At 38.8% G+C, this 576,716-nt stretch overlaps 3 non-coding genes and 2 pseudogenes across 3 annotated transcripts; 4 read left to right on the top strand and 1 right to left on the bottom strand.

Annotated features, from left to right (window-relative positions):
• The first annotated feature begins 63,798 nt into the window (after window positions 1–63,798).
• Window positions 63,799–63,905, top strand: LOC122126387. Its single transcript, XR_006150917.1, has one exon. It is a non-coding gene; the product is annotated as a U6 spliceosomal RNA (small nuclear RNA).
• Window positions 63,906–221,003: 157,098 nt separating this feature from the next.
• Window positions 221,004–221,106, top strand: LOC122126374. The gene has a single exon (XR_006150914.1). It is a non-coding gene; the product is annotated as a U6 spliceosomal RNA (small nuclear RNA).
• Window positions 221,107–256,948: 35,842 nt separating this feature from the next.
• On the bottom strand, window positions 256,949–257,055 carry LOC122126366. Its single transcript, XR_006150907.1, has one exon. It is a non-coding gene; the product is annotated as a U6 spliceosomal RNA (small nuclear RNA).
• Window positions 257,056–448,120: 191,065 nt separating this feature from the next.
• LOC122126391 lies at window positions 448,121–448,217 on the top strand (annotated as a pseudogene).
• Window positions 448,218–541,139: 92,922 nt separating this feature from the next.
• Window positions 541,140–541,236, top strand: LOC122126392 (annotated as a pseudogene).
• The last annotated feature ends 35,480 nt before the right edge of the window (window positions 541,237–576,716 follow it).

The following is a 576,716-nucleotide window of genomic DNA, read 5'->3' as shown; positions in this document are numbered from 1 at the left end:
CTCCTGTATGGGAAAGATTAACATCGTGAAAATGGCAATACTTCCCAAGGCTATCTTCAAATTCAACACAATGCCTATCAAAATTCCACCCTCATTCTTCAATGAAATAGAAGAGGCAATCCAAAAATTCATATGGAACAATAAAAGACCCCGAATAGCAAAAACGCTCCTCAACGGAAAGAACACTGCTGGAGTACTATCAACACCAAATCTCAAACTCTACTATAAAGTCATAGTAATCAAAACAGCTTGGTATTGGCATAAGAACAGACCTCAGGACCAATGGAATAGAATTGAAAATCGAGAAATGAACCTACAGACCTATAGCCATCTAAACTTCGATAAGGGAGCTAAAACAGTAGTATGGAAGAAAGACAGCCTCTTCAGTAAATGGTACTGGCAAAATTGGTTAACTACATGCAGAAAACTAAAGCTAGATCCTTATATATCACCCTGTACCACAATCAACTCCAAATGGATCAAAGACCTTGAACTCAAAGCAGACACCCTGAAAACCTTACAGGATGGAATAGGAGAAACCCTAGGTCTCCTTGGCTCAGGCTGAAATTTTCTGAATAGAGACACGGAAACAAAGCAAATCAAAGAAAGGTTGGACAAATGGGATTGCATAAAGTTGCAGAGCTTCTGCAGGGCAAATGACATACTAGCAAGATCAATAGAAAGCCCACGGATTGGGAGAAGATCTTTACTAGCCATACAACGGACATGGGTCTCATATCTAAAATATACTTGGAACTCAAAAAATTATCCCCCCAACAACAAATCCTCAAAGAAACAACTGCCCAATAAATAAGTGGGTGAAAGACTTAAAGAGAAACTTCTCTGAAGAAGAAAGAAGGATGGCCAATAGACACATGGAGAAATGTTCAACATCCCTAGCCATAAAAGAAATGCAAATCAAAACAACATTGAGATATCACCTCACTCCAGTTAGAACGGCAAAAATCAAGAACTCTAACAACAACAGATGCTGGAGGGGATGTGGACAGAAAGGAACCTTACTTCATTGTTGGTGGGAATGTAAACTTGTTCAACCACTTTGGAAAGCAGTATGGAGGTTCCTCAAAAGACTTCTCATAGAACTCCCCTATGACCCAGCAATCCCACTTTTGGGCATTTACCCTAATGTTTACAAACAAGACCACACTAAAGCTACCAGCACAACTATGTTTATTGCAGCATTATTTACCATAGCTAAGATATGGAACCAACCCAAATGCCCCTCAGTAGATGAATGGATCAAGAAAATGTGGTATATATACACAATGGAATTCTATGCCTCCATCAGAAAGAATGACATTTCCCCATTTGTTAGGAAATGGAAAAACTTGGAAAAAATTATATTAAGTGAAGTAAGCCAGGCCCAAAAAACATAGGTCCCATGGTTTCCCTTATTTGAAATATCTAGTATATGTATGAGTCAAGCGGAAAAGGTCAGATAATGTGATGTTAGTAAAATGAAACCTTAAATATGTATTTTAATGTTTTTTTTCTTTCATGCATGTGTTTCTAACGCATTTATAATATTATTTCTTTGTTGCTTTGTATGTCTCTCCCCCACAGATTAACCCCCGCTTTCACTATATTTGATGTCAGTATAACTTGTGGAGGAGATGGGGAAAAACAAGTCGTTTAAGGATTCAGGTGGACCTGTTGCAACAATGAGAAGTACAAAATGTCATGTCAAAAACGAGCTTTAAAATGTCGGTGTGGGGGGGGAGGGGGGAAGGATTGGGTAGGGGGAGTGGGGGGGCTGGGAAGGGAGGTGAAGGGTAAACAAGGGAGGAGGCTGCAATGCTTGGTAAGAAATGTACGCATTATCCTGCCCATGTAATTGTAACCCCTCTGTACAGTATGTTCTGAAATAAAATTAAATTAAATTAAAAAAATAATAAAGAACTTCACATTGAAATACTTATTTGTGTTTGTCTATGTGTGCATGCATGTGTGAGTACACACACGCACATGTGCATAGGCTCATGCATGCATTCATCATTCTGGAGGCTTGATAGTGCCTGGGCACTGTTCCTAAATTTCTGTGCCCAAGGATAGTGTTCTACCACTTGAGCCTCTGCTCTACTTCTGGTTTTTTTTGGAGATAATGGCATTTATTTTCATGATTGGACTGGCTTGGAACAGTGGTCTTCAGATCACAGCCTCCTGAGTAGCTAGATAACCTGATTCAGCCTTTGAATAGCTAGTTAAAATTCTGCCTGTCCTCTATGTTTCACTGCTCTTTTATTCTTTTCCTGAGGTAATCACAAATCTAAGACATATATATTTCTAATGGCTTTAAAAATACTGTTACTGCTTGGCACAAGTGGCTCCCATCTGTACTCTTTAACTAGTTACGAGGCTTGAGAACAGAACCCAGGCCAAAAGTTTAGTGGACTTCCTTCTCAATCTATAGCTGGGTGAATTGGATCATTTCCACTATCCTGCATTATCTTCAGGCTAAGTTTGGAAGGACTGCAGAATCCAGGCCAGCCAAGGTAGGAACCTAGACAAGTTGGTGTGCAACTCTTGTGCCATTGATGATGGGAAGGCTAAAAGGACAGATCAGGTGCATGTTCTTGTGGAAAGGGAACACCTATCCTAAGATTAACCACTGATATGACGCCAGCCTAGCAAGAACAATACCCCAAGTTGAAATCCCCACAATTTCGCACAACCAAAATAAGAATATACATTAACATCCAAAAACTTAGTACAATCTGTTCTTTGCTCAACTATCAGCTTTATCTGATTATCATATGATATGATAGAATAGTTTCTTCATTAAACCTAATATATATTTAAAACGACATGAAAAATTCTTTCTCAATTATTAAATGCAAACACATGGCAAATTGCCTCATTTCTTACCTATTTGACGACCACTATAAATTCTTCTTATGATTATTAGTAGTGGTAATATATTCTGACTTATTACTTTATTTTGTAACAGTTTTTAAACATTTTGCTTCTCTGCTGAAGTTGAAGTATTTAAATAATATTATCAAATTATATTCCTTAGGTTCTTAGGGCAGTTTTTTTTACAAAGTTTTAATCAATGGCTTCTAAGAATTCTTAATTGGTATATTATTTGCTTTAGTTTTAATTTCAATTTAATTTTATTATAAAGGTAATGTACGGAGGGGTTATAGTTACATAAATAGGGGTATAAGTACATTTCTTATAGAAGCAACATTGTTATCTCTCCCATCGATTTTTTTACAATCAAAAAAAGAACTACTGATGCTTTTGCTGTTACTATTGATCTATGGGTACTTTTGCTTTCTTGTTCATGCATTCTTTATTAAAAAAACTTGATATACAGAGGGTTTACAGTTACTTAAGTAAACTAAACAGTAGACTTCACTTTATTTTCTAAATTTCAAATTTTGAACTCATTTATTTTCTTTTGTTTCTTTAGAGTAATTCTTTTTTCAAAGTTGTATAATTTAAATTTGCATGATTTTTACACATGTAAATTATTTAGACACGTATATTTTGCTTTAAAAATATTTAACATGTGAATATTTAAAAATTATTTTCTTAATTTTTATATAGTTGGTGAATTTAAATATATTTATTTTCTTACAGTTCTAAACCTATTTGTCCAGGTAACAAATACTTACTGTATTTTCAAGAAGCACATACTTTATTAAGAAAGGTTTCATTACCTGGTCACTTTTTGGAAATATTTGTACTGGAATTAAAAAAAAATATGTTTGATGTGGGCATAGTGATTTGTGGCTTCCATTAACTAGCCATGGCAGGAAATGTAAATAGGGTTTGTAATTCGGGAGAGACTGAGAAACTATGAGACCTTATTATAAAAATATTCAGAGTGAAATGATTATAGGTATAGCCATCCATAGCAAGATATAGAGAACCTGGTTATCACATTCTAAATATTGCGTTAAAACACAATAACATCAGTCTTTTTGTCAAAATAAAAAGATACATGTTTCAAAATGTTTATTATTTAAAACTTATTTGCAAAGGTTCTCATGTCTTCTATTTCTTAATTTTCAATTTACTTAATCTATAAGAATCTAAGTATATTATGACTATTTTATTCCTACTAAACTTATAAATACTATGAGCAATATTATGATTTTATATATTAACATACTTGTATTATTTGGGATAATTTCCTGTTTAATATGATAATATCAATATTCTAAGTGTAAGTGGTGTGTTTATACTTGTATACATGTGTGTTTATGTGGTTTTTGTGTGTGTGTGCTTTGTTCGTACTTTATAATGCTTGGGAGATAACACCATTGCTTCACATATGCTAGGCTAATATTTTACCATTGAGCTATACTGTCTAGTTATAATCCAAATAGTGTTTTAAATTATGACTTTAAAACTTTCATTCCAATATGTTTTTTTCAAAATTATATATGATAAAATGTGATCCATCTCTATCCACGTTAGCTATTTTCAATGTTATTTAGAATACTTCCACTGACTTTACACTTCCAAAATCTTTTGTTTGTTATTGACAATGGTTTTACTTTGTTTCTTTTCTATCTTCGTTCTTTTTCCTTTGAGAGTTTACCTATTCTTTCTCCTATATCTTTGGAAATTAATTATCATATTCTTATTAAAATATCTTTACATTGTAACAGGTCTAGTATTTTCTAATTTATTTTTTCCCTTTTTTCTCTGACTTTCAGTACAAACTATTAGGTGGATTAAAAAGAAACTTGATTCAGGACAGTTTATCTTTCTCCTTCTCATCTCTGAAATCTTTCTGTTTTTTGAAGCACAATACCAGTGACAAGCAGCTCCTATGTGGTCCATCATTCTTTCCCCTCTCACTATCCTCTGTTGCACAGCTCAAGTTTTTATCATTCAGCTTTATTGTGCTACAGCGTTATCTAAATCTTAACTCATTCCTAAATTAATTTTATTTGTTTCAAGCATTCTCTAAAACATTTTTCTATATATAATATCTAGGATATTGTGTTTTCACAAGGTGAAAAATATGAGTGACTATCAAACATCTATATATCTCTGTAGAATATTGTTCCACCAGCTCAATAAACTCATATGTAAATTCAAGGAATACAGGTCTATAGGACAATCATGTAAAATGGTGTAACTTGAGCCTTCATACTAGCTTTGAATCTTATTACCAAGTTAAGTAGTAAAGACAACATAATTCTACTATAAGAACAGATATATAGAAGAATTTAACACATTTGTCAAAAATAAATTCTTAGTTTTATGGTCAATAGATTTTGAAAAGGATGACATGACCTTATGAAATACAAATATAATCTTCAATGGGTGTGTTGGCATTATTACCTCTCTAGATTTAAAGAATGATCTTAGGCTACTACCTCAATCCTTTTTGTGTTTTGTTTTGATTTTGTCAGTCATGGGGCTTGAACTCTGGGCTTAGGCGCTATCTGTGTGATCTTCAGCTCAAGGCGAGTGCCCTACCACTTGAGCCACAGCACCACTTCCGGGTTCTAGTGATTTATTGGAGATAAGAATCTCACCGAATTTCCTGCCCTGGCTGGCTTTAAACTGCGATTCTCAGATCTCAGCCTCCTGAGTAGCTAGGATTACATTCATGAGCCACGGGTGCCGGGCCAACCTCAATCCTAATACAAAAACTTAAAATAAGAAAGATGATTATCAAATCAAATGTGAGATGTAAAAACCTATAAAACATAAATGTAAAAATTCATGACATTGGGTCAGTAAAGTTTTCTAAAAATTTGACATGGAAAGCATTAGTGGCTAAAGAAAAGGAAGAATAAACTGGATTATATCTCAAGTGATAACCTTCCATAACTCAAAGGACACTATAACAGAAGTGAAAACATGACAAACAGATAAAGGGTACATACTTGTTAATGCTACATTGTTAATGCTACAATGATTCTGAATCTTAAGTACTTTTTTGGGGGTTCCGGTCATGGGGCCTGAACTCTGGGCCTGGGCGCTGTCTCTCAGCTCTTCAGCTCACTGCTAGTGCTCTACCACTTGAGCCACAGCACCACTTCTTTTTGCTTATATGGTGCCTAGGAATCAAACCCAGGGACTCATGCATGCAAGGCAAGTGCTCTACCACTGAGCCATTTTCCCAGCCCATCTTAAGTATTTTTATATCTTCTAATTCTATATAATTTTTTCCCGAATAGGGTATTTCTTTAAAGAACATATGTAACTTAATAGTCAATAGGAAAAGCATATGAAATAATCTCCACTCTAGTATCTAAAAAAAAAAAAGAAAAAGAAAACGCACTAGTATGATTATAAGAACATGACACAAAATATATTAATTCATTTGTGGAGAAATTGATCATAGTGATTGATTTTTATAATACTGCGATAATTTTAGCAAGCACATTTTCAAGTCTTCAAAAGGTCAAAGAGAATTGTATAGGATCCATGCATTACACTTCTATGAATGTATTAAAGAAAAGTAATAAAACTTGTTTGGATATGGAATGTAGTTCATTGACAGTGCACATGAATAGTATGTGTGAGACCCTGGAAATAATCCCCAAAAACAAATTTTAAAAGGCACACTATAGAGGATATATGCTGGGCAAATTCCTGTAACTGAATTTTTTATCTATTTTAATGTCTGTTCTAAAATTTACAGCATTTCTATTTGAAGAAATGCAAGTTTGTGAAAATTAGGCTTTGAAAACCTATGAAGATACAATTCACATCCAAATCACTAAAATGTATACAATAAAAGGAGATAATATATTGCAAGTGAATTACATGTCAGGAAAAAAAAAACTTTTGTTAAAAACTCTGCAAACAAAATGTAGATTACCTATAATGATGTTTTCTGTGTTGGCTGAAAACTCTTTATAAATTACAGCATTAAAACAAAGATGTGATTTCTGTTCATTTTGAGAGTTTTTTCCGTTTCTTTTTAGTTTATACAGAGATAACTCAATAAAAAGTGTATGTGATAACTGGAATACCTAGGAATTATGCATCACTTATAAATAATTGATAACCTTTTCTGGAAGTAACATTTAGCAAATGACAGAAGACCCAAATCTAGGCATATGAATTTTATGAAAGGCATATATGACTTGCTTAATCCATTGTTTTTCTCTACTTTGCTAGCAAAAAAATATTCTCAAGATAAGAGCCAATAGCAGTGAAAAGAAACAAAATACACAATCATCTTGATTTATTTGTGAATATAACAAATGAAATTAAACCACTCCACATAAGGAACTCCAATATTAGTATCTATGAAGATGTACCTGAATGCCAAAATCCATTGAATTTTTTAATTTTAATTTCTACCAACATATGAAAACTAGAACAAGAAAACATATAGTCTTAGAGTGAACCAGCCTTGGAATAATTTTCTTAATTGTTTTGAAGTTACAAAAGAATTGATATTCCTTTGTTTGGAAATCGTTTAAAATGTTTATCACTTATTATAATTCAAATACCAAGCAAGAATAATTTTATAAAATCATTACAAATATCATTCTATTACTATCATAAAATAGAATAAGAAACCAGTCCCAATATATTATCTACCTATCATTATTCTTAATTCCTAATCATTACCTAAATATCTTAAACAATCTAAATAGTCATGTCTTCAACATATTCTATACTTTTTACTTAACATTTTCCAGGGGGATGTATTCATGTTTCTAAGAAATGTTCACAGCAGTTAAAAGATGCTTTTGTGAAATTAATGTGATACATTTTGTTGTTGTGGGTGTTGTTTGCAGGCCTGGGCATTGTCTCTAAGCCTTTTTATCCTCAAGGCCAGCATTCTACAACTTGAGGCACAGAGCTAATACCTGTTTTTGGTGGTTAATTGGAGATAAGAATCCAACATGTACTTTTCTATCTGGGCTAGTTTCGAACACAATTCTAAGATCTCAGCACCCAGAATAGCTCAAATTATAAGCCTGAGTTACCCGAACTTGGTATGAAGAATTTTTTAAAATTTTAATTATGTTTTAAGATGTTTGTGTCATTATAACATATATCAGTCTACACATGAATTTAGATATATGTATATATTTCTGAAGACAATTCTAAAAATGTATCTTTCTACACATAACATATACATATACATATACATACATATACATATATATGTATATATATATATATATATAAAAGACAGAATCCCTGAAAAACTTGTATGCTACTCTTTTTGATCTTTTTTCATTTCAAAGATATACAGTCTATTTTTCTAAAACTTTCCTAGAATAAAATAACTAATATTTCAATAGAAAGTAGTGTTTATTACTTTCAATGAAATTTTAGATATGCACATGATATTGTAACATTTACGATATATCACTTGAAAAAGTTCTGTTCAAACACTTGAATATTTGTGTGTAGTATCAGGGAGAGAGGAAGTTAATTCATAATTTGTTATAAGCACATAGTCAAGCTATCTGATATGGTTTAGTTTTTTTGTCTCTTTATTTGTTTAAAATTTTAATATGGATGCATGCAAAGTATAAACTTTTAAATTATTTATCAAAAGACAAAAGAAAAAATCATAGACACAAAACACACTTTCAATAATTAGCACTTATGATGATAATAATAATTTTGTAGAAGATGATGATGATGATCACGGTGTAGCACGATAATGACAATGTTGTGATTGAAAAGGAAAAAACTTTAGACATTTTTGAAGCTAGATTTCCTACATTAAATACATAGTAATAGACAACATTGGATTACATACAATAAGAATAACAAGAGTAGAGTTTCGATTTCAAGAAATACAATCACATAAATAGGTAAAGACAGTAAAAACCCTAATGTTATCCCTGCAGTCTCAAATGTATACTGACTTTTCTTGGTGGTATTTTTTAAAATAAAATCGTTTATTTCCACATTTTGATGGACTAAGATATGGTTTTCAACTTAGTGTGATTATTTCAAATACTATTCTTATATAGATATTATTCAATAACCAATGATTTACAATAATAAATTAAGAGTATGTTCTTCAATACAGCTGTGAATACATGACACAATTTACATAATACCACTTAAATATCTGTAGTTGCCTTAAAATGCCACAAGCCTTAGAGCCAGAAGGTAAAATTTATTTTTATTTCTGCATGAAACAATTTGTGACTTTACACCAACAAACTGAATTTGACTATTTCCTTATTTGCAAGCTAAGGTGGAAAATGTAAAGATTCGTCACTTTTCTCTTTTCTTGCTCTACAAGTCAACAAATACATTCTTCAATATTTCTGGTAGATTACATCCATTTACTTATGAGAAATGTAAGGCCAACAGTCAATGTAGTGAGTATATAATGATACTGGAATTTGTGTCTGAGTTCTTCATTCTGTTTGCTTACAAGGAGAGTAATTTGTTGATGGAGAGGACCAATATGAGAAGATTATGGGGAAAAAGCATACTTTGTAAATGGTCGTTTTAGGAATAGGTGACCAGTGATGAATACTTGAAACAGGCTGGTGTCAGGGGCATAAAAAGGGGTACATACAAATTATATTAGTGACAGAAATTGAGAAAATCTTGATCATTTATCTTATCTAATGTGCAGGAGTAGAAGGTTAAGAAGAAATCTGAAGTGTGTCCACAGCTCTGGCTGGCAACTGTGTTAGTTATATTCTTGATAATAAGGACTACAGGTGGAAATGATGGATTTAGTGTTAAAATTTTCTGATATTTCTAAAGTTTATGTTAAACAGACACAAAGAAAGTTCTGTTTAGACATCATCAAAATATACACGACCATGAATATGAAAAAGAATAATAAAATCGGGGACATAATTAAAGGGAAGAGGAAAAGGAAAGTTCTGACACAAGTGTGAGCAATGTAAGCACTAGTGTGGACAAGATTGGAAGAAAGAGATAAATAAGGAATCAAGAAAGTAATAAACAGATTTACAGAAGTAAAGAAAAGAAAGAATTCTCAGGAAGCTATTCAAGGAAATATACTATCTGGATTTGAAAACTAAAAGGACATAGGCAAGTTCAATAAGAACAGTGTTTTGGTGAAAATCATATTGATAAAATTTTGAGATATGAATGTGAAGCCATAAAATTCTAGATCAATGAATTCAACAGATCCTGTTGATTGTAAATATTGGCAACAAATGCTTTTATCCTGACCTTAGAAGTATTACACAGATATAACTGTCATGAACTTTACTTAGAGGTATCCTGTGAATATTTTTGAAAACTTTGTTTCGCCAGGAGATTATAGATTGAACTATAGCACAGACAAGCATAATTTGTCCTACAGTTCCAATGAGTGACCAATGTATCCATATCAGTTTGGGATTTGATTGAAATATCTTTAGATATGTTTGGATATTTATCAGCCTACTCATTATAAATGTAGGAAAAGTAACACCAAGCATTAGGTTGAACATACAATTTACTGATGTTACTGAAGACTGCTCGAATTGATTCTTCTTTAGAATAGAAAATGCCTCAATAGCCCTGGACACATCATATCTGCCATATACTCTAAGTCTAGTTCTTGTTAGGGATATCTCCATGCTGAAATAACCCTGTCAATCAACCTGCCAAAATTTTTTATATGTAGAAAGTGCTCTTATAAACTTCAAGCTTTTATTGAATGGAAGTGCTCAGACATTACCCTCACCACTGGGATTAAATGCCTAAAAAGATAAGACATGTTGCTTTATTGAGTTTCTTTCATTTTCTCATAGTGAAGGGTTCTGACGTAACAATACTACAATGGTGACTTTTATTAACACAACATCTAGGATCTAGTATTAATTTGGATAATTAGCTCCAAATTTTGTGGATATATATATTTCTCCTGGGTGAACTAATGAGCTACAAGAAAATGTTCTTAAGGAGCCTTTCAATTCTAATATCGCAGTCTCAAAATGCTTCAAATTCTACATCCTCTAATTTTGGCATAGTGTTATATTGTGGAAATTTTCTCCTCAGAGAGTGAGTATTATCCTATTGCTTAACCTAGACAAAGTACCTTCATACATAGACTGGGCCTGTGCAATCAATTAGTGGTAGTTGAACAATGTTCTTATTAGTTTATAAAAATGAAATGGAAATAGAGCAACTATGAACTCAAAAGGAATGTGCATATAGACAAAGGCACAAAACAGACTGTCCCAAGAAATGCTGAAGTATAATTTCAAATAGTATTCTCAGATGTGAGGGTGTGTTCAAAGTACAGCTTCAAAAAATGTAGTTGGATAACTTAGGGGAAAAACTGCTTTAAACTATTCTGGGATAATTGTACAAGTGAGAGCCCCTAACTCTTACTCTAATCAGCCACAGCATCACCAATTTAGGGATTATTTTCAAAGTGCAAAGTGAGAAAAAAGGCTCATCACAGTTAGTGTTCATTTTGAAGCAATGGCAATCACATAACTTTTCTTATAAGTCTTCATTTATTTTTGAGCATTAAAGTAGGAAAATGCCAAGTAAATATTTTGCATGTACCTAAATTAAGTGGGACATATTATATTGGTCTCTCGCTAACTTGAAGTTATAAATTAGGTCTTTTTATACTCTAACTTGAGACAATGATCTGCTGTCAGTTATTTTCTTCTCTTCCCCTTCTTTTGCCCTTCTAATTATATAATTATTATTTATAGACAAATACTTGAGCTTGCATTTCTAAATTCTTCAAAATGATCTGAACTATTTCATACTTCTGGCAGCCTCCTATATCTTACTCAAGGGACATATTTTGTCACTACCATTTTTTCCTATATGATATTGGATGTCTTCCTGCTTAATTCAGTGCAATACATAAATAGACTCATCCAGATATCTCAACACTTGTACTTCCATAAAATCCTATCTTACTTAGAAATCATGATTTTAGAATGTCATGGGAAATGGCATCTGTCATTTTTTAATGAGCCTAAGTGATACTTACATGCAATCATGTTTTAAACCAATATGTCACTCAGTAGATGAACGAATTGACAAAATGTGGTTTATATATGCAGGATAGAATTATATGTTTCCAATTCATGTGGAAATTGAAAGAATTGGAAAAATCCTACTAAGTAAAATTAACAAGACACAAAGAAACAGATGGCATGGTTTTCCTCATTTGTAATAAGTAGGAAATGTCTAGGATGGTCCTAGCAGTTGAGCAGAATTTCTTTTGTGTTTTCCCCTTTGGGTTATCCCCTGTTTTATTTGATTTCAGCATCTTGTGTATTGTATATACGTTTATCTTAATTTGGCAAGGGAAGAGGAACAACAAAATGGCGAGAAAAACGACAAAGGGCAAACCAATGCAATAGCAAAACTCACAAGACAACATGTTGTAAATTTACATTACTACTTGTGCGGGGTATTGGGGAGAAGGAAAAGTGTGAGAAAAATGAGGGAAGGGGTAAAAGTTCATCATGGTATGTATTCACTACCTTAAAATCACTACACCTCTTCTATATATCACCTTGACAATAAAATTAAATTAAAAATGGGTTGCATAAAATATAATTTTTCTGTATTGGTATAGTAAATATTATTCTATGTGTATTACCTTTTTTAAAAAAATGAACGTTTTGGCTGCTAATTTGAATTAATTACACCTTTCTTTATCAGACGGTCATCAACTTGAATGTTATCAAACTATACAATATTTTCAGAAGATACTTGCCATTATTTTGAAGAAAATATTATTTTAGTATTGTCTCATACTAAAACAGAAAACTGTTCAATTCTATGGAAACTTCTAACTTTTAAAACTAATGAATTGTTAAGAGGATAGAATATATGTGTTCTTCAAGATTCCTATGAGTACTAATACTCATTTACAAATTCTAAGCATGCCATACCAGAGACATTCAAAACAGTACCTGTTTGGATTTTATTTAATTCTGCAATAGATGCAGTTTCCAATGGGGCATTACATATTTAAAAGTCAACAGAAAAAATAACCACATTCTTGTAGAAGATAAAACTATGAAGTATCTATAATAATTAATTCCTCAAGAGTAAACATTTGTTCATCAGTGTAAGCTATTATTTCTATGTCCATCATTCCTAAGTTATATGCCGTAAAGTCATCTTAGCCCAACAGTTTCCAACTTGTAAGGTGCACTATAAAATTTCCTAAATTCACATCATGACTAGCTTATCACTATTGTGAAGAAATACTTCACTTCTGCTAATGTGATGCCTTTCCTATCGTGGAAAGAACACAACACTAAACTTTGCTGCATCATTTTTCCCCCACTGCTATTCTTGAGATCAGAACACTTGCAAATATTATTTATAGTCATATTTTTATCTATCATAGATATTTAGGAGATCTGAATATTTGAATATTAAGATCTGAAGATTATGGTTCAAAGCCCACCCAGACAGGAAGGTTCCTTAGATTCTTATTGCCATTAAACTGCTCACAAAAAGCCAGACACAAGTGGCACTGAGGTTCAAGTAATAGAGGACTAGGCTTGAGCAAAAACAGGCTCAGGAACAGTGCCCAGGCCCAGAGTTTAAGCCCTAGGACAAACTAACAAAAATAAAATAAAAACAAACCCCAAACCTAGCATTTTTCTCATTGCATACAGAGGTACATAAATAAGAAAATTTATTCCTCTGTTATATATAGGTAGAAGAAAAAGATGTCACGCAATTACTCTCTTCATACCGTGTCACACCAAAGTCTCAAAAAATTGCTCTTTTTATAAATTTATAAATTAATATAATCAATTTGTTAGCAACTTTGTCTAGAATATTCACATTATCATGTTACACATGAACTGTTGGAATTATCTATTAACTAAGTTCTAATTATACCTCATTGAGAGAATATTTTAGGCAAATAGAATGCCAGAATCATTTGTGAATTTCTAAATTAAATTTTCTACTTGAAAACAATTTTGTAGTATCATATAAAATATGAAATTACAAACAAAAATATTTCTTTTAAATCTAAATTCTAATTCAGCCAGTTCTACAAAGTCCTACATTAAATGAACTTTCTTATTTCTCCAGGCTTAAGCTTTTGTAATCCTTCAACATTTCTTTGGAATCCAACAGAATGATGCTTACTTTTTTCAAATTTTTGGTTGGGAATCGTGAGCTCTTTTGCATGTATGAATGTTCTGTAATGAAGACAACCTTTAAAACACAACTGAGGATTATATATGAGTTGCATTTCAATAGGAAACTTGACTTCTGAAAACATAATGACAAAATTAGCTCAAACTTCCAACTGTGTATTCCTTTCTTCTTTATTTTTTATTCCTTTCTTGGTTTGTTTTATTGAGAAAAAATTATACTACATAGTCCAGGGAATATATCACTATGTAATTCCACTCTCTAATCCCATGTCCTAGTCTAAGTGCTAGAATTTTTGGCTTGTATTACATTGTCCAACCATAGTTTGTTGGCTTCTTTAATCTAGATACAGATTAGAAATTTTGAACTTCTCCAGTGATATCATCCACCAGAGTGACTCCTCAGACTGTTTTATCTACTATTTTCAAAGATGTTCTAACATTTGACACAGGATATGAACCTATTCAGATGCACCTGAAGGGGTCTCTGATTCATTCCTCCATGGATCTGATCCCTTGAATAATGATTACTTGACTTTCTTATTATCTCTGGTCCCTACCTTTGTAATATTCTCAAGCTTTTTTGAAGAAAATTCACTTGTGGAATTTCTCATATTAAAAATTATCACTTGATTCTAGTCTTAAGACATATTTTCTATTATTTCCTAAATTTTCTACACATTCTGAGAGTTGTTTCATATGTGTATTTGAACATATAAGTGCCTCTGTGTGTATGTGCATGTTTGTATATATGTATGCAAAAACCTCAAGCTCTTATTCAGCAATTTTGCTCATAACTAGTATTCCATCACTTGAAGCATTCTTCCAATGCAGCTTTTGGCTGGTTAATTATAGATAGTGTCTTAAAAACTGTTCTGCCCAGGCTGGATGCAAACTAAACATCCCAGAATCATTTACATTCTTAAGTTTTATTTCTCCAGGAGTATCAACTTTTAAAATACAAACATTTTTGTGAGTGTAAAATCTAAGCTGAAGACCAGATTTTAAACTCAAATTCATATAAAGATAGATGAACATACACATTACATATGCCGAGTGTACACAGTTAGGAATATAATCATAAGCAGGGTTCCAGTGGCTCACGCCTATAATCCTAGGTACTCAGGAGGCTGAGATCTGCGGATTGCAGTTCAAATCCAGCATGACTAGGAAAGTTTCTGATGCACTTATCTCCAATAAAGCACCAGAAAACTGGAAGTGGCACTGTGGCCCAAGAGGTAGAGCACAATCTTTGAGCTGAAGTGTAGAGGGACAGTCCCTGTCCAGGAGTCCAGACCCCACTACTATCAAAAAAAGGAAAAAAAAAAAGAAAAAGAAAAGGAAACAAAAAAGAAAAAGAAATGTGATCTTAGCCACCAGTTCATTGATAGTATAATTCTTGCTCTCTCAACATGGCCTTTTTCCAGTTAAGTCCATGCTTTTATATCTGACTTGCTTGGAACCAGAATTATTCTTCCATTCTACTTTTCTCAAATGTGCATGATTAGCTACCATGATTTAGAGCTAGTAGAAGAAAGAGCATCGCCTCATCCTTCATGTTCCACTTAGGAGTAATGCTTTGTCTATATCACTCGCATAAATCTACATACTGATCTTGGCTTTATTGTTTCAAAGTTGTCTTATTTGCAGAGTCTTCTATAGTGTATTGAAACATTATACTTAAAAACTGAACTTCTCTTTTTCCTATTCCTATTGTTTCTCGTTCTGTTAACTTATGTACACTTGGGAAATAAAGCACAACACACACACTCACAGTAAAATGTTTCTGAAAACTTCCTTAAACTTAAACTTGATCTTAATTTACAGAGCACTTAGGAAATTTGAACTAAATGTACACCAGGATAATGTTTTTTTTTCATGTTTTTTATTGTAAAAATGGTGTGCAGAGGGGTTAGAGTTACATAAGTAAGTTAATGAGTACATTATCTAGCGATCATTATTACCCCTTTTGTTTTTCCCCTGCCATCCCTTTTTTCCTCACCGCCTCAACTACCTCCTCCATCCCCAAGTTGTAAAGTTTGTTTTCAACATAGTGTCTTGTTCTTCTCATTGTTACAACTGGTCATGCTGTATTCTTGTTTCAGCATTTTATTTTCCTTCCCCTCCCCACATTAGAAAAATGCATTTTCAAGATGCAGGTAACCAACATCAAATTCAATGGGAACGGTCTAAACCATGGAGGAAGAAAATAGAAGAGAAACAAAAAAAACACATAGTACAAGTTAGATATATTAAAAAACAATATTAAGAAAGGAAAAACAAACTGTGTCCCTATTTTGGGGTTCATTTTACTTAACATCATCTTATATGGCCATATGCACATGGACAATATTTTATGACATGAAAATTCCATATTTTCTCATTACTAATTTGTCTCTGAAACACGTGTTACCTCATGTCCAAAGATGTTTTTGTGCTATTTCAATGAACCTAGAAGACATTCATTTTTGCTTGGAGCAGCACGGTAGATTGTTACTGGAAGTAAGTGGAACGAACTGATATAGGAAGTGGAAACTGAATCCAGGGGAGAAATTGAACATAGGAAATGACAAAGTTCAAGTTAATTTGTACTATCCTTTCATGGGGGAGGGGGTCTGGTCTTGGGGCCTGAACTCTGGGCCTGGGCGCTGTCCCTCAGCTCTTCAGATCAAGGCTAGCGCTCTACCAATTGAGCCACAGCGCCACTTCCGGCTTTTTTTCTTTTTGCTTATGTGGTGCTGGGGAATCAAACTCAGGGCTGCATGCATGCAAGGCAAGCACTCTACCATTGAGCCACCTTTCCAGCCCCTGGCTGTCCTTTTTACTATACAAGAAAATAATCGAAGGCTCGAAGGAAACTCTGTTCCTGACTTTTTCAAGTTGCTCTTTACTCATATAAAACTTTTCTGTAAAATTCTATTTGAGAATATTACAAAAGGAAACAATATGCCATTTGAAGGCCAGCATAGAACAAAAGGAAATAACTTTGTTTTACAGTGTACTACTGCAAAGAAACAAAGACATGGATGTTTTAAAATGTCATATGCATGGATATTTAACACCTGAGATGATTCTCTTGTTGCAAAAGTCAGTTATCCATTCCTGAGTTAGTCATAGCAATAAGGATTCCAAAAAACAGAATACAGTGAGTATGATCAGCAAAAGGAGCCTCTACTCAAACCAGTGCTTTAAGGATGGTCCCAAAGAAATATTGGGGTTTTTTGTTTGCTTGTTTGTTTAGTTTGTTCTACTTCTGGGGCTCGAGCTCAGAGGCTGGACCCTGTCCCTGAACAGTTGTCTTTCGTGCCCCCCTGCCCCCAAAGCTATGCTTGAGCCAAAACTCAACTTCTGGCTTTTTGTTGTTTAAGTAGAAATAAGAATTTGACAAACTCTCCTGCCTGGGTTGGCTTTGAACTGAGGTAATAAGAAATCTAAGTGACATCAATTGTATGGACTTTTGTTTTGAACAAGGAAATATCAGATGAAGTGTATTATAAAGCTAATATTTGACAATTTTTAAAAGAAGATATGTCCAGCAAAGAAGCCATAATGTCAATAATTCAGCAAAAGTAGGTGTACTGAATCACTTTGGAATTATTTTCTCTGCTTTGGAAGATAACGAGTGACTTCATAGTTCCTTTTGGGGAAAATTAAAGTCGTATTTCAATTTTTTTTGGTCGAGGGGCTTGAATTCTGATCTTGGGTACTGTCCCTCACCTCTTCCAGTCAAGTTGAGCACTCTACCACTTTCATTACAGCACCACATCCAGGTTTTTGTGGCTAATTGAAGATAAGTGTCTAATGGATTTTCCTGACCATGCTGGCTTTGAACCACAATCCTCTGGTCTCAACCTCCTGAGTAGATAGGATAACAGGAGTGAACAACCAGGATCCAGCTCATATTTGCATTTATGTGCACTTAATGACACTAGACAAATAATCGAAATTTGAATCAAATGATGACATTACAGCTTTTCAGAAAATTTGAGGTAACAATAAATAATCCCTTCTTTTCCATGTTGTTACATTAATGACTCATGAGCTATGGGACTCTTAATTTAGCATCTTCTGATGTTCACATATGTGAACTTAGTATAAATAAATGTTAATAGAGAAAGATTTTTTCTTTTTTTTAGCGTGAAAATACTGTACAGAGGGGTTACAATTCCATGAGCAATATAATGGGTACATTTCTTATTAAGCATTGTAGCCTCCTCCTTTGTTTCCCCTTCCCATCACTTCCCATCCTGCCCCCGTCCTCCCACCTAATCCATTTCCCTCCCTCCCCCCCCACCAAAGTTGTAAAATTCATTTTTCAACATAATGATTGTACTTCTCATTGTTGCAATGGGTCCACCTGTATCCCTATTTAATCGATTTGTTTTTCCCTTACCCTCCACAAATTACACCAACATCATATACAGTGAAAGCAGGGGTTATACCGTGGGGGAGGGACATACAAAACAACAAAGAAATAATCTTATAAATATGTTAGGAACTATTGCATGAAAGAAAAAAAAATTGAATACATATCTTAGGGTTCATTTCCCTAACAACTTATCTAAACTTTTCTGCTTGACTCAGACATATACTAGCTACGGCAAATAAGGGAAACCATGGGACCTATGTTTCTTGGGCATGGCTTACTTCACTTAATATACTGTTTTTCCAAGTCTTTCCATTTCCGAACAAATGGGGCAATGTCATTCTTTCTGATGGAGGCATAGAATTCCATTGTGTGTATATAACAATTTATGGGAAGAGTCTCATATCTAAAATATACCTGGAACTCCCAAACTTAAATCCCCAAAAACAGCTCTTCAAATAAACAACTACCCAATAAATAACTGGGCTAAAGACTTAAAGAGAAACTTCTCTGAAGAGGAAAGAAAGATGGCCAATAGACACCAATGAAGAAATTCTCAAGCTCCCTAGCCATAAAAGAAATGCAAGTCAAAACACCATTGAGATACCACCTCACCCCAGTAAGAATGGCTATAATCAAGAACTCTAGTAACAACAGATGCTGGAGGGGATGTTGACAGAAGGGAACCCTACTGCATTGTTGATGGGAATGTAAACTTGTTTAACCACTTTGGAAAGCTGTATGTAGGTTCCTCAAAAGACTCCACGTAGAGCTCCTCTATGACCCAGCAAAGATTGAGATTTTTAGAAAGCAAAGGAGATCAGATATGATAGAACAACATTGAGTGTGATACAACTTATCACACAGACATTAAGAACTAAATTAAGTGATTTAGAATGCTAAAGGCTATGAGGAATAAGCCTAGTTGATAACTAGTTCTTCAATAACCAAAAATGATTCCCTAGAACAGTTTCTAGTATAATTTAGTTATTATTATCATTTATTTCTTTCATCTGGATTTATTCCTTCACTTCTTTCACAAGTATCAATTAGCCTGTGCATTTTTGTTGCCATAACTGAGCAAAAAGATTTCCAAATCTCACTTATACTACCCTTCCCATTGTGATTAGTAGTGACCACTCAATAGCCTGAAATCTTTGAATTTCACCTGATATCTAAGCACATTCCTGACATTAATTGCCATGACCTATTAACAAAACGTTTTTTTTCTCAATGCAATATTCTAATGTAGGTAAAGTACATGAATTATGAACTATTGATAGGTCATAGTTGGAATGAGCAATTATATATTGCAAGTATAGGTTCTTTATTTGGCATTTACTAGCTAAATGAATTATGGCAGTCCTGGGGCTTCAACTCAGGGTGAGGGAAATCTTACTGAGCAATTTTTTTTTTTTTTGGCTCAGGCTAGCACTCTACCACTTGAGGCAGAGCACCACTTTTTTCTGTTTATGTGGTACTGATGAATTGAACCCAGGGGTTTCATGCATGCTAAGCAATCACTGCACCGTGAAGCCACATTCCCAGAGCTCTAAATGACTTTTTTAAGATGGCATTACTTTTTCATTCTATTATTATGTATTATAATTTAGGTCAGGTGGTACAAAAGGAAGTGGAAAACAATACTAATTCCAGTAAACCTGACATTCCTACCACATCCCTAAGGAAGTACAGTGTTAAGATCTGCAGGACTCATAGGGCTTTTGCATGTGACATTATTATGTAAAAAAATCATTAACAGTCATCTCTAACATCCATAACATTCTGCTTCCACTTTCAAGGTCAAGAACTAAATATCCAAGCCTTTTTATTGATTGGGTGTGTTTCCTAGGAAGGAAGACAGAGGATGTGGATGTTAAACAGTGGAAAAATATGTGTATTGGTTCCCTGTCCACATTTTCTACCTTTTAAAAAAGTGCTACTGAAGAACTCCCATATCTACTTGACTATGCTGCACAAGATCCAGATAAATGAAGACATTTATGCTGGTGGATAGTCACATATATTAACAAAATCCAGTTCCTGAAAAAAAGTTACTAGTATAAATTATTGTCTATAAAATGGTTTCTTTTCCTAGCAAAACACAATGTAGTATTAAATGATTACCCCAGATTTCTTTGTGATTTTATGCTGTCTCAGTATCAAAATGTTCTCTAATTCCAGTAATATCCAAGCATAAAAGTCATGATTTGAAGATCTCAGTAGTTTTAGATACAAAGGTACATAATAGCTTCCTTCCTGCAGAGACATGTGATGGTAATTATGATTGATTGTATTGTAGTTCTCTTCTTTTTCCTCTTTATCTCAAGTGGTGCATATCTTGGCATTTTACTCTGTCCTGCATCAGCTTCTTGTAGGTGAGGTTTACCTCTACTCTGCAATGTCAAGATGGGTCATGTGTCTTACTTTAGCTTACAAAAAGTAATCAGAAATGATCAAAGACTATTTCTAGGGGAAGATTTCTATCGCATTGTCTGTGTCTAAGAGCTAACTTCTTTTCCCTTAGCTAAAAAATAGCATATTTCCACAGGGTATGTTCTTTTTCAACATATACACTGGAAGAATATATCATGTGAAATTGATACAAAACTCAAACACAGAAAGAATAAAGCTAATATTAGAATATGATATTAAGATATTAGTTTCTTACCATTCTTGTATACCTTTATGATAGTTGACTACAGCACACCAGAATTAAACAAATACTAAATAAGTACTAAACAAATAGATAACACTTCCTGTTTAAAGCTATTATTTATTTATAAATAAGCATTCTTTATGTGATCACTTGAGGGGTTAACTTGTTCTACAAAGTGTTTAATCACTCTAGAGCATGTATCTAATATCCACAATCATTATCCAGACCTTGTGAGTGAGACGAGGAAGAATAAAATATCTAGATTTCTCCTTCTCTTTTCCTCTTCTCCTTTTTCTAGTGTGAATTCGCATCCTTTCTCCAAATTCTTCTATTAATAAAAGAAGCATGTCACATTGTGGATATCAAGCAAAAGGCTGCAAAGCCAGAATTTTATTCTTTCAGAAATAGATGAAGTAAATCAGAGTGGAACGGAAGAATAAAAACATGATTTTTTTCCCTTTCTGGCTTCCACCATAGAGTCTGAACATGACTCTAAATATCTAATATGCCACTTGCCTTGGATAATTTTGTAAAAAAATATATTTTTAAGTCAATAATAATTTTAAAAATTAAAACAATATTTTTAAAACAAAGTAATTTGTTGGTTGCTTTTAGGAGGCATGAAATAAGACTGCATTATCATTGTGTGAGTTGAGAGGCTAAATTTTATCAGAATCTAAACATAATGAAAAATAGATGATTTTAAGATAAATAGCTTGTAGGTATATTTTTAAGGTGACATACACACAGAAACATCTCTTTTCTTCTGATTCAACTTCAATAAGCAGTTCATTTATTCAAATAGCTGTGTTTCTTTCAGAAATAGATTAGACCTAAAAAAGTTAGAAGAGAACCAGTATTGGGTGGTGCATTCTTTAAAAATAGCAATCAAATAAATATTAAGCATAATTCCAAAATACTAACAATCAAATTCTCTTGAAAAAAGGGTTAATTTCTTACTCTAAATAGGGCAAAAAGAAGGAGCGATATCCAGTCTGTGCCAGTCTCCAAAGCCAATTTAGTTAAGATCTCTTTTAGAGTCCGGTTCATTCTTTCTACCTGCCCTGAACTCTGGGGTCTATACGCACAGTGCAATTTCCAATCTGTCCCCAGTGCCACGGCTATTCCCTGACTTACTTTTGAGACGAAGGCTGGTCCATTGTCCGCCCGATGGTGGATGGGAAGACATACCTGGATAAGATTTTTTCCAGGATCTTCTTAGCCACGATGTTAGCAGTCTCATGCTTTGTTGGGTAGGCTTCAACCCATCCTGAAAAGGTGTCTACAAAAACTAGCAAATATTTATATCCAAATTTTCCAGTTTTAATTTCTGTGAAGTCTACTTCCCAATGCACACTTGGCCTATTTCCACGGAAGCAAGTTCCTTTTGTAACCGGCTGATTAGGGGCATTGGTGAGCTGACAAACTTTACAATTTTTAACAATGTCCTCAATGAGTTAATTTCCTTGCCTAATTTTTACTTCTGAGTGTCAGAGCAAGTCCTGCGTTCTTCGGGTTCCCATTTGAGAGATCCGATGGATTCTCTTAAGAAACCCCTTGACCAATCTTTGTGGCAAGATAAGTTTCCCCTCACCAGTTTCCTACCAGTCTTTATTTACTTCTCTGTCTGAGGGTTTATAGGCCATGGGAATTTTCTTTATCCACTCCAAGCCTTGGGAGAATTGGGCTCAGGAGTCAAAGCTCATGGCCCTGGGTCTACTTCAGCTCTGGGCTGGAGGGCCGCCTCCTTAGCTGCCTGATCGGCCAAGTTATTTCCTTTGGTTATTGAGTATGTTCCCTTTTGATGGCCAGGGCAGTGCATAATGGCAATATTTGCTGGTTCCCAAAAGGCCTGGATGAGACTTAAAATTTCTTATTTGTTTTTAATAGCCTTTCCCTCAGCTGTCAGCAGCCCCATCTCTTGATAAATGGCTACATGGACATTCACGGTGGCAAAAGCATACTGACTGTTCATGTAAATATTTAGTCTCTTCCCTTTTCCCATTTGTAGGGCTTTTGTTAGTGCCGTTAGTTCTGCTCTTCGTGCAGACATTCCCCAGGGAAGTGCTTCTGCCCATACGATCTCAGTGTCCGTGGTGACTGCTGCGCCCACGAATCTTTTTCCATCTCGAATGAAATTGCTGCAGTCTGTGAACCAGGTATGCTCGGCATGCGATAGTGACGAGTCCAACAAGTCTGGCCTCTTTTCCTTGGCCCGGTCTCTCTTTTCAAGCTCAATTTCACATTCTCTGTCCTTCCTTTCCTGTCTTTGCTCCTCTGTCTGTCTCTTATTGTAAACCTTTTCCCCACTGCTACTAGATCCCTAATAGACTTTTCACCAAGTCTGTCTGGAGCCTGCAACTTTAACTTTATGTCTGGTGCAGCTTGATTTATATAGGCAAACAATCATCTGAGCCTACTCCTGGGTCTCAAGATCATATGGGGTATGTTGACTAAAAGCTTCCGTGAGCCTCTCAAGATGTGCTGCCAGACTTTTACTTCCTCCCTGTCTAACATCATAAACTTTTGCCATATTAGTAGGCTGGCGAGCAGTCATCGTGAGACCTGCCAACAGAGCCTGGCGATAGATGAGGAGTTGCTCCCTACCTTCAACTGTATTGTAGTCCCACGTTGGTTAGAGCTCAGGAAAATAGGCAGCGATTAGGGCAGGATCCATGATGGGTGCTCCTGTGGGGCCAGGGACATGTTTCCGAGTGGACTCTAGGATACAGTCTCTCTCTTCCGTGGTAAAAAGGACCTGCAAAAGCTGACTACAATCATCCCAAGTGGGCTGGTGAGTAAAGAGAATAGTTTCAAGCAAACAATTTAAATCCTGGGGCTTTTTAGAAAAGGGGGCATATTAGGTGCACCAATTGTATAGATCACTGGTAGAAAATGGCCAATATTGGATTTGCTGTCAACCATCTGCATCCACAGGACCTATGGTGTGTAAGGGAAAAGCACTACATTATAAGGGGGGTTGATCCTACAGCATCATTGAGTGACTGGCCCCTCAGAAAGTTTAAGAGCAGGTGCTGAGGGTTCAGCTGATGGTTCCATAGCTCCCTCCTCCTCTTGAACATTCTCAGGTTCTGCAAAAGGAACCTGGGAAGGGTACTATGGGGGAGGAAACAATTCTTCTTCCAAGTTATCTCCCTGAAATACTGTGGGGGGGGGGTACAATTTCTTTTTCTTAGTTTCTTTTTGTAAGACTAGGGGGCTAGATGAACTGTTGCCCATGGTTTCCTGTCTTGTCAGTGGTACAGTCAAAAAAAAAACAACAATAAATACTACAAACAAAACACACGCAGGTCTGACATTTACTAAGTGGAGATCTCCCGAATTGGTCCGCTGACTCCTGACACTGGGGGGTTCCACACCAACCCATGCCCCACAGCAGAAAGATCCGACCCACAGTGGCTAGTTAAGCCTCGGTTAGGAGGCACTCTTTGCCATTTCTGGCCCAACACCGAACCGACCCATGCCCCACAATTCTCACGGCATGGTTCCAAGGACCCCTATACCACAATTCACATGGCGGGTTTCCAAGGAAACCCCTTCACAAGAGGATCTGGGAAGTCTCCCAGTTGCTCCATGGTTGTCATGCAAGCATGTCTGCTTTAACATCGCTTTTCACAGTATGAATCAGAGCGGCCAACCTCACAAAGGAAAACGAAAGTAAAACATACAACAACAGGGCAAGACAAATTAACAAAAACAGCACTGTTTTACATTTGGAGACTGAGGTCTCAGGGGTCTTTGGGGGAACCCTGGATAAGTCCCCACTAATATGTTGGGCCCAGGTCGCAGAACTGCCACCAAGAAGACCACTGAGAGTCAGACTTTACAGCTGTTTTAAGGTTTTATTTAAATGGGCTGCAGCTCAGGCCTCATACTACACTCTGACACAGCAGAGCCTAGGAAGAGAGCCCCAAGCTAAAGATTTGCAGGACTTATAAAGGCACACAACCAACCAGGTGATTGGATTACCACCACGTGTTGCTCTGCTAATTTGCTGATTTTAAACAAGCAACAAGTGGTCACTGCCTCAAGACTTTAACCCTTCACTAGCTTCTGAGAATAAGAAAAAGTTGCCACCGGCTTTGGACACATGTATGATGAACATACTACTAAGGGCCTTGCATTAATGAAGTCTTGAAATTCTAAATAATATTTAAATAAGAAGCTCCCTATATTTATTTTCACATTTGAGGATTACTAAGTACCAAAGTTATGTAGAAGGCTAGGATAAGAATATGGAAATGAAATCTGTCTCCTAATATCATAAAGATAATTTATGTCATTTTGAGTTACAGTTTCTAAAGTAATACAAAATAAGTTACAACAGAAACAAAAATACAATCTCCTATCCTACCTAACTTTCCAACAGAAATTAGAGAATCCAGTAAAGATACAGACATCCCAGGATGGTATAGGATGTTATAAGATCACTAGATGGTGAAAAAGAAGATAACAAAAATGGGTCCACTAGAACAATGGGAAACAAATTCTATACCTACTAATTGTGATACAGCTAGAAAATAGTTTCCACTATGCTGAGTCTTTGATATTTTAGGTTTGTTAACACAATAACTTTCCTTTCTTAGGAAATGACTGCTTATTAATACTCAAGTGTTTGCAGCTTATAACCCAGCAACAAATAATGCTTTTAAATGTAAACAAGCATGATACTAAGAGGAATCAAGGCTACTTTCATTGATATACATTATAAATAAGAATGATAGGGCTGGGAAGGTGGCTCAGTGTTAGAGCACTTGCCTTGCCTGCATGAGGCCCTGGGTACGACTCCTCAGCACCACATAAGCAAAAAGAAAAATGCCAGAATTGGTGCTGTGGCTCATGTGGTGTTGGTCTTGAGCTGAAGAGCTGAGGGACAGCACCCAGGCCCAGAGTTCAGTCCACACGACCGGACCAAAAAAATTTTTTTAATAAACAATATAAAATAAATAATTAAATAAATAAGAATGATCTTGGGGAATAGTCAATCTTGAACTTTTTCATACCTTTCCTCTTCTCCAACATGAGAAGTCCTAGTCTACATATGTAAAACACTAATAAAGGATTTTTATATATTTTTTTGTTCACACTAAAGCAAATACACTTTTCCACTTTGCAAGCCTGACTTTGAAAGAGTCAGACCCTTACCATTGTTTTATATACAAAAGTTTACTGCTTAGGCTTAGCTGTTTTCCTGCCTTAAGGTATTTCTCTCTATTATTTTGGTAACTACATAGAAAAACAAGGTAAATCCATTAGCTTATGTTGGATTGTTCAAAGTCAAGCTGACTTCAAGCACATTTTTCTTTTCCCTTCTTCACTGCTAATTAAAGTTTAATTATTGCTCTTTAAATGATAACAAAAAGGTGATACTTTAATGTATATTCTCATTGGAACCAGTGAAAACAGGACTGTCTGCGTTTGTTTTACTATTGTTTTCAAGTATTTTCCTTGAATATTTTCATTATTGCCTTTGCTCCGGTCTTCTAATCAAGAACACAGGGTTACACAAAAAGGTCTTCCTAAGGAATAGGATATTAGGCAGAAAAAAAATAGATGTACAATTAAAGTATGTATTTTAACATTTATGTCAAAATATTTATTTGTAACTTTATTTTTAAATTTTGCTGGTCATGGGGTTGAAATCTTGGCATTGATGCTGTCCCTCAGCAGTTCAGCTCAAAACTAGTGCTCCACCACTTGAGCCACTGTGAGTTTTCTGGAGGCTCATGGGAGATAAGAGTCTCACAGACTTTTCTGCCTAGGCTGCCTTTGAACCATGATTCTCAGCTCTCAGACTTCTTAGTAGCTAGGGTTAAAAGCATAAGCCACTGGCACCTAGCTACATAATTATTTTTTAAACATTTATGAAGTATGGAGTGGTAATCCCAATGTAATGATCAAGCTACATTATATCCGTTAATTTCTGCATGTAACATTTTAGTGAGAATGCTCAAAAGTTATCTTCTGGCTGTGATGAAATATCTATCTTTAACTATAATCACTTTGCTTCTTGTAGTATAAAATTAATATATTTACTTTTGATCATGGAAGTCTGCTAATTAAAGTTATATAAAACATGAATTGTAAAGTGAAAGAAATTCATGGTTCCTTTACTCGTTTTAAGAAAAAATTATGCCTTTTATTTTCAATTATATTTCTGTGGGAATGTGTAACATACATTGATTTAACTGTTAAAATTGATAACAGTTACACTATATAAAGTTGATTCAAACTTGTATTTGAAAATTGCACTCTTAGCACAAATATACTTTCACTTTCTCCTAACACATAATTAAAATCACAGTATAGCAAAGCTTGGTGTTAGCCATTCATGTGTAGAATCCTAGAAACTCAGGAGGCTAAGACCTGAATGTCTTAGTTCAATGTCAGTCCAAACAGACAAAAATGTGAAGTTATCTCTAACTATCCAGCCAGAAGCAGAAGGTAAAGATGTGGCTCAAAGAATAGTGTCATCAGCCATGAGCAAAAAATACAAGGGAGACTATTAAAGGGAGAACATTAAACATTGAGTTCAAGGCCCAAAAATGGCATATACATACAAGACAACAACAAAAGTACTATGTACATCAATAATGAAGACAAAATAGTAGAAAAGATCATGAGAAATGTTGTGTAAACATCTGGAAGACAGAAATCATTTGACAGAATTTTGATTCATGAGAGGGAAAAGTTACAGTCTCATTTGTACAATCTCATTGTAGTAATTTGTGTTGAAACCTGGCTATTGGGTAACATGTGAATGAGCAGACTGGATTACCTGACATAGCAGACATTGCCTGTGACTATGCACCATTCCACTCTTTAAAAATCTAAAATAATGCTTGTTAATTTAAAAAAAAAAACTCATGTTAGAGACTGCTTGGATCACACCAAACTGGGGTCCTTACTTTGAGGCTTCAGACCAGTGCTTTTATTTATATCCACTCCTCTTTTACCCCTCATCCTTTGTGCAGATATACATTAGTTTGCTGGCACCAAGCCAAGACTTTGAACTAGATCCCCCTTCCTTGATTCAGTTACAACTCATTTCACGTACTATCTATGTTTTAGCATTTTCTTAATAATCCCCACCAGAAAACTCTTATATTCATGTAAACCCACTATAAATAACCTATGTAGATAAGGGAGTATTGGTATACGTTGTCTCAGGCTCTCATATGTAAGTTTGCTCCCTAATAAATCTGTGCTACACTATCTCTTTTCCTTCATGACTTTCGAGTCTGACTAATGATTGATTTGGCTTGATGTATTCCCATTTATCTAAACTTACTTTGAAAGTTTTCTCCTGTGCCAAGGAGCCCTCCTCATTTTTCTCCTAACTCTTCCTGTAACATTCTCAAAGTATCTGGACTTACATTGAGGTCTTTGATCCATTTGGAATCAATCTTAGTACAGGGGGATATATAAGAATCTAACTTCAGTTTTCTTTGTACAGCCAATTCTGTCAGCACAATTTTTTAAGAGGCTGTCTTTATTGCATCCTGTGTTTCTTACTTCCTTATCAAAGATTATGTGACTAGAGGTGTGAATTCCATTTCTGGTTCTTCAGTTCCGTTGTATTGATAGAATACCGTGCTTCCATTGGAAAGAATGTCATTACCCCATTCCTGAGGAAAGGGAAAAACTGGGAAAAATGATATTAAGTGAAATAAGCTAGATCCAATTAAATACATGCTGCATGGTTTTCCTCATTTGTAATAATTGGACTATGTCCATAAATCTGCAAGTTAATCCAATAGATAGTAAAAGATAAATAATTACACTTGGACATGATTAACTAACAGCACTCTAAGCATTCACATGGCAAGAACAATGGAAGCTATTCTTATGAGAGGATCACAATGGCTCAATACCTATGGTGCATATTACAAGATAAATGTTGCTTATTGCAATGAACTCTAAGAATCAATCATACATGTGAAATTCATATATCTATATATAATTTTAATAGATCTCATAAAACAACTGACTTCTCTGTAAACTCAACAGCAACATTCTAAGTTTAGAAGATAAAATTGAAAGTTTTCAACACATAAACTACACATAGGGGAAAAGATGGAAGAGAAAAGATAAGATGAAAAGTAGAATAGCTAACTATTGAAGAAATCATAAACAATTTCCAAAACTATACCACAGAGCTTGGGTACAGCTTAGTTGTAGAACTAGACTAATATAGACAAGCCATGGGTTATATTTCCAAGAAGGCCTAATAATAAATTAATAAATAGTAGTAACACAATAATTACTTGAAATAAACGCTTTCATATTAGAGAGGTCTGAATCCTTGAAAAGTAAACAAAATATTTTCAATTCTTGTACCCAATGACATGAAACTACAAGAATGAAGAGGAAATAGTTTCCCTTTTCTATCCTTTCTTTCCTTTTCTGTTTTCTTCTTTTCTTTTTTCCTTTGGCACTACTGGTGCTTGAAGTTGTTAAAGCTCTAACCACTTTAGATTATTTTTCAGGCCAAGCCTCCCTTGAGCAATGATCTTTTACCTATGGTTTCCACAAATGTGAGATAATAAGAATATTATATTTAGCTTAATTTGGTTTTGTAATTTCTCATGATTTTTTTTTTTCGAAACTGTCCCTGATATCAGCCTTCTAAATCTCTGCTTTCTAAATAGCAAGATATATTTCACCTCAAGCTTGGACCCAGACTATTTTTCATTGTAAACATTCAACATTGACTTCTGTTTTATAGATATCATTAAGTTTTATTGAGGTTTTATGATGTTATTCGAAGAACACAGAGATGTCCCTTGAATACTTTTCCCAGTTTCTTTAAATTTTTATAGTATGACATCACAAGTAGGACATTAATATTTCACAAGTACCTTATGCAGACTTCAGTAGTTTTAAATATTTTGTGCACATATTAAATCCAATATAATTTTATCAACTCGATATGAACATACCATATTTACAAATATGTTTCTTTACAAAAAATGTGTTTGTCTCATGATTCCTTTTTATAATTAAACCCACTACTTCTCTTTGACCCATCCCCAACTCTGTATCCTGGAAACCAACACATTTTGTTTCTCTGACTTATAGATCATGCAATAAATAAGCTTTTAAGATTGCCTTCAAATATATGATAGATTATTCCCAGTTATTTGTATGCCTTAATATTTTATTGTATTCACTCGAGTTGCCTTTTGGCTCTGTCATTATAGAATGTAGCACAATTCGTTTCCCATTCACCTGAAGAAAGCCTGAATTTATTTCCATTTCTTTGACTGAGGAAATAATGCTGCTATAATCCTCTGTGTTTTAGCCTTTGGGTGAATGTTATGTTTTATGTCTATGAGACAAAGCCTGAAGATCTCAATTCGTATGCTATGCTGTTGTTGGTTGCAAATTTCATATTCTAGGAAGCTGTAGAAATCTTTTCAGAAGTGGATTTCCCATTTGACATTCCTGCCAGCATTCTGTTTCTCTGTTTCTTGATAGCATTTAGTATTGTCATTATTGTATTATGTGAAGTAATTCGCATCCATGTTTTATGAGGTCATTTTAGTTTTAATGTGCATTCATTTGATGACTGATGATGTTTTCCTTGTGCTTATTTTTTACAAGATATATTATGCTGGTGTCTAATTGATGTTTTTAACATTAGGTTTTGAGAGTTCTACGTAGAGTCTCGATGTGAGGCATTCTTCAGGTATAGGATTTGCAAATATTTTATCCTTGATGAGGAGTACCCTTCATCCTCATCATCATCATCCTCCTCCTCCTCATCATCATCATTATCATCACTATTAGTATTACTACTATTAATTGTACATGTATGTGTGTTCTTGGGGCTTGAACTCAGGGTCATTGAGATTTGTTGCAGTTTGTTAAAAAATTACCCTTTGAGTCATTCTTTACTTCTGCTTTTTTGCTGATTAATCAGAGATATGATTCTCAGGGACTTTATTTTGTGGGCTGGCTTCAAACAGCAATACTCAAATCACAGCCTCCTAAGTAGCTAGGATGATATACATGAGCCCTCTGCTCCCAACTTCTATTCACTACTTGTATATGAGCTTTCACAGACAAATTTTTTACACTTTCATTGAGTTCTACTATATCAAGTTTTGCTTTCCCATAAGTTTAATGCCTAAGTTAAGAATGCTTCATCTCCAATATTGTCAAGACATCTTCCTTTGCTTTACATTTACATGACTCTTTTTGTTTTATATGCCATGTATTAATCCTGCTTGAAGTTAATATTTGAATAAATTGTTATGTTTAAGTCAATGTTCATTTTTTATTCTTCCCAATATTGTCTAACCTATCACCATTTATTAAAGAGACTGTAATTCCACAAATGTTTGGTTTTACTCCTTATTAATATTCCTTGAAAGTAATTATATGGACTTAATCAGGTGCCTTACAGACCCATTGAGTTCTGCACTCTTTCCTCTACAAACGTAACAATTTTACACTAACACCTTTAATATTGGAAAGAGAAATATATTCCAGTTTATAGTCTTTTGTCAATGAATCAAAGCGTGCTGGTCAGCTGTTTTTAGAAAATGTAATAAATTTATAAATATTAATGCCAATTAAAAACTAACCTTCCTGAATAAGTTATCAAAAAATCCAAATACATATCTCTGTAATAATATAACAACAACCAAAGAACATATGGAAAGATCATATCATACCTAGACATTGCATACATGTAGTGATTAGTGGAAATACAAGCAACAATAAGATAGCCCTGCACAACCAGTATGTAGAAATTGGAATCCTTATACCTTGGTGCTTCACACTTAAAGTGATATAGTCAGTTTGATAAACATATTGGCAATCATTAAGATATTACATATAGAGTTGCCCCTATGGTCCAGCATTTTCAATCATAATTTTATATACAAAATATATTTCAACTTATGTCCAATGAGACACATGTACAAAACCTTTTACAATAACATATAATAAAATATTGAAATGCGCATTGAGGACGTTATACAATTATACATATGCATACAAAACAATATGCTCTATCAATGAGAAAAATTTACATGGACTTACTTACTTGGGAAACACTAATATTGCATGGGAGAAATGGATAAAATAGACTACATTTTCTAATTATATGAGCTTTTTTATATTGGCACATCTGTAGTGGTAGACTATGAAGTAATGGTTAGTCACGTGGATGGTAGGTTGAAATGATGACAGGAAGTGACTACTAATAAATATTGGAGTATTTTGAGAGGGCAGTGATAATAAAATATTCTAGAACGGAAGGTGACGTTCATATTCCAACTCTTTGACATTCTATGAATGTACTTTATCGAAGAATTACAGATTACATTTGCATTAACCTTAGGAAAAATTTTAGAATAGTAGTGGGTGAATCTAAGTGACAATTAAGAATTTAAAATCACAGAATTCTGTAATGGATAAGTTTAGTATGTTGGTGAATAAGACTATCAAGAAAATATGATCAGTGGCATATCCTCTGAGTGACTATATATGACATTGCAAGTTTATGTAAATTTAGGGATGAGAAAGGATTGAGATGGATAAGGGATAATGGACCTCAAGGTGCATTGTATTAGCCATGAAATGTGGCTTAGTGGTAGACTGTTTGTCTTGTATGTATGAAGCCCTTTGTTTGATTCTTCAGTACTACATAAACAAAAAAAGCTGGAATTGGCACTATGACACAAGTAATAGAGTGCTAGCATGAGGAAAAGAAGCTCAAGGACATTGTCAAGGCCCTGAGTTCAAGCCCCAGAACTAGCCCAAAATAAAAAGATGCATTGTATTAAGCTGGGCACTAGCAGCTCACACCTTTTGTCCTAGATGCACAGGAGGCTGAGGATTGAGGTTTGAAGCCAGCCCTGGCAGGAAAGTCTGTGAAAGTGTTATCTCCAATTAAATCTCAGAAAATTATGAAAGTGCTGCTGTGCCTCAAGTGGTCGAGTTCAAGCATTCATCCAAAAGAGCTCAGGGACAGCACCCAGAATAAGAGATCAAACCTCAGGAGAGAAAAAGAAAAAAAAAACCTCACTAAACACTATTCATAAACTGCTTTATCAAATAGCAAATCCCATTCAATTAATTAAAGTTAATTAAAAATATGATTAGAATAAAATATGAACCATTTTGGGAACAAGATATAGATAGAATTGAAAGGTTGTTTACAGGGGCAAAGTAAATTTTATATCACCCAGTTTGATTTGAAATTTGTTCTTCAGTCTTCTTATATCATTTATGAAATTGACAATATTGCCAGTTACTGTTTAATTTCCTTGAGGAACAGATTGTATTATGCTGTATTTTCATAGAAAACCGTAGAGGTGATTTTTTGCCTCTTTTTTATCTCAATTGTGAAAATACCTTACAGAATGGTTACAATTACATGGACAAGGGAATGAGTAAATTTCTTATCAAACGTTGTTGCCTCCTCTTGTTTCTCCTTCCCATCACTTCCCATATTCACCCCCAGCCAAGTTGTACATTTCGTTTTTCTACATAAAGTCTTGTCATCTCATTGTTGCAATGGGTCCACCTGTATCCATATTTAAACAATCTATTTTTTCTCTCCACATCACAAATTAAAACAACATCAAATACAGTGAAAGCAGGGGTTGTATCCTGAGGGAAGGACATACAAAGCAACAAAGGAATCATCTTATACATATGTTAGAAACAATTGCAAGAAAGAAAAAAAAAAACATTTAAATCCTTATTTTGGGTTTCATTTTGTGTAACATCAATTTATCTGACCGTTTCTGCTTGTCTCAGAAGTACATTAGTTATTGCAAATAAGGGAAACCATGAGACCTATCTTTCTTTGGGCTTGGCTTACTTCACTTAATATAACTTTTTCCAAGTCTTTCCATTTCCTAACAAATGGGGCAATGTCATTCTTTCTGATAGAGGCATAAAATTCCATTGGGTATATATACGATATTTTCTTCATCCATTCATATACTGAGGGGCATATGGGTTGGTTCCATATCTTAGCTTTGGTAAATAATGCTGCAATAAACATAATTGTGCTGATACCTTTGTTTGTGATCATTTGGGTAAATGCCCAAAAGTGGGATTGCTGGGACATAGGGGAGTTATATGTGGAGTCATTTGAGAAAACTCCATACTGCTTTCCAAAGTGGTTGAACAAGTTTACACTCCCACCAACAATGCAGTAAGGTTCCCTACTGTCCACATCCCCTCGAGCATCTGTTGTTATTAGAATTCATGATTATAACCATTCTAACTCAGATGAGGTGGTATTTCAATGTTGTTTTGATTTGCATTTCTTTTATGGCTAGCGAGGTTGAACGTTTCGTCATGTGTCTATTGGCCATCCTTCTTTCCTCTTCAGAGAAGTTTCTCTTTAAGACCTTAGTTCATTATTTATTGGGCAGTTGTTTCTTTGAAGATTTGTTTTTGGGGGATTTAATTTTTTTGAGTTCCAGGTATATTTTGTCCGTTGTATGGCTAGTGAAGATCATCTCCCAATCCATGGGCTTTCTATTGATGTTCCTAGCTATGTCCTTTGCCATGCAGAAGCTGTGCAATTTCATGCAATCCTGCCGCTGACCGGGCTCTGTCGGGACCATGGAGGACACCTAGGGGAGGAACCTGGTATAGGATGGGGAGATGGCAAACAGACAACTCACACACAATAGGAGTGGATGCTGAGTGTGATTTAATGCAGAGGATAACAAACTTTTATAGCAAAAGTCTCCATGAGAAAGGGCAAAAGGCTACACAATCTTGCTGCATGGCTTCATTTTTGGGTGGTCACCAGCTGGTCACCTGATAGGCACTTGTTTCCGGCTTATCTCTAAGAAATACAACGATTACGATGTTTGTCACCAATTAACCATTACCTATCTTTATAGAGGCCTTAACTTTCCCATAAGATCTTTCCTGTTTCTTCTTTAATAGTAAACCTCAAGGAGACCTAGATCTAGCAAGTCTCTTAGTAAATAAAAGAGAGTAGCAGGAAATTCTTTCTCCTAAATAGTTATCTCAGCAATTGCCATACATTCTTTCTGCTCTAGCTGAGCCTACAGCTTCTTGTAAGTCCCTTACAAACAATTCCTTCTGCTGAAGTGACTTCGTGAAACCCCCAATACTTTTATAATTACTTATAACTTGTCTACTAGCCTCCATAAGAAGGGTTTCAAGGTAGCACTTAACTCTGGTGAGTTAGTCATATTTTTTAAGACACTCATAAGATATTGGAGTCATCAACACTCTTAAGAGAGAGCTTTGAATAAAGGAATGTTGACAGTGAGTAAGTACAAAGAGCAGTAGAAGCAGTAAAAGATTAATAGGCACTCTTATGAGGAAAAGAAAGGCAGAAACACATCTTTCCCAGGGGTTTGCCAGCCTTTCCAGGAGTAGGCCTCTTAGAAGCCCTATTCTCCGAGGTAGACTTCAGTGAAGTCCCAAAACTCGGAGATAGGTCTCTGTAAAGCCCCATTCTCTGAGGTAGACTTCGGTGAAGTCCCAATACTCAGAGATAGGTCTCTGAAGCCCCTTTCTCAGGTCTGAAAGATGGTTTCCCATGCTAAGCAGACTCCACTGGAGTAGGCGTGGCACAATCCCATTTGTCCAACCTTTCTTTAATTTGTTGTGTTTCTGGGTCTCTATTAAGAAAATTTTTCGGCCTGTGCCAAGGAGACTTAGGGTATCTCCTATTCTACCCGGTAATATTTTCAGGCTGTCTGCTTTGACTCCGTGGTCTTTGATCCATTTGGAGTTGATTCTGGTGCAGGGTGATATATAAGGATCTAGCTTTAGTTTACTACAAGTGATTAACCAATTTTGCCAGCGCCATTTACTGAAGAGGTTGTCTTTCTTCCATTCTATTTTTTTTAACTCCCTTATCGAACATTAGGGGGCTATAGATCTGTGTGTTCATTTCTGGGTTTTAAATTCTATTCCATTGGTCCTGAGGTCTTTTCATTTGCCAGTCCCAAGCTGTTTTGATTACTATGGCATTGTAGTTGAGTTAGAATTTTGGTATTGATATTACTCCAGCACTGTTTTTTCTGCTAAGGATCATTTTCGCTATTTGTTGTCTTTTACTGTTTCATATGAATTTTTGGACTGCCTCTTCTATTTCCTTGAAAAATGAGGTTGGAATATTGATTAGTATTGCATAGAATTTGTAGATCACCTTGGGATGTATTGCCGTTTTCACGATTGTGATCCATCCAGTCCAGAAGCATGGGAGATTTATCCACTTTCTAAGTTCTGTTTTGATTTCCTTTTTCAGGTTTTTAAATTTTCATAATAGAGGTACTTCATTTCTTCGGTTAATTCCTAGATAATGTATTTTTGGTGGCGCTATTATGAATGGAGTTGCCTTCATGATTTCACCAACGCTTTCCTCATTGTGGTCATACAGAAAAGCCATTGATTATTGAGGGTTAATTTTATATCCTGCTGCTTTGCAAGAGTTTTGAATCAGCTTCAGTAATTTGGGAGTGGAGTCATGGGATTCTTTAAATAGAAAATCATGTGGTCTGCAAAGAGGGAGAATTTTACTTCATCTTTCCCTATTTGGATCTCTTTTATGTTTTTTTTTTGGGGGGTCCAGTCATACGGCCTGAACAATGGGCCTGGGAACTGTCCCTCAGCTCTTCAGCTCAAGGCTAGCCCTCTACCACTTGAGCCATTGTGCCACTGCCAGCTTTTTTCTTTTTGCCTATGTGGTGCTGAGGAATGAAATACAGGGCCTCAAGAATGTTAGGCAATCACTGTACCACAAAGCCACCTTTCCAGCCTCTCCCTTTTATGTTTGCATCATGTCTTGTTGTAGATAGACATTCTAATACTAAATTTAAGAGAAGTGTAGTGAGTGGACATCCTTGTAATGTTCCTGAGTTAAGAGGAAATGGCTTTAGTTTTTCACCATTAATTATAATGCTGGCTGTAGGTTTGTCATATACAGCCTTTATTGTATTGAGGAATGTTCCCTGGATTCCTAATTTTTCCAGAACCTTCATCATAAAGGATTTGTTGGATTTGTCAAATGCTTGTTCTGCATCTATTGAAATAACGATGTGGTTATCCTTGCCATTTGTTGATGTAATGAGTTATATTAATTGACTTGTGTATATTGATCAATATTTGCATCCCTGAAATGAATCCTGTTTGATCGTGGTGTATGATATTTTGGATGAATTTTTGATGTCAACTGCTCAAAATTTTGTTGAGAAGTTTTGCATCAATGGTCATCAAAGAAATGAGTCCATAGTTCTCTTTCTATGATGAGTCCCTGCCTGGTTTTTGGATGAGGGCTATGATGGCTTCAAAGAATGATTTTTGTAGTGAACTTTCTCTTACAATTTCATTGAAGAGTTGGAGGAATGTTAATGTGAGCTCTGCTTTGAAGGCCATGTAGAATTCTGCTGTAAATCCATCTGGTCCTGGGCTTTTCTGAGATGGGAGGTCTCATTGCTGTTTCTATTTCAATGCTTAATATGGGCCAGTTAAAATGGTTTAACTCATCTTGGTTGATGTTTGGCATGTCAATAATTGCTAGGAAAAGATCTATTTCTGCCAAGTTCTCAAACTTATTAGCATAAAGGTTTGAGAAGTATTCCTTTTAATCTTCTGAATCTTGGTTTTCTCTGGGATGCTGTTTCCATTCTCATCTCTGAGTTTATTTATTTGGGTGTGTTCTCTTGTTTTTTTGATAAGATTTGCTAAGAATCTATAAATTTTGTTAATTTTTTGGAGAACAAACTCTTGTTTTGTTGATTCTTTCTATGTTTTTATTTTGGATTCTAATTCGTTTATTTCTGATGTAATTTTAATTATTTCTTTCCGTCTACTGAATTGGGATTTATCTTGTTGCTCTTTTTCAAGGAGGTTCAGATATCTCACTAAATTGTTGGTTCCAGATCTCTCCAATTTATTGATTTAGTAATTAAGAGCTATAAAACACTCTGAATACTGCCTTTGCCATGTCCAAGAGGAGCAAGTAATTTGTGTGTTCATTTTTATTTTTTGTTTTTTTGGCTTTTTTTGTGTCCGGTCGTGGGGCCTGAACTCTGGGTCTGGGTGCTGTCCCTCAGCTCTTCAGCTCAAGGCTAGCGATCTACCACTTGAGCCATAGCCCCACTTCTGGCTTTTTTTTCTTTTTGCTTATGTGGTGCTGGGGAATCGAACCCAGGGCCTCACGCATGCAAGGCAAGCGCTCTACCACTGAGCCACCTTCCCAGCCCCTCATTTTTGGTGAATATCATGAATATTTGAATTTCCTTTCTATGCTCTTCCATGACCCACTGGTGTTTCAACAGTGTGTTGTTCACCCTCTATTTGTCACAGGACTTTTTGGTGCATTTTGGTGTTGAGTTCTAATTTTATTCCCTTGTGGTCTGAGAGAAGGCAATTTAAAACTATAATGTTTCTGAATTTGGACAAGTTTGATTTGTGACCTCAAATGGTGTATATTTTGTAAAATTTTCTGTGAGCTGATGAGGAAAACATGTATCTGATGCTACTGCGTGAAATATTTGGTAGATACCTGTTAAATTTAATTGATCCATGCAGGTGTTTAGATCTGCAGTTTCTCTGTTGAATTTTTGCCGAGTTAATCTATCTAGTGTGGATAGTGGTGTGTTAAAGTCCCCTACAATTAATGTCTTTGGATCTATGTGAGCTTTGAGGGAAAGTAGTGTTTCTTGGATAAATCTGGGTGGTCTTTTGTTTGGAGAATAAATATTTAGATTTGTAATATCCTCCTGAATGGGAAATCCCTTAATTAGTATAAAACGACATTGTTTATCTCTTTTCACTAATTTTAATTTGAAGTATATTTTATCTGATATTAGGATAGAAGCTCTCACTTGTTTATGGGGGCTATTTGCTTGGTAGATTTGTTACAGCCTTTCACTTTCAAAATGTGTTTGTTTTCATGGGAAAGGTGTGACTCCTGAAGGCAGCAGATAAAAGGATCTTGCTTTTTAATCCAACTAGCCTTTTTACGTGGCTTAATTGGAGAGTTAAGTCCATTAATGTTGAGAGTTAGGACTGAGAGGTGTTTGGGAGTTCCTGCCATGTTATCCACCTTCTCGGGGCTGCGGCAAATGGGTTCTTCCTATGGTTCTTGGATTCTCAGTTTGGGTGCTGTTTCTTGGCCTTTATTGTGATCTTGTTGGTTTTCTATTTGTAGGACATGTTTAAGTAGCTTTTGTAGGGCTACTTCTTGGGAGATATATTGTTTCAGGTTGTCTTTGGTATGGAAGGTTTTTCTTTGACCTTCGATTATGAAGGAGAGTGTAGCTGGGTAGAGTATTCTTGATTGATAGTTGTTTGTCTTTAGGGCATGGCATACATCATTCCAGGCTCTTCTTGCTTTAATTCTCTCTGCTGACAAATCTGAGGGGACTCTAATTGATTTCCTCTTATAGGTGATTGATCTTTTCTACTTGACAGTTTTATGGATCTTTTCTTGGTCTGAATTGATACTGTGCAGATTATAATGCGACATTGCCATGTCCTGTTCTGGTCTGGTATATTTTGGGTTCTAAAAGCTTCTTCTATCTGAATAATCCTAACTTTTTGCATGTTTGGGAAGTTCTCTGCTAGGATCCTGTAAAACAAATGTTCTCGACCATTAACTTCTGTTTCTAGGTGCTCCTTTACAAACATTATCCTCATATTAGACCTACTGATGGTGTCTTCCAAATGTTGAATAGATCTATCCCATATTCCTTGGATTTGTCTTGGATAGTAGTATGTTATTTCTCCATAATATCAAGGCTGTCTTTAATCTCCAAGATTCTATCTTCTGCATGGTTTAACCTACTGTCATGACTTTCTACTTTGTTTTTAATTTCTTTTCCTTCTAGTTGGTCGGCTTTAATGGCTTCAAATTCTTTGTTAGAGCTTTCTTTTAGATCTTTTATGAACTTCTATACTTCCTTAATTTGGTGTTCAGTATTTATTCTCAAATGACTTAGTTGATTGTTTATGGTTTCCTTTGTTGCCCATTCCCTCTGCCAGGCTCTATTCAGGATTCCATTTGTGGTATCCCTGAATTCTTTCAGCTGTCTCTTTATGGATTCCATTAATGTCTCTCTTGATCTTTGTGTATTCTCATTCCACTCTCACAATTGCTGTATTACTCTTTGATTAGCTTCCTCATGTTCATGCAATTCCTGAAGTTCTCTTTGACTGTTCTCAACCTGCTTACACAATACCTGTGTTTCTCTTTTTCTGTTATCCTCCTCCTCATGCAATTGCTGTGTTTCTCTTTGATTGTTGTCAGCCTGCTTATGCAATTCCTGTATTGCTCTTTGACTGTTCTAAATCTGCTCACGCATTTCCTGTACCAATCTTTGAGTAGTTTCTGCACTCTCACGAGATTCCAGTATTAATCTTTTGTTTGCCTCTCTCTCTCCCTATCATGCTCACACTGAGTCCTTTGCAGGTTTTCAATCTTTTCATTCACCATTTTTACCAGTATTGTTTGTACAGACTTTTGGGAACTGTCCTCTGGATTATTCACTAACTATTCTGTCAACTGTTTATCATGAGTGGGAGTCCAGATACCTGGGCTTGCCATTTTTCTTCTGTTTTTCTGGCTTTTTCTGCTCATTTGGTATGAAAGTAACACTAATTTTGTGCTAGAACATAATTTTAAGGCAAGCATCAACCAAAGTTTGGTAGTTGCACAGTCAAAAGGCTATAGACACAATCTAGTTCAACAGATACAATCTATTCAACATCAAACAACTATGGATTAATGGGCTAAGAATAGCAAAGAAAAAAATTGGCAAACCAGAAATTATTAGATGTAGGGAGAAATGTGGGGAAAAATAGAATTATAGGGTGGTGGCCAGGTAAGATGAGAGTGAATTTAACCAAGGCCTAATCTCAGAGAGGGAAATGGATTGGACAGAATGATAGGAGAGACATTAAAAAAAAAAAACCCAGAAAATATAGAAAAACAAAAATTTAAATTTAAAAAGATAAATACTTGGTTCCCGGCCCGGGAGGCGCGCGGGTCAGAGCTGTGCGTTAACCCGGCTGGATGGAGGCGGAGGCGTTGGCCGCGTCCATGCCAGCCCCGGGCGGGCGTCTCGACCGCCGTGTCTTTGGCCCTGGAGACGGCACGGTGGATGGAGAAAGCGATGCGCATGGCCAAAGACGCCCTTGAAAATACCGAAGTCCCTGTTGGCTGTATTATGGTCTACAACAATGAAATCGTGGGGAAGGGAAGAAATGAAGTGAATCAAACCAAAAATGCTACTCGACATGCAGAAATGGTGGCCATTGATCAAGTCCTAGATTGGTGTCAACGAAATGGCCAGAGTCCTTCTGCTGTGTTTGAACGTACCATGTTGTATGTCACTGTGGAACCCTGCATTATGTGTGCAGCTGCTCTCGGCCTGATGAAAATCCCGCTGGTCGTCTACCGCTGTCAGAATGAATGATTTGGTGGCTGTGGCTCCGTTCTAAATGTTGCCTCTGCTGACTTACCAAATACGGGAAAACCATTTCAGCGCATCCCTGGATATCGGGCTGAGGAAGCTGTGGAACTGTTAAAGGCCTTCTACAAGCAAGAAAGTCCTAATGCACCAAAATCAAAAGTTCGGAAGAAGGAATTTCAGAAATCCTGAACTTGTAATGAAAGACGAAAGCCCCATGGTGACCTGGATGGAATCCCCAGCCTGAAAAGCTGCTGGCATGGAGGGAGCATATATTATGTGTTGTTTGTTATTCTCCGGGAAGACGGAGAATAACATTTGCACTCTTAAGGGAACAAATTAGTGCTTTTTAAAAGGCTGACAATTGTAAACAACTATTAGCTTCTCCACAGCTGAAAGAACATTTTTATGAAGGGGGGAAAAACTAAAGTTTGAGGTTTTAGGAATTAGCAAACAGTACATGTCTTTAAGCCACAGCTTCAATCCATTCCAGCTGAGTGCAGGCTGGGATTTCAGTGTCCATCCACACCCCATCACTTGCACTCATTTGGAATAGAAAGCCATGGTCACGTGTGTCCTTTACAACTGGCTTTTTGGAGGTGGAGTTGGATTTTCATTCTTTATAGCTGTTGTGGTCTCCCAGTGTATTGGCTGCATGAGTGTGAGTGTGTTTGTGTGTGTGTTGGCTTTAGGGCTTGAACTCAACATGTTGTTACTCTCTGGCTTTTTTGCTCAAACTTGAGTCACACCTCCAGTCCTAGCTTTATGTTGGTTAATTGCAGATCAGTCTCACGGACTTTTCCCCCCAGCCTGGCTTCAAACTGTGACCCTCAGATCTCAGCATTTTTTAGTTGCTAGGATTACAGGTGTTAGCCACCAGTGCTGGGCAAGTCTGGCTTTTTTCTACATTGTATATTATTTGTATACACTGTATACATGTGATTGTGAAATCTATTGATTTTATTAAATACATAGAAAAAAATGTTTTTAAACAAGTGCCTAAGGGTCATTTAAAAATTGTACCATGTTGCTATAATAGAATCTTAAGATATTTCTGTTTTTAAGGGGCAAAGCATTAAAGGACAATAACATAAATAAGACAGTTCTTTGGTTCCCTGAACCAAAACAGGGTCTTCTGCCTCAGCAAGATTATATTCTCACAAGGATGGATGAAAAAAACGTAGTTATATACTGGAGGGTGAAGAGTTCCAACAATAGTTGGGCATAGTGATACACATCTGTAACCCCATCACTTGGAAAGCTGAGGGAGTTCAACAAGACACTGTCAAAGCAAAAAGTTACAGCGAAATTAAAAAGGAACAAGGTGAAGAAGAATGCCCACTGGTGTGAATGCCAGTTGCAAAATTAAGTAGCATGATACATTTAATCCGAAATCAGCTGTTCCTCATTTGAAAATACAGGTTATAACTGTTAAATTTAATACCTAAAATTTGAAACTGCACAGGAAAGAATATCCACAACAAAACTTTCAGTGTTACTGGGTGCAAGAAGTGTCCTGACGTTTGGCAGAGCTACCCCAGGTGCAGTATACGTCTCTTCCCAGAAGGGGGACTCAGCGTTCCACCAGAAGCCTAGTGCCAGGCCCCAGAGGACCCCTCCTCAGATGGGTTCATTTCTTCAGTGGATTCATTTCCTTGATACAAAGCATCTGTATTTGTTGCTTTTGCCATTTGAGCGATGTCTCCAACTTGTTTGTTTTGAATTACTTTACAGACTGGAATGAAATTGTGGTGGAAGTATTTTTATATTGCTGAGAATAGCAGCTAATCACAGTTACATGCTTCGAAGGACTTATAATTGCTTGGTTTTGCGTGTGGTGTTTTTAACGGCATTTGAGACATTTTATGAGGAAGGATATGCATGGTTTCAAATCTACAACAATGAGGCATGCACCTTCAATTTTATCTACTCTAAAATTTGTCTTCTCATTAAATGTTAGTGCCATGAAAAAAAAAGATAAATACTTAAAAATTATGTAAGTTTATAGATGATATTGAGAGAAGAAAAGGATAGGATGAGAAGAAGGGAGGGATAGAAAGGAGACACGAAAAACACAAGACCACAATAAAACCCCAAGACTACACTATAGCTACCAGCACGACTATGTTTATTGCAGCATTATTTACCATAGCTAAAATAGGGAACCAACCCAGATGTCCCTCAGTAGATAAATGGATAAAGAAAATGTGGTATATATACACAATGGAATTCTATGCCTCCATCAGAAAGAAGGACATTGCCCCATTTGTTCAGAAAGGGAAAGACTTGGAAAAAATTATATTAAGTGAAGTAAGCCAGGCCCAAAGTAAAATAGGTCCCATGGTCTCCCTTATTTGCAACAACTAGTATATGTCTGAGTCAAGCAGAAAAGATCAGAAAAATTAACGTTAGGGGAATGAACCCCAATATAAGTATTCAAAAGTTTTTTTTTCCTTTCATGCAATTGTTTCTATCATATTTATAAGATGATTTCTATGTTTCTTTGTATGTCCTTTCCCTACGGTATAACCCGTGCTTTCACTGTATTTGATGTTGGTATGATTTGTGGAGGGGAAGGGAAAAAAAGCATTTAACTAGGGATACAGGTGGACCCATTGCAACAAAGAGATGTACAAGTCATTATGTCAACAAAAGAACTTTACAACGTTGGTGGGTGGGGGGGGGAAGTTCGGGTAGGAGGATGGTGGAGTATGGCAAGGGATAGAAGGGGAAACAAAGAGGAGGCAACAATTCTTGATAAGAAAGGAATTCGTTACCTTGCCCATGTAATTTTAACTCCTCTGTATGCATTCTCACAATTTAAAAAAAAAACAAGAAAAAATGGAAAAAACAAAAATTTAAATTTAAAAAATGAAACTCTTAAAAATTATGTAAGTTTATAGATGATCTTGAGAGAAGAAAAGGATAGGATGAGAGAAAGGGAGGGATAGAAAGGAGATACGAAAAATTGAAAACTAAAAATTCTCAAAATTTGTTACTTGAAAATTATATAGGTATAAAGAGAAAATGCTGCTATTGAACAAGTTAAGCCAAGGAGGTGGCGGGGAAGATGGCAGAGGAGAAGTTGGAGGCTAAACAAGCTCTCCCATAGAAAGCAGTTTTAGAGTTCCAGTGAACAGTCCTAAGCTAGAGAATCACACCAAGTGTGCCATCACAGGACAGAGAGTTAGGCCAGCTAAGGAAAATCAAGGCAAATAGAGAGATCTGAACTCTTGCCAGCAGCCGCCACAGATGCAATCCAGTTTTTGCAGCCCCCAAGAAGGTGGATAACATGGCAGGAAATCCCAATTACCTCTCAGTCCTATCTCTTAACATTAACGGACTTAACTCTCCAATTAAGAGACACAGACTGTCTAATTGGATTAAAAAACAAGATCCTTCTATCTGCTGCCTTCCGGAGTCACATCTCCTGCCCATAAAAACAAACACATTTTCAATGTTAAAGGCTGGAGCAATATCTACCATGCAAACGGCCCCCATAAACAGGAGGGAGTTGCAATCCTAATATCAGATGAATTTGACTTCAAATTAAAATTCGTGAGAAGAGATAAAGAAGGTCGCTACATACTAATTAACGGATCTCTCCTTCAGGAGAATACAATTCTAAATATCTATTCGCCAAACAATGGAGCACTCAAATTTATCCAAGAAACACTACTTTCCCTCAAATCCCACATAGATCCAAAGACATTAATTATTGGAGATTTTAACACACCACTCTCCCCACTAGATAGATCAACTCGGCAAAAACTCAACAGAGAAACCGCAGATTTAAACAGCTGCATAGATCAACTAGATTTTACAGACATCTATCGAACATTTCACCCAGCAGCATCAGAATACACGTTTTTCTCAGTAGCACATGGAACATTTTCTAAAACAGACCACATTTTAGGCCACAAAGCAAAATTGTCTAAATTCAGAAACATTGAAGTTATATCTTGCATTCTCTCAGACCACAAGGGAATAAAATTAGAGCTCAACACCAAAAGCCACCAAAGAAAGGCTGGTAACACATGGAGACTGAACAACACACTGCTGAATCACGAGTGGGTCATTGAGATTAGAAAGGGAATTCAAATGTTCATGCTATTCAACAAAAATGAGCACACAAATTACCAGCTCCTCTGGGACACAGCCAAGGCAGTACTCAGAGGCAAGTTTATAGCTCTAAGCTCCTATATCAACAAATAGGAGAGATCTGAAACCAACAATTTAATGACACATCTAAACCGCCTTGAAAAAGAGCAGCAAGATAAGGCCCAATACAATAGACAGAGAGAAATAATTAAAATTAAATCAGAATTAAATGAATTAGAATCCAAAACAACTATAGAAACAATCAACAAAACAAAGAGATGGTTCTTCAAGAAAATTAAAAAAATTGACAGACTTTTAGCAAATCTCAGGAGAAAAAGAAGAGATCACACGCAACTAAATAAACTCAGAGATGAGAATGGAAACATCACCTTAAGAAACAACCAAGATTCAGAACATTATAAGGGAATACTTCTCAAAACTTTATGCTAATAAGTTTGAGAACTGGGCAGAAATGCACCTTATCCTAGCAAATATTGACATGCCAAAACTAAACCAAGATGAGTTAAACATCTTAACAGGCCCATATCAAGCATTGAAATACAAAGAGCAATAAGAGATCTCCCAGCTAAGAAAGTCCAAGACCAGATGGTTTTACAGCGGAATTTTACAAGGCCTTCAAAGCAGAGCTCACACCAATACTCCTCCAACTCTTCAATGAAATTGAAAGAGAAAGCTCAGTACCGAAAACATTCTATGAAGCCATCATAACCCTCATCCCAAAATCAGGCAGGGACTCATCAAAGAAAGAGAACTATAGACCCATTTCTTTGATGAATATCGATGCAAAACTTCTCAACAAAATTTTGGCCAATCTACTTCAACAATTCACCCAAAAAATCATACAACACGATCAAACAGGATTCATTTCAGGGTGCAAACTGGTAAAATATATGCAAATCAATTAATATTATTCATCACCTCAACAGGAGCAAGAATAAGAACCACATGGTTATTTCAATATATGAAGTAAAAGCATTCGACAAGATGCAACACCCCTTTATGATGAAGGTTCTGGAAAAATTAGGAATCCATGGAACATTCCTCAATACAATAAAGGCTGTTTATGACAAAGCTACAGCCACCATTATAATTAATGGTGAAAAACTAAAGCCATTTCCTCTTAACTCAAGAACAAGACAAGGATGTCCACTCTCTCCACTTCTCTTCATTCTAGTATTAGAATGCCTAGGTACAGCAATAAGACAAGATGCGAACATAAAGGGGATCCAAATAGGGAAAGAAGAAATAAAACTCTCCTTCTTTGTAGATGACATGATCTTGTATTTAAAGAATCCCATATACTCCACTCCTAAATTACTCAAGCTGATTCAAAATTTTGGCAAAGTAGCAGGGTATAAAATTAACCCCCCAAAATCAATGGTTTTTTTGTATGCCAACAATGAGAAAAGTGTGGTTGAAATTAGGAAAGGAACTCCATTTATAATAGCCCCACAAAAAATAAAATACCTAGGAATTAACTTACCCAAAGAAGTGAAGGACCTCTATGATGAAAACTTAAAAATCTTGAAAAAGGAAATCAACACAGAACTTTGAAAATGGCAAAACCTCCCATGCTCCTGGATTGGAAAGATTAACATCGTGAAAATGGCAATACTTCCCAAGGCTCTCCCCAAATTCAATGTGATATCTATCAAAATTCCAACCTCATTCCTCAAGGAAATAGAAGAGGCAATTCAAAAATTCATATGGAACAATAAAAGACCCTGAATAGCAAAAACTCTCCTCAACGGAAAAAACACTGCTGGAGGAATATCAATACCAAATTTCAAACTCTACTATAAAGCCATAGTAATCAAAACAGCTTGCTACTGGCATAAGAACAGACCTCAGGAACAATGGAATAGAATTGAAAACTCAGAAATGAACCTACAGACCTGTAGCCATCTAATCTTCGATAAGGGAGCTAAAACAATAGAATGGAAGAAAGACAGCCTCTTCAGTAAATGGTGCTGGTGAAATTGGTTAACTACTTGTAGAAAACTGAAGCTAGATCCTTATATATCACCCTGCACCAGAATCAACTCCAAATGTTCAAAGACCTCGGAGTCAATCAGACACTCTGTAAACATTACAGGATGGAATAGGAGAAAACCTAGGTCTCCTTGGAGCAGGCCGAAATTTTCTTAATAGAGACCAGGAAAAACAACAAATCAAAGAAATGTTGGACAAATGGGATTTCATGAAGTTCCAGAGCATCTGCATGGCAAAGTACATAACTGGCAAGATCAATAGAAAGCCCACGGATTGGGAGAAGATCTTCACTAGCCATACAACGGACAAGGGTCTCATATCTAAAATATACTAGGAACTCAAAAAATTAAATCCCCCAACAACAAATCCTCAAAGAAACAACTGCCCAATAAATAAGTGGGCTAAAGACTTAAAGAGAAACTTCTCTGAAGAAGAAAGAAGGATGGCCAATAGACACATGAAGAAATGCTCAACCTCCCTAGCCATAAAGGAAATGCAAATCAAAACAACATTGAGATACCACCTCACTCCAGTTAGAATGGCAAAAATCAAGAACTCTAAAAACAACAGATGCTGGAGGGGATGTGGACAGAAGGGAACCTTACTTCATTGTTGGTGCGAGTGTAAACCTTTTCAACCACTTTGAAAAGCAGTATGGAGGTTTCTCAAAAGACTTCACATAGAGCTCCCCTATGACCCAGCAATCCCACTTTTGGGCATTTACCCAAATGTTTACAAACAAGACCACACTAAAGCTACCAGCACAACTATGTTTATTGCAGCATTATTTACCATAACTAAGATATGGAACCAACCCAGAAGCCCGTCAGTAGATGAATGGATCAAGAAAATGTGGTATATATACACAATGAAATTCTTTGCCTCCATCAGAAAGAATGGCATTGCCCCATTTGTTAGGAAATGGAAAGGCTTGGAAAAAATTATATTAAGTGAAGTAAGCCAAGCCCAAAGACACATAGGTCCCATGGTTTCCCTCATTTGCAATATCTAGTATAGGTATGAGTCAAGCAGAAAAGGTCAGATAATATAATGTTAGGAAAATGAACCCTTAGATATGTATTTAAATTTTTTTTCTTTCATGCATTTGTTTCTAACACATTTATAAGATTATTTCTTTGTTTCTTTGTATGTCCCTCCCCCACAATATAACCCCTGCTTTCACTATATTTGATGAATGTATAATTTGTGGAGGAGATGGGGAAAAACAAGTTATTTAAGGATACAGGTGGACCGGTTTCAACAATGAGAAGTACAAGTTGTCATGTCGAAAACGAACTTTACAACATTTGTGTGGGCGGGGGGTAGGGGGGAAGATTGGGTGGGGGGATGGGGGAGGCTGGGAAGGGATGTGAAGGGTAAACAAAGGAGGAGTATGCAATGCTTAATAAGAAATGTACTCATTATCTTGTCCATGAAATTTTAACCCCTCTTTACAGTATGTTCACAAAAAATAAAAATAAAATAATTTAATCCTAAGAGATTGTGAATTGAGTAATAAATTGCTGCATGAAGTGTGTACACAATGGGGGATAAGGTCTAATAATCGACGATGGGTAAATATCTGAGGATGATCAGAACAGCAATTAATTCTCACCAAAAAGAAAGAGAAAAAATTGAAAAGAAAAAAATAAAAAGGACCAAAAGTTCAGAAGAGATAAAACACACACACACACACACACACATCGATAATAAAAATTATGAAAGGAAGAAAAGATTAATAGAAAACAATTTTTGAAAAAAATTAAAAATTAAGAAAAGGTACAAAGAAGAGTTCTTTGATTTTTTTGAGTGGGGTGGGGAAGGGGGTAGAATGGGAAGATCCTGCATCTCCCCCGTGTCCATAACCAATCTCTTGGTGGAGTCTCTGGTCTGCTTGTGGTGTTTGTTGTTTCTGTGGGTTGATTAGTTTCTTAAGTGAGTTTGAGCAGGCAGTAAAATGCTCTGCATTACCCAGGATTTTGTGATCCTCCTCCCATTCTACTTCAGTGGGAGGGAGATCTGCTTTGAGTATCACGAAAGAGGGAGATGGCTGTTTCCTCTAGTTTGGAGATGCTGTTTTTAGGCTAGGTTCTGGGTAAAGTTGAGGTCTTTCAGCAAACAGTAGCTTTTCCCTGAGGGAATAGCTCCTGGGACACTCACAGAGCCCATCCTGGGGACATTCTCAGGTTTTTGATTACTGAATTTCAATTGATTGTCTATGCTGCTGTATGGAGGGGCAGCCTCTGGCTCAGTTTACCCAGAGAAGAAAGTCACTCCTCCAATGGTGAGGCTTCCTTGCCTGGGCTGGTTGACTTTCCTTTGGGGGGAACTGAGCCAGGCAGTTCAAGTCAAGTTCCTGTGACCTCCTAAATGACTCTTGTTTTCTTCCAAGGCCTGAGTTGGAGATAGCTGTTCAAATGGTCCTTTTTAATATCAAAGATGGAGATCTCTGATGGTGGTGGCAGGGAGGGGTGGCCTTCCCTCCTCTGCTCCCTTAGAGTGAGGATGTCAGGCTTCTACTCACTCCAGAGTCTTTGGTCCTGGGCTGTGTCTGGCCTGCGATCTGCCGGATGAAGATATCTGCTCCTCCTCAGTTCTTACTGGTGTTGAGTAAAATCTGCTTGCCTGCTACATCTGGCATCTTTACCCAAGACTCTCTGTGCTATAGGTATGGAGGCTATGGCCACCGCTGCTGCTGCCGCAGCCACCACAGTTGCGGCTACCAGCAAGTGCTCAGATTTGTCTCCTTGCTTTGATTTTCCCTCTCTGGCCACTCTCTGTACTCTGATGGAACATTTGGTGTGGTTCTCTAGCCTAGGACTGTTCATTTGATCACTAAAACTGCTTTGTATGCCAGAAATTGTTTAGCCTCCAGCTTCTCCTCCACCATATTCATCTGAACATATTTTTTGCCTCTTATTGAAGTGTATCTGATATTTTCATGTAGGGTTCTCCAAATATAATATTAATTCATTCATTTCATTAGGACATTTTCGGTCGATTTATTATCCCTTATAATAATGAGAGCATGCTGTGTCAGACTCCTATCAATATGACAAAATACTTCATAAAATTAATTAAAAGGAGGAAAGTTTTATCTTGGCTTCTGATTTTATACATTTCAATTTACATTTCTTATCCTCATTGCTCAGGAACATGTGATGGCCTTTTTGTATTCATGGAAGTCAGGAAGTAAAGAAGAGGAGGAATGGGAGTGGGAAAGGGAGAAAAAGGATGAGAGGAAGAGGGAGAGGGAGAAGGAAAAGGAGAAGGAGAAGTAAAAGAAGGAAGAGGAAGAAAGGACTTTGATCTTAACATCCTCTTTGATTTCAAGTTCTGAGTGACCTAATCTCTTCAACTGTGCCCACTTGAAAGGGTTCACCTCTTTATGGCAATGTAGTGAAAGCTAATTATTAATCACAATCCTTTATGATTTCAGATTTAATTTCTAGTGTAGTGGGTAGATCTTTCTATACAGTTGTGATAACTTCTGTTCCTAAATATCAGAGATGCTATTTGGCATAGCAGTGATTTGGTTATACCATTACTGGAGAGATGAATGAAATATTTTGAATGCAAATACATTTCATTTAGCAGATGCAGAAGCTTCAAGAGTTTTCATGCTGTGATCTTCAAAAATGACTATTTCATCTAACTCATAATGACATGAATTTTTCATAATTTATAGCATTTCCATTCAAGTATTTATTATTTATAATGAGGTTTTTTCCTTCCAGTTGAAGGAAAAACAATCATTTATCTTAATTATTCTATAGAGTGTAGGTATAATATGAATTTCTTACCATTCAAAAATAACTTATATTCAAGTCTATAGGAATAATTGGATAAGTGATGGAATATCTTGCTTTAGTTATCTTATACTGAGATTGATTCAATTTGTAAAAATAACTGTTGACATAAAATAAATGAAATTCACTGTTTCTGTAAAAGGACTAGGTAATCAAATATCAGAAATATATGACCAGCAACTAAGATTTTTAAATAATCAAAAAATGTATGAAGCTACATTTTTGTGTCAAAAACTTTTAGGTTAAAAAGAAGAGAAAATCATGTGACCACATTAGATAATATTTAATTTAATGAAAAATTGCTTCATTCAGCCTGATAGAGCCTATTGCCTTTAGCTTACATGAGAAATTTGATTAATGATCCCTTTTTTGCTATTGAATAATAGAGTATTTCAATTTGTCCAAAGATTCTGTCATTTAAATCTTTGAGTGCATATTTTTTCAAAAAATTGAAAACTTTTTCACAGTACAGGTTCAGGTTTAATAACTAAATAAATATCTATGTTATTTGTTAAATTGATCCTCTAGCATTCAAATAATATGAAATTTATTGTATTCTTGGATATATGAAATCTGTGATACATATGGGTGTCTAAGCTTGTAATCCTGGCTACTCAGGAGGCTGGAGTTCAAAGCCAGCCTTGGCAAGAAAGTTTGTGAGACACATCTCAATTAATCACACACACATCACAACACCCACACACACCTGCACACACACACACACACAAAGCCAGAAATAGAATTGTGGCTCAAATGATAGAGCAATATCCTTGAGGGAAATAAAAACAACTAGGGGACAGGTCTTGAGTTAAAATCACAGGAACAACACACAAACACACACACAATATATGTCTAAATGCTTATTTTAGTTTGAAGAAATAAACAATATCAGGAACAGCAATATTTGTTACATATCTTGCAACATTTGTGAAGTTGTTTTTAGTACAATATGTCTTAAGATACAATATAGGTCATTAAAATTAATATCAATCTAGTTAATATTTATAATTACTCATAACACCTTAGAGTACAGCAGTTCGTATTTTTCTATAAACATAAAAAATATTCTGAGTAAAAGAAAAAAAAGAAGATTGGAAGAATAATAGAAAGAGAGAAAGGAAAAAAGAAAGAAAGAAGAAAAAGGCAAGAAAGGAAAGAAGAAGGAAAGAGAGAAAGAGAGAGAGGTAGGGATGTAGGGAAGGAAGGAGGAAGGACAGAAGAAAGGAAGGATGGAAAATAGGAAGGAAGGAAGGAAGGAAGGAGGGAATGAAGGAACAAAGGAAGGAAGGGTGGGAGAAAGGAAGGGACAAACAATTTAATTTATAAAATCTATTTAGCCCAACATAAACTTCATTTAATTAATCCTTTAGTAAGTTCAAGTTGGCAATTTTCACTTCTTTGTATGTTCTCTATGCATGAATGAAACCAACAAATGAAGGATCATATATAACCAGGTGAATATGTTTGCATCTGTAGTAATATGTATGCAAATCTTTTTCTCATTTTCTATACATCATCAAATAACTATTTGCATACCATTTACACTTAGTTATAAATATTCTAAAAACTGATTAAACCAAAGGATGTCAATATATTATATAATATGAATACAAGTATTTATAGTGCTATTAATATTACAGTCTTCATGCTATATTAATTATAAAAATTTTATTATATATTTTATCAGAGAATTTAGCATCCTCTGATTTTGGTGTCTATTTGAGTCCTACAAGCAAGCCATGATTTAAATCAAAGGAGATCTGTATTTGTTGGCTCAATCGAATATTTCTGAAAGCGATTAACTCATCAGAGTTTGTTCAAATACATCAGAAGGGCCGTAGATAGGCTGTACCACGTTTACATGATTACCTATGATGTGATTCAAGAGCCACTGAACAATCATACTTCACTTTGCCATCACTCTAATTATTCCCATTGCAAGAAGAATCATTGACATAAGTCACATGATATAAACTTGTCCTTAAGTTATTATTTCTATGAAATAATATCCAAAGGATACACTACACTGAGTTAAAGAAAAAATTGCAAAGTGTATTGGGCGTTGTAATTCCTTTCATATACACATGTGGAAATTCTGTTCCTCCGGCTGGTGACATTAGAATCAACCTTTCAGAGATGGCATTACAATAATGATCCTGATAAAAAGAAGCCCAATATAACTACTCTGCCATATGAATGTCCAGCAAATAGATTGTGATGAACCAGAAAGTGGACCCCCAAAAGACAAGGAATTACTTTGAACAAGCATTTTTATAATCAATGCTTAAGCTTCTAGCATATGGGTAATAAAATTCTCTTGTTTTTAAGCCACTTACTTTGAAGTATTCTCTTATAACAGCCCAATTGCTGACAAAAGGCAAAGCAGTTTTGAGTTAATATCACAAATTATAATAAAAAAAGACAGATGCATAGTAAAGGAGACCTATCTCAGCCATTCAGAGATTAGAAATGTGGAGAAATAACCTCATTTATGTAGGTTAAACATGGAAGAGAGAATGTGGTTAGCCCAAAGCCAAATGCCAAAAGCAGAGAAATTTAACAAAATACCATGAAGCTGAAACAATTCTTAAAAGGGAGATCTGGGCTTAAAGGGAGTAGGGCACTTCTGCCCTAATGGAAATGGTGGACTAATACAGTCATATCACTCAATGTACATATGTGAGAATATAAGTAGGATACTTGAAGGGATAGGTGGTGTTGGGGTAAGGGAAGGAAGAAAAGTGGAAAGATTTCAATGTTTCAGATGTATTGTACATTGAAATGCACATATACTCTATTAAACACTGACATGATGAAGCGAAACCCCTTTGCACAACTTGATAAAGATTAAAACAAATTTGAAGTTTTAATATTAAGAGACAAAAATCATAAACGTTTAGAAATAAATAAGAGGATAGCATTGACATATTGTTATGGCTTGTGTTTCTTTCAATATACAAAAATTTATGTGTCAAGTCTGCTGCAAATGTAAATTTTATTTTGCCAATTCTTTTTGCAAATTGCTTAAAATATAGAGAACCAAATTCCACAACCCCTTCACTTCCAATAAAAAAAATCTTATAGACCTTTAGGTTTCTCAGTTGTTTCTAAATATCTTAAAGTGATGCATTGGAACCAATTTCATTCTACATTTAATTTTAATTTTTAAAACACTAAATTCTTCTAAAATCCTCTCACTCGGACATAGGTATGGATAGATAACTGACGTGGGCAGAATCAGAATTATTCAGAAGGCTGTAAATGGATGCTTATCTAATTTTCTCTCTTCTTGATCATAGAAAACAGAATGCCCTTGTTAGGAAAATGAGGGAGAATGGAAAAGAAATAGGCCGAACTCCATCATCAACAGGTGAGGACTGTTTATTGATGAACAGCGAGGGGCACAGCCCTTCCAGCAGGTTTGGAGGTTGTGTGAGGGAGCTGGGACAGGATCGGGTTTTTATAGGAAGTCTGAGCAAGGATTTAGAGGTTAATGGAAAGCCCCTAGCTCAAGGAAGGTGTGGGCCCACAATGGGATGTTTACAGCTGGGTTACGTGGATTGCCCTGCCTGCACTTCAAAGGAGTTCACATATTCCTGGGTTTTGCCTGCAGTCTATATGGGCCTAGGATAGTAGGGTGGGGGTCAATCCTTCATATTCCATCTTCAGATACATAAAAGGATAGGGCCAAGAGGGGAGAGGCAAGTTCTTCATATAGGATCTTTGGATACATAAAAAGAACTGGGCTGATAGAGGATTAACATGGAGTTATGAGAACAAAGCAGATTCCAATCATTTTGAAACCTGGAGTATAAAAGGTGGAGTATAAAAAGGGGTCTTTTCTGGCTGCCTTCAGCTGGCATGGGGGTGTCGAGCAGTCACTGGGGCTGGGGTCTTCAGGTCCATGTCTGTGCTCGGTCCAAGGCAGTGTAAGCAAAGCCTCTGGTTGCCTGCAGTAATAGGATGGCCTTGACGTGGTCCCAGGTCTTGAGTCAGGGCTATTATCCTGTTAGAGAGAAACTTGAAAATGCTGAGATCAAGCAAAAGGCTGACTGGTTGATATGAGTTACACACCCAGGGCACAAACCAGAAAAGTTCCATTTGGATCATGAGTCCATAGCCAGTCAGAAACTAGGGCTGGATTGGAGTAGTTAAGGTAAAGGGCCTGGTGAGAGACTTTGATCATTTCCTATAAATAGCTGGTAACAAAGGCAAGAATGTAAATTCTTGTCCAGTTAGAAGTTAGACAGATATGGACATTAGATGGACAAGCTTCTCAACTTGTTTCTATTGACCTCCTGGCTCTGGTTAATTTTGAAAGGACAGGCACAAAGTGGCTGATGTGACATCATCTCCTCTTATACTTTTCTGCCTTGTCCTGGAATCTAGCTGCTTGTGGCTAGGATAATGGGCTTTGAACTCAAGGCCTGAGCACTTTCCCTGAGCACTTCTGCTCAAGGCTAGCATCCTACCACTTTGAGTCACAGGGCCACATTTAGCATTTGGATGGTTAATTTTTGAGCCAGCTTCCAGCCTGGTTCTTTGCTGGTTGTATAGGAATAGAGTCTCAGGGATTTTTTGCCTGGGCTGGCTTTGAACTGCAATCTTTGCCACAAAAACACTTTATAATTTCCAATCAAAGTAACAAGGAGATCAGTGGGAACAAGTAGAGCTTATGTGCACCCTGTCAAAAATTGATCAACAAATACTTGCCAGAACTCTGCAATGACACAACTCAATAGCTAGGATGAGGGTTTGAGTATAGCTTGGCTGCCTGGGAAACCTTATAACCAAAGTGTATAAGAGGCTCTCCTGGCCTATACATGTATTAATAGCATAACAACATAGCTGGCTTTTTCGGTCAGGCTGGGTAAGGTTTATAGAGAGTGTCCCACAAGAGTCTAGTTTTTGTAAATCTAAAGGAGTCTTTTACCAAGAATCAGCTGTGTGTGATCGAGTCAGGCAGGAGTCCAGTATACCATGGAGGCGGTAGCATGCTTCAGGCAGGATCTTGGCTAGACTGCATCCCTCAGATGAATGGTTAATTACTTACAACATTATACACAGACTGGCTAAAGACACTTGACTTTAGATGGATATAGAGAATAACATGCTAGTTTTAATGTTAAATCACAGCCAATAATTACATACAAACTTTACTCATAAGCTGTCTTTTAAGGCATACTCATACCATCTCCTACATACTCGAACTTTCTGAGGACAGAAACAGATATGTGGAACAAACATTTTAAGACAATTCTTACCTCCTTACTGGTGTTTTTCATCACAGCTGGTTAGTAGATGAGCTGGGTCTCATTCCTTTTACTACTACCCTTGATAAAAATGTTTTCTTTTAACAAATAGCACATTTGATAGGAAATATCTGTATCAAGAAATAGAAGAAGATAACTTTTTACACAGGTTTTATGTATTATAATAAGATTATGCTGAACATGTTCACACACTTATACTTAAACCAAAGTTTTAAGGTGCACTTAAGTTTTTAAAAAAATGAAAACCAACCATATGGGTTTTTTTTAATTCCAGTGGCAAAGTGATATTGTTTTGCCCAATATGATAAAATCACGTGTCAATGTCAGAAAAGTAGGCAATACCAAACAATATGCAAGGCAAATTTTGACAAACAGAATTTCCACCCTTAAACAAACATTAATAACAAGAGCAGAAAATCTTTAAATCGATTTTGGTGATGAGGCATATTATATGATTTAAATATTTTAACCCCTAGAAGAGTGAAGAGGAGAGTGGAATAAGGTTGGTGGAAGAGTGGAGGTTGTAGAAAAATCCATTATGTGGTCTTTGTCTCTTTCTAGCTGTCAGCTTCCAGGGCATGTAGAGAGAATTGGGGGAGAGAGTGGCTGAACAGCCACTGTAAGGAGAAGAAATAACACTTTTAACATGAAGACATTTAAAGGGATGATGTGGCATAATGAAGGTGCTGAAAAGTGAGTGTTTGAGTGAGTGGATAGAGAGAGTTATTGGAAGATGTGAGAGGGAGGGATTTCTCTTCTGCAGTCTCCTAGAGAAGAAATTAAGAATAAAGATTTTGATGTGAGTGGACTCAGGAAAGAGAAAAGGATTGGATTATTGTCTAAGTCCAAAAAGAAAAAGAACTGGTTTGTTTCTTTTATGGGATTTCAGTGTGATAAAGGGAGAGAGCCGTAAAAGAGAGAGGCTGTCCTCAGGGTTTTTGACTTTCATACACTTTCAGTGACAGGTTAACGAAAGTTCCAGAGCAGAGGCCTATTTATTTAGGGTCTGGAAGGGAAGAAGGTGTATTAGCCATAGAACAGGATTGAGAAGTGTATAAGTATGGAGGGGTTTGTGTAGAGGGATTTTTAACAGGGCTGTTAGCTTGTTGTTTTATCTTTTTGTTTTTCTTTTTTTTGGTCCGGTCGTGGAGCCTGAACTCTGGGGTTGGGAATTGTCCCTCAGCTCTTCAGCTCAAGGATAGTGCTCTACCACTTGAGCCACAGTGCCACTTCTGGCTTTTTTCTTTTTGCTTATTTGGTGCTGAGGAGTTGAACTCAGGGCCTCAGGCATGCAAGGGAAGCACTGTACCACTGAGCCACCTTCCCAGCCCTTGCTGTTTTAACTTTGGAGGCCTATGCCCATCCTCACCTTGTGTCAGCTACACAGGTAGGCAGACAGGAAAGCACAGGGACAGGGGTGAGCAGAAGGAGTTTGCTTGACACAGGCAGACAGTCTTAGCCTAGATAAGCTGGACCAACTGCAAATAGCAAGAGTGCAGTTAGAAGGGCAAGGAAAGAGAAAAGGATCTTTGGTGCCAGAGGTCATCAAAGAAAAGAGAGAGTGAGAGAGAAAGGGAGAGGGGGAGAGAAAAGGGGTGAGAGACAGATTGAGCTGCTACAAGATGAGGAGTTACTTTTTAGAGGAGATAGGAGAATCATGGCAGAGAAGGGCTTGGTGAGCAAGGCTGGAGAGCGGGTAGGGGGAACTCTGGAGTGGAGGTCAGAGAAGGACTTGGTGAACAGAACAGAATAAGCAGAGTGGGGGGTTTTCTGGAGCAGAGGTAGAGGAGGGCTTATGTATAGGGGACCTGGGACTCCCCACCGTTTTGTTGGAGAATTGTTTAAATCACTAAGAGGAAAACCTAAGGTTCCGAATTTAGGCCAGTGCTGGCCATGATAGTGAGACCAGATTTTGGAAGAAAAACACGTCAGATTATTTTTTTACTGTAAATCAGTCAGCCCAGTTTCTTAAGATTAGACCACAGTCATACCAATGGGGTGTCTCTGGGAGACAATTTGGAAAATTTGGTAGGACTACTGAGTCTGTCCCGTTGTTCCAGGCATCCCTGGTGTTTTGGGAAGGCAGATGGACATATCCAATTAATTAGGATAGAGCATCCCCAAAGGTCCTAATTACAGGGGGTCATGGTGTCAGGAAAAGAGACACTCCTGGAGTCTCCTGGATTCCCACAGACAGGAAGGAAGGAAGGAAGGGAATCCTGGATTCCTGGGGTCCGTTTCGTTGCACCTCCACCACAGACTGGGCTGGTAATCTTGTACTGAGGCTTTTACATGGTGAGTGAAGTTGACCAAAAGGCAAAGACCCTCCAGCCTGGAGATAAGAGTCCAGGAACAGAGTAAAAGAGAAAGAATAGGGGGAGAGACCTTTTCTGGGTTTATGCAGGGGGCCAATAATACCTCAAGCCACAGCAGGGTTGCTGTCCACTGCTTGCACTGTTTACAAAGGCAAAGATCAAGAGGTCTTTCATGTGGCTGTTTAGCCCAAAGTAAGCTCTGAGGGCTCTGTCCTCCCAGTGGAGAAAGGCCTTGGAAGGAGGAGGAAGGTAGCAGAAAGCCTCCATGAGGGGTGGCAAGGAGGGGTGTGGCCCCTGGGCAGAGGGCACCCAGTCCTCCAGGGTGTCAGAACCATATGTTAGGAAAATGGAGGAGAATGGAAAAGGAATAGGCTGAACTACATCATCAACAGGTGAGGACTGTTTATTGAGGCACAATGAGGGGCACCATCCTTCCAGTGCATTGGGAGGTTGTGTGAGGGAGCTGGGATAGGATCTGGGTTTTTATAGGAGGTCTGAACAAGGAGGTAGAAGTTAATGAAAAGCCCCTAAGTCAAGGAAGGTGGGGAACTTTCAGTTTGGCCCACAATGGGCTTACGTGGATTTCCCTGCACTTCCAAGGAGGTCACATGTACCTGGGATTTTGCCTGGAGTCTGTATGGGCCTGGGACAATAGCGTGGTGGGGAGGGCAGGTCAATCCTTCAGTCCTAATTGGAAAAAGTTATCCTTACCAGCTTTTCTGCATATAACATTCCATAAACATTTTCTTATTAGAGGATTATACAAGATTAGCTATAAATTGATTGATAATGACTGAGCTTGACAGAAAGGTGAGGGAAATCTCTCTACACTTCAGTGAGGTTCTGACTTGTGTTTCACAAAGTGTTATGAAAGCTCTCTATGAGAAATCTAACAGCTGCATTTCTAAAAAGTCCTTGCGTGCTTACACTTTCTGATAATGTCTCAACTCAAGTACTTCTTCTTGAAGATCCACACCATTCAATGATGCTGTATTAGATCCTTGTTACATTTTACAGACAGCTCATGGTGATGAAATTTGGGTTTTTCATAATTGCTCTTCCAATTCCATCCACAATATGCAGACAAAAATTATCTGAAAAATTTGTATCCGTTGATAGTGCATATACTTTTCCATTACAAATATAAAATGTAGTAAAATTTTTAAAAGCAATCATACTGCACTAGGTTGTGGGCAGATTCTAATGTAAATAATATACTGTGTTTATGTAGAGAATTTGAGCATCCAAAATTTTAATATGCCTGTGGTCCTAAAACCAGTACCTTACTGATATTGGGTGACAAATACTTCATATAAGTATAGAAGAAGTTTTCTTCGTATTTTTAAATATATTTTTTGTAAATATCATATACAGAGGGGTTACAGTTACATAAGTAAGGTAATGAGTACGTTTTTTATTAAGCATTGTTACCCCCTCCTTTGATTTTCCCCTACCATCCCTTCCCTGCACACCTCCTCAACTCCCCACTTTACCCCCGTCTGATATTGTCTTGTACATCCCATTGCTACAGTGGGTCAACCTGTATCCTTTCCTTGTATCTTAAATGAAGAAATGCTGGCTTGATTTATGCTTATTCTACTTGTGTAGACACACCTATAGTCACTCACCAAGTCCAAAAGCACATAAGTGAAATGCACATCATCTTTTGTCAGTTGGTATAATTGTATTGTACACATTTATTGACAGGTTACAAATTATTTTCAATTTTTAATACATTAAAAAACTTTCTTTTTTTTAAATTTCTTGGCCAGGAAATGGAAGACCTCAGTCAGCATTTCTAACTTTAGACTTTTCACATGGGTTGGTTAAGTGTTGACCTGAGGTCCAGTCTTCTGAGGCCTCATTCATCTGCTTAGGAATTGATGGTAGTTGGATGTGAGGGCAATCTGCTGCGACATCTGTCACCCCATTGATCGCCAGGGTTGATTCGGCTGCTCTGGCTGGCTAGGTGGGTGTCCCCTTCCTCCCTCACCGCTACATGTGTGTCCCTCCCAAAACTGTGCACTCGGTGGAGGAGGACGACCATCCCCAATAGAGGAGGATCGGTCTTAGGTCAAGGATATCCGGGTAGCTGAGCTCTCCTGCTAGAACCTCCAAAAAAGCTCTCAAGGAATTGATGGTAGCTTTTGTAAAAAAGCTCAAGGAAGGATCTCATTTAAAGCCTTATAACCTTATTTTTTACCAGGATATTCTTCTGCTTTGGTTTTTGAGACTGTCTACAAGAACAAGAATTCCATGGGGAGCAAGGAGACACCATAAGACCTTTACTTACTGAGATTTCTGAGTGATTTGTTATCACTTGTACGGCATGTTGCAAGTCGATTCTGGCAAAAAATACCAATTTTAGGAGATAAGATGAGTGGAAAAAAAACTCTTAGAGACAAAGACATCTTCAACATATTCGGTTCCAAGCATTCCATCTAAGGCATATTCAACAATTAGTGAAACTTGTGTTGGCTGTATCTATGTGTCTTTCTCCATGTGTGCATGTATACATGTGTATATGTATGTGTATATTTGTGTGTATAGTAACATACATGTGTACATATATAAGGGCATATACACACATATATGCAAATATAAATAAATATAAATATATAAATATATGTGTATATATATATCAGCTGTTCAGTGATTTAATCTAGAGTTCCCAGCACATTGCCATTCTCACAAAGTGTACATGATAAACTGCTCTGAGGATCTGTGCTCATTTCCCCCATTACCTTGTTTTTCATCCCTGTGAACAACTTCAGCCTACTTTCCCTAGGATAGCTTTGTTTTGGTTACTGACTGATAATAAAAGAAAAACATTCTTTGTAAAAGAAAAAGAACTTTTAGGTCACAAATGGATGCCTATGAGATAAAATTATAATAGAAATAAAAGTGAAAAGGAATTCCTAGATCTGTTGTTTTGACATTTAGAATGGCAAAGAATAATATCACGTTACTCTTATAACTTTTAAAGAGTGCAAGGGTAACTGATGGTCCCTATCATGTTCCCACAAAACCAGTGGATCCTGAAGGATAATAGTAGACCAGCAGAAATTCTAAATAGCAGACATGGAGCATGAAAGAGAAAGAGAGAAAATGAGAGAGAGAGAAATATCATAATACTGAGGAAGTGCATAACAGATAAACAAGAGCTGTATGAGAACCTTCATACTGCTATCTTTAGACTCTCCATGTACATTTGAAGGTATTTGATGTCTGATAATCCATCAATATAAAAATATAAATTAATTTTGATAAAAATTAAAGATTACTCAGAAGAAATTATAAATGCAAAAACAGTCTTCACAGAAGCAAACTCTCAGAGATATTTCATGACTTTGAAAAGGATGAAGTGGCTGAAGTTAGTATAAATTTAGAAGTATGACAATTCACAAAAACATAAAAAGATATTCATGTATTTCATTATATAACCCAAAGCAGAAAGTAAATGTTGTTCAGATGATTTTTAAAAGAACAGTCTCTCCAGATCTTGGAAGGTGGCTCAGTGTTAGAGTGCTTGCCTTGCATGCATGTGGCCCTTAGTTTGATTCCTCAGCACCATATAAGGAGAAAACGACAGATGTGATGCTGTGGCTCAAGTGGTAGCACTCGACTTGAGCTGAGGGACGGCACCCAGGACCCAGAGTTCAAGCCCCACAACCAACAAAAACCAAACCAAAAAACTAAACAAAACACAGTCTCTCACTTTTGTGGCCTCAACTCTGTAAAACCACTGCTTCAGCTTAAGGCTAAGATTTTATGTGTGGACATTTATCAACACTCCTGATTCAGACTCTAATTGAGAAAATTTTTAATCAATATTTTGTTCTTAATTTTGATCACTGTGAATTCACATGCACCTATAAAAAATGGTCATCCCAGTAACATTTTCAAAATACCTCGTAATGACGACTTAAAAAAGTTGTATTATATTGCAAAAAAGAAAACAATACAAAAAATAAAGAAAACCAATAATTAAATATTAATGATTAATAAAATAAAAGCCAAATACCAGTATTTCCAATATTTGAAGTATACTACATATTAGATTTTACAATTTCCTCATATTCCTGTACATTTAAAACTGGCTAAGATTATGATGTTCAACAAGAATTTTATAAGCTATGAGTACCCTTTAAATTTACACTGTAAGATAACTTTTTATGTCTCACTCATCACTGATACATGGCTTATATAATCATTTGTTCCTTGCTAACATATAAAGAAAAGAAGCCCTAAAGTTTCAACAGAAATTGTGTAGTTAAAGTCTTATCTCTTTGCTCTGTTTCTTTACACAAAGACTTTGCAACTTCTCATTAATAAATTTTCTATAAACTCTGAAATGTACATACTTAGTAATATATGTCAGCTACCATAAATCTTAAATACTTTATGGAAAAGTTTTATGACCTGACAGTCTTAATTTTGGCATATATAAGCAGGTTCCCAAAATTAAACATATTTAAAACATTAAAACTTTTAACACACCTTAACACTTGCTGCAGTGTTCATTATGAGAGGTGCCCTGTATAGAATAATTGAATTCCTCCTCCTACACATCTCTTGAACAACAAACATCTGGACTCATTTTGTTTTTGTCATATCAATCTTGACTTTATTCTTAAATGTGTGCTTATGTAACAAATATCTGGTTCTAAAATTTCACAATTCTTTTGAACTTGCTTTTTGTTGAATTATCTAGTTTAAAAAAATCAATTCCACTTTATGTATAAAAAATGTTCTGTGCTCAATTCGGCAGCACATACACTAAAATTGGAACAATACAGAGAAGATTAGCATGGCCCCTGCGCAAGGATGACACCCAAATTCATGAAGCGTTCCACAACAACAGATGCTGGAGGGCATGTGACCAGAAGGGAACCCTACTATATTCTTGGTGGGAGTGTAAACTTGTTCACGCACTTGGAAAGCAGTATGGATGTTCCTCAAAGGGTTACACATAGAGCTCCTCTATGACCCAGCAATCCCACTTTTGTGCATTCACCCAAATGATCACTAACAAGGCCATTCTAAAACTACCAGCACAACTATGTTTATTGCAACATTATTTACCATAGCTTAGATATGGGACCAACCCCGATGCCCCACAATAGATTAATGGATCAAGAAAACATTGTGTGTGTGTGTGTGTGTGTGTGTGTGTGTGTGTGTGTGTGTGTGTGTGTGTGTGTGTGTGATGGAATTCTATCATCCATCAGAAAGAATGACATTGCCCAATTTGTTAGAAAATGGAAAGACTTGGAAAAATTTATATTAACTGAAATAGGCCAAGTCCAAAGAAACATAGGTCCCATGGTATCCCTTATTTACAATAAGTTATATATGTCTGGGAAAAGCAGAAAAGGTCAAAAGCTATGTGCATATGACTAGATAAGGTGATGTTAAACTAAATGAACCCAAGCTAGGGACACAAGTGTGTGTTTTTCCTTTCTTGCTGTTGTTTCTAATGCACTTATAATGTACGATGAGATTTTTTTTTTTAATTTGGTCGTCCCACACGGTATAACCCTGTTTTCACTGTATTTGGTGTTGATGCACCTGCATCTTTTATATACACTTCTCTAATTTGGAGAGGGAAAGGGAAAAACCAAAATGCTCAAATAGAGATACTGTTTGACCCATTATAACAATGAGTTGCCCAAGACATTATGTTGAAATACTAACTTTACAATTTAGGCAGGGTGGGGGGGGGGTGAAGTGTGTACTTGTGGAGGTGTAAGGGAGAGGTAGTTGGGGAAAAACAAAGGGGGAGGTAACAATGTTAGATAGGAAATATACTCATTACTTTGCTCATGTAACTGTAACCCCTCTGTACAGTATTTTTACAATAAAAAACGTTTAAAAATGATGGAAGAGTTTATTTCCATTATTTTAACATATAATATCATTAAACAAGAAATTAATGCAAAATACTGACCTGAAGATATTTTGAATAAGTGTATGTGTGTGCGTGTGTGTGCGCGTGTGTGCGTGTGCATGTGTGTGCGTGCGTGCATGTTGGCATGCCCAGAGTTTGAACTCAGAGCTTCAAGGATTTGCAAGGCCTTTCCTCTCTAGCTTTGTGAGCTATTATATGAGCTACATCTCCATTCCTGGACCTTTGCTAGTTCATTTAAATTTTTGAAAAATAATATTTTGATTTTTTTTTGCCTTAATTGGCTTCCAACTCCTATTCACAGATCCCATGCTCCTTTGTAGATATGCCGGGTAGACAAGATTACAGGTATGACAAACCAGTACAAGGCTTTAGGAATAATTTTAAATGTAGAAGAAACTTTAGTTTAGGAGGGCCTGTTTTATTATTTCCTACTTTTAATGCATTTTGGAGTGACTATATGTGAATTGTTTACGTTTTGGGATACTTAAAAGACAGTAAGTAATGGTATTTAAAAGTTTTAGTACTTTTTAAAAAGAATACTGGAACTGTGGGACAGAAAAATTTGGCTCTCTTTGGACCTCAACTTATAATCTCATCACTGTGCATGATAACCCAAAGTCACCAACTCAGTCTGTGTTGAAGACAAAATGTGATAGAAAACAATTACCGTGGGCAATATTTTTATGCTATTATTTATTGGACAATATGAATATTGAATTGAGAGTATAAGAGAATGGAGAGATTTTACCTACATTTTTGTATTGCTGAAAGGCTTTTGGAAACTTTGACTCATTTCCTTCCTCACTATATGTCTTTGGGCAATGCACTTAGTGCCTTGAATTACAATTTTTCTCAACACTAAAATGGTAATAACATTAGCATTACAGCAAATTTTTTAAGACCTAAGAGACATAAAACTTGTGAAATACTTAACATAAACTTCTATGAATGAGCTTTCAGTTTACCCAGTAGTATTTTTTAATATTAAACAGAATGTGATATATATCACAGGAATCATTACATGTAGTGAGCAACCAGAAGTAATGTTATTTATTGACTATGCTGTGCTTCCAAGGAAACCAGCTGGATAACTTCTCATGCTGTAAATCAAACTGGTTATCTTATGTCTTGATAGTGTAAAACTATCAGTGACAGAATAATGAAGGAATGCTGTAGACTGGGGTGAAGTCCATATGATAATGTGCAAAACTCATAAAACGTAAAAGTAACTGAGCAGTATATTGAGTTTTACATCATTTAAGGTAAATTGCAAAGGCAGGGAAGACATAGAAGAATGAATTCTCCTTTTGATATCCTATCATACAAAGGTCCTTAGCAGGATGAACTCTTTCCTCATTCTTGTAGAGGCATCATTAGATGAGAGGAACTCTATTTTTGGGTTGCTTCCTTCAATTTATTCTTCAGTTTGAAACCTGAACTACATGAGACTGCAAGAAACCAAGGAGAATTAGACATGCAGGATTTGGAAAGAGCAATCAGCATAAAATAAATAAAATACAGAGAGCCTTGTAAAAGGTCTAAATAAATTGATTTATATAGTCTCAAGCGTAAACAGAAAATGATTTAAGCAATATCATGTTATTGAAAATTGAAAATTGTGAGGAGTTGCTCAATTTTTTTCCTTTCTACTATATTGAATTAATTATTGATTTTGTATATAGAGATTAAAGATGAGATTAACAAGGAACTTGATTAAAAATCGACAAAATTTCTGAATAGCCATATTTTGCAAAATGCCCTGAAAATCACCAGTGGGTTTACAAAGTTGTGTTTAATACCACTTCTATGCTGGATTAATGCTTTGTGAACAGAAGTCATTAGAGAAATGCAATTCAAAATTATTATGATTCTACTTCATAACTATTATAACTCATCAAAAAAATCAAAGGAACTTGGGGTGGTGGTAAAGGCTTGTAATTCCAAGCATTTGGAAGGTTGGAGTAAGAGGATTTGAGCCTAAGGCCAGTCTGGGTACTGCACATAATAAAAACCTGCCTTTTCAAAAAACTCAAAACATAATTATGTTGGTGATAGTGTGGAGAAAAGGAAATTTTCCACACTCGTGGTTAAAATACCGGTTATTATTCTCATTCTAGAAAGTAGCATGGAGTTTTCTAAAGAAATACAGAGTTGAAATATCATCTGACCCACCAATCATATGATTATTTCTCTCTGGGTAACTAGTAAATACATCTATAGTTCATTGTTATTCACATTATCCACAACAAGCAAGATATAAATCAAAGTTATGTGTTCAACTACAGACTAATAAAGCAACTGTGGTGCATGCACAAATACATTTTTGTTTCATCCCTAAACTAACAAGAGACTTCTCCCGTTAGCCACAACTTACAATGACCTGAAAGATGTATTCTAAATAAAGAAAAATGTTGTCTTCTGATCTTTGTCCAAACACACACACACACACACACACACACACACACACACACACACCAACCTAAAACAACAGAGAAATTTTTCAAAAAGTAAAGCAAACTGGAATTTCTGGGGCATTTATGTCACAATATAGATGATAGTAGATATACAGAATGACCAAGTATAGAGTTGTAATGTACAATATGAGGATGCAGCGGACAACACTGGCTTTACATAGGAATGAAGCTAATTAAGTAGGAGTTGTTCTTCCTTGTAGGGGTTGCTCTTTTAGTTGTTCTCCTTCAGTAATGGATGAGATTAACATAATTCTTTAAATATACCTGCCGGTTTGTAGAAATAATAACAAATAAGATAGCAATAATGTTGTATGCTCAACATAGAACAAAATGTCAAATTAAAATACATGAGATTATCTTTGATATAAACTAATTATTACAAAAAAGGGAACCCATTGGACATATGTTTCTTTAAGTCTGGCTTACTTCAGTTAATGTGATTTTTTCCAATATCTTCCATTTCCTGACAAAGAGGTGGTATTATTCTTTCTGATGGAAGCATAGTATTCCATGTGTATATAGGTGTGTATGTGTGTGTGTGTATGTGTGTGTGTGTGTGTGTGTGTGTGTGTGTGTTACATTTTCGTGATCAGTTCATCTACTGAGGTGCATCTGGGTTGATTCCATATCTTAGCTATGGTAAATAATACTGTGATAAACATAATTGTGCCTTGTTTGTGGTCACTGTGATAAATACCCAGAAGTGGGATTACTGGGTAATAGGGGAGGATTATTGTGTACATCAAGGATAATCTTAGTAGATGAGCAGAATAGCTCAATTGTTAAGTACATATGACCATATAAGGTGATTCCAAGCGAAATGAACTCCAAGACATGTTATTTGTTGTTGTTGTTCTTAATGTACTATGTGATTTCTTTTTAACCTTTTGTGTTTTCCCGACTTATCACTATATTTGATTTTGATACCCTGGGTTTTGTAAATATGTTCGTCTCAACTAGGGAAGTGAAAGTGAAAAAAATGGAGAGACAAAAGACAAAGGGGAAACCTATGCAAAAGTGATAATCACAAGACAATATATTGGAAATACTCTTGGGGGGTTTGGGAGGGAAGAGGGAGAAAAATGAAGGAAGGGGTAACAAGTTAGAAAAAAAGGAATTCATTACCTTACTTATGTAACTATAACCCCTTTGTACATTACCTTGACAATAAAATTTAAATAATAAAATAACATACATGAGAGCAGAAATACAGGAGATGGAAGTGGGGGAAATACTGTATTATACAATGAAGAGTAGAACAGCTGTAGACAACAGGAATTTTACAGTAACATAGGAAGTAATAAGCTATCATACAGATTTTCATCCTCATGTCAGTCACTAAAAAGGGGAAAATGCACAATCAGCAAACCAATAGAGATAAAATAGAAAACTAAACAATTAAGGTGGAGGGCTGGGAAGGTGGCTCAGTAGTAGAGCACTTGCCTTGCATGCCTGAGACCCTGGGTTCAATTCCTCAGCACCACATAAACAAAAAGAAAAAAGGTGGAAGTGGTGTTGTGGCTCAAGTGGTAGAGCGCTAGCCTTGAGCTGAAGAGCTGAGGGAAAGCGCCCAGGCCCATAGTTCAGGCCCCACGGCCGGACGCCCCCCCAAAAAATATATAAAAACAATGAACATGGAGAGATGACTTGGAACAATAACAAATAACACAACTAGGAAACAAATAACAAGCTGGTGAGTTTAAAAAATATTACCCATAATTCTATTAAATGTTTTTTACATCACAATTTGTTAGAAATATACTTCAAATCACAGTTTAATACTATATCATTATAATAATAGGTTACTTATTATTGATTTCTTAATATTGAATGTTTAAAGTATAATTTTAGTAGCTATAGAAAAGAAAAATGTGAAACTAATTTTAATGATATAATTCAGGAATTGTAAAATTGAGAAGCATTAAAATTTAAACAATACGTCATTATTGTTTCATTTATGTAAATTGATGTGGTAATTCAAATTGTATTCTACACTTAGCACTCAACATCAAATAGGAAATTATTGCACATGAATTTGGTCTTAGGTTGAAGGGTGCAGCCTTGTGGTAAAATTCACACCACACAGTACACGAAGGTATGACTCCTCTCATCTAGCTTAAATTGTGGAAATTTGATTTCTACACGCATGTTAAATTCCTGTCTAGGTGACATCTATACAATTATATAAATTATATACACGAGGAGTATTTCAGATGACACTTAAAAGTCATATTCAATAATTAAATTTTTGTTATTTTGTACCAAATAAATATTTATAGAGAGACTGAATTTCTGAGTAGATGATGGTGTATTTGTGCCAGATAATACTTACTGAGGCTTATTTTATATTCCTGACATTGTTTATACAGTTGGACTTAATTTTCCGTAAGGGGTTAAGTGTATTATATTGGATATATGAAAGTAAACTGAATGGTGATTCCATTAATCCTTTGCAATTTTTGTAATCCCAATATAAATTATCCATGTGTTTGAAGTAATGAAAACAACAACCGATATAAGCAACATGAATCAGTCTGTAGCAGACAAGTATTTTCACCTTTATTTTGATAGTTGTTCCTCTTTTACACTACAGAATATTCTTGGGAAAATGTGCTCCAGGCTGGCCACAATTGCAGAATATTATGGTTTAATCTATCAGTCCCATTGTTGGTAACACAGAAAATCTACTGATTCTTGTGGTTTTTATACCCTCCTACATTGCTGAAAGTTAGCATCACCTTTACTAACTTGAGGAAGGAAGCTATAGGGTCCTTTATATACAGGATCATTTCATTTGTGAAAAGGGATAGTTTTACTTCTTCCCTATTTGCATCCCCTTCATGGTTTTCTCTTGCCTATTGCTCTTGCTAGAAAGTACACTACTATATTGAAGAGTAGTAGAGAGAGTGGACAACCTTTTCTCATTCCTGTTTTTAACATATTCATGCCTCCACCTTTAGATATATACTTATTGTCATATCTTTGTCATACACATACACTAAAACTACCAGCACAACTATGTTTTGCAGCATTATTATCATAGCTAAAATATGGAGCCAATCCAGATGCCCCTCAATAGATGAGTGGATCCAGAAAATGTGGTATATATACACAATGGAATTTCATGCTTCTATCAGAAAGAATGACAGAGCCTCTTTCTTAACAAAATGGAAAGACTTGGAAAAATCATATTATGTGAAGGAAGCCAGACTCAAAGTAACATAGTATCCATGGTTTCCCTCATTTTCATTAATTAATGTATGCTTAGGATAGTCCTGGCAGATAGGTTCACTTTTATTTTTTTCATTGTGAAAATACTGTATTGAGGGGTTAAAATTACATGGGCAAGATAATGATTACATTTCTTATCAAGCATTGTAGCCTCCCTATTGGTTTCCCCTTCCCATCCCTTCCCATCAGTCCCCCGTCCCCCACCATGTCCTCCTCCTCCCCCCAAGTGGTAATGTTTGTTTTTCCACATAACGACTTGTACATCTCATTGTTGCAATGGATCCACCTGTATCAAATGGCTATAATCAAGAACTCTAACAACAACAGATGCTGGAGGGGATGTGGACAGAATGGAACCTTACTGCATTGTTGGTGGGAGTGTAAATTTGTTCAACCATTTTGGAAAGCAGTATGGAGGTTCAAAAAAGTTCACATAGAGCTCCCCTATGACCCAGCAATCCCACTTTTGGGCATTTACCCAAATGATCACAAACAAGGCCGCAATAAAGCTACCAGCACGACTATGTTTATTGCAGCATTATTTACCAGAGCTAAGATATGGAACCAACCATGATGTCCCTCAGTAGATGAATGGATCAAGAAAATTTGGTATATATACACAATGGAATTCTATGCCTCCATCAGAAAGGTTCACTTTTTAAACTATTAACAATCCCTTTTTTCTCTCCCTCTTCCTCTCTGATTCCATTTGTGTGCGTGGGTTTGTGTGTGTGTGTGTGTGTGTGTGTGCGCACGCGCACGTGTGTGTGCAGTAATGAAACTTGCCTTGGAGCCTCAAATTCTTGCTAGTTTTTTTTTTCACTCATGACTGACTGAGTCTGTACTATTTGAACCAATGTTTCATTCTGTCTTTGATTGAACAATTGAACATAAATTGTCTCATGGATTGCTACTCCAGCTATGTGTGTGAACCATGAGCTTCCAATCTCAGCCTAGTAAGATAGAGATACTGGCATCCAGCTATATTGTCAAGGGTCATTTGTTTTGTTTTGTTTTGTTGTTTGTTGTTTTGTGAATCAAAAATATGTAAGGAAAAAAATAATTTATAATCAGTACTAGTCACATAAAATATGAATTGTTTAAAGATTACCTTTATAATGTTAACCTTTTGCATCCACATTATGTGATTTTATTTTTTGAACTCTCTTGTTGCAGTCAAGTCACTTATATATAATTTGAAACTTCTTCTCTTGGTTTTATAGGGTGTTAGGTGTTTCAAAACAGAATTTATCTACTACTGAAGCAAGATCTTTATGATTATTCAATGTCCTGTAATCATGTTTATTACTGATCATCGCACCATTTGAGTACAAGTAGTTTCTTATAATATCTCCACATATTTTAGAATTCTATGCCATGCACACTTCTGCCAAATATGCAAGGGCATCCTTTGCAATTCTCCATGTATTTTCATGTAATTCCCTCTACTCTCAAGTGCTAAGTCCTTTGATGGTCATGTTGATTTTCTCCCCTGTTACATTCAACATTGCACCTTGGGAACTACTGGTGTGCACTACTGTACTTCCATCTGTTCTCCTTGTGCTTTGGCTTGTACCCCTCTTCACCTCGAAGGGACAGAAATTCGGGATATTTTCTTCAATCTTTATCTCAGACATCTATCTTTATTTTCTAGCAATACATTCATTGAATTTTTCTGTAAAGTCTAATGCCTTGAAAATGATTACTGCATTGTCATGGTATTGTTATTTGGCATTAGGGAAGAACATGGGTCAGTAACTGTAACCTAGGTAAAAGAAGATTGCAATCATGGCTCCATAGATGTTGTTCATTGGATAATGTTTACTTCAAAGTCTGCCTCCCTGCTTTCTTTTCATTGTTTTTTTTTTTTTTTCAATGTAGCCTTTTCTGGAAAATATTTTTGGGCCTAGTGAAGATCAATTCCTACTGTAATTAGTCATCAATTTTATTGCAACATCATTTCACAGATCCTTCTGAGTTTCTTCAGGGTTTGTATAGTAGTGCTTCACATTATTAGATATGTTTTAACATCGATGCATCCAATGATAAAGACACATTGTTTAAGTCACCATTTTGAGAACTAAAAGGAAACAATGCTGCAAACTCACTATTTGGCAATTTTCTGGTTTTAAATTCTTTTAGATTAAAATTGTTGCTGGAGAACAAACATTCTGTGTACAATTTTAGATTTTCCTAATTATTTTTAGTATACTTTCCAATGTTATATAAAGTTAAAACATTGCCACTTATTTTTATGATTTCTAAAATGGTCAGAGAAAAGGTTCTATTCATTCACAATTTTAAGACAATAGAGTGTCCATTGTGACTAAGTGAGACATTTTCAAATTTTATTTGTGGTCCTTAAAGGTTGTGCTAGGGAATCAATTCCAATGCTTTATGTGTCTTAGTCCACTTTGTGTCTCTCAGCCTAATGTGACCTGTGGTTTTATTTTCACTCAATTGGAATAAAGAAAAATTTCACTAGGAAGGAATTATTACTTGGTTACTTTCTCCAGTATCTCTCGCATACATAAAAGTAATATAATTCAAAACTTACAGAAAATTGTGTTCTATTAACAGTAACGGTTTACTTTTTGTAGATCCACTCTTCAATAAGTCTTGCCACTTTCCTATCCCTACTTCCTATAAAACTTGACTGAATCCACTGGAAACACATTTCTCCTCCTTAAAAAGCACAACCTTAAGTAACCTACCCCCTGGTAGTCCTGCTATAAACTTTCAAAGTCCTGACTGCGACCTTCCTGAAAGTCCTCCTCTGCTACAGGGAAAGCATTCCTCTACTCCACCCCTTCCTGGAATCCCTGCTCTGCACCACCAGAAACCAGGCCACATCTATATCGCCTCCTTCTATGTCCCTCCTTGCTGCACCAACAACCACACCTACATTGGCTCTTCCCTCTAATTCTCACTTCATCCACCATATAACTCATCCCTAACTACGCTAGTCCCTCACATTCCCATTGGCCCCATATTGTAGTACCTCCAAGCTCCTCCCTTTCCTTTCATTCCCCACCCCCAAGCAGACTTCTTCCTCAAGCCCTACCTTGTTTCATCAGAAACTCCGCCCATAACTAGTCTACTTTTAAGTGGCCTAACCTCTTAAATCTAGCCCTAAACATAATCTTTCCCACAAAGCCCATCATGCTATACCAAACACGTCCACTTCCCTATAACTGCCCTTGAAGCCCCACCTTGGTTGGTCAGAAGCTTGTCACACAGCCCATCTCCTGCCTGGAATGCCAGCCTTGCTTCACCACAAGCCTCTCCACCTCCCATATCTACCTTTTCAATGCCCTGCATTGCTCCCCAGATAAACCTCCCTCTATTGGGTCCTCCCTCAGATACACACTGTACTACACCAGATATCCTGCCCATAATATCCTACACCTTTGTAGACCTTCCACTCCTTTTCATAGCCCTTCCTCCAATAGGCCCATGGATCCAAGCCCTGCCCTGCTCCAGAAAAACCCCACTAGAAAACCCCCACCACACTATCCCATCTCTCAACACCCACATTGCTCCACTGGAAACCACTGCACCAGTTGGCTTCCCTCTGGAAGCCTCACAGGCTCAACTGTAAATCACTGTCCCTCAATAGTCCCTTGGTGAAGGTTGCCTTGCACTACTGGAAACCCTGTCCAAAGTCCTTTCCTGCCTTGCAACACTTAATTCCCCACCCAAACTTACTCCTCTTTTCGAAGTGGTGACTGGCTACACCAGAAACCCCGTCCTAACCAGTCTAGTCCACTGTATCCTATCCCTGCTGTCACAAAGCCCTGGTTCTGAAAAACTCCTCCATATATTGCAACTACATCCTGCTCTGCCAGAAACCCCACCTCCACCCTAACACACTTTCCAAAGGCCTGCCATTCTCCACGAGGAACCCTGTCACTTTCTAGCCCACGTTTTTCTAGCATCGCCTTATGCTCTCAAAACCAGACCCCAAAAAGCCTCTCCCTAATAGTTCCACATTACTGCATCAGAAACCCCAAATTCTGTCAGGCTCCTTTCTCTTCCTGCCTTATGTGAATCACCACCCTACATGCCCACTAGGGCTCACAATGTTCCACCAGAACCCCTCCTCTAAGTAACCTCCTCCTTTGTAACCTTGATCTTCTTCCTCCAAGCTCTGCCCCAAACAGCCTCCTCCACAGTGACGCCACGTTTTTCCACTGAAAACCTGTCCACCTGCCAGCCTCCATCCTAAAGTCCCACCTACTCCACAAAAGACCCCGCCCCTAACAAGTCTAGTCTTTCTTGTTCTGCCTACCTTTAGAAGATATGACAGAAATAAATGATTACAGGTAATTTGAGTTAATCATTGGCTAATATAGGTGATTTGATATTGAAATATAAGGTAAATTTGAAAGTATAATCACAGTAGTCAGATATTTTGCTAAGTAATTTTGTTTCACATTAAAAACACATCTAGACCAGAATTAAGGATTTACTTTTGCTGTCTGTCAACTTGTATGTCACTTGGGAAAAGAAACTTCATGTCTTCCATGTGTGATAAAGGACTTTAAATGGTTTGATGTGCTGGCTCACATGTTTAATCATGGTTAGCAATCAGAAATAAATAGATCACAATTTGAACAAAGCCTAACCAAAAATTTAGGAAGTCCCAATCCTAACAATCTAGTGGATCATGTTGAATCATGCCATTAATCTCAGCACCACAAGAGGCTAAGTCTTTGACTAGTATCTGCGTCACATGGTAACTGGCACACTTGGAGGCAGTCACCTCTCCTGATGCAGAAACTGGGCTGAGATTTCCCCAAGAGGAGGGTGGAATCTTCCACACCTTCCCAGGATGGACCTCAGAAAATGCAGTGAGCGTGCTTGCTTTCCTCCTCCAAATGGCATGAGATGCCATGCTGTTGAGGTGTAAGGTAACATTAAATTAAATTTCACATTCGTCAATTGAGCTGCTCTTCCAAGCCTGTGAGTTCAACTCAGAAAGTGTTCAGTAGTGGAGAGAGGGAGAATGAGTGAGAGGAGAAATAGAAAGAGAGAGACAGAGAGACAGAGAGAGACAGAGAGACAGAGACAGAGACAGAGAAGGAGGAAAGGAAGGAAGGAAGGAAGGAAGGAAGGAAAAAAGGAAGGAAGGAAGGAAGACAGAAAGATACAAAGAAAGAAAGAAAGAGAGAGAGAGAGAAAGAAGGAGAGAGAGAGTGAAAGAAGGAGAGAAAGAAAGAAAATAATTGAGAATGAACTGTTTGGAGTCAAGAGTCACATGGCAGAGGTACTACCTGTATTTGGTATTAGGTTTGCTCCAGGCCATGCAGACTCTTTGCAGACACCTCCCCACTTCTTGGCTTAGTTTCCACCCTTCATGTATTATCTAGGTATCTGGCACACCTGGAGGCAGCCACTTCCCCCTCCTGCTAAGTCACAACCTGGTCAGCCTCTGGTCACACTTTCCATCTGACCAGAGGAGAGTCCCAGGCCTTGAAGTCACATCTAGATCCAGTGTGGCCAGACTTTTCCCCCACCTGGCCACACCTCATTCGGTCCTTCGCCTAGATGAATCCTGGCTCAAGGTTGGGTCACTCTATTTTTTTGTACATGCCTTTCCACCACATATGGCATGGGCAGCAGTTCAGTAAATAAACGATTTTACCTGACTGAATACAGTGCGGTGTTCTCTTCATTGGCTACCTAATGAAACTCACCTAATTAATATACTTTACACTTCAAAGTTTCTAGTTATGAATTCATGGATATTTTTGTGACACATGTGAGTTCAGTATCTACAAAACATATGTACTAACTCATCATTTAACAATATAATTTGGCCTGGAATATTTAATTGAAGCTTAATTAACCATAAAGTCTATTTTGTTTACTTTGCTTTGTTTTGTTTTTTTTGCTTAAAGTAATAAAAGAGTTAGTAGGACAATCTGAAAGGATCTCTGGCTTCATATTTTCTCATCACCCTGGGCTACAACCTGTGTGCTACCAGGTCAGAGAATGGGACTTTGAAATTCTAGAAAGTAGATGTGCATCATTAGGCTCCATGGCTTCGGGATTTCTCAGATTATTTTTTAAATGTAATTGTTACTAAGGTGTGTACAGCGATGTTACCATTTCACAATTCATGTAATGTGTACATTTGTCTTGTAGACAATGCCACCCTTCCTGAGCTTTCTCCCGGTTTTTTTGTTGTTGTTGATTGTTTTGTTTTTGTGCTTGACCTTCAGCTGAACTCAGGATTGGGTGCTACCCCTGAGTTTTTGTAATCAAGGTTACTCTACCTCTCAAGCCTCAGCTCCCTTTATGGCTGTTTGGATGTTAATTGGAGAAAAAGGTCTCACAGATTTTCTCACTCCAGCTGGCTTTGAACTGTGATCATCAGCCTCCTGAGTAGCAAGGATTATAGGCCTGAGTCCTCAGTGTCCAGCTGCTAAAGTGTTGGTTTCATGCATCCCTGGTTGTATTACAATTTTCTTCGACTCTTGGCACTAATACTACATATTGCCTGGCTCAAATCTGAATTGGTGGAACATGCTTGTATTTTGAGGAAATCAGGAATAGGAAACTATAGGCCATGGGGAAATATAAGCTAAAAAAATCATTTGGAACATGGCATAAAGACAAATAAGTTTATTGCCAGTTGACTGTGTCCTGTCTTTACTGTTAATTCTGCATGGCCTGTGAATGATGTTATACATATCCAAATGGCCATTGGCAGAAATAAGGTTTCTCATCCTGTCCTAAAAACAAAACAAAAACCAACCAAAATATTATGTATGAGTCCAGCAATTTCCTCTAGTTAGAGAACAATCTGTCCTAATTTATGAAAAGAAAGTCCTTTATTCAAGTGCTACTTTTTCTAACCACAAATATAATGAAATCTGTAGAAGATTATAGAATTCTATACCAATGCTGACATTTTAATTCACAAGTAATTCAGACTTTGAAATGTTTATTTTTTTGTCAATTGTGCAGCTTGAACTCAGGGCCTGGGCACTCTCCCTGAGACTCTGTGCTCAAGTTAGTTAACACTCTACGAATTGAGGCACGGAGCCACTTCTGGCTTTTGAGATGTTAATTGGAAAAAGAGTCTTATGGGGACTTTTCTTCCTAGGCTGGCTTAGAACTGCAATCCTCAGATCTCAGCCTCATGAGAAGCTGGGATTACAGGCATGAGCCATTGACACCTGTCTTCAAAAAGTCTTTTTTTAATTGTGAAAATACAATACAGAGGGGTTACAATTACTTGGGCAATGTAATGAGTGCATTTCTTCTCAAGCATTGTTGCCCCATCCTTTGTTTCCCCTTCTGATCCCTTCTTATCTCCCCCACACACACCTCCCCACCACCACACACCGCACTCCCCATCCCCCCTCGGCCAAAGTTGTAACGTTTGTTTTTCAACAACGTCTTGTATATCTCATTGATGCAATGGGTCCACCTGTATCCCTATTTAAACCATTTGTTGTTTCCATTCCTCTCCACAAATTATACCAAAATCAAATACAGTGAAAGCAGGGTTATATCGTAGGGGAGGGACATACAAAGCAACAAAGAAATCATCTTATAAATATGTGAGAATCAATCACAAAAAAGAAAAATCATTTGGATCCTTCTCTTGGGGTACATTTCACTTAACATCCACTTATCTGAACTTTTCTGCTTGTCTCAGACATATACTAGTTATTGCAAATATGGGTAAACATGGGACCTCTGTTTCTTTGAGCCTGGCTTATGTCACTTAATATAATTTTTTCCACGCTTTTCAATTTCCTTACAAAAAGTGTAATGTCATTCTTTCTGATGGAAGCATAGAATTCTATTGTGTATATAGACCAAATTTTCTTGATCCATTCATCTACTGAGTGACATCTGGGTTGGATATATCATTGCTATGGTAAATAATGCTGCAATAAACATAGCTATGCTGGTAGTTTCTTATGGTCCTGTTTGTGATCATTTGGGTAAATGTCCAAAAGTTGGATTACTGGGTCATAGGGGAGCTTCATGTGGAGTCTTTTGAGGAACCTCCATACTGCTTTCCAAAGTGGTTGAACAAGTTTACACTCCCACCAACAATGCAGTAAGGTTCCTTTCTGTCCACATCCCCTCCAGCATCTGTTATTAGAGTTCTTGATTCTAGCCATTCTAACTGGGGTGAGGTGGTCTCTCAATGTTGTTTTGATTTACATTTATGTTATGGTTAGGGAAGTTGAGCATTTCTTCATGTGTCTATTGGCTATCCTTATTTCCTCTTCAAAGAAGTTTCTCTTTAAGTCTTAGACGACTTATTTATTGGGCAGTCGTTTCTTTGAGGATTTGTGGTTGGGCGATTTAATTTTGTGAATTCCAGGTATATTTTAGATATGAGACCTTTGTCCATTGTATGGCTAGTGAACATTTTCTCCCAGTCTGTGGGCTTTCTACTGATCTTCCTAGCTATATCATTTGCCATGAAGAAGCTCTGCAATTTCATGCAATCCCATTTGCCCAACCTTTCTTTGATTATTTGTGTTTCTGGGTCTCTATTAGGAAAATTTTGTCCTGTGCCAAGGAGATCTAGGGTTTCTCCTATTCACGGGCTCCACTCCCAAATTACTTCAGCTGATTCAAAACTTTGGCAAAGTAGCAGGGTATGAAATTAACCCTCAAAAAAATGTCTTTTCTGTATTCCAACAATGAGAAAAGCATGGCTTAAATTAGGAAAGCAACTCCATTCATCATAGCCCCACAAAAAATAAAATCCCTAGGAATTAACTTAACCAAGAAGTGCAGGACCTCTATGATGAAAACATTTAAAGACCTGAAAAAGACAATAAAACAGAACTTACAAAGTGGAAAAACATCCCTTGCTCCTGGATTAGAAGGATTAATATCGTTAAAATGGCAATACTACCCAAGGCTCCCTACAAATGTGATACCTCTCAATATTCCAACTTCATTCTTCAAGGAAATAAAGGAAGCAATCCAAAAATTCATATGGAATAATAAAAGACCCCAAATAGCCAAAACGAACCTTAACAGACAATATAGTGCTGGAGGAATATCAATACCAAATTTCAAACTCAACTACAAAGCCATAGTAATCCAAACAGCTTGGTACTGGCAACAGAACAGACTTCAGGACCATTGGAATAGAATTGAAATCCCAGAAATGAACCTACAGATGTATAGTCATCTCATCTTTGATAAGGGAGCTAAAAAAAGAATGGAAGAAAGACAGCTTCTTCAGTAAATGGTGCTGGCAAAATTGGTTAACTACTTATAGAATACTAAATCTCCATCCTTATCTATCACCCTGCACCAAAATCAACTCCAAATGGATCAAAACCTTGGGAGTCAAAGCAGACACTCAAATACTCATTTGTAAAATGATGAACTGCTTAATGCCCCTGGTTCACATATATAATCCAAGCTATAGTTCAGATGAATGGTTTGAGGAACAAACACTAGTTGTGTGTTGTTCATGATGGTTTATTTTGGCAGGTTTAATATTGTTTGTTTCTTTTTTTTCATTTTTTTTATGAACATACTGTACAGAGGGGATACAATTACATGGGCAAGATAATGAGTACATTTCTAATCAAGCATTGCAGCCTCCTCCTTTGTTTACCCTTCACATCCTTTCCCAGTCTCTCCCAGTCCCCCAACCCAATCCTCCCCCCACCCCCCGCCACACCAAAGTTGTAAAGTTCGTTTTTGACATGACAACTTGTACTTTTCAGTGTTGCAACCGGCCCACCTGTATCCTTAAACGACTTGATTTCCCTCTTCTCCTCCACAAGTTTTACCGACATAAAATATAGGGAAAGCAGGGGTTATACTGTGGGGGAGGGAAATAAACAGCAACAAGGAAATAATCTTATACATGCGTTAGAAACAAATGAGTAAAAGAAAAAAAACATTTAAATACATATCTAAGGGTTCATTTTCCTAACATCATATTATCTGACCTTTTCTGCTTGACTCATACATATACTAGATATTGCAAATAAGGGAAATCATGGGACCTATGTTTCTTTGGGCTTGGCTTACTTCACTTAATACAATTTTTCCAAGCCTTTCCATTTCCTAACAAATGGGACAATGTCATTCTTTCTGATGGAGGCATAGAATTCCATTGTGTATATATATACCACATTTTCTTTATCCATTCATCTACTCAGGGGCTTCTGGGTTGGTTCCATATCTTAGCTATGGTAAATAATGCTGCCATAAACATAGTTATGCTGGTAGCTTTAGTGTGGTCTTGTTTGTAAACATTTGGGTAAATGCCCAAAAGTGGGATTGCTGGGTCTTAGGGGAGCTCTAAGTGAAGTCTTTTGAGAAACTTCCATACTGCTTTCCAAAGTGGTTGAACAAGTTTACACTCCCACCAACAATACAGTAAGGTTCCCTTCTGTCCACATCCCCTCCAGCATCTGTTGTTAGAGTTCTTCATTTTTGCCATTCTAACTGGGGAGAGGTGGTATCTCAATGTTGTTTTGATTACCATTTCTTTTATGGCTAGGGAAGATGAGCATTTCTTCATGTTTCCATTAGCCATCCTTCTTTCTTCTTCAGAGAAGTTTCTCTTTAAGTCTTTAGCCCACTTATTTATTGGGCAGTTGTTCTTTGAGGATTTGTTGTTGGGGGATTTAATTTTTTGGGTTTCGAGTGTATTTTAGATATGAGACCCTTGTCCAATTTATGGCTAGTGAAGATCTTCTCCCAATCCGTGGGCTTTCTATTGATCTTGCTAGCTATGTCCTTTGCCGTGCAGAAGCTCTGCAACTTCATGCAATCCCATTTGTCCAACCTTTCTTTGATTTGTTGTGTTTCGGGTCTCTATTCAGAAAATTTCGGCCTGAGCCAAGGAGACCTAAGGTTTCTCCTATTCCATCCTGTAATGTTTTCAGAGTGTATGCTTTGACTCTGAGGTCTTTGATCCATATGGAGTTGATTCTGGTGCAGGGTGATATATAAGGTTCTAGCTTTAGTTTTCTACAGGCAGTTAACCAATTTTGCCAGCACCATTTACTGAAGAGGCTGTCTTTCTTCCATTCTATTATTTTGGCTCCCTTATCGAAAATTAGATGGCTACAGGTCTTTAGGTTCATTTCTGGGTTTTCAATTCTATTCCATTGGTCCTAAGGTCTGTTCTTGTGCTGGAACCAAGCTGTTTTGATTATTATGGCTTTATAGTAGAGTTTCAAATTTGGTATTGATATTCCTCCAGCAGTGTTCTTTCCGTTGAGGAGCGTTTTTGCTATTCAGGGTCTTTTATTGTTCCATACGAATTTTTGGGTTGCCTCTTCTATTTCCTTGAAGAATGAGGTTGGAGTTTTGATGAGTATCGCATTGAATTTGTAGATAGCCTTGGGAAGTATTGCCATTTTCACGATGTTACTCTTTCCAATCCAGGAGCATGGGAGGTTTTGCCATTTTCTGTTTTGATTTCCTTTTTCAAGATTTTAAAATTTTCATCATAGAGGTCCTTCACTTCTCTGGGTAATTTAATTCCTAGGTATTTTATTTTTTGTGGGGCTATTACAAATGGAGTTGATTTTTTAATTTCACCAAAACTTTTCTCATTGTTGGCATACAGAAAAGCCATTGATTTTGGGGGGTTAATTTTATACCCTCCTACTTTGCCAAAGTTTTGAATCAGTTTCAGTAATTTGGGAGTGGAGTCTATGGGATTCTTTAAATACAAGATCATGTCATCTGCAAAGAGGGAGAGTTTTACTTCTATTTCCTTATTTGGATCCCCTTTATGTCTGCATCTTGTCTTATTGCTGTAGCTAGGCATTCTAATACTAGATTGAAGAGAAGTGGAGAGAGTGGACATCCTTGTCTTGTTTCTGAGTTAAAGGAAATGGCTTTAGTTTTTCATCATTAAGTATAATGCTGGCTGTAGGTTTGTCATATACAGCCTTTATCATATTGAGGAATGTTCCATGGATTCCTAATTTTTCCAAACCCTTCATCATAAAGGGGTGCTGCATCTTGTCGAAATCTTTTTCTGCATCTATTGCTACAACCATGTGGTTCTTATTCTTGCTCCTGTTGATGTGATGAATAATATTATTTGATTTGCGTATATTGAACCAAGTTTGCATCCTTGACATGAATCCTGTTTGATCGTGTTGTATGATTTTTTGGGTGAATTGTTGAAGTCGATTGGCCAAAATTTTGTTGAGAAGTATTGCATCAATGTTCATCAAAGAAATGGGTCTATAGTTCTCTTTCTTTGATGAGTCCCTGCCTGGTTTTGGGATGAAGGTTATGATGGCTTCATAGAATGTTTTCGGTAGGGAACTTTCCCTTTCAATTTCATTGAAGAGTTGGAGGAGTATTGGTGTGAGCTCTGCTTTGAAGGCCTTGTAAAATTCCACTGTAAAATCATCTGGTCTTGGACTTTCTTAGCTGGGAGATCTCTTATTGCTCTTTGCATTTCAGTGCTTGATATGGGCCTGTTAAGATGGTTTAACTCATGTTGGTTTAGTTTTGGCATGTCAGTATTTGAGGGAAAAGGTCCATTACTGCCAAGTTCTCAATTTTATTAGCATAAAATTTTGAGAAGTATTCCCTTATAATGTTCTGAATCTTGGTTTTTTTCCGAGAATGTTTCCATTCTCATCTCTCAGTTTATTTATTTGGATGTGTTCTCTTCTTTTTCTGATAAGATTTGCTATGGGTCTCTCAATTTTGTTAATTTTTTGAAAGAATCAACTATTTGTTTTGTTGTTTCTCTCTATTGTTTATTGGATTCTAATTCATTTAATTCTGATTTAATTTTAATAATTTCTTTCCGCCTACTGGATTGGGGTTCATCTTGCTATTCTTTTTCAAGAAGGTTTAGATATGTCATTAAATTGTTGGTTTCAAATCTCTCCTATTTGTTGATGTAGGAGCTCAGAGGTATAAACTTGCCTCTGAGTTCTGCCTTTGCTGTGTCCCAGAGGAGCTGGTAATTTGTGTGTTCATTTTTGTTGAATAGCATGAACATTTGAATTTCCTTTCTAATCTCTTCCATGACCCACTCGTGATTCAGCAGTGTGTTGTTCAGACTCCATGTGTTTCCGGATTTTCTTTGATGGCTTTTGGTGTTGAGTTCTAATATTATTCCCTTGTGTTCAGAGAGAATGCAAGGTATAACTTCAATGTTTCTGAATTTGGACAAGTTTGCTTTGTGGCCTAAAATGTGTTCTACTTTAGAAAATGATCCATGTGGTGCTGATATTAGGATTGCAACTCCCGCCTGTTTATGGGGGCCGTTTGCTTGGTAGATTTCGTTCCAGCCTTTAACATCGAAAATTTGTTTGTTTCTATGGGCAAGATGTGACTCCTGAATGCAGCGTATAGAAGGATCTTGTTTTTTTTTTTATCCAACTAGACAGTCTATGTCGCTTAATTGGAGAGTTAAGTCCGTTAATGTTGATAGATAGGACTGAGAGGTATTTGGGATTTCCTGCCATGTTATCCACCTTCTTGGGGACTGTGAAAACTGTGTTCTTCTAATGGTTTTGGATTCTCAGTTTGGGTGCATTTTCTTGGCCTTTATTGTGGTCTTGTTGGTTTTCTATGTGTAGGACATCTTTAAGAATCTTTTGTAGGGCTGGTTTGGTGGAGAAGATTGCTTCAATTTTTCTTTGCTATGGAAGGTTTTTATTTGGCCTTCAGTTATGAAGGAGAGTTTAGCTGGGTACAGTATTCTTGGTTGGTGTTTGTTTGTTTTTAGGGCATGGCATATATCATTCTAGGCTCTTCTTGCTTTGATTGTCTCTGCTGAGAAATCTGAGGTGATTCTAATTGGTTTCCCTTTATAGGTGATTAACCTTTTCTCCCTGACAGCTTTAAGTATCTTTTCCTTGTTCTGGATTGATCCTGTGTGGATTATAATGTGACAGTGGGATGTCCTATTCTGGTCTGGTCTATTTGGAATTCTAACAGCTTCTTGTATCTGAATAGGCCTATCTTTTTGCATGTTTGGGAAGTTGTCTGCTAGGATTCTGTTAAACAAATTTCCTAGACCATTAACTTATGTTTCTAGGTGCTCCTCTACAACGATTATCCTTAGATTACACCTTCTGATGGTGTCTTCCAAGTGTTGGATAGATCTATCATATTTTTGGGCTTGTCTTGCATGGTTTTATGTTCTTTCTCTATAATATCTGGACTGTCTTCAATCCCTGAGATTCGATCTTCTGCATGGTCTAACCTGCTGTCAAGACTTTCTACTTTGTTTATTATTTCTTTTCCTTCTAATTGTTCAGCTTTGATGGCTTCAAATTCTTTGTTGAAGCTTTGTTTTAGATCTTGTATGAACTTCTTTACTTCCTTAATTTGGTGTTTAGTGTTTATTCTCAAATCACTTAGTTGACTGGTTATGGTTTCCTTGGACTCCCTTTCCTTCTGTTGGGTTCCACTCAGCATTCCCTTTGTGGTCTCCCTTACTTCCTCCAGCTCTTTGTTAATGGATCCCATGAATGCCTTTAGTGATCTTTGTGTATTCGTATCTTGCTCTGTCAATTCCTGTATTACTCTTTGCTTAGCCTCCTCCTGCTCCCGTTCATGCCATTCCTGTAGTTCTCTTTGAGTGTTCTCAGCCTGTTCACTCCATTCCTGCCTTTTTCTTTGAGTATTCTCAATCTGTTCAAGCAAATCCTGTATCAGTTTTTGAGTAGCTTCCTCATGCTCATGATATTCCTGTATAAACCTTTGGATTGCCTCCTCTCTCCCCCTATCACACTCATACAGATTCCTTTGTAGGTTTTCAGTCTTTTCCTGCATTGAACTTTGGTTTGCCTCCTCTCTTTCCCTATTACGCTCATACAGAGTCCTTTGAATGTTTTCAATATTTTCATTTATCATGTTTGCCAGCAGTGTTTGTTAGAGCTATTTGGGAACTGTCTTCTGGATTACTCATTATCTGTTCTTTCCCCTTATCATCATGAGTGGGAGTTGAGATACCGGGACTTGCCATTTTTCTTGTGTTTTTCCGGCTTACTCTGCACGTTTGGGATGAAAATAACACCAGTTTTGTGCTAGAACACTTTCTTAAGGCAAGCATCAACCAGTCTGAATATGCACAGTCAATAGTCTGCAGATACAATGTAGTTCAACAGATACATCTATTCAACATCAAGCAATTATATATTAATGCGCTACCAACCGCAAAGAAACATTTAGAAAACCAGAAATTATTAGGGTTAGGGAGAGATGTGGGTAAAAAATAGCAATAGAGAGATATGGGAAGGCACAGGGAGAGTTAACTAAGTCCTAATAATCTCAAAGCAGGAAATAGGTTGGATAAGATGAAAGTAGAAAGAGAGACAAAAAGAAGAAAGGGAGAAGAAAAGAGACCAGAAAAAATAGAAGAGGAAAAATTAATAATATCACGTAAACAGAAAACAAACTATTCAGAGAAGAAAGTGAATATAATGAGAGAAGGGGCGGGATATAAAGGAGATGTGAAAAACTTAAAAATAAAAATACTTAAAATATTATAAAGGTATAAAGAAGTTGTACTGCTATTAAGGAATTTAAGTTTTGAAATGAGTAATAAATTTGTGGATTAAGTGTGTACGCAATGGGGGATAGGGTCTAATAGTCAACTCCGGGTTTATCTGAGGATGTGCAGAACAATAATTAAGTCACAAAAGAAGAACAAAAGAGAAGAAAAGGTGAAAAGGATAAGAAAGGAAGAAAAAAAAAGATCAGAAGTTCAGTAGAGCTAAAAAAAAAACAAAAAGAAAAATATTTTTAGAAAAAGAAAGAAAAACGCACACACATGTATCCCTAAAATAAAAATTATAAGAGGAAAAAAAGTTACTACAAAACAATCTTTTTCAAAAAAGGTAAAAATTTAAAAAAGTTTTAGAAAAGAAAAAAAATTATAAAAATTAAAAAAAGAAGAAGAAGAAAAAAAAGTTCTTTGATTTTTTTTGGGAGGGGTGGGCAAAATCCTGTATCTCCCTTGTGTCTGTAACCAGCCTCTTGTTGGAGACTCTGGTCTGCTTGTGGTCCTATTGCTTGGTTAGTTTCTTAAGTCAGTTTGTTCGAGCAGGCAAAAAAATACTCTGCTTTACCCAGGATTGTGCGATCCTCCTCCCAGGTTAGTTCAATGGGAGGTAGATCTGCTCTGAGTATCACAAAAGAGGGAGATGGTTTTTCCTCAAGTTTGGAGATCCTGTGATGAGGCTAGGTTCTGGGTAGAGTTGAAGCATTTCATCAAACAGTAGCTTTTCCTGGGGGCTAGTTTGTGAGAAACTCACAGAGCCCAGCCTGGAGCCATTCTCAGGGTTTCTGTTTATTGAATTTCAATTGATTGTCAAAGCTGCTAAAGGGAGGGGCAGCCTCTGGCTCTGATTACCCAGTGAAGAAACCCATTCCTAGGGCTGGCACCTGAGCGAGGTGACTTTTCCCTGGATGTAGCTGAGTCTGGCAGGTCAGGTCAGGTTAGCTTCTTGTGACCTGCTAAATGACTGTATTGTTTTCTTCCAAGGCCTGAAATGGAGCTTGCAGCTCCGCCAAGCTTGGTCAGTATCCAAGATGGAGATCTCCAGTACTGGGGGTGGGGGAAGGGGTGGCCTTCCCTCCTCTGCTCCCTGAGAAGGAGTGAGGATGTCAGGCTTCTAGGTTCCTGGGTGGTCTCTGGTTTGTGAACTGCAGGATGAAGATGTCTGTTCCTTGTCGGTTCTTGCTGGTGTTGAGTAGAATCTGCTCGCCTGTTGCGTCTGGCTCCTTTGTCCCACACTCTCTGTGATTCAGGTATGGGGGGTCGGCCACTGCCATCATGGCTGTCGCCGTGGCAGTGGCGGCTGCTGGCAAGAGCTCAGATCTGTCTCCTTCCTTGCCTGGATTTTCCCTCTCTGGCCTAACTCTCTGTCCTGTGATGGCACACTTGGTGTGGTTCTCTGGCTTAGGACTGTTCACTGGAACTCTAAAACTGCTTTCTCTGCAAGAGCTTGTTTAGCCTCCAGCTTCTCCTCCACCATCTCCCTGGAACTCCCTCAATATTGTTTGTTTCTTATACTACAATGCTCTTAATTTCATTTTCACCTGGGTAGGGGAGATAGGTCTTAGCCAGTGTTAAACCTTCTTTGGTTGAGATGGAGCCATGTGGAAGTTCTTGCCTAGTATGGCATGGAATTGAAATCTTCCTACTCTCAGATCCCCATGGACCTGGGATGATAGACATAGTCCATCACGCAGAGACAGTGGTTGGGGAGCATTGCAGATAAAACTACACTGGTCTTGAACTATTGTCCCAAATAGCTATGTTTACAGGCATATGCCTTCAAACCCTTCTTGTATTTCGTTTCACTTTGAAGTAGTGTTTGTACATATTTAGAGATACAATGATAACACCCTAGATGTTCAATATATAGAATAGTCAATACAATTAGCACGTTTATCACCTAACACATTGAAGCTTATGTATTTTGGCAACCTCCTGACTCTGCTAGTTATTTTTTGGAATATATTGATAATGTGTGCTAGAAGATTAGAAGTTGGTAAGGATAGACAAGTTAGACTATGTGTAGTAAATATATATTTATCTATTGCTGCTCTGAAGAACATTATCATATATTCACCATGAGAATACCACCATATATTCACCATGACAAAGTGTTCCTTCAGTGTAGAATTTTCCTCCTAATCTGCCATCTTTTATCTTTTTTACATTCTCCTTATAAGTATGAATGCTTTTGTTTCTTATGTTTTGAAATTAATAAGATGGAATTAAAAAATTCGTAGAGTCAACTGAAATTCTCATTTTGTTTGATTTTGTGTTGCTGAATCATTAAGACCAAGGTTTCCTGAAAGTTTTGCTAGCAGACTATATCACTAAATTGTATTGTAATTACATGTTATTATTGTATTTTAACTTAGGGTTTTTCTGTTGCTGTTTTATGATATAGAATGTTGTGAAGCTGGACTGAAACTTGCAACTCCAATGACTCCAGTAACAATGCTTTATCACCAGGTTCTGGAGGCTCATAATTATAACTCTAGCTAATCAGGAAGTTGAGACTTGAGATTTAGTTCAACCTAAGCAGGAAATTTTATGAGCCTCTCCTCTCCAGTTCACTGCAAAAAAGTGTGCAGTGGAACTGTGGCAAAATTGGTAGAGCACTACAGTCAAGGAAAGATGCTTCTGCATTTCATTTAGTCACTGAGTTCAATTCCTAAAACACACATATGCACAGACACACATTCTCACACATACACACACACACTCCCACACATATATATATACAGACACATTCACACACATACACACACACACTCCCACACACATGTACATGCATAAAATCGCAGACAATGTTGTACCTTAAATTCTTATCCAGAGATTGGAAAACAGCCCACTTATTTGTAAAGGTTTTTCCTTGATTATTTTGAAGGAGGAGGATAGTTCATGGGACACAGACCACAAGACTTTAGTGAGAAATACTTTTAAAATGACTAGCTTATGAAAAGAACAGGAGCACAGTTTTTACCTTTAAATCTTATATTCATTCAACTATACTATTTTTAAATAATAATCATTGCATTATGAGAAGACAATGCAGCACCTCTTCCTTTCTCCCCTTCCCCTCTGTCATAAAATATAACAAAATTATCAAAAATACTCTTTTATCTTACAAGAATGTACACCTGTAAAAATGTCTGACTGTATGTGTAATGTTTGTTTTTCAATACTTGTTTGATTTTCACACCTCTGAGTACTTGCCTTTTTTTAAGATGACAGCACACAGGGGCTTCAAGAGCAAACAGAATATTAGGAAACAAAAACCTAACAATGTCCTCGGAAATAGATGTCAAAAATAGATGTGAGAAGCACATGAAAGCTTGAGAGGGTCCTGAGAGGCAAAATGATTTGTGCAGGATGAGAGAAATAAGTGAGAAATAAGGCATGGATCTGACCTTGGAAAGGCTCTTTGAAGCTGAGGCCATGCCGGTATCTAGGCCTAGCTGAGGATGTTGGGATTTGACAATGTCCACATGTGTATAGAGTGATGTAGAAGGAGCTATTTCACCCTCCAGTTTGTCTTTGGGATGGTCTTATGTGAGCAGGCAGCTTAGATCATTCGTCTCCAAGAGATGACACTACCTCCCTCACAATGGAATAGAATGTGGAACTCTGAGAGCCAGGTGAATGGAACTGACAGTCAGCTAAAGCCAGCTCACTTGGCCTGTGGCTCAGGAAAAAGAAAGATGTTCCTGTGTTGTTTTCAAAGTTCAAGAGAGTCAGGTCTCAGTCATGAGAAATGTGAGTGCCTCACTCGATGCTGCAGACATTGGATCAGTGCCAAACCACGAATACAATGTCTCAAGCCTTTTTATAAGAAGAAACCAAGAGAATCACAAGGCAACTCAGGCCAGGAACAATTATGACAGGAAACTTCTTTAATCTCATCCTAGTCCACACTAAAACCTTCTTCTTGTGTGTGTTTGTATGTGTAGACTGAGAAAATATTTACTGTGTAGTTTTCAATCCACTCTATTACAATTACTCAATTTGAGGTGTACTCCCATTTCCATGTTTCAAAGATCCATTCCTTTTTACCACCTCAGTGTCAAAATGAGTCAGACCAAATCCTGAATATGCCTTATAATATATGGAACCTAGACTCATGTTTGCTGCAAATTCTGATAATGGACCTGGTCCCTGCCTACCAGAAAAGTGATCCCTTCCATGTTGGAAACTTACTCCACCACTATAGACAGAGGGGTACAATGGAGCAGTTGCTGGATATTCTGTTTAAAAAGTGAGTGTTCTTAAGCCAGGTGCCAGTGAATCATACATGTCATCCTAGCTGCTCAGGAGGCAGAGATCTGAGGCCACAGTTTAAATCCAGCCCGGCAGGAAAGTCCATGAGACACTTATCTCCAATAAACCACTAGAAAACTGGAAGTGGTACTATGGCTCAAGTGGTAGAGTTCTTTCCTTGAGCTGAAGGGCTGAGGGATAGCAACCAAGCCCAGAGTTCAAGCCCCATGAGCGACAAAAAAATAGTGAGTGTTCCTCCTTCAAACCCAGGGCTGAGACCCCCTGGCATAATATTGGAATACTTGGTACGTCTCTGAGACTGTTTCACTGGGGTCTTATCAAAGGAGCTTGGCTTGAGAAAAAGAAGTGCACTCTCCAGCTAATTCCTTAGGACTGGGCTGCCAGAACATTTAATTTGCCTCATAAGCTAGTGGAGCCTTAGCAATTTGCTTGATGAGAGACTAGGATTAAAGGAATGAGCCAACATCAACCCTCACCTAGAAAATCACTGTCTTGCAGGTCTTTAAAGGAATATAGACAGAAGAAAGGATGCAACTTGAACTTGAATTTGGGGCCTGAGTGCTGTCCCATTTCTAGCACTTTACCAGTTGAGCCCCAGGTTCAATTCTGGCCTTTGGTTGGTTAATTGAAGATAAGTGTCTTTAGAATTTTACAAAGTAGACTAGGTTCAAACTGTGATCTTCAGATCTCACCCTCCTGATTAGTAGGATTAGTGGCATGATTCATTGTGCATTTATTTGGACAGATGCATATAAGCATCCTCACAAAATTTCCATGAAATTGTATAGATATATCTCCACTTTTTGTCTGTCATGTTTACATTACCAAGTGGGACTTAGCCAGTCCCATGTGTGTCCTGTTAGTTCAGAAAAAGAGAAGTATAGAGTTAACTTCCTTCTCTCCCCCCATTGGTACTGATCCTTCTAGTATAACTGGGAGGAAGATACACAAGTTAAAAAGTAACTGGACGTTGGCACAAAGAGAAGTTTTGTCCTTTAAAACTTGGTATCTTTGAGGTTTCTGAATCAAAGTCAACTTTCTTCTTTGCACACCAGTTGTGATTTTCACCAGGGGATTGAGGCTTGGCACTTCAGTGGATAGCAGATTACAATCTTACCTCCAATTAAACAGTAAAAGAAGAAAGCTGAGCTGTGTTTCAAATGGTAGTGTGCTAGCATCGCATACAAAAGCTAAGGGACAGTATCTAGGTCCTGAATTCAAGCCTCAGTACTGGCTCTCATACACAAAATACTCATGACAACTCCACAGTGTATGCATATGTTAGCAAGGGGTGTAGATGAATGGGATGATGACATCATTTACCTCATCTTTGGTCTCAAGAATGCTGTACAGCGTAGCTCAGTCTGTGAAAAGCCCTAGGTGAAATCTTTCCTCAAAATCAGAAGATTCATCCTCATTTCCCTCAGCACATTCACACACACAGAAAGGGCTATATTTTTCTAACTAATTTAGAAAAACATAACCATACACACATGCTTCAGAATTATGTGCCCTTGTTTAGGTTTCATAGGGAGCACAATATATCCAGGTTATGGGTCATTCTTATAATCTTAGCTGCTCAGGAGGGTGGGATCTGAGGAACACAGTTTGATGCCAACCAAAGCTAATAAATCCTCATGAATCTTATCTTCAATTAAGTAGCAAAAGGCCAGAGGTGGAGATGTGGTTTGAGTTGCACAGTGACAGCATTGAGTAAAATAATCTAAGCAAGAGCTCTAGGACCTCAGTTCAAGCCTGAGTACTGGCCCACTAGCATTCCAAAAGCCAAAAACGCCCAAAACACCAAATCAAAAATATGTCAAAATATTTTGTAACTTTTGAAGCAAAATCCAATGAAGCTACGTAGTCTCTGGTTTGTTGAAGATTTGGTGGGGAAACCCCAAATTCAACATGTGTTTAAGTGATGTAAAGAACAAGAAACCAAATAAAATTTCCCAGTAACAAATTTTCCTTAGTATTCACAAGGACCCCTGACAAAGGGATTTTTTCATATGCTTTTAGAAAATCAGTGTTTTTTTTTAATCAGTAAGGGAAATAGTATAAACCTTTACTATAAATTATAGGAGTCATTGGAAGCTCCAAGTGAAGTGAATTTACTACAAAGAACACAATATTACAAGTTTCTATGCCTCTGTTGAGACACTACAAACCTGTAATAGTGTGGCCTCTCAGAAAGAGAAGGGAGATGCTCAGCATCACTGGTCATAAAAGAAATGCAAATCAGTTCAGGGGATCCCATATGAGATTGTACTTGAATGTCCTAACTTGATTGAACTAGCTCCCTGAGGTAAGCCCCTCTGTGCCAGGGCTTACCTCATGATGGTTATTCATTTTCCATCCATCCCATGAGTCCTTCCCCACTACCCTTTGTTAAGATAGTGAAAGGAAAATGGATAAGGAGGCGTTGGGTTTCCCACCACCAAGCACAATCCCAGGCCTCTGATTCTCACCACCCCTTATCTGGCCAGACCTTGGCTATTAAAAAAATGAATTCACTCTTTCTCTACTTTGTTGGCTGGTATGTGTCTTTTTTTGGGTGGGGCTGGTGTGCAGAGAAAAGACCCCAGACCTGACATCTCTTAGAGGACATTTGTTATTGTGACAGAGCCAAGTGATTGCTGTGAATAAGGAGAAAGCCTCCATCAAACTGACCTGGAACAATGTTCAAAGGCAGGTAAGCTGTTCAAGTATTAAACCCACCCATGTCTGCTTCCCACTCACAACCATGGGGGTGCAGTGCAGGTGGCCCGACACTGGCCATACGGGATTATAAATGGATGGTGGCAGTCAGGTGCCGGTGGATCCCACCAGTCATCCTGGATATTTGGGAGGCTGAGGTTTGATGGTCGTGACTCAAAGCCAGCCCAGGCAGGAGAGTCTGTGAGAGACTTATCTCCCATAAGCCAACTCCCCCCCCTCCAGAAAAAAAGCCAGATGTGGTGGTGTGGCTTAAGTCTCAGTCTAAAAAGAAGCTCAGGGATGACACCAAGGCCCTGAATCCAAGCCCTAGGCCTCACAAAAAATAATAAATGAATATTGGGCACTTGTTATCTTACTACCAGAAAGGATGGATTCAGTCTTCTCTCTAGTACTTGTAGCCAAAGGTAAGGGGCTTCCCTCGATATTCCTCTAAACCTCTCCTCTCCATTATCTCTCCAGGCTTCAGTTGCAGGATAGAATTCAGATCATCCCACTCGATGTGACCTCATGTACCCTCCCCTACCCATCTTCTTTGGGGTGGGGATCCTGGATGGACACACCACTAGGAGGATGAGGCACTGCAGAGACGGGGGTAGGTATCCCTGGAACTCATACTCTTTCTCTGTCTGTCTGTCTTTCTGTCTGTCTGTCTGTCTTTCTTTCTGTCTGTCGGGCTGTCTGTCTGTCTGTCTGTCTGTCTGTCTCTCTCTCTCTCTCTCTCTCTCTCTCACACACACACACACACACACACATACACACACACACTCATCTATGTCAACTCAAACTATCCTTTTCAAAGACTCTTTATCTCCTTAGATTAACTGACCTAGGAAAGGAACTTGACCCCCTGTAAATGACTATTTTAATTAGGGCTTGCTAATTGACATGAGATAAACAGAAACTGAAAAGAAGGGCTCTGTACTCTTTATCTTGCCCATGTAATTGTAACCCCTCTGTATGACATTTTCACAATAAAAAAGAAAGCTCTGTTGCCCATTACCTTTGGCTCAGGCTTATGCTTGACATCCTGGCTACTCACTAGGGAGAGATCTGAGGATCAAAGATTAAAGCCAGCCATAAGCTGGAAAGCTGGTGAGACTCTTCTCTCCATGGAACCACCAAAAAGCCAGAAGTGGAGCTCTGGCTCAAGTGGTAGAGCAGCAGCCTTGAGCACCAAAATTCAGAGATACAGCTCCCACATACTTAGTTCAAGCCCACAAAAAATGATGGCCCAATCTTGTTGCCCCCAGACTGTCTGGGTCTCTAGTGCCCTCTCACAGAGGGTGATACAGCACCAGTCCCTTGGTAATGTATCAGAGCCTTCAGAAATTGGTTGGTGTAAGCCAGTCCTTCTCCTTTGTGTGCTCTCAAACCACACCGGCCGGAAGGCACAATGAGACAAGACTGGCAGCCTGCAGAATGGAGAAGATCCTCCTCTGCCAGAGCAATTGAAGTGGACTTCTTAGAGGCAACACTTGAAAGGGGATCTTGCTGAACAAGGAGGATCTGACAGGGAGCACAAAGAGCAATGATGCTGTAGATAAAGGACAACATAGCTGAGTGTGTTCATTTCCAGCCAGAAATGCTGGTAACTCGGTACAGATGTTCAAAACTGTCCCAAGACAGACCCGAGGGGTCACAGAAGAAGAGCTATCCAGGGTTGGGATTGTGTCTTAGCAGTAGTGGGCTTGCCTAGCACACAGGAAACCCTGGGTTCGATTCCTAGGTTCCACATACACAGAAAAAGCCGGAAGTGGCACCTTGGCCCAGGTGGAAGAGTAATCGCCTCAAGCAAGAGAAGCTTGGGGACAGTGCCCAGGCCCTGAGCTCAAGCCCCAGGAATGTCAACATAAAACAGCACTCCAAGGGACCTTGGTGACAGGTGGATGGCTATGCCCTGTAGTTCTTAGTAGATCCATCCATGCTTTGTGTCTCCTTTTATGACAGAAAGGATCTGGACACTCCTTCTGCCCTGGGCACCCCTGGACCCAGTTATCAGCAACCCTCCCAATATCTTCCACCGGGACATGGAGCTGGCCCCAGAAATCCTCACGTACCCATTGATTGGGGCAGGGGGATACAGGGCAGGCTCCAGAAGTCCTATTGGGACTGATCTGCTCCGGACGACCAGGCCATCCAGAGGAGGCAGATGAGAGCTTAGAGAGGGGTACAGATGTGGAGGGGGCCCTTTAATGCCCATGGCCCTACCCAGATTCTGAGCCTCCCTTTGCTGTCCCTGAGGGAAATAGAGGAGAGTCTAGGTGGTAGTGTCTAGAGAAGGACTAGGTGGAAATTATAAAGAATGAGAAACCATAAACCGTGCACTGGTGGCTCACGCCTATCATCCTGGCTAATTGGGAGCCTGTGATCCAGAGGATCTTGTTTCCCAGCCGAGGCAGGAAAGTTTCCTGAGAGTCTCATCTCCACTCTTCAATCGGAAGTGGCGCTGTGGCTCAAATGTTAGAGCCCCGGCCTAGAGGAAAATTCATCATCAGGGACAGTACCCAAGTCCTGAGTTCAAGCCTCTCAACCAAAAAAAAAAAAAACAAAAAAAAACAGAAACATCCCTTGCCTGCAAGAGATGGTGAATGAGTAGGGTGCGGTTGTTGGGAGACCAGGAGCTGGCCTCAGTGTACAGACATTTCTAAGAACTCCCCAGGTTTTTCCAAGTGTGAAGTCACAGCAGGGTAGGGGTTGCTTTACCAAGAACTCAGAGGTCGTGGCCTGTCTTAGGCAGGAAGTGGGCGAATTGGAGCAGGGGTGGGAGGGTAGTGTCAGTTATATTTTCTCCATCCATGGAATAATGGTTTTGGATGCTGGTGTCAAAGTCTAAAGTGAAGGGTTGCATGTGGTTGGTGGCATGACAAGTTGGGTTTCCCCTGGTTGTAGAAAAGTGGCTGAAGCCAGGTGCTACCAGTGGCTCACAAATGTCATCCTAGCTACTCAGGAGGCTGAGAGCTAAGGATCGCAGTTCAAAGCCAGCTTGGGCAGGAAAGTCTGTGAGACTTTATCTCCAATGAACCACCAGAAAACTGGAAGTGCTGCTGTGGCTCCGGTGGTAGAGTGTGCACCTTCAGCTGAAGAGCTGAGGAAATGCACACAGGCCCAAAGTTCAAACCCCATGACTGACAACCAAAAATAAGGTAGCTGAGTTTTATGTGTAGCGGTGTGTACAGTAGGAAGTGCCATGCTGTGTTATGAGCCATTCCAGATGTGTGAGAGGCTCTGAGTTTTCTCTACATTTGGTCTGAGGATACTAGTAACATCTTCTTGGGGGTTGGGATGTTCAGGTTCTCAGTGACTAAGGAGGCCTTGGGATACCCCTGTGTGTTTTTGTGTGTATTTTTCTCTTATCTTTCTCTGTCCCCTTCCTGGGCACCTGTCTACCTCTTCTTGACCTTGGATGGTGTCCCTCCTCCACAGCAACCTTGCCTTTAGCCCCCTATCAGTGTCTACAACGAGTCCTAAATCGCCAGAGACCTGCATATTCCAGCTTTTCTTTGAGGCCCAAGTCCAGCTGTCCATATCTTTGTATGCCTCCAGGGGATTCTGGGTCATCAGGGCTGGCTGGCATAGGTTCTCCTCTTGCCTCTGGAGGGGTGGCACTCATTCATGAGATGTCCTGTCCTTTTCCTCAGCTGGGCCTCGTGCTGCATGTCCCTCTCAGCAGGCTGGCAGTGGAGTGGCGGTAGGGTGGTTGCCAGTGGCTCTGGCGAACTTGAGCTTGATAGCTGACTGAAGGCTGCCCAAACAAGGAGGATCTGGGGCTACATGGAGGTGAGGCCAAGGTGGCTTGTAAGTATCCGTTGTTGTCTAGGAAATGTCAATGTACCTTATCGCAGGCAAGTCTATCTTCTGGCCCCAGCTGGGCCCCTCAGGCCCTTCTCGACAATTCCAGATGCCCAAAATACAGAGGCACAGACTTTAGATTCCAGGGCCAGGGAAATGGGGGATGAGAGACTGGTATGTCCAGTACCTCAATGTTTTGGGGCATTAGCCTTGACCTGGCTATTCCCCCCTGTGTAATTTCACTTCTTAACCCAGTGCTGGCCACACACCAGCCAATTGTGGCAGTGATGTGGAAGTGGCAGGAACTGAAGTGAGATCTAGGATGACCAAAATCTGAATTTATTGCCTGTAGGGGTTGGGATGACAAAGGGTGTTTATTAAAACAAAAACAAAAACATCTCAGAGCTGGAACTTAGGTCCTAGGCACTGTCCCTGAGCTAACACTCTACCACTTGAATCACAGTTCACTTTTTATCTGTTTTAGTAGTTTAGTGGAGAGAAGAGTCTCACAGACTTTCCTACCTGGACTGGCTTCAAGCTGCCCCCCTAAGAGCTCAGCCTTTTTAGTAGCTGGGATTGCTGGTATGAGCCATTGATTTGTCCTAAGGATATTGATGTGTGCATGTGCACAGGCCCGTGTGTGTATGTGTGTGTTCCAGGGCTTGAACTCAGAGCCTAGGTGGTATCCTTTAGCTTGTTTGCACAAGGTTGGTGCTGAACCACTTGAACTAGGGTAGCTCCGCTTGCCAGCATTTTGGTGATTCATTGAAGATTAGAGTCTGCCCAGGCTAGCTTTGAATCTTGTAGATCCTCAGTTGTCAGCCTTGAGTAGCTGGGATTACAGGCATGAGCCACTAGCACCCAGCTACAGGGATAACTTTTCATCCTCTCTTCTGTTCCAACAGTGGTCTATTTGCCCTGGCATAGATCTCTGAAATCCATATCAGCTCCCAGCAGCCCCTGAGTGTGCAGAGAACATAAAGCCCAAACCTGATCCCATTTCTTTGTCCGCAGGGGAGGGTATGTTTCTTCTGACACCTGAGGTAGGAAATATAGCTGTACATGGGTGCTCGGCTGGGAGAGAGAGGTACTATGTTTTAGCAAAGAAGGAAAATGTGGCCAGATGCTAATAGGTCATTCTCTCATATTCCTAACTCCTCAGGAGGCTGAGTTCTGAGGATTGCCATTCAGAGGCATCCCAGCTAGAAAAGTCTGTGAGACATTCTTCTGCAAATAACCACCCTAAATCTGGAAGAAAAGCTGTGGCTCAAATGGTAGAGTGCTAGCCCTGAATGAAAAAATTCAGGGACATAGCCCAGGCCCTGAGTTCAAGCCCTAGTACCAAGAGGCATGCACACACACACACACACACACACACACACACACACACACACACACATCACACAGAGGAAGGTGGTAATGATGAGCTGAGCTACAACTGTGGACAGTCTAAGGCTTAGTCAGAGAAAACTCTGAAGGCAGATCAAGTGGTTTCTCCCTAAGTCCTTCTTGGGCTGAGGTTTCTGGGCCATGACAGTAAGTTCCATGGAACCTGCCCCTCCATCTGAGCAAGGGGCCACAGGACCAAGGGAAGGACACTAGGGATGCTCCTTTGTAGTTGGCCCATGATTACAGACCTTCATCTGCCCCCTGAGCACTGGTGAGAAAAGCAGGGCTCCGAGCCCTGGGACTCCAGAGATAGCGACTGCTACAAGCAGCACCCAGCCAGCTGTGGATTCCTGAGCCTACAAGTCTTTCATGAACCCAACTCAACACTCACCCAAGGTGTGCCTGACAGATTCTCACTCTTGTGATACCCGTGTGAGTGGGTGTTAAATGGTGTGCCATTTTGCAGCTCCTGCCCCTCTTAGCCCAGAATCATGGTCTGAGACATCGATTTAATACTCAGATAGACACTGCATCCATGCTTTGATGACATTCTGATGACCCGACCAATGACCTCCGTGCCCCAAAGATCAACCCTTTTCTGGTATTGTGGCCTGCTCTGTAGGCAAAGGCTTCCAAAGAGGCTGATCTCAAGACTTGCAGCACACCTAGACATTGGGAGACCCTCAGAGGCCCACTTGAAAATACACTGCCTAGAGCCACAGAGTGAGGTCCAGGCAGGCCAAGTGTTGGTCATGGGTGCTTAAACTCTGTTCCTGGGCACTGTGCCCCATATCTTCAGCTTACCACTTGAGCCACAGCATCACTTCTGGTTTTTGGAGGTTCCTTGGAGATCAGAGTCTCCTGGACTTTCGTGCCCGGGCTGGCTTTGAACTACGATCCTCACATCTCATCCTCCTGAGGAGCTAGGAAGAGAGCCACCAGCGCTCGGCTGATCTAGCCTTTCACCACAGTGGACTAGGAGCTCCTGAAAACTTTTCTTTATTTTTTAAGTGCCAATACGGGGGCTTGAACTCAGGGGTCTGGGCTCTGGTCTCTTAACTTTTTCCCTCAAGGCTGGCACTCTATCAATTGAACCACATCTCCATTTCTGGCTTTTGGTAGTTCATCATCAAGTAGAATCTCACTAACTTTCCTCGGCTGAGCTGGCTTGACCCACGATCTCTGATCTCAGTCTACTGAGTAGCTAGGATTTACAGAGGTTGAGCCACTGGTGGCTTTGGGCTAGAAGTTTTCTTAAGCAAGCTTTCTTCCCTGCGTTTGCCCTGACTCCTCTATGCCAAGGAGGCCTGAGGGTCCAGAGCTGTGAAAAATAGGCTTCCAGACACAGGAAATGACTGGGGTCCATGGTGAAAAGACAAGCTAATCCTCCCCTGCGCCCCATTCTGGGACCCCATCCTCTGCCCTACCTGTGACTCAAGTACAAACCTTGACCCAGCCTTGAATATTCTTCCAGACTTGTCTGAAGCCACAGAACCTTCATTCCACCCACACCATCTGCTCTACACCACACTTCAGGACCTTTGCCCATGCTGTACCTTCTGCCTGAGGCTCTCTATCCTGTTCCACATCTTAGAACTCCTGTGGAATTTTGGTACTGGTTATATCACCTCCTGGAGCAAGTCTTTCCTTCCCTTCTCCCTCTTTTTTAAAATATTGAGTTGCTAGAGATGGAATTTGTGAAGGCTGACTGGAAAATGCTCTATGTTGGTATGTGTGTGTGTGTGTGTGTGTGTGTGTGCGCTCGCGCGCGCTCGTGCATGAGTATGCATGTGTGTTCCAGTCCTGGGTTTGAATTCATGGTCTAGATGGTTTCTTATCTCTGAGCTTTTGTGCTCAAGGCTAGCACTCTTCTACTTGAACCACAGCTCTACTTCTGGCTTTTTGGTTGTTTAATTAGAGAAATGTCTCATATAGACTTTCCTGCTTGCAATTGGTATCCTCAGAACTCAGCCTCCTGAGTAGCTAAGATTACAAGGGTGAGCTACGAGCACCTGCCCTCTACCCTACCTCTTACCTATAACCTCGGCCCTCCTCTGAGTCCCAGAACAATATATCTCATCAGGCTGACTTTTTTTTTTTGCCAGTCTTGGGGCTTGCACTCTGGATCTGGGCATGTTCCTTAGCTTCTTTTGCTCAAGGCTAGCACTCTATCACTTAAGCCACAGTGCCACTTTTGGCTTTTTCTGTTTCTGTGGTAATGAGTAATCAAACTCAGGGCTTCGTGCGTGGGTGCTACATAAGCACTCTACCACTAAGACACATTCACAGCCCAAAGTTCACTTCTAATGGGAATTATGAGGGCGGGGTTTATTGGCTTACCACTTTCAGGGTAGAAATCGCTGACTATTTCATATCTTTGCCAAGACTTTGGACCGGCCTGTGACTTGGCAATGAGGAATGATAAATGAATGATAACCACCAAGCCCCAGATGTCTAGGCTCACATCCTACAGAGGGATACAGAATATGGAGCCAGCACCTTTGATAACTCTTATAGCCTAGGAACTGTGGTCTCCCTGGAGGCAGTGACTGGCTACTAGGTATCCCGATGGGACATCTCAGCAAGAACATAAGGCTTCCATTCTTCAATGCCAGAGAAGAAGCTTTTTTCAAGCTGCCTGCTCAGACTTAGTACTCTTTGAGGGCATGTCCCAGCTTGCCTAGGTTGGGGACTAGGCATGGGCAACCTGATAAATGTCCATCATCCATACACCGATATATGGAGTTATTGCCTCCCTGTTTTTTTGGCAGGTCCAGGGTTGTACTATGAGCCTAGGCCATGTCCCTGAGCTCCTTTTGCTCAAGGAGAGCACTCTGTTCTTGAGGCACAGCCCCATTCATGTCTTATTTTTCCTGTGATCTCTTAGAAAGACGAGTTTCACTGACTTTCCCACCCCAGCTGAAATCAAATTGGCATTCTCTACATCTCGGCCTCCTGAGGAGCTAGGATTAGGTTTACAGGCAGAAGCCACTGGCACCTTGCTTTCTTGTCTTCTTGTTGTACTTTTTTAAAATCGTAACAATCTGCAATCTTCACAGTGTCATTCCAATGGTTTGCATTCGAAGTAAACTACCCAGGCCTGGAGTTTGAATGCTAGGACTGCCACCCACAAATGGAGGGAGACCCTGTCAAACTCATTCCTGTTCATGTGAATGCTAATGGAATGTTATAATTGATACTTTATTATGTATTCAACCATAATACTTAAATAAAGGAAGAAATAATTTATCGATAATTGGTAGTAATATAGTATATATAATTTAATAATAAACACACATCGCTCTCTTGTTTATGCATATATATATATAAAACAATCTACATATCTATTACTACACTTGTCACTTCTGGTGCTCGCCTAGTATATATGAAACCCTGGGTTCGTTTCCACACTATCACATGAACAGAAAAAGCCAGAAGAGGTGCTGTCACTCAAGCACCAAAAAACAAGTTAGAAAGTTCTCACTGCAACTATAGAAGGCCAGGATTTCAAATATCTCATGACAGAGCAAACCGAGGGTCTAAAGCTGATGGCTGCCATCTAACCTGACTTAGCCAGTGGTCAACTGCTGTAAACCAACTCCATTTAGCCAGACATTGCTGGATCCCCTTTAGCTGCTGGGGGATGAGATCTGACACTGGTGGGTTGAAAACTCAGCCCTGGTAGGAAGTCTGAGAGACTCTGAGCTGTGGCTCAAATTGGTAGAGCTCTAGCCTTGAGGAAAAGGTCTTAGGACAGTACCCCCAACCTATGAGTGCAATCCCTGAAGCTGACGACCCTACCCCCCATTAACCACACCTCTAAATGGCTAGATGTGAACTTGTGTGATTTGTGATGGGTTTCTGAAAGAATGATGATACTAATGAAAGCATCCGAATTCTAATGACAGCTTGTGAGATACAGCTATGTGATGAGTCCTTCCTGGGGTGCTGGGTGCTAAGTCCTTCACGGGTTGCTCTGTGCTGAGTCCTTTACAAGGTGCTATGTACTGAGCCCTTCACATGGTGTATTCTTTCATCTGGTCCTTGTTAGAGCTCCACAAGTAAGATGATTGTGCTGATGAGAAAGTTGAAGCTCAGATATATCCCCAAGGCAGGGCCAAATTTATGTATGTACTGAATTCTAGTGACTTGTCTCCTGCAGACAATTGTTTTGGTTTAGTTTTCTCCATCATGAACCTAGGCGCTGAGTTTCATCTTGGGCTCATGGCTAGCGCTCTACCACACGGAGCCAAGGAACCCCTTGGAGCAAAGTGTCTCGGCTTAGGTGTCTTTAAGCTGAGGTCTGTCATCCTGTCTGCTCAGCAACCTGAGGATCTGGGTTCCAAACTATCCCAGACACTATTGTCTCCTATTCACCACTTAGAAACTTGATGTGGAAGCTGGGCACCGGTGACTCATGCCTGTCATCCTAGCTACTCAGGAGCCTGAGAGCTGAGGATCACAATCCAAAGCAAGCCTGGACAGGAGATTCCTTGAGCTGCTTATCTCCAATGAATCACCAGAAAGCCTGAAAGAGTGCTGGAGTTCAAGTGGTAGAGCGCCAGACTTGAGCTGAAAAGCTCAGAGACAGCACCCAGGCCCAGACTTCAACTCCTCCAACTTATAAGAAAAGAAAGAAAGAAACCGGAAGTGGAGTGCTGGGAACGTGTCTTAGGGGTAGATTGCTTTGCATGTATGAAAACCTGGGTTTGCATCCTCAGTACCACATCCCTAGAAAAAAATCCTGAAGTGGTTCTGTGGCATAAGTGGTAGAATGCTATCCTTGTACAGGAGAAACTCAGGTACAGTACTCAGGTCCTGAGTTCAAGCTCCACGACTGGTGTATGCACACACACACACACACACACACACACACACAGAGAACAGAAGTGAAGTTGTGACAAAAAATGGTAAAGCACTGGGCTTGTGCTCTGAGGTCACGGTCATCACCCTGGCCCTGTGTTCAACCCTGAAACCTAGCCACCCAGGGCCCCACTAGGAGAGGTTAAAGATTTCAAAATCTGATGAGCTTCACCAGCTGTAGATGATAGGAAGCATTGTGATTTTGCATGTGCTTAGATTTAACAAGCTTCCTGAAACCAAGGGAGGCACCATTGCCAAGTAGGAATCTTTTCATTAGGTTCAGCTCCTTAGTTGTCTGCCAGAAGGACTCTTGAATTAATTATAGCAGTTTGTTTCAACACTGGAATATAGTCTAACAAAGACAGGATGAGTGCAGGGAACTTGGCCTGCCACGGGATGTGGCACAAATGGAGGCTTCCTGTCAAAACAGAGCACTGGGGAGAGAGATAGCTTGAGGTACAAAGAGTCCTTTTTCTCCTGACTTTCAGAGCCTACCCACACTCATCTTCACTAATTGGTGCAGACGGAGTTGTTTGTTACACAGATGTACAGGAGTGATTCCTTTTGTATGCCTCTCCAGACAATGAGAGAAACTTCTTCCAGCAGTCCTGGGATGCAGAGAAACCCTCAGGCTACACTGGGAATAGTGAGGGGAGCCCTGGAACATGCAATGTCTTGAAAACCCTCTCTGTGCTATGAAATCATTGTATTGAAAACACATTTTCTAGTTTGGTGCCATTCATCATAGCTACTCTGGAGATTCATCCATAGGAATACATCCATCCATACACAAAGACTTAGAGCTACATGCTTTTTGTCTGTGTGGGGACAGGTCCTGGAGTTGGACTATGAGCCTAGGCATTGTCCCTGAGCTCCTTTTGCTCAGGGGTAGTGCATTAGCCTTGAGTCACAGCCCCACTTCTGGTTTTTTCTCTGATCTCTTAGATATAACGTTGCCATGAACTTTCCTACACTGGCTGGATTCAAACTAAGGTTCTCTATATCTCAGCCTCCATAGGAGCTGGGATTACAATCAGCAGCTACTGGCAGCTGCCTTTGTTTTCTTCATTTTTTACTCTGGACAATCTGTCTTTTTAACAGGGTCATTCCAATGGTTTGAATTTATAAGTAAACTACCCAATGTTCTTTATAGCTGCTTTCTCTGACAAGGATATTGTCTCCTCATCTTCTCCTCTGGTCACCGGTTTGAAGTCAAAAGTGAGAAATAAGTGTCACGGGATTTGGGAGCAAATGTCAATAGGACCTGCCAGTTCTTTCACTTAGCGTTGAGCTGCAGTGAATTTACTGTCTCAGGATGAGAGGACTGAAAGCTGGAGCAATCTTCATACTGTCTGCATTGCCCCTTTTGCTTATAAAATGACCTAATAATTATGAGTGTATTGTGTCTTCAACCTTAATTATCTAGAACAAACTATAAGCATCTTGATATTTCTGTTTTCCTCTAGTGCCTCTCAAGATTTAGACTAAAGGTTTGTGTGGAGCAGCTCCTTGGTAAATCCCTGAGGAAATCCACTTGAATCCTAGTCAGGAGATCGCCATTCAAAGCCAGCCTGAGGAAAGTCTGTGATCCTCTTACCTCCAATAAACCACCAGAAAACCAGAAGTGGAGCAGTGGCCCAGAGGTTACAGCTCCAACTTTGAGAGAGAAGGCTGAGCAGGAGATACAGACCAGACCAGGCAGGAAAGCCTGGGAGGGGCTTATGTCCAATTAACGACCAGATAGCTGAAAGTGGAACTGTGGTGGTGATAGAGCCTAAGCCTTGAGCAAAAAAGCTCAGGAATACATTGCGCCGTGAGTTTAAGCCTTGGGATAACCACAATAAATTCGGAAAGAGATGGCCAACTTATGTATCAGTGCCCTACCTACTCATGTGTGTATATAACCTCCCTGAGTGCCACAGACCATATGCAATGCTTCTGCTGCTTTTATTTACTGATTTATTTTTCAGATATGCTCATTGTGCATACTGCATCATTCTCTTCATTTCAGGCCTATGGCTTTTCTTTTCCAGTGTTATATAATGCGCACTTAATCTCTCAGGAGCCTTTATTTACATTTTATTCTGAGGTCAATGCAGGAACAGTCACAAATCAGGCAGGGGAAGAGACGATCAAGGTTCATAGAAATAACCGGTATTCAGAAAATTAAACTTGGGGACATAAAATGGTGGCATACTTATGTAAAAACTACCATTAAGAAAATGATGAGGGAGTTGGGAATGTGGATTAGTGAAAGAGTGCTTGCCTAGCATGCAAGAAGCCCTGGTTTCGTTTGCTCAGTCGCACATACACAGAAAAATCCAAAATTGTTGCTGTGATTCAAGTAGCAGAGTGCTAGAGACAGTGCCCAGGCCTTGAGATCAACCCAAGAACTGGCACAGAGATAATAGCTAGCTAGCTAGCTAGGTAGTTAGGTAGGTAGGTAGATAGATAGAAAGATAGATAGATAGATAGATAGATAGATAGATAGATAGATAGATAGATAGATAGATAGATAGATAGATAGATAGATAGAGATAGATGGATAGATAGATGGATAGATGGATAGATGGATAGATAGATAGATAGATAGATAGATAGATAGATAGATAGATAGATAGATAGATAGATAGATAGATAGATAGATAGCTAGATAGATAGATAGATAGATAGATTGATAGATAGATAGATAGACAGACAGACAGACAGACAGACAGACAGATAGATAGATACATACATAGATAGATACATACATAGATACATAGATACCTAGATAGATACATACATAGATACATACATAGATAGATACATAGATAGATACATAGATAATAGATGTATCTGTATCTGGTCTTGGAAGTCAGGAGGAATGAAGGGAAAACTTTCCAATGGTGAGGCCTTCTGCAATGTGCCAGGCTACCAGCATTGCCTTCACACAACCATAGAGCAGAAAGAAGGTCTCTGTCCCACTTCTCACCAGCCAGAGGCCCCAGAGCCAAGAGAGTAGAGCCAGGTTCTAACCCAGGTGCCTGGAGACAGAAGAGAAAGGGCCCTGCCTCTCTCCTTCGACTGGGGATTTGCATTAATGAGGAGGAGAATGAAAGCTAAGAAGGGCCTTCAAATCTGACAGACAGAGAATCAAAAACCCACTCCCTAAGACCAGAGAGCAGTATTTTTTTTTACTCTGTTCCTCCCCTCTTCTCCACTAAACTGGCTATTGTTAACCTAAAATAGTCTGAGGCTCCCTTCACCTGAGGGAGGAAGGTTAATTGTTTGAAAAGGCTGAGAAAAGCCTGACCCTGGTGTAACTCTAGCAAACGTTTCAGGTTTCACCTCATTGCTGGTCATGCCTGGAATGAATGAAGTGATTTTGCAGCTCACTTCCCTGTAGAGTGTGTACATTCTGCCTCCTAATCCTTCAGGTCTAGGCCTCTTCACCTAGGTTGCTTTTGCAACTGTTCTCTATCCTACAAATACACTGTGACACTGGAATTCTTCCTGCTAACAGGGCTAGGGCTTGGATTCTGAGAACTTCATTTGAACCCAGGATGGATCAATAATGTTTCTTTCCTTCTTCTATAGCTCGAGAACTCTAAGAACATTTAGAATGCAAGTAAATTCTCATCACCAAGGGAAACCTAGGAAGCTCTTGAACATGTGACCTTTCAGAAGCCCACTGTAGGACACAAGATGATTACAATCTTCTCCTGTGTGGTGGGGCAGATGGATCTACTACACTTGACCGTGAAATTCAGTCTCCACTCCTAGTCCATGTCCTAGTTTGGTGCTTATCCTGCTAGCTCCTCAGGAGCTTCCGAGATAGAAATAGATTGATCAAAACCAAAGGGAGTTACTGGCTTTTTGCTCTTTTCTGTCCTTTGCTTTAAATGTTTTGCAGGTACTGGGGCTTGAATTGTGGGTCTAGGCTCTGTCCCTGGGCTTCTTTGGCTCAAGGCTAGCACTCTGCCACATGAGCCCTTTTCTGCTTTATCTGTGGTGAAGTGGAAGTCACAGTGTCATAGACTTTTCTATGGCTTCATGCTGTGATCCTGACACCTCAGCCTCCTGAGCTAGGGTGATGGGTGTGAGCTTCTGGTGCTCTGCTAGGTTCAGAACAGTGATGACACTGAAAATACAAGTTAACTGCACATCACAAAGGACTTGGGGAGCATATTAAGCCTTTCAACATTGGACCTTTCTGAACCCTGTAGGACACAAGGCTATAATGCTACAGTCTGAGAAGCTGGTGTTATGGAGCTGCTACACTTGAACCTTTAGTTCTGACTCCAATTCTTGTGTACATCAACATTCATTTTCCAGAAAATGTTCTCCTAATTAGCAAATAAGAAAAGTACTTTGATTAACCCTCACTTTAATTAGCAAATAAGAAAAGTACTTTGATTAACCCTCACTTTTTTCCAGTTTTGTGTCTCGAACTGAAGCTGGGCACTATCCCTGAGCCCTTCAGCTCAAGGTAAACACTATACCACTTGAGCCAAAGCGCCAGGTGGGGTCTTTTGGTGGTTCATTGGATATCAGAGTCTAACAGACTTTCTTTGCCTAGGCTGTTTTTGAACTGTGGTCTTCAATCTCAGCCTCTTGAAAAGCTAGTGTTTCAGGTGTGAGCCACCGGCATCTGACCTATTGTTTTTGCCAGCACTGGGTCTTGACAGTAGGGCCTGAGCACGGTCTCTGAGCTTCTTTTTCTCCAGCCTAGCACTCTACCACTTGAGTCACTCCACTGCTTCTGGCATTTTCTGAATATGTAGCATTGAGGATTCAAAAACTAGCATTCATGCATGCTGAGTGAGATCTTCACCTCTAAGCCACATTCCCAACCTCACTCTTACTATTTTATCCCTCAAATTGCCTATCTTCAAGAAAAGGCTTCTGAGTATAAATCATCTAAAGAAAACCCTATAGGATGTTGTCCAAAGATGAATAAGAAAAAACCATTCTGGGGACAGACTCTAAACTTGTGATGACTGTGAAAGATGCCTCCATTTAATTATGTATCATGTTCCGACACTTAATAAAGTATTAATGAAAAATGAGTCAATGTCCTAAATTTTGTGTACAATTTTATAATAGATGTACAAAATGTAATAAATATTATGTGTGTAATAGTACTAAATACAATAAACAATGAATAAATGAATGAAATAAAAATAAAATAAATACAAAATCAATAACAATAATCCTAATGTGTAATAAACATACATATGTAAGTATATATCATATATTGCACATGTATATAAACATTTTTTCCATTGCAGGGCCTTAATGCAGGCCCTGGGAACTCTAGCCTGAATTTCTTTTCCTCAATGACAGTGAGCTTTGCCTTCACCCATGGTGTAAAAGAGTTATCTGGACGGTAAGATCAAATCCCAGCAATGTCAGAAACACTGGCCCAAGTTCCATGATAGTGACTTAATTTTTTAAATGAAAACAGTTATGTTTATTCAGTTCCATACTGAACATTAAACAAAAGCAGTGTAGAATTTTGTACAGCTATTTAGACATCTTTCCCTTACCCGCCAAAGTGCTTCTGTGAGCTCTACATTGTTTCTTTTATATATGTTTTTTATTGTAATAATGATGTACAGGGGGTTACAGTTTTTTGAGCAAGGTAATGAGTACATTTCCTATTGAGCATTGTTGACTCGTCCTTTGTTTTCCCCCTACCATCCTTTCTCTCCCATCTCCACAACTACCTCCCCCTTCCGAGGTCAGTGACTTAATTTTTTTTTTTTTTGCTTGACACGGGGTTTGAACTGAAGTAGTGGCAACTCTTCACCTTCCCTCACATTGCTGCAGATTTACCAAGAACTTGAGTTCAAATCCCAGGCTAGGAAAGAAAACTGGCAGAAATTCCAAACCAGAGAGCTTTATTTCTTTTTTATTTTCGTTAAATAATGTAGTTATTTATTTATTTACTTATTTATTTATTTATTCATTCTTTTTCTTTTGCCAACCATGGGCTTGAACTCAGATTGTGGCAACTCTGTCTAAGCCTTGATCTCGCTAGGCTGGGATACAGCCTCTGGACCAATAGCCAATCCTGGGATCCTAGGCCAAGAGGGCTTGCAGGAAGAAAGAAAAAAAAAAAGTGGGACAGCACAAAAAGTAGTGAGCTGCAGAGGGCTGGGGGTTTTATGATTTTTTTTTCTTTTTATTATGAAAATACCATACAGAGGGGTTACAATTACATGGGCAAGATAACGAGTACATTTCTTATCAAGCATTGTTGCCTCCCCTTTGTTTCCTCTTCACATCCCTTCCATTACCACCCCCCCGCCCACCCCCCACCCTTCCCCTCTACAAATTATACCAACATCAAATAAAGTGAAAGCAAGGGTTTTACTGTGGGGAGGGACATACAAAGCAATAAAGAAATCATCTTATAAATATGTTAGAAACAATTGCATGAAAGAAAAAAAAAACATTTGATTACTTATCTTGAAGTTCTTTGCAGGGTTACCATCCTGGTTCTACAGATGCAAAGTGGACCTGACTGGCCATTGCTGAAGGCTGGCAGGCTATCAGGGAAGCCATAGCCCAACCTGTCAACATAGGCCCAGAGCTCAAATCCTTGTCCTGACACCTACCAATGGCGCAAGATCACCAGAGACTCATTCCTATGCATAGAAATACTGACTGAAAGAGTAGTTCGTGCATCGGTCTAGTCTAAAATTGGATGCAGTAATCCTAGGATGCTGATTGATCTTAATTAATAGTTTATTAAGCATGAAAAGAATAATATTACTTCAATGACAGTATATTAAATACCTAAGAGTTAGTAGGAATGTAGTAGATGTCATTCAAGCATAGATAGATGGCTCTGGCACTCTTTAACAATATATATTTATTTGTATATCATCGTCTGCCTATCCATGTATCGCTGTTTTGGCCAAACCTGGGGCTCGATCTCAGCACCTAGGAAACACCTGACAGCTACATTGGGTAGAGGCTGCCATGTTCACACTCACTCATTCATGAATTGGGCCTTCTAGGCCCTGAGTTCAGATCCTAGCACTGCCAAAATATATTCTTGAAGTAAGAAGCCAAGTGTGACACATGTTTTCCTTTTCAGGGAGAGACCTGGGTGTCAGGAATGATGGAGAACACATTTATAAAATCTAGATGCTATGTGATAGGATATAAACAATGTAATAAATGGTATAGGTATCATCAGAGTCAATTTAATAAATGGTAAATAAATGAATAAAACAAGAAATAAAATAACCAAATAAAACATGGTATGGACTGAACATCTATGTGGAAGTATAAATCCTACAACACCAAACATGATATGGACTGAACAACTGTATGGAAGTATAAATACTGTCTTTAAAATGTATATAAAAAGTATGTTTTCCAGACCCGAGGCTTGAATTCAGCCACCATACTTGGAGGGTATTGAGGGTAATCCTGCTCACAGACCTTTGTCCTCACCTTGACCCTTTCCTCAATTTGGCCTGATAGGCTCTGAGTTCAAATCCCAACACTGCCAAAATATGAATCCTGATGTGAGAAGCCAATCAGTTGACCTATTTTCCTGTCTTATGAAAGTCCTGGGTCTCAGCTAGGATGGAGAATGCATAGGAAAACCTATAGCCATGGCAATAGGTTGTCATCCATGTAAGCACTGTTATATCTGTCATCATCCTCAGTAAAATATACAATACTTCCATGGATAAGACAGAAAATAAAGAGAAGAGGTACACCAAACGCAAGATGCTGTCCACACATGTATGTCAATATAGATACTATGTTTAAATAATGAATTTATGACTATCATGGCCCACCCTGGGGATCAATGTCATATCCTGGGAATGGCCTGTCTCCTTAGTTGTTGACAGACTGGTGTGTTCACCTTGACCTATTTGCCAATTGGTCCTGAACTACCAACAATGGAATCGTGGAGTAAGAAACTGAGTATGAAACTTGTTTTCCTTTTCTCTGAGAGTCCTGGGTGTCAGGCATGATGGAGAACAGGTCTACAAATCTTGATGCCATGTGATAGGATGTCATCAATGTAATAAACGGAATGGGTGTCATCATAGTAAAATCAACATTAAATAAATGAATAAAACAATAAATACAGGTAACAACCACACCAAACATGTATGGACTGAACATCTATAGGTAATAACAAATCCTATCTTACAATCTATATAAATAGTATGTTTTCGAAGGCTGGGGCTTGAATTCAGGTCTAGCGAACAGGCCTGACTTTCGAATCTTCAAGTACGATGAAATTCCCCTTCATCTACAGTGCTGCAGATTCACACAGACCCTGAGTTCAAATCCAAAGTCTGGCAGAATAACTGGTGTGAATTGCAAGCCAGGGAGCTAATTTTTTTTTCCAGAACGGGGCTTGAACTCAGGTCATGGAAACTCTGCCTCAGCTTTGATCACCATAGGCTGAGGTAAAGCAACTGGACCCACAGCAGATCCTGGGATCCTAGATCCCTAGGTTTTGTGGGGAAAGAATTGCACAGAAAAAATGTGACAAAATGGTCTTTTTACGTTTTCTTCCTTTGTGAGGTGACCCTCCTGGGTCTGAATGCCACTGTTGCAAAGGGTACTTCACCTTGCATTGCTGAAGGCTTGCGGACTATGAGCGTAGCCATAAGACCACGTAGAAACATAGGCCCTGATTTCAAATCCCCATCCTGACACCTACCAATGTCAGGAGATACTAAGAGACTCGTTCCCACCCATAGAATTAACAATGGAGTGTTATCAATGTCATGGTTAAATGAGTTGATCGTGAATGATGCTCCTATATAATTAGACAGCATGATTTCAGGAGGGTGAGTGATTTTGTTTAATATTTATGAAGCATTAAAAGAATACTATTACATACAGTAATACAATAACTTCAGGACACTGATTTAGTTAATAGTTTTTTAAGGATGAAAACAATAACATTAGTTACATGGAGGCATAAAAAATACCCAAGACTTGGTAAGAATGTAGTCTATATAACTGAATATATAGACATCTCTGGCACTCTATAAAGAGTTTACTAGTGTACTGCCATCTGCATGTCAATCTGTTCTTATTTTTTCATCCCATGGGGCTCAATCTCAAGTTGTGGGAACTGCCTGTCAGTTCAATTTGCCATGGATGGCATGCTGACACTCACGCATTCATTAATTTTGCCTTGTAGGCCATGGTTTCAGATGTCAGCACTTCCAAACAATGAATCGTGGAGTAAGAAGCTGATAGTGACACGTTTTCCTTTTCTGTGAATGTCTGGATTGTCCGTTATGAAGTGGAATACATAAACAGATTTATATCCTATGTAATCAATGTAATAAATATTCTATGTGTCATAATAGTTTATAAAATAAACAGTCAATACATGAATAAAACAAAATATAAAACGAGTAACTACACTGAATTCAATATGGAGTCAACATGTATATAAATAGAAATCAAATATTTCAAATGTATATGAATAGCATGTTTTCTAGTGCTGGAGATTGAATTCAGGCCTAAGGAACAGACTTGAATTTCTTGACTTCAAGGAGGTGAGCTTCTCCTTTCCACACAATGAAACAGAATCACCCAGACCATGAGTTCCAATCCCAATCCTGGCAGAAAAAATTGCACCTTTATACTATGTGAAGCCCAATTCTTAGGTATTTCATTATGCCTCCATTTAATGTATGTGATTGTTTAAATGATAAATTATTAACTAAAATCGATCAGTGTCCTATAATTGTGTGTAATTTTATCCTAGAATCATTCAAGAACTGCTCATTCAATCATGACATACATCACATTCCATTGGAAATCATATGGATAGGAACGAGTTTCTTAGGATCTCCTGATATTTGGAGGTCGAAGGACCAGGATTTGAACTGTGGACTGCAGCTCCCGCCACTTAAACCCGAGGATAGGGAACTCACCAGTCTGTGCAAGAACATCAGCAAGACCAATGATTAGGCAGGCACCATTGGCTCTCAGCAGTCCTCCTGGATACTTACAAGGCTGTGATAGGAGGATCATGGTCAAAGTCACCCTAGGCAGGAAAGTCCTTGAGACCCAAATTCAGTGCCAACAATGTCAGAAGTAAAGCTGAGTGACTCCAGTGGTGGAGGGCTAGTCTTGAGCAAAAGAAGTTCACAGACTGTGCCCAGATCCTGAGTCCAAGGTCCAGGACTGGCAACAAACAGTCATACACAACAATCTGTGCAGCCATCCAGCTAAAGCAGGTCACCCTCTTGTCTCCAACTGAATTGGACAGAGTTCCCTGGGAAAAGGGCTGTGGGAGCCACTGTCATCTTGACTCCACCCATGCTGCCTGCATCACAGGATTCTGGCCACACCCCCATGCTTTCATGTTTTTTTCTGACCAATGTGATATAAGAATTGTGGCCACACCTATATTCCATGCTGCTAGGTAGCACCGGGATTCCCTCTGTTGGTTTACACCATTACCCACAGTTGAGGAAGGTAGAGGTGGCTGAGTGGTGAGCAAGAGACTCAAGGCTTAGGAGGAGAGGCCTGGCTCAGCTCTGCCATGCCCCGCCCATGCCCTAACCCCCTTCCCCATTCTGCCCAGTGCCATGTTTCAAACCTGACACTGCCTGCTTGGACCCACGGTGCCTCTCGGAGTCCTCAGGTGATGGCAAGCACCAGGCTGGCTTGTGGTCACAACCTGGTGAGGTCCCGGGTCCTCTGCTCCAGGCCTGAGTGTTTGCCTTGCCACTGCCATCACTGCTAGACCTACCTGGAGCCGCAGCCAACAGCTTCTCCCAGCAGCACATGAGTGTCCACCTCCCAGGCTTGTACCCTTTGACCCCTGCACCATCTATCCCCTCCCCTTCCGACCCAGACACCCACCTCATCTGTGCCTTATACTCCAGCCCAGACTCTGCCACAAATGTGTCCCAGGGGTGGGGGGGTGTCGACCAGGGGATTCCAAACCCATCCGTAGCAGTCAATGTCCCAGGAAATGGGGAGATGCAGAGATGGGTAAGGAAGGGGCACCACAGGGCCCCTGACCTGGACCATTGGGAGCAACATAGCCACTCATCTGCACCCTTCCTCTCCCTGGTGGGAACATGGTGGCTTTAGTCAGAGGTGGGGAACAGCACCTCCACACCTGCTTTCTAAGGTCTTTTCCTTTTTGCTGCTGGTGGGGGGTGTTGCGTGCAGAAGATAGGTCTTCCTTGCTGTGTGAGCCCTTGTCCTCTGTGCTCAGTCATGCTTTCACCTGAAGAGGATACAATTAAAGCCCAGTTGGGAGGTGAGGGTGCTGGGAGTCAGATAGAAGGTGATTATCTGGGAGGAACACCACCCAACACACACACATACACCCAGCCTGCTCCTTTCCTCAGTTGTCAACAGTTCTCACAGGGTGATCACATTTCCCAGCTCTGCCAGCTTCTTCTGGTGGTCCCAGTCCATCTGGTCTCCTTGTCCTTCCCAAGAATCCGCCAAGTGGCCCAGAAGCATATATGCTGGAAGTAGGGAGTAAGTCCATATATGTAGACTTTAGGACCCCATCCATTTCCCCAACACTGCCCCCACCTCAGGTAAGACACTCATTTGGGTACACCATGACTCTGTGCTTGTTTTGTCTCCTGGCTCTGAGGAGCAACCTGTCTCAGGACACCTTTACTCAGCTTCCTGGCCTAGGGTTTTGTGAATGGGGTGTCAATGTTCTGGCCCTGGAGAAAAGGAGAGGCAGGGTGGTGCTGAGTCATTAGAACGGTGTTCTTGAGTGGAAGCCCCTGATTCTTCCAAGGGAACCCGGTGCTCCAGCTTGCACATTGTACTAAATGAAGAACCAACAAACTCTGGAGAAGCACTGCTCTGAGTCTGTCTGTGTGTGTATATGTGTGTGTGTGTGTGTGTGTGTGTGTGTGTGCGCGTGCGTGCGCACGTGTGCATGAGAGAGCTAGAGTGTGTGCGCATGAGAGAGCTAGAGAGAGAGGAGAGAGGGGAGAGGGAAGAGAGAGAGAGAGAGAGAGAGAGAGAGAGAGAGAGAGAGAGAGAGATCATCTTCCTCCTTGTACAGCCTGACTGTGCTCAGATGAGTGATCATTTGGAAAATTGCAGGTGCTGCATGGACGAGTCTTCTGTCACTGGTCTGAATGTGTGTGTGTGTGTGTGTGTGTGTGTGTGTGTGTGTGTGTGTGTGTGTGTGTGTAGAAGTGGGTTGAAACAAGGAAGCTGGGTCCTTTGGTAACTTCTGCCTGCTATCTTTGGGGGGGGGGGATGAATGGGCTTCACAGCAGAGGTCTGGGGGCCTGGAAAAGTGAGAGGCTTGAAGTGGACCCAACATTGTTAAATTATAAGAACAAGGGATCTCTGTGTCCTGAAGCTGTGTACTCTCTTGGGCCTGGTTAGTGTCAGTGGGAGCTTGGGAGGACCTGGGAGTGTGGCCCACAGGGGTGGCTTCCTAGGGGGACAGAGTGTGTGGTCAGCACTTAGCAAAGATGTGAGCCCTGCTAGTATGGAGTGCAACAGCATAGGTCAGACTCCAGATTTTCTCATCATGACCTTTGCAAGGCCAATCCTATTTTAAATCTTGTGCTGTGATCTTCAGATCTCAGCCACCTGAGTAGTTAGGATTGTAGGCATGAGCCTCTGGCACCAGACCTCTGATTCTTTTTGGTATATTAGGGTTTGAACTCAAGTCCTTAGGCTTGTCAGTCAGGTTTTCTACCATGCCTTTCTGTTTTGGGCATTTCTGAGATAGAGACTCAATTTGTGATCAGGCTGGGCTGGATCACGGTCTTCCTATCTATGAGAAGCATGCAACACCAGGAGTGGTTGTCTGTAGTTGGGATGGTAGACATATAGTGCCATGCTCAGTCTAAGCTGATGCTTACATGATTGTCCCAAACTCTCAGTCTACAGCAACCGATCCTTGACCACAGGTAAAGCTTTGGGTTGGGCCTCCACCATTGGACCTCAGTCTCCTCATGGGACAGTTGTGAGAAATCAAGGGATTAATACAGAGGGATCTCTTGAGCAGGTCCAGGCACAGAGGGAGAGGCTGTCAGATATGGTTCTCGCCAATTCTCTGAACATATAACAGGAAGATAACCCAGAAAAGGCTCAGATGGGGCCTGTTATTAGTCATGAGACAGTTATGGGATTATGAAACAGAACATGGCTCTCTTTCATCCTTACCCTATTCCCATGAGGGAGGGGATCCTTCACTGTGTTCAGTTTTGCAGCTAAGGAAGACGAGGCCTGGAGAAGCCAGGTGACCAACTCATGACCTATTCAGTCCACTTCTTGTCAGTCGTGGGACTTGAACTCTGCACCTGGGTGTTACTCCCAAGCTCCTCAGCTCAAGGCTAGAGCTCTACCACTTGAGCCACAGTGCCACTTCCTGTTTTCTGGTGGTTCTTTGGAGGTAAGGGTCTCATGGATGTTCCTTCCCCGGCTGGCTATGAACCATGTTTGTCATATCTCAGCCTCCTGTTTAGTTAGGATTATAGTCCTGAGCCACCAGCACCGGCTTAAATGTAATTCTGACTTCCTCTCTCTCACACACAGGAACTGGTTGAATGGGTGCTGGAAGAGGTGGCCCAGAGTCCCCATGTGGCTGGAACCCAAGGTGGCCATCTCATTCTGGAGGTAGGCTGGGGGTCAGCCTGTTGAACCAGCTCCATGAGGTAAGCCTCCCTGTGCCCTGGCTAGACAGTGACCATTATTATTTAGTTAGTATTATTTTCTATGTCCTTTTCTAGCACCAGGCCAAAAATATGATCCATAATTATGGAATGAAAATGTAATACCATCTTTTTTTGCAGGGGGTGGGGGAGTTCCGGTCTTGGGGCCTGAACTCTGGGCCTGGGCACTGTCCCTCAGCTCTTCAGCTCAAGGCTAGTGCTCTACCACTTGAGCCACAGCACCACTTCTGGCTTTTTTCTTTTTGCTTATGTGGTGCTGAAGAATCGAACCCAGGGCCTCACGCATGCAAGACAAGTGCTCTACCACTGAGCCACCTTCCCAGCCCTGTAATACCATCTTAATAAAGTCATTTAGGGCTCTAGGCATGTGGCTTCATGGTACAGTGATTGCCTAGCTGCATGAAAACCTGGGTTCAATTCCTCAGTACCACATAAACAGAAAAAGAAACACTGGAAGTGGTGCTATGCCTCAAGTGGTAGAGTGCTAACCTTGAGAAAAATAAAAGAAGCACAGGAATAATTACCTAGCTTTGAGTTTAAGCCCCAGAACTACAGGACTGGCAAAAAACCAAACACTTAGTTAGTAAATGCAAAGTAAGCCATACTTGGAATATATAATTGCTCCTTCCATACTGATACCTGACAATAGTACCTCATTCATGTACTTTACCTACATTAGTATACTGTGTTGACAAAAAGTTTTGTTCAATAGGTCACAGAAATTAATGCCAGGAATGTGCTTATATGTCAAATGAAGTTTAATTCTGAAAATTCAAAGATTCCACACTTTTGAGTGGTCACTGCTAATAACAATGAGAAGGGTAGTCCAAGTCACATTTGGAAACCTTTTTGGTCAGTCATGGCACCAAAAAGGAAGAGGCTAATTAACAGTTGTGACAAGAGAAGGACTAACTCCAGATGGAAGGAACAAATGATTGTAACTAAGGTATACCAGAAACCGTTCTAGGGAACCATTTTTGGTTATTGAAGAACTACTTATCAACTAGGATTATTCCTTATTGCCTTTAGCATTCTAAATCTTGTGCTAGTTCTTAATCTCTGTGTGATAAATGTATCTCCTTCTACGCAGTTTTTTCATACCTGATCTCTGTTGCTTCCTAAAATTCTGTCTTTCTCTATTTCTCTATGAATACTTCCTGATACTACATATACCTACACAGATGGAAGACGATACTAATGTAAAGGTCCCATAGCTCATGAGTCATTAATGTAACAACATGGAAAAGAAGGAGTTATTTATTGCTACCTCAATTTTTCTGAAAAGCTGCAAGGTCATCATTTGATTCAAATTACCATTCTTTGTCTACATAGTGTCATTAAGTGCACTAAATGGAAATATGAGCTGAGTGGTGGTGGGTCACGTCTGTAATCCTAGCCACTCAGGAGGTTGAGACCAGAGGATTATGGTTCAAAGCCATCCTGGTCAGGAAAGTCTGTGAGACTCATCTTCAATTAGCCACTAGAAACCCAGAAGTTGTGCTGTATTTAAAGTGGTAGAGCTCTGAACTTGAGCTGAAGGACAGTGCCCAGGATCAGAGTTCAAGCCCCATGACCGACAAAAAGTGCAAATATGACTTTAAGTTGCCCCAAAAGGAACAACAAGGTCAACAGTAATCTTCAAATCAGAAAAAAATTCCAAAATGATTCAGTACACCTACTTTTCCTGAGTTATTTAAATTATGGCTTCTTAGCTGGACATATTCTCTTCTTTTAAAAATTGTCAAATATTAGCTTTAGAATAAACTTCACCTACTATTTCTTGGTTCAAACCAGAAGTCTTGATACAGTTGATGTCACTTGGCTTTTTACTATCTCAGTTCAAAGCCAACCCAGGCAGGAGTGTCTGTCAAACTCTTATCTTAAACACAAGAAAGGCCAGAAGTGGGGTTTTGGCTCAAGCAGTAGAGTACTAGCTTTGGGGGCAGGTGAGCAGGAAGAAAATTGTTCAGGGACACGGTCCAGCATCTGGGTTCAAGCCCCAGAACCAGCACAACTAAACAAACAAGCAAACAAAAAACCCCAGGTCTTTCTTTAGGGCCCTCCTTAAAGGAGTACTGGTCTTAGAAGAGCCTGCTATTGCTCATTATACTCACTGGATCTAGCTTTTTTGTAATCCTTATTGCTATGTAGTAATCAGGACCAGAGTAAAGGAATGGATAACTGACTCCTGCAACAGAAGAATCATCTCAGGCATGGAATATCCATCCATAAAACACTTTAAAACCCCCATGTCTTTGTTTATTTGCAGTAGAACACTTTTAAAACAACGTTATTTCCTTTTGTTCTATGCTTGCCCTCAAATGGCACATTATTTCCTTTTGTAATACTCTCAACCAGAAGTTTACAGACAAGTTTTATATGAGTAAGGAACACACTCAAAAAAGTCAGGGACAGAGTTTCCTTCAGGCCTTGGATTCTTTTTTGTACAGTAAAAAGGAAAGCACAAGTTAAGTTGAACTTTGTCATTCCTCTATGTTCAATTCCATTCCTGTGATCAGTTTCCACATCCAGTAATAGTTACTTCCAGTAACAATCAATGATGGTGCTTGAGGTATAATGAATGTTTTCTGTCTTCATTGAAATAGCACAAGGAAATCTTTGGACATGTGGTAGCAAGTGTTCCAGAGACAACTTAGTAAAGAGAAAATATAAATTTTAAATTCCTTATAAATACATTATCCAAGAGTACATTGAGTTCAAACTTCATAAGTGCTCCATAAATTAAGGTGAATTTTAAATGGGAAAAAAGTTCTCAGATCATTTTTTGTGAGTGTATATGTTGTGCATTATTTCCCAAGTGTACATGAGTTAACAGTAAGAGAAAAATTAGCAATAATAGGAGAAAAAGGATTTCTGTGTTTTAGTGTTCAATACAATATAGAAGACTCTACAAAAAAGACAACATTGAAACAATAAAGCCAAGTCCAGTATGTAGATTTATAGAAGTGTCATAGAGAAAGCATTACTCCCAAGTTGAACATGAATAAGAGGCCACTCCCTTTCTAAATCACCCTTGCTAAACATGAAAATTTGTAAAAAGTAGAATGGAAGAATGATTCTGGTTCCATTCAAGTCAGATGTAGGAGAATGGACTTAACTGGAAAAAAAAAGTCCATCTTGAGAGAGCAGGGATTACACTAGCCATACCTTTTCTTATATATTTTATGTTTTTGTTAGTTGTGGCACGTGAACCCTGGGTGCTGTCCCTCTGCTTTTCAGCTCCAGGCTAGTGCTCTACCACTTGAGCGACAGTGCCCCTTCCAGTTTTCTGGTAGTTAATTGGAGAAAAGAGTCTCGAGGACTTTCCTACTGGGGCTGGCTTTGAATCTCAATCCTCAGATCTCACCGCCACCCAGCTTAAGATCACATTTCTAACAGTATACACTCAGGATATGTAATGTGTATGTAATGTGTATGTGAATTCTTGAGTTAAAAATTTGGGCTACCACTTAAACTTAAATGTTTATAGTTTAAAAGTAGATACTTCTAAAAAAATAAACCTAAGAATTTAAAGGGGTCTGGGTAGTTCAGTTTACATCCATCATGGGCAGAACAGTCTTTGAGACACTATCAATAATTAACCAGATAAAGTTGCATTGGAAGAATGGTTCAAGTGATGGAATAACAGTCATGATAAAGATTGCTGGATAAGACCTTGAGGCTTTTGCATACATACATACATACAAATATACACATACACACAGAGGCACTTATTTGTGCACACACAAATACACAAATAAAAACTGTCAGAATTTATAAGAAAGTTAGAAACAATAGAAAATATGTCCTGAGTAAGACTAGAATCAGGTGATAAATTTTATTATTAGAAAGTATTAGAAAGTCCTTAAGTGAACTATCTTCAAAAAAGTTTAAGATTATTGCTTAGTTAGGGACCAGAGGTAGTAAGAAAGTCAAGTATATCATTATTAAAGGGATCAGATCCATGGAGGAATGAATCAGAGTCCACAGCAGGTGCATCTGAAAATGTTCATATCTTGTGTCAAATGTTAGAACATCTTTGAAAATAGTACATAAATAGTCTTGGCAGTCATTGTATAGATAAGATCTTCATAGAAGTTGAGAATTGCTTAATTTCTAGATTTTAATAAACCAACAAACTATGGCAGGGCAATGTGATACAGGCCTGGAATTGTTGCACTCAGAATAAGACAGGATATTATTGAGTGAAATTACATAGTGATACCTTCCCTGGACCAGGTAGTAAAATTTTGTCTCAATAATACAAACCAAATAACAAGAAAGGAATACACAGTTGTAAGTTTGGGCTAATTTTGTCATTATGTTTTGAGAAGTCAAGTTTCCTATTGAAATGCAACTCATATATAATCCTCAATTGTGTTTTAAATGCTGTCTTCATTACAGAACATTCCTAGATGCAAAGTAGCTCATGATTCCCATCCAAAATTTGAAAAAGTAAGTAAGCATCCTTCTGCTGGTTTCCAAAGAAATTATAAAGGTTTACAAAACTTAAGCCTGGAGAAATAGAAAACTTTGTCAAATATAGGACTTTGTGGACCTTGCTAAATTAGAATTTATTTTCAAAATATGTATTTTGTTTTTGTTTGTAATTCCATATTCTATATGATACTACAAAATTCTTTTTAAGTAGAGGGTTTAATTGACAAATTCACAAATTATTCTAACATTCTATTTGCCTAGAATATTCTTTCAAGAAAGTTAGAACTTAGTTAACAGATAATTCCAACTGTTCATGTATCAAATGATAATGTGAATAATGTAGACAGAGTTGCCAACAAACGGATTATATTATTTATAAATTTAGAAAAAGAGCAATTTTTTGAGGGTGTGGTATAACATGGTATGAAGAGAATAATTGTGTGATAACTTGTTTCTTCTATCTATATGTAACACAGGAAGAAATTTCCTTAATTACGTGCCTCTGTATACAATGCTAAAAATGCTAGGTTTGGGGTTCGTTTTTATTTCTGTATTTGTTTTACTGGTTTGTCCTAGGGCTTGAACTCTGGTCCTGGACATTGTCTCTGAGCTCAAGATTCGTGCCCTACCACTTAAACCTCAGTGCCACTTGTGTCTGTCTTTTTCTGAGAAGTTTATTGGAGATAAGAATGTCAGGAACATTCCTGCCCTGGTGGGCTTTGAACCGTAATCTTCCGATCTTAGCATCCTGAATATCTATAATAGTTAAAAAATATATAAATAATATTTTCAAGTGTTCTGATCTCAAGAATACCATTGGGGTAACAATGATGCAGCCCAGTTTATTGGGGTTCTTTCCAAAACAATGAGGACATCACATTAGCAGAGGTGTAGTATTTTTTACAATAAAGAAAAGCTATTCATGATGTGAAATAAGGGAATTTTCAGGTGTACCTTACAAGTTGGAATTTGTTGGGCTAGGATGACTTTATGGCATGAACATCTTTCTTGTTCCTGGGCCACAGGCCAAGTGAGCTAGCTTGAGCTATCAGTTACAGTTGCCTGGCTCTCAGAGTTCCATATTCTCCATTGTGAAGGAGAAAGTGTCATCTCTCAGAGCCCAATGATGTAATGGCTTGCTCACATAAGACCATTTTCTTGATGTTATATATAGTATATTATATAATAAATAAGATTGAATATGATTTTTCAAACTACAAAGGCATTTAAATTTTTAGTCTTGACTATTTCACAAAACAGTGTAAAATATTATTGGAGAAAGTAGTGATCTAATTTGATTATAATTATATAAATGTATATTTGTGCATTTCTAGATCTAACACTGATTATAAATAGATGAACAAACATATGCATATATTTTTATATATCTATGAAGTGAATATAATGGAATTGACTACACTATGTATAAAAAAGCATCTATAATTTGAGTCTATGAGACCCAGGCCTGTGATCTTAGTGATGTGGAAAGCTTGGTTCTGAGTTTTAATCTCTTACCCCATGGCCTTAGATTTTCAGAGGAGGCCTGGGCCCTCCAGTGTAGCAAAGAGGCACATATGCAGTGGATCACACACCCTGACCCCAGAGGAAAGTCAGTAGAAATCAGGACAAGCCTCTTATCTTGTGACAGTCTACTTAGTTCCTGTACCAAGATGGCCATCTGTAGAACATCAGATGGAAACTTGGCATTCCCTCCAAAAGGATCTAAAAAGAGCCTTCTGAACTATATTCTCTGACTATACTGAATTAAACATTATTTCCCTTCCCAAGCTGCAAACACATAGAAATATGGCAAGGGCTCAAGAGAGATGGACAAAGACTTACAAATACATAAAATTGTATACACTGTTTCAGTAATTCAATGACAAGTCTTCAAAGCATGTCTTGAATTCTATTGTTTCTAAAGGAAATGGAAAGCAAATATGTGTGTATCAGGAACTGGGTGACAGTTTGGTTGCTGAATTGTTGAATGCACTCCTATGCAAAAGAGACACATATATTGGGGAAATTGTGTGGGGATGGGTGTCCTCACACAGCTACCCAAAACAATGGCCATAACTTCTATGATGTCACACCACCTTTGCCATAGCAGCAAATAGGTGTTAGGCACTGGTTTTGCACTGAAGTGGACTCAAAAACACCAAAAGGCACAAAGAATGAGAGGAATGACTACTAGCCACCAGACTTCAGCTTGAAGAGCTGTCCTGACCAGAACCTAAGATAAATTGTGCTTGAGAAGGCTGATCTCCATGTAAGGTTTCTGAGCACCAAGGACTAGACACTATTACAGGTGTTGGAGAAACAGAAATGAATGTGGTTCTCTCCTCACCAATTTCATGCTGAAAAGAAAACCAGAAATCATAATGATAATTTCTATAAATCAGAGACATGACATTGGTTGTTTTGTAGCAACAACTTTACAATGGGGATTGGAAGAGGAGATAGTTGTTATGAGAGCCATCATCCAGGCAATTATGTAGGAGCAGGTACTCCAGGCAGTAAGAACAGCAAGTACATCCCCTATTGATCTGAATGGAACTGACTTGCTTCAGAAAAGGAAAACAGCACTGACATGCTTGCTTGTGAAGTAAGAATGGAAAGGTACAATGAAGAAAAAGGTCAGAAATGAAGATAGGAATAAATTAGATAGATATTGGTTACTGCAGATTACTAGAAGAAAAGTTCTTATTTTCATCTAAATCTGACATGACCCCCTGGAACCAAAGTGCTAAAATAATAGTCAGACACATCTGATTCACCTAAAGAATACTTTTAAAATGTGATTCTACTTGGGCTCTGGTGGCTCACAACTAGAATCCTACATACTCAGGAGGCTAATATCTGAGGATCATGTTGGAAGCAAGCCCAAAGACAAAATTTGGTAAGACTGATCTCCAATTAACCACCAAATATATGGATATGAAGCTGTGCTTCAACTGGTAGGGCACTAGCCTTGAGGCAAAAACTAAAGGACAGCACCCAGGACCTAGGTCCAAATCCTAGGATGTCACAGAACAAAGAAGCAAATAAACAAAATTTGGTGCTCAGTCATTCATCACTTAGCATCCTAGTTCAATATATTTTCTATGAGCCTTGGAAATTATATCCTTAACAAATGCTCTCCCCGGATATTTTGCTTGGTTACCAGCTTTCAAAGCCCTGGCATCAACAATTTCTCCTCCCAGGCAGCATAGCAGTCTACCACTAGAAATTTGAAGATATATTAATCATACAAATTCTGATCATCTTTCCACATACATCAAATAAGTAGTAGCCACATTCCATTATTCTGAATGTTTTTAATCCCCCTTTGAGTTAATAAGCATTAAAGCTTAAAAACTCTAGAGTGGTTATCAAACTAATTCAACATCATTCTTCCACCCAATCTTATAAGTTTATAAAAGGAGAGACTATATGAAAGTGTGCACATGATAACTTCTAACTATAATACTCTCAAGAAGTAGGGTTTTACAAAAACATCCTTATTGCTTTGCAAAAAGAAAGGATACGAGATTTAAATAACTACCTAACATCTCAGAAGGAAAATGCTATTGGCTTTAGAACAAATTCATTTGCCTACAACTAAGAAAATGAGTTTCAGAAATGCCAGAGGCAAAGGGTATTATTCAAATCACCTTATCATGAGGTACAAGCAACCTGTCTAGATCAACCTTCCAGGAAAATAAGCAATGAATGAAAACCAATGCTTCTAAAACAAGCCAATTGGTGGTGGTTCATGTTTCTTATCCTAGTTACTTAGAATCCTAAGATGAAAGGATCTCAATTCAAAACCTGGCCAGGAAGAAAAGCTTACACTCTGCAACCAACAGACAGGAAGTATCAGCTCTGTGCCTGAAGCCCAGCTAGAAGGCCTCTGCCCATAGACAACCAAACACACAAGAATACCCCTGTGAAGACTCAGGGTCTGTGTTGGAGGGGCAGAATGATGCAGGTTCCGGCCTCAGGATTATCTGAGGATTGTGTTTGTGCATGTGGAAAGCACATGTCACAGACTCCTGGGAGCAGAGGAAGTAGCTCTTCTGCTTACTTAAGCATAGACAAACAGCAAGAAAAAAACATTTTCATACTTATCTTGGGGTTCATTTCCCTAACATCAACTTATCTGATCTTTTCTGCTTGACTCAGATATATACTAGTTATTGCAAATAAGGGAAACCATGGGACCTATGTTTCTTTGGGCCTGGCTTATTTCACTTAATATAATTTTTCCCAAGCCTTTATTTCCTAATAAATGGGGCACTGTCATTATTTCTGATGGAAGCATAGAATTCCATTGTGTATATATACCACATTTTCTTGATTTATTCATCTACTGAGGGGAATCTGGGTTGGTTCTATATCTTAGCTATGGTAAATAGTGCTGCAATAAACATAGTCGTGCTGGGAGCTTTAGTGTGGATTTGTTTGTGATCATTTGGGTAAATGTCCAAAAGTGAGAATGCTGGATCTTATGGGAGCTCCATGTGGAGTCTTTTGAGGAACGTCCACACTGCTTTTGAAAGTGGTTGAACAAGTTTACACTCCCACAAATAATTCAGTAAGGTTCCCTTCTGTCCACATCCCCTCCAACATTTGTTAGAGTCCCTCTCTCACGGTATAACCCCTGCTTACACTGTATTTGATGTTGGTATAATTTGTGGAGGGGAAGGGAAAAAAGAAATAGTTTAAATAGGGATACAGGTGGACCCATTGCAACAATGAGATATACAAGTCATTATGTCAAAAAACAAACTTTACAAATTTGGTCAGGGGACCGAGAGATTGGATAGGAGGGTGGGGGAGAAATGGGAAGGGATGGGAGGGGGATACAAAATAGGAGGCTACAATGCTTGGTCAGAAATGTAATCATTGTCTTGCCCGTGTAAGTTAATCCCTCTCTACAGTATTTTCACAATAAAAAAGGTACTTGTGAAATATTAATTTCCTATTTGTGATGTCATACTAGAAATATTTAAATAAATTGGAAAAATATTCAAGGGAATTCTCTGTGTTCTTCTGATAATATCATAAAGGTACATACTAACCTCAACTGAATTTAATGATTTCTAGAAAACAGAAGTCAATATTGGATGTTTCCATTGAAAAATAATCTGGGTCCAAGCTTTAGATCAAATATACCTTGCTAATTAGAAGGCAGAGATTAGAAGTCCGATATCCAGGGCCAGATCTGACAAAAAATTCTTGAGAGACTACAAAAACAAAAAAAAACTAGATATAGTGTAATTTCCCTGTTATCTCACGTTTGTGGAAACTATCAGTAAGAGATTATTGCTCGAGGAAGGTTTGGCCAAAAAGTAAGATCTCCTCTGAAAAATAATCTAAGGTGGTCAGAGCCTTAGCAACTTCATGGGCCAGTAGTGCCAAAGGAAAAAAGAAAAGAAGAAAACGGAAAAGGAAAGGGAAAGATAGAAAAGGAAAACTATTTTCTCTTCATTCTTGTAGTTTCATGTCATTGGATACAAGAACTGAGAGTATTTTGTTTATTGTTTTAGGATTCAGTCCTCTCTAAAAGCACTTATTTCAAGTAATTATATTATTACTACTATTAATTATTATTAGGCCTTCTTGGAGATTGAACCAATGGCTTTGTATATTTTAGTCTAGTCCTACAACTGAGCTGTACCCCAACTCCCTTGTATAGTTTTGGAAATTGTTTATGAATTCTTCAATAGATAGCTACTCTACTTTTCATCTTATCTTTTCTCTCCCACATTTTCCCCTATGTATTCTAGTTTATGTGTTGAAAACTTTCCTCAATTTTATCTTCTAAACTAAAAATTTTGCTTTTGAGATTACAGGAAAGTCTGTTCCTTTCATGACATCTATTAAAATTATATACAGATGTATGTATTTCACATGTATTGCTGATGCTTAGAGTACATTGCAACAAGCAACTGTTTATATGGTCATAGGCACATAGCTTTTGAGCCATTTTGATAATCTCTTATAAGAATAGCATCCCTTGTTCTTGCCATGTGAATGCTTAGAGTGCTGTTAGTTAATCATGTCCAAGTGTAATTATTGGTCCTTTACTATCTATTGGATTAATTTGTAGATTTACGGACATATTTAGTTATTACAAATGAGGAAAACCATGCAGCATATAATGAATTGGCTCTGACTAATTTCCAGTCTTTCCATTTCCTCAGGAATGGTGTAATGCCTTTCTTTCCATTGAAAGCAAAGAATTTCCATTGAAAGCAACAGAATTGAAGACCCAGAAACGAATCCACTCCTATGGGCACATAATCTTTTATAAGGAAGCCAGAAACGCGGGATGGAAGAAAAACAACCTCTTCAAAAAACTGTACTGGTAGAATTGGCTGTACACAGAAAACTAAAGTTACATCTTTATATATCCCTCTGCACCAGAATAGATTCCAAATGGATAGAAGACCTCAATGTAAGTCCAGATAACTTGAGAATGTTATAGGAAGAGTTAAGGGAAACACGAGGGCTCCTTGGCACTGGTCAAAACTTCCAAAGTAAGTCTGGATAAATGGGATTATATCAAACTAAACCAATCATTTGTCAGACTCAAAAGCCATGGAGAAAAAACAGAGAGTGTAGATCAGATTTATTTGGGAGCAAACCTCCAGATGAGACCCTCAGATAGTGCTAAACACTTATTATTCCCTTTTCTACTTAGGTTATTTATAGTGGGATTATACGAATATGAGTTTTCCCGTGGGGATTTGAACAAAAACAACTAATGCTAAGACATAGATAGCAGGTGAAATGAGTTGTAGCTGAAGAAAAGGAGGGATTAAGGCAAGGGGGTCTAGTTCTAAGCCTTGGCTTGCTGCAGCTTAGTAAGATTTAGATGCTCAAGGGAATGGGTGTAAAGCAGGAGGGGTTATAAATAAAAGCACTGGTCTGAAAACTCAAAATAAGGACCCTTGTCTATGTGAACCATACAGTTTCTAACATGAGGTTTTATTTAAATTAACAAGCTCAATTTTAGATTTTTGCAGAGTGGGATGGTGCATAGTTACAGGCAATGTCTGCTATTTCAGGTAATCCAATCTACTCTTTCAAGGGTTACTCAGTAGCTAGGTTTCAACACAATGAGTACAATGAGATTGTACAAATGACACTGCGACTTTTCGGTCTCATGAATCAAAATCCTGTCAAATGATTTCTGTCTTCCAGATGTTTACACAACATTCCTCATGACCTTTTCTACTATTTTGTCTTCATTATTGCTGTTCATATTACTTTTTTGTTGTTGTCTTGACTGTATGAGCCATTTTTAGGGCCTGAACTCAATGTTTATTGGTCTCCCTTGAATTTTTTGCTAATGGCTGATGACACTCTATTCCTTGAGTCACATCCTCACCTTATCATTCTTGCTGGACAATTGGAAATAAGTTTTCACATTTCTATCTGTTTAGACTGCTATTGAACCAAAATCTTCATGTCTTAGCCTCCTGAGTTTCTAGGATTCTCCACATGAATGGATAACACCAATCTTTGCTTTACTATTATTTTAATTATGTGGTAGAAGAAAGTGGAAGTATATTTGTGTTAAATGTCATTCAAATACAAGTTTGAATCAACTTGAAATAATGTAACTGTTATTAATTTTAACAGTTAAATCAATGAATTTTACACATTCCCACAGAAATAAATTGAAAACAAAAGGCATAAGTGTTTTTCTAAAGCAAGTAAAGGAATTATGAATTTCTTTCACGTTAAAATTCATGTTTTATATAAGTTTAATTAGCAGACTTCCATGACTAAAAATAAATATATTATACAACTAGAAGCAAAATGCTTATAGTTAGGAATAGATATTTCATCACAGCCAAAAGATAAGATTTTAAAAGTCTCACTAAAAAGAAATGTTACATATAGAAATTAGTGGATATATATATATATATATATATATATATATATATATCTTGATCATTACACAACATATAAATGAATGTGATTACCACTCAATACTTGGTAAATGTATAAAAAATAATTATGTAGCGAGGTGCCAGTGGTTCATGCTTGTAACCCTAGCTACTAAGGAGTCTGAGAGCTGAGAATGATGGTTCAAAGCAAGCCTAGGCTGGTAAGTCCATGAGACTCTGATCTCCAATGAGCCACCAGAAAACTGGCAGTGGCTCAAGTGGTGGAGCACCAGTCTTGAGCTGAAGAGCTGAGGGACAGTGTCCAGTCCGAGATTTCAAGCCCCAAGATTGACAACAAGTAAAAATAAACAGTTATAAATAAACAAATATTTTGACATAAATGTTAAAATATATATTCTAAAATTATTTACATCCTCACTAGTTATACTAGTTTATATAAATTCAGAGAAGTGTTTTCTGGTTTTAGTTGTCATTTAATCAATTGTGTAAATCACATATTTCTCACTCAATTCATTTTTGTATGTTTATATACTTATATGTACTGAGTATAATGAACTTATTCGTGATAGGCAGTGCTCTTTTAGTAATCTCCCTTGGCTTTCTAACATTAACTCTTCTACCAGAAAACTGATATGCCCTCCAACCTTGTCAGAGTTTTCATCTCATTGGAGCAGAAAAGTATAAGTCATAGTCATTGTTTGGAACAACTGTAACAATTTACATGCATTTCACTTAGTTTAAAAACCAAAGCATTCAAGTCATCTTAACCATGCCAGTAATAGCTTTTCAGTCTCTTAAGAGATGAAAATCTTTAATTATACATCTATTTTTTCTACCTAACATCCTATATCTTAAGAAGATCTCTTTCTTTAACCCTGTGTTCCTGATTAGAAGACCGGATCAATAGCAATAATGAAAACAGCAAAGGAAAATACTTGAAATCAACTAAAAAAGCAATCACAGAATTTACTGTTTTCCCCTGTTTCAATGAGAATATACGTTAAAGTATCATGTTTTGTTATCACTTAAAGAGCAATAATTAAACTTTAATTAGCAGTAAGAAGGGAACAGAAAAGTTTGTTTGAAGACAGCTTGACTTTGAGCAATCCAATATTAGCATAATGGATTTATCTTGTTTTTCTATGGAGTTGCCAAAATAATAGAGAGCAACACCCAAAGTCAGGAAAACACCTATACAAAAGGAGTAAACTTTTGTTTATAAAATTGTGAGGGTCTGACTCTTTCAAAGTCAGGCTTGCAAAGAGGAAAAGTGCATTTGCTTTAGTGTGAACAATAAAAAATATAAAAGAACTTTATTAATGTTTTACGTATCTTGCCTAGGACTTCTCATGTTGGAGAAGAAGAAAGGTATGAAAAAGTTCAAGATTGTTTGACTATTCCTCAAGATCATTCTTATTTATCAGCTATAACAACGGAAGTAGACTTGGTTACTCTTAGTATCATGCTTTTTTACATTTAGAAGCATTGCTTGTTGCTGGGTTATAAGCTGCAAACCCTTGAGTATTAATAAAGAGTCATTTCCTGAGAGGAATCTTGCTTTGTAAACAAAACTAAAATATCAAAGTCTTAGCATAGTGGAAACTATTTTCTAGCTATATCACAATCTGTACGTGTAGATTTTGTTTCCCATTGTTTCAGGGGATCCATTTTTGTCATCTTCTTTTCCACCATCTAGTGATCCTATACCATCCTGGGATTGCTATATCTTTCCTGGATTCTCTAATTCCTGTTGGAAAGTTAGGGAAGGATAGAAAATTGAGTTTCTGTTTCTGTTTTACCTTATTTTTTTATTACTTTAGAAAGTGTAACTCAAAATGGCATAAATTATCTTTATAATATTAGGAGATAGATTTCACTTCCATATTCTTACTCTAGCCTTCTACATAACTTTAGTACTTAGTGATTCTCAAATGTGAAAATAAACATAGGGAGCTTCTTACTTAGACATTGTTTAGAATTTCAAGACTTCATTAATGCAAGGCCCTTAGTAGTATATACGTCATAAATGTGTCCAAAGCTAGTGGCAACTTTTTCTTATTCTCAGAAACAAGAACATGTGTTGTCCCCGTAGTTGCATCAGGAAAAGGCTGAGGTTGAATTAGTTTACTAAACTAAATGTGCTACCAAATGTGCTGTAACAAATTTCCACAAGTTAAGTGGCTTGTATAATCCATATTAATCATTTTACAGTTCTAAAGGACAGAAATCTAAAAGAAGTCTCACTAGATTAAAATCGAGCCACCGACAGAGCTAAAATACTTTTCAGATGATTCTAGTGGAAAAGGCATTTACTTCCTGTTCTGCTTTCCAGAAACTTCAGAATCTGGGTTGTTGTCTTTTGCTTTATCTTCAAATGTACCATCTTTACATCTTTCTGACGGAAATTACCTAATCATGTCCCTTTCGAACTACAGGTGGGACTTTTAAGTACCCATTTGAGTATAGTTCCCCCATCTGATAATTATTTAAACTTGCATTCCTTAGGTGTTGAAAGGTTATTATTTTACATATATATAATCTAAATCTACATTTGAGGAATTCGATATTTGGGAATGATAGATATTTTGGGAAGGTATTTTGCTTCATACCACATTGAGTGTATAGCATTCTTTCTACTATACCCTGCATAATTCTTTCATTAAATTTGAACAACACATAAGCTATATGTCTTAAAATCATCTATTTTTCATTCTGTTTAGATTCTGATAAAATGTAGCCCCTCAACTTACACACAATGTTAATGCAGTCTTGTTTCATGCCTGCCATAAGCAAACAACACATTACTATTTATTTTAACTTATTTTTTAAAAAATTAAAAATTACTATTTATTTTAAAACCTATTTTAAAAAATCAGGCAAATCCAAGGAATTAGAGAACATTTTGGTACTGATACAGCATAAAGTCTCAACAAAACTTGGAATAATTATTTCAATACTACATTTTGTTCTGCTCGGAGAAGAAACCATTTTATAGACAATACTTTATACTTTCTTACCTAGTATTTTTTTTTCGGAAATGGAATTTGTTAATATATGTGACTATCCACCAGAATAAATATTCATTTATCGGTATCTTGTGCAGATAGCTTAGTCAATTAGATGTAAATGGAAATTCATCAGTAGCAATTTTTAAAAATGCAGAAAATGTGGACAGTGAGCCTATATATATATATATATATATATATATATATATATATTTCCACCATCACCTTCCACATCCTCCTTCTTACTTCCTAGGAAACATACCCAAATAATAAAAAGGCTTAGATATTTGGCTCTTGACCTTGAAAGTTGAAGCAGAATGTTATGGATGTCGGAGATAACTGTTAATGGTGTTTTACATAATAATTTCACATATAACAGCCCTACGAGTCCTGCAGGTCTTAACACTGTATTTCCTTAGTGATGTGATAGGAATGTCAGCCTTACTGGACTTAGTATTGTTTTCCACTTCCTTTTCTAACACCTGGACAAAATTATAATGCATAGTAACAGAATGAAAAAGTAATGCCATCTTAAGAAAGTCATTTAGGGCTTTAGGAATGTGGCTTCATGGTACAGTTTTATATAAGTAAGTAAACCACTAGAACAAGTCAGGGACAGGGTTTCCTTCAAGCCTCGGGTTTTTTTCCTGTAGAGTAAAAAAGGACAGCACAAATTAACTTGAACTTTGTCATTTCTCTATGTTCAATTCCTCTCTTGGGTTCAGTTTCCACTTGCAATAACAGTTCCTTCCACTTACTTCCAGTAACAATCTATGGTGCTGTTCGAGGTACAATGAATGTTTTCTGGCTTCATTGAAACAGCACAAAAACGTCTTTGGACATGAGGTAACATGTGTTTCAGAGACAACTTAGTAAAGACAAAATATGGAATTTAAATGGCTTACAAAAATACTATTCATGTACATATGGCCATATAAGATGAAGTTAAGTGAAATGAACCCCAATATAGTTACACAACTTTTTTCTTTCTTGCTATTGTTTTAAATGTATCTGAAATGTACTATGTGATTTTTTTTGTTTCTTTTCTATGCTCTTTCCCAATGATATAACCCCGGTTTTCTCTGAATTTGATGTTGGTGCCCTGCATCTTGTACATACATTTTTCTAATGTGGGGAAGGGAAGGGAAATAACAAAATACTGTATCCTTGACCTATTGTAACAATTAGATGAACAAGACACTAGATAGAAAATGAACTTTACAAATTGGGGAGGGGAAGTAGGAGTTGGAGAGATGGGGAAGAAAAGGATGGCAGAGGAAAACAAAAGAGGAGATAACAATTCTCTATAGGAAACATTCTCATTACTTACATAACTCTAACCCCTCTGTACACTATTTTTACAATAAAAAATGAAAAAAAAACATTATCCAGGAGTACTTTAACTTCAAATTTCATAAGTTTCCTGTAAATTAAGGCCAATTTTAAGTGGGAAGTAGTTTCTCAGAAATTTTTGTTGTTGTTTGTTTTTTTTTGTTTTTTTGTGAGTGTGTGTTTGTTGTGCATTCTTTCCCAAGTGTACCTAAGTTAACAGTAGAAGAAACAATAGGAATAATAGGAGAAAGAAAAGTTCTGTGTTTAAGTGTAAAGGTTCTATATACTATAGAAGACAACTTTGAAACAATAAAGCCAAGGCCAGTATTTAGAACTATGGGAGTGATATACAGAAAGCATTACTACTAAGTGGAAAATGAAGGATGAGGCCATTCTTTTTCATCTTCTAGGTCTAAATCATGGTAGCTAATGAAGCAAATTTGTAAAACGTGGAATGGAAGAATAATTCTTGTTCCAAAGCAACTTAATATAAGGGCATGGACTTAAATGAAAAAAAAAGGCCATTTACTTTTCTTTCTTTTCTTTCTTTATTTTTATGGTAGTGGGGGGAGCTTGAACTCTGGGCCTGGGCGATGTCCCTCGGCTCTTCAGCTCAAGGCTATTGCTCTACCACTTGAACCACAGCACCACTACCAGTCCTCTGGTGGTTAATTGGAGATAAGTGCCTCAGAAACACTCCTACGCGTGCTAGATTTGAACTGCAATCCTCAGACCACAGCCTCATGAGTAGCTAGGATAATAGGCGTGAGACACCAGCACACGGTTTAAGATCACATTTCTAACAGAGTACACTCAGGATATGTACTGTGTATGTTGACTGAACTTTATAAGAATTCTTGAGTTAAAAATCTCGGCTAGAGCTAAGTCTTCACACTCAAAAAAATATTTCTAGTTTTAAAGTTTATACTGCTGAAAAATAAAAACTAAGGAGGTAAAGGAGTCTGGGAAGTTCAGTTTGCATCCAGCCTGGGAAGAACAGTGTTTGAGACACTATCTATAATTAACCAGCCAAAAGCTGGATTGGAAGAATGGCTCAAGTGATGGAATACTAGTCATGAGCAAGATTGCTGAATAAGAGCTTGATTGAGGCTTTTGCGTACATACATACAAACATTTACATACACACAGAGGCACGTATATGTGCAAACACACATGCACAAATGAAACAACTCTCAAAATATGTACAAAAATTAGAAAACAATAGAAAATATGTCCTGAGTAAGAATAGAATCAAGTGATATTTTTTAATATTAGTAAGTCCTCAAGTGAACTTTCTTCAAAAAAGTTTAAGACTATTACATAGGTAGGGACCAGAGATAGAAAGAGAATCAAGTAATCATTATTAAAGGTATCAGATCCATGGAGGAATGAATCAGAGAACCCGTGCAGGTGCATCTGGAAATGTTCTTATCCTGTGTCAAATGTTAGAACATCTTTGAAAATTGTACATAAACAGTCTGTGCAGTCAGTCTAGTGGATAATATCTTCGGAGAAGTTCAGAATTGCTAGTGTGTTTCTAGATTAAATAAACCAACAAACTGTGGCAGGGCAATGTGACACAAGCCTGGAATTGTAGCACTCAGACTAAGACAGGTGTTTAGAGAGTGGAATTACATAGTGATAACTTCCCTGGACTAGGTAGTATAATTTTGTCTCAATGAAACATACAAACAACAAGAAAGGGCTACACAGTTTGAAGTTTGGGTTAATTTTGTCATTATGTTTTGAGAAGTCAAGCTTCCTATTGAAATGCATGTCACCAGTTTTGTGCAAGAACACTATTTTAAGGCAAGGATCAACGAAAGTCCTATAGATGCACTGTCAAAAGGCTGAAGAAACAATCTAATTCAACAGATACAATCTATTAAACATCAAACAACTATGGATTAATGGACTAAGAACAGCAAAGAAGAATTTGGAAAACCAGAAATTATTAACTTTAGGGAAAAATGTGGGGAAAAATAGAATTAGAGAGATATGGGGAGGTCAAAGGAGAATGAATTTAACCAAGTCCTAAACTCAAAGAGGGAAATGGATTGGACAGAATGATAGGAGAGTGATTAAAATAAAAAAAGAACAAATAATGGGAAAAAATTATGTAAGATTAAATATGATATTGAGAGAAGAAAAGGATAGGATGAGAGGAGGGGAGGCATAGAATGGAGACATGAAAAACTAAAAAATAAAAATTCTTAGAAATAATAGTTGTGTTTTTAATACTCTATTCATTACAGAACATTCCTAGATGCAAAATGGCTCATGATTCCAACCAAAAATTTGAAAAGTAAACATCATACTGTTGGATTCCAAAGAAATGATCAAAATTACAAACATTTAAGCCTGGAGAAATTTCAATATTCATCTAATGTAGGACTTTGTAGACCTTGATAAATTAGAATTTAGATTTAAAATAAATATTTTGGTTTTGTTTGTAATTTCATATTCTATAGGATACTACAAAATTCTTTTTAAGTATAGGGTTTAATTGACAAATTTACAAATGATTATGGCATTCTATTTGCCTAAAATATTCTTTCAAGTGACGTATGATTAGAACTTAGCCAATAGATAATTCTAAGAATTCATGTTTAAAATAATGTGAATACTCTAGACAGAGTTGTCAACAAATGGATGATATTATTTTATAAATTTAGAAAAAGCAATATTTTGAGGCTTAGTTGTAACATGGTATGGAGAGAGTAATTGTGTGATATCTTGGTTCTTCTATCTATTCCTATCACATTAAGAAATTTCTTTAATTACGTGCCTCTCAATGAGAAAAATGTTAGGGTTGGGGTTTGTTTTTATTTTGTTTTTGTTGTTTGGTTTGTCCTAGGGCTTAACCTCTGGGCCTGGACACTGTCCCTGTGCCTGTTTTTGTTCAAGGCTACTGCTCTACCACTTGAACCTCAATGCCACTTGTGTCTGGCTTTTCGTGGGCAGTTTATTGGAGATAAGAATGTAAGGAACCTTACTTTCTGGGTGGGCTTTGAAACATAATCTTCAGATCTTAATATTCAGATATTCAGATCTCCTGAATATCTATCAGAGATTAATATATATAATATAATAAAATAAAAATAAATAATATTTGCAAGTGTTCTGATCTCAAGAATACCACTGGGAGAAAATGATGCAGCTCAGTTTATTATGGTGTTCTTTCCAGATCAAAGAGGACATCACATTAGCAGAGGTGTAGGATTTTTTCACAATAGTGATAAGCTAGCCATGAGGTGATTTTAGGGAATTTTCTGGTGCACCTTTAAAGTTGGAAACTGTTGGGCTAGGATGACTTTATGGCCTAAAAACTTGGGATTGATGGTCATATATATAATAGCTTACTCTGATGAACAAATATTTACTCTTAAGGAATTAATTATTATAGATACTGCATAGATTTATCTTCTACCAGAATGTGTCTATTTTTTCTGGTGATTTTTAAATATGTAACCCCTCATTGGAAACTGCGTGTATTGCAGAATTAAATAAAATACAAACAGTTGCTCTTTTGAAAGTCTCTGATACAGCATGTTCAGAATTTGAAAATGAGTAGTTGGTAGTCATAGGAATGTTGAAGAACATATATTCTGTCCTTTTAACAATTAGTCAGTTTTAAAAGTTAGGAGTTCCATAGAATTGAACTGTTTTCTGTTTTAGTATGAGACAATACTAAAATAATATTTTTTTCAAAATAATGGCAAGTATATTGTGAAAATATTGTTTAGTTTGATAACATTCAAGTTGATGTCCCTCTGATAAAGAAAGTGGTAATTAATTAAAATTAGCAGCCAAAATGTTCATTTATTAAAAAGGTAATACACATAGAATAGTATTTACTGTACCACTACAGTGAAATTATATTTTTTGCAGCTCATTTTTAATTCAATTTTATTGTCAAGTTGATGTATAGAAGGGGATGCAGTAATTGTAAGGTAGTGAATACATAACATGTAGATCTTTTTACCTCCGCCCTAATTTTTCTCAGACTTTTCCCAATACCTTACAAGTGTTAATGTAAATTTCCAACATGTTTTGTGAGTATTGCTATTGCATTGGTTTGCCCTTTGTCCTTTGTTTTGCATTTTTTGTTCTTCTTCCCTTGCCAAATTAAGATAAATTTATATACAATACGCAGGATACAAAAATCAAATACAACAAGGGATAAACCAGAGGGGAAAACACAAAGGAAAAAAGAAATCATATAGTACATTAAAAAAAACAACCACAAAGAAAAGCCTCTGTTTCCATATCCAGGAGTTCATTTTGCTCAGCATCATCTTATATGGTCATATATACATAGCTATTGAGCCATTCTTCTCATCTGCTAGGACTATCCTAGATATTTCCTACTTATTACAAATGAGGAAAACCATGGAATCTGTTTCTTTATGTATTGTTTATTTTACTTAATAGGATTTTTCCAAGTCTTTCCATTTCCTTATGAATTGGAAGCATAGAATTCCACCATGCATATATAAACCACATTTTGTCAATTTGTTCATCTACTAAGTGGCTTATTGGTTTAAAACCTGATTGCATGTAAGTATCACTTAGGGTCATTCAAAAATGACAGTTGCCACCTCACCAGATATACTAAAATCATGCTTTCTAAGTAAGTTAGTATTTCATGGTGGTACAAGTGTTGAGCTATCTGGATGAATCTAATGTATATCTTGCACTGAATTAGGCAGGAAGATATCCAATATCACATAGGATAAAAATGGTAGTGACAAAATATTTCCCTTGAGAAAAATATTGGAGGCTGCCAGAAATATGAAGTAGTTCAGATAATTTTGAAGAATTTAGAAATGCCAGCCCACATATGTCTCTTTAAACAAAAATTATGTAAGTAGAAGTGCAAAAGAAGGGGAGGAGAATAAAATAACTGACAGCAGTACATTGTCCCAAGTTACAGTATAAAAAGACATAATCTATAACTTCCAAGTTAAATAGAGACCAATATAATACATCGCACTTAATTTAGATACATGCAAAATATTTACTTGGCTTTTTCCCACTTTAATGCTCCAAAGTAAATGAATACTTTAAGAAAATTATGTGATTGTCATTACTTCAACCTGAACACTGTGATGAGTCCTCTTTTTCTCACTTTGCTCTTGTAAAATACTCCCTAACTTGATGTTGTTGTGGCTGATAGGAGAGCCAAAGTTAGGAGCTTCTACTTGTATGATTATGCCAGAATGTTTTAAAGCAGTTTTTTTCCCAAGGTATCCACCTACATTATCTTTGAACACACCCTCACAGCAGAGAACATTATTTGAAATTGTTCTTCCTTGGCATTTCCGTGGTACTTTCTACTTTGTGCCTTTGTATTTTTTTTCATGTTCCTTTTGAGTTCACAGTTGCTTTATTTCCATTTCATCTATACAAACTGCTGAGAACATTGTTCAACTACCACTTCTTGTTTGCACATACCTAGTCTATGTATGAAGGTACTTTGTCCGTGTTAAGCAATAGGGTAGTACTCACTTTCTGAGGAGAAAAGTTCCACAATATAACCCTATGCCCACTTTAGAGCATGTAGAATTTAAAGCATTTTGAGACAAACAGTGATACGAGAATTGAAAGACTTCTTTGGGACATTTTCTTGGAGCTCATTAGTTTACCCAGGAGAAATATAAATATCCACAAAATTTGGAGTGAATTACTAAGTATCCGTTTTAACACTAGATCCTAGATGTTGTGTTATTACAAGTCACCATTGTATTATTGTTACATCAGAATCCTTCCCTACTTGGAAATGTGTATGAGAAGATGAAAGAAAGGCATTAAAGCAAAATGCCATATCTATTTAGGCATTTCATTGTAGTGGTGAGAGTAATATCTGAACTCTTCCATTCAATAATAGCTTGAAGTTTATAAGAGCACTTCTACATATAAGAATTTGTGGCAGGTTGATGGACAGTGTTATTACAACATGGAGATATCCTTTACAAGAACTTGAATTAAATAGAGCATATGGCAGTTATGATGTGTCATGGCTAATGAGGCATTAGAAAATGCCTTCTAAAGAAGAATCAATTGGAGGAGTCTTCAGTAACATCAGTGAAGCTGCATGTTCAACCTAATATGTGGTGTTAGTTTTCCTACATTTATAACGGATAGGCTGATAAGTTATCCAAACATATCTAAAGATATTTCAGTAAAATTCAAAATGGATGTGGATAAATGGTTAACTCATTAAAACTCTAGGACAAATGAGTATTCTCTGTGCTGTGGTGCAATCTGTAATCTCCTAGCTAAACAAAGTTTTCAAAAATATTCATAGAATACCTCTAAGTAAAGTTCATGAGAGTTACATCTGTATAATTCTTCTAAGGTCAGGATAAAAGCATTTGTTCCCAACATTTAAACTAAACGGGATCTGTTGACTTCATGGATCGAGAATTTTATGGCTTCACATTCATATCTAAAAATTTCACCAATATGACTTATATCTCTACCAGTTCACCAAAACACTGTTCTTATTGAACTTGTCTATGTGTTTTTAGTTTTCAAATCCAAATAGCATATTTCCTTCAATATCTCTGTAACAGTTTTTACCTTTTCTTCCTGCAAATTCTTTCCTTTCTTTACTTCTGTAAATCTGTGTTTATTACTTTCTTGTTTCCTTATTTATCTCTTCCTTCTAATCTTGTCCACACTGGTGCTCACATTGCTCAGAACTTCTTTTGCCTCTTCCCTTTAATAATGCCTGATTTTATTATTGTTTTTCATATTCATGGTTGTCGATAATTTTATGATGTCTAAACCGACCTATCTTTGCATCTGTTTAATATAAACTTTAGCACTATCAGAGTTTTTTTCCCTAAATCCATCGTTTCCACTTGTAATCCTTATCACCAAGAATATCACTAACAGAGTTGCCTGGCCAGAGATATAGAAGCACTTTAGATTTCTTCTTACCTTTCTACTCCACCCATTAGATAAGATGAATGATCAAGATTTTCACAGTTTCTGTCTATAATATCATTTCTATGTAATCCTTTGTTGCCCTGACACCAGCCTGTTTCATGTAAACATCACTGGTCACCTAGTCTTAAACAACCTTTTACAAAGTATGTTTTTTATCCCCATAGTCTTTTCATATTGGTTCTCTCCATCACCAAATTACTGTTCTTTATATGTACACAGAGTGAAGAGCTCAGACAAAAGCTCTAGTATTAGGGCAGTGAAGGTGGCTCAGTGGTAGAGAGCTTGCCTTGCAAGCCTAAGTCCCTGGGTTCGATTCCTCAGCACCACATAAGCAAAAAGAAAAAAAGACAGAAGTGGCGCTGTGGCTCAAGTGTTAGAGCACTAGCCTTGAGCTGAAGAGCTGAGGAACAGCATCCAGGCCCAGAGTTCAGGCCCCACAACAGGAACCGCCCCCCCCCAAAATTCTAGTATTATTATTTACTCACTACATTGATGGTTGGCCTTATATTTCTCATCTGTAAATGGATGTAATTTACCAGGAATATTGAAGAATATATTTTTTTACTTCTAGAGCAAGAAAAAAGAAAAGAGAAGAGTCCTTACATTTTCCACCTTGTCTTACAAATAAGGAAAGAGTCAAATTCAATTTGCTGGTATAAAGTCACAAATTGTTTCATGCAGAAATAAAAATAAATTTTACCTCCTGGCTCTAAGGCCTGTGTCCTTTTAAGGCAACTGTAGATATGTAAGTGGTATTATGTAAATTGTGTCATGTGTTTACAGTTCTATTAAAGATCATACTCTTAATATAACATTGGAAAACATAGGTTATTGAATAGTATCTATATGAGAGTATCATTTGAGCTAATCACACTAAGTTGAAAACTACATGTTAGTCCATCAAAATGTGGAAATAAATGATTTTATGTATAAGAAAACAATAAGACCAAGAAAAGTGAGGATACATTAGAGAGACTGCAGGAATAACATTAGTGTTTTTACTGTCTACCTGTTTATGTGATTGTATTTCTTGATATTGAAACTCTACTCTGGTTATTCTTATTGTATGTAATCCAATGCTGTTTATTACTATGTATTCAGTGTAGGAAATCTAGTTTCAAAAATATCCAAATATTTTACTTTTCAATCACAACATTGTAATCATCAGGGTGCACTGTGGTCATCAACATCTTCATAAAATTATTATTTGCAACATAAGTGCTAACTATTGAAAGTCTTATATGTCTATGATATTACTATTATTTGTTTTTTGATTAATAACTTTAATGTTACTAGTGTTATGCATCCATATTAAAATTTTGAACAAATAAAGAAAGAAAAAAAACCTGGGGCTGGGAAGGTGGCTAAGTGGTAGAGCACTTGCCTTGCATGCCTGAGGCCCTGGGTTCGATTCCTCAGCACCACATAAGCAAAAAGAAAAAAGCTGGAAGAGGCGCAGAGGCTCAAGTGGTACAGTGCTAGCCTTGGGCTGAAGAACTGAGGGAGAGCACCCAGGATCAGAGTTCAGGCCCCACGACCGGACCCCCCAGAAAGAAAGAAAGAAAGAAAGAAAGAAAGAAAGAAAGAAAGAAAGAGAGAAAGAGAGAAAGAAAGAAAGAGAGAAAGAGAGAAAGAGAGAAAGAAAGAAAGAAAGAAAGAAAGAAAGAAAGAAAGAAAGAAAGAAAGAAAGAAAGAAAGAAAGAAAGAAAGAAAGAAAGAAAGAAAGAAGAAAGAAAGAAAGAAAGAAAGAAAGAAAGAAAGAAAGAAAGAAAGAAAGAAAGAAAGAAAGAAAGAAAGAAAGAAAGAAAGAAAGAAAGAAAGAACCTGAACCATATCAGGTAGCTTGAATATGTGCTTATATCAAATTATGGAATAGATTTTTGAAGCATTGCAAATTCCTAACGAGTATGAATTAACTTCTTCTCTCCCTGTCATTACACAAAAATATTTAAGAGTTTGAACAGAATTTATTAAGTAATATAATGTAAATGTTACTACAATATCATGTGCATATCTAAAATTTCCTTGAAAGTAATAAACTCTACTTTCTATTGAAATATTAGTTATTTTACTATAGGAAAATTTTAGAAAAATAGACTGTATATCTTTGAAATGAAAAAGGTAAAAATTAGTAGCATAAAATTTTTAGAGGAAATTTGTGTTCAGAAAAAAAATATATATGTATATAAAAGTTATGTGGAGAAAGCCATACTTTTTAGAGAGAATTTGTCATCAGAAATACATACATATATCTAAATTTATGTGTAGAATGATGTACATTATCGTGAAACAAACATCTTAAAACATAATTAAAATTTAAAAAAAAAACATCAAACCATGGTCTGGTAACTCACACCTATAATTCTAGCTACTTTGGAGGCTGAGATTTTGGAATTGTTTTCAAATTAGTCCAGACAGAAAAGTACTTGTTAGATTCTTATCTCAAATTAACCACTAAAAAACAGGAATTAGTTCTGTGCTTCAAGTTGTCGAGTGCTTTCCTTGAGCATAAAAAGGCTTAGGGACAATGCCCAGGACTCGCAAACAACACCCACAACAGCAAAATATATCACATTAATTTCACAAAAGGATCTTTTAACTGCTGTGAACATTTCTTAGAAAAATGAATACATGCCCTTGGAAAATGTTAAGTAAAAATTACAGAATATTTATGTCTACGTTAAAGACATGACAATTTAGATTGTTTAAGATATTCAGGTAATGATTACGAATTAAGAATAATGATAAGTAGATAATATATTGGGACTGGTCATTTATTCTATTTTATGATAGAAATAAAATGATATTCGTAATGATTCTATAAAATTACCCTTCCTTGGTATTTGAATTATAATAAGTGATAAACATTTTTAAATGATTTCCATAGAAAGGATCATTTGCTGAATGGTATCAATTCTTTTGTAATTTCAAGACAATTAAGAAAATTATTCCAAGGATGGTTCGCTGTAAGACTATTTTTGTTTTCTTCTTCTAGTGTTCATATGTTCATAGAAATTAAAATTCCAAAAATACAATGGATGTTGGCATTCAGGAACATCTTCATAGACACTAATATTGGACTCACTTAAGTGGAATTGTTTATTTCATTTGTTATTTTCATAAATAAATCAAGATGGTTGTATATTTTGTTTCTTTTCACTGCTAATGGCTCTTATCTTGAGAATACAGTTTTTCCTAGCAAAGTAGAGAAAAACAATGGATTAAGCAAGTAATATATGCCTTTCATAAAATTCAGATGCATAGATTTGTGTCTTCTGTCATTTGCTAAAAGTTTCTTCCAGATAATATTATCACTTATAAGTGATATATAATACCTAGCTATTCCAGTTATCACATACACTTGTTGATTGAGCTATCTCTGTATACATTCAAAATAAACAAAAATCACATCTTTGTTTCAAAAACTGTTGTTGACAAAGTTTTTAGCCAACACCAAAAACATCTTTCTAGGTATTCTGCATATTATGTGAAGTATTTTTAAAAATAGTTTTTGTTGCTGACATGTAATTCACATGCAATATATTATCTTCTTTTATTGTATACATTTTAGTGCTTTGGAAATGAATCGTACAATCATAGGTTTTCCAAGTCTAATTTTCACAAACTTGCATTTCTTCAAATAGAAATGCTGTAAACATTAAAACAGACATTAAAATAGACATAATTCTTTTATTTCCAGGTATATTTTAGATATGAGACCCTTGTCCATTGTATGGCTAATGAAGATCTCCCAATGTGTGTGGGCTTTCTGTTGATCTTGTTAGCTATATCCTTTGCCATGAAGAAGCTCAGCAATTTCATGCTATCCCATTTGTCCAACCTCTCTTTGATTTGTTGTGTTTCTAGGTTTCTATTAAGAAATTTTCGGCCTGTACCAAGGAGACCTATGGTTTCTCCTATTCCATCCTATAATGTTTTCAGAATGCCTGCTTTGACTCTGAGGTCTTTGATCCATTTGGAGTTAATTCTGGGGCAGGGTGATATATAAGAATCTAGCTTTAGTTTTCTCCAAGTAGTTAACCAATTTTGCCAGCACCATTTACTGAAGAGGCTGTCTTTCCTCTATTCTATTTTTTTAACTCCCTCATCAAAGATTAGATGGCTATATGTCTGTAGGTTCATTTCTGGGTTTTAAGTTCTATTCCATTGGTCCTGAGGTCTGTTCTTATGCCAGTACCAAGCTGTTTTGATTACTATGGCTTTGTAGTAGAGTTTGAAATTTGGTATTGATATTCCTCCAGCACTGTTTTTTTTTCTGTTAAGGAATGTTTTTGATATTCAGGGTCTTTTATTGTTCCATATGAATTTTTGGATGGCCTCTCTTATTTCCTTGAAGAATGAGGTTGGAATATTGATAGGTATCGCATTGAACTTGTAGATAGCTTGGGAAGTATTGCCATCTTCAGGATTCTTATCCTTCCAATCCAGAAGCATGGGAGGTTTTTCCACTTTGTGCCCAATAAAAAAGTGGGCTAAAGACTTAAAGAGAAACTTCTCTGAATAGTAAAGAAGGATGGCCAATAGACACATGAAGAAATGCTCAACCTCCATAGCCATAAAATAACTGCAAATCAAAACAACATTGAGATACCACCTTACCCTAGTTAGAATGGCTATAATCAGGAACTTTAATAACAACAGATGCTAGAGGTGTTATCAACAGAAGGGAACCTTACTGCATTGTTGGTGGGCATGTAAACTTGTTTAACCATTTTGGAAAGTAGTATGGAGGTTCCTCAAAAGACTCCACATAGAGCTCCCCTATGATCTAGCAATCCCACTTTTGGGCACTTACCCAAATGATCACAAATAAGACTATATTAAAGCTACCAGCACAACTATATGTATTGCAGCATTATTTACCTTAGCTAAGAAATGGAACCAACCCAAACATCTCTCAGTAGATGAATGGATCAAGAAAATGTGGTATATGTAAACAATGGAATTCTATGCCTCTATCAGAAAGAATGACATTGCCCCATTTGTTGGGAAATGGAAAAACTTGGAAAAATAAGCCAGGTCCAAAGAAACATAGGTCCTATGGTTTCCCTTAATTGCAATAACTAGTATACATGTGACACAAACATTAACTGTCACACAAGTTGATGTTAGGCGACATGGACCCCAAGATGAGGATTCAAATGTTTTATTTCTTTCTTGCGATTGTTTCTAACATATGTATAAGATGATTTCTTTGTTGCTTTGTATGTCCCTCCCACATGGTATAACCCCTGCTTTCACCGTATTTTATGTTGGTATAGTTTGTAGAGGGGAAGGGAAAAACGAATTGTTTAAATAGGGATACAGGTGGACCCATTACAACAATGAGATGTACAAGTCGTTATGTCTATAAACGAACTTAACAGCTCTGGTGGGGTGGTGGTGGTGATGGTGGTTTTGGTGGTAGTGGTGGGGTTGGCGGGAAGGGGGTGGGGCTGGGGAAAGGGGAAGGGATTGGAAGGGGAAACAAAGGAGGAGGCAACAATGCTTGAACAGAAATGTACTCATTATCTTGCCCATGAAATTGTAACCCCTCTGTATAGTATTTTCACAATAAACATAAATAAATAAAATAGATATGAAATTCACTTACAGGAATTTGTCCAGCATATATCCTCTATAGTGTGTCTTTTCAAATTTATTTTTGGGGATTATTTTCAGGGTCTCATATATACTGTTCCAGTGCACTGTCAATGACATACATTACCTGTCCAAACAAGTTTTTTTTTTTTTTTTACTTCTCTTTAATACATACATAAATATCTAATGGCTGGATCATGTACAATTCTCTTTGAGGTTTTGAAGACTTGAAAACTTGCTTGCTAAAATGATTGCAGTATTGTACAAATAGATCCGCTTTGTGGAGCGTATCAATTTCTCCACAAATGCATTACTATATTTTGTGTCGTCTTTTCATATAATGGTCACATCAATGAATTTTCTTTTTATTTGTTCTTAGATATTAAAGAGGAGTTTATTTCATATGCTCTTCCTATTGACTATTAATTTACATATGTTCTTTAACGAAATATCCTATTCAGAAAAGAAATGTATATAGAATTAGGAGATATAAAAATACTTAAGGCTCAGGATAATTGTAGTATTAACATTGTAGCATTAACAAATGGAGAGGAGGCAGAGGGCATTTCCGTGTTTCTGAATGACTGTGTGTGTATGCACAAGGGAGGGAGGGAGGAAACTCAAAGATCTCTTGCGACAGAGCATGTAGGCCACCCGGGCCAATTCATGACATCGAGGTCTCTGTCTCTGCTTCTCGGTCTGTCTGTCTGTCTGTCTGTCTGTCTGTCTCTCTCTCTCTCTCTCTCTCTCTCTTGAGTTTGAATTCTCTCACCCACCCTCCCTCCCTCCCTTTCCTCTCTCTCCACTTAACCAGTCAATCCTGGGGCTTGAGCTACTGGTGTTCCAAAACACAAAGATCTCAATCTGAGCCTGCCTGCCTGCCTGCCTGCCTATGCATGGGCCCCATACCCCAACCAGGCACATCATCATCCCCACCCCACCCCACCCCTTCTCTGAAAAGAAGGCAGTCTCTCTCAAGGCCAGCCAGCCTGGGCCTGGAAAAGAAGGACTTAGGACCAGTTTTCTCAGTGCATGGTTTTTCATGCATTTCGTGAGAGAAAACTGGAATTCCCAAAACAACCATTAGATGGCGGGGGTTTGCCGTCGACAAGGTGGATGGGGTGGCAGGAGGAGCAAAACATAGGTCTGGTCAGTCAGTCAGTCAGTCAGTCCTCACCAACACGGTAGTGGGTAGTGAGAGTTCTAACAGACACATACATATATGTTATAATTCATTATTATCATCATTTGCTTTTCTTTTTTCTTTTTGGCCAGTCCCAGGGCTTGGGCTCCGGGCCTTAGCACTGTCCCTGAGTTTCTTTTTGCTCAAGGTGAGTGCCCCTTCTGGCTTTTTCTGTTTATGTGGTACTGGGGAATTGAACCGAGGGCTTCAAGCACTTTAAGACATATTCCCAGCCCACCTCTGTGATTTTTTTTTCTTGTCACCATAATGAGTCTGCACCGGGTTCTGCCCGCCCAGAACCAGAGGTACAGTACTGTCCTCTGGGAGCTTGTGTTCTTTCATTACACAGTACTAATTCAGCCTCCAGGAAATCTTCACTAGTGCATTTTCCCCCAAGTCCACCTCCACTTCCGGCGTTTTGGGTGACTCATCAAGATGCACAGTCTCAAAAGGACTTTCCTGCCCGGGCTGGCTTTGAACCATTATCCTCAGGTCTCAGCCTCCTCACTCAGCACCTCAGATGGATTATGGGCAGTGAGCCATTGCCACCAGCACCACCCGGCTGGTTAGCCTTTGCCTGCGGTTTTTCTTTACCAACCAAGAGGTTTTGTGCTCTACCTGTCTTATGGATAAGTTTGCTCTGTTTTTGGTCTTATTTTTGTCCTCATGGATATCCTTTCCCAAGGAAAAGTGGCCTAGGCTCATGTCAGCTTGGGGAGAGAGTTAATTCCTGAGGCCAGACAATCAATAGGAGGAACTTTCTGCCACAGTGTGGTGTGGTGTGGTGTAGCAGCTCCAATATCATAAGAAGGACTGCCATCTTGTGTGCAAGACACCCGGGAGGGGGGACTGCAGGAGCGGGGCAGAGGCATTTTCTCCTTCTGGAAACCAGATGATGATTGAGTAAAATTAGCCATCCATCCTTGAGACATTCTCAAGGACGTGGGCTGGGAATGTGTCTGGGTGGTAGAGTGCTTCCCTAAAACCTTGGGCCTAAATGGCAGCAGCAGGGAAAGAGGCATCCATCTTGTTTACAGACTGAGTGTCAACGTTCAAAATGAGAAGACTCTAAACTGAGTCTTTGCATGTTCTTCAGCTCATGTGGGCGTTCATGTTCTGTGTGGGTTGACATGGGCTGGTAGGCAGACAGGGTGGGCGATTCATTGGAGAAAAGAGTCTATTTCGGGGTCCTGGTTCCTACTCCCTCCTTCCTTTGGGGTCACTGAGGAAGAATTTGCCTCTGGCAGGTTCCAGGCTGGCAAGTAGGGTAAGCAGAGCCCCCTGGGCCTGAAATACAATTCTTCCAGGAGTCCACAAAGACAAGCAAGAAAGAGAGAGAGAGTGGGGGAAGGGAGAGACAGAGAGAGAGAGAGAGAGAGAGAGAGAGAGAGGGAGAGGGAGAGTGGGGAGAGAGGGAGAAAGACAGAGACAGAGACAGAGAGGCAGAGAGAAAGAGACAGAGAAACAGAAACAGAGAGACAGAGACAGAGACCCAGCGACCGATGGAAAGACACACAGAGGAAGAGATGGAAAGGGATCGAGAGATCCACAAGTCCAACTAGGTCCCCTGAATCAACAATCAGACAGACAGACAGACAGACAGACACACACACACACACACACACACACAGACCAACCAACACACAGGCAGAGAAGAGGGAGATGGAGAGATGGAGTGGGAGCTAGAGATCCACAAGTCTAACTACACCAACTGACTAATCAGACATACACATAGACAGACAGACACACAGACACACAGGCAGACAGAGGGAGAGATGGGGGGGCGAGAGATCCACAAGTATAACTAGATCAACTGAAACAACAGACAGACACACAGGCACACAGGTGCGCGCGCTCACATACACACACACACACACAAACCAACACACAGACAGGCAGACAGAGGGAGACATGGAGGGGGAGCAAGTGACCCATTAGTGTGACTGATTAGATCACCTGAATAAATTATTCCTTCCCTGTGCTCATGTATTAAGGTAGACTATTGGTATGGAGTTCTTCTTGTCACCAAACACAGGTGAGGATTAGTGACTTCTACACTTCAATGTAGGGACTCTTCACTTAGGGTCATTGATTTCGATCATTGAATAAGAATTTCTGGAGGAGTCACTCTGGTGGAGTTTTATGGAGTAAGTAACAAGCAGGCAAGCAGACAACCAGACAACCAGACAAAAAAAAAAGGCAGACACAGACAGACAGACAGACAGATAAGGACATACTCTAACACAGTGTGGGTACTCTTGAAGATACACAAAGCACAAAGCTCCTTGACTTCCTGGGTGTTTTCAGGGTTAAAGTGGATGGGGGAGGGGGGGATGTGGCAGCTGAGTTATGCACAGATAGTTGTATATCTTTGCTACAATCTGAATTTCTAGATGTTTGGGGCATTACTTTACAGGTAAGGAAAACAGATCATTAACACTTTCTTTCTTTCTCTTTCTTTCTTTCTTTCTCTTTCTTTCTTCCTTTCTTCCTTCCTTCCTTCCTTCCTTCCTTCCTTCCTTCCTTCCTTCCTTCCTTCCTTCCTTCCTTCCTTCCTTCTTTCTTTCTTTCTTTCTTACTTTCTTTCTTTCTTTCTTTCTTTCTTTCTTTCTTTTTCCCCCCTCTCTCCTTTTTTATTATTTTTTGGGGGATGGGAAATCCTGAAATTTGAAGTCAGGGCCTGAGCACTGTCATTCAGCCACTCAGCTTTTTGGCCCAAGTCTAGCACTGTACCACTTGAGCCATAGTGCCACTTTTGGCTTTTGTTGTCTATGTACGTGATATATATATATATATATAAACACACATATACAGTATATATGTATATACATGTATGTATGTATACATACATATATATACATATATACATACACATACACATATATGTACATATATAAATACACATATTCATTTATTTATACATATAGGTATGTTTGTATAAACACACATATATTCATTTATTCATACATATATGTATATATGCATACATAAAAACATATGTATTTATACACATACGTATATACTTATATATAGTGTGATACACACACTGTATACTCATTGTTTGGGCAAAAGCACAGAAGAAGGGAGCTGCTCTTTTCCCTTCCACCCCAAACCCCACCTATTAATTTTCTTTCCTAGTAACTGTTCATTTATGAGGGACTGAGAAACAAAGAAAATAGGATGTGTATGTGACTTCACTGGAGCCATTCATTAGGAAGTTGTCTGGCTGTCTTTTTCTGAATTCTTGGTGGTACTTTCCCAGGCCTCATTTCCCCCTGGAAATTATCCTGCTTTCCTCTATGTTCAATTCTAGGAAGGCAGATAGGCGAGTTAATGAAACATCTTTGCACAAAGCTGGAACACATGGCCACCTCGCTTCACAGGTACACAGCCTAATCACCTCATCCCGAGGGTCCTCCGTCAATAGTTTCTTAGAATGATTTTTATTAATTTAGTGGCCTTACTGGGGTTGATTTCAAGGCCTCAACTCAGGCAGGCCTGCTAGGGGTGTGAGTGTTTGTTTCTTCTTCTTTATTCTTTTTTCTGTCAGGGTGCTTAAGTCATTGCCATGATGACATTTACAAGACAAAGGAAAGTTGCCTAAAGTTCCCTGAGGAGCTGACTGGGGTGCCAGTCTTAAGCCAGCCCACCCCCTGCCCCTGCCCTGAGTCCTCTGCAGATCACTCTGGCAGTGTGGCAGGTGGGGCGTCCATCCCTGAGCTTCTTTAACTTCATAAGGGGGGGAGTGGATGGACCTCCCCACCCCTCCCCCCACCCTCTTTACTGTAAGGTCCTCTCCTGGATGGCTAGCAGACTCCACCCTCCTTGCAGCAAAGTCTTCACCCAGTCCCTGCATTACCTAGGCAACTGGGACACCTGGAAGGTCACATCTGCATCCACTGAGGTCACATCTGAATTTGATGTGGCCACACTTTTCTCTGCCCATACCCTAGATAAGGCCTAGCCCAGGCCCAGACTCTCTGCTCTCTCTCTGCTCTTTTCTAGCTCTTTATTTTCTAGCTATTTCTCTCTTTTCTAGCTCTATATTAGGTCTTTTCCCCAGCTCTCTCTTTCTCTCTCTTTCCCAGCTCTCTCTCTTTCCCAGATGCTCTCTCTCTCTGCTTTTCTCTAGCTCTTTTTTCATTCTTTTCTCTCTCTTTCCTCTCCTTCCCAGCTCTCTCTCTTTCCCAGGCCTTTCCCAGCCATGTGGAGTGCCAACCTTGCCTGGTCCCAGCAGACCTACTGAATAAACCTACCCCTTACCTGAATACCACATGTGTGTTGCTGTTCTTAACTCGGATACCTCTTTTTAAAAACCTAACATTTACAAAACTGGCCTCTTTTGCACTTGGGCAGGAAAAGTCAGCTCTCTGTTTTTTTTTTCTGCTGGGGCCCTCCTTGCCTACCAGCAGCAGACATTGACTTCCTGCTAGCTGAGGTTGTCAGACTACTTCCACCCGCCCCCTGCGGGTAGTATGCTGCCCAAGCCTGCCAGGGACAGAATGAGAGAGGCGAGCAGGGAAGCTGTCATGCTTGCCAGTGCTCTGCCCTCTGCTCCTCCGGGAGGCGTGACTGTGACAATGGGATGTCCCAGTGGCAGACCCCTAAGTTCCCACCCTCTGGACAGTAAAGACAGAGGGGAAGGAGGAGGTCAGGCTTCTTGTCTCCTCTCCATATTCCCACCCAGGTCAGGCCAAGATCTGCCTCTCTTCTCCCTGTCCCTGTTCCCATTCCTCTAAAGGAGTGACAATAGAAACCTGTCCCTCTGTTTTTGTGATTAACATCGCACAAACATTCAAAGAATCTCAATTCGGTTAGAAGCTTGTTGGGTTTCACTTCTCAGGCTGCTACGTACTGTGGCTTCCATTTCCATTTTTGTCGGGCACGAGGGGATGCTGTCTCCCTTCCCTCTCTCTTTTGATTTTTACAAATTGTTAGGGAAATGGTGACATGCATAAGGGTTACAGTACGCCAGCCTGCACCTGTTGCTCATGCCTGTAATCCTAGCTGTTCAGGAGGCTGAGATCTGAGGATCACAGTTCAAAGCCAGCCAGGGCAGGAAAGTCACCAGACTCTTATCTCCAATAAGGCACTAGAAAATCGCATGTGGTGCTGTGGCTCAAGTGGTAGAGCACTGGCTTTGACCTGAAGAGCATAGGGCCAGCTCCCAGGCCCAGAGTTTAAGTCCCACCACCCACAAAAAAAAAAGAAAAAAGAACGGTTACATTGCATAAGTGTGGTAAGAAGAGTAATTTTTTTTTGGGGGGGGGGTCCAGTCGTGGGTCCTGAACTCTGGGCCTGGGCGCTGTCCCTTAGCTCTTCAGTTCAAGGCTAGCACTCTACCACTGGGGCCATAGCACCACTTTCGGCTTTCTTTCCTTTTGCTTATGTGATGCTGAGGAATCAAACCCAGGGACTCAGGCATGCAAGGCAAGCGCTCTACCACTGAGCCACCTTCCCAGCCCTATTTTTTATTAATAAAATTTTTTTTTTGTCGTTCATGGGGACTGAACTCTGGGCTTGGGCGCTGTCCTTGTGCTTCTTCAACTCAAGGCGAGCGTTCTACTGCTTGAGCAACAGCACCACTTCCGGTTTTCTAGAGGTTTATTGGAGATAAGAGTCTCACAAACTTTCCTGCCTGGGCTGGTGTTGAACCGCGATCCTCAGTTCTCAGTCTCCTGAGTAGCTAGGATTATAGGCATGAGTCACTGGCACCCGGCTAATAAGTTGTTTTAATTTTGAAAATACGTATGGAGGGGTTACAATGACATGAGCAAGGAAATGAGTACATTTCTTATCAAGCATTGTTGCCTCCTCCTTTGTTTCCCCTTACCATCCCTGCCCTCCCATCTTCCCCCACCCCCAAAATAAGAGTACTTTTTTTGTTGGACAGTTTCACCCCTTCCCTGGCTCTCTCACAGGTTTTCCCTCCCTCAAGTTGTGTTCCCCACCCACAGGTTGTGTCTTCACTTCCAACATAGTGTCTAGTGAGTGCCACTGCTGTACTTCTTCACTCTTGGTCCCTCCATTTCTTGGCTCTCATGGAAATAGATGAAGGAAGAAACAAGGGGGAAAAAAGTAGAGAAAACAAAGCAACATCGACGATAACAAATACAAAGAAAGGGGAAGACTTCTTGTTATATGATCAGAGGTATAAAGGCATTGCACTTTGGTGAGCCTCGTGTCTTCAATTAAGCAACCCAAAAGACAGAAGTGGAGTTCTGGCTCAAATGGAAGAGTGCCAATCTTGAGCTCAAGAGCCAAGGGACAGCACTCAGGCTCTGAGTTCAAGCCCTAGGACTGGAGCGTACATGCACGCTTGAGTGCACACACATTCACACACACACCACCACCACAACCACCACCCACACCCTGTACCCCTTGATCTTTGCTGCTGTTTCCTACCACACAGGCACAGGTATGCATGACAACATGTAATCTACCTTTGCACTGCCACCACCACCACCACCAACTATAGCAACAGTCTTCCTAGGCTTCCCCTCTCCCCCCACCTCTGGTCCCTAGTTTAGATCGATGAACCAAAGTGTCCCCACAGCACGTTCATCTCTGGCAAATATCAGATAGGATTACAGTGATGAGGAGAGAGGAGCAATCTCCATGGATTGACTGTAGGGCCCAGAGGACAAAATGCCAACCCAGGCCCATTCATAGGTCAAGCCGGGAAAATATTTTTTTCATTTTCCGACTCTCTCCACACCCCGTGATTTGTCTGTCTGTCTCTCTGTGTGATAGGGAATCTCTGGCCCGGGTGGGATGGGGTTTGCCATTCATGACCTGTGTGGGCAGGGATGCTGGGGCGTATGGGTGTGTGTACCTGGGAGGGGAGGTGTTCCTTCCTCACAAGACCTTCCTAAGTGTGGGTTCTGTTTTGATCGATCTTGAGTCTGACATTTTTTCCCTTGTTCTGGGGTGCAAACTATTGGACACTTCATGGAGTGACGGAGAGTGATTCGGGGCTGATGGAGGAGGCTGGCGAAGAGAATAGTGATGAAGTATTGCCAGCTCTCTTCTGAGGCTTTATTTACAATAAAACAGAAGAAAAAAAACAGCAAACAAGGAAATTTTCTTGAAGGCAGGGCCGAGTGGAGGGGGGAGGGGGGACCGTAGGGGGTGTGTCTTTACTTTTTGTTATTTTCTAGACATGGTTACCTTCTTTTGCTTGCTCCCCCAGTTTCTCCCTTCACATCCCTGCCCACCAGTTGCATAGGTGATTTTTCCACACAGTGCATGTCAAAAACCATATTGCTTTGGGTTGCCCTGCTTCCCTCCATTTCCGCCCCCCTTTCCCACCTACCGAAAAGAAAAAGAAAAGCCCAAAGTTCAAAACAAACGCTGCCGCCACCCCTGCCGCAGCCAACTGTAGCAACAGACCTCCTAGGCTTCTGTATCCTGGAATTCATTTGGATATTACGTCTTACGAGCAAACTGTACCAGTTTATTTATGATTGTAATTTATAAACAGTAACACAAATGTCTTTACATCAGTATTATGAAAAAGGGTCCCATTGGCTGAAGTGGGTAAAAAAATGAGACTTGGGAACATTTCTGAAGGAGTGACAAGAAAATGGAAAAAATGCAATGTGATAGTTTAGGGAGAGTTATAAATATCAATTGCTGCACTAGGTGCAATTTCATGCAAATGTCTTCATCCACTGAGGTAAACTTTTTATATACATATCAGAATAAAATTTCTTGAACTATATAGTTGTAAGTTCTGCTCCTGGATGGCGAGAAGACTCCACCCTCTTCACAACAAAGTCTCCACCCAGTACTTGCATTACCTAGGCAACTGGCACAGCTGGAAGACCTCACATCTTCATCCGCTGAGGTCACATCTGAATTTGATGTGGTTACACCTTTCTCCTCACTTACCCTAGATAAGGCCTAACCAAGGCCCAGATGCCTTTTCTTTTCTAGCTCTTTTCTCTCCCTTTCCCAGCTCTTTGCCAGCTCTCTTTCCCAGCTCTTTCCCAGCTCTCTTTTCCAGGTCTTTGCTAGCCATGTGGTGTGCCAACCTTATCTGGTTCCAGCAGGTGGTCTGAATAAACCTACCCCTTACCTGAATACCAAATGTATTTGTTATACCAGCATTCGGGGACCCCCAGAAGACCAGAGACCACGATCAATGTAAGCAACAAAGAACCAGTTTATTGCAAGCTCGAGCTTGGTCCTCTGTGCACATGGTAACTGGTGACGCTAAGAGGCCCTGAGGATAGAATCAGCACAGTTTTTATAGTATTGAACAAACAACTTTAAGGAACTTTTACATAAGAAATTACATGACTGGTTAACATTTAAAGCAAGCTAATCTGGGCAAATATGATTGGTTGACCTTTACAGAAAAATGTCCTTGATCCATAGCTTGACCAAAAATGGTTACGAGTCACACCCGGAACAACAGAATGCATGGCATGTCTCGCCCTGGGCTCTGAAGTACCGGTTGGTCAGAAACTCTTAGTCCTAGGTGGCTGGGGGGCAACACCACTTGGGGGCTAACACCTGCCTTAAGCAAACGCCATCTATGGCTCCAAGAATTGTGCATGGCTTTCTGTCATAAAATCCTAGCATTCGGACTAAAGTGGATCACAAGTCAAGTCACAGAACTGAGATGGAGTGTTAAACAAAAATGGAGTTGCTTAGGTTTCTTAAAACATTATATTTCTTCCCTAGGGCCTTACTGCCCTGGCCTCCAGGAAGGGCATTGCAGCTTGGGGAGAATTCTGAGGATTTTGCGCCCTTGGTCAAGGCTTTTACCAAGCATCTCTAGGCTCCCAGCCTGACATTCCAGTACTGATTAACTCAAACCAGTCACAGTTAAAATCATACAAAAACCATAAAATCATCTAGCTCAAAGCAATTCATACAGAAGCAAAAATGAGCAGTTAGTAATCATAACTTCTAATTTCTATTACATTAAGCATTAATCTTACTCCATGCCTTTTAATAAATTCATTCAGGTGGTACTTGCCTACTTTGATGAGGGCAGCCCAGTTTTCTGCCTCTTTCACCCCACTCCTCAAGATTTTAGTAGATTTTTTAGCAAGCAAAGGTACAGAAGTGACAATGGATGTTAGGGGCTGTCTATATATTTTTACGTTCTTCACATGGTGCTGTTTTACTCGGCTACCTGTTTTTATAAACTTACCAATAGTCTTTTATTCACTTGATTTCCCTTAAGTAAATTAAAATAACTGGCTGGTGACAGGGTACATCTAGATATTTCTATCCGTCCCATAGAGATAATCTGTTACATTTTAGGACATGGTAGATTATATTTGCTATTTCCCCAAATAGACTTTACAAAATGAAGTAGGCCCTGAGAGGAGCCTGGTACAGGTTCTTTCCAGGCTTTGCCTTTGTTTTAGCGGTTTTAGGAAGAAAAAAAAACTAAACAAGGTTAACTCGACCTTGGTTCCATCCAGCCCAGTTCTTGGAATGGAAAGAATGCCTCTAGGTTCCCCTCCCCTTAACAACTTAACCCACCTTCATTGTTCTGTTAAGGTCTGAATGATTAAACAGATAGCCAGTAATCTGGCTCATACTGGCAACATTCTGAGCTTATCATAAACTCCACCTTTTTCACCTGTTTATGTGAAACTCCACTAAACTCCTTTGTGTATGGTTACTGTAAGCTCCAACTTACCATTGAATTCGTGAGTCATTTAAACCAAAAGTTTAAACAGCCATTATGTGACAAAGTGTAACCTCATTGGCCACCTGCATGTGGTCTAGTATAATCTTTTCGGTGTGTGACAACCTCATTGGTCACCTGAATGAACAGGCTTGACCTTATGAATTTTGCCTTTAAAAACCTAAGTACGTGGGCTACTCAGGGTCGCAGTATCAGCACCCGAGCCTGTGCTGCGGCCCTGGCTAGTCAGTGTAGGAACCTTCTCAATAAAGTTGCTTCTTTATTAACAACTTTGTTGCGGTGGGCTCTGTCACTCCGGACGACTAGGTGGGCTGCCTGTGTGAGTAAGGGTCTTCCTACTACACAAAAGCCATCTGTGTCCCCAAAGATGTTTCTGGACCTCTCATCATGTGTGACTAAATAGGCCTCAGTGAATTAAGCTGAGAAAGCTGCAAAACAAAGCAGATCACTTCAGTTATGTAATATTAAGGGCATAAAAGTAGCTTTATACCACTGGATCTTTATTGAGAAGATAGAATAAAAAGAAGAGAAAAATATTTGAGGATGCAATATAAACCAATTGAAATGTATCCAACAGATGATCTGGCTTTTAAGTGGTTATTAGTGTGATCATAGACCATCATCCCAAGAAAGATCAATCGGTGTTTTCAGAAATATCCTAAACCAAATGTACTTGTAATAACGACCAATAGCATTTTTACAGATACATTTCTATCCTCCTAATTCCAACTTTAATCCTAACATGTCTAGTTATTATAGTACATTCACAGTTGTGCTACTTATAGATATTACGTCTTATGTCTTATCTGCAATATCTTAAATGTTCAGAGAAATTATACCTTCTGACAAAAGGAGAGTATATGTGTCACACACACGCGGGGACACACACACTGTGTTTGCCCAGAGTGCTGTGTAGGTTACTATGTCCAGTTATAGTTTAGGTCTAGTATCCACATAGGAGAAAAAACACATGCTGTTGGTCAGTCAGTCGGTCTGTTTGTCTTTCTGCCAGTCTGTCTTCCTCTGGCATCACCTGTTCTTGGTTCTTCTGGCCTCCACAACCCCCCAACCCCTGCCCCGCTCGTAGTCCATAGGTCTATTTCCCTGCAACTGACATAATCTTACTCCTATTCTTTTGAGAATGGATGAATAAACTTTTACCTTGTGGATATTATACACACACCGTAACGTGTGTGTATGTTTGTGTGTGTGTGTTGATGGAATAGGGTGTTTGCCATGCCTGACCCCCTGGCTCTGCCTGTCTACCTGTCTGTGAAGAGATGTGTGTCCTGGCACACTTCTGCCTGCATATGTTCCCATTGCAAACCCCAAAGAGAAGTATGCCTGGTCTGTGGGTTCTAACCATGCATCACCACCGGGAGATAGGATTGCCCCTCTGATCCCTCCACTATGTTTGGAACAGGGCCCCTATTCTTTCCCTGTCTTTCCTCCTGGGGTTTCCTACCTGCCCCCCCTCCACACACTGTGCACTACCCTGCTCAAGTCCTGGTCCACCACAGTCATGTGAGTGATGATGCCTCTACCCTCCAACATACGTGTCTAGGGTTTAGATTCCTCACCTCATGCCTTGAACTGCTCCAGAGAGAGTGGAAAAGCCTATTAGAAAAGGCTAGCTGTCTGGACAGATTTGAGGAGGAAAGATCAGAAGGTCGTTCCGTCTGGTGCCCGGGATAAGTGTCCCACGGGTGCCACCTCCCCTTCCTTTCTCACCCAGGGGCTCTTGTTTGACTTTCCTGTCATTTATTGATGCGTGAGTGGACTCACACTTCCCATTGCACTGTCACCATAGTTTTCCAGACCTGTGTGTGTGACGTACCTAACATCTCTGTGTTAGAAGAAAACTCTCTCTGGCCTTCCCCCTCCCCTTTCCCTGTGAGGGGTGGAGTGGGGACAGTGTGTTGTGCAGGCAGGTGAGGCATGCAGCCTCCTCTGGACTAGCTGTGTTTGAGCTCCTGGCTCATGAATTTCACAAGTGAGCGGGGTTCCTCCCAGCTTGTCTCTTCCTGGACCTGACCCATCTTTGGTTTTCTCATTTCCATCAGGGGAAAAAGAAAAGAAAACAAACAAACAAAAAAAAAAAAAAAAAAGAAAGGGTAGGCAGACAGTGGGACAAGCTCTCACTTGCGCTTTTCTGGAAATGTTGGGGTGGGGGAGGGGAGAGGCGCCATGTGTGGCAGAGGTCATGAGGGCAGGCTGGCCGACTTTGCCGCCCCTGTCTGCTTGGGACCTATCCCGGGTTACCAGTTTATCGGCAGTTTTCTCAGGTTCAGAGTGCTTTGTTCGTGCAAATTCCATCTTGGTTTCACTTTTTTATTTTTATTTTTTAATTTATTTTGCTTCGTTCATTACTCATGAACGGTGTCTGTCCTGGCTACGTTTATCCCAGGCTGGCCCTCTCAGAAGCTGCGTTCCTGGGCCACTGCCTCCCAAGTGCCATGTGGCTGTCTTCTCCATACCCTTGGTGTGATTAATGTGGAGATGTTGCGATCTCCTTCAGGCCCAGGCATAGGTTGTGCCAGGTGAGGGACGGACATTCATTGCGAATGGGACCACTCTTCTCGTTCTGCCCGCGGGCCCCTGCCCTCACCGTCCCACCATGCCTGTCGTGTGCAAGAGGCAGGGGTGCAGCAACCGGGTCTGGCTGGTCTCTCCCCGCCCTTGCCATGAGGTCGGGGACTTGTACTTGCTGGAGTAGGGGGGTGCCCTGATCTTGCCCCTCTCTTCCCATGACTTGTTATCAGCACAGGGGTTGGCTCTCTCCACGGAAAGGGAGGTCAGTGTGAAAAGCCACATCTTGCTCTGCCTTCTTGAGGTGCTCCCAGAACACTCCTGGTTGGTCTGTTCTCTGAGGTGCAGAGTGCTTAGGATCCCACCTTGGCCAGCGGGGGGAGGGAGGGGAGGAGAAGGCAGGAGACAAGGGCATGGGGGAGAGTGCAACACGCAGCAGGGAAATCCTTACAGATGACTGCCTACCCTGCACCCAAGTGACCCTGCCGGCCTTCACTTTCATTGTGCCATGGCGGCTTTGGCACAAACCCCTGACTTGAGCGCATGGGTTAGACTCCTTGGTCCATGTTTAAGGATGGTTCAGGTGGTTAGCCAACATTGCCGCTGACCCCATGCACTTGCTTGTTACGGTATAGTGGTGTAGTAGCTGAGGTCTGTCATGTCTACTCAAGAAGCTGAGATCTGACCATATGGCTTCAAAACCATCCCAGACACAAATGGTCTCATGAGACTTTTATCTCCTATTCACCACTTAGAAAATAGAAGTATAAGCTGGGTACTGCTGACTCACACCTTTCATCCAAAGTACTCAGGATGCTGAGAGCTGAGGATCACGGTCCAAAGCCAGCCTGGGCAGGAAATTCCTTGAGATGCTTCTGTTCAGTGGCCCACTAAAAAACTCAAAGTGTGCTGTGGCTCAAGTGGTAGAACAATTGGCTTTAGCTGAAGAGCTCAAGGACAGCGCCCAAGACTAGACTTCAATTCTTCCAACTTCCAAGAAAAGAAAGAAAGAAACCTGAAGTGGAGTGCTGGGAATGTGTCTTAGGGGTAGAATACTTTGCATGTATGAATCCCTGGGTTTGATTCCTTAGTAACACATCACTAGAAAAAAGCCTGAAGTGGCTGTGTGGCTTAAGTGGTAGAGGACTATCCTTGTATAGGAAAATCTCAGGTACAGTGCTCAGGTCCTGGATTCAAGCTACAGGACAAGTGTATAAACACAAATACATGTGCACACACACATACACATAAACACACACACACACACACACACACACACACACACACACACACAACAGATACTAGAAATGAAGCTGTAACAGCAAATGGTACAACACTGAGCTTGTACTCTGAGCTCATGGTCAGCAGCCAGGTCCTGTGTTCAACCCCGAAACCTAGCCACCCAGGGCCCGACTAGGAGAGGTCAAAAGTTCAAAACCTGATGAACTTCACCAGCCCTAGATGGCAGGAAGCATTGTGATATTACACATGTGCTTAGATTTAGCAAGCTTCCAGAAACCTAGGGAGATACCTCAAGGGTAGCACTCTGCCCTTGAGCAATAGCCCCACTCATGGGGATTTTGTATTCCTGTGATCCCTCAGAAATAAGAGTGTGGTGGACTTTCTTGTCCTGGCTGAATTCAAACTGGCATTCTCTACCTATCAACCTCCTGAAGAGCTAAGATTACAGGCAGGATCCACTGACACCTGGCTTTCTTTTCTTCTTGTTCTTTTTTCAATGTGGCAAACTGAAATCTTCACAGTGTCATTCTAATGGTTTGCATTTGCAAGGCCTGGAGTTCAAATGCCAGGACTACCACCTACAAATGGAGGGAGATCATGAGAAAATCATTCCTATCCATGGGAATGCTTAATGGAATGTTATAAAAGTAACAATTAAATTTGCAGTTAGTTCATGATTCTCTTATAGAATGCCACCCAAAAAGTATTGGATTATGTCTTTCATTCTAGCACCATGGTATGATTCTCCTAATTAAGGAATACTGACTCTTTTTACACCAATGCTTCAATAAGTATTAAACCATGATACTTCATTAAATGGAGACCTAATTTAATAACTAATAATTCATAATATATATAATTTAATATCCTCACATTGTCTCTCTCTCTCATATATAGCAAACTACACATCTACCTATCTATCTATCTATCTATCTATCTATCTATCTATCTATCTATCTATCTATCTATCTATCTATCTATCTGCCACTACTATTGCCAGATTGTAGGTCCTCAGCACTGGCTGGCTGCTCAGTTTGCCAAAGGCTTTTGCTCCACAACTGAACCATTCATGAATTGGGCATTGTGGGCTGTGAGTTCAAATCCCAGCATAGTCAAAAGATTATATGTGGAGTCAGAAGCCAATTTTGACCCATTTTTTTTCCTTCTTGGTGAAAGTCCTGGGTCTCAGTATGATGTAGAATCCATATGCAAATAAGTCCATGTGATAAGACGTGATGAATGAAATAAATATTATATATGAAAAATACTAAATAAAATAAATAATAAATGAATAATGGTAATAAATATCATATGGATTAAACCCAGGTAAGTAAATAGATCTCATGTATGAATATTAATTTTTCCAGTTCTGGGGCTTGAATTCAGGCCCTGGAAACTGGTCTGGAATTCTTGTCTTCAAAGACAGTGTTTCCCCTCCCCCACAGTTCCACAGAATTATCCAGACCCTGAGTTCAAATCCCAAGCTGCCAGAAAAATGGTGCAAATTCCAAGCCAGGGTCTTAATTTTTTTTTAAACCAGGAACATGCACTGTCTTGAAAGCATGCTCTGTGCTATGACATCATTCTATTCAAAGCAAATTTCTTAGCAGGGTGCTTTTCTTCATAATGACTCTGGATGTTCACTGATAGAAATACATACATACATACACAGACACATGGGGTTACTGGCTCTTTTTTTTTTTTTTTTGGTGCAGGCCCTGAGGTTTGAACTATGAGTCTAGACATTGTCCTTGAGCTCCTTTTGCACAAGGAAGCACTTTATTATGCCTTAATCCATGATACATCATTAAATGGAGGCATAATTTAATACCTAATAATTATCAGGAATATATTAGATGTAATTTAATAATGTATAGACATCTCACATTCTATAAATGCATTTATATATTTAAATATACAGTGGATATACATCTCTCTCTCTCTCTCTCTCTCTCTCTCTCTATATATATATATATATATATATATATATATTTGCAACAATTTATACATGTATTTATATATTGGCCATTCCTGGGGCTAGAACTCAGGTCCTGGGAACTGCTTGGCAATGAATTTGTTTGAGGCTGCTCTGCTTACACTGACCCCTTGGTGAATTGGGCATTCCAGGCCCTGAGTTCAAATCCCAGCATTGCTGAAGGCAATACATGAGGAAAGAAACCAATGTTGACCTGTTTTCCTCTCTGTGGAAATATTGTGTCCTAGGTACAATATGTAATATCTATGCAAATACATATATTATATACATTATACATGTATATAAATATTATTTTTGCCAGTTCTGGGGCTAGAATTCACACCCTGGGAAATGCTCCTGATTTTTTTTCTTCCAGGAGGTTAGCTTCCACTTCACCCAGAGCACAATAGAGTTACCCAATTCATGAGTTCAAATACCAGGTATGGCAGAAAAAATGGCCCAAATTCCTAGCCAGTGTCTTAACTTTTTTGGGGGGCAGGCACGGGGCTTGAACTCAGGTCATCACAACTTTGTTTCAACCTTGATTACCCTAGGCTGGGGTGCAGCTTTTACACCCACAGATGATCCAGCTATCCTAGTACACAATTTCAACTCCCAGCTCTGGCAAAAAAAAAAAACAAACCAACCAAGATGGTGGAGGAAAAACCTGGAAGTTTTACACAACTGTTTTACATTTGTTTGCTTTGTACTGTGACCATACTGGGTCTCAATGACTAGGCTTAAAAATTGTACGTGACCTTTCATGGCCGAAGGCTCTCGGGCTATCAGTGAAGCCTGAGCCCAACCCAGACACCTAGGCCCTGAGTTCGATGCTGCGACTGCCACCTACACACTGCTGAAGATTCTAGAGAACTCGTTCCTATCTATAGGAACACTAATAGAATGTTTGACAAGTACCAACTGAATTACTAATTAGCTAGTCATTCTAGTATAAGATTGTATGCAATAAATATAGGTCATTGATGAATACTTTATTAAGTCTCGTACCGTGATTAATTAATAGACACATAATTTTAGACCAAATAATTGGTAGTAATAGAATATATAAAAATAAGATATAGACATCACTCTTTATATAGAGTTATATAGTAGAATCTACATGAACGTCTATCAGTCTCTATAAATTTATTCATAGATGCATAGTCATATGTTTATATATTGGCCACACCTATGGCTTGATTTCAAGTCCTCAAACACAAGTCCCCCACATTTGCCCGACAACTTAATTTGCATCAGATTGGTTTGCTAACATTGACCTATTCATGAAGTGGGCCTTCTAGGCCTGGAGTTCAAATCACAGAACTGCCAAAATCTTAATCCTGGTGGAAGAAGCCAATTGTCCCACTTGTTTTCCTTATCAGCGAAAGTCCTGGGTCTCAGAATTGATGTATAATACGTAGGCAAATCTATATCCTATGTAATAGAATGTAAAAAATGTTATACGTGTAATCATACTCTCTATATAATCAATAAATGAAACACAAAATAAAATGAATAACTACAGTAACTGCAATATGCAGTAATCATGTGTATATAAATATAAATCATGTATTTAAAATGTATACGAATATTATTTTTTCGAGTGCTAGAGCTTGAATTCAGCCCCTGGGAAAAAGCCTGATTTTCTTGTCTTCCAGCACGGTGAGCTTCCCCTTCCCCCACAGTGCTGCAGTTTTACCCGGACCCTGAGTTCAAATCCCAGGCCTGGTAGAAAAAATGGCGTGAATCCCAAGCCAAGGAGCCTCATTGGTTTTTAAACATTTTGAATGTATGTATGTATGTATGTATGAATTTATTTTTATTTTGTCAAGAACAGGGCTTGAGCTCAGGTCATTGCAACTCTGCTTCAGTTTTGATCATGCTAGGCTGTGGTGCAGCCACTGAGCCCACAGCTGAACCTGGGTTCCTTGGCCCCAAAGACTGACCGGAATAAAAATAAATAAAAAGACACAGATAAAAATCTGGCTACCTGTAGATGGATGTCGGTTTTACATTTGTTTTCTTTTCAAGGTGACCATCCTTGGTCTGAATGACACGACTGAAAACTGTTGGTAACCTGTCAATGGTGAAGGCTGATGGCTTCCAGGGAAGCCACAGGCCAAAACGGCAACCTAGGCCCTGTGTTCAAAGCCCAGTCCTGACCCCTACCAATGGAGGGAGATGCTAAGAGTCTCGTTCCTATTCATAGGAATAAGGATAGAAGTATGTGAATATCAAGGTTGAATTAGTTGTTCCTGAGTGATTCTACTATAAAATTAGAGATTGATTTTAGGAGGCTGATGGATTTTAATGAATATTTTTGGACACATTAAACAAATATTATTAATTACATGGACACAATAGTTTGGACAGTGGTTGATTTAATTAATAATTCATTAAGGATGAAAACAATAATGTTAATTACATGGAGGAGGCAAAATAAATACCCAAGAATTGGTAGGAATGTAGCCTATATAACTGCATAATGTATAGATATCTCTGGCACTCTATAAAGATCTGTATTTATTTGTGTACTACCATCTGCATGTCAATCTGTTCTTGTTTTGTCAACCCCTATGGCTCGTTCTCAGGTGTGGGAAATGCTTGTCAACTCCATATGCCCCAGGCTGGCATGCTGACACTCACCCACTCATGAATTGGGCCTTGTAAGATGTGAGTTCAGATGCCAGCACTCACAAAAATTGAATCGTGCAGTAAGAAGCCCATGGTGACACGTGTTTTCCTTTTCTGTGAATGTCCTGGGTGTCAGGTATGAAGTTTCATACATAGGCAAATCTATATCCTACGTAATAAATGTAGTAAATATTCCATGTGTAATAGCAGTCAATAAAATAAGTGGTAAATGATAAAACAAAAAATAAAATTAATAACTACACTAAGTGCAATTTGAAGTCAACATACGGGGCGGGCTCAACCTCAAGGCCTGTGCACTGCATGGCAGCTGAATTGGCTAGAGGCTGCTGTGCTGGCTGTCACCCATTCATGAATTGAGCCTTCTAGGCCCTGAGTTTAGATCCTAACACTGCCAAAAATGTAATCTTGGAGTGAGAAGCCAAGCGTGACACATGTTTTCCTTTTCTGTGAAAGTGCTCAGTGTCAGGTAGGATATATAATTCAAGTGCAAACGTATATGCTATGTAATAGGATTTTATAAAGGTAAGAAATGTAATAGGTGGAAGAATTGTCACTACAATCAATGATAAACAGATTGAATTAGTAGTGAAGCATTCTAGCGTAAAATTAGATGCAATAAGTATAGGATGTTCATTAAGTTTAATTAATATTTTATTAAGCATTAAGAGAATAAAAAGTACGTGGAAACATAATTAAATACCTAATAATTGGTAGTAACACATGATGCATAATTTAATAATATATACACATTGGTCTCATTCTATGAAATATATAATTATATATATGGATATATGTACATATATGATAAACAATAACAGGATATTGAGTAATTATTAATGCTTTATTAATAGTTAACTGGGACACATCAATAAATGGAGACATAATTTAATAACTATAGTTGGTAGTAATATTATCTATATTTTAATAATATGCAGACATCTCTTTTTGTGTATATAATATTTATATACAGCAATCTCTCTCTATTTTTACCTCATTCACTCCTGTGGATCGGTGGTTGAGTGCTCGCCTAGTAAGCATGAAACCCTGGGTTAGATAACTTAGTGCCACATAAACAGAAAACCCGTAAATTCTGCTGTCTTTCAATCAATTGAGTGTTAGCCTTGAACACAAACACTTAGAGACAGTGTCTAAGCTCTTATTCAAGCCCCATGAATGCCGCCAAAAAAAGGGAGGATGTTCTAACTGCAATTATAGAAGTACTGAACTTCAAATACCTCATTACAGAGCAAGCTAGGAGTCTGATGCTGATAGCTGACACCTAACCAGACTTAGCCAGATGTAAACTACTGCAACCCAGCTCCACGAGTTATTCATGTCATCCTGGCTTATATCCGGCATCCTAGCTTCTCAGGGGCTTTAAAACCCAGTCCTGGCAGGAAGTTTGTTAGACTCTTTGAAATGTGGCTCCAATGGTAGAGCTCTAGCCTTAAGCAAATGTTATTAGAACAATATCCCCATGCTTTGAGTTCAAACCCCATGGCCAACCCCTCCTCCCCAAAAACAAACCCCACTAAACCATTAGATGTGAACTTTAATGGTTTGTAAAATTTACTTCAAAGAATGATGATACTGATTAAAGCACCCTAATTCTAATGACAGCTTGTGGAATAGAGCTATGTGCTGAGTCCTCCATAGGGTGCTCCATTCTGATTACTGCACAGGTTGCTATGTGCTGAGTCCTTCACAGGTTGCAGTGTGCTGAGTCCTGTACTGGGTGCTGGGTGCTGAGTCTTTCACAGGATGCTCTGTGCTGAGTCATGTAAAGAGTGCCATGTGCTGTGTACTTACCGATTGCATTCTTATATCTTGTCCTTGTAAGAGCTCCACAACTGAGATGATTATGCAGACAAGAATATTGAGGCCTTTTGGGCATTTACACAAAAGTTTACAAGCAAGACCACACTAAAGCTACCAGCACAACTATGTTTATTGCAGCAGTATTTACCATAGCTAAGATATGGAACCAACTCAAATGCCCCTCAGTAGATGAAAGGATCAAGAAAATGCGGTATATATACACAATGGAATTCTATGTTTCCATCAGAAAGAATGACATTTCCCCATTTGTTAGGAAATGGAAAGGCTTGGAAAAAATTATATTAAGTGAAGTAAGCCAAGCCCAAAGAAACATAGTTCCCATAGTTTCCCTTATTTGCAATATCTAGTATATGTATGAATCAAGCAGAAAAGGTCAGATAATGTGATGTTAGGAAAATGAACACTTAGATATGTATTTTAATGCTTTGTTATTTCATGCATTTTTTTCTAATGCACTTATAAGATTATCTCTTTGTTGCTTTGTATGTCCCTCCCCCACAGTATAACCCCTGCTTTCACTATATTTGATGTCAGTATAATTTGTGGAGGAGATGGGGAAAACAAGTCGTTTAAGGATACAGGTGGACCCGTTGTAACTATGAGAAGTACAAGTTGTCATGTCGAAAACGAACTTTACAACTTTGGTGCGGGGGGGGGGGGGACGGGGAGGGGGACTGGGTGGGGGAGCGGGGGCAGGCTGGGAAGGGATGTGAAGGGTAAACAAAGGAAGAGGCTGCAATGCTTGATAAGAAATGTACTCATTATCTTGCCTATGTAATTGTAACCCCTCTGTAAAGTATGTTCACAAAAAATAAAAATTAAACAACAACAACAAAAAGAATATTGAAGCTCAGATAGGTCCCCATAGCAGGGATGAAATTATGTATTACTGAAAACTAGTGAGTTGTCTCCTGTAGACAATTGTTTTGTTTTGTTTCTTCTCAGTCATCAACCTTGAACTCGAGGCCTAGGCTCTGACCTTACCTCTTGGGCTCATGGCTAGCACTCAATCATGTGGAGCCATGGACGCCCGCCCTTGCAGCTGAGGCCATGACCAAGGGGTTGGTAGTTGAGGTCTGTCATCCTGCCTTTTCAGGATGCTGAGATCTGAGGATCTGGGTTCCAAACTATCCCAGACACAAAAGGTCCCATGAGACTATTATCTCCAATAAACCACCAAGAACCTGAGGTTGAAGTTTGGTGCTTGTGGCTTATGCTGGTCATCCTGGCTACTCAGGAGGATGAGATCTGAGAATCATGGTTCAAAGGTACCCTGGGCAGGGAAGTCCTTGAGTCACTTAGCTCTAATAGACCACCAGAAAACCTGAAGTGGCACTGTGGCTCAAGTGGCGAGCACAAGACTTGAGCTGAAGAGCTCAGGGACAGCACCCAGGCCCAGACTTCAACTCCTACAACCAACAACAACAATAAAAAAAGACAGAAATGAGCTAACAAACCTCATGTAGAGGGCTGGGAATGTGCCTTAGGGGTAGAGTGCTGTGCATCTATGAAACCCTGGGCTTGATTTCTCAGGACCACATCACTAGAAAAAAGCCTGAAGTGGCTCTGTGGCTCAAGTAGGAGAGAGCTATCTTTCCACAAGAGAAACTAGGAACAGTGCTCAGGTCCTGAGTTCAAGCTCCAGGACTCATGCATGTGTGTGCGCACATGCATGTGTGTGTGTGTGTGTGTGCACGCACACACACACACACATCAGAAGTTGTTACACAAAATAATAAAGCACTATGCTTCTGCACTGAGCTCCTGGTCAGTACCCAGACCCTGTGTTCAACCCCAAAAGCTAGCCATCCAGAACCTAAATAGGAAAGGTCAAAGTTTCCAAAACCTGATGAGCTTCACCAGCCCTAGATGACAGGAAGTTTTGTGATATCAGATATGTGCTTGGATTTCCCAAGCTGGCAGAAACCTAGGAGAGGCATCATAATCCCATCATTGCAGGCAATGAAACATTTCATTAGGTTGAGTTCCCTAGTTGTCTGCCAGAAGGACTCCTGAATAATATTGAGCACTGTATCTGAACACTGGAATATAGTCTCACAAAGGCAGGATAAGTGCCCAGAACTTGGTCTGCCATGGACATTGCACAAATGAAGCCTTCCTCTTAAAACAGAGCAATGGGGAGAGAGTTAGCTTGGTGTAAAAACAAGCCTTTTTCTCCTGACCTTCAGAGCTCATTCACACTCATCCTCACTAACTGGCCTGGATGGAGTTGTTTGTTACCCAGCTGTACTGTACTGAGGCCTTTTGTCTGACTGACCAGACAGTGAGAGTGACTTCTTCCAGCAGACCTGGGATGCAGAGAAACCCTTAGATTACACTAGGAACAGTGAGAGGAGCCCCAGAACATGCACTGCAATCAAAACACTCTCTGTTATGAAACCATTGTATTGAATACAAATTTCCTAGCTTGTTGCCACTCATCAGAGCTACTTGGGAGCTTCACCTATAGGAATATATCCATATATACACAAGGACATGGAGATACAGGCTCTTTTTGAGTGGGCAGGTCCTGAGGTTGAACTATGAGCCTAGACGTTGTCCCTGAGCTCCTTTTGCGAAAAGGTAGTACATTAATCTTGATTCACAGCCTCATTTCTCTTAGAAATAACAGTGTCATGGGCTTTCCTACACTGACTGGATTCAAACTCAGATTCTCTACATCTTAGCCTCCTGAGGAGCAGGGATTACAGTCAGCATCCACTGACACCTTCTTTCTTTTCTTCTTCATTTTTTTTTCTTCTTCTTCATTTGTTAATCTGGACAATATGACTTCTTAACAGGGTCATTCCAATGGTTTGAATTTATAAGTAAACTACCCAATGTTTGATATAGTTGCTTTTTTGAGAAGGATTTTCTCTCCTCATCTTACCCTGGGATTGGTCACAGGTTTGAAGCCAAAAGTGAGAAATGAGTGTCAGATGATTTGGGAGCAAATATCCACAGGACATGCCAGTTCTGTCACTTAGCATTGAGCTGCAGTTAATTTACTGTCTCAGGATGAGAGGACCAAAATCTGGAACGATCCTCATACTGTCTGCATTTCTCCTTTTGCCTATAAACTGATCTAATAATTATGAGTGTTTTGTGTCTCCAATATTAAGTATCTAGAACACATGAGTAGCATCTTCATGTTTCCATTTTTCTCTAGTACCTGTAGAGATTTAGACTAAGGGTTTGTGTGGAGCGGCTCCTCGGGGAATAACTGAGGAATGCCACTTGAACCCTTCGCAGGAGATCGCCATTCAAAGCCAGCCGAGCAGGAAAGTCTGTGAGACTATTATCTCCAATAAACCACCAGAGAGCCAGAAGAGGAGCAGTGGTCCAGAGGGTAGAGCTCCAGCTTTGAGAGAGAAAGCTGAGCAGGAGATCCAAGCCACACCAGGCAGGAAAGCCTGGGAGTTGCTCTTGTCCAATTAATGACCAGATGGCTGTAAGTGGAGCTGTGGTGATGGTAGAGCCTCACCCTTGAGCAAAATAGCTCAGGAATACATCGGGCTCTGAGGTTAAGCCCTGGGATGGCCAGAAAAATATTCAAAAAGAGAATGCCAGGTTTATGTATCAATGTCCTACCTAGTTGTGAGGGGTAGCAAAGATGGCCCTGAGAGGAATTTGAGTGGGCAGAGCCGGATTTGTTCAGGTTCAGTGTGTAAACAACTCTTGGAAGCTTAGGTGCATATTAAGGTGTGGCCTTTCAGTGATTTGTTGATCCCATTTCCTCTCCTCCCACGCAGTCTTTTGCTTTAAAAAGGGGATGCTCCCTGTTAATAAACGAGTTCCTGCTTGGTTTGACTCCCCGCTGCGTCTGATTATCTCCTGGGCTAAGGAAGGCTGGGGAACCGGCAAGCGGCCGCACTTCACAATTACCTCTCCTTGGACCCCATCCGTCCAAAGACAGACGAAGACCCATCATCTGGTGCCCAACGTGGGGCACGAAAGGAAAAGATACCGGCCGAGGCTAAGCAGTCTTTCGGGGTAAGTGAAACCCTAAATATGGGTAATGTTATATCACAGAAGAAGATAGGAGGAGGAGGAAACATTAGGCCTACAAAGAGTACAGGAAGACTTGGAAAGTGAAAAGGAAAAGGAAAAGGTCAAACTCAACCGGGAACGCACTATCTGTGCATGCAGGGGCAAAGGCAGCTACTCAGGTGCCCCGGACAGTCCTAGGCCCCCTCCCCATTCCCCCGATTGGAAGGGAGATACTGCGTCCTATGAGACCTGCGAGAGGGACTTCCAAGTCCCAGACCCCTACCAACTGGAGGGGCTGAGGGCTGGGGAAGTAACCTACTCGGAGACCTCCTCTGGAAAGGAAGGGCCACCCAAGAGCCCAGACTCTAGGCCACATGATCCGCTTCCCCAAGCGTATCCGGTCACTTTGGCACCAGAGGCTAACAGGCCCTTGGAATGGTATCCATGGGAAGCTAAGGATCTTAAAGAGCTCCGCCAGGCGGTGGTGGAGGATGGCCCAAACTCTCCCTGGGCCCAGACCCTATTACAGGACATTGCCTATCATCAGTGTGTCCCTAAGGACTGGATGGATGTGGCCAAAGCTGTTCTTACTAGTGCTCAGTTTATTAAATGGTGTGCCTTCTTTAAGGAGGAATGCAGAGTGTGAGCGGAGACTAACCGGCAGGCTCAACCCGCAATACCTATTACTTATACCATGTTAGCAGGGACGGGAGAAGCCTATTCTACCGGCGTCCAACAGGCCACAATACCTGGCCGTACTGTGACCAGGTAAGGCAGGCAGGACTTGCTGCGTGGTACAAACTAGATGATGGGCCTACTGAGTCCCCCATGGCAGGAGTGAGACAAAAACTGGGTGAGCCTCTACCTGATTTCATAGACCGAGTCCAACAGAGTGTTCACCGCAAGCTGCCGGCAGGGAACCTCTGAGATCAGTTTGTAAAGCTGCTGCTCTGGGAAGGGATGAATGCAGACCACCAAATGGTCTGCGCGGGACTGAGAGAGAGTTCCCTGAGCAGATGGGTGGTGGCCTCACAGGATGTGGGAACACAACAGCTCCAGTCCCAATCACTAGCTTTAGCTTTACAGTCTCAGACATCTACATTGACTGAGGCTATTACTGAGCCGCTGGCAGCCCAGGGCTGAGGAACTCCAAGACCAATGGGGAGAGGGACTTGTTTTAAATGCGGGCAGGAGGGGCACTTTAAGAGGGGCTCTACATGACAATCCCCCGCCAACTGGCCCTGGGGGGCCAAACTGCCCCCTACACCCTGCCCCAGGTGCAGGAAGGGATATCATTGGAAAAAGGATTGCCGATCCAAGTTTGATTTAGATGGGAAACCTTTAAACTAGGAGAGGGGCATCCTCCAGCCCCGTTAACTCAAGGAGGAACCTCCTCTGCTGTGAGGCCCAGGCAGCCTCGTGGCAGGACGGCTCAGGTCCATTGGACAGTCTCCCTGGTGGAAGGACTCCACCCTAAAATGAGTATCCTCATAGGCGGAAAGAGGTTTCACTGTTTAATTGACACCAGGGCAGACCAAACCATACTCAGGGAGGAGGAAGTACCCTTGGACTGGAAGCTTGCACCTGGGCCCCCGATATTGGGGGTAGGGGGTAACTCCCCATCCAAAGAAACGGCTACCCTTATGACATGGACTAGCCCAGATGGCGAACAGGGAAAGATACTCCCTTTAGTGGCAAAGAACCTCACTGCCAATTTACTAGGGCAAGACATGCTAAGACAAATGGTTGCTGTGGTCACTACAGACCATCGAGCATGCTATAATGATATCCTGGATGGGGAAGAAGCACAAAGGTGTAATCAGGATCCAGAGGGAGTTAAGGAAAGGGATTTTTTTAACTTTCATAATCACAGAGAAGAACAAAAGGGACCCGCTCAGGTGCACCCCCAATCCTAAAGGCCACTGCCCTCCAAGTACCTCCCATTAGGTGGAAGCAGGGAAGCCCAATCTGGGTAGAGCAGTGGCCATTGACCAAACCTAAACTTGTAGCCCTCCACCTTCTGGTGGAGGAACAGATAAACCTTGGGCATATTCGCCCTTCTATAAGTCCTTGGAACACACCCGTATTTGTTATTCAAAAAACCTCTGGGACCTGGCATATGCTCCTATGTAAGGTAAATGCAAGGATGGAGCTAGTAGGAATGCCCCTAAGAGGCATGCCCTGGACTCCTGCTATACCTTCAGAATATACCTTGGTTGTGATTGATATTAAAGACTGTTTTTTTTTTCTATCCCCCTGCATCTAGATTACTGCGAGAAGTTTGCTTTCTGTATACCTTCTCTTAATTTTTCCCAGCCTGATCGGAGGTTTGAATGGATGGTGCTGCCACAGGGAATGGCCAATAGCCCGTCCTTTTGCCAACAATACCTGGCCACACTTTTAGGGCCTGTGCTGGGTTCAGATACCACCCTTGCCTATGTCTACATGGATGATATAATTCTGGGGCACTAAGACCCAAGCTGCCTGGAGGGCCTTCTGGCCCAGGTTCTCGGCATATTAAAAAAAAGGGGGTTTTACCATAGTTCTTAATAAAATTCAAAAGGTAGCCCCTTTTAAGGTGCTCGGGACCCACCTTACCTTGACTCAGGCCAGCCCCCTTAAGCCTTTGCTGGATATTCCAGCCTCTCTAACCTTAACCCAACTTCAGAGTCTTTTAGGGGAAATCAATTGGCTGTTGCCATGGGTTTCTGTCCCTAAAGATAGTCTTGTGCCCTTATTTGCCCTGCTAAAAGACAGGACACCACAAGAAGTTATTACAATTACAGACAGCCATAGGGCAATATTTTTGCAGTTCCAAAAAGCCATCGATGAAGTTTCTCTAAAGAGGTATTCTAATTGTGAGCCCATTTCTCTTTGGTTGTTTGCAGGTGTCAAGTTAATTTCTGCAGTTTTAACTCAAAATGGGGAGCCATTAGAGTGGGTTCACACTCCGCTGGGTGGCATGCCTCAGGCGTACTCTCAAGCAGACCAACTCACGGATGTTATTGTCAAGGGAAGGACCCAAGCCCAAAGGTTTTATGGCTTGACCCTCACTCCATTGTTTTTCCTTTTTGGATGGCAGATGTTAAGTGGCTCTCTCAGCCAACACTCGTCTTGCTCTCTCCTTGGAGGGGTTTCTAGGCCAAATTGAATGCCATAATGGGCAATCCAAATGGACTGTCATGTTATGGAGACTTTCCTTCAAAATGCCATCTCTATTTTCTTCTACACCTATTCCTGACGCCCTCCATGTTTTCACTGATGGAAGTAAAGCAGGCTCTCCGTATGCAGCCTTTGAGGAGCAACAAAAGACCCCAAGCCAACAAAGATTTCAACCTTGTCAAGGGTCAGCACAATATAAAGAAATGCTGGCCGTAATTATGGTCTTTCAGGACATTCAAAAACCCTTTAATTTGTATTCGGATAGCCTATATATGATTAACGTGCTCCCTCATATTCCCCAGGCACATATCAAGCTGGATGAAAACCCTATTTCCCCTCTTATGGTTACCCTTAAGGGCCTATTAGAAGGTCTGGAAGCCCTTCATATTCAACATTTGAGAGGGCATTAAAAACTTCCTAGATTTTTTTCCCTAGGCAATAAGTGTGTGGACCAGTTAGCTACTGGCCCGCAAGCATTAACGTTACAAGAGGCTACCTGTTTGCATGACTTAACCCACATTTATTGGAGAGGTCTTCAGCATAGATTTCCTCAGATTCCTGTAAAGGACCTCAAAAGGGTGGTACATACCTGTAAAACATGCCAGCCCTTCTTAAAAGTACCCCCTTTACAACCACCAGGGGTAAATCCCAGAGGCCTTAAACCTAATGTCCTCTGGAAAACAGATATTACTCATTTCCTAGCCTTTGGTAAGTTTAAATACATCTTTGTCTCTATAGATACCTACTCAGGAGCATGCTGGGCCACAGCACATACAGGAGAAAGGACTAAACATTCACAAGCACATTTTCTTCATTGCTTTGCCACCTTGGGTCTACCAGCACAAGTTAAAACCGATAATGGACCCTGTTTTGTTAGTAAAGCAATGTCAGAGTTTTTTGACAGATGGCATATTAATCATACTACAAGAATTCCCTATAATCCCCAAGGCCAAGAAATTATAGAAAGAAATCATCAATGTCTTAAGGAGCAATTATTAAAACAAAAAAAGAGGGAGTTAGCCTCCATAACAGTTACAGATAGCTTTATTTACCATTAACATTTTAAATTTGTCAAAAGGGGCAACTGAATCCAGATTTCAGAAGCACTGGGGACAACTAAACCCTAAGCCCCAAGTGAAAGTCAGGTGGAAGGACCCCCTGACACAACAATGGAGAGGACCTGACCCCCTAGTTACTATGGGCAGGGGATTTGGATGCTTTTTTCCCATAGGGGAGACAGCTCCCATTTGGATTCCTGCCAGGAACCTTAAGTTTTTACCCATTTCCTCTATACAGGAGGATGCCCAAGGATAAACTAACCATCCCCAAGGGCAACCAGCCCTTGAGAAACTCTTGTGTTCTTTAACAATTGCAGATGGTGATAATCAAGCTGATGGCTGTCCTGACCCTCCCAGTCCCTGCAATGGCTACGGAATCCACATCAACCTCAACGGGTGACCTGGGCAGTGATCAGCACTGGCCATATGGAAATCATCAATAGCACCACAAGAGAAACTGCCCTTTCGACCTGGTGGCCTGACCTTCGTTTTGATCACCACCCTATGTCATTACTTATGGACTGTTTAACACATATTTTTTAGGAGCTATCTATTTTAATGTTACCTGCTCTAATTGTTCTTTTACTAATTGCTTGTGCAACTACCTTTTGTTATGTGTCCTATAAATATGTCTAAAACCTACTCTAGAACAAGCCCCACCTCTGGACTCTAAAGTGGCAAAGACTGCTATCCCATCCCTAAAGTTAAAGGGCTGACATTGCTTGACCTGGGAATGCTTTTGCTGATGCTTTTTCTATGCCTTCCTTGCATTATACGTGCAATGCAAAACTCTTATGAGCCAGCCAGTTACATAAGATCAAGCTCCAAGTAAATAAATTTCCCCGAGAGGAACCGCAGCCAGAGACCGGTAAGAGGGGGTGCCAGTCTTACCAACCTAAGACAGGGCCTTCAGCTTTGCTCTGAAGAAGTTCCCGATGACGGGTAAGACAGACAAAGCAATCTACCCAACCTAAGACAGGTGGGTTCTCTTCTTTAGACAAAGACGACAGGGTGTTGGGAGCTGACAGTAAAGCTTAAAGGTCATCTTGACCCCTGTGCTCGCTTGTAGGCACGTACAAGGAACTGGCTTACTTGAAAGACATCAGGTGCCCAGGATTGCTTTGCTATTTCTACAGTTTGTTTGAAATTTTACTGCTTGGGACATTTCTAGCTGTGGTGGGGCTAATGTTTATTATTGTGCTAGGTGGGGATGAGAGGTAACTGGGAGAGGCTCTTATGCATAAGGGCCCTCCTTCTCCCCAGCCTTGCCTCCAACCCCCTGCATGGCCAAATGTAATCCTGTTAAAATAACCTTTACAGAGGAGGGGAAAAAGATAACTAACTGGGAGGTGGATCTGCCATTAAAACAAAAAGGGTGAATATGTGGGGGGTAGCAAAGATGGCCCTGAGAGGAAGTTGAGTGGGCAGAGCCGGAATTGTTCAGGTTCAGTGTGTAAACAACTCATGGAAGCTTAGGTGCATGTTAAGGTGTGGCCTTTCAGTGATTGGTTGATCCCATTTCCTCTCCTCCCATGCAGTCTTTTGCTTTAAAAAGGGGATGCTCCCTGTTGATAAACGAGTTCCTGCTTGGTTTGACTCCCTGCTGCATCTGATTATCTCCTGGGCTAAGGAAGGGTGGGGAACGGGCGACCAGCCACACTTCGTACTTACCTCTCCTCGGACCCTGTCCGTCCAAAGACGGACGAAGACCCAACACCTAGTTATGTGTTTATGTATATTATTTCCCCAAGTGCAAACAGACGTATGCAATGCTTCTGCTTTTATTTACAGGTTTATTTTTCAGATTTGCTAGTTGGGCATACTGCATCATTCTCTTCATTTCAGGCCCATCACTTTTCTCTTCCAGGTTTCCAGGCCTGTGTCCCTAAATGATGCACACTTAAGCTCTCAGCAGCCTTCATTTATATTTCATTATGAGGCCAAAGCAGAAACAGTCACAAATCAGGCAGGAAAGAGAAAATGAGGGTTCGGAGAAGTAACCGGTGTTCAGAAACTTAAACTTGGGAAAATAAAATGGTAGCATTACTTATGCAAAAACTACCTTTAAGAGTAAGATGAAGGGGCAGGGAATGTGGATTAGTGACAGAGTGCTTGCCTAGCATTCAGGAAGCCCTGGGTTCGATTCCTGAGGAGCACATACACAGACAAAGCCAGATTTGGTGCTGTGGCTCAAGTAGCAGAGTGCTAGAGACAGTGCCCAGGGTATGAGTTCAACCCAACAACTGGCAAAGATATAGCTAGGTAAGTAGGTATGTAGGTAGGTAGGGGTAGGTAGGTAGACAGATAGATGATAGAAACATGATAGACGAGTCAGGTCTTGGGTATCAGAAGGAAAGAAGGGAACACTTCCCAGTCATGAGGTCTTCTGCATTGTGCAAGGACACCAGCATCGCCTTCACACAACCACAGAACAGGAAGACTGTCTGTCTCAACTCTCAGGCAGCAAAGAGCTCCAGAGTATAGCGGGCATAGCCAGGTTCTAACTCAGGTGCTCGGAAACAGAACAGAAATGGCTCTGCTTCTCCTTGGACTGGGGATTTGCAATAATGATGTGGAGAATGAAGGAAGGAGAATGGACTGGTAGAGATAGAAGAAGGGCCTTCAAACCTGACAGATGGAGAGTCAAAACCCCACTCCCTAAGACCACAGAGCAGGGTTTTTCTACTCTGTTACTCCTCTCTCCCCCACTTAACTGGCTCTCTATTGGTAACCTAAAGATAGCTTGAGGCTCCCTTCCCCTGAGGGAGGAAGGTTAATTAGTCAATGTTTGAAGAGGCTGAGAAAAGCCTGACCATGGTGTAACTCTAATAAATGTTTCAGGTTTCCCTCCATTGCTGGCTGTGCCTGGTATGAATGAAGTGGTTTTGCAGCTCACTTCCCTGATGAGAGTGTACGTTCTGCCTCCTACTCCTGCAGGTCTAGGTCTCTGCCCCTAGCCTGGCTTTTGAAACTGTTTTCTTTCCTTCAAATACAGGGTTACACTGGAGTTCTTCCTGCTAACAGGGCTAGGGCTTGGATCCTGAGAACTTCATTTGAACCCAGGATGTGTCAATAATATTTCTTTCCATCTTCTAAAGCTTGAGAACTCTATGAACATTTAGAGTGCAAGTAACATCTCATCACCAAGAGAAACACAGGAAGCTCTTGAACATCTGACCTTTCAGAAGTGGAAGTCAGAGTGTGATAGACTTTCCTGCCCTGGCTGACTTCACCCTGTGATCCTGACACCTCAGCCTCCTGAGCAGGGGTGATGGGCATGAGCTATTGGTTCTCTACTAGGTTCAGAACTGTAATGACATTGACAATACAAGTCAACTACTTATCATAAAGGGCTTGGGGAGCATATTAAGCCTTTCAACAGTGGACCTTTCAGAACCCTGTAGGACACAAAGTTATAATGTTAGAGTGTGAGAGGCTGGGCATATGGATGTGATACACTTGAACTTTGAGCTCTGATTCCAACTCTGGGGTACACCAGCGTTCATTTTCCAGAAAATGTTCTCATAATTAGCATATAGGAAAAGTACTTTGATTAGCCTTCACTCTTTTAACAGTTGTGTGTCTCAAACCGAAGCCTGGGCATTGTCCCTGAGCCCTTCACTTCAAGGCAAACACTTTACCACTTGAGCCACAATGCCACATGTGGTCTTTTGGTGGTTCATTGGAGGTAAGAGTCTAACAGGCTTTCCTCTCCTAGGCTGTCTTCAAACTGTGGTCTTCAGATCTCAGCCTCCTGAGAAGCTAGGTTTCCTGGTGTGACCCACCGGCATCTGCATCTGGCCTATTGTTTTTGACAGACCTGGGGCTTAAACTTAGGGCCTTGGTTCCTTTTTCTCAAGCCTAGTGCTCTACCACTTGAGCCTCTCCACATCTTCTGGCTTTTTCTGAGTATGTGGCACTGAGCTTTCAAATCCTGGCATTCATGCATGCCGAGCATGATCTCTACCAGTAAGCTACATTCCTAGCCCCAACTTCACAATTTTATTCCTCAACTTGCTTATCCTCAAGAAAAGGTTTCTGTGTATAAATCATCTAAAGAAATCCCTATAGGAAGTTGTCCAAAGGTAAATAAGACAAAGCACATACTGTGGACAGACTCTAAACATGTGATGTCTGTGACAAATGCCTCTACTTAAGTACCATGTTTCAGCACTTAATAAAGTATTAATGAAAAATGAGTCAATGTCCTAAATTATTGTGTATAATTATATAATAGATGTACAAAACATAATAAATATTATGTGTATAATAATAAATACAATAAACAATAAAATGAATAAAATAAAAATAAAGTGAATACAAAATCAATAATAATAATAATATGAAATAAATGTACAGACGTACATATATATCATATATTACACATGTATATACATATTTTTCCATTGCAGGCTCTGGGAACTCTAACTTGAATTTATTTTCCTTAAGGACAGTGAGCTTCACGTTCACAAATGGTAAAAGAGTTGCCCGAACTGTGTGCTCAAATTCCATCAATGGCAAAAATACTGGCCCCAGTTCCAAGTCAGTGATTTAATATTTGTTTTGGAAATTGTTATGTTTATTCAGTTCCATACTGACCATTATAAAAAACATCAGTGTAGAATTTTTTACAGCTATTCAGACATCCTTCCCTTACCCCCACAGTGCTTATCTGAGCAATATATTATTTCTTGTACATTTTTTATTGTAAAAATATTGTACAGAGGGGTCACAGTTACATGAGCACAGTAATGAGTACATTTCCTGAGCATTGTTGCCTCCTCCTTTTTTTCCCCCCCTTCCTTCCCATATCCACGACAACCTTTCCCTGTCAAGGTCAGTGACTTTATTTATTTCTGGCTTGGCATGGGGTTTGAAATCAAGAAGTGGCAACTCTGCACCTTCCCTCATATTGGTATAGATTTACCAAGACACTGAGTTCAAATCCCAGTCTAGGAAAGAAAACTGGTAGAAATTCCAATCCAAGGAGCTTTATTTTTTTATTTAGTTAATTAATTAATTAATTTTGCCAACCACAGGGCTTGATCTCAGGTCATGGCAACTCTGCCTCAGCTTCGATCTCCCTAGGCTGGAGTTCAGCTTCAGGACCCATAGCGAATCCTGAGACCCTAGGCCCAGAGGGCTTGCAGGAAGAAAAAAAGTGGGACAGCACAAAAAGTGGTGAACTGCAGAGGGCTGGAGGCTTTTACAATTTTTTTCTTTTTACGGTGACCATCTGGATCTGAATGACACGGTTGCAAAGTGGACCTGACCTGCCATTGCTGATGGCTGGCAGGCTGTCAGGGAAGCCATAAACCAACATGTCAACATAGGCCCTGGGTTCAAATCCTGATCCTTACACCTACCAATTGCAGGAGATCACAAAAGACTTGTTCCTATGCATAAGAATACCGATTGAAAGAGTAGTTCATGCATTTGTCTACTCTAAAATTGGATGCAATAATCCTAGGATGCTGATTGATCTTAATTAATAGTTTATTGAGCATGAAAAGAATAATGTTATTTCAATGTCGATATAATAAATACCTAAGAGTTGGAAGGAACGTAGCAGATGCCATTCAATCATAGATAGACGGCACTGGCATTCTTTACCAATATATATATTTATTTCTATACCACCATTTGCCTATCCATGTATTGCTGTTTTGGCCAAACTTGGGGCTTGATCTCAGCGCCTGGGAGCCACCTGACAGCTTTATTGGCTAGAGGCTGTTGTGCTCCTACTCACCCATTCATGAATTGGGCCTGCTAGACCCTGAGTTCAGATCCCATCACTGTCAAAAAATTTAATCTTGGATTAAGAAGCCTAGTGTGACACATGTTTTACTTTTCTGGGAGAGTCCTGGGTGTGAGGCATGATGGAGAACACATCTACAAATCTAGATGCTATGTGACAGGAGGTAAACAATGTAGTAAATGGTATAGGTGTCATCAGAATCAATAAAATAATTGGTAAATAAAAATAAAACATGAAATAAAATGAACAACCACACCAAGCATACTATGTCCTGAACATCTGTATGGAAGTATAAATCTTATCTTTAAAATGTATTTAAGGAGTATGTTTTCCATGCCTGAGGCTTGAATTCAGCCCCTCTATGAGAAGGCAATGGCTGGAAATCCTGAGATACTGGTTTCTGGACCAGGAAAAGTCATAGAATGGCATTGATCTCATCCTTGAATGAGTAGTTCGTGCATGATATAAGTAGGAAATGATAGGCAAGACTCATGTGGTATCGCTTATTTGTAAAGAAGTGTTGATTAAGTGTGGCAATAATCATCACAGTCATGAAACGGAGGCATCTGGAAAGATCCAAGAATCAGTAAACACATTGGAGATTGGATTTTATCACAGGTTACCATCTCTCCTAATCTATACAAATATGTACTTGTTTGCTTACTACCTTCAACTTATGAATGGATGACTGCTGTGTGCCCACCCCTGGAGCCACACTTGGGGGCTCCATCTCAGGTATTGGGAAAGGCCTTGCTCCTTAGTGGCTCACAGGCTGGTGTGCTCACATGGACCTATACGTCAATGGGGCCTGGTAGGTCCCGAGTTCAGATCCCAGCCCTGCCAAAAAATTCATCCTGATGTCAGAAGCCAATCGTTGCATCTGTTTTCCAGTGCAAGTCCTGGGTGTCAGCTAGGATGGAGAATGCATGGGCCACCCTGTGGCCATGGGAATAGATTGTTATCCATGTCAGCCCAGTTATACCTGTCATCATATACTCAAGAAAATATATAAAACTTTCATGAATAACAGAATAACTACACTAAATGCACAATGCAGTCCACACACAGATGAATGTACATCCTATGTTTAAATGATGCATTCAGGACTATTTTGATCTCCCTGGGGCTCAATCTCTGTTCCTGGGAATGACCCAGCTCGTTAGTGGCTAACAGGCTGGTGTGCTCATATGTACTCATTGGGCAGTTGGGCCTCCTAGGCCCAAAGTTTGAATCCCAGCACTGCCAAAAATTCACCCGGATGTGAGAAGCCAGTTGTTGCACCTGTTTTCCTGTGCTATACAAGTACTGGGTCTCAGCTAGGATGGAGAATGCATAGGCAACTGTATGCTCATGGGAATAGGTTGTCATCTAGGTCACCATAGTTATATCTGTTATCCTATACTCAAGAAAATACACAACACATCAATGAATAAGACACAAAATAAAGAGAATGACTACACAGAACACAAGATGCTGCCCACCCATGTATATAAACATAGATCATCTGTTTAAATGATGAATTTATGACTATATTGGCCCCAACCAGGGCTCTGTCTCAGGTCCTGGGAATGGCCTAGCTCCTTAGTGTCTTACAGGCTGGTGTGTTCCCCATGATTCATTTACCAATTGGGTCTGCTAGGCCTTGAGTTCCAATCCCAGAACTGCCAAAAGATTCACCTTGATGTGAGAAGCCAATCAATCCACCTGTTTTCCTGTCTTGTGAAAGTCCTGGGTATCAGCGAGGATGGAGAATTCTACATAGGCAACTCTATAGCCATGGGAATAAGTTATCATTCATGTCAGCACAGTTATAGCAATCACCATATTCAATAAAATACACAATATATCCATGAATAAGATACAAAATAAAAAGAATAACTATACTGAATGCAAGATGCATAACACAACTGTAGGTAAAGAGAGATCCTATGTTTTAAAAAGGTGGGCTTGCTATTTTGTCCTGTAAGTTAGGTATATCAGAAACCATTCTAGGGAACTATTTTTGGTTATTGAAGAACTAGTTATCAACTATGATTATTCCTCATTGCCTTTAGTATTCTAAATCTCTTAAGCTAGTTCTTAATCTCTGTGTGAGAAATGTGTCGCCTTCTATGCGGTTCTTTCATACCTGATCTTCGTTGCTTTCTAAAAATCTGTCTTTCTCTATTTGTCTATGAACATTTCCTGATACTAAATACACCTACACAGATAGAAAAGGATGCTAATGTAAGGGTCCCATAGCTCATGAGTCATTAATGTAACAAAATGGAAAAGGAGGACATATTACTACCTCAATTATTCTGAAAAGCTTCAATGTCACATCATTTGATATAGATTTCCATTCTTTGTCTACTTCGTGTCAAAAACTGCACTAAATGCAAATATGAGCCAAGTATTGGTGGCTCATGCCTGTAATCATAGCTACTCAGGAGGTTGAGACCAGAGGATTGTGGTTCAAAGCCAGCCTGGTCAGGAAAGTCCATGACACCCTTATCTTCAATTAGCCACCAGAAACCCAGAAGTGGTGCCATAGCTAAAGTGGTAGAGTACTCAACTTGAGCTGAAGAGCTGAGGGACAGTGCCCAGGATCAGAGTTCAAGCCCCACAACCAACAAAAAAGTGTAAACATGACTTCATTTCCAAAAAGGAATGATGAAGTCACTAGTAATCTTCGAAAGCAGAGAAAATAATTCCAAACTGATTCAGTGCACTTTTGCTGGGTTAATTTATGGCTTCTTTGCTGGACATATTCTCTTCTTTTAAAAATTGTCAAATATTAGTTTTATGATAAATTTCATCTAATATTTCTTGGTTCAAAAGAGAATTCCATACAATTGATGGCATTGGGATTTATTACTATCTTAGTTCAAAGCAAACTCAGGCAGGAGAGTCTGTCAAACCCTTATGTGTAATTAAACACCAAAAAACCAGAAGTGGATTTTTGGCTCAAGCAGTAGAGTATTTAGATTTTAGCAGGTGGGCAGGAAAGACAACTGTACAGCGACAGGGTCCAGCCTCTGAGTTCAAGCCCCAGAACCAGCACAAACTAAACAAACAAGCAAACAAATCAAACTCCAGGAATTTCTTGGGACCCTCCTAAAAGGAGCACTTGTCTGAGAAGAGGCTGCTTTTGCTGATCATACTCATACTCCTCTGTTTTTGGAATCCTTATTGCTATGGAAAACTCAGGACCAGAACAAAGAAATGGATAACAGACTTCTGCAATAGGAAAATCATCTCAGGAGAGATGCAATAGACACATAAAAATCTCCATGTCTTTGTTTCTTTGCAGTAGAACACTGTTAAAACAAAGTTATTTCCTTTTGTTCTATGCTGGCCTTGAAATGGCACGTTGTTTTCTTTTGTAACACTCTCAACTAGAAGTTTACATACAAGTTTTACAGGAGTAAAGAATACACTCAAAAAAGTCAGGGACAGAGTATCCTTCAAGCCTTAGATTATTTTCTTGTATGGTAAGAAGGAAAGCAAAAGTTAACTTGAACTTTGTCATTCCTCTATGTTCAATTCCTCTCCTGGTTTCAGTTTCCACATCCAGTAATAGTTACTTCCACTTACTTCCAGTAACAATCTATGGTGCTGCTCCAGATAAAATGAATGCTTTCTGGTTTCATTGAAATAGCATAAGGACACCTTTGTACATGAGGTAAAACGTGTTTCAGAGACAACTTAGGAAAGAGAAAATATGAAATTTAAATTGCTTATAAATACATTATCCATGAGTACATTGAATTCAAACTTCTTAAGTGCTCTGTAAATTAAGGTGAATGTTAAATGGGAAGAAGGTTCTCAGATCATTTTTTTGTGAGTGAATCTGCTGTGCACTACTTCCCCAAGTGTACATGAGATAACAGGAAGAGAAACAATTGTCATAATAGGAGATAGAGAAGTTCTGTATTTAAGTATAAGGTTTCAATACAATATAGAAGACTTTACAAATAAGACAACATTGAAACAATAAAGCCAAGTCCAATATGGAGATGTATGGGAGTGATATAGAGCATGGACTTAAATGGAAAAAATAGTCCATCTTGAGAGAACAGGGATTATACTATCAATGAACCTGGTGGCTAAGACCACATTTCTTTTTCTTTCCTTTTCTTATGTTCTTTTTTGTTGTTTTGGCACTTGAACTCAGACTGGATGCTGTCCCTCTGCTACTCAGCTCAAGGCTAGTGCTCTACCACTTGAGCCACAATGCTAATTCCAGTATTCTGTTAGTTGTTGGAGAAAAGAGTCTCCAGGATTTTCCTACTCGGGCTGGCTTTGAACCCCAATTCTGAGATCTCACAACCACTCGGCTTACGATCACATTTCTAACAGTGTTCACTCAGGATATGTAATGTGTATGTTCATCCATTTTTATACGAATGCTTGAGTTAAAAATCTGGGCTACAGGTTAGACTTTACACTCACAAAAATGTTTGTAGTTTAAAAGTTGATACTCCTGGAAAAATAAAACCTAAGAATGTAAAGGAGTCTGGGAAGTTCAGTTTGCATCCAGCTTGGGCAGAACAGGCTTTGAGACACTACCTATAATTAACCAGCCAAAAGCTGGAATACCTGTCATGAGCAAGTTTGCTGAATAAGAGCTTGAGGCCTTTGCATACACACATAAAACCACATACATACACATAGAGGCACTTATATGTGCACACAAATACACAAATGAAACAACTCTCAGAATATGTAGAAACGTTAGAAAACAGTAGAAAATATGTCCTGAGTAAGACTAGAATCAAGTCATAATATTTAATATTAGAAAACTCTCAAGTGAAGTTTGTTAAAAAAAGTTGAGAATATTACATAGGTAGGGACCAGAGATAGTAAGAGAGTCAAGTAATCATTATTAATGGGATCGGATCCATGGAGGAATGAATAAGAGACCCCTGCACGTGCATCTGAAAATGTTCATATCCTGTGTCAAATTTTAGAACATCTTTGAAAATAGTACATAAACAATCTGAGCAGTCAGTTTAGTGGAGAAGATCATCGCAGAAGTTCTGAATTGCTACTGTGTTTCTAGATTAAATAAACCAACAAACTATGACAGGACAGTGTGATACAAGCCTGGAATTCTAGCACTCAGACTAAGACAGGAGGTTAGAGAGTGGAATTACATAGCGATACCTTCCCCGGACCCGATAGTATAATTTTGTTTTGATAAAACAAACCAAACAACAAGAAAGGAATACACAGATGGAATTTTGGGCTAATTTTGTCACTACTTTTGAGAAGTCAAGTTTCCTATTGAAATGCAACTCATATATAATCCTCAGTTGTGTTTTAAATGTTCTCTTCATTACAGAACATTCATAGATGCAAAATGGCTCATGATTCTTATCGAAAAATTTGAAAAAGTAAGTAAGCATCATTCTGTTGGATTCCAAAGAAATGATGAAGGATTACAAAAGCTTAAGCCTGGAGAAATAGCAAAGTTCGTCTAATGTAGAATTTTGTAGATCTTGTTAAATTAGAATTTAGATTTAAAATAAATACTTTGGTTTTCTTTGTAATTCCATATTCTATAGGATACTACAAAATTCTTTTTAAGTAGAGGGTTTAATTGACAAATTCACAAATGATTTTGGCATTCTATTTCCCTTGAATATTCTTTTAAAAGAGTTAAAATTAGAACTTAATAGATAATTCCAACAGTTCGTGTATAGCATGATAATGTGAATAATCTAGACGGAGTTGCCAACAAATTTATAAATTTCTAAAAATTTATAAATTTAGATAAACAGCAATTTATTGAGGGTTTGGTATAAAATGGTATGAAGAGAGTAATTGTATGACATCTTCTTTCTTCTATCTATATGTAACACAGGAAGCGATTTCCTTAATTACATGCCTCTGTATACATTGAGAGAAAAGCTAGGTTTGGAGTTTGTTTTCTTTGTTTTTATTGGTTTTTCCTAGAGTTTGAACCCTAGGCCTGGACACTGTCTCTGAGCCTGTTTATGCTCAAGGCTCGAGCCCTACACTTCAACCTCAGTGGCATTTGTGTCTGGCTGTTGCTGAAAAGTTTATTGGAGATAAGATTCTAAGATACCTTCCTGGGTGGGCTTTGAACTGTAATCTTCCGATATTAGCATCCTGAATATCTAAGATAGTTAAAGTATAAATATAAATAATATTTGCAAATATTCTGATCTCAAGAATAGCAGTTGGGGAAAAATTCATGCGGTTTTTTTGTGGTGTTCTTTCCAGAACAAGGAGCGCATCATTAGCAGTGGTGTACTATTTTATCATATAGAGTAAGCTATTCGTGATGTGAATTAAGGAATTTTAAGGTGCACCTTACAAGTTGGAAACTGTTCTAGGGTCTAGGGTGATTTTATGGCATAAATCTTGGGATTGATGGTCATAGAAATAATAGTTTACTCTGATGAACAATTGGCTACGCTTGAAGAAGTAATTATCACAGATGCTGCATAGTTTTTTTGTTTTTGTTTTTGTTTTTTTTGGACACTGTCACCCCTTGCCTCTATTTTCTTTTTTTTAAATTTTATTTTATTTTATTTGAGAACATACTGTACGGAGGGGTTACAATTACATGGGCAGGATAATGCATACATTTCTTACCAAGCATTGCAGCCTCCTCCTTTGTTTACCCTTCACCTCCCTTCCCAGCCTCCCCCCTCCCCTGCACCCAATCCTTCCCCCCCTCCCCCCCACACCGACATTGTAAAGCTCGTTTTTGACATGACATTTTGTACTTCTCATTGTTGCAACAGGTCCACCTGAATCCTTAAACGACTTGTTTTTCCCCATCTCCTCCACAAGTTAAACTGACATCAAATATAGTGAAAGCGGGGGTTACACTGTGGGGGAGGGACATACAAAGCAACAAAGAAATAATCTTATAAATGCATTAGAAACACATGCATGAAAGAAAAAAACATTAAAATACATATTTAAGGTTTCATTTTCCTAACATCACATTATCTGACCTTTTCCGCTTGACTCATATATATACTAGGTATTGCAAATAAGGGAAACCATGGGACCTATGTTTCTTTGGGCCTGGCTTACTTCACTTAATATAATTTTTTCCAAGCCTTTCCATTTCCTAACAAATGGGGAGATGTCATTCTTTCTGATGGAGGCATAGAATTCCATTGTGTATATGTACCACATTTTCTTGATCCATTCATCTACTGAGGGGCATCTGGGTTGGTTCCATAACTTAGCTATGAGCTATGGTAAATAATGCTTCAATAAACATAGTTGTGCTGGTCGCTTTAGTGTGGTCTTGTTTGTAAACATTTGGGTAAATGCCCAAAAGTGGGATTGCTGGGTCATAAGGGAGTTCTATGTGAAGTCTTTTGAGGAACCTCCATACTGCTTTCCAAAGTGGTTGAACAAGTTTACATTCCCACCAACAATGAAGTAAGGTTCCTTTCTGTCCACATCCCCTCCAGATGCTTCATAGTTTTATCCTCTACCAGAATGTGGCAATTTTTCTGCTGATTTCTCAATCTATAACACCCCATTGGAAATTGCATCTACTGCAGAATTTCATAACATGCAAACAGGTACTGTTTTGAATCTCTCAAGTATAGAATGTTGAGAAGTTAAAAATGAGTAGTTATTAGTGATGGGAATTTTGAATAACACATATATTCTGTCCTCTTAAAAACTTATTTACTTTTAAAAGTTATGGGTTTCCATAGAATTAAACTATTTTCGGTTTTAGTATGAGAAAGTAATAAATTTATTCTTTTTTCAAAATATTGGCAATATATTGTTAAAATATTGTCTAGTTGGATAACATTCAAGTTGATGAACCTCTAATAAAGAAGGGGTAATTAATTCAAGTTAGATGCCAAATGCTATTGATTTTTAAAAAGTTACAACAAAGAGAATAATATTTACTATACCAATACAGTGAAATTATATTTTATGCAGATTATTTTTTAAATTTTATTATCAAAGTGAGATTTAATGATAGCAAAGGACTACTAATACATGTTTACTTCTCATTAAGCACTTTCAATCATAGAAACCACATGAAGCCAATAGACACGCCTACTTTTGTAGATGAAAACAAGTGTCTTTAAAAAAACAGGAATTTAAGTAGTCATGCAAAGGACTCTATTTTACTACTGCATTGTACATTTTTTTCCTAATGTTGGGTAACAATAAATAATGAATCTATTAAAAAGCTCTTGAAGCTCATACGTCCAATTGTGAGTTCTCTTATACTATATCATGGTATTTTTTTGTGTATGGTCTTAAGAAGAAATTTAAATTACTAACTTGAAGTTTTGACAGGACAATTTCATCACTGTACAACTTGTTACTATACTCTCAGTTTTAAATTACTATTTAATTATGTGCATTAGATAAGTATAGAGGAAGAAGTAGAAGCCACACTGGTGGCTCATGTCATTAATCCTAGCTAATCAGAAAGATGAAGTCTGAGGATTGTGGTTTGAAACCAAACCAAACAACAAAAATAGTCCATTAGATTCTGATTTGAAAGAAAACAACAAAAGCTAGAGATGGAGCTGTGGTACAAGCAGTAAAATGCTAGCCTTCAGAAAACTAAAACAAAAAGATAACAAATTCTGGGACAGAGCCCTATTATTAGCACCAAACAAATGAATGAATGAATTAGTTAATTAATTAATTAAAAATAAATTAAGTGGTCACATGTTGATAGGCATGGTGAATAGATTGTGCATTATTTGGTAGTAAGGCAAATAATCATTTGTACTAATCACTAATATTTAATTTGAATGTTTTTGTACAATAAACCCTGAATTTAGCATGCATGTATATGTGTGTGTACATGTGTGCACATGTGTGTATGTGTAAAGGTGTGCATGTGCTGTTGCAATGTTGCTTGCCCATATCGACAGGGTGAGGTTGAAAAGAGCTAACTGTGTTGCAATGTTTTTATTTATCACTGTTCTGTCATGTCATTTCAGTTGGACAACCTTTCTGTACATTTTATTTGTCAAATAATAACATCATCAGAATCAAAGCATTTACAACATTAAGATAGATAAAAGAGACTGCTTACAGCTCTTTTATATGTTAGGTGAGGAGATACAGACATAATTAGGTGCTAAGTTATTGCTGTAAGATGACTGTCAGTACAAAATATGTATTTGATCTCTTAAATTGGTTATAATTTTAAGATATGCTCATGGAGTGAGTTTGCCCGACTTGAGCAAACAGGTATTACTCTCTGGTTATTCCATGAAACACAAGGTGGATAAACTCTTTCTTGCTTTCTGTTGAAAATAACTGTCTTTGTAAGATCATATCTATTCTCACTAAGAGATAATCAACCCAATAATTTTACGTTTGAATATCTCATTATAATAACTGCAAATAAGTATTGTGGATATGCTTGTTAGATATTACTTTCAAAAACAAACAAACAAACAAAAAAAGCTTATTTCGTCTCCAGAGTGTGAATGTATTAGAAGTTGTTTTGAACATTCAAAGGGATGTTCACTAATGGTTCTTTTGTGGGAGTAACTATAGGAACTTAACAAATAAGGCTTTTTCAATATCTTTTCCAATGTAAATAACATCACAGAGTGAGTCTTGCAATTTCTGAAAAGCCTTTGAATATTTTAGTATTATTTCAGCTCATTGACTATAGAGCTAAAGACATTTCTGAAATAAATATTGTTAAGGTCTGAAAATGTGAGTGGGTATATAGGCTTTTATATGCATCATTTTATGAAAATCAAGTTTTTATAAAACTAAATGAAATAGAATAAAAGAACACAAGTGAATTTGTTAAGCTAATTAATTATTAATATAACTTTGTTTTCTATTAACACAGTTTTTTGAATGAAGATGATGCAGTTAAATTATTTCCGTTGTGTCTCTTTACTTCAGTTACTTTTAGAATCTTTAGTTATAAGAGTGAATTTGTAGTATAAATAAAGGTTTTAAAATGATTAGGAAAAAAATAAAAAATAATAAAATGATTAGGAATAATCTTGTGTTTTGTGTCCTACTCCAAAGAAAATGAGTTATTTTCACGTGTAAATAATTTATAATTGAATCTTCAGTATCATAAGAATTTTTTTTAAATGCAGTAGTATTGATGACTTTTTAAACCAATTGTATTCACAAGTTGGAGAGTCTTTAATTCATACTTAGGTCTTGGTGTCTATGATTTTTAACCTCTCGTTCCTAATATTAATTGTAGGTCACACTGCATTTTTGGTATATGAAAGGTAAAATGTTTATCTGGAGTCAAAGGTGATTTTTATATCATTCTTGCTTTAATAGTATTTTAAAGTAGTACATTTCTCTCAAAATTTTGGTCATATAAAGCAATCAAAATACTTCTCATAGTAAACAACTTACGTGAGCTACAATGTGGAAATGATTGGTCCATAAGACATGCAGTCTGTTTCCACCCGGAATTAGGCAGGTCATTCTTTCAGTAAGACTGTGTTAAACAGAGATGGGGTCCCCAAACAGTGCAGTGTTGAGTCATGGGATAGAATATGGTTTCTACTATTTTGAGCTAGAAATCAAGAATGTTATACTTTTGCAGTTCCTTTCATCAGGGAGGTATAAATTGATTATGAACTTGGAGCTTTCATATTAAAGCTACCTATTTTCTAACAAAGATAAAGTGAAATATTAGAGTGTACACAATAATTCTGGGAAAATTTCCTAGAATTAGTAGACTAAGTGCTGGTATATTAGTCATAAAATAAAATGAGGTATTTTGATACAGTGGGAGATGGGCCACAGGCTAACTCTTACCATGTGTGCAATGTGGTACTAGTAATTCCAACTCTGAAGACTTCCATATCATCATCTGAGAATTAAAAATAGAAGTAGTTCCACTTTATGGGATTATTGTGAGGATTAAATTAGATACCATAGGTAAAGTACTTGGAAAAACAATCAGTCAGCATTTGATACTTTCTACCTGTTATTTTATCATGTGATGAATTCTAACATTTTTACTGTGATTTTTATATTGTGTCTATTTAGAATATACAATGTGATGTATTGCTATTCATTGCACTGGTCACTTTTCTGTTATTATGAGGAAAATACCTGCAAAGAATATTTCTGAGGAGGAAACTATTATATTGACTCATGGTTTAAGAGAACGCAGTTTAAGTTTAGATGTCTCCATTGTTTTTAATTATATTTTATTAAATAGTTGCTCAAAAGAATTTCCATTACACAAATCAGTTTATAAGTACAATGGATCTTTACATAACTTTCCACAACCTTCTAAACCCCACCTCACTTTCATTTTTTCTACTTACACACTATCTGCATTGAATATTATGCCTTCACTCTCTTCCTCCATAACTCTCTTTATTCCTTCCCTTTTACTTCCACTCACATCTTCCAAGTGATAGTTTCCTGGTATTCATTTTGTTGGATTAAAAGTTCAATTTTATAAGAAATTACTCCTTTTAAATACTCCTCTGCAAATAGCATGCTTTGGTTAATACTATTATGTAATTGTAACCACTCTGTAGGTATTTTCACAATAAAAATATTCTCAGTTGTATGGTCAATAGATTTTGAAAAGGATTACTTGACTTTATGAAATAAAAACAGAATCTTAAATGGGTGTACTGGCACTATTGCCTCCCTAGATTTAAAATAAGATCTTAGACTATTACCTCAATCCTTATACAAAGATAAAAAAAAAGATTATCTAACTAAATGTGAGATGTAAAAACCTATAAAACATAAGTGTAAAAATTCATGACATTGGATCAGTAAAGGTTTGTAAAAAATGATATGGAGAGCATTAGTGGGTAAAGAAAAGCAAGAATAAACTGGATAATATCAACTGAAAACTTTTCATAATTCAAAGGACAATATAATAGAAGTGAAAAAATATCCAACAGATAGCGGGCACGTATTTGTTAATGCTACACTGTTAATGCTACAATGATTTTGAGTGTAAGTATTTTTATATTTTCTAATTCTAAATAACTTTTTTCCCGAATAGGTTATTTCTTTAAAGAACATATGCAAATTAATAGTCAATAGGAGAAGCATGTGAAATAAGTTCCTCTTTAGTATCTAAGAAAAAATCAAAAGAAAACTCACTAGTATGACCATAATATAAATAGATTACACAAAATATAGTAGTGCATTTGTGGATTGATATACTCCACATAGCAAATCAATTTGTATAATACTGCAATCATTATAGCCAGCAAGTTTTCAAATGTTCAAAGAGAATTGTATAGGATCTTCCACCTTAGCTTATAAATAAGGAGTCAAATTCAGTTTGTTGGTATGAATTTACAAATAGTTTCATGCAGAAATAAAAATAAAAATAAATTTTAACTACTGGCTCTACGGTCTGTGTCCTTTTAAGGTAACTATAGATATGTAAGTAGAATTATGTAAATTGGGTCATGTGTTTACAGCTGTACTGAAGAAATACTCTTAATATATCATTGGAAACTTTGGTTATTGAATACTATCGATATGAGAATGTTATTGAACTAATCACACTTGGTTGAAAACTATAGCTTAGTCCATCAAAATGTGGAAATTAATAATTTTATTTATAAGAAAAAAGGCTGAGAAGTTGGCTTAGTGGTTGAAATTCATATTGATAAAATTTTGAGATATGAATGTGAAGCCATGAAATTTTGGATCCATGAATTCAACAGATCCTGTTGATTTTAAATGCTGGGAACAAATGCTTTTATCCTGAACTTAGAAGAGTTATACAGATATAACTCTCATGAACTTTACTTAGAAGTATTCTGTGAATATTTTTGAAGATTATTTTAGCCAGGTGATTAAAGATTGAACTACAGCATAGACAAGCCTAATTTATCCTTCAGTTCCAATGAGTGACACATGTATCCACATCAGTTTGGAACTTTATTGAAATATCTTTAGATATGTTTGGATATCTTATCAGCCTAATCATTATAAATGTAGGACAAGTAACACCAAGTATTAGGTTGAACATACATCTTTACTGATGTGATTGAAGACTCCTCGAATTGCTTCTTCTTTAGAATAGAAAATGCCTCATTAACCATTGACAAATCGTAACTGACATATATTCTATTTAAATCTAATTTTTGTTAGGGATATCTCCATGCTGTAATAACCCTGTCAATCAACCTGCCACAAATTCTTATATATAGGAAGTGCTCTTATAAACTTCAAGCTTTTATTGAATGGAAGAGTTCAGACATTACCCTCACCAGTAGGATTAAAAGCCTAAAAATATCAGACATTTTGTGTTACTGCCTTTCTTTCATTTTTTCATACACATTGGCAAGTAGGGAAAGATTCTGATGTAACAATAATACAATTTTGACTTGTATTAACACAACATCTAGGAACTAGTGTTAATTGGTTACTTACCAATTAGCTCCAAATTTTCTGGATAATTATATTTCTCCTAGGAAAACTAATGAGCTCCAAGCAAATGTCCCTAGGGAGCCTTACACTTTTAACATCACTGTTTGTCTCAAAATGATTTAAATTTAAATTCTACACCCTCTAATGTGGGCATAGTGTTATACTGTGGAACTTTTCTCCTCAGAGAGTGAGTACTACCCTATTGCTTAACATAGACACAGTACCTTCATACATAGACTGTCATGTGCAAAGAAGAAGTAGTAGGTGAACAATGTTCTCAGCAATTTGCAAAGATGAAATGGAAATAGAGCAACCATGAACTCAAAAAGAATGTGCAAAAAAGCGAAAGGCACAAAGTAGAATGTGCCAAGGAAATGCTGAAGTATAATTTCAAATTATGTGCTCAGGTGTGAGGATGTGTTCAAAGTATTGATTCAGAGAATTTAGTTGGATATCTTGGGGAAAAAACTGCTTTAAACTATTCTGGGATAATTGTACAATAGAAGCCCCTAACTCTGACTCTAATCAGCCACAACATCATCAATTTAGGGACTATTTTTCCAAGTGCAAAGTGAGAAAAAGAGGGCTAATCACAGTTAGTGTTGAAGTAATGGAAATCACCTAAATTTTCTTATAAAATCTACATTTATTTTGGAGCATTAAATTAGAGAAAAGCCAAGTAAATATTATGCATGTTCCTAAATTAAGAGGTACTTATTATATTGTTCTCTTTTTTAACTTGGAAGTTATAGATTATATCTTTTTATACTCTAACTTGGTTCAATGATCTGCTGCCTGTTATTTCTTCTCTTCCCCTTCTTTTGCCCATCTACTTACATAATTTTTATTTAAAGAGACAAACTTGAGCTTGCATTTCTAAGTTCTCCTAAATTATCTGAATTTCTTCATACTTCTGGCAGCCTCCTTAATCTATCTCAAGGGAATATTTTGTCACTACCATTTTTATCCTATATGATATCTTCCTGCCTAATTCAGTGCAAAATATACATTAGACTCATCCAGATATCTCAACACTTGTACCAACATAAAAGACTATGTTACTTAGAAATCATTATTTTAGTATACCTGTGGAGGTGGCATCTGTAATTTTTGAATGACCCTAACTGATACTTACATGCAATCATGTTTTAAACCAATATACCACTCAGAAGAATGAATCACTAAAATGTGGTACGCACACACACACACACACACACACACACACACACACACACACGGTGGAATTCTATGCTTCCAATTCATAAGGAAATGGAAAGACTTGGAAAAATCCTACTAAGTAAAATAAGCAAGATATAAAGAAAAAGATTCCATGGTTTCCCTCATGTGTAATGAGTAGGAAGTGTCTAGGGTAGTCTTAGCAGATGAGCAGAATGGCTCAATACCTATGTATATGTGACCATATAAGTGGATGATGAGCAAAATGAACTCCTAGTGTTCCCCTCTGGTTTATCCCCTGCTGTATTTAATTTCAGTAACCTGTGTATTGTATACATATTTATCTTAATGTTACAAAGGAAGAGGAACAACAAAATGGCGACACAAAAGACAAAGGGCAAACCAATGCAATAGCAATACTCAGAAGAAAACATTTTGGAAATTTACATTACTACTTAGAGGGGTATTGTGATTGAAAATTGTGATTAAAACGAGAGGGAGGGGATAAAAAGTTCGACATGTTATGTATTCTCTACCTTTCAATTACTGCAACCCCTTTTATATATTAAATTGACAATAAAATTAAATTTAAAAACAAGCTACATAAAATATAATTTCACTGTATTGGCATAGTAAATATTATTCTATGTGTATTACCTTTTTTAAAAAAATGAACAATATTTGGCTTCTAATTTGAATTAATTGTCCCTCTCTTTATCAGAGGGTCATCAACTTGAATGTTATCAAACTATACAAAATTTTCAGAATATACTTGTCATTATTTTGAAAAAAACATTATTTGACAAACAAGTCGTTTAAGGATTCAGGTGGACCTGTTGCAACAATGAGAAGTACAAAATGTCATGTCAAAACCAGCTTTACAATGTCGGTGGGGGGGAGGGAGGGGGGATATGATTGGGTGGGGGGGGAGGGGGGAGGCTGGGAAGGGAGGTGAAGGGTAAACAAAGGAGGAGGCTGCAATGCTTGGTAAGAAATGTATGCATTTTCCTGCCCATGTAATTGTAACCCCTCTGTACAGTATGTTTTCAAATAAAATAAAATAAAATAAAATAAAAAACAAAAAAACATTATTTTAGTATTGTCTCATACTACATAGAAAATAGTTCAATTCTCTGGAAACTCCTAACTTTTAAAACTAAATATTTGTTGATAGGACAGAGTATATGTGATCTTCAAAATTCCTATGACTACTAACGACTCATTTTCAAATTCTGAACATGCCACACCAGAGATATTTAAAACAGTGCCTGTATGCATTTTATTTAATTCCGCAAAAAATGCAGTTTCCAATGGGGCGTTACATAGTTAAAAGTCAACAGAAAAACTAGCCACATTCTGGTAGAAGATAAAACTATGAAGTATCTATAATAATTAATTCCTCTAGAGTAAACATTTGTTCATCAGAGTAAGCTATTATTTTTATGACAATCAATCCCAACATTTTATGCAGTGAAGTCATTCTAGCCCAACACTTTCCAAATTGTAAGGTGCACCTTAAAATTCCCTAAATTCACAGCATGACTAGCTTATCATTATAGTGAAAAAATTCTACACTTCTGATAATGAAATGCCCTTTCGATTGCTGAAAAAAAACTACACTAAACTTTGCTGCATCGTTTTACCTCAAGTGGTATTCTTGAGATCAGAAAACTTGCAAATATTATTTCTACTCATCTTTTTATCTATCATAGATATTCAGGAGGCTAAGATCTGAATATTATGGTTCAAAACCCACCCAGGCAGGAAGGTTCCTTAGATTCTTATCTCCAATAAACTGCTCAGGAAAAGCCAGACACAAGTGTTACTGAGTTTCGAGTGGTAGATCAGTAGCCTTGACCAAAAACAGGCTCAGGGACAGTGCCCAGGCCCAGCGGTTAAGCCCTAGGACAAACAAAACAAAACAAAACAAAAAATGAAAACAAACCCCAAACCTAGCATTTTTCTCATTGCATGCAGAGGTACGTAATTAAGGAAATGTCTTCCTGTGTTATGTATAGGTAGAAGAAAAAAGATGTCGCACAATAACTCTCTTCATACCATGTTACACCAAAGCCTCAAAACATTGCTCTTTTTCTAAATTTATAAATTAATATTATCCATTTGTTGGCAACTGTTTCTAGCATTATCATGTTATACATGAACTGTTGGAATTATCTATTAACTAAGTCCTTTAACTCGCTTGAAAGAATATTCTAGACAAATAGAATGCCAGAATAATTTGTAAATTTGTAAATTAAAACTTCTACTTAAAAAGAATTTTGTAGTATCCTGTTAAATATAAAATTACAAACAAAACATGTTTATTTTAAATTTAAATTCTCATTTAGCCAGGTTTACAAAGTCCTACATTAGAAAATTTTGCTATTTCTCCAGGATTAAGCTTTTGTAATCCTTCATCACTTCTGTGGAAACCAACAGAATGATGCTTACTTTTTTAAATTTTTGGTTTGGAATCATGAGCTATTTTGCATCTAGGAATGTTCTGTAATGAAGAGAGCATTTAAAACATGACTGAGGATGATATATGGGTTGCATTTCAATAGGAAACTTGACTTCTCAAAACATAATGACAAAATTAGCCCTAACTTCCAACTGTGAATTCCTGTCTTGTTTTTTGGTTTGTTTTATTAAGCAAAATTATACTAACTACTTACGGGAAGGTATCACTATGTAATCCACTCTCTAATCTCCTGTCTTAATCTGAATGCTAGAATTTCAGGCTTGTATCACATTGTCCTACCATAGTTTGTTGGTTTATTTAACCTAGAAGCATACTAGTAATTCTGAACTTCTCCGATGATCTTATCCACTAGACTGACTGCTCAAAGTGTTTCTGTACAATTTTCAAAGATGTTCTAACATTTGACACAGGGTATGAACATTTTCAGATGCACCTGCAGGGGTCTCTGATTCATTCCTCCATGGATCCTCCATGATGATTACTTGCCTCTCTTACTGTGTCTGGTCCCTACCTATGTAATATTATCAAGCTTTTTGGGGGAAAGTTCACTTGAGGAGTTTCTAATATTGAAAATTCTGACTTGATTATAGTCTTACTCAGGACATATTTTCTATTATTTTCTAACTTTTCTACACATTCTGAGAGTTGTTTCATATGTGTGTTTGCACATGTAAGTGCTTCTGTGTGTATGTGAATGTTTGTATGTATGTATGCAAAATCCTCAAGCTCTTATTCAGCAATCTTGCTCATGACTAGTATTACATCACTTGAGCCATTCTTCTAGTGTAACTTTTGGCTGGTTAATTACAGGTAGTGTTGCAAAGACTGTTCTGCCCAGGCTGGATTCAAACTTAACTTCCCAGACTCTTTTACATTCTTAGTTTTTATTTTTTCCAGGAGTATCATGTTTTAAACTAGAAACACTTTCGTGAATGTAAAGTCTAACCTGTAGCCCAGATTTTTAACTCAAGAATTCATACAAAGGTAGATGAACATACACATTATATATCCTGAGTGTACACTGCTAGAAATGTGATCTTGAGCCGGGTACTGGTGGCTCATGCCTATAATCCTAGCTAATCAGGAGGTTGAGATCTGAGTATTGCAGTTCAAATCCAGCACCAGGAGGAACGTTTTCTGAGTCACTTATCTCAAATTAACCACCAGAAAACTGGAACTGACACTGTGGCTCAAGTGGTAGAACTCTAGCCTTGGGTTTAAGACCCACAACCATCAAAAAAAGAAAGAAAGAAAAAGAAATGTGATCTTAGCCACCAGTTCATTGCTAGTATAATTCCTGCTCTCTCAACATGGCCTTTTTTTTCCAGTTAAGTCCATGCTTTTATATCTGACTTGCTTTGTGAACAGAATTATTCTTCTATACTATGTTATTACAAATTTTCATGATTAGCTACCATGATTTAGATCTAGTGGAAAACAAGAGTGGCCTCATCCTTCATGTTCCACTTAGTAGTAATGCTTTCTCTATATCACTCCCATAGATCTACTTACTGGCTTTGAATTTATTGTTTCAATGTTGTCTTATTTGTAGAGGCTTCTGTAGTCTATTGAACTATTAAACTTAAGCACAAAACTTCTTTTTCTTGTATTATTCCTATTGTTTCTCCTACTGTTAACTTATGTACACTTGGGAAATAATGCACAACACACACACTCACAAAGAAATGTTTCTGAGAACCTTCTTCCCACTTAAAATTGGTCTTAATTACAGTGCAATTAGGAAATTTAAAGTTAAACTACTCCAGGAAGTTTTTTTCATTTTTTTTTTGTTGCAAAAATGGTGTAAATAGTGGTTAGAGTTACATAAATAAGTAAATGAGTACATAATCTATCAAGCACTGTTACCTCCTCTTTTGTTTTTCTCCTGCCATCCCTTTCCTCCCCACCGCCCCAACTCCCTTCTCCCCTCTTCAAGTAGTAAAGTTCATTTTCGACATAGTGCCTTGTACAACTCATTGTTACAATGGGTCATACTGTATCCTTGTTTCAGCATTTTGTTATTTCCCTTCCCTTCCCCACATTAATAAAATGTATATGCAAGATACAGGTTGCCGACAACAAATATAGTGAAAACATGGGTTATATCATGGAGGAAGAACATAGAAGACAAACAAAAATAATACATACTACATGTTAAATACATTAAAAACAATAGCAAGAGAGAAAAATCAAGTTGTGTCACTATCTTGGGGTACATTTCACTTAACATCATCTTATATGGCCATGTGTACATGGATAATGTTTTATAAGCGATTTAAATTCCATATTTTCTCTTTAAAAAGTTATTTCTGAAACACAAGTTACCTCATGTCCAAAGATGTACTTGTGCTATTTAAATGAAACCAGAAAATATTAATTTTACTTGGAGCAGCATCATAGATTGTTACTGGAGATAAGTGGAAGGAACTGTTACTGGAAGTGGAAACTGATCCCAACAGAGGAATTGAACATAGAGAAATGAAAAAGTTCAAGTTAATTTGTGCTGTCCTTTTTATGGTACAAGAAAAGAATCCAAGGCCTGAAGGAAACTCTGTCCCTTACCTTTTCGAGTGTGTCCTTTACTCATATAAAACTTGTCTGTAAGCTTCCAGTTGGGAGTATTACAAAAGGAAACAATATTCCATTTCAAGGCCAGCATAGAATAAAAGGAAATAACTTTGTTTTAAAAGTGTTCTAGTGCAAAGAAACAAAGACATGGAGGTTTTAATGTGTCTTATGCACGGATATTTCTCTCCTGAGATGATTCTCCTATTGTAGAAGTCAGTTATCCATTTCTTTATTCTGGTCCTGGGTCCTCCACAGCAATAAGGATTCCAAAAAGCAGGATCCAGTGAGTATAATCAGCAAAAGGAGCCTCTTCTCAAACCAGTGCTTTAAGGATGGTCCTGAAGAAATATGTGGGTTTTTCATTTTCTTGTTTGTTTGTTTACTTTGTGCTGGTTCTGGGGCTTGAACCAGAAGGTGGACCCTGTCCCTATACAGTTGTCTTTCCTGCCCACCTACCCCCTAAACTACTACTCTACTGCTTGAGCTAAAACTCAAATTCTGCCTGTTTTAGTGCTTAATTACAGATAAGAGTTTAACAGGCTGTCCTGCCTGGGTTGACTTTGAACTGAGATAGTAAGAAAGCCAAGTGACATAAACTGTATGGACTTCTCTTTTGAAACAAGAATTATTAGATGAAGTTTATAATAAAGTTAATATTTGACCATTTTTAAAAGAAGAGAATATGTCAAGCAAAGAAGCCATAACTTAAATAACTCAGCAAAAGTAGGTGCACTGAATCATTTTGGAATTATTTTTTCTGTTTGGGAAGATTACAATTGACTTCGTTGTTCCTTTTGGGGAAACTTGAAGTCATATTTGCAGTTTTTGGTGGTCATGGGGCTTTAACTCTGATGCTGGGCCCTGTCCCTCAGCTCTTCCGCTCAAGTTGAGTGCTCTGCCACTTTAGGTACAGCACCACTTCTGGATTTCTGGTGGTTAATTAAACATAAGAGTCTCATGGATTTTCCTGGCCAGTCTGGCTTTGAACCACAATCCTCTAGTCTCAACTTCTTCAGTAGGTAGGATTATAGGCATGAGTGACCAGCATCCGGCTTATATTTGCATTTATGTGCACTTAATGACACTATGTAGACAAACAATGGAAATTTGAATCAATGATGACATTGCAGCTTTTCAGAAAAATTGAGGTAGCAATAAAAATATCCTCCTTTTCCATGTTGTTACATTAATGACTCATGTTATGGGACTCTTACATTAGCATCCTCTGTTGTCTGCGTATGTGGACTTAGTATCAGAAATGACTGAAGATTTTAGAAAGCAAAGGAGTTCAGGAATGAAAGAACAGCATAGAAGTATATACCACTTATCACACAGAGATTAAGAACTAGCCTAAGGAATTAGAACGCTAAAGACAATGAGGAATAAGCCTAGTTGATAACTAGTTCTTCAATAACCAAAAATGGTTCCCTAGAACAGATTGTGGTATAACTTAGTTATTATCATTTATTCCTTCCATGTGAAGTTATTCCTTCTCTTTTCTCAAAACTATTAATTAGTCTATTCCTTTTTGATGCTATAACTTACCAAAAAGATTTCCAAATCTCACATAGACTACCCTTCTCATTGTGATTAGAAATGACGGCTCAAAACCTGGAATCTTTGAATTTCCAGGATTAATCTCCACCTGATATCTAAGCACATTCTTGGCATTAAATTGCCACGACCTATTAACAGAACATTGTTTTTTGTTTTTTGTTTTTTTGTTTTTTGTTTTTTGGTGGGGGGGGGTGTCTGGACGCGGAGCCTGAACTCTGGGCTTGGGCGCTGTCCATCAGCTCTTCAGCTCAAGTCTAGCGCTCTACAACTTGAGCCACAGCGTCACTTCTGGCTTTTTTCTTTTTGCTTATGTGGTGCTGAGGAATCGAACACAGGGCCTCATGAGTGCAAGGCAATCTATACCACTGAGCCACCTTCCCAGCCCTTTTGTTAAATAATAGTAATCTAATATAGGTAAAATAAATTACGGACTATTGTTAGGCATCAGTTGGAATGATCAATTGTATATTCCAAGTATGGGTTATTTATTTTGCATTTACTAGCTAAATGACTTTTTGCCAATCTTGGGACTTGAACTCAGGGACAGGGAACTGTTTTTTTGTTTGTTTGTTTGTTTGTTTGTTTGTTTTGGCTCCAGGCTAGCACTTTACCACTTGAGGCACAACTCCACTTTCAGTGTTTCTTTTTCTATTCATGTGGTACTGAGGAATCAACCCTAGGGTTTGATGCATGCTAAGCAATAACTGTTCCATTAAGCCACATTCCCAGAGCCCTAAAAAAATTCTTTTCGTTTTTATATTAATAAGTTTTTTTATTGTGAAAATACCGCACAGAGGGGTTACAATTTTATGAGCAAGGTAATGAGTACATTTCATAGCAATCATTGTTGCCCATCTCTTCCCCTTACCATCCCTGCCATCGATTCTCCCCCTCCCACCCCCGCCAAAGTTGTAAAGTTTGTTTTTCAACATAACCTCTTATACATCTCATTGTCGCAATTACACTTGATTAAGTTGGCATTACTTTTTCATTTCGTTACTGTGTATTCTAATTTAGGCCAGGTGGTAGAAAAAGAAGTGGAAAACAATACTAAGTCCAGTAAGGCTGACATTCCTATCACATCACTAAGTAAGTACAGTGTTAAGGCCAGCAGGACGCATAGGCCTGATGCATGTGACATTATTATGTAAAACACTATTGGTCATCATCTCCGACATCCATAACATTCTGCTTCCACTTTCAAGATAAAGAGGCAAATATCTAAGCCTTTTTAATTGATAGAGTGTGTTTCCTAGGAAAGAAGAAGGAGGATGTGGAAGGTGATGGTGGAAAAATATGTATATTAGCTCTCTGTCCACATTTTTTGCATTTTTAAAAAGTGCTATTGATGAACTCCCTCTTACATGTAATTGACTATACTGTCTGCACAAGATGCAGAGAAATGAAACATTTATTCTGGTGGATAGTAACATATATTAACAAAATCCATTTCTGGAAAAAAAGATACTAGGTAAGAAAGTATAAAGTATTGTCTATGAAATGGTTTCTTTTCTTGGAGAATAAACGGTAGTATTGAAATGCTTACTCCAGCTTTCTTGGAAATTTTATGCTGTCTCAGTATCAAAATGTTCTCTAATTCCTGTAACATCCAAGCATAAAAGACATGATTTGAAGATCTCAGTAGTTTTAAAAATAAAGGTACATAATAACTTCCTTCTTGTAGAGATTTGTGATAGCGAGTATGATTGATTGTATTATAGTTCTCTTTTTTCCCCCCTCTTTATCTCAAGTGTTGTATATATGGTCATATTACTCTATGTCCTGCATCAGCGTCCTGTTGGTGAGATTTACCTGTACTTTGCAATGTCAAGCTGGTTCATGTGACTTACATCAGCTTACAAAAATGAACCAGAAGTAGTGAAAGGCTATTTCTAGGGGAAGATTTCTGTCTCATTGTCTGTGTCTAATAGCTGAATTGTTTTCCCTTAGCTATAAAAATAGCATAGTTTCAAAATGAGTCTTCTTTCAACTTATATACTAGAAGAATATATCATGTGAAATTGAGGCAAAACTCAAATACAGCCTCTCCATATAACAAAAGCAGAATTAAGCTAATGTTAGAATATGATATTAAGATGTTAGTTTCTTATATTTTATACCTTTATGTTAGTTGACTATAGCATACTAGAATTTAATAAATACAAAACAAGAACTAAACAAATAGATAAGATTTCCTGTTGGACATTATTACAATTTTTTTATAAATAAACATTCTCCATGTGATCATTTATGGGGTTATCTATTTTCTATAGATGGGTTTAATCATTTTAGGTCATTGTATCTAATATCCATAATCATTATCCAGACCTTGTGATTGAGGTGAGGAAGAACAAAATATCTAGATTTCTCCTTCTCTTTTCCTCTTCTCCTTTTTGTAGTGTGAATTCTAATCCTTTCTCCAAATTCTCCTATTAATAAAGGAAGAATGACATGTTGTGGATATCAAGCAAAAGGCTTCAAATCAAGAATTTCATACTTTCCTGGAGGAGGATGGGAAGGGATGGGAAGGAGAAAAAAAGGAGGAGCTACAATGCTTGATAAGAAATGTACTCATTATCTTGCCCATGTAATTGTAATCCCTCTGTACAGTATTTTCACAATAAAAAAATAGATGAGAAGGGGTACCAAGATGGTGACAGGGCAGTAGGGAAACGCCATAGCTCTACCCAATCCAAAAGAGAGTTCAAGTTCCGATGCTTAATCTCCCCAAGAGACTGACAACAACAAAAAGATGAACACCCAGAGAAAAACAGAAGGTGGAAAATAACAAAAAAGAAAGAGAGAAAAAGAAGAATTTCAGAACAGAGGAGCAGGAAGACTCCTCCCTCAACCTTTATTGACCGCGCAGCAGCACACCAAGCCATGGCCAGACCACCCAGCAGGGGCTGTCCAAGTCCCAGAGATACAGGAGTTTGTCTGCAGATAACCTGCGCAGAAGCAACCCGAGGTACTAGTGTCAGACCCACTGATCGTGATGAACAGAGAAACCTCCTAGCCGGGAGCTTGAAGAAAGATCCCACCCCTCACTCTCCATCTGAGCAGAGAAGCTCCATCCCACCAAAGCCCCTCAACCCCATGGCAGGAACCCCAGAACTACATGGGACTCCCACCGAACACCAGAGCAGAAGACTTGCAAGGAACTGGTGCTGATCCGGAGAGTGCAAATGCAGACAAACCCCAGTACTCAGAACCTGCACGGAGGCCCCTCCCCCACCCCTCGGGCAGAGATTAGAGGCCCATCTCATGGTGCAGACCCAAACAGCATCAAATTAGGCAGAGACAGAAGAGAATCACACAGAGCTACCACCGCCCAGCCCAGCCCACATACACCTCAACTGAACTCTGATTGAAAAGGCAACCAATGACCTACATCACACAGAAACAACTAGCTCCAGGGTGAGTACCCCGCAGGGGACTCTGTATCCCTCAAGAGAGACCAGGGCTGGTGGGAATCCCCAGACCATGAGCCAGACCTCCTACCCCAACACCTGTACCACAGGACCCACTAAAACTGGGAACTGTTGGAGAGCTCCACCAAACCGTATAGCACACTCAGCTGACCAGGCTACAGCAAGAGCGCCCCTGGAAGGGAGCTTAAACGCCAAAGCCAGGAACAGCACCCCAGGGTCAAGATACCCAACAGTGGAAGAAATTTGAACTGTGTACCCCAGGCTGTGTAACCTAGGTGGGATACACAGCAGCACATCTCCAACCCGCGTTCCCCAGGCCTTGGGCCGGGACCAGGCCTGGGGATCCAGTGCCTGAGCAACACAACCAACCTTTCACAACTAAAGTCAGAAGCTGAGCATAAGCCTCAGCAGAGGGGAGAAAACAAGGAACTGCACCCACTGGGAAGCGCGCCTGTGAGAGCAAAAGACCAGGGGGGCTCAGGACAAGAGAACCCCAAACCCCACCAGAACCCGATCCATATATTCTAGGTTATTAGACAACACAGGCCACCAGGACCTGATAATAGGCAGGAGCTCAGGCTGGTAAGGTGGCTCAGCAGTAGAGTGCTTGTGTTGGGTGCATGAGGTCTTGGATCTGATTCCTCAGCACCACATAAGCACAAAGGGTCAGAAGTGGTGCTGTGGTTCAAATGGTAGGATGCCATCCTTGAGCTTAAGATCTGAGGGACAGTGCCCAAGCCCAGAGTTCAAGGCCAAAACCAGCCTTTCCTCCACAAAAAAAAAACCATCAGGAGCCCATAGCAGACTCCAGCATCTGAGAGAGTTCATCCAGTACATCCAATCTTGCCAAGAGCACCCGTAGGAGCAAACAGGAGCAGTCTAGGCCGCTCAACCCTTCCAATGACGAGAGCTGCCAGTGATCTACAGCAAAGAGCTGAGAACCCTATGTGGGTCAGACCAGCAGCTGGAGGTCGGCCCCCAACAGAACCGAAATCAGGTACAAATGCTCTCTACCAACACAGAAACAACAACCAAGCAAAATCAGACACATATTGACCAAAACAAAATTTCAGATTAGTCTCCAATAATCCTGGACCCACATGGGAAAATCACAGAGAAAAATTACAAGATTTATTAATAGCCAGGATAGCAAGGTATCCCCAATAGCCAGCAGCCACACAGGGGAGAGCCCCAGTGGGAGCAAAGCAGGAATGAAAGACAAAAGCTACATCCAAGGGATGCTGGAGACAATGACTCAAAAAACAAAGCGAGAAATAGACCAGAAATTAAAGAACATGGGGACAAACTATCGAAAGAGATGCAGGATCTCAAACACGAGGTACACACAAAAGTAGAGGAAGTACATACCTCACTCAGAAGTGAGAAAAATGCCAAAATAGGCAATACATACCTTATTAAGAGGTGAGATCAGTACTTTGAGAACCAACACCAAATCCATAAATGAGTCCATTTCTTCCTTGCAAACCACAATGGAACCCACAGTTAACAGAGTGAACGAAATGGAATGTAGAGTGTCAGATACAGAAGACAGAATACACCAACTGGACCAAACAATGACAGATATGGAAACATCACTTAAATTATGCCCAAGGGAAATTCAAGAGCAAGCAGATAGTGCCAAGAAATTTAACCTTTGTATAATTGGAGTGGACGAAGGTGAGGAATATCAAAGCAAGGGAATGCAACACCTATTCAACAAGATAATCAGTGAAATTATCCCCATCTCAAAAAAGAACATCTTACCTACATGACAGAAGCATATAGAACACCTAACAAGCAAGACACCAGGAGAAACACTTCTAGACACATTATAGTAAAAATGATAGACCTGAATAATAAGGAAACCATCTTGCATGCAGCAAAAATGAAGAAGAAGCTATAATAAACGGGAAAAAATTAGAATCACTGCAGATCTCTCCACACAAATACTGAATGCAAGAAAGGCCTGGGAAAGTACCATACGAGCGCTGAGAGCCAATAACTGTCAACCCAGACTGATATACTCGGAAAAGCTAGCATTCACATTCGATGGAGAGCTGAAAATTTTTAATAGCAAATAAAAACTAAATGAATACATAAACATTAAGCCAGCATTACAAAGAATACTAAGAGTGGGAACACAACCTGAAGAAAGCAACCAGGAACAGGGACATGTACCCAGACAGTCATTAATAGAAATCTAACTGAGCAAGCCCAGGAGGAAAGGAAAGAAGAAAAACTGAGGGAAATTGGGAATGACAGGGATCAAAATGCATCTCTCTATACTATCTCTTAATATTAACGGGCTTAATTTGCCAATCAAAAGAAAAAGAACTGCGGATTGGATTAGAAAACATGACCCATCCATCTGTTGCCTTCAGGAGACACACCTCTCAGCCAAACATACAAACAAACTCAGAGTAAAGAGTTGGAAAAGGCTCTACCAATCAAATGCCCCCAGTAAGAAAGCAAGTGTAGCAAGCCTGATATCTCAGAAGATAAACTTTTCATTATAATCAATACAAAAAGACAAGGCTGGACACTACATATTAATACAGGGAACAACCCAAGAGGAGGACAGTTCCCTCTTATATTACCAACTTATATTCCCCAAACATTGGTGCACCCAGATATGTTAAGCAAATACTCTCAAACTTACAGAATAAAATAGATCCCAATATGATAATACTAGTAGACTTTAACACCCCACTCTCGCCAAAGGACAGGTCTACAAAACAGAGGATTGGAAAAGAAGCTACTGAATTAAGTGAGGCCATACTTCAACGGAATTAACTGACATCTACCGAGTATTTCACCCTAAAACAACAGAGTACACATTCTTCTTAGTAGCTCATGGAACTTTCTCCAAAATAGACCATATCATAGTTCATGCAAGGAACTTAAGCAAATACAAGGGGATCGACTTAATCCCCTCTATCCTATCTGACCACAGTGGAATCAAGCTAGTTCTCAATAACAAAGCATACAGCAGAAATTATTCTAATACATGGAAATTGAACAGCACACTTCTAAGCAATGGCTAGGTAACAGAAGAGAACAAAGAAGAAATAATTTCCTACAACTCAATGAAAATGAAAACACCGCACAAAGAAACTTGTAGGACACATCAAAAGCAGTCCTGAGGGGAAAATTTATTGCCCTCAGTGCCCACATCAAGAAAATAGAGACAGACCAAGTAAATTATCTCATGTTGCAATTAAAATAGCTAGAAAAACATGAAAAAAAATGCAACCTAAATTTACTAGAAGGAGCCAGATAACCAAACAAAGACTGGAGATTAATGAATTAGAAAATTGTAGAACCATAGCCAGAATTACCCAAAGAAAAAACTGGTTCTTTGAAAAAATAAATAAAATTGATGGACCGTTGGCAAGATTAATTAAAAAGAAGAGAGGAAACCCATATTAACAGGATTAGGGATGCCATAGGAAAATTCACAATACATACACAAAATATCTAAAACAATCTTAACGGACTAATTTCAAAAGTTATACTCTCTAAAGTAAGAAAACCTGGCAGAAATGGATGCATTTTTAGAGAAATACAAGTTGCCCAAACTGAACAAAGAAGAATTAAATCATTAAATAAGCCAATATCCTACAACGAGATACAGAAACAATCAGAAGTCTTCCAACAAGAAAAGCCCAAGACCAGATGGATTCACAGCAGAATTCTGTAAGACCTTTAAAGAAGAACTAATGGCCATAATCCTCAAGCTCTTCAGAGAAACAGAGAAGGAGGGAGCTATCCCAAACTCATTCTATGAAGCCAATATCACACTCATCCTCAAACCAGGCAAAGACCCAACCAAAAAAGAGAATTACAGGCCAATTTCCTTGATGAACACAGATGCAAAGATCCTTAACAGGATTCTAGCTAACAGAATCCAGAAACATAAAAAAAAATCATACACTATGATCAGATAGGCTTCATCCCAGAGATGCAGGGATGGTTTAACATACATAAGTCAATAAATGTAATCCTACACATCAACAGAGCCAAGGTCAAGGTCAAGAACCACATGATTATCTCCACAGATACTGGAAAGGCCTTTGATAAAATTCAACATTCATTCATGGTAAAAGCTCTGGAGAAAATAAGAATAGAAGGAACATTTCTTAAAACAATAAAAGCCATTTATGACAGACCAATAGCCAATATTATACTTAATGCGGAAATGCTAAAACCAATTCTCTTAAAATCAGGAACAGGGCAAGGATGCCCACTGTCTCCACTCCTCTTCAAAATAGTCCTGGAACCCTTACCCAGGTAAATAAGGTAAGAAAAAGACATTAAAGGGATCCGCATAGGAAAAGAAGAAGTTAAACTATCCCTTTTTACAGATGACAAAATACTATACCTTCACGATCACAAAAACTCCATTCCCAAACTCTTAGAAATCATAAATCACTTCAGCAAAGTAGCAGGATACAAAATCAACCCATAAAATCAGTTGCCTTCCTGTACACTGACAATGTACAAGCAGAAAGGGAGCAACCCCATTCACAATAACCTCCCCCAAAATAAAATATTTAAGAATTAACCTAACCAAAGATGTAAAAGAACTATTTAATGAAAACTATAAAAATGTGGTATATATACACAATGGAATTCTGTGCCTCCATCAGAAAGAATGACATTGCCCCATTTGTTAGGAAATGGAAAGACTTGGAAAAATTATATTAAGTGAAGTAACCCAGGCCCAAAGAAACTTAGGTCCCATGATTTCCCTTATTTGCTAAAACTAGTATATTCTGAGTCAAGCAGAAAGGTCAGATAAGTTGATGTTAGAGAAATGAACCCTAAGATAAGCATTCAAATGTATTTTTTCTTTCAGGTGATTGTTTCTAACACACTTATAAGATTAGTTCTTTGTTGCTTTGTATGTTCCTGCCCCATGGTGTAACCCCTGCTTTCACTGTATTTGATGTTGATATAATTTGTGGAGGGGAAGAGAAAAAAACAAATTATTTAAATAGGGATACAGGTGGATCTATTGTAACAATGAGGTATACAAGTCATTATGTCGAATACAAACTTTACAACTTTGGTGGGGGGAAGAAGGATTGGGTTGTGGGGGCGGGAGGAGCATGGGAAGAGATGGGAAGGGGAAACAAAGGAGGAGTCTACAATGATTGATAAGAAATGTACTCATTATGTTGCCCATGTAATTATAAACCCTCTTTACAGTATTTTCACAATAAAAAAAATAAATAAAACTATAAAAAGTTAAAGAAAGAAATTACACAAGATACTAGGAAATGGAAAGACCTCCCATGCTCTTGGATAGGCAGACAATATAGTGAAAATGGCAATACTGCTTTCAAGTATTTTCATTGGCTATTTTCATTATTGCCTTTGTTCTGGTTTTCTTATCAGGAACACAGGGTTACACAAAAAGATCTTCCTAAGATATAGGATCTTAGGCAGAAAAAAATAAATGTATAATTAAAGATTTTCATCTCTTAAGAGAATAAAAAGGTCAGAAGACATTTTGTTATTACTTGCATGGTTCAGATGACTTGAATGTTTTGGTTGTTAAACTAAGTGGAATACATGTAAAATGTTACAGTTGTTCCAAACGATGATACTTTTCTGCTCCAATAAGATGAAACCTCTGACAAGGTTAGAGGGCATATCGATTTTGGGGGAGAAGTCTTAATTTTAGAATGCCAAGGTAGATACCTAAAACAGCACTGTCTATCACATATCTGCTAATTTTATACTATGGCCTATAAGTTTATAAAACTACACATATGAATTGAATGAGAAATGTTTGATTTACACAATTGACTCAAAAACAACTAAAACCAGAAAACACTTCTATATATTTATATAAACTAATATATCCAGTGAGGATTTAAAAATTTTTAGAATATATATTTAACATTTATGTCAAAATATTGTTTATTTGTAAATGTTTATTTTTAATTGTTGTCAGTCGTGGGACTTGAAATCTGGACCTGGACACTGCCCCTCAGCTCTTCAGCTCAAGATTAGTGCTCTACCACTTGAGCAACTAACAGTTTTCTTTTGTCTCATTTGAGGTAAGAGTCTCATGGACTTTCCTGCCTAGGCTAGCTTTGAACCATGATTCTCAGCTCTCAGCCACTTTAGTAGCTAGAGTTACAATCATGAACCACTGGCGCCTAGCTACAATACAGTAGATGGAAAGAAATCATTAAAATTACACCAGAATTAAACGAATTAGAATCCAAAAATAAAAATTGTAAGAACCAAAAACCAAAGAGTTGATACTTTGAAAAATTAAAAAAATTGACAGATCCTTAGCAAATCTTATGAGAAAAAGAAGAGAACACACTCAAATAAATAAACTCAGGTATGAGAATGGAAACATCACCACAGTAACAACCAAGATTCAGAACATTATAAGAGAATACTTCTCAAAATATTATGCTAATAAGTTAGAGTGCCTGGCAGAAATAGACGTTTTCCAAGCCAATATCGAAATGCTGAAACAAACCAAGGTGAGTTAAACCATCTTAACTGGCTCATATCAAACACTGAAATAGAAACAGTAATAAGAGACCTCCCATCTCAGAAAAGCAGCTTTACAGCGGAATTCTATAAGGCCTTCATGGCAGAGCTCACACCAATACTTTTCCAACTCTTCAATGGAATTGAAATAGAAAGTTCACTACCGAACTCATTCTATGAAGCCATCATAACCCTCATCCCAATACCAGGCAGGGACTCATCAAAGAAAGAGAACTATAGACCCATTTCTTTGATGAACATTAATGCAAAACTTCTCAACAAAATTCTGGCCAATCAATTTCAACAATTCATCCAAAAACTCATACACCACCATCAAACAAGATTCATTTCAGGGCTGCAAAGCTGGTTCAATATACACAAATCAATTAACATAATTCATCACATCAACAGGAGCAAGGATAAGAACCACATGATTATCTCAATAGATGCAGAAAAAAGCATTTGACAAGATCCAACAATCCTTTGTGATGAGGGTTCTGGAAAAATTAGGAATCCAGGGAACATTCCTCAATACAATAAAGGCTGTATATGACAAACAGCCAGAATTTTACTTAATGGTGAAAAACTAAAGCCATTTCATCTTAACTCAGGAATGAGACAAGGATGTCCACTCTCTCCACTTCAATTTAGTAATAGAATGACTAGCTACAGCAATAAGAAAAGAGGCAATAAAGGGATCCAAGCAGGGAAAGATTAAATAAAACTCTCCCTCTTTTCAGATGACATTAGCTTGTGTTTAATGAATCCCACGGACTCCACACCCAAATGACTGAAGCTGATTCTAATTTTGGCAAAGTAATGGGGTATAAAATTAACCCTCAAAAATCAATGGCTTTTCTGTATGGCAGCAATGAGAAAAGTGTGTCTGAAATCAGGAAAGCAACTCCATTTGTAATAGTCCCACAATCAATAATACCTAGGAATTAACTTAACCAAAGAAGTGAAGGACCTCTATAATGAAAAATTTAAAAAACGTGGAAAAAAGAAAAATTTAAAAACGTGAAAAGGGAAATCAAACAGAAATTAGAAAGTGGAAAAACCTCTCATGTTCCTGGATTGGAAGGATTTACATCGTGATAATGGCAATAATCCCCAAGGCTATCTACTAATTCAATGTGATGCCTTTCAATGTTCCCACGGCATTCTTCAAGGAAAAAGAAGAGGCAATCCAAAAATTTACATGGAACTATTAAAGGCCCCAAATAGCAAAAACAATCCTTAACAGAAATAACAGTGCTGGAGGAATATCAATACCAAATTTCAAACTCTACTATAAATCCATAGTAATCAAAACAGCTTGGTACGTGCACAAGAACAGACCTCAGCACCAATGGAATAGAGCTGAAAACCCAGAAAGGAACCTACAGACATATAAGCCATCTAATCTTTGATAAGGGAGTTAAAAAATTAGAATAGAGGAAAGACAGCCTCTTCAGTAAATGGTGCTGACAAAACTGGTTAACTACTTGTAGAAAACTAAAGCTCGATCCTTATATAACACCCTGTACCAGAATCAACTCCAAATGGATCAAAGACCTCAGAGTCAAAGCAGACATTCTGAAAACATTACAGGATGGAATAGCAGAAATCATAGGTCTCCTTGGTACAGGCCTAAAATTTCTTAATAGAAACCTAGAAACACAACAAATCAAAGAGAGGTTGGACAAATGGGATTGCATGAAATTGCTGAGCTTCTTCATGGCAAAGGGTATAGCTAACAAGATCAACAGAAAGACCACGCATTGGGAGATCTTCACTAGCCATACAATGGACAAGGGTCTCATATCTAAAATATACCTAGAATAGAATTGAAAACCCAGAAATGAACCCACAGACCTATAGCACTGTAATCTTCAATAAAGGAGCTAAAAACTAGAATGGAAGAAAGACACCCTCTTCAGTAAATAGTGCTGGAAAAATTGGTTAATCATTTGTAGAAAACTAAAGATGGATCCTTATATATCACCCTGCACCAGAATCATCTCCACATTGATCAGATACCTCGGAGTCAAAGCAGACACTCTGAAATCTTTAAAGGATGGAATTAGAGAAACCCTAGGTCTCCTTTACAGGTCAATATTTTCTTAATAGAGACCTGGAAACACAACAAATCAAAGAAAGGTTGGAAAAATGGGATTGCATGGAATTGCAGAACTTCTGCATGGCTAACACATAGCTAGCAAGATCAAGGGTCTCATATCTAAAATATACCTGGAACTCAAAAAATTAAACTCCCCAACAACAAATTTTCAATGAAACAACTGGGCAATAAATAAGTGGGCTAAAGGCCCACTGAAGAGGAAAGAAGGAAGGGCAATCGATACATGAGGAAATGCTCAACCTCCCTAGCCATAAGAGAAATACAAATCAAAACAACATTGTGATATCACCTCACCCCAGTTCCAATGGCTAAATCAAGAAATATAATTGCAAAAGATGCTGGAGGGGATGTGGACAGAAGGGAACCTTACTGCATTGTTGGTAGGAGTGTAAACTTGTTCAACCACTTTCGAAATTAGTATGGAGGTTCCTCAAAGACGCCACATAGAGCTGTCCAATGACCCAGCAATCCCACTTTTGGGCTTTTACCCAAATGATCACAAATAAGACCTTACTAAAGCTACCAGTACAACCATGTTTATTGCAGCATTATTTACCATGGCTAAGATATGGAACCAACACAGATGCCCCTCAGTAGATGAATGGATCAAGAAAATGTGGTATATATACACAATGGAATTCTATGCCTCCATCAGAAAGAATGACATTGCTCCATTTGTTAGGAAATGGGAAGAATTGGAAAAAATATATTAAGTAAAGCAAGACAGCCCCAAAGAAACAAAGTTCTCATGGTTTCCCTTACTTGCAATCCCTAGTATATGTCTGAGACAGCAGAAACGTTCAGATAAGTAGATGTTTGATGAAATGAACCCTAAGGTAAGGATTCAAATGGTTTTTTTTTTCTTATTGTTTCTAACATATTTATAAGATGATTTGTTTCTTGCATTTTATGTCCCTTGCCCAAGGTATAACCCCTGCTTTCACTGTAGTTTATGTTAATATAATTTGTGGAGGCGAAAGGGAATAACAAATTGTTTATATATGGATACAGGTGGACGTGTTGCAACAATGAGATGTACAAGACTTTATATGGAAAAACGAACATTACAACTTTGGCTGGGGGGCGGGGATTAAAGAGGAGAGGGACCGGGATGGTGAGAAGGGAAAGGATGGGAAGGGGAAACAAAGGAGGTGGCAAAAATGCTTGGTAAGAAATATACTCATTTCCTTGCCCATGTAATTGCATCCTCTGTTTACAGTATTTTCACACTAAAAAATTATCTGAAAAAATTTGCATCAGTTGATAGTGCATATGATTTTATTTTTATTACAAACATAGAATGTAGTAAAAATTTTCATTGCAATTACACTGCACTAGGATGTGGGCAGATTCTAATGTAAATAATAGACTGTGCTTATGTAGAGAATTTGAGCATCCAGAATTTTAATATGCCTGTGATCATAAAACTGATACCTTACTGATATTGAGTGACAAATACAACTTCTGATAAGTACAGAAGTTTTCCTTGTATGTTTTTGATACATATTTTTATTGTAAATGTCCTGTGCAGAGTGTTTACAGTTACATATGTAAGGTAATGAGTACATTTCTTATTGAGCATTTTTACCCCCTCCTTGGTTTTTCCCCTACCATCCCTTCCCTTCACGCCTCTCAACTCTTCCCTCCAACCCCCTCCCCCGATAGAGTGTCTTGTACATCTCATTGTTGCAATGGGTCAACCTGTATCCTTTCCTTGTATCTTAAATGAAGAAATGCTGATTGATTTGTGCTGATTCTACTTGTGTAGACACACCTAAGATCACTCGCCAAGTCCAAGAGCACGTAATTCACATGCACATCATTTTTTGTCATTTTGGTATAATTGTGTTCTACACATTTATTGACAGGTTACAAATTATTCTCAAATTTTAATACATTAAAATACCTTCTTTTTGTCTTATTTTCTTGACCATGAAATCAGCAAGACCTCAGTCAGCATTTCTCACATAGGACTTTTCACATGAGTTTGTTAAATGTTGACCTGAGCTCCAATCTTCTGAGGACTCACTCATCTGCTTAAGAATTGATGCTGGCTGTTGGAAAAGAACTCAAGGAAGAATGCCATTTAAAGCCTTATAACTTTATTCTGTACCAGGGTATTTTCCTGCTACTTTGGTTTTTGAGAGTGTCTACAAGAACTAGCATTCCCTGGGGAGCAAATAGACGCCATATGACGTTTACTTACTGAGATTTCCGATTGACTTGCTATCACTTGTACTGCATTTTGAAAGTCGAATGTGTCAAAACCTACCCATTTGAAGAGATAAGAGGAGATGCTGGGAAGATGGCTCAGTGGTAGGGTTCTTGCTTTGCATGCAAGAGGCCTGGGTTCAATTGTTCAGCACCACATGAAAAGAAAAAGCTGGAAGTGGTGCTGTGGCTCCAGTGGTAGAGCACTAGCCTTGAGATGAAGAGCTGAGGGACAGCGCCTAAGCCCAGAGTTCAAGGTCTACACTGGGGTGGAGCTTGTATTGAGTACATAACAAACTGCTTCATGTATTTGGCAAGTTACCTGTCTCCAGTGTGCCGTAAGAATAGGACTATCATATAAATTAATAAATTACTTTAAAAAAAGAGATAGGAGTGGTAAAAGAATTTTTAGAGACAAATACATCTTCAACATATTTGATTCCAAACGTTATGTCTAAGGCATATTCAACAAGTAGTGAAACTTGTGTTGTCTGTAACTATGTGTCTTTCTCCATGTGTGCATGTGTACATGTGTGTATGTATGTATTTTTGCGTAGAGTAACATGCATGTATACATATATAAGGGCATATACACACATATATGCATTTAAAAATAAATATACATATATAAATATATGTGTATATATTTATATCAGTTGTTCAATGATTTAATCTATAGTTCCCAGCACATTGTCATTCTCACAAAGTGTACATGATAAACTGCTCTGAGGTTCCGTGCTCTATGATGGGCATCCTTTGTAATCACTTCCCCCATTACCTTGTTTTTCATCCCTGAATATATTCGGTCTACTTTCCACAGGAAAGCATTGTTTTCATTACATGTATTTACTTATAATAAAAGAAAAAGGTCGTTTGTAAAAGAAAAAAGAAAACGAACTTTTAGGTCAGAGGTTAAAAGTATCCTATCCGTTTCAATGATTCCTATGAGATAAAATTTATAACAATAGTAAAATTGAAAAGGAATTCCTAGATCTGTTGTTTTGCCATTTAGAATACAAATGAATAACATCACGTCACTGTTATAACTCTTAAAGAATGCAAGGGTAACTGATGGTCGCTATCATGTTCCCACAAAACCAGTGGATTCTGAAGGATAATAGTAGACCAGCAGAAATTCTTTTTTTTTTTTTATTGTGAAAATACTGTACAGAGGGTTTATAATTACATGGGCAAGACGGTGAGTACATATCTTATCAAGCATTGTAGCCTCCTCCTTTGTTTACCCTTCCTATCTCTTCCCATCTTTCCTCCCACCCCTACCCCCCCCAAGTTGTAAAGTTCGATTTTGACATGACAACTTGTACTTCTCATTGCTGCAACAGGTCCACCTGTATCCTTATTTAAACGACTTGTTTTTCCACTTCCCCTCCACAAATTATACCGACATCAAATATAGTGAAAGCAGGGGTTATACTGTAGGGGAGGGACATATTAGGGTGAGGTGGTATGACAATGTTGTTTTGATTTGCATTTTTTTATGGCTAGGGAGGTTGAGCATTTTTTCATGTGTCTATTGGCCATCCTTCTTTCTTCTTCAGAGAAGTTTCTCTTATTTATTGGGCAGTTGTTTCTTTGAGGATTTATTGTTGGGGGATTTAATTTTTTGAGTTCCAAGTATATTTTAGACATGAGACCCTTGTCCGTTTTATGGCTAGTGAAGATCTTCTCCCAATCTGTGGGCTTTCTATTGATCTTGCTAGCTATGTCCTTTGCCATGCAGAAGCTCTGCAACTTCATGCAATCCCATTTGTCCAACCTTTCATTGATTTGTTGTGTTTCCAGGTCTCTATTCAGAAAATTTCAGCCAGAGCCAAGGAGACGTAGGGTTTCTCCTATTCCATCCTGTAATGTTTTCAGAGTGTCTGCTTTGACTCCGAGGTCTTTGATCCATTTGGAGTTGATTCTGGTGCAGGGTGATATATAAGGATCTAGCTTTAGTTTTCTACAAGTAGTTAAGCAATTTTGACAGCACCATTTACTGAAGAGGCTGTCTTTCTTCCATTCTATTTTTTTAGCTCCCTTATCAAAGATTAGATGACTATAGGTCTGTAGGTTCATTTCTGGGTTTTCAATTCTATGCCATTGGTCCTGAAGTCTGTTCTTGTGTCAGTACCAAGCTATTTTGATTACTATGGCTTTATAGTAGAGTTTGAAATTTGGTATTGATATTCCTCCAGCAGTGTTCTTTCCATTGAGGAGCGTTTTTGTTATTCGGGGTCTTTTATTATTCCATATGAATTTTTGGATTGCCTCTTCTATTTCCTTGAAGAATGAGGTTGGAATTTTGATAGGTATTGCATTAAATTTGTAGATAGCCTTGGGAAGTATTGCCATTTTCACGATGTTAATCTTTCCAATCCAGGAGCATGGGAGTTTTCCCATTTTCTAAGTTCTGTTTTGATTTCCTTTTTCAAGTTTTTAAAGTTTTCACCATAGAAGAGCAGCAGATATGGAGCATGAAAGAGAAAGAGAGGAAATGGGAGAGTGAAAGAGAAAGAGAAATATCACAATACTGAAAGTGCATAAAAGATAAACAAGAGCAGTATGAGAATATTCATACTGCTGTCTTTAGACTCTACATATACATTTGAAGGTATTTGATGTATGATAACCCATCAAAATGAAATATAAAGTTATTTTGTTAAAAATAAAAATGTCTCAGGAGAAATTTTAAATGTAAAAACAATCTTCATGGAAGCAAACTCTGAGCTATTTCATGACTTTGAAAAGGATAAAGTGGTTGAAGTTAGTATAAATTCAGAAGTATGACAATTCACAATGATATAAAAAGGTATTCATATATTTAATAACATAACCCAAAGCAGAAAGCAAATGTTGGATAATTGATTTTTTAAAAAACATTCTGTCAGGTGCTTGGAAGGTGGCTCAGTGTTAGAGTGCTTGCCTTGCATGCATGAGGCCCTAGATTTGATTTCTCAGCACCACATAAGCAGAAAAAGATGGAAGTGGTGTTGTGGCTCAAGTGGTAGCACTAGCCTTGAGCTGAGGGACAGCACCTAGGACCCAGAGTTCAAGCCCCATTACCAGCAAAATCAAAATATAAAACAAAACTAAACACAGTCTCTCACTTTTGTGGCCTCAACTCTTTAAAATCACTGCTTCAGCCTCTGGGTAAGATTTTAGGTGTGGACATTTATCAACATTCCTGATTCAGACTCTACCTCATAACTTTTTAAATAAATATTTTGTTCTTAATTTTCCTCTTCATAAATTCACATGCACCTATAAAAAATGGTTTGGCCATCCCAGTAACCTTCTCCAAGTACTTCATAATGATGACTTACAAAAAGTTGTATTACATTACAACAAGGAAAACAATGCTACAAATAAGAAAAACCAATAATTAAATATTAATGATTAATAAAATGAAAAACAAAACAATTACCAGTGTTTTCAGTATTTGAAGGGTACTATGTATTAGATTTTACTATTTTCTCATATTCCTGTACATTTAAAACTGCCTAAGATTATGATGTTCAACAAGAGTTTTAAAGGCTATGAGCAGTCTTTAAAGTTACCCATTAAGATTATTATTTATGGCTCATCTCATCATTTGTATATGGCTTATATCATCATTTGTTCCTCACTAACATCTAAAATAAGGAAGCCCTATATTTTTAATAGAAACTATGTAGTTAAAAGTCTTAACTCTTTATTCTGCTCCTTTACACAAAGACTTTGCAACTTCTCATTAGTAAAATTTCTATAAACTCTGAAATGTACATACTTAGTAGCATATGTCTGCTACCATAAATCTTAAATACTTTATCAAAAAGTTTTATGACCTGGGGCTGGGTAGGTGGCTCGGTGGTAGAGTGCTTGCCTTGCATGCATGAAGCCCTGGGTTCGATTCCTCAGCACCACATAAGCAAAAAGAAAAAAGTTGGACCTGGCACGTTGGTTCAAGTGGTAGAGCAGTAGCTTTGAGCTGAAGAGCTGAGGGACAGCGCCCAGTCCCAGAGTTCAGGCCCCACTCGCAGACTCCCACCCCAAAAATAATTTATGTCCTGCCAAACAGTCCTAGTTTTGGCATATATAAGCAAATTCCCAAAACTAAATATGTTTAAAACATTAAAACTTAAAAAAAAACCTTAACACTTGCTAGAGTGTTCATTATGACAGGTGCCTTGTATAAAACAATTGAATTCCTCCTCTTACACATCTCTTGAACAACAAATATCTGGAATTATTTTGTTTTTGACATGTCAGTCTTTATTCTTAAATGTGTGCTTATGTAAGAAGTACATGGTTCTAAAATTTCATGGCAATTCTTTTGAGCTTACTTTTTGTTGAATTGTCTAGTTTAAGAAAATAAATTACACTTTATATATAAAAAATGTTCTATGCTCAATTCAGCATCAAGTACTCTAACACTGGAACAATACAGAGAAGATTAGAATGGCCCCTGAGAAAGGATGACAGGCAAATTCCTGAATCATTGCATACTTTTACAACAACAGATGCTGGAGGGGATGTAGCCACAAGAGAACTGTACTGCATTCTTGGTGGGAGTGTAAACTTATTCAACCCTTTGGAAAGTACTATGGAGGTTCCTCAAAAGACTCCACATAGAGCTCCCCTATGACCCAGGAATCCCACTTTTGTGCATTTACCCAGATGATCACAAACAAGACCACACTAAAGCTACCAGCACAACTATGTTTACTGCAGCATTATTTACCATCACTAAGATCTGAAACCAACCCAGATGCCCCTCAGTAGATGAATGGATCAAGAAAATGTGGTATTTATACCAATGGAATTCTATGCCTCCATCAGAAAGAATGGCATCGCACAATTTGTTAGAAAATGGAAAGACTTGGAAAAAAATATTAAGTGATGTAAGCCAGATCCAAAGAAACATAGGCCCTATGTTTTCCTTAATTTTTAATAACTATTTTATGTCTGAGATAAGCAGAAAAGGTTAAAAGCTTTGCACATATGACCAGATTAGGCAAATCAAACCCAAGATAGGAACACACGTGTGTTTTTCTCTTGCTTGTTATTGATTCTAACGTACTTATAACAGGTGATGTGTCTTTTTTGTTTCTTTATATGTTCCTCCCCCATGCTATAACCCGTTTACACTGTATTTGAAGTTGGTGCGCCCACATCTTTTATATACGTTCCTCTAATCTGGGGAGGGAAAGGAAAAAAAACAAGATGCTTAAATAGGGATACAGGTTGACCCATTATAACAATGAGATGCACAAGACACTATGATGAAAAATGAACTTTACAATTTAGGCAGGGGAAGTGTACTTAGGGAGGGGAGTGTGCTTGTAGAGGTGGGAGGGAAGGGATGGTAGGGGAACATAAAGGAGGAGGTAACAATGCATGTTAGGAAATGTACTCATTACCTTGCTCATGTAAATGTGACCCCTGTGTACAGAATTTTACAATAGAAAACATATAACATGTTCTGAGATGGAAGAGTTTATTTCCTTTATTTTACTCATATAATATTGTCAACAAAGAAATTAATGCAAAACACTAATATGAAGGTATTTTGAATGTGTGTGTGTGTGTGTGTGCAAGAGCATGTGTTCTCATCCAATTGCATGTATGTTGGTGTGCTCAGAGTTTGAAATCAGGGCTTCAAAGTCTTGCTAGGCCTTTCCTCTCTAGATTGGTGAGCTACTATATGAGCTACATCTCCATTCCTGGTCTGTTGCTAATTCATTGAAATTTTTGAAAAATAATCCTATGAATTTATTTTTCCCTCATTGGTTTCCAACTGTTATCCACAGATCTCTAGCTTCAGTGTTGATATGGCGAATAGTTAGGTTTACAGATGTGACCAACCAGCGCAAGTCTTTTAGAATAATTTTAAAAGTAGAAGAAAGTTTACTTCACGGGGTCCTGTTTTATCATTTATTTTTAAAGCATTTTGGAGTGATTATATGCAATTTTTTTCGTTTTTTTGGATTCTTAACACAATAAGTGAAAATATTTAAAAGTTTTAGTACTTTTTAAAAAGGAAACAGGAACTATGGGACTGAAGAAATTTTTCCCTTATAAGCTCAGCTCTGTGCATGATAACCCAATGTCACCAACACAATCTGTGTTGAAGACCAAATGTAACAGAAAACTATCACCATGGGCAATAATTGCTATGCTATTATTTCTTGGAAATATGAATATTGAATTGAGAGTGTAAGAGAATGGAGAGATTTTACCTACCTTTTGTGTATTGCTGAAAGACTTTTGGAAACTTTGACTCATTTCTTTGCTCAAAGTGTGTGTTTGAGCCATGCACTTACTGCATTTAATTACAATTTTTCCAAACACTAAAATGGTAATAACATTAGCTTTATAGAAAATGTTATCTTAAGAATTAAGGGAAATAAAACTTGTGAAATACTTAACACAAACGTCTATGAATGAGTTTGAGTTTAGCCAGAAGTTTTTAAAATACTAAAAAGAATGCGATAAGTATTTCAGAAACCATTACATGTAGTGAGCAATCAGAAGTAATGTTATCTATTGACCATGCTCTGCTTCCAAGGAAGCCAGGTGGATAACTTCTCATGCTGTAAATCAAACTGGTTATCTTATGTCTTGTGTGTGTAAAAATATCAGGGACAGAATGATGAAGGAATGTTGTAGACTGAGGTGAAGTCCATATGAAAATGTGCAAAACTGATAAAACATAAAAGTATCTTAGTAGTAAATTGTGTTTTACATTATTTAAATTATATCACAAAGATAAGAAAGACCTAGAAAAATGAATTCTCTTTTTGATGTCCAATCATAGGTCCTTGGATCAACTCTTTCCTCATTCTTGTAGCGGTATCATCAGATGAGATGAACTATATTATTTTTTTGTTTGCTTCCTTCCATTTATTCTGCATTTGACACCTCAACTAATTGAGACTGAAAGAAACCAAGGGAAATTAGACACACAGGCTTTGGAAAGAACAATCAATGTAAAATAAATAAAACACATACAGCCTTGTAAAAAGTCTGACTAAATTGAGTTATATAGTCTCAAGCGTCAACAGAAAATGATTAAGAAATATCATGCTATTGATAATTGAAAATGATAGGAGTTGCTTAATATTTTTCCTTTCTACTAATTTGAATTAATTATTGATTTTGTATAGAGAGATTAAAGATGAGATTAACAAGAAACTAGATTAAAAATGGACAAAAGATCAGAATAGACATATTCTTCTTAAAGCCCTGATAAATCGCCAGTAAGTTTACAAAGTTGTTTAATACAACTCCTATGCTGGCTTAATGTTTTATGAGCAGAAGTCATTAGAGAAATGTAATTCAAAATTACTATGATACTACTTCATAACTACTATAACTTTTATCAAAAAGATCAAAGGAATCAGGTGTGGTGGCAAAAGATTTTAATTCCAAGCATTTAGGAGGTTGGATAAGTCTAAGGCCAGTCTGGGGTACTGCACATAGCAAAAACAGGCACTTTATTACCTTTAACAAAGGTAATAATGTTGGTGAGAGTGTGGAGAAAAGGAGATTTTCTACACTCTTCTTCAAAATACAGATTAGTGTTCTCCTTGCAGAAAGTAATATGCAGTTTTCTATAGAACTCCAAAGTTAAAATATCATCTGCCCCACCAATCATGTGATTATTTCTCTCTGGGTAACTCAAATATATCTGTAGTTCATTGTTATTCACATCATTCACAACAACAGCCAATATATAAATCAAAGTTCAGTGTTCAACTACAGACTAATAAAGCAACCGTGATACATGCACAAATATCTTTCTCTGTTTCATTCTTAAAATAGCAAGATACTTATGCCATTAGCCACAACTTACAATGACCTGAAAGATGTATTCTAAATGAAGAAAAATAATGTACTCTGATCTTTGTAAACACACACACACACACACACACACACACACACACACACACACACACACACACACAAACCAACCTCAAACATTAAGAGAGAAATTTTTTAAAAAGTAAAATAAAGTGGAATTACTGTGGCATTTAGGTCACAATGTAGAAGATAGTAGATATACTGGTTGAACTGGTATAGAGTCGTAATGTACAACATGAGGATACAGGGGACAACACTGGCCTTACATATGAATGAAGCTAAATTAGTACGAGTTGTTTTTCCGAGTAGGGGTTGCTCTTTTATTTGTTCTTCCTTCAGTAATGGATAAGATGAATGTAATTCTTTAAATATTCCTGCCTATTTGTAGAAATAATAACAAACAATATAGCAATAATGTTGCATCATCAACATAGAACAAAATGTCAAATTAAACTACATGAGATTATCCTTGATGTAAACTAATTATTACAAATAAAAGAAACCATGGGACCTATGTTTCTTTATGTCTGGCTTACCTCACTTAATATGATTTATTTCCAAGATCTTCCATTTCCTCAAAAATGAGATGGTAGCTTTCTTTCTGATGGAAACATAGGATTTTGTGTGTGTGTGTGTGTGTGTGTGTGTGTGTGTGTGTGTGTGTGTGTGTGTGTGTGTGTGTGTCCAGTCGTGGGGCCTGAACTCTGGGCCTGGGTGCTTTCCCTCAGCTCTTCAGCTCAAGGTTAGCACTCTACCACTTGAGCCACAGCGCCACTTCCGGCTTTTTTTCTTTTTGCTTATGTGGTGCAGAGGAATCAAATCCAGGGACACAGGAATGCAAGGCAAGTGCTCTACCACTGAGCCACTTCCCCAGCCCTGGAAGCATAGTAGTGCATGTATGTATATCTCTCTGTTGTGTGTGTGTGTGTGTGTGTGTGTGTCATTTTCTTGATCCATTCAGCTACTGAGGGGCATCTGAGTTGATTCCATATCTTAGCTAGGGTAAATACTACTGTAATAAACATAATTGTGCTGGTAGCTTTAGTGTAGCCTTGTTTGTGGTCACGTTGTTAAATGCCCAGAAGTGAGATTACTGGGTAATAGGGGAGCATTATTGTGTACATCAAGTATAATCTTTGTAGATGAGCAGAATAGCTCAATAGCTAAGTACATATCAGCATATAAGGTGATTCCAAGTGAAATAAACTCCAATACATGTTCTTTGTTTTTGTTCTTAATGTACTATGGGATTTGTTTTTATTTTTGTTTTATTTGTGTTTTCCCCACCTATGGTTTATCACCTGAAGTCACTGTATTGGATTTTGATGCCCTGTGTATTGTAATTATGTTGATCTGAACTTGGGAAAGGAAATAGAAAAAACAAAATGGTGAGACAAAGGACAAATGGGTAACCTAAACAACTGTGATACTCACAAAACAAAATGTTGGAAATAATCTTGAGGGGGGGGGGCATTGGGATGGAGGGAGAAAAATTGGAGAAGGGGTAACAAGTTATAAAAGAAATGAATTCATTACCTTACTTATGTAACTAACCCCCTCCCCATACTTTATCTTGACAATACAATTTAAATAAAAAATAAAATAAAATATATGTGAGCAGCAATACAGGAGATATGAGTGGGGGCAACAGCTGTGGAGATCAGTAATTTTACTTTTACATAAGAAGTAAAAACCTAGCATACAGATTTTCAGCCTCATGTCAGCCATTAAAAAGGGAAAACAAAATGCACAATCAGCAAACCAATAGAGATGAAATAGAAAACTAACCGAGGTGAAGAGATGACTTGGGCCAGTAATAACAAATGACACAATTAGGAAACAAATAACAAGCCGCTGAGTTTAAAAAATATTACCCATAATTCTATTAAATGTTGTTTTCAACACAATTTGTTAGCACTATAATTTAAATCACAATTTAATAATATATCATTTTAATAATAAGTTACTCATTTTTTATTTCTTAATATTGAATGTTTAATATGTAATATGTAATGTTTAAATAGCCAGCTATAGAAAAGAAGAAAGTGAAACTAATTTTAATAATATATTTCATGAATTGTAAAATTGAATAGCATTAGAATCTAAACAAATAACATATCATTATTGTTTCATTTCTGTGAATTAATGTAATAATTCAAATTGTATTCTACACTTAGCACTCATCTTAACATGAAATAAATTATTGGACATGACTCTTGGTATTAGGTGGAAGGGTTCAGCACTGTGGTAAAATTCACACCACAAAATACACGAGGATATTACTCCTCTCATCTAGCTTAAATTGTGGAAAATTGATTTCTAAATGCATGTTAAATTCCTGTGTAGGTGACATCTATACAATTATACACAATTATTGTCACGAGGAGTATTTCAGATGACAAAAGTCATATTCATTAATTAAATATTTATTATTTTGTACCAAATAAATATTTATAGAGTGACTGAATTTCTGAGTAGATGCTGGTTTATATGTGCCAGATTATATGTATTGAGGCTTATTTTATATTCCTGACATTGTTTCTACAGTTGGAGTTAATTTTCCATAAGGGGTTAATTGTATTATATTGGATATATGAAAGTAAACTGAATGTTTATTCCATTAATACTTTGACACTTGTCTAATCCCAATATAAATAATCCATGTGTTTGAAGTAATGAAAATAACAAAAAATATAAGCCAGATAAGTCATTCTGTAGTAGAAAAGAATTTTCACCTTTATTTTGATAGTTGGTCCTCTTTACACTACAGAATATTCTTGGGAAAATGTGTTCCAGGCTGGTCACAACTGTAGAAATATTATGGTTTGATTTATCAAAAGAGAAGGAAGGAAGGGGAACCTTCCTTCCAAAAGTTTGCCCCCAGGGATGTGATCTGCTTTATGGTGGTGACTTGGAAATGAACATTTTTCACAGTCAACCTTGAAAAGCCATCTTGATAGACCATTTCTGTAAGTGGATTATTACAGTTATTCTGATATTATGAAATACATTGTACTTCTATTATCCCAGCTTTTCCTTTTTTCCTAGAACCTGAAATAAGTTCATCTTTAATTAACATTTAATACATTTCTTTTTTTTTACTGACAGCAAATCTGGGTGTAATTTTTATTTTTTATCTTTCCAATATAATATAAATTATGTTTTGACCAGTCACTTTCGAAAAATGAGTGATGTTCATGCACACTATTTTGGTGGCTTTAAGTAAATTGAGAGTTAATGTGGTATGGTAGTTCTTTTGCCTAATTGACTGAAGCATTAGATTATTCATGTATAAACCTGAGCATTGAACTTTTAAAATTTTATATATAAAAGAGTCCCCAAAGATTTACTTTAAACTGATAATGGAGGGGGGGTTGTCTTCATGTCTAAACTTTATATTTATTTTTATAAAAGTAATGATGTTCACTGGAGAAATATAAAAGATGCGAACATATTCCAAAAGAGAAAAGATTTATTTATTAAAAAATAGAAAAGAGTAAAATAGTCACATTTCTTGCTTGAGACTGCATAAATTTCATATTAATATAGCTCAAGATGAGACTCAGAGATAAATTCATATTTATATTACTGAGAGTTAAATCACAATATAAGCTACATAGGTATTTTAAGAAATTGGTGATTCAAAGCCCTACATACCTAATGGATGAAGAATAGAATTGAAAATAGCAGAGGAAAACAAATCAACATGCAGGTATTATGATATTATAATAAAGAAATGAAAGAAATGAAGCTTTTGCCTGCTGAAGGAGAAAGTTTAGCCTGTAATTTCAATGTAAGGGATCAGTTGTAATGAGTTTAAAGTCTTTTTCCTACAAGATATCCAAGAGTACTATATTCATCCTCTGAAGAGTAAAGAAGTAATTATTTTCATTAGCTTTGCTTAATATTAATTTAATTGTAGCAAATAGGTTAAAATGTCTGCTCCGTTTCATTCGATGTAATAACATACATTTCATATTATTACTGTCTCTTCATACAAGCCTGAAATCACTATTTTATAGTAACACAAGCAGAAAAAAGAAAATAACCTGGTACAACCATCACATACCCTAAATTAGGTGAAAAACTCCACAATAAAAACTGAACCTGAGGAAGTGGAAAAACAATGGCAGAATAACAACAGAAAATTACCCTAGCTCTATCTAATGAAACAGAGATTTAGAGTCCTATACAAAGTCTACTTCTAGTGGATCAAACCAAGCCAAGCCAGCTATAATTATATATAGATATGCAATTCAAAAGAAGTTTTTTATACTGTCTTCACAAGAAAACAGCTATTTATGAAAATTACCCAGCCATTCATGTGACTACTGTGACTGTGTTAGGCAACATGTTCAAATGCAGAGATTCAGTGTGGAAATAAAAGGGCCACAAGGGAAAAAAGCAGAACAGTGACAGCCACATCCAAACACAGACATAATTCACCTTACCACTGGACAGTTCAAACTGTCATTGGAACCACATTTATTTTTTTTTTTGGGTCCCGTCGAGGGGCATGAACTCTGGGCCTGGGTGCTGTCCCTCAGCTCTTCAGCTCAAGGCTAGCGCTCTACCACTTCTGGCTTTTTTCTTTTTGTTTATGTGGTGCTGAGGAATCAAACCCAGGGCCTCAGGCATGCAAGGCAAGCGCTCTACCACTGAACCACCTTCCCAGCAAGAACCACAAGTATTTATTAACATGACAACATCTCACCACAACTGCTGTCTATAAAAACCTAATTCCAGAAAACAAAGGAAAATAGAAGACCAAACCAAAACCTGGCAAATCAACAAGAACATAGATAGTCACCTTTTAAGATCATAGATCTCCCAAATGAAAGCCAAGACATCCTTCAAGTGGACAGAACCAATCAGAAATTTAAAAAATGGATGTCAAGATAATATAATTCACACACTAAATAAGCAGGCCTTACAACAGGCAATCAAGGACCTAGAAGATACTTTCCAAATTATATTTCAAATACTGTTAAAAAATGTGATTAACGAAAAGATACAAAACATCTACAAGGAAATTTGTGAACAAGATGAGACCAACCAAAGATTAGCAAAATAATTCATGGAGTCTACAAACAGAAAGATAAATAATTTCTGAGAAGTCAAAGGAGTATAAGGGAAAAAACGATGCCTAGTTAAAAGATATGAAAGAAGACACAGCTAAGAAAAATCCCCTAACACTCTTACCCAAAGAAAAGATGTAAAGAAAGTCCACACAAAACATAAAACAAAGTTTTAATAAAGAGAGAAGCCCTAAAATATGAGCAATGAGAAAACAGGGAAATCAAAAAGAAAGTAGAAAGTCTCCACAGCGAATAGATGACATAGAAGATAATCTCAGGTCTCCACAGCGAATAGATGACATAGAAGATAATCTCAGGTCTCAAAGACAGAATAGGTCTAATAGGAAAGAGGAGATAATCATTTAGAACCAAACCAAGAAATAAGAAACGATCTTGCTGGAAGTTCAAGACAGTTAGAAGATCAAACTTGGGGAAACAGGTATCAAGAAGGAGAAGAGCAGGAAACAAAGTGGATGGGAAACATATTACAGAATTCTAGCAGAGAAAATGTCAAACATCCAAAGAGATAAGCTCATTCAGAGAAGAGAAGCCTTTAGAACACCAAACGGAGAATACCAGAACAGAACAACCCACCACCACATTATAATCCATTAGAGGATCATTAGAGATCAAGGAAAGGATGCTTAAAGCCCTCATCAGAAAAGACTGATTATATAAAAAAGATACATAGTCAGAATAATTACAGATTCCTTAGCTGATATGGTCAAAAGGAGAGCCTGGGATGATAAATGGCAAACATTAAAGGTAAACAAATACCAAGCGTAAATAGGGTCCCAAGCCACACACTCCTTTACATTTAAAGGATATATAAAAATATTTTTGACAAAGAGAACTTGGAACAATGAATCTCCAACATGAAAGTAGAAGAATATTGAACAGGAACTGAGGGAAGAGAATCAGAATATGTCTACAGTGTAAAATACTGGATGTGTGTTGCAGATACAAAATCATCTTCTATAGGTTCATTTAGTGAAACTTGTCATCCTCTTTGAAAGCAAAATTTCCATATACAGATTTCCAGTTACTTTGCTTACCTATCACTTCTGATCACAAATCCTCTTATGAAATTTTATAGTATCTTTGAAAAAAATAAAATGATTTGCATATACTTATCATCTTAAGCAAATACAGTCTGTTTTTACATCTTTCATTCTGTGACAAACCCTTATTTTTTTGTTTCCTGGATTGCTGAAAAATGTATTCTTGGAAATAGGATATTGACAGTAAATCTGAGTGTAATTTTCATTTTTTAGCTTTCAAATATAATATAAACTTTGTTTTGACTAGTCATTTTCTAATTCATGAACAATAATATTTTGGTGCCTTTAAGACTTATTGTGGTATTGTAGTTGTTGTGTCTAATTGACTGAACCATTAGAGTATTCATGTATAAACCTGAGCATTGAACTTTTTAATTTTTATATCTAAAAGAGTCTCAAAGGGTTTACTTTAAAGAAATAATGGAGGGGGCTTGTCTCCATGTTCAAAACTTTAAATGTATTTCTATAAAAGTACTGGAAATACATCATGTTCACTGGAGCAATATAAAAGGTGAGAACAAACAGAAAAAAAAGAAAAAAGAAAAAAGAAAAAAATCAACACTAAAAGGTGAGAACATATTGCTGAAGAGAAAAGATTTATTGATTAGATTAAATAACAGAAAAGAGTAAAATCGTCAGTTTCCTTGCTTGAGACTGCATACATTTCACATGAATGTAGGTAAAGATGAGACTCAGACATAAATTCATATTTATTTTACTGAGATTCAAAAAATAATATAAGCAATATAGGTATTTTAAAGAACTGGTCATTCAAAGACCTGGATTCCTAATGGATGAAGAATGGAATTGAAAATAGCAGACGAAAACAAATCAACATTCAGGTATCATGATATTGTAATACTATTATGAAAGAAATGAAAAGAAAGAAAGTTTAGCCTGTAATTTCAATGTAAGGCATCAGTTGTAATGAGTCCAATTTCTTTTCCTACAAGATATCCAAGAGTACTATACTCATCCTCTGAAGAGTAAAGAAGTAATCATTTTTATTAGCTTTGCTTAATATTAATGCATTTATAGCAAATAGGTTAAAATGTCTGCTCCCTTTCATTCGATGTAATAACTTACAATTCATATTATTACTGTCTCTTCATACAAGGCTGAAATCACTATTTCAAAGTAACACAAACAGAAAAAAAGAAAATAACCTGGTACAACCATCACATACCCAAAATTAGGTGAAAAACTCCACAATAAAAACTGAACCTGAGGAAGTGGAAAAATAATGGCAGAGAAACAACAGAAAATTACCCTAGCTCTATCTAATGAAACAGAGATTTAGAGTCCTAGCAGGTACTCCACTTCTAGAAGGTCAAAGCAAGTCAGCTATAATTATATATAGATCCACAATACATAAAAAGATTTTATATTATCATCACAAAAAAACACAAACCTATGAAAAGTTACCCAGCTAGTCAGGTGACTGCTGTGACTGTGGTGGGGGAACATGTGCAAAAGCAGAGCTGCAGGTGGAAATAAAAGGGCCACATGAGAAAAAAATCAGGGACAGAGACAGCCACATCCAAACACAGACACACTTCACCTTACCACTGGACAGCTCAAACTGTCATTGGAACCACAAGTATTAACATGACAACATCTCACCACAACTGATCTCTCCTCCTACACTTAATGGGCTAGACAAAAACTTAATTCCAGAAAATCATAAGAGAAGTCTATACCAACACCTGGCAAATCAACCAAGAACATAGAGAGTCAAATGTTAAGATCATAGATGCTCTAAATGAAAGCCACAACATCCTTCAAATGTACAGAACCAATCAGAAAAATACAAAAAAAAGTGATGTCAAGGTAGTGTAATTCACACAGTAAATAAGCAGGCATTACAACAGGCAATCAAGGACATAGAAGGTAGTTTTCAAAATACATTACAAATAGTGCTGAAAAATGTGATTACCGAAAAGATACAAAACCTCTACAAAGAAATTTGTGAACAAGATGAGACCAACCAAATATTAGCAAAGTAATTCAGGGAGACTACAAAGAGAAAGATAAGTAAATTCTGAGAAGGCAAGGGAGTCCTAGGAAAAAATAGATGTCTAGTTAAAACTTATGAGAGAAGACACAGTTAAAAGACCAACTAACCAACCCCCCTATTCAAAGAAAAGATGTAAAGAAAGTCCACACAAGCCCAAAAACAAAACCTTAATAAAGATAAAAGCCATATAAAGTGACCATTTTGAAGACAGATAAATAAAAAACTATGAAGAATCTCTCCACAGAGAATAGATTACATAGAAGATAATCTCAAGCATCAAAGACTGAATAGGTCTAACAGGAAAGAAGAGGTAATCATTTAGAACCAATCAAAGAAATAAGAAACGATCTTGCAGGAACTTCAAGATTCAGTTAGAAGATAAAACATGGGGGAGATAGGTATCAAGGAGAAGAGCAGGAAACAAAATGGATATGAAACATATTACAGAATTCTAGCAGAGGATACCCTAAACAGGCTGAAGTAGAATTACTAACATAAGATAAAATAGAATTCAAATTAAAATTAGTTAGAAGAGACATTACATACTGATAATGGCAGCTCTATATTAGTAGGATATGTAGAGTCTAAATATCAAAACCCTGAATCCTGGAGCATAGCACTTCATCAACCAAATATTACTTAACCTAAAAACACATCTCAACAAATCATTGTCATCCAAGGAAAAACTCAACCAAGAAACTGCAGACCTAAATAACTACATTGACCACCTAGTCCTAACAGACATGTATAGAATATACATTCAGCGTCAGTATATACATTCTTCACAGCAGCTCATGGAAGATTTTCCAAAATAGAACATATCCTATGTCACACGGATATTCTGTCCAAAGAAAAATTAATTGAATTCCCATATCTTGTCAGATCATAAGAGAACAAACTTAGAATTAAATGGCTAAAGCAAATAAAAAATTGTCAAACCCATGAAGACTGAACAACATGTTGCTGAATGAACAAAGGGACACTGAAGGTATTAGAAAAGAAATCTGAGGGGCTGAGAAGGTGGCTTAGTGTTAGAGTGCTTGCCTTGCATGCATGAGGCCCTGAGTTCGATTCCTCAGCACCACATAAACACAAAGAAAAAACGCCGGGAGTGGCACTGTGGCTCAAGTGGTAGAGTGCTAGCCTTGAGCTGAAGAGCTGAGGGACAGCACCCAGGCTCAAAGTTCAGGCCCCACAACCGGACCCCCCCCCCCCAAAAAAAGAAATCTGAAAGTTTCTGGAATTTAACAAAAATGAACACACAAATTACCAGCTCCTCTGGTATTTGCAGTATTTCAAGGAAAATACATAGCTCTGAGGATGTCCATCAAGCAACTGGGGAAATCTCAATTGAATATTTTAATTATGCACCTCAAGCTCCTTGAAAACAGGAACAAACTCAGACACAAAGCAGTACACAGAAACAAATAAAAAAATCAGAAATAACTAAATAAAGACAAAATAAAACATGGAAAGAATCAAAAAATCAGGGTTGGTTTTTTAAATAAATTAACAGACTTGAGAGACCCTTACCAAATCTGACTAAGAAGAGAACTTATATAGGTATATAGATAAAAAGCCAGCAGATTGTGAGATCTTTACTTTCTCTACAACACACAATGGCCTCATATCTCAAATATATTTAGAGCCCCAAAAATTAACCCCCCAAAAAAACAAATTCCCAAAGAACCAACAACCCTCTTAATAAGTGGGCTAAAGATTTAAAAAGAGACTTCTCTGAAGAAGAAATATGCATGGCCAATAGACACATGAAGAAATATGCAACATCTAGCCATAAAAGAAATGCAACTCAAAGAAACATTGAGAATTCACTTCACCCCAGTTAGAATGACCATTATGAAGAAAACTAATAATAACATACTGGGCTTGTGGGGATGTGGCCAAAAAGGAACATTATTACACTACTGATGGAAATGTAAATTTGTTCAAATATTCTGTAAAGAAATATAGAGGTTCCTCAATAGAGCTCCCCGTGACCCAGCAATGATGGATCAAGAAAATGTCGTATATATTCACAACAAAACACTATTCATCAGAATGAATGGCATTGCCCCATTTGTAAGGAAATGGAACTACTTGGAAAACATAATAAGTCAAACAAGCCAGACCCAAAGAATCATAGGCTACAGGTTTTCACTCATTTGGAAAAACTAGAATATGTCTAGGCTATTTACAATAGCTCAATAGCAATATGAATATCACCATATAAAAATGATGCTTATCGAAAGGAGCTCCAAAAAATGGATAAAAGATGATTGTATAGTTAACTCTTTTTACTTATTTCTATTTAGTTTTCACCCTTTGGTTTACTTTCTGTAGTAACTGCTTTTGTTTTCTCAACCCTTTGTCTTATACATGTTAATCTGATTTGGGGAAGGGAAGGGAAATCACAGAAATGGTGGGACAAAGATCAACCAAAGCACCAGTGATATACAGTAGACACTATGTTAGAAATGAACTTCACTGCTTTGGGGGAGGGGGATGTCATGGTTGGGGGAAGCAGGAAAAACTGAGCGAGGGATAGCACTGTTAAAATATACTCATTACTTATGTAAATGTAACCCATCTCTCTATATATCACCTTCATAATATAAAATCCCACCAAAAACAATAAGAGAACTCACCCAAAGAGAGAAAATTAGAGGTAAAAATAAGACAACACAACAGATATAAGCAAAATTGAGAATGTTATAAGAGAGTACTTTGAAAACCGTATGCCAATCGCCTGGAGAATCCTGGAGAAATTGATGCTTTCCTATACACAATCTGAACCAAGTAGTTACACCTAAGAAGTAATGAAAATGAAATGCAATAAACCACTATCCATTCCAGAAAAATCTAGGACTGAATTCATTTACCATGAAATTAAGGCCTGAAAGAACTTACAATACTCAGACCTATCTCTTCAATGGAATAGAACGGAAAATGGAATTATCAAACACATTCTTTGAAGCTAGAATTAGACTATTCCACAAATCACATAGGGACTCACCAAAGAAAGAGAACTTTTAACCCAACTCTTTGGTAAGCATTGATGCTTTTTAATAAAATTCTCACCTAACAATTTCAGCAATTAACAAAAAAAAAATCATATGGTACGATCAAATAGGATTCATCCTAGGATAAAATTGGATTCAATATACTTGTCAATAAACATAATACAAACCATCAGCAGAAGCAAGGACAAGAAATACATAATCGTCTATATGGATGTAGAAATAGCTTTTAAGAACCTCCAATAGCCCTTTATGATTAAAAGGTCTGAGAAACTAGGAATACATGGAACATTCCTCAGTATGTATGTGACAGAGATAATTAGCATTTACCAAATGGTGGAAGCATGAAGACATTAAAATCAGGAATGAGACAAGGATGTCCACTCTCTCTACTACTCTTTAAAATGGTTGTGGACTTTCTAGCAAGAACAATAGGCAAGAGAAAAACATAAAGGAGATCCAAATAGGGGAAGTAAAACTATCCCTTTTCTCATATTTAATGATCCTGTATTTAAAGGACCCTATAGCTTCCTCCCTCAAGTTAGTAAAGGTGATGCTAACTTTCAGTAATGTAGCAGGGTATAAAAACCACAAGAATCAGTATTATTTCTGTGTTACCAACAATGGGAAGATCCAGGCTGAAATCCAAAAAAACAACCTCATATGTATTAGTCTCAAAATAAAATCAAATCTAAACAAAACAACAACAATAACAACAAAACAAGGAATTAATTAATTTACCTAAAAATGTGAAGGGCCTCTACTGTGAAAATTTTAAAAATATAAAAAGGGAAATTGAAGGAGATTCAAGGAAATGGAAAGTCTTTCAATGCTCCAGGTTGGAAGAGATAACATGGAGAAAAATGCAATATTGTCCCCAAATAATTGCCAATGCAATACACATGAAAATCCCAACAATATATTTCAATGCATTAGAGAAAGTAACCAAAATTTAATATGGAATTACAAAATTACACATAAAACAGAAGGCTTACAAATAAACTCATGGGCCTATAGTCATCATACACACACACACACACACACACACACACACACACACACACACACACACACTGGAATTCCACTCCCCCATGAGAAAGGATGACTTTTCACCAGTATTAAGGAAACTGAAAGGCTTGAAAAAATTATACTAAAAGAAAAGAGAAAGGAATGCAGGCTCAGAACAATATAGGTTTCATGGATTCATTCATTTATGATAGCTAGAAGGTGCCCACAATTCTACAAGTAAACAAGACAGATTCTACCTCATCCCAGTTAGAATGGCCATTATCAAGAAAACAAACAATAGCAAATGCTGGCATGGATGTAGCCAATTGGGAACTCTGTTACACTGTTGGTGGAAATTAAACTTGTTCAACCACTCTGGAATGCAGTATGGAATTTCCCAAAAGACTAAATGTAGATCTCCATTAAGATCCAGTAATTCCCTCAACGGCAGTAATCCAAAAAATAACAACAAGCTCGCATGAAAGCTACCAGCATACCCATGTTCAGGGCCCAGGCCCAGAGTTCAAGGACTGGAAAAAAAGTTACTACTAATGGTATTTGTTTCCTCAAATATGAATCTTTTGACAAAAGATACCAAATCATTTTATTTTCAGTATCTAGGTTAGGACTTAAAGGTAGTGGGTGATAAAATGGCTTATTTGTTGAATGTTAGGATAAAATGTAGGCAGTCCAAGAAAGGGGGGATTTTTGTAGTTGTGGTCGAGTGGCTTGAAACCTGGGCTTGGGCACTGTCCCTCAGCTATTCAACTCAAGTTGAGTGCTCTACCTCTCGAGCAACAGTGCCACTTCTGGTTTTCTGGTGGTTAAAAGAGATAAGTCTCAGGGATGTTCCTGCCCAGGCTGGCTTTGAACCACCATCCTCAGATCTCAACTTCCTCAGCAGCTAGGATTACAGCTGTGAGCCACTGGCACCAGACTAAAAATGGGAGATTTTTAGAAAAGAAAATCCACCTCTTCATCTGTGTCTAAGTCTCAGATATCCCTATTACAACACTTTCAACTCAATTCATCAGACTTTTGTAAATTTCTTCTTTTCCTTCATGTGGGAATACTGCAGTCAATATCAACTCAGCTGTGGGACTGGATCAATTGAATGGTAATTGCTAGCACCTAAATCAAGAACTGTTACAGCAAAACAAATGAATCCCTCAGTTGGAATAATTGTTTTCCCTTTTTCTTACAAATTTGTGCTTGATTAATTCATATTGTGATATTGGAACTCCTAACAGAGTGGTGACATTTTCTTTCTCTTCAACCATCTCCCACATGTGGTCAAATATTTAAGAATTCAAAGATTTCTATTGATAATTGATTAAGATGACCTCTAAGAAAATACACATTTCTGGAATTTGGTCTTCTGTCTTGTTTTTGTTTTTTAAATTTATATTTTTTATTGTGAAAATACTGTACAGAGGAGTTACAATTACATGGGAAAGATAATGAGTATATTTCTTATCAAGCATTGTAGCTTCCTCCTTTGTTTCCCCTTCCAATCCCTTCCCAGCCTCACCCCGCCCCCCCCAATACCCCCCCCCAAAGTTGTAAAGTTCGTTTTTGACATGACAATTTGTACATCTCATTGTTGAAACGGATCCACCTGTATCCTTATTGAAACGACTTGTTTTTCCACTTCCCCTCCACAATTATACCGACATCCAATACAGTGAAAGCAGGGGTTATACTGTGGGGGAGAGACATACAAAGCAACAAAGAAATAATCTTATAAATGGGTTAGAACCAAAGGCATGACAGAAAAAAAAATTTGAATACATATCTTAGGGTTCATTTTCCTAACATAATCTTATCTGACCTTTTCTGCTTGACTCAGACATATACTAGATACTGCAAATAAGGGAAACCATGGGACCTATGTTTCTTTGGGCTTGGCTTAATTCCCTTAATATAATTTTTCCAAGCCTTTCCATTTCCTAACAAATGGGGCAATGTCATTCTTTCTGATAGAGGCACAGAATTACATTGTGTATATATACCACATTTTCTTGATCCATTCATCTACTGAGGGGAATCTAGGTTGGTTCCAGATCTTAGCTATGGTAAATAATGCTGCAATAAACATAGTTGTGTTGGTCGCTTTAGTGTGGTCTTGTTTGTAAACATTTGGGTAAATGCCCCAAAGTGGGATTGCTGGGCCATAGGGGAGCTCTATGTGGAGTCTTTTGAGGAACCTCCATACTACTTTTCAAAGTGGTTGAACAAGTTTACACTCCCACCCACAATGAAGTAATGTTCCCTTCTGTACACATCCCCTCCAGGATGTGTTGTTATTAGAATTCTTGATTTTTGCCATTCTAAGTGGGGTGAGGTGGTATCTTAATGTTGTTTTGATTTGCATTTCTTTTAGGGCTAGGGAGGCTGAGCATTTCTTCGTGTGTCTATTTGCCATCCTTCTTTCTTCTTCAGATAAGTTTCTCTTTATGTCTTTAGCCCACTTATTTATTGGGCAGTTGTTTCTTTGAAGATTTGTTGTTTGGGGAATTAATATTTTTAGTTCCAAGTATATTTTAGATATGAGACCCTTGTCCGTTGTATGGCTAGTGAAGATCTTCTCCCAATCCGTGGGCTTTCAATTGAACTTGCTAGCTATGTCCTTTGCCATGCAGAATCTCTGCAACTTCATGTAATCCCATTTGTCCAACCTTTCTTTGATTTGTTTTGTTTCCGGGTCTCTATTAAGAAAATTTTGGCCTGTGCCTAGGAGACCCAGGGTTTCTCCTATTCCATCCTGTAATGTTTTCAGAGTGTCTTCTTTGACTCTGAGGTCTTTGATCCATTTGGAGTTGATTTCTCTCTTGTTTTTACATGCATAAGCTTTCTATGATTTATTTGTTCTACAAGGAATTCTACTTTCCAATCTTTTTGTGACCAATTTTAGTTATCTCTGATCAGTCTTTCTGACTCTCTCTCTCTCTGGAGTCTCATTTCAGTCTGCCTCATCAAAAATATGTTAGCTATCAGCTAAATGGCTCTCACCTTCTGTTTTTTGCCTGCCTTCATGTAGGCTGTTATATCAGCCCTCACTGGCTGTGCTAACTGGAGGTTTTTTTGTTTGGTTGATTTGTGTGTGTGTGTGTGTGTGTGTGTGTGTGTGTGTGTGTGTGTGTTGTTTTAAAGTTCTAGGATTACTATTTAACATAGTAGGTTCTCTGGGCCCCAGTCATCCCTTGGCCTAACTAACTAAATTCCTATTTTAATTCTCTCAAAATGAAGCAATCTGGCATCCTTGCAAAGACATCAATAATCCTCTGTAATAATCCACTTACAGAAATGGTCTATCAGATGGTTTTTCAAGGCTTACTGTAAAAAAATGTTCATTTCCAAGTCACTACCATAAAGCAGATCACATCCCTGAGAGCAGACTTTTGGAAGGAAGTTTGCCCTTCCTTCTTTCTCTTATGATAGATCAAACCATAATATTCTGCAGTTGTGGCCAGCCTGGAGCATATTTTCACAAGCATATTCTGTAGTGTAAAAGAGGACCAACTATCAAAACAAAGGTGAAAATACTTGTCTACTTCAGACTGATTTATCTTGCTTATATTTGTTGTTATTCTCATTATTTCAAACACATGGATAAATTATATTGGAATTAGACAAGTGGCAAAGTATTAATGGAATAAATATACAGTTTACTTTCATATATCCAATATAATACATTTAACCCATTATGGAAAATTAAATCCAATTATAGAAACAATGTCAGGAATATAAAATAAGCCTCAATACATATAATCTGGCACTCATACACCATCATCTATTCATAAATTCAGTCTGTCTATAAATATTTATTTTGTACAAAATAATAAAAATTTATTTAATGAATATGACTTTTAAGTATCATCTGAAATATTCCTCATGTATATAATTATATATATTTATATAGATACCATCTAGACAGGAATGTAACATGTATGTAAAAATAAAATTTCCACAATTTAAGCTAGTTGAGAGGAGTCATACCCTCATGTATTGTGTGGTGTGAATTTTTCCACAATGCTGAACCCTTCTACCTAATACCAAGAGTTATTATGTGCAATAAATTATTATGAGAAATAATTTATTATTTGATGTTAAATGAGTGCTAGGTGTAGAATACACTTTGAATTATTACATTAATTCACAGAAATGAAACAATAATGATATATTATTTGTTTAAATTCTAAAGCTTCTCAAATTTACAATTCATGAAATATATCATTAAAGTTAGTTTCACATTATTCTTTTGTTAAAATTTTATATTAAACATTCAATATTAAGAAATCAATAGTAAGTAACTTACTATTAATATGATATACTATTAAACTGTGATTTGAATTATAGTTCTAACTAATTGTGATGTAAACAACATTTAATGGAATTATAGGTAATATTTTTTAAACTTACCAGTTTGTTATTTGTTTCCTAATTGTGTCATTTGTTATTCTTGGTCCAAGTCATCTCTTCACCTTGCTTAGTATTCTATTTTATCTCTATCTGTTTGCTGATTTTGCATTCTGTTTTCCTTTTTAGTGACTGACATGAGGCTGAAAATCTGTATGCTAGTTTATTACTTGCTATGTTAATATAAAATTACTGCTCTCCAAACTGTTCTACTCTACTCTACTACATACAGTATTTCCCCTCTCCCATCTCCTGTGTTGCTGCTTTCATATATTTTATTTTATTGTCAAGGTAATGTACAGTGTGGCTTTAGCTATAAAAGTAAGTTAATGAACTCATTTCTTTTCAAACTTGTTATCCCTTCTCCAATTTTTCTCCCTCTTCACTCCCAACACCCCCAAGATTATTTCTAACATATTGTCTTGTGAATACCACTGTTGCATAGGTCCCCCCTCTGTCCTTTGTCTCACCATTTTGTTTTTTCCCTTACTATTCCATAGTTCATATCAACATATTTACAATACCCAGGGTATCAAAATCAAAATACAGTGACTACAGGGGATAATGCATAGGTGGGAAAACACAAAGGATAAAAAGAATTCACCTAGAACATTAAGAACACCAACAAAGAACATGTCTTGTAGTTCATTTCACATGGAATCACCTTATATGCTGATATGTACTTAGCTATTGAGCTATTCTGCTCATCTACAAAGATTATACTTGATGTACACAATAATGCTCCCCTATTACCCAGTAATCCCACTTCTGGGCATTTAACTAGGAGACCCAAAACAAGGCCACACTAAAGCTACCAGAACAATTATCTTTATCACAGTAGTATTCACCAGAGATAAGATAAGGAATCAACCCATATGGCCCTCAGTAAATGAATGGATCAAGAAAATGGGACACACACACAGATACACACACATGGAATACTATGTTTATATTAGAAAGAAAGATATCACTTAATTTGTAAGGAAATGGAAGATCTTGGAAAAAATCATATTAAGTGAAGTAAGCCAGACTTAAAGAAACATAGGTCCTATGGTTTCCTTTATTTGTAATAATTAGTTTACATCAAGGATAATCTCATGCATTTTAATTTGACATTTTGTTCTATGTTGAGCATGCATCATTATTGCTATATTGTTTGTTATAATTTCTGCAAACAAGCAGGTATTTAAAGAATTACATTCATCCAAACCATTACTGAAGGAAAAACAACTAAAAAAGCAATCCCTACTAGGAAGAACAACTCCTACTTACTTAGCTTCATTCCTATGTAAAGCCAGTGTTGTCCCCTGTATCCTCATACGGTACATCACAACTCTATACCTGGTCATCCTGTATATCTACTATCTTCTACATTGTGACCTAAATGCCCAGCAATTCCACTTTGCTTTACTTTTTAAAAAGATTTCTCTCTTAATATTTGAGGTTTTTAAGAGAGAGAGAGAGAGAGAGTGTGTGTGTGTGTTTACAAAGAGCAGAGGATAACATTATTCTTCAATTAGAATACATCTTTCAGGTTATTGTAAGTTGTGGCTAATGCGAGAAGTCTTTTGCTATTTTAAGGATGAAACAGAAAAACATGATTGTGCATGTACCACAGTTGCTTTATTAGTGTATAGTTGAACACTGAACTTCGATTTATATCTTGGCTGTTGTGAATAATGTGAATGACAATGAGCTACAGAATATTTACGAGTCACCCAGAGAGAAATAATCACATGATTGGTGGGTCAGATGATATTTCAACTTTGCATTTCTTTTTCTTTTTTTTTCTTTTTCTTTCTTTCTTTCTTTTTTTTTTTTTTTGTCGGTCGTGGAGCTTAAACTCTGGGACTGGGCGATGTCCCTCAGTTTCTCAGCTCAAGGCTAGTGCTCTACCACTTGAGCCACAGCATCACTTCTGGTTTTCTGAGTGTTTATTGGAGGTAAGATTTTCACAGACTTTCCTGCCGGGGCTGGCTTTGAACCTCAATCATCAGATCACAGCCTCTTTGGAAAACTGCATACTATTTTCGACTATTTTCTACTAACCTCTATTTTGACCAAGAGTGTAGAAAATTTCCTTTTCTCCACACTCTCATCAACATTCTTAGCTTTTGTTCAAAAGGTAATAAAGGGCAGATTTTCACTCTCTGCAATACCCCCCAGTGTTGCTTTAGACTTAAATCCAACCTCCTAAACGCTTGGAATTACAAGTCTTTACCACCACACCTGGTTCCTTTGATTTTTTTTCTATGAGTTATAATAGTTATGAAGTAGTATCATAGTATTTTTTTAATTTTTATTTTTTATTGTGAAAGTACTGTACAGAGAGGTTACAATTATATGGGCAAGATAATGAGTACATTTATTTTCAAGCATTGTACCCTCCTCCTTTGTTTACCCTTCCCATCCCATTACATCCACCCCCTCACCCCCCACGCAATTTTCCACATACACACCCACCAAAGTTGTAAAGTTCTTTTTCGACATAACGACTTGTACTTCTCATTGTGGCTTTGGGTCCACCTGTATCCCTATTTAAACGACTGGTTTTTCCCCTTCCCCTCCACAAATTATACTGACATCAAATACAGTGAAAGCAGGGGTTATACTGTGGGAGAGGAGCATACAAAGCAACAAAGAAATAATCTTATCAATGTGTTAGGAACAATATCATGAAAGAAAAAAAAAACAGTTGAATACATATCTTAGGGTTCATTTCCCTAACATCACCTTATCTGACCTTTTCTGCTTGACTCAGACATATACTAGATATTGCAAATAAAGGAAACCAAGGGACCTATATTTCTTTGTGCCTGTCTTGCTTCACTAAATATAATTTTTTCCAAGCCTTTCCATTTCCTAACAATTGGGGCAATGTCATTCTTTCTGATGGAGGCATAGAATTACATTGTGTATATATACCACATTTTCTTGATCCATTCATCTACTGAGGGGAATCTGGATTGGTTCCCTATCTTAGCTGTAGTAAATAATGCTGCAATAAACATAGTTGTGCTGGTAGCTTTAGTGTGGTCTTGTTTGCAAACATTTGGGTAAATGCTCCAAAGTGGGATTAATGGGCCATAGGGGAGATCTATGTGGAGTCTTTTGAGGAACCTCCATACTACTTTCCAAAGTGGTTGAACAAGTTTACACTCCCACCCAAAATGAAGTAAGTTCCCTTCTGTCCACATCCCCTCCAGCATCTGTTGTTAATAGAGTTCTTTATTTTAGCAATTCTAACTGGTGTGAGTTGTTATATCAATGTTGTTTTGATTTGCATTTCTTTTATTGCTAGGGAGGTTGAGCTTTTCTTCATGTGTCTATTTGCCATTCTTCTTTCCTCTTCAGAGAAGTTTCTCTTTAAATATTTAGCCCACTTATATATCGGGCAATTGTTTCTTTGAGGATTTGTTGTTGGATTTAATTTTTTTTAATTCCAAGTATATTTTAGATATGAGACCCTTGTCTGTTGTATTGCTAGTGAAGATCTTCTCCTAATTTGTGGGCTTTCTATTGATCTTGCTAGCTATGTCATTTGCCATGCAGAAACTCTGCAACTTCATGAAATCCCATTTGTCCAACCTTTATTTTATTTGTTGTGTTTCTGGGTCTCTATTAAAAGAAAATTTCGGCCTGCGCCAAGGAGACCTACAGTTTCTCCTATTTCATCCTTTAAAGTTTTCAGAGTGTCTGCTTTGACTCTAAGGTCTTTGATCCATTTGGAGTTGATTCTGGTGTTGGGTGATGTATAAGGATCTTGGTTTAGTTTTCTCCAAATTGTTAACCAATTTTGCCAGCACCATTTACTGAAGAGGCTGTCTTTCTTCCATTCTATTTTTTTAGCTCCCTTATCAAAGATTAGATGACTATAGGTCTGTAGGTTCATTTCTGGGTTTTCAATTCTATGCCATTGGTCCTGAAGTCTGTTCTTGTGCCAGTACCAAGCTGTTTTTATTACTATGGCTTTATAGTAGAGTTTGAAATTTGGTATTGATATTCCTCCAGCAGTGTTCTCTCTGTTGAGGATCATTTTTGCTATTTTTGGTCTTTTATTGTTCCATATGAATTTTTGGATTGCCTCTTCTATTTCCTTGAGGAATGAGTTTTGAATTTTGATGGGTATCGCATTGAATTTGTAGATAGCCTTGGGAAGTATTGCCATTTTCACGATGCTGATCATTCCAGTCCAGGAGCATGGGAGTTTTTGCCACTTTCTAAGTTCTGTTTTGATATCCTTTTTCAAGTTTTTAAAGTTTTCATCATAGAGGTCCTTCACTTCTTTGCTTAAGTTAATTCCTATATATTTTATGTTTTGTGGGGCTATTACGAATGGAGTTGCTTTCCTACATTCAGCCACACTTTCCTCATTTTTGGCATTCAGAAAAGCCATTGATTTTTGAGGGTTAATTTTATACCCTGCTACTTTGCCAAATTTTGAATCAGCCTGAGTAATTTCGGAGTGGAGTTTATGGGATTCTTGAAATACAAGATCATGTCATTTGCAAAGAGGGAGTATTTTACTTCTTCTTAGGCTGTTTGGATCCCTTTTATGTTTGCATCTTATCTTGTTGCTGTAGCTAGGCATTCTAATACTAGGTTGAAGAGAAGTGGAGAGAGTGGACGTCCTTGTCTTGTATCTCAGTTAAGAGGAAATGGCTTTAGTTTTTCAATATTAAGTGTAATGCTGTATTAAGGAATTATTATTGTATTAAGGAATGTTCATGGATTCCTAATTTTTCCAAAATCTTCATCATAAAGGGGTGCTGGATCTTCTCAAATGCTTTTTCTGCATCGATTGAGATAACCATGTGGTTCTTGACCTTGCTCCTATTGATGTGATGAATTATGTTAATTGATTTTTGTATTTTGAAGCAGCTTTGCATCCCTGAAATGAATCCTGTTTGATCATGGTGTATGATTTTTTGGATGAACTGTTGAAGTTGATTGGCCAAAATTTTGTTGAGAAGTTTTACATCAATGTTCATCAAAGAAATGTGTCTGTAGTCCTCTTTCTTGATGAGTCCCTGACTGGATTTGGGATGAGGAATATGATGGCTTCATAGAATGTGTTTGGTAGTGAACTTTCTCTTTCAATTTCATTGGAGAATTGGAGGAGTAATGGTGTGAGCTCTGCTTTGAAGGCCTGGTAGAATTCTGCTGTAAAACCATCTGGTCCTGGACTTTTCTTAGATGGGAGGTCTCTTATTGCTGTTTCTATTTCAATGCTGGTCTGGACCTTTAAGGATGGTCATCTTGGTTAAGTTTTGGCATGTCAATATTTGCTAGGAAAAGGTCCCCATTTCTGCCAAGTTCTCAAACTTATTAGCATAAATTTTTGAGAAGTATTCCCTTTTAATTTTCTTTTTTAATAATTTTTAAAAAGAGATTTCTTGTTTCTTCTTTATTTTTTTATTTTTTATTTATTTTATTTTATTTTATTTGTGAAAATACTACAGAGGGGTTACAATTACATGGGCAGGATAATGCACACATTTCTTACCAAGCATTGCAGCCTCCTCCTTTGTTTACCCTTCACCTCCCTTCCCAGCCTTCCCCCTCCACCCCCCACTGACATTGTAAAGCTCGTTTTTGACATGACAATTTGTACTTCTCATTGTTGCAACAGGTCCACCTGAATTCTTAAACGGCTTGTTTTTCCCCATCTCCTCCACAAGTTATACTGGCATCAAATATATTGAAAACGGGGATTATACTGTGGGGGAGAGACATACAAAGCAACAAAGAAATAATATTATAAATGCGTTAGAAACACATGCATGAAAGAAAAAAAACATTAAAATACCTATCTAAGGGTTCATTTTCCTAACATCACATTATCTGACTTTTTCTGCTTGACTCATACATATACTAGATATTGCAAATAAGGGAAACCATGGGACCTATGTTTCTTTGGGCCTGGCTTACTTCACTTAATATAATTTTTTCCAAGTTTTTCCATTTCCTAACAAATGGAGCAATGTCATTCTTTCTGATGGAGGCATAGAATTCCATTGTGTATATATACCACATTTTCTTGATCCATTCATCTACTGAAGGGCATCATTCATCTACTGAAGGGTCAATTTCATTGACGAGTTGGAGGAGTATTGGTGTGAGCTCTGCTTTGAAGGCCTTGTAAAATTCCGCTGTAAAACCATCTGGTCCTGCACTTTTAGCTGGGAGGTCTCTTATTGCTGTTTCTATTTCAATGCTTGATATGGGCCTGTTAAGATGGTTTAACTCATCTTGGTTTAGTTTTGGCATGTCAATATTGCTAGGAAAAGGTCCATTTCTGTCAAGTTCTCAAACTTATTAGCATAAAGTTTTGAGAAGTATTCCCTTATAATGTTCTGAATCTTGGTTGTTTCTGTGGTGATGTTTCCATTCTCATCTCTGAGTTTATTAATTTGGGTGTGTTCTCTTCTTATTCTGATAAGATTTGCTAAGGGTCTGTCAATTTTGTTAAGTTTTTCGAAGAACCAACTCTTTGTTTTGTTGATTCTTTCTATAGTTTTTTTGGATTCTAATTCATTTAATTCTGATTTAATTTTAATTATTTCTTTTCACCTACTGGATTGGGGTTTATCTTGCTGCTCTTTTTCAAGGAGGTTTAGATGTGACATTAAATTGTTTGTTTCAGATCTCTCCAATTTGTTGATGTAGGAGCTCAGAGCTATAAACTTGCCTCTGAGTACTGCCTTTGCTGTGTCCCAGAGGAGCTGGTAGTTTGTGTGTTCATTTTTTTTGAATAGCATGAACATTTGAATTTCCTTTCTAATCTCTTCCATGACCCACTCATGATTCAGCAGTGTGTTGTTCAGCCTCCATGTGATACCGGAATTTCTTTGGTGGCTTTTGGTGTTGAGTTCTAATTTTATTCCCTTGTGGTCAGAGAGAATGTAAGGTATAACTTCAATGTTTCTGAATTTAGACAAGTTTGCTTTGTGGCCTAAAATGTGGTCTATTTTAGAATACGTTCCATGTGCTGCTGAGAAAAACATGTATTCTGATGCTGCTGGGTGAAATGTTCGGTAGATGTCTGTTAAGTCTAGTTGATCTATGCAGCTGTTTAGATCTGCTGTCTCTCTGTTGAGTTTTTGCCGAGTTGATCTATCTAGTGGGGTGAGTGGTGTGTTAAAATACTCAAAAATTAATGTCTTTGGATCTATATGGGATTTGAGGGAAAGTAGTGTTTCTTTGATAAATTTGGGTGCTCCAATGTTTGTCGAGTAGGTATTCAGAATTGTAATATCCTCCTAAAAGAGAGATCCCTTAATTAGTATGTAGCGACTTTCTTTATCTCTTCTCACGAATTTTAATTTGAAGTCTATTTAATCTGATATTAGGATTCCAACTCCCGCCTGTTTATGGGGGCCGTTTGCTTGGTAGATTTTGTTCCAACCTTTAACATTGAAAATGTGTTTGCTTTTACGGGCAAGATGTGACTCCTGAAGTCAGCAGATAGATGAGTCTTGTTTTTTTTTATCCAACTAGACAGTCTATGTCGCTTAATTGGAGAGTTCAGTCCTTTAACGTTAAGAGAAAGGACTGAGAGGTATTTGGGAGTTCCTGCCATGTTATCCACCTTCTTGGGGGCAGCGAAACTGGGTTCTTCCTATGGTTCTTTGTTTCTCATTTTGGGTGCAGTTTCTTGGTCTTTATTGTGGTCTTGTTGGTTTTCTATGTGTAGGACATCTTTAAGAATCTTTTGTAGGGGAGGGACATACAAAGCAACAAAGAGATAATCTTATAAATGTGTTAGAAACACATGCATGAAAGAAAAAACATTAAAATACACATCTAAGGGTTCATTTTCCTGACATCCCATTATCTGACCTTTTCCACTTGACTCATACATATACTAGATATTACAAATAAGGGAAACCATGGGACCTACGTTTCTTTGGGCCTGGCTTACTTCACTTAATATAATTTTTTCCAAGTTTTTCCATTTCCTAACAAATGGGGCAATGTCATTCTTTCTGATGGAGGCATAGAATTCCATTGTGTATATATACCACATTTTCTTGATCCATTCATCTACTGAGGGGCATCTGGGTTGGTTCCATATCTTAGCTATGGTAAATAATGCTGCAATAAACATAGTTGTGCTGGTAGCTTTAGTGTGGTCTTGTTTGTAAACATTTGGTGGAGATGTATTGTTTCATTTTTTCTTTGCTATGGAAGGTTTTTATTTGGCCTTCAGTTATGAAGGAGAGTTTAGCTGGGTACAGTATTCTTGGTTGATAGTTGTTTGTTTTTAGGGCATGGCATACACCATTCCAGGCTCTTTTTGCTTTGATTGTCTCTGCTGAGAAATCTGAAGTGATTCTAACTGGTTTCCCTTTATAGGTGATTAACCTTTTCTCCCTGACAGCTTTAAGGAACTTTTCCTTGGTCTGAGTTGATCCTATGTGGATTATAATGTGATGGTGGGATGTCAGATTCTGGTCTGGTCTATTTGGGGTTCTAAAAGCTTCTTGTATCTGAATAGGCCTATCTTTTTGTATGTTTGGGATGTTCTCTGCTAGGATCCTGTTAAACAAATTTTCTAGACCATTAACTTCTGTTTCTAGGTGCTCCTCTACACCCATTATCCTTAGATTAGGCCTTCTGATGGTGTCTTCCAAGTGTTGGATAGATCTATCATATTTCTTGGACTTGTCTTGGATGGTTGTATGTTCTTTCTCTATAATATCTAGGCTGTCTTCAATGCCCGAGATTCGATCTTCTGCATGGTCTAACCTGCTCTCAAGGCTTTCTACTTGGTTTTTTATTTCTTTTCCTTCTAATTGTTCAGCTTTGATGGCTTCAAATTCTTCGTTGAAGCTTTGTTTTAGATCTTGTATGGACTTCTTTACTTCCTTAATTTGGTTTTCAGTGTTTATTCTCAAATCACTTAGGTGATTTTTTATGGTTTCCTTGGTCTCCCTGACATCCTTCAGCTCTTCCTTAATGGATTCCATGAATCCCTTTAGTGATCTTTGTGTATTCTCATCCTGCTCTCTCAATTCCTTTATTACTCTTTGCTTAGCTTCCTCACTTTCATGCCATTCGTGAAGTTCTCTTTGTGTGTTCTCAGCCTGCTCACGCTATTTCTGCCTTTCTCTTTGAGTGTTCTCATGCTGCTCATGCCATTCCTGTATCAGTTTTAGAGTAGCTTCCTCACGCTCATGATATTCTGGTATTAACCTTTGGTTTTCCTCCTCTCTCTCCTTATCATGCTCATATAGATTCCTTTGTATGTTTTCAATCTTTTCCAGTATTGACCTTTCGTTTGCCTCCTCTCTCTCTCTATCACACTCATACAGAGTCCTTTTGTATGTTTTCCATCTTTTCATTTACCATGTTTGCCAGTAGTGTTTGTAGAGCTATTTGGGAACTCTTCTCTGGATTATTCATTATCTGTCCTGTCCCATGATTGTCATGAGTGGGATTTGAGCTACCCGGACTTGCCATTTTTCTTGTGTTTTTCGGCTTAGTCTGCCCATTTGGGATGAAAGTAACACCAGTTTTTGCTAGAACACTATCTTAAGGCAAGCATCAACCAAAGTCTGTAGATCCACAATCAAAATTCTGCAGATACAGTGAAGTTCAACAGATATACCTATTCAACATCAAACAACTATATAATAATGGGCTACAAACAGCAAAGTAGAATTTGGAAAACCAGAAATTATTAGTTTTAGGGAGACATGTGGGTAAAAATAGGAAAAGAGAAATATAGGAAGGAACAGGGAGAGTTTACTTAACTAAGTCCTAATCGCAAAGTGGGAAAGAGGTTGGATAGGATAAAAGTAGAGAGAGAAAAAAAGAAGAAAGAGAAAGAGAAAAAAGAGACAAGAAAAAATAGAAAAGCAAAAATTAAAAAATAAAAAGTGTAATGATTAAAAATATGCAGATTGAAAATGAAATATTCAGAGAAGAACGTGGGTATAATGAGAGAACGGGAGGGATATAAAGGAGACATGAAAACCTTAAAAATAAAAATACTTAAAATATTATATAGGTATAAAGAGGTAATACTGCTAGGAATTTAAGTCTAAGAGGCTTTGAATTGAGTAATAAATTTGTGGATTAAATGTGTACACAATGGGGGATAAAGTCTAATAATCGACTATGGGTATATCTGAGGATGTGCAGAACAACAATTAAGTCACACAAAGAAGAGTAAAAGAGCAGAAAAGGTGAAAAAAATGAGCAAAAAAGAAAAAAAATTAGACATTCAGTAGAGCTAAACAAAAAACAAAAATATTTTTTGAAAAGAAAGAACAAAAAAGGAAGAAAAACGCACACACACATATACCCCTAAAATAAAAATTATAAGAGGAAGGGAAAAAAGTTACTAGTATAGAATTTTTTTTTCAAAATGGTAAAAATTAAAAATTAAAAAAAAAAGTTTTAGAAGAAAAATATTTCTATAAAAGGAACCAAAAAGAAGAAGAAGAAGAAGAAGAAGAAGAAGAAACAGAGAAAAAACAAGTTCTTTGATTTTTTTGGGAGTGGTGGGAAGATCTTTTATATCCCTTGTGTCCATAACCAGCCTCCTGTTGGAGTCTCTGGTCTGCTTGTGGTATTTGATTTTCCTGTGGCTTAGTTGGTTTCTTAAGCAGTTTGTTTGAACAGGCAGAAAAATGCTATGCTGTACAAAATATTTTGTGATCCTCTCCCCTGGCTAGTTCAATGGGAGGGAGATCTGCTTTGAGTATCACAAAAGAGGGAGATGGCTTTTTCCTCATGTTTGTAGATGCTCTGATGAGGCTAGGTTCTGGGTAGAGTTGAGGCCTTTCAGCAAACAGTAGCTTTTCCCTGAAGAGACTTTGTGAGAGACTCACAGAGCCCAGCCTCGAGCCACTCTCAGGGTTTATGTTTACTGAATTTCAATGGATTGTCCATGCTGCTAAAGAGAGGGGCAGCCTCTGGCTCTGATTACCCAGTGAAGAAACCCACTCCTGGGGCTGGCGGCCCGAGCTGGGTGACTTTTCCCTGGATGGAGCTGAGTTTGCCATGTCACTTTAGGATCTTGTGACCTGCTAAATGACTCTAGTTTTCTTCCAAGGCCTGTGTTTGAGCTAGCAGGTCAGCCAAGCTTTGTCAGTGTCAAACATGGAAATCTCCTGTAATGGCGGGGAGGGGTGGCCTTCTCTCCTCTGCTCCCTGAGAAGGAGTGAGGATGTTAGGCTTCTACTCACACCGCATTTTGGTTCCTGGGTCATCTCTGGTCTGTGAATTGCAGGATGAAGATGTCAGCTCCTTGTCGGTTCTTGTTGGTGTTCAGTAGAATACACTCGCATGCCATGTCTGGCTCCTTTGTCCTGGACTCTCTGAGTTGCAGGTATGGCGGCTATTGCCACCTCCACCACCACTGTAGCCCGCAGTGGCGGCTGCTAGCAAGTGCTCAGATCTGTCTCCTTGCCTGGATTTTCCCTCTCTGGCCTAACTCTCTGAACTGTGATGGTACACTTGGTGTGATTCTCTGGCTTAAGTCTGTTCGCTGGAACTCTAAAACTCCTTTCTCTCTCTGGCCTGACTCTCTGTCCTGTGATGGCATACTTGGTGTGATTCTCTGGCTTAGGAATGTTCACTGGAACTCTAAAACTGCTTTCTATGCGAGAGCTTGTTTAGATTTCAGCTTCTCCTCCGCCATCTTCCCAGAAAGAAAGGTTGGACAAATGGGATTGTATGAAGTTGGAGAACTTCTGCATGGCAAAGGACATAGCTAGCAAGATCAACAGAAAGCGTACAGATTGGGAGAAGATCTTCACTAGCCATACAACAGACAAGGGTCTCATATCTAAAATATACTTGGAACTCAAAAAATTAAATCCCCCAACAACAAATCCTCAAAGAAACAACTGCCCAATAAATAAGTGGGCTAAAGACTTGAAGAGAAACTTCTCTGAAGAAGAATGAAGGATGGCCAATTGACACAGGAAGAAAAATGCTCAATCTCCCTAGCCATAAAAGAAATGCAAATCAAAACAACATTGAGATACCACCTCATCCCAGTTAGAATGGCTATAATCAAGAACTCTAACAACAACAGACGTAGGAGGGGATGTGGACAGAAGGGAACCTTACTGCATTGTTGGTGGGAGTGTAAACTTGTTCAACTACTTTGGAAAGCAGTATGAAGGTTCGTGAAAAGACTTCACATAGACCTCCGGTATGACCCAGCAATCCCACTTTTGAGCATTTACCCAAATGTTTAAAAACAAGACCACACTAAAGCTACCAGCACAACTATGTTTATTGCAGCATTATTTACCATAGCTAAGATATGGAACCAACCCAGATGCCCCTCAGTAGATGAATGGATCAAGAAAATGTGGTATATATACACAATGGAATTCTATGCCTCCATCAGATAGAACGACATTGCCCCATTTGTTAGGAAATGGAAAAACTTGGAAAAAATTATATTAAGTGAAGTAATCCAGGCCCAATGAAACATAGGTCCCATGGTTTCCCTTATTTGCAATATCTAGTATATGTATGAGTCAAGCGGAAAAGGTCAGATAATGTGATGTTAGGAAAATGCACCCTTAGATAGGTATTTTAATGTTTTTTTATTTCATGCATTTGTTTCTAATGCATTTATAAGATTATCTCTTTGTTGCTTTGTATGTCCCTCCCCCACAGTATAACCCCTGCTTTCACTATATTTTATGTCAGTATAACTTGTGGAGGAGATGGGGAAAAACAAGTCGTTTAAGGATACAGGTGGACCTGTTGCAACAATGAGAAGTACAAGTTGTCATGTAGAAAACGAGCTTTACAACGTTGGTGTGAGGGGGAGGGGGGAGGATTGGGTGGGGGGGTAGGGGGGAGCTTGGGAAGTGATCTGAAGGGTAAACAAAGGAGGATGCTGCAATGCTTGACAAGAAATGTACGCATTATCCTGCCCATGTAATTGTAACCCCTCTGTACAGTATGTTCACAAAAAAAAAATTAAATTTGAAAAAAATAAAATAAAACTCTTTTCTCTGCGAGAGCTTGTTTAGCCTCCAGCTTCTCCTCCGCCATCTTCCCGGAACTCCTTATCATAGTAATTTTGAATTACATTTCTCTAATGATTTCAGTTCACAAACCATTAAGCCAGCATAGAAGTTGTATTAAACACAACTTTGTTAGCCCACTGGCGATTTTCAGGGCTTTATGGAAAAGATGTCTATTCAGAACTTTTGTCCCATTTTAATCAAGTTTCTTGTTAATCTCATCTTTAATCTCTCTATACAAAATCAGTAATTAATTCAAGGTAGTAGATAGAAAAATATTAAGCCACTCCTAACATTTTTCAATTTTCAATAAAATGATATTGCTTAAATCATTTTCTGTTAATGCTTGAGACCTTATAATTCAATTTAGTTAGACCTTTAACAAGGCTATGTGCATTTTATTTATTTTACGTTAATTGTTCTTTCCAAAGTCTATGTGTCTAATTTCCCTTGCTCTCTTTCAGTCTCAAGTAGTTCAGATTTCAAACTGAAGAATAAATGGAAGGAAGCAAACAAAAAAAATACAGTTCCTCTCATCTGATGATGCCTCTACAAGAAGGAAGAAAGAGTTCCAACTTCTAAGGACCTATGCTAGGATATCAAAAAGAGAATTCATTCTTCTAGGTCTTCCTTAAAATGTAAACCACAACATATCGCGAAAGTACTTTTATGTTATCAGTTTTTCACATTTTCATATGGACTTCACCTCAGTCTACAACATTCATTCATTATTCTTTCCCTGATACTTTTACACTACCAAGACGTAAGATATAAGATAACCAGTTTGATTTACAGAATAAGAAGTTATCACCCTGGTTTCCTTGGAAGCAGAACATGGTCAATAGATAACATTACTTCTGGTTTCTCACTATATGTAATGGTTTTTGTAATGCTTATTGCATTCTATTTAGTATTTAAAAAAAACTGCTGGCTAAACTCAAAGCTCCTTCACAGAAGTTTAGGTTAAGTACTTCACAAGTTTTATTTCCCTTAATTCTTAAGATAATATTTGTTATAATGCTAATGTTATTACCATTTTAGTGTTGGGAAAAATTGTAATTAAATGCCTTAAGTAGATGACCCAAAGACATACAGTGAGAAAGGAAATGAGGCAAAGTTTCCAAAAGCCTTTTAGCAGTACACAAAAGGTAGGTAAAATCTCTCCATTCTCTTACATTCTCAATTCAATATTCATATTGTCCAAGAAATAATAGCATAGCAATTAATGTCCATGGTGATTGTTTTCTGTTACATTTTGTCTTCAACCCAGACTGTGTTGGTGAGATTGGATTATCATGTAGAGAGTTGAGCTTATAAATTGAGGAAACTTCCAGTTTCCTTTTTAAAAAGTACTAAAACTTTTAAATATTATCATTAACTGACTTTTAAGAATAAAAAACCTAAAAAATTCATATACAATCACCCAAAATGCTGTCAAAGTAGGAGATGATAAAACAGGACCCGTGAAGTAAATTTTCTTCTACTTTTGAAATTATTTTGAAAACCTTGTGCTGGATGGTCGCACCTGTAATCCTAACTCCTCCGGACATCTACTCAGGAGCCCGAGATCTTTGGATAACAGTTGGAACCCAATCAGGGCAAAATAAATTCATGAGATAATTTTTCAAAAATTTATTGAACTAGCATAGGGCCAAGAATGAAGATGTAGCTTATATAGTAGCTCACCAATCTAGAGAGAAAAGGCCTAGCAAGACCTTGAAGCCACTATTTCAAATTCTGAGCATGCCAACAGAAATGCAATTTCCTGTACACGCATGCTACTTGCGCGCGCGCGTGCACACACACACATACACACATACATCCATTCTAAATATCTTCATATCAGTGTTTTGCATTAATTTCTTTGTTAACGATATTATATAAGCAAAATAAAGGAAATAAACTCCTCCCTCTTAGAAAAGTTTTATACTTTTTATTGTAAAAATACTGTACACCGGTGTCATATTTACATGAGCTAGGTAATGAGAACAATTCCTAAGAAGCATTGTTACCTCCTCCTTTATTTTTCCCCTACCATTCCTTCCCTCGCACCTCCACAAGTGCACTCCCCTCCCCCCTTCCCCTGCCTAAATTGTAACGTTCATTTTTCAGCATAGTGTCTTGTGCATCTCATTGTTACAATGGTTCAACCTGTATCCCTATTTAGGCATTTTGTTTTTTTCCTTCCTCTCCCCAAATTAGAAGAGCATATATACAAGATATAGGCGCATCAACTTCAAATACAGTGAAAACAGTTGTTATAGCATGGGGAGGAACCTATAAAAAGACACAAAAAATCACATTGCACATTATAAGTACATTAGAAACAATAGCAAAAAAGAGAAAAATTCTTGTATCCCTATCTTGGGTTTCATTTCCCGGAACATCATGTTATCTGGTCATATGGACATACCTTTTGACCTTTTCTGCTTATACTATACATATATTAGTTATTGAAAATTAAGGAAACCATGGGACCTGTGTTCTTTTGGATTTGGCTTACTTCACTTAATATTTTTTCCATATCTTTCCAATTTTTAACAAATTGGATGATGCCATTCTTTCTGATGGAGGCATAGAATTCCATTGTTTATATAAAACACATCCTCTTGATCCATTTTTCTGCTGAGGAGCATCGGGGTTGGTTCCATATCTTAGTTATCTTAAATAATGCTGCAATAAATGTAGATGTGCTGGTAGTTTTAGTATGTGATCATTTGGGTAAATGCCCCAAAGTGGGATTTCTGGATCATAGGGAAGATCTATGTGGAGTCATTTGAGGAACCTCCATACTAATTTCCAAAATGGTTGAAAAAGTTTACACTCCCACCAAGAATGCAGTAAGGTTCCCTTCTGTCCACATCCCCTCCAGCATCTATTGTTGTAAAACTATGGAATGCTTCAGGAATTTGCCTGTCATCCTTGCGCAGGGGCCATGCTAATCTTCTCAGTATCATTACAATGTTAGTTTATGTGATGCTGAATTGAGCACAGAATATTTTTTATATATAAAGTGTAATTGATTTTCTTAAACTAGGCAATTCAACAAAAAGTAAGTTTAGAAGAATTGTGAAATTTTAGAACCATGTACTTCTTACATAAGCACACATTTAAGAATAATGTCAAGATGGACATGTCAAAAACAAAATAATTCCAGATATTTGTGGTTCAAGAGATGTGTAGGGGAAATAATTCAATTGTTCTATACAAGGCACATGTCATAATGAACACAGCAGCAAGTGTTAAGGGTTGTTAAAAATTTTAGTGTTTTATATCTATTTAATTTTAGGATTATATGCCAAAATTAGGACTGTTTGGCAGGTATAAAATTTTCTATAATGTATTTAAGATTTATGTTAGCAGACATATAGTACTAAGTATGTACATTTCAGAATTTATAGAAACTTTGTTAATGAGAATTTGCAAAGTCTTTGTGTGAAGAAGCAGAATGAAGGATTAAGACTTGCTTACTACACAGTTCTTGTTAAAATTTAGGGATTCCTTACTTTATATTTTAGCGAGGAACAAGAGATGATATAAGCCATAAACAAATAATGAGATGAGCCATAAATAATAACCTTAGTGTGTAACTTTGAAGACTATTCATAGCCTATAAAAATCTTGTTGAACATCATAATCTTAGGCGGTTTAAAATGTACAGGAATATGAGAAAATAGAAAATCTAATATGTAGTGCACTTCAAATACTAAAAACACTGGTAATTGTTTTGTTTTTTATTTTATTAATCATTATTTAATTATTGGTTTTCTTTGTAGCATTGTTTTACTTGTTATATAATACAAGTTTTTGTTAGTCATCATTAGGTGGTACTTTGAGAAGGTTACTGGGGTGGTCAAACCATTTTTTTTATAGGTGCATGTGAATTTACAACTAGGATAATTAAGAACAAAATATTTATTAAAAAATGATCAAGTAGAGTCTGAATCAGGAGAGTTGATATATGTCCACAACTAAAATCTTAGCCCTAGGTTGAAGCAACAGTATTACAGGGTTGAGGCCACAAATGTGAGAGACTGTGTTTTGTTTTGTTTTGTTTTGTTTTGTTTTATTTTGACTTTGTTGGTCATGGGGCTTGCACTCTGGGGCCTGAGTGCTGTTCCTCAGGCAAGGCTAGCGCTAACACTTGAGGCAGAGCACCATTTCCATCATTTTCTACTTATGTGGTGCTGAGGAATCAAACCCAGGGCCTCATGCATGAAAGGCAAGCACTCTACCACTGAGCCAACTTCCTAGCACTTGAGAGACTGTGTTTTTAAAAAAATCATCTAAACAACATTTTCCTTTTGCTTTGGGTTATATAAGGAAATATATAAATATCTTTTTCTATTTTTGCGAATTGTTGTACTTCTAAATTTATAGTAACTTCAGCCACTTTATCCTTTTCAAAGTCATGAAATATCTCTGAGAGTTTGCTGCTGTGAAGATCTTTTTTGCATTTATAATTTCTTCTGAGTCACTTTTATTTTTATCAACATAACTTTATATTTCATGTTGATGGATTACAAATATCAAATACCTGCAAATGTACACATAGAGTCTAAAGATAGCAGTATGAATATTCTCATACAGCTCTTGTTTATCTATTATTCACTTTCAATATTATGATATTTCTCTCTCTCTTTCACTCTGTCTCATTTCCTCTCTTTCTCTTCCATGCCCCATGTCTGCTACTTAGAATTTCTGCTGGGCTACTATTATGCTTCAGGATCTACTAGTTTTGTGGGAACATGAAAGCAACCATCGGTTAACCTTGCATTCTTTAAGAGTTATGACAGTGACATGATATTATTCTTTGCCATTCTAAATGGTAAAATAACATATCTAGGAGTTCCTTTTCACTTTTACTTCTACTATAAATTTTATCTCATAGGAATCATTGGAATGGATAAGATACTTTAACCTGTGACCTAAAATTATTTTTCTTTTATTTTTTTAATCTTCTACAAGATTACTTTATATATTTTTAAAAATTTTGTTCTTTTTATTATTTTTTCTTTTTTATCGTGAAAATACTGTACAGAGGGGTTGTAATTACATGGACAAGATAATGAGTACATTTCTTATCAAGCACTGTAGCGTCCTCCTTTGTTTCTCCTTCCCAGAACTTCCAATCCTCCCTGTCCCCCATATCAAATACTCCCCCCAACCAAAGTAGTAAAGTTCGTTTTTCGACATAAGTACTTGTACATATTAGTGTTGCAATGGGTCCACCCGTATTCTTATTTAAATGAATTGTTTTTTCCCACCCCCCCCCACAAATTATATCAACATCAAATACAGTGAAAGCAGGAGTTATGCCGTGGGGGAGGGACATCCAAAGCAACAAAGAAATATTCTTTAAATATGTTAGAAAAAATCGCATTAAAAACATTTGAATACATATCTTAGGGTTCATGTCCCTAACATCAACCTATCTGACCTTTTCTGCTTGACTCAGACATATACTAGTTGTTGCAAATAAGTTTAACCATGAAACCTATGTTTCTTTGGGCTTGGCTTACTTCACTTAATAGAATTTTTTCCTAGCCTTTCCATTTCCTAACAAATGGGGCAATGTCATTTTTTCTGATGGAGGCATAGAATTCCATTGTGCATATATACCACATTCTCTTGATCCATTCATCTACTGAGGGGCATCTGGGTTGGTTTCATGTCTTAGCTATGGTAAATAATGCTGCAATAAACATAGTTGTGCTGGTAGCTTTAGTGTGGTCTTATTTGTGATCATTTGGTGAAACGCCCAAAAGTGGGATTGCTGGGTCATAGGGGAGATCTATGTAGAGTCTTTTGAGGAACCTCCATACTGCTTTTCAACATGGTTGAACAAGTTTACTCTCCCACCAACAATGCAGTAAGGTTCCCTTCTGTCCACATCTCCTCCAACATCTAACAGCCTCTTCAGTAGATGGTGCTGGAAAAATTGGTTAACTACTTGCAGAAAAATAGCTAGATCCTTATATATCACTCTGCACCAGAATCAACTCCAAATTGATCAAATACCTTGGAGTCAAATCAGACACTCTGAAAACATTACAGGATGGAAAAGGAGAAACCCTAGGTCTAATTGGCACAAGCCAAAATTTCCTTAATAGAGTCCCAGAAACACAACAAATCAAAGAAAATTTGGGCAAATGGGATTGCATGAAATTGCAGAGCTTCTGCATGGCAAAGGACATAGCTAGCAAGATCAATAGAATGTCCTCGGATTGGAAGAAAATCTTCACTAGCCATACAACAGACAAGGGTCTCATATCTAAAGTCTACCTGGATATCAACAAATTAAATCCCCCAACAACAAATCTTCAAAGAAACAACTACCCAATAAATAAGTGGGCTAAAAACTTACAGAGAAACTTCTCTGAAGGTGAAAGAAGGATGGCCAATAGTCACATGAATAAATGCTCAACCTCTCTAGCCGTAAAAGAAATGCAAATCAAAGCAACATTGAGATACCACCTCACCCCAGGTAGAATGGCTATAATCAAGAATTTTTTTTCCTTTTACAAGCAACCTTTTTTCTTTTATTATCAGTTAGTAACTACCTGTAATGAAAAAAAGCTATCCTATGGAAAGTAGACCAAAGTTGTTCACAGGGATGGTCAAAAACTAATGGGGGAAGTGAGTACAAAGGATATCCATAATAGATCACAGATCTGCAGAGCAATTTATCATGTACATTTTGTGAGAATGACAATGTGCTAGGAACTATAGATTAAATCACTGAACATCTGATATACATATATATGCACATATATTTATATTTGTATATTCATTTATATATGCATATATGTGTGTATATGCCCTTATGTAGGTTCACTTGCACGTTAGCATACACACAAATACACACATACATATACACATGTAAACGTGCACATATAGAGAAAGATGCATAATTATAGCCAACACAAGTTTCACTAGTTGTTGAATATGCCTTAGACGGAATGCTTGGAACCATTTCAAATTTGATAATTGCAATTCGAAGCTATTCCAAGTAGATAAACCTAGGAGATTCTTCTCTCCACTCTTGGTAAAAGGAAGAAGTGAAAGTGTGGCTCAGGTCTATAGATTAAAGATAGAGAACTAAAGCCCAGGTAGAGCTCAAGGCCAGGAGTTCAAATCCCAGTACCGGCACAATATAAAAAAAAGGAGTCCTTTGTCTTTGAAAAGGGATATTTTTCCAAAAATGAATACCCAGGACAATTTTCAAGTTCCAAAACTTCGAAAGGCTCTTTCACATCTTAAACTGATTCTTCTCCTTGATTCACATTATGGAAAATAGGAGTCACACTTCACATTAAAAAGTATATGCATTGTTGAACAGTTCTTACCATTTTTACTGTAAAAGAAGCATGAGAGAGGAATTCACCTCACTTGGGTGAGTTAGGTTTGACTCACTGACAGACTTTTGTAAGTAAATGAGGGTCTGTTTACATGTAAAAAGTCTATACAGATGGTTTCCTAGGAGAGAGAACAAGCTAGCTATTGTCCAAGTTTGAATCAGAGTAATTTATTCCTATGATATGGAATATCATAGGAAGCTCATCTCATAGAACACTATACAGACAGTAATTTCAAAAGGATGAAAAACCCATTTCTATATTGTAAACAGCCAGGTTTTCACAAGCAAAAAACAGTTTCCTGAGCCAAGAAAATATAAGTTAGAGAAAAAGGGACTGTGTTAAATAAAGGTAATGGCTTAGTGACAGGTGTAAAACTGTTCTGTAATCAGAAATAAACTATAAATTTTTTATCATGTCCCTAACAAGAATCTCCAAGATAGGCCTTGTTAAATCTGTCATAGAGGACTGGGTTTATGCAATTGTCAGTTTTGTTAGGGTCCAATATCTTCTACATTCGCTTGGGTTGCAATCCGCTCAAACCACATGCAGTGAATGGAAAAACATGCTGCCTTGCAAGGCATCTAAGGGATTTTTGTGCCACTGTGAATATTTATCGTATTTCTTCTTGTAATGATACCTGTCAGTGTGAAGTCCTTTCCTGATAAGAATAATAGTTTCTGTACCCTTTGTTCCACTAACAAATCTCAGATATATAAATTTAACCGTGCGCCCATGGCTCATGCCTATAATCTTAGCTACTCAGGAGGCTGAGATCTGAGGATCATAGTTTAATGTCTGCCCAGACAGGAAATTCCATGAAATATTTCTCTCCAGTAAACCACCAGAAAACTGGAAGTGGCGCTATGTCTCCAGCAGTAGAGTTCTTACATTGAGCTGAAGAGTACAGGGACAGCACCCAAGCCCAGATTTCAAGCCCCAGGACTGACCAAACAAAAGGAAAAATGTATATATGTAGATATGCATATATGATGAGATAAATTACATTTATATATAAATCAATATTTATGATGCACATTTAAAATATAACTAAATAATTGACATATTTATAATATATACATATATTTACATATATAAGCTCATATTATATCTGTATGTTGATAAATATATTTGTAATTAATATCCAAAGAGTACATCTGAAGTTTTTGGGGAAAATGTAGTGTCTAAAGGCTAACTACTGACCCATCATACTTTCAATTATTTTTTTCCAGTTAATACAATGTCTGAAGTACTAAGACTGAATGATTATGAAACAGAGTTGTTTTTTCATTCCTTATGATTTTTGATTAGAAACATCTACTTACTTGGTATGAAACCTACCAAAATGTGATCTTGAAATCACACTCCACAAACTGGACAGATATATCAATTTAGCAACTTACAGGTCTCAAATTTTTATTTGAATCCTGTATCTCACAAAAATTCAGTTTCCTTCGAGTCAACTACATATACAAACATGCCTAGATTTTCATGCTCACATACATCCCCATACTCACATGACATACTAAATGTAACACTGTAGTAAAAAATAATATAGATACTGAAAAAGAACAGCTTTGCCAATGTAAGTAAATTTTATTTTTTTAATTCAATGCATTATCTAATACTGATGAAAGAGCAGCTAAGAAGATGTTTTAAATACAAGAGTGTCTGCTTAAAGAGCATGTTTCTCATTCCAAACATCATTATTTCCACCTTTCCTTCTCCCACATAAAAAATATAAGTAACTACAGAATTAACCTACATGTTTCTTAATCACTCATTGAAGAAAGAAAGTGTAATATATATACATACATATATACATATATACACAATGATATACTATTTAGCCACAAAGAATAGTGAAATCATATCATCTTCAAGAAAATAGATAGAACTGGAAACCTTCATATTAACGCAATAAGACTTATTGTGAAAAAAATACTAGATTTCTCATATGCAGACTCTAGTCCAAGAAAGAAAATGAATGACCCAGATGTAAAAGATGGAAACTGATTAAATTTGGAAAAAAATGTAAGAGAGGAGATGAAGAGAAACATTGTGGAGTAAATATGTTCAAATATTTCCTAGGTTAGTATAATGACATAATAAAACATAAGTATAAAAATAGGATAATGAAATTTATAAAAGGAAAAAATTTAGCAAGCTACATTATATGGATGTATGTGTATAACACAATAAAATACTTTGTGAAATTAACATTTGCTAATAAAAAGTCAAAAATGCATTGGAGTTGTTGTACAGTCATATGTTATTTTCCATTTTTTGTTCACATATTTCCCTGATAAAGTAAAAGGAGAAATAGGTTTTGCTCATTTAGAAAGACAATCTTGTCCAATTAGCATAAAGATACTCTAGATAATTAATGTCAATATGAAATTGTTAAATTAATTATTGTATTAGAATAATTCCAATGCACTGTTCAAATATTACCCTATACTTTTTGCTATTTATTGAATAAGTAGTCTTTACTTAATTACTATATGCCATTTTCTGAATGTAGTTTGGTATATGCAACTAGGATATATTATACCTGAACAGGAAATCAATTATTCAAACAGTTTTATCAAAAATGCCTCTAACGAAAAAAAGAGATAAACCCAAATAATGTATATTTAAAAACAATACTTGCTTAGTCCTCTTCTCACATTCCCGATTCCCTTCTTGAGAATGCTACACATTGTAGGGAATTTGTTAACATGTTTTAGAGACATAGGTTGACTTTAAAACAATGAGTTAGTTTATGCTGCATTTTTGTTTACTTTATATCCAGAAAAGCTAAATTCTTACCTTATCATTTTCCTTAGACTTTATACTCAGGTTTCATCTCTGATGGGTGAAAAATAGAGATATAAACATTTTTTAACAGTGGCTAAATTTAGGCTGAGGAATCTATGTACAACTATACTCATGCAGATAGACCTCATCAGTCACGTGACCACAATATCAAAATGTTAAGCTATGCTTCCTGAAATCATGCTTATGAGATCTTGTGTATTATAAACAGTGGTTATTAGCATTTGTTTTCAAACAACCTCATTTCATGGGTTAGGAACTAAAGTGAGATATTTTACTCAAAATTTAAGGAGGCATCCAAATTTAGTTACCAAGATATACAGCATTTAACACAATGTTTGAAAAATGCAAGATAAAGGAAATAATTTATAAAAAAAAAAAAAAAACAACGTTTATAATAAATAGAGAATCAGTATGACTGATTTTTCTTTTACCCCAGCTGCAATATGGCTTGCATGATGACTTTTCTGGTTGTATGTTTAGTTAGGTCTGGTATTTAGTTGGAGAAGTTATGTTCTTTGATATATTAATTTGTCAGATTAAAGAGGAAATTAATTCCATGCCAGAGTCAACATCCATAATAATGTTATAGTTGTATTCTACTATTTTGCCAAAGTTTTAAATCAGCTTGAGTAACTTGGGTCTTTTTTGAATCTAACTAAATAGGTATGAAATTTTGTCAGTACTAGATTTTGACCACCATTTATTAAAATATTATTTTCAATTCTCTCTTTTCATGAGATTTTTAATTTCATTTATATAATGTTCTGATTTTTCCTTTAGATAACACATATTCAGTCTTCTAAAAGCAGTGTAATTTGGAGTAGTTTTAAATTATGTACTTCATGTACACTGCTCAGATTCTTTGCATATTTTGTTCTTGATAAGTCAGTAGTATTTAGTTCTCATTATGGATATTTTGGACTTAGTAATTGCATTTCTGAAATTTTTAAGTATGTCATGATTTTTGTGATTTGATACTGTAGCAATTTTTCTTTTAAATATGTACAGATCTTGCTTCACATACAGTTACATTTGTTTTAAACAATTTGATTCATTCAAGGGACTTGCTATATTAGGTTCATCCAGATGAATTTAATTACAAATTAGCACAACCTTATTTCTGAGAGACAGTTATCCTTATAGTTCTACTCAAATTAAAATGCATTTGAAGGTTTTGTACTTAAAAAAATAAAGTGGGCACAATATCTTTTTGTTCCTGGTGAAGTTCCAATTTGCTGGTTGTTTTCCAGCTGTGATGACTTCAACATATGTGTGTATTTTATTTCAATTGTTTTGTGTCTATATCTTGTTTCATATAATAGAAAATACAAAAAGAATCAATGATATAGAAGTTTTCCAAATAGAATTCTAAGAGATACTTCAATTTTTGTGACAACTGGGAATAGGGAGATCTTCTTAGTGGAGGGATTAGCAAAATAACAGAGACGTTGTTTGATGTGATTTGAATTTTGCCTCCTCTTGCCTAACTATTTTCAAAGGTAATACTTCAAATTCTTTAGTGGAAAGAAAATAATTTTATGTGGATGAACTCAGAATTTTTGGTTTAATTGGGACACACTAAACATTCATATTTGTTTTTTTTGCATTTCTTTTTTTTATTGTGAAAATACTGTACAGAGGGGTTGCAATTACATGGGCAAGATTATGAGTACATTTCTTATCAAGCATTGTAGCCTCCTCCTTTGTTTCCCCTTCCCATCCCTTCCCATTCATATTTTATTTTTAACTCTAAATTTTTTCCTTAGTTAAAACCACAGATGTGAATTTGTAATGTTAAAATAGCACCTAAAATTTATATGAAATTGTCGAAATTATTTTCACTTCACACTATATGCAATATAGAATGTAATAACAATAGTGTGTGAGATAGTATGTAATAATTGACTTTGGTGAAAATCCATTACAGTGGATTTTTGTGAAATACAGAGTAATGGTAAGAATTATATTTGATTCTATTAAAAAATTCACAGTTACATCTAAAAGTAACTCATAGTTATAAACTAATACTGAAAAAATAAGATTGTTTATTGGAAAAAGCCAGAAGTTTCAATAAGCTAGCTTTTTAAAAAATTGACTTGGATTTGAGCTTTGGTGACTGTAATCCTAGCTACTCACGATTCTGAGATCTGAGGATCGTGGTTCAAAGCCAGCCTGAGCAGAAAAGTCTGTGAGATTCTTATCTCCAATAAACCACCTAAAAACAAGAAATGGCACTGTGGCCCAAGTGGTACAGTGGTAGCATTGAGCTGAAGAACTGATGGACAATTCCCAGGCCCAGAATTCAAGCCCCATGACCGACAAAAATATTGACATGGATTTTCACTTTATTATTTTATGATTTTTTATGAGTGGTTGTTCAGTGAAAAAATGTCATTGGTGTTTATATATTGTGTTGGCATAAAATGAGCCTGCTATTATCTTAATTCAGCCAAAAAAAACTCTGATCCTATGACAGCATAAATTTTATGGGAAATGGTTAAGACAAGGATGACTTTCTGAAAAAAATATATATACCTCCCCTAAAAAAACAAGAACAAAAGAAAACATGTGCCAGGACTAATAGTCTGTCAGTTTGTTTTAACTTTTAATCAAAAATTAAACTAATACTTGATAATATTTTATTAACGCATTTGAATTTTCTTCATCTTTCTCATTTAAGATTCACTTTAAAAAGAAATTCAAAAGGTGACAGTGTTTTTTCCTTACTTTTCCACAGACATGATTATTTCATCATTATACTGTATAGCCCAATATACCCAGAAAGTATTTGTTAAGGAAAAAAATAATTCCAATTCTTTGGTTTGCTTCAGTCTGTATTTAAAGCTGCATAGCACATCTTATCCACCATATTGTCAGTCTTCTCATTTGATACATTTCAACAAGTTTCTATCAGCCAGCAAAGTTTTACAAACAACGTGCTTTCATTCATTGTGCTTTCCAAAATATATCTCATAAATGTCAACTACGAAGCACAACCTGAAATATCTGTGGATTTTTCTACTTAGGGTGTAATCACATTCCACTACTTAGAACCTGCTGTTCATAGGCATTAATTGCTCTGTCACTTCCATGCTTTAGAACAGCAGCATTTGTTAGTGGCATACATTTTTATTTGTTTACCACATCTCGTTTATTTTCAGCAAGAACTGTCTTCATGGAAGTTGGTAATAGATGAGGTTTTCAATCATGTGGTTTAATAGGCCTCTGTGGATATAGAATACCCATTTATGTGACTAAATATTTAAATTAATACCATAATTATTTCCTTTAATTTTCTGGATAATGTTCTAAAATCTAGGTATTTTTAAGAGAAATATTGTACATTGTTTCCTTGATGACAACATAATTATAAGACTTTAAATGCTCATATACCATGGCCATCTTAAATGAGGTGGATGTACTAGGGTTTGCATGAAAAACTTTTGGGACAGCATTGATGTTTGAATCTTGGATGGGATTTGATTGGGATTGTGGCAGGCTTTCATGGTTTGAGAAGAAAAACAAAATGTTATACTAATACTTTTATCCTCTACATTGTTGTATTCGTTTATTCATACACACATACAAACACACAGATAAACACATATGTTGTATGAAGACTGCAAGAAAATATTTTAATAGGAATTCCATAAAATATTTAGTCTACTGAGATCTGATTAGAATTTATAGAAATATCTAGTTGCTTCCACCCCTGGACAAGTCATTATCAATGGTGAAGATATGGCCATTTGCTTTTAGAATGCCCCAGAAAGACCTACGTGTTAAAGAAAAATGACTTTCTATTTCCTCCCAGACTGTGGAGAATACCTGAATAGTTCTTCTGGAGATTAAATTCTTTAGAGTGAAACACATGAGAACTAGATTCTCATCTACTTTCTTCTTTTATCTTCTAATCATTCTAGGTCAAAACATTTCTCTTTGACATACTCCCCACCTTGACATTGTCTTGTCACAGGCCCCAAAATCAATAAAACCAACTGAACATACACTGAAACCTTCAAAGTTCTAAATCTGAGTAAGCCTTCCTGCTTAATAAATGAACAATAACACTTATTGTGGTAGGTTATAAAGCTAACACAGAAATTTAGTCTTTCTAACAATGAAGAGTACATTAGAGTATGCTTCATTATAAAATATCTAACTCTATGTTGTATTTCGTGTTTTTGTTTCTGTTGATCCCAGGGCTTAAACTCAGGGCCTGGATGGTGCTTTTATGTTGAAGGCCAGTGCTCTACATACCATTTGACCTAGAAATCCATTTCCCTTGTTGGTTAATTGGAATTAAGTATGGAATGATCGTTCCTACTCCAAGCTGTCTTCACACTGTAATCTTCAGATCTCAATCTCTTACCTAGCTAAGATTACATCCTTGAACAACCCTTACCTAACAATGCTTCATATTTTGTAGAATTCCAATTCTCATTGTATATTTTGTAGAATTCTAATTCTCAGCATTGTATAGATGCTCCTACTACAACATAAAAATTAAGACATACTAAAGATATTTGCAAATTATATAATGGAGGTCTGCTCATTTTGTGACAATATCTGTGCTCATTCTCATCATTCCTTTATTTACTACACCATCAGCCTTCTAAAATCAGCTTCATTTCCTGGAGAAGATTACCAATCAGTCCAGCCAATATCCATCCAGAGGGTTTTAAAGCAAGCTTTAAGGAAGGAAGATAACATGAAGTGGCGACTACAGAATTTCTATGGAGAACTAGAAGGTTATCAAATTATATCTAACATCTTTCACATTTCTACCTTCCTTCTCATAATTAGGAAAGCATTGACTAACACTATAAATGTATTGCATTTAGAACTTAAGGATCAATTTTTTTCCAACCTGAAGCCTTCTTTTCCATGATTTTTGAAATAAACTTTTGGGAGATTTTTTTTATTGTGATGTGATTCCATCCAAAAGAAAGCCATGTATATCAAGAAAGCCAATGTTTTCAGCTCAAGAGTACTAAACTTAAGAGGGAGAAAATTAAGGTTAACTATATATGTTAAGCACAAATATAGGCAATATCAAGACATTTTGAAATTGTATAGCTTAGTGGATAAAGTGGCTCAAACCTGTAATGTTATCTACTTGGGCATCAACAATTAGAGAATTCCAGTTCCAGGGAAGCCTAGACAAAAAAAGAAGTTTCAGAAACTAACCATTTGCTGGGTGCAATGTTTTATGCTTGTTTTAGTAGGACTGCAGTCCAATCAGGCCCAGGCATAGTGATACTACCTCAAAATAAGCAATCCATCTAAAATCTGCAGGTATGGCAGTAATGGAGATGCTATTTCACAAGTATAGTGTTTTGGGTTCAATACTCCAATACCACTAGGAATTTAAGTGTGTGCCACCACACAGGGGAATAGAATTTCAACATGTGTATCTGGAAGGAGTTACATCATCCAATACTCTTTGAAACTTTTTCTTTAATTCAGTGTGATATATCATGTGGATATTATTTCATAGAAGATAATAACTTAAGGACAAGCTTATAACATGTGAATTATGTGAATGAATAATTATACTGATGGCAAAGTGAAGTAAGATTGTTTAATGGCTCTTGAATCACATCACAGGTAACCATGTAAACATGGTACAGCCTTTTGAAGGCCCTTATGAAGTATTTGAACAATCTCTGATGAGTTAATTGCTTTCAGAAATATTCGTTTGAGCCAACAAATACAGATTTCCTTTGATTTTAATTACGGTCTGCTAGTAGACTCTCACAGACGAAAAAATCAGAGGATGCTAATTTCTCTGATAAAATACAAAATAAAAATTTTATAATTAATATAACATGAAGGCTGTAATATTAAATGAATATCAATAATAATAAATTAATAAATATTAATAGCACTCATTACTAGTACTCATATTCTATAATATATTGACATCCTTTGGTTACCTCAAATTTTTGAATATTTATAACTAAATGTAAATTGTTTGCAAATAGTTATTTGATGATGTTAAAAATGAGAAAAATATTTGTATACATATTTACTATAGATGCAAACAGATTCACCTGGTTATTTCTGATCCTTCTTTTGTTGGTTTCATTCATGCATGCGGAACAGGCAGAGAAAGGAAAATTGCAAACTTGCATTTACTAGGGTTAATTACATGAAGTTTATTTTGGGCTAAAGAGCAGATTTTATAGATTAAATTGTTTTTGTCCCTTCCTTCGTCCTTTCCTTCCTTTGTTCCTTCATTCCTTCCTTTTTTCCTTCCTTCCTTCTTTCTTCTTTCCTTCCTCATTCCCTCCATCCGTACCTATCTCTCTTTCTCTCTTTTCTTTCTTTCTCTTGTTTCTTTCTCTTTTTCTTTCTTTCATTTTCTTCTATTCTTCCTTTCTTTTTTTACTCAGAATATTTTTTTTGGGGGGGGGAGGTCTGGTCGTGGGGCCTGAACTCTGGGCCTGGGCGCTGTCCCTCAGCTCTTCAGCTCAAGGCTAGCGCTCTACCACTTGAGCCACAGCGCCACTTCCGGCTTTTTTTTTTCTTATGTGGTGCTGAGGAATTGAACCCAGGGCCTCAGGCATGCAAGGCAAGCACTCTACCACTGAGCCACCTTCCCAGCCGCCCCTCAGAATATTTCTTATGGCTACAGAAAAAATACCAACTCTTGTACAACAAGATGTTATGAGTAATTATAAATATACTTGATTAATTTTAATTTTAATAACCTATGTTTAATCTAAGAAAAATTTTACTAAAAGCAACTCACCAAAGTTGCAGGATATGTAAAAAATACTACTGTTCATGATATTGTTTATTTCTTGAAACTAAAATAAGAATTTAAACATAATATTTTGTGTGTGAGTGTGTGTGTTGTTCTTGTGTTTTGAACTAAAGACCTATCCCTGGGCTGGGAAGGTGGCTCAGTGCTAGAATGCATGCCTTCCACACATGAGGCCCTGGGTACGATTCCTCAGCACCACATAAACAGAAAAATTCGGAAGTGGCTCACGTGGTAGAGTGCTAGCCTTGAGATGAAAAGCTGAGGGACAGCACCCAGGACCAGATTTCAGGCCCCACAACAGACAAAAAAAACCAAGACCTATCCCTTAGTTGTTTTTTTCCCCCTCAAGGATATTGCTCTAATATTTGAGTCACAACTCCACTTCTGGCTTTGTGTGTGTGTTGTGATGAGTGTTTATGATTAATTGAGATGTGTCTCACAAACTTTCTTCCCAAGGCTGGCTTTTAAAATATTATTTTTAATTAAATAATTATTTTTATTGTGAAAATACCGTACAGAGGGGTTACAATTACATGGGCAAAGTAATGAGTACGTTTCTTATCAAGCATTGTTGCCTTCTCCTTTGTTTCCTCTTCCAACCCATCCCGTTTCACACCGCCCCCCATCCCCCCGGGGCTAAAGTTTGTAAAGTTTGTTTTTTGACATAACGACTTTTACATCTCATTGTTGCAATGGGTCGACCTGTATCCCTATTTAAACGGTTTATTTTTGCTCTTCCCCTCCTCATCATCAAATACAGTGAAAGCAGGGGATATACCGTGGGGGTGGGACATGTCTGAAACAAGCAGAAAAGGTCAGATATGTTGATGTTAGGTGAAATGAACCTCAAGATAAGTATTCAAATGTTTTTTTTTCTTTCTTGTGATTGTTTCTAACATATTTATAAGATATTTTCTTTGTTGCCAAGTCTGACTTTGAACCCCAGCTTCCTGAGTAGTGAGGATTACAAGCTTGAGATATTCATATTCAGCACACATATAATACATTTAACAATAAAATAAATTTCTTATTCTTTGAATTCTAGAGGCTCAATTTAAGAAATTAACATTTAGATATTTATTTAGTTATTAAACCTGAACCTGCAGTGTGAAAAATAGTTTTCATTTTTATGAAAAAATATATACTCGAAGATTTAAATGACAGAATCTTTGCACAAATTGAAGTACTCTAAATTCAAAAGCAACAAAGGAATCGTTAAACAAATTTCTCATGTAAACTAAAAGCAATAGGCTCTGTCAGGGTGAATTAAGCAATTTTTCATTAAGGATTATCTACTGTGGTCACATGATTTTCTCTTCTTTTAAACTTAATCTTTTTAAAATAAAATATAGATCCATACTTTTTTGAATATATAAAAATCTTAGTTACTGCTCATGTGTTTCTGAGGTTTGATTACCAAGACATTTCAGCAAAACACTGAATTTCGTGTATTTTATGTTAACAGTGATTTTTAGACATTGAATCAATCTCAATATGAGATAAAGCAAGATATTCCATGACTTATCCGTTTATCCTATAGACTTGAATATAACTTATTTTTGAATGTTAGGAAATTCATATTATACCTACTCTATAAAATAATTAAGAAATTAATGATTGTAATAGTATTTATTTTTCCTTCAACTAGAAAGAACTTCATTAGATGACAAAATCTTGAATGAAAATGTCATAAAATTATGAAAAATTCAAGTCATTATGAGTTAGATGAAGTAGTCACTTTTGTTGGTCATAAAATGAAATATCTTGAAGCTTCCTTATCTGTTAAATGTATTTGCACTCAAAATATTGCTCCAGCAATTTTATAACCAAAACACCTCCATGCCAAATAGCTTCTCTGATTAATTCAAGTAAATATTTAGGAACAGAAGTTATCACAATGTATAGGAATATCTACTCACCACTCTAGAAATTAAATCTGAAATCTTAAAGGATTGAGATTAATAATTAGCTTTCACTATGTTGCCATAAAGAGGTGAACCCTTTCAAGTCAGCATAGTTGTAGAGATTTGGTCACCGAGAACTTGTAGTCAAAAAGTATGTTAAGGTCAAGTCCTTTCCTCCTCTTCCTTCTTTTTCTTCTCTGTCTCCTTTTCCTTCTCCTTTTCCTTCTCCCTCTCCCTCTTTCCATCCTTTAGTTTCTCCCTCTCCCACTTCTATGTCACTTCTTCTTTACTTCCTGGATTCCATGAATACTCATACTCCATCACGTGTTCCTGACATGGGGTACTGTGCCACCACCAACCCAAAACAATTAAGAAACATAAACTGAAATGTAAAAAATCAGAAGCCAAGATTAATCTTTCCCCCTTTTAAGTGAATTTTATAAAGTATTTTGTCATGTTAATAGGAGACTATCACAGCATGCTCTCATTTATTATAAGTGATAAGATTTACTAGAAAAAAAATTTGACCAACATCTCCCTAATGAAATGATTGATTAAATTAATATTATATTAGGAAAAATCTACTTTAAAATATCAGATATACTTCAATAAGTGGCAAAAAAAATCACATCTACGGTTTGCTATGAAAAAACAGCAGAATTCAATCTGTTCCTCAAGGAAATTGACCTACAGTTGGCAGTATTGTCAATTTCATAAATGATGTTAGAAGACTATAGAAAAAATTTCAACTCAAACTGCATGATATAAAATTTACTTTGTCCCCTATATACTATTTCTAGTTCCAAAAATGCCTTGTATTTTATCACATTTTTAATTAACTTTAAGTAGTCTTATGGGAGTTATTGCTGTTTGACAAAGCAGTTTATGAATAGTGTTTAGTGAGGTTTTTGTTTGTTTGTTTGTTTACTTTTTTGTCTTCGGAGGTTTGAACGCTGGGCTGGGAGCTGTCCCTGAACTCCTTTGGATGAATGCTAGAACTCTATCACTTGAGACACAGCAGCACTTTCAAATGTTTCTGAGATTTAATTGGTGATAATAATCTCACAGTCTTTCCTGCCTGGGCCGTAATCAAACCTCAATCCTCAGCCTCCTGATTATCTAGAATTATAGGCGTGAGCCACTAGTGCCCGGCTTAATACAAAGGAACTTTTTTTTGGCTAGTCCCGGGGCTTGAACTCAGGGCCTTGTCAATGTTCTTAAGCTTCTTTTCCTCACGCTAGTACTCTGATTTGTGTCATAGTGCCAATTCCAGCTTATTTTGTTCATGTAGTACTGAGGAATCAAACACCGGGCTTCACACATTCAAGGCAAGCAGTTTATCATTAAGACAAATTCCATGGTCAATACAACGCATATTGATCATCATTATCACTCATCCTTCTCAATCCTATCTCATCCCTCAATTTACATAATTTTGTAGAATATTCACTGACTCGCAATGTCATGTATGGTCACTAAGAGAATATATCACAGATCATATTTTATTGATAATCATATTCATCAATGCACTAAAGTTATGCATTATATAATTCTGTGATTTTAAATTGTAAATTTTTACACAGATTCACCGACTACTATTCTAAAATTTTTCCTAAGTATAATGCAAATGCAATCTGTGATCCTTCGATAAAGTACAATGATTCTTAGAATGTTAAAGATTTGGAGTAAAAACATCACTTTCAGTTCTAGAACATTTTATCATCACCATCCTCTCAAAATACTCCAATATTTATTAGTAAACACTTCCTGTCATTATTTCAACCTACCCTCCCTTTAGCAGATATTATTTCATATTCAACCTCTACAGATGTGCCAATTTTAAAAAGCTCATATAATTAGAAAATGCAGTCTATTTTATCTATTTCTCCCATGTAATGTTACTATTTCAAAAGTAAATCCATCTAAATTTTTCTCATAGATAGAGCATATTGTTTTGTATGCATGTATATAATGGTATTATATCCTCAATGAGCATTTAAATATTTTATTATATGTTATTGTAAAAGGTTTTGCTATGTATATTCTTGTGCATGTGTCTCATTGGACATATGTTGAAATATATTTTGTATATAAAATTATGATTGAAAATGCTATATCATAGAGACAACTCTACGTGTAATATCTTAAAGTTTGCCAGTATGTTTAACAAACTGAAAATATCATTTTAAATGCCAAGCACCAATGTATAAGGATTCCAATTTCTACATAATGGTTGTGCAAGGGTATCTTATTGTTTCTATTTCCACTAATCTCTATATGTATGCAATGTCGTGGTATGTTATGATACTTCGATATATTCCTTGGTTGTTGTTATATTACTATAGAGATATGTTTTGGATTTTTGATAAATTATTCAGGATGGTTAAAGTTTTTCATTGGCATTAATATGCTCTTAATATATTTCTGATTCGTCTCTTTAAATAAATGTATATGTACACACTATGTCTGTATATATACAAATACCTATATATATGTATACATATTTAAGAATATAAAGATGTGTACATACATGTATATAAACATATTTGTATATTATTATTTTCATTTGTCTGTAAGTTATCATTTTACTTTATTCATCAAACATGTCCTTTATTGATTTTATTTTATTGTTACAATGTTGCACAGAGAAGACGGGTGCCGGTGGCTCATGCCTGTAATCCTAACTACTCAGGAGGCTGAAAACTAAGGATGCTGGTTCAAAGCCAGCCTGTGCAATAAATGTCCATGAGACTCTTATCTCCAATAAACCACCAGAAAATGAGAAGTGGCACTATGGCTTAAGTGGTAGAGATTTAGCCTTGAGCTGAAGAGCTGAGGGAGACTTTAGGCCCACGACTACCACCACCAACAACAATAAAAAGTATACTGACTCAAAAAGCAATAGTATTAAGCAGTCTTAAAGATGGGCTCAAGTCTAACATTTTAGTATTATCTTAGATAACAGCAGCCTTCTAGTTCAATGAGCCATGTGCCTTCAAACTGTTGACCGAATTTCTTAGTTTATTTAGACAATCACTATAAGTATGTATTTTCTCAACTCTCTTTCTTTCATTTCACCACAGAATCTGAATTTTTCCTTTATGTCATACTTGAATACCAAAGTCTTTGGAAGATATTTATTAATTGGTGTATATTAATTGTGCAAAAAATCTTATTGAAATATTTTACACTCTCACATATTAATGAAGGCGTTGATTAACCCGTTTCTGTCTTTCTCCATTCCCATTGCCCTTTATTTTTCAACTGTTTTTTGTGAATTTCTTTGTGCTATCTTCACACATCGTCAAAATGTATTAAATTGAAAATTATAAAATGCTGAATATAAAAGCAAAAATTTAAATAAATTGAGACTTATCTTTTTTGTGGGTTGGAGGATACAATTCAGCAAAGATATAAATTGTCTCCTCCCCTTTTTTTTGTTCATTCATGAGGCTTGAAATCTAGTCCTGGGCGCTGTCCCTCTGTTCTTCAGTTCAAAGTGAATAATCTACTCATTGAGCAACTGTGCCACTTCTGGTTTTCTGGTGATTATTTATACATGAGAGTCTTATGGACATTCCCGTTCCATCTGGCTCTGAACTGAAATCCTCAGATCTCAGCCTCCTAGACAGCTAGAATTACAAGTATGAGACAACAGCGCTCAGCTTCACAGTTTTATTTAAGTTTATGACAATTTCTAAAAACACCTGACCAGCACTCTGAGTCATTGAAAAAGAATAATAAACTGGAATATATTGCTCTTTGTAATATTAAAGCTGTTAGTGTAAATTTGTTATATTTGTAGAGGAAATAATACACAGCTTAATAGGTCTGTAGGGCACCAGATTAGATCCACATAAATATTATTAAGGAATATTTAATAAGGGGTAAAACCAAACATTTATGGAATGACATTCTCTTTAATAAGGGGGATAGATAAGACAATATTTGGGAGAATTAAAAAGTGAACATTTAGTTAAACATAACAATTTATTCAAGCAGGATTTATTTATTTATTAACTTCAAACAGGATTAAAACGTGGTATATAAAACAAAAAGAGTTTTTTAAATGTAAAGCAAAGGAAGATTTCTTGGCAATTTTGGAGATGAAATATTCTAAAATTTGGCATTAGAATTGTAAGAAAGGAAAATGATATAGTTCAACTCAATAAAAGTGTAAAACAATTTAGTCTGTGAAAGCTCATATACAAATAGTGAATAGAAGTTGGGAGCAGGTGGTTGATGTATCTCATCCTAGCTACTTGGGAGGCTGTGATTTGAGTATTGCAGTTTGAAGCCAGCCCACAAAATAAAGTTCCTGAGAATCTTATCTCTGATTGATCAGCAAAAAATGTCAGAAGTGAGGCATGACTGAAATGGTAAATTATTAACAAATTGTAACAAATCTCAGGGACGCTGAGTTCAAGCCCCAAGACGATACATACATGTATAAAAGTAATAATAGTAATACTATGATGATGATGATGATGATGATGATGATGATGATGATGATGATGATGATGAAGGGTACCCATAGTCAAGGATAAAATATTTGCAACTCCTATACCTGAAGAATGCCTCAAATCTAGACTCTACATATAACTCTTAAAAACCTAATGTTAAAAAGAACATAAATTAGAAACAAGCAAAATACATCTTGTGAAACATATGCACAAGAAAATCATCATCAGTCCTCAAGTAAATGCATATTGAAACTAAAATGACATCATAAAACATGTACGAGAATTACTTCACATAATACAATAATGACCATTATAAATGGTATCAAGAAACACAGAAACTGGATGTTCACAGGAATTTCAAATGGGAAAGCCACTTCTGAAAATATTTTGACAGGTCCTTAGAATAGAAATATGCAACCACCCACAGAATAGTACAGGAATTGAGCTCTTTAGGCTTTGTCTCATAGAAATAAAATGTAACATTCACCCAAAGGCCAAAACACAGAGGATTACAGAAGCATTATTTCCTCTAGTCTAAGAAATGGAAATCAATTCAGGCTTTCTTCAGGTGAATGGAATTGTGCTACATTCTCTAATAACAGAACATATTAAGACATACAATAACTGAGAATAATCTACCATAGATTTGAAGGCTATCTTAAAAACTTAATTATTGCATGATGTAGAAGTTAGAGAAAAAATGTGTTGGTTGGCAGGATGAAACAGGTTTGGGATTGGAAAAAGAGAAGTAGTGGGTTTAATTATAAAAGGGAAACATGATACAGACTTATTTTTGGTAAAGTAATGTACCTGTAAATATTGTATATTCATATAGAGTTGATAAAATTATATTGGAATTAATATGTGCACAAAGTAATTAAAGTAACTAAAGTTTGCATAAGGTACTTGTTAAATATTGTCCTACTTGTGATGAATACTAGTAATATTTAAATAAGTTGGAAAAAGTTTTCAAGTGGTTTATCTGTGTTCTTACATCTTAAAGATCCATACTAACCTCAATAGAATTTAATCATATCTAGAAAACAGAAGGTAATATTGAATGTTTGCATTGAAAACTAGTTTGAGTTCAAGCTTGAGATGAAGTATACCTTGCTAATTAGAAGATTTGGAAGACTGATATCAGGGGAAATTTTGACAAAAAAATTCGTGAGTAACTACAAAAACAAAGAAAGGTAGATATAGTGTAATTTTCCTGATATTTTGTTTGTGGAAGCCATAGGTAAGAGATCATTGCTCAAGGGAGGCTTGGCCTGAAAAATAATCTAAAATGGTTAGAGCCTTAGTAACTTCAAGCACCATATTGCCAAAGAAAAAAAGAAGAAAACAAAAAAGTTTTATGTCATTGGATACAAGAATTGAAAGTATTTTTTTTACTGTTTTAGTATTCAGGCCTCTCTAATATAAAAGCATTTATTTCAAGTAATTATTGTATTACCACTATTTATTAACTTATTATTAGACCTTCTTGGAGATTGAATCCATGGCTTTTTATATACTAGTCTAGTTCCACAACTGAGCTGTACCCCAGCTCTCTTGTACAGTTTTGTAAATTGTCTATGAATTCTTCAATAGTTAGCTATTCTACTTTCCATCTTATCTTTTCTCTCCCACATTTTCCCCTATGTATTTTAGTTTATGTGTTGAAAACTTTCCTCAATTTTATTTTCTAAACTTAGAATTTTGCTTTTGAGTTTATAGATAAGGTGGTTATTTTTATGACATCTTTAAAAATTATATACAGATATATGTATTTCATACATATGATTGATTCTTAGAGTTCATTGCAATAAGCAGCATTTATCTGGTCAGATACATATAGCTATTGAGCCATTGTGATCCTATCCTAAGAATAGCTTTCCTTGTTCTTGCCATAGGAATGCTTAGAGTGCTGTTAATCATATCCAAGTGTAATTATTTGTCTTTTACAATCTATTGGATTAATTTGTAGATTTATGGACATATCTTCTTATTAGAAATTAGGAAAACTATGCAGCATATTTTTAATTGGATCTAGCTTATTTCACTTAATACCATTTTTCCCCAGTCTTTCCATTTCTTCAGGCATAGAGTAATGCCATTCTTTCCAGTGGAAGCACAGAATTACATCAATATAACAGAATTGAAGACCCAGAAATGAATCCACTCCTATAGGCACATAATATTTGATAATGGAGCCAGAAACACAGGATGGAAGAAAAACAGCCTTCAAAAAATTGTGCTGGTAGAATTGGCTGTACACAGAAAACTGAAATTAGATCCTTATATATCCCCCTGCACCAGAATTGATTCCAAATGGATCAAAGACCTCAATGTAAGTCCAGATGCCTTAGGAATCTTACAGTTAGGGGAAACATGAGGGCTCCTTGGCACAGGTTAAAACTTCCAAAGTAAGTCTGGAAAACATTTGTCAGACTCAAAAGCCATGAAAAAAGAGATAGTGTAACACAGATTTCTTAGGTAGCAAACTTACAGACGAGAGCCTCAGCCAATGCTAAACCCTTCCTCCCTTTTCTAGCTAGGTTATTTATAGTGGGTTTACATGACTATAAGGGTTTTCTGGTAGGGATTAGTAAGAAAACAACTAATGCTAAGACAGAGATAGTATGTGAAATGTGTTGTAGCTGGAGAAAGGGAGGGATTAAGGCTGGGGGTCTAGTTCAAAGCCTTGGCTTGGTGCCAGCTAAGTAAGGTATAGCTGCACCAGGGAAGGTGGGTAAAACAGGAGTGGTTATAAACAAAATCACTGGTCTGAAGCCTCAAAATAAGGACCCTAGTCTGTGTGGACCAAACAGTCTCTAACATGAGGTTTTTAATCTCAGTTAACCAGCACGATTTTAGATTTTTGCAGAGTGGGATGTTGCATAGTCACAGGCAATGTCTCCTATGTCAGGTAATCCAATCTACTCTTTCACATGTTACCCAATAGCCAGGTTTTATACAAATGACTACAATGTGATTGTACAAATGTGATTGCGACTTTTCCTTCTCACGAATCAAAACTATCAAATGATTTCTGTCTTCCAGATGTTTACATATTTCTCATGATCTTTTCTACCATTTTGTCTTCATTATTGATGTTCATAGTACTTTTTGTTGTTGCCTTGTGTGTATATGCCATTTTTAGGGCTTGAACTCAATGTTTAATGGTCTCTCTTGTAATTTTTACTCATGGTGGATGACACTCTATCCTTGAGCCGCATCCTCACCTTCTGCTTCTTGCTTGATAATTGGAGATAATTTTTCACATTTTTGTCTGTTTGGACTGACATTGAACTAAAATTATCAGGTCTCAGCCTCCTGAGTTCTAGGATTGTACACATGAATGGCTAACACCAAACTTTGCTTTACTATTATTTTAATTATGTGATAAAGGAAAGTAGAAGTATATTTGTGTTAAGGGTGCAATTTTTAAATAAAAGTTTGAATCAACTTGATATAATATAACTTATCACTTTTAACAGTTAAATCAATGAATATTACATATTCCCAAAGAAATTTAATTGAAAACAAAAGGCATAACTGTTTTCTTAAAGCAATTAATGGAACCATGAATTACTTTCACTTTACAATTCATGTTTTATATAACTTTAATTAGCAGACTTCCATGACTAAAAGTAAATATATTAATTGTGTACCACAAGAAGGAAAGTGATTACAGTTAAGGACAGATATATCATTACAGCCAGAAGATACATTTTTGAGCATTCTCACTAAAAGGAATGTTACATGCAGAAAAAAATGGATATGATGTATTTTATCATTACACAACATATATATGAATGGGATTTCTACTCAATAATTTATAAATGATTATGCAGGTAGGAGCCAGGGACTCATGCTTGTAGCCCTAGCTACTAAGGAGGCTGAGGACTGAGAATTATGTTCAAAACCAGCCTAAGCAGGAAAGTCCGTGAGACCCTTATCTCTACTGAGCCACCAGAAAACTGGCAGTGGCTCAAGTGGTAGAGCACTAGTCTTGAGATGAAGAGCTGAGGGAGTGTGTCCAGGCCTAGATTTCAAGCCCTACGACAGACAAAAATTAAAAATAAACAAATATTTTGACTTAAATGTTAAAGTATATATTCCAAAAAATTTTAAATCCTCACTAGGTATACTAGTTTATATAAATATAGAGAAGTATTTTCTGGATTTAGTTGTGATTTAATCAATTTGTAAATCACATATTTCTCACTCAATTCATATTTGTATATTTCTATACTAATATAATTAACTGTTACATGATAGGCAATGCTGTTTTAGGAATCTTTTTAAATTTCTTTTATTTTATTTTTATTTATTAATTTATTTTTATTGTGAAAATACTGCACAGAACAGTTTCAATAACATGGGCAAGAAAATGAGAATATTTCTTAGCAAGCATTGTAGTCCCCTCCTTTGTTTCCCCTACCCATCCCTTCCCATCCTCCACCTGTTCTTCCCACCCAATCCTCCTCCCCACATCCCTCCCACACCAAAGTTGTAAAGTTCTTTTCGACTTGTACATCTCCTTGTTGCAATGGGTCCACCTGTAACCCTATTTAAACGATTTGTTTTTTCCCTTCCCCTCCACAAATTATATCGACATCAAATACAGTGAAAGCAGGGGTTATACCGTGAGGGAGGGACATACAAAGCAACAAAATAAAATCTTATAAATGTGTTAGAAACAATTGCATGAAAAAAAACATTGGAATACATATCTTAGGGTTTATTTCCCTAACATCAACTTATCTGACCTTTTCTGCTTGACTCAGACATATACTAGTTATTGCAATGAGGGAAACCATGGGACCTATGTTTCTTTGGGCCTTGTTTATTTCACTTAGTATAACTTTTTTCAAGTCTTTCCATTTCCTAACAAATGGAGCAATGTCATTCTTTCTGATGGAGGCATAGAATTCCACTGTGTATATATACCACATTTTCTTGATCCATTCATCTACTGAGGGGCATCTGGGTTGGTTCCATATCTTAGCTATGGTAAATAATACTGCAATAAACATAGTGATGCTCATAACTTAAATGCGGTCTTGTTTGGGATCATTTGGGTAAATGCCCAAAAGTGGGATTGCTGGGTCGTAGGGGAGCTCTATGTGGAGTGTTTGGAGGAACCGTCATAAAGCTTTCAAAAGTGGTCGAACAAATTTACACTCCCACCAACAATGAAGTAAGGTTCACTTCTGTCCACAACCCCTCCAGCATCTATTGTTATGAGAGTTCTTGATTATAGCCATTCTAACAGGGGTGAGGTGGTATCTCAATATTGTTTTGATTTGCATTTCTTTTATTGCTAGGGAGGTTGAGCATTTCTATATGTGTCTATTGGCCATCCTTCTTTCTTCTTCAGAGAAGTTTTTCTTTATGTCTTTTGCTTACTTATTTATTGGGCAGTTGTTTCATGGAAGATTTTTTTTGGGGAAATTTAATTTTTTTAAGTTCCAGATATATTTTAGATATGAGACCTTTGTCTTTTGCATGGCTACTGAAGATCTTCTCCCAATCCGTGGCCTTTCTATCGATCTTGTTAGCTATGTCCTTTGCCATGCAGAAGCTCTGCAATTACATGCAATCCCATTTGTACAACCTTCTTTGATTTGTTGTGTTTCTGGGTCTCCATTAAGGAAATTTCTGCCTGTGCCAAGGAGACCTAGGATTTCTTCTATTCCATTCTGTAATGTTTTCAAAGAGTCTGCTTTGAATCCGAGGTATTTGATCAATTTGGAGTTGATTCTGGTGCAGGATGATATATAAGGATCTAGCTTTAGTTTTCTACAAGTAGTTAACTAATTTTGCCAGCAGTATTTACTGAAGAGGCTGTCTTCTTCTATTCTAGTTTTTAGTTGCCTTACCGAAGATTAGATGGCTGTACGTCTTTAGATTCATTTCTGGGTTTTCAACTCTTTTCCATTGGTCCTGGGATCTCTTCTTGTGCCAGTACCAAACTGTTTTGATTGCTATGGCTTTCTAGTAGAGTTTGAAATTTGTTATTGATATTTCTCCAGCACTGTTCTTTCAGTTAAGGATCATTTTTGCTATTCGGGGTCTTTTATTATTCCATATGAATTTTTGTACTACCATTCCTATTTCCTTGAAGGATGAGGTTGGACTATTGATAGGTATATCACATTGAATTTGTAGATATCCTTGGGAAATATTGCCATTTTCAGGATTTTGATCTTTCCAATCCAGTAGCATGGGAGTTATTGCCACTTTCTTAGTTCTGTTTTGGCTTCCTTTTTCATGTTTTTAAAGTTTTCATCTTAGAGGTCCTTCACTTTTTGGTTAATTCCTAGGTATTTTATTTTTTTGTGAGACTATTCTGAATGGAGTTGCTTTCCTCATTTCAGCTACACTTTTCTCATTGTTGGCATACAGAAAAGCTATTTATTTTTGATGGTTAATTTTATCCCCTGCTACTTTGCCAAAGTTTTGAATCACCTTGAGTAATTTGGGAGTGAAGTCTGTGGGATTCTTTAAATTCAACATCAAGTCATCTGCAAAGAGGGAGAGTTTTACTTCTTCTTTCCCTATTTTCATCGCCTTTATGTTTACATCTTGTCTTACTGCTGTAGCTAAGCATTCTAATACTACATTTAAGAGCAGTGGGGAGATTGGATATCCTTATCTCCTTCCTGATTATAGAGGAAATTGCTTTAGTTTTTCACCATTGAATATAATATTGGCTGTAGGTTTGACATATACAACCTTTATTGTATTGAGGACGGTTCCATGGATTCCTAATTTTTCCAGAACATTCATCATAAAGGCGTGTTGGATCTTGTCAAATGCTTTTTCTGCATCGATTGAGATAACCATGTGGTTCTTATCCTTGCTCTTGTTGATGTGATGAATTATGTTAATTGATTTGCATATATTGAACCAGCTTTGCATCCCTGAAATGAATCCTGTTTGATGGTGGTTTACGATTTTTTGATTGAATTGGTGAAGTCGATAGGGCAAAATTCTGTTGAGAAGTTTTGCATCAATATTCATCAAAGATATTGGTCTATAGTTCCCTTTAGTTGATGAGTCCCTGCCTGGTTTTGGGATGAAGGTAATTATAGCTTCATAGAATGAATTTGGTAGTGAATTTTCTCTTTCAATTTCATTGAAGAGTTAAAGGAGTATAGGTGTAAGTTCTGCTTTGAAAGCCTTGTACAATTCTGCTCTAAAACAATCTTTTCCTGGGCTTTTCTTAGATGGGAGGTTACTTATTGCTGTTTCTATTTCATTGCTTGATATGGGCCTGTTAAGATGGTTTAACTCATCTAGATTTAGTTTCTGCATGTTGATATTTGCTAGGAAGAGGTCCATTTCTTCCAGGTTCTCAAACTTATTAGCATAAAGTTTTGAGAAGTATTCCCTTATAATGTTCTGAATCTTGATTGTTTCTGTGGTGATGTTTGCATTCTCTTCTCTGAGTTTATTTATTTGGGTGTGCCCTCTTCTTTTTCTGATAAGAATTGCTAAGGTTCTGTGAATTTTGTTAATTTTTTGGAAGAACAAACTCTTTGTTTTGTTCATTCTTTTTATGGTTTTTCTATTCTAATTCATTCAATTTTAATTATTTCTTTCTGTCTACTGGATTGTGGTTTATCTTGCTGCTCTTTTTCAAGGAGGCTCAGCTGTCTCATTAAATTGTTAGATCTCTCTAATTTGTTGATAGAGGAACTCAGAGCTATAAACTTGCCTCAGAGTACTGCCTTTGCTGTGTCCCAGAGGAGCTGATAGTTTGTGTGATCATCTTGGTTGAATATCATGAACACTTGAATTTTGTTTCTAATCTCTTCCATGACCAACTGGTGGTTTAACAGTGTGCTGTTCAGCCTCCATGTGTTACTGGACTTTCTTTGGTGGCTTTTGCTGTTGAGTTCTAATATAATTCCATTGTGGTCTGAGAGAATGCAAGGTACAACTTCAATGTTTCTGAATTTGGACAAGTTTGCTTTGTGACCTAAAATGTAGTCTATTTTGGAATATGTTCCATGTGCTGCTGAGAAATACGTGTATTATGATGTTGCTGGGTAAAATATTTGGTAAATGTCTGTTAAATCTAGTTGATCTATACAGTTGTTTAGGTCTGTGGTTTCTCTATTGAGTTTTTGCCAAGTGGATAGTGGTGTGTTTAAATCCCCAACAATTAATATCTGTGGATTTATATGAGATTTGAGAGAAAATATTGTTCCCTGGAAAAATTTGTGTACTCCGTTGCTTGGCGAATAGAGATTTAGAATTGCAATATCCTCCTGAAGGAGAGATCCCTTAATAAGTATGTAGCGACCTTCTTTATCTTTTCTAACTAATTTTAATTTGAAGTCCATTTCATCTGATATTATTATTGCAAATCTTGCCTGTTTATGGGGGCCATTTTCTTGGTAGATTTTGTTCCAGCCTTTTACTTTCAAAATGTGTTTGTTTTTATGGGAAAGTTGTGACTCCTGAAGGCAGCAGAATGAATGATCTTGGTTTTTAATCCAAATTGAGAGTCTATGTATTTTAATTGGATATTTAAGCCCTTTAAAGTTAAGAGATAGGACGGAGAGATATTTGGTTATTCCTGCCATTTTATCCACCTTTTTGGGGGCTCGGCAACTGAGTTCTTCCTATCGTTCTTGGATTCTCAGTTTGTGTGCACTTTCTTGGCCTTTGTTGTGGTCTTGTGGGTTTTCTATGTGTAGGACATCTTTAAGTATCTTTTTAGGGCTGTTTTGGTAGAGATATATTGTTTCAATTTGTCTTTGCTATGGAAGGTTTTTATTTGACCTTTGGTTTTCATGGAGGGTTAAGCTGGGTACGGTATTCTTGGTTGATACTTGTTTGTCTTTAGGGCATGGCATACACCATTCCAGGCGTTTCTTGTTTTAATTGTCTCTGCTGAGAAATCTTAGGTGATTCTAATTGGTTTCCCTTTATAGGTGATTGATCTTTTCTCCTTGACAGCTTTCAGGATCTTTTCCTTGGTCTGAATTGATCCTATGCAGATTATAATGTGACATTGTGATGTCCTGTTGTGGTCTGGTCTATTTGGGGTTCTAAAAGCTTCTTGTATCTGAATAGGCCTATCTTTTTGTATGTTTGGGAAGTTCTCTGCTAGGATCCTGTTAAACAAATTGCCTAGATCATTAACTTCTGTCTCTAGGTTCTCCTCTACACCCATTATCCTCAGATTAGGCCATCCGATGGTGTCTTTCAAGTGTTGAATAGATTTTTCACATTTCTTGGATTTGTCTTGGATGGTTGTATGTTTGTTCTCTATTATATCTAGGCTGTCTTCAGTCCCCGAGATTCGATCTTCTGCATGGTCCAACCTACTGTCAAGACTTTCTACTTTTTTTTTAAACTTATTTTCATTCTAATTGGTCGGCTTTGATGGCTTCAAATTCTTTGTTGGTACTTTGTTCTAGATCTTGTAAGAACTTCCTTATTTCCTTAATTTGGTGTTCTGTGTTTATTCTCAAATCACTTAGTTGATTGGTTATGGTTTCCTTGTACTGCCATTCCTTCTGTTGTGCTCCATTCAGCATTCCCTTTGTAGTCTCCCTGATTTCTTTCCACCATCTGGTTATGGATTCCATGAATGCCTCCATTGATCTTTGTCTATTCTCAGTTCAATTATTTCACTTTGATTTGCTTCCTCACGTTCATGCAATTTATCTAGTTCTCTTTGAGTGTTCTCTGCCTGCTCACACCATTCCTGACTATGTTCTCTTTGTCTTTTCTCAGCCAGTTCGTGCAATTCCTCTCTTTTTGACTGATCTCAACCTGCTCATGCAATTCCTTTCTTTCTCTTTGAGTGTTCTCAATCTGCTCATGATATTCCCGTAATAATCTGAATAGCTTCTTCACGTTCATGAGACGCCTGTATTGATCTTTGGTTTGCCTCCTCTCTCTCCCTATCATGCTCACACTGAGACCTGTGCAGCTTTTCACTTTTTTCATTTACACTATCTATCTATAGCGTTTGTAGAGCTTTTGGGGAACTCTCCTCTGCATTATTCATTATGATTTCTGTCCCCTGATTGTCATTAGTGGGAGTTGAGATCCCCAGACTTGCCATTTTTCTTGTGTTTTTCTGGCTTGTTCTGCCCATTTGGGATGAGAATAACACCAGTTTTGTGGTGGAACACTATTTTAAGGTTAGCATCAACCAAAGCCCATAATTGCACAATCAAAAATCTGCAGATACAATCTAGTTCAAGAAATACAATCTATTCAACATCACACAACCATGTCTTAATGGCCTAAGAACAGGAAAGGAGAATTTGGCAAACAGAAATTATTATGTTTAGGAAGAATGTGGGGTAAAATAGGCTTAGAGGAATGTGGGAAGGTGAGGGAGAGTGGAATTAACCAAGTACTAATCTCAAAGAGGGAAATATATTGGACAGAATGATAGCAGAGAGAGAAAATAGAAAAAAGAAAAAGTAAAAAAGAATAAGAAGAAGAAAGAAGAAAAATAAAAAAGACAAGAAAAAAAGGAAAAACAAAAATTAAAAATTAAACACTGAAACCCTTAAAAACTGCAAGTTTGAAGATGTAATATCCAGAGAAGAATGGGGATTGGATGAGAGGAGGGGAGGGATAGAAAGGAGACATGAAACACTAGAAAAATAAAAATGTTTAAAATATTATGTGGGTTTAAGTAGGTAATACTGTTATTAAGGAATTGAAGTCTAAGAGGTTTTGAATTGAATAATAAATTTCTGGTTTAAGTGTGTACACGTTGGGAGATAAGATCTAATAATCGACGACGGGTATATCTGAGGATGAGCAGAACAGCAATTAAGTCATGCAGAAAAGGACAAAAGAGAAGAAGTGAAAAGAATGAGAAAAGAAAGAAAGAAAAAAAAGGATCAAATGGTTAGTAGAGATAATAAAAAAGCACACATAGATATATACCTAAAATAAAAATTATATGAGGAAGAAAAGAAAAAATAATAGAAAACAACAATTTAAAAAAAGAATTAAAAGTTAAATATAAAAGAATTAAAAATAAGGTACAAAAAAAAGAAAGTTCTTTGATTTTTATTTTTGCGGGGGGGGAATGGGAAGATTCTGTATCTCCCTTGTGTCCATAAACAGTCTCGTGGTGGAGAGTCTGATCTTCTTGTGGTGCTTGGTTTTCCTGTGGCTTGATTGGTTACTTAAGTCAGTTTGTTTGTGCAAGCAGAATAATGTTCTGCTTTACCTAGGATTTTTTGATCCTCCTGCCAGCCTACTTCAGTGGGAGGGAGATCTGTTTTGAGGTTCACAAAAGAGGGAGTTGGCTGTTTCCTCTAGTTTGGAGATGCTGTGATGAGGTTAGGTTCTGGGTTGAGTTGAGGCCTTTCAACAAACAGTAGCTTTTCCCTGAGGGGCTAGCTTCTGAGACACTCACAAAGGCCAACCTGGAGCCATTCTCAAGGTTTATGTTTACTGAATTTCAGTTGATTGTCTAGGCTGCTGTAGGGACTGGCAGTCTCTGGCTCAGTTTACCCATTGAAGAAAACCACTCCTGGGGGCGTATTTTGCTCTGCCTTTGCTGGGTGAGTTTTCCCTGTTGAGCCCTGTTGAGTTGAGCCTGACAGGTCTGGGCAGATTCCTGTGACATATTAATGACCCTTTTGTTATCTTCCAAAGCCTGAGTTGGAGATAGCAGCTCAGCCCGGCATTTGTCAATATCAAAAAATGGAGATCTGTGGTAGATGGGGGTGAATGGGTGGCCTTCCCTCCTCTCTTCCCTGACAAGGAGTGAGGATGTCAGGCTTCCACTCATGCTGCCGGAATGTTGGTTCCTGGGTCATCTCTGGTCTGCGATCTGCAGGATGAAGATATCTGCTCCTTGTCAGTTCTTGCTGGTGTTGAGTAGAATGCGTCGGCCTGCTATGTCTGGCGCCTTTGTCCCGGATTCTCTGTGTTGCAGGTATGGCAGCTATGGCCGCCTCTGCCGCCGCCACCGCTTCAGCCATGGCTGCAGGCAAGTGCTCAGATCTGTCTCCTTGCTTGGATTTTCCCTCTCTGGCCAAACTTTGTGTACTGAGATGCCACACTTGATGTATTTCTCTAGCCTAGGACTGTCCACTGGAACACTAAAACTGCTTTCTATGCGAGAGCTTGTCCTCTGCAATCTTCCTGCCACTCTGTTTTAGGAATCTTCCTTGGCTTTCTAACGTTAACCCTTCTACCCTAAAATTGATATGCCCTCCAACCTTGTCAGAGGTTGCATCTCATTGGAGCAGAAAAGTATAAGCCATAATCATTGTTTGGAACAACTGTAACATTTTACATACATTTCACTTAATTTAAGAACCAAAACATTGAAGTCATATTAATAGCAAATGTCTTCTGAGCTTATCAGTCTCTTAATAGATGATAATCTTTAATGATACATCTATTTTTTTCTTCCTAACATCTTATATCTTAGGAAAATCTTTTTGGGTAGCCCTGTGTTTCCTGATTAAAAGACTGGAACAAAGGCAATAATGAAAATACCTAAGGAAAATACTTCAAAACAATTAAAAAAGCAATCACAGTCACTCCTGGTTTCACCGGTTCGAACAAGAATATACCTTAATGTATCACGTTTTTGTTGCATTTAAATAGCAATAATTAAAAAAATTAAAAGAGCAATAATTAAACCTTAGTTAGCAGTGAAGAAGGGAACAGAAAACTTTATTTGAAGACACCTTGACTTTGAAGAATTCAATATAAGTATAATGGATTTATCTTGTTTTTCTATGTAGTTGCCAAAATAATAGCTAGCAACACCCAAAGGCAGGAAAACACCTAAGCCAAAGCAGTAAACTTTTGGCTGTAAAATAATTGTGAGCGTCTTACACTTTCAAAGTCAGGCTTGCAAAGAGGAAAGTGTATTTGCTTTGGTATGAACAATAGAAAATATGAAAATCTTGTATTAATGTTTTACTTATCTTGACTAGGACTTCTCAGGTTGGAGAAGAGAAAAAGTATGAAAAAGTTCAAGAAGGACTATTCCCCAATATCATTCTTATTTATCAGTTATAGTGATGGAAGTAACCTGGGTTACTCTTAGTATCATGCTTGTTTACATTTTGAAGCACTATTTTTTCTGGGTTATAAACTGCAAACCCTTGAGTACTAATAAAGTCATTTCCTACGAAAGGATTGTTGTTGGGTAAACAAACAAAATATCAAAAACTTAGCAGAGTGGAAACTATTTTCTAGCTATACCACAATTTGTAGGTGCAGATTTTGTTTTAAATTGTTCCAGGGGACCCATTTTTGTAATCTTCTTTTTCAACATGTAGTGCTCCTATAATATCATACACCATCCTGGGATGACTATATCTTTACTGGATTCTCTAATTTCTGTTGGAAAGTTAGAAAGGATAGAAAATTGAGTTTCTGTTTCTATTTTCCCTTAATTTTTATTGCTTTAGAAAATGTAACTCAAAATGATATAAATTATCTTTATAATATAAGGAGACAGATGCGATTTCCATAATCTTACCCTAGCCTTGTACATAGATTTGGAACTTAGTGTTCCCTAAATGTGAAAATAAAGATAGGGAGCTTCTTATTTAAATATTATTTAGAATTTCGAGTCTTCCTTTATGTAAGGCCCTTAGTGGTATGTACATATCACACATGTGCACAAAGCCAGTGGCAAAATTTTCTTATTCTCAGAAACTAGGAAATGTAGTAATGTGGTGTCCCTGTAGTTGCATCAGGAAAAGGTTGTAGTTGAATTAGTTTACTAAACCAAATCTGCTGTAAAAAATTTCTACAAGTTAATTGGCTTGAATAATCCGTATTTATCATTTTATAGTTCTAAAGGACAGAAATCCAAAAGAAGTCTCACTAGATTAAATTTGAGCCAACTACAGAGTTAAAATATTTTTCAAATGATTTAGTGGAAAGGGCATTTACTTCCTGTTCTGCTTTTCAGAAATTCAGAATCTGGGTTGTCGTCTTTTCCATTTATCTTCTTTCTTTACATCTTTCTGATGGTACTTACCTAATCATTTCCCTTTTCAACTATAGCTGGGACTTTTAAGTACCCATTTGTGTTACTTTCCCCATCTGATAATTATTCAAATTTGTGTTCCTTGGGTAATGAAAGGTGATTATTTTACATATATATATATATATATATATATATGTATGTATAAAGAAAATCTACATTTGATTGATTAGGTATGTGGGGAAAACAGATATATTGAGAAGGTTTTGGTTTTAGAATGAGTGTAGTATTCTTTCTACTATAAGCTGTTTTCCTTTCATTAATTTTGAACAACATGTTTTTTCAATTAAATATAACTAGAAAAAATTTAGTCCTTGAAAGCAATTAATCCTGATTAAAATATTGTCAAGTACTAGAAATACTAAATGCCAGAGAGCAGCTCCTGAAGCAGTTCTGGCACTATCACTTTTTATACATTCTGCTTACAATCTTCACTTTTCAAGACCATTTGATTATTATTATTTTGGAATTATGGTAAATATTTATTTGACTGCTATTTTTAAAGAATGCACCACCCAATACTGGTTCTCTTTTTCTAACTTTTTTCGGTCTAATCTATTTCTGAAAGAAACACAGCCATTTGAATTACATGAACTGCTTATTGAAATTGAATTGGAGTGGAGAGGAAAAGAAGAATAAAGATGTCTCTGTGGATATGTCACATTAAAAATGTATCTAAAAGCTATTTATCTTAAAATCATCTATTTTTCATTATGTTTAGATTCTGATAAAATTTAGCCTCTCAACTCACACAGTGTTAATGTAGTCTTATTTAATGCCTCCCAAAAGCAAACAACAAATTACTATTTATTTTAAAATTATTTTTAAAAATTTAAAAAAATATCATTTATTTAAAAAACTATATGTTAAAAAATTAGTCAAGGCAAATGGTTTATTAGATATTTTAGAGTCATGTTCAGATTCTATGATGGAAGCCAGAAAGGGAAAATAAAATCATGTTTTTATTCTTCCTCTTGCCACTCTGATATACTTCATATATTTCTGAAAGAATGAAATTCTGGCTTTGAAGCCTTTTGCTTGATATCCACAATGTGTCATTCTTCCTTTATAAATAGGAGAATTTGGTGAAAAGATGAGAATTCACAGTAGAAAAAGTAGAAGAGCAAAAGAGAAGGAGAAATCTAGATATTTTGTTCTTCCTTATCTCAATCACAAGGTCTGGATAATGATTGTGGATATTAGATACAGTGCTCTAGAGTGATTAAACACATTTATAGAAAAAGTTAGCCCCACAAGTGATCAAGTAAAGAATGCTTATTTACTAAAAAATGTAATAACATCAAACAGAAAGTGTTCTCTATTTGTTTAGTACGTGTTTAGTATTTGTTAAATTCTGGTATGCTATAGTCAACTATCATAAAGGTATACAAGAATGGTAAGAAACTAGTATTTTATTATCATATTCTAATATTAGCTTAATTCTTACTATTTTTGAGTTTTGCCACAATTTCATAAGCTATATTCTCCCAGTATGTAAGTTGAAAGAAGATTCCCTCTCTATATATTCTATTTTTATAGCTAAGGGAAAAGAAGTTAACTCTTAGACACAGACAATGGGATAGAAATCTTCCCCTAGTAATAGCCTTTGAACATTTGTGGTTCATTTTTGTAAGCTGAAGTAAGTCACATGACCCATCTTGACATTGCAGAGTAGAGGTAAATCTCACCTATTGGAAGCTGATGCAGGAAAGAGTAATATGTCAAGATATGCAAAACTTGGGATAAAGAGGGAAAAGAAGAGAACTATAATAAAATCAATCATACTTGCAATCATCACATGTCTCTGCAGGAAGGAAACTATTATGTACCTTTGTTTCTAAAACTACCGAGATCTTCAAATCATGTCTTTTATGCTTGGATATTACTGGAATTAGAGAACATTTTGATACTGAGACAGCATAAAATCTCAAAGAAAGCTGGAGTAATCATTCAATACTACCTTTTGTTCTGCAAAGAAAAGAAACCATTTTATATACAATAATTTATACTTTCTTACTTAGAATCTTTTTTTTCCAGAAATGGTTTTTGTTAATATATGTGACTATCCACCAGAATAAATGTCTTCATTTATCTGCATCTTGTGCCGACAATATAGTCAATTAGATGGAAGTGGGAGTTCATCAATAGCACTTTTTAAAAATGCAAAATATGTGGACAGGGATCCAATATACATATTTTTCCACCATCACTTTCCACAACCTCCTTCTTTCTTCCTTCCTAGGAAACACACCAAATCTATAAAAAGGCTTAGATATTTGGCTCTTGACCTGGAAAATGGAAACAGAATGTTATGGATATCGGAGATAATGGCCAATAGTGTTTTACATAATAATGTCACATGCAACAGCCCTATGAGTCCTGCAGGTCTTAATACTACCTCTTTAGTGATGTGATATTAACGTCAGCCTTACTGGACTTAGTATTGTTTTACACTTCCTTTTCTACCACCTGGCCTAAATTATAATACATATTAATGGAATGAAATGTAATGCCATCTTAAGAAAGTTCCATTTAAACAAGACTCAGAGTCCATTTAAACAAAACTCAGAGTCCAGCCTCTGAGTTCAAGCCCCAGAACCAGCACAAACTAAACAAACAAGCAAACAAAAAAAAAACACATATTTCTTTGGGGCCATCCTTAAAGCACTGGTTTGAAAAGAGGCTCTTTTGCTGATCAGACTCACTGGATACTGCTCTTTGGAATCCTTATTGCTATGGGGAACTCAGGACCAGATTAAAGTTATGGATAACTGACTCCTTCAACAAGAGAATCATGTCAAGAGTGAAATATCCATGTATAAGGCACTTTAAAATCTCCATTTCTTTGTTTCTTTGTAGTAGAACACTTTTAAAACAATGTTATTTCCTTTTTTTCTATACTGGCCTTCAAATGGCGTATTGTTTCCTTTTGTAATACTCTAAACTAGAAGTTTACAGACAATTTTTATATGAGTAAATAACACACTCGAAAAAATTCAGGGACAGAGTTTCCTTAAAGCCTTGGATTCTGTTCTTGTACAGTAAAAACGACAGCACAAATTAACTTGAACTTTGTCATTTCTCTGTTCAATTCTTGTCTTGGAATCAGTTTCCACTTGCAGTAACAGTTTCTTCCACTTGCTTCAAGTAACAATCTATGGTGCTGCTCCAGGTAAAGTGAACATTTTGTGGCTTCATTGATATAGCATAAGTACATCTTTGTTCATGAGGTACCACGTGTTTCAGAGACAACTTAGTAATGAGAAAATATGGAATTTGCATGCCTTATAAAACATTATCCATGTACATGTAGCCCTATAAGATGTTAACTGAAATGGACCCCAAGATAGGACACAAGTTGTTTTTTTTCCTTGCTATTGTTTTTAATGTATCTAACATGTACTATGTGGTTTTTTTGTTTCTCTTCTATTTTCTTCCTCCATGGTATAAATCCTGTTTTTACTGTATATGATGTTAATGACTTGCATATACTTTTTTCTAATGTGGGGAGGGGAAGGGAAATAACAAAATGCTGAAACAAGGATACAGCATGACCCAAGCATGACCCATTGTAACAATGAGTTGTACAAGACAATATGTAGAAAACGAATTTTACAACGTGGGAAGGGGAGAAGGAATTTGGGGCAGCGAGGAGGAAAGGGATGATGGGGAAAACCAAAAGAGAAGGTCACAATGCTTAATAGATTATGTGCTCATTAACTTACTTATGTAACTAACCCCTCTATACAGAAGTTTTACAATAAAAAACAGGAGGAGGAGTTGCTTTTACTGTATTACATGTCAGTATAATTTGTGGAGGGGAAAGGGGAAAACAATTCGTTTAAATAGGGATACAAGTGGACCCATTGAATCAATGAGATGTACAAGATGTTATGTCGAAAACGAACTTTACAACTTTGGTTGGGGGGAAAGCATTGGGGGGGTGGCGAGGGGAGGATGGGAAGGGATGGGAAGGGGAAACAAAGGAGGAGGCTACAATGCTTGATAAGAAATGTACTCATTATCTTGCCCATGTAATTATAACCCCTCTGTACAGTATTTTCATAATAAAAAAACTATATAAAAAAGAAATAAAAAAACCATGTAAAACTTTTATCCTGGATTACATTAAGTTCAAATTTCCTACGTGCCCTGTAAATTAAGACCAATTATAAATGGGAAGAAGGTTCTCAGAAATATTTTTTTGTTTGTGTTGTGTATTATTTGCCAAGTGTATGTAAGTTAACAGTTGAAGAAACAATACGAATAATAGGAGAAAAAGAAGTTCTGTGCTTAAGTATAATGGTTCAATAGAGTATAGAAGACTGCAAATAAGACAACTTTGAAACAATAAAGCCAAGGCCAGTATGTAGATTGATGGAGTGATATAGAGAAAACATTACTACTAAGTGGAACATGAAGGATGAGGCCACTGTTTCTTCTACTAGCTCTAAATCATGGCAGCTAGTCATGCAAATTTGTAAAAAGTAGAATGGAAGAATAATTCTAGTTCCAAAGCAAGTCAGATTTAATAGCATGGACTTAACTGGAAAAAATGCCATGTTGAGAGAGCAGGAATTATAGTAGCAATGAACTGGTGGCTAAGATCACATTTCTTTTTTCTTTCTTTTCTTTATTTTTATGTTTGTGGGCTTGAACTCTGGACCTGGCACTGTCCTTCTACTACTCAGCTCAAAGCTAGCAGTCTACCACTTGAGCCACAGTGCCACTCCCAGTTTTCTGGTGGTAAATTGGACATAAGTGCCTCAGAAACTTTTCTACAGCTTAGACTATACACTCACAAAAATGCTTCTAGTTTAAAAGTTGATACTCCTGGAAAGATAAAACCTAAGAATGTAAAGGAGTCTGGGAATTTCATTTTGCACCTAGCCTCAGCAGAACAGTCTTTGGGACACTAGCTATACTTAACCAGCCAAAAGCTGCATTGGAAGAATGGCTCAAGTGATGGAATACTAGTTATGACCAAGATTGCTGAATAAGAGCTTGATACTTTTTTTCATACATACATACAAGTATGCACATACACACAGAGGAACTTATAGGTGCAAACACACATATGAAACAATTCTCAGAATGTGTACAAAAGTTAGAAAAAATAGAAAATATATCCTGAGTAAGACTAGAAAACGTAATAATTTTTAATATTAGAAAGTTCCCAAAAAAGCTTGAGAATATTACATAAGTAAGGATCAGAGATAGTAAGAAAGTCAAGTAATCATTATTAAAAGGATTGGATCCATGGAGGAATGAATCTGAAACCCCTGCAAGTGCATCTGAAAATGTTCATATCCTGTGTCAAATGTTAGAACGTCTTTGAAAATTGTACATAAACATTCTGAGCAGTCAGTCTAGTGGATAAGATCATCGGAGAAGTTCAGAATTGCTAGTCTGTTACTCGAGTAAATAAACAAACAAATTATGGCAGGGTAATGTGATACAAGCCTGGAATTCTAGCACTCAGACTAAGACAGGAGGTTAGAGAGTGGAATTACATAGCGATACCTACCCTGCACCAGATAGTGTAGTTTTGTCTCAATGAAACATACCAAACAAGAAAGGGCTACACAGTTGGAACTTTGGGCTAATTTTGTCATTATGTTTTGAGAAGTCAAGTTTCCTATTGAAATGCAACTCATATATAATCCTCAGCTGTGCTTTAAATGATCTCTTCATTAGAGAACATTCCTAGATGCAAAACAGCTCATGATTCCCAATCAAAAATTTGAAAAAGTAAGCATCATTCTGTTGGATTCCAAAGAAATGATGAAAGATTACAAAAGCTTAAGCCTGGAGAAATGGCAAAGTTCATCCAATGTAGGACTTTGTATACCTGGCTAAATTAGAAATTAGATTTAAAATAAACATTTTGTTTATAATTTCATATTCTAACAGATACTACAAAATTGTTTTCAAGTTGAAGATGTAATTTAGAAATTCACAGACAATTCTGGCATTCTATTTAACTAGAATATTCTTTCAAGTGAGGTATAATTAGAACTTAGTTAATAGCTAATTCCAACAGTTCATGTATGACATAATAATGTAAATAATCTAGACAGAGTTTCCAACAAATGGATGCTATTAATTTATAAATTTAGAAAAAGAGTAATTTTTTGAGACTTTGGTGTAACATGGTATGAAGGGAGTAACTGTGTGACATCTTTTTTCTTCTACCAACACATAACACTGGAAGAAATTTCCTTAATTATGTAACTCTGTATACAATGAGAAACAAAGCTAGGTTTGAGGTTTGTTTTTATTTTGTTTTGCTATTTAGTTTGTCCTGGGGCTTGACTTCTGGGTCTGGGCACTGTCCCTGAGCTTGTTTTTGCTCAAAGCTATTGCTCTACTACTTGAACTTCCGTGCCACTTGTGTCTGGCTTTTCCTTAGCAGTTTATTGGAGATAAGAATCTAAGAAACCTTCCTGCCAGGGTGGGCTTTGAACCTAATCTTCAGATCTTAATATTCAGATATTCAAATTTCCTGAATATCAATGATAGATAAAATAATAATCATATATAATAAAATAAAAATAAAATAAAAATAAAAATAAATAATATTTGCAAGTGTTCTTATCTCAATAATATTAATATGGGAAAATGATGCAGCAAAGTTTAGTGTAGTGTTCTTTGCACAATTGGGAGGGCATCACAGCAGAAGTGTACTATTTTTTCACAATAATGTTAAGCTAGTCATGAGGTGAATTTAGAGAATTTTATGGTGCATCATACATGTTGGTAACTTTTGGGTTAGGATAAATTTACAGCATAAAAACTTGGGAATGATTGTCATAGAAACAATAGCTTACTCTGATGAACAAATGTTTACTCTTCTGGAATTAATTATTATAGATAGTTCATAGGTTTATCCTTACCAGAATGTGGGTCTTTTTCCTGTTGACTTTTAAATATGTAACGTCACATTGGAAACCGCATTTATTGCAGAATTAAATAAAATGCAAACAGATACTGTTTTAAATGAATCTGGGATGGCATGTTCAGAATTTGAACATGAGTATTTAGTAGTCAAAGGAATTTTGAAGAACACATATATTCTGTCCTCTTAACAATTATTCAGTTTTAAGTTAGGAGTTTCCATAGAATTGAATTGTATTCTGTTTTACTATGAGACATTACTAAAATAATGTGTTTTTCAAAATAATGGCAAGTATATTGTGAAAATATTGATGATGTCTATATTATTATATTAATATAATATAAACTTTAGAACTATCATTCATGAGTTGGGCCTGCTAGGCCCTGAGTTCAGATCCTAGCACTGCCAAAAATTTAATCTTGGAGTAAGAAGCCAAGTGTGCCACCAGTTTTCCTTTCATGGGAGAGTCCTGGGTGTCAGGCATGATGGAGAACACACCTAGAAATCTAGATGCTCCCTCCATCGATTTTTTTTTGTACGCTCAAACAACTACTGATGCTTTTGCTGTTGCTATGGATCAATAGGTACTTTTGCTTTCTTTGTTCATGCATTTTTTTATTATAAAATTGATATACAGAGGGTTTACAGTTACTTAAGTCAACTAAAGTGTACAGTTCATTTTATTTTCTAAGTTTCAAATTTTGAACTTACATATTTTCTTTTGATTCCCTAGGGTAATTCTTTTTTCAGAGTGTTGGATTAGTTAATTTAATTTTGCATGATTTTTATACATGTAAATTATTCAGACACATATATTTTGCTTTTAAAATATTTATCATGTGAATATTTAAAAATTATTTTCTTATTTTTTTATGGTTGGTGAATTTAAATAAATTTATTTTCTTATACTTCTAAACATATTTTTCAGGTAATAAATACTTACTGTATTTTCAAGAAGCACATACTTTATTAAGAAAGGCTTCATTACCTGGTCACTTTTTTGTAAATATTTGTACTTGAATTTAAAAAAAGTTTGAGCTGGGTATGGTGATTTATGGCTTCCATTTTCTAGCTATGGTAGGAACTGCAAATAGGGTTTGTAATTCAGGAGAGCCTAAGAAACTGAGAGCTTATTATAAAAATATCTAGAGTGAAATGATTAGACATATAGCCATCCATAGCGAGATATAGAGCACCTGGTTATTATATTCTAAATCTTGAGTTACAACACCAGTAACATCAATCTTTTGTCAAAATAAGGAAATATGTTTCAAAATGTTTATTATTTAAAACTGGTTTGCAAAGGTTCTCATGTCTTCTATTTCTTAATTTTCAATTTAATCTCTAAGAATCCAAGTATATTGTGACTATTTTATTTCTACTAAACTTTTACATAGTAAGAGCAATATTATGATTTCATATATTAACTTACTTTTATTATTTGTGATAATTTCCTCTGTTTAATATGATAATATAAATATTCCAAATGTGTGTATGTAGTGTGTGTGTGTGTGTGTGTGTGTGTGTGTTTATGTGGTTTTGGTGTGTGTGTGCTTTGTGTGTACTTTGTAGTGTTTGGGAGATCACGCCATTGTTTCACATATGCTAGGCCAATGTTTTAGCACTGAACTATCCTCTCTAGTTTTAATGTAAATAGTGTTTTATTACTTTTAAATTTTCATTCTTAGTATGTTTTTTGAAAATTATATATGATAAAATGTGATCCATATTCTATCCACTATAGCAATTTTTATTATTTTATTGTTATTTAGAATATTTCCACTGCCTCTCCACTTCCAAATCCATCATTTCCACCTGTGGTCTTTATCTCTAAGAATATCACTAACACAGTTGCCAGCCAGAGCTATGGAAGCACTTTAGATTTCTTCTTACCCTTCTACTCCCTTCCATTAGATATGATGAATGATCAAGATTTTCTGAGTTTCTGTCACTAATATGATTTCGATGTACTCCTTTTTATGCCCCTGACACCAGCCTGTTTCATTTACTCATCACTGTCACCTAGTCCTAAAACAACCATTTCCAAAGTATGCTTTTTCCCTGTATTCTTTTCATATTGGTCCTCTCCATAACCAAATTACTCTCTTTCTAAGCACACAGAGTGAAGAGCTCAGACATATATTCTAGTATTATTTACTCACTACATTGACTGTTAGTCTTACATTTTTCATTTGTAAATGGATGTAATCTACCAGAAATAATGGAGAATATATTTGTTGACTTCTAGAGCAAGAAAAAAGAAAAGTGAAGAGTCCTTACATTTTCCACCTTACCTTACAAATAAGGAAAGAGTAAAATTCAGTTTGTGTTTGCTATTGATAAAGGTTTTACTTTGCTTCTTTTCTCTCTTCATTCTTTTTGCCTTGATTGTTTACCTATTCTTTCTCTTATTTCTTTGGAAATTAATTATCATATTACTATTACAATCTCTTTACATTGTAACAGTCTATAAAATGCTTTATTTTCTATTTTATTTTTTCCCATCTTCTCTGTCTCTCAGTGCACAGTATTAGATGGATTAAAAAGAAATGGTTCAGGAAACTTTGATTATTTTCCTCCTTCTCTTCTCTGAAGTCTCTCTGATTTTTGAAACACAATACCAATGACATACAGCTACTATGTGGTCCATCATTCTATTCTATCCCTTCTCATTCTCCTCTGTTGTGCAGCTCAAGTCGTTATCACTCAGCTCTATTATGCTATAGTGTTCCTAAATTTTAACTCATTCCTAAATTAAATTTAGCTGTTTCAAGCATTAATTAAAGACAGTTTTTTTCTATATATATATCTGGGGTCTTTTATTTTCACAAGGTGCAAAATATGAGTGACTATCAAACATCTAGCTATCTCTGTAGAAAATTGTTCCACCTACTCAATAAACTCATATGTAAATTCAAGGAATACAGGTCAGCCAGAAAATTTTTTTTAAATCGTATAGCTTGAGCCCTCATACTAGATTTGAACTTATTACCATGTTTAGTAGTGAAGACAACATAGCTCTGCTATAAGAACAGACACATAGAAGAATGTAACAGATTTATCAAAAATAAATTTTTAGTTTTATGGTCAATAGATTTTGAAAAGGATGCCATTACTTTGTTGGTATAAAGTCACAAATAGTTTCATGCAGAAATAAAAATAAATTTTACCTCTTGGCTCTAAGGCCTATGTCCTTTTAAGGTAACTGCAGATATGTAAGTGGTATTATGTAAATTGTGTAATGTGCTTACAACTGTATTGAAGAACATACTCAATAAATCATTGGAAAACATTGGTTATTGAAAAGCATCTATATGAGAAAGTTTTTTTAACTAATCACATTAAGTTGAAAACTACATCTTTGTCCATCAAAATGTGGAAATAAACGATTTTATTTATAAACAAACAATGCTACCAAGAAAAATGAGTATACAAGAAAGAGACTGCCAGATGCCTGTGGCTCACAACTGAAATCTTAGCTTCTCAGGAGGCTGAGATTCAAAGACAGCCTAGGCAAGGAAAGCCTGTTACTCTTATCTCGAATGAACCAACAAAAAAATGTGGCGCTGTGGCTCAAGTGGTAGAGTGTTAGCCTTGAGTTGAATTACACAGGGACAATGCCCAGGCTTGATACAAGTCAAACAACTGGAAAAAAGGAAGGGTTAATCAAAGTACTTTTCCTATTTTATAATTATGAGAACATTCTTTAGAAAATGAACCCTGATGTACACCAGAATTGGAGTCAGAGCTTAAGGATCAAGTGTAGCACATCCATATGCCCAGCCTCTCAGACTCTACCTGTGTGCTAAAGGGATCTGAAAGGTCCAATGTTCAAAGGCTTAATATGCTCCCCAAGCCCTTTGTGATAAGCAGTTGACTTGTATTGTCAATGTCATTACAGTTCTGAACCTAGCATAGCACCAGTAGCTCACACCCATCACCCTAGCTCAGGAGGCTGAGTTCTCAGGATCACAGTGTGAAGGCAACCAGAGCAGGAAAGTCTACGACACACTGGCTTCTACTTCTAAAAGATCAGATGATCAAGAGCTTCCTGTGTTTCCCTTGGTGATGAGAAGTTACTTGCACTCTAAATGTTCTTAGAGTTCTCAAGCTATAGAAGAAGGAAAGAAAGATCATTGACCCACCCTGGGTTCAAATGAGGTTCTCAGGATCCAAGCCCTACCACTGTTGGCAGGAAGGAATCCAGTATAACACTGTATTTGAAGGCAGAAAACAGTTGCAAAAGCCAGGTTGGGTGAAGACACAAAGGCCTGCAGGATTAGGAGGTAAAATGTACACACTCAACAGGGAAGTGAGCTGCAAAACCACTTCATTCATTCCAGGCACAGTCAGCGATGGGGGGAAACCTGAGAAATTTGTTAGAGTTACACCAGGGTCAGGCTTTTCTCAGCCTCTTCAAACAATGACTAATATCCTTCTTCCCTCAGGTGAAGGGAGCCTCAGGCTATCTTTAAGTTACCAATAGAGAGCCAGTTTAGTGAGAGAGAGAGGGGAAGAACAGAGTAGAAAAACCCTGCTCTCTTGTCTTAGGGAATGGGTTTTTGAGTTTCCATCTGTCAGATTTGAAGGCCCTTCTTTTACCTCTGCCAGTCCATTCTCCTTCCTTCATTCTCCACAACATTAATGCAAATCCCCAGTCCAAGAAGAGTCAGGGCACTTTTTCTTCTGTCTCCCAGCAGCTGAGTTAGAACCTGTCTCTGCCCTCTTGAATCTGGGGTCTCTGGCTGCCTGAGAAGTGGGAAAGTGATATCTTCCTGCTCTGTGGTTGTGTGAGGGAAATGTTGGTAGCCTGGCAAACTGCAAAAGGCCTCATGACTGGGAATTGTACCAAGCTAGGAAATATGTATTCAATACAATGAGTTTATAACACAGAGACTGCTTTTATGACATTGCATGTTCCAGGGCTCCCCTCACTGATCCCAGGGTAGCCAGAGGGTTTCTCTGCATGCTAGGCCTGCTGGAAGAAGTCTCTCTCATTGTCTGGATAGGCAGGCAAAAGGCCTCACTCCTGTACAGCTCTGTAACAGATAACTCCATCTGGGCCAATTAGTGAGGAGGAGTGTGGGCGAGCTCTGAAGGTCAGGAGAAAAAGGCCTCTCTTACCCCAAGCTCTCTCTCTTCCCAGTGCAATGTTTTGACAGGAAGCCTTCATTTGTGCCACCTACCATGGCAAGCCATGTTCTGTGCTCTTATCCTGCCTTTATGAGACTATATTCCGGTGTTAAATGCTCAATATTATTCAGGAGTCCTTCTGGGAGACAACTAGGGCACTGAACCTAATCAAATGTTTCAATCACAGCGATAATGGGCCTATGAAAGCTCTCATAGGTTTCCAGAAGCTCGGGAAATCCAAGCACATGTTGGATATCACAAAGTTTCCTTTCATCTAGGGCTGGTGAAGCTCGTCAGGTTTTGAAACCTTTGACCTCTCCTATTTGGGCCCTGGGTGGCTAGGTTTTGTGGTTGAACACAGGGCCTGCGTGATGACCATGAGCTCAGAGCAGAAGTCTAATGCTTTCCCATTTTGTGTCACACCTTCACTTCTGCTTTCTCTGTGTGTGTGTGTGCATGTGTGTGTGTGTGTGTGTGTGTGTGTGTGTGTGTGTGCGCGCGCGCGCGTGCGCATACACGAGTACTGGAGCTTGAACTGAGGACATGAGTACTGTACCTAGTTTCTCTTGTACAAGGATTGCCCTCTACTACTTGAACCACAAAGGCACTTCGGGCTTTTTCCTAGTGATGTGGTACTGAGAAATCAAGCCCAGGGTTTTGTATATGGAAAGCACTCTACCACTAAGGCATATTCTCAGCTCTCTATTTCAGGTTTGTTAGTTTCTTTCTTTTTTGTTGTTGTGGGTTGTAGGAGTTGAAGTCTAGGCCTGGCTGATGTCCCTGAGCAATTCAGCTCAAATCTTATGGTCTACCACTTGAGCCACACCACCACTTCTGGTTTCCTGGTGGTTCATTGGAGCTAAGTGTTTCAAGGACTTTCTTGCCCACGCTAGTTTTGAACCATGGTCTTCAGATCTCATCTTCCTGAGTAGCTAGGATGACCTGCATGAGCCACAATCACCCAGCTTCCACTTCAGGTTTCTTAGTGGTGAATTGGAGATAATAGTCTCATGGGACATTTTGTCTGGGATATTTTGCAACCCAGATCCTCAGATCTCAGCTTCCTGAGAAGGCAGGATGGCAGACCTCGGCTATAGAACCCTAGGCCCTGGCACACTGCTGCAAGGGGGTCCTTGGCTCCACAGGGTGGAGTGCTAGCATGAGCCCAAGAAGTAAGGGTCAGTGCTAGGCTCTGAGTTCAAGGTTCATGACAGAGAAAAAAAACCAAACAATTGTCTTCAGTAGGCAACTCATGAGTCTTCAGTAATACATAATTTTGTCCCTGCCATGTGGACATATCTGAACCTCAATATTCTTGTCTGCATAACCATCTCAGTTGTGGAGCTCCTACAAGAATAAGATGAAAGAATGCAGCCTTTGAAGGACAAAACAAATATCACTCTTTACAGGACTCAGTACAAGGCATCCTGTGAAAGTCTTAGCACCCAGCACCCAATGCAGGACTCAGCACACTGCACCCTGTGAAGGACTCAGCACATAGCATTCTGTACAGGACTCAGCATACAGCACCCCGTGAAGTACTCAGCACCTTAGGAAGGACTCATCACATAGTTATATCCCACAAGCTGTCATTAGTATTATGGTGCTTTCATCAGTATCACCATTCTTTCAGAAACACATCACAAACTGCACAAAGTTAACATCTAATGATTCAGAGGAATGTTTTTTGGAGGGGAGTAGTCAGCCACAGGGATTGCACTAAAATGTTGGGGGTACTGTCTTAAGATCTTTTGTTCGAGGCTAGAGCTCTACCACTTTGACCCACATCACAGACTTTCACATATATTCTGCTAGGACTGGGTTTTAAAACCATCAGTGTCAGATCTCAGCCCCTGAGTATCTTGGATGACAGGGGTGAGCAAGCCAGCAGCATCTGGTTCCGTGGAGCTGGGTTGCAGTGATATACCTCTGGCTAAGTCAGGTTAGATGGCAGCTGTCAGCACCAGACTCCCGGCTTGCTCTGTGATGAGGTATTTGAAGTCTTATCCATACAGAGTTGCTGTCACAACTTTCAATGTTTTTTGGTACCTATCCTGGGTCTTGAGTAAGGGTCTAGACACAGTCCCTAAGGTTTTATGCTCAAAGCTAGTGCCCGACTTCTTGAGCGACAGCACGACTTCCTGATTTTTATGTGCATCTGGTAGTGAGGAATCGAATCCAGGGTTTGGATATACTAGTCATCACTATACCATTGAGCCCCATTAGCGACAAGTGTATAAACACATAAAGGTGTAGATTGGCATATATATATATATATAACAAGAGAAACATGTCTGTATATTATGAAATTACATATATTACTACCAATTATTGACAATCAAATTATTCCTTCCATTTTTAAGTATCATGGTTGAATACATAATAAAGTATTAATTGAACATTAGTCAATGTAGTGTAATTGTTGTGTATAATTTTATATTATACTCATACACTAAGTACTAATTTAATTTTTACTTTTCTAACATTTGTATGGATGCATATTGCAATGCATTTCTTAGAATCTCCCACCAATCCTTAGTGGCAGTCCCGGGACTCAACCTCCAGGCCTAATTTGAAGTTTCATCTATGGCTTCCCTAATAGCCAGCCAAACATCAGCATGAAAGGTCATGTGCACTTTTCGGCCTTGTTATTTAGACCCAGGATGGTCACAATGCAAGGGGAAAAAATGTAAAACCACCTTCCTGAAGTTCTCCGTTTTAAACTTCTCCTTTTTATTTTTATTTTTGCCAACCCCGAGATTTGAACTTGGGTCTTAATAATACAGGGCCAGCTGTGGTAGAGATGCCAAGACCTGAGTTCAAGCCCCATGCTTGGCCAAAAAAATAAATTAAAAATAAATTAAAAGCCCTGGCTTGGAATTTGCAACATTTTTCTGGCAGGCCTGGTATTTGAAATCAGGGTCTGGGTAACTCTGTGGCACTGTGAGTGAAGAGGAAGCTCATTGTCCTTGAAGACAAGAAATTCAGACCAGTTCCCAGGGCCTGAATTGAAGTGCCAGCACTGGAAAAGTGAGTATAGCGTTTATTATCCTTATTTATTTAGTATTATTACACATACAACATTTCATTTATTACATCCTATCACACAGGATATATTTGCATATGGACTATACATCATACTGAGACCCAGGGGCTTTTTTCAGGAAAAAAAAAATGTTTCAAAAGTGGCTTCTTACTCCATGAATGAGACTGAGATGAGAGGTCATGGGTCAAACTCAGCTCAGGGGAGGAAAGTTAGTGAGACTCTTCATGCCAATGAACTACCAAAAACCAGAAATGGAGCTGTGGGTCAAGTGTTAGAGTGCCAGCCTTGAGGGAAAAAGTAAGAGATCAGAGACCAGACCCTGAGTTCAAGCCCTGGTACTGGCACAGAAAAAATAAGGAAAACCTTTCAGGAGTACCCAGTCCAATGTGGAGAAAGGCCATTCTCAGCTGGGCGCCAGTGGTTCATACCTGGCAGCCTAACTACTCAAGGCTGAGACCTGAAAATCAATCAGGATTCAAAGCTGGCCTGGGCAGACTCATCTCCAATGAATCACCAAAAAGCTGGGAAGCAGTGCTTCTGTAGTTCAAGTGGTAGAACACCAACCTTGAGCAAACAAGCTAAAGGATAGCATCTAGGCTTTGAGTTCAAGTCCCGGTAAACACATAAACACATACACACACTCACATACTCTAACATCCTTAGAATGTGCCAGTGGCTCATACCAGCAATCCTAGCTACGCGCGGCTGAGATCTTACGATGGCAGCTTGAAGCCAGCCCAGGCAGGAAAGTCCATGAAACACTTATTTCCACTAAACTACTAAAAAAGATGAAAGTTGAGCTGTGGTTCAAGTGGTAGAATGTTAGCTTGGAACAAAGGAAGCTCAGGGACAGTGCCTAGGCCCTGACCTCCAGCTCTAATATTTTTTTTTAGACACCCTTTGCCAGCCCCACAGCTGATAAATCCAGATTTTGGTCATACTAAATCTCACTTCCACTCCTGCCATTTCCACAGCACTGCCACAAGTGGCCGGTGTGTGGCCAACACTGGGTGAACATACTCAATGGGGACAGAGCCAGGTCAAGCTAATGCCCCAGAACTTTGAGGTATTGGCCATACCAGTCTCTCATCCCCCAGTTCCCAGGTCCTGGAATCTAAAGTCTGTGCCTCTGTATTCTGGACATCTGGAATTGTCTAGAAGGACCAGAGAGTCCCAGCCAGGGCTGGAAGACAGACTTTCCTGTGATAAAGTTTGTTTACATTTCCTAGACACTGACCAATACTTCCAAGCCATCTTGGCCTCACCTTCCATGTAGTCCTGGATCCCCTTGCTTGGGTGGTCTTCAGTCAGCTGTCACGCTCGAGTTGGCCAGAACCACCAGCAACCCCCCATTCCCTACTCCACTGCCAGCCTGTTTAGAGGGATGTGCAGAGGACCAGTTGAGGAAAAGGACAGGACATCCTGTGACTGAAGCCCTCCTTCTGAGGCAGAGGAAACCAGCTAGCACTGTTGTCCCAGAATCCCCTGGGGCCGGCCAAATATTTGGACAGCCAGACTTGTGCCCCAGAGAAAAGCTGGAACACAGGCCTCTGGCCATTTCGCACTCATTGTAGACCAGGATAGGGGGTTAAAGTCAAGGTCGACGTGGAGGAGGGGCACCATCTCAGGTCAGGAAGAGGCAGACAGGCACCCAGGAAGGGGACAGAGGAAGACAAGGGAAAATTACTCACACACACACACACACACACACACACACATGGACATTCCAAGGCCTCAGCAGTTCCTGAGAACAGAACCATGAACTCTGTCCATTAGGATCACATCCGACCCATGAGAAGATGGCACTATCATACACACACCAACTGTAGACACAACATTGAGCCTCTCACATACCTGTAATGTCTCATAACCCAGCATGTAATTTCCTACCGTATACATTGGTATGTGGAAAACTCAGCTACCTCTTTGTTTATTGTTGATCATGGGGTTTGAACTCTGGGCCAGGGTGCTCTCACCAGCTCTTCAGCTGAAGATGTGCACTCTACCACTTGAGCCACAGCACCACTTCCTGTTTTCTGATGGTTCATTGGCTATCAATTATCACAGACATTCCTGCGAAAGCTGGCTTTGAACCGTGGTCTTTACAACTCAACGTTATGAGTATCTAGGACGACAGTCGTCAGCCACCAGCAGCACCAGGCTTCAACCACCTTCATATACCCAGAGGAAACTCAATTCGTCAGGCCACATATTTCTTGCAACACTTGACTTCAGTCTTTGACATCCAGCATCCAAATCTATCCTTCAATGGAGAGAATACAGACACATCAATCCCACCCCTGAACCATTAGCCCACTCTGCCTGCCACGGGTCTCCTCTTCTTGAGTTCTTCATAAGGCACCACCCATTCTAATGTGGTTTCAAACTAGGACAAACTTGGGGAGTTCTTAGAAATGTCTGTACAATGAGGCCAGCACCTAGTCTCTCAAACACAGCACCCCTACACACACCTCCACATCTTTATAGGCAAAGATGTTTTACTTTCTCTCTTTTCTTTCAGTTGTGAAGCTTGAACTCTGGGCCTGGGTGCTGTCCCTGTGCTCTTCATCTCAATGCTAGCACCCTACTACTTGAGCCACAGCACCACCTCCGGTTTTCTATTGGTTTGTTGGAGATAAGAGTCTCAGGGTCTTTCCTGTTCAGGCTGGCTTTGAACTTTAATCCTCAGATCTCAGCTCTTGAGTACCTAGGAATAACAGCCCTGAGTATCCAAAGATATTTTTCCAAGGTTTTGAATCCTATCCCCTCGGAAAACCAAGATCTGAGGACTGCACAGATGGATGCTGTCCTTGGCAGCAAAGTCCATGAGAACTCTTTATTTCCAATTAAACACCCAAAAAAAAGTCTGGAAGTGGAGCTGTGGCTCAAATGGTAGAGTGATATCTTATAGCATAAAATACAAGACCACACCCTAGTTTCAAGCTTTGTCTAGCATAGACCCACCCAAGAAAAGGAAGCAGGTTGGCACACGGAAGCTTAAAGCTCATACATAATACTCAAGCCTCCAAGAACAGACCCCATCCTGATCTGATTCACTAGATTCTATGTCCTACATCATGGCAGTCTTAGATGGGACTGACAATGCACCAAGTTAGGACGTTCAAGTACAGTCTCATACTGAGGATCCTCTGACATTATCAAAGACTCAGGATCTCTCACAGTCCTGCCTAACCACTGGGCAGTGAGGTGAGGTCTAGTTATCCAACCACATGATATGGGAACCACAGGGTTTCTTGGTCAAGGGACGGAGACTGGGGGGAGGGGGAGGCTCTAGGTCCCTCTCTCTTGGGAAGATAAAAAGGGCTGATCTATCCCAGGAATGTTCCTGTGTTGTGAGTATTATTAAAGAAGCAACCCTGCTCAGAGCCCAGTGCTCTGGAACCAGTCCTGGAACCTTCATTGTCTATGACCCCCCCAGACCCTGGCACACACTATAATAGTTTGTTAGATAAATAAATGAGCATCTGTCTATGACAATACTTCAAAAAAGTCCCATCTGATTCAGGTAAGTATCCTCTGTGGGGGAGGGGAGACGAAGCCTCATATAGCTCTCCCACAGTTCTCCCTCCTCCCTCTTCATGCCCTCCTGGTGACCTCGCACTTAACTGTTTTGACTCCGAGGATATGAGCCACAATATACTCGCTGGATTCTGGGCCTTCTGGGATGCCTATCTTCTCAAAGATCTCTGCCTAGCGGCTGATCAGTTCTGTGGTACTCAATTCCCCACTCAGGTGTGAACGAGGTTGTCATGAGCTGAACGTCTAGCTCAAGGGGCCTCGTCTCCTCCCCCTGGGACCAGCCAGGATGGTCTACCACATCCGGCCCCCAAATTTCATGCTGCAGATAAAAGATCCTTGAGGCAGCCTGGGGACTCTGAATCTCCCAGCGGTCAGTGTAGGTGCTAGGTATTGTCTCTATTCACAGCTGGCAGGCTGGGGATGGTGAGGTCACAATCTCTGCTCCCCACAATGCCCTCCACTGTGGTGGTCACCCTAAAGAGAGCAGGAAGAGATTCAGCAGCTGATGGAGAAAGGAAGTCAAGGTACAACGTTCAAAGCAGGACACAATATGGCTTGTGAACTCTGCCTGTGCAGCTTTGAATGTCATTGTTTGGTGGCTGAAATGGTCCATCTAATTTGACCCATAATCCCAGGCGTTAGTGGAAATTGCCAGCTTAAACAAGAACAACAACAAAAACCCTGGAAAATGTGGCATTTAATTTATCCCAATCAAACTTAAAAGTTTCCAAAGTCAATGGTCCCCTTTCCCTTCCTACAGCCTACAGCATGTTACAGAAACTGGCATTCAGTGAGCCCTAGCTAACTGACATGTCCTGATACTGAGTGGGCTCCAGCAGGGGGAATGGACTTGCCTACCACTATCCAGCTGGAAATGGCTCAAGCAGGACACAGATTAGAGTCTGCAGGACTCCAGGGAGGATTGACCACTGGTACACTGCCGTGGGAGGGAATACACGTCACCAATAGGGACATGGAGCCCTGTGCCCAGATGCCCACAGAGATCATGAATGCCCTAGGTAAGGTTTCCCTCTCATCCTCCATCATGGTGAACCATCTGCCATGTCACACTGTACGCAAGCCCCCAAAACCTCATAGCTTCAAAGACCCTGCCCTGCCTTCTCTCCCATCTCATTACCTAATTATGTTTGGCAGACACATTCTCAACCCTTGAGTTAGCTCCAACTATACACATGAGAGCAGAGTGTCTGGCTGGAAGATTGTGGCTGTGGTCACACTCGCCTCAACAAACTTCTGGCTGGGGATAGAAAGACAGGTGTCCACTCTAGTCCAGGGTTCACACAGGTCTCCTAGGGGAGGCACATGCAGGCCCAGCATCTACTGTGGGCTATAGGAAAGGGGGAAGAGAGAGGTGGAAAGGGGAGGAAAGGAATATCTACTGAAATTTTCCATAAAGGAGCCATGAAACTGTGAAGGAGAAAACAAAGATTGTGGCTGGGCTCATACTTGGTATTGATGAAAGAAAGAAAAAAACAAATACACACAGAGAGAGAAATAAAATGCTTTTGCTGTTTTTAGACATGATGATGTAAATATATTTTCATTGATCTCATCTCCCTGCTCTCCTAACACACACACACATACACACACACACACACACACACACACACAAATCCAGAACAGTGACAGAAGACTCTTCCATACAGCACCTGCAATTTGCCAAATGATCACTCACTTGAGTACAGTCAAGCTGTACAAGGAGAAAGATGATCTCTCTCTCTCTCTCTCTCTCTCTCTCTCTCTCTCTCTCTCTCTCTTTCTCTCTTTCATGGTCTCTCTCTCTCTCTTTTAGTCTCTCTCTCTCTCTTCCATGGTCTCTCTCTCTCGGTCTCTCTCTCTCTTTCTCTCTCTCTCTCTCTCTCTCTCTCTCTCTCTCTCACACACACACACACACACACACACTCACACAGACTCAGAGTAGTGCCTCTCCTAAGTTTGTTGTTTCCTCATGGGGGACAATGTACAAGCTGGAGCATGCAGGCTCCGATTCCCCATTCCCTTGTCAGAACCAAGGGCTCCCACCCAAGGGGAGCACCACTCTAATGACACAGCACCATCTCACCTCTCACCTTCTCCAGGGCCAGACCCTTCCCCTTGGGAACAACCGGCCTTAACTCCTCTTTCACCAAAACCCTAGGCCAGGATGTGCCGTGAAGGAATCCTCAGAGAAGTGGTCCTCAGAGGCAGGATTGAAAACAAGCAGGGGGTCATGGGGTCCCCAGGGTGTGTCTGACCTGGAGTGGGGCGGTGTTGAGGAAATGGATGGGGTCTTAAAGGCTGCATACATGGAAGTACTCCCTACTTCCAGCTTAGGTACTTCTGGGCGACTGTGTGGATTATTGGGGAGGACAAGCAGACCAGATGGACTGGGAGCACCAACAGATGCTGGCAGAGCTGGGAAATGTGATAACCCTATGATTACTGTTGACAGCTGGGGTGGGAGGGGTCATGCTGGGTATATGTGTGATGGAGGAGTGTGTTCCTCCCAGATATTCACCTTCTATCTGACCCCCAGTGACCTCACCTCCCTAGTGGGCTTTTCTGGGTCCCTCCTCACGTGAAAGGGAGACTGAGAACAGAGGTCAAGGACTCACACAGCAAGGGGATCCTATCTTCTGCATTCAACACCCCCACCCCAGAAAAAAGGAAAAGACACAAGAAGGCAGGTGTGGAGCTGCTGCAACCCACCTCTGACTAAAACCACCAGGCTCCCACCAGGGAGAGGAAGGGTGCAGATGTGGGGCTGTGTGTCTCACACTGCTCCAGGCCAGGGGCTCGGTGGTGCCCCTTTCTCACCCAAACCTGCATCTCCCCATATCCTGGCACACTGACCACTAGGAATGGGGGTGGAATCCCTGGGTCCACCAACCCCCACCCTTGGGGCACATTTTTGGCAGAGCCAGGGCTGGCCTTCCTGGCACTGAGGAGGCATGGTGGGGATGCAAGCGGGGAGGCTGGAGTAGTGGGTCTGGTTCCACAGTGAGGAGGGGGGTGTTTGGGTAGGACACAAGGTTCGAGCTCGTGGGGCGGCCACCCACATGTGCTGCTGGGAGAAGCTGTAGGCTGTGGTACTGGGTGCAGCGGACAACAATGGCAGCATCATGGTGGATGCTCGGGCCCAGAGCAAAGGAATGGGGCCCGGGACTTGGTCAGGGTCGCAAGCCAGCCTGGGGTGCACCATTGTAGATGACTCCAAGAGGCACCATGGGTCTGAGCCAGCAGTGACATATTTGAAATGCGATGCTGTAGGGAGGGCAGGAGAGGGGACTGGGGCAGTAGCAGGCGGGTTGTGGGGCTGAGTGCCCCCCAGCCCCAGCTGAGCTCTCAACACAGGGACCTCAGGCTCAGGGTCTATGTGGCTTCTGAGACTCCCTGGGGCTGTGCAAGGGATGTGCCTGCTGTGCTGGCTTTGTGTGCTCTGTGCTCTTTGCCCAGACCCATGTTCCTACAGCAGCAGAGGCCAGCCATTGACGCCGCCTGGCCTGGTGCATGTGTCTGCCCTTCTCTCTCTCTGCCCCCAATTCTCTGCCATGTTGCCCCGCCCCCACTGCACAAGTGTTCCAGCCTGCCCCTGGCTACAGCAGATATGTGCCTCCTCTGCCATGCCCTGTCCTCCCCTCGGTCACGCCCCCTACCCCCTCGGCCAAGCCCTGTATCCCTGGCCTTGTGCTGCCCTGTCTCTGCCCTAAGGTTACCAGGCCATGGAAAAAGCAGCCTCATCTCAGCTCAGGGCTTACCCCCAACCCCAGCAGCTGCCTGGGGGGATCAAATTTCCCCTCAGCCCAACCGCTGGGAGAGACTCTTCTCCATCCACCCCACACACCAAGCAAGTGCATGGTGACCCTCTGTGTTTGTGTTTGTGTGTGTCTGATTGTCAGGGATAACTCCCTCTCAAGGACTCAGATCATAGCACCCTTTGGGATGTCAGCACACAGCACACTTTAAAAAAAAATAGCACAAAGAACCCTATGTAATGGACTCAGCACGATGCACCTTTTGAAAGACTCAGCACATAGCAACCTCTGGGATCCTCATGGTAATCTAATGACCAGTAAAATTAGACATGCCATTTTGACATGAATAAACTTAAATATTATACTATTATGACATCATATGTCATAGTGACATTGTACACATATTGTGAATGCCTATTCTGTGATTTCATTCTATTTCAAGCAAGCAATATTGGTGGGTATAGAAATCCATTGTGACCTCAAAACCATTGTAAGAAAAATCCCTTTCTGATATCACAGTGCCATTGTGATAACATTAACCTGTTGTGACATCACAAACCTCTCCTGTCCATTGTGACCTCATCACCAATGTGACATCACAAAGCCATTGTGATATCACATTGCTGTTTTGACATTACAATCTCCTTGAGATCTCCCAAACCCATTATGACATCTTTAGCACCATTGAAAAACCACATGGCCTTTGTGACACCACAGTCCCTTTGTGTATCCATATCCTCATTGTGAAATGTCAATTGAGATTAGATATGCCATTACAATATCACAAAGCATTTACAATATAATCATCGGTGTGACATCACATTGTCATTATAACAACATCATCTCATTGTGACATCACAATTCTGTAATGACATCATACCACTATGACATCACATTTTCATTGTGACATCATATATACATTATCAGTGCCTATTATGTGATCTCATTATATTTCAAATGTGGCATGTGGGTTCATATCAAAACCAAATTTTCACTTCATAACCATTGTGACATCACAATCCCTTTGTGACATAACATTGCCATTGTGATATCTCTAAACAACTGTGACAAATCAAACATGTCCTGTCCTCATAAGTTTTGTGACATGTTGCCACTGTGTTATGTTAGGCCCATGAGAGCTCACTATTTTTGACATCATATTGCTTCAGATATGACATGAGATATTAGAAATATACTGTGACATCATGAGTATTGTGGCATCACACTGCTAGATGTAATGACCATTGTGTCACATTGTCACATCACAAATGTGTTCTGACTTCATGACTTTTGTGCCAACAAATGCCTCTGGAATCCTCACAATCCCATTCTAAACTTATATACTCACTGTGAGTTAGGGACAATTGAGGTCTGGAATGATATTGTCACATCACAAACTACTGCGACATCACAAAACTATTTTGAAATCATCACTATTATGGCATCACCAACTAATTGTGACATAACAACATTCTTACAACATCATAATTTGACATCATATTGCAATTGTTTTTACAAACCTATTATGACCTCATCACATCTTAGAACATTCATGGCCTTTGGGACATCAAGTTCCTTCTTTGAACTTGTATCATTGTGAACTTGTAGCAATTGAAATTTGAAATAAGATGTGATATTACAAACTAGTTTGGCATCACTTACCCATTTTTATATCATTAACACTTTTGACAACAGAAACCTCACTGTAAACTAATGGCAATTAAGATCTGACATGCCATTGTGACATCACAAACCCTTTGTGACATCATCACCAGTGTGACATCAGATTGTAGTTATGACAAGCTATAGTGACATCATAGCATTATGACATCGCATTGCCATTTTGCTGTCATAGACACATTGTGAATGTATATCCTGTGATTTCATTCTATTTCAAATATAGCATATCAGTTGATATCAGAAACACATTGTGATCATAACCATTGTAACATTATGAACCCTGTGTGATGTCTTAACCAGTGTGAAATCACACTGTTGTTGATATCTTTAGCTAATGGTGACATCACAAAATGACAATGACATTATAGCATTTTCCCTTATGTCACTGTGACATCATAGTCATATTATGAATGCCTAATCTGTGATTTCATAGTATTTGACATGTGGCATGTGGGTTGATCTCAATTGTCATTAACTCACCATAAGTATATGATTTTGGGAAGGGATTCTGATGTCACCAAAGTATCTATAGTCAAAGAGTTAAAGAACTAACAGGACTGAGATGTCACAAAGTGACACCATGGTTATGATGTCCAGTGGTGTGATATCATGATGTTACACTGGATTTTAGATATCTGATATCATATCTGAAATATGAGATCAAACAGAGATTTTCAACTCACAAAGGGCCTAAAATATCACAATGGTATATCACAAAAGTTATGAGGACAGGAGAGGTATTTGATGTCACAGTAGGTTAGTGATATAACAAAGGCAATGTGATGGGACAAAGAGATTTTGATGTGACAAAGGTTATGAGTTCACAATGGTTTCCTGATATCAACCCACATGGCACATTTGTAATAGAAATAAATCAAAGAACAGGCATTCACAATGGGTCTATGACATCAAAGTGACAATGTGTTGTCAAGGCAGCAATGTTTGATAGGATATGTACTCATTACCTTATTCATGTAACTGTAATCCCTCTGTACACTATACTTACAATAAAAAATGCACAGAAGAAAAAATTGGTATGGTGTCATTGGGGTTTGGTGTTGTCACACTGAGATGATAGTGTCATGATGATGTGATTTCACAGTCATAATTATTGCACAAAGTATTTGTGATGATACAGTGCTATGTGTGATCATAATTTTCATTAGTTCACTATGAGGATATGGGTACACAAAGGGTCTGTAATGCCATAGAGGTCGTTTGTTTTGTAAAGGTGCTAAGAGTTCACAATTGCTTTATGATGTCACAATGTGATTGTGAAGGCACAACAACAACGGGATGTCACAATGGGTTTGTGATGTCACAGTGGTGATGAGGTCACAATGAGTTTGTGATGTCACATGAGTTTTCAATATTACAATGACAGGTCCAATTTCAATTTCTACTAATTCACAATGAGGATACAATTTCAAAGAAAGAATCTTAAGCTCCAAACAATATGTTTTTAGTCATAACTTGTGTGATATGCTGACAGTAGGATATTTTAGGCCTTTAGCAAGCTTATATTCTGTTTTCAAACTCATAATAATTCAGGTATGACATATCATATCAGAAATTGACTCTGACATTATGAACATTGTGACATCACATTGATAGACATCAAGACCATGGTGTCACATTGTGAACTCATAAGTCTGTTAGGACTTCATCACATTTGTGCCAACACATGACTTTGGAGACAACACAGTCCCTTTGCGAACTCATATCTTCATTGTGAATTAATGACATTTGAGAACTGGCATACCATTGTGACATTTCCAACCAATTGTGACATCACAAACATATTGTAGTAGAAATACATTGTGATCTAATAGCCATTGTGGTAACACAATCCCTTTGCGACCCCACATTTCCATAGTGATATCATTAACCTACTGTGAAATTCCAATCCTTTCATACTCAATCCAGGTATGAAATGTGATACCCGAATCCAGTGTGACATCTAGATCATGGTGACATCACACTGATAGATGTTATGAGCATTTTGTCACTTTCTGACAGCACACACCTGTTAAGAGTACATCACTTTTGAGACAACACATGCCTTTAGAGACATCACAGTCCCTTTGTGAGCTAATATACTCATTGTGAGTTGACAATTGAGACCACATGTGTCATTTTGATATCACCAACCCATTGTGACATCACACACCTCTTGTAAACTCATCACCAGTGTGGCATCACCAATTGTGATATCAAAACATTATCAAGTCATCATATTGAAACATCACATTGCCATCGTGATATCACTGTGCCATTGTGTTTTCAAAAACCTGCTATGTCTTCATAGAGTTTTAGAAAATTCCTGGCCTTTTATACTTCAGTCTTCTTCTGTGAACTCATCTCCTCATTGTGAAATAGTAGCAACTGAAATTGGACATGTGATTATGAGATGTGACTTCACAAAACTATTTGATTTCACCACCAATGTGACATCACAAACCTATTGTGAGCTTTCATAGCCATTTGACATCACTAACACATTGTGACATCTCAAACCTATTAGGATCTCTTAGCACCTTTGAAAAAGCATATGGCCTTTGTGACATCACAGTCCTTTTGTGTAACTATACCTTCATTATGAATTGACAATTGATATCAGACATGCCATTGTAACATCAAGAAACCTTTATGACATCACCAGTGTGACAACATTCTCATTAGGCCAACATCAACTACTTTTGACATCACAAAACTACAACAAGATAGCATTATGAGATCACATTGTCATTGTGATGTTATAGACAGATTGTGAATGCCTGTTTCTAATTTTTTTTTGGTTGTGGGGCTTGAACTCTGGGTTTGGGTGCTGTCCCTGCTTTTCAGCTCTAGGCGAGCACTCTATCGCTTGAACCACAGCACCACTTCTGGTTTTCTACGAGTTATTATTGGAGATAAGAGTCTTATGGACTTTCCTGTCTGAGGTGGGTTTGAACTGTGATCCTCAGATCTCAGCCTTCTGAGTAGCTAGGATTACAGGTGTGAGCCACCGGTGCCCAGCTTTTTCATTCTAATTCAAATTTGACATGTGTGTTATAAAAGACACATAATGTGACCTCTTAACCATTGTAACATCATAAATCAGCAGTGACATCAAATTGTCATTATGACACCATCAGCTCATTGTGACATCACCAAACAACAATGGCATCACAGCATTATAAATCACAGTGTCATTGTTACTTCATAGATATAACAGCATGAAGGCCTATCTGTGAATTCATTCTATTTCAGAAATCCACTTTGACCATATAATAATTGTGATATCACAATCCTTTGTGACATTACATTACCATTGTGATATCATTAACCTGCTGTGCCATCACAAACCAATCCTGTCCTTATAAGTTTTGTAACATGCTGCCATTGTCACATATTAGGCCCTTTTTGAGCTCATAATCTGTTTTCAATATCATATTTCTGGTATGACACGTGATGTCAGAAATCCCCTGTGACATCATACTGCCTGATGTCATGACCATTGTGTCACAATTTGACATCACAAACCTGTTAGAATGGCATCATGTTTGTGATAACACATGCCTTTGGAGACAGTACAGTCCCTTTTTGAACTCATATATTCATTGCCAATTAATGCAAATTGAGATCTGCCATGCCACTCTGACATCATGAACCCATTGTGACATCGCAAACTTATTGTGACTGAAGTGATCCCCGCGACTCAGGATCCCCCGAAGAGACCACCAGAGACTGCGACCAATGCAATCAGCAAAGAGTCATTTATTGGCAAGCCCAGGCTTGGTTCTCCATGCACTCGGTAACCGGTGATGCTAAGAGGCCCCGAGGCTTGGGTTACAAAATTTTTATATACTTCTTGAGGTAGGGCAGAGACTTAACACACATAATAACATTTTGTAACAAATCATCACACATGGCAGAAAAATCATAACATTACTTTAGCATATGATTGGCATATTACAGAGCAGGAAAGTATAAGGGACAGGGGATTGGGTGGTTTAAGAGCCGATGTGCTTTAAACTGATTGGTGGGATATACTAGGTAAACTCCAGTGCTACTTGCTAACCTGCAGGTGCTCGTGACTAAGATAGTGATCTCCAGAGCCCAGAAGGGGCTTTCTGGCATTTCAGATATGCTGATAAGGCACCCTCAGTGCTGATAAGGCACCAGCTGTGATGATAAGACACCAACTGTGCTGATAAGGCACCACCTGTGGTTTTAAGGCACCAACTGTTCTGATAAGTCATCTGTGCTGTTAGGCACCATCTGTGCTGATATCCTGTGTTTGTGTAACAGACCAGAACCATCTGTGGTTCAGAGAATTGCTCCATCAAGCCCTTTTTATCTGCAGTGAGTTGAGGTTCAAGCAACACGAAATTACTTATTTAGCAAAAAGCAAATTACAGAAGCAAAACAAGCAGTTAGTAACTATAATATTAACCTGATCAGTATTGTCCAGTCTTTCATGACCTCATCATGCGAATGGCATCAACAACTAATTGTGGCATTATTTTGACATGATATTGTGTATTGCCGTTGTGATATCACTATCCCACTGTGTTTTTACAAACCTATTATGGCCATATCACATCTTAGAAAATTCATGGTCTTTGAGACTTCAAGCTCTTTCTGTGAACTCGTGTACTTATGACCTCTAAGGCAAGGAGAAAAACGATCGAGTCACATTTAATAAAATGAAGTAGTTTACACTAGAAAGGGCCTGGGATTACCTTATCCTGGACTGGATACCCAGGTCCAAAAGCAGCCTTGACCACCAAACCTCAGACCTCCAATGGGCAGCCAGACCCTTTCTTAATTGGTCTGCAAACCAACAGCCAAAAAACTATCATCTCAAAAGTGCCAAACCTCAATGGGCAAGGCTTTTTACTTTTCCATTCTTCCCTCCTTCGCTACAGACCTGTCCTTCCTTCCTAGTCTTTCCCTTTTTCCCTTCCACCACTTCCTTCTTCTCTTCAGGCCTTTCCACTCTCCACAGGCCTGCCCTACTCTGCCCCAGTGACCACTTTCCAACTTTCTGCTCTCCCTCAACTTCCTCTCTTCTCGGGTTTTTCCCTTCCTGCTATCTCACCACTTACTTCCATCCTGGTAGCTCCCATTTTTATCTCCCCTTCCAGTGCTCTGAAAATGCAACCTATATATAGGTTTTATCCCTCCTCACTCCAACGGGTCTTCTGTCTAACCATCACATCCCAAGCCCAATGCTCAATCACTTCTTGACAGCTCACTATGTGAAGCTTGACACCTCCACATTTGGTGGCATTCCCCACACTCTCTGGTGGGCCAGGCCAAGAATTTACTATGGTTATCGGCTCCCACAGATAATTCTGGCTCCACTGGTTATTACATTATCCTCATAGTGAATTAGAAGCAATTGAAATTGTATATGTCATTGTTATATTACAAACTTGATGAGACATCAATAACCCATTGTGACCTCATCACTGAGGTGATATCACAAACTCATTGTGATATTACATTGCAATTGTCCACTATGATCACATTGTGACATCCCAATCCTATTATGACCTCAGAAGTTTTGAAAGAAAGCATGGCTTTTGTGACATCACCAGCCCTTTGTGTACCCATATCCTCATATTGAGCTAATGACAATTGAGATCAGACATGCCATTTTAACATCGCAAAACCTTTGTGACATCATCACCATTGTAACTTCACATTGTCATTATAACAACATCAGCCCATCATGACATTATAAAACAGCAATGACATCATAGCATTATGACATCAAATGATCATTGTGATATCACAGATACATTGGAATGCCTATTCTGTGATTTCATTCTATTTCAAATGTGGCAGGTGGGTTGATATCAGAAAGACATTGTTACAACATAACCATTATGATATCACAATACCTTGATGACACCATATTGCCATTATGATATCACTAACACACTGTGATATCACAAAACTGTCCTATCCTCATAAATATTTTGACATGCTGCCAGTGTGATCTCTGGCCTCTCTGAGCTCATAAATTTTTTAACTCATAATACTTCAGGTATGACATGTGATACCAGAAATGCAATGTAACATCATGACCACTGTGACATCACACTGCCAGATGTCATGACCACTGAGTCACATTGTGACATCACAAACCTGTTAAGACTCATTACAGTTGTGCCAAGTGTAATCTTATCACCACTGGGACATCACAAACCCATTGTGAAATCAGATTGCCACAGTGATATTAAGATCACCTTGTGACATCCCAAACCGGTTGTGACTTCTTAGCACCTTTGAAAAAGCACATGGTGTTTGTGACATCACAGTCCTTTGGGTAACCATATCCTCACTGTGAACAAAAGACAACTGACATCAGACACGCCATTGTATCATTACAAATGCTTTGTGACATCATCTCCAGAATGAGATCACATTGTTGTAATGATACCATCGGCCCATTGTGACATCCCAAAATGACAATGACATCATAGCATCATGACATCACATTTTCATTGTGAAGTCATAGAGACAATGTGATTGCCTATTCTGTGATTTCATTCTATCTCAAAAGTGGCATATCGGTTGATTTCAGAAACCCATTGTGCCCACATCACCCTTGTGACATTACAATCCCTTTGTGACCTCATATTGATAATGTGATATCATTAATGCAATGTAACATCACAAATCTGTCTTGTCCTCAGAAATTTTGTAACAAGCGACTACCTTGACCTGGGCTGCATGCCCGGAGCTAATTGCAGCCTCAACCATGAACCCTCAGACATCCAAAGAGCAGCCCAGCCATTTGTTAACTAGTCTTCAAACAACCAACCCACAAAATAATGATCTCTAAAGTTACACACTTCAAAAGACAAGGCTTTTTACTTTCTCTTCATCCTCCTTTTCAGACCTGTCCTATATTTCAGGTCTTTTCATTTTTTCCTGCAACCATTCCTTTCTTTTCTTCAGGCTGCTCTACTCTTGATAGGCCTGCCCTGCCTTATCCAGATGGTCAGCTGCCATCCTTCACCTCCTGCTCTCCCTCAATTTCCTCTTCTCCCAGGTCTTTACCCACCTGCAGTCTCATCACTTCTTTTCTTCCAGGCCTTTCCCCTTTTTCTCTCCCCTTCTGTTGCTCTGAACATGCAGCCTAAATATAGGCTGTACCTTTCCCCCACTGCAATATGTTTCTTGCATAACAGTTTTCAATCATCACTTCCCAAATGTCCATGCACAATCACTTCTTGGCAGCCCACCATGTGAGGCTTGACATCCTATCTCCTTCAGCAGCATGTCCTGCTCCCTCCAACGGCATGCACTCCCCTCTCTGGTGGTCCAGACCAGGAGGCCATGATGACTATATGTTCCAGTGGATTATAGGGGCACTGATGGTTATTACAGTGTCTTCATGGTGCACTAGGAGCAATTGAAATTGAACAAATAATTGTGATATTACAAACTTGTGAAATAACTAACCCATTGTGACCTCATCACCACTGTGACATCACAAACCCATTATGACATCACATTGCTCTTTTGACACCAGAATCACATTGTGACCTCCCAAATCTATTATGACCTCTTATATCCTTTGAAAAAAATACATAGCTTTGTGACATCACAGTCCCTTTGTGTACCCAAATCCCCACTGTGAACTATTAATTGAGAATCAGACATGACATTTTAACATCAAAAACAGTTTGTGAGATTATCATAATTGTGACATCACATTGTCATTTTGACACTGTGTGCTCATTGTGAAATCAAAAAACTAAAATGATATGATAGAATTATAACTTCACATTGTTATTATGACATCATAGACACATTATGAATGCCTTTTCTGTGATCTCATCATTCTCTTTCAGATGTGGCCCATACGTTGATATCATAAACAAATCTTGAATTCATAGCCATTGTGACATCACAATCCCTTTGTACATCACATTGACATTGTGATATTACTAAACTACCGTGACATCACAAATCTATCCTGTCATCATAACTTTTGTGACATGCTGCAATTCTGATATGTTAGGCCTTTATGTCCTCATAATCTGTTGTTGACCACATTAGATTTCACATATGACATGTGATATAACAAATTCCCAGTGACATCATGACCATGGTGATATCACACACTGCCAGATGTCATAACCATTGTGCCAAATTCTGACATCACAAACCTTGTAGGATTTCAATGTATTTGTGCAACACATATTTTTGGAGAAATCACAGACCTTTTTGAACTTATATACTCATTGTAAGTTAAAGACAATTGAGAACCATTATGTCATTGTGAAATGCCCAACATCTTGTGACATCACCAATCTTTTGTGACATCATCACCAATGTGGCATCATCAACTAATTCTGACACCAAAACAATATTTTGACATGATGTAGTGAGTTGGCATTGCCATGGTGATATCACTGTCCCATTGTGTGTTCACAAACCTAATATGACCTCAAACATTAAAAAAAATTCATGTCCATTAGGATTTCAAGCTCCTTCTGTGAACTTGTGTGCTCATTGTGAAATAGTAGCAATTGAATTTGGACATGTGTTTAAGATATTACAAAAGCATCATGACATCAAAAACGCATTGTAACCTCATCACAATTGTGTATCATAAAGCTATCATGACCCCTAAGTATCTTTGAAAACACATATGTCATTTGTGACATCACAATCCCTATGTGTACCCATATCCTCATTGTGAACACATGACAATTGTATTCATATATGCCATTGTAAGATCACAAACCCTTTGTGAACCCATCACCAGTGTGACAACACATATTCATTATGACACCATACCCTCCTTGCAACATCACCAATTTACAATGACCTCATATCATTATGACATTATTGTCATTGTGATGTCATAGACACATTGTAAATACCTATTCTCTTATTTCATTCTATTTCAAATGTGGCATGTGGGTTGATATCAGAAAACCATTGTGATATCATAAATATATGGTCCTTTCTTGTTACATAGTTTCATTTTATTCTCCATTGTTGGTAAATAAAGCCTCCAGATTGGACTTCAGGAGCTGTCCATGATCATTGCTTCATTCCTTTTCTCTGCTCTTCCTTTCCATTTAAATTCATTTTTACTTTTACTTTTTTTCAGAAGCAAAGAGGCAATTAAAAATCTATATGTAATGTTAATTTTTATTCTTTTTTTGGGGGGGCAGTTGGGGGTCTTAACTCCGGGCCTGGGCGCTGTTTCTCAGCTCTTCACCTCAAGGCTAGAGCTCTACCACTTGAGCCACAGCACCACTTTCGGGCATTTTTCTGCTTATGTGGTGCTGATGAATCGAACCCAGGGCCTCATGCATGCAAGGCAAGCGCTCTACAACTGAGCCACCTTCCCAACCCATAGTTTTTATTCTTGAATTACTAAAATTCATGCAGAACATGTCAATTCAAGCAGCATAAAATGGCAGATGTCATGAGTTTGATCTCTGTCCCTCTCCTGTGGCTCTCTTGCTCTACCATAGGGTGACCATTCCTACTAGTTAGTTATGTATCCCTGCATCTAAACCAAATGTGCACAAAGGGGAAGCTATTAAAAAGAGAGTCACCCAAGGTCCTCCAAACCTATCTTACTAAGAGGCCAAATTTCCAATTCACACAATGGAGATTCAAACTTCTACATTCAGGTTCAAAGACCTGAACCAAGTCTGTGATGGAGCCACATGACTGAAGGTGGTAGCTCATTGTTCACTATAGAAGAAGTCTGCAATAGCTTGGAATCAGCCCTCTGCCTTTCCCACTAAATCACAGTGTCAGGTATGAGAACTAAGGAGTTACACAGACCATTTAGAGGTTACTAGACGTTGGGTTTTAACGTTTGTAATTCCAAGATTCACTTCAGATAAAATATTGGGACTGCACAGCAGCAGCCCAAGAGAAAATGATGTCCAGAACTTGTGTAAGTGTCTCAGACTATTTGAATTTGTTTTTATTGATCTATCTTTTTTCCTACAATGCACACCTGTGGTCAAATGGGGGCTTTCTTAGGGTCTTAATGAATTTTTTTATAGCATCACAATGAAATTGAAATACACAGCTATAACTCTTTCTCTAAAGGAATACTGATGGATTTGGCAGTAGGAGAGTTCAAACTGATGACCTCCAATATTCTAGGCAGGGGTTCTACTACATAAGACCCTTACTCCAACCCTTGTTCTTCACTTTGAGCATATCAACACACTGCCTTATGGATTTCAAGAATGCTGATGTAAACTATCTGTTAAGAAACTATCTTTGGAAAGGATGATGCTCACTTTTCTCTCACTCTTATAGGTGTTAATAACCCGTTTCATGGAGCTGTATGGCATAGGGCATTTTGCTACAATATTAGATGATTCTTTTATTTTTGGGGGGGGTTCCGGTCATGGGTCCTGAACTCTGGGCCTGGGCGTTGTCCCTCAGCTCTTCAGCTCAAGGCTAGCACTCTAGCACTTGAGCCACAGCACCACTTCTGGCGTTTTTGTTTTTGCTTATGTGGTGCTGAGGAATCGAACTCAGGGCCTCAGGCATGCAAGGCAAGCACTCTACAACTGAGCCAACTTCTCAGCCACTATCAGATGTTTCTGAAGTAATTCCACTATTCTTTTAACATCAGTCATTCTAGATTTAAAGAAAAAGACCTTAAATATCCTCAGAAAATTGATGAGGTCTTTAAAATCCAAAAGATAGAGCAGCTTTTCAGATTATGGATGCCATGAAGTATCGTACTGGATTTAATTTTTAAGTGAGAAAACAGCTGTTTTCATGACCCACCTAACTATAAAACTTTCTTGGTCTTAGTTATGTTGCATTTTAAGGTAAATGACAAAAGTGCCAACTTAGTGACTTCATAAGGGACTCCGCATTACATAGTTAAATAGTTGTCAAAATTTACTGAGTTGAATAGAGAACGTGCTTAATTTATATTAAAGTAGTAATATATTGCCATTAATGCAAGGATGTATTTTATTAGTAAATACTGAAAAGGAAAAAAAAAAGTATTTCTATAGGGGATTCATCCTGGCAATAGTGACTTTGCAGTAGGCTGATACTACCTGCATTCTTTCAAACACGTGCTATTTTTGAGTGTGTTATTTTTTTAATTCTTCTCAAGAGCTATGCGGTTAATCTTGGATTCCAGTAAGAAAACACCAAAGTGCATACTGATATTATAACTTCTTATTTATTTATTTTATGGTTGGTCCTGGGGCTTGAACTCCGTGCTTGAGTGCTATCCCTCAGCTCTTCAGCTCAAGGCGAACACTCTAGGGCTTGATCCACAGTGCCACTTCTGGTTTTTTGGTGGTTTATTGGAGAAAAGAGTCTCACGGACTTTCCTGTATGTTTTGGCTTTGAACCGCGATCCTCAGGTGTCAGCCTCCGGAGTAGCTAAGATTACAGGCGTGAGCCACCAGTGCCCTGCTCTGATATTACAATTTTTTAAGACCAAAAAATGATGTATTGTATGTTTCCAACAATAAATCAAGTCCATACCAAATAAAGACTTTAGTATTATTTTAAGCAGTTGTGTTTGGGGGTTATAATTCAACAAATACAGACACTTCATATGCCTTAACTACTTCTTTGAATTTTCTCTTTATTGTCAAGTTTAAAAAAATCTGGATCCACTTTAGTGAAAGTTTCCAATTGGACCGTTTGTCATGAACCCTCTGCACCTAGAAATACATAGAAATTCACGTTGTTTTTAAATTGTTGGAGCAAGTTCCAAGACCTGCACATATGTTGAATGGAAGCCACTGGTGTATGTTTGGCTCTTGCACATGGCCTGCGTCCTAACAGGAGCATACATGAGGACATGGATAGTACTGAAGGACAAAATCTTTGGGAGCAAACACTGGGACCTGGCAGCCACTGAGGACAGAAGGCATTGGCTGATACCCTTGTAGTTCCTGCAACACTGCCATGGCTGTAGCAATGGCATCCTTCTGTGCCCCTCACATACCTGTAGAAACCTTGGCAACAGTCATACAGGCTCAAGACTAAAAGAGCCAGTGGGTTCATGCCAACCTGTGATTGGTCCATTGCAACCATTGTGAGTGGTCTCTGCAGTCCATTAAAGTGCTGGGAGTTCCTGGTGACCTGCTGGACTCAGTTCTACGTTGACAATTTTGAGTGTGTGGTAGTTTTTTTTTATTTGGAGGGGGGGGGCTATGTTTTGTTTGGATTTGGGTATTTCCTTTTGGTTATTGCTCTGGAGTTGTTATTTGCTTAGCTAAGTTTAGGTAGATTTACTTCTTGCCATCCTAGCAAAAGATGGGAGAACACAGTGAATTAGGCTCAAGCTCTTAGGAAAGGGATATTTTCACTGAACAAGACAGTATGAAGGAAATCATTGGCTACGACAGGAGATTTTCCCTGAACAATACAGTGTGAAGGAGGAGATCATTGACTATGGTAGTATGAATATGTAAAGTTGGCCTAGCACCACCTTATAGACACTAAGGTGGTAGTGAAAATAACCCTAAAGGGAGAGTTCAACAATTGTCAGATCAAAAATGAGATGGACAGGTCAGGACTGTGGCTCAGTGGTAGATGTTTGCCTCGCAACCAGGAGGCCCTGGGTTCAATTCCTTAGCACCACAAGAACAGAAAAGGCTGGAAGTGGTGCTGTCGCTCAAGTGGTAGAGCACTAGCCTTAAGCTGAGGAGATATGCCACAGTGCTTACGCCCAGACTACAAGCCCTAGGACCCACAAAAAGTTAAAAAATGAGATGGATATTATTAAGTTTTTCCATCACTGACCCATGATGAGGTCATACCAGGTGAGGGAAAAGGATGAGCACCAATACCTGGCAGTGGAACTGGTCATCCAGAGACCTCCTAACATATATGTGAAAATTATACCACCTATTCAAGAATGAAGTCAGGAGATTGTTCAGATTGTGAGTACTGTGCATTACTTTAATGAATATATAAATGAACAATGAGACCTTAAACCCAATAACATCGTGTTGGATGACAAAGGCAATGTGAAGGTCAATGGCTTTAGCATGAGCATAAGGACTTCCCAAGGGTAGTTGCTGAAGTTCATATTGGTACCTTAATTTTGTCCCTATAAAATATTCCTGCATGGAAATTACAATGCCTGCAATGTAGACATCTGGTGCTTGGGTGTCCTCGTTTGTATTCTATGGGGATGGCACATTTCCCATTTGAATATATGAAGTTTAGCCAGATAGAGGTAATTGTCTTGAAGGTCACATACTTTTCTCTATTCACTTGTCTTCAAAAGAACAAAATATCATCTTGAAACTGTAAACTGCAGACTCAAGGGAGCGTCACAGTATGGAACAAACAATAAAGATTGGCTCAACCAAGTTGAGGAATATTTCCTCTGTCCTGATGAGCTACTATGTAATGAGCTAAAACCTATTGTTCTTGCACTCATATGTGACATGGGGTATAGCCTGCCTGATAAGCACAAATCTATATTGGACAGGACATTCAATGAAATAAAGTAGAATGACAGCAGTGAAATTAAATCAGTGCCTTCAATTGTTTCAGTGTGCCAATCTTCTGCAGATATATAGCATGTATATATGTATATATTTCACAAATATATTACATATTAAATATGTTATATATAAATATATGCATAAATATACATAATTATGGAGATGGAGTTTCATGGAATTCTCTGCTTTTGCTTCAAGCCAACATTCTCCTCATCTGAGCCTCCTTAGGTGCTAGGATTATAGACTGGGGCCAGGCAAAACATTTCCTAATAAATGCAACAGAGAGCCTGTGTTTAACTTCCAAGAAACATTACAAACTGAAAGATAGTAGAATGATTAATGTAAAATAAAACACTTAAGTTATTGTAAAATTTCCAAAACTTATTTCATACAAACATTAGGGGACAGTGTTACTAGATTTATCTTTTACAAAAAGATGAATAAAAAATTAAACACAAATATAGATCCCAGTTTGAAGTGTGAAAGTAAGTGGAAGGCCCATAAATTCAAGTCCTAGTACTGACCCATAACCATATATAAAATTAATTTTCTACCTGTTTTATTATAAAAATCTGTACAGAGCTGCTACAGTTACATGAGCAAGGTAATGAGTACATGTCCTGTCAAGCATTGTTGCCTCCTCCTTTGTTTTTCCCCTACCATTCCTTCCCTCCCACCTAAACAACTACCCACCCCGAGGTTGTAAAGTTCGTTTTCAAGGTAGTGTCTTGTACGTCTTGTACATAAAATTTTTACAATGAGTCAACCTGTATCCTTAATTAAGTATTTTGTGTTTTCCCTTACACTCCCTGAATTAGAGAATTATATATACAAGATGCAGGTTACAAGAATAAAATATAGTGAAAACAGGGGTCATACCATGGGGAAGGAATATATAAAGCAACCAAAAATCACATGGTACCTTATAAATAGGTTAGAAACATTAGCAAGAAAGGAAAAACTACTTGCGTCCCTATCTTGAGGTTTATTTCGCTTAACTTCATCTTATCTGGTCATATGTACATAGCTTTTCACCTTTTCTGCTTGTCCTAGATATGTACTAGTTATTGCAAATAAGGGAAACCATGGGACCTATGTTTCATTGGGCATGCCTTACTTCACTTAATATAGTTTTTCCCAAGACTTTCCATTTCCTAACAAATTGGGCGATGTCATTTTTTTTAATGGAGGCGTAGAATTCATATATATATATATATATCACATTTTCTTGATCCATTCCTCTACTGAAAGGCATCTGGGTTGGTTCCATATCTTAGCTATGGTAAATCATGTTGCAATAAACATAGTTGGGCTGGTAGCCTTAGTATGGCCTAGTTTGTGATCATTTGGGTAAATGACCGAAAGTGGGATGGCTGGGTCATAGGGGAGCTCTATGTGGAATCTTTTGAGGAACCTCCATATTGTTTTTGAAAGTGGTTAAACAAATTTATACTCCCACCAACAATGCAATAGAATTCCGTTTTGGCCACATCCCTTCCAGTATCTATTATTAGATTTCTTATTTATAGCTATTCTAACAGGGGAAAGGTGGAATCTCAATTTTGTTTTGATCTGCATTTCTTTTATGGCTAGAGAAGTTGAACATTTCTTCATGTGGCTATTGGCCATTGTTATTTCCTCTTCATAGAATTTTCTTTTTAAGTCTTTAGCTCACTTACTTATCAGGCAGTGTTTATTTGAGGATTTGTTGTTGAGGGATTTAATTTTTTGAGTTCAAAGCATATTTTAGATATGGGACCCTTGTTTGTTGTATGGCTAGTGAAGATTTTCTCCTAATCCACGGGATTCTATTGATTTTGCTAGCTGTGTCCTATGCCATGCACAAGCTCTGCACTTTCAGGCAATCCCCATTTGTGCAACCTTTCTTTGATTTGTTCTGTTTCTGGGTCTCTATTAAGAAAATTTCAGCCTGTGCCTAGGAGAACAAGGGTTTCTCCTATTCCTTCCAATATCGTTTTCAGGGTGTGTGCTTTGACTCTGAGGTTGTCAATTTTGTAGGCCAGAACTTGTTTTTTACCCCATCCTTTGTGTTCATAGGATTGTCTGTATTATGTGTAAACAGGCTGCTCTACAAGGTATCTTTCCATGTCATACAGTAGGTATTACATGGCTCTATGTAAGTATTGTATAATGACATAGAACTTTCTAATGACTTAGCTATAAAATCTATTAATGTTAATTAAGTGCCATGAAGAATGCCAAACCTCCATTTTTGTGCCCAACTCCGTCCTTGTCCTCCCTATTGTTTAGCAGCTTATATCACACTGAGCATAACTGAAGCTGGCACATGGAACAGACATGAACTCGATGGATCCTATCTGTGAGATGGCCCCAAATACAGCAAATATCAGAATCAAAGAGATCGAAGCAGTTATCCAAGGTTCCTAGTTGTATGAATGACTTCGGCTTCCAATGGTTGTACCTGCCTCTGTCAGAAGCCTGTTGATGGTCTGTCACCATCAAAGCTCACACTGAAGCTTAACTTCTCAATGTAGCAGTGTCAGGAGGTGGAACCTGTAAGAGAGGTTTCAGTCATAAATAGATTAATGCCATCTCATCAACTCTGAAGGGACTAACATCATCGTCATTCTAGCACATGCCATTATGCCAAGATCCTCTGTGATATAATGCACATAGGGGGCCTTAGCCCATGTGCTAGCATGCTATTTAGACATTGCATCTACTATTAATTTTGATTGAAATCGACCTTTTTTCTGTATGAAATATACAGCTTCAAGGATTTTGTTAAACCATGACAAAATGAACTGAGATGCTATAATTTTTGTCTTTTTCATGGAACTGAGGAATAAACTGAGAGCCTTACACTTACTAGGCAGATACGTTACCATTTGAGCCTGCATTCCCCCAATCATTTTTTTTTCTTTTTCATTTGGCTTTTCATATAGTCTTGTGCTAACTTCACTCAAGCCACCCTCATTACCCTATCCTCCTATACCTCTAACTCTCAATATCTGGGATTAGAGCCTGTGACACCAGTTTACCCCTTCGAATATACTATTCTTTTGGGAAGAGAGATACAGACCCCTGAGAAGAAGCTTATGTGTATTTGTGTGTGTGCTTGTGTGTGTGTGTGTGTGTGTGTGTGTGTGTGTGTGTGTGTTTGTGTGTGTGTGTATATGTGTATTCGGGTACTGGTCTTGGTGATTTATTTTGTACTGAGGGTGAATCTTCCTGATGATTTTGCATTCTAATTCTTTTCACTAAAAAAGAAATGCTTCTCTGCGTGCTAGTGGCTCACAACTGTAATCCTAGTTCTTCAGAATGCTGAGATTTGGGGATAACACTGTTAAGCAAGGTGAGCCACGAAAAGCCTATGACACGCTTATGTCCATTTAATCACCAAAAATGTCAGAAGAGGAGCTGTGGCTTAAGTAATAGAGTAATATTCTCGAGGAAAAAAAAAGAAATAGCACCTAGGCTCTTATCAAGGTTAAGGACCAGCACCCATACAAAATCTCCAGATAGCACTTGAGCTATTACAATGAGCTCTTGTGCTTTTTAAAGTCACAATTATGTCTAATGGATTATCTGTACAGGATAGTTACAGTAAAAAAAAATCTTGTATTTCTTCATAAGATATGTTCTTTCTGGACCACCTTTATGACCCATTTTTGTCTCTTGAATGATGTCTTGATTTTGAAATAGAGGAAAAATTCAGTGATGAATTTGTTCTCTGCATCCTTCCCTCATCCATTATTAATATATTCTCTCTTTTTATTTTTTGCAATCCTGGGGCAGGAACTCAGGGCCTAGGCACTGTCACTGAGCTTCTTTTTGCACAAGGCTAGCACCCTATGACTTGAGCCACAGTGCCACTTATGGCTTTTTCTTTTTATGTGTTACTGAGTAATTAAACCGAGAGCTTCATGCATGCTGAGCAAACACTCTACCACTAAACCACATTCCAAGCCACATGATCTCTTTTGAAAATATATCTGTCATGTTTACTTCTGTCTCATTTCTGAAGCCACTGCCACTGTTCTTGAATCTATCCTCAGTTTTACTCCTAACTGCCTTTCATTCCCTATAAGTGCTGAATTGTTTTCCACTCCACCAAAGAAACTATCTTTCCTTTTCTTAAATTTCACACTTCATTTGCTAAAAATGAAGGAATAACTCAATTACCAGTGTCTGAAATTGAGGACACTTAGAATAGAAAGTAGCTTTTTGTACTTATTTTTTCAGCCATGGTGCTGCAACTCTGGGCCTGGGCGCTGTCCATCAGCTCTTCAGCTCAAGGCGAGTGCTTCACCACTTGAGCCACAGTGCCATTTCCAGTTTTCTTAGTACGTTATGGGAGATAATAGTCTCTCAGCCTTTCCTGCCTGGGCTGGCTTTGAACCGGCAGCCTCAGATCTCATCCTTCAGAGTAGCTAGGATTACAGGAATGAGCCACGGCTGCCCAGCTAATAAATAGCTTTTTATGTGTATCAGGTGATACACAACAACTCAGAACCTTGGGATATCTTTTGTCTTCCAGTCTGGGAAGGATCTAACCCCACAATATGCCCTCCAAGACAACAAAATTAAAGAGATTCTACAAATGTAATTAGTTCCCACAAGATTTGGGTATGAGTTACTTCCAAGTAGAGAATGCAAAATAAGGCCTTTCTAGAAGTCAGTGCCGCCAACAGGATGAATCAAACAGTAAAGAGAATATGTTTGTCAAGAAAGTATGGAGGTGTCTAGGAGCTGACAAAAGTGGTTGTATGATAGGAGACAAGAAACTAGAAATCACAGTCTCACAACCACAGAACCTAAAGCATACCATGCATCCCTTAAGCTTGGAAGAGATCCCCACATTCCATGAGAGACTATAGCCTGGTGGCCCCCTGGTAGAAACTGAGCAGCTGCTAGAGACAAACTACACCTAAACTACCAAACTTATGTCCTACTATTGCTGGTATTTAATGGTCAAACAAATAAATTTGTGGTAATTTGCCACATATCATGACTAAATAAATGCATCTCTCAGAGTACTGGTGCCTCACACCTGCAATGCCAGCTACATAGGAAGCTGAGATCTGAGGATCCAGATTCAAATGGATCTCAAGCAGCAATGTCTGTGATATTCATATTACCAATAAATAGCAAAAATATTGGAAATGGTGGTATGGCTTAAGTAATACGGCACCAGCCTTAAGGGAAAAGCTAAGTAAAACTCAAGACCCTAAATTAAAACTCCAATACCAGTACATACACAAAAAATAATGGAAAAATGAGAGCATTTATTGAAGAGCATCTGGTGTTTTCTCTGCTCTGTGTAAAACTCTAACGTCTCTCACACTTCTTGCTTGTGCTTGAAGAAATTTATTAAAATCTATAACACCACGTTAATGATATCTAACTACACAACTACACAAATGTGTTGGTCACACACTTTTCAATATAGCATATTGTAATTGTTACTGCAAACAAAGTACATTTCCTACTAATTTAATCTAATTAATCTCAGTAACTGGATTTGTATATTGGTATTTCTCACAATACTTTATCTGAAATCAAACTTAAACTTCGTAACTCATCAAAAGGGAAAACTTATGCTGTATCTTCAGGTACATTCCTTTTTGTCACTTTTTCTACAAATGAAAATTAATTTATTCCAACATTTAACAATCCTACATCCCAAATTAAAAGAAGACTCTGATTAAAACTAAAAACTTTAAAGTGTTTTCAATTTCTGTTTAATTTGGACAAAGTACTTAAAGATATCTTTGGACTTTCATAGAGATATCATATCCAAAACTTCATCTATACCATATAAATAAGTTCCCTAAAGGCTGTCTATAAATTCACATAGATGTTGCTCAATTCACTAGAGCAAAAGAACTATAAATTCTGACTTACATCTATAAACATCCCATGACAATTTCTAGATCATTCCATTTTTCTCAGAACCATGAAGGCTGCCAAGATACTCACTAATGGTGAGAGGAGAAAAAAGAGCAAGTTTGCGATGGCTGATATTTTACAAAAGCCTTATTTGCATGTGGGTACACACAGAAAGCTATACAATGTTCAGCTTTACGTGGAAAAAAAGGAACTCGCCCTACAGAGAGAGAAAACCCTTGGCAGGAGGAAGATGGACTGAAGAATTACCTGAATGCATGTCTTCTCATATATTTCCCTCCATGTGCTTCATGGAGTTTTCTCTGGGACTCAATGCTCAATAAGGCAGACCGCGGTCATCCCAGCAAAAGCACAGACAGCCAAGACTCAGGTAACAGCCACTTCTTTGATCTCCCTGTAAAAACATCACCAACCGAATGAAAAATAAAGCAAAGTGGATTTCAGGGGCACATAAAGAGAACCATAATGCTTTTGGGGACAAAGAAAACATGTGTGTGTGTGTGTGTGTGTGTGTGTGTGTGTGTGTGTGTGTGTGTGTTCTTGTGTGTTGGTACTGGTACTTAAAATCAGGACTTTGGAACTATCCTTTAGGAACTACACATAACTACACTTTAGCTTCTTTGCTCAAGCCCGGTGCTCTACCACTTGAGCCACACTCCACTTTTGGCTTTTTAGTCATGAATTGAAGAAAAGAGCATCATAATCTCTTCTGACCAGGCTGGATTTGAATCTTTATCCTCAGATTTCAGCCTCCTGATTAGCCTGAATCACAGGAATGAGCCATCAATGATGGCATTAGTGACAGACCAATGTACTGATTTCAAGCCCCAATACCAGCACAAAAACCAAAACCAAAATCATACTTCATAGCCTATAAATATACTGATAGCATATTAAACCAATATAATGAAATGTGGAGAAATGTGAAGGACATCTGAAAATGATTATCATTATTAGCTTTTCTGATTTTTAAAAACCTAAAATTCCTTTCCTAAAATGTAAACTAACTACACAAGGCCCTCTTACCAAGATGTATGTTTCAAATGAGATAGCAGATAAGGACAAACAGAAAATGCTGAGGAAAACAAATAATTTTAGAATTCAGTGATTATTACACAGAAAATATACTTTAGCATCTGTACTTTGAAACTGTTTCAAGTAGGCTACAGTAATGACAAAACTGTTCTTCTCATTAACACTCCTCATGAAAACAGGTTTACTTTATTCCCTTTATCTGTGAATATTTGATTCACTTTCCCCAAAATGACACTAAAGAGACTCAGTCTTTCCAAAAATCCAAATTTTATATCTTAACACTTAAATCAAATATATCAGGTATCTTCTTTGGGTTGAGAGTATCATAACAACTTTTAAGTTGTTCTTTTACCTTTGATGCCAGGAGGGTGTGTATTTTCACAAAAGAGGACAGGAAAACACTCAGTAGATCACCTGAAGGCTGAAATCTGAAGATCATGGTTGAAAACCATGAAAACTCTTACCTCCAACTGAAAAACCAAAAGCTGGAAGATGTGGCTCAAGTGAGAGGCTGCTAAAGCAAACAAAACCAAAAGGAGGGGTGGGGACAGAGGACAGCATCCAGGGCCAAACTTCATATTCAAAGACCATCTCACATATGCACAAATAAATCTGACCACAATTCAGATTAACATCACCTGAACTGCCTAATGGGAAGTGTGCATGAGAATTTAAAAATATTTCTATTTTTAAGAAACACATTTAAGGAGTTCTGTGAAGATGGGGGAAGAGAAGCTGGAGGCTAAACATGCTCTCACATAGGAAGCAGTTTTAGTGTTCCAGTGAACAATCCTAGGCCAGAGAATTTCACCAAGTATGCCATTACAGTACAGAGAGTTTGGCCAGAGAGGGAAAATACAGGTAAGGAGACAGATCTGAGCATGTGCCAGAGGCCATGGCTGCTGTTGTGTTGGCAGCGGCAGCGACGGCTGTAGCCGTCATACTTACAACAGAAAGAGTCCAGGACAAAGGCGCCAGAGGTAGCAGGTGAGTGGATTCTATTCAACACCAGCAAGAACTGACAAGTGTCAGATATCTTCATCCTGCAGATTGCAGACCAGAGACAACCCAGGAAACAAGACTCTCGAGTAGAACCCTGACATTCTCACTCCTTCTCAGAGAGCAGAGGAAGGAAGGCCACCCCTCCATCCCACCCCCCCTCCCAACTACCAGAGATCTCTGTCTTTGATACTGACAAAGACCAGAGAAAACTCTGCCCCTGTGGGAGGGACTTTCTTCACAGGGTAAACAGAGCCAGAGGTTGCCACTCCTTACAGCAGCCAAGAAAATCAATTGAAATTCAGTAAACATAAACCCTGAGAAAGGCTACAGGCTAGGCTCTGTGAGTGTCTCAGAAGCTAGCCCCTCAGGAAAAAGCTACTGTTTGCTGAAAGGCCTCAACACTACCCAGAACCTAGCCTCATCACAGCATCTCTAAACTAGAGGAAACAGCCATCTCCCTCTTTTGTGATGCTCAAAGCAGATCTCCCTCCCTCTGAACTAGCCTGGGAGGAGGAGGATCACAAAATCCTGGGTAAAGCAGTGCATTTTTCTGCCTGCCCAAACAAACTGACTTAAGTAACCAATCAAGCCACAGGAAAACCAAACACCACAAGCAGACCAGAGACTCCAACAGGACACTGGTTATGGACACAAGGGAGATACAGGATCTTCCCATCCCCCCCAAAAAATCAAAGAAATCTTTTCTTTGTACCTTTTTTAAAAACTTTTTAAATTTTTTGTTAAATTTTTACTTTTTAATTTTTTTGAAAAAATTGTTCTCTATTAATCTTTTTTCTTCCTCTTACAATTTTTATTGTAGATTTTAGGTGTATATGTGTGTGTGCTATTTTTTAGCTCTATTGAATTTTTGATCCTTTTTTCTTTCTTTCTCATTTTTTTCGTTTTTCTTCTCTTTCATTCTTTTTTGCATGACTTAATTGCTGCTCTGCTCATCCCCAGATATACCCGACATTGATTATTAGACCTTATCCCATGTTGTGTACACACTTAATCCAAAAATTTATTACTCAATTCAAAACCTCTTAGACTTAAATTCCTTAGTAGCAGTATTAACGCTTTATACCTATAAAATATTTTAAGCATTTTTTAGTTTTTAGTTTTCAACTCCTTTCTATCCCTCACTTCCTCTCTTTCTATCCCCGTTCTTCTTAGAATACTACTTCTTTAAACTTGCATAATTCTAAGTGTTTCACTTTTTAATTTTAAATTTTTGTTTTTCCATTTTTTCTTGTCTTTTTTTCTTTTTCTTCTTTTTTTCTCTCTACTATCATCCTGTCCAATCCATTTCCCTCCTTGAGATAAGGACCTGGTTAATTACACTCTCCCTTTACCTTTCCACATCCCTTTAGTCTTATTTTTGCCCACATTTCTTCCTAATTTCTGCCAAATTCTTCTTTGTTGTTTGTGGACGATTAATATATAATTGTTTGGTATTTAATAAATTGTATCTTTTGAATTAGATTGTATCTGCAGACTTTTGACTGTGCAACTACGGACATTGGTTCATGGTTGCCTTAAAATAGTGTTCTACCACAAAGCTGATGTTACTCTCATCCCAAATGGGCAGAAGAAGCTGGAAAAAAACACAAGAAAAATGGCAAGTCCGGGGAGCTCAACTCCCACTCATGATAATCAGGGGGCAGAACAGATCATGAATAATCCAGACAAGAGTTCCCAAAAAGCTCTACAAATAATAATGGTAAACATGGTAAATGAAAAGATTGAAAACCTGCGAAGGATCAGTAAGAGCATGATATGGAGAAAGAGGAGGCAAACTAAAGATCAGTACAGGAATCTCATGAGCGTGAGGATGCTACTCAAAGACTGATACAGGAATTACATGAGCAGATTGAGAACACTAAATGAGAAATAAAGGAATTACGTGAGCAGGCCAAGACCAGACAAAGAGAAAGTCAGGAATGGAGTGAGCAGGCTGAGAACACTTAAAGAGAACTACAGGAATTGGGCTCATATGAGGAAGCTAATCAGAGTAATACAGGAATTGAGAGAGTGGGACGAGAATAGACAAAGATCAATAGAGGAATCTATGGAACCCATAAACAGAGAGCTGAAAGAAATCAGGGAGACTACAAAGGGAATGCTGAATGGAACTCAACAGAAGGAATGGAAGTCTAAGGAAACCATAACCAATTAAATAAGTGATTTGAGAATAAACACTGAACACCAAATTAAGGATGTAAAAGAGTTCATACAATTTCTATAACAAAGCTTCAACAAAGAACTTGAAGCCATCAAAGGCGACCAATTAGAAGGAATAAACAAAAGAAACAAAGTAGAAATTTCTGAATGTAGGTGAGGCCATCCAGAAGATCGAAACTTGGGGATTGAAGACAGCCTAGATATTATAGAGTAAGAACCTACAACAATCGAAGACAAATCCAAGATATATGATAGATCTATTCAAAATTTGGAAGATACCATCAGAAGCATAATGGTTGTAGAGGAGCACCTAGAGACAGAAATTAATGGTCTAGGAAATTTTTTTAACAGGATCCTAGCAAAGAACTTCTCAAATTGGCAAAAAGATAGGCCTATTCAGATACAAAAAGTTTTTAGAACTCCAAATAGGCTAGACCAGAACAGGCTATCCCACTGTCACATTATAATCCATACAGGATCAATTCAGACCAACAAAATGATCCTGAAAGCTGTCAAGGAGAAAAGATTAACCATCTATAAAGGGAAACCAATTAGAATCACCAAAGATTTCTCAGCAATTAAAGGAAGTAGATCTTGGAATTATGCATGCGATGCCTTAAAGACAAACAACTATCAACCAAGAATACTGTACCAGTCTAAACTCTCCTTCATAACTGAGGGTCAAATGAACACCTTCCATAGCAAAGAAACACTGATACAATATATCTCCACAAACCAGACCTACAAAAGATTCTTAAAGATGTTCTACACATAGAAAACCAACAAGACCACAATGAAGGTCAAGAAACTGCACTGAAAATGAGAATCCAAGAACCATAGGAGAACCTAGTTGCCACAGCCCCCAAAAAGGTGGATAAAATGGCAGGAACTCCCAAATACTTCTCAGTCCTATCTCTCAACATTAACAGACTTAACTCCACAATTAAGTGACATAGACTGTCTAGTTGGATTAAAAAGCAAGATCCTTCTATTTGTTGCCTTCAGGAGTCACACCTTGCCCATAAAAACAAACATATTTAAATGTGAAAGGCTGGAACAACATCTACCAAGCAAACGGCCCCCATAAACAGGCAGGAGTTGCAAACCTAATATCAGATAAAATAGACTTATATTAAAATTCGTGAGAAGAGATAAAGAATGTTACTACATACTAATTAGGGGATCTCTCCTTCAGGTGGATATTACAATTATAAATATCTATTTGCCAAACAACGAGAAACACTACTTTCCCGCAAATCTCACATAGATCCAAAGAAATTAATTGTTGGGTGTCGGGTCTTTGTCCGTCCCACGAAAGATGGACGTGGTCTGAGGAAAGGTAAGTGCGGCTGCGCGGCCGATCGCCAGCCTCCCTCAGCCCAGGAGACAATCAGAAGCAACAGCAGGGAGTCAAGTCAAGTAGGAAAACTCATTTATTAACACAGAGCAAGCCCTTTTAAAGGAAAAAAGAGCAGGCGGCATGGCAGGGGAGGAAGAGGAACCAATCACTGTGAAGGTCACACTCTATCATGCACCTAAGTTTGCACGGGCTAGTTTCGCACTGAACATAAAGCAAATTGGGCTCTGCCCACTCAACTCCCTTTCAGTGCCATCTTTGCTGTCCATGTGCTATACAGATTCCCCTTTTTTGTTTTGATGGCAGACCCACCTCCCAGTTAGTTATCGTTTCCCCCCCTCTGTAAAGGTTATTTTAACAGGATTACATTGGTAAGGATAGCATTGGCCACACAAGGGGTATGAGGCAAGTCTGGGGGTGAGATTCGCTAGACAAGGATAGGGAGGGTCCGTGTGCATGATCCAAGAGTCCGTCCCAGTGACCAGGAAAAAGAAACAAGATATTTATTTTCTTTCATTTCTGTCATTTTTTTTACATTTATCTCTCTTTCAGAAGTTAAAGGGGTCATAGAAAAGGAGGGACAAGGAATGAATATGTGTAACACTGGTATTCAATTGGTACTATGTTGAAAATGACCTATGTAATTTGTTTTTTTGGAAGGACGGGAAAACGGAAAAAGATAAAGTGAAAGGTTAACATTGTCCAAAAGAAATGCATTCAGTGAATTATCTCCTTGGCTCAGGCCAAAATTTTCTGAATAGAGACCCGGAAACATAACAAATCAAAGAAAGGTTGGACAAATGGGATTGCATAAGGTTGCAGAGCTTCTGAAGGGCAAATGACATAGCTAGCAAAATCAATAGAAAGCCCACGGATTGGGAGAAGATCTTTACTAGCCATACAACGGACAAGGGTCTCATATCTAAAATATACTTGGAACTCAAAAAATTAAACCACCCAACAACAAATCTTCAAAGAAACAACTGCCCAATAAGTAAGTGGGCGAAAGACTTAAAGAGAAACTTCTCTGAAGAAGAAAGAAGGATGGCCAATAGACACATGAAGAAATGTTCAACATCACTAGCCATAAAAGAAATGCAAATCAAAACAACATTGAGATATCACCTCACTCCAGTTAGAACCGCAAAAATCAAGAACTCTCACAACAACAGATGCTGGAGGGGATGTGGACAGAAAGGAACCTTACTTCATTGTTGGTGGGAATGTAAACTTGTTCAACCACTTTGGAAAGCAGTATGGAGGTTCCTCAAAAGACTTCACATAGATCTCCCCTATGACCCAGCAATCCCACTTTTGGGCATTTACCCTAATGTTTACAAAAAAGACCACACTAAAGCGACCAGCACAACTATGTTTATTGCAGCATTATTTACCATAGCTAAGATATGGAACCAACCCAGATGCCCCTCAGTAGATGAATGGATCAAGAAAATGTGGTATATATACACAATGGAATTCTATGCCTCCATCAGAAAGAATGACATTGCCCCATTTGCTAGGAAATGGAAAGGCTTGGAAAAAATTATATTAAGTGAAGTAAGCCAGGCCCAAAGAAACATAGGTCCCATGGTTTCCCTTACTTGCAATATCTAGTATAGGTATGAGTCAAGCGGAAAAAGTCAGATAATGTGATGTTAGGAAAACGAACCTTCAAATATGTATTTTAATGTTTTTGTTTCTTTCATGCATGAGTTTCTAGCGAATTTATAAGATTATTTCTTTGTTGGTTTGTATGTCCCTCCCCCACAGTGTAACCCCTGCTTTCACTATATTTGATGTCAGTATAACATGTGGAGGAGACGGGGACAAACAAGTCGTTTAAGGATTCAGGTGGACCTGTTGCAACAATGAGAAGTACAAAATGTCATGTCAAAACCAGCTTTACAATGTCGGAGTGGGGGGGGGGAGGGGGGGTTGATTGGGTGGGGGGGGAGGGGGGAGGGTGGGAAGGGAGGTGAAGGGTAAACAAAGGAGGAGGCTGCAATTCTTGGTAAGAAATGTATGCATTATCCTGCCCAAGTAATTGTAACCCCTCTGTACAGTATGTTCTCAAATAAAATAAAATAAAATTTTAAAAAAAAATCCTACATTAGAGGTACTTTGCAATTTTTCCAGGCTTAAGTTTTGTAATCCTTCATCATTTCTTTGGGATATAACATTATAATGATAACATACTTTTTCAAATTTTGGATGGGAATCATGTGTGATTTTGCATCTAGGAATGTTCTGTAATTAAGAGAGAATTTAAAACACAAGTGAGGATTAAGTATGAGTTGCGTTTCAACAGGAAATTTGACTTCTCAAAATATAATGACAAAATTAGCCCAAACTTCCAACTATGTATTCCCTTCTTGTTTGTTTTGTTTTATTAAGACAAAAGTATACTACCTGGTCCAGGGAAGGTATCACTATGTGATTCCACTCTCTAATCTCCTGTCTTAATCTCAGTGCTAGAATTCTAGGCTTGTATCACATTGTCCTGCCATAGTTTCTTGGTTTATTTAATCTAGATACAGACTACCAATTCTGAACTTCTCCAGGGATATTATACACCAGAGTGACTGTTCAGACTGTTTATCTACTATTTTCAAAGATGTTCTAACATTTGACACAGGATATGAATATTTTCAGATGCACCTGCGGGGTCTCTGATTCATTACTCCATGGATGCGATCCCTTTAATAATGATTAATTGACTCACTTACTAACTCTGATCCCTACCTAGGTAATATACTCAAACTTATTTGAAGGAAGTTTATTTGAGGACTTTTTAATATTAAAAATGATGATGACTTGATTCTAGTCTTCTTCAGAATATATATTCTGTTTTTTTCTAACTTTTCTACACATTCTGAGAGTTGTTTCATTTGTGTATTTGTGTGTGCACATATAAGTGCCTTTGTGTGTATGTGTATGTTTATATGTATGTATGCAAAAGCCTCAAGCTCTTATTCAGCAATCTTGCTCATGACTGGTATTCCATGACCTGAGCCAATCTTCCAATCCAGCTTTTGACTGCTTAATTTTATATACTGTTGCAAAGAGTGTTCTGCCCAGGCTGGATGCAAACTTAACTTCCCAGACTCCTTTACATTCTTAGGTTTTATTTCTCCAGGAATATCAACTTTTGAACTACAAACATTTTTGTGAGGGTAATGTCTAAGATGTAGCCCAGATTTTTAACTCAAGAATATTTTTTTTGTTTTGGTGGGATGTCCGGTCATGGGGCCTGAACTCTTGGCCTGGGCTCTTTCCCACATATCTTCAGCTCAAGGCTAGCACTCTACTACGTGAGTCACAGCGCCAATTTCAGCTTTTTTCTTTTTTGCTTAAATGGTGCTGAGGAATCGAACCCAGTGCCTCATGCATTCGAGGCAAGCGATCTACCACTGAGCCACCTTCCCACCCCCTAACTCAAGAATTTTTATAAAGATAGATGAACACACATATTGTATATCCTGAGTCAACAAATATATGTGTGTGTGTGTGTGTGTGTGTGTGTGTGTGTGTGTGTGTGTGTAAAGAAAAAAAAAGAAATGTGATCTTAGCCACCAGTTCATTGCTAGCATAATCGCTCCTCTCACAAGATGGACATTTTTTTCCAGTTAAATCCTTGCTCTTATATCTGACTTTCATTGGAAAAAGAATTATTCTTCCATTCTTCTTTCTACAAAGTTGCATGATTACCAAGCATGATTTAGAATGAGATTGGCCTCATACTTCATGTTCCACGTAGGAGTGGTCCTTTCTGTTTATCACTCCCATAAATCTACATAATGGACTTGGCTTTATTGTTTCAATGTTGCCTTATTTGTAGTCTTCTATATTGTATTGAACCTTTATACTTAAACACAGACCTTCTCTTTCTCCTATTATTGCTATTGTTTCCCTTACTGATAGCTCATGTACACTTGGGAAATAATGAACAGCATGTACACTCACAAAAAGAATGTTCTGAGAACCTTCTTCCCATTTAAAATTCGCCTTAATTTACAGAGAACTGACAAAGTTTTAACTCAATGTACTCATGTATAATGTATTAATAAGCAATATAAATTTAATATTTTCTCTTTACTAAGTTGTCTCTGAAACACGTGTTACCTCAGGTCCATAGGTGTTCTAGTGTTATTTCAGTGAAGCCAGAAAATATTCATTATACCTCAAGCAGCACCATCGATTGTTACTGGAAGTAACTGTTACTGGATGTGGAAACTGACCCCAGGAGAGGAATGGAACATAGAGGAATAACAAAGTTCAAGTTACCTTGTGCTTTCCTTTTTGCTGTACAAGAAAAGTATCCCAAGGCTTGAAGGAACCTCTGTCCCTGGCTTTTTCGAGTGTGCTCTTTACTCATATAAAATTTTTCTGTAAACTTCTAGTTCAGAGTGTTACAAAAAGAAATAATGTACCATTTGAAGGCCAGCGTAGAACAAAAGGAAATAACGTTGTTTTAAAAGTGTTCTCCTGCAAAGTAACAAAGACATGGAGGTTTCAAAGTGTCTTATGGATGGATATTTCACCCCTGAGATGATTCTCTTGATACAGGATTCAGTTATCAATTCCTTTGGTCTGGTCCTGAGTTCTCCAGAGCAAAACGGATTCCAAAAAAGCAGGATCCATTGAATATAATCAACAAAAGGAGCCTCTTCTCTGACCAGTACTTCTTTAAAGAAGGTCCCAAAGAACTATCTGGGATTTTTATTTGCTTGTTTGTTTAGTTTGTGTTTATTCTGGGGCTTGAACCCAGAGGCTGGATTCTGTTCTTGAACAGCTTTCTTTCGTGTCCATCTGCCCCCAAAGCTAGTACTCTACTGCTTGAGCCAAAATTCCACTTCTGGTTTTTTGGTGTTCAATTTGCGATAAGAGTTTGACAGACTCTCCTGCCTGGTTTGGCTTTGTATTAAGATAGCAAGAAAGCTAAGTGACATCAACTGTATAGACTTCTCTTTTGAAACAAGAAATATTAGATGAAGTTTATTGTAAAGCTAATATTTGACAATTTTTAAAGGAAGAGACTATGTCTAGCAAAGAAGCCATAACTTAAATAACTCAGCAAAATAGGTGCACTGAATCATTTGATATTATTTTTTCTGCTTGGCAAGATTATTGATCTTGTCCTAACTTTTGGGGAAACTTAAGGCTATAATTGCACTTTTTGTTGGTTGTGGGGCTTGAACTCTCATCCTGGGCACACTCCCTCAGCTCTTCAGCTCAAGTTGAAGCTACAGCACCACTTCAGGCTTTCTGGTGGTTAATTGAAGATAAAGTTCTCATGGACATTCCTGACCAGGCTGGCTTTGAACCACAATCATCTGGTTTCCTGAATAGCTAGGATTACAGGTGTGAACCACCAGCACCCAGGTCTTATTTGCATTTATGTGCACTGATATGACACTATGTAGACAAATGATGGAAATTTGAATCAAATGATGGCATTGCAGCTTTTCAGAAAATTTGTGGTAACAATAAATATGTCCTCCTTTTCCATGTTGTTTCATTAATGATTCATGAGCTATGGGACCCTTAAATTAGCATTCTCTGGCATCTGTGTAAGTGTATTTAGTATCAGGAAATGTTCATAGAGAAATATAGAAATGCTGAGATTTTCAGAAAGCAAAGAAGATAAGGTAAGATTAACAGCACAGAAGGAGATACATTTATTACACAGAGATTAACAAGTAGCCTAAGAGATTTAGAATGCTAAAGGTAATGAGGAATAAGACTCGTTGATAACTATTTGTTCAATAACCAAAAAGAGTTCTCTAAAACAGTTTTTGGTATACCTTAGTTACTATCATTTATTACTCAACTCTGGAGTTATTCCTTTTCTTCTGTCACAACTGTTACTTTGCCTCTGCAGTTTTGGTGCCATGAGTAACCAAAAAGACTTCCAAATCTCAGACTACCCTTCTCATTGTGATTAGCAGTGACCATTCAAAAACCTGGAAGCTTTGAATTTCCAGAATTAATCTTCACCTGATATCTGAGCACATTCAAGCCATTAATTGCTGTCACCTAATGAACAAAACTTTTTTCAACATAATATCCCGATATAAGTAAAGTACATGAATTAGAGACTATTGTCAGGTGCCAGTATGACAAGAGCAATTATATATTCCAAGTATGGATTCTTTATTTTGCATTTACTAACTAAATGTTTTTTGGTTTTGTTTTGGTTTGGGTTTTTTTTTTTTTTTTTTTTTTTGCTTTTTAGCTCAAGGCTATCACTGTACCACTTCAGGCACAGCACCACTTCCAGTGTTTTTCTGTTTATGTGGTACTGAGGAATTGAACTCAGGGTTTCATGCATGCATGCTAGGCAATCACCATATCATGAAGCCACATTCCCAGATCCCTAAATGATTTCTTAAGTTGACATTACATTTTCATCCAGTAACTATGTACCATAATATTGGCCAGGTGCTAGAAAATGATGTAGAAAAGAAAACAATATAGTAAATCCAGTAAAGCTAGATGGACAATGAATAACGCTCACAGTCTTTCAAGGGCATAGAGGGCTTACCTCATGGAGATGTATCAATACGCTGAATGAGACAGCTCCTGACCCACAGCTCACCTCAAGAATGAGTGGGCCATCTTGGGTTCCAGCCACCTGGGGACGTTGGACCACCTCCTATAGCACCCATTCTACCAGTTCCTGAGAGCGAGAGTGAGAGAGAGAGAGACAGAGAGACAGAGAGAGACAGAGAAAGAAAATAAAAATTACACTTAAATCGGGTGCCAGTGGCATAAAACTCTAATCCTAACTACACAGGAGGCTGAGATATGAGGATCATGGTTCATAGACAGCCCAGGCAGGAACAACTGTGAGAATCTTATCTCCAAAGAACCACCAGAACATTGGAAGTGGCACTGTGGGCTCAAGTGATAGAGCACTAACTTTGAGATGAGGAGCTCGGGAACAGTGTCCAATCTTAGAGTTCAAGACCCATGACTGAAAAGAAGTGAACTTCCCACCACAAGAAGTGGACTGAATAGCATCCATTGTCCTAGGGATCATGGTAGAGAAGTCAGGCCGAGCTTCCTGTGAACTTGAGGTCATAAGTAGGTCACCTGGCTTCTCTGTGCCTCTGTTTCCCCAGCTGCAAAACTGAACAAATTGAAGGATCTCCTTACTCATGGGGATAGTGTAATAATGAAAGAGAGCCATGTTTCGGTTCATAATCCCACACCTGTTCAATGATTAATAACAGGCCCCACCTGAGCCCTTTCTGGTATCTTCCTGTCATATGCTCACAGAATTGCCAAAACCTTATCTGAAGGCCTCTCCCTCTCTGCCTAGCCATTCTCCAGAGATCTCTCTGTATAAATCTCTTGTTACCTCACAACTCTCCTGTGAGGAGACTGAGGTCCAATGGTTGAGGCCCTACCAAGAGCTGCCCGTGTGGTCAAGAATCCACTGCTGTGGACTGAGTTTGGAATAATCCATCTAAACCGATGACTGAGCATGACACCACATGTCTACCATCCCAACTACAGAGGACCAGGCTTGGTGGAGCATACCTTTCAGAGGAGAACCGCCATCCAGTCCAGCCTGAGCATATATTTAGTTTCTATCTCAGAAATGATCAAGACAGAAAAGTGGCTCATCAGAGCCAGGGAGAGGAAACAAGTAGGGGGGTCATGGTGCTCCCAGAGGTGTGTTTGACCCAGGGTAGGTTGGTGTTGGGACGCCCACTCACCTGTGATGCTGGGAGAAGCTGTTGGCAGCTGCTCCAAATGGGGCAGCAGCGATGTCAGCAGCATTGCGGACACATGGGCCCAGAGCAGAAGACTCGGGGCAGGGACCAGGTCGGGGATTTAGGACGGCTGGCAGCACACCATTGCCTGAGGTTTGAAACCTGGCACAGTGTAAAGGGCCAGGTTGGGGTGGGACCATCAATTTTCTACTATACTTCAAAGTCACCTCGAGTCTCTTACTCACCACTCAGCCACCTCTACCTTCCTCAACTGCTGGTAGTGGTGTAAACTAACAGGGAATCCCAGTGCTACCAGGCAGCATGGAATGTGGGTGTGACCACCATTCTTGTATCCCATTGGTCAGAAAGAAGCATGATAGAGTGGGGGTGTGGCCAGAATCCTGTGAAGCAAGCAGAATGAGGGGAGTCAAGATGACAGCTGTTCTCAAAGCTCTTTTCCCAGGGTATTCTGTCCTATTCAGTTGGAGACAAGAGGGTGACCTGCTTTAGCTGGATGTCTACACAGATTGTTGTGTGTTTCTGTTTGTTGCCAGTCCCAGACCTTGGACTCAGGATCCGGGCACAATCCATACGCTGCTTTTGTTCAAGGCTGGTCCTCTACACTAGAGCTACAAGGCTTCTGGCTTTGTTGGCAATGAAGTTGGACAGGGGTCTCAAGGACTTTCCTGCTTAGGGTGACTTTGACCATGATACTCCTATCACAGCCTTGTAAGTAACAAGAAGGAGTGCTGAGAGCCACTGGTGCCTGCCTAATCACTGCTCTTGTTGATGTTCTTGGACAGACTTGTTAGTTCCCTATCCTCGGGTTGAAGTGGTGGGAGCTGGAGCCCACAATTCGAATCCTGGTCCTGCCACGTCCAAATGGTAGGAGATCCTAAGAAACTTGTTCCTATCCATATGACTAACAATGGAATGTGATGTAAGTCATGATTCAATGAACAGTTCTTGAAAGATTCTAGGATAAAATTATACACAATTATATTACACGACACTGATCAATTTTAGTTAATATTTTATTAAACATTTAAACAATCACATTCATTAAATGGAGGCATAATGAAGTACCTAAGAATTGGCCCTCACATACTATAAAGATGACATTTTTTCTACCAGGACTAGGATTGGAACTAATAGTCTGGGTAACTCTGTTGCACTGTGTGGGAAGGGGAAGCTTGCCTCCTTGAAATCAAGAAATTCATGTATGTTCCTTAGACCTGAAATCGATCCCCAGCACTAGAAAACACCCTATTCATATACAATTTACATATATGTTTTATATTTATATACATATGTTGACTCCATAGTGTGTTAAGTGTAGTTATTTTATTTTTGTTGTATTCATGTATGGACCATTTATTTTATTGACTATTATAGCACATAGAACATTGATTACATAGGCTATAGGTCTACATATGTATTCTACTTCATAACTGACACACAGAAGATTGACAGTAAAGGAAAACATGTGTCACCATCAGCTTCTTACTCCACGATTCATTGTTTGGCAGCACTGGCAGCTGAACTCATGGCCTACAAGGCCAAATTCATGAATGGTTGAGTGTAAACATGCCATCCTCGGGCAAATTGAGCTGACAGGTTGTTCCCAGGACCTGAGAATGAGCCCCAGGAGTGAACGAAATAAGAACAGATTGACATGCAGATGACAATATGCCAATAAATATATATCTTTATAGAGTGCCACAGATGTGTATACATTATTCAGTTATATAGACTACATTCCTACCAGTTCCTGGGTATTTCTTATGCGTCCATGTAATTAATGTTATTGTTTTCATCCTGAAAATATTAATGAATGCACACAGTGTCCTGAAATTATTGTGTTCCTGTAAGTAATAATATTCTTTTAATGATTCATAAATATTAAATAAAATCAACCAGCCTTCTGAAATGCTGCTGTTTAATTTTATAGGATCATCATTCACAAACAACTCATTCAACTGTGACATTGACAAAATTCCAGTGTTATTCCTTTGGATGGGAACCAGTTTATTAGTACCCCCTGCCATTGGTTGGTGTCAGGACGGGGATTCGAAATGAGGGCCTATGTTGCCATGTGGGCCTATCGCTTCCCTGATAGTCTGCCAGCCATCAGCAATACAAGGTGAAGTACCCTTTGCAACAGTGTCATTCAGACCCAGAAGGGTCACTGTGCAAAGGAATAAAACATAAAAGGCCACATTTTTTTCTGTGCATTGTTTTCCCTGCAACACTTGGGGTCTAGGATCACAGAAGCACCTGTGTGTCAAGTGGCTGCACCCCATCCTAGCGTGATCGAAGCTGAGGCAGACTTGCCAAGACCTGAGTTCAAGCCCCATGCTGAGAAAAGAATTAGCTCCCTGGCTTGCAATTCAGAGTTTATTCATACAGGCTTTGGATTTGAACTCAGTATCTGGGTAAATCTGCAGCAATGTGGATAAAACGGAAGATCACCTTAGATGAAGATAAAAAATCAGGCCTGTTCACTAGTCCTGAATTCAAGACCTAGCCCTGGAATACATATTATTTATATATATTGTAAACATAGGATTTATACTTACCTATAGATGTTCAGTCCATACATGTTTGGTGTGGTTGTTCCTTGTATCTTTTGTTTTATTCGTTTATTTACCATTGATTTTACTATGATGAAACCCATTCTGTTTATTACATTGATGACAACCTATCACAGAACATCTAGATTTGTAGAAATGTTCTCCATCATGCCTGACCCCCAGGATTCTCAGAGAAAAGGGAAAAAAGTTTCAAACTCTCCTTCTTACTCCATGATCCACTTGTTGGTAGTGCTGGGATCTAACCTCAGGGCAGAGCAAAACCAATTGGCCAATCAGTCAAGGTGATCATATGAGCCTGTGAGCAACTAAGGAGTGTGGCCATTCCCAGAATCCGACATTGATGCCCAGGGTGGTCCACTATAGTCATAAATTCATAATTTAAACATAGGATCTATATTGACATACATGTGTGGACAGCATCTTGTGTTCAGTCCAATTATTCTCCTTATTTTGCCTCTAATTCATGGAGGTAGTGTGTATTTTAATAAGTATAGTGACAGGTATAACTGTGCTGACATGGATGACAACCTGCTCCCATGTTGACAGGGTTGTCTATGCATTCTCCATCGTTTTTGAGACCCAGGACTTTCACAGGAGAAGATAAAAGGCACAACGACTGGCTTCTGACATCAGGATGAATATTTGGTCAGTGCTGGGATTTGAGCTCAGGTCTGAGTAACTCTGTTGCACTGTGGGGGAAGGGGAAGCTCACCATCTTTGAAGACTAGAATGTCAGGCCTGGTGTAGGGCCTGATTTGAAGCCCCAGCACTGGACAAAATAACAAGCCAACCTTTTTTAAACATAGGATTTCTCTTTACCTACAGATGTGGTATGCATCTTGCATTCAGTGTAGTTATTCGTTCTATTTTTGTCTTATCCATGGATGTATTGTGTATTTTATTGCATATGGTGACAGAAATAACTGTGCTGACATGGATGACAACCTATTCCCTTGGCTAAGAGTTGCCTATATAGCATTCTCCATCCTCAATGAGACCCAGGACATTCACAGGACAGGAAAACATGTGCCACCATAGGCTTCTTACATCAGAATGAATCTTCTGGTAGTGCAGGAATTTAAACTCAAAGCCTAGCATGCCCAATTGGTGAATGGGTCATGGTGAGCAAACCAGGCTGTGAGCCACTAAGGAACTAGGCCATTCCTGGGACCTGAGATGGAGTCCTGGTGGGGGGCCAATATAGTCATAAATTCATAATTAAACAGTGGATATATATTTCCAAACATGGATGGGAGGCATCTTGCGTTTGATGTAGTCATTTTCTTTGTTTTCTGTATTATTCATTGATGTATTGTGTATTTCCTTGAGTATAGGATGACAGATATAACTGTGGTGAACTGGATGACAACCTATTCCCATGAGTATAGAGTTGCGTATACATTCTCGTTCCTAGCTGAGACCCAGAACTTTCACAGTACAGGAAAACAGGTGCAACGACTGGCTTCTCACATCAGGGTGAATATTTGGCAGTGCTGGGATTCGAACTTTGGGCCTAGGAGGCCCAACTGCCCAATGGGTCCACGTGATCACACCAGACTGTGAGCCACTAAAGAGCTGGGATCGAACCCCAGGGAGGCCAAAGTAGTCTTCAATGATCATTGAAACAGGAGATGTATATCAGGAGATGTATATTCACATCCGTGTGTGGACTGCATCGTACATTGAGTGTAGTTATTCTCTTTATTTTGTATGCTATTCATGAGTGTATTATGTATTTTCTTGAGTATATGATGACAGGTATAAGTGGGCTGACATGGATAACAACTTATTCCCATGGCCACAAGGTGGTCCAAGCATTCTCCATCCTAGCTGAGATCTAGGACTTGCACAGGAAAGAAAACAGGTGCAACGATTGACTTCTGAAATCAAGATGAATCTTTTGGCACGGCGGGGAATCTGAACTTGAGACCTAGCAGGACCAAGTGGTGAATGAGTCCACATGAGCACACCAGCCTTTGGGACCTGCAATTGAGCACCCCCCAAGAGGGGGGAGCGGGGAGCACAACAGTCATCCATTCATAAGCTGAAAGTAGTATGCAAATAAGTACACTTTTGTATGGATTAGGAGAGATGGTAACCTGGGGTGGAATCCAATCTGTGTGACTACCGATTCTTGGATCTTTCCTGATGCTTCCATTTCATGACTGTGCTGATTATTGTCATGCTTCATCAACTGTTCTTCACAAATAATCAATACCCCATGAGTCTTGCCTATCATTTTCTACTTGTATCCTGCAAGAACTACTCATTCAAGGATGAGATCGATCACATTCCATGACACATCCCAGGTCCAGGAACAAGTATCTCAGGATCTCCCGCCATTCCCTCTGCATAGGGGGGCTGAATTCAAGCCTCAGGCCTGGAAAAGATATTCCTTATATACTTTATTTTTGGTCCACTCGTGGGACTGAACTCTGGGCCAGGGTACTGTCCCTCAGCTCTTCTCCTCAAGGCTAGTGCTCTACCTCTTGAGCCACAGTGAAACTGCTGGCTTTTTTTTTCTGCTTATGTGGTGCTGAGGAATCGGGCCCAGGGCCTCATGCATGCACGGCAAAAGCTCTACCACTGTGCCACCTTCCCAGCCCTCCATATATATATTTTAAAGATAGGATTTATACTTCCATACAGATGTTCAGTCCTTATTGTGTTTGGTGTGGTTATTCATTTTATTTCTTGTGTCATTCATTTATTTAGAATTTATTTTATTGATTCTGATGACACCTATACCATTTATTACATTGTTTACATCATATTACATCACATCTAGATGTTAGATGTGTTCTCCATCATGCCTGGCAGTGCCAGGATCTGAACTTAGTGCCTAGCAGGCCCAATTCATGATTGGGTGAGTTTGAGCATGGCAGCCTCTAGCCAATGAAGATGTCAGGTAGTTCCCAGGCTCTGAGAACGACCCCCAGGTTTGGCCAAATCAGCGATACATGGATAGGCAGATGGAGGTATACAAATATATATACATATATATATATATATATATATATATATATATATATATATATATATTGCTAAAGGGTTCCATAGCTGACTGTCTATGATAGAATAACACCTACTATGTCCCTACCAACTCTTAGGTACTTATTATACTACAATTTAATTAATATAATTCTTTTCATGCTTAATAAACTATTAATTAAGCTCAACCAGCCTTCTAGGATTATTGCATCTAATTTTAGCGTCGACCGATGTATAAACTACTCTTTCAATCAGTATTCCTATGCATAGGAATGAGTCTCTTGTGATCTCTTGTGATTGATGTCAGGACTGCGATTTGAACCCTGGGCCTATGTTGACAGGTTGGCCTATGGCTTCATTGATAGCCCACCAGCCACCAGCAATGGCAGGTCAGGTCCACTTTGCAGCTATGTCATTCAGACCCAGGATGGTCACTGTGCAAAGAAAATAATCGTAAACCCCAGCTCTCTGCAGCTCACCACTTTTTGTGCTTTCCAAATTTTTTCTTCCTGAAAGCACTCTGAGCCCAGGATCCCAGGATCGGCTATGAGTCCAGAGAATGCACCCAGCCAAGGGAGATCCAAGCTGAAGTAGAATTTCCATGACCTGTGTTCAAGCCCCATACTTGGCCCCAAAAAATCTATATATATATATATATACATATATATATACACACACATACATACATACATATATATATATAATTTAACTAAATTAAGAAAAATAAAGCTCCCTGGTTTGGAATTTCTGCCAGTTTTCTTTTCTAGCCTGGGGTTTGAACTCAGGGTCTTGGTAAATCTGTAGCAATGTGAGCAAAGAGTGGCCATTACTTGAGTTCAAACCCCGTGCCAACCAAAAATGAAAAACTAAGTCACTGACCTCGTCAGGAGGAGGAAGTTGTGAAGATGGGAGGAAAGGGAAGGTAGGGGGAAAACACAGGAGGAGTAAACAATGCTAAATAGGAAATGTACTCATTAACTTGCTCCTGAACTGTAACCCCTCTGTAGAACATTTTTACAATAACAGAACATAGAAAAAAAGAGAATCAACGTAGTTCTCAGAGAAGCACTTTGCAGGTCAGGGAAGGATGTTTGAATAGCTGTACAAAATTCTACACTGCTTTTTTTTAATGTTCAATATGGAACTGAATTAGCATAACTGATTCCATTAAAAAAATTAAGTCACTGTCATGGAACTGGGGCTAGTATTTCTGCCATTGCTAGTTTCTGAGCTCACCATCCAGGTAACTCTTTTGCACCATGGGTGAACACGAAGCTCATTGTCCTTAAGGTAAAGAAATTCAGGATAGAGTTCCCTGGGCCTGAATGAAGGCCCTGCAATGGAAAAAATATTTCTATACATGTGTAATACATGATATATATTTATATATGTATATTAATTTCATATTATGAATTTTATTATTGATTTTGTATTTTATTTTCCTTTGATTCATTTATTGATTATTGTAGTTAGTATTATTATACACATAATATTATATTTTGCACATCTATTATAAAATTATACACAATAATTTAGGGCATTGACTCATTTTAATTAACATTTTATTAAGTGTTGAAACATGATACATAATTAAATGGAAGCATTTGTCACAGTCTTCACGTGTTTAGAGACTCTGCCAAGTATGAGCTTTGAGTTCAAGCACCAAGAATGGCAAAAAAAATTGAGCCTGAGGAGACATATTCTTCTGTGACTCAGAGGAGGGCTGAGGTTATAGGTAAGAGGTAGTGTGGAGGGCAGGTGCTGGTGGCTCACCCCTGTTACCTACTCAGGAGGAAGTGATCTAAGGATCCCAATTGCAAGCAGGAAAGTCAATTTAAGACACTTTTCTCCAATTAAACACCCAAAAAGCCAGAAGTAGAACTGTGGTTCAAGTAGTACAGTGCTAGCCTGGAGCACAAAACCTCAGAGATAGGATAGCCTCCAGGCCCTGAATTCAAACCCCAGGATTGACACACACACACACACACACACACACACACACACACACACACACACACATCAATATAGAGCATTTGCCAGTCAGCCTGCACAAGTTCCATATCTAGTAACTCAATATTAAAAAAAAGATGGAAAAGGGAAGGAAAGACTTGTTCTAGGAAGTGATATACCCAGTGACAAAATTCCACAATAGTTCTAATATGTGGGTACAAGGCAGAGAGCCTCAGGCAGAAGGTATAGCATGGGCAAAGGTCCTGAGGTGTGCGGTAGAGCACGTGGTGTGCGTGGTATGAAGGTTCTATGGCTTCAGAAAAGTCTGGCAGGAAATTCAAGGCTGGGTCAAAGTTGACTTGAGTCAAAGAGCAGAGGATGAGGTCCCAGAATGGCGCCCAGGGGGAAGATTAGCTTGGCTTTTCGCTAGGGACCCAAAGCCATTTCCTGTGGCTGGAAACCTGTTTTCACAGCTCCTGACCCTCCGGCCTCCTTTGCATGGAGGAGTCAGGGCAAATGCAGGGAAAAACTCTTGCTTTAGAAAAGCTTCTAGCCCAATGCCACCAGTGGCTCAACTCTTGTAAATCCTAGCTACTCAGGAGACTGAGATAGAGATCGAGGGTCAAGCCAGCTCAGTAGAGGAAAGTTAATGAGACTCTTTTGCCGATTAACTACCAAAATCCAGAAATGGAGCTGTGGCCCAAGTGTTAAAGTGGCAAACTTGAAGGAAAAAGTTTAGAGACCAGAGCCCAGACCCTGAGTTCAAGCCCCAATACTAGCACAGGAAAATTAAAGGAAAGATTTCAGGAGCTTCTAGTCCACTGTGGTGTAAGGCCAGATCATCCAGGCACAAGTGGCTCACGCCTGTCCTTCTAGCTCCTTAGGAGGCAGAGATGTGAGGATCACATTTCAAAGCCAGCCCAGGCAGGAAATTCTAGGAGACTCTGATCTCCAAGGACCCTACAGAAAACCTGAAGTTGCTCTGTGGCTCAAGTAGTATGATGAAGAGCTGGGGGATGGGAGACAGCGCCCAGGCCCAGAGTTTTAGCCCCATGGCAAACACCTTGCCTGCTTGGACCTTACTCTGTGGCTCTAGGCACAGTACTTTCCAGTGGGCCACTGAGGGTCTCCTAATGTCTAGGTGTCCTACAAGTCTTGATAGCAGCCTGTTTGGAGGCCATTGCCTACAGAGCAGGCCACAGTACCAGAGAAGTATCGAGCCTTGGGGCATGAAGATCATCAGAATGGCATCTGTCATGGGTGCAATGTGGATCGGAGTAGTAAATCACTGTCTCAGACCACGGTTCTGGGCCAGGAGGGGCAGGAGCTGCAAGATAATACCCACTCATGGGAGTATCACAAGAGTGCAAATTTGTCAGTCAGACCTTAGGCAGGTGTTGAGATGGGCTCAAGAAAGTTTGTATGCTCAGATATCCACAGCCAACTGTCTCCAGCCTGTAGCAGTCACTATCCCAGGAGCCCGAGGGCTTGGAGCCCTGCTTTCTTCACCAGTGCTTGGGGAAGGGGGGCAGATGAAGGTCTGCAATCATGGGCTGACTACAAAGGAGCATCCCTAGTGTCATTCCCTTGATCTTGTTGCCCTGTGTTGAGATCGAGGGACAGGTTCCTTGGAACTTACTGCCATGGTCCAAACCCCTCAGCCCAAGAAGGACTTAGGGAGAAACCACTTGATCTGGCCTGAGAGTTTACTGTGACTATGACTCAGGACTGCCCCCAGTTCTAGCTCAGCTCATCCAAGTGAAAACTAATGCCTCAAAACATTGAGGTACTGGCCATACCAATCTCTCATCCCCCAGTTCCGTGGCCGTGGAATCTAAAGTATATGCCTCTCTGTTCTGAGCATCTGGAATCTAGAAGGACATGGGAGGCCCAGTTGGTGCCAGAAGATAGATTTGCCTACGATAAGGTACATTGACATTTCCTAGACATCGAACAGTACATCCCAGCCACCTTGGCCTCACCTCTTATGTAGCCACAGATCTTCCTTGTTTGGGGAGCCTTCAGTCAGCTATCAAGGTCGAGTTGGCCAGAGCCACTGGCAACCACTTTTCCCCCACTTCACTGGCACCCTGCTGGGAATGGGACATGCAGCCAGGGGCCCAGCTTAGAAAAGGACAGGACACAGCATGACTGACCCTGTCCCCCCAGAGGCAGGAGAGAACATAAGCCAGCTGGCACTGCTGACCCAGAATCCCCTGGATGAGGACAAAGATATGGACAGCCAGACTTGGGTCCCAAGGAATAGCTGGAATTTGCAGGTCTCTAGCAATTTAGGACTCATTGTAGACCATGATACAGGGCTAAAGACAAGGTTGCTATTGAGGAAGGGCACCATCCAAGGTCAGGAAGAGGCAGACAAGCATCCAGGAAGTGGGCAGAGAAAGATGAGGGAAACACACACACACACACACACACACAGTTAGCCCAAGTCTTCAGCAGTCCCTGAGCAACTGAACATCACAACCTCCGAGAAGATGGCACTACCATCCTCAGACCAAATGTTTATAAAACTCAGAGCCTCTCACACATCTGGAATGGCTCATAAAACAACATGGCATTTCCTACTGTACACACCGCTATGAAGAAAACTCAGCCCCATTATTTTTGGTCGTCTGTCATGGGGTTTGAACTTTGGGCCTGCGTGCCATCCCTCAGCTCTTCAGCTGAAGGTGTGCACTCTCCCACTGGAGCCACAGCACCACTTCAAGTTTTCTGGTGCTTCACTTGAGTTAAAATCTCACAGACTTTCCTCCCAAGCTGGCTTTGAACCGTGATCCTCAGATCTCAGCCTCCTGAGTAGCTAGGATGACAGTTGTGAGACACTGGCAGTGCCTGGTTTCAGCCACCTTCTTACAACCAGGGGAAACCCAACTTGTCTGGCCATAAAGCACATGTAACCCCACACTTTCAGACTTTGACACCAGCATCAAAAACATTCGTCCTTGGGTTGGAGAGAATATAATTGACACTACTCTCCCACACCGGCTCCCATTCGCCCACTCCCTGCCTAATACAGGCCACAACTTCTGCAGTTCTTGGTGAAACCATGCCCTCCCTGCTGTAAATTCACACTCGGGCAAACTTGGGGAGTTCTTAGAAATGGCTGTACACTGAGGCCAGAACCTGGTGTCCCAACCACAGCAACCCCAGAGATAGTGAACATCTCTGGCAAGCAAGGGGTGTCTTTCTTACTTGTTTTTTTGATGAGGGGATTGAACTTAGGGCTTGGGTACTGTCCCTGATGATGAATTTTGCTGAAGGCCTGTGCTCTTCCACTTGAGCCATGGAACCACTTCCGGTTGGGGATTGGAAATGAGACTCTCATTGGACTTTCCTCTCTGTGCAGGGATACAAGTCCCTTTGGATCTCAGCCTCCTGAGTAGCTAGAATGACAGGCGTGAGCCATCAGCCAGCAGCGCATGGCCTATGGTGTCTCATTCTTTACAATTTCCAACTAGTCCGCTTCTAGATACTACCACCTAGACACTCCTCTACCTCCCTCAGAGACAGCAAAGGGAGGCTCAGAGTCTGGGGAGGGACATGGGCATTAAAGGGCCCCCTTCACATCACTACCCCTTTCTAAGCTCCCATCCACTTCCTCTGGATGGCCTGGATGTCTGGGGTAGATCAGACCTACTAGGATGTCTCAGGTCTGCCCTGTAGCCTCCTGCCCACCCAACCCATACCTGAGGATTTCTGGGGCCAGCTGCTCCATGTCCCAGTGGAAGCCTTTGGGAGGGTTGCTGATAACCGGGTGCAGGGTTGCTCATTGCAGAAGAAGTGTCCAGATCCCCTTTATCAGAGAAGGAGACACAAAGCATGGATGGATCTACTAAGAGCTACAGGGCACAGCCATCCACCTGTCACCCAGGTCGCTTGGAGTGCAGTTTTACGTTGACAGTGCTGGGGCTTGAACTCGGGTCCAGGCGCTGTCCCTGAGCTTCTTTTGCTTGAGGTGAACATTCTTCCACCCGAGCCACGGTACCACTTCTGGCTTTTTCTGTGTATGCGGGACCTAGGAATCGAACGCAGGGTTTCCTGTGTGCTAGGTGAGCCCACTACAGCTAAGACAAAATCCCATCATTGGATAGCTGTTCTTCTGTGACTCCTTGGGCCTGTCTCGGGACAGTCTTGCTCATCTTTACTGAGTTTCTAACCAACAACCCTGGCTGGAAAAGAACACGCTCCGTTATGTTGTCCTTTATCTATGGCATCTTTTCTCTTTGTGCTTCCTGTCAAATCTTCCGTGTTAAGCAAGACCCCCATTCAAGTGCTGCCTCTAAGAAGCCTGCTCTAATCACCCTGGCAGAGGGGGATCTTCTCCACTCTGCAGGCTCTTCGTCTTGTCATGCTCTTCCTTCAACCTGGTGTGGGTTGAGATTGCACAAAGGCGAAGGCCTGGCTTTCACCACCAAATTTCTGAAGGCTCTGATACACTACCCAGGAACAAGTGTGGTATCAAACTCTGTCAGAGGGCACTTGAGGCCCAGGCAGTCTGGGGGCAACAAATGGGGCCATTTCTTATGTGGGTTTGAACTGAGGTTCTGGGAGCTGTCTCTCTGAGTTTTCATGATCAAAGCTGCTACTCTACCACTTGAGCCACAGCTCCACGTCTGGATTTTTGGTGGTTCCATGCAGAGAAGATTCTTATCGGCTTTCCAGCTTATGGCTGGCTTTGATCTTTGATCTTCAGATCTCTGCCTATCGAGGAGACAGGATGTCAAGTTTGAGCCTGAGCCAGACAGGCTCCAGAACCTTTCCTTTGAGCTTCTCTTTATCTCGTGTCAACTAGCAAGCCTTAGTTAAAATAATCATTTATTGTGGATCAAGTTTTTCTCCTAGGTCAGTTAATCCAAGGAGATAAAGTGTCTTTGGAAAAGGCTAGTCAGAGTTGGCCTAGGTGAGTGTGTGTGTGTGTGTGTGTGTGTGTGTGTGTGTGTGTGAGTATGAGTGTGTGTGTGTGTGTGTGTGTGTGTGTGTGTGTGTGTGTGTGTGAGTATGAGTTTCAGGTATACCTACCCACATCTCTCTGGTGCTTCTTTCACCCAGTGGTGAGTACACCCAGGATCCCTACCCCAAGAAGGCAGGTAAGGAGGGTACTTAAGTTCACATTAAATGGGATGATCTGAATTCTATCCTGCAACTGAAGCCAGGGGGATAATAGAGAGAAGGAGAGGTTTAGAGGAACATCAAGGGAAGCCCCTTACCTTTGACTATGAATACCAGAGAGAAGAATTAATCCATCCATTTGGGTAGTAAGATAATAAGTGCCCACTTCATTTATTTTATTTTTTGTCAGTCCCAGTTCTTGGATTCAGGGACTCGGTGTCATCCCTGAGCTTCTTTTACTTAAGGCTGAGGCTCTATCAATTGAGCCACAGCAGCAAAACTGGCTTTTTCAAGGGGAGGAGAGAGGTAGTTTATGGGAGATAAGAATCTCACAGACTTGGGGCTGGGAAAGTGGCTCAGTGGTAAAGTGCTTCTCTTGCATGCCTGAGGCCCTGGGTTCGATTCCTCAGCACCACATAAGCAAAAAGGAAAAAAGCCAAAAGTGGCACTGTGGCTCGAGTGGCAGAGCGCTAGCCTTGAGTTGAAGAGCTGAGGGACAGTGCCCAGTCAAGACTCATGACTGGACCAAAAAAAAAAAGTCTCACAGACTCTCCTGCCTGGACTGACTCTGAGTTACTACCATCAGAACTCAGCCTCTGATTAGACAAGATGACAGGTGAGAGCCACTGGCACCTGACTGCCCCCATCCATTTATAACCCCCTAGGGCCAGTGCTGGGCTACCTGCATTGAACCCTCCTTGTTGTGAGTGGGAAGCAGACATGGGTGGGTTCTATACTTCAACAGATTACCTACATTTGAGCATTTCTCCGGCTCAGTCTGATGCCGGCTTCCTCCTTATCCACAGCAATGACTTTGCACTGTCACAGAACAAATGTCCCCCAGGAGGTGTCGGACCTAGGGTCTTTCCTCTGCACACTGCTCCCTCTCCCTGAAATGACACATTGTACCAATGTGAAGTAGACATAGAGTGAATTCAGTTTCTTATAATCAGGGTCCAGCCAGATAGGTGGCATGAGGATCAGAGTCTCAGGATAGTGCTGTGCAGTTGGACAATGCGATGCCTCCTAATCCACTTTCCTTTAACTGTCTTAGCAAAGGGTAGTGGGGAAGTACTCACCACACTGACTGACAATGAGTAACCATCATGGTCTATCCCGGGCACAGAAGGGCTTATCTAAGGGAGCTAGCTCAACAGGCTGAGCAAGAAAGCTCCTGACCCACAGCCTACCTCCAGAATAAGAGGGTCACCTTGGGTCCCAGCCACATGGGGACTCTGAGGCACCTCATCCAGCACCCTTTCAACAAATGAGAGAGAGAGAGAGAGAGAGAGAGAGAGAGAGAGAGAGAGAGAGAGAATTACACTTAAGCTGGCGGCTGGTGGCACAGGCTTACAATGGTAACTACACAGGAAGTTGAGATATGAGGATCATGGTTCATAGCCAGCCCAGCAGCAATGTCTGTGAGATGCTTATCTCCAAAGAAACTCCATAAAACCGGACGTGGTGTTGTGCCTCAAGTGGTAGAGTCCTAACCTTGATCGGAGGAGCTTGGTGACAGTGCCCAGGCCCAGAATTCAAGCCCCACGACTGACAATAAGTGGACTTCCAAAAACAAGAAATGGACTGAATAACACCCATTGTCCTAGGGAGCATGACAGACAAGTCAGGCCAAGTTTCCTGTCAGCTGGGGGTCATGAGTAGTTCACCAAGCATTTCCGTGCCTCATTTTCCCCAGCTGCAAAGCTGAACAGTTAAGGATCCCCTTCCTAATGGGTCAGGGTAAGGATGAGAGAGAGCCATGTTTTGTTTAAAATCCCATACCTGTGGCATGATAAATAACAAGCCCCTTCTGAGTCATTTCCAGGTATCTTCTTGTTATGTGCTCACAGAATTGCCAAGAAACTTATCTGATGACCATTCCCTCTGTGCCTGGCCCTGCCCCAGAGTTCCCCTTGTATAGATCCCTTGTTTCCTCACAACTGTCCTGTGAGGAGACTGAGGAACAATGGTTCCAGGCCGAACCCAGAGCTTCAACTGTGGTCAAGAATCGGCTGTTGGGACTAAGAGTTTGGCAGGGTCATCTAAACCGATGACTGAGCATGGTGCTACATATCTACCATCCCAACTACAGAGGACCAGGCATGGTGGCGCATGCCTGTCACAGGAGAACCATGATCCAGCCAAGCTTGAGCATATATGGAGTCTGTATCTCAGACATGCCCAAGACAGAAAGGCTTGGCTCCCAAGGTAGAAGACCTGACTGGAAAACATAAGACCTTGAGTTCAAACCCTAATATACCAAAAAGAATCCGAGGTCCGGTGTCAGAGGCTCATGCCTATAACCCTACCTACACAGGAGGATGAGATCTGAAGAACACAGGTCAAGATTTAAAGTAGGGTTGGCCTTGCCCATCAGACTTCATGATGAGAAGACCCAGAGTCTGACCCATGCCAATATGTTCCATACTAACAGGACTCAAAGCCTTACTAAGTGCTGACGATGCTCTCTGTCCCCCTGGAGAGCCACCCCCTGTGGGCCCCACCTCCAGATCGTCCCACACTCCCTCTGCCATCAAACAGGCCCACGAGAGTAGACAGTTCCAAGGCACAAATTTCCCTTGCTCTTATAATTTAAAGGTGCTGAGTCCCCTTCAATGGTCTCACCCTTCTAGGCCCCCAGACCTCAGCCTCAAAGCCCATACTGCCCCCAAGAGAGCGTTTAGAAGTTACCAAAGGGTCCAGCATTCCTTGTTACAACCAACTTCTACACACACACACACACACACACACACACACACACACACACACACACAAAGCCATCACGGGTGGCTCCTGTCTGTTACTCAGGAGGCTGAGGTCTGAGAATCACTGTTCAAAGCCAGCCCCATAGGAAAGTTTGTGAAGCTCCTATCTACACTGAACCACCAACTAGCCAGACAGAGGTGGAGCTGTGGCTCAAGTGTCAGAGCTCAGCTTTGAGCAAGTAATCTCAGGGACAGCATTTAGGCCTTGAGTTCAAGGCCCAGTTCTTCTACCTCCAAACACATACAGACAAAGACAGACAGACAGACACACACACACACACACACACACAAACACACACACACACACACACACACACACACACACACACACACACACACACACACACACGGATAGCCCAAGGATTCAGCAGTCCCTGAGAACAAAAACATGAACTCCCTCAATTAGGATAACATCCCACCCCAAGAAGGTGGCAGTACTGACATCAGACCCACTGTAGACAAATCATTGAGCCTCTCACATATCTGGAACGCCTCATAGACCAGCATTGTATTTCCAACCGTACACACTGCTATGTGGAAAACTTAATCACCTCTTTTTCTTGTTGTTGGATAAGGGGCTTGAGCTCTGGGCCTGGGTGCTGTCCCTGAGGACTTCAGCTTAAGGCAAGCACTCATTTATAGAGCCACAGCACCTCTTCTGGATTTCTGGCAATTCCTTTTATGTGAGAGTCTCAGGGTCTTTCATGACCAGGCTGGCTTTGACCCATAATCCTCAGATCTCACTTCCTTAGTACCTAGGATAAAAGCCTTGAGGGACTGGCAGCTGGACAAACATAACATTCCATTCCTGTCATCCTTTCCCCTCAGGAGACTGAAATCTGAGGACTGCAGTTGGATACCACTTAGTAGCAAAGCCCATGAGAACACTTTATCTCCAATTAAACACCCAAAAAACCTGGAAGTGGAGCTGTGATTCAAATGGTAGAGTGCTATCATGGAGCATAAAAGGTAAGATCCATGCCCTAGTTTCAAGCTTTTTCTAGCATAGGCCCAACCAAGAATGGGAAGCAATGGGCATATGGGAGCTCAAAGATAACACATAATACTCAGGACTTCCAGAACAGACCCCATCCAGCTCTGATTCTCTAGATTCTATGTACTACATCATGGCAGACTTAGATGGGACTGACCATGCACCAAGTTGGGACATTCAAGTACCATCTCCTACTGAAGATCCCCTGACCTTATCGAAGACTCAGGATCTCTCACTGTCCTGCCTCAGCACTGGGCAGTGAGGTAAGGTCTAGTTATCCAATCACATGATATGGGAACTAAACGGTTTCCTGGTCAAGGGATGGAAACTGGGGAGATCTAGGTCCATCTTGGGGAAGTGAAAAGGGCTGCTCTATCCCAGAAATGTTCCTATGTTGTGAGTATTATCAAAGAAACAACCCTGCTCAGAGCCCAGTGCCTCTGGTTTTCAGGTCGGTCTCTACCCAGTTCTGCCACACCGTCAGCCTGCCCTCTCTGAATCCCAGATCTGCCATCTACACTAAAGACTGAGCCAGACAAGAGACTCACTTCCTGCCCTCATTTCCAGGCTTTCCTGTGGCAGTGGCATGCATACCTCAGTCTTTGGTGGAGGAATTAACACCCGGGGAGGTATCGTCAGATTGAGCCCTGGAAATTCCTAGCCCCAAGGATGTACTGCACAGGCATCCTGCAGTGAACCACAGCCAGGTCGTCAATGATGAACCTAAGGTGCCAGGACTTTTAATAGCAGTGTGTCTGGATGAAAGGTTTGTAGTCTATGTTGTCTGGTGAGGTCATGACACCAATTTCCTGACACACCTGACCTGGGACCATCCTCCCTCTTCAAATTCCTGCTTATCCCTTGCCTCCCCATTGAAGCTCTCTCACCCAATACCTCCTTAGCCCTTGGAAACTTTCTTCTTATCTGACCAGAAAATAAACTCGATGAGGCTAGGGATAATTGAAAACTGGTGACCCACCCTGAGCCCTAGGTTCAACCCGAGGCTGGTTCCCTCTATAGTTGGTGACCACACAGCTCCTGAATGGCATGAAGTTGCTGAGGTGTCAGTGGCTTGGTCCTACATAATGGCTTTAGACTCTGAAACTGTCCCCACAGAGATTGTGAATAGTTGGCTCCCTTGATCCAGGGACTGCAAACCAAGGCTTGCATGTTCTCCCTTCTTCCTTCCTTTCCTCTTTTTCTCCTTCTGTCCTTCCTTCCCCTCTCTCTTTATTTTCTTTGTGTCAGTCCTGGGCCTTGTACTTGGAGCCTAGGTGCTGTCCCCAAGCCTTTTTATTCAATGCTAGCAGTCTATGTCTTGAGCCACACATCCAATTCTGGCATTTGTTTTTGGTAGTTAATTGAAGACAAGAGTCTTACAGGCTTTCCTGCCTGGGCCAAAAGCCTCAATCCTCTGATCTCAGCCTCCTAAGTAGCTAGGATGACAGTCTTGAAGCCCTGGCATCCACATCAATCCAAGGTTTCTACATGGGCTGTGGAACCAGTTCTGGAACTTTTCATTGTCTATGACCCTCCAGACCCTGGTGCACACTGTAATGGTTTGTTGGATACATAAATGAACATCTGTCTATGACAATACTACAGAAAAGTCCCATCTGATTCAGGTAAGAATCCTTTGTGGGGGAGGGGGGGCGAAGCCTTATGTAGCTCTCCCACAGTTCTCCCTTCTCTGTGTTACCCCCTCCTGGTGCCACCACACTTAACTGTTTTGGCTGTGAGGATGTGAGCCACTATGTACTCTCTGGACTCCAGGGCCTCTGGGATGCCTATCTTCTCAAAGATCTCTGTCCAGCAGCTGACCAGCTCCGTGGCACTCAATTCCCCACTTAGCTGTGAATGAGGTTTCTGTGAGCTGAAGTCCTGGCTCAAGGGGCCTCCTCACCTCCCCCTGGGGCCAGTCAGGATTACCACATCCGGCCCCCAAGTTTCATGTTGCAGAGTAAGGATCCTCGAGGTATCCCTGGTTTCTGAATCTCCCAGAGTCCAGTGCAGGTGCTGGGAATCGTCTCTGCTCATAGCTGGCAGGCTAGGAATGGTGAGGTCACGATCTCTGCTCCCCAGGACATCCTTGACTGTGGTAGTCACCCTAGAGAGAGCCAGAGGAGAATCAACAGCTGCCAAAGAAAGTCAGTCAAGGAATGACGTTCATTACAGGAGACCATCTCGCTTGGGAACTCTTCCTGTGCTGCTTTGAATGTCATTGTTCGGAGGCTGAAATCGTTTGCAAGATTTGACCCCTCATCCCAGGTGCTAGTGGAAATTGCCAGCTTCAAGAAAAAAAAAAAAAAACCTGGAAAGCATTACATTTCAGTTGTCCCAATCAAACTTGAATGGTTCTAAGTTCAGTGATCTGCTTTTTCTTCCAGACAGCCTACATCAGTTTACAGAAAGTGGCATTCAGAAACCCCTAGCTAACTGCCACGGCAGTTAGCAAGCAGGCTCTAGCAGGGGGAACGCACTTGCTTACCACTGCCCAGCTGGAAACTGCCCAGGCCTGACACAGACTGGAGTCTGCAGGATTCCAGGGAGGACTGTCCTCCAGTACATTGACCCGGGAGGGAATCCATGCCATCAGTGGGGGCCTGGAGTCCCCATAGACACAGTCAATGCCCTGGGTAAGTTTACCCTCTCATTCTCTGTCGTGGTGAACCATCTGCCATGTCACAACGTTCACCACTCCTCATACCCTTCTAGCATCACAGCTCCTGCACTATCGCCCCCCCCAATCTCATTCCCTAATTACATTTGGCAGACACACTCCAAACCCTTGAATTAGCTCCAACTGTACACACTAGAGCAGACTGTCTGGCTGGAAGAGTACGGGTTCGGTCATAGTTGCCTCACGAGCCTTCTGGCTGAAGACAGAAGGACAGGTGTCCATTCTGGTCTGTGGTTCACACAGGCCTCCTAGGAGAGACCCACACAGACCCACCAGCTACTGTGGGCTACAGGAAAGGGAGAAGAGAGAGGTGGAAAGGAACATGTACTGAAACCTTCCCCAAAGGAGCCATGAAATGGTGAAGGAGAAAACACAAATTATCGCTAGACTCGTACTTGGCATTGATGAAAAAAGAACAACACACACACACACACACACACACACACACACACACACACATACACACAAATAAAATGCTTTTGCTCTTTGTAGACATGGTGCCTTAAATATGTTTTCATTGTTCTCATCTCCCTGCTCTCCCAACACACACACACAAACACAAATACACACACACAAACGAACAAACACACACACACACACAAATCCAGAACTGTGACAGAAGATTAGTCCATGCAGCACCTGCGATTTGCCAAGGGATCACTCACCTGAGCACAGTCAGGCTGTATAAGGAGAAAGATGATCTGTCGGTCTGTCTGTCTGTCTGTCTGTCTTTCTCTCTCTCACTCTCTCTCTCTCTCCCCCCCTCTTGTGCTCCCTCTCTATCTCTCATGCACACACACACACACTCACACACACACACACACACACTCACACACACACACACACACACACACACACACACACACAAACAGACTCAGAGCAGTGCCTCTCCTGAATTTGTTAGTTCCTCCTTTGGGACAAGGTACAAGCTGGCGCACGGGGGTTGCCTGGTCAGAACAGGGGATCCAACCAAAGGGAGCACCACTCTAATAAGGCAGAACAACCCATGCCTCTCCCTTTCTCCAGGGCCAGACACTTTCCCTTGGGATCAATCAGCCTTGACTCCCCATTCACCAAAACCCTATGCCAGGACACTTGGTGAAGGTGTCCCGAGATATGTGGCTCCTCAGAGCCGGGGCTGAAAACAAGCAAGGGGTCATGGTGCCCCAGGGGGTGTCTGACCTGGGTTTGGGGAAGTGTTGGGGAAACGGATAGGGTCTTAAAGGCTACATACATGGATGGACTCCCTACTTTCAGCCTAGATCCTTCTGGGTGACTTGGTGGATTTTTGGGGAGGACGAGGAGACCAGATGGACAGGGAGCATCAGCAGATGCTGGGAGAGCTGGGAAATGTGATCACCCTGTGAGTACTGTTGACAGCTGGGAAGGCGGCGAGGGCAGACAGGCTCGGTGTATGTGGGTTGGAGTGGATATATTCCTCGCAGATATTCACTTTCTGTCTGACTCCAAGTACCCTCACATACCTAGTGGGCTCTTCTGGGACCCTCCTCAGGTGAAAGGGTGACTGAACACAGAAGACAAGGGCTTACACAGCAAGGAGGGCCTATCTTCTGCATCCAACACCCAAGACCCCCAGCAAAAAGAAAAAGACTCGCGAAGGCAGGTGTGGAGGTGCTGCTCCCCACCTCTGATTAAAGCCACCAGGTTCTACGAGAGAGAGGAAGGGTGCAGATGTGCGGCTGTGTGGCTCCCACTGCTCCAGGCCAGAAGCTCTGTGGCACCCCTCCTCACCCATTCCTGCATCTCCCTGTTTCCTGGGACACTGGCCACTAGGAATGGGGGTGGGATCCCCAGGTCAACTCACACCCCTGCCCCCCACCCCTGGGGCACATTTGTGACAAGGACATGACAGACTGTGGGGGGGGCAGGGTGAACTCGAGGAGGAGACAAGAAAGGGGAGGCAGGAGGTGCAGGTCCAGGTTAGTGGTTGGTTAGCCGGAGTGTTTCCAGGCTGTGGGCCCTCAGAGCCACCACTCATGTGTACTAATGGGAGAGCTGTAGGTGGTGGCTCCGGGTACACATGGGTCCAGAGTCCTAGGACCAGCAGTGGCGACCAGTTTGGGGGCGCAAGCCGGCCAGGGCGCACCATCTCCTTTGGGCAACTGTGAGAGGTGCAGCTGGTCAGAGCCGAAAGTGCCATGTTTGAAATGCAATGCTGCTGGGAAGGGGCAGGGGCATCTGCGGGCACATGGCAGAGCTGCATGTGGCCCCTGCTCCTCTTCTTCAGCCAACACCATTTCCACCTCAGCCGCTCCAGTGCCCCCCTTGCCAGGACCTCAGTCTCAGGGCTGCCATGGCCACCGTGCCTCCACGTGGCTACCTGTGGCAATGTGCCCGCCAGCTCCATGTGCTCTGTGCTCCCCACCAGAAACTGCACTATGATCAGTGAGGCCGCCAGCTGATGAAGCCACCTGCTCTTATGTGTACTCGCTCTTCTCTCTGCTCTCTCTCTGCCCCCACTCCTCTCCTGGGCTGTGTTGCTCCTGCCGGGCATGCCCACCCCCTTGCCCTCCCCTGATTCGTGCCCCTGGCCACTGCTGCCATGGGAGTGTGCCTTGGGCCCCGACCCCTCCTTCTCTTGACCCCTTACCCCTCTTCTTTTCAGGCCTGGCCCCCACCCCTGGCTGCAAGCCAAGCCCTGACTGGGACCAAAGGCTTCCAGGCCATGGAACTTGTAGCCTCACCTCAACTCATCACTCCCTCCCAACCCCAGTACCTGCCCTGGGTATCAAATCTCCCCTCAGCCCCACCGCTGGAGGAGACTCTCCTCCATCCTCCTCCACTCAACACACCTAAAGGGTGCACGGTGACCCTTCTGTGTATGTTTGTGTGTATATGTTTGTGTCTGTTTATGTGTGTGTGATTGTTGGGGATAACTACTTCTCAAGGACTTAGAACATAATACCCTTTGAGATGAATCAGCACACTGCACACTTCCAAAAACAGCACAAAACACCCAGTGTAAAGGACTCAGCACACAGTTCCCTTTGAAGGACTCAGCATATAGTACCCTGTGTAGAGTACTCAGCACACAGCACCCTTTGAAGGAGGGAGTCCATAGCCCACAAGGTAATGGACTAAGTGCATGGCATGCTTTCAAAAACTGAATGCATACCATTCTTTCTCAGGGACTCAGTACATAGCACCCTGTGTTAAGACCACACACAGCCCCCTTTGAAGGGCTGGGTACATAGCACACTGTGTAGAATAGTGCACAGCACCCTTCGAAAAACACAGCACATAGCACAATTTTGAAGGACTGAGCACATATTACCCTGTGGAAGGACTCAGCACATACAACATTGTCAAAGGACTCAGCACCTAGCACCATTTGAAGGACAGTACAGAGCACCTCTTGTAAAGGACTCGTCACATAGCACTTGAAAAATTCACCTTATCCATCTCATCTCAAGGACTCAGCACATAGCAGTACCCTTTGGGATGAATTAGCACACTGCACCTTTAGAAGGACTCAGCATACAGTAGCTGTGTAATGGACACAGCAGAGTACCCAAAAACAAGCAGGTCCCATTCTTCTCAGGGATTCAGCACATAGCACCCTTTGAGATAACTCAGCAAACAGGACGTTTTGAGGACTCAGCACAAAACCCCCATGTCGGAAGGACCCAGCAAACAGGACCCTGTGAAGGACTCAGCACATAGCTGTATGTCACAAGTGAAGTTTTCATTAGAATTAGGATGCTTTCTTCAGTATCACCATTCTTAAGAAACACTTCACAAATCCTACTAGTTCATATTTAGCTAAACTGTGGGAGGATCAGGTGAGGGTCTTGAACTCAATGCTTGGGGGCCCTGACCCTGAGCTCTTTGGTTCAATCTAGAGCTCTAGCACAGCACTTGGAGGCACAGCTCCAATATTTTTTTGTTGTTTATTCTTTGACAGGTCTTACGGTGATTAGGAAGGTCAACTTGGGGTATCTGTGGGCAAAGGCTCTTAGCTCAGCTTGGAGCTGATCTCTCCCTTCCTTGTGCCTCTGGAAGCCGGGCCTCCTGGAACTCTCTTGGCCTAGGGTGGAACAGACCTGCTCTGGCATCAGTACTCAGGGTGAGCAAAAGTCAGCTTGGCCCTGGTCACTTCCCCCAATTGAACTCTAGAGGATGATGACATGGGGCTGCATGTCTCACGTTTGGCTACGAGGAGGCAGGAGTCACCCACCATAGTGATTGTACCTGTGAGTTTTGTTTACTCTTACTGCCCTGGGGCCCCCGTCATGCTTTGAAGCCACCTAGACAGGAAAGTCCTTGAGACTCTTACATAAAATTAACCATCAAAAAGCAAGTGGGGCTGTGGCTCAAGTGGAAGAGCACTAGGCATGAGCAAGAAAACTCAGGGATAGAGCCTAGGACCTGAGTTCACACACACACACACACACACACACACACACACACACACACACACACACCACATGCATGCAAAATCAGAGATTTCTACAGTGCAATCTTTAGGTATTCTCCACGTTTTCCCCACTAAGCCTCATGGCTGTTGGCCTAGGTGTTTGTTGCATACAAAACCACCTGGCATCTTTAATTTTGGGGAACAGTATGGTTAGAAAGTCAGCCTTCCCCCATCACAGCTCCTTGATTGGGTTGTGGTCTATCCAGGCCCTTTGGGGCTCCTTATACAGACTCGCCAAGATGCCTTCAAAAGGCATCACATGCTGGGCACTGGTGGCTCATATATGTCATCCTAGATACTCAGGAAGCTGAGATCTGGAGGATTATTGTGCCAAGCCAGCCTGGGCAGGAAAGTGTGTGAGCCTCTTATCCTCGATGAATTATCAGAAAACAAAAAGTGTCCCTGTGCCTCAAGTGGTAGAGTGCCAGCCTTAAGAAAAAGAGCTCAGGGACAGTGCTCACAGCCAACAACAACAAGTAGAGGCATTGCATGTTGGCTTTGGGATTGGTATGGGTCAAATATAATTGGAATTTTCAAGTGCTCCAAGAAAAAGCAGTACCTCATTTAGTTCTGTGTTCCTCTCTCTCATCTCTCACTCTGGCCTTGGCCATGCTTTAGTTAGTTAGCATGGCTCTGGCTTGACAGGAGGGCTCCAAGGAGGAAGATCTCAGAGCAATCACCCCCACCATATTCTTCTGCCCCGCTCACTCTGTTGCTTCTGCTCTTTGCTACAGACCATCTTCCTGGAATCCATACATGACGTCATTGCCACCAACATTGTGGTGAGTGGTGGGTCTGGCCTATCTCGGGGCAGTCAGAGATGGAAGTCGGTATGGGACTAGGAGCTTCTACCCTGTGTGGGGGCTGAGGCCAGAGCCGACATTTATTTCATCCTGAGCATTGAAGAGGTGAGGAGACAGTGTAGAATCCACATTGAGTCAGCTAAGATTGGAATCTAGAGGACCACTTGTGTGAGGTAGGCTGTGGGGTCAGGGGGTCATTGTTCCTGGTACTCCTCTCTAAAGACTCCCCCCTCCCTCTCTCATCCCTCAATGGTAGAAGAGAAACTACAAATAAGTGGGTCCAAGAGGACGCAGGGGAGTATTTCTGTGTGAACCAGACTTGTGCTTCATATTCATCCTAGCCCCTACTTCCTATTTATCTGAGGAATGGCCATATGTGTTTGGGATGGGGGGAATCATCCTAGCTGAGAATGTTGCTCAGTGGTAGATTGGTAGCCTAGCATGCCTGACACAAAGGGTTTCATTCCACACAGAAAAAGGTGGAAGGGGAGGTGGGGCTCAACTGGTAGAGCACCAGCTTTGATCAAAAAGATCTCAGGGACAGTGGCCAGGCCCTGACCTCAAGCCCCAGGACTGGAAGAACAAATCTTTGTTGGAGGCTTTTCTTCCCTTTGAAAACAATTTATTCTTTGTGATAAGCATAACATGGGTCTCTTCCCTGGCCACCAATGGGCCATAAGATGTCCCTTGAATTTGGGCCACTTCCCAGAAGCCTCTGCCCTACCTGACCCATAGTTTACCCCCATCTTGTGGCAGATAGAGGCCTGAGAGAAGGCCACCTGCAACCTAATTCTGGTGCCTGCCGAGGCTTTTGAGAGTAAGTATGTCACATAGAGTGTTATCATCCACATCAGTCTACAGAAGAAAGGGAGGGAGTGCTCCTTGCCTGAGCCCTCAAGCTGTAGGCGGCTCTGGATGTGGGGCATCTGCCACAGGTTGTGCTCCATGGGGGAGTCATCCATAGGGTTAAAACCCCGACCTCTCCTCTGGCAGTTTCCAAGCTGTATTGAAGTTGCAATTCTTCAAAACCTTTCTGTTCCTCGCTCATTTCACCCACCCCAGAGCCTGAGGCATCTGAAGCAGTGGGGGAGGAGGTCAGCCTGTGTTGGCATCTGGAGCCCACTGTCCACGCCTTCCCCTGCAAGGACCCACAGCAGTTCCTGCAGCTCTCTCTTCTTCTACATCTTCTCCTGGGAGAGCCAGCACACGTGCTCAGCTTTCTCCTGACACAGCTCATCCAGGACAAACATCTGCTCTTTACATGCCATGAGGGACTCCTCGATGGTGCGGATGTGTGCAGACAGCTGGCTACATTGATGGTGGAGCTCATCCACAGGACTATGGAAGTATACCTCATCAGGCAGGTCGTGGATGAAGCAGATTTTCTTCTCAGATGCCCACGTGTCTCACTTGCCATCCCAACACCAGCTATGTTGGCAGCTCACAGAGTAGGGGGCCTGTGGCTCCAGCTCTGTCTGGCACTGAGTTGCAGGTGGGCTGGACACCTGCAGCAGGGCTTCTGCTCTTGCAGCAGGAGTTTTCCCCTGTGGATCTCAGCCTCTGAGAGGGCTCACAGATCCACGTCCTTCTAGGTCTGGGGCATGTCTCCATCCTCTGGTATGGTCACGTTGGGAGGAGTAACCTCCTCTCCTTTTCTTCCTCAGGGCTCACACTTTCCACTTCCCCAGGTAAAGCCAGGAAGCTCAGCTGGGCCTGCAGGTGCTCCTCTTATGGTCTGGTTACTTCCAGGCACTTGAGAGTGTCCTGCCACTTTGGGGGCACCACCTGGTCCCCCCAGTTGTTCAGGCCCTGCACTTGCTTCAGCAGCTCCAGCAGCTGGGTCTGCCTCAGCGTTCAGCTGCTCATTGGAGGTAATGTGCTGCGCACTGGTGGCTCTGAGCACCTGCAGCTGGGCCAGGGACTGCTCCTGCTGCTCCTGCAGCTCCCAAGATGCTTGGCTCTCTCTCTCTCTCTCTCTCTCTCTCTCTCTCTCTCTCTCTCTCTCTGTCTCTGTCTCTCTCTCTCTCTCAGCCACCTCTTTCCATTCCTCTATCTTCTCCTCGGAATGGTCTAGGTATTCCCGCAGTTATTTCTTCACTTGTTGCTCTGAGTTCAGGATGCTGGTGTGCTCCTCCTTCTCACTGCTCGACCTTGGAGAGTGTCCCACAGCAGGGCCAGTTCTTTCTCTGGCAATGGGTCACACACACACACACATGCACCTTGTGGGATCTAGGGTATCTCCTGCAGATCCTTGGCATTATCCTCCAGTCTCTTCAGTTGCTCCTGCTGCTCTGTGTTCTGGAGAAGAGAATCTGGTTTTCCTGGACCTGGATGTGAAGTTGTTACTCTAGTTTTTTCAACTCCATTTGTGTGCAGTAGGCCTAGGCCTGCAACTGCAACTCTGCCTAAGATGGTCCTGCGGGAGGCCATGGCTCTGTCAGCTTCTTTCTCAGTTCCCCCAGCTCATAATCCAGCACCTGCCTCACCCTTCTCTCCTTCTCCTCTGTCAGTTGGTTCACCTGCTCAGTCAGCCACTGAGTCTCCTCTTTCCATGCTCAGGCTCCTCTCAATGCTTAGGTCCTCTGTGAATGTGTCTGTCACCAGACTTGCTGAGGTCACCATCCAGCTCAGGTTGTCCAGTAATCCCTTCAGTAACTCATGCCCCATCAGCACTAGTTGGAACTTGCAGATTCTGTTCTTCTGGTGCTATTCTGTGTCCAGAGCACTTCCAGCTTCTCCTGCAACTCTGTGTTCACTTGCTGCAGGTCATCGAAGCTTCTGGTCTTTTCCTCAAGCAGAAGGGTCACATCGTTCAGCCATTCAAAGAACATTTCAGTCTCCTTCTGTGCAGCAGTGACCACAGAAGCCACCATATCCAGCTCTGCCACACACCGCTCTGTGGCCTGCAGGTGGCTGGTAAGAGCTTCATGCTCCATTTATCTGTCATTGGCCACCTGCTTCACTTGGGCCGGTGCAGATTATAAATCTCTTTCTGCTGAAATTAACCTCTGTATGGGTGACTTGTGGATCTATAGCTCTGTTTCTGGTGCTTCATGCAACTGGGCTATCTTCTCCCTCTCTTTCTCTGGTCGATCCTGCAGGTCTGTTTTCTCCTGCTTCAGTGGTGAAATCTTTCCTCTGAGTGTCTGGTTTCTTCTTTTGCTGCTGTCCAGGGTGGGCACCACGTGTCACTAGCACCTCTGCAGATCCTTGATTGTATCAGGATCCTTGATACTCTGGCCCCTGGTGGCTGTGACTGTGTCCAAAGGCAGGGAAGGTCCACAGTCTGCATCACCTTTGGCCAGACCCTCTGTTGAATCACGCTCCCCAGTGGTGTTTGTCTTGGGATCCCTCCCTTTTTTGTGTTGTTTGTTTTCTTGAATGTTGCAGGTATGATGGGAGGATTCCTTTGCTGGTTTTCTGGAAGTAATTTCTTGCCTGTAGCTCTTTCACAGAGTCCTGTTGTTTCAGACATCTGAGTGCTGGGATTGGGAAAGATGGGCTGGCCACATTCCCAGGCTCTGGGAAATCCTCTATTTTCTCACTGTCTGACTAGGACATCAATTTTCCACTCTACTACAAAGTCGCCTCATGTGGCATGCTCACCACTCAGCCACCTCTACCTTCAACTGCTGTTGGTAGTGTCAAAAACCAAAGGGAATCCTAATGCTGGGCATCATGGAATGTGGGTGTGGCCACCATTCTTGTATCCCATTGATCAGAAAGAAACCTGAAAGAATGGGGTTTTGGCCGGAATCCTGTGATGCAGGCAGCATGGGTGGAGTCAAGATGACAGCGGCTCCCCCAGCCCCTCTCACAGGGAACTTTGTCCAATCCAGTTGGGGACAAGAGGGTGACCTTCTTTAGCTGGATGGCTGCACATATTGTTGTCTATGTCTGTTTGTTGCCAGTCCCAAACCTTGAACTCAGGATCTGGGCACAGTCCATGAGCTGCTTTTGCTTAAGGCTAGCTCTCAATCACTTAGCCATATGGCTCTACCCCTGGCTTTGTTGGCACTGAAGGTGGACAGGGGTCTCAAGGACTTTCCTGCCTATGGTGACTTTGACTATGATCCTCCTATCACAACCTTGTAAGTATCAAGGAGGACTGCTGAGAGCCACTGGTGACAGCCTAATCACTGGTTTTGCTGATGTTCTTGGACAGTTACCTATCCTCAGGTTTAAGTGGTGGGAGCTGGAGCCTATAGTTGGAATCCTGGTCCTGCCATCTCCAAATGGCAGAAGATCCTAAGAAACTCATTCCTGTCCGATTGAATACCAGTGGAATGTGATGTATGTCATGATTGAATGGGCTGTTCTTGAATGATTCTAGGATAAAATTATACATCATTATATTATAGGACACTGATCAATTTTAATTAACACTTCATGAATCATTTAAATATTCACATTCATTAAATGGAGGCATAATGAAATACCTAAGAATTGGGCATCACATAGTATAGAGATGCCATTTTTCTGCCAGGACTTTCTTTAGTTAATTAGTATATACGATTTTCTGAATGTAGTTTGGTATATGAAACTAGGATATATTATACCTGACCTGAAAATCAATTATTCAAACAGTTTTTATCAGAAATGCTTATATCCAAATGTAGAGGGTAATCCAAATTATGTGTATTTGAAGACAATGCTTGGTTAGTCCTCTCCTCACATTACCCATTCCCTTCTTGAGAACAATACACATCGTAAGGAAATGCTTAGAATGTTTTGGAGAAATTGGTTGAATTCAAACCAGTTAGTTTCTCTATGCTGAATTTTGTTTACTTTATATCCAGAAAAGCTAAATTCTTACTTTATAATTTTCCTTAGGCGTTATACTCAAATTTAATCTCTGATCGGTGACAAATAAAGATATAAATATTTTTTAACAGTAGCAAAATTCAGGCTGAGGAATCTAGGTACAATGATACTCATGTAGATAAGTCTCACCAGTCATGAAACCATGATATCAAAATATTAACCAATGCTTACTAGTGTCATGCTTATGAGATTTTGTGTATTATAAACAGTGGTTACTAGATTTTTTTTTTGTAATCAACATCATTTCATGGGTTAGGAACTGAAGTGAGACATTATACTCAGAACAAAATTTAATGAAGCATCCAAAATTAGTTATTAAGACATACATCATGTAACACAATGTTTTAAAAATGCAAGCTAAAGGAAATAATTTATGAAAAAAACCAACATTTACAATAAATACAGAATCAGTAAGACTGATTTTTCTTTTACCCCAGTTGCAATACGGCTTACATATGAAGACTTTTCTGGTTATATGTTTAGTTAGGTCTTGATATTTAGTTGGAGAAGTTCTTTCATATATTCATTTGTCAGATCAAAGAGGGAATGAATTCCTTGCCAGAGTCAACACCCAGAATAATATTACAGATGTATACTGATACTTTGCCAAAGTTTCAAATCTGCACGAGTAACTTGGGTCTTTTTTGGATCTAAATAAATAGATATGCAATTTTGACAGTCCTAGATTTTGACTACCATTTATTAAACCATTATTTTCCAGAAACTACTTCACTCTTTTAATGAGATTTTTAATTTCATTCATATCATGTGTTGATGTTTTCCTTTAGATAAGCCACATTCAGTCTTCTACAAAGTGTAATTTGGAGTAGTTTAAAATTATGCACACTCATTTACAATGCTCAGATTCTACTATTTGCATATTTCTTCTTCTTAAATCAGTAGGAATTAGTTCTCAATATGAATACTATTGAAGTTATTCATTACATTTCTGAATTTTTTAAGTATGTCATGATTTTGTTATTTTATTCTTTCAAATATGTGCAGATCTCACTCCACATACAGTCACATTTGTTTTAAACAATTTGATCCATTCAAGGGATTTGCTATATTAGCTTCATCTAAATGAATTTAATTACAAATTCACACAACTGTATTTCTGAGACACAGTTGTCTTTATGGCTCTATGCCAAGTTAACATGTATTTGAGGATTTTGTGCTTTAAAAAAACCTGGTACAACATGCTTTTGTTCCTGGGGGAATTCTACTTTGTTGGTTGTTTTTCCAGTTGTCACTTCAACATATGTGTGCATTTTATTACAATTGTTTTGTGTCTATATTTTGTTTCCTATAACAGAAAGTACAAAAGGAATCAATGATTCAGAACTTTTCTAAATAGAATTCTAAGATAGACACTTGAAATTTTGTGACAACTAGGAATAAGCAGGTCTTCATACAGAGACATTGTTTGACATGACTTGAATTCTTCCTCCTTGCGGGCAACCGGTGGCTCACGCCTGTAATTCTAGCAACTCAGGAGGATCACGGAGATCTGAGAATCATGGTTCAAAGGCAGCCCGGGCAGGAAACTCTTTGAGACTATTATCTCCAATAAACCACTAGAAAACCAGAAGTCCGGCTGGGGCTCAAGCGGTAGAGCACTTGCCTTGAGCTGAGGAGCACAGGGATAGGGCTCTAGCCCAGAATTCAAGCCTCATGACTGACAAAAAGAAAAAAAAAAGATTGAATTCTTCCTCCTCTTGCCTCACTATTTCCAATAGTATTACTGCAAAGTCATAAGTGGAAAGAAAATAATTTTGTCTGTATGAATTCAGAATTTTTGTTTCAATTAGGATGCACTACACATTCATACTTCATTTTAACTCGAAAATCTTTCCTTCGTTTAAAATCACAGATGTGAATTTTTAATTCTAAAATAGCCACTACTAATTTATCTGAAATGATCCAAACTATTTTCACTTCACATTATATGTAATAAGAGTGTAATAATAATAGTAAGTAATATAGTATGTAATAATTGTCTTTGGGGAAAGTCAATAACTGTGGATTTTTGTGAGATACTGAGAAATAGTAAAACTCATATATGATTCGATTAAAAAATTCACAGTTACATCTAAAATTAAATCATAATTATAAACTAATGTTGAAAAAGTAAGATTGTTTATTGGAAAAAGCCAGAAGTTTCAATAAGTTTACTTTTAAAAAAATTGTCTTAGATCTGGGCTTTGTTGGCTCATGCCTGTAATCCTAGCTACCCAAAACTCTGAGATGTGAGGATAGTGGTTCAAAGTCAGCCTGGGCAGAAAAATCTGTGAGACTCTTACCTCCAATATATCTCTTGAAAACTAGAAACGGCATTGTAGCTGAAGAGATACAGTGGTATCCTTCAGCCGAAGAGAGGAGGGATAGTGGCTAAGCACAGAGTTAGAGCCCTACCACCGACAAAACAAAATTGACATGAATTTTACTTTATTATTTTATGATTTTTTATTGTGGAAAATACAGAGGGTTTACACTTACATGAACAAGGTAATGAGTACATTTCTTATCAAGCATTCCCATCCCTTCATATCTCCCCTTCTACCACCCCACCATCCCCTCCACACCAAAGTTGTAAAGTTCGTTTTTCGACATAATGTCTTGTACATATCATTGTGGTAATTAGTCCACCTGTATAACAATTTGTTTTTCCCTTACCATCCCCAAATTACACCAACATCAAATACAGTGAAAACAGGGGTGATACCGTGGGGGAGGGACATAAAAAGCAACAAATAATAAAAAAAACAATTTGAGTCCTTATCTTAGGGTTCATTTCTCCTACCATCAACTTGTCTGACAGTTTCTGTTTGTCTCAGACATATACTAGTTATTGCAAATAAGGGTAAACATGGCACTTATGTTTTTTTGGGCCTGGATTACCTCATTTAATATAATTTTTTCCAAGGCTTTCCATTTCCTGACAAATGGGACAATGCCATTCTTTCTGATGGACGCATAGAATTCCATTGTGTATATAAACCACATTTTCTTGATCCATTCATGTACTGAGGGGCATCTGGGTAGGAACCGTATCTTAGCTATGGTAAATAATGCTGTAATAAACATAGTTGTGTTGGTAGCTTTAAGTATGGTATTGTCTGTAATCACTTGGTTAAATGTCCAAAAGTGGGGGTGCTGGGTCATTGGGGAACTCTATGTAGAGTCTTTTGAGGAAGCTCCATACTGCTTTCCAAAGTGGTTGAACAAGTATACAGTCCCACCAATACCCCCACCAGTTTCTATTGTTATTAGAGTTCTTGATTATAGCCATTCTAACTAGGGTGAGGTGGTATCTCAATGCTGATTTGATTTGCATTTCTGTTATGGCTAGGCATTTCTTTGTGTGTCTATTCACTATTCTTTTTTCCTCTTCAATGAAGTTTCTCTGTAAGTCTTTAGCCCACTTATTTATTGGGGAGTTCTTTCTTTGAGGATTTGTTGCTGGAGGATTTAATTTTTTGAGTTTCAGGTATATTTTAGACATAAGACCCTTGTCTGCTGTATGCCTAGTGAAGAACTCCGAATCTGTGGGCTTTCTATTGATCTTGCTAGCTTTGTCCTTTGCCAGGCAGAAGCTCAGCAATTTCATGCAATCCCATTTGTCCGACCTGTCTTTGACTTTTTGTGTTTCTGGGTCTCTATTAAGAAAATTTCGGCCTGTGCCAAGGAGGCCTAGGGTTTCTCCTATTCCACCCTGTAAGGTTTTCAGGGTGTTTGTTTGACTGTGAGGCCTTTGATCCATTTGGAGTTGATTCTGGTGCAGGGTGATATATAAGGATCTAGCTTTAGTTTTCTACAAGTGATTAACCAGTTTTGCCAGCACCATTTACTGAACAGGCTATCTTTCTTCCATTCTGTTTTTTTAGCTCCTTTATCGAAGATTAGGTGGCTATAGGTCTGTAGGTTCATTTCTGGGTTTTCAATTCTATTCCATTGGTCCTGAGGTCTGTTCTTGCGCCAATACCACGCTGTTTTGATTACTATGGCTTTGTAGTAGAGCTTGGAATTTGGTAGTGATATTCCTCCAACACTGTTCTTTCTGTTAAGGATCATTTGTGCTCTTCGGGGTCTTCTATTGTTCCATATGAATTTTTGGATTGCCTCTTCTCTTTTCTTGAAGAATGAGTTTGGAATATTCATAGGTATCACATTGAATTAGTAGATAGCCTTGGGAAGTATTGCAATTTTCACGATGTTGATCCTTCAGATCCAGGAGCATGAGAGGTTTTTCCAATTTCTAAGTTCCGTTTTGACTTCTTTTTTCAGGTTTTTAAAGTTTTCATCATAAAGGTCCTTCACTTCTTTGATTAAGCTAATTCCCAGGTATCTTATTTTTTGTGGGGCTATTATGAATGCAGTTGCTTTCCTAATTTCAGCCACACTTCTCAATGTTGGCATGCAGAAAAGCCATTGATTTTTGAGTTAATTTTGCTATGCTTTTTTGCCAAAGTTTTGAATCAACGTGAGTAATTTGGGAGTGGAGTCTCGGGGATTCTTTAAATACAAGACCATGTCATCTGCAAAGAGGGAGAATTTTATATCATCTTTCCCTATTTGGATCCCTTTTATGTTTGCATTTTGTCTTATAACTGTAGGTAGGCATTCTAATACTAAATTGAAGAGAAGTGGGGAGAGTGGACATCCTTTTCTCGTTCCTGAGTTAAGAGGAAATGGCTTTCGTTTTTCACCATTAATTATAATGTTTGATGTAGGTTTGTCATACACAGCCTTTATTGTATTGAGGTATGTTCTCTTGGTTCATAGTTTTTCCAGACTCTTCATCATAAAGGGGTGTTGGATCTTGTGAAATGCTTTTTCTGCATCTATTGATATATCCATGTGGTTCTCATCATTGCTCTTGTTGATGTGATGAATTATATTAAATGATTTGCATATATTGAACCAGCTTTGCATCCCTGAAATAAATCCTGTTTCATCGTGTGTATGATTTTTTGGATGAATTGTTGAAGTCGATTGGCCAAAATTTTGTTGAGGTACTTAACATCCATGTTCATCAAAGAAATGGGTCCATAGTTCTCTTTCTTTGATGAGTCCCTGCCGGGTTTGGAATAACGGTTATTTTGGTATCATAGAATGAATTTGGTAGTGAACTTTCTCTTTCAATTTTATTGAATAGTTGGAGGAGGATTGGTGTGAGCCCTGCTTTGAATGCCTTGTAGAATTCCGCTGTAAATCCATCTGGTCCTGGGCTTTTCTGAGATGTGAGGTCTCTTATTGCTGTTTCTATTTCTATGCTTGATATGGGCATGTTAAGTTGTTTTAACTCATCTTGGTTGAATTTCATCATGTCAATATTTGATGGGAAAAGGTCCATTTCTGCCAGGTTTCAAACTTATTAGTATAAAGTTTTGAGAAGTATTCCATTATAATGTTCTGATGGTGATGTTCCCATTCTTGTCTCTGAGTTTGTTTATTTGGGTGTGTTCACTTCTTTTTCTGATAAGATTTGCTAAGGGTCTGTCAATTTTGTTAATTGTTTCAAGAACCAACTTTTTGTTTTGTTGATTCTTTTTATGGTGTTTTTGGATTCTAATTTACTGAATTCTAATTTAATTTTAATTATTTCTTTCTGTCTACTGGATTGGGGTTTATTTTGCTGATCTTTTTGAAAGAGGTGCAGATGTTTTATTAAATTGTTGGTTTCACATCTCTCTAATTTGTTGATGTAGGAATTCAGAGCTGTAAACTTCCCTCGGAGTATTGTTTTTGCTGTGTCCAAGAGGAGCTGGTAATTTGTGTATACTTATGATGCATAAAACACAAGACAATCCAATGAGGCACATTGAAAATAACTTTATTTACACTGGAAAGGTGCCTGCATTTACCTTGTCCTGGGATGTAAACTCAGTGACAAGCCAACCCCAACCACCAAATCTCAGACCTCCAATGGGCAGCCACACATACTTAATTGGTCTGCAAAGCACCAACTCCTCAAATTATCATCTCCAAAGCTCCAAACTTCAGTAGGTAAGGCTTTGTCCTTTTCCCTTACTCCCTCCTTCTTCATAAACTTTCCTTCATTTCCCCCTGTCCCTTCCATCACTTCCTTTTACTTTTTAAGCCTCTCCACTATCCCCAGGCCTACACTTCTCTGACCTTGTGGCCAATTGGCATACTTTTCCTCCTGCTATCCCTCAAATTTCTCTTCTCCCAAGTCTTTCCACTCCTGCTGTCTCACCACTTCCTTCCCTTGATTTTCTCTAATTCCATTTCTCTGACCATGCAGCGTATACATAGGTTGAATCCCTCCATCAATCCAGTGGGTCTCCTGCCTGACAGTTTTCAACCATCACTTCACAAACTGCCCATTCCCCAATCACTTTTTCACAGCTAATCATGTGAGGATGACATCCTACCCCTTCCAACAACATACCCTGGCCCTTTGCTGGTATGTCCCATGCAATCCAGTGGGCCAGGACATGGGACCACATTGATTAGTGGGCCCTGCTGATTATTAGGGCCCGTCTGCTTTATATACCCCTCACTGGTTTTCATGTCCAATCAAATCCTTGATTCCTTCTTACCAAATCCTAAAAATTCCCTTCTCTCCACCCTCTTTCCCTGTCATTCCTCCCTTCCCATCACTGTGTTTGGGTTACTTAGTTATTTTTCTTTTATGTCCAGTGCAGCTGATGGACCCCTTTCTTGTATGTTGTTCAATTTCCCAGTTATTCTGTTCCTACTTCTGGCTTCCCTCCATTGCGTACATATTTCTACCATCTACATAGTCAAGAACATGGAGTCATTAAGGGTGATACAACAAAAAGAGTGGCTGTCCTTTGTTTCTCAAGTCCTATTTACTTTGTCATACCTTCTTGCATTTTAGCTTTAGAATCCACATATCAGGTAGACCCTGTGCCATTTGTCTCTTTGTTCTTGGCTTACCTCACTCAAATAATTTGGTCTAGTTCCATCCATTTTCCTACAAATGCCATCATTTTGTCCTGTCTAATGGCTGAATAGTATTCCATTGTATATAGGTACCACAATTTTTGGATCCATTTATCAGTAGTGGCTCATCTGGGATGTTTCCAAATCTTGGCTATTGTGAACAATGCTGCAATAATCATAAAGGTGTGTGTGTCTTTGTATACTGGTTCCTGTTGTTCTGAGTACATGCCTAGGAGTGGTATGGCCAGTTCATAGGACAGGTCATTATTTAGCTTTCTGAGGTACCTCTAGACTATTTCCAAGTAGTTGTTATTAGTATACATTCCCACCAGCAATGCAGTAATGCTTCTCTTTCTTTGCATCCCTTCCAACATTTGTCATTGGCTGAATATAGGATGTGGGCCATTCTGACTGGGATAAGGTGGTATCTCAGAGATGTTTTTATTTGGATTTCCTTTACAGCCAGGGATGATGAACATTTCCTCATGTGTTTCTGTGCTGTTTTTCTTCTTCTTCTGAGAAGTCTCTCTTGACCATTTCAAAATTGGTTTGTTAGGTTTGTAAAGGGTTAGTTTCTTGAGTTTACCATATATAATGGATATTAGACCCTTGTCTGATATATTGCTGGTAAATATTTTTCCCAATTATTTGGCTTTCTTTCTAGTTTGATTGCTATTTTTTATCTGTGCAGAAACTTTATTTTAAAGTTGGTCCATTTATCGAGTCATTCTCCAATTTGTTGTGACCCTGGGAATCTGTTCTGGAAGTTCCTGCCTTTGCCTATAAGTCGAAGTCTCTCTCATACTCAGTCCTGCAATAGTTTCAGAGTTTCAGGCTTGATGTTAAGGTCTTTAATCCATTTTGAGTTGATGTTAGTGTATGGTGATAGGCTTTTAGTTTTCTGCATGTGGCCAGTTTTCCCAGGACCATTAGTTGAAGAGGTTATGATTCTTCCACCGTATGTCTTTGGCTACTTTGTCAAATATCAACTGATTGTACATATGCGGCTATATTTCTGGGTCCTCTAACCTGTCTCACTGATTTTTAGATCTCTTTTTGTGCCAGTACCAAGCTGTCTTTGTTATTATGGCTCTATAGTAGAGCTTGAAGTCCTGTATCATGATCCTTCCTGCATCCTTTCTTTTGCCTAAAATTGTTTTGGCTATGCTAGGTCTTTTGTTGTTCCATATGAACTTTTGGACTATTTTCTCTATTTCAGTAAAGTAAGTCATTGGAATTTTAATGGGAATTGCATTGAATATGTTTATTAATTTTGGCAGTATGGCCATTTTCACCATATTAATTCTGCCTATCCAGGAACATAGTAAGTCTTTCCATTTCCTGGTATCCTCTAAGATTCCTTTTTTAGGCTTTTATAGTTTTCATGAAATAGACGCTTTACATCTTTGATTAGGTTACTTCCTAAATACTTTTTTTTGAGGTTATTATGAATGAGGTTGCTTCCTTGATGTCCATTTATGTTTGTACTTTGTTGGTTTACAGAAAGCCGACTGATTTTTGTGGGTTAATTTTGTATCCTGGTACTTTGCCAATTTGGCTTATAAGCTCTAAGTGTTTGGGGATGGAGCTTTAGGGATCATTAATTTATAAAATAATGCCATCTGCAAAAAGAGTGAATTTATATTCTTTCTCTCCTATGTGGATCCCTTCAATGTATTTTTCTTGCCTTATTGCTCTGGCTAAAAATTCCAGAACTATGTTGAAGAGGAGTGGAGAGACTGGGCATCCTTGCCTTGTTCCTGTTTTTAGGGGAATTGGTTGTAGTTTTCCCTATTAAGCATAATATTGGCTTTTGATCTGCCATGTAAGGCTTTTATTTTCTTATGAAATTTACCTTCTATTCCTATTTTTTCCAGAGCTTTTAACATGAATGAGTGCTGAATTTTTATCAAAATCCTTTTCCATATCAATGGAGATAATCATGTGGTTCTTGACCTTGGATCTGTTGATGTGATAGATTACATTTATTGACTTACATATGTTAAACCATCCCTGCATCTCTGGGATGAAGCCTACTGGGTCATAATGTATGATTTTTTATGTTTCTGGATTCTGTTGGCTGCAATCTTATTGAGGACCTTTGTATCTGTCTTAATCAAAGAGATTTTTTGTTGGGTCTTTGCCTGGTTTGGGGATGAATGTGATATTGGCCTCATAGAATGAGTTTGGGATTACTTCCTCTGTTTCTATTTCTCTGGAGAGCTTGAGGAGTATCGGTATTAGCTTCTCTTTAAACGCCTTATAGAATTCTGTAATGAATCCATCAGGTCGTGGGCTTTTCCTGTTATATGATTTCTTATTACTTCTTCTATCTCATTGTAGGTTATTAACATTTGTAATTGATTTATTTCTTCTTGGTTCTTTTTGGGCAATTTGTATTTCTTCTTTTTCAGGCAGGAAAAGAAGTTTATTTACCAAAAGGCTGCCCACACCATGCATGGTGGAGAGGCATGACTGAAAAGGAAGTGAGTTGACCCACCTCTGATCCAGGACTTATCTAGGCCAGGGACAGGAAGAGGTGTGGCCAGGTGCTGGAAATTGTGGCCACACTGGATCCGGAAGTGACCTCAGGGTCTGGAACCCTCCGAAGGTCAGATGGGAGGCATGTGACCAGAGGTAGCCTAGGATGTTACCTAGCAGGAGAAGGTAATTGCTTCCATGTCTTCCAGTTACCTATGTAACAGATATTGCGTGGAAACTGAGCCGTCAGGGAGGGAGGTGTCGCTGTTCAGAACTTACATTCCAGCCATTTGATAATTATGAAAAAGGGTGAAGATTCTTTCTGGCTACTTCCTGTTTGCAAGCGGCATTGACAGTAAGGGTAAAAGGCTGATATGTGGTCCAATCTGGGAGAAAGCAGAAGGCAACAGCTGTCACTTGGGCATTGAGTCCTTAGATAAAGTCTGGAGGACATGTTTACACTCCCACCAACAATGAAGTAAGGTTCCCTTCTGTCCACATTCCCTCCAGCATCTGTTGTTATTAGAGTTCTTGATTTTTGCCATTCTAACTGGGGTGAGGTGGTATCACAATGTTGTTTTGATTTGCATTTTTTTATGTGTCTATTGGCCATCTTTTATGTGTCTATTGGCCATCCTTCTTTCTTCTTTAGAGAAGTTTTCCTTTAAGTCATTTGCCCACTTATTTATTGGGCAGTTGTTTCTTTGAGGATTTGTTGTTGGGGGATTTAATTTTTTGAGTTCCAAGTATATTTTAGATATGAGACCCTTGTCTATTGTATGGATAGTGAAGATTTTCTCTCCTCTGTGGGCTTTCTATTGATCTTACTAGCTATGTCCTTTGCCATGCAGAAGCTCTGCAACTTCATGCAATCCTATTTGCTAAACTTTCTTTGATTTGTTTTTTCCTGGTCTCTATTAAGAAAATTTTTGTCCTGTGCCAAGGAGACCTAGGGTGTCTCCTATTCCATCCTGTAATATTTTCTGAGTGTCTGCTTTGACTTCGATGTCTTTGATCCATTTGGAGTTGATTCTGGTGCAGGGTGATATATAAGGATCTAGCTTTAGTTTTCTACAAGTAGTTAACCAGTTTTGCCAGCACCATTTACTGAAGAGGCTGTCTTTCTTCCATTCTATTTTTTTAGCTCCCTTATCAAAGATTAGATGGCTATAGGTCTGTAGGTTCATTTCTGGGTTTTCAATTCTATTTCATTGGTCCTGAGGTCTGTTCTTGTGCCAGTACCAAGCTGTTTTGATTACTATGGCTTTATAGTAGATTTTGAAATTTGGTATTGATATTCCTCCAGCAGTGTTCTTTCCATTGAAGAACATTTTTGCTATTCGGGTCTTTTATAGATGCCCCTCAGTAGATGAATTGATCAGGAAAATTTGGTATATATTCACAGTGGAATTCTATGCCTCCATCAGAAAGAATGACCTTGCCCCATTTGGGAGGAAATGAAGAGACTTGGAAAAAATTATATTAAGTGAAATAAGCCAAGCCCAAAGAAACATAGGTCCCATGGTTTCCCTTATTTGCAATATCTAGTATATATATGAGTCAAGCAGAAAAGGTCAGATAAGGTGATGTTAGGAAAATGAACCCTAAGATATGTATTTAAATGTTTTTTGTCTTTCATGCAATTATTTCTAAAGCATTTATAAGATTATTTCTTTGTTGCTTTGTATGTCCTTCCCCCACAGTATAACCCCTGCTTTCACTGTATTTGATGTCGGTATAATTTGTGGAGGGGAAGGGGAAAAACAAGTCATTTAAATAAGGATACAGTTTGACCCGTTGCAACAATGAGAAGTACAAGTTGTCATGGTGAAAATGAACTTTACAACTTTAGTGGGAGGGGTGGTGGGGAGGATTCAGTGGGGGGGGGGGGCGGGGGAAGCTGGGAAGGAATGTGAAGGGTAAACAAAGGAGGAGGCTACAATGCTTGGTAAGAAATGTACTCACTATCTTGTCCATGTAATTGTAATCCCTCTATACAGTATTTTCACAATAAAAAAAAAAGAATAATGCAAAAAATAGTCTGGAGGAGGCAAGTCTCATCACGAAGTTTGGAGAAGTCTCATGACGCATTGAGGAACTGAAAAAAATTCTAGAGAGCAAATAAATGGCAAGAGGAAGGACTTGGGGCTCAAAATGTTGGTAGAAATGTCCCTACCTTCTTCTGACACCTGGTGACTATATAGAGAAGAAGTCAATTAACAAAGGCACGAATATAAATTCCTGTCCAGTTGAATGGTAGACAGGTATGGACATTAGATGGGCAGTCTTCTTACTTCTATTGACCTCCCGGCTCTGGTTAAATTTGATAGGGCAGGCACAAAGTGGCTGATGTGATATCATCTACTCTTACTCCTCTCCATGTTCCTTTGTTCCCCAGACTGGCTGAGTCTAGGTGCTCATTGCTGGGATGGTTAGTCCCAGTTGGTATTCAAGGAGGCTTGAACTCAAGGCCTGAGCACTGTCCCTGAACACTTCTGCTCAAGGATAGCACTCTACCACTTTGAGTGATGGTACCACTTGTAGTGTTTCCTGGTTAGAGATAAGAGGCTTGAGCCATGCTTCCAGCCTGGCTCTTTGCAGGTTAGTTGGGAGATGGAGTTTGAGTGATTTTTCAGCCCAGGCTGGCTTGCACTGCAATCTTTTCCACAAAAGCTCTTTGTTATTTACAATGAAAGCAACAAGGAGATCAAATATAATAAGTAGAGCTTACCTGGTCTTTATCAAGAATTGACCAAATATTCTGCAATGACAAAACTCGTTAGATGTGAGAGTCTTAGCACAGATATGCCTAATATGTTAGAATCACGTAGTCAGTACTATATTACACAACACAAAACAAGAAAGGCAAAACTCAAAATTTTTGACAACAATATTTAGACATCTTTGCTAACAAAGCATATCAGATGGTTGGGCCTCAGTTACCAATGTCTGTGGAAAGAGCAACTTGTTAGCAATGCATATTAGAATAGATGGATGGAGGAATAGCAAGCTTCTTGGAAGTGTAAGGGTTTGATGGGACCAAACCCTTAATCCACCATGTGGCCGAGATAGCAAACTCAAGATGGCGAATTTCTGAAAAAAAATTAAAGAAAGCCTGAACAAAAAATCAAGCCTAGCCGGGTGCTGGTGGCTATGCCTGTAATCCTAGCTACTCAGGAGGCTGAGATCTGAGGATCACGGTTCAAAGCCAGCCCGGGCAGGAGAGACCGTGAGACTCCTTTCTCCAATAAACCACCAGAAAACCGGAAGTGGCACTGTAGCTCAAGTGCTAGAGCGCTCCCTTTGAGCTGAAGAGCTGAGGGACATCGCCCAGGCCCAGAGTTCAAACCCCACGACTGACAAAAAAAAAAAATCAAGCCTAGTTTGGTTAGCCTTTGAGAGGCGTCCCCGGGAACAAGCCCATGTTGCACTCTTCAGGGCACAATCCAAAAAGTTGTAGAGATATAGAAAGTTGGACATGAATAGCAGAGAACAAAGAGAGCCTGAAAGTAGAGAGACTTTTGACAATGTACCATTGCAGAGGCATAAATTGTCTAAATCTGAGAAGAGCAAAAAATATTAAGTCATCTGGCTATCCAGGGAGCACAGGAGGCATGTCAGCAGGGTTTCACGGCTCGGGCATGACTCGCAGGACCCCATTAAATGTGTTAGAGAGTCAGTTTGGTGAGTGACGGAGAGCTGACCAGGAAGAAGCGGTGTCCCGGCTTGCCCCAGACCCCTATAGAGAGAAATAGCTTAGCCCCCTAAACCAGGCATTCATCGCTTCAGAGATGACCATCCTTTCTGCTAAAGGCAGTAGGAGCTCTCTGGAATGGTGCCACATCTGAGCAGAGACTGAGCAACAGAGAGTCATGGAGAGTAGTTTCATTCACCAGAGTAGAGAAGTGGTGTGCAGATGTGGATGTGAAGGCCAGCAATGGTATTGGTGAAAATTCTCACATGGTGTCTCAAGGCAGTTTGGATTGAAGAAAAGGGGTGGTTAGGAAATTCTAGCATTTTCAAATCAAAAACCTCATCCCAGTCATGGCACTATTTGTACGGTATATTACACAGGTAGGTTTCATTAAGTAGCCCATGAAGAGAACACCACATGGTATTCAGGCATGAAAAGAAGTTTATTTTCTGAACTGCTGCCCCACCATACATGGTAGAGAAGAATGGCTGAAAAAGAAAGGGAGGGTAGCAATTTGTATTTCTGTAGAAATTCATCTATCTCTGCTAGGTTTTCCTTCCTTTGGGAGTAGAGTCTGGAATTATTTATTTATGATTGTTTTGATGTCTTGGATGTTTGTTGTAATTTTTCCTGTGATATCTCTGATATTATTGATTTGGGTCTCCTTTCTTATTTTGTTAGTTACTCTTGCCAGTGGTCCTTCAGTTTTAGTGACCTTTTTTTAAACAGCTTTTAAAAATTAATTTTATTTATAATTTTCATAAGTCTCTGTCTCATTAATTTCAGCTCTTGTTTCGGTTCTCTTTCTGTCTAGCAACTTTAGTTTCAATTTTTTCTTATTTCTCTAGCATTTTTAGTTGCATCATAAGATCCTTTACTTGTTCTATGTTTTCTTGATGTGTGCACTGAGAGCAATAAATCTGCCCCTCAGGACTGCTTTCGCTGTGTCCCATTGGTTTCTTTGTGATATATCTTCATTTTCACTGAATTGTAGGAACTTTTTAATTTCTTCTTTAATTTATTCTGTGATCCATGTATTGTTCAACAGAGTGCTGTTTAATTTCCATGTGTTTTTTTCAACTATATGCCTTGTTATTGAGAACTAGTTAGATTCCACCATGCTCAGACAGAATACAAGTATTATATGTCGATCCTCTTGTATTTGCTTAAATTCCATGTATGAACTAAGAAATGATCTATTTTTGAAAAAGTTAGGGGGGTTGCAAGAGGAAAACCCTACTAGTGTGAATACCTGTAATTCTAGCTACTCAGGAGGCTCAGATCTGTGTATTCAGGTTCAAACCTACCTTTCAGGTAGGAAAGGTCATGAGGCTTTTCTGGGGTTGCTCAGTACCACACCCTGCCTCAAGTCTGGGGTTGTTCACCACCTTTGCCACCATGGGCTGCTTATGCAAGCCAGTATGGAGAGGCGCCACACCCCACTATGGGTCCAGAGTTTTTTGCTGCTGCTGTTGATGCCACTGCTGCCGCCACAGCTGCTGCCACTGCCCCAGTTGCTGCCACTGCCCCAGGATCAGCTGGGCCACTTATGCAAGCCAGGCACCCCACCAAAAGTCAGGTGTTAACCACTGCTGCTGTCTCGGGTTAGGGTGGGCCACTTATGCAGGCCAGTATGGAGAGGCACAAACCACCACGGGTCTGGACTTTTTCACTGCAGCTGTCTCCACCTCAGCCACCGCTGCTGCCCTGGGCTGGTCTGGGAAAGTGCCAAGAGGCATTGTGCCCCAATTTTGGGTGGGTTGCCACCACTGTCAGCTGCTGCTGCTGTTCCAGGTTAGGCTAGGCTATTTACACCAGCAGGACAGAGGTGCCACCCTGAGAGTCTAGGGTAGTTAGCCACTGTTGACAGCTGCTACTGCTCCTGACTGGGCTGGGCAACTTGTATCAGCCAGGCAGCAGCGCTCTTCCAGGGAGGGTGAGGGGAGTCTTTGTTTCTAGCTCTGCCTTCTGAGATTTCTGTTTGTATATTCTGGGTTGGCCCAGCTCTTGGGAGTCTCCTGGGAGACTTGGGATGCTTGTGGGTGTGTGGTCCTCAGAAGGTCCAGAACCGGGACAGTTAAGCAGCTTGGCACAAAACCCCATAACTTAAGCTGCACAATGTGGAGCCCCATCACCAGCAATGGGTGGGGGAAGCCTCTTCCCACTTTACTGTCTGTGTAGGTTTTTCCCTTTTCTTTTTGCACTTCCTTTATCTCTCTGAGTAATTGCCTTTTTTTGGTCGGTCACTTGGAGAAACAGAGCATTGAAATCCAAACTCTGTATTTGGTTGGAGAGAGCTGTGGTGTTTCCCTGCTGTTCCATCACCTTCTTGGTCCCACCATTTCAGGTGGAGTTTTTCTTATCTGGCTGGTGGGCCTTGGTTACCAAAGGATAGGTACATAAAAGAATATGTTGTAAAGCCTGTAGATTGTAGTTAGACATTTCCTGTAATATAGGCTTCCTAATTTTAGGAACCCAAGGGAGTGCTCTACACTAAAGTATTTCAGAGGGTTTGAATCCTTTAACATACATCTTGCTCGAAGGAGAGTGAAGTGGAGGAGGCGTACCTAACCCATGGCCAGTCTCTGTATTTAATTTAGTTAACATTTCCTTTAAGGTCATATTCATTCTTTCTAGTGCTTGAACTCTGAGGCTTATAAATGGATTGTAACTTCCAATTTATTCTTAGGGCATTAGTTAATAATTGAGAACTTGGGCCATGAATGCAGGGCCATCTTTGGACCTCAGAGCTAAGGGTAAGCAAAATCAAGGTATTATTACATGCCTCAGCTCAGCCTGAAAAAAATGTCTACTATTACTAACAGATACCAATAGCCATACTTTCCAGGCTTTACCTCTGTGGAGTCCACTTTCCCAAATTCACCATCTGAGGTTCTTCACATATGAATTCTTTCCATATGTTCCAGCATTTCAGCATTTACCTGTTGGAAATTACCTACCACATTATAAAGTATTGCCAGGCTGAGGCCTCACTGGTATTCAAAACAATTTTAGGCAGTGTCCTCAGGCAATTTACCAGGTTGCAAATATCTACATGTAAACTGACAGAAAGCTTCAGCCTGTATGCATTTTTCACAAGTTCTGTGTCAACATTTGCACACTTATTACCACTGTTTTTGCTTCTTCCTTTAATATTGATGACTAGTTGTTCTAGAGAACCAACTGGTTTTAGAGTGGTCTCCCAAGCTACCTGATCAGCTCAGATGTTTCCCTGTATCTTAGGGTCTCTAGTTTCTTTAACTCCTGTATAGTACTCTGAACCTAGGAGACTTCTTCCATTTTATTCTCCTCCTTTTATCTCAAACTTTCTTTCATGATCCCACTATCCTTCTCAATGTGCTCCTTAATCTGCAAGTGTTTTGGCAGGGTCACAGGAGAGTTCCCTTGACTGGCCACCTGCTGCTCCTTCTCACAACACCTTTGCTTGCTCTTCAGCTCCTCCCTTAAGTTCACAAAGGTGCTAGTGAGAGGTATTTTTTCCCACCCCCACTTGTTCCACTGGGACACGATGCTTCTGTATTACATTCATGGTGAAGATAGCAGCCATCTCTTGGGGCTTTTACTCTAGTAGTATCTCTTTCTAGTTTTCCACTTCAGTGTATTTTTGTGACAGATCTTTCAACGGTTTGTTTAGCTCTTTTGTTTTTCTTCCTAATGCTCTTTCCCTTTCCATGGTATTCTATATCAAAGCAAGTGGTCCTTTAACTCTTTCTGAAGAGAAACAATCTCTTTCTTGAGCCTGATATTTTCCTGTTCTCTTTTCTTGGCCTCATCTTCTATGACACAGCACTTCCCCATCTTCTCTGCTAACTACTCTTTCCTTCTTTCTCTGTTGCTTTGAATTTCTGGTGACACTTTTCATAGTTTAAAATCGACATGTACTTCAACCTATTATATTCTTATATCAGGTCCAGCTCCTTTTTCTTTTTCTTTTTCTTTTTATTTTGGGTCCGGTCGTGGGGCCTGAACTCTGGCCTGGACACTGTCCCTCAGCTCTTCAACTCAAGGCTAACGCTCTACCACTTGAGCCACAGTGCCACTTCTGGCTTTTTTCTTTTTGCTTATGTGGTGCTGAGGAATTGAACCCAGGGCCTCATGCATGCAAGGCAAGCAATCTACCACTGAGCCACCCTCCCAGCCCCCCAGCTCCTTTTTTATAGCCATAACTTCTTAATGGAATTCAGAGGTCCTTTGCATGTTTCTCCAGAGCTATGAACACATTTTCCATGTGGTTACTGTGATTACTTAACCTGTCATTTACATTTTCCAGGTGGTTAATGTGACTACGTAACCTGTCATTTTCTATCTTTCTCCTCTTTGGACATTCCTTTTCCTAATGTCCATTTTGCTTGCATTAAGCTCACTGATCTAGTACTAGAGGTTCCCAACTGCCATTAGCAAATGAATTGTACTGTCTTTGCCAAAGGTTTCTTGATCCCTATTCTAGTGCTCCTACCAAAACTCAAACTCCCTTCTTAGACTCGTTTTTTGTTTTTCAGGGTGTCTCTGTTTTCAAACATCAACTGGGCAACCACTTTACCTCAAAACCTTAACTTTTCAAGCTTTCTTCTAATATCTGTGGCTGACTGGGTAGCAAAGGCCATATTTAGGACTCTTTGATTCTCCAGGACTTAAAGATCTATACCCTTTAGGTCCTATAGGCATCTGGGAGAAGTTCCAGAAAAAGCATTAGGGTTCTCACTGGGGAACAGTACCATCTCACTCACCTTAGATTGAAGACTTGGCTTTCTAGCCACTGCGGTATCCCTGCTAGCTAAACCTGGAAATAATTGCTAAGCATCTCTATACCTCGAGTGCTGTTAATCTCAGCTTGGGTAAGTCTGGGGAAAGACTAGCTCCAAATAGTCTGGTTCAAAAGGGGGGCTACTCTCTGGTCCAAGGACTACCGTCAAGTCACCAACAGTATGCACTCCCTTTTCTACCAGCTGAGATGCACCTGTAAAATTTGCTGACAGCCATCCCAGATGTGCTTGTGTGTGAAAATTACAGTCTCTAATGAGGTAATGAGCCCCTGTTTTCTTTTTTCTGAAAAGGATGGATTTTTCTGTTTCCAGTAATACAGGTCACTACTTGTAAAGGGAACATATATTAGAAAGGGGTCCTGCCCACCATCTCCTCCATGTTCCTGTCTCAAGGGTAATAAGGATAACAAACCACATTGTGTACCACCTCAGGCTGCTACAAGTAACCACTTGTGGTATGGGAGGACTTATTAGAGTTGCTGATGACAAAGAATAGGAGAGAGAGTACATCAGTGCATCTTCCTCTGAGGGATTCTGTAAACCTGGGGGAGAATATTTTTTGGATATGATAACTTAAGGCCTTGTTCTCCTATCCTGAGAAACGGAGTAAACAGGTGCATACAGGACACAGATAGAACTATCAGCATACATACAAAGACCAAGAGCCACAGACACTTAACCCACATGTCCTATACCTCTCAATGTTGACCTCTACAGGAGGTCCCAAATGACAGAGAGAACGTCCCAGATTGCCTCTTGAGGAGGCCACAGATGACCTCTGGAGGATGTCACATATGTCCTCCCTAGGAGGCCCTAGGTGACCTCTCATGGAGGTTCCAAATGGATTCCCAAGGAAGTGTCAGATGACCTCCAAAGGAGTTTCCAGATGTCTTTATAATGAAGCTGAGATTACCTTTCAAGTAGCTCCCAAATGGCCACTCAAGGAGGCCACATATGAACTCCAGAGGAAGTTCCAGATAACCCTCTTGATAAAGCAACAGATGACATCCAGAGAAGGTCCTATATAGCTTCTCAAGGAAGTCCCAGATGATGCTCAAAGATGGTCATAGATTTCTCATCAGGGTAGCCTGAGATGACCTCCCAAAGAAGCTCCAGATGACCTCAGGAGGTGGTCCTAGATTGCCTCTTAAGAAAGCCCCAATGACTACTTTTGAAGAGGTCTCATGTGGCCTCCTGAGGAAGCCCCAGATGACCTCTGGAGATAGTCCAAGATGGCCCCTGTAGAAGGCCCCAGATGACCTCCAGCGTAGGTCTCAGATGGCTTGTCAAGGAGGTCGCAGCTGTACTCTTGATGACGTTCCAGATGGCTTCCCACGGAAGCTCTACATTACCTCTCAAGTAGGTTCCAGATGGCGTCCCAAGGAAGCCACAAATAGCTTCCAGATGGGTCCAAAACAAGGACCTCTATAGTTCAAGAAAATCCATCGAGACACGTTTTATATGATAAATGTTCTTCAAACTACCAACCCCCCCAAATTATGATATACAAAGCTCCAAGCATTAAAGGGAAAGCCTCTTTTCCCTTCTCTTTGTCTCTCGTTCGCTACAGACCTATACCTCTTTCGAGGTTTTTTCCTTTTTCCCTTCTACCAGTTCCTTCTTCTCTTTAGGACTCTCCACTCTCCACAGACCTGAACTGCTTTGCAAGGCTCCTCAGTGGCCATCCTTCACCTTCTGCACTCCCTCAACTTCCTCTCCACCCACGTCTTTCCCCTTATTCTATCACACCACTTCCTTCCTTCCAGGACTTTTTCCTTTTTCTCTCACCTTCTTTTGCTCTGAACAAGCAGCCTATATAAAGTCTGTACCCCTTTTCCACTCTAACTGTCTGTTTTCAACTATCACATCACAAACTGCCCACAGCCCAATCACTTCTTAACAGCTCAACAAGTGGTGATTAATTCAACAGTCCCTCCCACAGGATGCCTAACCTTCTCTGGTGGCATTCTTTGTCCTCTCCAGCTGACCAGGAGATGGGCCCATGCTTATTATCGGACCCTATAGATTATCGGGCCCTGCTGATTTTTACAGTATCCTCCTTGTGAACTAGTAGCAATTGAATTTGGAAATTTGATTGTGGTATTACATCACAAACCCATTTTGACATCATTGCTACCATGACATAACAAACCCCTTGTGACAACATTGTCATTGTGACATCATGATTCCATTGTGACATCTCAAATCTATTATGACCTCTTAGCTCCTTTGAAAAATCACATGCCCTTTTCAACATCACAGTCCCTTTGTGTACCCATATCCTTGTTGTGAACTGACAGTTGAGATCAGACATGTCATTATAACATCAAAAAGTGTTTGTGATATCCTCAACAGTGTGACATCACATTTTCATTATGAGAACATCAGCTCATTGCGATATCATCAAACTCAATGACAGAATCACATTATGACAACAATTCTCATTGTGATGTCATAGACACATTGTGAATGCCTATTCTGTGACTTCATTGTATTTCAAATGTGGCATGAGAGTTGATATCAGAAATGCATTTTTGTGCCTACAAACTATTTTGACATCATAATCACTTTGTGAAATCACAGTACCATTGTGATATCACTAACAATATAACATCACAAACTTCTCCTGTCCTCATAACTTTTGTGACATGCTGACATTGTGATGTCTTAGACCTTTTTGCCCTCATAATTTGTTTTCAACCTCATATTTCATGTACGACTTGAGATAACAGAAATCAACTGTGACATCATGACCAGTGTGACATCACACTGACAGATGTCATGATCATCGTGTCACATTGTGCCATCAGAAAAGGTTTTGATGTCACAATTAATTGGTGATTCCATACGGTAAGGGGTCTATGATGTCACAATTGGTTTGTGATATCCAAATGGCATAATGGATCTCATTTGTCATGAAATCACAGAGAATATGAGTTCACAACAGACTGTGTTATCTCCAAAGTCATGTGTTTTCACAAATGTTATGAAGTCCTAAGAGGATTGTGATGTCACAGTGTGACACAATGTTTATGATGTCTGTCAGTGTGATGTCACAATGGTCACAATGGTCATGTCACAGTGGATTTCTGATATCATATATCATAACTGAAATATTATGTTTGAAAACAGATTACGAGCTCATAACTGGCCTAAGACATCACAATTGCTGCACATCACAAGACTTATGAGGAGAGGGCAGGTTTTTGATGTCACAGTGTGTTAGTGATATCACCATGGCACTGTGATGTCACAAAGTGATTGTGATGCCATATATTTATTCTGACATCAACCCACATGCCACATTTGAAATAGAATGAAATAAGAGAATAGGCACTTACAATATGTTTATGACATCACAATGACAATAACTATAATCCTATGAGGTCATTTTAAATTGTTGATGTTGCAAGGAGGTAATTGTGTAATAATGAATATGTGTTGTCACACTGGTGATGGGGTCACAAAGGGTTTGTGATGTTACAATGGCATATATGAATTCAATTGTCATGTGTTCACAATGAGGATATGGGTACACAAAGGGACTATGATGTCACATATGCCATGTGTGTTTTCAAAGGTACTTAAGGGTCATGATAGCTTTATGATACACAGTTGTGATGAGGTTACAATGGGCTTTTGATGTCATCATGATTTTGTAATATTTCAAACACAAGTCCATTTTCAATTGTTACTATTTCACAATGTGCATAAAAGTTCACAGAATGAGCTGGAAGTACTAATGGACATGAATTTTTTAAAATGTTAGGAGGTCATTTTAGGTTTGTGAATATAGAATGGCACAGTGATATCACCATGACAATGTCATCTCATTACATCATGTCAACATACTGTTTTGGTGTCACAGTTCATTGATGATTCCACATTGGTGGTGAGGTCACAAAATATTGGTGATGTGTTAGGCATGTCACAATGACATGATGATTCTCGTTTGTCTTAACTTACAATGAGTATATGAGTTCACAAAGGGACTGTGGTTTCTCCAAAAATATGTGTTGTCACATATATATTGAAATCCAAAAAGGTTTGTGATGTCAGAATTTGACACAATGGAGGACAAAAAGGCCTAAGGTATCAGAATTGCAGCATGTCACAAAAGTTATGACGAGAGGATAGGTTTGTGATATCACGGCGGGTTAGTAATATCACAATGGCAACATGATCTACAAAGGGATTGTGATGTCACAATGGTTATGAGTTCCTGATTTGCTTATGATATCAACCTACATGCCACATTTGAAATAGAATGAAATCACAGAAAAGGCATTCATAATGTGTCTATGATGTCACCATGACAATGTGAAGTTATAATTCTATCATATCATTTTAGTTTTGTGATTTCACAATGAGTAGATGGTATAAAAATGATAATGTGATGTCACAATTATGATAATCTCACAAACTGTCATGTCTGATTCTCAATTGTCAATATTTCACAGTGGGGCTTTGGGTACACAAAGGGACTCTGATATCACAAAGATATGTATTTTTCAAATGTTATAAGAGGTTATAATAGATTTGGAATGTCACAATGTGATCCTGGCATCAAAAACAAAAATGTGGTCACAATGGATTTGTGATGTCACAGTGGTGATGAGGTCACAATGGGTTTGATATGTCATGAGTTTGTAATATCACAATTATTTGTCTAATTTCAATTGCTACTAGTTCACCATGAGGACACCAGAAGTGCCGCTACAATCCACGGGAACAGACATTCATCATGTCCTCCTAGTCTGAACAAATGAAGAGGGGGGGTGCATGACACTGGAGGGGGCAGGACATGCTGCTGAAGGAGATAGGATGTCAAGCCCCACATGGTTAGCTGCCAAGAAGTGATTGGGCATGGACATTTGGTAAGTGATAATTGAAAACTGGAAGGCAAGAAACATATTGCAGTTGGGGAAGGGTACAGTCTATATATAAGCTGCATTTTCAGAGCAAGAGAAGTGGAGAGAAAAAAGTTAAAGGCCTGGATGGAAAGAAGTGATGAGAATGCTGGAGGGCAAAGACCTTGGAGGAGAGGAAATTGAGAGAAAGCAGGAAGTGAAGGACAGCAATTGGCCACCTGGACAAGGCAGGGCAGGCCTGTCAAGAGTAGAGCAGCCTGAAGAGAAGAATGGAATGGTGGAAGGAAAAAATGAAAAGACCTGAAAGGTAGGACAGATCTGTAGAAAAGGAGAATGAAGAGAAAGGAAAAAAGCCTTGTCCTTTGAAGTGTGGAGCTTTGGAGGTCATTATTTTGGGGGTTGGTTTTTTGCAGACCTGTTAACAAATGGTTGAACTGCTCTTTGGAGGTCTGAGGGTTCATGGTTGAGACTGAATTTAGCTCTTGGCATCCAGCTCATTGGAAGGTAGTCACTTGTTACAAAATGTATGAGGACAAGACAGGTTTGTGTTGTTACATTGCATTAATGATATCACAATGTCAATATGAGTTCACAAAGTGATTGTAATGTCACAATGATGATGTGGTCACAATGGGTTTCTGAAATCAACCTATATCCCACATTTGTGATAGAATGAAATCACAGAATAGGCAATCACATTGTTCTTGATGTGATGTCATAATGCCATGATGTCATTGTCATTTTGGGATGTAACAATGGGCTGATGGTATTATAACAACAATGTGAGCTCATTCTGGAGATGATGTCACAAAGGGTTTGTAATGGTACACTGGCATGTCTGATGTCAGCTGTCTTTGTTCACTATGACGACATGGTTACCCAAAGGGACCATGATATCACAAACACCATGTGCTTTTTCAAAGGTGCTAAGTGGTCACAACAGGTTTGGGATGTCACAAGGTGATCATGATATCACTGTAGCAATATGATGTCACAATGGGTTTGTGATGTCAAGTGGTGATAAGGTCACACATGGATAGTGATGTCACAATGAATGTGTAATATCACCATTACATGTCCAATTTCATTCTACTAGATCACATTGAAGATCCGAGTTCACGTAAGGAGCTAGAAGTCAGAAAGGTCATGAATTTTGTAAAATATTATGAGGACATAATAGGCTGGTGAAAATGCAATGAGACAGAGATATCCCATTGGCAATGTGATGAAACCATTACATGAGATAGTATTGTTTTGAAGTCACAAATGGTGATTCCATACAGGTGATGAGTTCACATAGATTTGTGATTTCACAATGGGATGGTGATGTCACAATCTCATGCCAGATCTCTAATTGACAATGAATAATTGACAATGAAAATATAAGTTCACAAGGGATAATGATGTATCCAAAGGCACATGTTGGCACAAGTGTAATGTGTCTTAACATGTTTTTGATGTCCTCATGTGACTCAGTGGTCATGACATCTGGCAGTGTGATATTACAGTGGTCATGATATCACAGTTGATTTTTGATATCACATGTCATGCCTGAAGTATTATGAGTTAAAAAATTTATGAACTTAGAGAGGCCAAAGAGATCACACTGGCAGCATGTCAAAAAATTTATGAGGATAAGAGTGTTTTGTGATGTCACAGTGGGTTAGTGATATCATAATGGCAATGTGGTGTCATCAAGGTATTGTCATATTATAATGCTTATGTGGTCACAATGTATTTCTGATACCAACCAACCTGCAACATTTGAAATAGAATGAAATCACAGAATAGGCATTCCAATGTATCTGTGACATCACAATTACATGTGATTTGATGTCATTGTTGTTTTATGATGTCATGATGGGCTGATGTTATCATAATGACAATGTGATGTTACACTTGTGATGATGTCACAAAGGTTTTGCGATGTAAAAATGGCATGCCTGATCTCAATTGTCATTAGCTCAACATGAGGATATGAGTACACAAAAGGCCTGTCATGTCACAAAGGTCATGCTTTCTTTCAAAGCTTCTGCGGTCATAATAGTTTTGGGATTTCAAAATGTGATATGTTGGTACAATGGCAATGTGATAACACAATGAGTTTGTGATGTCTCCGAGGTGATGAGGTCACAAAGAGTTAATGATGTCTCATCAAGTTGGTAATATAACAATGACATATACAATTTCAATTTCTTCTAATTCACTATGAGGATACTATAATAATCAGTGGGGCCAGAATTATCTGTGGGAGCCGATATTCATTGTAAATTCATGGCGTGGCCCACCAGAGAGTGTGGGGAATGCCGCCAAAGGTGGAGGTGTCAAGCCTTACACGGTGAGCTGTCAAGAAGTGATTGAGCATTGGGCAGTTTTGGGAATGATGGTTGAAAACTGTTAGGCTTGAGATCCGTTGGAGGGAGGAGGAGTACAACCTATATATAAGTTTCATTTTCAGAGCATTGTACGGGGAGATAAAATTGGGAGATACCCGACCCGGATGAAAGAAAGTGGTAAGACAGCAGGAAAGGAAAAACCTGAGAAGAAAGCAAGCTGAGGGAGAGCAGAAGGTTGGCAAGTGGTCACTCGGGAAGAGTAGGGCAGGCCTGTGGAGAGTGGAGAGGACTGAAGAGAAGAAGGAAGTGGTGGAAGGGAAAAAGGGAAAGACCAGGAAGGAATGACAGGTCTGTAGAGAAGGAGGGAAGAATGGAAAAGAAAAAAGCCTTGCCCATTGAGGTTTGCAACTTTGGAGATCATAATTTAGTGGTTGGTGGTTTGCAGAACAATTAAGAAAGGGTGGGGCGGCCATTGGAGGTCTGAGGTTTGGTGGTCAAGGCTGCTCTTGAACCTGGGTATCCAGTCCAGGATAAGGTAATCACAGTCCCGTTTCTATTGAAAAATGGTTTATTATTTTTTTTAATTTTATTTTATTTTTTTTGTGAACATACTGTACGTACAGAGGGGTTACAATTACATGGGCAGGATAATGCGTACATTTCTTATCAAGCATTGCAGCCTCCTCCTTTGTTTACCCTTCACATCCCTTCCCTACCTCCACCCTCCCCCCCCAATCCTCCCTGGTTTATTATTTTAAATGTGAATCAATGGTTTGTCTCCTTGCCTTAGAGGTCATATGTACATGAGTCCAAAGAAAGAGCTTGAAGTCTCAAAGGCCATGAATTCTCTAAGATCTGGTGAGGCCATGACAGGTTTGTAAAAACACAATGGGAGAGTGATACCACAACAGCAATACCAAAATATCATCTCAAAATAATGATTTGATACAACAATTAGTTGTTGATGCCATTCTCGTGATGAGGTCAAAGAAAGTTTGTGATGTAACAATGGGTTCACGATGACAGAATGGCATGAGAGATCTCAACTGTCATTAATTGGCAATGAATATATGAGTTCAAAAAGGGACTGTAATGTCTCCAAAGGCATGTTTTGTTACAAATGTGATGCCATTCTAACAGGCTTATGAGGTCATAATGTGATACAATGATCATGACATCTGGCAGTTTGATGTCACAGGAGATTTCTGATATCACATGTCATACCAGAAATATGAGATTGATAACAGATTATGAGCTCACAAAGGGCCTAATGTATGGCAATGGCAGTATGTCACACAACTAATAAGGACAGGACTGGTTTGTGATGGCACAGCAGGTTAATGATATCACAATGGCAATGTGATGTCACAAAGGATTGTGATATCACAATGGTTATATGGTCAAAATGGGTTTCTGAAATAGAATGAATTCACAGAATAGGACTTCACACTGTTAAGTCTATGATGTAACAATGTCACTGTGATTTATAATGCTATGATGCCACTGTCGTTTGGTTATGTCACAATGAGCTGATAGTGTCATAATGACAATTTGATGTCACTGCTGATTTATGATGTTACAATGGTTATGAGGTCACATTACGTTTCTGATATTAACACACATGTCAAATTTGAAATAGAATGAAAAAGCTGGGCGCCGGTGGCTCACGCCTGTAATCCTGGCTACTCCAGAGGCTGAGATCTGAGGATCGCGGTTCAAAGCCAGCTCAGGCTGGAAAGTCTATGAGAATCTTGTTCCCAATAAAAACCATTAGAAAACCGGAAGTGGCTCTGTGGCTCAAGCAATAGAGCGCTCGCCTACTGCTGAAGAGCAAGGACAGCACCCAAGCCCAGAGTTCATGCCTCACGAGTGACAAAAAAAATATTAAAAACAGGCATTCACAATTTTTTTTATAACATCACAATGACAATGTGATCTCATAATGCTATATTGTCATTGTAGTTTTGTAATGTCAAAAGTAGTTGATGCTGTCATAATGACAATGGTATGTCACTCTGGTGATGTCAAAAAGGGTTCATGATGTTAAATTGGCATATCTGATATCAATTGTCAGTTCATAATGAGTGTATAGTTCCACAAAGGGACTGAGTTGTCACAAAGGACATGTGTATTTTCAAAGGTGCTAAGAGGTCCTAATAGGTTTGCGATGTCATAATGTGATAGTGATGTCAAATAGCAATGAAAGCTCACAATGGTTTTGTGATGACACATTGGTGATGAAATCAAATGTGATTATGATGAAATCATAATCACATGTCCAATTTCATTGTGTGATGTCACAATGGGTTGGTGATACCAAAATGACATGTGATCTCAATTGTCATTAACTCACAATGAGTACATGAGCTCACAAAGGGACTCTGATGTCTCCAAAGGCATGCACTTTCAAAAAAGTGATGAAGTCCTAACAGGTATGTGTTGTCAGAATGGGACAAAATGCTGATAACATCTATCAGTGTGATATCACCATAATCTAGATGTCACACTGGATTTGAGTATCACATTTCATACCTGGATTATGTTTGAGAGGATTGGAATTTCACAGTGGGTTAGTGTTATCACTATGGAAATGTGGGGTCACAAAGGGATTGTGCTATCACAATGGCTATTAGATCACAATGTGTTTCTACTATAACAGGTTTGTGCTGTCACAATTGGTTGGAAATGTCACAATGGCATGCCAGATCTCAAATGTCATTAATTCACAATGAAGATATGAGTTCACAAAGGGACTGTGTTGTCTCTAAAGTCATGTGTTTCACAAATATGATGAAGTCCTAACAGATTTGTGAGTTAATAATGTGCCACCATTGTCTTGATGTCTATCAATGTGATGTCACAATGTTCATGATGTCACAATGTTCATGATGTCAGAGTCAATTTCTGATATCATATGTCATACCTGAATTATGAGTTTCAAAACAGATTATAAGCTTACTAAAAGCCTAAAATATCCTAATGGCAGCATATCACACAAGTTATGACTAAGTTATAACCTCCTCATCAGTACGGCATCACCAATTGTGACATCAAAATATTATTATAACATGATGTTGAGAAATGACATTGTCATTGTGAAATCACTGTCCCGTTGGGTTTTCACATAGTATGACCTCACACTATTAAGCTTCTTCTATCAGCTGGTATCCTCATATTGAATTATGAGTAATTGAAATTGGATACATCATTCTGATATTACAAACAAACTGTGATATCACAAAGCCATTGTGACCTCATCACCACTGTGACATCAAAAACCCAATGGGACATTTCATTTCCATTTCGACATTATGGATCACATTGTGCATTCCAAAACTATTATGACTTATAACCACCTTTGAAAACACACATGGCATCTGTGACATCACAGAACTTTTTTTGTATCCATAACCTCATGGGGAACTAATGACAACTGACATCAGACATACAAAGGAAACATAACAAATCCTTTCTGACATCATAATTGTGACATCATGTTGCCATTATGACACCATCAGTTCATTTTGACATGTAAAACTACAATGACATCATAGCATTGCAACATCACATTGTTATTCTGATGTCATAGACACGTGTTTGCCTATTATGTTATTGATTCTATTTCTAATGTGGCATGTCAGTGGATATCAGAAACCTATTGTGTGTTCATGACCATTTTGATATCACAATGCCTTAGTTCCATCACATTGCCATTGTGATGTCACATTGCCAAATAGATGTCACAAATGGATTTGATGTGACAATGGTTGTGACATCACAATGAGTTTCTGATATCAACCCACCTGCCACATTTCAAATACAATGAAATCACAGATTAGGCATTCATAATGTGACCTATGATATCACAATGACATAATGGCAAATGTTATAATGTCATTGCCATTTTGTGATGTCACCATAAACTAAAGGTGTCATAACAACAATGTGATGTTATACCAGTTATAATGTCACACAGGGTTTATAATGTTGCAATGGATATGAGGTCACAATGTGTTTCTGATATCAACTGACATGCCACATTTTAAATAGAATGAAATCACAGGATATACATTCACAATGTGTCTAAGACAGCAAAATGGCAATGCAATGTCATAATGCTATGAGGTCACTGTAGCTTGTTGATGTCACAATATGCTGATGGTGTCATAATGATTGATATCACACTAGTGATGATATCACAAATGGTTTGTGATGTAACAATGGTATGTCAGATCTTAATTGCTATTATTTTGCAGTGAGGACATGAGAATGAAGTCACCATGACATACACAAATGAACTGTGATGACACAAACCCCATGTTTTTTGTCAAAAGTGCTAAAGTTCCTAACAGGTTTTGGTTGTCAAAGTGTTAATGATATAAAAATGGGTTAATGATGTCAAAACTAGTTTGTAATATCACATATTATTTCAAATTTCAATTACTACAACTTCACAATGATACAAGTCCACAGAAGGAGCTTGATGTCCCAAAGGCCATGCATTTTCTATGATGTGATTATGTCATGATGGTATAGTAATATCACAATTGCAATATGATGTCAAATTCTAATTAATTGGTGATGCCAAAATAGTGATGAGTTCAAAATTGTTTGTGATGTCGCAGTAGACTTGTGATGTGAAAATGGCATTCCAGACCTCAATTGTCATTAACTCACACTGAGTATGTAAATTTAGAATGGGCTTGTGAGGATTCCAAAGCATTTGTTGGCACAAATGTGATGAAGTGAGAACAGATTTGTGATGTGTCAATATGACACAATGGTCATTACATCTAGCAGTGTGATGTCACTATGCTCATGATGTCAAAGTATATTTCTAATATTTCATGTCTTTCCTGAAATAATATGTGGTCGAAAATAGATTGAGCTATAAATGGGCCTAACATAACACAGTGGCAACATGTCACAAAACCTTTGAGGACAGGACATGTTTGAGTTGTCACAGTTGCTTAAAGATATCACAATTTCAATGTTACATCCCAAAGGGATTGTGATGTCACAATGGTTATGAAGTCAAAATGTGTTTTTGATATGAACCCACATGCCACATTTCAAATATAATGAAATCACATAATAGGCATTCACAATGTATATATGATATCACAATGACAAGGTGATGTCATAGTGGTATGATGTCATTACAGATTTGTGATGTCACAATGAGCTGATATTGTCATAATGACAATGTGATGTCCCACCGATGATTATATTGTAAATCCTTTGTGATATTTCTTTGTCATATCTGATCTCAATTGACATTTCACAATGAGGATATGGATACACAAAAGGACTGTTATGTCACAAAGGCCATGTTTTTTCAAAGGTGCTAAAGATGTCATAATGTGTTTGGGAGGTCTCAAGGTGATTGTAATGTCACACCAGCAATGTGATATCACAATGGCTTTGTGATGTCACATTGGTGATGAGGTCACAATGGACAGGACCAGTTTGTGATGCCACAAAAGGTTACTATCAGAATGGCACTGTGATGTCACAAACGGATTTTCATGTCACAATGGCTTTGAGGTCATAACAGATTTCTGATATCCACCAATATTGCTCACTTGATATAGAATGAAATCACAGAATAGGCACAATATGTCTATAATGTCACTATGACATATGATGTCATAGTACTATGATATGTAAGTTTAGTGATGTCAAAATGGCATGTCTTATCTTATTAGTCATTAGATTACCATGAGTATCCCAAAGGTTGCTATGTGCTGAGTCCTTCAAAAGGCTCATTGTGCTGATTCCATTACACAGGGTTCTTTGTGCTATTTTTTAAAATTGTTCTGAGTCCTTGAGAGGTAGTTATAGGTATCTCCAACACACACACACACACACACACACACACACACACACACACACATACACACAAACATGGAGGCATACCCTGCAACTGCTTGGTGTGTGGGGTGGATGGAGAAGAGTCCCCCAGTGGTTGGGCTGAGAGGAGATTCGATCCCCTGCACCTGGGCAGCTGCTGGGGTTGGGGGGAAGCCCTGACCTGAGGTGAGGCTGCTTCTTCCATGGACTGGTAACCTTAGGGCAGAGTCAGGACAGCACAAAGCCAGGGATGGGGACGTGCCTGAGGGGGGAGGAGGCGTGACACAGGGGAGGACAGGGCGTGGCTGAGGGGGTACATATCTGCTGCAGCCAGGGCCACACAGGGGCTGGAGCACTTGCGCAGCAGGGGTGGGGCAGCCCAGGAGAGAAGGGGGGCAGAGAGAGAGCAGAGAGAAAAGCAGGCACATGCAAGAGGGATGGTGGCCTCCATGCCTCTGCTGCTTTAGGAGCATGGGTCTGGGCCAGGATCACAGAGCACACAAAGCCAGCACATAAGGCAAATCCCTCACACCACCCCAGGGAGGCTTAGAGGCTAGGTATGCCCTGAGTCCTAGGCTCCTGCACTGGGAGCTCAGCTGCAGCAGGGGCATCCTAAGCCCAGCCATCCACCAGCCCTTGCCCCTGCCCCATCTCCTGCGCTCCCTGCAGCTTTACATCTCCGCTGGCTCAGACCTGCGGCGCCTCTTGGAGTTATCCAGTGGTGGTGTGCCCACAGTGGGTTTAAGGCCCTGACCTGGTACCGGTCCCTGGTCCTCTGCTCTGGGCCCAAGCATCCACCATGCCACTGCTATCACTGCACGCTGCACACAGAACCATAGCTTACAGATTCTCCCAGCAGCACAAGTGAGTGGCCACCCACAGGTCAGCACCTTGAGACCTCCCCCTACCACTCCCACTCCCCCCCCTGCAAATCCCGCCTCCACTCTTGTGTCCCAACCAAGCCTCCCAGCACCAGGTAGGCCAGTCCTGACTCTGCCACAAATGCGCCCCAGGAGTGGGGGGTGGGGGAGTGGGTGTTGACTCTGGGAACTCACCCCCATCCCTAGTGGCCAGTATCCCTAGAAATGGAGATGCAGGAATGGGTGAGAAGGGTTCACCACTGAGCCCCTGGCTGGAGCAGTGGGAGCCACACAGTCCCACATCTGCACTCATCCTCTCCCTGGTGGGAACCTGGTGGCTTTAGTCAGAGGTGGGGAACAGCACCTGTGGCCCTTCCTTATTGGGTCTTTTCCGTTTTTCTGGGAATGGGGGGTGTTGGATGCAGAAGATAGGTCTCCCTTTCTGTGTGACCCCTTCTTGTCTGTGCTCAGTCACCCTTTCATCTGAAGAGGGTCCCAGAAAAGCCCACTAGGGAGGTGAGGGCACTGGGGGTCAGATAGTAGGTGAATATGTGGGAGAAACACACACCCTCAGACACACATATACCCGGCCTATCCCCCCACCCCAGCTGTCAACAGTACTCACAGGGTGATCACATTTCCCAGCTCTGCCAGCGTCTGCTGGTGCTCCCTGTCTATCTGGTCTCCTAGTCCTCACCAAGAATCTGCCCAGTTGTGCAGAAGCATCTAGGCTGGAAGTAGGAGTCTGTCCATGTATGTAGCCTTTAGGACCACATCCATTTCCTCAACAGTGCCCCCTCCCTGGTTCAGACACTCGCCTTGGGACCCCATAACCCACTGCTTGTTTCAGTCCTGGCTCTGAGGAGTCACCAGTCTTGGGATTCCTTCACACAGTGTCCTGGCTTAGGGTTTTAGTGAATGGGGAGTTAAGGCTGGTTGTTCCCAAGGGGAAGGGTCTGGCCCTGGAGAAGGGGAGAGGCGGGGTTATGGTGTGTCATTAGAGTGGTACTCTCCTTGTGTTGGAGCCCTTGGTTCTGACAAAGGAACGGAGAATGGGAACCCACGTGCTCCAGCTAATACCTTGTCCCAGATGAGGAATCAACAAACTTAGGAGAGGTACTACTCTGAGTCTGTGTGTATGTGTTTGTGTGTATGTGTGTGTGTGTGTTTGTGTGTGTGTGTGTGTGAGAGAGAGAGAGAGGGAGAGAGAGAGAGAGAGAGAGAGAGAGAGAAAGAGAGAGAGAGAGAATCTTTCTCTGGTTCAGCCTGACTGTCCTCAGGTGAGTGATCAGTTGGCAAATTGCAGGTGCTGCATGGAAGAGTCATCTGTCACCATTCTGGAGGGGTGTGTGTTTGTGTGTGTGTGTGTGTGTGTGTGTGTGTGTGTGTGTGTGTCTGTGTGTCTGTGTGTCTGTGTGTGTGTGTCTGTGTCTGTGTCTGTGTTGGGAGAGCAGAGAGATGAGAACAATGAAAATATATTTAAGTCACCATGTCTAAAAACAGCAAAAGCATTTTATTTCTCTCTCCGTGTCTGTATTTGTTGTTGTTCTTTCTTCATCAATGCCGAGTACAAGCCCAGTCACAAATTTTGTTTTCTCCTTCACAGTTTCATGGCTCCTTTATGAAAGATTTCAGTAGAAATTACTTTCCTCCCCTTTCCACCTCTCTCTTCCCCCTATTCTGTCGCCCACAGTAGCTGCTGGGCCTGAGTGGGCCTCCCCTAGAAGAACGGTGTGAACCCTGGACTGGAGTGGACCCCTGTCTTTATATCCCCAGACAGAAGTTTGGTGAGGCGAATGAGATCACAGCCACACTCTTCCAGCCAGACACTCTGCTCTTGTGTGTTTAGTTGGAGGTAATTCAAGGGTTTGGAATGTGTTTGCCCAACATAATTAGGGAAGAAGATGAGGGAAAGGATAGGGCAGGGGCTGTGTAGCTATGAGGTTTTGGAGATTGGCGGACAATGTGACATGGCAGATGGTTCACCATGACAGTGGATGAGAGTGGAACCATATCTAGGGCATTAACGGTCTCTGTGGGCATCCGTGCACCGGACTGTGGGCACCCACTGGTGGTGATGATACCCTCGTGGGCCAGTGCCCAGTGTCAATCCTCCCTGAAGTCCTGCAGAATCTAATCTATGTCCCACCTGGGCTGTTTCCAGCTGGGCAGTGGTAGGCAAATCCATTCCCCCTACTGGAGCCCGCTAGGTATCAGGAGGTGGCAGTTAGCTAGGGCTCGCTGAATGCCAGGTTCTGTAACCTGCTATACACTGTCTAGAAGGAAAAGGGGACCACTGACTTTGGAACCCTTTAAGTTTGATTGGGACAAATTAAATACCACATTTTCCAGGATTTTTAAATATAAGCTGGCAATTTCCACTAATGCCTGGGATTATGGATCAAATTAGATGGATGATTTCAGCCGGCAAACAATGATGTTCAAAGTGGCACAGGCAGAGTTCCCAAGCCAGATTGTCTCCTGCTTTGAAGGTTGTGCCTTAACTGCCTTTCTTTGGCAGCTGTTGAATCTACCTATGGTGACCACCCCACTTGAGGACATTGTGGGGAGCAGAGATTGTGACCTCTCCATCCCCAGCCTGCCAGTTATGAGCAGAGATGATTCCCAGCACCTGTACTGGACTCTGGGAGATTTAGAGAACCCAGGCTGCCTCAAGGATCCTTCCTCTGCAACATGAAACCTAGGGGACAGATGTGATGGATGATCCTGGTTGGCCCCAGGGGGAGGACAGGAGGCCCCTTGAGCCAGGCCTTCAGCTGACAGCAGCCTCATTCACATGTACATGGGGAATTGAGTGCCACAGAGCTGGTCAGCTGCTGGATAGAGATCTTTGAGAAGATAGGCATCCCAGAGGCCCTGGAATGTAGCAAGTACATAGTGGCTCACACCCTCAGAGCCAAAACAGTTAAGTGTGGTGGCACCAGGAGGGGGTAAGACAGAGGAAGGAGAACTGTGGGAGAGCTTCATAAAGCTTCATTTCCCATCCCCCACAGAGTATTCTTACCTGAATCAGATGGGAATTTTCTGTAGTATTGTCATAGACAGATGTTCATTTATGTATCCAACAAACCATTACAGTGTGCACCAGGCTCTGGGGGGTCATAGACAATGAAAAGTTCCAGGACTGGTTCCACAGCCCATGTAGAAACCTTGGATTGATGTGGGTGCCAGTGCTTCAAGCCTGTCATCGTAGCTATTTAGGAGGCTGAGATCAGAGGATTGAGGCTTTTGGCCCAGGCAGGAAAGCCTGTAAGACTCTTGTCTTCAATTAACTACCAAAAACAAAACACCAGAAGTGGATGTGTGGCTCAAGACATAGACTGGTAACCTTGAGAAAAAAGGCTGTGGGACAGCACCTAGGATCTGAGTACAAGGCCCAGGACTGACATGAAGAAAGTAAAGAGAGAGAGAGAGGAGGGAATGACAGAGGGAGAAAAAAAGGAAAGGAAGGAAGAATGGAGAACACGCACGCCTTGGTTTGGAGTCCCTGGATCAAGGGAGCCAATAATTCACAATCTCTGTAGGGACAGTTTCTGAGACAAAAGCCAGTATGTAGGACCAAGCCAGTGAACCCTCAGCAACGTCATGCCATTCAGGAGCTGTGTGGTCACCGACTATAGAGGGAACCAGCCTCGAGTTGAACCTAGGGCACAGGATGGGTCACCAAGTTTCAATTATCACCAGCCACATCAAGTTTATTTTCTAGTCGGATAAGAAGAAAGTTTCCAAGGGCTAGGAAGGTATTGGAGTGAGAGAGTTTCAAGGGGGGGTGGTCAAAGGATAAGTAGGAATTTGAAGAGGAAGAATGATCCTAGGTCACGTGTGTCAGGACATTGGAGACATGACCTCACCTGGCAACATAGACTACCAGCCTTTGATCCAGCCACACTGCTATTAAAAGTCTTGGCACCTTGGTTTCATCATTGACAACCTGGCTGCTGTTCACTGCAGGATGCCTGGGCAGTACATCCTTAGGGACTAGGAATTTCCAGGGCTCAATCTGACGATACCACCCCCGGTGTTCTTTCCTCCACCAAAGACTGAGGTAAGCATGCCACTGCCACAGGACAGCCTGGGAATGAGGGCAGGAAGTGGGTCTCTTGTCTGGCTCAGTCTTTATTGTAGATGGCAGATCTGGGATTCAGAGAGAGCAGGCTGAAGGTGTGGCAGATCTGGGTAGAGGCTGGGTGCAAAACCAGAGGAACTGGGCTCTGAGCAGGGTTGTTTCTTTGATAATACTCACAACATAGGAACATTTCTGGGATAGAGCAGCCCTTTGCACCTCCCCAAGAGGGACCTATATCTCCCCAGTTACCATCCCTTGACCAGGAAACCGTTTAGTTCCCATATCATGTGATTGGATAACTAGACCTTACCTCACTGCCCAGTGCTGAGGCAGGACAGTGAGAGATCCTGAGTCTCTGATAAGGTCAGGGGATCTTCAGTATGAGATTGTACTTGAATGTCCCAATTTTGTGCATGGTCAGTCCCATCTAAGTCTGCCATGATGTAGGACATAGAATCTAGAGAATCAGAGCTGGATGGGGTCTGTTCTGGGAGTCCTGAGTATTATGTGTTAACTTTGAGCTCCCATATGCCCACCTGTTTTCCTTTCTTGGTTGGGCCTATGCTAGCAAAAGCTTGAAACTAGGGCATGGATCTTACCTTTTATGCTCCATGATAGCACACTACCATTTGAATCACAGCTCCACTTCCAGCTTTTTTGGGTGTTTAATTGGAAATAAAGTGTTCTCACGGGCTTTGCTGCTAAGTGGCATCCAACTGCAGTCCTCAGATTTCAGTCTCCTGAGGGGAGAGGATGACAGGAATGGAAAAGTTTCTTTGACTGGGTGCCATCAGCTCATGGCTGTTATCCTAGGTACTAAGGAGGTGAGATCTGAGGATCAAGGGTCAAAGCCAGCCTGGTTAGGAAAGACCCTGAGACTCTTACATAAAAGGAATTGCCAGAAAACCAGAAGCCGTGCTGTGGCTCAAGAAATGAGTGCTTGCCTTAAGATGAAGTCCTCAGGGACAGCACCCAGGCCCAGAGTTTAAGCCTCACAACATAAAAAAGAAAGAGAGTAAGACATCTTTGCCTTCAAATAATGGTGGTGGTGTCGGGGTGTGGGGAGGTTGCTGTGTTTGGGAGACCAATTGCTGGCCTCACTGTACAGACAAATGTAAGAACTCCTCAAGTTTGTCCCAGTTTGAAGCCACAGCTTCAAGAGGACGTGTCCTTTAACAGGCAGAGAGTGGGCGAAGGGGTGCACGTGTGAGATTGTTTTGTCTTTATATCCTCCATTGAAAGATAGATTTGGATGCTGGGTATCAATATCTGAAGTGAAGGGTTGCAAAATGTTTGTGGCCTGACGAGATGGGTTTCCTCTGTGTATATGAATGTGGCTGAAGCCGGAAGCCACCAGTGGCTCACAACTCTCATTCTAGCTACTCAGAAGGCTGAGATTTGAGGACCGTGGTTACAAGTCAGCATGGGCAGAATAGTCTGTGAGACATGATGATAGACCACTAGAGAACAGGAAGTGTTGCTTTGGCTCAAGTGGGAGAGTGCTCACATTCAGATGAATTGCTGAGGGACAGCAACTTGGCCCAGAGTTCAAACCCTTTGACCAACAACAAAAAGAAGTGACTACGTTTTCCACATAGCAGTGTGTATGATAGGAAATACCATGCTGGTTTATGAGACATTCCAGATATGTGTGAGTCTCAATGTTTTGTCTACAGTGAGTCTGATGTCAGTACTGCCACCTTCTAGGGGGTGGAATCTGATCCTAATTGAGGGAGTTCACGTTTCTGTTCTCAGGGACTGCTGAATCCTTGGGCTATCCTGTGTGTGTGTGTGTGTGTGTGTCTGTCTGTATGTATGTCTGACTGTCTGTGTCTGTCTCTCTGTCTCTGTCTCTCTCTCTCTCTCTGTGTCTCTCTGTCTCTGTCTCAGTAACTTTTTGAATGTGTGCTGGAGGAGATGGCTCAGTGTCTCCATGTGGCTGGGACCCAAGGTGACCCTCTCATTCTGGAGGTAGTCTGTGTGTCAGGATCATTCTCGCCTGGACTGTGGAACTAGATCCTTTTGGTAAACCCCTCTGTGCCCGGGGTAGACCGTGATGGTTACTCATTGTCAGTCTGTCTGGTGAGTCCTTCCCCACTACCCTCTGCTAAGACAGTTAAAGGAAAGTGGATGAGGAGGCATCGCATTGTCCAACTGCACAGCACTATCCCGAGCCTCTGATCCTCACTGCCACCTATCTGGCTAGACCCTGATTATAAGAAACAGAATTCACTCTATGTCTCCTTCACGTTGGTGCAGTGTGTCGTTTCAGGGAGAGGGAGCAGTGTGCAGAGGAAAGACCCTAGATCCAACACCTCCTGGGGGACATTTGTTCTGTGACAGCGCAAAGTCATTGCTGTGGATAAGGAGGAAGCCGGCATCAGACTGAGACAGAACAATGCTCAAAGGTAGGTAGGCTGATGAAGTATCAAACCCACCCAGGTCTGCTTCCCACTCACAAAAAGGAGGATGCATTTCAGGTAGCCCAGCACTGGCCCTAGGGGATCGTGGTGGTAAGGTGACAGTGGCTCTCGCCTGTCATCCTGGCTATTCGGGAGGCTGAGTTCTGATGGTCATGACTCAGAGCCAGCCTAGGCAGGAGAGTCTGTGAGATTCTCATCTCCCATAAACTACCTTCTTCCCCCCCTGAAAAAAGCCAGTTGTGCTGTGGCTCAAGTGATAGAGCCTCAGCCTTAAGTAAAAGAAGCTCAGGGATGACAATGAGTCCCTGAATCCAAGACCTGGGACTTACAAAAAATAAAATGAATGAATAATGGGCACTTGTTATCTTACTACCAAAAAGGATGGATACATTCTTCTCTCAGGTACTTGTATCCAACGGTAAAGGGCTTCCCTTGATGTTCCTCTAAACATCTCCTTCTCTCTATTATCTCTCCTGTCTTCAGTTACAGGATAGAATTCAGATCATTCCACTTGATGTGACCTTAAGTACCCTCCCCTATCTGCCTTTCTTGGGGTGGGGATCCTGGATGTACTCACCACTGGGTGAAAGAAGCTCCAGAGTGATGGGGGTAGGTATCCCTGAAATTCATACACTCTCTCTCTCTCTCTCTCTCTCTCTCTCTCTCTCTCTCTCTCTCTCTCTCTCTCTCTCACCTAGACCAACAGTGACTAGCCTTTTCCAAAGATACTTTATCTCCTTGGGTTAACTGAACTAGGAGAGTAACTTGATCCCCTATAAATGACTATTTTAATTAGGGCTTGCTAGCTGACACGAGATAAACATAAGCTCAAAGGAAAACTTCTGGAGCCAGTCTGGCTCAGGCTCACACTTGACATCCTGGCTCCTTGGTAGGCAGAGATCTGAGGATCACAGTTCGAAACCAGCTATAAGCTGGAAAGCCGATAAAAATCTTCTCTGCATGGAACCACCAAAAATCCAGACGTGAAGCTGTGGCTCAAGTGGTAGAGTAGCAGCCTTGATCATGAAAACTCAGAGAGAGACCGCTCCTAGATCCTCAGTTCAAACGCACACAAGATATGGCCCCATTTGTTGCCCACAGGCTCCCTGGGCCTCAAGTGCCCTCTCACAGAGTTTGATACCACACTGGTTCCTGCGGTAGTGTATCAGAGCCTTCAGAAATTGGGTGGTGAAAGCCAGGCCTTCGCCTTCGTGGGCTCTCAGCCACACTAGCTGGAGGCAGACCATGACAAGGACAGCAGCCTACAGAGCGGAGAAGATCCCCCTCTGCCAGGGTGATTGGAGTGGGCTTCTTAGAGGCAGCACTTGAAAGGGGGTCTTGCTTAACAAGGAGGATGTAACAGGAAGCACAGAGAGAAAAGATGCCATAGATAAAGGACAACATAGCAGATCGTGTTCTTTTCCAGCCAAGGCTGCTGGTTAGATACTCCGTAAAGATGTGTAAGACTGTCCCGAGACAGGCCCAAGGGGTCATAGAAGAAGAGCTATCCAATGTTGGGAATTTGTATTAGCAGTAGTGGGCTCACCTAGCACACAGGAAACCCTGGATTCGATTCCTAGGTGCCACATACACAGAAAAAGCCAGAAGTGGTACTGTGGATCAGGTGGAAGAGTGCTCACATCAAGCAAAAGAAGCTCAGGGACAGCGCCTGTACCCTGAGTTCAAGCCCCAGAACTGTCAACATAAAACTTCCCTCCAAGGGACCTGGGTGAGAGGTGGATGGTGTGCCCTGTAGCACTTAGTAGATCCATCCATGCTTTGTGTCTCCTTCTTTGACAGAGGGGATCTGGACACTCTTTCTGCCCTGGGCACCCCTGATCCCCATTATCAGCAACCCTCCCAATGTCTTCCAATGTGACATGGAGCAGCTGGCCCCAGAAATTCTCAGGTATCGGTTGGTGAGGCGGGGGGATAAAGGGCAGGCCTAAGAAGTCATAGTGGATCCAGACAACCAGGCCACCCAGAGGATGTGGATGGGAGCTTAGAAATGGGTAGTGATGTGAAGGGGGCCCTTTAATGCCCATGGCCCTCCCCAGATTCTGAGCCTCCCTTTGCTGTCTCTGAGGGACGTAGAGGAGGGTCTAGGTGGTAGTGTCTAGAGAAGGACTAGTTGGAAATTGTAAAGAATGAGACACCATAAGCCATGCGCTGATGGCTCACGCCTGTCATCCTGGCTACATGGGAGGCTGAGATCCAGAGGGTCTTGTTTCCCAGCACAAGAAGTAAAGTCCAATGAGAGTCTCATCTCCAGTCTCCAACAGGAAGTGGTACCATGGCTCAAGTGGAAGAGCACTGGCCTTCAGCAAAATTCATCATCAGGGACACTACCCAAGCACTAAGTTCAATCCCCTCATCCAAAAAAAAAAAAAAAAAAAAAAAAACAAGTAAGAAACACACCCCTTGCTTACCAGAGATGGTGAAGGAGTGGGGTTGCTGTGGTTGGGACACCAGGTTCTGGCCTCAGTGTACAGCCATTTCTACGAACTCCCCAAGTTTGCCCGAGTGTGAAGTTATAGCAGGCTGGGAGTTGTCTTACCAAGAACTCCAGAAGTTGTGGCCTATCGTAGGCAGGTAGTGGGCAAATGAGAGCAGGGTTGGAGGGTAGTGTCGATTATATTCTCTCAAACCAAGGAAGAATGGCTTTGCGTACTGGTGTCAAAGTCTGAAAGTGAAGGGTTGCATGTGCTTTATGGCCTGACAAGTTGGATTTCCCCTGGTTGTAAGAACGTGGCTGAAACCAGGCACTGCCAGAGTCTCACAACTGTCATCCTAGATACTCAGGAGGCTGAGATCTGAGGATCACGGTTCAAAGCCAGCTTGGGTAGGAAAGTCTGTGAGACTTTAACTCAAGTGAAGCACCAGAAAACAGGAAGTGGTCCTATGGCTCCAGTGGTAGAGTGGACAACTTCAGGTGTAGAGCTGAGGGATGGCACGCAGGCCCAAAGTTCAAACCCCATGACAGACGACCAAAAATAATGTGGCTGAGTTTTCTTCATAGCGGTGTGTACAGTAGGAAATGCCATGTTGTTTTATGAGCCATTCCAGATTTGTGAGAGGCTCAGAGTTTGTCAACATTCAGTCTGAGGATGGTAGTGCCATCTTCTCGGAGGTTGTGATGTTCAGTTGCTCAGGGACTGCTGAGGCCTTGGGCTACCCATGTATGTGTGTGTGTGTGTATGTGTGTATTTTTCCCTCATCATTCTCTGCCCACTTCCTGGGTGCTTGTCTGCCTCTTCCTGACCTTGGATGGTGGCCTTCCTTAATAACAGCCTTGTTTTTAGTCCCCTATCATGGTCTACAATGAGTCCTAAATTGCCAGAGACCTGCATTTTCCAGCTTTTCCTTGGGACCCAAGTCTGGCTGTCCATATCTTTGTCCTCATCCAGGGGATTCTGAGTCCTCAGGGCCGGCTGGTATATGTTCTTTCCTGCCTCTGGGGGGTCAGGGTCAGTCATGCTGTGTCCTGTCCTTTTCTCAGCTGGACCCCTGGCTGCATGTTCAACTCCCAGCAGGCTGGTAGCGGTGTGGGAGAAGGGTGGTTGCCAGTGGATCTTGCCAACTCGACCTTGATAGCTAACTGAAGGCTCCCCAAACAAGGATAATCTGGGGCTACATGAGAGGTGAGGCCAAGGTGGCTTGGATGTATTGTTTGATGTCTAGGAAATGTCAATATACCTTATCGTAGGCAAATCTATCTTCTGGCCCCAGCTGGGCCTCTCAGGTCCTTCTAGACATTTCCGGATGCCCAGAATACAGAGGCATATACTTTAGATTCAAGGGCCAGTGAACTGGGGGATTAGAGACTGGAATAGCCAGTACCTCAATGTTCTGGGGCAATAGTTTTGACCTGGATGAGCTGAGCTAAAACTGTGGAGCAGTCCTGAGTCATAGTCACAGTAAACTCTCAAGCCAGATCATGTTGTTTCTCCCTAAGTCCTTCTTGGGCTGAGAGGTTTGGGCCATGGCAGTAAGTTCCATGGTATCTGCACCTTGATCTCAACATGGGGCTACTGGATCAAGGGAGATACACTAAGGCTGCTCCTTGGTAGTCGGCTCATGATTGCCGACCTTCATCTATCCCCTTTCCCCAAGCACTGGAGAGGAAAGCAGGGCACCGAGCCCTCAGACTCCTGGGATAGCTACTGCTACAAGCAGCAGCCAGTTGGCTGTGGATTCCTGAGCCTACAAAACTTTCATGAGCCCAACTCAACACCTGCCCAAGGTCTGACTGTCAAATTTGCTCTCTTGTGATACTTGTGTAACTGGGCATTATCTGTTGTAACATCTTATGCTCCTGCCCCTCCTGGCTCCAAACCGTGGTCTGACACAGTGATTTACTACTCCTATCCACATTGCACCCATGACAGATGCCATTCTGATGATCTTCATGCCCCAAGGCTCGATACTTCTCTGGTACTGTGGCCTGTTGTGTAGGTAATGGCCCCCCAAAAGGCTACTACCAAGAATTGTAGGACACCTAGACATTAGGAGACCCTCAGAGGCCCACTCGAAAGTACTCTGCCTAGAGCTACAGTGTAAGGTGCAAGCAGGCCAGGTATTGGTCATGGGGCTTGAACTCTGGGCCTGGGCGCTGTCCCCCAGCTCTTCATCTTACCACGTGAGCCACAGAGAAACTTCCGGTGTTCCATAGGGTCCTTGGAAATCAAAGTCTCCAAGACTTTCCTGCCTCGGTTGGCCTTGAAATGTGATCCTCACATCTCTGCCTCCTAAGGAGCTAGAAGGACAGGCATGAGCCACATGTGCCTGGATGATCTGGCCTTACACCACAGTGTACTAGGAGCTCCTGAAATCTTTTCTTTAATTTTCCTATGCTAGTATTGGGGCTTGAACTCAGGGTCTGGGCTCTGGTCTCTAAACTTTTTCCTTCGCTCCATTCCTGGATTTTGGTAGTTAATCAGCAAGAAGAGTCTCATTAACTTTCCTCTACTGAGCTGGCTTGACCCTGGATCTCTATCTCAGTCTCCTGAGTAGTTAGGATTTACATAGGTTGAGCCACTGATGACATTGTGCTAGAAGCTTTTCTAAAATAAGAGTTCTTCCCTGCGTTTGCCCTGACTCCTCCAAGCAAAGAAGGCCTGAAGATCAGGAGCTGTGAAAACAGGTTTCCAGCCACAGGAAATGGCTTTGGGTCCCTGGCGAAAAGCCAAGCTAATCTTCCCCCTGGGCGCCATTCTGGGACCTCACCCTCTGCCCTGTGACTCAAGTCAACTTTGACCCAGCCTTGAATTTCCTGCCAGACTTTTCTGAAGCCATAGAACCTTCATACCACGCACACCACGTGCTCTACCGCACACCTCAGGACCTTTGCCCATACTATACCTTCTGCTTGAGGCTGTCTGTCTTGTACCAACATATTAGAACTACTGTGGAATTTTGTCACTGGGTATATCACTTCCTGGAGCAAGTCATTTCTTCCCTTCTCCATCTTTTTTTTTTTTAATATTGAGTTGCTAGAGATGGAACTTGCGCAGGCCGACTGGTAAATGCTCTATATTGGGGTGTGTGTGTGTGTGTGTGTGTGTGTGTGTGTGTGTGTGTGTGTGTGTGTGTGTGTATGCCTGTCCAGGGGTTTGAATTCAGGGCCTGGATGCTATCCTATCCTCCAGGCTAGCAGTGTACTACTTGAACCACAGCTTAACTTGTAACTTTTTGGGTGTTTAATTGGAAAAAAATTCTCATATTGACTTTCCTGCTTGCAATTGGGATCTTCAGATCTCATACTCCTGAGTAGATTACAGTTGTGAGCCACGAGCACCTGCCCTCTACCCTCTGTCTTACCTATAACCTGGTCCCTCCTCTGAATTCCAGTATAATATGTCTCACCAGGCTCAATTTTTTTGCCAGTCTTGGGGCTTGAACTCAAAGCTCATACTTGGGAGAGACTGTAAACATGTGAAGACTGTGACAAATGCTGCACTTAATTATGTATCATGTTTCAACACTTAATAAAATGTTAATTAAAATGAGTCAATGCCCTAAATTATTGTGTATAATTTTATAATAGCTGTGCAAAATATAATATTATGTGTATAATAATACTAAATACAATATCAAAAATTAATCAAAGAAAAACAAAATACAAAATCAATAATAAAAATCATAATATGAAATTAACATGCATATATAAGTATATATTATGTATTAAACATGTATAGAAATATTTCTTCCTTTGCAGGGCTTTCATTCGGGTCCTGGGAGCTCTAGAACTCTATCCTGAATTTCTTTCCCTCAAGGACAGTGAGCTACGCATTCTCCCATGATGCAAAAGAGGTACCTGGACTGTGAGCTCAAAAACTAGCAATGGCAGAAATACTGGCTCCAGTTCCACGACAGTGACTTAATTTTTTTAATGGAAGCAGTTATGTTTATTCAGTTCCATAGTGAACTTAAAAAAAGCAGTGTAGAATTTTGTACAGCTATTCAAACATCCTTCCCTTACCTGCAAAGTGCTCTTCTGAAAACTACATTGTGTCTTTTTTTGTTGCTTTTTATTGTAAAAATGTTCTACAGAGGGGTTACAGTTCCAGGAGCAAGGTAATGAGTACATTTCCTATTGAGCATTGTTTACTCCTATTGTGTTTTCCCCCTACCATCCCTTCCCTCCCATCTCCACAACTACCTCCCCCTGCCGAAGTCAGAGACTTAGTTTTTCATTTTTGGTTGGCACGGGGTTTGAACTCAAGGAATGGCAACTCTTTGCTCACATTGCTACAGATTTACCAAGACCCTGAGTTCAAATCCCAGGCTAGGAAAGAAAACTGGCAAAAATTCCAAACCAAGGAGCTTCATTTTTTAAAATATAGTTAAATAGTTAATTTTTTATATGTTCTTGTTTTCTATTTTTTTGGCCAAGCATGGGACTTGAACTCAGGTCATGGAAACTCTGCTTCAGCTTCGATCTCACTTGGCTGGGGTGCACTCATTGGACCCATAGCCGATCATGAGATCCTTGGGCCAGAGGCCTTTCAGGAAGAAAACAAAGTTGGAAAGCACCAAAATGGTGAGCTGCAGAGAGCTTGGGTTTTATTATTTTTTTTTCTTTGCACTGTGACCATCCTGGGTCTGAATGACAAAGCTGCAAGGTGGACCTGACCTGCCATTGCTGGTGGCTTGTGGGCCATCAGTGAAGCCATAGGCCAACCTGTCAACATAGGCTCTGTGTTCAAATCCTAGTCCTGACACCAATAACAGGAGGTCACAAGAGACTCATTTCTATGCATAGGAATACCGATTTAAAGAGTAGTTTATGCATGGGCCTACTCTAATATTGTATGCAATAATCCTAGAGTGCTGATTGATCTTCATTAGTAGTTTATTATGTGTGAAAAGAATAATATTCCTTCAATGGTCGTATAATAAATACCTAAGAGTTGGTAGGAACATAGTAGGTGTCCTTCTATCATAGATAGACGGCCATGGAACTCTTTACCAATATATATTTATTTGTATACCTCTGTCTGCCTATCCATGTATCGCTTTTTGGCCAAACCTGTGGGTCGATTTCAGAGCCTGGGAACCACCTGACATCTTCATTGGCTAGAGGCTACCATGCTCAAACTCACTCAATCATGAGTTGGGCCTCCTAGGCACTAAGTTCAGATCCTGCGACTGCCAGGCATGATGGAGAAGACATCTAACATCTGGATGTTTTGTGATAGGATGTGAACAATGTAATAAATGGTATAGGTGTCATCAGAGTCAATAAAATAAATTATAAATAAATGAATGAAACAAGAAATAAAATAAATAACCACACCAAATACAATATGGACTGAACATCTGTACGGAAGTATAAATCACTTTGAAAATATATATAAGGAGGGCTGGGAAGGTGGCACAATGGTAGAGCTCTTGCCTTGCATGCATGAGGCCCTGGGCCCGATTCCTCAGCACCACATAAGCAGAAAAAAAGCCAGCAATGGCGCTGTGTCTCAAGTGGTAGAGCACTAGCCTTGATGTGCAGAGCTGAGGGACAGCGCCCAGGCCCAGAGTTCAGGCCCACGAGTGGACCAAAAAATAAAGTACATAAGGAGGATCTTTTCCAGGCCTGAGGTTTGAATTCAGCCCCGCTATGAGGAGGGAACTGCGGGAGATCCTGAGATACTCGTTTGTGAACCTGGGATGAGTCATGGAATGTGATCGATCTCATCCGTGAATGAGTAATTTGTGCATGATGTAAGTAGGAAATGATAGGCAAGACTCATGGAGTATCGATTATTTGTATAGAACAGTTGATGAAGCATGACAATAATCATCACAGTCATGAAATGGAGGCATCAGGAAAGATGCAAGAATCGGTAGTCACATAGATTGGATTCCACCACAGGTTACCACTCTCCTATTCTATACAAATGTGTACTTATTTGCATACTACCTTCACCTTATATGAATGAATGACTGTTGTGCTCCCCGCTCTCCCCTTGTGGGCGGGGGCTCATTCGTAGGTCCTTGGAATGGCTTACCTCCTTCGTGGCTCAAAGGCTGGTGTGCTCACTGGTGTGCTCATGTGGACCCATTCACCACTTGGTCCTGCTAGGCCCCGAGTTCAGATTCCCCGCCCTGCCAAAAGATTCATCTTGATGTCAGAAGTCAATCGTTGCACCTGTTTTCTTTCCTGTGCAAGTTCTGGATCTCAGCAAGGGTGAAGAATGCATGGGCCACCCTGTAGTCATGAGAATAACTTATCCATGTCAGCCCAATTATACCTGTCATCATATAAATAAGAAAATACATAATACACCCATGAACAGCATACAAAATAAAGAGAATAACTACACTCAATGCACGATGCAGTCCACACACGGATGTGAATATACATCCCAGGTTTCAATGATAATTGAGGACTATTTTGGCCTTCCTGGGGCTCGATCTCAGTTCCTGGGAATGGCTCAGCTCCTTAGTGGCTCACAGTCGAGTGTAATCATGTGGACCCATTGGGCAGTTGGGCCTCCTAGGCCCCAAGTTTGAATCATAGCACTGACAAAAATTCACCCTGATGTGAGAAGCCAGTCATTGCACCTGTTTTCCTGTACTGTGAAAGTTCTGGGTCTCAGCTAGGAAGGAGAATGTATACGCAACTCTATACTCATGGGAATAGGTTGTCATCCAGTTCACCACAGTTATATCTGTCATATTATACTCAAGGAAATACACAATACATCAATGAACAAGACACAAAACAAAGAGAAAGACTACAACAAAGGCAAGATGCCGCCCACCCATGTTTGGAAATATAGATCCTCTATTTAATTATGAATTTATGACTATATTGGCCCCCACCAGGGCTCCATCTCAGGTCCCAGGAATGGCCTAGTTCCTTAGTGGCTCACAGCCTGGTGTGCTCACTATGACCCATTCACCAATTGGGCCTGCTAGGCTTTGAGTTCAAATTCCTGCACTACCAAAAGATTCATTCTGATGTCAGAAGCTTATGGTGGCACATGTTTTCCTGTCCTGTGAATGTCCTGGGTCTCATTGAGGATGGAGAATGCTATATAGGCAACTCTTAGCCAAGGGAATAGGTTGTCATCCATGTCAGCACAGTTATTTCTGTCACCATATGCAATAAAATACACAATACATCCATGAATAAGACACAAAATAGAAAGAATAAGTATACTGAATGCAAGATGCATACCACATCTGTAGTTAAAGAGAAATCCTATATTTAAAAAAGGTGGACTTGCTATTTTGCCCAGTGCTGGGGCTTCAAATCATGCCCTGCATCAGGCCTGACATTCTAGTCTTCAAAAATGGTGAGCTTCCCCTTCCCCCACAGTGCAACAGAGTTAGAGTTACCCAGACCTGAGCTCAAATCCCAGCACTGACAAAAGATTCATCCTGATGTCAGAAGCCAGTCGTTGTGCCTTTTATCCTCTCCTGTAAAAGTCCTGGGTCTCTAATACGATGGAGAATGCATAGACAACCCTATAACCATGGAAACAAGTTGTTATCCATGTCAGCACAGTTATACCTGTCACCAAACTTATTAAAATACACAATACCTCCATGAAATAGAGACAAAATAAGGAGAATAATTGCACTGAACACAAGATGCTGTTCACACATATTTGTCATTATAGATCCTATGTTTAAATTATGAATTTATGACTATAGTGGACCATCCTGGGGATCTATGTCAGATTCTGGGATTGGCCACACAACTTAGTTGCTCACTGGTTCATATGATCACCTTGACTGATGGGTCAATTGGTTTTGCTCTGCACTGAGGTCAGATCCCAGCACTACCAACAAGTGGATCATGGAGTAAGAAGGAGAGTTTGAAACTTTTTTCCCTTTTCTCTGAGAATCCTGGGGGTCAGGCATGATGGAGAACATTTCTACAAATCTAGATGTTCTGTGATAGGTTGTCATCAATGTAATAAACACAATGGGTTTCATCATAGTAAAATCAATGGTAAATAAACGAATAAAACAAAAGATACAAGGAACAACCACACCAAACATGTATGGACTGAACATCCATAAGTAAGTATAAATCCTATGTTTACAATATATATATAAATAGTATGTATTTCAGGGCTGGGTCTTGAATTCAGGACTCGTGAACAGGCCTGACTTTTTATCTTCATGTAAGGTGATCTTCCCTTTTATCCACATTGCTGCAGATTTACCCAGATCCTGATTTCAAATCCAAAGCCTGTAAGAATAAACTGTGTGAATTGCAAGTCAGGGAGCTAATTTTTTTCTCAGCAAAGGACTTGAACTCAGGTCTTCGCAAGTCTGCCTCAGCTTCGATCACCCTAGGATGGGGTGAAGCCCCTGGACACGCAGGTGCTCCTGTGATCCTAGAACCCTAGGTTTTGCAGGGAAGACAATGCACAGAAAAAATGTGGCCTTTTATGTTTTATTCCTTTGCACAGTGACCCTTCTGGTTCTGAACGACACTGTTGCAAATGGTACTTCACCTTGCATTGCTGAAGGCTGACAGACTATCAGGGAAGCCATAGGCCCATATGGCAACATAGGCCCTCATTTCGAGTCCCCGTCCTGACAGCAACCAGTGGCAAGAGATACTAAGAAACTGGTTCCCAACCAATGGAATAACACTGGAATTTTGCCAGTGTCACAGTTGAATGAGTTCATTGTGCATGATGATCCTATAAAATTAAACAGCATCATTTAAGAAGGTTAGTTGATTTTATTTAATATTTATGAAGCATTAAAAGAATATTATTACTTACAGGAACACAATAATTTCAGGACACTGAGTGCTTTCATTAATAATTTAAGGATTTAAACAATAACATTAATTACATGGACACATAATGAATACTGAGGAATTGGTAGGCATATAGTCTATATAACTGAATAATGTATAGACATCTCTGGCACTCCATAAAGATATATATTTATTAGCATACTGCCATCTGCATGTGAATCTGTTTTTATTTTGTTAACTCCTGGGGCTCATTCTTAGGTCCTGGGAACATCCTGTCAGCTCAAATTGCCCCAGGATGGCCTGTTGACACTCACCCATTCTCCTTGCTTCACAAGATTCTGGCCACACCACCATTCTTTCTTGTTTCTTTCTGACCAATGGGATACAAGAATGCTGCCCACACCCACATTCTATTGCTGCCAGGTAACACATTTATTCCCTGTTACTTTACACCACTACCAGTAGTTGAGGAAGGTAGAGGTGGCTGAGTGGTGCAGAAGAGACTTGAGGTGACTTTGGAGTATAGTAGGAAATTAATGCCCCTACCCCACCAGTCCCCTTCCCTCCCTTCATGCGGTGCTTGGTTTCAAAACTCAGGCACTGGTGTGCTGCCAGCCGTCCTAAATCCCCGACCTGGTCCCTGCCCCTAGTCTTCTGCTCTGGGCCCATATGTCCGCATTGCTGCTGCCATCTCTGCTGCTCCACTTGGAGCAGCTGGCAACAGCTTTTCTCAGCATCACAGGTGAGTAGCTACCCCAACACCAACTCAACCCTGGTCAAACATCCTTCTGGGGACACCATGACCCCCCTAGTTTTTTCCTCTCCCTGGCTCTGATGATCCATCTTTCTGTCTTGAGCATTTCTGAGATAGAAACTAAATATATGCTCAGGCTGGGCTGGATCGCTGTACTCCTCTGAAAGATATGCTCCACCAAGCCTGGTCCTCTGTAGTTGGGATGGTAGACTTGTGGCACCATGCTCAGTAGTTGGTTTAGAAGGATTATCCCAAACTCAATCCATAGCAGTGGATTCTTGACCACACGTGAAGCTCTTGGTAGGGCTTCAACCATTGGACCTCATTATCCTCACAGGATAGTTGTGAGGAAACAAGGGATTTATACAGAGAGATCTCTGGAGAATGGCTAGGCAGAGAGGGAGCAGCCTTCAGATAAGGTTTTGGCAATTCTGTGAGTATATGACAGAAAGATACCAGAAAGGGGCCTGTTATTAATCATTGAACAGGTGTGGGATTATGAACCGAAACATGGCTCTCTTTCATTATTACACTATCCCCATGAGTAAGGAGATCCTTCACTTTGTTCAGTTTTGCAGCTGGGGAAACAGAGGCACAGAGAAGCCAAGTGAGCTACTTATGACCTCAAGTTCACAGGAACCTCGGCCTGACTTCTCTTCTGTGCTCCCTAGGACAATGGGTGCTATTCCATCCACTTCTTGTATTGGGAAGTCCACTTCTTTTGAGTCGTGGGTCTTGAACTCTAGGATTGAGCACTGTTCCCGAGCTCCTCAGCTCAAGGCTAGCACTCTATCACTTGAGCCCACAGTGCCCCTTTCAGTTTTCTGGTGGTTCTTTGAGATAAGATTCTCACAGACGTTCCTGCCTGGGCTATCTATGAACCATGATCCTCATATCTCAGCTTCCTGTTTAGTCAGTATTAGAGTTCTAAGCCATTGGCACCAGATTTAACTCTAATTCTGGTTTTCTCTCTCTGTCTGTCTGTCTGTCTCTCTGTCTGTCTGTCCGTCCGTCTGTCCGTCCGTCTGTCTGTCTGTCTGTCTGTCTGTCTGTCTGTGTCTGGTTCTCTTTCTCTCTCTCTCTTTCTCTCTCTGTCTCTCTCTCTCCCTCAGGAGCTGGTTGAAGGGGTGCTGTAGGAGGTGGCCCAATGTCCCCAGGTGGCTGGAACCCAAGATCACCTACTCATTCTGGAGGTTGGCACTGGGTCAGGAGCTGTCTCACTCAGCGTGTTGGTACATCTCCATGAGTTAAACCCTCTGTGCTCTTGCTAGACTGTGAGGGTTATTCATTTTCCATGTAGCCTTACTGGATTTATTTTATTGTATTCTTTTCCACATCATTTTCTAGCATCTGGCCAATATTACGGTACATAGTTATGAAATGAAAATGTAATGTTAAATTAAGAAAGTCATTTAGGGCTCTTGGAATATGGCTTCATGATAAGGTGATTGCCTAGCATGCATGAAACCCTAAGTTCAATTGCTCGGTACCACATAAACAGAAAAACACTGGAAGTGGTGCCATGCCTCAAGTGGTAGAGTGATAGAGTTGAGCAAAAAAAAAAATTCAGGAATTATTCCTTAGTCCTGAATTTAAGCCCTTTAACTAGCAAAGAAAAACAAAACAAAACAAAACAAAACAAAACACAAAACAAAACCAAAAAACATTTAGTTAGTTAATAAAAAGTAAAGAACCCATACTTGGAATATATAAATGCTCTTACCATACTGACACCTTACAGTAGTCCCTAATTCATGTACTTTACTTATATTAGGATATTGTGTTGAAAAAAAGTTTTGTTCATTAGGTCACAGCAATTAATGGCTTGAATGTGCTTAGATGTCAGGTGAAGATTAATTCTGGAAATTCAAAGATTCCAGGTTTTTAAATGGTCACTGCTAATCACAATGACAAGGGTAGTCTAAGTGAGATTTGGCACCAAAACGGCAGAGGCAAATTAACAGTTGTCACAGAAGAAAAGGAATAACTCCAGAGTTAATGAATAAATGACAGTAACTAAGATATACCAGAAATTGTTTTAGAGAACCATTTTTGGTTATTGAACAAGTAGTTATCAACAAGTCTTATTACTCATTGCCTTTAGCATTCTAAATCTCTTAGGCTACTTCTTAATTTCTGTGTAATAAATGTATCTCCTTCTGTGTTGTTCTTTCATAGCTTATCTTTTTTGCTTTCTAAAAATCTGTCTTTCTATATTTCTCTATGAACATTTCCTGATACTAAATACACCTACAAAGATGGCAGAGGATGCTAAAGTAAGGGTCCCATAGCTCATGAGTCATTAATGAAACAACATGGAAAGGAGGACATATTTATTGCTACTTCAAATTTTCTGAAAATCTGCAATGCCATCATTTGATTCAAATTTCTATTATTTGTCTACATAGTGTCATTCAGTGCACGTAAGCACAAATATGAGCTGGGTGCTGGTGGTTCACGCCTGTAATCCTAGCTATTAAGGAGACCAGAGGATTGTGGTTCAAAGCCAGCCTGGTCAGGAATGTCCATGAGACCCTTAAATTCAATTAACCATTAGAAACCCAGAAGAGGTGCTGTAGCTTAAGCAGTAGAGTGCTCAACTTGAGCTGAACAGCTGAGGGAGTGCACCCAGGATAAGAGTTCAAGCCCCACAACCAACAAAAAGTGCAATTATAGCCTTAAGTTTCCCGAAAAAGAAGGACAAGATCAATAATCTTCCCAAGCAGAAAAAATAATTTCAAAAGGATTCAGTGCACCTACTTGTACTGAGTTATTTAATTTAAAAATTGTCAAACATTAGCTTTACAATAAACTTCATCTAATATTTCTTGTTTCAAAAGAGAAGTCTATACAGTTGATGTCACTTAGCTTTCTTATTACTTAATTCAAAGCCAAACCAGGAAGGAGAGTCTGTCAAACTGTTATAGCAAATTGAACACCAAAAATCCAGAAGTGGAGTTTTAGCTCAAGCAGTAGAGCATTAGCTTTGGGGGCAGGTGGGCAGGAAAGACAACTGTTCAGGTACATGATCCAGCCTCTGGGTACAAGCCCCAGAACCAGCACAAACTAAACAAACAAGCAAATAAAAATCACAGATATTTCTTTGGGACCCTCCGTAAAGGAGTACTGGTCTGAGAAGAGGCTCATTTCGCTGATCATACTCATTGGAATCTGCTTTTTTGGAATCCTTATTGCTCTGGAGAACGCAGGACCAGACCAAAGGAATTGATAACTGCATTAAGAGAATCATCTCAGGGGTGGAATATCCATCCATACGACACTTTAAAACTTCCATGTCTTTGTTCCTTTGCAGGAGAACACATTTAAATCAACGTTATTTCCTTTTGTTCTATGCTGGCATTCAAATGGTACATTATTTCCTTTTGAAATACTTTCAACTAGAAGTTTACAGAAAAATTTTATATGAGTAAAGAACACTCTTGAAAAAGCCAGGGACAGAGTTTCCTTCAAGCCTTGGGATACTTTTCTTGTACTCTAAAAAGGAAAGCACAAGGAAACTTGAACTTTGTTATTCCTCTATGTTCCATTCCTCTCTTGGGGTCAGTTTCCACATCCAGTAACAGTTACTTCCAGTAAAAATCAATGGTGCTGCTTGAGGTATAATGAACGTTTTCTGGCTTCACTGAAATCACACTATGACACCTTTGGCCTGAGGTAACACGTGTTTCAGAGACAACTTAGTAAAGAGAAAATATGAAATTTATATTGCTTATAAATACATTATACATGACAACATTGAGTTCAAACTTTGTAAGTTCTCTGTAAATTGAAGCGAATTTTAAATGGGAAGAAGGTTCTCAGAACATTGTTTTTGTGAGTGTATGTGCTGTTCATTATTTCCCAAGTGGACATGAGCTAACAGTAAGGGAAACAATAGCTATAATAGGAGAAAGAGAAGTTCTGTGTTTAAGTACTACAAATAAGACAACATTGAAACAATAAAGCCAATTCCAGGATGTAGATTTATGGGAGTGATATACAGAAAGCAAGACTCATACGTGGAACATGAAGTATGAGGCCAATCTCATTCTAAATCATGCTTGGTAATCATGCAACTTCGTAGAAAGTAGAATGGAAGAATAATCCTGTTTCCAAAGCAAGTCAGATATAAGAGAATGGATTTAACTGGAAAAAAAATGTTCATCTTGTGAGAGCAGGGATTATACTAGCAATGAACTGGTGGCTAAGATCACATTTCTTTTATTTTTTCTTTACTTATATACGTATATTTTTTGTTGGCCGTGGTCTTGGCACTTGAACTCTGTGCCTGTGAGCTGTCTCTCTACTATTCAGCTCAAGGCTAATGCTCTACCACTTCATCCACAGTGCCATTTCCAGTTTTCTTTTAGTTAATTGGAGAAAAGAGTCTCTGGGCCTTTCCTACCTGGCCTGGCTTTGAACCCAATCCTCATATCTCACCACAACCCAGCTTACAATCACATTTATAACAGTGTACACTCAGGATATGTAATGTGTGTGTTCATTTATATTTATAAGAATTCTTGAGTTAGGGGCTGGGAAGGTGGCTCAGTGGTAGAGCGCTTGCCTTGCATGAATGAGACCTGGATTCGATTCCTCAGCACCACATAAGCAAAAAAGAAAAAAGCCGAAAGTGGTGCTGTGACTCAAGTGGTAGAGTGCTAGCCTTGAGCTGAAGAGCTGAGGGACAGCGCCCAGGCCAAGAGTTCAGGTCCCATGACCGGACCACCCACCAAAACAAGAACAACAAAAAAGAATACTTCAGTTAAAAATCTAGGCTACAGCTTAGACATTACCCTCACAAAAATATTTGTAGTTTTTTTTTTGGGGGGTCCGGTCGTGGGGCCTGAACTCTGGGCCTGGGCGCTGTCCCTCAGCTCTTCAGCTGAAGGCTAGTGCTCTACCACTGGAGCCACAGTGCCACTTCCGGCTTTTTTCTTTTTGCTTATGTTGTGCTGAGGAATCGAACCCAGGGCCTCAGGCATGCAAGGCAAGTGCTCTACCACTGAGCCACCTTCCCAGCCCCAAAATATTTGTAGTATAAAAGTTGATACTCTTGGAGAAATAAAACCTAAGAATGTAAAGGAGTCTGGGAAGTTAAGTTTGCATCCAGCCTGGGCAGAACACTCTTTGCAACAGTACATATAATAAAGCAGCCAAACCTGGATTGGAAGATGGCTCAGGTGATGGAATATCAGTTATGAGCAAGATTGCTGAATAAGAGCTTGAGGATTTTGCATACATACATACAAACATACACATACACACAGAGGCACTTATATGTGCACACACAAATACACAAATGAAACAACTCTCAGAATGTGTAGAAAAGTTAGAAAACAACAGAATATATAGCCTGAAGAAGACTAGAATCAAGTGATAATTTTTAATATTAGAAAGTCCTCAAGTGAACTTCCTTCAATAAAGTTTGACAATATTACATAGGTAGTGACCAGAGATAGTAAGAGAGTCAATTAATCATTATTAAAAGGATTGCATCCATGGAGGAATGAATCAGAGACCCCGCAGGTGCATCTGAAAATATTCATATCCTGTGTCAAATGTTAGAACATCTTTGAAAATAGTAGATAAACAGTCTGAACAGTCACTCTGGTGTATAATATCCCTGGAGAAGTTCAGAATTGGTAGTCTGTATCTAGATTAAATAAACTAAGAAAATATGGCAGGGCAATGTGATACAAGCCTAGAATTCTAGCACTGAGATTAAGACAGGAGATTAGAGACTGGAATCACATAGTGATAACTTCCCTGGACCAGGTAGTATACTTTTGTCTTAATAAAACAAAACAAACAAGAAAGGAATACATAGTTGGAAGTTTGGGCTAATTTTGTCATTATGTTTTGAGAAGTCAAATTTCCTGTTGAAATGCAACTCATACTTAATCTTCACTTGTGTTTTAAATTCTCTCTTCGTTACAGAACATTCCCAGATGCAAAATGACTCATGATTGCCATCCAAAATTTGAAAAAGTAAGTAATCATCATTCTGTTGTATCCCAAAGAAATGATGAAGGATTACAAAAACTTAAGCTTGGAAAAATAGCAATTCATCTAATAATAATTCATCTAAAAATAACATTCATCTAATGTAGGATTATGAGGATCTTGCTAAATTAGAATTTAGATTTAAAATAAATATTTTGATTTTGTTTGTAATTTCATATTCTATAGGATACTACAAAATTCGTTTTAAGTAGAGGGTTTAATTGACAAATTCACAAATGATTTTGCATTCTACTTGCCTAGAATATTCTTTCAAGAGAGTTATAATTAGAATTTAGTTAATAGATAATTAAAATAGTTCATGTATAAAATGATAATGTGAATGTTGGAGACAGAGTTGCCAAAAATTGATGATATTAATTTATAAATTATAATAAGAGCAATTTTTTGAGGATTTGGTATAACAAGGTATGAAGAGAATAATCGTGTGACATCTTTCTTCTACCTGTATGAAACACAGGAAGCAATTTCCTTAATTATTTGCCACTGTATACAATGAGAAAAATGTTAGGTTTGGGGTTTGTTTTTATTTTTGTTTTTGTTTAATTTGTTTGTCCTAGGGCTTGAACTCTGGGCCTGGACACTGTCTCTGAGCCTGTTTATGCTCAAGGCTCGTGCTCTACCACTTCAACCTCAATGCCACTTGTGTCTGATTTTTGCTGATAAGTTTATTGGAGATAAGAATCTAGGGAATCTTCCTGCCTCGGTGAGCTTTGAACTGTAATCTTCTGATCTTAGCATCCACAATTTGTATGATAGTTTAAAAAGTATAAATATAAATAATATTTGCAAGTGTTCCAATCTCAAGTATACCAGTGGTGGGAAAATGATGCAAACCAGTTTATTGTGGTGTTCTTTCCAGAACATGTATGGCATCACATTAGCAGAGTTGCATTTTTTCACAATAGAGATAAGCTATTCATGATGTGAATTAAGAGAAGTTTGAGGTGCACCCTAAAAGTTCTAAACTGTTAGGCTAGGATGTCTCTATATCATAAATATTGGGATTGGTGGTCATAAAAATAATAGCTTACTGTGATAAAAAATTGCTTACTCTTGAAGAATTATTACCGTTGCTAATTAGTTTTATCTTCTACCAGAATGTACTTATTTTTGTGTTGAATCTCAATCTGTAACACCCCATTTGAAAATGCATCTATTGCAGAATTACATACCATGCAAGCCGGTGCTGTTTTGAATCTCTCAGGTATGGAATCTTCCGGAATTGAAATGAGTAGTTATTAGTCATTGGAATGTTGAAGAACACATATATCCTGTCTTTTTAACTGCTTATTTACTTTTAAAAGTTATAGGTTTCCATAGAATTAAACTGTTTTCGCTTTTAATATGAGAAAGTACTATGTTCTTTTTTCAAAATATTGGTAAGTATATTGTGAAAATATTGTCTAGTCAGATAGCATTCAAGTTGATGGTCCTCTGATTAAAAAGGGATAATTACTTCAAATTAGATGCCAAACAATATTGATTTTTTAAAAGTTACTACATAAAGAATAATATTTACTATACCAATACAGTTTAATTTTATTTCATGCAGCTTATTTTTAAAATTTAATTTTATTGTCAAAGTGATGTACAGTGGTGTTACAGCAATTTTAAGGTAGTGAATACATAACTTTTCAAACTTGTTACCGCCTCCCTCATTTTCTTCAGTTTTCCTTCACCCCAATACCCCTCACAAGTTGTAATGTACATTTCCAACATATTGTCTTGTGAGTATTACTATTGCATTGGTTTGTCCTTTGTCTCACCATTTTGTTGTTCCTCTTCCCTTCCCTCATTAAGGTAAATATATACACAATACACAGGCTACCAAAATCAAATACAGCAGGGAATAAAGCATAGGGGAAAAAACCAAAAGAAAATAGAAATCACATAGTACATTAAAAACAACAACCACAAATAATACTCTCTGTTTACATATCTTGGAGTTCATTTTGCTCAGAATCAGATTATAAGGTTATGTATATGCATAACATAGCCACTGGAAAATAATAGTTTCATGGACAGTATATCATGAAAACAACATGTTAACTGTTTTTGATGGTAAAGGAGGAGTTAGGATTGGTGAATTCGCGGTTCTAATAAAGAAATTTCAAAAGAGTTTTAAAATTATAACAGGTAAATTTTAATTTGTTCAAACTTTTTAACAACTTAGCTATTATGAAAATTTAAAATTGCCTGGGAAAATAGGCTTTCATGCAAAGTAATCCATGGAGACTTAGCTGACAGGGAGCAATGTGGGTGAAGATGGCTCATTTTCACACTAAAAAAACAAACCTCAGAAACCTTGCTGTAAATCCTGTAGGTTCCTTTGAGAATTGTCCTTACCCAGGAAATCTACTCCTACTGTGTGAAACAAGGTTGTATTGGAATTTAAATTCAAACTTCTTTAAAAAAAAAAAAAAAGGACATCAAAATTTGTGACTTGACTTTAATTACCAAACAGTAATTCTCTGAAAAAGATAATTTGGGTCAAAATATTTAGGGAGAAAGTGCCCTCAACAATGAAAGAAGGTATTGGGTTTACACTTTTCTATTTGTAATACTTTCCACAATGCCTTTGCACATGAAGCCCTGAACCACAGAAGAAAATCTGATTGGATACTTGAAACCAATGATTTCACATTTCTTAGTAGCTCACAAAATATAATATCCTTATTAACATGAGATAGAGAAGACTTTTCTTATTACATAAGCCAAAAAGTTTTGGGATCAGAAAAGAATTGAGCAAATTGAAAAGGCAAGAAAACACGTACTTAGAAGCCCTAGCTAAGCATATTGGCTTCAGCAGTGGAGGGAGGCCAAACTACTTGATATACATTGTCTTAATATTTTTGCTACCTAAAGTGATTTTACAGAGCCTATTTAGATCACTACAATGCAGAACAGATTGAATGAAGACATGAAAATAAATTCCACATCCAATAAAACGAGTTGTAAAAGGAAAACCATGAAGATGTAGTGTGGGTAGAGCCTGTCAGATCTGGTTGAGTCAGCTAGAGTAGCAGTTGAAGCACACTTTTTGCTCATAGAGACATGATCCACAGGCATGTCTGCCTAGCTTGCCATCCATGAGCTGTCCATACTCCATACATTCCCCCGGGGGACCAATCTGTGCCTGTCACCAAGCAGTGCTCATCACAAGTGCCTTACAGCAACTCTCTGCTAAGTAATTGGCTGGGAAGGACTCAGGAGGTTGGGAAAGCTGGGGCTTTAAAATCACCCCCTTGTGCAGAAATAAACGAGACCTGCTTAAGCCTGTTCTCCCAACGTGTGTTGTTGTGTGCTTCGTTCACACTTACCTCCTGCCAGAGACTAGCCCTACAAGTGGTGCCTAACGACAGGCTCGATTGCTTTTGGCAGATAGATGGTCTAGGGTCTAGTGCAAGGTTAGTGCCTCTATGAGTAACCTTCCCCCGCAGTAGGAGAGCCTCAATCACGAGCACTTGTTGCCCTGTTCTGGAGTAGGCAGATAAAAGTATCACAAAAGGAAGCTAGTTTAATATGGGAAATAGTGAGTGAATTGTGTCCTTGTATTGACACCGGGGACATTTGGGATCCAGACAGGTGGACCCACGTCCTTCAGGCAGCTCATAAAAAGGAAGTCCGTGAAGGCGCTGAGCTGCCCCTAACCTTTTACCCCATCATAGTAGGTATTCAAGCCTGTCTATCAGGGAAAGAAGAAGGGGAAATTCTACAGGCATTTAACACCTCGCTGCAAGAAGAAACAACAAAAGGAAAATGGCAAAGCTGCTCAAGCACTCCCATCTTCTTGTGATACAGCAAACAATTCCAGCAAGAACACAGATAACCAACAACTTCCACTATTAAGTGACCCAGGGGGCTGGCCAGCTATGCTTGTAAAACCGCCTCCCCCACACTATCAGTCCCAGGAAGCCTGCCCAATCACTTCTTTTTGCTGTTTAGGCCAGCCTGGGAACTCCCCTCAGAAAACTTTGTATACTTGGGCAGAGATATCCAACTTTGCCCAGGAACAAAAACCCATTGTTCCCCATGTAATACAACAGTTGTTCATGGGCCCCACAACTATCGTGGCAACAACAGCCAAGCCTATAAATGAACCCCAGTTCATATTCCCGGTAAACGTCCACCGAACCTCTGTATGACCTAACCAATGGTACCCCCATGACCCAAAAGTACTTGACAAATACTGGGCCGCTGTCAGGGAAGATGGGTTATAGTCCCTGAATGCTCAACCAATGCTTGAAACCCTTAGCATTGATCTTAACTGCCCCATGATTGGAAGAGTTTAATGAACACAGCATTATCTTCAGGGTCTTCCTTTTATGGAAGGCTGCTTTTTCTGATGAATGTGAACAACAAAGCACACAAAATATCACTACCAGAGGGCAGGATGCCACCATGGGGGACCCTGATTGTTTAAAAGGTGAGGCAGCTTATGCGTCTCCTGCCGCACAAGCAGTAGCACCTCCACAGTACTTTGACCAAGTACGTCTCTGTGCGTTGAGGGTTGTCTCCTCAGTGCCTTCTAAAGAAGGGGACAAACAACTAAAACCCCTCATACAACGTCCCAATGATCTTTTCACTGACTTCGTTGCCTTTGTTCAAGAAGCAGTGGCCTGGAAAGTATCCCATGCTGGAGCCTGAGATGTGCTAATCAAGAGGCTAATATGGGAAGGGGCTACACAGGAATGCAGAAAAGCCATTGCCCCTGAATGAAATATGGAGATCACTGACTGCATCCTATCCACCAAAGATTTGGGGTCATCAACTCATGCTGAGTATCCTTGCACCTCCTTTAGCCTCTATGACTGCCAGTGCTCGCGCGCCCCCTAATGGCAGAATGGGAAATCGACCTTGTTGGGGATGTGGCAGAACTGGTCATTTTATAAAGGATTGCCCATCACTCTGGGGCTCACCCAAAAGAAAACAACCTCCTTCTGTATGTCGTAAATGCAAAAAGGGTTTTCATTGGACCTCTGAATGCTGCTCTACGACTCAGCCTTTCAACTAAATAAGCGGCAGTCCTCAGCCCCAACCACAATAGGACAAAGGCAACAGCCACCACCTCAAGTGTTATGGTCTACTCCTACCCAAAATGGAAAAGCTAGAATGAAACTTAAAATCAATGGAACAGAATTTAAGGGCATCATTGATACAGGAGCTGACTGTACAGTCCTTAGAAAAGATGAAGTAGAAGGGTAGGGATGGAACCTAATTCCTGGTGCCTGCATACAAGGAGTCGGTGGAAAAACAGATTTCCTCCATGTCCAATGGCCTGTAAGACGGGAAAACTGTGGTGGGGTCACCGGGGCTTTTAAACCTCTTGTTGCCCCTGGCCTTCCATACAATCTTTGAGGAAGAGATGTCCTCACTAATATGGGTACTCTGATAACAATAGATGATACGGCTTTTTATGAAGACATCATAACCGATCGAGCCGTTAATAACCCACACTACCCCCAATTCTAATGGCCACTGTTGCATGACCAGAGCCAATTCCACTCCAATGGGACACCACCAAACCCATTTGGGTCGAATAGTGGCCTATTTCCTCTGAAAAGCTCCCTCATCTCCAGGTTCTAGTGGAGGAGCAACTAAAAAAGGGACACATAGAACCTAGCATCAGTCCCCACAATTCCCCATTTTTATTATCCAAAAAAGAGCTCAAGGAAAGTGGAGATTTCTCCATGATCTACGTTCCATAGTCATATACAAAAGATAGGAACGCTTCAACCCGGACTCCACACACTTCTGCAATACCCAAAGATTGGCACATTGCCATTATTGACATCAAGGACTGCTTTTTTCACCGCCCTACACCCCAAAGATAAAGAATATTTTGCCTTCTCAGTATGTGAACCTAATTGTCAACTACGTACTCACCGATATCTATGGAAAGTTCTCCCTAAAGGTATGAAAAATAGCCTTACTATATGTCAGATGTATGTTGCCCATGCTATTAGGACTTTGCTTTCCAAATGCTTTTGTGTCCATTACATGGATGACTTTTTAATAGCACATAAAAATGCTACAACCATGCAAATCTGTTTAACAGAACTCAAGGAGAACTTTACAGTGCTGGGCCTTAATATTGCCCCCGAAAAAATTCAACTCAAAGCCCCTTATGCCTATCTTGGATACCATTTAAATCAAACAACTACCCCAAATGGGTCTCATATTGTCATTAAATCCCAATATACTTTAACTGAATTACAACAATTATGTGGACATATCAACTGGTTATGCAATTTTATGTGTCTTCCCACCCAACAACTCCAACTGTTATTTCAATTGCTTCAAGGACCCTCTGACCCAACTTCCCTTCATATACTTTCACCTGATGCTCAACAAGTTTCACAACAAGTCGCTGATTGATTATGTTCAACACCCTTGGTGTTTTTAGATACCACCCAAGAAATCAACCTAATTATATTAAATAATAATGGCCTAATGGTGGCGCTGACGCAAACCCATGGTTTTGTTACAATGGGTATACCTTGCCACTTCCCAATTACCAAAAATTAGCACATCCATTACCATGCTATGCAATCTGGCCATCAAAGGTGCGGAATGATGCCGTCAAACTTATGGCCGATTCCCTGACCATCTTACATGGCCCATTACAAAAACAATCTTTGATTTCCTAACAACCGAAGAGGCATTAGCTTTACAAGTCATCCACTACTATTTTAACATTGATAATCATATGCCCAAAAACCTCGTTTTAAAAGTTACCCAAGAACTCCCACTTTCATGGAAATGTTGTACTCGTCCCAATGGGCAACCTATACATCAAGCCATTGTACTTTTTACAGATGTTAACAAAACTGTTTATGGATTTTACAATGCCAATACTAAAAAATACATGCTTCAAAAACATTCCCTGTCTGTTCAAGCTGTGAATTACTGGCCATTTTGCACGCCCTCACATCTTTTCCCAAAGAACCTCTTAATATTTTTTCTGATAGTTTATATACTGTACAAACTGTTGCCATTCTTCCTGGAGTTTTATTACAAGATGAAGTAGCAAAAATAATGTGTAAACTACAAAATGTATTAGACAATCGTGTCCAACCCTGGTACATTCAACACATTAGATCTCATACTAACCTCCCCAGACCTCTAGCTGCTGGTAATGAAGCCATTGATCGTGCTGTCACACCAACTGTACTACTCACAAATATGTGCATGGACCAGGCCCGAACGTTAGATGATCATTTTCATTTATCGGCAGCTACTATCAAACAGTTATTTCCTGATTTAACACACCAACAATGCAAGCACATGATTCGGTCCTGCTCCTCTTGTGCACCTCTTTTACCCTTAGGATCACTTCAACCCATGGAAACAAATCCACGAGGCCTTAGACCCAATAGCACATGGCAAATGGACATAACCCATATCCCCCAATTCAGTAAACAAAAATACATCCCTGAATGCATAGATACATTCTCAGGCTTTATAACTGCTTTAGCCTAACAGTGAAAAAAAAGGCACGCTGTTAAGTCACTTCTACATGCCATTACAATTATGGGAGTTCCTTGGACCCTTAAAACAGACAATGGCCCTGCTTACACCTCCAAACATTTTTGTGAATTTTGTACCTTTTGGAACATTACACCCCAGACAGGTATTCTATATAACCCACAAGAGCAAGCCATTGTTGAACATAGTCATAAAGAAATCAAGACCATTCTTTTAAAAGAAAAGGGGGAACTGGAGGGGCTAGGGCTTAAAAATCCCCAAACACTATTAAATTATTACCTTATAGTAAAAAACTTTTTAACATTCACACCCACCACATGTGGGACCCCCACCTCCCTGTACTGGGACTCATGAAACACCTACTCTGGTCCCTTTGGATAGATGGAGGGACCCCATCACAAGAAAATGGGAGGGCCCTGCTCCCTTAATGGCACAAGGGACAGGATTTGCTTGTATCTTTCCAGACACGAGTGATAAACCTGTTTGGATCCCAGCTGGAGTTGTCTGACCAACCGTCACCACCTAAGCAAAAGATGCGTCAGCTATGCTTGAACAGTGCGAGGAGCAGGAGACACAAACCTCGAGCTAGAGCCCATGCCAACACTTGGGGAGACCTAAAGATATTGGTTGAACAAGCCCAGGTTATGGCCCCAGACCCTGACCCGGGGCATGGTACTCTATTCCTCCTATTGTGTGCCATTATTACAGCCAATTCTCAATCTGCTGCAGGGTAGGGTAAGATAACTTTAGTGCCCAGCCCCCAAATCTTAATGATCTCAAATGCTTTCTTCCAATGGCAGGGTAGGCCTTCCTTTCTCAGCAGACGCCTTATGGCATCAAAAAACAAACCTTACTTTTAGATGTTTTTGTTTTTCAAACGAGATGATAAAGCAATTTGATGGCTGTACCATCCCCCTCGCAACAGTAACGCATGGGATGGGATGGTGGAACTACACAGGATCCTACCCCATTTGTCCCACTGGAAAAAAATTGTTATCAGGCTACTGACATACATTTTCATATGCAGTTGTGCCCACGCAGGGAGTTTGATAGCTTTGGCACTATATGCACTCCTCTTGAGGAATTAGTGATTAGCCTTTGTGCCAATTCCTAGCAAGGCAAAGTGTTTGGGGAGCTCGCGGTGTCCCTCTACCCGGCTATATACAACCAATCTGAAAAAGATCCCAAACCTCAAAATCTAAATGAGTTTTTTGACTCTTCAGGAGGATGATTGGGAGACCTAGGAGCCACCATGCCAATCGTTTGCTCATCACATTCCTGCCTCGATTTGTCCCCTTTCCTATTGGCCAATACTCGTTGCTGTAACCAATATGGATACGACCAGGTGTCAGGAATGGTAGTGGTTAGAGCCCCATTCTTTTTTTTGTCTAGGAGACAACTCTTCCACTACTTGCACTCTCAGCAATCACTGGCAACCCAGTGACTCATAGCCTTTTGCAGGTTTGGTACGTGTTCCCCCATTTATTGTTCTGGCTACTAATGACTCTCAGTTTTCCCAGGTTCAATTAATTCGCCCATGCACTAAAAGAGCAGTAGGATTGATCATTGCAATCAGGTCCGAAATCATCGCTACAGTGGCTTCATCTACCAGTGCTGCTATATTGCTGTCCCAAAGTGTGTCCACTGTGCAACAGATAAACCAGCTCATCCCTCAACTGTCATCCATAGAATTACAACATTTACAAGTTGCCAATCATCTTAAGGGAGGCCTCCTTGTGCTCCAACAACAAATAGACTTGCTCCAAGAACAGATTACGTTTCTTCGATTACAACAAGGAGGACTATATAATGCAATGACTACTTCTGTCTGTCAGCTTTCCACTCCTGCACCCAATGTCACTGAACTTAGTAACTACATCAAAGGCCCTTGGTCCCTTAAGTACTTAAACTTCACCCCAAACCTGCTGCATGATGTTACCCGCCTAAACCAAACCACCATACAGCTTATTCCCACTGCCTCCTTTTTAGAAGAGTGCTTAAAAAGTTACAACAATGGTTTTCGCCATCCTCTCTGGTCATCTGGGGAGGCCTTGCACTTGTAGGGCTTTCTTTCCTAGGAATTATTAAATGCTTGCACTCCCGGCAAAAACGCCTCCAACGACGGGTCACCATAGTGACTGTCCTTTTAAAAGAAAAGGGGAAATTTGTGGGTAGAGCCGGTCAGATCTGGTTGAGTCAGCTAGATTAGCTGTTGAAGCACACCTCCTGCTAATAGAGATGTGACCACAGTCATGTCCGCCTAGCTTGCCAGCCATGAGCTATCCAAGATCCCTACATGCCCCAAGGGGACCAAACAGTGCTTGTCACCAAGCAGTGCCCATCATCAACTCTCTGCTAAGTAATTGGCTGGGAAGGACTCCGGAGGTTGGGAAAGCTGGGGCTATAAAATCCCAACCCTTGTGCAGAAATAAACCAGACATGCTTAAGTCTGTTCTCCCAACATGTGTTCCTTGTGTGCGTTGTTCATGATTACCTCATGCTGGAGATCTAGCCCTAAAATGTAGCAATGGAGGAGGCCCTTATAGTCCTTCACCTTCACTAGGCTTGAAGCCAAGAATCTGTGATAAGTGGGAAATCAGGCAAGAGCTAAGAGGAGGACAGAGAAATAAGACATAGGAGCATTGTCCTTTTGTAACAGATACTGTCATCCAAGGTATGGGTGATTATACTCTATTCTTCTCCATACAACTTTTTGAGTAAATGCAAGACGGATAGAAAAATAATCTATTGAAATAATTTTGCAAAGAATAACTTCAATATTCCTGATATGGTATCTAAGGAGAATCTTAAGAGAGAAGATAAAAGTGGAGTATTCTTCGGTTTCCTCTAAGCATATTGTTAGCAAAATATATCTTTGAGGTTAGAAGTGATTGAACCAAAAATTGGTGGAGTACTGATTTTTGAGGGCACTTTACACACAAGAAGACTTTCAAGGTAAAAGAAAAAAGAAAAAAGTATAGCTAAATATTTGTGATCACAGCTTCTTGGACTGGTATTTTGGAGACAAAGTTTTACATTAGAGATTGTCCTCATTAACATTGATGCTGGGTTTCCGTGGCACCGAAATGCAAGTGGAAAGTTTAATGGACTCGCTTGGATAAGTAAACAGCATGATAGAAAAAATGGAATATAATATTTACTGAATTATTTTGAACAATTATTTTGCCAGAACAAAGAAGGAAATATATAATGCAAATCACTTGACATAAACTTATGAATGAAAGTAGTCAATAGAAATGAGAGAAAACAGAGAGGACTGTTTCCTCTCCAGTGGAGTAATGGGTTCTTGATCTTGTTTCTTCCATTCTATCTTTACAAGCTATCAAGTGTGGCTCAGGATTGGAGTATACAGTTCTGACCAAGAGAACATGCAGAAGAAAATATTTGCAACAGATATAGGTGATTTATAACCTAAAACAATCTATTTAAATCTGTTAAAAATTCTCCTCTACCCAAAACTGCCCACTTTAAACAACTTTGTATGCTTTTCACAAGATTGTCCTTCATTAACTATTTAAAATTTTGAGAAGTCATCATCATACTCTATAGAGATTGCTGTTTGGTTGTGCTTTTTGTGTGTTTGTGTTTTATGTTGTATTTTTTCACTGAATTACAAAAGGTTGTGCTAGTGTGTTTCAATTAAGTATGTCCATCTAATTGTCCAATGTTCCTGTATCAGAGTCACTCCTTCCATCCTTCTCAACCAACCCCTTCTACAAGATCTATTTCCGATTTACCACTTCCTTTCTCACATGTGTACATTGAGTATTCTAGCTGTACTTGACCCTTGTGCCATTTTTCATTCATTCTATGTCTTTACAATTATTCCTCTCTGGTTTCAACTTCCTGATAGTCATTCTGTTAAACTGTCTGCTCCTACTTTGAAAGGTTTATATACATTCCATGGAGTTTCAATTCTGCATATACTTAAACTGATGTCAGCTTATATTTCCATAATTCATTCATCTGAAGTAACAATTTGCAAGCTTGGAGACATGAAGCACCTAGACCTGATTTTATTCCCCTCCATTTGGAAGATTAATCTGTAGTCCACAAGAAAGTTTAAAAATGGCTGAGAATGTATTACTATGGCTTTGTAAAGTGGTTTATGATTATTTTATTTTACATGGGATAATATTTTCTACTACCTATGAGTTGTGGAAAAAGAAGAAAACTAAAATTTACTACTGTAGAGGAATATGATAGAGAAAGAAGACAGATTTTATGTTTGTCAAATCTCTGATGAGTACCCATATTCAAGACTTAAAGTCATATTTCTTACTATGTTAGACAGATAGGGAAAACATAAAACACCATATGATAGGGCAACTATTCATGACTTTTTAAAAAGTATGTTTTATGTGATGAAATTTACTTTATTAGCTAATGTTTTGGTTTGAAATATGGGAGGCTGATCTATTTAACAAATTTTCGAAAGCACCTACTGAAAAACACAAATGGTGAGGGGTCCTATTTCTACACTTTAATGAATGGTTGAACCTGTTTGGCATTAGTGCTGGGTAAATAAATCAACTCTATTTTAACTTGCTCCCTACACTTGAAAAACTAGTAATGTCACTAAATATCATCTACTTGTAAATTGTTATTTTGGCAAATGTGTTTTTAAAAAGTTTATTTGAAAAGGAATATACTTTCAGAAGATTAAATGTAGGTTATCATTGGTTTGAGAATGACAACCTTTTTACACTACAGAACCAAGTTTGACTGAAGTACTAGTGTTTTGAAGCAATAAGGTTCTTCTCAATCAATGTTTTTTCTGAATTATATTTGAACTGTATGACAAATATTCCTAGAATTGGTAGATCAATTATGGATCTATCTTTCCAGGAACTATTTTTTGGCCTGATGATTCTGGACTGAAATCATTCATTAATGATTAGAAGATGGGTATTACAAATCATTTTGTGACATTTGTGGTCTTGTTCACTCCTATGGGATGGTCATCTGAAAATAGAAAGTTTGAATTACTGTACTTTCACATTTTGTGATTTCATATTGCATTTTAAGTTGCCTTGCATTTCTCAAGTGCTTACTGCTAATTCCTGCATTTTAAGGAATTGGGCCCCTGAAATATAGGAAATGAGAAATTAAGATGGGTCTTCAATTACTTTCTGTTGGTATGTTGCATGGGCCTCGGTGAGATCTCTTGCCCTAGTTATTTGATGATGCAGGTAACTGGGACCTGGGATCCTAGGACCCGTGGATCCTGTGGAAGAATAATACCTTTTAGACATCATATCAGCAAAATTTGAGTATAATCAGTAGGAATGCTTCAGAAATATGGAGAAAAACAGTTTGGGACCAGCGAGTTAAAACAATAAACAGAGCAGCAGAGTAAAACCCCTTATAGATTAAAGAAAACAACATTGTTTTTTTTACCATGTGAATTCAGAAACCAAGAACAATTAGAAGGTATCACAAGTTTATACTGAAAACATTGCATTGATACTTTTTATATTCTAATATATAGTCTAATCCTGATTATTTATATTCCAATCTATTTATTGTAATAAATATCAATTAATTTGTCAAATTATAAATTAATTCCAGTAAGATTCACTGTGTGAAATATAAAATCAGCACATAAACATAAAATATATAAGTATATATAATATAAGAAAATGCTTTGCATTGTTCTCTTGTGGTTAAGGTAACAAAGGCAACTGTTTTAAAATATTATTCCATTACCTCTACCTCAGTGTTTGGTAGAATTAAACTTAAAGCTTTACCATTCGGAGATGTACAGCCTAGAGGCAAGAGGAAACACTGTGATTAAAACATTACCAATTATTTTTATTTTTTTGGTCCAGTTGTGGGGCCTGAACTCTGGGTCTGGGCGCTGTCCCTCAGCTCTTCAGCTCAAGGCTAGTGCCTTACCACTTGAGCCACAGTGCCACTTCCGGCTTTTTTCTTATGTGGTGCTGAGGAATTGAACCCAGGGCCTCAGGCATGCAAGGCAAGCGCTCTACCACTGAGCCACCTTTATAACCCTTGCTTTCACTATATTTGATGTCAGTATAACTTGTGGAGGAGATGGGGAAAAACCAGTTGTTTAAGGATACAGGTGGACCTGTTGCAACAATGAGAAGTACAAGTTGTCATGTCCAAAACGAACTTTACAACGTTGGTGCGGGGGGGGGGGGGGGGGAAGGAGAAGGATTGGGATTAGTGGGGGAGTGGGGGAGGGGGGGGAGGCTGGGAAGGGATGTGAAGGGTAAACAAAGGAGGAGGCTGCAATGCTTGGTAAGAAATGTACACATTATCCTGCCCATGTAACTGTAACTCCTCTGTACAGTATGTTCACAAATAAAATTAAATTAAATTAAAAAAAAAAACATTACCAATTTAAGGCCTAATAACAAGGAGAAACATATGGACTTCTCCTGGAGCCTCCTGAGTAGATAGGATTACAGGCATGAGCCATCAGCACCTGGCTTAGTCTGAACAGTTCTGTCTGAACTGTTCATCACTTTATGATCCTTTGTAACTAAGATTAGTTTTGCTCCAATAAGACAATCTATGCTGTCAGGGTAAGATATTCTGGTAGGTCTGTTCTTACATGGAGCAAGGGTAAAGGGTCAGGCAGACATTTGTGCCAGTAAGACCTCATTTGGGAAATTTTAAGCTGCAGAAGTTTAGAAGTAGCTCTTAAGCAAGGCTTACTTTGAATCCATTAGCTCCACAAAGCTAAATCAGTTAAAAAATAAGTACTTGAAAATCCATCACCTTTGGACCTAGCTATGAAGTCTTCAAAGTATGATCAAATTTCAAATGAAAAAGACTTAAAATAGTTATTGACAAAAAATCGCAAATGTGAGCAATTGAACAAACAATATAAGTTTTTTCCACCATACACAGAATTTTGCAGAAATAAGATGAATAGCAAATTTGGGAACAATAGGTTTCCTGGTTGCAAATAGGCAACCAAGGATATATGCCTATCTTAAGTTTGCATTATTAACTACGTAAATTTACAAGATACTACATGCTTCAGCAGCATGTCTACCTGAATTACAATACAGAGATTAACATCGCTTTTGCACAAGGATGATATGAAAATTTGTGAAGTATTCCATATTTTTCATTCTTCAGATGCAAGAAATGAAAAAGTTATGAAAAAGTTGATTACAAATATACAAGTGTAATAATACATATAATTCATAGAAATAAAAGTTAGTTTGACATGAGTGAATTCAATCTTCACCTTTTTAGAAAGGCCTTTATATAGCATAACCTTTATAAAACTTTTGAAATAAGATAACATTGTCATTTTATCCCAAAGAAATAAAATTCTATAAGGACCTAGGAATTAAAGGAATCTTAAACTGTTTCTATATGGAACGCAATCTGAAAGAACACATTTATTAATGGACCTATATATTATAATATAATGTCGAATTCAAAGTATTATATCTAGGAGAGAAAGAAATAGATTATGGACATTATACAAACAGAATATAAATATTTTAAAATATACTTTTTTCAGACAAGCACCAGAAATATCTTTAGTTTCTCTACTACTCATTTCAACAGATAAGTTAAAATTATTTCTGATTTAAAAAAAGCACAAACTCTATAGATATCATTATTGATGTATACAAACAACTCGAATATATTTTGACATCAAAGTCAGGCAATTCACTTGGGAGAATACCATGGAATCCATGAATTTCTAAAGTAAAATATTGCTGTTGCTTGTTATTGTGAAAATATTTTGTATGGACACATGGGATGGACTGGCAATTTTGAAATTTAAGAAACTTAATGGAAACATTAGGACTTAAGAGAACAATTTGTACAGCTTTCCACAACTTCAAAGAGGTAGTGATACATACTTATCCTTTTGGTAATATCAAATGCAGTTTCTTCTAAGTTGTGCTTCAGATCTGGTTTGATATAATGGTTCAACAGAAGGAGATCCAGCGTATCTTTGCTATATCTATACCCAGCAGCAAGGGGGTCAAGAGGCCATTAGTTTGGCCACTGGTGTCTGCCTCATGATGAAATAAAGAAGCCACTCTGGTATTATTCCATGTATAAGTACTGTGCAAGGGTATCCAGCCTTTCACAGTTATTCCATGAATATCTGCTTTGAGCCACCAACTCATGGACAATGTCTAAGTGTCCACAGAAGGCTTCTAGATGAAGAGGTGTATATTCATCGTTATTTCGGTGAATTTTCTGCATCTGTTTTTTCACTATTATTTATTTTCTCTTTTTTCATTTTTACTATTCTAAATTATTCTAACTGGAGAGTAGAGATTTGGTAGAGAGCAGAGGAAAGACTTTCCTCTTTATTCAAAGGGACAAACTGAAAATGAGGACCAGTGGTGTCTTCATGTGCAGCTTATTCTAGGAATGAGAAAATAGGAAATAATGCCTTATATGTAAATGAATTGGGAAATGACAGAGCAGAAAGTGAAATGATGTAAAAAAACTATACAAGCGAAATAAATTAGGATAATTATGGAGTAATCTTATTACCTATGAGAACCATGAGAAGGAAAGAGGAAGAGAGAGACAGATGTGCAATGATATAGCTAGCCACAAAATCCATCCCTCTGATCAAATTATAGAACAAATAATTTTTATTTTTAAAAGAGATGGAAATAGAATTTATGATCAGATGTCTCCATTGTTTTTAATTATAATTTTCTTATCTTAAATTCTTGTACAAGGGAATTTCCATTCAACAAATCAGTTTTTTAATATAATGGATCTTTATATAACTTTTCCACACCCTTCCAAACCTCATCCCACTTTAATATTTTTTTTTTGTCGGTCGTGGGGCTTGAACTCTGGGCCTAGGCGTTGTCCCTCAGCTCTTCAACTCAAGGCGAGCGCTCTACCACTTGAGCTACAGCGCCACTTTTTGAGCTACAGCGCCACTTCCACTTTAATTTTTTCTAGTTTTATACAGTTGCATTGAATATTATACCTTCACTCTCTTCCTCCATAACTCTCTTTATTCCTTCCTTTTGACTTCCACTCACATCGTCCAAATGATAGTTTCCTGCTATTAATTTTGTTGGAGTAAAGTTCAATTTTATAAGAAATTACACCTTTGAAATACTCCTCTGCAAATCGCATGCTTTGGTTAATATTTTTGTGTAAACTTGTATAAATTTCTAGCTTCCAAATATGAGACAGAACATGGGTCCTTTGTGTGTCTGGCTCTGACTTTGTTCATTTAATAAATTTTTAGATCTATCCATTTCTTTGCAAATAATGTAACAGTCTTAAAAATGGATAGGTGCAATCCAATTGTGTATATGTGCCACACTTTCTCCAACCATCACTCCGCCTAAGGGCATCTGGGCTGTTTCCGTAACTTGGCTACGGTGAATTGTGCAGCAGTGAACATGCTTGTGAAAGTGATTTTACTGTAACCTTTTGGAAGAATTCATCACTACCTTTATGGGAGCAATCCCCTAGCCAGTTTTCCAGAATAAGCACATCCCTCCTTTCATCTTCATCACAATGTATTGCAAGTCCTCAAAAACACACTTCTCCCTACAGGTCTCAATAAGCTAAAACCACATTGTGCCCATATTCTTTCAATACATTTTTTTTCATAATTGTACATATAATTCAGTGAGAACCTTCTATATACTTTCCTAATATGGGAATGAGGGACATGACAAAGTAAAAGTAAGAAATATGCAAGTTAATTAGCTATTATCATGTTTAAAATCATTTTCAGCTCTAATTCATAGCCTCACATAACATTATTTTAATCTTTATTTGATTACTTCATCTAACCCGTAAATTATAACAGGTGAGTTAAAAGCAAAGGCAAAAAGTGTTGTTTGATTTTGACACTCATGTGTGAGGTTGCACAATATGGGCTAATAGATGGATTGGAATTAATACCTCTTATCCATTTTGTTAACGTAGAGATGGTTTTCCCAAACTGATTCTCGCAATTCGTATTCCATTAAACACCAAGAAACGTGATAATTTCCTTTGTTTTGATCCTTATTAACTTTTGTTTCCATTTTATTTTATAATGGATAATATCATAAATCTACTGTAGATACAAAAATATGTTAAAATATTTCTATCCGTATGCATTGATATATACATACACACATATATTACACAGGTTATAATGATAATGTACAACTTCAGTAACTGTACAATTTACTAAATTATGAAAACTATCGACAGCTCATGCCTGGCATCCTGGTTACTCGGGAGGCTGAGATCTGACAATCATGGTTTGAAGCCATCCTGGGCAAGAATGTCTAGTATCCTCTTATCACCAAACAACCAACAGAAAATCAGAATTGGAACTGTGGCTCAAAGTAGTAGAGTGGTAGTCTTGAGAGAAAAATCTCAGGGACATCATCCAGGCTCTTAGTTCAAGAAGTACAATCTACCTAAAAAAATCTATTTAATTTACACCTGTGTAAGTAAAGTATTTCCATCACCCAAATGTACAACCATGCTCATTTGCAAGGTAACTCTGTTTTGTCTGAAGTACCATAAAACATTTTCACTTAAGTTGAAAGTATTGCACCATGGGTTCATTCTATCTCTCTCATGCATTTTTCCACTCAAATACTCAAATCTTTCAATTATTCCAATTATTTAAAATCATAGCTTTTTACATAATACCCAAATATTAGAGTTTGAATTGAGTGTCTTGTGTCCCCTAAATGGATGTTCTCACCACTTTGTCATGTCCCCAGCCCTAAATCATCCTGATTATTTTTCAGATACTTGTGTATGACCTTGGGCTCAGTCCATGTTATATTATTCTTCCTGGAATTTAGAATAACATGTACATGGCATTGTGTACAGATATTTCTGTCCAGTCTGGGCTTTAACCTCTATCCTCACAAGAGTAGACTCCCATGTAGTCAGGATTTTCATAAGCTTGTCATAGCTGATGTTTTTTTTTTTAATCTTTGCATTTCCTGCAGGTTCATGAGTACTGAATTAATTTGTTTTCTTGGGTTGTTTTGTTTCATTTGAATATATGTGTTGAGTTGTTCCTACTTTTCCTTTTGTTTCTTTCAAAAAAGTTCTTACCTAAAGTGCTGAGAAACCAATTCTTATTTTTCACGATAGTCAATGTGAACATGATTTGTTCCAAAGCAATTTCAGTAATATTTAAACACCTTCATACCTATGGATGGTATATAAATGATAAGTGCTGTGAAGAGTCTTTTTATTTTTACAGCCGTCTTTGTTATACACAGACAGATCATGAAATATATGAAGATAATAAAACTACAGATACTAGCAAGGAGAAGAAAAACCTATTATTAATTGTTTGACAGAGGCTTCCCTTCTAGTGAAAGAAATACGTTGCTTGATGCAGGATTTCACAAAATTATATTGCTTGGAGGGAGCTAAACAATCATCTAATTCTACAGAATTGAGGGAGAAGAATCAAATTCCTGAATAGTTTACATTTGGGTCAAATAAAAGCATGCTTCCAAAAAGATAGTTGAGTTTAGAGAAACACGATGAGTTGTATATAAATAGGTGCTTAGTTGATTTTGTTAATTTGTAAACTAATACAGGGAAATAGAGTACAGCAAGGTAAAAAAAGAACTTCGCATTGAAATACTCATGTGTTTGTGTGTGTGTGTGTGTATGTGTGTGTACACATGCATGTGTGTACACACATGCCCATGTGCAAGTGCTCATTCATTCATTCATCATGCTTAAGCTTCTGTGACCAAGGATAGAGGTTTACCACTTGAGCCATTGTTCTACTTCTGGTTTTTCGGAGATAATCGCATGTATTTTCATGATTGGACTGGCTTTGAATAGTGGTCTTCATATCTCAGCCTCCAGAGTAGCTAGCTAAGCTTATTCAGCCTCCAAGTAGCTAGTTAAAATTAGGCCTGTCCTCTATGCTTCACTGCTCTTTTATTCTTGTCCTGAGGTGTTCACATGCCTAGGTCATATATATGTCTAGTTGCTTTAAGAAATACTCTTACTGCTTGGCACCAGGGGCTCCCATCTGAACTCTTAACTACTGAGGAAGATTGAGAACAGAACCCAGGCCAAAAGATTAGTAGAAATTTTTCTCAATCTATAGCTGGGTGCATTGGATCATTTCCACCCTCCTGCACTATCTACAGGTTGAGGTTGGAAGGACTGCAGAATCCAGGCCAGCCAAGGTAGGAATCTAGGCAAGTTGGTGTGCAACTCTTATGCCATTGATAATGGGGAGGCTAAAAAGACAGATCAGGTTCATGTTCTTGTGGAAAGGGAACCCCTATCCTAAAATTAATCACTGATATGACACTAGTCTAACAAAAACAATACCCCAAGATGAACACAATTTCCCACAACCAAAATAAGTATATACTTAAACATCCAAAAACTTAGTAAAATCTGCTCTTTACTCTAATATCAGCTTCATCTAATTATCATATGATGAATAGTTTCTTCATTAAAGTTATTATATATTTAAAAAGACCTAGAAAATTCTTTCTCACTTATTCAGTGCAAACGAATGGCAAATTGCCTCATTTCTTACATATTTAACTACCACTATAAATTCATCTTATGATTATTATTAGTAGTAAATATTCTGATTTATTACTTTACTTTGTAACAGTTTTTAAACTTTTGGCTTCTCTGCTGAATTTGAACTACTTAAATAGTATCATCAAATTATATTACTTGGGTACTTAGGCCAGTTTTTTAAAAGTTTTTAACCAATGGTTTCTAGTAATTCTGTTTTTTTTTTTTTTTGGTGGGGGGTCCGGTCGTGGGACCTGAACTCTGGGCCTGGGCGCTGTTCCTCAAGGCTAGTTCAAAGCTAGCACTCCACCACTTGAGCCACAGTGCAATTTCCGGCTTTTTTTCCTGTTTATGTGATGCTGAGGAAACGAACTCAGGGCCTCAAGCATGCAAGGCAAGAGCTCTACCACTGAGTCACCTTCCTAGCTCTCTACGAATTCTTAATTGGTATATTATTTAGTTTATTTTTAATTTCAATTTAATTTTATTGTAAAGGTAATGTACAGAGGGGATACAGTTACATAAATAAGGTAATGAGTACATTTATTATGGAAAGAACATTGTTATCTTTTCTATTGATTTTTTTGCACACTCAAAAAAAAACTACTGATACTTTTCCTGTCGCTATTGTCCAATGGGTACTTTTCTTTCTTTGTTAATGCATTTTTTATTATAAAATTGATATACAGAGGGCTTACAGTTACTTAAGTTACTTCATTTAATTTTCTAAATTTCAAATTTTGAACTTAATTATTTTCGTTTCTTTAGGCCAATTCTTTTTTCAGAGTTGTAGGATTAGTTAATTTAGTTTTGCATAATTTTAACACATGTAAATTATTCAGGCATATATTTTGCTTTCAAAATAGTTAACATGTGAATATTTAAAAATTATTTTCTTAAATTTTATGGTTGGTAAATTTAAATATATTTATTTTCTTATAGTTCTAAACATATTTGTCCAGGTAACAAATATTGTATTTTCAAGAATCACATACTTTATTAAAAAGGCTTCATTACATGGTCACTTTTTGGAAATATTTATACTTGAATTAAAAAAAAAACTGTTTGAGCTGGGCATAGTGATTTGTGGTTTCCCTTTTTTAACTATGGTGGGAAGTGTAAATAAGGTTTGTAATTCAGGAGAGACTGGGAAACTATGAGAACTTATCATAAAATTTCCAGAGTGAAATGATTAGAGATATAGCCATCCCTAGCAAGATATATAGCACCTGGTTATCATATTCTAAATCTTGAATTAAAACACCAGTAACATCAATCTTTTGTCAAAATAAAAGTATACATATTTCAAAATGTTTATTATTTAAAACTTGTTTGAAAATTTCACATGTCTTTTATATCTTAATTTTCAATTTACTTAATCTATAAGAATCCAATTATCTTATGAATATTTTATTTCTAATAAATTTTTAAATAGTATGAGCAATATTATGATTTTATATATTAAAGTACTTTTATTGTTTGTGATAATTTCCTCTGTTTAATATGATAATAACAATATTCCATATATGTGTATGTGGTGTGTGTGTGTGTGTGTTTATGTGGGTTTTTTCTGTGTGTACTTTGTAATGCTTGGGAGATCACACAATTGCTTCACATATGTTAGGCCAATGTTTTACCACTGAACTATACTGTCTAGTTGTAATACAAATTGTATTTAAGTTATGACTTTTAAATTTTCATTGCTAGTATGCTTTTTCAAAATTATATATGATAAAATGTGATCCATCTTCTATCCACTTTAGCAATTGTTATTGATATTCTTTCTCTTATTTCTTTTAAAATTAATTATATTCCTATTGCAAATTTTTTACATTGTAACAGCTATATACAATGCTTTATTTTCTATTTTATTTTTCCCATGTTATCGGACTTTCAGTCCAAACTATCAGGTGGATTAAAAACAAACTTGATTCAGGACAGTTTATTTTTTTCCTTCTCTTCTCTGAAGTCTTTCTGTTTTTTGAAACAATACCAATGACATACAGCTCCTATGTGGTCCACCATTCTTCCCCCCCCTCTCTTCTGCAGTACAGCTCAAGTAGTTATCATTCAACTTTATTATGCTATAATGTTATCTAAATCTTAACTCATTCCTAAATTAATTTTAGTTGCTTTGAGCAATCTCTAAAGACATTTTTCTATACATAATATCAGGGGTTTGTGTTTTCACAAGTTGGGAAATATGAGTGACTATCAAACATCTAGATATCTCTGTAGAATATTGGTTCACCAGCTCAGTAATCTCGTATGTAAATTCAAGGAAAACAAGTCAGTCAGAGAAATCTTGTAAAATGGTGTAGCTTGAGCCTTCATACTAGCTTTGAATCATATTACCATGTTTAGTGAAGATAACATAGTTCTACTATAAGAACAGACACATAGAAGAAGGTAACAGATTTGTCAAAAATAAATTCTTAGTTTTATGGTCCACAGATTTTGAAAAGGATGCTATGACTTTATGAAATAAAAACAGAATCTTAAATGGTTGTATTGGCACTATTGCCTCTCTAGATTTAAAGAATGATCTTAGACTACTACCTCAATCCTTTGTTTGTTTGTTTGTATCCCGGGCATGGGGTTTGAACTCTGGGCATGGGCGCTGTCCGTGTGCTCTTCAGCTCAAGGTGAGCACTCTACCGCTTTGAGCAACAGCAAAACTTCCGGTTTTCTAGTGGTTTATTGGAGATAAGAATCTCATGGACTTTCCTGCCAGGGCTGGCTTTAAACCACGATCCTCAGATCTCAGCCTCCTGAGTAGCTAGGATTACAGGCGTGAGCCACCGGCACTTGGCCTACCTCAATCCTTATAAAGAATGATTATCAAACTAAATGTAAGATGTAAAAACCTATAAAACATAAATGTAAAAATTCATGACATTGGATCAGTAAGGTTTCTAAAAATTGACATGGAAAACATTAGTTGCTAAAGAAAAGCAAGAACTTGATTATATCAAGTGATAACCTTTCATAATTCAAAGGCCACTAAAACAGAAATGAAACCATATCCAACAGATAGAGGGCACATATTTGTTAATGCTACAATGATTCTGAAACTTAAGTATTTTTATATCTTCTAATTCTATATAAATTTTTTCCTGAATACGATATTTCTTTAAATAACATATTGAAATTAATAGTCAATAGGAGGAGCATATGAAATAAGCTACTCTTTGGTGTGTAAGAAATAATAAAATGAAAACTCACTAGTATGACCATAATATAAAAAGAGGATGCAAAATATAGTAATGCATTTGTGAAGAAATTGATATATTTCTCATAGTGATCGATTTGTATAATACTGCAATCATTTTAGCAAACAAGTTTTGAAATCTTCAAAAGGTGAAAGAGAATTGTATAGGATCCAGGCATTACACTTCTATGAATGTATTAAACAGAAGTAAAAAACTTTTTTGGACAGAGAATGTAGTTTATTGACAGTGAAATTCAATAGTATGTGTGAGACCCTGGAAATAATCCCCAAAAACAAATTTTGAAAAGACATACTATAGAGGATGTATGCTGGACAAATTCCTGTAACTGAATTTTACATCTATTTTAATGTCTGTTCTAAAATTTATAGCATTTCTATTTGAAGATGCAAGTTTGTGAAAATTAGGCTTTGAAAACCTATGAAGGTACAATTTACTTCCAAAGCACTAAAATGTATATAATAAAAAGAGATAATATATTGTAAGTGAATTGCATGTCAGGAAAAAAAACTATTGTTAATACTTCTTCACACAAAATGCAGAATAGCTAAAAAGATGTTTTTGGTGTTGGCGAAAAACTCTTTGTAAACTACTGCATTTAAAACAAAGATGTGATTTCTGTTTATTTTGAGGGTATTTTGTCCGTTTGAGTATATACAGAGATAACTCAATCCAAAAGTATATGTGATAACTGGACTACCTAGGAATTATGCATCACTTCTAAGTAATATTTTTATTATTTTTATTTTTTTATTGTGAAAATAATGTACAGAGGGGTTGCAATTACATGGACAAGATAATGAGTACATTTCTTATCAAGCATTGTAGCTTCCTCCTTTGTTTCCCTTTCCCATCCCTTCCCTCCCTCCCCCCCTCCTCACACAATCCTCCCCGCTATCCCCCCACCAAAGTTGTAAATTCCTTTTTGACATAATGACTTGTACATCTCATTGTTGCAATGGGTCCACCTGTAGCCCTATTTTTTCCCCGATGCTTTCCCTTATTTGCAATATCTAGTATATGTCTGAGTCAAACAGAAAAGGTCAGATAAGGTGATGTTAGGGAAATGAACCCTAAAATATGTATTCAAATGTTATTTTTTCTCTCATGCGATTGTTTCTAACACATTTATAAGATTATTTCTTTGTTCCTCCCTCCTCCACAGTATAACCCCTGCTTTCACTGTATTTGATGTCAGTATAATTTGTGGAGGGGAAGGGGAAAAACTTCTAAGTAATTGAGAAACTTTTCTGGAAGGAAGTTTTAGCAAATGACAGAAGACCCAAATCTATGCATCTGCATTTTATGAAAGTCATATGTTACTTACTTAATCCAATTGCTTATCTCTACTTTGCTAGGAAAAACATATTCTCAAGATAAGAGCCAAAAGCAGTGAAAAGAACAAAATACAAAATAATCTTGATTTATTTGTGAGCAACAAATCAAATAAAACAATTCCACTTAAGGGACTCCAATATTAGTGTATGTGAAGATGTTCCTGAATGCCAATATCCATTAAATTTTTGGAATTTTAATTTCTACTAACATATGAAAACTAGAACAAGAAAACAAATATAGACTTAGAGTGAACCAGCCTTGAAATCATTTTCTTAATCTTTTTGAAATTACAAAAGAATTGATATTCCTTTGCTTTGGAAATCATTTAAAAATATTTATCACTTATGATAATTCAAATACCAAGCAAGAGTAATTTTATATAATGATTATAAATATCATTTTATTGCTATTGTAAAATAGAATGAAAAAACAGTCCCAATATATTACCTATCTATCATTATTCTTAACTTCTAATCATTACCTAAATGTCTTAAACAATCTAAATAGTCATGTCTTTAACATAGACGTAAATATTCTGGACTTTTTACTTAACATTTTCCAGGGGTATGTATTCATGTTTCTAAGAAACGTTCACAGTAGTTAAAAGAGGCCTTTGTGAAATTAATGTGATAAATTTTGTTGTGGGTGTTGTTTTAAATGGTTAATTGGAGATAAGAATCTAACAAATACTTTTCTGTCTGGGCTAGTTTAGAAAACAATTCTAAGATCTCAGCACCCTGAATAGCTCCTATTATAAGTGTCAGTTACAGGCACTTGGTTTCATGAAGTTTTTTTTTTTTTAATTTTAATTATATTTTAAGATGCTTGTTTCACTATAATGTATATCATTCTACACATAAATTTTTATATATGTATATATTTCTGAGGAAAAATAATCTCTAAAAATGTACTATTGTATAACACTTATATATATAGAAGACAGATATATATATACAGAGAGAGAGGGAGAGAGAGAGAAGCCAGACTCCCTCTAAAATATTTATGCTACTATTTTTGACCTTTTTCATTTGAAAGATATACAGTCTATTTTTCTAAAAGTTTCCTACAATAAAAAAGCTAATATTTTAATAGAAAGTAGAGTTTATTACTTTCAAGAGAATTTTTGATATACACATGATATTGTAGTAACATTTACAGTATATTACTTGAAAAGGTTCTGCCCAAATTCTTAAATATTTGATTGTAGTTAGGGGATGAGGAAGTTAATTCATACTGATTAGGAATTTGCAATGCTTCAAAAAAATCTATTCCATAATTTGTTATAAGCACGTAGTCAAGCTATCTGATATGGTTTAGTTTTTTGTTTATTTGTTCAAAATTTCAATATGGACGCATGCACAGTGGTAACATTAAAATTATTAATCAAAAGACAAATAATAATAAAATAATACACACATCTGACGTTCAATAATTAGCACTTATAATGCTAATAATTTTGATGGAGAGGATGATGACCAGAGTGTAGCCTGATAATGACGATGTTGTGATTGAAAAGGAAAAAAAAACTTAGACATCTTTGAAGTTGGATTTCCCACATTGAATGCATAGTTATAAACAGCGTTGGACTACATACAATAAGAATAAAAGGAGGAGGGCTGGGAATTTGGCTCAGTGGCAGAGTGCTGGCCTTGCGTAAATGAGGCTCTGGGTTTGATTCCTCACCACCACATAAGCAGAAAAAGAAAGAAGTGGCACTGTGGCTCAAGGGGTAGAGTGCATTGAGCTGAAGAGCTGAGGAACAGTGCCAGGCCCAGAGTCCAGGCCCCATGACGAACCAAAATTAAAAACAAAAACAGAATAACAAGAGGAGAGTTTGAATATCAGGAAATACAATCAAATAAGCAGGTAGAGTCAGTAAAAACCCTAATGTTTTTCCAGCAGTCTTTCTAATGTATACTCACCTTTCTTGGTGGTATTATTTTCTTATAAATAAAATCGTTTATTTCCACATTTTGATGGACTAAGATGTAGGTTCCAACTTTGTGTGATTAGTTCAAATAACATTCTCATATGGATACCATTCAATAACCAATGTTTTACAATGATATATTAAGAGTATGTTCTTCATTACAGCTGTAAATACATGACACAATTTACATAATACTACTTATATATCTGCAGGTACCATAAAAGGACACAGGCTCTGGAGCCAGGATTTAAAATTTATTTTTATTTCAGCATGAAACTATTTCTGACTTTATACCAACAAACTGAATTTGACTCTTTCCTTATTTGAAAGCTAAGTTAGAAAATGTAAGGACTCTTCACTTTTCTTTTTCCTTGCTCTAGAATTCAACAAATATATTCTTCAATATTTCTGGTAGATTACATCCATTTCCAGATGAGAAATGTAAGATCACCAGTCAATCTTGTGAGTAAATAATGATACTAGAATTTTTGTCTGAGTTCTTCACTCTGTGTGTTTACAAGGAGAGTCATTGGGTGATGGAGAGGACCAATATGAAAAGACTATGGGGAGAAATGCATACTTTGTAAACAATTGTTTTAGGACTGAGTGACTGGTGATGAGTATTTGCAATAGGCTTGTGTCAGGGGCATAAAAAGGAGTACATAGAAATTACATTAGTGACAGAAACTGAGAAAATCTTGATCATTCATCTTATCTAATGGATGGAGGTAGGGTAAGAGGAAATCTAAAGTGTTTCCACATCTCTGTCTCCTAACTGTGTTAGTTACATTCTTGGTGATAAGGACTACAAGTGGAAAAGATGGATTTAGAGGAAAAAACTCTCTGCTAGTTCTAAGGTTTATGTTAAACAGATGCAAGTCTGTTTGAACATCATCAAAATATCCATGAACATAAATAGGAAAAATAATAATGAAATCAGGGACATTATTAAAGGGAAGAGTAAAAGGAAAGTTCTGACTAAAGTGTCAACAATGTGAGTACCAGTGTGGAGAAGATGGAGGAAATAGATAAATAAGGAAACAAAAAAGTAATAAACACAGATTTACAGAAGAAAAGGAAGGAAAGAATTTTCAAAAAGATATTGAAGGAAATCTACTGTTTGGATTTGGAAAGTAAAAGGACATAGACAAGTTCAATAAGAATAGTGTTTTGGTGAAAGTCATATTGGTAAAATGTTGAGATATGAATGTGAAGACATAAATTCTGGATCCATTAATTCAACAGATCATGTTGATTCTAAATGTTGGGTATAAATGCTTTAATCCTGACTTTAGAAATATTATACAGATATAACTGTCATGAACTTTACTCATTGGTATTGTGTGAATATTTTTGAAAACTTTATTTAGCCAGGAGATTTTAGCTTGAACAGACAGGCCTAATTTGTCCTACAGTACCAATTAGTGACCCATCTACCCATATCTGTGGGATTTTATTGAAATATATTTAGATATATTTGGATATCTTATCAGCCTACTCATTATAAATGTAAGACAAGTAACACCAAGTATTAGGTTGAATATACAGCTTTACTGATGTGACGGAAGACTCCAGGAATTTATTCCTCTTTAGAATAGAAAATGCCTCAATAGCCATTGACACATCATAACTGCCATATACACTATTTGAAATCTAATTCTTGTTAGGTAAATCTCCATGCTGAAATAACCCTGTCAACCAACCTGACAATAATTCTTATATGTAGGAAAATGTTCTTATAAAATTCAAGCTTTTATTGAATGGAAAAATTCAGACATTACTCTCACCCCTAGGATTAAATTCCTAAAAAGATAAGACATTTTGTTTTAATGCCTTTCTTTCATTTTCTCATACACATTGTCAAGTAATGAAGGATTCTGATTTAACAATAATACAATCGTGACTTGTATTAACACAACATCTAGGATCTAATGTTAATTCGGATACTTACTAAATAGGTCCAAATTTTGTGGATATATATATTTCTCCTGGGTAAACTAATGAACTCCAGGAAAATGTCCCTAAGAAGCCTTTCAATTCTAATATCACTGTTTGTCTCAAAATGCTTTAAATTCTACATCCTTTAATGTGGGCATAGGGTTATATTGTGGAACTTTTCTCCTCAGAGAGTGAGTATTACCCTATTGCTTAACATGGACAAAGTACCTTCATTCATAGACTGGGCGTGTACAAACAAGAAGTGGTAGTTGAACAATGTTCTTAGCAATTTGTACAGATGAAATGGAAATAGAGCAATTATGAACTGAAAAGGAATGTGCAAAGAAGACAAAGGCACAAAGTAGAATGTGCCAAGAAAAGCTGAAGTATAATTTCAAATAATGTGCTCAGGTGTGAGGGTGTGTTCAAAGTACAGATTCAGACAATGTAATTGGATATCTTGGGGGGAAACTGCTTTAACCTATTATGGGATAATTGTACAAGTAGAAGCCCTTAACTCTGACTCTAATCAGCCACAACATCATCAACTTAGGGACTGTTTTCCAAGTGCAAAGTGAGAAAATAGGGCTGAGCACAGTTAGTGTTCAAGTTGAAGCAATGGCAATCACATAACTTTTCTTATAACTGTTCATTTATTTTGGAGCATATAAGTAGGGAAAAGCCAAGTAAATATTTTGCATGTACCTAAATTAAGTGGGACGTATTATATTGTTCTCACTTTAACTTAGAAGTTATAGATTATGTCTTTTTATACTTTAACTTGGGACAATGATCTACTGTCAGTTATTTTCTTCTCTTACCCTTCTTTTGCCCTTCCACTTACATAACTATTATTTAAAGAGACATAATTGAGCTTGAATTTCTAAGTTCTTCAAAATTATCTGAACGACTTCATACTTCTGGCAGCCTCCTATATCTTTCTCAAGGGAAATATTTTGTCACTACCATTTTTATCCTACATGATATTGTATATCTTCCTGTCTAATTCAGTGCAATATATACCTTAGACTCATCCTATATCTCAACACTTGTACCACCATAAAATACTATCTTACTTAGAAATCATGATATTAGAATATCTAGTGAGGTGGCATCTGTCATTTTTTTAATTTTATTTGTGAACATAATGTACAGAGGGGCTACAATTACATGGGCAGGATAATGCGTACATTTCTTACCCAGCATTGAAGCCTCCTCCTTTGTTTACCCTTCACCTCCCTTCCCAGCCTCCCCCCTCTCCCCCACCCAATCCTTCCTCCCGCTCCCCTCCACCGACATTGTAAAGCTCGTTTTTGACATGACAATTTGCATCTGACATTTTTGAATGGTCTTAAGTGATACTTACATGCAATCATGTTTTAAAGCAATATGCCACTCAGTAAATGAACGAATTGACAAAATGTGGTTTATATATGTACAGAGTAAGTCTATGCTTCCAATTCATAAGGAAATGGAAAGACTTGGAAAAATCCTACTAAGAAAAATAAGCAAGACACAAAGAAACAGATTCCATGGTTTCCCTCATTTGTAATAACTAGGAAATATCTAAGATAGTCCTAGCAGATGAGCAGAATGGCTCCATAGCTATGTATAAATGACCATATAAAATGATGGTGAGCAAAATAAACTGCTAGATATTGAAAGAGCGGTTTTCTTTATGGTTGTTGTTTTTAAGGTACGATGTGATTTCTTTTTTTCTTTTGTGTTTTCCCCTTTGGTATGTCCAGTATTGTATTTTATTTCAGTATCCTGTATATTGTATATATATTTATCTTCATTTGCAAGGGAAGAATAACAATAAAATGTCGAGACAAAGGACAAAAGCAAACCAATGCAATAGCAATACTCACAAGACAACATGTAGAAAATTTACATTACAACTTGTGAGGGGTATTGGGGTGAAGAAAAGTGTGAGAAAAATGAGGGAGGGGGTAAAAATTTTGACATGTCATGTATTCAATATCTTACAGTTACTGTAATCCCTTCTATATATCACCTTGACATTAAAATTAAGTTAAAAAATAGCTATATGAAATATATTTTCACTGTATTTTTATAGTAAATATTATTCTATGTATATTACCCTTTAAAAAAATGAACATTTTGGCTGCTAATTTGAATTAGCTCTTTCTTTATCAGAGGGACATCAACTGTTATCAAACTATACAATATTTTCAGAATATACTTGCCATTCTTTGGAAAAAACATTATTTTAGTATTGTCTCATACTAAAACAGAAAACAGTTCACATCTATGGAAACTCCTAACTTTGAAAACTGACTAATTGTTAAGAGGACAGAATATATCTGTTAATCATCATTCCTATGACTACTAACTACTCATTTTCAAATTCTGAAAATGCCATACCAGAGACATTCAAAATAGTACCTCTTTGCATTTTATTTAATTCTGCAATAGATGCATTTTTCAATGAGGCATTACATACTTAAAAGTCAACACAAAAAATAGACATGTTCTTGTAGATGATAAAACTATGAAGTATCTATAATAATTCCATTTTTTTTTTTTGGTCAGTCATGGGGCTTGAACTCTTGGCTTGGGCGCTGTCCCTGCGCTCTGCAGCTCAAGGTGAGTGCTCTACCACTTGAGCTACAGCGCCACTTCCAATAAATAATTCCGTAAGAGTAAACGTTTGTTCTTCAGATTAAGCCATTATTTCTATGACAATCAATCCCAAGTTTTTATGCTGTAAAATCATCCTAACCCAACAGTTTCCAACTTGTAAGGTGCAACTTAAAATTCCCTAAATTCATGACTAGTTTATCACTATTGTGAAAATATACTACACTTCTGCTAATGTGATGTACTTCCTATTGTGGAAAGAATACTACACTACACTTTGCTACATCATTTTCCCCGCAGTGGTATTCTTGAAATCAGAACACTTGCAAATATTATTTATTTTTATTTTTATTTTATGTTTTTTATTACATATATATATATATTTCTATCATAGATATTCAGGAGATCTGTATATCTTAATATTAAGATTTTAAGATTATGGTTGAAAGCTCACCCAGGCAGAAAAGTTCCTTGGATTCTTATCTCCAATAAACTCATAAGGAAAAGCCAGATCCAAGTGGCACTGAAGTTCAAGTGGTAGAGCAGTAGCCTTGAGCATAATCAGGTTCAGGGACAGTGCCCAAACCCAGAGGTTAAGTCCTAGGACAAACCAAACAACAAAAACAAAATAAAAACAAACCTCTAACCCAGCATTTTTCTCATTGTGTACAGAGGTACATAACTAAGGAAATTTCTTCCTGTGTTATGTATAGGTAGAAAAAAAGATGTCACACAATTACTCTCCTCATACCATGTTACACCAAAGTCTCAAAAGATTGCTCTTTTTCTATATTTATAAATTAATATCATCAATTTGTTGGCAATTTGTTCTAGATTTTTCACATTATCATTTTACAGATGAACTGTTGAGATTATCTATTAAATAAGTTCTAATTATACCTCACTTGAAAGACTACTCTAGTCAATTAGAATGCCAGAATCATTTGTGAATTTGTAAATTAAATCTTTCACTTGAAAAGAATTTTGTAGTATCCTATAGAATATTAAATTACAAACAAAAAATATCTATTTTAAATCTAAATTCTAATTTAGCTAGGTCTACAAAGTCCTACATTAAATGAACTTTCCTATTTATCCAGGCTTAAACTTTTTAATCCTTCATCATTTCTTTGGAATCTAACAGAATGATGCTTACTTTTTACAATATTTGGTTGGGAATCATGAGCTCTTTTTCATCTAGAAATATTCTGTAATTAAGACAAAATTTAAAACACAACTGAGCATTATATATGAGTTGCATTTGTATAGGGAACTTGACTTCTCAAAACATAATGACAAAATTAGCCCCAATTTCCAACTGTGTATTCCTTTCTTGTTTATTATTTATTCCTTTCTTTGTTGGTTTTATTGAGACAAAATTATATTCTGCTAGTTGGCCAAAGTTTCTGATCAGCTCAAGTAACTTGGGAATGGAGTCCATGGAGTCCATTAAATACAAGATCAAGACATCTTCCGGTTTTGTTTTCTTTTTTTTAATTTATTATTTTTTTTTCTTGTGAAAATATTGTACAGAGGAGTTAAAATTACCTGGGCAAGATAAGGAGTACATTTCTTCTGAAGCGTTGTAGCCTCCCACTTTGTTTCCCGGATCCATCCATTCCCATCCTCCCCTTGTGTCGCCACCCAATCCTGCTCCCCACCACCAAAGTTGTAAAGTTCAATTTTGACATAATGACTTGTACATCTTATTGTTGCAATGGGTCTACCTGTATCCCTAGTTAAATGATTTGTTTTTGCCATTCCTCTCCAGAAATTATACCAATATCAGGGGTTATACCATGGGGGAGGGACATACAAACCGACAAAGAAATAATCTTATAAATGTGTTAGAAACAATCCCATGAAAGAAAAAAAAAACATTTGAATACATATCTTAGGGTTCATTGACCTGACATCAACTTATTTGATCTATTCTGCTTGACTCAGACATATTCTAGTTACTGCAAATAATGAAGACCATGGGAGGTGTGTTTCTTTGGGTCTGGCTTACTTCACTTCATATAATTTTTTCCAAGTCTTTCCATTTCCTAACAAATGGGGCAATGTCATTCTTTCTGATGGAAGCATAGATTCCATTTTGTATATATACCACATTTTCTTGATCTATTCATCTACTGAGGGGCATCTGCGTTGGTTCCATATCTTAGCTATGGTAAATAATGATGAAATAAACATAGTCGTGCTGGAAGTTTTACTGTGGACTTGTTTGTGAACATTTGGGTAAATGCCCAAAAGTGAGATTGCTGGGTCATAGGAGAGCTCTATGTGCAGTCTTTTGAGGAACCTCCATATTGCTTTCCAAAGTGGTTGAACAAGTTTACACTGCCACCAATAGTACTGTAAGGTTCCCTTCTGTCCACATCCCCTCCAGCATCTGTTGTTATTAGAGTTCTTGATTATAGCCATTCTAACTGGGGTTAGGTGGTATTTCAATGCTGTTTTTATTTGCATTTGTTTCATTCCTAAAGAGCATTTCTTCATGTGTTTATTGGCTATCTTTCTTTCCGCTTCAGAGAAGTTTCTCTTTAAGTCTTTAGGCCACTTATTTATTGGGCAGTTGTTTCTTTGAAGATTTGTTGTTGGGGGGTTTAATTTTTTGTGTTCCAAGTATATTTTAGATATGAGACCCTTGTCCATTGTGTGGCTAGTGCAGATCTTCTCCCAATCCATGGGCTTTCTAGTGATCTTGCTAGCTATGTCCTTTGCCATGCAGAAGCTCTGCAATTTCATGCAATCCCATTTTTCCCATTTGTCTTTGATGTTTTTTTGTATTTCTGGATCTCTATTAAGAAAATTTCAGCCTGTGCCAAGGAGACCTAGGGTTTCTGCTATTCCATCCTGTAAAAATTTCAGAGTGTCTGCTTTGATTCATACGTCTTTAATACATTTGGAGTTGATTCTGGTGCAGTGTGATAAATAAAGATCTAGCTTTATTTTTCTACAAGTAGTTAACCAATTTTGCCAGCACCATTTACTGAAGAGGCTGTCTTTCTTCCATGCTATTTTTTATCTTCCTTATCGAAAATTAGATGCCGATGGGACTGTAGATTCATTTCTGGGTTTCAATTCTACTCCATTGGTCATCTTGTATGTTTTACTTCATCTTTCCCTATTTGGATTCCCTTTAATTTTTCATCTTGTCTTATTGTCCCAGCTAACATTCTTATACTAAGTTGAAGAGGAGTGGAGAGAGCAGACATCCTTATCTCTTTCCTGAATTTATAAGAAATGACTTTAACTTTTCACCATTAAGTATAATGCTGGCTGTAGATTCTTCAGTCCTTAGCCAAAAGAACAGCACTGGAGCATTATCAGTTCCAAATTTCAAACTATAGTGAAACGCCATAGTAATAAGAACATCTTTGTACTGGCACAAGAACAGACCTGAGGACCAATGGAATAGGACTAAAGACTCAGAAATGAACCAAGTGACCTATAGCCACCTGATTTTTGACAAGGGAGCTAATAAAATAGAATGGAAGAAAGACAGCCTTTTCAGTAAATGGTGTTGGCCAAATTGGTTAAACACCTGTAGAAAACTAAAGCTAGATCCATATATATCTATATCTATATCTATATCTATATCTATATATGGATATATAGATATATCTATAGCTATATCTATATCTATATATCCATATATATATATATATATATATACATATATATATATATATATATCAGCCTGCATGAGAATCAAGTCCAAATGAATCAAAGACCTCAAAATAAAAGCAGGCATCGTGAAAACATTACATGAAGGATAAGAGAAACACAAGGGCTATACAACAAATCAAAGAAAGGTTGTAGAAATGGGATTGGATGTAACAAGCAGAGCATCTGCAAGGTGAAGCTCATAGAGAGCAAGATCAATTAAAAGCCCACTTACTGGGAGAAATTATTCATGAGTCATAAAACAGACAAAGTCTTATATCTAAAATATACTTAGGACTCAAAATCATAAATCCCACAACAACAAATCCTCAAAGGAACAACTGCCCAATAACTAAGTGGGCTGAAGATTTAAAGAGAGACTTCTTTGAAGATGAAATAAAAAATGTCCATTAGACACATGAAGAAATTCTCAACTTTTCTAGTCATAAAAGAAATGCAAGTCAAAACATTGAGATTGCACCTCACTCCAGTTAGAATGGCTATAATCAATAAATGTAATAATGACAGATGCTGGTGGGGATGTAGCGAAAAGGGAACCCTACTGCATTATTGGTAGGAGAGTAAACTTGTTTAACCATTTTGGAAAGCAGTATGGAATTTCTTCAAAAACTCCATGTAGAGCTCCCCAATGACCCAGCAACCCCACTTTTGGGCACTTACCCAAATGATCACAAAGCTACCAACAAAACCATGTTTATTGCAGTATTATTCACCATAGCTATGATATGGAACCAACCCTGATGCACCTCAGCAGATAAATGGATCAAGAAAATGTGGTACACACACACACACACACACACACACACACACACACACACACACACACACACACTGGAATTCTATGCTTCCATCAGAAAAAATGACATTGCTCCATATGTTAGGAAATGGAAAGACTTGGTAAAAATTTTATTAAGTGAAGTAAGCAGACCCAAAGAAACAAAGGACCCATGGTTTACCTTGTTTTACCTTTGTTTGCAAGGATTAAAACATGTCTAGGACAAGCAGAGAAGATCAAAGGCTGAGAACATATGACCATACAAGATGATGTTAAGCGAAATGTACCCCAAGTCAGAGACACAAGTCTTTTTTCCTTTCTTTCTTTTGTAGGTTCATCCCCCCACGGTATACCCCTGTTTGATTCAAGTGTTCTGCATCGTATATATATATTTGTAATTTGGGGAGTGGAAGGGATATGTCAGAATGCTTTAATGGGGATGCAGGTTGATCCATTGTGACAATAAGATGTACAAGACACTGTGTCGAAAATGAATTTACAATGTCAGGCAGGGGTCGAGGAGGGAGGAGTTGGAGATATGGGGAAGGAAAAGATGGCAGGGGAAAAACAAAGGAGGAGGTAACAATGCTGTATAAGAAATGTATTCATTACCTAGTCCTGTACTCTGAGCCCTCTGTACAGTATTTTTACAATAAAAATATACAAAAAAATTCTACCTGCTGTAGATTTTCAGGGCTGCCCTCGGAATTGCATTTTCTATCTATTCTGGCTGTGGTTAGGTCCACCTGCTCAATGGATCAGTAGTCTTCAAGGCATCTTGTTCCTGAAGTGGGACTTGGATTATCCAGTGGTGGTTAGAACCAGGCCAAGGACAGGACAAAACCACTTCCAGGACATGGCTTCTTAATTCCCCATGTAACTAGGATTGCAAGCAGAATTTCTCTGAATCTGACTCCAGAAAACAATCAGTGAATCAAAAGGCAAGTCCACCAAACACCTCACTCCTCCCCCACATTTCCTCCTTTCTCCCTCCCTGTTAAAGTACAAAATAATTTTGCAGGCTTTGGCACACACACAAAATGCCCACCATCTCCACTGGTAAACTAGGTTTCAATTCACTAAGTCATGTAAATGGATAATGCTGCATTCATTATTTTGGACAACATCTTCAGGCTGTTTGATGCTTTAACTGTTGTTGTTGGTGGTGGTGGTGGTGGTGGTGGTAGGGGGGCCTGACCTCTGTGTCTGGGTGCTGTCCCTGAGATGTTCAGCTCAAGGCTAGCACACTTCCACTTTAGCCACAGTGCCACTTCCAGTTTTTTCTGCTTATGTGGTGCTGAGGAATTGAACCCAGGACCTCATGCATGCAAGACAAACATTCTACCACTGAGTCTCCTTCCGGCCCTAATGGTTTAATTCTTTAAAATTTCTTCTTGTCAGCCATGGGGCTTGAACTCAGGGCCTGGGTATTAACATATCCTTGAATTCTTGAGCTCAAGGTGAGCCTTCTCCCAATTGAGGCACAGAGCCACTTCTTATTTGGAGATAAGTGACTCGCAGACTTTCCTGCCAGGGTTTGCTTTGAACAGGTGAATTTTTAAATTATGTTTATTCTAGGTGTTTATTGGTACATTACAGTTTTTCTGGAATTTAAAGTTTTCTGTAAACCTTTGTCTTTAAGTAATCCAACAGCATTAAATATTACATTTCGAAGCTATCCTTTAGCACATCCATTTTGAAATTATTATCTTAAGATGAAATTCTTTGTAGTAACAACCCATTAAAGTCCAAATGGAAAATATGCTAATTTCAGCAGCCTTGAGTCTCCTTCCTCTTTTTTTTCTCTCCAGTATCTTTTCTTGTTTTGGAACAAGTGTCATGGACTGTCCAACCATTCAAAAGTAAGCTTATTCCATTAATTTAATAGGAAAAGAATAAAGCCTGCCTGCATCTCAAGGCAACTTTGAGTATAATGTTAATCTAATAATTCATGTCAGTGCATTTTCAGTCATTTCGATAATTGTTTGTTTTACTCATTAAAGAGGTTCCAAAATGCAAGAATCAAAAATCATGTTATGCTTTCTAAGAATGTTTAAAAAGCTAGTAATATACCACTGATCCCTTCCCTTCAAACTTGCAGCTTTTTTCAGTTTTCTTTATCAGCTTTCGTTTTGGTATTAGCCTCAGTAATCTCCTTGTAGTATTTGACATTGCAATTCCATTTATTTTTAGAGAGCTCAATTCATATTGCTAAAGGCAGAGTAATCAGCATATCATAAAGCATAAACTATTGAATATCATTAACATGATCATATGCAACTATTCCATAAATTAATATAAGTATCACATAAATGTGCATCTTCATATACTTTTTGAAAAGCAAAGTAGTTACATATCTATGTCATAAAATAATTCATATCACTGGTACAAGAGACTCAGCTAAACTTTTTATATCATCGCCAATATTTTTGTCAAATTTTCTTTTTTCATTAACTTTCACCTTAGGGTCTGCTTTTCTTAGCAACAAGTTATAAGTTGATATCCTTGGATTTTAGTCCCCTCTGAGTAACCTCTTCTCTTTTCACCACTAGTTAGTCCCTCATAATAAATACTTGAGGAATAACGCCCATTGTACTTGCAAGAGGAGTACCCAAGTCGACTGTGCCTACTCTTGCCTTGCTTTGTTTGGGAATGCGGTAGCAGAGACAAGGGTGTCAGGGATCAGGTGGCTGGAATCATGGTGATAAGATTTATGGGTAGCAAAATGAGTAGCAGAGAAAGGGAATGCCAGGGAAAGGGTAAGTGTGACTGTAATTGCTGAGTTGCAGTGGCAGGAAATTGGGTAGCAGCAACAGCTTTGCAGGGGTTGGGGTAGCTAACACAGGCATCCAGAAAAATTTAGCAGGGACAAAGACACATAGACAAAGTGGAATATAAAAATTGTGAGGCATTGTGGGAATTCTTTATCTACCTATGCTAAAAACATGGAGGAAGGTTATTTTAAACTAAAACTACAAAAGAAAATTTAAGGTCTTGGTGCTAACAACTCTGTCTAGGTGTTATTACATTAAACAAAGAATTCGAAACGGTTTTTCTTCATGAATACAGAGATCAAAGGTATTATAATACTTATTGCAAAATGCAGATTAAAGGGGGAAATCGGTCAGGAGGTAAAATTTATATTGAATGTTAACATTTAAGAGGAAAAGAAGATCCTAGATGGCAGACTAAAGACAAAGCAATATCAGAGCACTATAAGTTCAATAATAATTAAAGAACTTTAATTGAAAAATAGAGTTGGATTGTACACGTCAGGAAAAGTCAAGCAATCAGAGCCTACCTCCAACAAAGATACACCATAATGTATATCTCAGAAAAAGGAACCAAGTTCCTAATCCTTGATTTCAATAATAAACATAACCCGCCCCCCACACACACGAATTTTGCAAGAGCTTAATCTACTCACATCCATTCAACATGAATCCAAGATCTTCCTGTAATATTTGAAACTCTAAAAGTTTCAAGTCTTACTCTGAAAACATTACGCGACAGAATAGGAGAAACCCTAGTTCTCCTTGGCACAGGCTGAAATTTCTTAATAGAGACCCAGAAATACAAAACAAAACAAACAAACAAACAAAGATAAATGGGACAAATGGGATTGCATGAAATTGCAGAGCTTCTGCATGGCAAAGGACATAGCTAGCAAGATCACTAGAAAGTCCAAAGATTGGGAGAAGATCTGTACTAGCCATACAATGCACAATGGTCTCATATCTAAAATATACTTGGAACACAAAAAATTAAATCTCCCAACAACAAATCCTCAAAGAAACAAATGCCCAATTAATAAGTGGGCTAAAGACGTAAAGAGAAACTTCTCTGAAGAGGAAAGAAGGATGGCCAATAAACACAAGAAGAAATGCTCAACCTCTCTAGCCATAAAAGAATTGCAAATAAAAACAACATTGAGGTACCACCTCACCCCAGTTAGAATGGCTATAATCAAGAACTCTAATAACAACAGGTGCTGGAGGGGATGTGCCCAGAAGGGAACTTTACTACATTGTTGGTGGGAGTGTAAACTTTTTCAACCACTGTGGAAAGCAGTATCGAGGTTCCTCAAAAGACTCCACATAGTGCTCCCTTATGACCCAATAATCCCACTTTTGGGCATTTACCCACATGATAACAAACAAAACCATACTAAAGCTACCAGCACACCTATGTTTATTGCAGAATTATTTACCATAGTTATGACATGGAACCAACCCAGATACCTCTCAGTAGATGAATGGATCAAGAAAATGTGGTATATATACACAATGGAATTCTATGCCTCCATCAGAAAGAATGACATTGCCCCATTTTTTGGGAAATGGAAAGACATGGAAAAAATTATATTAAGTGAAGTAAGACAGACCCAAAGAAACATAGGTCCCATGGCTTCCCTTATTTGCAATATCTAGTATATGTCTGAGTCAAGCAGAAAAGGTCAGATGAAGTTGATGCTAGGTTAATGAACCCCAAGATAAGTATTCAATTTTTTTTCTTTCATGCAGTTGTTTCTAACATATTTATAAGATGATTTCTATATTGCTTTGTATGTCCCTCCCCCACGGTATAACCCCTGCTTTCACTGCATTTGATGTTGGTATAATTTGTGGAGGGGAAGGGCAAAAACAAATCGTTTAACTAGGAATACAGGTGGACCCATTGCATCAATGACATGTACAAATCATTATGTCGAAACATGAACTTTACAACTTTGGTGGGGGTAGGAGTGGTTTGGCCATCTACTTTCCAGCTGATCTGTAGGTGTAGAAGCAATACGTAATACAAAGCAATACAAACCAGTTCTTAATATACATAATTTTTCTCTGAACATCTTAAAATTAAATTCTGACAACATGAAATAAAAAAATCTCTAAGTTTAGACAGTCTTCTAGACAAATTAAAGAATTACTGAGAACAAGTATTTTAAGAATAATTTCAGAGAGCTTGAACTCAGGGCCTGGGTTGTGTCTCTGAGATTTATTACTCAACATTAGTGTTCCCACTTTGAGCCACAGTGCCACTTCCAATTTTCTTATGGTTAATTGAACAGAAAAGTCTCACCAATTTTCCTCTCCAGATGGGATTTATACTACGATCTAGAGGTCTCAGCTCTCTGAGTAACTAGGATGATAAGCATGAGACCTTGGCACCTGGGTAGAATAATTGCTTACCTGAGACAGAGGCCAGTTAGCATTAAAGGTCAATCATGTTTAACTTTGTAAAATAAAGTTAACTGAAATGCCTTCCGCTAGAAATAAGGAACCAAATATGTAGGTGGGTTACAAAGTTCTTACCAAAAGCCACATATTTTCCCTGTTTTTTTTCTTCCAAAATTTTGTGGTTTCCAGAATCATACCTTATCTTTCCTTGCTGGTTTCTTTGGTTTATCTTATACATGCCCGCAGCTCCTTCAAATATCCATTCTTTATGGGAAGAGCTTGCAATTATCTATTTTCAGTCCAAACTCCTTGTATGCACCTCTCATCCATATATTCAACTGACATAAAAACGTGTGAAACAGTAATCAGCTCTTATCATTACTGGATATTAATGTGTAAGTAAAATTTAAGAAAATAAAGACCCCTCTGTACAGTATTTTCACAATTAAAAAAACTTAATAAAAAACAACAAAGAAAAAAAAGAAAATAAAGAATAACATAAATAAATATATCATGATTTTAATAGTAATGCTAAACATAAATATAACGTTGATTATTTTCTGAGCAATTTAATAAAAACCTCAAGGAAAAGAAATCAACTTTTTTGATTGCTGATATTATGGTTTAAACTCATGACCTTACCTTGTCACTTAGGCTTTTTCCCTCAAGGGTGATGCTCTGTATTTGAACGACAGCTCCCCTTCCAACTTTATTTGGGGGACTATATAGAGATAACCCCTATCTTGGGGTTCATTTCACATAACATCTTCTTATATGGTTATATGGTACCATGTACTAGTTACTGCAAGTAAGATTAATAGTGGGACCCATGGTTATATGAGCCTGGCTTATTTCACTTAATACAATTGTTTCTGCGTCTTTCCATTTCCTAGCAAATGGGGCGATATCATTCTCTCTGATGGAGGCATAGAATTCCATTTTGTGTGTGTGTGTGTGTGTGTGTGTGTGTGTGTGTGTGTGTATGTGTGTGTGTATCACATTTTCTTGATCCATTCATCTTCTGAGGGGCATCTGGGTTGGTTCCATATCTTAGCTACGTTAAATAACGCTGCAATAAACATAGTTGTGCTGGTAGCTTAATATGGTCTTGTTTGTGAACATTTGGGCAACTGCCAAAAAAGGGATTGCTGGATCATAGGGGAACTCTAAGTGGAGTCTTGGAAAAAATTATATCAAGTGAAGTAAGCCAAACCCAAAGAAACATAGGTCCTATGGTTTCCCTTATTTGAAATAACTATTATATGTCTCAGAGAAGCATAAAAGTTCAAAAGCTATGTACATACGACCAGATAAGATGATGTTAAGCGAAATGAACACCAAGATAGGGTTTATAATCTACCATGTGTTTTTTTTCTTTTTATGTTCCTCCCCTATGGTATAACCCCTGTTTTCACTGTATTTAATGTCGGTTCACTGCATCCTGTATACACCCTTCTCTAGCTTGGGGAGGGGAAGGGAAAAAACAAAATAGTTAAATATGGATACAGGCTGACCCATTGTAACAATGAGATGCACAAGACACAATGTTGAAAAAGGATCTTTACAATATAGGCGGGGAAGAGGGGAAGGGAGGAGAGGGGAGTGGAGTTGTGGAGGTGGGAGGGGAGGGTTAGGGAAAAATAAAAGAGGAGGTAACAATGCTTGATAGAAAATGTACTCTTTAACTTGTACTCTTTAACCCCTCTATACAGTATTTTTGCAATAAAAACCTCTGTTGAAAAACAGGTGTGTCAGGCACTGGTGGCTCATGTCTGAAATCCTAGCTACTCAAGAGGCTGAGATCTGAGGATCAAGGTACAAAGCCAGCCTGAGATGGAAAGTCCGTGAGATTCTTATCTCCAATAAAACCACTAGAAAACCGATACTGGTGCTGTGGCTCAAGCGGTAGGTGGCTCCCTTGATCTATAGAGCGCAGGGACAGCGACCAAGCCCAGAGTTCAAACGCCACTACCGACACACACACAAAAAAACACAAAACAGAAGGTTTTATGTACACCAAGTATAGTAGCCCACATCTGTAATCCCAGCTGATTGGGAAGCAGAAATGACAAGCGTCATGGTCTGAGGCCAGGCCAGATAAATAACTGCTAAGACAAACATCTCAACAAACAAGTTGGCCCTAGTGGTTCACATCTGTAATCCTAGTTAATTATGTTATGAGGCATAGGTAGCAAGTCTCAGTCAATCTAAGATCAGACCAGGGCAAAAAGTTCAAGAACTAAAGTAAATAAAATGGACTAGAAGTATGGCAAAGTATTTGAGCTGCTTGGTGCTATACAGACAAAGTCTTGTCTAGCAAGCAGAGAACTCCTGAATAGAACCCTAGTAATATTCCTTTCTTCCACCAAAAAGCCTAAATATTTTTGTCCATTTGAACATCTAATTTCAAGGCAAATCAGAGATGGTGATATTCTCTTAAAAATTAATATTCAAAAGAGACAAAGTTCTTTATGTTTTGAAAAAAATTGAACAGGAAGGAAAATACATGTGATTTTTGTTAGCTCCATAATTCTTGAAAACATAAAACGTTCTCAGGTATTTAATATTTATCCATATGTGTGCATATATCCATGTATGTATAAATGTGTGTATGTATATAATCATATATATATACATACATATATATGTATGGTTCATCTCTTTTCTTTGTAGCAAATGCTACAAATGAATCTGTACAATCACTACTCAAAGGCATGAATAGACAAAGAGAATGAGCAGAGAACTCATACTCAGGAATCTATGGTTAGCCCATAACCCTGAAAATCATTTACATCAGTTTGCATGTGTCAGTTAGTGCAGTACAGGGAAAATACAATGGTAATGAGATACAAGGCAGATGACATTAGAAATGAGAGATACAAATGGTACAATATTCTTTTTGATAGGTAAGTAGAATTTCCAGTGTGTGTGTGTGTGTGTGTGTGTGTGTGTGTGTGTGTGTGTGTGTGTGTGTTTGTGTGTGTGTGTGTGTGTGTGTGTGTGTGTGTGTGTGTGTGTGTATGACAGTCCTGGGGTTTGAATTCATGGCCTGGATGCTATCCCTAAGTTGTTATGCTCAAGGCTAGCATTCTACTACTTGAACCACAGCTCTGGTTTTTTTGGTGCTTAATTGGAGAAAAGAGTATCATATACACTCCTGCCTGCACTTGCTTGCAGTTATAATCTTCAGACCTCAACTTCCTGAGTGCTAATATTACATGTGTGAGCCATCACCACCTGCCCTCGACCTCTTACCTATAACCTCGGCCATCCTCTGAGTTCCAGAAGTGTATGTCTCACCAAGCTCACATTTTTTTGCCAGTGTTGTGGCTTGAACTCAGGGTCTGGGCATGTTCCTGAGTTGCTTTTGCTCAAGGCTACATTCTATCACTTAAGCCACAGTGCCACTTTTGGCTTTTTCTGTTTATGTGGTACTGAAGAATCCAACCCAGGGCTTCATGCTTGCTTGGTAAGCACTCTACCACTTAGCCACATTCACAGTCCAAGGTTTATTTCTAACAGGATCTATGAGGGTGGGATTTATTGGCATACACTTTTCAGCAGAGAAATCGCTGGCCATAATACTTCCCAAGGCTATCTACAAATTTAATGCGATACCTATCAAAATTCCAACCTCATTCTTCAAGGAAATAGAAGAGGCAATCCAAAAATTCATATGGAACAATAAAAGACCCCGAATAAAAAAAAACGCTCCTCAACAGAAAGAACACTGCTAGAGGAATATCAATACCAAATTTCAAACTCAACTATAAAGCCATAGTAATCAAAACAGCTTGGTATTGGCACAAAAACAGACCTCAGGACCAAGGGAATAGAATGGAAAACCCAGAAATGAACCTACAGACCTATAGCCATCTAATCTTTGATAAGGGAGCTAAAAAAATAGAATGGAAGAAAGACAGGGTCTTCAGTAAATGGTGCTGGCAAAATTGGTTAACTATTTGTAGAAAACTAAAGCTAGATCCTTATATATCGCCCTGCACCAGAATCAACTCCAAATGGATCAAAGAACTCGTAGTCAAAGCAGACACTCTGAAAACATTACAGGGTGGAATAGGAGAAACCCTAGGTCTCCTTGGCGCAGGCCAAAATTTTCTGAATAGAGACCCAGAAACACAACAAATCAAAGAAAGTTTGGACAAATGGGATTGCATGAAGTTGCAGGGCTTCTGCATGGCAAAGGACATAGCTAGCAAGATCAATAGAAAGCCCACAGATATGAGAAAAGGGTCTCATATCTAAAATATATTTGGAACTCAAAAAATTAAATCCCCCAACAACAAATCCTCAAAGAAACAACTGCCCAATAAATAAGCGGGCTAATTACTTAAAGAGAAACTTCTCTGAAGAAGAAAGAAGGATGGCCAATAGCCACATAAGGAAATGCTCAACATCCCTAGCCATAAAAGAAATGCAAATCAAAACAACATTGAGATACCACTTCACGCCAGTTAGAATGGCAAAAATCAAGAACTCTAATAACAACAGATGCTGGAGGGTATGTGGACAGAAGGGAACCTTACTTCATTGTTGGTGATAGTGTAAACTTGTTCAACCACTTTGGAAAGTAGTATGGAGGGTCCTCAAAAGTCTCCACATGTCCCAGCAGTCCCACTTTTGGGCATTTACCCAAATGTTTACAAACAAGACCACACTAAAGCTACCAGCACAACTATGTTTATTGCATCATTATTTACCATAGCTAAGGTATGGAACCAACCCAGATGCCCCTCAGTAGATGAATGGATCAAGAAAATGTGGTATATATACACAATGGAATTCTATGCCTCCATCAGAAAGAATGACATTGCCCCATTTGTTAGGAAATGGAAAGACTTGGACAAAATTATATTAAGTGAAGTAAGCCAAGCCCAAAGAAACATAGGTCCCATGATTTCCCTTATTTGCAATATCTAGTATATGTATGAGTCAAGCAGACAAGGTCAGATAATATGATGTTAGGAAAATGAACCCTTAGATATGTATTTAAATGTTTTTTTCTTTCATGCATTTGTTTCTAACGCAATTATAAAATTATTTCTTTGTTGCTTTGTATGTCCCTCCCCCACAGTATAACCCCTGCTTTCACTGTATAAAAAAAAAAAAAGAATTCTCTGGCCATTTCATATCTTTTCCAGGATTTGGGACCAGTTTGAAACTCGGCAATGAGGAATGATGAATGAGTGATAGCCACCAGTCCTCAGAGATCTAGGCTCACATCCTACAGAGTGTTATGGAATATGGAGCCAGAACTTTCCACAACTCCTACCACCTAGGAACAGTGGTCTCCCTTAGAGGCAGCGGCTAGCTGCTAGATGTTCCAGTGGGACAACTCAGCAAGAACATAATGCACCCATTGCATACCCCAGCCAAGGCAAGCCTTCAGTTATTAAATGGCAGAGAAGGATGCTTTGTTCAAGCTACAGGCTCAGACTTAGTACTCTCTGATGGCTTGTCGCAGCTTGCCCAGGTTCGGGATCTGGTCATGGGCAAACTGCTGAATTCCCATCATCTACACATCATCCATAAATACACAGAGACATGGAGTTACTGCCATCTTTTTTTTTCTTTGACAGGTCTGAGTTTGAAATATGAGCCTAGGCCCTATCCCTGATCTCCTCTTTCTCAAGGGTAGCTCTCAGCCCTTGAGCCACAGCCACAACCCATAGGGATATTTTCCTGTTACCTCTTAGAAATAAGAGTGTGGCGGACTTTCCTGCCCTGGCTGAATTAAAATTGGCATCTCTACATCTCAGCCTCTTGAGGAGATAGGATTACATACAGGAGCCTCTGACACCTGGCTTTCTTTTCTTCTTGTTGTTCTTTTTTAATCGTGAAAATCTGAAATCTTCAGTGTCATTCAAATGGTTTGCATTCGAAGTAAATTTCCCAGGCCTGGAGTACGAATGCCAGGACTGCCACACACGAATGGAAGGAGATCCTGACAAACTCATTCCTATTTATGTGAATGCTAGTGGAATGTTATAAAAATAATTAAATTTGCAGTTAATTCATGATTCTATTTTAGAAAGTCACACAAAAATTATTGCATTTACATCTTCCATTCTAGCACCATGTTATGATTCCCCTAATGGAAGGATATTGATTAATTTTTAATTAATGCTTTCATAAGTATTCAACTATGATACTTCATTAAATGGAGACATAACTTAATAACTAATTATTTGTAACTATATATATATATATAAAATTTAATGATATCCTCACATTCTCTCTCTCTACATATATATATATATATATATATGCATATATATACAGCAATCTACACATCTCTCTCTCTCTCTACATATATATACATATATATATGGCACTATTGTGGCTTGACCACAGGTCCTCAGAACTTCCTGGCAGCTCAGTTTGTCAGAGGTTGATGTGCTAAGACTCTGACCCCATTTATGGATTGGGCATTTTAGGCTGTGAGTTGAAATCCCAGCATTGCCAAAAATTTATTCATGGAGTAAGAAGCCACTTTTGACACATTTTGTTTCCTGAAAAAATGTCCTGGGTCTCATATATGCAAATATATCCTGTGTGATAGGATGTAATAAATGAAATGTTATATGTGTAATAATACTAAATGAATAAGGGTAATAAATGCCATACTCGCTAAGCTCATGTATGTATTTTTCCAGCGCTGGGGCTTCAATTCAGGCCTTGGGAACTGGTCTGAAATTCTTGTCTTCAAGGACGGTGAGCTTACGCTTCACCCACAGTGCCACAGAGATACCCAGATGCTGAGTTCAAATCCCAGACCTGCCAGAAAAATGGTGCAAATTCCAAACCAGGACATTATTTTATTTTATTTTATTTTTGCCAAGCACAGGGCTTGAACTCAGGTCTTGGCATCTCTGCCACAGCTACACTGGGATCCTAGGATCCAAGTTCAAATCTTGGGGTTGGCAAGAAATAAAATAAAATGGAGAAGGATAAAATGGAGAAATACACGAAGGTGGTTTTACATTTTTTCCCCTTTGAATTGTGACCATCCTGCGTGTAAATGACAAGGCCCAGAAAGTGTACATGACATTGCATGCTGATGTTTGGCTGGCTATTAGGGAAGCCATAGCCAAAACCTCAACTTAGGCCTGGAGGTCGAATCCAGGGACTGCCACTAAGTCTTGGCCTGAGATTCTAAGAAACCCATTCCCATGTACATCCATAGGAATGTAATTTTATAACAGTAACAAATTAGTAATTACTGTATGATTATACTATAAAATTATACACAACAATTATACTACATTGACTAATTTTCAATTAATACTTTATTATGTATTCAACCATGATATTTAAAAATGGAAGGAATAATTTTATTGTCAATAATGGGTAGTAATATATGTAATTTCATACTTTACAGACACCTTTCTCTTGTTTTATACATATATATGTATATATATATGTGTGTGTGTGTATATATATATATATATATACATATATGCCAATCTACACATTTATCTGTTCATACACTTGTCACTCCTGGGGCTCAGTGGTATAATGTTGGCTAGTACATACAAAGCCCTGGATTTGATTCCTCACTACCATATGCATATAAAAATCCAGAAGTTGTACTCTCGCTCAAGCAGTCGAGCATTAGCATTGAGCATAAAAGCTTAGGGACTGTGTCTAGACTCTTACTCAAGGTCCAAGATGGGTACCTCATCACAGAGCAAGCCGGGAGTCTGGTGCTTACAGCTGCCATATAAACTGACTTAGTCAGAGGTATACTACTGCAACTCAGCCCCACAGAACCAGATGCTGCTGGCTTTCTCACCCCTGTCATCCAAGATTCTCAGGGGCTGAGATCTGACACTGGTGGGTTTAAAACCCAGCCCTGGCGGTATGTCTGTGAAGCTCTGAGCTGTGGATCAAAGTGGATAGATCTCTAGCCTTGAGTAAAAGATCTTAGGACAGTAACCCCAACATTTTAGTGCAATCCCTGTGGCTGACTCCCATCCCCCCAAAAAAGTACCCCTCTGAATCATTAGATGTGAACTTTGTGCTGTTTGTGATGTATTTCTGAAAGAATGGTGATACTGATGAAAGTACCCTAATACTAATGACAGCTTGTGTGATACATCTACTTGATGAGTCCTTCCTGGGGTGCTGGGGGATACTATGTGCTGAGTCCTTCACAGGGTGCAGTGTGCTGAGTCCTGCATTGGGTGCTGGTTGCTGAGTCTTTCACAGGATGCTGTGTGCTGACTCCTGTAAAGAGGGTTATTTGCAGGTGGGCACCAGTGGCTCACGCCTGTAATCCTAACTACTCTAGAGGCTAAGATTTGAGGATCGTGGTTCAAAGCCAGCCCGGGCAGGAAAGTCACTGAAACTGTGATCTCCAATAAACCACCAGACAACTGGAAGTGTCGCTGTAGCTCAAGTGGTAGAGCACTACCCTTGAGCTGAAGAGCTGAAGGACAGAGTTCAGGCCCAGATTTCAAGCCCCATGACCGACAAAAAAAAAAAAAGAGTGTTATGTATTTTGTCCTTCAAAGGGTGCATTCTTTCATCTTGTCCTCGTAAGAACTACACAACTGACATGAGTATGAAGAAAAGAATATTGAGGCTCAGATCTGTCCCCATGGCAGGGACAAAATTATGTACTACTGAAGACTAGTGATGTGTCTATAGGAGACAATTGTTTTGTCTTGATTTTTCTAAATCATGAACTTTGAACTCAAGGCCTAGGCACTGAGCCATACTCTTGGGCTCAAGGCTAGCACTCCAATACATGGAGCCAAGGACCCCCTTGCAGCAGAGTGCCACATCTTAGGGTTCTATAACCGAGGTCTGTCATCCTGCCTTCTCAAGAAGCTGAGATCTGGGTTCCAAACTATCCCTTACACAAAAGGTACCATGAGACTACTATCTCCACTTCACCACTAAGAAACCTGAAGTGGAAGCTAGGAGCTTGTGGCTCATGCCGGTCATCCTAGCTACTCAGGAGGATGAGATCTGAGGATTATGGTTCAAAGCTAGCCTGGGCAGGAAAGTCCTTGAGACACTTAGCTCCAATGAACCACCAGAAAACCGGAAGTGGCTCTCTGGCTCAAGTGGTAGAGCACAAGATTTGAGCTGAAGAGCTCAAGGACAGCACCCAGGCCCAGATTTCAACTCCTACAATGACAACAACAACAACAAAGACAGAAACAAACTAACAAACTTGAAGTAGAGGGCTGGGAATGTGCCTTAGGGGTAGAGTGCTTTGCATATATAAAACCCTGGGCTTGATTTCTCAGAACCACATCAGTAAGAAAAAGCCTGAAGTGGCTCTGTGGTTCAAGTGGGAGAGGGCAAACCTTGTACAAAACTAGGTAAAATGCTCATGTCTTGAGTTCAAGCTCCAGGATTAGTGTATGCACACACACATGCACTTACACGCACTCACACACAGAGAGAAAGCAGAAGTGAAGCTGTGACAAAGTGGTAAAGACTTTGGCTCTGAGCTAATGGTCAGCACCCAGGCCCTGTGTACAACCCCAAAACCTAGCCACCCAGGGCCTAACTAGGAGAAGTCAAAGGTTTCAAAACCTTATGAGCTTCACCAGTCCTAGATGACAGGAAGCTTTGGTGATATCCAACATGTGCTTCGATTTCCCAAGCTTCTGGAAACCTAGGAGAGGCATTATAGGCCCATCATTGCTGGCAATGAAACGTTTCATTATGTTCAGTGCCCTAGTTGTTTGCCAGAAAGACTCCTGAATTATATTGAGCACTGTATCTGAACACCGGAATACAGTCTCATAAAGGCAGGATAAGAGCACAGAACTTGGCCTGCCATGGGAGGTGGCAAAAATGAAGGTCTCCTGTTAAAAGAGAGCACTGGGAAGAGAGATAGCTAAGGGTACAAGGAGGCCTTTTTTTCCTGACTTTCAGAGCCCACCCACACATCCTCACTAATTGGCCCAGATGGAGTTATTTGGTACACAGCTGTACTGGAATGAGGTCTTTTGTGTTCCTGTCCAGACAATGAGGGAGACTTCCTCCAACAGGCCTGGGATGCAGAGAAACCCTCAGGCTACATTGGGAGCAGTGAGGGGAGCCCTGAAACATGCAATATCATAAAAGCACTCTCTGTGTTATGAACTCATTGTATTGAATATAATTTTCCTTGCTTGGTGCCATTCATCATAGCTACTCTGGTGTTTCACCTATGGAATACATCCATACATAGACAAAGAAATTGGGGTACAGGTTTTTTTTGAGGGGGCAGGTCCTGGGGTTGAACTATGAGCCTAGGCCTGGTCCAAGAGCTCCTTTTGCTCAAGAGTACTGCATTAAGCTTGAGTCACGGCCCCACTTCTGGGTTTTTCTGTGATCTCTTAGAAATAACATTGTCAAAGACTTTCTTACACTGGCTGGTTTCAAACCCAAATTCTCTACATCTCAGCCTCCTGAGGAGCTGGGATTGCACTCAGCAGGCACTTTCAAGTTCTTTCTTTAGTTCTTTGTTTTATAATGTGGACTGACTTCTTAATAGGGTCATTTCTATGGTTGGGACTTATAAATAAACTACTAATGTTCTTTACACGTGCTTTCTCTGAGACTATTTTCTCTCTTCATCTTACCCTCTGGTCACAGGTTTGAAGCCAAAAGTGAGAAATGAGTGTTACAAGATTTAGGAACAAATGTCCACAGGACATGCCAGTTCTGTCACTTAGCAGTGAGCTGCAGTGAATTTACTGTCTCAGGACATGAGGACCAAAACCTGGAGTGATCTTCATACTATCTACATTGCTCCTTTTGCCTATAAAATGATGTAATAATTATGAGTGTTTTGTATCTCCAACCTTAAGTATCTAGGACACACTAGAAGCATGTTCCTGTTTCCATTTTTCTCTAGTACCTCTCGAGATTTAGACTAAAGGTTTGGTGGAGCTGCTTCTAGGTGAATCCCTGAGGTAATCCTCTTGAAGCCTCCTCAGGAGATCTCCATTCAAAGGCAGCCCTAGGAGGAAAGGTTTATTGTCTCCAATAAACCACTAGAAAACCAGAAGGGGAGCAGTGGCCTAGAGGGTGGAGCTCCAGCTTTGAGAGAGAAAGCCAAGCAGGAGATACAGGCCAGACCAGGCAGGAAAGCCTGGGAGGCACTTATGTTCATTTAACAACCAGATGGCTGGAAGTGGAGCTGTGGCAGTAGTAAAACCTCAGTCTTGTGAAAAACAGCTGAGGAATGCATCGCGTCCTCAGTTTAAGCCATGGGATGGCCACAAAAGAAAATTCAAAAAGAGAAAGCCAAGTTTAGTGTCCTACTTATTTACATGAGTATATTACTTCCCTAAGTGCAAAGAGGCTGTATGCAAAACTTCTGCTTTTATTTACTGATTTATGTTTTAGATATGCTCATTGTACATACTGCATCATTCTCTTCATTTCAGCCCTATTGCTTTTCACTTCCATGGTTCTAGGCCTGTTTTCTTATAAGATGCACACTGAAGCTCTCAGCAGCCTTTATTTACATTTTATTATGAGGCCAATGCAGGAGCAGTCACAAATGAGGCAGGGAAGAGAAGATCAGAGTTCATAGAAATAAGCAGTATTCAGAAAATTATACTTGGAGACACAAAATGGTAGTATATATATGTAAAAACTACCATTAAGAAAAAAGATGAGGGGGTTGGGAATGTGGATTAGTGGGAGAGTGCATGCCTAGCATGCAAGAGCCCCTGGGTTCCATTCCTCAGTAACACATACACAGAAAAATCCAGAATTGGTGCTGTGGCTCAAGTAGCAGAGTGCTAGAGACAGTGCCCAGGTCATGAGTTAAGCCCAAGAAATGTCAAAGAGATAACTATGTAGGTAATTAGTTAGTTAGTTAGGTAGGTAGGTAGGTAGGTAGGTAGGTAGGTAGGTAGGCAGGCAGGTGGGTGGGTTGTTACATAGATAGGTAGATAGATAGATACATACATACATACATGCATACATACATACATAGAAAGACAGGAAGAAAGAAAGAAAGAAAGAAAGAAAGAAAGAAAGAAAGAAAGAAAGAAAGAAAGAAAGAAAGAAAGAAAGAAAGAAAGAAAGAAAGAAAGAAAGAAAGAAAGAAAGGAAGACAGGAAGAATGACAGGAAGAATGACAGAAAGAAAGAAAGAAAGAAAGAAAGAAAGAAAGAAAGAAAGAAAGAAAGAAAGAAAGAAAGAAAGAAAGAAAGACAGAGAAAGAAAGAAAGAAAGACAAGAAGAATGACAGGAAGAAAGAAAGAAAGAAAGAAGGAAGGAAGGAAAGAAAGAAAGAAAGGCCTATAGATAGATAGATAGATAGATAGATAGATAGATAGATAGATAGATAGATAGATATAAAAATGATAGATAACGCTGGTCTTGGACTTCAGGAGGAAAGAAGGGAACAATTCCCAGTCATGAGGCCTTCTGCAGTGTGCCAGGACACCAGCATCACCTTCACACAACCACAGAGCAGGAAGAATGTCTCTTTCCCACTTCTCAGGCAGGCGAAGGCCCCAGATCCAAGAGGGCAGAGCCAGGTACTAACTCAGCTGCTTGGAGACAAAAGAGAAATGACCCTGCCTCACCTTGGACTGGGGATTAGCAATAATGATGTGGAGAATGAAGGAAGGAGAAAAGACTGGCAGAAGTAGAAGAAGGGCCTTTAAATCTGATAGATGGAGAGTAAAAAACCCACTCCCTAAGACCAGAGAGCAGGGCTTTTCTACTCTGTTCCTCCCTCTCCCTAACTAAACTGGCTCTCGATTGGTAACCTAAAGATAGCCTGAGGCTACCTTCACCTGAGGGAGGAAGGTTTGTCATTGTTTGAGGAAGCTGAGAAAAACCTGACCCTGGTGTAACTCTAACAAATGTTTCAGGTTTTCCCTCATTGCTGGCTGTGCCTGGAATGAGTGATGTGGTTGTGCAGCTCACTTCCCTGTTGAATTTGTATATTCTGCCTCCTTGTCCTCTTCACCTAGCCTGGCTTTTGAAACTGTTTTCTCTCCTTCAAATAGTGTTACACTGGAGTTCTTCCTGCTAACAGTGCCAGGGCTTGGATCCTGAGAACTTCATTTGGACCCAGGATGGGTCGATGGGTCAAGAACACTAGAACATTTAGAGTAACTTCTCATCACCAAGGGAAAAACAAGAAGCTCTTGAACATCTGACCTTTCAGACGTGGAAGTCAGAGTGTCATAGACTTTCCTGCACTGGCTGGCTTCAGAGTGATCCTAAGACCTCAGCCTCCTGATCTAGGGTGATGCACAAGAGCTACTGGTGCTCTGCTAGGTTCAGACGTGTAATGACATTGACAATACAAGTCAACTGCTTACCACACAGGGCTTGGGGACCATATTAAGCCTTTCAACATTGGACCTTTCAGAACCCTGTGGACACAAGGTTACAATGCTAGAGTCTGTGAGGATGGGCATGTGGATCTGCTACACTTAAGCCTGGAAGTTTGACTCCAATTCTGGTATATATCAGCATTGATTTTCCAGAGAATGTTCTCATAATTAGCGAATAGGAAACATACTTTGATTAACCCTCAATTTTATTCCAGTTGTGTGTCTTGTATCAACCCTGGGAACTGTCCCTGAGCAATTCAGTCAAGGATAACCCTCTACCACTTGAGCCACAGCTCCACATGGGATTTTTTAGTGGTTCACTGGAGATAAGAGTCTAACAGGCTTTTCTTGCCTAGCCTGTATTTGAACTGTGGTCTTCAAATCTCAGCCTCATGAGGAGGTAGTTTTCCAGGTGTGAGCCACTGGCATCTGGTCTATTGTTTTTGACAGTCCTGGGGATTGTTTTTCTCAAGGCTAGCATTCTACCATTTGAGCCACTCCACCTCGTCTGTTTTTTTCTGAGTATATGGCACTGAGGATTCAAACCCTGGTATTCATGCATGTTGAGTGAGCTCTTTACCATTATGCCACATTTCTAGCCTCCCACTTACAATTTTATCCCACAACTTGCCTGTCCTCAAGAAAAAGCTTCTCAGTATAAATCATCTAGAGACATCCCTATTGGAAGGTGTCCAAAGATAAATAGGTCAAAGCTCATTCTTGGGAGAGACTATAAACGTGGGAAGACTGTGACAAATGCCTCCATTTAATTATGTATCATGTTTCAACACAAAAATTTTTAATGATAAATGAATCAATGTCTTAAATTATTGTGTATAATTTTATAATAGATGTGCAAAATATAAATGAGAATGATAATATAAATAGAAAAACAATAAAAGAATGAATCAAATAAAAAATAAAATAAATACAAAATCAATCATGAGAATCATAACATGTAAAAAACATACACATGTAAGTATATATCATATATTACACATGTATAGAAATATATTTTCCATTGCAGGGCCCTCATTCAGGACATGGGAACTCTAGCCTGAATTTCTTTTCCTCAAGGACAGTAAATTTTTCCTTCTCCTATGGTATAAAAGAGTTACCTGGAATGTGAGATCAAATCCCACCAATGGTATAAATACTGGCCCCAGTTCCAAGACAGTGACTTAATTTTTTTTTTTTTTATCTATCAGCATTAATTTATTCAAACAATCATCAATCACTCATATTTTTGTAGCCTTTTCCATCATAACTTGGGATTTTTCCAGTAATTCTGTCAAGGCTTTTTATTTTTTTATTTTATTATTTTATTTTATTTGAAAACATACTGTACAGAGGGGTTACAATTACATGGGCAGGAAAATGCATACATTTCTTACCAAGCATTGCAGCCTCCTCCTTTGTTTACCCTTCACCTCCCTTCACAGCCTCCCCCCTCCCCCCCACCCAATCATACCCCCCCTCCCTCCCCCCCACCGACATTGTAAAGCTGGTTTTGACATGACATTTTGTACTTCTCATTGTTGCAACAGGTCCACCTGAATCCTTAAACGACTTGTTTGTCCCTGTCTCCTCCACATGTTATACTGACATCAAATATAGTGAAAGCGGGGGTTACACTGTGGGGGAGGGACATACAAAGCAACAAAGAAATAATATTATAAATGCGTTAGAAACACATGCATGAATGAAACAAAAACATTAAAATACATATTTGAGGGTTCGTTTTCCTAACATCACATTCTCTGACTTTTTCCGCTTGACTCATACCTATACTAGATATTGCAAATAAGGGAAACCATGGGACCTATGTTTCTTTGGGCCTGGCTTACTTCACTTAATATAAATGGGATTGTATAAGGTTGCAGAGCTTCTGCAGGGCAAATGACATAGCTAGCAAGATCAATAGAAAGCCCACGGATTGGGAGAAGATCGTTACTAGCCATACAACGGACAAGGGTCTCATATCTAAAATATACTTGGAACTCAAAAAATTAAACCACCCAACAACAAATCCTCAAAGAAACAACTGCCCAATAAGTAAGTGGGCGAAAGACTTAAAGAGAAGCTTCTCTGAAGAAGAAAGAAGGATGGCCAATATACACATGAAGAAATGTTCAACATCCCTAGCCATAAAAGAAATGCAAATCAAAACAACATTGAGATATCACCTCACTCCAGTTAGAACAGCAAAAATCAAGAACTCTAACAACAACAGATGCTGGAGGGGATGTGGACAGAAAGTGACTTAATTTTTTAATGGAAGCAGTTTATTCAGTTTCATGCTGAACATTAAATAAAAAGCAGTGTAGAATTTTGTACATCTATTCAGACATCCTTCCTTTCACCTCAAAGTGCTTCTCAGAATACTATATTGTCTATTTTTTGTATGGTTTTATTGTAAAAATGTTGTACAGAGAGGTCACAGTTACATGAGCAAGGTCATGATTATATTTCCTATTGAGCATTGTTACCTCCTCCTTTGTTTTCCCCCTACCATCCCTTACCTCCCTTCTCCACAATGACTCCCCCTGCCAAGCTCAGTGACTTAATTTTTAAATTTTGTCTTGGCATGGGGTTTGAACTCAAGTAGTAGCAAATCTGCACTTTCCCTCACATTGCTACAAGTTCCTGAGTTCAAATCCCAGTCTAGGAAAGAAAACTGGCAGAAATTCAAAACCAGGGAGCTCTATTTTTTAAATTTAGTTAAATAATCAATTTTTGTCTTTTCTCTTTTTTTTTTCTTTTTCTTTTTTTTTTTTTTTTTTTTTTGGCCGATCATGGGGCTTGAACTCAGGTCGTGGCAACTCTGTCTCAGCTTCGATCACCATAGGCTGGGTGCAGCCTTGGGACCCATACCCAATCTTGGAATCCTAGGCCCAGAGGGCTTGCAGAAAGAAAAAAAAGTGAGATAGCACAAAAAGTAGCAAGCTGCAGAGGGCTGGGGGTTTAATTTTTTTTTCTTTGCATGATGACTATCCTGGATCTGAATGCTATGGGTGCAAAGTGGACCTCGCCTGCCATTGCTGAAGGCTGGCAGGCTAGCAGGGAAGCTATAGGCCAACCTATCAACATAGGCCCTGGGTTCAAATCCAGGTTCTGACAACTACCAATGGGAGGGGATCACAAGACACTCATTCCTATGTATAAGAATACCAATTAAAGAGAAGTTTGTGCATTGGTTGAGCATAAAATTTGATGCAATAATCCTAGGACAATGATTGATTTTAATTTCATGCTTCATTAAGCATGAAAAGAATACTATTCCTTTAATTATGGTATAGTAAACACCTAAGAGTTGGTAGGAATGTAGTATATGTCATTCAATCATACATAGGCGGCTATGGTGCTTTTTACCAACATATATTTATTTGTATACTACTGACTGCCTATCCTTGTATCGCTGTTTTGGCCAATCCTGGGTCACGATTTCAGCACCTGGGAAACACCTCACAGCTTCATTGGTTAGAGGCTGCTATGCTCACACTCACCCATTCATGAATTGGACCTGCTAGGCCCTGAGTTCAGATCCTAGCACTGCTAAAAATTTAATCTTGGAGTATGAAGCCAAGTGTGACACCTGTTTTCCTTTTATGGGAGAGTCCTGGGTGTCAGGCATAATGGAGAACACATCTACAAATCTAGATGGTATGTGATAGGATGTAAACAACGTAATACATAGTTAGGATTCATCACAGTCAATAAAATAAACGGTAAATTAATGAAAAATATAAAACATAAATCAATAACCACAGCACACATAATATAGACTGAACATCTGTATGGAAGTTTAATCCTATCTTTAAAATATGTAAAGGAGTACATTTTCCAGGTCTGGGGCTTGAATTCAGGCCTAGGGAACAGGCCTGACATACTGGTCTTCAAGCATTGCGAGCTTCCCCCTTCCCCACAGTGCAACAGAGTTACCCAGACCCCGGGTTCTAATTCCAGGACTTGTAGACAAAAAAAAAAAAATGGCACACATTCCAAGTCAGGGAGCTTCATTAGCATTTTTAATATTTTTTAAGTTAACTTCGCCTTTATTTGATATACATTGATTTTATAGCACGAGAGTTTTTCAAAAAAAGGGGTTTAAACATTTACATTTCAGCATAGTACATAGGTGTTTCTATTTTGACCATCTGCCCTGAAGAGTGAGAATGAAAATAAGGACATCATTTCTCCCTAGAATGTCGGGACAGATGAATTTATTTCTATTTAGTGTTATTTCCACAATTATAAACTCTCTGCATTTGTGTCATATGAGTTTTCCTCAGTGCCTACCACGAAATACACTAGGGGAGTCCTCATAGCACAAAATGTTGGGTTTCTGAATAAAACCTCAATAAATTGGATTGTAAAATGAAAAACAAAAACAATGGGACTGGGATGTATCTCAGTAGTGGAGTATTTGCCTAAAGAGCATAAGACCCTGGCAGAAAAGTTTCCTAAAGCTCAGAATGTTAGAATTTTATGATCTGCATGAACAAACTTTTTTTAAATTTTATTTTTTGGCCCTGGGGCTTGAACTCAGGGGATATCCCTGTGCTCTTCAGCTCATGGCGAGGGATCTACTACTTGAGTCAGAGTGCCACCTCGGTTTTCTAGTGGTTTATTGGAGATAAGTCTCATGGACTTTCCTGCCTGGGCTCACTTTGAACCACCAACCTCAGATCACAGCTTCCTGATTCTGAGAAAAGAAACTTGGAATACACTTTTAGGACAAGTAATTTATAATGCCATGGTTAAGGCACTAATTCAGAAGTATTTTTTCATTGGCTGGATTCTTAGTTTATTTAAAGATATATATATATATATATATGTATATATATATATATACATGGATTATTAGTATATATATAAATATATTATTAAAAACATAGCTTTGAAGTGCACCTAAGATCTTATGTGCTAATGTAAAGTTATACAACTGAACAAGCTTCATTTTTTTCAGTTTGGTTGATACCTTAAATTAGGTGGAGTTTGTGTATTGTCATTTTGTTCTCTGTTTTTGGAGGATTTCTCTCCCTTTTATCCCCCTACCTCCTCTCCTCACATTTGAACTCAGCTTGCTCTTTCTTGGCTTCATTGTTCATAGCTGATTTTCTACCACTTCAGCTATGCCTGTAGCCTGGCATTTGCCAGTTAATTGGAGATGATATCTCTCAGGCTTTTCTGCATTCATTGGCTTTGAAATTTCATCTTCCAGGTCTCAGCCTCCTGTGTAGTTTACAGATGTGAGCTACTGTGGTGCCTAGTGATAAACTAGACTTTGGTTGGTGTATTCTTTCTGTTTTTCAAAGGATGGAATCATCTACAATAGTATTTCTGTGAATGTCCTGGATCTGAAGTAAGATATATAATACATAGGCAAATCTGTATAATTTTCATAAGATGTAATAAATTTAATATGTGTTATAAGTGTAATAATAGTCTATAAATATAATGAATGAATAATACAAAAAAGCAATATGCAGTAAACATAAGTATGTGGATATTAATCATTTCAAATGTGGATGAAAATTAATTTACAGGGCTGGGGATTGAATTCAGGCCTAAGGAACAGGCCAGAATTGCTTTTATTCAAAGAGGGTGAGTTTCCCCATTCCCCATAGTGCATTAGAGTTTCCCAGACTCCAAGTTCAAATACCAGTCCTGGCAGAAAAAAAATTAGCACTCATTCCAAGCCAGGGAGCTCCATTAGTATTTTTAATATATTAAATTTTTTATTTTAATTTATTTTCTATATATTTCATTATTTTATTGTTTTATTTATTTATTTGCTTAGCCAAGCACGGAGCTGGAAGTGGTGGAAACTCTGCCTCAGCTTCCATCACCGTAGCCTGGGTTGGTGCAGCCTCTGGACCCACAGCCTATCATGGGATTCTAGTCTTCAGGGGCTGATAGGAAAAAAAAGTGAAAATGGCAAGGAAAAATAGCCATGAATTGCGAACAGTTAGAGGTTTACTTTCCTTGCATGGTGATAATCCTGGGTCCAAATGACACAACTGCAACCTGTAGGTCACCTGGCATTGCTGTCAGCAGGCTGTCAGTGAAGCCATAGGCCAATCTGCGCACCTAGGCCCTGAGTTTGAATCCCGGTCATGACATTTACAAATGGCTGGAGAGCATAAGAAACTATTGCCTGTCCATAGGAACACCAGAGGAATGTGGTCAATGTCATGGTTGGAAGACTAGTTTGTCAATTAGTCTAGCATAAAATTAAACCCAGAATTCACAAGATATGGATTGATTTTAATTTATAGTTTATTATGCATTAAAATAATACTGTGCGTGCGTGTGTGTGTGTGTGTGTGTGTGTGTGTGTGTTTTGTCTGTAGTGGGTCCTGAACTCTGGGCCTGGGTGTTGTCCCTCAGCTTTTCAGCTCTGGTTTAGTGTGGTACCATGTGAGACACAGCGCCATTCCTGGCTTTTTCTGATCATGTGTTGCTGAGGAATCGAACCCGGGACTCATGCATGCAAAACAAGCACTTTCCCAATGAGCTGCCTTCCCAGCCCCTAAAAGAATACTATTGATTAAATGGAGTCCTCACTAAATACCTGAGAATCACTAGGAAGGTACTATATGTCATTGAATACTAGATAGACATCACTGGCAATATCTAAATATCTAAATATATATTTATTTGTATACCACTGTCTGCATAGAAATGTATTGCTATTTTGGCTCAAAGGAAAACAAAATGAAAGCAGCATCGAAAAAAAGACACAAACCATGGACGGTCAACAGTTTCTGTTTTCCTTCCTTGCACGTTGACCATCCTGGGTGTGAAAGACATGGCTGCAACCTGTAGGTCACCTGGCAGTTCTGAAGGTTGGCGCTGTCAGTGAAGCCATAGGCCAACATGGACACTAGGCCCTGAGTTCAAATCCTGGTCATGCCACTTACAAGGGGCTGAAGAGCCTAAGAAACTATTGCTTGTCCATAGGAACACCAGAGGAATGTGATTAATGTCATGGTTGGATGAGTAGTCCCTCAATCAGTCTTGCATAAAATTAGACCCAATAATCACTGGACAGGATTGATTTTAATTCATAGTTTATTATGCATTAAAAGAATTCTATTGATTAAATGGAGTCCTCACTAAATACATGAGAATCGGTAGGAAGGTAATATATGTCATTGAATACTAGATAGACACCTCTGGCAGTACCTAAATATCTAAATTTATATTTGGGTTGGGAATGTGGCTCAATGGTAGAGCTCTTGCCTTGCATGACTGAGGCCCTGGGTTTGATTCTTCAGTACCACATAAGCAAAAAGAAAAAAGCCGGAAGTGGTACTGTGGCTCAAGTAGTAGAGTGCTAGCCTTGAGCTGAAGAGCTGAGAGACAGCACCAGGCCCAGAGTTCAGGCCCCACGATGGAACCCCAAAATAAATAAATAAATAAATTTAAATTAATTTATTTACCACCATCGTCATAGAAAGTTACTGCTATTTTGGCCAAACCGGGGGCTTGCTCCCAGGTCCTGAGATCCACTTGGCAGCTGAATGGGCTAGAGCGGTGCTGACACTCACCCATTCATGAATTGGGCCTCTCAGGCCTTCACATCAGGTCCCATCATTACCAAAAATTTCTTCCTGGTGTAAGATTTCAAGGGTGACACCTGTTTTCCTTTTCTGTACAAGTTCATAATATGTCTGCAAAGTTACATGCTATGAAATAGATGGGAATAAATGTAATAAATGTTATAGGTGCACTAACGGTCCATAAAATAAATGCTAAGTAAATAAATAAATGGTAAAACACAATGTATCACTCCAAAAAACATGATATAGACTGAATATATTGATGTAAGTATAAATCATAAATTTAACATGTCTATAAATGTTATGAGGTGCTTGAATTCATAGGAAATGATAGGCAAGATGTATGACACAACAATTAGTTTTAAATAAGAGTTCATGAAGTGTGAAAATAAGAACGATATTCAGGAATTACAGGCATTGGGAAAGATCCAAGAATCGGTACTCAAATGGTACATAGGATTCGAACACAGCTCACTATATCTCCTACCCTATCCAAATAGGTAATTAGCATACTAGCTTCAGCTTATGAATGGATGAATATTGTGCCTCATCCCCACCCTGGGGCTCAATCTCAGGTCCTGGGTATGGCTTAGCTCCTTAGTGGCTCACAAGCTGATGGGCTCATGTGGACCTATTTGGCTGTTGGGCTGCCTAGACCCCAAGTTCAAATCCCAGCACTACCAAAAGGTTTATTCCGATGTGAGAAGCCAATCCTTGCACCTGTTTCCCTGTACTGTGCAAGTGCTGGGTCTCAGCAAGAGTCAAAAAAGCATATGCAACCCTAGATCTGTGGGAATAGGTTGTCATCCATGTCAGCACAGTTTTATATGTCATCTTATGCTCAATAAAATACACAATACATCCCTGAAAAAGACACAACATAAAAAGAATTAATACACTGAATGCAAGATGCATACCATACCTGTATGTAAATAGAGATCCTATGTTTAAAAGAGCTGGGCTTCTTATTTTGTCCAGTGCTTGGGCTACAAATCAGGCTCTGCACCAGGACTGACATTCTAGTCTTCAGGGATGGTGAGCCTCCCCTTCCCCCACAGTGCAACAGAGTTACCAGACCTGAGTTCAAATCCCAGCACTGACAAAAGATTCATCCTAATGTCAGAAGCCAGTCATGGCACCTGTTTTCCTCTCCTGTGAAAGTTCTGGGCCTCAGCTAGGAAGGAGAATGAATGCATAGGCAACCCTATAACAATGGGAACAGGTTGTCATCCATGTGAGCACAGTTATAACTGTCACCATACTCAGTAAAATACACAATACCTCCATGAATTAGACACACATTAAGGAGAAGTGCACCGAATTCAAGATGCTCTCTGCACATGTATGTCAATATAGATGCTATGTTTAAATTATGAATTTAGGACTATCCTGGCCTCAGCTTCAATCACCTTAGGGTGGCGGGCTGCCATGGGCCCATAGTCAATCCTGGGATCCTAGGCCCTGAAGTCTTGCAGGAAAACACACATACACACACAGGAAAAAAAGCCACGGGATGGATTTTTAACAATGTTTCCTTTCCACAGTGATTATCCTGGATCTGAATGACACGCCTACAAAGGGTACTTCACCTTGCATTGGCGAAGGCTAGTGGGCTATCAGGGAAGCCATAGACCCATGTAGCAATGTTGGCACTGAGTTCAAGTGCCGGTCCTGACACCTACCAATCAGGGGATTTCCCAGAGTCTCATTACTATGCATAGGAACACCGATGGAATGTGAGCAAACTCATGATTGAGAAGTTTCTCCATGGATCATTCTAGTCTAAAATTAGACACAATGATCCTAGGATGCTGACTGATCTTATTGAATAGTTTATTAAGCATGAAAAGAATCCTATTCTTTCAATGGCGGCATAATAACTACCTAAGAGTTGGTAGGAACGTAGTTGATGTCATTGAATCCTAGGTAGATGTCTCTGGCACTCTATACAAATATATATTTATTGGTATACTACCACCTGCCTATCCATGTATGGCTATTTTGTCCACCCCTGTGGCTCGATGTCAGGGTCTGGGAATTCAGTTTCCTGGGATTGAGGTTGCCGTTTTGACACACTCATTCATGAATTGGTTCTGCTAGCCCCTGAGTTCAGATCTCAGCACTGCCCACAATTGGATCGTGGAGTAAGAAGCCGAGTGTGACACCTGTTTTCCTTTGATCTGAGCATTCTGGGTGTCAGACATGATGGAGAACACATCTACAAATCTAGATACTATGTGATAGGATGTCATCAAAATAATAAATGGAATGTGTTACCACAGTCAATAAAATAAATGGTAAATAAATGAATAAACAGAAATACAATAAATAATCACAACAAACAGGATATGTACTGAACATCTATAAGTAAGTACAAATCCTATCATTACAATGTATATAAATAGTATGTTTCCCAGGGCTGGGGCTTGAATTCAAGCCTAGGGACTAGGCCTGACTTTCTTGTCTTCAAGCACGGTGAGTGTCCCCTTTGTCCACAGTGCGGCAAAGTTACCCAGACCCTGAGTTCAAATCCAAACCCTGGCAGAAAAAAACGGCACCAATTGCAAGCCAGGCAGATCATTTTTTTTGTTTGTTTCTTTGTTTGCGAAACAAGGTCGTGAACTCAGGTACGGCAACTCTAACTCAGCTTCCATCACCCTAGTCTGGGGTGCAGCCACTGGAACCACAGCCGATCCTGGGATCCTAGACCTCCAGGCCTTGTGGTGGGGGTGGGGGGAACGTACAGAGAAGAAGTGGTGGGATGGCTTTTTAACATTTTGCACCATGATCATTTGGGTCTGAATGACACAGCTCTAAAGTGTACTTCACCTTGTATTGCTGAAGGCTGGCAGGGTACTGGGGAAGACATGGTCCTGCAGGGCAATATAAGCCTAGAGTCGAATCCCAGTCATGGCACTTCTGAATGGCGGGAGATTCTAAGAGACTTGTTCCCATTTATAGGAATAATGATTGAATGTTGTAAGTGTTACGATTGAATGAGTTGCTCATGAATGGTACTCATATAAATTTAGACATCATGATTTCAGTAGGCTGATTGATTTTATTTAATATGAATCAGTAAAAGACAACTTTTTGTTACAGAGACACAATAATTTCAGGACACTGATTTACTTAATAGTTTATTAAGGATGAAAACAATATTAATTATATGGAGGCATAATAAATACCCAAGAACTGTTAGGAATGTAGTCTATATAACTGAATAATGGATAGACATCTCTGGAACACTATATATACATATATATATATATATATATATATATATATATATATATATATATATATATATATATTAGCATACTACCATGTGCATGCCAATCTGTTCTTATTTTGTCAACCCCAGGGGCTCAATCTCAGGTCCTGGGAAATGCCTGTCAGCTCAGTTTGTCCCAGGATGGCATGTTGACACACAATCATTCATGAATTTTGCCCTGTAGGCCATGAGTTCACATGCCAGCACTACCAAACAATGAATCGTGGAGTAAGAAGCAGATGGTGACACATGTTTCCTTTCCTGTGAAAGTCCTGCGTGTCAGGTATGAAGTGGAATACATATGCAGACCTATATCCTATGTAATCAATGTAATCAATATTCTCTGTGCCATAATAGTCAATAAAATAAATGGTTACTACATGAACAAAACAAAAGGTAAAATGAATAACTACACTGAATGAAATATGGAGTAAATATATGTATGTAAATATAAACCATATATTTAAAGTGTACACAAGTAGGATGTTTTCTAGTGGTGGGGATCGATTTCAGGCCTAAGGAACAGACTTGAATTTCTTGACTTCAAGAAAGCAAGCTTCCCCTTCCTACACAGTGCAACAGAGTTACCCAGACCGTGAGTTGCTATCCCACTCCTGGCAGAAAAAAATGGCATCTCTATGCTATGTGACAACCAATTCTTAGGTATTTCAGTATTTCTCCTTTTAATGAATATAATTTTTTAAATGCTTCATAAAGTATTGATTAAAATCAATCAGTATCCTAGAATATAATTGTATGTAATTTTATCCTAGAATCATTCAAGAACTGCCCATTCAATCATGACATACATCACATTCCATTGGTATTCATATGGATAAAAATGAGTTTCTAGGATCTCCTGCCATTTGGAGGTGGCAGGACCAGGATTCAAATTGTGGGCTCCAGCTTCCACCACTTAAACCTGAAGATAGGGAACTCACCGGTCTGTCCAAGATCATCAGCAAGATCAATGATTAAGCAAGCACCAGTGGCTCTCAGCAGTCCTCCATGATATTTACAAGGCTGTGAAAGGAGATTCATGGTCAAAATCACCCTAGGCTGGAAAGTACTTGAGACCCCTGTCCAATTTCAGTGTCAACAATGCCAGAAGTAGAGCCGTGTGGCTCCAGTGGTAGAGGGGTAGATTTGATCAAAACCAGCTCATCGACTATGCTTCGATCCTGAGTTCAATGTCCAGGACTGGCAACAAACAGACATACACAACAATCTGTGCAGCCATCCGGCCGTCTGTTGGTTGACACCACTACCAGCAGTTGAGGAAGGTAGAGGTAACTGAGGGGTCAGCAAGAATCTCGATGCGAATTTGGAGTACAATAGGAAATTGACGACCTAGTCAGTTAGTGGGAGAATAGAGCATTTCCCAGAGCCTGGGAATGTGGCCAGCCCATCTTTCCCATCCCAGCGTGCAGATGCCTGAAACAACAAGACTCTGAGACAGAGCTGCAGGCAACAAATTACTGCCAGAACACCAGAAGAATCCTCCCATCAGACCTTCAACATTCAAGAAAACAAAGAATACAAAAAAGGGAAGGATCCCAAAGAAAAACACCACTGGGGAGGATGATTCAACACGGAGGGTCTGGCCAAAGGTAATGCCTACCACAGGCTTCCCCTGCCTTTGGACACAGTAACAGCCACCAGAGTCCAGAGGGTCAAGGGTGCCAGTACCATAAAGGAGCTGCAGAGGTGCTACCAACATGTGGTGATTGCCCTGGATTGCAGCAAAGAAGAAACCAGGTGCTCTGTGCCAAGATCCAACCACTGAAGCAAGAAAAGAAAGACCTGCAGAATTGACAAGAGAAAGAGAAGGAGAAGGTAGCCCAATTGCACAAAGCACCAAAAACAGAGCTAGACATCCACAATCTCCTGATGAGGTGGACTTCCAGAGTCCGACAGATGAGCTCCACCATCGATGTAACCAGCTGTCGGCACATATCCACACCGTCTAGGAATCCATCCTGGACAGTTGTTCATTCTGGATCAGCTGTTTCAGGAGAAATCCAAGTGCATGTGCCAGCTGTCCCAGGAGAAGATGAAGAGTAGATAGCTGCAAGAGCTGCTGTCACTCCTACACGGGGCTCCAGATGCCGACACAGGCTGAGCTCTCCACCAGTGCAGCTGCTTCAGAGGCCTCAGGCTCCTGGGTGGGCAAAATGAGGGAGGCACAGAAAAGTTTTGAAGAATTGCAACTTCAGGATAGTGTGGAAACTGCAAGAGGAGAGATCAGGGTTCCCTGCCCCGTACAGGACTCCCCCACAGAGCATGTCCTGCTGCAGCTCCCCACATCCAGAACTGCCCACAGCTGGTGCACTCAGGCATGCAGTACTCTGTCCCTTTTTTTCTGTAGACAGATGGGGATGATGACTCCCTTTGTGACATACTGAATCCCAAAATCCTCAGCAGCCACCAGAACTAGGAGGCTAGTTGGGCTTTTCTAGGCCTCCATCTCCCTGGTGATAAGAAGGGTAAACTGCGGGCCAAGTAGAGCAGAGGCTGCTGGGAGGAGGCCCAAATTCCAGGGACATCTAATGGCCCATTGGTGGCCAGGGAAGATGCCCATGTTATGCTTATCACAAAGAATAAATTGTTTCCAAAGGGGAAATAAAGCCTCCACATAGATTTGTCTTCGAGTTATGGGGCTTGAACTCAGGGCCTGGCCACTGTCCTTGAGCTCTATTTGATCAAGACTGGTGGTCTACAAGTTGAGTCCCACCTCCCCTTCCAGCTTTTTCTTTGTGAAATCGAACCCAGGGCTTCAGGCTTGCTAGGCGACCACTCTATCACTGAGCCACATTCTCAGCTAGGATGATATCTTCACACACACACACACACACACACACACACACCCCGCCAAACCCATATGGCCAATCCTCAGATAAATAGGAATTAGGGGCTAGGATGAATATGAAGCACAAGTCTGGTTCACAGTGAAATACTTCCCTGCCTCCTCTTCGACATCATTATTTAAAGTTTCTCTTTTACTATTGAGGGATGAGAGAGGGAGAGGGATGTCTGAGAGAAGAACACCAAGAACAGTGGCCCCCTGAGTCCCACAGCCTCCCCCACACAAGTGGTCCTACAGATTCCCATCTTACCTGACTCAATATTGTGTCTACACTGTCTCCATACCCCTGCAAGGCTCAGAATGAAATAAGTGTCAGCCCTGGCCTCAGCCCACACCCAGAATAGAAGCTCCTAGTTCCAGGCTGACTTCCACCTCTGACTTCCCAGAGTTAGACTGCACCCACCACTCACCACTGTGTTGGTGTCAATGATCTCATGGATGGATTTCAGGAAGAAGGTCTATGGCAAAGAGCAGAAACAGTAGTGTAAGCAGGGAGGAAGGAGCCAGAGCAATTGGTCTGGGATCTTCCTCCTTGAATCCTTCCCGTCAAGCCAGAGCCATCCTGATGTGAAGCATGGCCAAGGCCAGGGGATGGACAAGATAGAGGAACAAGGTACTGCTTTTTCTTGGCGCACTTGAAATTTCCCATATTTGGCCCATGCCAATCCCAAAGCCAACATGCAATGCCTCTCCTTGTTGTTGTTGTCCATGAGCGCTGTCCCTGAGCTCTTTTTCTCAAGGCTTGCACTCTACCACTTGAGCCACCAGGACACTTATGATTTTCTGATGGTTCTGCGAGGATAAGAGTCTCACACACTTTCCTTCCCAAGCTGACTTGGAAGCCAGATCTCACATTCCTGAGTAGCTAGGATGACAGGCGTGAGCCACCAGTGCCCAGCATGTGATGCCTTTTTAAAGGATCTTGGCGAGTCTGTAAAAGGAACCACAAAGGGTCTGGATAGACCATGACCCAATCAAGGAGCTGGGATAGGGGAAGGCTGATGTTATAGCCATTCTGTTCCCCAAAATTATAGATGTCAGGTGGTGTTGGATGCATCAAACTCCTAGGCCAACAACCACCAGACTTAGTGGGGAAAAAGGTAGAGAATACCCAAAGGTTACAGAGTAGATATATCTGATTTGGCATGTGTATGGGTTGTGTGTGTGTGTGTGTGTGTGTGTGTGTGTGTGTGTGTGTGTGTGTGTGTGTGTGTCTGTTTACCAAGGCTTGAAGAGCCTAGGTGGTAACCTTTAGCATGTTTGCACAAGTTTGGTGCTCGAACATTTGAATTATAGTATTTCTTCTTCCCAGCTTTTTGGAGATTCTTTGGAGATAAGAGTATGCCCAGGCTAGCTTTGAATCTTGATTGATCCTCCAGTGTCAGCCTTGAGTAGCTAGGATTACAGGCATGAGCCACTGGCATGCAGCTGCACGGATGGCTTTTCATACTTTCTGTTCTAACAGCTGTCTGCTTGCCCTGGCCTAGATCTCTGACCTCTACATCAGCTTCCAGCAGCCCCCTGACTGTGTGGAAAACATAATGTTCAAACCTGTCAGTGCATCCTATTTCTTTGTCCTCAGGGGTGAGTATGTTTCCTCTGAAGTCCGGAAGGTTAGGGGAAGGGGAAGGAGGGATAGCTGTAGATGGGTGCTTGGCTAGGAAATAGGTATTCTGTTTTATCCAAGAAGGACAGTGTGCCCAGATGCAAATGCTCATGCTCTCATATTTCTAGCTCCCTTAGCAGGCTGAGATCAGAGGACTGACATTCAGATGCAACCCAACGAGATATGTTTGTGGGACTCCTCTCCCAAGAACCACCTGAAAGCTGGAAGAAAAGCTGTGGTAGAGTGCTATCCTTGAATGAAAAAACTGAGAGACAGAGCACGGGCCCTGAATTCAAGCCTTACTACCAAGATGCACTCATGCACACGCACGAGCGTGCATGCACACACACACACACACACACACACACACAAACACACAGAGGAAGGTCATAATGATAAGCTGAACTAGAACTGGGGGCAGTCCTGAGGCATAATCATAGTAAACTCTCAAGCTACATCAGTTGTTGGGCTTCTTGGGCTAAGGAGTCTGGCCTATGGCAGTAAGTTCCATGGAACCTGTCCCTCCATTCCAGCACGGGGCCATAGAACCAAGGGAAGGACACTATGGATGTCCCTATGTAGTTGGCCCATGATTGCAGACCTTTATCTGCCCCTGAGCTCTGGTGAGTTAAGCAGGTCTCTGAGCCCCTGGGACTCCTGGTTTATAGTGATTGTTACAAGCAGCAGCCAGCCTGCTTTGGATTCCTCAGCATACTAGTCTCTCATAAGCCCTACTCAAAACCTGCCCAAGGTGTGCCTGACAAATTCACGTTCTTGTGATTCCCTTGTGAGACGGCATTAAGTAGTCTACCCCTTCTGGCCCAGAACCATGGTCTGAGACGTCGATTTAGTGCTCAGATCCACACTGCACTCATGACAGATGCTCTTCTGATGACCCGGCCGATGACCTCCATGCCACAAAACTTTATCCTTATCTTGTATTGTGTCCCGCTCTGTAGGCAAAGGCCTTCAAGGAGGCTGCTCTCAAGACTTGTAGGACACATAGACATTGGAAGACCATCAGGAGCCCACTGGAAAGTACTCTGCCTAGAGCCACAGCATGAGGTCAAAGCAGGCCAGGTATTGGTCATGGGGCTCTAACTCTGGGCCTGGGCACCGTCTCTCAGCTCTTCAGCTTAGCACTTCATCCACATCACCACTTCTGGTTTTCTGGTGGATCATTGGAGATCAGAGTCTCCTGGACATTCCTGCCCAGGCTGGATTTGCATGGCAATCCTCACATCTCAGCTCCCTGAGGAGCTAGGAGGGCCAGCATAGGCCACCCATGCCTGGCTGATCTGGCCTTTCACCACAGTGGACTAAGAACTCCTGAAAGCTTTTCTTTGTTGTTAGGTGCCAGTACTGGGGCCTGAACTCAGGGTCTGACCTGTAGTCTCTTAACGTTTTCTCTCAATGCGGACATTCTACCACTTGAGCCACAGCTCCCTTTCTGGCTTTTGTTAGTTCATGGGCAATAAAGTCTCACTAACTTTTCTCCCATGAGATGGCTTTGACCCATGATCTCTGATCTCAGTCTCCTGAGTAGCTAGGATTTACAGGGGTGAGCCACTAGTGGGATTGAGCTAGAAGCTTTTCTTAAGCAAGAGTTCTTCCCTGCATTTGCCCTGACTCCTCCATGCAAAGAGGGCCTGAGGGTCAGGAGCTGTGAAAAATAGGCTTCCAGCCACAGAAATTGGCTGGGGTCTTTGGTGAAAAGTCAAGCTAATCTTTCACTGGGCCTCATTCTGGGACCACACCCTCTGCCCTACCTGTGACTCAAGTACAAAACTTGACACAGGCTTCAGTGTTCTGCCAGACTTGTCTGAAGCCACAGAACCTTCATCCCATCCACACCACCTGCTCTACACCACACCTCAGGACCTTTGCCCATGCTGTACCTTGTGCCTGAGGCTCTCTGTTCTGTTCCATAACATAGAACTCCTGTGGAATTTTGGCACTGAATATATCACTTCCTGGAGCAAGTCTTTCCTTCCCTCCTCCCTCTTTTTTTAAATACTGAGTTTCTAGAGGTGGAATTTGTGCAGGCTGACTGTCAAATTCTCTATCTTCGTATGTGTATGTGTGTATATGTGTGTGAGTGTGTGTATGGCATGTGCGTGTGTGCGTGTGCCAGTCCTGATGTTTGAATTCAGGGCCTGGACGCTATCCCTAATCTTTTGTGCTCAAGACTAGCACTCTACTACTTCAACCACAGCTCTACTTCTGGATTTTTGGGAGTTTAATTGGAGAAAAGAGTCTCATATAGACTTTCCTGCTTGCATTTGGGATCTCAGATCTCAGTCTCATGAGTAGCTAAGGTTACAGGGGTGAGCCAACAGCACCTGCCCTCTACCCCTCTATCTGTTACCCATAACCTCCTCCCTCTGCTAAGTCCCAGTAGAAAATGTCTCACCATGCTCACCTTTTTTTTTTTTTTTTTTTTTGGCCAGTCTTGGAACTTAAACTCAGGGTCTGGGCATGTGCCTGAGCTTCTTTTGCTCAAGGTTAGAACTTTTATTGCTTAAGCAACAGTGTCAATTTTGGCTTTTTCTGTTTCTGTGGTAGGGAGGAATCAAACCAGGGCTTCATTTGTGCTAAGTAAGCACTCTACCAGTAAGCCACATTTGAAGCCCAAGGCTTACTTCTAACGGGAGTTATGAAGGTGGGATTTATTGGATTACTCCTTTTGGCACAGAAATGTCTGGTTATTTTCTATCTTTCCCAGGATTTGGGAGCAACCTGAGACTCGGCAATGAGGAATGATGAATGAGTGATGGCCACCAGGCCCCAGAAGCCTAGGCTCACATCCTACAGAGGGATAGAAGATATGGAGCCATAACCTTTGACAACTCCTACAGCCTAAGAATTGTGCTTTCCCATGATAATTGCCAGGACATCATTCACCCGTTGTACACATCAGTTGCACACACCAGCCCAGGCAACGCCTTCCTGACTTCAGTTCTTAAACTGTAGTGAAGGATGCTTGTTCAAGCTGCCTGCTCAGACTTAGTATTCTCTGAGGGCTTGTTGCAGCTTGCCCAGGTTGGGGGGCTGGGCATGGGCAACCTGCTGAATGCCCATCATCCAGGCCCTGTCCCTGAGCCCTTTTGCTCAAGGGTAGTGCTCTGAAACTTGAGCCATGGGGCCACTCAGGTTTTTTTGTTATTATTTTGTTTTGATTTCCTGTGATCTCTTAAGAAATATGAATATCGTGGTCTTTCCTACCCAGGCTGAATTCAAATTGGCATCTCAGCCTCCTGAGGAGCTAGGATTACAGGCAAGAGCCACTGACACCTGGCTTCCTTTTCTTCTTGTTGTTCGTATTTTTTGCGAGAATCTGAAATCTTCAAGGTGTCATTCCAACGGATTGCACTCGAAGTAAACATCCCAGGCCTGGAATTGGAATGCTAGGATGGCCACCCACAAATGGAGGGAGATCCTGACTAACTCATTCCTATTCATGTGAATGCTAAGGGAATGTTATAAAAGAAATAATTAAATTTGAAGTTAATTCATAACTCTATTTTAGAATGCCACACAAAAGTTATTGAATTTATATCTTTCATTCTAGCAACATGGTTTGATTAAGGATATTGACTGATTTTTTTATTAATGATTTTATAAGTATTAGATGATGATATTCATTAAATGGAAGCATAATTTAATAACTAATAATTTGTAAAAATATATAATTTAATAATATCCTCACATTTCCTCTGTTTTATATATATATATATATATGTATGTATATATATTATATATATATATATATAAATATAAATAAATAAATATATATATATGGCACTACTGTGGCTTGATCACAGGTCCTCAGAACTTCCTGGCAGCTCAGTTTTCTGGAGGCTGGTTGGCTAAGACTGTGACGCCATTTATGGATTGGGCATTGTAGGCTGTGAGTTGAAATCCCAGCATGGCCAATAATGTATTCATGGAGTAAGAAGCCAATTTTGACACATTTTTTTCCTTCTCTGTTAAAGTCCTGGGTCTCAGTACACATAATATGATGTAATAAAATAAATGTTTTATGTGTAAGAATACTAAATAAATAAGGGTAATAAATGTCATATGGAATAAACCCATGTATGTAAATAGATCTCATATATGAGTATTATTTTTTCCAGAACTGGGACGACTTCAGTTCAGGCCCTTGGAACTTTTCTGAACTTCTTTTCTTCAAGGACGGTGATCTTCCTCTTCACCCACAGTGCCACAGAGTTACCCAAATCCTGAGTTTAAATGCCTGGCTTGCCAGTAAAATGGTGCAAATTCCAAGCCAGGGCCTTATTATTATTATTGTTATTGTTATCAGTATTATTATTATTTGGTTTTAGCCCAAGCACCGGGCTTGAACTCAAGTCTTGGCATCTCTACCAAAGCAGATCCTGGGATCCTAGCTCCTGAGTTAAAATCTCAGGGCTTGCAAAAATAAATAAAAAGGAAAAAGATAAAACTGAGAAGTTCAATCAGGTGGTTTTACTTTTTTTTGTCCTTTGTATTGTACCATCCTGGGTCTAAATACAATGCCCAGACAATGCACATGACCTTACAATGCTGATGTTTGGCTGGCTATTAGGGAAGCCAAGCCGAAATCAGCAACTTAGGCCTGAAAGTTGAATCCCGGGACTCCCACTAATGAATGGCTGGCGGGAGATTCTAAGAAATGCTTTCCATGATGGGAAGGTGGTTCAGTTGTAGAGCGATTGCCTTGCATACTAGAGGCCCTGGGTTCGATTCCTCAGCACCACATTAGCAAAAAGAAAAAAGCTGGAAGTGGCTCTGTGGCTCAAGTGGTAGAGCGCTAACCTTGAGCTGAAGAGCTGAGAGACAGCGCCCAGGCCCAGAGTTCAGGCCCCACGACCGGACCCCCAAAAAAAAAAATTAAAAAATTAAAATTAAAGATAAACGCTTTCTAATAGGTATCTGTACAAATAGAATATTGTAAAAGTAACAATTACATAAGTAGTGTATGATTATATTATAAAATTATACACAACAATTATACTACATTGATTAATTTTCAATTGATACATTATTATGTATTCAATCATGATACTTAAGAAAGGAAGGAATAATTTAATTGGCAATACTTGGTAGAAATATATATGCAATTTTATAATTTACAGACATCTCTCGTTAAATATATCTACACCTATCTATCTATCTATCTATCTATCTATCTATCTATCTATCTATCTATCTATCTATCTATTTATCTGTCTGTCTGTCTATATACCAATGTATACATTTATCTGTTTATACACTTGTCACTACTGGGGCTCAGTGGTAGAGTGCTCGCCTAGTAAGTACGAAGCCCTTGGTTCGATTCCTCACTACCATGTGCATAGAAAAATCCAGAAGTTGTGCTGTAGCTCAAACACTAGCTTTGAGCATAAAGGCTTAGGGACTGTGTCTAGACCCTTACTCAAGACCCAGGACTGACACCAAAACAAAAAAAAAGGAAAAGATAGAATGTTCTGACTGCAACTATATAAGGATAGGGCTGCAAATACCTCATCACAGAGCAAGCTGGGAGTCTAGTGCTGACATTTGCCATCTAACCTGAATTAGCCAGAGGTAAGCCGCTGCTACCCAGTTCCACGGATTAGATGCTGCTGGCTTGCTTACCCTGTCATCCAAGATTCTCGGAGGCTGAGATCTGACACTGGTGCGTTTAAAACCCAGCCCTGGCAGAAAGTCTGCGAAACTCTGAGCTGTGGCTTAAAGTGGTAGAGTTCTAGCCTGATCAAAAGACCTTAGGACAGTACCCCCAACATTTCAGTGCAATCCCAGTGGCTGACTCCCCCCCCAAAAAAAACTCACCCCTCTAAAATCTAAATTTGGACTGTTTGTGGCATGTCTCTGAAAGAATGGTGATACTGATGAAAGCACCCTAATTCTAATGACATTATGTGGGTTCCAGCTATGTGATGAGTCTTTCATGAGTTGTGTGCTGAGTCCTTCATGGGGTGCATTTTTTTCATTTTTTCATCTGGTTCTTATAAGAGCTCCACAAGTAAGATGATTGTGCAGATGAGAAACTTGTGGCTCAGATAGGTCCTCATGTGAGGGCCAAAATTATGTATGTACCTACCTAGTGAGTTGTCTCCTGCAGACAATTGTTTTGGTTTATGTTTCTTGATTATGAACCTTGAACTCAGGGCCTAGCCACTGACACTTACCAGTGGGGATCATGGATAGCCCCTTACCATGTGGAACCAAGGACCCCCTTGCAACAGAGTGTTACAGTCTAGGCATGTAGTAGCTGAGGTCTGTCATCCTGCCTACTCAGGAAGCTGAGATAAATGATCTGGGTTCAAAACTATACCAGACACAAAAGGTCCCATGAGACTATTATCTCATATTCACCACTTAGAAACTTGAAGTGGAAGCTAGTCACTGCTGACTCGTGCCTGTCATGCTAGGTACTTAGGACGCTGAGAGCTGAGGATCACGGTCCAAAGCCAGCCTGGGCAAGAAATTCCTTGAGACTCTTCTCTCCAGTGACCCACCAAAAACCTCAAGGGGTGCTGTTGCTCAAGTGGTAGAGCGATTGGCTTTAGCTAAAGAGCTCAAGGTCAGCACCCAGGCCTAGACTTAAATTCCTCCAACTTCCAACAAAAGAAAGAAAGAAACCTGAAGTAGAATGCTGGGAATGTGTCTTAGGAGTAGAGTGCTTTGCATGTGTGAATCCCTGGGTTTGATTCCTTAGTATTACATCACTAGAAAAAAGCCTGAAGTGGATGTGTGCCTCAAGTGGTAGAGTGCTATCCTTGTACAGGAGAAACTCAGGTACAGTGTTCAGGTCCTGAGTTGAAGCTCCAGGACAAGTATATGAACACACATACATGCACACACACAGATACCAGAAGTGAAGCTGTGACACCAAATGATAAAGAACTGAGCTTCTGCTCTGCACTCACAGTCAGTACCCAGGTCCTGTGTTCAACACAGCCACCCAGGGCCCAACTAGGAGAGGTCAAAGTTTCAAAATCTGATGAGTTTCACCAGCCCTAGATGACAGGAAGCATAGTGAAATTACACATGTGCTTTGATTTAGCAAGCTTCTGGAAACCCATGGGGGCATCATTGCCAATAATGAATCATTTCATTAGGTTCAGTGCCATGGACCGGCTCTGCCAGGACGATGGACGACACCTCGTGGAGGTAACTGGAACAGGTGGGGAAATGGCAAACAGACAACTCACACACAAGAGGAGTGAAAGCTAGTTGCGATTTATTGCAGAGGATAACAAGTTTTTATAGAATAAGGTCTCCATGAGAAAGGGCAAAAGGTTACACAATCTTGCTGCAAGGCTTCGTTTTGGGTGGTCACCGGCTGGTAGCCTGATCTTGTTTTCTGGATGACGAACTATGACCATAGGCAATTGTTCCGGGCTTTGCCTCTATTTTTAAGAAATACAATTGGTTTCGAGATGTTTATGACCTATTAACTATTAACCAGAGCATATATGCAAGGTGGTGGACAGTAAGGTATGAACTCTAGTACGTTATTGTTACTTTTGTTTAGTTTTGTACTTTATGGGTTTCAAATCTTTTGTAAGCAATTGTGTTTCTTTGCCATTCTTTAGAGGGTCCCCAATTTGTGGCCAAAAATCATGATATTCAGTATACTTAGTTAAATCTGGCCATATATCAAATTTAGGCTCATAGTGTCTTCTCTGTAACCCTTTCACATAATCGTTTACTCTTCTCCATAGAGGCCTTCACTGTCTCATAAGATCTTTCTTGCTCCTTCTTTGATAGTAAGCACCAAGAAGGCCTAGATCTAGCAAGTCTCTCAGTAAATGGAAGAGAGTAATAGGAAGTTCTTTCTCCTAAGTAGTTTACCCAACGGTTGCCATCCTTATCATACACACCTGTAAAAGGCTATGGATCTGGGGGAAGTCTTTGGGGTCCTCTAGATAATGGAGGATCCCACCATTTTCCTCTGATAAGCCATTGACACCTTCCATCTACCAACCTTTTAGGAATCTTATTTAGCTTTTGGTCTAAATATCCCTCTACATCTTTCTTATCTACAGGTTATCTATATGGGTCTATTGTATATTCTTCAGGATTAAAGGGAAGTCTCCAATAGCCATACACTCTTTCTGCTCTAGCCGTGCCTACAGATTCTTGTAAATTTCTTACAATTTCTTCTGCTGAAGTGATGTCATGAAACCCCCAATACTTTTATATTTACTTATGACTTGTCTACTAGCCTCCATAAGAGGGGCTTTCAGGGTAGCACTTAACTCTGGTGAGTTAGTCATATTCTCAGGACACTTATCAGATGTTGGAGTGTTCAACACTTCCAAGAAATAGCCCTGAATAAGGGAACGTTGAGCATGAGTAATTAGAACAAGCAGCAGGAGCAGTAAAAGATTAATGTGCACTCCTATACAGTGAAGAAAAGAAAAACAGGAACAGGAACACATCTTTCCCAGGGGCTTGCCAGCCTTTCCAGGAGGTAGGCTTCTTTGAAGGCCCATTCTCTGAGGTAGACTTCTGTGAAGTCCCATTCTCAGATCTGATAGCAGGTGTTCCATGCTAAGCAGACTCCACTGGAGTAGATGTGGAAGTTCAGCTCCTTAGTTGTCTGCCAGAAGGACCCTTGAATTAATTGTAGTTGGTTATTTCAGCACTGGAACATAGTCTAACAAAGACAGGCTAAGTGCAGGGAACTTGGCCACGGGAGGTGCACAAATGAAGTCTTCCTGTTACGACAGAGCTCTCGGCAGAGAGATAGCTTGAGGTACATAGAGGCCTTTTTCTCCTGACCTTCAGAGCCCACCCACACTCTTCACTAATTGTCCTAGAAGGAGTTTTTTTATCACTCAGCTGTACAGGATTGAGGCCTGTTCCAACAATGAGGAAGACTTCTTCCAGCAGTCACCGATGTGGAGAAAACCTCTGGCTACAATGTGAACAGTGAGAGGAGCCCTGGAAGATGCACTGTCTTGAAAACTCTTTCTGTTCTATGAAATCATTCTATGCAAATCAAATTTCATAGCTGGATACCTTTCATCATAGGAACTCCAGACCTTCACCAATAGAAATACATGCATACATATATGGGAAGACATGTTGTTACTGGCTCTTTTTTTTTATTGGCAGGTCCGGGGGTTTTACTATGACCCTAGGCAAAGTTCCTGAGCTAGTTTTGCTCAAGGGTAGCGCTCTGCCCTTGAGTCATAGCCCCATTCATGGGAATTTTTTATTCCTGTATTCCCTCAGAAATAAGAGTGTGGTGGAATTTCCTGTCCTGGCTGAATTCAATCTGGTATTCTCTACTACTCAGCCTCCTGAAGAGCTAGGATTACAGGTAGGATCCACTGACACTTGGCTTTCTTTTCTTCTCATTCTTTTCTTTCATCCTGACAATCTGAAATCTTCACAGTGTCATTCCAATGGTTTGCATTTGAAGTAAAATACCCAGGCCTGGAGTTGAAATGCCTGGACTGCCACCTATAAATGGAGGGAGATCTTGAGAAAATCCTTCCTATCCATGGGAATGCCTAATGGAATGTTATAAAAGTAACAATTAAATTTGCAGTTAGTTCATGATTCTCTTATAGAATGCCACACAAAAAGTATTGGATAATGTCTTCCATTCTATCACCATGGTATGATTCTCCCAATTAAGGAATACTGACTACTTTTACATTAACGCTTTAATAAGTATTCAATCATGATACTTCATTTCATTGAAAGGAGGCATAATTTAAAAACTAATTATTCATAATGTACATAATTTAATTTCCTCACATTCTCTCTCATATACATAGCAACCTACACATCTATCTATCTATCTATCTATCTATCTATCTATCTATCTATCTATCTATCTATCTATCTATCTATCTATCTATCTAATCTATCCGTCACTACTATTGCTTGATTACAGGTCCTCAAAAATGGCTGGCATTTTTTTGCCAAAGGCTTTTGTTTTACAACTGACCCATTCATGATTTATGCATTGTGGGCTGTGAGTTCAAATCCCAGCATGGCCAAAAGTTTATATGTGGGGTCAGGAGCCATTTTTGACCCATTTTTTTCCTTCTCTGTGAAAGTCCTGGGTCTCTGTATGATGTATAATCTATATGCAAATAAATCCATTTCATACAATGTAATAAATGAAATAAATGTTATATATGTAATAATACTAAATAAAATAAATAAAAAATAAATAAGGGTGATAAATGTCATATGGAGTAAACACATGTATGTAAATAGATCTCATGTTTGAATATTATTTTCTTCAGTGCTGGGCCTTGAATTCAGGCCCTGGAAACTGGTCTGAAATTCTTATCTTCAACGATGGTGGGTTTCCCTTCCCCCAAAGTGCCAGAGTTAATCAGACCCTGAGTTGAAATCCCAGGCCTGTTAGAAAAATGGTGCAAATTCCAGGCCAGGGTCTTAAATTTTTTTGACCAGGAACATGCACTGTCTTGAAAGCACTCTCATTGACATCATTCTATTCAAAGCAAATTTGTTAGCTGGGTGCTATTCTTCATAATGACTATGGATGTTCACTGATAGAAATACATTCATATATACACAGACACCGTTACTGGCTCTTTTTTTTTAGTGCAGATCCTGAGGCTTGTACTATGAGCCTAGAAATTGTCCCTGAGCTCCATTTACACAAGGAAACACTTTATTGTGCCTTAATCCATGATACTTCATTAAATGGAGTTATAATTTAATACCTAATATTTATTAGTAATATATTACATGTAATTTAATAATATATAGACATCTCACAATCTATAAATATATTTATATTTAAATGTACAGTGGAATATACATATACATCTCTCTCTTTCTCTCTCTATATTTATATACATGTATTTGCAGCAATTTACACATATATCTATATATATTGGCCATTCCTATGGCAAGAACTCAGGTCCTTGGAACCTGAATTTGTTTGAGGCTGCTGTGCTTAAACTGACCCCTTGATGAAATATACATTCCAGGCCCTGAGTTCAAATCCCAGGAGTGCCGAAGTCAATAGGTGGAATAAGAAGCCAATGTTGACCAGATTTCCTTTCTGTTGAAATATTGTGCCCTAGGTACAATAAGTAATATCTATGCAAATACATATATATGATATATATTATACATGTATATAAATATTATTTTTGCGAGCTCTAGTGCTGGAATTCACACACTGGGAAATGCTCTGGAATTTTTTTCTTCTAGGTTATCTTTCACTTCACCCAGAGCACAAGAGTGTTACCCAGTCCCTGAGTTCAAATTCCAGGTATAGCAAAAAAAATGGCCCAAACTCCTAGCCAGGACCTTAACTTTTATGGGGGGGCAGGCACGGGGCTTGAACTCAGGTCGCCACAACTTTGAGTCAGCCTTGATTACCCTAGGCTGGGGTGCAGCTTTTTCACCCACGGAGGATCCAGGAATCCTACGATCTGAGTTCAAGTCCCAGCTCTGGCAAAAAAATAAACCAACCAATATGGAGGATGAAAAACCAGGAAGTTTTAGACAACAGTTTTACCTTTGTTTCCTTTGCACTGTGACCATCCTGGCTCTCAATGACTCAGCTTGAAAATTGTACATGACCTTGCATGGCTGAAGGCTGGGGGGCTGTCAGTGAAGCCTGAGCCCAACCAAGACACTTAGGCCTTGAGTTTGATCCTGGGACTTCCACCTACTCATTCCTATCTATAGGAACAATAATAGAATCTTTGTAATGTACCAATTGAACTACTAATTAGCTGGTCATTGTAGTATAAATTTGTACGCAATAAATACAGGTCATTGATTAATTTAATTAATACTTTATTAAGTCTCCTACTGTGATTAACTAATGGAGGCATAATTTTAGACCAAATAATTCATAGTAATAGAATATATAAACATAAGATATAGGTCATCTTCTTTATATAGCATTATACACTAGAATCTACATAAATGTCTATCTGTCTCTCTTTATAACTTTATTTATAGATTCATATACATATGAATCTACACATCCATCTGTTTGTATATTGGCCACTCCTAGGGCTTCATCTCAGGTCCTCAAATTTGCCCGAAAACTTCACCTGTGTCAGACTGATGGGCTAAAATTGACCCATTCAAAAACTTGATCCAGGTGGAAGAAGGCAATTGTCCCACTTGTTTTCCTTATCAGTGAAAGTACTGGGTCTCAGGAATGAAGTATAATACATAGGCAAATCTAATATATAATAAATAAATAAAAAACAAAATAAAATGAATAACTACACTAACTGCAATATGCAGTAAACATGTGTATGTAAGTATAAATCATGTATTTAAAATGTATACGAATATTATTTTTGTGAGTGCTAGAAACAGGCCTGTCTTTCTTGCCTTCCATCACTGTGAGCTTTCCCTTTCCCAACAGTACTGCAGATTTACCTAGACCCTGAGTTCATATCCCAGGCCGGGCAGAAAAAAATGGCGTGAATACAACACCAAGTAGCCTAATAATTGTTTAAATATTTTTAATGTATATATGTACGTATGCATGTATGTATTACGTATTTTTATTTTGTCAACCACAGGGCTTGACCTCAGGGCATGGGAACTCTGCTTCAACTTTGATCACTCTAGGCTTGTTGCAGCCACTGGGCTCACATCTGAACCTAGGTTCCTGGGCCTCAAAGGCTGACAGGAAAAATAAATAAATAAAACGACACAGAAAAAACCCAGTAACTTGCAGGTGGTTGCCAGTTTTACATTTGTTTTCTTTTCAAGGTGACCATCCTGGGTCTAAATGACAGGGCTGAAAAGTGTTGGTAACCTGGCATTGCTGAAGGCTATCGGGCTTCCAGAGAAGCCATGGGCCAACACGAAAACATAGGCCCTGTGTTCAAGCCGGGTCCTTGCCACTACCAATGGAGGGAGATCCTAAGAGTCTCATTCCTATTCATAGGAATACCGATGGAAAGTTATGAATGTCAAGGTTGAATTACTTGTTCCTGAATGATAATAGCATAAAATTAGAGAGTGATTTTAGGAGGCCGGTGGATTTTAATGAATATTTTTTGACACATTAAAAGAATACTATTAATTACATGGACGCAATAGTTTCAGGACAGTGGTCGATATAATTAATAATTCATTAAAGATGAAAACAGTAATATTAATTACATGGAGGCATAATAAATACCCAAGAATTGGTAGGAATGTAGCCTATATAACTAAATAATGTATAGACATCTCTGGCACTCTATGAAGATGTATATTTATTTGTGTACTACCATATGCATGTTCATCTGTTCTTGTTTTGTCAACCCCTGGGGCTCAATCTCAGGTGCTGGGAACTGCTTGTCGGCTCAATATGCCTCAGGCTGGCGTGCTGACACTTACCCATTCATGAATTGGACCTTGTAGGCTGTGAGTTCAGATGCCAGCACTCACAAAAATTGAATCATGCAGTAAGACACAGGGTGACACAGGTTTTCTTTTTCTGTGTAAGTCCTGGGTGTCAGGTGTGAAGTTTCATACATAGGCAATTCTATATCCTATGTAATAAATGTAGTAAATATTCCATGTGTTATATCATTCAATAAAATAAATGATTAAAAAAATAAAATGAATAACTACACTAAGCACAATTTGGAGTCAATATATGGGGCTCAATCTCAGGGCCTGGGCACAGCCTGGCAGCTGAATTGGCTAGTGGTTGCTATGCTGGCAGTCACCCATTCATGAACGGAGCCTTCATTGCCCTGAGTTTAGATCCCAGCACTCCCAAAAATGTAATCTTGGAATGATTAGCCGAGCATGACACACTTTCCTTTTCTGTGAAAGTGCTCAGTGTCAGGTAGGATATATAATTTGGATGCAAATCTATAAGCCATTTAATAGGATGTAATAAAGGTAAAAAAACATCATAGGTAGAAGAATTGCCACTACAGTAAATGATAAACAGATTGAATTAGTAGTGAATCATTCTAGGATAAAATTAGATGCAATAAGTGTAGGATGTGCACTAAGTTTAACTAATATTTTATTAAGCATTAACAGAATAAAAATTACATGCAATCCTAATTAAATAACTAATAATTAGGAGTAACACATGATGCATAATTTAATACTATATAGACATGGGTCTCATTCTATGAAATATCTAATTATATGTACGGATATATGTACATATATGATAAACAATTATAGGATATTGAGTAATTATTAATTAATGGTTTATTAATTGTTAACTGGGACACATCATTAAATGGAGACATAATTTAATATCTAAGAATTGGTGGCAATATTATGTATAATTTAATAATATGCAGAAATCTCTTTTTGTATATATAATATTTATATACAGCAATCTCTATCTATTTATACCTCGTTCACTCCTGAGTCTCGTTGGTTGAGTGCTCTCATAGTAAGTACGGAGCCCTGGGTTTCATTCTTCAGTGCCACAAAACAGAAAACTCAGAAGTTCTCCTGCCATTCAATCAATTAATTGCTAGCCTTGAGCACAAACGTTTAGGGACAGTGTCTAAACTCTTTCTCAAGCCCCAAGTCTGATGCCAAAAAAGGTAGGATATTCTAACTGTAATTATAGAAGGACAGAACTTCAAAAACCTCATTACAGAGCAAGCTAGGAGTCTGGTGCTGACAGCTGCCACCTAACCTGACTTAGCCACATGTAAACCGTTGCAAACCAGCTCCACATGTTACCCATGTCATCCTGGCTTATGCCCGTCATCCTAGCTGCTCAGGGGCTTTAAAACCCAGTCCTGGCAGGAAGTCTGAGAGACACCTTAAAATGTGGCTCCAAGTGGTAGAGCTTTGAGTTCAAGACCCATGGCTAACACCCCCTCCCCAGAAAAACACCCCATTAAACCATTAGATATGAACTTGTATGGTTTGCAAATTTTTCCTCACAGAATGGTGATACTGATGAAAGCACCCTAATTCTAATGACAGCTTGTGGAATGGAGCTATGTGCTGAGTCCTCCATAGGGTGCTCTTTTCTGAGTCCTGCACAAGGTGCTATGTGCTGAGTCTTTCACAGGATGCAGTGTTCTGAGTCCTGCATTGGGTACTGGGTGCTGAGTCTTTCACAGGATGTTGTGTGCTGAGTGGTGCAAAGAGTGCCATGTGCTATGTCCTTAACAGGGTTCATTCTTACATCTTGTCTATGTAAGAGCTCCACAAATTAGATGATTATACAGACAAGAATATTGAGGCTCAGATAGGTCCCCATGTCAGGGACAAAATTATGTATTACTGAAGACTCGTGAGTTGTCTACAGCAGACAATGGTTTGGTTTGGTTTTCTCTTGGTCATGAACCTTGAACTCGGGGCTGAGGCACTGAACCTTACCTCTTGGGCTCATGGCTAACACTGCACCGCTTGGAACCATAGACCCTCTTGCAGCAGAGGCTGTGGCCAAGGGGTCAGTACCTGAAGTCTGTCATCCTGCCTTCTCGGGAAGCTGAGTTCTAAAGATCTGGGTTCCAAACTATCCCAGACACAAAAGGTACCATGAGACTATTATTTCCAATTCACTACTAAGAACCTGAAGGGGAAGCTAGGTGCTTGAGCACATGTCGGTTATCCTACCTACTCAGGAGGATGAGATGTGAGGATCATGGTTCAAAGCTAGCCTAGGCAGGAAAGTCCTTGAGAAACTTAGCTCCAATGAACCACCAGAAAACCAGAAATAGCTCTGTGGCTCAAGTGGTAGAGCACAAGACTTGAGCTGAAGAGGTCAGGGACAGCACATATATCAAGACTTCAACTCCTTCAATCGACAACAACCACAATAAAAAAAAGATATAAATAAACTAACAAAGCTGAAGTATAGGGCTGGGAATGTGCCTTAGTGGTAGAATGCTTTGCATATATGGAATCTTGGGCTTCATTTCTTAGAACCGCGTCACTAGGGCAAAGCCTGTAGTAGCTCTGTGGCTCAAGTGGAAAAGGGATATCATTCTACAAGAGAAACTAGGTACAGTGCTCAGGTCCTGAGTTCAAGCTTCAGGACTCATGTATATGTGTGCACGACACACACACCCGCGTGCACACACACTGTGGTGTGCACACACACACACACACACACACACACACATACACTCACAGACCAGAAGTGATGTTGTTACACAAAATGGTAAAGCACTGGGCTTCTGCACTGAGCTCATGGTCAGCACCCAGGCCCTGTGTTTAAACCCAAAACCTAGGGACCCAGGGCCCAACTAGGAGAAGAAAAATGTTTCAGAACCTGATGAGCTTCATCAGTCCTAGATGACAAGAAGCTTTGTGATATCCAACATGTACTTGGATTTCCCAAACTTCTGGAAACATAGGAGAGGCATCATAGGCCCAAAATTGCCTGCAATGAATCGTTTAATTATATGCCTTAGTTGTCTGCCTGAAGGACTCCTGAATTATATTGAGCACTGTAACTGAACACCGGAATATAGTCTCACAAAGGCAGGATAAGTGCACAGAACCTGGCCTGCCATGGGAGGTGTCACAAATGAAGGTCTCCTGTTAAAACAGAGCACTGTGGTGAGAGATATCTAAGGGTGCAAAAAGGCCTTTTTCCCCTGACCTTCAGAGCCCGCCCACACTCATCCTCACTAACTGGACCAGATGGACTTGTTTGTTACCCAGCTGTACAGGAGTGAGGGCTTTTGTGTGCTTATCCAGAAAATGAGAAAGACTTCCTCCAGCAGGCCTGTGATGCAGAGAAACCCTCAGTTTACACTGTGAACAGTGAGGGGAGTCCCGGAACATGCACTATCTTGAAAGATGTCTCTCTGTTATGAACTCATTGTACTGGATACAAATTTCCTAGGTTGGTGCCATTCATCATAGCTACTCCAGAATTTCACCTATAAGAGTACAGGCTCTTTTTGAGGGGGGCAGGTCCTGGGGTGGATATATGAGCCTATGCATGGTCCCTGAGCTCCTTTTGCTCCAGGGTACTGCATTAAGCTTGAGTCACAGCCCCTCTTCTGGGTATTTCTGTGATCTCTTAGAAATAACTGTGTCATGGACTTTCCTACACTGGCTGGATTCAAACTAAGTTTCTCTACATCTCAGCCTCCTGAGGATCTGGGATTACAGACAGCAGCCACTGGCACCTTATTTCTTCTCTTCTTCATTTTTTAATCTGGACAGTCTGACTTCTTAACAGGGTCATTCCCAAGGTTTTAATTTATAAGTAATCTACCCAATGTTCTTTATAGCTGCTTTCCCTGAGAAGGATTTTCTCTCCTCATCTTCCCCTCTGATTACAGGCTTGAGGCCAAAACTGAGAAATGAGTGTCACAGAATTTGGGAGCAAATATCCACAGTACATGCCAGTTCTGTCACTTAGCCTTGAGCTGATGTGCGTTTACTGTCTCAGGATATGAAGACCGAAAGCTGGAACGATCCTCATACAGTCTGCATTGCTCCTTTTGCCTATAAAATGATCTAATAATTATGAGTGTTTTGTGTCTCCAATGTTAAGTGTCTAGAACACACTAGTAGCATCTTCATGTGAAGAGTTAAAGTTTTGAGGCAGTGACCGCTTGTTGCTTGTTTCTAGCAGAGCAACATGTGGTGGTAATCCGAACACCTGGTTGGTTGTGTGCCTTTATAAAACCTGCAAATCTTTAGCTCGGGTTCTCCTCCTAGGCTCTGCTGTGTTGTAGTGTAGGATGATACCCGAGCTGCAGCCCATTTAAATAAAACCTTAAAACAGATGTAAAGTCTGACTCTGGATGGTCTTCTTGGTGGGGATCCTGTGACCTGGGTATAACATATTAGTGGGGGCTCATCCGGGATCCCTCCAAAGACCTCCAAGATCTCAGACTCCAAAAGTAAAACAGAGCTGTCTTTGTTAATTTGTCTTGTCCTCTCATTTGTCTGTTTTACATTCATTTTCCTTTGTGAGGATGGCCAATCTGATTCGTAAAGGCTTGTTGAAGCAGACATGCTTGCATCACAACCCTGGAGGATCTGGGAGATGTCCAAGATCCTCTTGTGGGGCAGGGGTCCTTAGAACCCCGCTGTGTGGGGTGGGGGGGGCGGTCCTTGGAACACTGCTGTGAGAATTGCGGGGCGGGGGTCGGTTCAGTTTTGGGCCGGAACTGACCAAGAGGGCCTCCTAACAGAGGCCCAAGTTCCCCACTGTGGCTCTGCTCCTTGTGCTGTGGGGCGTGGTTGTGGAACCCCACCGTGACTGTAGTCAGTGGACCAATTTGGGAGATCTCCACTTTGTAAGCTTTTTTTTTGTAACTGTCAGTCCTGGGTGTGTTTTGTTTGTAATGTTTATTGTTTTTTGGACTGTGCGTCTGATTGGACTGGAAACCATAGGCACCATTCCATCTAGCCCCCTTGACTTACAAAAAGAAACTGAGACAGAGGGAAAGAAAAGGTACCCCCCGAGTTTTCAGGGAGTTCAGTTGGAAGAAGAAATGTTTCCTCCCCCATACTCTCTTTCCAGGTTCCTTTTTCAGAACCTGAGAAGGATCAAGAGGAGGAGGGAGCTATAGAACATTCAGCACCTGCCCCTAAAATTTCTGAGGGGCCAGTCACTCGACGATGCCATGAGATCAACCCCCTTTCTAATGCAGCTGTTTTTCCCTTACCCGCCATAGGTCCTGTGGATGCGGATGGTCAACAGCAACTCCAATATTGGCCATTTTCTACCAGTGATCTATACAATTGGCACACCCAAAATGGCCCCTTTTCTGAGAAACCCTAGGATTTAATTCGTTTGCTTGAAATTATTCTCTTTACTCATTAGCCCACTTGGGATGATTTTAGTCAGCTTTTACAGGTGCTTTTTACCACCGATGAGAGAGACTGTAACCCAGAAACATCCCTGGCCCCACAGGAGGACCTATCACCGGTCCTGCCCTGATCACTGCCTATTTTCCTGAGATCTGACCAACATGGAACTGCAATACAGTTAAAAACAGGGAGCAACTCCTCGTCTATCACCAGGCTCTGTTGACAGGTCTCAAGGCAGCGGAACACCAACCTACTAATATGGCCAAAGTTTGTGATGTTAGACAGGGAGGAAGTGAAAATCCGGCAGCATATCTTGAGCAGCTCATGGAAGCTTTTAATCAATATAGCCAAATGATCTTGAGACCCAGGAGTTGGCTCAGATGATTATGTTTGCCTATAAAAATCAAGCTGCTCAGACATAAAGCAAAAGTTGCAGGCTCTATACAGACTTGTTGAAAAGTCTATTAGGGATCTAGTAGCTGTGGCAGAAAAGGTTTACAATAAGAGAGAGAGACAGAGTAGCAAAGACAGGAAAGGAAGGACAGAGAACGTGAAATTGAGTGTGAAAAGATTGACCAGGCCAAAGAAAAGAGGCCAGACTTGTTGGACTCGCCACTATGGCATGCCGAGCATACCTGGTTCACAGATGGCAGCAATTTCATTTGAGATGGAAAAAGGTACGCTGGTGCAGCAGTCACCACAGACACTGAGATAGTGTGGGCAATAGCACTCCCCCAGGGAACGTCTGCACAAAGAGTAGAACTAGTGGTACTAAAAAAAGCCCTACAGAAGGGAAAAGGGAAGCCACTAAACATTTACACAGATCCTCAGTATGCTTTTGCCACTGTGCATTTCCATGGAGCCATTTACCAAGAGAGGGGTCTGTTGACAGCTGAGGGAAAGGCTATTAAAAACGAACAAGAAAATTTAAACCTCATTCGGGCCTTATGGGAACCAGCAAATATTGCCATTATGCACTGTCCTGGCCATCAAAAGGTAACTGTTTCAAAGGAAATAAGTTGGCCGTTCAGGCAGCTAAGGAGGTGGACCTCCAGCCCAGAGCACAAGTAGACCCAGGGCCACAAGCTTTGCCTCCTGAGCCTCAGAACTCCCAAGAAGACTTGGAGTGGATAAAGAAAATTTCCATGGCCTATAAACCCCCAAACAGAGAAAGAAATAAAGACTGGTGGAAAACTGGTGAGGGGAAACTTATCTTGCCACAAAGATTGGGCAAGAAGATTCTTATGAGAATCCATCGGGTCTCTCACATGGGAACCCGAAGAATGCAGGACTTGCTCCTACACTCAGAAGTAAAAATAAGGCAAGGAAATCAACTCATTGAGGACATTGTTAACAAATTTAAAGCCTGTCAGCTGACCAATGCCCCTAATCAACTGGTTACCAAAGGAGCTCCCTCCATGGAGATAGGCCAGGTGTGTATTGGGAAGTAGCCTTCACAGAAATTAAAACTGGAAAATTTGGATATAAATATTTGCTAGTTTCTGTAGACACCTTTTCAGGAGAGGTTAAAGCCTGGGAACGTCATATCTAAGAACATCCTGGAAGAAATCCTACCCAGGTATGGCTTCCCATCCACCATTGGGTAGGACAATGGACCGGCCTTTGTCTCAAAAGTAAGTCAGGGAATAGCCGTGGCACTGGGGACGGATTGGAAATTGCACTGTGCTTATAGACCCCAGAGTTCAGGGCAGGTAGAAAGAATGAATTGGAATCTAAAAGAGACCTTAACCAAATTGGCCTTGGAGACTGCCCCAGACTGGCTATTGCTGCTTCCTTTTGCCCTGTTTAGAATAAGAAATTCACCCTATCAGCTGGGCTTTACTCCTTTTGAAATAATGTATGGACACCCTCCACCAATTATCCCTAGCCTTCAGACTGAATTGCTTGCTGATTTGTATGATATTGAATTTCTGTGTAAGCTTGACTATTTACAGCTGGTACATAAGACGATGTGGCCCCAGCTTAGAACATTATATGATTCTGCTTCTATTCCTACCCCCCATTTGTTTAAACCAGGGGACTGGGTGTTTGTTTGAGGGCACAACCTGAGATCTCTGCAACCACTGTGGAAGGGACCTTACATGGTGCTACTGGCTACACCTACTGCCCTTAAGGTGGATGGCATTTCTGCTTGGATCCACAGCTCCCACGCCAGAATGGCTGACCCCTTTGCCCTGTACAACCACAGAGAACATGGCAAGTCTCCAAGCATCCTACCCAACCACTCTGCATACACCTCAAAAAATAAAAATGAACTGATTGCTATTGGTATTGTTGTTTAATAGTATGGCTAAGGTCAGTTAGGGACCATACCCGTTCATGATCAAGAGCTGTTGGAGTTTAGTTTGAGACTAGAGCCACAAGATTGTGTCTCAGGACCATAAGTCAAGGGGGAGGGGGAATGAAGGGTTAAAGTTTTGAGGCACTGACCACTTGTTGCTTATTTCTAGCAGAGCAACACATGGTGGTAATCCAAACACCTGGTTGGTTGTGTGCCTTTATAAACCCTACAAATCTTTCCCTTGTGGTTCTCCTCCTAGGTGCTGCTGTGTCGGAGTGTAGGACAAGGCCCGAGCTGCAGCCCATTTAAATAAAACCGTAAAACAGCTGTAAGTCTGACTCTTGGTGGTCTTTTTGGTGGGGGTCCTGCGACTGGGGTATAACAATGTTTCCATTTTTCCCTAGTACTCCTCGAGATTTAGACTACGGGTTTGTGTGGAGGGGCTCCTCTGTGAATCCTTGAGGAAACCATTTGAAGCCTCCTCAGGAGAACGCCATTCAAGCCAGCCGAGCAGTAGAGGCTCTGAGACTATTTTCTCCAATAAACCACCAGAGACCCAGAAGTGGAGCAGTGGCCCAAAGGGTAGAGCTCCAGCTTTGAGAGAGAAAACTGAGCAGGAGAGATAATCCAGACCAGGCAGGAAAGCCTGGGAATTGCTTATGTCCAATTAACTACCAGCTGGTGGGAAGTGGAGCTGTGGTGGTGGTAGAGCCTCAGCCTTGAGCAAAGCAACTTAGGAACACATCGGACCCTGAGTTTAAGCCCTGGGATGGCCACAAAAAAGTTCAAAAAGAGAAGGCCAAGTTTATGTATCAGTGCCCTACCTACTTATGTGTGTATGTATATTACCTCTCATAGTGCAAATTCTGCTTTTATTTACTGGTGTATTTTTCAGATATGCTAGTTGTGCACACTGCATCATTCTCTTCATTTCAGGCCCATTGCTTTTCTCTTCCAGGATTCTAGGCCTGTGTCTTTATATGATGCACACTGAAGCTCTCATCAGCCTTTATTTACATTTTATTATGAGGGCAATGCAGGAACAATCACAAATCAGGCAGGGGAAGAGAAGATCAGGTTTCTTAGATGTAACTGGTATTCAAAAAATTAAATTTGAACATATAAAATGGTAGCATACTTATGTAAAAACTACCAATAAGAAAAAAAATGAAGGGGCTGGGAATATGGATTAATGAGAGAGTGCTTGCCTAGCATGCAAGAAGTCCTGGGTTCGATTCATCAGGCACCCGTACACAGACAAAGCCAGAATATGTGCTGTGGCTCAAGTAGTAGAATGCTAGAGACAGTGCCCAGGCCTTGAGTTCAACCTAACAACTGACAAAGAGATAGCTACCTGGGTAGGAAGGTAGGTAGATAGATAGATAGAAAGAGAGAGAGAGAGAGAGAGAGAGAGGGAGAGAGAGAGAGAGAGAGAGAGAGAGAGAGAGAGAGAGAGAGAGAGAAAGAAAGAAAGAAAGAAAGAAAGAAAGAAAGAAAGAAAGAAAGAAAGAAAGAAAGAAAGAAAGAAAGAAGCAAGAAAGGAAGGAAGGAAGGAAGGAAGGAAGGAAGGAAGGAAGGAAGGAAGGAAGGAAGGAAGGAAGGAAGGAAGGAAGGAAGGAAGGAAGGAAGGAAGGAAGGAAGGAAGGGAGAAAGTTGATAGATGAATCTGTTTTTGACGTCAGAAGGGAAGAAGGGAACTCTTCCCAGTCATGAGGCTTTCTGCAGTGTGCCAGGACACCAGCATCGCCTTCACACAAATGCAGAGCAGGATGACTGTCTCTGTCCCACTTCTCAGGCATCCAAGAGCCCCAGAGTCAAGAGAGCAGAGCCAGGTTCTAACTCAGATGCTTGGAGACAGAAGAGAAATGGCCCTGTCCCTCCTTGGGGATTTGCATTAAAAATGTGGACAATGAAGTAAGGAGAATAGACTGGCAGAGATAGAAGGGCCTTCAAACCTGATAAATGCAGAGTCAAAAACCCACTCCCTAAGACCAGATAGCAGGGTTTTGCTACTCTGTTCTTACACACTCCCCCACTAAACTGGCTCTGTACTGGTAACCTAAATATAGCCTGAGGCTTCCTTCACTTGAGGGAGGAAGGTTAGTCATCATTTGAAAAACTGAGAAAAGCCTGACCCTGGTGTAACTAACAAATGTTTCAGGTTTCCCCCATTGCTGGCTGTGCCTGGAATGAATGAAGTGGTTTTGCAGCTCACTGCCCTGTTGAGTGTGTACATTCTGCCTCCTAATGCTGCAGGCCTAGTTCTCTGCACCTAGCCTGGCTTTTGAAACTGTTTTCTGTCCTTCAAAAACAGTGTTACACTGGAGTTCTTCCTGCTAACAGAGCTAGGGCTTGGATCCTGAGAACTTCATTTGAACCCAGGATGGGTCAATAATATTTCTTTCCTTCTTCTGTAGCTCAAGAACACCAAGAACATTTAGAGTGCAAGTAACTTCTAATCACTAAAGGAAACACAGGGATTTCTTGAGCATCTGACGTTTCAGAACAGGAAGTCAGAATGTCCTAGACTTCCTTGCCTTGGCTGGTTTCACCCTGTGATAGAGACCTCAGCCTCCTGAGTTAGGGTGATGAGCTATTCGTTCATTGCTAGGGTCAGAACTGTAATGACATTGACAATAAAAGTCAATTGCTTATCACAAAGGGCTTAGGGAGCATATAAAGCCTTTCAACAATGGGCCGTTCAGAACCCTGTAGGACACAAGTTTATAATAATAGAATCTGAAAGGCAAGGCTTACGGATGTGCTACACTTGAACTTTGAGGTCTGACTCCAATTCTGGTTTACATCAGCATTCATTTTCCAAAAAATATCCTCATAAATAGCAAATAGGAAAATTACTTTGATTATCCCTCGCTCTTTTCCAGTTGTGTGTCTCAAACTGAAGCCTGGGCGCTGTCCCTTAACCCCTCAACTCAAGGCAAACACTCTACCACTTGACCCACAGTGCCACATGGGGTTTTTTGATGGTTCATTGGAGGTAAGAGTCCAACAGGCTTTCCTTCCCTAGGCTGTCTTCAAACTGCGATCTTCAGATCTAAGCTTCCTGAGAAAGTAGGTTTCCATAGCCACTGGAATCTGGTGTATTGTTTTTGCCAGACCTGGGGCGTGAAATTAGGGCCTGGGTACTATCTTTGAGCTTCTTTTTATCAAGGATAGCACTCTACCACTTGAGCCACATCACAGCTTCTGGCTTTTTCTGAGTATGTGGCACTGAGGATTCAAACCATGGCTTTCATGCATGCTGAGCAAGCTCTCTACCACTAAGCCACATTCCCAGCCCTCACCTTATGATTTTATCCCTCAACTTGCCTATCCACAAGAATAGGCTTCTGAGTATAAATCATATAAAAAAATCCCTATAGGCAGTTGTCCAAAGATAAATAAGACAAAGTTCATACTGGGGACAGAATCTAGCCATGTGATGACTTGACAAATGCCTCCATTTAATTATGTATCATGTTTCAACATTTAATAACGTATTAAAGAAAATGAGTCAATGTACTGAATTATTGTGTATAATTTTATAATATATGGACACAACATAATAAATATTATGTGTATAATAATACTAAATACAATAAACAATAAAATGAATAAAATAAAAATTAAATACAAAATCAATAATAATAATCATAATATGAAATAAACATACATATGTAGCTATGTATCTTATATTACACATATATACAAATATTTTCTCTATTACAGGGCCTTAAGTCATGCCCTGGGAACTCTAGCTTGAAAATCTTTTCCTCAAAGACAGGCAGCTTAGCCTTCACCCAAGGTCCAAAAGAGTTACTTGGACAGTGAGCTCAAATCCCAGCAATGGCAGAAATACTGGCCCCAGTTCCAAGACTGTGACTTAACATTTGTAATAGAAACAGTTATGTTTATTCAGTTCCATACTGAACACTGAAAAAAATCATTGTATAATTTTGTACAGCTATTCAGACATCCATCCCTTACCACCAAAGTGCTTCTTGAGGAGTACATAATTTTTTGTATGTTTTTTACTGTAAAAATGTTGTACAGAGGGGTCACAGTTACATGAGCAAAGTAATGAGTACATTTCCTATTGAACATTGTTGCCTCCTCGTTTGTTTTTCCCCTATCATCCCTTCCCTCCCATCTTCATAACTAACTTCCCAGCTGAGGGCAGTGACTTAATTATTTATTTTTGGCATGGCATGGGATTTGAACTCAAGTATTGGCAACTCTGCACCTTCTGTCACATTGCTATGGACTCATCAAGACTCTGAGTTCAAGTCCCAGGCTAGAAAAGAAAACTGGCAGAAATTCCAAACCAAGGAGCTTTATTATTTCTATTTCATTAGTTAGTTAGTTAATGAATTAATTAGTTCATTAATTTTGCCAACCACGGGGCTTGAACTCAGGTCATGGCAACTCTGACTCAGCTGCACTCTCCCTAGGCTGGGGTGCAGCCTCGGGACCCAAAGCTGATCCTGGGACCCTAGGCCCAGTGGGCTTGCAGGAAGAAAAAAAAAGCAGAACAGCACAAAAAGTGGAGAGCTGTAGAGGGCTCAGGGTTTTACAATTTTTTCTGTGCATGGTGACCATCCTGGGTCTGAATGACATGGTTTCAAAGTGGACCTGGCCTGCCAGATGGCTGGCAGGTTATCAGGGAAACCATAAGCCAACATATCAACATAGGCCCTGGGTTCAAATCCTAATCCTTACACTTACCAATGGCAGGAGATCACAAGAGACTCGTTCCTATGCATAAGAATACAGATTGAAAGAGTAGTACATGCATTTGTCTAATCTAAAATTGGATGCAATAATCCTAGCATGCTGATTAACCTTAATTAATAGTTTATTAAGCATGAAAAGAATAATATTGCTTCAATGGAGATATATAAATACCTAAGAGTTGGTAGGAACGTAGTAGATGTCATCCAGTCATAGATAAACAGCTCTGGAACTCTTTAACAATATATATTTATTTGTATACCACCCTCTGCCTATCCATGTATTGCTGTTTTGGCCAAACTTGGGGCTTGATCTCAGTGCCTGGGAACCACATGACAGCTTCATTGGCTAGAGGCTTCTGTGCCCACACTCACCCAATCATGAATTGGGCCTGCTAGGACCTGAGTTCAGATCCCAAAACTGCCAAAAATTTAATCTTTGAGTTAAAAGCCGAGTGTGACACATGTTTTCCTTTTCTGGGAGTGTCTAGGATGTCAGGCATGATGGAGAACACATCTACAAATCTAGATGTTATGTGATTTGATGTAAACAATGTAATAAATGGTATAGGTATCACCAAAGTCAATAAAATAAATCATAAATAAATGAATAAAAAAAAGAAATAACATGAATAACCACACTAAATGTGATATGGACTGAACATCTGTATGGAAGTGTAAATCCTACCACACCAAACAAGGTATCTACTGAACATCTGTATAGAGGTATAAATCCTATCTTTAAAATATCTATAAGGAGTATGTTTTCCATGCCTGAGGCTTGAATTCAGCCCACCCCAATGAGAAAGCAATGGCGGGAAATCCTGAGATAATGGTTTCTGGAACAGGAAAAGTCATGGAATGTGATTGATCTCATCGAGTGAGTAGTTCATGCATGAAGTGACTAGGAAATGATAGGCAAGACTCATGGGGCATCGCTTATTTGTAAAGCAGTGCTGATTAAGCATGACAATAATCATCACAGTCATAAAATGAAGGCATCTGGAAAGATCCAAGAATCAGTAGACACATGGTAGATTGGATTCCATCACAGGTTATCGTCTCTCCTACTCTATACAAATGTCTACTTATTTGCATACTACTTTCAACTTATGAATGGATGACTGCTGTGTGCCCTTCCCCCACACCTCCACCTGTGAGTCCAAGTCAGGTTCTGGGAAAGGCCTTACTCAGTGGCTCACAGGCTGGTGTGCTCACATGGACCCATTCGTCAATGGGGTCTGCTGGTCCCCGAGTTAAGATCCCAGCAGTGCCAAAATATTCATCCTGATGTCAGAAGCCAATTGTTGCACCTGTGTTCCTTTCCTGTGCAAGTCCTGGGTCTCAGCTAGGATGAAGAATTCATGGGCCACACTGTGGCCATGGGAATAGGTTGTTATCCTGTGAGGCCAGTTATACCTGTCATCATATACTGAAGAAAATACACAATACATCCATGAATAGCATACAAAATAAAATGACTACAATAAATGCACAATGCAGTCCACACACGGATTTGAATATACATCCCGTGTTTAAATGATGCATTCAGGACAATTGTGGCCTCCCTGGTGCTTGATCTTTGTTCCTGGGAACCGACCAGCTCTTTAGTGGCTCACAATCTGGTGTGATCATGTGGACCCATTGGGCAGTTGGGCCTTCTAGGCCCAAAGTTCAAATCCCAGCACTGCCAAAATTCACCCTGATGTGAGCAGCCAGTCATTGCTCCAGTTTTCCTGTGCTGTGCAAGTCCTGCGTCTTAGCTAGGATGGAGAACGCATAGGCAACTCTCTACTCATGTGAATAGGTTGTCATCCAGGTTACCACAGTTATATCTGTCATCCTATACTCAAGAAAATACACAATACATCAATGAATAAGACAAAAAATAAAGAGAATGACTACACAGAATGCAAGATGCTGCCCATCCATGTATGGAAATATAGATCCTGTGTTTAAATGATGAATTTATGACTATATTGGTCACCACCAGGGCTTCATTTCAGGTCCTAGGAACTGCCTACCTCCTTAGTGCCTCACAGGTTGGTGTGTTCACCATGACCCATTCACCAATTGGGCCTGCAAGGCCTTGAGTTCAAATCCCAGCACTGCCAAAAGATTCATCTTGATTTGAGAAGCCAATCGATCCACCTGTTTTCCTCTCCTGTGAAAGTCCTGGGTCTCAGCGAGGATGGAGTATTCTATATAGACAACTCTATAGACATTCGAATAGGTTGTTATCCATGTTAGCATAGTTATATCTATCACCATACTCAATAAAATACACAATACATCCATGAATAAGACACAAAATAGAAAGAATAACTACACTGAATGCAAGATGCATACCACACTTGTAGGTAAAGGGAGATCCTATGTTTAAAAAAGGCGGGCTTGTTATTTTGTCCACTGCTGGGGCTTCAAATCAGGCCTTGATCCAGACCTGACATTCTAGTCTTCAAGGATGGTGAGATTTCCCTTACCCCAAAGTGCAACAATGCTACCCAGACCTCAGTTCAAATCCCAGCACTGACAAAAGATTCATTCTCTTGTCAGAAGCCAGTCGTTGAACATGTTTTCCTCTCCTGTGTAAGTCCTGGTCTTCCACTAGGATGTAGAATGCATAGGCAACCCTATAACTATAGGAACAGGTTGTCATCCATGTCAGCACAGTTATACCTGTCACCATACTCAGTAAAATACACAACAACTCCATGAATTAGACACAAATTAAGGAGAAGTGCACCGAATGCAAGATGCTGTCCACACATGTACGTAAATATAGATCCTATGCTTAAATTATGAATTTATGACTATCTGGACCTCCCTGGGACTCGATGTCAGGTCCTGGGAATTGCCTATCTCCTTCGTTGCTCACAGGCTGGTGTCCTCACCTTGACCCTTTCCTCAATTGGGCCTGATAGGCTCTGAGTTCAAATACCAACACTGCCAAAAGTTGAATCCTGATGTGAGAAGCCCATCGATTCACCTTTTTTCCTGTCCTGTGAAAGTCCTGGGTCTCAGCTTGGATGGAGAATGCATAGGAAACCCTATAGCCAGGGCAATAGGTTGTTATATCTGTTACCTTACTCAGTAACATACACAATACTTACATAAGACAGAAAAGCAGGACAAAAAGTACTCCAAAGGCAAGATGCTGTCCATACATATATGTAAATATAGATCCTATGTTTAAATTATTAATTTATGACTATCGTAGCACATCCTGGGGATCAATGTCAGATCCTGGGAATGGCCTAACTCCGTTGTTGCTCACAGGCTGCTGTGATCACCTTGAACTATTCACCAATTGGTCCTGCTAAGCCCTAAGTTCAGATTCCAGCACTCCCAACAATTGGATCATGCAGTAAGAAGCCAAGTGTTAAACTTTTTTTCCTTTTCTCTGAGAGTCCTGGTGTCAGGCATGATGGAGAACACGTCTACAAATTTAGATTACATGTAATAGGATGTCATCAATGTAATAAAGGGAATGGGTGTCATCATAGTAAAATCAATGGTAAATAAATGAATAAAACAAAAAGTACATACACCAAACGTGTATGGACTGAACATCCATAGGTAAGTACAAATCCTGTATTTACAATGTATATAAATATTATGTTTTCCAAGGCTTGGGCTTAAATTTTGCCTTAGAGTACAGGCCTGACTTTCTAATGTTCAAGTACAGTGAGCTTCCACTTCTTCCACAGTGCTGCAGATTTACCCAGAGTTCAAATCCAAAGCCTGGCAGAATAAAGCGGGTGAATTGCAAGCCAGGGAGCTAAACTCTTTCAATTATTTTTTGCTCAGCAGGGAGCTTGAACTCAGGTTGTGGTAACTCTGCCTCAGCTTCGATCACCCTATGTTGAGGTGCTGCCACTGGACCCACAGTAGATCCTGCGATCCTAGACCCCCAGGCCTTTTGTGGCAAAAATGTACAGAAAAAAATGCAGCGAGATGGCCTTTTTATGTTTTCTTCCTTTGCACGGTGACCCTCCTGGGTTTGAATGACACTGTTGCAAAGGGCACTTCACCTTGCATTGCTGAAGGTTGTCAGACTATTGAAGAAGTCATAGGTCCACAATGCAATGTAGGCCTTGATTTCGAATCCCAGTCCTGACACCAATCAATGGCAGAAGATACTAAGAGACTCGTTCCCATCCATGGGAATAACAAGGTAATATTATCAATGTCACAGTTGAATGAGTTGATGGTGTATGATGCTCCTATAAAATTAGACAGCATCATTTCAGGAGACTGATTTATTTAATATTTATGAAGCATTAAAGAATACTGTTACAGAATGCAATAATTTCAGGATATTGATCGATTTACTTAATAGTTTGTTAAGAATGCAAACAATAACATTAATTACATGGAGGCATTATAAATACCTAAGAATTGGTAGGAGTGTAGCCTATATAACTGAATAATGTATAGACATCTCTGACACGTAAATCTGTTCTTATTTTGTCAACCGCTGGGGCTCGATCTCAGGTACTTGGAACTGCCTGTCAGCTCAATTTGCCCCAGGATGGCAGGCTGACACTCACCCATTCATGAATTGGGCCTTGTAGGCTGTGAGTTCAGATGCCAGCACTCCCAAAAAATGAATCGTGTACTAAGAAGCTGATGGTGACACATGTTTTCCATTTCTGTGAAAGTTCTGGGTGTCAGGAAGGATGTGCAATACATATGCAAACCTTTATCCTATGTAATCAATGTAACCACTGTTCTATGTGTCATAATAGTCAATAAAATGAGTAGTCAATACATGAATAAAACAAAAAATAAAATAAATAACTACACTGAATGCAATATGGAATCAACGTATGTATATAAATATAAATCATATATTTAAAATGTGCACAAATAGGATGTTTTCTACAGGTGGGCATCGATTTCAGGCCTAAGGAACAGACTTGAATTTCTTGAATTCAAGGAGGCAAGCTTCCCTTTCCCACACAGTGCAACAGCAGGGTTACCTAGACCATGAGTTCAAATCCCAGTCCTGGCAGAAAAAAATTGGCATCTCCATGCTATGTGATGCCCAATTCGTAGGTATTTCATTTGGCCTCCATTTAATGAATGTGATTGTTTAAATGCTTCATAAAGTATTAATTAATACTGACCAGTGTCTTATAATGTAATTGTGTATAATTTTATCCTCAAGTCATTCAAGTACTGCCCATTTAATCATGACATACATCACATTCCTTTGGTAATCACATGAATAGGAATGAGTTCCATAGGATCTCCTGCCATTTGTTGGTGGCAGGACCAGGATTCAAACTGTGGGCTCCAGCTCCTACCACTTAAATCTGAGGACAGGGAACTCACAGGTCTGTCCAGGAACATCAGCAAAACCAATGATTAGCCAGGCATCAGTGGCTCTCAGCAGTCTTCCTTAAAACTTACAAGGCTGTGAAAGAAGAATCATGGTCAAAGTCACCCTAGGCAGGAAAGTCCTGTCTAACTTGTGCCAACAAAGCCAGAAGTAAAGTAGTGTGGTTCCAGAGGTCGAGAGCTAGACTTGATCAAAAGCAATTCACAGATTGTGCCCAGATCCTGAGTTCAAGGTCTGGGAACAAACAGACATACACAACAATCTGTGCAGTCATCAGGCTAAAGCAGGTCACCCTCTTGTCCCCAACTGGATTGGATAGAGTTCCCTGGGAAAGGGGCTGCCATCATTTTGACTCCGCCCATTCTGCCTACATCACAGGATTCCAGCCACACCCCCATTGTTTCATGGTTCTTTCTGACCAATGGGATACAAGAATTGTGGCCACGCCCACATTCCATGTTGCCAAGTAGCACCTTGATTCCCCCCATTTGTTAACATCACTACCAGCAGTTGAGGAAGGTAGAGGTGGCTGAGTGGTGAGCAAGAGACTTGAGGCCTAGGAGGAGAGGCCTTCCTCAGGCCCACCATGTACCTGCCTGAGCCCCAGCCCTCTCCCCCCCTTCACATGGAGCAGCATTTCAAACCTGGTGCTGAGGGCTCAGACCCACGGTTTCCTCAGGCAATGGTACAATGGTGTGCCACGAACCCGCTTGGGGCCCTGACCTGATCCTGGCTCCCCTGTCCTCTGCTCAGGGCTTGAGTGTCTGTCATTCCTCTGCCATTGCTGCTTGCCCCACCTGGATCAGCTGCCAATAGCTTCTGCCAGCAACACATGTGAGTGGCTGCCACACAGCCCCGCACCCTGCGACCCCATATCCCCTCCCTTCCACCCTGGACCCTGCCTCCCCTGTGCCCCACAGTCTGGCCCAGGCCCTGGCACAAATGTGCCCCAGGGGTGGGGGTGGGTGTTGACCCAAGGATCCCACCTCCATCCCCAGCGGCTAGTGTCCCAGGAAACGGGGAGATGCAGGATGGGGTGAGGAGTGGGCGCCACAGATCCCCTGGCCTGGAGCAGTGGGAGCCACACAGCCACACATCAGCACCCTTCCTCTCCCTGGTGGGAACCCGGTGGCTTTAGTCAGAAGTGTGGAGCAGCATGTCTACACCGGCCTTCTGGGGTCTTTTCCTTTTTTTCTGGGGATGGGAGGTGTTGGATGCAGAAGATAGAAACCCTTGTTGTGTGAGCCCTTATCTTCCGTGTTCAGCCAATCTTTCACCTGAAGACAGACAGAGAGAGACAGAGAGAGACAGACAGAGAGACAGATTATCTTTTTCTTTGTACAGCCTGACTGTGCTCAGGTGAGTGATCAGTTGGCAAATTGCAGGTGCTGCATGGATGAGTCATCTGTCACCGGTCTGGATGTGTGTGTGTGTGTGTGTGTGTGTGTGTGCGTGTGTGTGTGTGTGTGCGTGTGTGTGTGTGTGTAGAAGTGGGTTGTAACAAGGAGGCTGAATGCTTTGGTAACTTCTACCTGCTACCTGCTATCTATGTATGGGCTTCACAGCTGAGGTCTGGGGGCCTGGAAGGGTGAGAGGCTTGAAGGGGACAGAGCACTGTTAAATTACAAGAACAAGGGATCTCTGTGCAATGGAGCTGTGTACTCCCTTGGGCCTGGATGGTGGCAGTGGGAGCTTGGGAGGACCTGGGAGTGCGGCCTGCAGGGGATAGCTTCCTAGGGGGACAGAGAGCAAGGCCAACACTTAGTGAGGCTATGAGTTATGCTAGTATGGAGCGCAACAGCATAGGTCAGACTCTGGGTCTTCTCATCATGACGCCTGATGGGCGAGGCCAACCCTATTTTAAATCTTGAGCTGTGATCTTCAGATCTCAGCCTCCTGAGTACCTAGGATTATAGGTATGAGCCTCTGGCACTGGAACTCGTTCTTTTTGCTATATTAGGGTTTGACCTCAAGGCCTTAGGCTTGCCAGTCAGATCTTTTACCATGCAAGTCAAGCTTTTTTGTCTTGGGCATTTCTGAGATGGAGAATTAATATATGCTCAGCCTGGGCTGGATCATGGCCCTCCTATCTGTGACAGGCATGAGCCACCAGGCCCGGTCTTCTGTAGTTTGGATGGTAGACATGTAGCACCATGCTCAGTCATTGGTTTAGATGGATTGTCCCAAACTCAGTCCACGGCAGCTGATTCTTGACCAGAGGTGAAGCTCTGGGTTGGGCCTCAACCATTGTACTTTAATCTACTCATGGGACACTTGTAAGGAAACAAAGGATGAATACAGAGGGATCTCTGCAGCAGGGACAGGCACAGAGGGAGGGTCCATCTGATACTGTTCTTGGCAATTCTGTGAGCATATGAAAGGAAGATACCCGGAAAGATCTCAGATGGTGTGTGTAATTAATGTTGCAACATGTATGGGATTATTGCCTATCTCCATGAGTAACAGGATTCTTCACTTTGTTCAGTTTTGAAGCTGGGGAAACTGAGGCACAGAGAAGCCGGGTGACCTACTAATGACGCCCAGCTGACAGGAAGCTCAGCCTGAGTTCCCTGCTATGCTCCCTAGGACAATGGGTGCTATTCAGTCCACTTCTTGTGGTGGGAAGTCCACTTCTTTTCAGTCATGGGGCTTCAACTTTGGGCCTGGGGCAGCTCCCCGAGCTACTCAGCTAAAAGCTAGCACTCTACCACTTTAGTCACAGCACCACTTCCAGTTTTCTGGTGGTTCTTTGGAGATACGAGTCTCACAGTTGTTCATGCCTGGGCTGGCTATAAACCATCATCTTCATATCTCAGCCTCCATTGTACTTAGGATTATAGGCCTGAACCACCGTCACCTGGCTTAAGTGTAATTCTGACCGTCTTTCTTCCTCTTTCTCTCTCAGGAACTGATTCAATGGGTGCTAGAGGAGGTGGCCCAGCATCCCCATGTGGTTGGAACCAAGATGGCCCTCTCATTCTGGAGGTAGGCTTTGGGTCAGAAGCTGTCTCGCTCAGTCTGTTGTACCAGCTCCATGAGGTAAGTCCTTCTGTATCCTGGCTACACTGTGACAGTTATCCATTTTCCATCTAGCCTTACTTGACTGAGTACTGTGTTCAATGCTCTTTTCTAGAAAAAAATTTCTGGCTAAAATTATGACACATACTTATAGAATGAAAATATAATGCCATCTTAAGAAAGTCATTTAGGGTTCTGGGAATGTGGCTTCATAATATGGTGATTGCCTAGCATGCATGAAACCCTGGGTTCAATTCCTCAGCACCCAAAATTGAAAAGGAAACACTGGAAGTGGTCCTGTGCCTCAACTGGTGGAGGGTTAGCCTTGAGGGAAAAAAAAAAAAAGCTGAGTTATAATTCCCAAGTGCTGAGTTTCAGCCCCAGGACTGCCAAAACAACAACAGCAACAACAACAACAATGAACATTTAGTTAGTAAATGCAAAATACAGAACCCATACCTGGAATATATAATTGCTCTTTCCATACTGATACCTGACAATAGTCCCTAATTCATGTACTTTACCTATGTTAGGATACTGTGTTGAAAAAATGTTTTGTTCATTAGGTCACAGCAATTAATGCCAGGAATGTGCTTAGATGTCAGGTGAAGATTAATTCTGGAAATTCAAAGATTCCAAGCTTTTGAGTAGGGTCACTGCTAATCACAATGAGAAGGATAGTCTAAGTGAGATTTGGAAACTGTTTTGGCCAGTCATCGCTCCAATAAAGCAGAGGCTAATTATCAGTTGTGACAAAAGTGAAAGAATAACTCCAGATGGTATGAAAAAATGATAGTAACTATGGTATAGCAAAAACCGTTCTAGGGAACCATTCTTGGTTATTGAAGAACGAGTTATCAACTAAGCATATGCTTCATTGCCTTTAGCATTCAAAATTTCCTATGCTAGTTCTTAATCTCTGGGTGATAAATGTATCTGCTTCTATGCTGTTCTTTTATACCTGATTTCCTTTGCTTTCTAAAAATTTGTCTTTCTATATTTCTTTATGAACATTTCCTGATACTAAATACACCTACAAAGAGGAAAGAGGATGTTAATTTAAGAGTCCAATAGCTCATGAGTCATTAATGTAACAAAATGGAAAAAGGGGGCATATTTATTGCTACCTCAATTATTCTGAAAAGCTGTCACAACATTTGGTTCAGATTTCTTTCATTCTTTGTCTACATAGTGACATAAAATGCATATAAATGCAAATATGAGCCGGGTGCTGGTGGCTCATGCCTGTAATCCTAGCTACTCAGGAGGTTGAGACCAGAGGATTGTGTTTCAAAGCCAGCCTGGTCAGGAAAGTCCATGAAACACTTATCTTCAATTAAGTCCAGAAATCCGGAAGTGGTACTGTAGCTAAAGTGGTAGAGTGCTCAATTTGTGCTGAAGAGCTGAGAGACCGTGCCCTGGATCAATGTTCAATCCCCACAACCAACAAAAAAGTGCAAATATGGCTTTAAGTTTCCCCCAAAGGAATGATGAAGTCAATAGTAATCGTCCCAAATGATTTAGTGGTGCACCTACTTTTGCTGAGTTATTTGTTATGGTTTTTTGCTAAACATATTCTTTTCTTTAAAAATTGTCAATATTAGCTTTATAATAAACTTCATCTAATATTTTTGGGTTCAAAAGAGAAGTACATACAATTGATGTCACTTAGTTTTCTTACTGTGTTAGTTCAAAGCCAACCCAGGCAAGAGAGTCTGTCAATCTCTTATCTGTAATTAAACACCAAAAAAGACAGAAGTGGACTTTTGGCTCAAGTAGTGGAGTACTAGCATTGGGCCAGGTGGGAAAGAAAGACAACTCTTCAGGGACAGGGGCAAGTCTCTAAGTTCAAGCCCCAGAACCAGCACAAACTAAACAAACAAGCAAACAAAACAAACCCTGGGTATTTCTTTGGGACTCTCCTTAAAATAATGGTTGTCTGAGAAGAGGCTTCTTTTGCTGATCATACTCACTGGATCCTGCTATTTTGGAATCCTTATTGCTATGGAAAACTCAGGACCAGACTAAAGGAATTGATAACTGATTCCTGCAACAATAGAATCATCTCAGGAGTGAAACATCCATCCATAAGACACTTAAAATGTCCATATCTTTGCTTCTTTGCAGTAGAACACTTAAAACAAAGTTACTTCCTTTTGTTCTTTGCTGGCCTTCAAATGGCATATTGTTTCCTTTTGTAATACTCTCAGACAGAAGTTTACAGAGGAGGTTTATATGAGTAAAGGACATACTCAAAAAAGTCAGGGACAGAGTTTCCTTCCAGCCTAGGATTCTTTTCTTATACAGCAAAAAAGAAAGCAATAGTTAACTTCAACTTTGTCATTTCTCTATGTTCATTTCCTCTCCTGGGATCAGTTTCCACATCCATTAACAGTTACTTCCAGTAACAATTTATGGTGCTGCTCCAGAAAAAAAATGAATGTTTTCTGGCTTCATTGAAATAGCACAAGGACACTTTTGGACATGAGGTAACACGTGTTTCAGAGACAACTTAGTAAAGAGAAATGAAATTTAAATTGCTTATAAATACATTATCCATGAGAACATTTTGTTCAAACTTCTTATGTGCTCTGTAAATTAAGGTGAATTTTAAATGGGAAGAAGGTTCTCAGATCTTTATTGTGAGTCTATGTGCTGTGCATTAATTTCCCAAGTGTACATGAGTTAACAGTAAGAGAAACAAAAGCAATTATAGGAGAAAAAGAAGTTCTTTGTTTATGTATAAGTGTTCAATACAATATAGAAGACGCTACAAATAAGAAAACATTGAAACAATAAAACCAAGTCCAGTATGTAGGTTTATGGGAGTGAAATAGAGAAAGCATTACTCCTAAGTGGAACATGAAGCATGAGGCCACTCCCTTTCTAAATCACGCTTGCTAATCATGTAAATGTGCAAAAAGGAGAATGGAAGAATGATTCTGTTTCCAATGCAAGTCAGATATGGGAGAATAGACTTAACTGGAAAAAAAGAGTCCATCTTGAGAGAACAGGAATTATAATAGGAATGAACCTGGTGGCTAAGATCACACATCTTTTTCATTCCTTTTCTTATATTCTTTTGTTGTTCTTCTTGTTGTTGTTGTTGTTGTTGTTGTTATTGTTCGTGGCACCTGAAATATGGGACAGGGCGCTGTCCCTCTGAAACACAGCTCAAGGCTAGTGCTCTTCCACTTGAGCCACAGTGCCACTTCCAGTTTTCTGGTAATTATTGGAGAAAAGAGTCTCCAGGACTTTCCTCCCCGTGATGGCTTTAAACCCCAATCCTCAGATCTCACAACAACTTGGTTTATGATCACATTTCTAACAGTGAACACTCAGGATATGTAATGTATATGTTCATCTACCTTTATATGAATTCTTGAGTCAAAAATCTGGGCTACAGGTTAGACTTTACACTCACAAAAGTGTTTGAAGTTTGAAAGTTGATACTCCTGGAAAAATAAAACCTAAGAATATAAAGGAGTCTGGGAAGTTCAATTTACATCCAGCTTGGACAGTATAGGCTTTGAGACACTACATATAATTAACCAGCCAAAAGCTGGAATACAGTCACGAGCAAGATTGCTGAATAACAGCTTTAGGTTTTTGCATACATACATACAAACATACATATACACACAGAGGCACTTATAGGTGCACACAAAAATACACAAATGAAACAACTCTCAGAATATGTAGAAAAGTTAGAAAACAATAGAAAATAGGTCCTGAGTACGACTAGAATCAAGTGATAATTTTTAATATTAGAAAGCCCTCAAGTGAACTTTCCCCCAAAGTTGAGAATATTACATAGGTAGGGACCAGAGATGTAAGAGAGTCAAGTAATCATTATTAACGGGATAGGATCCTTGGTGGAATGAATCAGGGAACCTTGCAGGTGCATCTGAAAATGCTCATATCCTCTGTCAAATGTAAAAACATCTTTGAAAATAGTACATAAACAGTCTGAGCAATCAGTCTAGTGGATAAGATCATAGGAGAAGTTCAAAATTGCTAGTCTGTTTCTAGATGCATCAGCAGCACGTATACTCAAATTACAATACAGAGATTAACATGGCACTTGCAAAAGGATAATATGAAAATTTGAGAAGTATTCCATATTTTTCATTCTTCAGATGCAAGAAATGAAAAACAGTTATTAAAAGGTTGATTACAAAATTACAAGTGTAACAATACACGTAATTCATATAATTAAATTTAGTTTGACATCAGTGTATTAAATCTTCAGCTCAGAAAGGCGTTTACATAGCATAAAATTTACAAAACTTCAAATTAGACAACATTGTCATTTATCCCAAAGAAAAATAAAGACCTAGAAAAAATAAGGAATCAAACTGTTTCTATATGGAATGCAATCGGAAAGGACACATTAATTAACCTATATATTATAAAGTAATGTAGAATTCAAAGTATATCTAGGAGAAAATAAAATAAATTATGAACATTATGCAAACATAGAATATAGAATATTTTAAAATATACTTTTTCAGACAAGCACCAGAAATATTTTACTTTCTGTACTACTCATTTCAACAGGTAAATTAAAATTATTTCTGATTAAAAAATCACAAACTCTGAAGAAATCATTATACATGTATACAAAAACTATTGAATACATTTTGACATCCAATGCAGGCAATTCATTTGGAAGAATTCCGCGGAATCCATGAATTTTTACAGTAAAATATTGGTGTTGCCGGGCACTGGTGGCTCATGCCTATAATCCTAGCTACACAGGAGGCTGAGATCTGAGAATCATTGTTCAAAGCCAGCCTGGAAAGGGAAGTCTGTGGTACTCCTATCTCCAATAAACCACTAGAAAACTGGAAGTGGAGCTGTGGCTCAAGTGGTAGAGTGCTCACCTTGAGCTGAAGAGCAGAAGGATAGCTCCCAGGCCCAGAGTTCAAGCTCCATGACAGACCAAAAAAAAAAAAAAAAGATATTGCTCTTATTTGTTTTGTGAAAATATTTTGTAGGGACACAAAAGATGGACTTGCATTTTTGAAATTTAAGAAACTTAACCCGAACATTAGGACTTAGTTGAACAATTTGTACAGCCCTCCACAACTTCATAGAGGGAATGACACATACTTATCCTTTTGGCAATATCAAATGCAGTTTCTTCTATGTTGTTCTTCAGGCCTGGTTTTATATAATGGTTCAACAGAAGGAGATCCAGCGTATCTTTGCTATGTCAATTCTCAGCAGCAAGATACAAGGGGGTCAAGAGGCCTTTAGTTTGGGCATTGGTGTCTGTATCATGATGAAGTAAGAAAGAAGCCACTCTGGTATTATTCCAAGTATATGCACTGTGCAGGGGTGTCCAGTCATCTACAATTATGTATGTGCCGCTTGAGACACCAACTCACTGACAATGTCTAAGTGTCCACTGTAGGCTTCTCAATGAAGAGGGGTATACTCATCGTCATCCCTACTATTCACATGAGTGGCCATTTGGAAAGAAGTCTCCGCACTGTAATAAGCCAAATATTTTTGGCAGCCCAATGAAGAAATTTGCTTGGATCTTTCTCCATTTTTTTTCTTTAATTGATACCATTCCTTACTTTTTCATCTTGTTCCTCATATTCCTAAGAATTGCCTAACCAGAGACTTTGAGAGCCAGTGGGAATGAGGTATCCATGTATTTCCCTATTAGTTCACATTGGTTGAACTGGTCAGAAATTTCCTGTGAATTTTCTGCATCTGTTTATTCACCATGATTTATTTTCTCTTTTTCCAATTTTACTATTCGAAATTATTCTAACCGGAGAGTAAGGAATTGTTAGAGAACAGAGGAAAGATGTTCCTCCGTATTCAAATGTACACACTGAAAATGAGGACCAGTGATGTCTTCATGTGCAGTTTATTCTAGGAAAATAGGAAATAATGCCTTCTATATAAATGATTTGTTAAATGGCAGAGCAAAAAGTGTAATGATGCAACCAAAAATATAGAAGCAAAATAAATTAGGATAATTATGGAGCAATCATATTATTTATGAGAACCAAGAAAGGGAAAAAGAGAGAGACAGATGTGGAATGACCTATCTAGCCACAAAATCCATGCCTCTGATCAATTTATAGAGCAAACAAAATTTTATTTTTTAAAAAAGATGGAAATAGAATTTATGTATTTACTTGAAATTAGTAAATACATTTTTAGTAGCCTACATAAAGAGATATAACTTTGACCAAATTACAGACAATAAACTAAATCCTTGATAATTCTAGTAACAAATCTGACTGAAATCAGTTGAATCACACTTTTCCTGTACAATGAAGGAATAGGAAGGTAGTCAAGCAGCAGAGAAGGCAGGGAGATTGTATCTGTGACAAAACTTTGTGGGAATTTGTATTGAGGATTTCTTACTGGTGATCCACTTGCAATGGAAGCATGATTCTGAACTATTGATTTAATCATTATATTCTACAAGAAGATAAATGAGAATTGATAGTTAAGGACTACTAATACATTTTGACCTTCTCACTAAGCACGTTCAATCATCAAAATCACATGAAGACAATAGATAGCCCTCCTTTTTAGATGAAAGCAAGTGTCTTTAAAAAAAAAAAAAAACAAGGAATGTATGTAGTCATGCAAAGGACTTCTATTTTACCAATGCCTCATACAATTTTCTAATGTTGGGTACCAATAAATAATGGATCTACCAGAAAGCTCTTAAAGCTAATATGTTCAATAGTGAGTTCTCTTGCACTATATCATGGTATTGTTTGGGTATGGTCTGAAGAATAAATTTACATTACTAACTTGAATTTCTGACAGGACAATATCACCACTGTACATCTTGCTTCTATACTCTCATTTTTAAATTACTATCTAAGTATGTGCATTAGATAACTATTGAGGAAAAAATAGGAGCCACACTGATGGCTTATGTCTTTAATACTAGTTAAACAGAAAGATGAAATCTGAGGATTGTGGTTTGAAAGCAGACCAAGAAAAAAAAGTCCATTAGAATCTGATTTGAAAGTAACCAGCAAAAGCTAAAAATGGAGCTGTGGTACAAGCAGTAAAATGCTAGTCTTGAGAAAACTGAAACAAAAATAAATTCTGGGACAAAGCCAGGCCCTGAGTTCAAGCCCTAGTATTAACACCAAACAAATAAATTAATTAATAAGGTAATTTATTAATTAAAAATAAATTAAGTGGTCACATGTGGAGAAGCAGGTAAAATGTAATATGCGTGGTGATGGTTTATGTATTATTTTGTAATAAGGCATATTATCATTTGTCCTAATCACTAAAATTTTATTTGAACTTTTTTGTACAATAAATCCTGAATTTAGCATGCATGTATATGTGTGTGTACATGTGCAAACATGTGTGTATGTGTATATGTATGCATGTGCTGTTGCAATGTTGCTTGCCAATGTGGACAGGGTGAAGCTGAAAAGATCTAATTGTGTTGCAATGTTTTTATATATCAGTGTTCTGTCATGTCTTTTCAGTGGAACCACCCTTCTGTATATATTATTTGTCTAATAATAACGTCATCATAATCAAAGCATTTATAACATTAAGTTAGATAAAGAGAACGCTTTCAGCTCTTATTGTATGTTGGGTAAGAAGATACAGACATAATTAGGTAGTAAGTTATTTTGCTGTAAGTTGATTATCAGTACAAAATACGTATGCGACTTCTTAAATTGGTTATACTTTTAAGATACACTTATGGAGTGATTTGGACCGACTTGACCAAACAGGTATTACTCTCTGGTTATTCCTGTGAAACACAAGTTGGATAAACTCTTTCTGGATTTCTGTTGAAAATAACTTTCTTTGCAAGATCATATCTATTCTCACTAAGAGATAATCAAACCCATACTACGTTTGAATATCTCATCTTATTGTCTGAAAATAAGTATTGTGGATATGCTTGTTAGATATTCCTTTCAAAAACGAATAAACAAAAAGCATGTGTCATGTCCAAATTGTGGATGCATTTGAAGGTATTTTGTACATGCACAGGGATCTTTACTAATGGCTCTTTTGTGGGAGTAACTATGGCAACTTTAACAAAAAAGGCTTTTTGAATATCTTTTCCAATATACATAACATCCCAGAGCAAGTCTTGCAATTTCTGAAAATCCTTTGAATATTTTAGTATTATTTCATTTCATTGACTATAGAGCCAAAATTTCTGAAATAAATATTGTTAAGATCTGAAAATGTAAGTGGGTATATAGTCTTCTTTATGCGTCATTTTATGAAAACCCAGTTTTTATGAAAGTAAATGGAATAGAATAAAAGAATGTAAGTGACTTGGGTAAGCTAATTATTAGTATAACTTTGTTTTCTATTAACAGTCCATTGAATGTACATGATGCAGTTAAATTATTTCCTTTCTGTCTCTGTACTTCAGTTAGTTTTATAATCTTTATAGTTATGAGTGAGTTTTTGTATAAATAAAGGTCTTTTAAAACGATTAGGATTAACCTTGTGTTTTGTGTCCTACTCCCAAGAAAATGAGTTATTTTTAAGTGTTAATAGTTTATCATTATCATTATCATTATCATAGGGAATCATTATCATTTTCATAGGGAATTTAAAAATGCAGTAGTATTGATGTCTTTTTAAACCAATTGTATTCACAAGTTGGAGAGTCTTTAATTCATACTTAGGTCTTGGTGTCTATGATTTTTAACCTCTCGTTCCTAATATTAATGATAGGTCAGACTGCATTTTTGGGTATATGAAAGGTAAAATATTTATCTGGGGTCAAAGTGATTTTTATATCAGTCTTTCTTTAATAACATTTTAAAGTAGTACATTTCTCTCAAAATGTTGGGTATAAAAACCAATCAAAATACTTCTAATGGTAAACAATTTAGGTGAACTACAATGTGGAAATGATTGCTCCAAAAGACCTGCAGTCTGTTTCCGTCAGGAATTGGGCAGGTCATTCTTTCAGTAAGACTGTATTAACTACAGATGGGGTCACCAGGCAGTGCAGTGTTGAGTGAAGGGATAAAATATGATTTCTACTATTTTGAGCTAGAAATCAAGAATGTTATAGTTTAGCAATTCCTTTCACCAAGGAGGTATAAGTGATTATGAACTTGGAGTTTTCATATTACAGTTACTTATTTTCTTTTTTGTTGTTGTTGTTGGTCATGGGGCTTGAACTCTGGGCTTGGGTACTGTCCCTGCGCCCTTCCACTCAAAGCGAGCACTCTACCACTTGGACTACAGTGCCACTCCCAGTTTACTAGTGGTTTCTTAAAGATAAGAATCTCACAGTCTGTCCTGCCAGAGCTGGCTTTGAACCACAATCCTCAGATTTCAGCCTCTTGAGTAGCTGGCTTTGTAGGCATGAGCCACCAGTATCCGGCTTAGTTACCTATTTTCTAAGAAAGATAAAGTGAAATATTATTAGAGTGTGCACAATAATTTTGGGATATTTTCCTAGAATTAGTAGACTGAGTGCTGGTATTTAGTTACAAAATAGAATGAGGTTATTTGATATGGTGGGAATGGACCGCAGGCTAACAGTTACCGTGTGTGCAATGTTGTACTAGTAATTGCAACTCTGAAGACTTAATATCATCATCTTAGAATTAAAAATAGAAGTAGTTCCACTTTATGGGATTATTGTGAGGATTAAATTAGATACCAAAGGTAAAGTACTTGGAAAAACAATCAGAGTTTGATACTTTCTACCTGTTATTTTATCATGTGATATATTCTAATATTTTTACTGTGATTTTTATATTGTGTCTATTTAGGATATGCAAAGTGATATATTCATATTAATTGCATTGTTCACTTTTATGTCATTATGAGGAAAATACCTGCAAAGAAAATTTCTGAGCAGGAAATTATCATATTGACTCATTGTTTAAGATCAGATGTCTCCATTGTTTTTTTGTTTTTTTGTTTTTTGTTTTTTTTGGGTCCGGTCATGGGGCCTGAACTCTGGGCCTGGGCGCTGCCCCTCAGCTCTTCAGCACAAGGCTAATGCTCTACCACTTGAGCCACAGCGCCACTTCTGGCTTTTTTTTCTTTTTGCTTATGTGGTACTGAGGAATCGAACCCAGGGCCTCTGGCATGCAAGGCATGCAATCTACCACTGAGCCACCTTCCTAGCCCCATCGTTTTTAGTTATATTTTTATAAAATAGTTGCACAAAGGGTTTTCCATTCAACGAATCGGTTTATAATTACAATGGATCTTTACATAACTTTCTCACATCCTTCCAAACCTCACCCCACTTTCATTTTTTCTAGTTTCATACTATCTGCATTGAATATTATGGCTTCACTCTCTACTTCCAGAAGTCTATTTAATCCTTCCCTTTGACTTCCCCTCACCTTTTCCAAGTGATAGTCTCCTGGTATTCATTCTGTTGGATTAAAAGTTCAATTTTATAAGAAATTACAACTTTAAAATACTCCTCTGCAGTGCTGGGAAGGTGGTTCAGTGGTAGAGTGCTTGCCTTGCATGCCTGAGGCCCTGGGTTCTATTCCTCAGCACCACATAAGCAAAAAGAAAAAAGCCAGAAGTGGAGCTGTGGCTCAAGGGGTAGAGCGCTAGCCTTGAGCTGAAGAGCTGAGGGACAGCACCCAGGCCCAGAGTTCAGGCCCTATGACCGAACCCAAAAATAAATAAATAAATACTCCACTGCAAATAGCATGCTTTGATTAATACTGTTGTTTAACTTGCATAAAATTCTGGCTTCCAAATACACATCCTTGGTGTGTCTGGCTCTGACTTCGTTTACTTAACATAATTTTAGATCTATCCATTTGTTTGCAAAAGCTGTAACAGTCTTTATAATGGATGAGTGCAACCTAATTGTATATTTGTGCAACACTTTGTCCAACCATCCCTCCACTAAAGGTCGTCTGGGCTGTTTCCATAAGTCCTCTATGGTGAATAGTGCAGTAGTGAACATGATTGTGAGAGCGATTTTACTGTAACCTTTTGGAAGAATTCATAACTATTTTTATGTGAGCAATCCTGTAGCCAATTTTCCAGAATAAGCATATCTCTTTCTTCATCTCCATAAAAACGTTTATCAAGTCCTCAAAAACACACTATCGCCTACAGGTCTCAATCAGCTAAAACCACACTGTGCCCATATTCTTTGTTGTTGTTGTTGTTTTTTCTGTCCAGTCGAGGGGCCTGAACTCTGGGCCCCTCTGGTGCTGTCCCTCAGCTTTTCTGCTCAAGGCTAGCGGTCTACCACTGGAGCCACAGCACCACTTCCAGCTTTCTTCTTTTTGCTTATGTGGTGCTGAGGAATCAAACCCAGGGCCTCATGCATGCAAGGCAAAAGCTCTACCACTGAGCCACTTTACTAGCCCCAATGTGCCCATATTCTTTTAACACATTTTTTCATAATTTTACACATAATTTAGTGAGAATCTTCTATGTACTTTCCTAATGTGGGAATAAGGGATATGACAATAGAGTAAAAGTAAGAGATATGGAATTTAAATAGCTATTATCATATTTAAAATATTTTTCAGCTCTAACTCATAGTCTCACTATTATTTTAATCTTTATTTGATTACTTCACATAACCGCTAAATTATAACATATGATTTAAATACAAAGGCAAAAAAGTGTGGTTTTACTTTGACACTCGTGTGAGGATGCACAATATGGGCAAATAAAGGGATAGGAATTAATAGTCATTATACATTTTGTTAAATGGTTTTCTCAAACTGATTCTCACAATTCATATTTCATTCAACAACAAGAAACATGACAATTCCCTTTGCTTTGCTCCTCATTAAACTTGTTTCCATGTTATTTTATAATGAAGGATGATTTCATAAATCTACTGTAGCTATAAAAATATGTTAAAATATTTCTATATGTATGCATTGATATAAATATACACACATATATTATAAAGGTTATAATGATAAATTATAACATCTGTAACTGTACAATTTACTAAATTATTAAACAAATGGATGGCTCAGGCCTGGAATCCTGGTTATTCAGGAGGCTGAGATCTGACGATCATGGTTTGAAGCCATCCTGGGCAGGAAAGTCCATGAGCCTCTTATCTCCAAACAACCAACAGAAAATCAGAATTGGAACTGTGGCTCAAAGTAGTAGAGTGATAGCCTTGAGAGAAAAGACTCAGAGATATCACCCAGGCTCTTAGATCAAGAACTAAAATCTCCCCCAAAAAAGTATTTAATTTACACCTGTGTAAGTAGAGTATTTCCTGCACCCAAATGCACATCCATGCTCATTTGCAAGGTAACTCTGTTATGTCTGGAGTACCACATAATATTATCACTTAAGTACAAAGCATTGCAACATGGGTAAACTCTATCTCTCTCATGCATTTTTCTCCACTCAAATATTCAAATCTTACAATTATTCCCATTATTTAAAATCATAGTTTTTTTCTTTAATACCCATAATATTAGAATTGGAATTGAGTGTCTTGTGTCTCCTAAATGGATCTTCTTAACACTTTGGCATGACCCAGCCCTAAATTATCCTGATTAACTTTCAGATAGAATCTCGCTTCCTACTTGTGTATGATCATGGGGTCAATCTACTTCATGTTATTCTTCCTAGAATTTAGAATAACAGGTGCCTGGCATTGTGTACAGATCTTTCTGTCCAGCCTGAGCGTTAACCACTATCCTCACAACAGTAGACTCCCATGTAGTCAGGATTTTGATAAGCTTATCATAGCTATTTTAAAAAAATCTTTGCATTTCCTGCAGGTTCTTGAGTACTGAGTTAACTTGTTTTCTTGGGTTGTTTTTTTTCTTTTGAATATGTGTGTTGAGTTGTTCTTCATTTTTCCTTTTGTTTCCTTCACTCAAGATCTTACCTATAGTGCTGAGAAACCAATTTTTTCTCAAGATAGTCAAGGTGAACATTATTTATTCCAAAACAATTCCAGTAATATTTAAACACCTTCAGGAATTTCGAGAAGATGGTGGAGAAGAACCTGGTGGCTAAACAAGTTCTCGCATAGAAAGCAGTTCTAGCGTTCCAGTGAACAGTCCTAGGCACACCAAGTGTGCCATCACAGTACAGAGAGTTTGACCAGAGAGGGAAAATCCAGGTAAAGAGACGGATCTGAGCATTTTCCAGCAGCCATGGCTGGGGCGGCTGGGGCAGCTGTGGCAGCTGTGGTGGCGTCCATAGCAACCATGCCTACAACCCAAAGAGTCTGGGACAAATACGAGCAGATTTTACTCAACACCAGCAAGAACTGACAAGCAGCAGATATCTTCATCTTGCAGATAGCAGACCAGAGGCTACCTAGGAACCAACACTCCAGCGTGAGTACAAAACTGACATCCTCATTCCTTCTCAAAGGGAACAGAGGAGGGAAGGCCACTCCTCCCCCCAACACTGGAGATATCAATCTTTGATACAGACAAAGGCCTGGCTAAGCAGTTACCTCTAACTCAGTCCTTTGATGAAAACAAAAGAGTCATTTAGCGAGTCACAAGTACCTACCCTGACCTGCCATTCTCAACTTCACCCATGGAAAGTCACCATAAGCAGGCAGAGAAAGCTACACTCCCGAAGGAGTGGCTTTCTTCACTGGGTAAACAGAGCCAGAGGCTGCCTCTGCCTACGGCAACCCTGACAATCAATTGAAAATCAGTAAACATAAACCCTGAGAATGGCTACAGGCTGGGCTCTGTGAATGTCTCAAAAGTTAGCCTCTCAGGGAAAAGCTACTGTTTGCTGAAAGGCCTCAACTTTACCCAGAACCCAGCCTTATCACAGCAACTCTAAACTAGAGGAAACAGCCATCTCCTTCTTTTATGACACTCAAAGCAGATCTACCTCCCACTGAACTAGCCTGGAAGGTGGTTCATAAAATCCTTGGCACTGCAGAGAATTTTTCTGCCTACTCAAACCAACTGACTTCAAAAACCAATCAAGCCACAGGAAAACCAAACACCACAACCTGAGGAGAGACTTCAAGAGACTGGTTACAGACACAAGGGAGATACAGGATCTTCCCATCAATCCCCCAAAAACAAAATCAAAGAAGTCTTTTTTTGTATCTTTTTTAAATTTTTACTTTTTAATTATAAAAATTGTTTTTATTAATCTTTTTTTCTTACTCTTATAACTTTTATTTTAGGTGTATATGTGTGTGTGTGTACTTTTTTTAAAAAAAATCTCTACTGACCTTTTGGTCTTTTTTGTTCTTTCTTTCTCATTTGTTTTACTTTTTCATCTTTTGTTTTTTTGCATGAATTATTTGTTGTTCTGCTCATCCTCATATAAACCTGTCACTGATTATAAGACCTTATTCCCCATTGTGTACATACTTAATCCAAAAATGTATTACTCAATTCAAAACCTCTTAAGATTAAATTCCTTACCCTTTAAGAGGATAGTTCAAACAATAATAATTTTACCTATAAATTTGGACACAATTTATCCCAGTATATTATTGGCTCTATCCATCATGCACATAATTTATCACAAAATTTAAGTAGGAATTCCTTCATCACTTTTTAATATTTTATATTTTCTGTAAAAAGATACTGCATGTACTGTATTTTTTATTCATTGATATTTTAATTCTTTATGATCATGAAATTATATTTTAAGATTTATGTCTCTGAACTTTTTGGTTTGTATGTTTCTTTTGTGACAAACTTATAGCAAACACTATTATTGGGGTTACCATTATTTCTAATAAATATTCAGAGATTAAACTAACAAAAAAAGATTAAATTCCTTAATAACAGTATTATCTATACAATGTTTTATGTATTTTTATTTTTTAGTTTTTCAGGTCACCTTTCTATCCCTCCCCTCCTCTCATCCTATCTCCATTCATCTCTCAATATTACTTCTTTAAATTTTCATTACTTTTAAGAGTTTAAATATTTGTCTTTCCATTTTTTTCTGGTCCCTTTTTAAATTTTTTTCTTCTCTCTCTCCTATCATTCTTTCCAATCCTTTTCCCTCTGTGAGATTAGGATGTGGTTAATTTCACTTGCCTTTTACCTTTCCATATCCCTCTAACCCTATTTTCCCACACCTTTCTCCCTAAACATAATAATTTCTGGTTTGTCAAATTCTTCTTCGCTATTCTTAGCCCATTAATATGTAGTTGTTTAATGCTGAATAGACTGTAGCTGTTGAACTAGATTGTATCCGCAGACTTTTGACTATGCAGTTACAGGACTTTGGTTGATGCTTGCCTAAAAATGGTGTTCTAGCACAAAACTGGCATTACTTTCATCCCAAAGGGGCAGAATAAGCAAGAAAAACACAAGGAAAATGGCAAGGCCGGGTATCTCAATTCCCACTCAAGATAATCAGGTGATAGAACAGATAATGTATAATCCAGAAGAGAGTTCCCAAAAAGCTCTACAAACACTACTGGTAAATATGGTGAATGAAAAGATTGAAACCCTGTAAAGGACTCAGTGTGTGTGTGATAGGGAGAGACAGGAGGCAAACCTAAGATCAAAACAGGAAGCTCATGGCTGTGAGGAAGCTGCTCAAAGATTGATACTGGAATTGCGTGAACAGGTTGAGAACACTAAAAGAGAAATAAAGGAATTGTGTGAGCAGGCTGAGATCAGTCAAAGAGAACTACAGAAGTTGCATGAACATGAGAAATCTAATCAAAGAGGAATAGAAGAATTGCAAGAGCGGGATGAGCATAGACAAAGATCTACAGAGCCATTCGTGGAATCCATAAACAGACACCTGAAAGGAGTCAGGGAGACCACAAAGGAATGCTGAATGGAGTCCAACAGAAGGAATGGGAGTACAAGGAAACCATAACCAATCAACTAAGTGATTTGAGAATAAACACTGAACACCAAATTAAGAAAGTAAAGAATTTCATATAAGACCTAAAACAAAGCTCCAACAAAGCATTTGAAGCAATAAAAGCCGACCAATTAGAAAGAAAAGAAATGAAAAATATAGAAAGTCTTGACAGTAGGTTAGACCATGCAGAAGATTGAATCTCCAGCATTGAAGACAGCCTAGGTATTATAGATAAAGACCATACAACTATCCAAGACAAATCCAAGAAATATGATAGATCTATTCAACACTTGAAAGACACCATCAGAAGGTCTTATCTGAGGGAAATGGGTGTAGAGGAGCACATAGATACAGAAGTTAATGGTCTAGAAAATTTGTTTAACAGGCTCCCAGCAGAGAACTTCCAAACACACAAAAAGATAGGCATATTCAGATACAAGAAGCTTTTAGAACTCCAAATAAACCAGACAAGAACAGGACATCCCATAGTCACATTATAATCCACACAGGATCAATTCAGACCAAGGAAAAGATCCTTACAGCTGTCAAGGAGAAAAGATCAGTCACCTATAAAAGAAAACCAATTAGAATCACCTCAGATTTGTCAACAGAGACAATTAAAGCAAGAAGAGCCTGAAATGATGTATGCCATGCCCTAAAGACACACAACTATCAACCAAGAATAGTGTACCTAGCTAAACTCTCCTTCATAACTGAAGGTCAAATAAAACTCTTCCATAGCCAAGAAAAATAAACAATATATCTCCACCAAATCAGCTCTACAAAAGCTACTTAAAGATGTCCTACACATAGAAAACCAACAAGACCATAATAAAGGCCAAGAAACCACACTCAAACAGAATCCAAAAACCATAGGAAGAACCCAGTATGCGTAGCCCCCAAGAAGGTGGATAAAATGGCAGGAACACCCAAATAACGCTCAGTCTTATCTCTCAATATTAACGGATCTAACTCTCCAATTAAGCGACATAGACTGTCTAGTTGGTTTAAAATGAAAGATTCTTCTATCTGCTACCTTCAGGAATCACAACTTGCCCATAAAAAAACAAACACATTTTGAAAGTGAAGGCTGGAACAAAATCTACCAAGCAAACGGCCCCCATAAATAGGCAGGAGTTGCAATCCTAATATCAGATAAAATAGACTTCAAATTAAAATTATTGAGAAGAGATAAAGAAGGTTACTGCATACTAATTAAGGGATCTCTCCTTCAGGAGGATATTACAATTCTAAATATTGTCAAACAATAGTGCACCCAAATTTATCCAAGAAATACTACTTTAAATCTCACATAGATCCAAAGACATTAATTGTTGGGGACTTTAACACACAACTATCCCCACTAAACAGATCAACTCGGCAAAAAATCCACAGAGAAACTGCCGATCGAAACAAGTGCATATATCAACTGATTTAGCAGGCATCTAGCGAATATTCATCCAGCAGCATCAGAATACACTTTTTACTCAGCAGCACATGGAAAATTTTCCAAAATACACCACATTTTAGGTCACAAATCAACCTTGTCAAAATTCAGACACATTGAATTCATATCTTGCATTCTCTCAGACCAAAAGGGAATAAAATTAGAACTCAACACGAACAGCCACCAAAGAAAGTCCAGTAACACATGGAGCTGAAAAACACACTGTTGAAACACCAGTGCGTCATGGAAGAGCTTAGAAATGAAGTTCAAATGTTCATGATATTCATCAAAAATTAGCACAGAGATTATCTGCTCCTCGAGACACAGCAAAGGCATGATTCAGAGGCAAGTTTATAGCTCTGAGTTCCTACATCAACAAATTGGAGAGAACTGAAACCAACAATTTAATGAGATCTGACACTCTTTGAAAAAGAGCATCAAGATAAACCCCAATCCAGTTGATGGAAAGAAATAATTAAAATTCAATCAGAATTAAATGAATTAGAATTTTAACAAAACCATAGGAAGAATCAAAAAAATGAGAAGGTTCTTTGAAAAAAAATAACAAAATTGACAGACCCATAAAAAAATCTTATCAGAAAAAGAAGAGAAACGCCCACAGAAATAAACTCAGAGATGAGAATGGAAACATCACTACAGAAACAACCATGATTCAGAACATTATAAAGGAATACTGCTCAAAACTTCATACTAATATGTTTGAGAGCAGAAATGGACCTTTTCCTGGCAATTATTGACATGCAAAAATAAACCAAGATGAGTTAAACCATCTTAACAGGCCCATATCAAGCACTGAAACAGAAACAGCAATAAGAGACCTCCCATCTAAGAAAAGCCCAAGAACAGATGGTTTTACAGCAGAATTCTACAAGACCTTCAAAGCAGAGCTCACACCAATACTCCTCCAATTCTTCAATGAAATTGAAAGAGAAAGTTCACTACGGAAAGCTTTCTATGAAGCCATCATAACCCTCATCTCAAAACCCTCATCAAAGAAAGAGCACTATAGACCCATTTCTTTGATAAACCTTGATGCAAAGCCTCTCAACAAAATTTTGGCTAATTAAATTCAACAATTCATCCAAAAAATCATACAGCACAATCAAACAGGATTCATTTCAGGGATGCAAAGCTGCTTCAATATACGCAAATCAATTAACATAATTCATCACATCAACAAGAGCAAGGATAAGAACCACATGGTTATCTCAATAGATGCAGAAAAAGACTTTGACAAGATCCAAGACCCCTTTATGGTGAAGGTCCTGGAAAAATTAGGAATCCATGGAACCTTCTTCAATACAATAAAGGCTGTGTATTACAAACCTACAGAAAGCATTATACTCAATGGTGAAAAACTAAAGCTATTTCCTCTGAACTCAGGACGAGACAAGGATGCCCACTCTCTCTACTGTACTTCAATCTAGTATTAGAATCCCTCTCTACAGTAATAAGACAAAATGCAAACATAAAAGGGATCCCAATAGGAAAAGAAGAAGTCAAACTCTCCCTCTTTGGAGATGACATGATCTTGTATTTAAAGACTCCTCCGCTCCCAAGTTACTCACGGTGACTCAAAACTTTGGCAAAGTAGCAGGGTATGAAATTAAGCCTGAAAAATCAATGGATTTACTGTATGCCAACAATGAGAAAAGTGTAGCTGAAATTATGAAAGCAACTCCATTCGTAATAGCCCCCCAAAAATAAAATACCTAGGAATTAACTTAACCAAAGTAGTGAAGGAACCCTATGATGAAAACTTTAAATACCTGAAAAAGGAAACCAAAACAGACTTAGAAATTGGCTAAAAGTTCCATGTTCCTAGATTGGAAAGATCAACATCATGAAAATGGCAATACTTCCCAATGCTTTCTACAAATTAAATGTGATACCTATCAATATTCCAACCTCATTCTTCAAGGAAATAGACAAGGCAATCCAAACATTCATATGGAACAATAAAACACCCCGAATAGCAAAAAACGATCCTTAACAGAAAGAACAGTGCTGGAGGAAATCAATATCAAATTTCAAACTCTTCTACAAAGCCATAGTAATCAAAACAGCTTGGTACTGGCACAAGAACAGACCTCAGGACCAATGGAATAGAATTGAAAACCCAGGAATGAACCTAAAGACCTACAGCCATCTAATATTTGATAACGGAGCTAAAAATATAGAATGGAAGAAAGACAGTCTCTCCAGTAAATGGTGCTCTCAAAATTTGTTAACTAGTTATAAAAAACTAAATCTAGATCCTTATATATCACCCTGTACCAGAATCAACTCCAAATGGATCAAAGACCTCGGAGTCATGAAGACACTCTGAAAACATTACAGGATGGAATAGGAGAAACGCTAGATCTCCTTGGCACAGGCCGAAACTTTCTTACTAGAGACCCAGAAACACAACAAATCAACAAAAGTTTGGACAAATGCAATTGCATGAAATTGCAGAGCTTCTGCATGGCAAAGGACATAGCTAGAATGATCCATAGAAAGCCCACGAATTGGGAGAAGATCTTCGCTAGCCATACAATGGACAAGGGTCTCATATCTAAAATATATCTGGAACTCCAAAAAAATTAAATTACCCAACAACAAATCCTAAAAGAAACAACTGCCCAATAAATTAGTGAGCAAAAGACTTAAAGAGAAACTTCTCTGAAGAGGAAAGAAGGATGGCCAATAGACACATGAGGAAATGCTCAAAATCCCTAGCCATAAAAGAAATGCAAATCAAAACAACATTGAGATACCACCTCACGCCAGTTAGAATGGCAAAAATCAAGAACTCTAATAACAACAGATGCAGGATTAGATGTGGTTAGGGTAACCGTACTGCATTGTTGGTGGGAGTATAAACTTGTTCAACCACTTTGGAAAGTGGTATGGAGGTTCCTCAAAAGACTCCACATAGACTTCCCCTATGACCCAGCAATTCCACTTTTGGGCATTTACCCAAATGATCACAAAGAAGACCACACTAAAGCTCCCAGCACAACTATGTTTATGGTAACATTATTTACCATAGCTAATCTTGGAACCAACCCAGATGCCCCTCAGTAGATGAATGGATCAAGAAATTGGGTGTATGTACACAATGGAATTCATTTTCTCCACCAGAAAGAATGACATTGCCCCATTGTTAGGAAAATGAAAGTCTTGGAAAAAATTATATTAAGTGAAGTAAGCCAGGCCTAAGTACTCATAGGCCCCATGGTTTCCCTTATTGGTAATAAATAGTATATGTCTGAGACAAGCAGAAAAGGTAAGATTCGTTGATGTTAGGTGAAATGTACCCCAAGATAAGTATTCAAATATTTTTTTTCATGCGATTGTTTTTAACATATTTATAAGATGAATTTTTGTTGCTTTGTATGTTCCTCCCCCACGATATAACTCCTGTTTTCACTATATTTTATGTTGGTATAATTCGTGGAGGGTTATGGAAAAAACAAATCGAAAAAAGGATAGAGTTGGACCCATTGTAACAATGAGATGTAGAAGATGTTATGTCGAAAAACGAACTTTAAAACTTTCGCAAGGCGGAGTATAATGGGGTGAGGCAGGAGAGGTGAGATGGAAAGGGATAGGAAGGGGAAATAAAGGAGGAGGCAACAATGCTTGATAAGAAATGTACTCATTATCTTGCCCATGTAATTGTAACTCCTCTGTATGGTATTTTCAGAATATTAAAAAAAACCTTCATACCTATTAATTTTATATGAATTCTATGTGCTTAGAAGGTTCTTTTTATTTTCACAGCCGTCTTTGGCATACACAGACATATCATGGATTATATGAAGGTAATAAATTTCCAGATACTTGCCAGGAGGAGTAAAAGCTATAGTTTTTTTTTTTTTTTTTCGAGAGGCTTACCATTTCATGAAAAAAATATGCTGCTTGATGCAGGATTTCACAAAATTATATTGCTAGGAAGAACTTAAACAATCATCTAACATTACAGAGTTGAGGGAGATGAATTGATCTTCTGAATAATTTACTTTTGGGTCAAATAAGAGCAGGCTGCCAAAAAGAGAGTAGACTTTAGAGAAACATGAAGAGTTGCATGTAAATAGGTGCTTAGCTGATTTTGTTAATTTGTGAACTAATCCAGGGAAATAAAGTGCAGCAAGGATAAAAAAATAAAGAACTCTGCATTGAAATACTCATTTGTGTGTGTGTGCACACACGTGCCTGTACACACACGTGCATGTTCATGTGCTCATGCATGCATTCATCATTCCTGCTCTAAGCATCTGTGCCCAAGGTAGTGGTCTACCACTTGAGCCACTGCTGCACTTCTGGTTTTTTGGAGATAATCACATGTTTTTTCATGATTGGACTGGCTTTGAACAGTGTTCTTCAGATCTCGGCCTCCCGAGTAGCTAGCTAAGCTGATTCACCCTCTGAGTAGCTAGTTAATATTCTGTCTGTCCTCTATGCTTCACTGCTCTTTTATTCTTTTCCTGAGGTTATCACAAGCCTGTCATATTTATTTCTAATTGTTTTAAAAATACTGTTACTGCTTGGCACCAGGGGCTCCAATCTGTACTCTTAACTACTTAGGAGGCTTGAGAACAGAAACCAGGACAAATTTTAGGGGAGTTCCTTCTCAATTTATAGCTGGGTGCATTGGATCATTTCCACCATCCTGCACTATCTAGAGACTAAGATTGGAAGGACTGCAGGATCCAGGAAGGTAGACAAGTAGGTGTGCAACTCTGATGCCATTGATGATGGGAAGAATAAAAGGACAGATCAGGTGCATGTTCTTGTGGAAAGGGAACCCCTATACTAAAATTAACCACTGATATGCCAGCATAGCAAGAACAATACCCCAAGTTGAAATCCCCACAATTTTCCAAAACCAAAAGAAGTACATACATTAACATCCAAAAACTTAGTACAATCTGTTGTTTTCTCTAATATCATCTTTATCTGATTATCATATTATGTGACAGAATAGTTTCTTCATTAAACTTATGATATATTTTAAAAGACCTCGAAAATTCTTTCTCACTTATTAAGTGCAAATGAATGGCATATTGCCTCATTTCTTACATATTTGACTGCCACTAAAAATCCATCCAATGATTATTATAGTAATATATTCTGATTTATTACTTTATTTGTAACAGTTTTTAAACATTTTGCTTTTCTGGTGAAGTTTAAGTATTTAAATGGTATCATCAAAGTATATTCCTTGGGTACTTGGGGCAGGTTTTTATAAAGTTTTTAACTAATGGCTTCTAAGAATTCTTAATTTCTATATTATTTGTATTATTTTTAATTTCAATATAATTTTATTGTAAGGGTGATGTACAGAGGGGTTAGAGTTACATAAATAAGGTAATGAGTACATTCTTTTGAAAGGAACCTTGTTAACCCCTCCATCGATTTTTTTTGTACACTCAAACAATTACTGATGCTTTTGCTGTTGCTATTGATCAAATGAACTTTTGCTTTCATTGTTCATGCATTTTTATTTTAAAATTGATATAAAAGGGGTTTACAGTTACTTAAGTCAACTAAAGAGTACACATCATTTTATTTTCTATATTTCAAATTTTGATGTTAGTTACTTATTTTCTTGTTTCTTTAGGATTCTTTTTTCAGAGTTGTAGGATTAGTAAATTTAATTTTGCATAATTTTTACACATGTAAATTATTCAGACACATATATGTTGCTTTTAAAATATTTAACATGTGAATATTTAAAATTATTTTCTTAATTTTTATATGGTTAGTGAATTTAAATAAATTGATTTTCTTATAGTTCTAAACATATTTTTCCAGGTAACAAATAATTACTGTATTTTCAAGAAGCACATACTATATTAAGAAAGGCTTCATTTCCTGGTCATTTTTTTGTAAATGTTTGTACTTGAATTAAAAAAAAAGTTTGAGCTGGGCATGGTGATTTGTGGCTTCCATTTTCTACCTATGGTAGGAACTGCAAATAGGGTTTGTAATTCGGGAGAGCCTGAGAAACTATGAGACCCTATCATAAAAATATCCAGAGTGAAATGATTAGAGATATAGCCTCCCATAACGAGATATAGAGCACCTGGTTATCATATGCTAAATCTTGAGGTTAAAACACCAGTACCATTAATCTTTTGTCAAAATTAAAGTATACATGTTTCAAAATGTTTATTATTTAAAACTTATTTGCAAAGGTTCTCATATCTTCTATTTCTTAATTTTCAATTTACTTAATCTATAAGAATCCAAGTATATTGTGACTATTTGATTTCTACTGAACGTTTAAATAGTATGAGCAATATTATGATTTCATATATTAACCTATTTTTATTATTTGTGATAATTTCCTCTATTTAATATTATAATATCAATATTCCAAATGTGTGTATGTGATGTGTGTGTATGTGTGTGTGTGTGTGTGTTTATGTGGTTTTTGTGTGTGTGTGTTTTGTGTGTACTTCGTAATTCTTGGGAGATCACACCATTATTTCACATATGCTATATCAAGATTTTACCACTGAACTATATACTGTGTAGTTATAATGTAAATAGTGTTTTAAATTATGATAAATAGTGTTTTAAATTATGACTTTTAAATTTTCATTCCTAGTATGTTTTTTCAAAATTATATATGATAAAATGTGATCCATTTTCTATCCACATTAGCAACTTTTATTGTTATTTTACTGTTATTTAGAATATTTCCAGTGCTTTTTCACTTCCAAATTCTTGTGTTTGTTATTGATAAAGGTTTTACTTTGCTTCTTTTCTCTCTTCATTCTTTTTGCCTTTAGAGTTTACCTTTTGTTTCCTTTATTTCTTTGGAAATTAATTATCATATTCCTATTACAATTTCTTTACATTGTAACAGGTCTATACAATGCTTTATTTTCTTTTTTATTTTTCCCATCTTCTCTGACTCTTAGTCCACACTCTTAGGTGGATTAAAAAGAAACTTGATTAAGGACACTTTGATTATTTTCCTCCTTTTCTTGTCTGAAGTCTTTCTGTATTTGAAACACAATAACAATGACATACAGCTCCTAGGTGGTCCATCATTCTATCCCTTCTCACCCTCCTCTGTTGTACAGCTCAAGTCGTTATCATTCAACTTTATTATGCTATAGTGTTATCTAAATCTTAACTCATTCCTAAATTAATTTTAGTTGTTTTAAGCATTCTCTAAAGACATTTTTTCCTATATAATATCTGGGGTCTTGTGTTTTCACAAGGCATAAAATATGAGTGACTATCAAACATCTAGATATCTGTAGAATATTGGTCCAACTGCTCAATTCACTTGTATGTAAATTCAAGGAATACAGGTCAGTCAGAACAATCTTGTAAAATGGTGTAGCTTGAGCCCTCATACTAGATTTGATTATTACCATGTTTATTAGTGAAAGAACCGACATATATTAGAATGTAACAGATTTATCAAAAATAAATTCTTAGTTTTATTGTCAATAGATTTTGAAAAGGATGCCATGACTTAATGAAATAAAAATAGAATCTTAAATGGGTGTATTGGCACTATTGCCTCTCTAGTTATGAAGGATGATCTTAGATTACTGCCTCAAACCTTATACAAAAATTTAAAACAAAAAAATTATTATCAAACTAAATGTGAGTTGTAAAAACCTACAAAACATAAATGTAAAAATTCATGACAATGGATCAGTAAAGGTTTCCAAAAAGTTGACATGGTAAGCATTAGTGGCTAAAGAAAAGCAAGAATAAACTAATATCAACTGATAACCTTTCTTAATTCTATGAAAGTAGTGAAAACATATCCAACACATAGAGGGCACATATTTGTTAATGCTACGATGTTAATGCTACAGTGATCCTGAATCTTAAGTACTTTTATATTTTCTAATTCTGTATAAATTTTTCCTGAACAGGATATTTCTATAAAGAACATATATAACTTAATAGTCAATAGGAGAAGCATATGAATTAAGCTCCTCTTTAGTATCTAAGAAAAAAGAAAAAAAAAGCTCACTGGTATGACCATAATATAAAAAGAAGACACAAAATATAGTAATGCATTTGTGGAGAAATTGATATACTCCGCATAGCAGAATGATTTGTGTAATACTACAGTCATTTAGCAAGCAAGTTTTCAAGTCTTCAAAAGGTCAAAGAGAATTGTATATGTTCTAGCCATTACACTTCTATGTATGTATTAAAGACAAGTAAAAAACTTGTATGGATCGGGAATGTAGATCATTGACAGTGCACTTGGACAGTATGAGTGAGAACCTGAAAATAATTCCCCAAAACAAATTTTGAAAAGACACCCTATAGAAGATTTATGCAGGAAAAATTCCTGTAATTCAATTTTATATCTATTTTAATATCTGTTATAAAATTTATAGCATTTCTCTTTGAAGAAAGGCAAGTTTGTAAAAATTAGGCTTAGAAAACTATGATTGCACAATTCACTTCCAAAGAACTAAAATGTATACAATGAAAGGAGATAATATATTGCATGTGAATTTCATGTCAGCAAAAAAATAAAACTATAGTTGAAAATTCTTCACACAAAATACAAAATACCCAAGAAGAAGTTTTTGTTGTTGGCTAAAAATTCTTTGTAAACTACAGCTTCTAAAACAAAGATGTGATTTCTGTTTATTTTGAGTTTTATTGTCTGTTTTTTGAGTTTATTCAGAGATAACCCAATCAAAAAATGTATGTGATAACTGGAATATCTAGGAATTATACATCACTTATACGTAATTGATAACCTTTTCTGGAAGAAACTTTTAGCAAATGATAGAAAACACAAATCTATGCACCTGCATTTTATGATAGCCATATGTTACTTGCTCAATCCAATTGCTTTTCTCTACTTTGCTAGAAAAAAGTATTCTCAGGATAAGAACCAATAACGTGAAAAGAAACAAAATACACAATCATCTTGATTTATTTGTGACAAAAACAAATGAAATAAAACAATTCCACTTAAGTGACTCCATTATTAGTATCATTATTAGTATCTATGAAGATGATCCTGAATGCCAACATCCATTGAATTTTTGGAATTTTAATTTCTACGAACATATGAAAACTAGAACAAGAAAACAAATATAGTCTTAGAGCAAACCAGCCTTGCAATAATTTTCTTAATTGTATTGAAATTACCAAAGAATTAATACCATTAAAACTATCCTTTCCTATGGAAATCATTTAAAAATGTTTATCACTTATTATAATTAAAATACCAAGCAAGAGCAATTTTACAGAATAATTACAAATATCATTTTATTACTATCGTAAAATAGAATAAAAGACCAGTCCCAATATATTATCATTATTCTTAATTTCGAATCATTACCTAAATATCTTAAACAATCTAAATAGTCATGTCTTTAACAAAGAAGTAAATATTCTCTACTTTTTACCTAACATTTTCCATGCGCATGTATTCATGTTTCTAAGAAATGTTCACAGCAGGTAAAAGATGCTTCTGTGAAATTAATGTGATATATTTTGTTGTTGTTCTTGATGTTGTTTGCAAGGTTAGGCATTGTTCCTAAGCCACTTTGTGCTCAAAGCCAGCACTCTACAACTTGAAATATAGAGCTAATTCCTGTTTTTAGTGGTTAATTTGAGATTAGAATCTAACAAGCACTTTTCTGTCTCGGCTAGTTTCTAACACAATTCTAAGACCTCATTACACAGAATAGCTCGAATTATAGGTGTGAGTCATTGGCACTTGGTGTAATGTATTTTTTTAACTTTAATTATATCTCAAGATTTTTGTTTCACTAAATTGTACGTTGTTCTACACATAAATTTAGATATATGTATATATTTCTGATGACAATCTGTAAAAATGTATGTCTTTCTACACATAATATATATATATATATATATATATATATATATATATATTTCTGAAGACACACTCCCTCTAAAACTTTTTATGCTACCATTTTTGACCTTTTTATTTCAAAGATGTACAGTCTATTTTTCCAAAAGTTTCCTAGAATAAAATAACTAATATTTCAATAGAATGTAGCGTTTATTACTTTTAAGGGAATTTTAGATGTACACATGATATTGTAGTAATATTTATAGTATATTACTTGAAATAATTCTGTTCAAACTCTTAAATATTTGTGTGTAGTGGTGAGGAGAGAGGAAGTTAATTCATACTGGTTAGGAAATTGCAAAACTTCAAAAATCTATTCTATAATTTGTTATAAGCACATAGTCAAGCTAACTGTTATGGTTTAGATTTTTTGTTTCTTTGTTCAAAATTTTTATATGGATGCATGCACAGTGGTAACATTAAAATTATTAATCAAAAGACAAATAATCACAAATCATAGGTACATATCAGAGTTTCAATAGTTAGCACTTATGATGCTAATAATAATTTTGATGAGGATAATGATGACCACAGTGTAACCTGATAATGACAATATTGTGATTGAAAAGGAAAAAAATTTACACATTTTTGAAGCTATATTTCCCACATTGAATATATAGTAATAAATAGCATTGGATTACATATAATAAGAACAACAAGAGGAGAGTTTCAATATCAAGAAATATTATCACATAAACAGGTAGAAACAGTAAAAACCGTAATGTTATTCCTGCAGTCTCTCTAATGTATACACACTTTTCTTGGTGGTATTATTTCTTGGTGGTATTTCTTGGTATTATTTCTTGGTGGTATTTCTTGGTGGTTTATTTCTTATAAATAAACTTAATTATTTCCACATTTTGATGGACTAAGATGTAGTTTTCAGCTTAGTGTGATTAGTTCAAAAATATTCTCATATAGATACTATTCAATACCCAGTGTTGTCAATGATATATTAAGGTTATGTTCTTCAATACATCTGAAAAATATGACACTATTTACATAGTACCACTTACCTATCTGTAGTTACCTTAAAAGGACATAGACCTTAGTGCCAGGAGGTGAAATTTATTTTTATTTCTGCAGGAAACAATTTGTGACTTTATACCAACAAACTGAATTTGACTCTTTCCTTATTTGTAAGGTAAGGTGGAAAATGTAAGGACTCTTCACTTTTCATTTTCTTGCTCTAGAAGTCAACACATATATTCTTCATTATTTCTGGTAGATAACATCCATTTATAGATGAGAAATGTAAGGCCAACAGTCAATGTAGTGAGTAAATAATGATACTAGAATTTGTGTCTGAACACTTCACTCTGTGTGCTTACAAAGAGAGTAATTTGGTGATGGAGAGGACCAATATGAAAAGACTATGGGGAAAAAGCATACTTTGGAAATGGTTGTTTTAGGACTAAGTGACAGTGTTGAGTAAATGAAACAGGCTGGTTTCAGGGGCATAAAAAGGAGTATATAGAAATTATTTGAGTGGGGGCTGAGAAGGTGGCTCAGTGGGAGAGCGCTTGCCTTGCATGCATGAGGCCCTGCGTTCGATTTCTCAGCACCACACAAGCAGAGAAAAAAAGCAGGAAAGGTGCTCTGGCGCAAGTGCTAGAGTCCTAGTATTGAGCTGAAGAACTGAGGGACAGCACCCAGGCCCAGAATTCAGGCCCCACGACAGGACCCAACCAAAAAATAGAAATCATTTCAGTGACAGAAACTGAGAAAATCTTGATCATTCATCTTATCTAATAGGAGGGAGTAGAAGGGTAAGAAGAAATCAAATGTGCTTCCACATGTTTGGCTGGCAACTGTGTTAGTGCTACTCTTAGTTATAAGGACCACAGGTGGAAATGATGGATTTAGGGGAAAAATTCTAATAGTTCTAAAGTTTAGATGCAAAGATGTGTCTGTTTAAACATCATCAAAATATCCAAGACCATGAATATGAAAAAGAATAATATAATTGGGGATATTATTGAAGGGAAAAGGAAAAGGAAAGTTCTGACACAGGTGTGAGCAATGTGGGCACCACTGTATACAAGATTGGAAGAAAGAGATAAATAAGGAAAAAAGTATTAAACACAGATTTACAGAAGTAAAGGAAGGAATTTGCAAGAAGATATTGAAAAAAAATATGCTATTTGGATTTGATAAGTAAAAGGATATAGACAAGTTCAATAAGAACATTGTTTTGGTGAAAGTCATATTGATAAAATTTTGGGATATGAATATGAAGCCATAAAATTCTGGATCCATAAATTCAACAGATCCTGTTGATTTTAAATGTTGGGAACCAATGCTTTAATCCTGACCTTAGAAGAATTATACACATATAACTGTCATGAACTTTACTCATAGGTATTGTGTGAATATTTGTGAAGACTTTGTTTATCTAGGAGTTTATAGAGTGAACTACAGCACAGAAAACCTTAATTTGTCCTACAGTTCCAATGTGTGGCCCATCTTTCCACATCAGCTTGGGATTTTATTGAAATATCTTTAGATATGTTTGGATGTCTTATCAGCCTATTCATTATAAATGTAGGACAAGTAACACCAAGTATTAGGTTGAGCATACAGCATTACTGATGTGTCTGAAGACTCTTAGAATTGATTCTTTAGAATAGAAAATGCCTCAATAGCCATTGACACATCATAACTTCCATATACTCTATTTAACTTAGTTATTGTTAGGGATATCTCCCTGGTGAAATAACCCTGTCAATCAACCTGTCACAAATTCTTATATGTAGGGAATTCTTTTATAAACTTCAAGCTTTTATTGAATGGAAGAGTTCAGACTTTACCCTCACCAATACGACTGAATGCCTAAAAAGATAAGACATTTTGCTTTAATGCCTTTCTTTCATTTTCTCATACCCTTAGGTAAGTAGGGAAGGATTTTGATGTAACAATAATACAATGGTTACTTGTACTAACACGACATTTAGGATCTAGTGTTGCTAATTAGCTCTCAATTTTGTGGCTATTTATATTTCTCATGGGAAAACTAAAGAGCTCCAAGGAAATTGACCTAAGGAGACTTTCAATTCTAATATCAGTTTGTCTCAAAATGCTTTAAATTCTACATCCTCTAATGTGAGCATAGGGTTACACTGTGCAACTTTTCTCCTCAAAGAGTGAGTACTACCCTATTGCTTAATATGGACAAAGTACTTTCATACATAGACTGGTCTTGTGAAAACAAGAAGTGGTAGTTGAACAATGTTCTTAGCAGTTTGTATAGATGAAATGGAAATAGAGCAACTATGAACTCAAAAGGAATGTGTAAAAAAGCGAAAGGCATAAAGTAGAATGTGCCAAGGAAATGCTGAAGTATAATTTCAAATTATGTGCTCAGGTGGTAGAGTATGTTCAAAGTACAGCTTAAGAAAATGTAGTTGGATATCTTGGGGGAAAACTGCTTTAAACTCTTCTAGGATAGTTGTACAAGTAGAAGCCCCTAACTCTGACTCTAATCAGCCACATCATCATCAACTTAGGGACTATTTTGCAAGTGCAAATTGAGAAAAAGAGGGCTCCTCATAGTTAGTGTTCAGATTGAAGTAATGTAAATAACATAATTTTTCTTATAAGACTTCATTTATTTTGGAGGGTTAAATAGGAAAAACCCAAATAAATATTTTGCATATACCTAAATTAAGTGGGACATAGTATATTACTCTCTCTTTAACTGGGAAGTTGTAGATTATGTCTTTTTATACTCTAACTTGGGACAATAATCTGCTGTCAGTCATTTTCTTCCCCTCCCCATCTTTTGCCCTTCCAATAACATAATTTTTATTTAAAGAGACATACATGAGCTTGCATTTCTAAATCCTTCAACATTATCTGAACTGCTTCATACTTCTGGCAGCCTCTTATATCTTTCTCAAGGGGATATTTTGTCACCACCATTTTAACCCATATGATATTGGATATCTTTCTGCTTAATTCAGTGCAAGATATACATTAGACTCATCCAGATATCTCAACACTTGTACCACCATGAAAACCTATCTTCATAAAAATCATGATTTTAGAATATCTGGGGAGGTGGCATCTGTCATTTTTGAATTACCCTAAGTGATACTTACATGCAGTCATGCTTTAAATCAATATGCCTCTCAGTAGATGAATGAATTGACAAAATGTGATACATGTGACAAAATGCTTCCAATTCATACGGAAATGGAAAAATCCTACTAAGTAAAATAAACAAGACACCAAGAAAGAGATTCCATGTTTTCCCTAATTTGTAACAAGTAGGAAATATCTTGGATAGCCCTAGCAGATGAGCAGAATGGCTCAGTAGCTATGTATAAGATGATGATGAGCAAAATGAACTCCTACATATGGAAACAAAGGTTTTCTTCGTGGTTGTTGTTTTTAATGTACTCTGTGATTCTTTTTTCTTTTGTGTTTTCACCTATGGTTTGTCCCCTGCTGTGTTTGATTTCAGTATCATGTGTCATTGTATACATATTTATTTTAATTAGGGAAGGGAAGAGGAACAACAACATGGCACGACAAAGGACAAAGGACAAACCAATGTAATATCAATGCTCACAAGACAACATGATGGAAATTTACATTACAACTTGTGAAGGGTATTGGGGTGAAGGAAAACTGTGAGAAAAGTGAGGTAGTGGGTAAAAAGTTCTACATGTTATCTATTCACCATCTTACAATTACAGCAACCCCTTCTATATATCACCTTGACAATATAATTAAATTAAAAAATAACTTACATAAAATATAATTTCACTGTATTGGTATAGTAAATACAATTCTATTCCCCCTTTCTTTATTAGAGGGTCATCAACTTGAATGTTATCAAACTATGGAATATCTTCCCAATATACTTGCCTTTATGTTGAAAAAACCATTATCTCACACTATAACCTAAGAAAGTTCAATTCTATGGAAACTCCTAACTTTTAAAACTGAATAATTGTTAAGAGGACAGAATATATGTATTCTTCAAAATTCAGATGACTACTAACTAATCATTTTCAAATTCTGATCATGCCATACCAGAGACATTTAAAACAGCATCTGTTTACATTTTAAGTAATTCTGCAATAGATCAAATTTCCAATGAGATGTTACATATTTAAAAGTCAATAAAAAATAGGCACATTCTGGTAGAAGATAAAACTATGACCTATCTATAATAATTAATTTCTGAAGAGTAAACATTTATCATCAGAGTAAGCTATTATTTCTATGACAATCAATCCTAAGTTTTTATGCTGTAAAGTCATCCTAGCCCAACAGTTTGTAACTTGTAAGGTGCACCTAAAAATTGCCTGAATTCACATCATGACTTGCTTATCACTATTGTGAAAAAAAATACTACACTTCTGCTGTGATGCCCTCCCAATTGTGCAAAGAACACTACACTAAACTTTTCTGCATCATTTTCCCTCCAGTGGTATTCTTGAGATCAGAATACTTGCAAATAGTATTTATATTATTATTTTATATTAATTTTATTATATATTATTTTTATCTATCATAGATATTCAGGAGATCTGAATATGGGAACATTGAGATCTGAAGATTTTGTTTCAAACCCACCCAGGTAGCAAGGTTCATTAGATTCTTATTTCCAATAAACTCGTAAGGAATAGCTAGTTCCAAGTGGCACTGAGGTTAACGTTGAAGAGCAGTAGCCTTTAGCAAAAACAGGCTCAGGGACAGTGCCCAGACCCAGAGGTCAAGCCCTAGCATAAACTAAACAACAAAAACAAAATAAAAACAAACGTTAAACCTAGATTTTTTTCCCTCATTGTATGAGTAATTAAGAGGTACTTAAGGAAATTTCTTCCTGTGTTATGTATAGATAGAAGAAAAAAAAAGATCTCATTCAATTACTCTCCTCATACCATGTTACACCAAAGTCTCCAAAAATTGCTCTTTTTCTAAATTTATAAATTAATAGCACCCATTTGTTGGCAACTTTGTCTGGATTATTCACATTATCATGTTATACATGAACTATTGGAGTTATTTATAAACAAATTTCTAAATATACCTCACTTGAAAGAAAATTCTAGGCAAATAGAATGCCACAATCATTTGTGAATTTCTAAAATAAATCTTCTACTTGAAAACAATTTTGTAGTATCCTAGAAAATATGAAATTACAAACAAAAAACAGTTATTTCAAATATAAATTCTGATTTAGGCAGGTCTCCTAAGTCCTACATAAGATGAACTTTGCTAATTCTCCAGGCTTAAGCTTTTGTAATCCTTCATCATTGCTTTGGAATCCAACATAATGATGCTTACTTTTTCAAATTTTTGAATGGGAATCATGAACTATTTTGCATCTAACAATGTTCTGTAATGAAGAGAGCATGTAAAACACAAGTGAGGATTATATATGAGAGCATTTCAATAGGAAACTTGACTTATCAAAACATAGTGAAAAAATTAGCCCAAACCTCCAACTGTGTATTCCTTTCATGTTTTTTGGCTTGTTTTATTGAGACAAAATTATACTACCTGGTCCAGGGAAGGTATGTAATTCCACTATCTAATCTCCTATCTTATTCTGAGTGCTAGAATTCCAGGCTTTATCACATTGCCCTACCACAGTTTGTTGGTTTATTTAATCTAGAAACAAGCTAGCAATTCTGAACTTCTCCGATGATCTTATCCTCTAGAATGACTGCTCTGATTGTTTATGTACAATTTTCAAAGACGTTCTAACATTTGACACAGGATATGAGCATTTTCAGATGCACCTGCAGGGTTCTCTGATTCATTCTTCCATGGATCTGATCCCTTTAATAATGATTACTTGAGTTAATATCTCTGGTCCCTACCTTTGTAATACTCTCAAGATTTTTTGGCGAAAGTTCACTTGAGGACTTTCTAATATTAAAAATTATCACTTGTTCTAGGCTTACTCAGGACATATTTTCTATTATTTTCTAACTTTTTCAACACATTCTGAGTGTTGTTTCATATGTGTGTTTACACATATAAGTGCCTCTGTGTATGTGCATGCTTGCATGTTTGTATGCCAAAACCTCAAGCTCTTATTCAGCAGTGTTTCTCATATCTAGTATTCCATCACTTCTGCCATTCTTACAATGCAGGTTTAGGCTGTTTAATTATAGGTATTGTTGCAAATAATTTTTTTCCCAGGCTGGATGCAAACTGAACTTCCCAGAATCCTTTACATTCTTAGGTTTTATCTCTCCAGGAGTATCAACTTTTAAACTTGAAACACTTTTGTGAGTGTAAAGTCTACCCTGTAGCCCAGATTTTTAACTTGAGAATTCATATAAAGATAGATGAACATACACATTACATATATTGAGTGTACACTGTTAGAAATGTGATCTTAAGCCAGGTGACAGTGACTCATGTCTATAATCCTCAGATCTCAGCCTCTTGAGTAGCTGAGTAGCTATTGCAGTTGAAATCCAGCACACGTAGGAAAGTTTCTGAAGCACTTATCTCCAATTAACAACCAGAAAACTGGAAGTGGCACTGTGGATCAAGTGGTAGACTGCTATCCTTAAGCTGAAGAGTAGAGGAAGAGTGCCCAGGCCCAGACTTCAACCCCACAAATACCAAAGAAAAAAGAAAAGGAAAGGAAAGAAATAAAAAGATATGTGAACTTAGCAAACAGTTCATTGCTAATATAATTCCTGCTCTCTCAACATGGCTTTTTTCCAGTTAACTCCATGCTCTTATATCTGACTTGCTTTGAAACTATAAATATTCTTCCATTCTACTTTTTACAAATTTGCATTATTAGTTGCCATGATTTAGAGCTAGTAGAAGAGACAGAGTGGCCTCATCCTTCATATTCCACTTAGTAATAATGCTTTCTCTTTATCACTTCCGTAGATCTACATACTGGCCTTGGCTTTATTCTTTCAAATTTGTCTTATTTGCAGAGTATTCTATACTCTATTGAGTAACCATACTTAAACACAGAACTTCTTTTTCTCCTATTATTCATATTGTTTCTCCTACTGTTAACATATGTACATTTGTGAAATAATGCACAACACACCAAGAACCTTCTTCTCACTTAAAATTGGTCTTAATTTATAGAGCACTTAGCAAATTTGAACTTAATGTACTCCAGGATAATGGCTTTTCATGTTTTTTATTGTAAAAAATGTTGTACAGAGGGGTTAGAGTTATATACGTAAGTTAATTAGTACATAATCTATCAAGCATTGTTACCTCTTCTTTTGTTTTTCCCCTGCCTTCCCTTTCCTCCTCGCCGCCCCAAATCCCCCCTCCAATCCGCAAGTAGTAAAGTTCATTTTCTACATAGTGTCTTGTAGAACTCATTGTTACAATGGGTCATACTGTATCCTTGTTTCAGCATTTTGTTATTTCCCTTCTCCTACCCACATTAGAAAAAGGTATATGCAAGATGCAGATCACCGACATCAAATACAGTAAAAACAAGGGTTATACCGTGGAGGTAGAAAATAGAAGAGAAACAAAAATAATCACATACTACCTGTGAGGTAACAATAAAGAAAAATCAAGTTGTGTCCTATCTTAGAGTCCATTTCACTTAACATAATTTTATATATCCATATGTACATGTATAATGTATTATAAGCGATTGAAATTCTGTATTTTCTCATGACTAAGTTGTTTCTGAAACACATGTTACCTCATGTACAAAGATGTACTTGTGCTATTTCAATGAAGCCACAAAACGTTCATTTTACCTGGAGCAGCACCATAGATTGTTACTTGAAGTAATTGGAAGGAACTGTTACTGGAAGTGTAAACTGATTCCAAGAGAGGAATTGAACATAGAGAAATGACAAGTTCAACTTAATTTGTGCTCTCGTTTTACTGTACAATAAAAGAATTCAAAGCTTGAAGGAAACTCTGTCCCTGACTTTTTCGAGTGTGTTCTTTACTCACATAAAACTTGTCTGTAAATTTCTAGTTGAGAGTATTACAAAAGGAAACAATATGCCATTTGAAGGCCAACATAGATAAAAAGGAAATAACGTTGTTTTAAAAGTGTTCTACTGCAAAGAAACAAAGACATGTAGGTTTAAAGGTACCTTATGCCTAGATATTTCGCTCCTGACATGATTGTCTTGTTGCAGGAGTCAGTTATCCATTCCTTTAATCTGGTCCTGAGTTCACCATAGCAATAAGGATTCCAAAAAGCAGGATCCAGTGAGTATGATCAGCAAAAGGAGCCTCTTTTCAAACCAGTGCTGTAAGGATGGTCCCAAAGAAATATGTGGGGTTTTTTTTTTTTGCTTGCTTGCTTGTTTAGTTTGTGCTGGTTCTGGGGCTTAACCTCAGAGTCTGGACCCTGTCCCTGAACCGTTGTCTTTCCTGCCACCATAGCTAGTACTCCACTGCTTGAGCCAAACCTCCACTTCTGGCTTTTTTGGTGTTTAATTACAGATAAGAGTTTGGCAGATTCTCCTGCCTATTGGCTTTGAGATTGTAATAAATCTATGTGACATCAACTGTATGGACTTCTCTTTTGAACCAAGACATGTTAGATGAAGTTTATTATAAAGTTAGTATTCGACAATTTTTTAAAAGAAGAGACTATGTTCAGCAAAGAAACCATAACTTAACTCAGCAAAAGTAGGTGCAGTGAATTATTTTGGAATTATGTTTTCTGCTTGGGAAGATTACTATTGACTTTGTCATTCCTTTTCAGGAACTGTTGGTCGTGGGGCTTGGACTCTGATCCTGGGCACTGTCCCTCAGCTCTTCAGCTCATGTTGAGTGCTCTACCACTTTAGCTACAGCACCACTTCCGGATTTCTGGTGGTAATTGAAGATAAGATTCTCATGGATTTTCCTGACCAGGCTGGCTTTGAACCACAATCCTCTGGTTTCAATCTCCTGAGTAGCTAGTATTACAAGTGTGAGTCACCGGCACCTAGCTCATATGTGCATTTATGTGCACTTAATGACACTATGTTGACAAAGAATGGAAATTTGAATCAAATGGTGTGACATTGCAGCTTTTCAATAAAATGGAGGTAGCAATAAAGATGTCCTCCTTTTCCATGTTCTTACATTAATGACTCATGAGCTATGAGACTCTTACATTAGCATCCTCTGTTGTCTGCGTATGTGGACTTAGTATAAGAAATTGTTGATAGAGAAATAGAGAAAGACAGATATGTAGAAAGCAAAATAGATCAGGTATGAAAGAGCAGCATAGAAGTATATACAACTTATCACGCAGAGATTATGAACTAGCCTAAGTTATTAGAATGCTAAAGGCAATGAGGAATAAGCCTAGTTGATAACATGTTCTTCACTAACCAAAAATGGTTCTCTAGAACAGTTTATGGTACAACTTAGTTATTACTATTATTTATTCCTTCCATCTGGAGTTATTCCTTCTGTCAAAACTATTAATTAACCTCTGCCTTTTTGGTGCCATAACTTACCAAAAAGTTTTCCAAATCTCACTTATACTACCCTTCTGATTGTGATTAGCAGTGGCCACTCAAGAGCCTGGAATCTTTGAATTTCCAGGATTAATCTTCACTGATATCTAAGCACATTCCTGGTATTAATTGCCATGACCTATTAACAAAACTTTTTGTGTTCAACACAGTATTCTAATATAGGTAAAGTACATGAATTAAGGACTATTGATATGTATCAGTTGGAAGGAGCAATCTATATTCCAACTATGGGTTCTTTATTTTGCATTTCCTAGCTAAATGACTCTTTTGCCAGTCCTAGGGCTTGAACTCAGGGCCAGGGAACTGTTCCTGAGCTTCTTTTTTTTTTTTTTTTTTTTTTTTTTTTAATCAAGGCTAGCACTCTACCACTTTAGGCAAAACACCACTTCCAGTGTTTCTTTTTCTGTTTATGTGGTACTGAGTAATTGAACCCACGGTTTCATGCGTGCTAAGCAATAACTGTTCCGTGAAACCACATTCCCAGAGCACTAAATGACTTTCTTTTTTTATATTAATAATAATTTTTTGTGTGAAAATACAGTACAGAGGAGTTATAATTACATGAGCAAGGTAATGAGTACATTTCTTATCAAGCATTTTTGCCTCTCCTTTGTTTCCCCTTACCATCCCTGCCCACCCATCCCGCCCCCACAGCCAAAGTTGTAAAGTTCTTTTTTCATCATGTCTTGTTACAATTGGAATTTCTTAAGATGGCATTACCTTTTCATTCTGTTAATATGTATTACAATTTAGGCCAGGTGGTAGAAAAGGAAGTGGAAAACAATATTAAGTCCAGTAAGGCTGATATTCCTATCACATCACTAAGGAAGTAGTGTTAAGACCTGCAGGACCTGCAGGACTCTTGTTGTATGTGATATTATTATGTAAAACATTATTAACTGTCATCCCCGACATCCAAAACATTCTGCTTCCACTTTCCAGGTCAAGAACCATATATCTACACCTTTTTATTGATTGTGTGTGTTTCCTAGGAAGGAAGAAAGAGGATGTTGTAGGTGAAGGTGGAAAAATATGTATATTGGCTCTCTGTCCACATTTTTTGCATTTTTAAAAATACTATTAATGAACTCCCACTTACATCTAATTGACTTGCTGTTTGCACAAGATGCAGAACAATGAAGACATTTATTCTGGTGGATAATCACAAATATTAACAAAATTCATTTCTGGAAAAATAAGATACTAGGTAAGAAATTATAAATTATTGTCTGTAAAATGGTTTCTTTTCTTGGAGAACAAAAGGTAGTATTGAAATTATTACTCTAACTTTCTCTGAGATTTTATGCTGTCTCAGTATCAAAATGTTCTCTAATTTCTGTAACAACCAAACATAAAAGACACGATTTGAAGATCTCAGTAGTTTTAGAAAATAAGTTACCTAATGTGATGGCAAGTATGATTGATTGTATTATGGTTCTCTTTTTTTCCTCTTTATCTCAAGTGTTGCATATCTTGGCATATTACTCTATGTCCTGAATCAGCTTCCTGTAGGTGAGATTTACCTCTACTCTGCAGTGTCAAGTTGGGTCATTTGACTTACTTCTGCTTACAAATTGAACCGGAAGTGGTGAAAGGCTATTTCTAGGGGAAGGTTTCTATCTCATTACCTGTGTCTTTTTTCCCCTTAGCTATAAAAATAGCATATTTCCAGAAGGAGTCTTCTTTCAACTAATGTGTTGGAAGAGTATAGCATGTGAAATTGAGACAAAACTCAAATACAGCCTCATACACATAACACAGGCAGAACTAAGCTAATATTAGAATATGATATTAAGGTGCTAGTTTCTTACCATTCTTTTATACCTTTATGATAGTTGACTAGCGCACACCAGAATTTAACAAATCCTAAACAAGAACTAAACAAATTGATAACATTTCTTATTGGAAGATATTACAATTTTTTTTATAAATAAGCATTCTCCCTGTGACCACTTGTGGCATTATCTATTTCTATAGATGTGTTTAAACACTCTAGAGCACTGTATCTAATATCTACAATTTTT

Source organism: Dipodomys spectabilis, unplaced genomic scaffold, assembly GCF_019054845.1.
Source record: "Dipodomys spectabilis isolate Male_0828 unplaced genomic scaffold, ASM1905484v1 ptg000276l, whole genome shotgun sequence".
Classification (NCBI taxonomy): Eukaryota; Metazoa; Chordata; class Mammalia; order Rodentia; family Heteromyidae; genus Dipodomys; species Dipodomys spectabilis.
Note: the sequence above shows the minus strand (reverse complement) of the source record. Positions and strands in the feature narration are given on the sequence as shown.